The sequence below is a fragment of the Anser brachyrhynchus genome (genome assembly GCF_964034855.1).
Source record: "Anser brachyrhynchus genome assembly, chromosome: 18".
NCBI classification, from domain to species: Eukaryota; Metazoa; Chordata; class Aves; order Anseriformes; family Anatidae; genus Anser; species Anser brachyrhynchus.
The window spans coordinates 9312002-9729954 of NC_137711.1; the positions used below are offsets into that span (position 1 = coordinate 9312002).

General features: G+C 38.4%; 9 protein-coding genes and 1 long non-coding RNA gene across 21 annotated transcripts in view; 5 read left to right on the plus strand and 5 right to left on the minus strand.

The window, feature by feature from the left end:
* LOC308179907 overlaps nt 1–96 on the minus strand; it is a 5301-nt gene extending 5205 nt beyond the window's left edge. Inside the window, exon 1 of the long non-coding RNA XR_013940678.1 lies at nt 1–96. This exon is cut by the window's left edge and continues 1067 nt beyond it. This is a non-coding gene — a long non-coding RNA (uncharacterized lncRNA).
* A 5197-nt stretch (nt 97–5293) lies between these two features.
* On the plus strand, nt 5294–11747 carry LOC308179900 (uncharacterized protein). 4 transcript variants are annotated; one of them, XM_080560728.1, is made up of 8 exons: nt 5294–5417; nt 5725–5928; nt 6022–6147; nt 6440–6565; nt 7025–7134; nt 7252–7320; nt 7414–7616; nt 10503–11747. In XM_080560728.1, the coding sequence occupies exons 2-5, from the start codon at nt 5732–5734 to the stop codon at nt 7065–7067; spliced, it is 492 nt and encodes a 163-aa protein (XP_080416854.1). In that variant the 5' UTR covers nt 5294–5417; nt 5725–5731; the 3' UTR covers nt 7068–7134; nt 7252–7320; nt 7414–7616; nt 10503–11747. The 4 variants fall into 4 exon arrangements, with proteins under 4 accessions (XP_080416854.1, XP_080416856.1, XP_080416855.1 ...); XM_080560730.1 differs by having other exon boundaries at nt 7083–7134; XM_080560729.1 differs by lacking the exon at nt 7252–7320.
* Nucleotides 11748–22234: 10487 nt separating this feature from the next.
* On the plus strand, nt 22235–75767 carry FOXK2 (forkhead box K2). The gene is made up of 9 exons (XM_080560658.1): nt 22235–28541; nt 61933–62127; nt 64879–65026; nt 65480–65626; nt 68492–68685; nt 69529–69704; nt 70753–71049; nt 71279–71488; nt 73532–75767. The coding sequence occupies exons 1-9, from the start codon at nt 27919–27921 to the stop codon at nt 73726–73728; spliced, it is 2187 nt and encodes a 728-aa protein (XP_080416784.1). The 5' UTR covers nt 22235–27918; the 3' UTR covers nt 73729–75767.
* A 4879-nt stretch (nt 75768–80646) lies between these two features.
* On the minus strand, nt 80647–98229 carry WDR45B (WD repeat domain 45B). Its single transcript, XM_080560700.1, has 10 exons — nt 98016–98229; nt 92357–92431; nt 89245–89346; nt 88485–88572; nt 87845–87939; nt 86214–86404; nt 84254–84339; nt 83266–83367; nt 82591–82712; nt 80647–82194 (listed from the first exon to the last, which is right to left on the minus strand). Exons 1-10 carry the CDS (start codon nt 98080–98082, stop codon nt 82088–82090), a joined length of 1035 nt encoding a protein of 344 aa, XP_080416826.1. The 5' UTR covers nt 98083–98229; the 3' UTR covers nt 80647–82087.
* A 1874-nt stretch (nt 98230–100103) lies between these two features.
* On the minus strand, nt 100104–126042 carry RAB40B (RAB40B, member RAS oncogene family). The gene is made up of 6 exons (XM_080560723.1): nt 125730–126042; nt 104796–104856; nt 103377–103437; nt 102400–102477; nt 101674–101896; nt 100104–101239 (listed from the first exon to the last, which is right to left on the minus strand). Exons 1-6 carry the CDS (start codon nt 125869–125871, stop codon nt 100968–100970), a joined length of 837 nt encoding a protein of 278 aa, XP_080416849.1. The 5' UTR covers nt 125872–126042; the 3' UTR covers nt 100104–100967.
* A 5827-nt stretch (nt 126043–131869) lies between these two features.
* Nucleotides 131870–139387, plus strand: LOC308179893 (ketosamine-3-kinase-like). 2 transcript variants are annotated; one of them, XM_080560715.1, is made up of 6 exons: nt 131877–132506; nt 134709–134860; nt 135544–135635; nt 136133–136215; nt 136619–136741; nt 137494–139387. In XM_080560715.1, exons 1-6 carry the CDS (start codon nt 132366–132368, stop codon nt 137830–137832), a joined length of 930 nt encoding a protein of 309 aa, XP_080416841.1. In that variant the 5' UTR covers nt 131877–132365; the 3' UTR covers nt 137833–139387. The 2 variants fall into 2 exon arrangements, with proteins under 2 accessions (XP_080416842.1, XP_080416841.1); XM_080560716.1 differs by lacking the exon at nt 136133–136215 and having other exon boundaries at nt 131870–132506; nt 135544–135640.
* A 1061-nt stretch (nt 139388–140448) lies between these two features.
* Nucleotides 140449–152562, plus strand: LOC308179887 (fructosamine-3-kinase-like). 4 transcript variants are annotated; one of them, XM_080560697.1, is made up of 8 exons: nt 140449–140502; nt 142308–142371; nt 144816–144997; nt 146052–146203; nt 147416–147507; nt 148705–148787; nt 149651–149773; nt 150518–152562. In XM_080560697.1, exons 3-8 carry the CDS (start codon nt 144857–144859, stop codon nt 150854–150856), a joined length of 930 nt encoding a protein of 309 aa, XP_080416823.1. In that variant the 5' UTR covers nt 140449–140502; nt 142308–142371; nt 144816–144856; the 3' UTR covers nt 150857–152562. The 4 variants fall into 4 exon arrangements, with proteins under 4 accessions (XP_080416823.1, XP_080416822.1, XP_080416824.1 ...); XM_080560696.1 differs by lacking the exons at nt 140449–140502; nt 142308–142371 and adding an exon at nt 144485–144714; XM_080560698.1 differs by lacking the exons at nt 140449–140502; nt 142308–142371 and adding an exon at nt 144586–144714 and having other exon boundaries at nt 144816–144944.
* Nucleotides 152563–153530: 968 nt separating this feature from the next.
* TBCD (tubulin folding cofactor D) lies at nt 153531–282132 on the plus strand. Its single transcript, XM_080560657.1, has 40 exons — nt 153531–153774; nt 153953–154156; nt 157117–157167; nt 157374–157471; nt 158576–158677; nt 159838–159984; nt 160785–160840; nt 164632–164764; nt 173070–173115; nt 175680–175812; nt 177024–177166; nt 177979–178039; nt 178539–178613; nt 181341–181435; nt 208135–208291; nt 216883–216940; nt 222154–222183; nt 225634–225719; nt 229601–229681; nt 230414–230487; nt 231095–231212; nt 232643–232703; nt 234290–234312; nt 241450–241481; nt 243645–243707; nt 244134–244210; nt 245901–245982; nt 248947–249065; nt 249471–249562; nt 250471–250611; nt 255026–255109; nt 256512–256670; nt 257797–257935; nt 265079–265200; nt 266203–266280; nt 272495–272584; nt 273605–273692; nt 275648–275757; nt 278763–278847; nt 280211–282132. Exons 1-40 carry the CDS (start codon nt 153546–153548, stop codon nt 280223–280225), a joined length of 3837 nt encoding a protein of 1278 aa, XP_080416783.1. The 5' UTR covers nt 153531–153545; the 3' UTR covers nt 280226–282132.
* On the minus strand, nt 185438–208114 carry ZNF750 (zinc finger protein 750). The gene is made up of 3 exons (XM_080560659.1): nt 193736–208114; nt 187558–189193; nt 185438–187120 (listed from the first exon to the last, which is right to left on the minus strand). Exons 2-3 carry the CDS (start codon nt 188982–188984, stop codon nt 186403–186405), a joined length of 2145 nt encoding a protein of 714 aa, XP_080416785.1. The 5' UTR covers nt 188985–189193; nt 193736–208114; the 3' UTR covers nt 185438–186402.
* On the minus strand, nt 280211–417631 carry B3GNTL1 (UDP-GlcNAc:betaGal beta-1,3-N-acetylglucosaminyltransferase like 1). Of its 5 annotated transcripts, XM_080560690.1 has the most exons (14): nt 417628–417631; nt 403635–403748; nt 399351–399467; nt 399126–399225; nt 393933–393997; nt 383388–383453; nt 368760–368855; nt 317822–317917; nt 309953–310077; nt 299717–299852; nt 289838–289906; nt 287567–287641; nt 282035–282123; nt 280211–280348 (listed from the first exon to the last, which is right to left on the minus strand). In XM_080560690.1, exons 2-13 carry the CDS (start codon nt 403695–403697, stop codon nt 282043–282045), a joined length of 1089 nt encoding a protein of 362 aa, XP_080416816.1. In that variant the 5' UTR covers nt 403698–403748; nt 417628–417631; the 3' UTR covers nt 280211–280348; nt 282035–282042. The 5 variants fall into 5 exon arrangements, with proteins under 5 accessions (XP_080416816.1, XP_080416814.1, XP_080416818.1 ...); XM_080560688.1 differs by lacking the exons at nt 403635–403748; nt 417628–417631 and adding an exon at nt 415919–416038; XM_080560692.1 differs by lacking the exons at nt 403635–403748; nt 417628–417631 and adding an exon at nt 406788–406808.
* Between the last annotated feature and the right edge of the window lie 322 nt (nt 417632–417953).

The following is a 417953-nucleotide window of genomic DNA, read 5'->3' on the forward strand; positions in this document are numbered from 1 at the left end:
AACACCCCCAGGGACGGTGACTCCACCACCTCCCTGGGCAACCCGTCCCAACGCCTGACTGCTCTTTCTGAGAAGAAATGGCTCCTCATTTCCAACTTAAACCTCTCCTGGCACAACTTGAGGCCTTTTGAAGTTGTACTATCACTTCTCTGTCAAAAGTAGTGATTCAGAATAGAATGGCTTTGGGCCTACTTACTGCTAAGGAGGGAGGGGGTTGTATGGTAATTAATGAAAGTTGTTGCACTTATATTAATCAGGAGGGCAGGATTGAAGAAGACCTGCATTATATTTGGGAGAAGACTGAGATCCTCCATAAAAGTATGACACAAGCTCAAGTTTTACAAATTTATGGGAAATTTTGACATCTCAGCTCCCAGATTTGGCATGGTTAAAACAGCTTTTTGTCTCCATTTTAGTATTAAGATTACTAATCTTGTTAACCTGCATGCTATTCCAGTGCTTTCTCCAGTGCTGTCAGCAATCACTGGGAGATTGTGAGCTTTGGAAATTAATTAAGTTAAGGCACCAACTGGAAACTGGTACATATTTTATGCAGGGGGATAAAGAAGTGCTGTAAGACCAGGGACACGTTTATAGAAAAGGGGGGACTGAAGAGAGGTGAAAAGATTAATGGAAATTTTCTAAGATACCTGTAAAGGGTTTCACAATCATTGATGTGCTTGTTTTGCAACTACTGTTTTCTGATAAAGAACAGGCATGTGCAAACACCATGTAATCTATTTCTGAGTGTTTATCAAGGATGTTTGAGATGGTGCTGAACTTTCAAGACCTGGTCTGCTGGTTTTGTCAGCAAAACGAAGTATGGCCAAAGTTCATAAGGAGGAAGAAGAGCTGATGAGGTAAAGCAGTCAGCAGGGGTCTTCAGAGACCACCAAGGAGAAAGACAGACTGCACATGCAGTATAGGGTGGTGGCTTCTGTAAAAGAATTCCCAGAAATTGTATGAATATGTATGTATAGCTAGTATAGCTAGCATATAAACTGTGAAATTAACTTGAAAGGTGCACACATTAGGAGGAGCGATCACTGTGTGCCCAGCACTGCAATAAAGAATACTTGTTTGATAGACACATTGGCTATTGAGTTATGATTGCTTGGAATCACAAGCATGTAGCAAAATGTGCAATCTATGTGGACAGTTCCTCTTAAAGATTTATAGTTATTGTAGGGAAAATAAGAGTTATTTTTAGAAGGCTTCTTACAAATAGGTAGTGATTTTTGGCTTTGGCATTGAAATTTTGTTCCTATTCAGTCTGAATTCTGTGACGGAGCAAGTAAAACTAAAAGTGGTGAATGCTTCTTGGAGTAAAAAAACAGAACAGAAGCAGATGGTGGGAAGGATAAAGTAAAAATAGGGAGTATTAAGCAATTGTATTGTTAGAGATGCTGTTGTTCTCTAGTGAAAATGAGCTAGCTTATTGCTTTGATTACTTACTCTATTTGTTTGACTGTGCCTTTCAAATTTTTTTAAACTTAATACTTTCTACATGAAAGTACTTGTTATGTGTTAGGTACTACACAATGTAATTTATTTGCTTTTTAATTAAAAAGAATATTTGCAGATACGACAGTGGTAACTGATAAAAGGCTGAAGGTTGTTATCCTGAAGCTCGTACGTGTCAAACGAGATATAATCAGTCATGTTCAACAATGATCAACAAAATGTAAGAAATTCTGCTTTTGTATTACTTAACTTACATGTATCAAGATACAATGAGAATGCAGGTATTGCTAGACTTCTCTACAGATATTAAAAAAAAAAAAAAAAAAAAACACTTTGAATTAGTTATTGTATTGTGTCTTGTAAACCCAAAGGGCTAGGACTCATTTTTCATTCTTTTTCTTAATAAATCAGGCTGTTCTGAAAGCACTGAAAATTTTAACACAAGCACAAAGACTTTTTGGGATGCATTGTGTGGTGATCACCGTGGTGGTTTTCAACCATGTTCTCATCTCTCCTTCCTTTAATAAATAGGTGCTGTTAATTCTGTTACAGGCTAGCAGGGAAACAGATGGGTTAAAGCTATTGATGGTGAGTGAGCTGTTAGTCCTTGCAGGGGCTAACAAATCTAACTGTTGTGATGTATTTTTTTTAGTTGGGTATCAGCATTTTCTTGGAATAAAAATGACTATGTACTAGGGTCATAAATCATTTATTGTCTAGGAACATTTTTTTTGTATCAAATTGCTCCAAAAGCAAAATGAAGATCCACTGCTATAGGATACTATGAAGATTAAGTGGGTTCTAAAAGGCATGCAGTTCCTGGAGAATAGGTCTTTCCATACCTGTTCAAGGTAATGGTTTGGATTCAGCCTCTCATCCTGAGTCCTTAAATCACTGATAATTGGAAACTGTGAGAATAAAACAGATCAAGAATCAAGCATCCCTATGCTTTCTGGAAACAGGCTACTTATATAGATAAACTCTTTGTCCGTGTATTTTTTTAATGTATTACACAGATAAATGACTTGTATATGGAGAAGTTTGCATTAGCATTTACAGGGAACAGTTTTACATTCCTGTTTCGCAAATGTATGTAAAATGTGAAATAAGTGGGGTATTAAACATTGCTGAATTTACTGATTGCTCTTGTAGCAACATAGTGTATTTTGTATTGAAAATTACATGCCTCATGAGACAGTAGGCTTTGTAAGTTTGTAAAGTACATTACTGCTGCGTTTCTATGCTTATGTTTGGAAGCTAAATATGCAAGAGCTCAACAATAACATGCTTTGTGCTGGAAACTAATGATGCGTAGTAAAACATCAGAAAAAGGTGATAATAGAGCCAGGATTTTCAGTGAGAACTTGATGGTAAGAGGTGGGGGAGAGGGAATAAATATTGAAGTAATGTAGTGGAGAGACTGCTATAAACCATGTAAACCTCTGAAACTCTTTCCTGCATGGCTGCAGTTGTGGTTCAGAAGGAGGCAGTATGCTGCAGCTGGTGCCCTCAGTTAGATTTCTCTGCATTGCTGTAGAGAAAAACGAACCTTAACCTTTGAGCCTGGAGTATTGGCTTTGAAATTTCATTCCTAAGTGGCAGCTGCTCCTGTTTTGGAACGTACACCTCATTGTACTAGGAATGCATATTTAAAGGACTTGTGGGAGACAGTTCAGGACAAAATATAAAGCTTACTGATGTAGACATCCAAGAGGTAAAATCAACATTAATGTGAATATTGGTGGGATTAAAACCATTCCCTTGCTGTGACTGTCACACAGTCAAAATGAGGTGAAGTATGCAAAGTTAATACTGGCTAGCAGACCTCCTTAATGAAAGGAACATATTAATATATATATATTTGATAAGATACAGCAACTTCTTAAAAGCTTTTAAATTTTTCTGTTTAGTTCATGATTGAGAACACAGACATGCAGCTTTATTTTTAAATGCTATTTTTAACTTCACAAGTGTGCTTAAGAGCATAAACTTGCTTAAGTTACTAAATTAGCATGAAAGGTGAGCCACTACATATTTGCTTCTGTTTGGTAACAGGAAACGGTGTTAGTATTCCCTTGCTTCTCCTCGCAGCTTCGTGATTTTTAGATAAACAGGAACTTAAAAGCACACAACTTTCAATAGTTAACACAGTTCTGTTGTTTGGAATGTAAATCTATACAGATAATAACTATATTTGTCAAGGAGATCGGAAGAAATAATTATAAAAGCCCCTTAAATAGCCATATTTCTTTGTGAACATCAGCATCAAATATGTATTGCACATAAATGATGGTGAGAGAAGAGGAATTCTTGCATATTTTATATGAAAAAGGTGAAATACAAGGGATTATCTTTACATATGTTCATCAGACAGAATTTGTGCAATTCTGAGCAATTCTAATTAAACCCATAATTATACTACAATAATTATTTTAAAGCTTACAGTTCACAATTAACTTTCACTGAAATGAAAATCTGCTGACATTCTGCTGTAAATGATTAAACATAATGACCTGTATTTAAGAACATAGTGTCTTTTTTCTTTTGTTCTTTATTTTCAAGTGAAATCTTTTGATTTTTTTTTACCACTATTTACTTTACTTGGGTCAAGTTGTTCAGCAGAGGCAAATAAATGCTTCTATATGCTAGAATCGTTTTCTATATGCTAGTCATCCATTAGTTCTTAAGCTAACCCATTTGACTTATTATGGTGATTCTATTAAAACTGCCAGTAAAAATAAAATTATTAAAAAATGGCTGGTGCAATTGTCCTCATTGTTAAGATAAAATTACCCAGAAACATTGCTAGGAAATCTGCTTTGTCTTTTTAGTCATTTATATAAAAATGTAGTATATGGAAGCACTGAGAAACTGGCAGAATGCCTGCTCTGTGTAATGCCTTTGTTATAATACCTTGTGACAGCACAGGTTCTACATTTGAAATGTTTAATTTTCTTTTTAGTGTAATTTATTTAATATTTCCCTTTTAACACATAAGTCAAAATTCAAATGTTTCCTGCTGCTCAGGAGAATATTCTAGTTTTGTCCCTAAATCTGGCCTTTCAGATGGTAAAATACAGTTTTTGCAGTTCATACTGGGAAATGTCACTTGGAAGAACATAATTTTTTTGTTGTTTATAACACCTTTACTGAAGTTATAAAAGGCAGATTTAAAGTTTTACTGTCATAATACCTTTTTATTTTTCCTCAGTACTATTTGATCAGCCGAAACACTGCTGTGTGGCTGTGACACGGCTCGTGAGGTGACAGGTCGCCCACCAGTATAGGACAGAAGCCCAGTGTCACCAGTTGTAACTCGCTTTGTGGCTGCCACTTGTTACCTCAGCATCCTTAAATCCTAGAATCATTAAGACTGGAACAGACCTCCAAGATCATCTGGTCCAACCATCCCCTACCACCACCATCACCCACCAAACCATGTCCCCAAGCACCACGTCCAGCCTTTCCTTGAACACCCCCAGGGACGGTGACTCCACCACCTCCCTGGGCAACCCGTCCCAATGCCTGACTGCTCTTTCTGAGAAGAAATGGCTCCTCATTTCCAACCTAAACCTTCCCCGGTGCAGCTTGAGGCCATTCCCTCTAGTCCTATCACTAGTTATCTGTGAGAGGAACCTGACCCCCAGCTCCCCACAGCTTCCTTCAGGTAGCCGTATGCTGGGAGTGCATGAGAGTGTAAGCGCACGCTTTAACATTTTAAACGTGATTTTAACATTTTAACAGGGGATTTAACATTTTAACAGGGATTTTAACCCTCAGAACCGTTACGCGCCGTTATTCCCCGATTAATTTCCCCACACGAGCCCGGCGCTGAAGGACAGCCGCGGCCCCGCCCCGCGCCCCTTCACGGGCGGCCGCGCGTCATCAGCGCGCGCGGGGCCCCGCGCCGGTCACGTGCCTCGCGTTTCCCTGAGGCGCCGAGCGGGCCGCGGGTGAGGGTCGGGGGGGTCCGGCCGGTTCCAGGGCCCCCGGCCCGCTCCGCTCTGACTGGAAGGTGCCTCCTGGGCGTCCCCTTCCCGCACGGAGCGGCTCGGGGGGACGGGGAGGGGGCGGGCGGAGCTCCCCGTAGGCCCGGGCCGCCGCGGTTCCCGTCAGCGCGGCCGCTTGGGGCTGGTTTCAGCCCCGTACAGCCTGGCAGGGCCTTAAGGTCGTGGGAGGGGAGGGCTCGCCGTGGTGGTGCCCGAGGGGGGTTGCAGGCGGTCACCCGAGCTCGCTTAACGGCCTTTGGTCCGTTTCTAGGCTCGCCATGTCACTGCCAACCAAGAGATGCGGAAGGCCTCCCGTGTTGTCTTTTTTGGAAAAGAAAAAGAGAAAGCAGAGCCTGGATAGGAGGAGGGGGAAGACGAGGATCTATGTGGGAAGCCACATCGACCGCTGGCTGACGCTCAAGGAGAAGCTGGACTTCAGGAACGATGCCGAAGTGGCGGGGTTTTTGTTGGACTTGTGAGTAGGCTGTCTCAGTTCTCCTCTGTTTACCAGTCCCAAGTAAATAATTCCTGGCATTAATTTAACACCAGCTGTATGTTTTCTTTCTAGGTATGACAGTTACGATCCATTGTTAAAACCTTCGATCTGTTCCCTCCCAGGCGGTGTGAGGAGAAAGTGTGTGAGAGATGAAAAAGCTTTGTCAGACAGCACTTCCTTAATAGCAGCTGATGGAACGTTAGTATTATGCTCGCCTTGTGTGTGAAGGGAGCAGATTAAATCTTTTTCTTGATATCATTTAGAAGATGGCAACTGCTTTTAAAGAAAGGGGGTGGGTCATAAGCAAGATAAAACTATACAGCTAATTTTATCAAATTGTATAATTTGGAGACCCTTTGTAGAAGCGTATCTGTGTAGTTTGTTGTTTGCATTGTTAAATACCTAATAGTCTAGACAAAATACAACTAAAACTTCTTCTGCAAAAAAAAAACAACAACATTCTAATTAGAAATGTGTGTTGTATTTGCAGGTATGACAATGATGACCAGCTGTCTAAAGAGTCTGCTTGTTCTGAACCTGGAGACTTAAGAATTGTCACTGTGAAAGAAGAGAGAGATACGCCACATGATTGCTTGTCAACGGAGACGGATGACACGTTAGTGATACTATGGGGTTCTTTTTGCACGGTTTACATTTGAAAATATTTTGTATTGATTTTAATTTTCACTTTTAATTTTGCTTATTAGAAACTCATGTCATTCATGCTCTAATTCCTTACCTAAAAGCATTTCAATAGTTAATGGTTGGTCCAATCTTTGTGAGGCAAGAATCAGTGAGAGATTTTGGAAAAGTTTTCTCTTGGAGTACACACAGCAAACTTGCTTGTTCAGTGACTGCCTTCCTTAATCGTATATAATTTGTGAGTGGAACAAGAAAATAGCTGCTCTACGTATATTAGTCACTTTAGTAAATAATGAGACTTCACAGTGATGCGGTCTATAGGCACATGTGATTGTAGTGTGTGCTTTAGCTTTTCTAAAAAGAAAAATGTTTCATTGTTGACTGTCTGAGTAATAATACATACAAAGTGACATGTTAACCTGTTTAAAAATAGTGCCGTGCTCAACGAGGCAACCACACCATCAGTCGACTGCTGATTTCTTTTACTGCAGTGTCATCAGTCACTAAGGCATTCACAGTTCAGATCAGAGGAGCCTCAAATAGGTATGCTTGTCCATTACTCTTTAGGTTTCAATTATCCACAAGTATTACTGAATAACTGTAATTTCATCCATGTCTTAGTTATCAGACATTTAAAAATGTATCTTTTAATGTGTGCAGGGGGACACTGAGAACCTAGGACATTACATTGGCATTGCATGATGTGTCCAAACCCTTCGCTAATATGAAGTATGTAATGCATGTAGCATGTTTGTCTGAATCTTGTTTTCCACTGTTCTGTTTTTTTGTGACTTCCCTAATTCTCCTTACTTTTGATTTTAGTAGGTGAACGTGTTGGGGTTCTGAAAGCAATTCAGTGGCTCAGAAGAATTCTTGGAAGCTAGGTCAGGAGAAAACAAATATCGGTGCTGATGAAGCCGAAAATTTCAAGTGCATTCTTCAAAATAACATTTTTCTCTGGCACTATAGCTTTAGTTTGGAGTGCAGCCAACAATGATTGAATTCCTGGGATGGATTTTAAACAGGTGAGACAGAAAGCTTGTTCTTACTTGATTGCTTATTTCTACCTTTTGAGCTGTGAGAAATAATGTGAAAAGTTGTTTGGTATGAGAAAAACTTTCTTTTAATCTAAAAGGTAATGTATGGGATACTTCATTACAGACTCGTGTGTGTGTGTGTGTGCAAAGATATTAAGTCACACTGATCATGTAAAATGCTGGACAAATGATCAGGCATGTATGCAGTGGTTGTACAAAGCCAAGGCAGCTGTTTAAGAACAAAGAGATTCAAAAAGAAGCAGTATTTTATAGGGCAGATATCTTAGTGCATACCGTATTGTTCTGTGGAACATTCACCCACAAGGAGTAGTTTTATAGCTTGTCAGTGAGGATAAGAATTCTTCTGTGTTTCAGTCTCTGAACACCACATCCTCAGTAATGCTTTTGTTTTTCATTCACAGTATACTGATGAGGTAGAGTGATAATGTTACTGGAGGATTCTTATTAGCTGTGGGAAATTCATACAGTGGTTAAGTGATCTGCCTAAAGTCATGTTGGTAGCTGAGCTTAGGTCTTAAAAGTAAAACTAAACTCAATATTAACTCGGTGTTTTTTAGAAGGTTGTGCAAGATTCTTAGCTATTTTAGAAAATACTGGTTTACCTTCTGAAAGGAGCGATGGCTATGTTGATGGATTAAAAAAAAAATAAAATCCAAGAAACCTATACTTCCTGTTGAAGGGTGGAGATGAAGACAGGTAGCTCCTGCTTTTCAGGCATTTGGGTGTCATATTTTTCTGTTGCTGTTACTGTTTTGAGGGTGATGGAGTATGTCTTTTCATTTTGTACAGCCAGGAAAAGAACAATTTGAAGTATAGTTTCTGCAACAAGGTCTTGTTGAAGGTCCTTTCTTAACAAACTGTGCATTAAAAATCATAATCATAAAGCGGCTGTTGTATTTTAGGCCTTTCATCTAGTCAACTAGGTTGGCTAAACACTAACTGTTGAGGAACTGGAAATAGCAAATACAACGGAGGAAGAACACTTAAATTCACCTGTTTCTTCAGTGGCTTTAATATTTGGTTTGTCTTGTTTTTGGAGTCTTGCCCACTGGTGTTAGCTTTCAGAGGTTGCTCTTGCTGGAGAGAAGTAAGTTGTTGGAGAAACAGTGAGGGAGTCAAGTAGTGGAGACTGGGATTTCAAGATTCTTGCCAGGTAAACTGGTATTGTATTGAGTTCTGGCTATTGTGAAGAGTTGGAATGTTGAAATAACACAGGAAGAAAAGAACACACGGAAATTGCTTTCAAGCATTATTGGCAGGGCGTAGCCAAAGGGAAGTATTACTGAACCACGTCCAGTTAGGTTCCTGAATACATTCAGTTCTTCTATAATGCTGCTTCTATTACTCAATTTCACCTAACCTTTAAAATTTAGAATACTGACCAAGCTAGATTCAAATTGTTTTTCTGGTTTTCGTGTAAAAAGTGCAAAACTGTTGAAACACATAGCGAACCATTTATTGTTTTATTTCTTTAATATTTGTAACTTACTGTAAAGATTGAAAGTAAAGATTGATGTAAAGATTGAAGGTTGAGTTAAAGTAGTTGAGCAGGGGGGTTTCCTTTGTTTTAAAGGAACTGTATGGGATTTGGGATTATTTTAAAATCTCTGGCACTCAAATATTTCAGTAGTAAAACTCCTTTGGCTGGACTTCTGTTACTGAGACATTGTCTTGATAGAGCTGGCTTTCCTGGAATTTGATTATTCAATGTATCTTTTACCTTGATTCATTAAGAAATAAACCAAGAACAATATACACAAAGAATGCAGGTAGAAAATACTCGAAAGTGCCACAGCAGTTGGATGAGGAAGACTGAAACCTGTACAGTGGGTTGGTGTCAGTCATTAGTAAATGATTAGTTGGGAAGCCCCTTCTTTGAAGTAGACTTCAGCTCCAGTTCCTGTCTTCCCTGAAATGGTAGTGGCAGCTCCTTTTTGTAACGATTTTTGCTATGTAGCTTTTCTCACAAGCAAGAGAGTCTGTATTGCAAAAGTTCTCTTAAGTAATCTGTTGTCTGAAAAGTTGTACGGCTGCTGTCCAGACAAGGCAATTGTAAATTGCAATTACCTAGCTTGAAAACAAAATAAACAATCTTGAGGAAATGTCCAGCAGGCTGTTAATGCTGAAGGCTTGCCATGACAACAGTATGAAGAGCTGAGTGATGGAAAATAGAGTGGAGTTTCTTAGCAAGCAGGAAAGTAAACCTTTTAAATTACATTTTAAAATAAATTAATAAAATAACCTGCTTAGCCAGGAGGGCTTCCTGTGTTCTACCAACAAATTGAATTTGAATCCTTTTTTTTTTTTTTCCAAAATTGTTCTGACTAGTCTACATTTAGACCCTCTAAATATGACTGAAGTATGACACAACAATTCTTGATTGAACTAAAAGACTCTACGTGTATTGGTTTTGGTCTTCAGTGTTCATAGTATGTTTTTTAATTACATCAAAAAAACAGCAAACAAACAAAAAAGACAAACCACAATCAGTGATTATTTCTCTAACTTGAAAGTGAATGTATAACAGTGCTTTTCCTTATAGAACATTGAGTGATTAGTCTAAGACACGGTGCACTTAATTAAGTAGATGACTATTGTAATGCTAAATGTTGATCTGTATTTTGCTCTAATCAAGTCATGTGTATAAATCATATAATCAGACCAGCATCTTTTATTTTATATATTGCAAGTACAAAAGCACAAATGGATTGTTTGTAATTTTTCATAATTTCCAAGTTAGACAAAAGTATTAGGGGAATGTATTAGTCGTATTTCTTGAAATAATGCAAGCATACTTTGTATTTAGATACTTGAATGTCACATAATAATTATAATCATTGTGTTACTTTTCAGGGTACCAGTAAGAAGAAAATCAAGCACTTGAATGACAATACTGGGGCAGTTTTTGGTCCTTTTTGATTTTGCTGTGAGGGTATTGTGAACTATAAAGAATCACTGTAAATTCTAATATGAAATCCGATGTTACTTGTTGAACAGCAAATTAAACTTAAATAACTAAAGTTTTATTGTGTTACCTTAACACTAATAAAGCGTGTGGAGTGTATTTATTTCACTGTGAGAGTCTGTACATGGTTTTCTGAAATGGCAACAAGAAAAAAACAATAATGCTAATAGGTACATCTCGAGCTTATTCAGAATTTTATTTAATTTCTGTAGTTTGTATTAATGAAAATGTTCCTCATTTTATTTAAATCTCAAAGGGTTAAAGTAGAAACAACTTTCTAGTAGCAGTTGCAGCATCAAGCATCTTTATTTCTTGATGTATTTCTTTGAATGCTTTTTGCTAGGAAGCAAATTTAAATTATCCCACATAATGGAAGGCATTCTTAGAGGCTATTTATGCACTTAATATTGATGGTTAAAGTAATGGACTATATAGTGTGTTATTTCCCTCTAAAAAATAAGTAATCAAGATCAGATACCATGTTGTTTATTTAAGTATATTTCATTACTGAATAATTTGATCTCTTGCTTTGGCTTTTGACACTGTGAAAGCTGATATGTAATGTTATTTACTATGCCTCTGATATGGTGCATTTTAATTATTTTCTCTAAAAAAGATAATTAAATATGGAGTACTTTTAGTAATTGAAGTTCAATAGAGTAGTGTTTGCAGTTCTGAATTTGTTTTGTAGTTACTAGATATGAATAATCCTGGAAAGTTTTTAACTGAGAAATTACTGTGATTGTATTCAGTATATGTTTGTCAAAAGGCCAAAAACTCCCAATCTTCATTTTTTTTCTTTAAACCATACGTTTTCATAAGCGTTCAGGTCCCAGTCTTACACTACTCAAGCCAGCTGGGATTTCCCATTGACTTGCAGCAGAACAGCCTCTCTCTATGGAGTAATTCCCCCAATTAGGTCTTTATATTCAATATTCTGTATTTTTAATGAGCTACTTCACCTGCAGTAAGAAACTTCTGCTCTTAAATATTCTTCTGTTGCATTTGAAATATAAAAGTTGTGTTAGCTTATTAACATATCTCTTGTCAAATGTTGGAAAGATAGTTTCAACAAATGATTTTCTCCAGTTTATTTATAAAAAAAAAAAAAAAAGGCTTTCTTAAAATGAAAATGCCGTTTCCCATGCCTTTGTGTTCTCTTTGCTCTGTGCCGTTCAGTGTTTTGACTACCAAGCTGTCACTTGTGTAAGTGACTCAGTTTGGCCCGTGGAAAATAGCATGACTGGTGATACTAGTTGTCAGTTACGTGACTTTCAGCACTCGCAGATTTTGTATTGTCAGTGTCAGTGAAAAGGGAAGAGGATTCAGCCTTCAGTAGAATCGGTTATGTTTACCTCCAAAGTCGACAAGATCAACAGAAGAATGTGCTACTGCAAGAGCTAGTTGCAGTAAGGAGCTCTGTCCTTCTGTGGCATTTGAGCACTGTTTGACAGCCTGTTAGCCTAGTTCTTGTGTCTTTATAAATGAACAGTCAAAGTACTATTTAATGACATTCTCATGGAAGTAAACTAATGCTGCAAATGCATTATGTTTTCGGGTGTATTAACTATTTAAAATCCTTGTAGAATGGTTATTCTGATAGATAGTTCTTGAATCTGGTATGATTCAGCTACTACTACCGTGTTTTCCCCAAAAACATTACATTAAACTAGCAATTCAGGCTGAAGAAAAGTCAAGAGAAAAATAGACTTAAAATTTCCTTTTGTAATGTTTTAATATGCATGATATATTTGGGGTTATTATATCAACATATGTTTAAATATCTGACTTGTCTAGAACAGAATATGATCATTTGTATTGTCCAGTAAATTTTGCAGAATAGTTGAATTGTAATGATTCTGACACAGATTTGTGCATCTGCTGAGAACAGGATGAACAGTGGCTAGCCTTTTGTCAACCATAAAACAGCACAGTCAGTTTTTCTGCATCTGTGGGTCTATGGCAATTGGTGAACTAGAACATGCTTAAATGTAAAAATTAAATCTATAAATATTGTTTACACTGTTGTTCCAATTATGGGTTAAGGATATATGTAGAATTACTCTAAGCAAAATAGTTGGGGTTTTTAGCAGTATTGAGTATAGATTTCTAAATGAAGTACTGTGAAAAAAAGGAAATTTGCTCTGTGGGTTTAGAATGAAAGGCAAACAAAGGCTGTAAAACAGAAGGGGTTTTTGTTCTTTGTTTATAATGTGGCTTTGCTGTCTTATTTGTTTTCCTTAGGACTGTGGCTCTATTAAATCTTTGAAACGTGATCAAGTACACTGAGGAAATCTAGGAAACTTACATCCAGATACGGACAGGATTATGTTGGAACATAAATTTCAGCCATTAGCCAAAAAACTTAACTGACAATATACCAGTTTTCATAATGCTAACCTCATATCCCATTATTTTGCCTTGACAAGGCAAACTTTTTTAAATTGCAGGGTTAAATTTCTTAATTGTCTTAAATTGTAACAGTGATTATTGTGCTTTTAGCTGAATAACAGTATCAAACAAAAGCTTCATGTGTGTATTTTTTTTTTTTTTCAGGAAAGGTGATCTGTTCTATATTATGACTTAATTTGGTAGTATTTAACTACAAAATTTGAGACAAGCTTATTTAAAACAGCTCTTGTGGCTCTATTCCAAATGTAAAATAAGCAGTTTTGTAGGTAGCTGCAGACACGAGAGAGAGAGGTAGAGCTGAGGTGATAGACTGGTGTAGGTTACAGCAGAAAATAATTGCATTTCAATACCCTTTTTTATTACCATTTAGAGTGGCTGTTTAATTCTGCACCTCTTTTTTAGAGAACAAGTCTTATGAGGAGCAGCTGAGGGAGCTGGGGTTGCTTAGCTTGGAGAAAAGAAGGCTCAGGGGAGACCTTATTGTGCTTTACAGTGACCTTAAAGGAGCTTGTAGTGAGGTGGGCATCAGGCCCTTCTCCCAGGCACCGAGGGATAAGATGAGGGGAAATGGCCTCAAGTTGTGCCGGGGAGGTTTAGGTTGGATGTGAGGAGAAATTTCGTTACTGGAAGGGTTGTGCTGCGTTGGAACAGGCTGCCCAGGGCAGTGGTTGAGTCACCATCCCTGGAGGTCTGTAGGAAACGTGCAGATGTAGATCTTCGTAGCATGGTTTAGTGGTGGACTTAAGGGCTAGGTTACAGGTTGGGCTAGATGATCTTGGAGGTGTCTTCCAACCTGAAGGATTCTATGATCCTTTTCTTATTCTAAATGCCTGTTTATAAGCTTGATTGCACAGCCCCATGTTCAGGATGAAGAAGAAACCTCCACCATATTATTTAAGAATATAACAGGAATGCAGGAATCTGGTATTCTGAGTTCTTTAGGCTCAGTATATAATTTTATGCAAGTTGTTTCTCTCTAAGCCTTTTTTTTCTTTTCCTGTGGTAAAATAGGAGTAAATTCCAAGTGTAACTTTTATAATACACAAGATTACTTGTCTGTAAGAAAGATTTAATAGTAAGAAATACTATCCCAAGTGTGATATTTTACTTTTTCAAGAAAGTCTCAAGTCCTGTGCCTGTTACCAGTGACATGTTTTCTGGGTTTCTATATCAACCCAGAAGAGTTTCAGCAGTGTGCAATGTTAAGCACATTCTCATGAGTCACTGCTGAAAATACTGGTCAGTGGATGGCAGGAGGGGAGAGGCATCAAAGGAGGAATTACGAAGGTAGGAGTAGTGGAGTTTCAGTTTAAGATGTGTAAATGAAAGGTGGGTTAGAGAGGAATGGTGAACCTGAACGTCTTTTTGTGGTTTGAGTGGTTACCTGGCTCAGGACAAGCCTGTTTCCTCTCTTTTCTGATGTCTCAGCAGGAGCAATTACTGTTTCATCCCTTTATAATTCCGGAGAGGTTCCTCACCACTCTCGGAGTCAGTGTCTGGGTAGTAAGGACTGTGTTTTCATGAAGCCAAGGGTTTGACAGATAAATGGGGTACTTCTAAGATAGAGAAGTCTTAGATCTTTGCCACCTCACTTAGGTCATAAAGCAGTACTTCTTTCTGTAGTTCTTGTGTATATAAATATAAAATTGATGTCTTTTTAAGATAAGTCTACCACTCAGTGATATTTATAATCTTGTTTTACATGCGGTGTTTGATGCAGCTCTATCCACAGACGGGCTGGGGTATCTAGAGAGAAAAAGGGCAGGAGTTTGTGCATACATATGTGTCTACAAACACATTTCCACTCTGATTTTATGTTATGAATGAATGTGGATTGAAAGGGACCTCATGATGAAAGATCATCTCATCCAACCTTCTGCTCAGCGTGGAGCTGACTTCAAGTTTGGATCAGGCTACTCAGGGCCTTGGCTAGTGAAGTTCTGAAAATCACCAAATAGTTTATAGCATTTTGAAATGTTTATAGATTGTAGGATCCAGAATGTAAGACTTCTGTTACTGTTCTCCCTTTTCTGTGTATTCTTTCATTTGTTATTGTAGTAGTCAAAGCATTGACTTGCCTTTTTTAAGGTATGTGACCTGACAGTATGGGGATGTTTAATATTTATTTGGACACATGAATTATATAATTACAGGCAATTTATTATTTTATTAGCTTTGTGCTAAATAAAAATCTGCGCACATAAAGCGTGATGTGCCAGAAAGACCTTATTTTCTCGGTCTGTAGGGGAATATGCTCTGAAGTGAGATGACCACACATACTGTGTGTGGCCACATACTACAAAAGTCCTCTTTCTTAATTATTGCCATTATGTTTGCTGTTTGCAATCAGGTCATACTTACATTAGTGAGAAAGCTTTGGTGAATGTGCTCTGAGCATGCAGTACAGGCATAGAAAAATCAGGGTATCTAGTATGAATACGGGATGCTACTTAAAAATCAATGCTTGATTTTAAGTTAAATTTCTTTGCCTTTTAATGTGTTAAGTGAAAATTTGCATATGCATCTTTTGGGAAAAAGGTTTTTGGATATATTAAAGCTGATGATTATAGAAGACATTGTTTTTCAAGATAGGATATTGTACCTTTCTGAAGTTAGTGTGCTTTCCTGTTCTTTCTCTTCATCCTCAGTGGTAAAGCATCCTGAGGATATCTATGAAATTTTCTAGTAGGAGGAACCTCGGCAGCTTAAGTGATGGGATAAGGTCAGGGCCTGGAACTAAACCAGAATGGAGACCCTCTTCTGCAGTGGTTGATGGCTGCATTTTTCTTAAAATGCCTTTTGACAGGTCCAGCTTAACATGTGTATCAGTATCAGGCCTTACCTTTTCTATGTCGATTAGATATTTATGCCTACTTTCTTGTTGAGGCTCTACAGAATGAAATAGACAATAGGTTCCCTGTTTGTGTCATAAATCACCAAGGAATCCATATGCATCTAAGTAACCAGGATCACCTACAAGTCAGCCATTCTCGATGGCTGGCTGCATTCCCCGAAGTCGTTTGTGTTGTTCCAGGGCAAAATAGAGAAGGAAGATTAAAGGCAAGAGCAAAAGCTGAATGATGTTTAAACCGCTGAAAGGGTCTAGTGCTTTTCAGCATTTTTTTTCTTTCTCTACGTGATTCTTTCCACAAAGTTCTTTTCTATCCAATATGTTGCTGCTTAGATGGTCAGCCTTGCTGCAGACTTTAGAAGACATTCTGGTAGAAGAATTTTATCTGTAAGGTTTGTTTACGCAATCATTTCAAAAAAGTTTTTTGAAGTGGCGTGTTTTTCAAATGAAGACTTTCTGTGACACTAGGGCACTAGGTGGTATCTTCAGTGGCAAAACAAAAAAAACTTCTGTGATAGGATTTTACTGTGGTTTAAAACTCGCTTGTATTAGATAACTTCAACCTGGCTTTGAGATTAGTACAGTAGTGTTTATGCTGTGCTTCAGATACTGATCTGACGTGACTTGAACTTATTCTGTGCAGAGCAGCTCTGATGCTTTTTGTGTCATTTTTCAATCACAAATTAGATAAACCTATTTGTGGATAACTACAACATATTTAGTATATCCTAGTAACTTGACTTCTCTTTTCTCACAGTTGAGAACCTTTCTTGTCTTTTAACATCCTGACACTTGGATTCGATATATTACTGTGGTCTCACAACTATCAGCTTTGTCAAGTGTAGGTTTGAACACAAATACCGCAGCAGAATGCACTTTGTGAGGTTTTATGTACATTACGACAGCTGCAGACATAGCATTTTGTGTGTTTTCACGTACATCTAGAAAACAAAATTGTTCTCTGATTCATGTAGATGCTGCTTACCTATATCTAAAGTAGTTCTAAAAGGGCATTTTTTGTTAAAGTCTCGCGATAAGATCAGGGTTTGCTTAATTTTATTTCAAGATTGTTCAGTTTATGACAAATACATATATGAGAGTAAGGTACTTGATTTTTCTCTTTTTTTCTTTAGATAGCTTGCGAGAGTCGTAGTCTCTAGCCAGAAAATGATCCTTAAGCAAAGGCTGAAAATGCTGCAGCGAGCGTACATAGTGTTCTTGTAAGCTTTTCATACCGAGAGCGTATACTTATTACAAGGCTGCCTATTCAGGGTAACTGGAATACAGCTACTGAATGGAGAGGCTGACGTGCGTTTGTAACAGGAGGCCAAGGCTCACGTTTCAGCAGCACTGCTGACGCAGCTGCTATGCTCCCCTCCTTTTCCTGGGCATTTATTCTGGGCTCACCATGGCCTCTCCCACTGGCAGCACAATTTCTGAGTCCATGGGGTGAACCAAACGGGAACTCATCTGGCTACAAAAATTCACCTTCAAAATGGTGTTGTAATTTTTCTTCATTCCTGTCATTTTCTTAATCTGGTTTGTCACTTAGTCATCCAAACATTTGCTGGCACAATGGGAGGTGCTGTAAGGATGGGAACTAGTGGCAAGAACAGGAAATGACACTACCGTTGAACTGTTGGCTAAATATTTATCTTTGACATGAAATACCTTTTAATCTTGTAGTCATTCATGAACGTGTTGAGGAAAAGGCCGATCCAGTTACTTAAGCTACACTGGAATTTTAGACAAATAGTATCTACTTTCAATGACAAATTAAAAACTTGAACATTAGAAGCAGGATATGAAGATTCTAATTTAAAACTGAGCTTCCAAAAATGCTGCTTTTAAGAACTTTATTTTCTACGTTTCCCTGCTTTGCCTCATCCTGTCGTTAAAAGGGAGGGGGAAGAAAGAGTGGGGGGAAAAAAAGGGGGTTGGGGATACTTTGTGGATGTTTCAAGGTTTCAAATTAACTTATTCAAAACTGATTACTCTTTGATATTGTTAGCAAGATAAGATGATTTTACTATATAGATCTTTTTTATTGTGTAAAATAGCAAAGGTGACTTCCAAAATGCAATGTTGTGCCAATGCATTTAATGGTATAGTGAAACCATGAGTTCTCAAAGAGGGCAAGTTTTCTATTGAAAATTCTCTCCTGGGAATTGAAAAGGCCAAGAATGATGATTAGATAGGAGCGTGTTTCTGTTTGGATGTCTCGTGATTCTTTCTCCTCTCCTGCTTACCTCCATTCCAATCTTGTTTTATTCAGTTACAGTTCCTGTTCCTGTTGAGTCCTGCTTTCCAAACATTTAACTATTAGTTGTTTTTGCCAACTTCAGACTGCCTGTTGGCTCACAAAGGAGTTAAAATTGACTGATGAATAATAGTACGCTGTATGTTTCTGTGATCGTTGTACATGTTTTTCTTCCCCTCTCGTGTTCTTATTAAAAGCCTGGCTCAATAATTGCCATAGCTCCTGTATTGAAAAAAATAGTTTTTCGGTCTCTTCTTACAAAAGAAAAAAATGGAGTGATTTTGAGCTACATTTACATTTTTAAGTTTGCATAAAGATGGAAAGAATCACAGGTGTCCGATCTTCAGAATAAGTTGAAAACCTATGCATGGAAAATGGTATCTGGATATAATTCAAAACTTACTGCTGGTAATTTTAGGGTATGCTCTAATCTCTATTTTCATTTTTTTGTTTAATCAAAATGGAGAAATGAACGAATGAGAGCATACAAATCTTGTGACATTACAGAAACACACTTTGATTGTACATGGGCTATTAAAAAGGATGAGAGCCCTAAAAGGCATCTGAGATAATAGGTTAAGAACTGCAGTACTTAAGGGTATTGTCATACTGACACAAAATGAATTCATAATGCCACCTTCAAAGCATGTCCAACCTGAGACCAGCCTCTTGGGATTAGTGTGAAATAATAAATAAATATATATATATATATAGATCATAATTTCTATTAAAAGCTAGAGGAAGTAAAACACATACAACAAAACATAAAAAAACCCGCTCACCTCATGTTCAATCTGACAAGACCATGAATTTGCAACTAAAATCATCACTGGGAATTGCTGTAGGAGTATGTCAAAAAGTAATTTAATTGTTATTTATCTCAGGCCAGATTGCATAACTGTGCTTACATCAGTAATTATTTGATTCCTGCTAATACCTATTTGCTAAATGGGTTTGGGTGTTCATGTTTTTTTTATTATTTTTTGAGGGAGGACCTTTATTGAGCAAAATAAAGGCAATTTCATCCAAAAATGGTATTAGTGGTGTAACGAGGAAAAATAGTAATTTGGGACTCATTAGAATAAAGTTAGAAATTCAGTTTAATCCCCGGAGCCTGCCAACACACTAACTTGAACCATTGAGTTGCTGGCATCATATTAATTGAACTTTTAAAGTCACTTACCAGCACTGACCAACCACAAGGAAGTGAAAGCAGTTTGCAGTGTAGGATTTGGGTAGCAGATATATTTATGGGCATGCTCTAAAAGTAATAATCTCATAGGGAGACATGTTTTGCAAAAATATTTTGAATTAGATAAGTTGATAGTGATGTGTAAAAGCTGATTGATTTAAATTTTAAGTTTGTGCCCTTGGGAGAGAGGGAAATACGTATACTTCAGCTGCTCCCTACTAGTATGACAGCTCTATTTCTAATCTGTTTTTGGTTTAGTTTGTATCTTAGGGTCCTGTTAGAAAATTACTAGATTTCTTCCACCATATTTAGGTTCTATGGTTGCTATATTACTATCTTCAGTAGTAAACTGCAAAGGCTTTGTACTCAGCAAGTTTCAGGTTGCATTAACAGCTTCTGACTGGTAGAAGCATAAAGCCCCATAGCTCATGCTATATATGTCGTTTGCTATGGAGTTGATGCATGTTTCAGTTTTTTCCTCCACTGCTGTAGTCTAGCCTCAGACAAGTTTTAAATATATATTTTAAATATTGTTTATTATTCTGTATATATTAAATGCATATAAATGCTTCTGTTTACATTAGTGTTCAATGGCTTCTGTTGAGAAGCCATTTTTCTCCTGCTTCGTCTTTTTTGGAGCAATGTGTTTATTTTTCCTTGATGCATCTTTGCATCTGACAGAGTTATTAAGTAGCAAGTAAATGAAGGAACTGTAGAAAATAAGTGAATTGCTTCACATTTTCCTTCTGTTCGGTTTTGTCCAAACAGGCAATTCCTGTTGGCAATGGGTCTGCTTTGCAGAATGCTGTATAAAAAATGTCACAAGAACATTGGTAAGAAACTTCAGATCTGAGTCACGAGGAGGATTGTTTATTTGCTGCTTTGAATAGTCTGTTGCATGGATCTTTTTCTAAGAATGAAATGCAAATAGACCAATATCACCTGGTCTAACCACAGACTCATTCAATTAGCAAAATAAATTGGAGTAGAGTAGTTGAGCTTTAGATATTTTCTTGAGTGCTCAGAGATGAGAGATTTTATTCCTCTGTTAAAAGTCTGTCAGTAATCTGTGGCTTTCTGATCACAGACTCTGGTTGGCTGTTCTCTAACGCACTGTAGTGATCTGGCTGCTGAGACTTCATTTTTCTGCTCTTAGTCTTGATATTTCAGTGACTGTGTGTTGGGATTCTGAGTATCTGCAGAAGGGAAACAAAAGGATTTTGGTAGTGATGTTTTGACAACCACTAAAAAAAAAAAATCTAAGACCAGTCTATGCTCTCTTTTATGTATTACTTTCCACGTTAAGATGTCCCTGAATCTTGAAAAGATCCCTACATGTTAGAAATGTTTGCAGTTTGCCCCCTCTATGATATTTCTGGAGGTTGGTTGAACACCTGATGACTTGTGCAGGACTCAAACATAATCAGTACAGCCTGGCATTTGTTTGCTTTTTTTTCTAAAGGATTTTAAAGTTTTTTTTTTTTTTTCTCCTGCTGTTCAGATCATTTATATAGTCTTTTTGTTGTATTCTCATCATCCAGTTTGGGAGAAAAATAATCATTTAATTCTGCCACATCCAGATTTCCGTACATCAGTTTTGTTTCTCTAGTTGCCCACAGAGAAATCAGTTTATGATCAGAAACTGTTCAGGTGTTCCCCTCTTAATACTCTGATTTTTCTCCCCTCTATCAGATCTTTACACACTTGTATTTATAATTTGAAGATTAGGTGTAAACTTCGTTCAGTTTCACAGAAATACTCTTAAATGTGAGAACCATACGGGTTATTTTGAGACTTTATTAGGAACATAAGAATGTATCTTGGGCCAGACACGAGGCTTATGTACTTCAGTATTTTGTTTATTATTCGGGAGAGAGATCTGCAAACAGCTCTATCCTGTGTCTGTAGTACTTAGAAATGCAATCAAGGACAAGACCAAATCTTGTTAGGTTTTATATATACCTGGTAATTGGATGAAAATTTACTGTTTTAAGTTGCTCAGTCTTTGGCTACACTGTTAAAAACTACTAAAACCAAATACATTATATGGATATGAAAAATACTGTTACTATCATCATATTCCTTATAGCATATTCTTGGGTGCTTTGAGTTTGAGTCTTAAGCCATTTTTTTTTTTTTACCTTACAAGAACCTTCTAACATCTGTTTATGGAACATGAGATGTTTCTCACTGAACTTTGTCCTTGTTATATTATTTTGATAATGTTTGTCCCTTCACTACTGAAAACAATTGCAATTCCTTAACCTTTGTGTAAAAGTGTTTTCGTACTTAATCATCTCAGCCACTCTTCTCTGAATCTTGCTCAGTTCTGTAGTTATCCTTAGGGACAGGGTAAGAAGTATTTCAGAAAAGGCAGATGCACAAAAAAATACATCTCTGTTTTTAAATGATCTTTTCTTTGTGGTTTTCTATTGGCTTAGGGAACGGCACTAATCTATTTTTCAAAAAAAAACCAATGACCTTGATAAAACTTTGATTTCTGAAGACAAACTTAAGTTAGAATGCTGTATCATGAAAAGAAGATTTTAAATTACATTTTTCTTACTGAACTTAATTATACTTTGTGGGTTTTTATTTAAATTTGCCTTCAGCTTTTGTTTTTTTATTTAGCTTATTCACACTTCTGTAATTTCTCTTTGATTTTTGACCAATGTAAAGGATTTTATCATGTACTTGTTTGGCTATAGTCTTACCCTCCACTCCCAATTGTCAGCTATTTTTCTGCCATCTAAACCACAACTTCTATTATTGTTTTAGTAGAATCTGCATCTGGCATGTATGATATTGGTACCACTACAGTTTCCTCCTTCAGATGCCAAAAACGTGTTCCAGATAAGCTGGACCTTGGCAACTTAATCTGCTTCATTTTCTTGGAAGGTTAGGTTTATTTACAATACCATATCATAAAGTTATGTGATGTGGGAGTGCTGGAAGGAGACTGAAGAAGAGTTCAGTTAAAAGTTAAAGTAAAAATCCTTCCATGGTGGTGAATAAACTTCATGGATTGTAATGGTGATGTTCCTCTAAAACAGAAGTGCCAGCCTTTCTGAGTTTTCATAGCAAGTTATATAATTTTATTCAAACACCTACAGCTGTGTATGCGTAGCAAATATTCCGACAATTGGAGCTCTCAAAGAAACAAAAATCAGCAAACACCCTTTGCACAGTGATGTTCTAGGACTGATGTAGTCTAATAGCAAAAATTGAGAAGTCATTTCAGTCTGAGGTATGTTTTAACAGGTACTTTTAACTGTTTGAGTTATACATGTCCTGTATACATGTCCTGACCAAGCAAACAGGTATGTAAAACATACAGTGGCAAAAATGGCAAAATAATGTGAAGAAAAATCACAGAATTTTGCTCAGTTGCAATTATAACTAATAATAACTGTGATTCTCAATGTTAAATACAGTAAATGTTGCATCTGGTAAAGATCAGCTTCTCTGATTATTCTTCAAGCCTAGTGGTAAAACCAGTAACCTGTTCGAAGTGGGCAAAGAAACTCTAGAACAACTTTTGAATCATGAGGTCCCATTTTTACTGAGGTGTTTATTTTAAACATAGAACAGTGGAGATTAATTAGCAATTTATTTGGCAAAGATTGTATGTCATCCAAGGCTGAGTTGCAAAGTAGTGGGGGTTTTGCATTGCCAGTTAACATGCAGTACTGCTGCTGTGGCTTTTTAAGAAAAAAAAAATCCTTCTGTGGTGTTGATTTTAGAGCTGCTGCTTTGTGAATAATTATCTTCTGAGGGTGAACGGGATGTTTTCAATTTAGAGCGTTTGTCTGAATTTTGTCGTCTGCTGTTGCTTGAAACAAACCGAGGCGTTAAGGTTGCATGCTTTATCTTTATCTTTTTGGTTGCCAACAGCATCTTCTCCAACTCCATTGCAGTTTCACGCGCGTGACCGCTCGTTTCCCAGAACCGCTCGAGGGTGACGGTCTCGCCTCCCAAAACTGCTCGTACAACCCAACAAAACGTGTTTTAACCTCAGCCGGCAAAGGGCTGTGGCGTAACCGTGAAATAATCCTGTCAGAAAACGCCGCTACGCCGCCCTCAGTCCTGCCCGGACCCGTTTTTCTCACAGAACCCTTGGGGCGGTGCCGGGATCGCGCTCCCGGCGCCGCCCACGGCCTCGTAGTGTTTACAAACAGACGGTGGAGGCGAGCCCTGCTCCGTTCCTGCCGTAAAATGCACGGCCCGCGGAGCTAAGCCCCCCCCGCTGCCTGGCTGCGGTCTATCAGAGCCCGGGGCGCCGCCGCCATGAGGCGTGGGGGGCGCGGAGCAGGCTGGGTAGCAGGGCGGAAAGCGAGCTCTCCTCACAGGAGGGACCCCGCGCCTTGGGGGGGTGGGGGGGTTGCACGGGTAGACCCCCGTTGACAGGGCTGTCCTGGCTCTCGAAGCCCTTGTTTCCTTTTCTCTGAGGTCAATAGGATGCTGTAGAGTAGGGAAATGGGGTAGCGGGCAAGGTTAAACATCCAGTTGAGGTCTCCTGTGGTGCGGCCACTCCGCACCCCAAAACCAGACTCTGAAACTAGGGGAGACACGTTCATCTTGGGGTCATTTCGGATGGAAAAGACCCTTAAGATCAGGCACTTTTGAAAGTGTTATGCTTTCTGGTCCTTTTCTGTTATTACTTAAGTAATGAGATCTGAAAGACTCCTTGGAAGAAAAAAAAAAACTCTTTTGAGGTAAAACGCTATCTTCTCCAATTCTTAATTTGAGAAAAAACACTATTTTCTATTCTTAAGTCACTTCAAGAGTTGGCTGAGTATTTAACACAGGAGCTTCACACCATCCTGATCGTTTGCTATTTTTAACATTTTGCAGTAATTACGTGATGCTTTTTTAATACTTACCCATGACAAAAAAAAATGCGTTTGTGAGAAAGCAACCGAATCACAGCATGAATCCTAATAAGTTTTACACACACTGTTAAAGTTAAGCATGTAAGGAGTTCAAGTGTGGTTATCAGGATTACTTAAAAACGTGGTCGTGCATAGCAGCAGTTTTGAGGCTGTGTTGGAGGAAGTTTTTACTGCTTACTAAGGTCTTCTCACCTAGTAAATAGAAAAAAATGTGTGCTTGGCAGGTGCTGAGGAAGGGGATATAAATATGTGAAATCTTTATTCAGTTGTGCAGGTTTTGATATTTGAGGTGCTTACCTTGTTAAACTGCACGTGAATGTTACTGAAGAGTGGTTTTGCAAATTTACTTCTTAGGTTTTTGTTTAACAAAAATCAAATCTTACTGAAAGCTTGTGACAGTTGCTGTAATAAAAAGATTATGGATAGCCCCTAATGGCTTTTAAAAGCTGTTTAATGCTGCTTGTGTCAAAGTAAGCAATTAAGGTCACTTAATCCGTTTGATAATTCATCTAGTTGCTCTGGTGGCATCCCATGTGTTTGGATTGGTGAAAATGTGCGTCTTGAGAAGGCTGCTTCACAGCTTTGTAGCCCTCTGTACAGAGCACGTGTGTAATGTGAAAGCTGAGGAAAGAAAACCCCTGGTTATATGACAGACAGTTCACTAGCCCCAAGCACAAGCAGACTGTAAATGGACATCCTTGTGTTGCTATAGCATGGGCTTCAGAAAAAAAGATCACATCCAATGTAGTCATTTAAAGGCAGCTTACTAATTAAAACAGTATTAATAAATTAGACCTTATATAGTGTTTATACGTTCCTGTTAAACTTCAGTCAGATTGTTGTAAGGTTAGAGGATGAAATAAGGTTTGCTGAGTCTCAGTTTCTGTGGTGCAAATACGCTGCTGCATAATTTGATGTGAACTGGAGAGTATTTGGCCACTTGGCACAGAGGGCCAGGAGAGGCAAAGTGTGGAGACTGCTTTGAGACCTTCGTTTGCTTCAGTGGCAATGGCAGCACCTCAGAAGATTAAATTTTGGTCAGTAGGTTGGAGCCCCAGTTCTGTCCTCAATAGTCAAGGTAACCATAGGGCAGATGGGGGAGAATGAAGTCTTTTTGCTTACCCTCAAAGCTGATGGAGAAAAAATTGGTGGAATAATATGTATCTGCTGTGCAGCTCCAAGATAAGGACCAGGTTATGTTCACTTGGTGGATTTCTGGGGAATGAAGAGGCTCAGAACAGCTCAGGCGAATTGCGTGTAGATTGAATGGTCCTTCTACTTCCAACTGCTCCGCTCCCCGCTTTATCCAACAGAAAACAGAACTACAAGTGGGCAGGCTGGAATGACCTTAAAACTGTGATTCTTGTATGGTCACAAAGAAAGTGACTAAATCTGCACCAGTTTAGAAAAACATTGGCAGAAAGATGTCAGCAAGATCTTAAAATGAGTATTACTTTCGACAACAGAATTTGTTGTTTGCTCTACAGTGTTGGAAATAGGAAAGTAAACAGACTTTCTGCTAGACACTTTCCATAGGGTAGCATACTGATCGTTGGACACTCAAAAGTATTTTCAGTGTATATTATAAAGCTCTACTTGGCATTCTGTGTTAGCAACTGTTCCCTACCCCGTTCCGTTATGAAAAGAACAGGAACTAATATCAGCTTGTGAGTTTAGGATCGGATGTTATTCATAAATTAACACAAATTAAACAAAGTTGTGATTCACATAATGGAAAACGTTAAAGTATCATTAATGCTTCGAAGTTTTGCAGACTGAGCAACCATAAGAGTGGTAGAAAGTGCTGCTGGCCTGATGGGAATCTACCTGGCTGCTGTCCCAATCGGCCTGTTTCCTCTAGCTGTGGGCGTGGGAGTGTGTTAGGAGATGGAAATCCATTGGTAATGTTCAGCCGGCGTACCCCTCAGGATCCCTCACCAATTGTTAGCAAAGCAGGCACAACATTGCTATAGTCAGACCACAGCCAAGAGATTAAAAAAAAAACGTTGAGAATCTGGGAGTCATAACTGGCTCTCTGATGCTGCATCTTTTCTGTGCCAAACATATGTTGGTATAGAAGGAACTCTGATTCTAAATAACAAAGTGTGGGCAAGATTTAACTGAAGTTTTCCGTAAAAGAAACCAGCTCTCTAAATGTTGCTATATTTTTCACTGTGTCTGATGTGATAATGCAATCAGATAAATGGACGTAACTGTTCTGGAACTGTATTGTTGCTGTTTATAGCAAGTGTTGACACAATCCTAGGAGTAAAAACAAGGTTTGCCAGACCTTGCAGGTAGCGTCCACCGTGTGCTGTTCTGGCTCATACACGTAGGATTTCTACGAATAAAGCTCTGTTGGCTCAGACGTGCAAAAGCAGAAGTTTGAATTTCAAATTTAGTACTGGGTGTTTGTTAGTGAGTTGATTGGTTTTGACCAGAGCATAAGAATGTTTTTAAAGATTATTGCCAATACTTGCAGAGCACTTATGTACCACTGAGGAAAGCATTTATGTCTTCTGAATTAATAAATGAACTCCAGTACTGTCTGGGAAACAAACGCAACTTAAGTTGGAAATGTCAGGCTATTTGGGCTGTTGCGATGAAGAGTGTGCCGTGTATACATCTGTTTATAGACATAGATAATTTCTAGCACCCACTTCACCGTTTATAGGCAAAAGTGCTTCTTAATTGTTTTCTTCTCAATCCTGACAGTGCCTGGCCTTTGTAACAGAGGAGCACTGCAGACGTGTTGACAGGGTTTTGGTCAGGTATGTTGTTCCCGATGCAGGTGCTACATTTGAGTAAGTACAACTAATGCCTTCCCTTTGGGAACCTGTAATATTCTGAAGTAAAAAAAAAAAAAGCTGATGTGGGTTCTTGATCACTTTTTCATATCTTCTGTGACATTTCTCTCTTTGATGTGCTCTGACCCTCAGCGAGGAATCTGTTACAGCGATTGGAGGTCTAATTCTGTTTTGTCACGTCAGAGCGCTTGCTTACTTTCTTGTGCCCTAGTTCTTAGAGAAAACTAGGGCTGAGTCAGGTGTACGCGCAAATAGACTGTCTCGCCTGAAACTTTTAAAGCACTGCACTTGTATGATGTGGATGTCATAGTGCCCAAGATGAGGAGCTGCCTCTAGCATTTTTCTCCTTCTCAAAAGGCTGTCAAATCCCTGTGGTGTGCGAAACCCTACTTTTTTTCTGTGATCAGTTGAGGCTGACGGGGGGAGTTAAAGCACGCAGCTTCCCAGGTGCCACCCCCCTGCAGCGTGGCTGGGTGCCCCCCCTGCCTGGCTTCCCGGTGTCGGGCTGGTTTCCCCCCGCTCGTTGCCCTGCAGCCAGCCCCGGGCATGTGCTGCCCGCCCGACCTCGGCTGCGGGCGGGGCCAGCGGCCTCCCTCCGGGGCCCGGCTCTGCCTCCCGCAGGTGCCCCCGGCCCTGGGAGGAGGGAAGGGGCTGCGGGGGGAAGCCGGCAGCACACGGCCCCGGCGGGCAGAGCGAGCGCGCCTCGCCTCGCCTCCCGGCCCCGTTCTGCCCCGCCGCGGGGGCGCTGCCCGCTGCCGGCTCCGCTCCGGGTTCGGGACTCCGCTCCGCGTTTTCCAGCCCTCCCCCGCGCTCCCGGCCCCCGCCACCCGAACGTGCAGCGCGGCTCCGTCCTCAGCGCCGCTCCTCATTGGCCGCGCCGCCATAGCCCCATGGGCGTGCGGGCCGCCCATTGGCCACGCGCCGCCGTCCATCAGCGGGCGGCGGAGTGCGTCAGGGCGGGCGGGGGGGGGGAGGAGGAGGAGGAGGAGGGGGGAGCGGCGGCCCCTTCCCTGCCTGTGGCTGGCGGCGGCTGCGGCTGCGGGGCCGGTGCGGGCGGAGGGGCGCAGCGGAGGGCGGCCTCGCTGCCTCGCGGCCTCCCGGCCTCGCTCCCTCCCTCGCTCGCTAAGATGGCGGCGGCGGCGGCAGCGGCGGCGGCGGCCGTGGCGCGGCTGGAGGGCCGGGAGTTCGAGTACCTGATGAAGAAGCGCTCGGTGACCATCGGCCGCAACTCGTCGCAGGGCTCGGTGGACGTGAGCATGGGCCACTCCAGCTTCATCTCCCGCCGCCACCTGGAGATCTTCACCGCCGCACCCCCGCCGCCGCCACCGCCGCCGCCGCCGGCCGGCTCCGACGGGCCGCCGCCTCCTGCGCCTCAGGGCGACCCCGCGGCTGCTGCCGCTGCTACCGGCGGCGGCGGGGGGGACTTCTACCTGCGCTGCCTCGGCAAGAACGGCGTCTTCGTGGACGGCGTCTTCCAGAGGCGGGGGGCGCCGCCGCTGCAGCTGCCCCGAGTGTGAGTACACCGGGGCCGGGCCTGCCGCCTGCCCCCGCCCGGCCGCGCTGCCCCGTGCTCCCCCTGGGTGTCGCGGCGGGGTGCTGCCCCCCCGGCCCGTCGCCGTTCGGCAGCCACCCGGGGGGTGACAGCGTCGCCGTGCCGGCCGCCTCCTAGGCCTCCTTCCGCGCCGCCCGTGCTCCCCTTGCGGCTCCAGGGCAGCAGCCCCTCGGCCGCGTCCTCCTCGCCTTGTGTCCGCACCGCCGCCCCCCGTGCCCGGCCCTCCGGGCCGCTGCGGAGCCGGGGAGCCCGGGGCTGGCGGCTGATAAACGGTGACCCTGCTCCAGCGCCCTGTCTTGCACGGAGCTGGTGTGAGTTTGGGAGCAAAGCTGTCTGCAGCAGTGCTCGGAGGTATTGTAATGAGCAAACAGAACTGGATACACCCTTGAGTATTGTTTACGTGCTTCAAAGGGAACCAGTCAAGTGGTTATCCGCATATCTGGGATTTTTGAATTGAGGATCGGTGCTGAGTAAACCTTGTGACACCCTCGGTGCTTTTACTGAATGTAGAGGGTTTATTTGGGGGGGGGATTGCCTTCAGATTTTTTGTGGCGGTTTCTACTCGTTGCCGGATTGTACCAGTGATTTTTTAATGGCTAAACTGAATCATCCACATGAAATACTTTCACTAGTCCTAGTGTTTTAAGACCTGTTTCTGTATGTGACAGTATGTGCATCAGGAGGCTTTAAACGGTAATACATTCCTTTGCCATTAGCAAATATTAACTGTCCTTGCAAAATAATTTTCTAGAAGAGTACGTGAGGCCTACCTACCATGGTTAAGGTTATGTTGAGCTGTAAATAAGTGATCTGTGTTCTGAGGAGTCTCGTGGGAAAAGTGAAAGTGTTTTGGCTCAGAATAATGTTAGGTGGCTTGACTAAGAAGTACCTAAAAGGTTATGAGTTTTAGCTTTACTAAGCACGTGCCGTTGGTGACACATTCTTAACGTCTTACAAGTTTTTAAACTTTCTTTAGGCCTTTGATGGTTTATATTTTCCACTTTGACGTCTTAGCGTTAGTTTCCCCACCTTGTTTCTTTGTAAAAAAATCAAATTGTCTTACCTTTCTGCTTTCTAGGAAATGCTCATTCTGAAAGACTTTAACAGTGCCAGTATGTGTGGAGTTGTATAATCATGAATACAGTTGGATGACTTGTTTGACCTTTAACTGTAACTTCTATTTTTGCTTTCTGCTTTTTAATATTAATAATCGTTTGGCATGTGGTTAGTCTATATTTTAATCTAAAACGTTTATGAAATACAGAACAAATACTTCCTTCTTTATAAACAGTTTGGTGCAATACAGTAATTGTAAGTCATTGTGCATTACATATGTTGATTACAAACAGTCTAGAATTAGTTTGAGTAATTTAGTCGGTAGCATTCTGTTAAATGCTTAATTCCTCAGGAAAAAATTACTGCTGCTTCGTGCTGTCCATGTAATTGTTGACTTGTAATTTATTTTTTTCCTGTCAGTGTTGTCTTTTTAAGGGAAAGAGAATACTGACGGATTTTTTGTGTCAGTTTTTTAGTGAACAATGATGAAAACTTCTCTGCAGTTAATTTTTTTTTTTCATGAGTGTACGTAGGTGGTGCTTACAGAAACTACACTTGCTTGAAACTTACTGTGCTCAGTGATTACACCATTTCTTAGACTGCACACTTGTAGCTTTCCGTTTCAAGATCTGTAAGCCGGTTAAAGTAGTTATCTCCTTACAAAATAAAGGTGTGATCTTCCAATAAATCATGTAAATAAAAGGTGGCATACCTTCAGTCCTGGCTAGAAACAATGGAGCAGTGTGTGCACCGAATGTACTCGGATTTCTTTAGTCAACAAGCGTGGGGACGAGTTTTAGCTTGAAGGGCAGGCACATTCAACAGGGTCATAGTTAAATCGGTGGTTAAGCTCAAATGCTGCTTTATTGCTTTTTTAAAAATACAGAACTTCATAAGAGAAGGAAAGTCTTACTGGTGTTCTATAGGGAAATAGTAGTTTCATTATTTACAAAGTTTTTTTTTTTTTTAGCATAGGCGTCTTCAGACAAATTCAAAGCAGACGTTATCTGCTTATGGCAAGTCATTACTGTGAATTGCTGATGACTAATAACGTTGTAGCTGTGTTCTTGAGTTTCATTGTAGATTTAACTGGTCACACTGAAGATGATCTCCTGGATTTTAAGAATCAAACTTAGTTACTGTGTAATGTACTCATTAACTGACACCTGAAACGTGACTGGAAGGGAAGCAGTTTTGGTGCGAGTTGAAGATTGATGGTTGCTAACCTCCAGCTCAAGTAATCACTAGATCTATTTTTGGTGGTGGTGGTTAATCCTGCAGCGTTGCCAGTAATATGCTTTGCGTATGACTACGCAATCACTTGAATTTTATTTTCTTTAATGGCAGGTGAGGTTAAAACAAAAAAACACAGAGTGGCCTGTTCTTTCTATTGGTTTTGAAGCAATCTTGGAAACTAAGAATGAAGCATCCATCTCTGTCACTAATAAATAGTGACTTACAGATGACTCCAAGTAAAATATTGTTACAGACTCGAACTGTCTTATTTAATTGTCCCTAATATTTACATGTGATTCATGTCTCCTTGGCCTTTTTTGATTTCAGCACAGTGTTTAAACATGATTGCATTAATAATGTTACTGAACTTCCTGGTTTTGGAAGGGAAAAGCAGAAATACAACTCTAGTCTCCTGCAAACCACACGTTTTAAACATCTGGGGAAATTAAGTTATTAGAATCTGCTTATACATGCTCTAATAAGGGCATCTTTCTTTCTACAAATAAAAATGCCAGTAACACAGAACTACTGTGCATTAAGATAACTGTATTGGTCGCTATTTTTAATATTTCCCTGGAAGCCTCACTCACAGTTCAAACATTTCAGTTATCAAGCAGGAGGTAATATCAGTGGGAAGTGTGTTTTTGTTTTTCTGATTCTTGACAGACTCACATACGTCCTTGTGTGTATACAAACCAGCTGTCATCTTGTTAGATGATTAAAATGGACGCTAGGGAAAAAAATAGCCATTTTTTTTGTTCATGTCCAGTAAGTAGCTCTCCTGTCAAGGTCATAATGCACAGAGGCATGGGATTGAACAAGTGTTAGAACCGCATGTTAAATGCACACAAATCTGAGCAATTCAGTTAAGTCTCTTGCAGCTACCTTTAAGATCCATGGACTGTCACCGCTGCAGCTTATAAAGTCCATGTTTTTTAATTGTTTTCATTTGATGCTTGTCAAATTTCCCCTGACTTCAGTAAAAGCATTTTAGGATATATCGCTAGGTAAATAATAACATTGATGCTTGACCTTTGAGGTACTTGTTTTGAAAAATACCTTTTATGTTGGGCACAGCAGCTGTTGGTGACAGAGCTCTTGTATACAGCTTTTGGAGAGGCAGGATTGCAGACAGATGTAACTGTACAGCCAGAGAAAAACAGACTGACTTTTGGGTACAGCTTAGCTCTGAAAAAGGTTTGTTGTCTGTGTTGTTCCACCCCCCACCCCCTTTTTTTTCTTTCATGTTACAGTCAGTAGCTTGGATGTACTTTGCATGGTAGCATTTGAATTCACAAAGATCCTGACATTTTAGGCCTGACTGTTCTAAGACAGAGTGTGTTCATTCAGACAAAAACATATTTTGTAGATTAATGATTATTTTTGGCTTTGGTCTTGTGGAAGTAGATTTGGGAATCATAAGACAAGATACCACTAGCACTGGAGCAGTATCTAAGGCAGAGCAAAGATGCATCCAGTCCGTTACCTGTCTTGAAGAGTGGTCAGCAGCAGATGCCTAGGGAGGAGTGTAAAAATGGACAAAAGCAAATAGTTATGCTTCCCTTGTTTATTCTTTTGGATCCCAGTTAGGTTTGATTTCTTCCTGAGTTTAAAACCATTTAATGTTTACATTTTTTTTTAATGACTTGCTCTTTTTTTTCCCCAAATCTCTTTAAACTTCTTATATGCACATCACTTTTGGCGGTGAGTTCCACAGCTTAATTTGGAGCCTGCGATGGTCTTTTTTTGCTGAGCTTTTTGAGCTTTACACCTGGTAATTTCATTTGATGCAACTCAAGTTAGCTTTTATAATAAGAAACTGTAAATAATTGTTCTATTCTGTCATTCATTTTATAGTCTTCTTTATATTTACGGAGTATAGGAGCTCTTATACTAAACCATGTCGAGTGCATCTCACTTTAGCTTAACACCTATTGACTAATCCTAAGGCAGGTCTATATGGCTGAAAACTAAAAATACATCTGTTTGTGTAGTAGTGCTTTTCCCCTTAGTGTACAAAGGGCTGAATCAATGTTTTTGGTTTGCTGTTGTGGTCTGGAACTACAAAGTGCTTTTTAAGTAGTTGAAGCTTTCCCGGTGATGGAAGCCAGCAGATTCTGAACAAGGATCAAGTATATTCACTAAGTAAACTCTTCAGGAAAATTTTTTGTGTTCAGCGTTACACGCACAGGATACTGCAACAGATTGTAAAGAACCTCTAATATATCAGTGTGCTTTTTTTATTTTTGGCAGTTGCTTAAATTATATGCAGAGATGTGATTGCTATAATGCATTGTGGTTGCACACATGCTCAATGAAAACTTTTCGCTGGGAACAGCTCAGGTTTGGCTTACCAGTTGAGAGGAAAGGATTGTAGTATCTCCTTAGATAGTGCTAGCTGCTCATTTAGGAAGAATGTTGTTTTCTTTTTCTTTTTTTTTTTTTTGGCTTGAGCTTGGTTCATGTTTTAAAGAATTGCTTTATGAATATAAGCGTTAGGAAATCAAACAACACTTTCTTTTTCCCAAGGAATATAGTTGTAAGGATAGATCAATTACCTCAGGCTGGATTGGCACCTGCTTTTTCCCTTTTTTGATAACACTTCTGATAGATACAGTTGCTCGTAAAGAAGACAGCTGGCTGAATTGTTTGTGAGACCTTCTGATTGATTTGGGTTTAGAGGAGTATGAAGGAGTTCCATACTGGAATTAAAACTATGACTTACTTAGAGGTTATCTCACAGCAAAGAACTAAAATATTGGACTTGGCTGTGACTTACAAATCAGACTCCAGAAACTTTTATTTACTTTCTGTAGCAGACACTGTGTCCCATGGCATAAGAAATAATAATCTTAACTGGCTTATGTTTATAGGTCTTTTTTTGGCTACTTTAAAGTAAGATTCTCAAATGTCAAGCTCAGTGGCAGTAGTGTTCTCACTGTAACCGGATCTGATTGAAAGGAATGTAGGAGGAAGAAGGTAGAACGTGTACCATTTGAAATGAAAATAGAGATGAGTATGAAGTTTCTGTAGTCATCATTTGTGTAACAGTTGTTTCTGTCATCTCATTTTTTTTCACGTTTCTCTCTCAGCTGAACACACCTTATGAGTGAAATGGCTTTTGTTACTGAGACAATGCTACAAATTGTCAGACACCAGTGGGGTAGCTGAGGTACAACTCACAGGTTTGGATTTGGATTAAGTTGCACTTGCCTTGTGTTTTCTGTTGGTCTGATTGATATATCAGAATTGAGTACGGACATCTTGTATACAGTTTTACTGATCTTAGGAATGTTACATGAAATAATATAAACTGGGAAATCACCGTACAAATTGGTGGCTTCCCTCTCATTGCTTTCCAGTTCTGACGGAAGCATAATTAGTGTTGTTGTGGTGTAACGGTGTGAAGTAAGGATTAAAACTGTCTGTTCTATGAATCTGTAGTTGAAAATGAGTTTTGAGATTCTTAACCTTCAGTTACATTAATGAGGCAAGAGCTGTGTAAATTAAACCATTCTTTGCTCTGTACTAATTAAGTCAAAATACAATCCTGTTTGTCTGTTGTGAAGTACCCTAGTTTTGAGCAGGAAGAGACAACTTCTGCTATCAGATGAGTGTAAGAAAAGTAAGGTAATGTTTCACCCTTGCTTTGCAAAATAAATGTATGTGATTAATTTGCTTATAATCAGGAAATGACATTGTCTTGTAAATATTAGTCCTTCATGAAGGTACATGTGTTTTAGCAAATGATTCTGCTGTGGAGGAATTCTGCTGCTGTTTGTTTTTTTTTTTTTTCAAGAATATGTAATTCTCACGCAGTGAGCAAAGAATTTTTTGTCACGGTCATGCCTAAAGTATTCAAAGTAAGATGACTGTGCATCTGGTTTACTGTATTTTTCTGTAAATACAGCAGTACTCTCAAGACCCCTTAAGACCCATTATCTTATGTAAAATTATGTACAACACTGGGAAAAATCAAATGTAATTTCAAAGAACATTGCAGATTTGTCATGTAGCAGTGTGAAGTCATGTGTTTTGCAGAATATGATGAATTTTCAAAACAGAGTTGAGTTTACTAATAAGCTAGTGTCCTCTATGGAACTTCATACTGAAATTCTGGGAAGGTGGTGGTTGTGTGTACTGTCTTGCTTACATTCACGATAAAAAGTTGATGTGTAGTGACATTTGTTTCCTGCGACTTCCTGCCTTTAAGGAATTTTTTGACCTAGATAAAGCAGTTGGAAGGGGAGGAACCATATTTACTCTGCAGCTATTCCACACTGGATGGCAAGAAAATAAAAATTACATTCTTCTGTTTAGATTTCATCAATGTTACCGTGTCGCTGAACAGTGCTTGGGCTTTACTAGGTGGTTACTTGAAATCTACTTTTGTGATAGATAGTTTTTTATAGGGTTAAAGAATGTCTCTCAGTGATTGGAGTCTGTGTTTCTTCGCATTTGTTTGTGTGGTTGTGCTGCAGCTATTGATTGTGCTTGGGCGGTGTTCTGTACATTCTCACCAGTACTGCGAATTGTAAACTTTTACAAAGGAGCGTCTTTGTGTGCTGTAGAGCTGAGTATTTGTGGAAGTAAAATTTTTCAACATTCAAAAGCTTCAGTATTCAATAAACGAATCTTTATATAAACGTATCACCTTTTTGTTTGTCCATGTGCATCAAATACAATGAAAAACATGAGCAAATTGACATAATTGTGTCCATGCTAAACTGCAAATATTCCGGCTAACTTCAGCGAGACCGCTCACGTGAGTAATGATGCACATGCAATACAACATTTTTAGAATAAAAGCTGTAAGTTTAAAAAACAAATCAAACCAGAGACATGTCGTTATCAAAGCTTTATGAAGTACAACAAAATTAGTATAAGGTTGACTGGAATTAGTTCTAATGCAGTGTTAATTTAAGGTTTTACATTAAAAATGAAGGAAGGGACCTGTAGCTGGACCCCTGCTGGAAGCAGAGATGACTTCAGCATCAGATCAGATGGCTCAGCACCTTGTCCATTTGAGCTCTGAGTATCTCCAGGGCTGGGAAATGGTTAACTATGAGGTGGTAGTTACACGAAACATTTCATTTTGAAAAAATATTTTCCAAGCAGAATTTTGGGAATACACAGGTTTGCTAGCATAATGTAAAACTTCATGCTAAGTCATGAAAAAACTACTTGGTCACTATTTGATGTTTCTACTTGATACTTTCATTGGTGATCTAAGTAAATGCAACTGCTGATAAATATTTACTGATATTTACAATGTTGGTAAGTCACACAAATAATGAGGGGAAAAAATGGACTTGGACTTGTGCAATCCATTAAAAAGAAGGAAAGAAAGAGAAAATGCATCTGAAAAGATACGCAGGCCAGATTTTCAGGGTAGGAAGCTGGTCTGAAAAGTAGAAGTAGAGTGCATTTGAAAGTCCTGACTGAAGAGAAATTGTTTGATGCTTATCGTGAGATGTGTCAGAGCGGAGTGATGTGATGACTGTGTAGAAATAAGGGAGCTGCAGCGCGGAGCAGTGATTGACGGTGGAACTTCTGGGGTTCTGGAACCAAAACTGGTATCCAAGAATCTTGGAAAACTGCAAGGTTTTAGGGGGGCAACTGCTAAAAAGAATTGAAGGCTCAAGGATATACCAAGCAGTGAGGGACTTACGGTCAATATGTTTGCCTTCTCAAAAAGGAGTGCAAGGTGGTGTGGTATATACCCATTTATGGGGAGGAATTAGACTACTGAAAGGCCTGCTAATGGATCAACACAGGATGAAACTCCAGAGGGTGTAAACTGAAGTCTCAAGGTTTGAACTAAGCACGTATTTTTAGCAGTGCTGGAAGACAGCTTAGAGGAAGGATTGAATCTCCATTTCACCACCTTCTGCTGATCAAAAGTAGAACCTTTTGGGAAAAGTTGCTGTAGTCAATAATAACGATGATGATACACCTTGCTGTAGTCACACCTGATGATTGGGTGCAGTATAGGTATGGTTGGATGAAATTTAATGCCCTGGGGCTAGAAGATGTCCAAGTAGGTGAAGTGTCTTAGCTCTTCAGGCTTTACTTCTTGTAGAAGTCCTTTTTTAATAGTCTTCCACTGGGTTAGAGCAAGAGGCTTTTTTATTATGTGTTAACAAGGAGTCAGTACTTGGCTTTTTTTTTTTCTAATTAAAACTGCTTCTAAAGCATCAAACATCCAGTTGGGCATTTATTTATTTGCACTTGCCAGCAGTATTGTTATATGCGAATGATTTTGATGTTTTTATTCGTTGTCATCTTAGTCTTCATATTGGAGCACACCATAAAAGTAGTTTTCTTATAATATCCAGGGGTTCTCTGAAAAATGTTCTTCCTCAAGTAAATCTTAGATAATAATTCATGGGGTGTAAGCCTCCTAGTTCTTGTGTTTGTAAGGCAGGTTAGCAAGTAGTAGAAAAAAGAGTTTACACATTCTTTTGAAATTATATTCAGATTTTCTAAATCACTTAAATAATGTAAGATGAATATGTAATTTTGGTTCCGAGATGATATGGGCGAACTGGCACATTGATAGAAGTTGCTTTTAAATTCTGCTTTTTATAGACATTACAATATGGGAACAGATAATTTGCCTAACCTTTTCCTTCTTTTTGAAACCTGTTAAATGGGGATAACAGATATCCCCTTCAGCAGCGCAAGAATGAATATATGCTGCTTGGAACTTCAGCTTACTGTTGTGCACAAAGGTTTATTGTTGTTGTATTTAATTTGCGTTTTTAAAATTACTTACTTGTGTGTTTGTTAAAAAACAGCTCGTTTGTACTCGGAAATAGAGTAAGTGATATAAAGTGCTGGGGTTTTAGATAAATAATTACGTATTCTGACTGTGACAGCTGGGAGAAATAGTTTAGCTTTCACAGAAACATCAATTTCCTCAAAAAAAACATATATCTGAAATGTTAGTGTCTTTAACACTGTGGACCCCAGTGCATGATACGTTGTTGTACAACGTATAAGGTAAAAGTTTGATTATGAAGGTACAAACACGTAATTACCTGTTCTGTTTTGTTTTTTAAGGCTGAGAATTAAGTTAAGGACTACAAAGACATCTAGCCTCTGTCTTAATGTGAGTACTGTATAAACCTCCATACGTGGAAAAAATTGACTTAGCATTCTACATTGTGTTATGGGCATATTTGGGGTGTTCTAGCCCAAATATAATGTGAGCAGACGAGGAATGTACACACAGGCTGTATGCCTTAACGTAGCTAAGTAGGTGGGTGTGTTGATTACAAGTGTGGTAAACACAAAGAAAGTAGTTGGAAAGTATGAGCGATGGAAGCTGACTGTTAAAGAAAAGATTTCCCTCCTTAGGTGATATCCTCTATTCCAGTCTTTGTAGGGGGGTGAAGAAGGCCTCTGTAGCACTGAAGGGAGATGGGCTTTGAGAATGAGATGAAAAAGCATAAGGCTTAGACAACAGAAAGGTGAATGTACTTGTGCAGAATTCTGCCAAAAATGCTGTAAGGATGGTAAAGAGGATGATAGCATCATGCTAGGTACAGATTAGAAAACTGGAAGAGGAGAATTCTGTTACTACATGGGGAGGATCAGGATGTTTGGCCAACGTGTTTTGCACTAGGAAATGGACGGGAGGGTATTCATGGGGTTTGGAGTTACGCAAGGAGAACTGGAAGGGTTTGTTGGCAGGCTTGAAAAAGGGTTGGACAGAGTTGAAGATCACCTCAAGTTTAAGAGCTGTGATTGAGAGGTAATATAGTTATCATTACAGAAAGTAATGAGGCTCTGACTTTGATGTTTAATTCGGCTAATGCAGTGATTCAGAAGAATCTTGGGTCTGACTTTGCTAAAAAGACAGTCTGTGCTGTCATGAGCGTCTGAGCTAATCTGGCGTTTCGCTTGCGGAGAAGGAGCACAGGGGAGGGGAAGCTCTTGCTTCCCGCAGTGCTCCCACCTGCAGGTTATGCTGGCCTCGAAGCACATCAGATGCTCCAAAAGCCACCGGCGTCTGCTTTTTTTGGGTGTTCTGGGGAGTTTTCTGTTGCATTGAAGTGGCTGATGGGAAAGGTCTGACAAGCAGTGGAGCTGGCATGAAGTATGTGGTGGCCTTGAACAGTCTTCAAAAAAAAGCACAAGTTCCTTGTCTGTGGGTTATTTCACAGCAGAGGGACACCATTAATGTATCGTCCTCATTCCATATGCTAAATCATCATGTCTCTGCTTTAAAGGTCATCGGTACGGCTGGCAGTTTAAGTTACATTGTAGGACTGGGGAAGACACGAGTTGTAGAGATTGAACATTAAGGATATAGTAGAGATAAAGGATCCTTTTCTTAAGTTTATGTTTTTGTTTTTGTTTTTCTTTCGTTCTGGAAAACCTTACCTCAGAAAATGGATTTCTCTACATTTAAGACAAGTGACTGACTAGAGTTTGTGCAGCGTTCTATCATCTGTCTGAAAGAAGAAATGAATGTGAAGAAAATTCTAAAACCCTGCTGTTTTTTAAATGTCCCTTATTGCAGAGGCCACATGTAGCCTTTGCACTTTGTCAGGAAATATGTGAATCTGCTGCAGTTGACTCTGTAGGTAGGTGTGATGGGGATTTCCTATGTTGGCTTTTGAGGTTCTATTTAATATCCGCTTGATAGGAGGCAGAAATATCTCAAAAAAAAAAAGTTTTTTTTTTTTTTTTGAAGAGAGCTTTTTCTTTCCCTTCTTTATGCAAGATAAGTAGCCAAGAAATAAATTCAGTTGATCCAGCCTTCCAAAACAACTTTAGTGGGCTTGAAAGTAGCTGTGCATTTGGTCTCTGTTCTGATTTATCTGACTTCTCACTGTCACTCTGAAACTTGCTTCAGAGGAGATGTGGTGAAGCGTTTAAGGAAAAAAACAATAATTTAGAAGGGGATCAGATTATAGCATATTTTTTTTTAATTTCCCATACATTATCCTGTGGACTTGGGTGCTTGGGTGACAAAAGTCAGTAGGAGTGAATTACATAAATCATCATCAATCCAAGTACTGTTTATAACTTCCACGCATCTAAGTGTTAAATAACATTGAGCAAAGACACGTTAAAGGAAGCAAGTTATTTCCTTTCCCTAGATGGTGTGAGTAGGCTGGGTGTGGCTGGGTTAGGCTCAGATAAGTGTTCGGGTAGGTGTTGGGCCTGACCTGTCTTACACGGCCATCCGTTGATCCACTCGTTCTGGGGCAGTCACCAACTGAAGTCCTTTCTCCTGCATGTGGTGGGAGGCCTGACCCAGGGCGCTCTTCTGTCAGGTCAAGGGGGTTAAGGGCTTTGGTCCTCTCTGCCCTTTCGTCTTACTGAATGTATTCTCTTTCTTAGTAGTATTTAAGGGTTACAAGCCAAACTGAACTGGTCCGCCGTTCAAATGATACGGAAACATCGCTTTGCAGAGTTTGCAATCTATTGTTAAGTAACTTTATTAAAATGACTAGATTGGGTAACAAGATTCTCACAGAATGATGAAATTCATCCTCATACAGTCCAACTTCCAGTGATACTATCAGGAGTTAGAGCGCAGCCTTTTTCCTGGCAGCACATTTGTGACTACATCACTGAGTTGAAGGCTACATGCAGTAGTTTAAGGTGGTTACCCTTTGCGATGAATGTGGGTTCCAAAATGAATGCAGCAGTGAATTCCGTGTTCAGGGTGGGCTCCACAGTTTGTGGTTGGTGATAGGCTTATTCATTTAGCTTTCTAGATATTGATAATCACTGCAAACATTTTGGACCTGGAAACCACAGTGTGTATGTCAGTTGAAATGTTCAGATGACAGGCACATTTAGCAACACAGGAAAGAGATGCAATAGGTAAAAACCACAGCAGAACTTCAGTTGTTTATCTTCTTGAATTGAAATTCAAGCCTTTGTTTTTAAAATGTTTTCCTTGCATTGGTCTGTCCATAAAGCTGAGAAACGCAACCAGTCTGTATTATCAGCAAATTCCAGAACTGTTTAACAGTGCTCAAATGCCTTGTGGAACCCATGCAAGACAAAATAACTTACAGTAACTGGTACAAAGCTGTATCATTTCTTGGCTGTTTCATCACTTAGTTCTTGACTAGCTGCATCTCTGCTTTTTTCTACCCTTCCTGAAGGACTCTTGGCCTCTGAGGAGTGCTGGTGTTTGAGCAGGATATGCAGAGTGACTTCAGAAATTCTTATGAGTCGTTAAGCAGAGGATTGGGGTGAGATGGAACAGTGAGCAGCAAGCTGACAACAAAACAGGCTTTTCTGGAAGTGTTTCATTTGTAGCATGTCTTCTTTGCTCGCATACCCAATTCTATTAATGTCCAGGATTCTTGTAACAAAACCTGCTTCATTATAACTCAAAAAAATGCCAGGATTCGGTTAGAATTTCTTTTAAAAATAATTTTAGTAGCTATTTACCGGTTTGAATCTTTTTTCTGTGAGCTGAAGTGCTGTTTCTTCGTAGTCGATTGTCCTTCGCTGTGTAAGGATGTAGGGAATATTACTGGTTTCAGAGAGAAAAATTTGGCAATTATTAAATGTTAAAAGAACTAGTCCAAAGATGAAATAGGAAAACTCATTCATGGTTAGGAGGAGAATTCAGATCCTCTCACCTGTCTCAGTGTTTTAAAGGCATAAGTTAAATCTTGATCATAAATTCTTTTCAGAATTTTAAATTTCCTTCATGAATTTTGGCCTGTTATGAATAGCTTTTACTGTCTGCTGCAGTACAGGCAGCCAGAGCAATCATCTGCAAGCACACCCTAGTACACAAATGTTTACTTTTCTGTCAGTAGTGAAATAACCCTGCCTGTTTTATGGTGTGGTTATTCTGAGGTTGGAAGATTGTCGAGCCTGGAAGAGATCACTAACCCCAGCTTGCAACTTAGCTATAAATAAGTTTAGTCTGCTGTGGGTTAGTAAGTACCAAAGATTCTTATGTGAGGTTGTTAGCTATTATCTAGAGTTATCACCAAAAGGGGTGTTTTAAAATCATTTTTAAAAAGCAGCGTGCAGACCATGTTAATTATAAAAGAAATGTGACTGTAAATAGTTCAGTCCTCAGTTAGAAGGGTTAAATATTAAAGATCTAAAATTTTTGAAGTTTGGGTTTAATATTTTAAAGTTCTCTTGGCTTAGGAGCTGAAGAAAATGTACGTAATGTTTGTGTACGCATGTCGTTTGTGTTAGCTGTAATGTAGCTGAGAAGTGGGCCATAAAATAATTTAACTTCATCCGAAAAGCTTAAAAACATGGTTATATTGAATATGAAATAATGATAATGTGAGATGGTGTGGTTTTTGACTACTTGAAGAAATACCACGATAGTGGAAAGGGAAAAGAGACCGAGGAAAGTGTTCCTATGGAATCAAAAGTGGTGGTTTAATCAGGAATGTTGGTTGTAGGAATTAGGCTTTTCTACAGTTTTTGAAATTAAGAAAAAAGCTTCAGTTATGGCAATAAACACGGGAAATGGCAGTGTAGAAATGTGTTGCCCACGTCTCTTTTTGTTGAGGGGGAACTTGAGAAGGTAGGATGTGTTTTTGGTAATTTTCATAACACTTGCTTTGATTCCACATCTCGTATTGAAATGTGTCTAACAGTTTATCTGCCTTATCTCCAAGGTAAACTATTGTCTGCAATTTTTTTTTTCTTTATGAAAGAACGTCTGATATTAGTAGCGTTAGGTGATCTTGTTCTTCCAGTTATATTTCTTATCTTGAAGGTGTGAGTAGTTTAGGGTTAATTACTTGCAGATAAATATAGGTAAGCACCAGCGGGGCTGGCTGCCTGTTGCGGTGACATTGCACTTCGACTTGGAGCTCCCTGGGCTCCGATTAAGGAAGCGTTGGCTACTGTAGATGTGTTACACTAATGCAATTTTGTCCTACTTACGACTATTTTGTTGTCGTGGTAGCTGCTTGTTCAAGCTTTTCATGAGGGATTTAGAAAAGAGAATATATATGACCACCTTGTGTTTTTATAGGGACAGTTTATGGCAAATAAATTGTTGGCTGAGAACATACTGACCGTGTCTGATACAGAGGGAGCAAGAAGTTGGGCTGATAAAGTCCTTCACTGAGTGAAGGAGACTTTTATTTTTAAATACGACAGGTCCTCAGATACTTGTATTGTGATGGTTCGCACCACCTCTAAGTCATTAGAATAACCCTCTTAGAGGTGTTCTAAATGGAGACAGGATTTGACTTGTGTGGGTAATGATTTAATACAAAAACACAAAGGAAAGAGAAATCGCTCTAGGGGCCTTAAAATTCAAATACTACAGGATGGGTATTTAAAAGGAAGTAAATAGATCTAATCATAGCCACTGATTTGAATGCAGAAAGGGTTGATATGGTCGGCAATTAACATACAGTAGTGAGGCGGTGAGCCTTTCTCAGAATCTCTGTGTCAGCACCAGAAGCACCTTTACTGTTACAGCTTTCACAGAAATGGAAATGGCTGCAGACTGGGGAGCCAGAGCTGGCTGCTACAGAAAGCCGTTATTTGAAGTTGCGTGATTGAACTCTGACAGAATTCCCTTCCTCCCCCGTATTTTGGAGTCTTGAAGCTACACCGTTGTGTGTAATTGTCACCTGGGCTAGGGGCTGCATCGTGCTTAGTATTGCTGTGTGCGAGACTGCGAATGCACAGAGAAGTTGCACACAGCATCAAAGGATATTGCAGTTCTGAAGTCAAAAGCATGCACGTCTGATCTGTAGCATGGATCCAAGCAGAAAGTTGCCTCTTAAGAATCACCGATACCACAATAGCCGTTTTATATAATCTTGCATAAACTGAGTCTACTGGTTTTAAAGTTGCTTCACACTACCACTAGTTCTATTTAATGTAAGCTCTTCAAACGAGTTGGTGCCAAGCAAAGCATTGTTTGGAGTATGGAGAAATAACCTGCAAGCCAAAATTAGCATGTATTCATTTTGAGCGGTGTGTGTTTCGTCAGGGCTGCCCAGATCATGTCATCCCTGAAGGCAGCGCATTTCAAATTTAAATGTTTCAGCTATTACAACATGGAACATGGCGGTGAGCGGTGCCAGTAACACACGCTGAACATATGACCAGCACATGCCCCCCTCTTCAGTGTAGCCCGTGAACTATTTATTTTGTGTTCCAAGCAGTTTATTCTTGAGAGATGTTTCACCCCTTCAGTGTCAGGCACTAAGCCTTTTGTTCCCTTCTTTCTTTCATTTTCTTCCTACTGTTGCTATTGATTCTGTATTTCCAAAATCTTCTGTTGTGGTTGCCACCACCATCACCCCTATTTTGTGTTAATTCTTTTGGGATGTGGTCCTTGGCGTCTCCTGTGCTGGTGTCATTAAAACAATGGAGACCATCCAATTATTTCCAGCTTGAAGTTGAGAGAAAATGACCTTATATTCAATCTTTTGGGACTTGGTCTATATTCAGCAGTTAGCTGTGATAACTGTTCTTTATGTAAATTATTTACCATAATGTTTAATACTTGTGAAATGGATTCCTTTTTCCCTTCATTCCTTGTCATCTTTGGTTAGATAAGCAATGTTAAGGATCATTTGTTCTGATCTTTAAAGCCATTTTTGCTCAGAGCTCAGCTTCTCAGACTTCTTGTGACTCTTCAGTCACAACTTTGGGCCGAGGCTCCTGGTCCCAGACATCTGAGGGAGCGCTGACCCAGACTGGCAGTCTGGGGAGGACTGGGGAGCAACAGTAAACAAAACTGAAGTGTATGTATAAATATATGCATCTTTGCAGTGTATTTTACAACATTTTAGAGACTGTTACTTCCCTGATGGGGTCAGGCTTGATACAAAATTAATTTGACTTGCACAGCTTTTCAGAACGCATCATCTTATATTATTTGTGTATGCTGTGGGTAATGCGTTTAAGCATTGCACGCTTCTTTAGATAAGTAAGTTTCTTAAATTCAGCTTTCTGCTGAGATAATGCATTGAGTTAAAGGACACACTGCTGTGGAAGGCTTACGCTTCTCACCTTAAATATATTGGTAAACTTTATTAAATATTTAATACATCTGCAATAATTGTATCTTTGTTTCTAACAGGGAATTTCTCAAATCTTCACATTAGATGTATACAGTAGTAAAATGTTATTAAAACAGGAACAGCAATTTAATCCCTGGGTTTTGAGCATACCTGTGCACAGGACGCAGGCAGTGAAGATAAACTGTAACTAACCCTTTGGTTTCAAGGTCAGTTAAAACAAACTAATTGGGAATTACAGCTGAAAGAACCATCCTGTTCTGTCCCTTGTGTTAGCTGTGGTATTCAGATTGTGTGCACAAGTCAGATTAGTTTACTGGTAGACTGAAAAACAATCCTTTAGAAGAGGAGAGACTGAGGCTCAGGATTACTTTTCTGTCAAGTCAGAAGTGCAGGTTTTTTCAGTTGCTAGGTAGGAAGAAATCGATAAGATTGATAAAGTGTCTTCACAATATATTACGTATCAATTTAATCAGCGTTTGAGCTGACCTAAAGGTTCTCTGCTCCTGAAAGGTCTTGGTTATTCTCTTTCTAATTCCTGATCCTGGCCCCGTTGGTCCAACCTTCCCTTTACACTGGCTTTGGCACCCATTAGGTCCCTGGTTACCCGGTTCACTCTGGCTTGCCCCAGAGAATACTTTCTTCCTCTTAAAAAAGATGGTTTGGTGCATTAGTTGGTGCTGCGCTAGGGAGTTGAATCAGCTCATTGAGGGGCCTGACAAACCTTCCGCTTAGCCAAGAAATCCCTGGCACCCTACTCCACAGGCAAAAGAGCTGCATAATGTTTCTGGAGACTGCTTCTGCAAGGAGCATAAATCCGGAGTAAAAGATCTGTTCAAAGATGACAACCAGGTACCTGAAGAGAAGAAGAAAAAGCAAAGGAACAAAGGGACTGTGGACAATGAAGATGGACAGGAAAAGCAATGAAACTGTGCTCGTACTATTTTTAGTGGTTTCCACAATGCTGGTATGACTGCTGGTCCTCATTTTGCACTTCAGCACAGAAATATCTTCAGACAGATATTTGATTACTGGTTTCTGCTGGTCTCTGTTGTGCTCTGTTTTTTTGAACAGAGACGAAGAGTTTTAAAGGTTTCATGTCAGATTCCGAGTTTCGGTGTCAGGTGATGGTGTACTTTCTCATTGCCTTTACAGTTCTTACAGAAGAGTCACTAATTCTTGTGACAATTTTATATAAACTGACTATTGTTTTCTCAGGAGAGAGAGCAAAACTTGGTTGTGAGATACAGCTTTGTAACTGAACTAATTAGCGATCTTAAGAGCTTTGTGATGTGATTCGTGATGATGATTAAAGGAGTCATAGTTTAGAAGTAACTGGTGAAGAAGCTTCTTGACTCTAACAGAAACTTTTTGTGCAGAAAAGTTAATAGTTAATGACAAGCATTGGGGGGGGATTCCTGATTCTTTCATTCTTTTGGGAAGGATGTTAAAAAAAACAAACTGTATTATACAGATTGTTTTTAATCATCTGAGGTGTCTGTTATATTTTTAGCTTTTCTGACTTCAAGCCTTTACATTGTTTTCTATATACTGGAAAAGTGTATGTGCTGTTAGAGTACAGGATAAGGCTGTGCTTGTGCCTTCCACAACTTAAAATGTCTCTTAGATCTTCATATTTTAATCTTCTTTTCCATTTTTGCTTTGATTTTTTAAAATAGAATTTTAAAATAGAAGTATTTAATCTTACTTTTCCCGATGGGTGTTTCTAAGATTATGAAATAATTTGTTATGTATGAGTGAAAAATGAGGGAAATGGGCTCCAAATGTGTAGTAGTATTTGTTGCTGCTTCTGTATTTATGATAACTTTAATTTAGGGTCCACATTAGATATTATGGTAAATAACACATTTTTATGGTGTTTCCTGTACTAATACATGGATTTGAAAAAAATATTTTCAGGATTTTTCTCATTATTGAAGAAAGTATAATACAGTGCCTTACACATATAGAAATTGTGGAATGCTTTCTGTAGGGATTAACATTTCATTTCAACATAATACATCTAATAAAAATCTGAATCTTTCAAATATTGGTTGGTTGGTTTTCAAGATAAATGGAAACAAGTTAATTTAAGTGCTGGGAAATTAGCGTTTGCAGTTCTTTTTTCAAGCAGTAACGTGTGCACAAAGCATTTGCATCTTTTCACCTTTGCTGTAAGAGTGGATCCTGCATCAGAGCTCTGAAGAGATCACATGACTGATGGAGTTGTCCTTAATTATGGAATCCCATGGTCAAATTTTGTTACAGACATTGTTTTTATAGCAATTGGTATTTGTGCATGACAGAAATGAGGTAATAATGGTGAATGGGTGTCTGAAATAGAGAATGTCCAGCAGATGGATACGTGGGGAGGAGAAAGTGGGGAGTTTTTCTTCTGGTCTTTTGGAGCGATCTTTTTATGACAGCTCTGACAGTTCCATTCAGGGAAGAGTGATGCTCGGCTGCCAAGCTGGGGAAGCCTGACTCAACAAACTGCACTTTCCTTTTGAGGGGGTGAAAGTCAGACACACTGATTTATATATAATATATATATGTAATATAAAAAAAAGCTTTGCAGTTTCTGCTCATCCAGGGAAGTTGAATTGCTTGAGCAGCTCAGCAGCACGTGTAGCTGTGCAAGAACCTCTTTGCAGTTGTTTGCTGCAGGTATACTTCTTTGACATTTCAAAGCATTTTATAGGCTGAACTATATCAATTTGGCTGTACAAGCCGAAGAGAAGACTGGAGTTGACATTAGCTTGTATTCTGGAAGATTTTACCCAATGTTGTGTCAGTTACTACCTATAAAGTTGGTTTGGCTGCAGCATATCTCAAGGAAGGACCAGAATTTAAAGCAGAATGATTCAACGTGGTGGGAGTCTGATATTTAGGATTAAAAATGCACAAGTGTGTGGAAAGGTGCTACCTCTGCCAGTGTGCCTGCAGAGATGAAGCTTCGTCTCCTTTCTTGGAGCACAGAATGGCTTGAGTGGCTGCAGCAGCATTTTGAGTTGCCATACCGGCATCATGGTCATGCCCCACTCACTCCCACTTCGTATACTGAAACAGTGCATGGTGTAATGGGACCATTTTTTCTGGTTTGAGCTTCTGGTTTTAGAAAACTTTATGGGCTGGAAAAGCTAAATCACAGAATTACTTTTTTTTTTTTTTTTTAAGTGTGGAATTTGAAGGTAAACAACAAAACCCCCACTCTTAAGACCTGGTTGTTTTAATATTGGAAATCCTCAGGTTTGGTTGGGTTTACACAACCAAGCTACGTGCTTTTTGTCATTACCCTGCCATCGAGTGTTCTTGGTGGCATAAGATCGATCTAGTTGCTGCGAACTCTGCCGCCTGTCTGTAAAAATGTGGTTAAAGCAAAAACAAAAGTTGAATAGTGTACAACAGTGCTCTCGGTTTAAATAGGACCAGTAATGAAAAGTGAAGATAGTATTTGCCATATATTCCAAATTTGGGGCAGTTATTATTAAAAAATAAATAAAAAATCTCTTTTTTAATTTGTTGTTTTGGCCTGTGGAAGTTTTCTCAATTTAATTACATTTGTATGAGGTGACATTGGAATATGATTAATTAACAGTAGCTCAGAGAACGTAGATAAACAAAATTGAAGTAAGTCCTTCAATAGTGCAAGCAGGTAGGACTTCCTCTGTTACTTTCCAGCACCTCCAGCTCTGCTTCACTGGGACATTTGCAGGATCTTCTTCACTGGTGCAAGTACAAACAAATCAGTAACAGTTTTCATGGCTTGACAACTATTAATGATCATGACTGAGCAACTCTTAATTATTACTAAAGCTTATGTAAAGGAAAGTGCAAATGAAGAGTCCTTTTTCCACTGATACTTTTCAGTATTCAGGGTAAAAATGTTAGGTTTTGTTTTCTTAAAAAAAAAAAAGTTTTTTTTATTTGTTTGGTAATGGAAAAAATCCTTCTAATAGATACATAGGAAATAAGGTCTGCATAACTTAAAATCTTCAATTACTTCAGAATATAACTATACAAGTTACATGTACATACAGTAAGTTATACTTGAGTATATAACTACGTACAAGTTACAGGTCTTAAAGGAGCGGCTTGGGGGAGCTGGGGTTGCTTAGCTTGGAGAAAAGAAGGCTCGGGGGAGACCTTATTGTGCTTTACAATGACCTTAAAGGAGGTTGTAGTGAGGTGGGGATCAGGTTCTTTTCCCAGGCACCAGGTGATAAGATGAGGGGAAATGGCCTCAAGTTGTGCCAGGGGAGGTTTAGGTTGGATATGAGGAGAAATTTCGTTACTGGAAGGGTTGTGCTGCGTTGTAACAGGCTGCCCAGGGCAGTGGTTGAGTCACCATCCCTGGAGGTCTGTAGGAAACGTGCAGATGTAGATCTTCGTAGCATGGTTTAGTGGTGGACATCAGTGCTGGGTTAAAGATTGGGCGAGATGATCTTGGAGGTGTTTTCCAACCTGATGGACTCTAAGATTCTGTAGATTTTAATTAGAATGTATGCATCTAATGTGTAGCTTTATTGTCGAGTTTTTGTGGTGTAATGATAAAGGGCTAATGAACTTAAAATCCCTTTAGCTCGTTTTCAGAGGACACAATATATTGCTAAAGATAACTTTCCATATGCAGATTTGGTGTTTGCCGTGTAGGCTTCACAGCTACTTCTGGTTTTGTTCCTTAATCAGATACTTGTGTGCGACAAACTGATCAAAATAATTCAGTCTTATTTAAGGAAGTAATCTCCGCTTTACTGAAGACGTGAGCGTTTCACCTGATTCTGCCTCTTCAAGTGGTTGTAGGAGAAGGAGGGCATAAAAGAAGGGACGATCTAGCAGTTTAAACAAAGATTGGGTGTTGGGGGGGAAATATGTTCTGTTCCCAGCTCTGCTACATGCTTGCCAAAACGACTTGGCCAAGTCACAAATCTGTTTAATCTGTTTTTAAAAATGGGGATAATGCTTCATGGGCGGAGGCAGGGGGGGATGATGAAATTTCAGTGCTCTTTTCTAGCACTTTTTATCAAGAACTGTGCCTCGCCTTTTAGAACTGATTCCACGCATTTTGAAACAGCTTGCTTCATGTCTGCAGCGCAAACACTGTAATTCTCTCCCTTTCCTAGTTCCCTGCCTCCCTGCTCTGTTTCTGAGGGCTACCGGTTCTCTTTGCCGGTGCTCCAGGCTGTGTTACATACCCAGCTCGGGGGAATGGTACTATCCCTACATTTTGGTGTGCCATAGGACTGCAAAGAACATGTCTAATGTCTTCTGTTGATTTCTGTTCAATCCTTCAGTGTTCTGTAATGCGGGGTGTTACAGAAGTGCAGAGCGATGTTTGTTCAGTTATGGTTGAGACCTCGAAAATTGTATATATGCATTAGTTTTTTCTAAAAGATGATATACAGTTGTTATTATTCCAACAAATTTTGTTCCTACTGTAGTTTCTAGTACATCTCTGTTTTTGGAGTAATAGAAACGTTTTTATAAGGAAGGCTTAAGGGGTGACAATCCATTCTGTTAGCAGTGTCTGCAGTGAGAATGCTGATGCTCTTGGTCAAGCTGAAAGGTCCCAAGCAAACCCGTCTTTAATTCTGTTGAAAAGCGTTGAGCATGCACTCTTGTTTGCTGAGTTCTGTACTTCCTTTTATGACTAGTGTCTTCTGGAGGCTTATTTTTCAGTATTAGATGGTTCAAGTTTCAACTTTCAAAGAGAACAGTTGGAACAATTGCACAACAGAACGTTTTTTGTGTAGTAAGTACTGTATGGCTTTTAAATTAAGCTGTCATGACAGTTCTGCTTTACCTTTGAAGAAAGATTAGACTGTGAGCTGACTTAAGTTTACTAAAACATAGCAAACTTCTATGTTTTGGCTGGAGTGGTTTTCTGCTGGGTTAGTAAATTAACTGGAGATGGCAGTGGCTCCTGGCAGCAGGTACCTGGTGAGCAGAGGAAGTGTGTCTGGGAACAGAACTGGTGCAAGAGGCAGGGAAGAGCTTTCCCCACGTGGCAGTGCTGAGTTCTTACGTCGCTGTATCCCATGAAACCTGCCCTAAGATCAGGTATTTATTCAGCCTAGTTTGCACTTCTCAGGAGTCGTGGCCTTGATTTTTCATTACTTTACTAGATGCTGTTTGGAGGGTTTCATTTTGCTTAGCAGTGTGTGTATTTGTATCTGGCTGTCTACACCTGGACTCCCTTTCCATTCAAGTGACTAATAGACAGCCCTGGACCTGACTTCTCCAAACCGTTTTAGACTTTTCCCTTCTATGGGATTTGCACCCTTTAGTGCCTGCTCTCTTTAACTCACTGTAAAGATAGATGACTAACGCAGCTACAGGTTTACACTTGGAGAAGCTAATCCCATGCTTCGTGTTTGTTTGCTGTACCCTTTCGTTCTCTGTGCTGTTGTTCCTTTATCAGAACAGTGACAGTGGTTAACATCCATTCTGACAAAGACTTTTGTTCAGTGCGTTCTTTTTATTCCTGGACAGATTTCCACTTGCGTGACTATCTGACTTGTTAAATCATGTCTGTTGTTCTTACTAGATTTTATCCTTCTGCACTTTCCTGCTGCCCCTTGCAACATCCCACGATCTGAGAACTTGGCACGGGCTGAGAGGAACAGCTCAAAAGGAGTGCTTCTTGAGGAATATTTTCCAAAAACAATCTGCTTGTTGTAGATTAAATAGTTTCACTGCTTTGCAATCTTCAGGCTCTTTGGAGTCCTCATTGGTTCTGGAGTGCCCCTGTGAGTGATTAAGGAAAGTAAGTCCCTGTCTGCAGTCCATGCAGATGCTTCTAAAGGGTCCGGACCTTCACTGAAAAAGTTTTAGGAATTTGCAAGTAGAAGAAGAATTGAAAATTGGTTTGAACGACCGTTCTGCAGTGTGCAGTTGGTTAAGAAAACAAACAAAATGCTTTCAGAATATGATTTAAAATGTTACTTTCCAATGAGGCAATGAGCCCATCGGTGTCACTAAAGCGAGCCACGTATGGGATGGCCCTCGGACACCAAACATCCTTGGATGGCTGTGAATGTAATTAATGCCCACAGCTTTTTGCGAGGGCTCTGAAAAAACTCTGTTCTTTGACCAGGCAAGCAGATTGAGGGAGGAAATTAAACACTGCTGTGTACTCAGAACTGGAGTTGGTAGGAAGCAGTTTTTGTCACTTCTCAATGGCCTGAGTTAGTCATGGGTTTGTAGGTGAAATAAAGGACTGTGCTGCTCTTGGAAGCAGAGCTCTATCTTGAAAAGCCCAGCTAAAATAAACTTCAGTGCCTTGATTCAGGAAGTCTTTTCTGTGCTGCCTTGCCCCTTTGGGTAGCTGTTCTTTTGGTAGCGATCGGGGAGTTTTGGCATAATTCTGCAACAGAGAGCAGGTCTCTGATGAGGTAATAAACGAAGTCTTTTGTTACTGAAGTAACTGATGTCTGAGTCATGGGGGGGTTGTTTTGTTTTGTTTTTTATGATTATGATTATGCTTATGTCAAAACACATCATGACAGCACTTGTTCACTGTACTTCCCCCTACTGTTTTAATAGTAAGGAAGAGTAAAATGCCAAGTGCCGTATGTTTGGCTTTAAGCAGTTTTGTCCAGTTTGCTCACAGCTTTCAGTGAGCACTGAATACTGTTATTATCTCTTCGGTGTTTCCAAATGAACTTCTGCACCCCCCCGAGTACCCCACAGCTGAGGGTGAGATGCCAGGCACCTCTGTAGCCAGCTAAGCTGGTAATAAAGCATCTGGTGGTTTGGGGTTGTCTGCTCCAGCTTAGCTCCAACTGTAAATCTTTGGCCTTATGAACAGTTCTTGAATGGTATTTACTGTTGTGGTGAAAGTTTGCGCTTGCTCATTTGGTAATAGGAAGCCATTGTTAAATGCAGCTATCTGGAAGGAAGGAGGAATGATGATTGATTTTCACTTTCCTGTTGCAAGTGTTTTGTTTTGTTTTTTTTTTAAACAGGAAGCTATTGTGTTATAGAGTTATGTATGCTCTGCTGGGACTCAAAATAGCCCTTTGAAATTTGGCAAAGATAGAGGCGCAATCTTTTGGACAAATTTTAATTTGTTTTTACAGTTTAGAATGAAATTTAGGGGTAGAGACCACACAACCTGACTCTGCACACAGCTTTTGTGTACAGAGATGCTAAATACCCGAAAATGCAGTGTTTCCATAGGCGGAGTTTCTTTTGTATTCACAGGCTGGGGAGCCTCAAATTCCAGAGGCATTACATGAGCAGTTTTAATGAATTAGTGTCTGGTTTTCCTGCAGCAGATGTGACAAGCAGCTTTATAAGCTGCTTCCCATCGATCGCTGTTTTCCAGCTCTTTTGTGTCTTTCTTTTGCTTAGAGAAAAGCAACGAAGAGCTTGGTTTCTACAGTAACTGCTGCCTACATTCTTGCCTGCAGGCCAATTTCTCTCTCAGTTCCTGCAGCCTGTGCAGGGCTACTGTATTGAATTTCTTTAGGGTTTGTGTTTTGTTTTGGTTTGTGTTTTTTTTTTTTTTTTTTGCCTTCTTGCTGGTTTAAATGTTGTACTGTGTAAGAAGAGAGGAGAACGCAGTGGGAATTTGTGATTTTGAGATATGTATTTTTAACTAATCATAGCACCCTTCCATGTCTGTAGGATAACCTAAATATTTTTGCTACTGATCAGTACCGGTATTTGTGTGGTTGGTATTTAAAGAAAGTGAAAGGCTTGACTGCTAAAGCAAGAACCTTTGAAAATTTGTAAGGCTGCTTGCATTAATGCCTGGTCTGTAGCATAAACGTGTAGGGGAGGGGTGAGATCAACGATAATAGAATCATTTACATTTGCAGCAAAATCTGTTGTGGTTGAACAACTTCAGGATGTGTTGGTTTTTTCAGTCTTGACTCTTAAATGCCCTTCAAGAAACAATTGTGAACATAGGGTTAAAACTGCCTTGTTTCTTACAAAGTTAGCTTTCTCATCAGCAAAGGAGTATGAAGCAGCATTTCAAACAGGAATGTGTGCTCATTACTCAGTTTCTGTTCGCTGTGAGTGGTTTGGGAATGTTCCCGTCGTCGTCATCAATATTCTGTTGTCATAGGATCCGTTTTTGACGCAGACAGGCTTGTTCCAGAGCCTTCTCAAAGTGGGTTAGCACCATTCCTGTAATGACTACCGACAACTTTTCAAACTTCTTACACAGTTGCTGAAACCTGAAGGAAGATGTATGTAAATGAGGTTTCCTGTTGGGGAGCCATTCATTACAGCTAGATCATGTTTCCAGCCTTTGCATAGAATTTGGTAAAACTATAATGTTGGCCAACTTGAATTAAGATGGGGCTAAAGCAATATTTTATCACTTCTGATGATGCATAGGTCTTTGCTTTTGAATTTTAAGACATCTGAGTGGATAGAAAGATCAGGGATTTTTTTTCTTTAGCGCAGTTTTCCTTGGTGGTTTATGGCATCGTGTAGGCGATGGTGGCACACCTGAAAAAAATACACGAATGCTCATGAAAAATATTCAGTGCACAAAATAAAAAGTCTAATTCCTGGTTTAAAAATCTGAGCGTTTCTGTTGTTGTTCTTCATGGTATTGGAGGTTGAGATTGCTGTAGAGCCCTCTCACATCTACTGTTTGTGGAGGACATGCTTTTCAAGCATCGATCTTTAGTCGACAGAAATCAATTGCAAAGGATACAGAGAATTAAGGGAAGCACACACGAGGCCATGATTCACGCCCCAGAGGAAAGAGTTGCCACTTTTTAAAGAGTGGTTGCTTTTTGGCTAACCTCTAGCAGTGTCCTGACTAGTAATGGCCACAAAGAATTGAATGCAACTTTGTGGTAAATTAACCAAATTGGGAGGTAGCTTAAATCATGGGGGCACCTTTAAATCCTGCCTTTAAATCAAGGAAGCTGGGAGGAGGAATCTATACCAGGACAAGGTGTGTGTGTCCGTGTGTACACGTGTACCTGTAGGAAGTGATGCTGGTTCCTGCTGGGGAAGTTTTTCACCTTGCTGCACAGGGTGGGGTCGACTGCGAGCAGAAAAGCCTCAGAAACTTCCCCTCTAAAAGCTGGTAGAGGAGTCGGGCTTTGTCTTCCTTGAATTTAAATTCTAGAAGTAATTTTTAAAAACTTTTTATCCCCTAATAGTCAATGGGGAAAAATGGATATTGCTTTTCTTCTGTTACGGACAGTTAGGAAAGGTTTATAAATGAGGTTAGAGCTTTTATAAAAGGTTAGAGCTAACCTTCGTGGTTGGAGCACCTGCTGTAGGTGAACAAGTGTCTGTATAAAAAGTTGCCCAATGAAAAGGTTCTCTCTGTTCAAGACAATAAGAAAGTAATTGTGACCTAATTGGTGTTACAACGTGCTGGATCACTGTGCTTCAGTGTATCTGTTACGAAGTTAACCATACTCCCGGCATTTTTCTTATTATAGGAAAATTTTACAGGAATACCTTTTTGTGAACTCCTAGAAAATACTTTGTAAAAGAAATCTCTGAGCCGTTATTTGTGTTTAAAAACTCAAGGAAATCCTTACTATAAAAATTGTGCAAGTTTTTTTAATAACCTGTATTTTATTAGTAATAATAACTTCTTAGTTTTATTTGTTTTCAGGGAGTTTTCACTGTGACTCTTTGATGGATTTATAATTCTACCTTTACTGTTAGTTTGGAAACCCAGATTTTTAACTGGTGGGTGCTTTACCTTAGAATTTTGACTCCGTTTTAAAGCAGTTCAGTTCAATTTGTGTTATTAATAAGTGTTGTTTCTGTTGCTTCTGTGTAGGTCTAAAGAGGATGATTTTGTTCTGGAAAGTGCGGCACTGCTGACTTCAATTAATCTGAGTTCAATTAATCATAGACCAAAGTCTTAAAAATAAATTCTGGAAGTGAATAATTTAGTATGCCTGTTCTTGGTGTTGAACCATTGGAAAGCTTTTGGTATAATATTCAGAAGATGAGAAAGCTAGGAAAAGTAATCATTTCTTCTGGAGAACATAGAAAACACTTTCTCCTTGGCAGTGGAATTACTTTTCTCTGAGCTGACAGGGGTTACTGCTTTCAGGTTTCTCCAAGCGATGAAGTCGCAGCCCTTCTTACCGATTTGTGAGTGTTTTGCACGTGTCACTTTGAGCTGCGAGAGGAGCCAAGTTCAGCTCTTTCTGCAGAGATTCACCTTTTCTCAGGATGCAAAGGCACAATGCACAGACTCTACAGAGACTGAATTTGTATGTAATTGTGCTTCAACTTGCTGTCTTGTTTTTTTCTCCACTGTATTTATGGCAGTATTTATAAAGACATCTTTTAAGCCTTGCTTATTTAAAAAACTGTTAAAAATAACTGTTAGTTCTAGTTCAATACATAATTAATTTCCTAATAATCTGTTGTGATGGAAAAAATAAATGGAGCAGCAAATGGAGAAAAGATGGAATTGGGGACCGTGTTCTTGCATGCTGACATTTGCCCATTAGCAGGAGGCCACACATGTAATTTCCAAATGCCGTGTTCCCATGGATGTTTGAATGCCGCCCGGTTTTGACTTGCTGGTCTTAGATTTCATTTGCAGACGTCACTTAGGACAGCACAAATGAAGCAGAACCCTTGTGTAGCTTTCTGACCTTGCAGGACTGGGCTCAGTGACCTGGGATGCGGGGCAGAGAGCACCCTGAGCAGCTTGCAGGCAGCACCAGGGCAGGGCTGGTGCTCAGAGGGACGGTGGCAGGCTGGAGGGAAGGACGACGGGCACCTTGTGAGGCTCAGCAAAGGCAAAAGCCAAATCCTGCATCTGGGGTGGGTTCGGCTGGGAAATGCCCACCTGGGAGCAGCTCTGCCAAGGAGGAACCGTGGAGGTCCTGGCAGAGGGGCAGCCGCACACGTTTCAGCGCTGTGCCCTTGTGATGATGGAGGCTGGCCTCGTGCTGGGCAGTAACTGTGTCTGCTTTGGGGCCCCCAAAAATGCAACGACAGCAAAAAGACAGACTGGAGGGGGTGGTGGAGGGCTGCTGAGGTGCTCTGGGAACCAGCACACGGCATACAAGGAGAGGATCTGGATTCCTTTTGCCTGGAGAAGCCCAGAGGTGAATCTCATTACAGTCTGCCCCTGCCTGAAGTGCAGTTATGGGAAAGATGGGGCACGGCAGCGCTGAGAGGATCAGAGTCTGAGGATGGATGGCTGTAACAAGTTGCAACTAAAGAGTTATACCCTGACAAACGGGAAAAACCTTTCACCATTAGGGTGGCTAATTACAGGGATGGATTGCCCAACTCCATCTGTTGAATGCTTCAAAATTTGATAAGCCAAGGCCCAGAAAAACCTGATGTAACTTGAAAAGTAGCCCTGCTGTCAGCAGGAGGTTGGTCTAGAGACCTTCAGAAGTCCCTTCCAAACTTAGTTTCTCATTTGTCCTTTGTGAATGATGTAGAAAAGTCTTTGGCTTTTAAAATGCAATTGAGTCAAATATGCACTTGGAACTGTGCATCATAGTATCTCACTGGCAACTTAAGCTTCAAAGTGTGCGCATCTTCTACCAGGAGTATAAATTAAGTAATTGGTCGCGTAGATCGGTTTTATTGGAGCGATGGGGAGAGAGCAGCTAGGACATGGGTCTTAAGTGAGAATTAGGTAGGCAGGAGGCATTGGAGAAGGGGTTAGTTGTGAATCTCCCTTCCCTGGAAGGGAGGCCCTATCTCAAGGTGCGATGGTTTCTGTTTTCCTAGGCTGCTGGTCAAATTGGGGAGGAGAGGGAGGAATGAACAGCATCATATTAGCCTGCTGTATTGTCAAAGGAAGCCTAAGCTGGAGGAAGTCTGGTGGTTCGGGTGGTGTTAATTACCTCAGTTCCTCCTGGAGGTGAGCTACCCTGCTGCCTATGCTTGATATTTAAAGCCTTTGAAGTCAAAAATTGGCAATAAATAAATAAATCTCTCAGATGCTGGCTGGGTTCTTTTTTTCTTACCTTTTAAATGTGAAAGTTTGAGGCTTTCCTTGGCTCTTGGTAAGCAAGGGTTTGGAAACCTTGCATCTTGTTGTTATTCTCGGGTCTGTTTAAAACTTAGGGGGATCCTTGAAGTTACTGGAGTTCAGTGGCATTGTAAAGGAATTGAACAGGAGTGTTGGGAGTACTATGACGTACGGAGCTATTAGTGTTGAACCCCCATAATCTATTTGAATGGAGAATCTGGAAGTGCTGATAGTAGGACTGCAGGAGAGCGGCTTCTGTCCAATTTCTGCCTTGGTTTTTAAGAGGCAATGAGAATGGACTGATTCAAAGGATACCAAGGCAGTGGGTTTAATTGCAGGGCTTATGGAGGGGGAGGAAATTGAATTCTTGCTTCTGTGTTTTAGCTCCCCAGATGGAGACAGAACATTTCCTCATTTCCAATCAGACAGTAATTTCATACAGGCAGAACTACAGGTGTATAATTAGCTTCTCCCTGCAGTACAGACAGAACTGCTGAGGGAAAGTGAGGAAATATTAGAAATACGGATGTGACAGAACTAGAACTTAAGACAGCCGGCACCCTACAAAGTTGCTAAGCGTTCTCAGTAGAGGTAGTGCCCGGATCAGCAGGTCTCTGTTTTGCTGGGAGCTGTACAGGTAGGAATGGTTTTCTAAGGAATTGTTGGAAATGGCTAGATGCTGCTCATCTGTCCTCCCCGTCTCACCTTTTCCAGTAGTTAACCCAGAAGGAACTTTTCTAAAGAAAATTAGGATCATGAGTTGCATTTTAAGTGTGACACCTTTGCTGCAGTTTCCTAGATCATAAATATCTGCCCTCCTTTTTGATGCTCTGTAGGAAGTACAACACGAGAACTTCTCATAGTAAACACGTGAAATTACTCAAATGTGGGTACTGTGAGTAGTTGTTTGAAATACATACAGTGCAACAGTGGCACATCAGTTAAATAGTCTGTTTGTTTTCTTTGCTTGGATACCTACCACACAAGTGTTTCATCATGTACCTCTTTAGTAACTCTTTAAACACAGATGTTTTGTAAACTTTTTTTTTTTTCTGTTGGTCCAGTGGTGGCTCTGTTGATTTCCTACCCTGAATGGCATCAGCCTGTAAAGGAGGAATGGGGGTTAGTTGAGTAAGTGAGCTATAGAGTGACAGTTTGCAGTACTACGCCTTTATTTTTTCAGTTTTATTCTTTTAAAGTGGATTGTGTAGATGAGGTTATTCTATACCAACCGTCGTGTGCTAGCACATCATAAAACTATTGTAAACACTGTAAAGAGTGAGTAAAATTGACTTCAGCTTGCTATAGACTAAATGTTCGAGCAAGTCTCTGCCTCTGGGTGTGCTGTGGGGTTTGTTTAGGCCATGGTTTAATTCAAGAATACGCCCAAACCAACTTGGTTCTGATTTTGGAAGTAAATGCAGTATGTTTGCATTACTGCAAGTTACATAGAAAATCTGTTGGTTAGTAGATGCTTCTTGTTTTGCTTTTTGGCCATATTCCAGGTATTAAAAATATGCTTCTATTAAACACCTGCTTGCAAACATGAATCAATTGACAGATGTGGTATTTGATAACGCGATTCAGGTGCTCACATGTTTGAGCCAGAGTGCAATGTGTAAGCAATGCCTCAGCAACGCTGTCCTTTGACTCAGCGTGTGAAACGTGAACTATAGTAGTGACAGCTTTGGGTTTGGTATTAAAAGTGGATTTGTGGCACTTTTATAACCTATACCTTTTATAACCTATACAGTATCTGCAGTTAGTCAAAGCTTCTCCTTTGGTTTTGTTTTCTTTCCCAAAGCCAGCTGACATTTGGGACCAGCATTTGTCAGCTATGCTTTGGAATCTCTGTTTTAGTCTCATTTATGAGCAATCCTCCCTGTCTTTTTTGCAAAACATGCCCACAGGGCAGATAATACCTGAGGGCAGTGCAGTAGTGTAAGAAGGGAGCTGTTTGTGTGCATACCGATGCGGAACATCGGGATCCTTGTGTGTGTGTATTTCTGGTACGTGTTTAAGCTCCAAGACCCACCTCCTCCCCACCATGCCCGGCACCGGGGTACACCGGCTGGTCCTTATTTGCTGCAGGCCCCAAGGCCCTGAGCCAGTGAATGAGAATCTAAAGTCACGTCCAGTTGCCTCCTGCGTTTCTTTTAGGTTGAAATAAGCTTGGTCTGTAGTAAGTCTGCAGGTATGGACTAGCCTTGTAAAATATGTCAAACAGGTGATTCTGAAGTTTGAGCCTGTCTCTGTCAAAGAAATATTGCTGTTGAGTTTCCCACAGCGATTTTTATTTAATCTTCCTGATTAGGTCTTCAGCAAAAAGGTCCCCTTTGGCTGCCCTCTTCTGGCATAAACTTGGGGAGTGGTGATGTCATTATTGCTGATGAACTGAAATGTTTGGAAAACGTTTTTAGTAGCCAAACAGCTGAGACCTCTTTCAATGATTGCTGAAACAATACAGGCAGAAAATACTTCTACTGGAAAAAGCACGGTAGTGAGCTGCTCCTGAGGATACTAAATAAAAAATAAAAAACCACACAAATTGGTCCACGACTTTCCCAGTGAAATGCATCTATGTTTTTTTTGGTGTGGATTCTGTTCCTAATTTAGTATGTTGAACATGTTTCAGAAATAGGTCACCTGTTAAATTCGGACGTAGCCCATACTGAGAAGTAAGAGGGAAGAGGAAGGTCGTTGTTGCTCCTTTCTCTTTTTCCTCATGCTTGGGCGTAGATTGTAGGAAAAAAGAATCATTGCAACACGTGTGTGTTACAAGAAATGTAGTAAAAATCAAATGTTTTCTTTGTTTTCTAAACATCCTTTAAGAAACAGAAACCAAAGCATGTGAGAATTAATGTTTTTAAGACTACTCTTCAGCTTAATGTTCCTTCCAATTCTTGCATCATATTCACGTTCAATGTATTTTTTCAGAGAAATGATGGCTTTTGTTTGCAGTCTGTATCTTGCTTTCATAGCTACATTTCTTAGGTCTGTTCCAGTATCATAGCTTCCCTCCTTTATAAAACCAGGTCTACACAAAATCACTTTAAAAACATTTTCTAAGGTTTGTTTCTAGGTAGTGTATGACTGGAAAGTCCTCTTCCTCATGTGGAAGAGGTGTGTAAATACAGTCGTGGGATTTAGTGCTGAGTGTAGGCTAGCAGCTTAATTAAGAAAGGAGATAGTAAAGTTATTTGAACTGCGTTTCTGTAAATGCTTTTGTTGAGAGAAAATTAAGTTTCTTGTTTGCTCAACCTGTTTATTTACTCAGAAGTTATAAATAGCCTGTTCCCTTTAATTGGGTTAACTGCTAAATGCTTACACAGAGGGATGAAAAAAGGAAAATGTTCAAAGGTGCATTAATTGCATTTTATTTTCCACCTGTAAAAACAAACAAAAAAACCCACATAGTTAATTTCAATCATATTCCGATTATAATCAGTCTTTAAATTTGGGGGTGCAATACTTGGTGCTATATGAAATTTGAAAGTTTATTGAATTTTGCTTTTAAAATCACCTTTACATAATGGATAGTTGAATGTGGCACTGCAGCAGCTGCATACCCTGAAAATGATCAGAATTAGGACTGCTAGGAGTTTAGTTTAACGTGTTTAAGAGAGAAGAAATCAGAGCTTTTAGTTAGAGCAGTCTATGAAGCTGGTTAGGCCTCAGATTTGCAAACATTTATGCTCCTGGTTAATTTTGATTATCATGGGCATACTTGTTGGTTTGCAGCAGCCATTCTTTGACATCACAAAATAATAGCTTTTTGTCTTCAAAATAGTACTTCTTTTAGGGATAGCTGCAAGATCAGGATGAACCTCAGGAAATTTATTACAATTACAATTACAATTACAAAATTACAATTACAAACTGCCTTTGTTACAGATAATTGTATTTGCTTATATTTCTTTGCAAATTCTAAAGTTATTTACGTGGGGATCTTTTTCTGGTCACATTGATCTTTATGATCGTTAAAATGAAGGTGGATACAGCTAATTATGTAAATAGCATGACTTTTAAATATGGTGATACGTGCAAGTTATGCAAAAAAAACTTACTCTCTGTAAACAACTGGCTTACATATTTGTTTTTCATTTTTCAGCTGTACTTTCAGGTTTCCCAGCACAAACATAAAGATAACATTCACAGCTCTGTCCAATGAAAAGAGAGAAAAACAGGAGGCCCCGGAGTCCCCAGTGAAGCCTGTGCAACCCCAGATCTCTCCCTTAACGATAAACATTCCAGACAACATGGCTCACCTGATCAGTCCTCTCCCTTCTCCCACAGGAACCATCAGGTATTTAAACCCCGTAGATTGAATATAGGGCAATACGTGTTTACAAAATTAAAGCAATTTTCTATTTCATTTTAAGTATTTTGCTTTTGCGGTAAAAGTTAAGCTCAGCGTAACCTGCCTTGGAGAAAACTACCACTCTGCTGCCTGTGAAAATAGTTGCATGAGCAGCCTTTAGTATCCCAATGTCATTTGATCAGTGTGTACCAGTTTGCTCAGGATTCTTGCAACAAAGGAACATATGTTTTATTTGCATTCCAGATGATTTAGATTGCTTTTTGCTCTTGAATGCTTATGGGAAGACTTGAGATAAGTCTCAATTATACCATTTTAAACATCCTGATATTCACTGTCCCTCTTGAAGTTTACCAACAGAAAAAATATTTTTTGGTTATCATTAGAGTGTGGAAAATAGACTCATTTCTTACTCCAAAAGCTGATATAGTTTTGATCGGTCATTACTGGAAGTTAACAGAGGATTTACTTAAAATGAAGTGTAACATAAGAGTTCACTGTAGGGAGGTCTTCTGCAAGGGAGGTTAACTTGGGCTTTTTACTTGCTTGTCCTGCTTAATTTGATAATTGTAGCCATTGTTTGATTTGTTATTTGGGATGAAATTCAATTAAACACAAGCTAGCTGTGCTCACAAATTGGTAAAATTAGTTTAAATAGAACTTTGAAAATTCACAGCAGGTTTAGGAGCAAAAATTTCACTTACAGTTATTTTTCAAAACCACACACATGCTTTTGAAGGTTCTTTAACTTCCTTTATCTTCATATGAGTGAAGGGCTGTTAATGACTGATCTTTAAAAATGTAGATCCTATTAATGAAATATGAATGTAAGGATAATTGACTTCTTTCATACTTGTAACGAAATTGACTTATTTTGTGCTTGTGATCTCAATACAACATTGAGATGTTGTAGTGTTTAATGTGATCTGTATAAATAGTGGAAGCAGAGAGAAAAGGGATCTAGACTTGACTGTATAACAGGTTTGCGTTCTTATTAAAATTCAGGGAAAACATATTTTGCCCAAGAAATGACAGAGCAGCTCATAAATATTTCAGATAATATCACGTATATCACCACAGTCTTTGCCTCACTATGAATTTTGTAATTCTCTTTGGGGCTTTCATGCACCTGTTGAGTACAGTTTATTACAAACAAAAAAAAAATGACAGTTTTGAGTCTATTTTGAGAGCAAAGCATGACAGTTTCTCTTCAAATCATCCTGTTTTATAGAAGACCTGTAAACTTGCTTTGATTATACCATATGTGTCGCTTTGTCAATATATGCTAAAGTGAGCTCAGGAGAAGGATGTTGTCAGTTGATATGTAAAAACACAGAACAGCAGTGACCTATATTTAAAAAATAAAATAAAATTGCATGTTTGGCTCTAATCAAGGATTCTTCCATACAACACAACAAAAATCCAGTCTCCTTTGTATAGCATATCACTGGGGGCAAATTATTAGTGCTGGATTTCCAATGATGTGAAACTCAAATCCAATAATAATTTCTTTAAATATATTGCCCAGTCTGTAGTGCCTGCCATGTTTCTTTACGTACAGAGGGAGATAGCAAGAAACCTTAAGGTTAGACATAAACAAAACTTGGCAGATGTCAGTTTATTAAAGCGTTATTGTGTAAATCCAAATGCTGTTTTCTAGCTTTATTTTTTCTTTGTTTGAAACCAAAGATTCAAGTTAGGTTAAAAATTGTCTTTGGGGATAGGCTGGTTCTGGGGGCACAGCAGCCTTTGCCATTCTAATTCTTAGTTACGTTTTAGAATTGCTGTGGACTCTGCTGAAATCAGTTGCAATACAAATCTCTGCCAAGTATGTGCCCTTGTAGAGAGCTGACAGTGTTTTTTCAGGGAAGGGCACAGACATTGCCCACTGAGTACCTCTTTCTTGTTGGCAAAATGGAAGTTGTAGAAGGAAAACCATTTTTGTGCAGCTGTAGTTCCTGTGAGGCAGGGGAACAACCATTAGGAAAATGTTCAGTGGAATTAACACAACTTTGGCTTTGTTTTTCTGTGACCGATGGCAAAATGTGAGGTATCCGGATCCACTTCTTTCCTTCAGTTGGTAGTTTTACTTTGTAACAGTGTATTTGCTCTGTTGACCTAATACTGAGTGAAATCAGATTAAGTCAGTGCTGAAGCTGCCCATTTATAGAGTTCAGAATTTTTATACACATCTATGTTTGTGTATGTATATGAACACACCTGCAAACAGTTAAAATAATGTTTTAGATTTCAATGAAAATCATTTTTTTCCTCACTGCTTGTTATATTTTCTCAACTGTGCAAAAATACTGCACAGGAGAGGATCTTTTTTGAGCAGACTAAATACAAACATATGGCAGAAATTGCAGGCAAGATGTGTTTCTTGTTTCAAATGAGGGGCTTAATACATAAGCAACCGCTCATATTAAAATGGACCTTTCTGTTGGCAAATCTTACACGAATAAAGTGCAACCTAATAAATCAGTTAATCCTTCTTCCTTTGAGGAGCAAAGCCTGAGCTTCATTTGACAGGTTTCTTCCCGCAGTGATTTTAATTCTCATGGATGAGTTAGAAAGGCTTGGAAAATGGGGGTTTATATTGGAAATACTGACAGGCCTTTAACTGTGCTCTGGAAGTGCTGGTAGTGGCCTTTTCTACAATAAGAGCTTTTTGATTAAATATAATGTGGTGATATACTGTATAACAAAATAGTAGGATCTTCTTTTTATGCTCTACAGTGCTGCAAATTCCTGCCCATCTAGCCCTCGTGGTGCAGGCTCTTCAGGGTACAAAATGAGTCGTGTAATACCATCTGACCTACATTTAATGGCTGACAATTCGCAGTCAGAAAATGACAAGGAAGCATCGGGTGGAGATAGCCCAAAGGTAAGCATTGCTTGAAATCAAAACCATAAATTAAGTCTTAACTGAATGCAATACTTTTGAAATACTAATTTTGTTACCAGAGTATATGCACTAAGTCACAATTCAACTTACTGTGTTTTCCAACTTTTAATTTTTAGGGTTTTGTGATTAGACATGACATTTATTTTGACACCTCCCTTCCCCCTCACCTTTGGAGAGGGGCTGTATTTGTATACAGTTACATATCTGTTTATAGGCGTTTGAAAATTCTTTAATGTTTGTTTCTCCACGTTTTAGTCGTATCTTAAAATCTACTAAACAGAAGAGCACAATTGTTGTAGTTTTTCTGCTTGAAGATTTCAGTTCTCCAAAATTACCTTAAATCAAGTTAATTGTGTTTTGTACCTTTTAATTTATAAAAGGATGTGTACATTTTTAAATTTTATTGACCCAGATTTTCTTTTTCTTCTGTAGGACGACTCTAAACCACCTTACTCCTATGCACAGTTAATAGTACAAGCAATTACAATGGCACCTGATAAGCAGCTTACACTAAATGGAATTTATACGCACATAACTAAAAATTATCCATACTACAGGACAGCAGACAAGGGCTGGCAGGTAAACTTGATTTCTAGAACGTTTTTTGTTGTTTTGAGAAGTGCTGGCAGCTGTACCTGGTCATAAGTCAATTGGTGAGCCTAGCAGCCCTTCGTATATAGGATTTGTTAAATGAGTGTTCACTGAAATTGTCTCTTTTTTTCTGATTGTAACATCTCCAATGAAGTAGGGAATACACCTTGTTTGGTATTTGAAATATCACTTTATTCATGTTATGGTATTCTCTAAACCTGTGGGAGCAATACATACAGACTTCTGGGAGCAAGACAGTTAGCACTGTGGATTTAAGTATATGTATGCTATCCAGGAATGTGGTTATGCTTCGTAACTTATTGCATAAGCATATGTATCGTTATCTCAGGATAAAATTAAGATATTAAATATGACAAGTTCAGGTGTATTTGCAAAGGGAGATCTTGACCGTGCAACACAGCTCTGAAGGAGCAAGCATGTGTTACCTGTTGTTATCTTGCACTACGTGCCTTTTTATTTCCATAGTAGCCCACTTGTGAACTTGACTGATTCTGTACTGAGTTAGCCCAAACCCTTCAATTCTGTAGAATGAATTTCTGCTTTCTTTTCCTTTTTAAAGAGACCAGCCCCAGCATTTGCCAGGATGACTAACCGAGTATGAATCAGTCTGGCATAGTCTTTCCAGATCATGTAAAGGTTCAATGCCTTTGCTGCTGTTTTTAGTTTCAGTGAAGGACAGAAGAGCACAATTAGCAGGACTGGCCAGTTCGCCCGTGTAACGTTCAGACTGCCCTGTCGATCACCAAGTATCAGTTTCACAGTGTTGCTCTTAGTACAGTCATGATCTGCAACAGAGGCATGCTCTGGAGTTATTTCAGGGAAATAAAATTTGGAGAGACTGGGGGAGGGGGAAAGCGAGGAAGCGTTAATACGCTGCTTGCTCTACAATAGAAGACTAAAGAGTACATGACCTCTCATGGAGGAATAGATTTTAAATATTAATCACATACTTATTTGTCATAGAGTCTATGTGAAAGTTGAATCATTCTTAACGAGAATTCCAAGGTTAATGGGGAATGTCACTGCTACAAACTTTTTGCTTAATGGTTTGGCTAGTGAAGGACTTAACTCTTGTTCTGGCTAGGAAGTACCTAGAAGATTTTTTTTTCCTTTCTCACATAATGTAGAATTCTGGCTGCAGTCATACTAACAGATCTGTTTTAGCAGTAGGATTCTGTTTATGAAATGTTGGTCTGCTTTTTGCTTCCTGTTCCGAAATATGTTGAATATCTGTGTGTATAATGCTTCCTTATGTAAGCATCATGGAACCACGCATACATTGCAACGCACAGTTAAAGAATTCGGTCTTAAAACAGCGTATGCATTTAGATGTAGAATGCTTAACAAAGCCAAGATAATAGACACAGCAGACATATGTTCTGGAATAAATAATTAGTACCTGTTCCTAAATCAGTAAATAAAGCTGAAAAAAAAAGCTGAAAATTAGATGCTGTTCAGTGACTAGTCATATCGAACACTGCTGTAACAGTAACAGGTGTACCTCATGTATCAGCGGCTCTGCTAGCTTTTAGCCTTCGAGTATCAGATTATAGTTAAGGTGATTTATCTGATTGATGTTTTAAATAATATTTGAGGCCATATATGCATATTATTCAAACCAGAGAGTATATACGTGTGTATAATGTCCAAATCCTATACCTTAATAGGTACTGTTGAGGTATTTATATCCTTTAGCACATAAAACTCTGATTTTGACTAGAGGACTCTTTGTGAATGTATTTTAGCAGGTACTTTTGAATCTACTCTTTTATTCTAGCATACGGAGAAATAAATACAGTTTATAGACATGTTCTTGGCATCTTTCTAGTTGTGTTTCAATTTTTGGCAACAAAAACCATTTCTGGTTTCATCAGTTTGCATTTAAGAAACCATACATGGTTATCATTTCTTTAAGTTTTCCAAATTTGCCTTCAGGGTCATGAATACATACGTCTAAGAAGGATTTTGAGGAGCTTTTGTTAATGTAAAGCCTTTTCTCCATTTTCCCCTGTTCTCCCACAAGTATGTCAGTATGTATTCTTACACTTACTTTCTTCTGCTTCATTGATAATGTTTTGAAAGATTTTGGGTTGATGTATTTAAATTAAAAAAGGCATGTGCACAAAGCCAAGCATAGATAGATACTTCAGAGCGTTAGCAGTTTTCTGCATCTTTTTGATCAGGGTTGTGTGTGTTACAGCAAAGTGAGGATAAAGTAATGTGCAAACTAGAGCAGAATGGCAGAGATCTTACTGAAGAGCTGTTTTAGGACCCACTGCCATTTGTTGTTTTTCTAGACAAACTAAATCCTTAGCTTCTCTGTTGAGACAGACTGGACTGTGGGTGAACTCCCAACAATCTAGCTGTATTTCGATCTTGTGTAATTTAACCTTCTCTTTCTGTATTGTGGAACAGTAACAGAGGGGAATCGTGTAAAATCAGAATCAGCATATTCTTTATTTTGCTGGCCCTCGTAGTACAACCTGATATTTTCCTTGACACCTGGGGAAGGGTGGTTTATGAGGACTGCTAATTCTTGATTTTTTTTTTTTTTTACACTGCATTATGCTCAAGTATTTGTAGTGTTCTAACAGTTTGTTGCAATCACCGTGTTTCACGTTAACGTACTGGTTTTTAACTGTTGGCAAAGATTTGAAAAATGCAAGAGTCCTTCCAGGTTTATGGCACTGCCTTGGCAGTGCTCTGACTCCTGTTGAATTAAGGAATGAAAGAGCTGAACCCCGAGTCTCCTGTAGTACAAACTGCTGCAGTAGGCCACATTCTGACTTGAAAAAGTTATATGAATTCTACATATTTTTTTATGTTCCATAGAATTCAATACGTCACAATCTCTCTCTGAATCGTTATTTCATCAAAGTACCACGTTCCCAGGAAGAACCAGGCAAAGGCTCATTCTGGAGGATAGACCCTGCCTCTGAAAGCAAATTAATAGAGCAGGCTTTTAGGAAAAGGCGGCCTAGGGGAGTACCTTGCTTTAGAACCCCTCTGGGACCACTCTCTTCTAGGTAAGGAAAAACAGATGAACAAAAAGACTATGGCTGTTGTTTAATCTTCAGGCTGATACAGACTTGATAGTTTTGGATACAGTCACAAGTTTAGTAATTTAATTTCATCCAGACTCATTATTTGAATTCTGTGTGATTTAAGAGGAGGCTGCCAAAACACTAGGTTTGTTTTTATTGATTGTTTTTAGTGTTAAAGAACTGACTCAATTTGCATAACTAACTGTCAGATTGTTAATGTAAGCAAGCCTTGCTGTACCTTTGGGTTGTGTTGTTGTTGTTTGTTTTTTTTTTTTTTTAACAGAATTATAATTTTAATTTCTAACTGCCATCTACTGCACTTTAAACCAGTCGGCAAATAAAATTATCAAAAACCAGCTACCATTTTGTTGAACTTAGAAATGACAAGTATGCGTCTAGTTTGATAATGTTCAAGCAGAATTTGTGATGGGAAAATACAAGGGTTTTACTTATTCCCTTTGTGAAGTTACGGCCTTTCTGCTGGTGCATTTTTTTTGGCTTGCCCTTTAGACAGATTTGCTCACCATCCTTCTCCACCAGAAATGTTCATGTTTCACAGATTGTGTAGAGAGTCACGTTAAGAAGGCATCCAGCCACTTCTGTTCCATTAACTATACCTGAAGTTTGCTTTTAAATTCTGTTCTTGTTTAACAAAAGCTTTTTAAAAGATCATCAAAACTGCTTTGGGTTGTAACTGTACTTGCCAGAAGGCAGAGGTGCCCTCCTGTGGGCAGTGTGTGTTACAGTCTCTGTAGAGGAAGGTCACTGTCTGTCACAGTTCAGAAGTTAAAACACATCAGCTGCTGCTTTCATTTTTAAATGCAGAAGTGCCCCAGCCTCTCCTAATCACTCTGGAGTGTTGTCTGCGCACTCCAGTGGAGTCCAGACCCCCGAGAGTCTGTCCCGGGAAGGATCTCCAGTCCCAATGGAACCTGAGCCTAGTGCTATCCAGCCAAAACTAGCGGTAATACAAGAAGCACGATTTGCACAGAGTGCCCCAGGTGAGGAATCCTGAAATAAGCATTTGGGGGTTGGAGATGGGAGACGGCTAATACATAATATAAATATATATATATATATATGCACACACTACCAAGATTTCACATGTACACCAAAAATCAGTAAATATTTAAGCCCTTCACATTTAGAGCAATCACTGTAAAGCATGTAAATATAGCAGGTAAATAACTGTTTGCAGACGTGCAGGCTGCATTATCTGTGTGTATCAGAACCCTTAATGGCTTTATTACTAAGCAGGGATTGTGCTTCTGTCCTGTATAGGACTGTCCTGTCTTGCAATAGTTGTCACTTCCTTTGGAAACAACATATTCTTTCTGGTTTAGAAAAATAAATAAATTAACTGGGGGTTACAGAAATAAGCAAATGTCTTGCATACATCTGTGGTCATTTCAATCTTTCAATGCTGGGGATTGAAAGAGTTGCAAGGCTAAAGAGAGAGAACAAATATGCATGATAAGAATTTTCCTTTTTTTAAAAAAAAAAACCAAAACACTAAAGAACAAAAAACAAAAAAGCGAGGGCAAAGTGTGATGGAATACATATCTATTTGTTTAGGTGATACACTTTTGCCATCTGTTTTGTTGGTGATGCACCTACAAAAGTAGCAGTGACCGTTCTGTGACAAAGGCAACCAGTCCTTAGCAGAGACTGTGCATCCCCAGCCTAGGATCTGTTAGTTCTGCCACTGCAGAGGTCCTCCACACAGTACATGAAGCACACGTTAGTTCCCATCTACGGAAGGTAGTTTTACCGAATGAATATTAAGTGTAGCTTTGGCAGTACAGTTGCATTTGCAGGGGCATGGCAAAGGGGGCTTTTGCCCAAATGGTTACAGCTTGTACCGAGCTAACCCAGCACTGAATAGCCGTGTGGCATGATCTTCATTGTCCATTTTTATCTTTTGGATCACTCAGGCATTAATGAAGAAGGTTGTTAATCTTACGAGGCTTTAGCATTAAGTTAAGAGAATGACTGGCTTAAATGAAATAATTAAAATTAGCAGTCTAATTTTTGTCTCTTTCTTGATAGGATCACCTCTATCTAGCCAACCAGTTTTAATTACTGTACAACGGCAGCTACCACAAACTATTAAACCCGTCACCTACACTGTTGCAACTCCTGTGACAACATCAACATCCCAGCAGCCTGTAGTTCAGACAGTTCATGTTGTTCACCAGATACCAGCTGTGTCTGTCACAAACGTGACTGGATTAGCACCAGCAAACACTTACACTGTAGCTGGACAGGCAGTAGTCACGCAAGCTGCGATGGTAACCCAGCCCAAGGTAGAACCTCAAGAGAATGGAGACCACAAGGAAGTAAAAGGTGAGAACCTGGGGGGTTAGTTGCTCTGGGAGGTCTTTATACAGAAGGATTATTATTTGAAATTTACTTCTAGATTGAAGTGCAGTACTTGAAATGCATCGTAATTTCTCATGCATCTTGTAGCTGGTAATTAAATGGTATACATCTTCACTGAGGGTTGATGTAGTAAAAGTAAATGATTTTTTATTGCTTTCTTGTTTTTACCAATGTTTTATCATCTGTTTTTCAGTTAAAGTGGAGCCTATACCTGCTATTAGTCATGCTACAATAGGAGCTGCTAGTCGTATCATTCAGACATCTCAGACCACCCCCTTACAGACAGTTACCATAGTGCAACAGGCACCTCTAGGTCAACACCAGCTACCAATAAAAACTGTAACGCAGAACGGAACGCACATAGTACCTATCACCACTGCGATCCAAGGACAGGGCAACGCTGGTATGTATTGTGTCAAGATGTTCTGTTGCTTTGTACTAGTGGTCGCTGCTGAATTTTTGAAATGTTCTTGTGTATTTTGTAGTTGTACTGAAAACTAAGTTGTACAGAAAATTTTGATTACGGCCTTGTATGAGTTTGTTCTCTCCCTCTTGGTAAGAACCAGCATTTCTCTTCGATGATGATTACTTGAAGAGCTATTTATTCTCTTTGTAGTCATTACAGCGATGTATTTAGTGGTGACCAACCTCTCATCATTAAACCCAGGATATAAACAAGTTTTAAAAGAAGTTCCTGTAAGACAACGCCATTAAAATGGTACCTGCTCCCCAGATGATTTGTCAAGAACCAACCAGCAAGAAGGCAGGACAGACTGGCTTTTTGAGCAGTTATCTTTTTCTTCTGTTTTTATTGAACCTGTACAAGAGCAAGGCACTAAAATGAAGGAGAATTCTCCAAGATTTTGAGATTCTCCTTCTGTCTACATACCCTCTTTCCCCTCTCAGATTCAGCGGTCTAACTGGGTAGCAGTACTTTTATCACAATTTTCATTGTTCAGGATTTGTCATAACTTAAACAGATGTATTCAGTTTTGTTTGGTCTGCAGGTGCGTAGAGATTGTTTCAACAGTTTCACTTTGAGATGTTATCTGATGCTGCAGTAGCTTTTTTGTCATAAAGTATGCTTATGGAAATTGATATGAGATAGCCTAAAACAATTTCTACATGTATTTCTGCTGTAAAATCTTAATAATGGAGTGAATTATTTGTTTTGTTTCCTTTTTACTCCTCTTCCATCTCTGACGTTGGTTCTCCTACTAAAGTTCAATATTTATAGGTCAGTGTTCTGTCTGCTTCCACTTCATTTCAGTGTAAGTAAAGCAAAAGCAGTTACTGCCAGACCTGATACGCACCTTTTTTGGTCGGAATTGAGCAGAGAGTCACATGAAATATTTTCTGAAGTATTTGTTCTACAAATGCATACTAAATACAAAACAGTTTGCTTACTTGCCCTTGTGATATTCCAGGTATACTCTAGGATAGTTTACTAAGAACAAATATAACAACTTCCGTGTACATTTCACGTTTCAGCTTCTGCAAAGTTGTGGTGCTCAGGAAAGGGAACTTGTGTATGCAAAGCAGGCTGATTGATAATGTTTAGATAAACTTTCTTGAAATGCAGTGAACAAATTAATATGTTGTTAGTATTTTGTATTTGAAATTTAAATGAAACTGACATTTGAACAGTTGGTTTAATAAAGTCAGAGTTGATAGTAAGAAACAGACTCCTGTCAAGTAGAGGGAAAGAACCTTTGGACATCTCAGAAGATCGAGGGGACTGCACTCGCCCATTAATGGTGACTGGTGTACTGTTTTGACCATGTAATGACAAAGATTAAGATCTGGTGTAGCACGTTTGAGCTATGTACGTCTCTGTCAGTATAGTTCAGTTGTGCTCTTGAATCTAATCAGGTCATTTCCCAACCCTTCTTGTAAGGAAAAAGGCAGTGGTCTAACACCGTGGGTAAGTGCCTATCTGTCAAAAAAGTATTGATGCTTGAGCTGTCTGCATCTCCTGGCGGTGTGGATTGCATAGCTTTTGTTTAATAACTCGTGGCTAGAGATGAGTGTGGCGTGGTGCTGCTCTCCTTCCCAGCCAAGCATTCTGCAATGATCCGTAGACATGGCCAGACCTCCTCAAAGGGGATCTTGAATTCCCTTCCCAGTTCTGTCACAAATTACTGTGTAGATTGGCTTTAAATCATTTAATCTTTGTCTGTCTTTAGCTCCGCATTAACAAAATTGAGATACTTTCCCTTTCTCCCACCTTTGTCTGTACCTGTATGGTTGCTGAGTGATTTAGAGCAATGTCTTCCAGGTTTGTACAAAGGTTAAACAAAAGGACCTGAATCTCAACTGAGATTGCTGATACCCACCATAGTACAAAGAAGGGAACTCATCATTTTGATGAAAATGCAAATTTGCTTTCAGTATCATCTGTTTTGACAAGGATTAGGGTGCTGAAATTTCTATTATCTTTTTGCAGCTGCTGCAAGTCCTTTGCATATGTTAGCAACCCATGCGTCCGCATCGGCATCTCTTCCAACAAAGCGCCAGAACGGAGACCAGTCGGAACAGCAGGAACTCAAACGTATCAAAACAGAAGATGGAGAGAGCATAGTCATAGCAGTTAACGTGGACACCCCGTCTGTGGCAGTGAGCGATAAAGGCAGCCAGAACTAGAAACTTAGAGGAGTTTTCTTTTTTCTTTTTTCCTTTTTTTTTTTTAAATAAACTCCATGGTGCCAAAAGGAGACACTTAAATATAACACCTAAAATGTTGGAACATGTTCTCACGCAGTGGGGAAAGGGGCCCTGTGATCAGACTTCAACTTTCAGCACTGAAAAAAAAAAACAAAAACAAAAAACAAACAACACAGGTGGCCTTAAAACTTGGTAATTTAAAGTCAAACTGCAAAACATCTTGTTCCAGAGGCTGTGACCCCCGCTCCTCCCTGCCCCCTACTGAACTGTGTACACTGAGAAATACAGTGTTGGGGAGGGCTGCAGCTTTAAAAAATCTTTATCAGATTATTTTAAGGACTGAGTATCTCAGTGTAACGGCAGCATGATAAGCGCTTAGTGTGAACTGGTTTCAAACGATTGTATATTCCTTAAAGGGAACAGAGGCAAGGAGCCATTTCCTACATCTTGGCAGCTAGCCTTTCATAATGACCTACCCGATGCAGTTGTTGGTAGATATGCAGTATTTTGTTGTTCACATGTGGAATTAGAAATTTTTGAGGTGTATTTTCATTTCTTTGCAAAATAATGGGGTCTTTGACATTTCAAATCACTCCATTTCTACTCCGGAAACTTTGGAATCACACAATACTTTTCATGTGAAATTTTGTTTGGTAAAAAACTGAATGTAGGGTTTTTTTAACCAATGGAATGATTTACTTTTGTCTGTCCTGTTAAAGTTCAGATAAAGCTACTTTATTACATCTGCAAATTTTCATATTTTAGCAGTTGCCTGATAAATTTAATCAAATTTTATTACCATGTGTAGTGATCAAATGCTTCTTCGGGCTTGCATGTAACTGATTAGAAATTACAATGTAAATGAGCCGTTAACTGACGTTAAAGAACTGCTATGAATTTGACCAGAGCTGCACTTATCTGTTTCTCTTTCTGCTACCTTTTGCTGTTTGTTACTTTGTGTTGACTTTGACTGTCCCTGGCATATTTTTCCAGTCTAAAGTAAAACAAGAGTCTCGCTTAATATTGTGTATGTTTAAGATAACAGACTGTTCTTCATTTAGAAAAGATAAAATTCTTTATCACGAGTCCTTTTAAAAAGAAAGTAAAATTATCTTGTCAGAGGTATATTCGATATTTTTAAGCTTAAGCACCCATCCGTAGAAATTAATCTGACCAGTTTCTCCGTAACACTTTTGATGTCATACACTGACCTTTTGGGGTCTCCATTAAGAGTAGCTGTTGTGGTTTTCTAACAGTGGCTACCATATTATTATAATAAAAACAAATTTTTAAGTGTGTGTTCTGCAGTTGAACATTTTAAAATGTATTGGAAATTTCTCACTTTTAATTGTGGTAATAGATTCCACTTTACATTTCAAAATTAAATTTAAACGTAAGGCTGCTGTTCAGTCTTCAATTCACATAATGTCTTATTTCTTCATGCAGTAAGGTGAGTGAAAGCTAGATAGTTGGCTTAATTTCAATCTCATTTTTGTCACTTTCTGTAATAATGATGCATTATTTATATTTCCTTTTCCACTACAAAAGGAAAAAAAATGTATTTTCTTGATGGACTGAACAGTTTGGAGTGGTTTATTTAGGCAGCTTTTGGGAACTATTTACCTAAAGACCAAATATGAGAAATCTGTACAAGTTTTGTGTTCATCCACAAAATGGAACTGTTACAATGTCTCTGCAGATAATACATATTAAAAATCTATGAAAAAAACAACTCTACACAAGCTGAATTTATAACAGGCATTTAAAAAAAGCATAACCTGAAAAAGAAACGTTTCTGTAAAACTGCAAGATTTTCTTTAGAGGTTTTAAAAAATAAAAAAGTAAAGTTTTAACATACTTTTTTTAAGAAAAATTCCAGTACTAGTAATTTAATTTGGTGTTGAATGAATTGACTAGAATGTGGTTTATTTTCAGAAGTGAGAATCTGTTCACAACTAGGGCTAGGTGAATAATAGTGTATAAGATTTTTTAAATAAAATTAAATTTTATTCAGCAAATTAACTAAGTTGAAATTACTCAACAAGCGTGTTTGAAATATGTATGTATATTTTGGTGATTAATCCAATTTATGTTGGCAGTGCCAAAGGAAACGGTATCCGCCCAAACAAGCCAAGGTGATGCCTCCTGTCCGATAATGGTAGGCAAGCTGTGAATTGTAACTGCTCGGGTAGAGAGGATGTGAGAACGTGCCTGGGCCCCGTTCTGTAGCATGTTGTTGTTTTGTGCTTTTTGGTGCCCGTGGAATTTGAGAGAAGAACGCACCTTTGTTCTGATGGGTAAACCCTTTGGAAAAGCTGTGCAGCGTGAGGACACTGCTTGGGTTCTTGCATAAACAGCGTGCTCACCCCTGCTTTTGGTGAGACTGAAAAGTGACAGTTTGGGATAATGTCTGGTCTTCCTGACTATCGCAGGCTTCTCTGTCTTACGTGTCAGGCCTTACTAAACTGAGTAGTGGGGTGTTTCAAGCAGCACTGTTCCCTGGTTTGTGTATGTATTTACGTGCTTCCCACTACTGGCGCAGTGACGATTGCTGAGTAATACCAAAGGCTGGATGGGACTGCTGTCTCACTGCTGCTCTTGAGGTGGTGCTCCTGACCCTTCCTTGGTTGGTCGTATGTGCTGATCATCCTGGACTCCAGTAGTCAATAGCATCTTTCTTGTGCAAACGGAAAATTTCTTCAGGTGATTCTTGTACATGGAGATTTGACCTCTCTTTACGACTGACGTAACCTGTCCCGTTGTTTGTGTTTTGCGGTGCGTGGTGTTATTTCCTTTTGTGCTCCATCTAGGCTGCCTGTTCAGTGTTCTTTCTGTTTAAAGCTTTCATGTAATCTTTGAAAATGACTGGGTATAAGCAAACAACATGTGATGTTCCAACCAGGGTTTAAGGACAACATCCTGAAATTTAACCCAGCTTAATTTTCTTTACAGCTGGACTAATTTTCATTGCCTGTCATTGGGTTTTCTGTTATGTTTAAAAGATTCAGGAAGCTGATCTCATTTTCCTCCCCTTTCCCAGTTTTAACATTAAGACCTAGACATGCATGTACTCCTAGCCACAGAAGTGTTTATCTCCACTGCCAGCATGTCATGTCCTTCTTGCCCGAGGTGTCCCTGTCCTTAAACCACTTGGGTTTTGATGCAGCTGCCTGTTGCGTTGCCCCCAGGTCCCAGCAGGGACAAATTCGAGGTTGGGAAGGAGGCAGCTCAGCACCCCGGGCAGTGACATGTTCTTGCCTTTGGATGCTCAGTTCTGCCTTCTTGCTGCTTCGTTGTTACAGGAGCTGTGGGGTACCTCGGTACATGGCAAAGCAATACAGAGTCTTCAAACAGTGAGAGGGCTGTGGATGGACTGAATCAGAAAGACTGATTCTGTTTGATCAGTGTGTTCTCTCTATTCTGAACTGCTGCCTTGCCTTCCCTCCTACTCCCCAGTTATTCCAGCATAGTACCATATGGTCGCATACCTTTCTATACTGTTTTTCCTTGTGGTGATTTAGGTAAATACCTTGACTGTGCTAAGCCCCAGCATGCCTGCAAAAGCACTTCTGCTTCATAAAGCGCTTCTCAGTGTGGATTGCTGTGCAGGAGACAAAACTGGGAAGACTTTGCCTTCGCTTTCGCAGTGGTTATAATACAGGTTCATTTAAAACTGTTAGTTTTTATAATTATATCCAGGAGTGGAACGTCAGGTAACAACCTGTGTTCAGGTGTGTTTTGTATCTTGATTTCATTTTCCCCGGAAGGTAAATTTTGAGTGGTTGATAGTCATTAATACAGGTCGTGATTTTATATAGCATGCAGTTTTAGAGTTTTTACATATATATACTTTTATATATATATATATATATATACACCCACACACATATATATATAATACATATATATGTGTGTATATATGCATAATAGCATTTACACCATATTAAGTGCTTCTATTAACTTGAGTGGTCCCTTCCTATACACTTAACTGCATTAATATTCTTACTAACAATCTTACAGTTCATAAATAAGTTCATAAATGAGGCCTTAATTTATTAAGACTTTAGCTAGATCTGGTTAGCTGTTTACCTTAAATGTGCTGATACTTTTAGAGGAAGTGTTTAGTTTGTTTTAAAAATCTGACACAAAAATACTTGATAGAGCATCTAAAGTTGGTAGGTGCATGGGTTGCTTTAACTATCAGGTTCTTCTTGATCTTTCTGGACTGTAGATGAAAACAAGCTTTCTTCCTGCTTGTGCTTCTACTTGTTTCTTTCCCAACTAATATTCAAGCCAGACTTCGATTTTTTTTCTTTTTCATGCATCAAAGAGTTTGTTCTGCTAGAACCAGCGTTAGCATTTGAGGCTGATATCAGGTACGTAGGCAGGGATTTGCAGTAACTTAGTAGTTTGACTTCTTAAAAATGTTGGCTATAAATTACAGATTTAACACTGATTGCCATAGCTATTTGTAAATGGATTTGTAGATTTAAAAAATAATAACAGATGTGTACTTCCTAGAATGGATTTGCATTAATGTTGATTTGGTTTCTGATCCTCTTTTTTAGTTACGTTATTTTTGTCTGATCAGAAGTGGGAAAATGCCTAAAGTACTAGAAAGATTTACAAGAATGCTGGGTCTTGTTTTCATGTCAATACTTTCTTGAAAGTCTTGGAAATGTTGGGCAGAAATAAAAGGAGAGCCACGAGACAGCCGTAATGGATTAGAGTACCTGAAATTGAAAGAGCATAAACTGTTTCTTTGAGAAAAAGAATGGACTTGTGTGAAATTCCACAGGATCTCCTGCAGATGAGAACATCACCATCAGTGGCTTGTTTCAACAAATAAAACCTTTGGGGAAGAAGGAAAAAAATGGCAGTAAAACTGGGACATCCAAAGGGCTTAATAATAAGGAGATGGATTCAATAGTGTGTGACTCTAAAACAAGACAGCCTTTGTATTTAGGTCAGCAGAGGCTGCCACAGTCCTTTTGGCCTATATATACATAGTCCTGTGTCCAGCATTTTCTAACTTTACTGATTTATCTTCTACTTTCTGCTTTGATTTGAATACCTAAAGGCTTGGAAATAAATACTCTGTGGCTCCTGCTGCCTGCTGGCAAATACCTGGAATTACCACTTACATTGCAGTGGCTAATCTACTTTTCCTTTCAGGATTTAGAACTGTGACACAGGCAGTATGGAAAGAGATAGGAAAAGAGGGGGAGAGGAGGTGTTTTGTTCCTTTTAAATAACAAAAATCCATTTACTTAAATAGCTGCTGGTGGTAGATGTATATCGTTTTTCAGGAATAGTCATAATTTTAGACTTACTATGCAAAATGTGCAACTTCCTCACGGCTGCCAGATTAACACAGTCTGCCCCACTGGCATGTTGCCCTCTCAGTCAGCGGGCTCCTCTCCCAAAGCCGCATGTCCCTAGCTAAGAGTTAAGACAGCTGTACTGAAAGGAATAAATGCCATTGGACCTCTGGACTATAATACTCATCTTAAGCTAACAATTTGTCATTTTTAAATCTATTTAATCCTCTTTTGTCACGTAACCTAGACTGCTGACAGTTTGCCTTGCCTGCCTTTTACTCTTCAGCCTCATGTAGCGCCATGGTTATGCTCAGAATGCGACTGGTTGCTTATTGTGGTATTGTAAGACTTACCTTCAGTTAAGCGCCCCCTCCATTTGAAGAAACTGAATCTTTAACAACCTGCCCATGAAGACTGTGTCTCTGTGTAAGGCCCAAAACACGGGTGAGTATTACTGCTGTGTATCACAGCACAAGTGAGTATGCTCGTGCCAGTGTTAGTACTGAACTTTGCGGTGTACCTGGTCCCTTCAGCCATGTAGTGTCATAAATAAACCAACGTGCTGGATAGGTCATCTATCTAACACTTAAAGTACCGTGTATTTACCAAAAAGTAACTAAAATTCTATTACATTTGATTGTAGAGATCTGTTTATCCAGTATTGCATTTACTGCAGATTTTGGTTAAATTTACCTGCATAAAGCTGTACAGCAGCAGAAAGTGATGTAATGACGTATGGGCAGAGCAACGCGGAGCCTACAGCAGGTGGGAAGACACATTCTTTTATCTATTTTTCAGTCCCTGTAAAATCTACTTTAAAGATTCGCAACTAGTAAAATAAAGCACCACGGGAGATGAAGTATGATTATGTACGCATTAAGGCTGCAGGACTCCAGTGTTAGTACAGCAGTATTATCTGGGAATGTAGTTGGTGTCACACAAGAACAGGTGTTCAGAGGAAGTTTTACACGTTTGGAAGAGCTTTAATCATCCAAGAAATGCTCATAGTCTCTCCGGTCACCTCTGTGGTTGCTTTAATGGACAAGGGGATGGTGCTTGAGCAGATTAAGATACGTAAAACCTTCAAAGCAGTGTGCAGAAGGCTTAATGTTTTAGTTGGAGTAGTCTCCTTGCTATTTAAAGTGGGTGCAGCTGACTGGATCATAAACAGCTTACAAATGCACCAGATATTCTTGCTGCAGAGAAAAAGGATTTAAATCATCCTTAAAGAATAGTTTCTAATACCTTCCTGCACACTCACTTCTCTGAGGAGAGTGCAGTTTGTGCATTCTGCTACCACAGCAGTTAGAAGGTAAGCTTCAGCACAGCTTGTATGAATGGTGTGGTAAAGGGTGATAGATGAGCAGGATACACAAACAAATACTGGTTTCCACTGGAAGTCGGACTGGGTCTGAGCTGGTCTTCTTTTGGTATAAACACCACTGTGTACTTGATGCCCTATGTTAACATGTCCCAGGCAGCATGAATCACTTTGTCTTTCAATGGCCACTGCCATTTACTCAGTTGAATATTCTCCCAAACCTGTGGCAATAGGAACTTCATGGGTGATCGTAAGTGAATACAGCAAAATTAGTCACTTTTATTTAAAAGAAATAACATATTACAAATAAGTGTGCAAAACAATTTCTGTGATTAAATACACATAAAAGCAACATGCAACCTTGACATCAAAATCTGCGTAGAAGTTAGTCCTCAGTATGTTACATGATACTAAAAGAAACTTGACAAATTTAGAGAGTTTGCAGCTAAACAGTCTTAAAGTGAACTGGGATGTCAGATTCGAAGCATCTGTGAAATAAAATTTCAGAAGAGCAAGACTTCCCTCCCCCCAGATATTTAGTGCTATTAATCGAGAGCTTGTGTCTATTTCAGTTTCTAGTTTAGTATCTTATGCCTTAGTTCAGCAGTAAATATTAATTGCTGCGTAACAATTTGGGGGAAAGAATTTGCAATTGGTTTAGTCTAACCTAACTGTCTTTAGGCAAACATTATTTAGTATGCAACATATCAAAGAAAAAAAAGTTTGCACATTTAAAGCCATTGCAGAGAAGTATACTTCGTGCCATCTCATTCATGTATTGTGCTGGATGTGTAAGTGGCCTGTCCACTCTTCCAGTTGAAGCACAGGAATTTTAGAAGCAGTCAGTACAACTGTGACACCAGTACCAGCAGTGTTTTTTTTTTAAACCTGGAATGGCTGCTTTCCTTACAGGAGGACTTGCCTCTACAGCTGCAGGAGTGCCACGTGCCTGTGGCCTGGGTACTTGCTTCACACACCAAGACGAGGTCAGCTGGGTCAGCAACTGCCCAAACGTGCCATCAGCTACTACGTACAGACAATTAGTGCTGACCATTCCACTTAACCAACAGTGGTGTGGTTACTACACGAACAGTAGTGTATAGCTGCAGGACTACCTCCACCCACCAAGCAGGGATCAGGCTACAGTCCTCTGTGGCTCCACACTTGTCCTCTCTTCCCTGCTAGGCTAAGATGTGTTGGGGAGAGAGGGGAAAGGCAGTACTCCTGGTCTGAACAAGGCTGGTAGAGTTTTATTTGAGTATGCTATTTGAGTATTTCCCCCACTTCCAGCAATGCCTGAAATCTTCTGGTTTCACATCCCTTTTTCTAAGGCTAGGCCTGACATTTGTACAGCCCCCTGCAGATCTCTTAGTTGGCAGGCACTCGTGTTTTATCTGAAGTCGTTTCACAGTTTAGATTGAAGAGAAACCCAATAGGCACAAGCTTGTTGAAAGCCACATCTTGAAAACTTGAGTTGATGACAGTAACCCAAAGAGATTTTAATGATGAATGCTTGCAAAAATGAGAATAAACATATGTAGTCCCCTACTTCAGAGCTTGTTCTGATCATGTGGGGCCAGGCTTCTCAGTGAGGTCTGCTAAACGTTTCGATCAGTATTGGACATTCATATACTGTCCTTCCAAAGATGCAGAATAGCCAAGGCAATACTTTGACCTGTGCACTCCCTCGATTCAGTCAAAGCTTGTCATCAGTCATTTCTAGAAACTGAGCATAGACATCCCTTGAGCATTCCCCTTTTTGGTTGAATAAGAACTTGTAGTAGCTGCCATCTGCACATATTGCTGAAACAAAAACAAAGTCACTTTCAGTTCAGCTGTTCAAGCAGCACTGTTCTCTTACCTTAGCTACAGTTTAAGCTGGCCTTTCAAGCCAACAGAAGACACAGAGGTGTTCTGGAGGCACCTGAGGAGCCTGAGATTTGGTGTATCTCATGCGGTGTGTGTCAGCTAGCCTGGAGTCTGCCAGGTAGCTTAGCACTGCACCCAGCCTCACTCCATTACATCCAGCCTGTGCCCAGACAGCTTACCCTGGTTGCAGCATTGGGCAGCGATGGCTCCTGGTCACAGCTGACACAGGCACGCAGCACTGCCTCACCTGAGTGCCCCTCGCAGCTCAAAGCGAGTGTGGCTCAGTGGCTGGTTCTCCAGCCAGACCCTCAGGGAGCTGCTGTTACTCACCTAAGACAGCATTTGGCTCTGTTCCAAAGGCACAAATGCATGGAGAGCCTGAGGGAACCTGAAATTTGGAAAAACTCCATTTGGAACTGAAGTATTTGGGGAGAAAGCTGGCTGAGGCCAAACTGAAAGAAAAAAAAAGTAACAATTTGGTAAGGTGTTGATTAGAGTCAATTTAGAACTGCTAGCATGTTTGCACAAGTCAGGGTCCCACTAACTGCTCTTACACCACCACCTTGTTTTCTTCAGTTAAGTATCAGGCAATATGAACAGGCCTGCTTCCATGGAAGGGTGACCCTATAACTATCTTTTTGTTACTTTACATGTTTAAGTGACTGCAGAAACTGCCAAAAGGATTGATTTTAGTAGAGTGTTTTTTTTAGTAGAAATTGTAAAAGTTACTAGAGAAGTATGTTAATGCAGAGACTAAACACCTCACTAGAAAACAAACAACCCGCAACCTTCTACTGGAAGAATTCTACAACTCCATAAGGGACAGCGGAAGCAGGGCAGTTGCTAAACAGTCCTAAATTTGCAACTTCGTGCAAGCAGCACAACAGATTACTGTTAGCAGCTCAAGGAGTGCAGGTATTAGCTGCTGCTACTGCCAACGCCTTAAACCCTACTGAAGGCCAACCAATCCCCCCCAAACAGGCCTCAGAATGGCTCAATCTATACCTTGACTGCTTATTTCTTTTGGGGTCTTCTGCAGCAAAAATATGTACTGTGCCGTGGTCACTGGATACGCAGATTAGGGAAGCATCCTGATTGAAGTTAATGCTGTGGAGAATAAGGACGGTTACTGGAAGCCACTCCCCGGTTTCCTGTGTGTACAATCCCCGTTCTGGGGTTGCCTGCAGCAGCTGCCAGCCTGCCAGGTGAGGTGGTAATTGCTTCTCTCAGGAAAGAGATGGGACTTCTCCCATTCACAGCAGCTTTGCTGACAGGAATGAACACCCCTTTTGGTGGTGAGCACCCATCAGAACATGGAAGACCAGGTTTGTCAGCAGCAGCCAAGCAGCAGACTGCCCTGGAACAGACACTACTGGCGGGGTCTGTGCTGCCACCTCTGCTGAAAGAAGGCAAGGGCTCCGCTCTAAGGAGCAGGCAGGTAGGCGTTAGGTAAAGTGTATAACATTCCTACCCCGATAACCAGGGTTCAGTGGAAGAACGCAAGTTACCCACCTCCCCGGGGAGTGCATCAAGCAGGGGATTGAGTCAAACTTTTGCATACAAGAGCCTGAGGCAGAGCAGCACTGAGTTATAATAAATGTTAGACTCACCCCCAGGTACCTCAGCCTAGTCTCTGTGGGAAGCATTACACTGCAGCACTGCATTCTCTGTATGCTGGTGTCAAGTATCCACCCAGCTGCAGTGCACTCAATGCAGAGAAATGAACCTGTCAGAGCACGTGTTTCCTCCCATGCCCTGTAATCCTGCCTATGTTCACACAGCTGCCAGCTACAGCTCTTCTAGCACTGGGCCAAGAGGAAGAAGCACAGCCCAATGCCTGGTGCAGCACTGGCCCCTCTGACTGCCTGAGTCCTGCTTTGTGCCTGTGGCACTGCAGCTCTCTGCTTTCTCAGAGAGACTCAGGTGCCACCTACCAGGCTGCTTCAGCACCACACTACCCGCACAGACACAAAGCATAAGCACTTAAACGTACCAGTATATATTGGCTGCCTGTGATCCTCTTCGTAGCTCCTGGATTAAATGCCCTGATGAAGTATCAAATATTCTTATGAGGGTCCCCTTGAGAAGGAATCAAGCATTATATTAGGAAATACAGAAGACTACTTGGGCAGCTATCTTTACATCTGTGAATACATTCCAGCATGCCCCCAAACAGACAGTTGGGTTTTTCATCTCAGTAGATTTGGAAGAACCTCTTAAAGTTAGTTTTGGGGAAGAATATTCATTCTCTCCCCCTCCCCCCAGTGCAGTGTTATAATGCTTTGGTATACAATCTTAGTAACTGCTCAGTAAGTTTTTTCCAAGTTATATTCTAAAGTACTAGTGCAGCCCCAGCATTAGTTCGCAAGTATTAAGAGTAGACATGGGGATAGCTTCTCCTGCCCAGGTTCTGCAAATCATTTCTTGCCTGTTCCCCATATTCTGTACTATTTTGATTACTGATTTTTTTCCCCACTTGAATATAATCAGGTAGTTCTGGTCTTACCTTACAATTAGAATTTACCTAGAATAATTATTTACCTACTTACTACATGCTCATTATCTGTGTTAATCCAAATCTAAGAGATCTCATAGACAAGTCAGGTTACAGATAGAAGACTGCATTAGAAAACTGTACTTCAATCAGAGAGTAAACTACACTTGACAGCAGAGACATTAACAAATTAGTGTATCTCAAAGCAGCCAACAATTTAGTAGTGCTTTCATCTGGTGAAGAGCACATACATATTGTCAGCTGCAATTCACATTACACACCTGGTTAACAAATGCCTCTTACCAATCTCACATCAGTAAATAACATCACCCAACAGAGAAAAATTAAGTTGATGCTTTCCTCAGTTTAAGATGTGAACTTGAGATGTTTGTTCACGGTGTGTTCAAATGCGGCGTTCTGCCTATATACTTCTCTCAGTCTGCAAATGCTGTTTGAACTTACTCTATACAAAAAGAGTTCTCCTAGCATTATCCAGTAGATCGTGATTCTATTTAGCAATGGTGTTTGCAGCTTAAGAGCTTTGTTTAGAGGACTTAGAGTAGCTCTGCCTAGTTAAGAGAGACTATGGCTGCTTTTACTTTAAGCTTCTTGAGCTATTGGCTCTGTAGTAGAACCTAATCTAAACAAACTGCTTGGATTAATTTAGCTCATCCTTTCAAAACTCATTTTAATTGAGTAGAAGAAGGTAGCAAGTACTCAGCTCTCCTCATGCCCATTTACTTTACATTCATTCGGACACTTTGGAGCCAGCCTTTGGGAGATGAAGCTCACTAGCAGATTCCACTCCAGTTCCTAAGGGGAAGGCAGGTCTATGACTTGCTTTGCAAAGAAACTTAAGGGTATTTTTCAGTGTATTGCATTCTGTAGTCCTATGAAACTCAAGACCACACAAAGTGTGGTCAATATTCCAAGAACCTTTTTATTGTTACACACTGTATGAAAACACCTGCAGCGAGCGTATTAGGAAAACAGTTATGCCATAGCAGAACTCAAGTCCTCCAGTATGACAGTCCTATTTGCAAGTATTTCTTTAACAGTGGTTTTAAAGTTAAACAGAAATTAACAAAGGTGAAAGACTGCAGATAAACTTTTTTTTTCTTAAAGAAGAAAGAAAAACTAAAAGCTAAATAGTATTTTTTGAAGAAAACATGAAATACATGAACTGCTTGGGCCAAATCTTGTTCAAGTGCTCCTGAAAAGTCACAGCTACAGTCAGCTAGAATAGAAATGCTACCTCAAGCACTGCATTGGGATTGCTGTTTGGGTATCCTGAAGAGGCAGTAAGGATGATAAAAAAACTGAGCATGCATATTTCAAAAGACAAATTGTCCAGTTAGTTACTCCTATGCCTTTCCTATGAAAGGATGTGACTTCCTATTTTAGGAGGAGTTACTACACTAGAATGCATAGTAAGTCAGAGGTAAGAGGATATTCTTACTTTTTCTGATGCTGTTGCAATTCTTGTTCCCTGCAGGTTTAAAGCTATACAGCTCAAGACTCCTTCATGAGCTGGTATGTCTACAGGAGGCTTCTCTGTATTAGCCAGATCCACTATCTGCACGTGCCCGGTATGTGTTCCAGGAAATGCAAGGAGAGAATTATTACTATTTGGACAAAGGACACAGAGACCTAAAAGAAAAAAAGGAAAAGGAAAGTAACTGTGTAGTTTCCGTAACCTAATAAATTTTTCAAACAAGCTTCTAAGATCAGTAATTTAAAAATAAACAAACATGCATGTAACAAATAAGAAGTTAATTTTAATGGCTACTGCAGTATCCCAAAACGTGAGCCATCCATAAGAGCAGAGTATTCCCAGGATCCTGGTGATACCAAATACATTTTTGCCCACTCAGTCCACAGCTAGCAGAGCGATGGGTGGGTATTACAAGAACCAACATGCTACTTTATCTTCCACCTTATGCCTAACAGCTTGCAAATCAGTGGGCCAACTCAGCATTTACATTGTACTGCCTTGAATGCAACGAGAAATTCCAGGTTTGCTTCTAGCAGGCTTGAAAACCTCAGAAGATGGGGGTTCCTGAGCTCCTAGCAGAGAGGACATTGTCCTTATGTCCAAGCTGATCCTCCCAAGATACAAAGCATGGCCAGTACCCCTTGTTATTGTGTCCGGCACTTTCAAGAAGAGTTTAGCTCCATCCTTTCTGTAACTGTCCTTCAAGTAGGTGTAGGCCACCAGCTGCAGATAAGCCCTTCAGTTTCCTTTCTGCAAGACTAAACAGGCCCAGCCCCAAGAGCCTCCCTTGCAGGCCCTGTGCTTCGGGACCCTGACAACCATCACAGCTGCACACAGCCGTGCCTGGAGGCAGAGAATCACAGCCACTATTACACCCCTCCAGGATTAGCCCTTCACTTACACAGCTTGTCCTAAGTGTGCAGCTGACCCAGGAGCGTGCGCATCTCCTTATTCTCAAGGCTCTTCTTCCTAAAAGCACCTCCCCTTTTCTATAAGTAATGCCACTGCAAAGAACCTATTCCTCAGGGTCAAACCTGAGCCCTCTCCCAGCCACACATACTCAGAGCCTAGAGCTGACAGCACTGCACTAGACGGTATTTAGCCTGGGGCACTAATACTCTGCTCGGTTCGGGATACTGCCTGACATTTCAGATTCAGCTCGTTTCAACAATGGAGAGGTCATTCCTTGCTAATTAGCCTCTTCTTGACACTGTAGAGAGTAACTCTCTAGACAGCTCTAACTTGATTAGAAAAGAGGCATGATGCACTTTAATAGTTTGTGTTGACAATTAAGGTTTTGGCTCAAAACACATTACATTTACAGATTCTTTACCTAAGAAAGCACACAGCTCCTCCACAAATCAAACCTGTAACGTAATAGGAGCACATGAAAAAGCCTTTCTGTGCCAAGCATGAATATATTTTAATAACCATTTGATAAAAACAAAAACATCTCCAAAGGGCATGGCTGTAATGTTGCAAGTAAACTGTTTAATGACTTACTAAGTGAAACAGATTCAGGCATCTAAACATAAATAGCATTAAAAGAACAGAACAAAATTGCTTCCATCCCCCAGCCCGTACACACCACTAACCTTTAGGGTTGTAGCAGGTTTCGAAGACGTGCAACTGGTGGGGATTGTGTGTGAACGTGAAAACTTTAATCATGGAGTCCAAGACTACCACAATTCTGAAAGAGACAAGAAATTCCTATGACTTGCTGGGGGTTAAGGGTTAAAAGAGGGATCTGTATATTAACTCAGGTCTGCAAAGGCTTTCAAGATTTAATGGCTATATTATTTCCTCCCACTCTACAGACTTGCAAAGAACACAGCTACAAGCCTGCAAAGCACTTTTATCTAAAGCTATGGCAGCAGAAACCCCCCACCCACACTTACACAAAACTCCAGCTCCTAATAACAGCTCTTGCTCTAGAGATTCACTTGAATTCCCTTCACACTCCATACATAGAAAAAAAAAAAAAAACACTGTCAGCAGTAGCCACTCAAGAATGTTTCCCTTTATTAGGGGGCTGAAAAGTCCTACAGGCTTTTCATCAAGGTTTCAGATACTTGAGTTGTGATCTATTAACACACAACGCTTGCCCCTGAAAGCCTGTTTTAGATATGCATCAGCAGTTAGAGCTAAGAGTTAACCAAAATCCATTTCTACATACAGTCAGAAATGAGTGCACAAGGCCAATCTGTGCATTTGGAACAAGTGTGTTGCACCTACCTGTCTCTTCGCAGCTTAACTGCTTTGACTTCTGTAGAAAATTCTATCTCAATGACAGTCTTCTTCTTCAGATCATCCCAGATCATTACTGGAACAGTGCACAGACTGCATTAGTTCACCAAGGCATATCTGAAGATCCAATGTCTGCATTACAACAACTTCTAGTTTCTGAGAAGACTAGGAGGTGCATCCAATAGCTAAGCAGTTACAGCCTGGCGTGCTGCTAGCCATAAGGTATTTAGCGACTGCATACCAACCCATGGCTCCTGCAGGTAGGAGCTGGTAAACTAAATTCAAAAGCTGATAATAAAAATATCTTTTTCTAAAGATGAACGATTTTTTCTTTTTCTTTTTTTTTTTTTTGGGGGGGGGGGGGGGGGGACGGGACGGGACTGTTTCTTTATTTCACTGACAACCCTCAGAATAAAATGTAATGTTTGCCTAATAAGCCTGCCAGCCAGGGCCCCCTTCCCCCCTCAGGCTGCTGAGCCACAGGACGCCCTTCGCAAAGTTAACAGAAGCACAGAGGGCTCTGCTCTCAGAGAGCAGTCATTGCAGATCCCTGCTTCTTAACACTGCAGCAGCATAATACAACAAATTTCACCACACCTACCTAGACCTGCTGCAGCCTCCCTTCCCACCCAACCCTCAGAATACTGGACCCCAGCTCAAGGCTGGGATTTGGGAGTTCTTTTGACAGTTCCACACAGCCTAGCAAGGCACACATTTACAGACAATTCCTGGAGACTCAAGACAGTACCTTTGTTAGGTGGGTACTTCGGCTTTTTTCCTCCACCTACTAGTGCTAAATAGTTGCAACGAAATAGCATTTCGACATGGCCAACGCCGCCTTCTAGAAATTCTGGAAGATAAACGTATTTTATTTAAGAGCGTCACAACCTGTTAAAATGCCTTCTAATTTTTACTGAAGTTACAACAGAAGTTTGCATTATCTAGCACGCTGCTCAGACACCCAAAAAGACTTCTTCTCCCAACTAACTTAAAAACAACAAAAACCACCATACAGAATCCTCCAAGAGTGGAGGTGACAGACATGAGATATCTTTGTTGCCCTAACACCACATAACTAAAGGTTTTTGTTTTATTTAAGATTAGGATTTTCAGTAAAGTTGTTTTATTCCTCACAGCAAAGATCACTACTGCCGTGGTCAGACAGCTGGGACAAACCTCATTTCATAATATAGAGCAAACAACACAGCAGCGTTTTAAAACACTATAGAAACATTCTGTGAGAGTAGGTCAAGCAATATCATGGTAGCTTAATCATTTCTATTATACAGTGGCTTTGTAAAAACATTTAGAAACGCTGATTAATTCATTGAAGTTCCTTCCCCAACTAATTCCCCTCATGCACTCTTCAAGTCTGGTGTTGCTCTCTTATGCTAAAGCTGTGCATTTAAAATAAGGCCAACACTACGACCAACAAGGCCATGAATGTTTTTTTTTTTGCAAGGGGCTTTGTCTTTATAGTCTTGGTGGATTTGAGGAAAGAAGACAAAAAATACACATACATGTAGTAAGTGAACCAGAATCTCTAATTCTGTTCTCTGGAACATCCCATAGCTGCTAGAACAGTAAAGTATGGTCCAGCTCCAGTGAGCCTCCATTCAAGTTTTACACGATGCAGGAAATGTAATGAAAGCAAATCAGATCAGCTGGTACAGTCAGTTTCTTAATTACAGTGCTAGGAAATTCTTTTTTTCTTCTTAACCTTATCTGCAGAGGAAGCAGAATGAGGCACCATGCCCATGGAAGAATAAAGCATCAACCAGGGGATTTCATAATAAAAGAATTTTTCTATCTGATGACATTTGAGCAGGGTCTTGGTTTTGTTTACGTAGCTTAGAGGGAACCTTGGCATTCCACAGGGGAAGGGGGAACTGAACTATCAGGAAGAGAGGCCATAACTGTGGCCTTCAGATGATCCGAGTCAAAAACCAAACCTCTTCCTTTAACAGACTGTCAAACACCTCCACACAGGGACAGGCTCCACTAAGAAAGACGGATGAAACTAGGAGTCTACTTCAAAGCTAGAGGGAAAGTCGAAATTTCAGAAGGAATCAAGAAAGACCTACTGTCAGAAACATGGATGGGAGAAAGAAAAAAAGAGGATGTGGGAGGAGATACTACAATGGAAAGATTTAGACATACGCATGAAGGATAGGAGGAAGGGAGATTCCGACATCAAGAGGCACTACAGCACATCTGGATGTTAGGGCTTGGCCATACAATGCTGGAAATAGATGCCTGGAAAGATACTCATGTTGGAGCAGTTAAGTCTTGGATTTTGTACAAGTCGTTGTGGTTTCTTCAACATGACTTTTGACTACTGAATTTCCGTCCTGAACAGATGTATGTGACCACTACCCCCGTCTCCACCAGATCCTCCTCTTAACTCCATTAAAGCACTAAAAGCCTAACAGTACATGCTGTTATGAAGTACTATCCCTGGAAGTCTGAAAATACTCTTAAGTATGATAACTTGAGACTTTAAGAACATGTGATAGGGTGAACCTATGCTAGAATAGACACTTTATTCATTAGATTTACAGCTCTGACTGGTGACGCTTAGACGAGCGACTTTATGGAAATCCATAAGGGACACAAGCCAGGGTGCAAGAATTACGACTTGGTTTCGTGCTGAGGTACAGATATCAAACAAGTAGACGAGTTCCACCTGGGACTCTCTGCTCTGCTGACTCATAGGGTTAAACATACCTGAGCGGTGAACAAGATTGATACCGAAAGGTCAGACTATGCAGGATGTGGAAATACACAGAACAAAGTGTGAAAGGGAATCCGACTCATAAGAAATGAGTCACAACAGTTTTCTAGAGTCCTTGAAAAATGTTCAGAGCTACCATCAGGGAGAGTTTTGGCAATGAACTCAACGGGACTTCAACCTGACTTCTGATTCTTTTAGCACACTACCACAGATGACAGCTCCAAGACACGATGCTCACAGAATAATTTACTGTTAAAAACAGAAAATGGCTCGTCAGCTTTGGCCATGTGAACAGTGGTTTCACAGGAATTACAGTGCTATTTAAAGTACATTTTCCCTTGTCTAAATCTCCTTTCTAGTTTATCACCACAGACTGAAAGCACTGGGAAACCTGTTTAGCATGTCAGTTTTCCTCCTACACTTCAGGCTAGGATCACACTGCTGGATTTCATTTTCCCTTATTTTGACTCAATTACATTTGCTTTCTGGTGAGAGCTCCATTACCTGTTAACACAGCTCACCTAGTCTTTTCTGTTAAGACACAATAGGTGCTTTACCACATTGAGATCAGCCTAGATTTTTTAGAAATATAGAGAATGCGTAGTATAGAGCATTAGAGGTCTGAATTCAGTGCTCTTGCGAGCAGTAGTCTAAGCAAGTACAAAGTGTTACGCTCAGATCTCCGGTAAAAAGGCAGTAGTTTTATAGTCGTGCTAGATCACCCACTGCACAAGAACAGAACAAGTTCTCTTGGTGACACACAATATTGCTGCAGCAAGCAACTCTTATCCCAGTCGTGAGCAGCCAGACAACTTATCTCCTACCCAGGACAACAAACATCAGCAACAGCTACTGCAGTTCAGCTGCAGCAAGAAAGGTGAGAACTTCATCAGCAGCCAGCTTTATGCAAATTAATAGCATATGAACATCTGACAAGGCAGTGGCATAAGTGAGAGTCCCTCTGAGACCAACCTGGATTTCCTTCCTGAGGTTTGATTCTAAGCCTTCCACTGATGTAAAAGCAAGAGCTAGGCAAGAATCTTACGGGGGGGGGAAAGAAAAAAAAGCTCAGGAGGCTGAGCTTCCAACACAGAACTAGCATGGTAGAAGAATTAAGCATTTTTACCTTGTTTCTCTTTTTCTTTGAGTGGATCTGCATTATAAACTCGGAATCCATTTTCCATTCCACATGCAAAGCATCCTGTAGTAAAAAGCACATACACAGATATATACACACACATATAGTCATCGTGAGGTCCGCTGAAGATCTATGCCAGAACCAGAAGGTTAGGAGAGCATTACTCAATAACTGCAGGGTTAAAAGTAGGCCCACGACCACTTGCCAGCTTTGTTAGCGTTTGCACGTGAAAAGCATTCAGAGAAGTTGTCCTCTGTGGTGGTTTCTATTGAAAGTGGAAAGTTCTTGGTATTCTTTTTTGACAGGTGAGGAAACAATGGAAGGAAAGGGGAGCGATTCACAACCCATCTGTGTCCTACATGCAGTGCCAAGGGAAGGAAACCTGCCTCTTAAAGGTTATGGTCCCCCAGTTGTTATGAAGCAAAACCCCTCCTTTCTTACTAGGTCAGAATTTACCCCGTGATTACAAGATATCAAACACGATCCATTGTTTGTGTTTCTGCAGAAGAGAGCTTATCAAGTGTAGTTTTTTAAGGAAGCTCCAAGGAGAGCCCAGGAGTGTCAGATGCCAATAATGACATGACAAGAGCTTAAGTCTAAACCAGGAAAAGAATTGGAAAAGTTAAATTTTAGAACTGGAAAAGTAAAAAAAAAAAATAATAAAAATTGAACAGTAAAATTTTACCTACACTTGCATACAGAAGCACAAACATGCCTTTTTAGCAGAATCCAAACTACCAGCATCGCATCCTGCTGCTTTATCCGCTAGTGGGTGAACGCAGTTACTAACATAAAGAAGTGCCAGTGTGAAGTTGGAGCAATTACAAGTCATTAAGCAGCAGCAAGCATCACCGTGACAGACTGACAGAACATTAGTTGCTATGCAATTTATATACACTGCATCAAAAATTCTGTTACAGTCTTCAAGGTACTGGAAGAGAGTCAGCGGAGCCCGGCCTCATTCTCACGCATCACGATGGCTGCAATGGTTTAACCCCCAACTGAAAACCGGGGAGATGTGTCGAAAGGCCCCCGGAGGGGAAGGAGGCCCTCAGGCCCAGCCTGCCCGCGGTGCCCACACCACCTGCTCGGATCCACGTGCCCAGAGCCTTCCTCACACCGCATTGCTGCGGGGCCATGCCTCAGAGGCTGCCACAGGGACTCAGAAGGGTCACAAGTGGCCAGACAAGATGGTAGCAGGCCTGGCTGTGTTGTGGGCAAACCATATCTGCACGTAAGGTCAACAAAGGACAAGGCGCGTGTGCTCACTGAAGGGCAAGCAAGCATCATTCACTACCTCTTCTGCCGCTCATGTCTTGATACAGTTTAAGATGTCAGAAGAAACAATACGATTGATAACACCTTTTTCTACACAGATTGGCCATCACAGCAGTAGCTGTTACATGGGAAAGCCACAACACAAAGAATAATAAAATAATAATAATTAAAAAAAAAAATCAGTTCTCACATAATACAGGAACACGTAACAAACTTGATCCTGACAACAGCACTAACTTAAAACCCCCACAGCTTCAGGGGGAAGGGGGGGAAGATGACCAAAAATGCCAATTTGAGGTTCTTTCTTAATACTTCAGGAGTTTCACTCCAAACAGTACTTAAAGAGCAAACCAAACAACAACAGAAAAAGCATTACATACGTGCTCTACTGTACAGACCAGTATCTCACAAGTGTGTGGGTGTAAGCTTGGAAGCATCCTTAGGGTTCCTGTTCACTGAGCTCATACATACAAAGCAAAAACTCCTCTAAGATCCATCTCTGCAAGCCTCAATGTAGAAAGGGAAAAACCCTTTTTATATATCATCATTAAAAGCAGAGTCACAGGCACAATATCCTAATCTCTTCTAACAACACAATAGTCAATGAACAGGAAAAACAAACCCAAAACATACCCTCAAACAAATGAAACAAAAACCACAAACCCCCAAGCCCAAAAGACTCACAGGCACTTTACCCTGTCCAAACTGCTGTAATGAATTAAGTGTGAAAAGTCCTTCTTTACCAACGTAAATGCACAGGAAATGAAAACAAATCAAACACACACATACAGGAAAACATAATAATTACAGAAAGATTAATAAACATATTAAAGTAGATATTTTTAAGTAAACTAAATTAATTCCCCTTCTCCCTTCCTGGTGCATCACTCTTATCACTCTTTAGCTTGCTCCGACAGCTGAACACGTAACAGCTCCCTGCGTGGAAACAACAGCACTAACAAGCTGCCACCTCTTTCAGTATACTTTACTGGGATAACTAGAAGAGAAATGATAATGGAAACATTTCTCGCTACAGGAAGTAATACTGTACAGGATGAGAACTAATCTGCTTCTGGTACCTGCAGTATGTATCCATATAATTATTTCTCCAGTGACAGTTTTAAATCAGCATATCATATTTCCAGGAGAGCGGAAGAAGGATGGTGAAACTGTCCTATACTAAAAGCACACAGAAGTTTTCCTTGTGTTAATACCCGAAGCTTATAACAGACCCAAACAGAACACGCCTAATGCAATAAAATGCAGACGTAACATTTCCTGTAGCACTGCTACAGCTTTTCTGCAGGGCTAACCTTGTGACAAAGACATCAGCTGCTTTTCATTTCTTGGGAATATCTCCATTTTTAACTGGCGACAACACAACAAAAAATAATTAAAGAGGGAATGGGGTCAATGTTGACATTCCACATACAGTTGATTGCTATTGACAGATTCACAAAGTTCTTAGTCATGGCAATCTCTAAGCCAGAGGAGGGGAAAAAAACATAAAGATGACTGCACATTTCGATTCCAGGTTATGGAACCAGTTTTGGAATCCAGTGTTTCCTCCCTGATCCCAGTATTTATCAGTGGGATTACAAGTCCACCAGTTCACCTGTACCGTCGTGACTTGTAAGCTGTATGTGTAACTGGGAAGGGGCTGCCAGAAGCCGAGTGTGGGAATTGTTGCAATAATAGCTATGCTTCCCTCGGCAGGAAGCCCGCATCTCATTTTTGAGAAGGGACAGGCATGCTGTCAGAGAGCCACTGACAGAGAAGACAACTCGGACACTTTTAAAAGTTTTGATTCAGATGCAAGGTAAAACTGAACTTCCCCAGAATTATTACCCTAACCTGCAGCTGTGCCTGTTCCTGCAGTAAAGTATTACTTGCCAACAGTCCCTGTGAGGCCATGGAGGCTTTTGTCTGCTCTTCTAAAAACAAAGAAAAAGAACAGGTTAAATTCACGACTAAGCTAGAAGATGCCAAAAGCTGACAGAGAGACCTGCAGGCTGTAGGGCCTAAGATCCATAAACCACCATAATGAAGCCTGGGGACATTAGTATGGCAGAAGCAGTTCCTAGCACATTCATTTTCCTTGCAACAGAAAGTTTTGTCTAAAGCCATAAAAGAAAGCCCAGAAACCTACTCACATCCTAATTTGTGGGGTCCTATAGCTGAGCATTTCAGTTCACTACATGAGCTCAAATGAATAAGCCAAGTGTTTCTACACCAGAACAAGTCCAGGCCTCAGCTCTCAGACTAGCTTTAGACTACAGCAGCGACAAAGGAGAAACCTGTCAGTAACTGACAGGTATACTTTCTGGTATGGAACTTATTATCGTGGTTTCTCTATTCATTTCTGTCAAGTGCTTTAACGTTCCTCTGAAAGCATTAGAAAAGTGAAATTAAGAACTTTAGAGCATTCTGTTTTCAAACACCAGAGAACACCTTGCAACACAGGCCGTTTTGCCTGCTTCTAAATTTAAAAACAAAAAGATGGGAAGGGTCCCCAGTATGAAGACACAGGATTGCTCAAAACAGAGCAAAGGAAGTATGCCTCAGAAAAACTGCGGACGTTAGCTTTATCACTCGTCAGCCACGGAAGTTAAGACTGGAAGAGCCTTATTAGATCATTCCTCCCATCCTCCTATCGTTATGGGATTGGCTCGTCTTAAATTACTAAGAAATTAGGTTATTGTGACAATATATGCAGACACCCACACTACTAAGCTTCAGCACTCAAGTGACTCATATTTCTATTTTTGGGAGAAGCAACATGGAAGAAGTGAGCTTTTCCTCTTATCAACTTGCCTTTGAGCAGCCGAAGACTTGCCCTTCCAGAACACTTGGAAAAAGGCCCTAAACTAACACAGAGTTCGCGTGCTACCTACAGTCCACAAGTCACCACCACAAGTCACCACCACAAGCACGAAGAGCTGCTGGGGCTTGCAAATGAAAACCAAACTTGTTTTCTGTTCAACTTCTTTTTGGTTGTTGTTATCCAGGCGGCTGGCCAGGCTATGTGGGACAGGACTTGAATACTGTTGGGAGTAAGCACCTCAGTTCACAGAGCACACAGATACCACAGACAAGTTCCTTAACATGCTTTGGATTCAACTTTTCAAAAGAGTGTTTAATTTGTGTTAACTGCTACAGAATTTAGGGAAGCCTTTGCAACAAGTTTTACATGGTAAAATGATGTTCTAAAGGCATTTTACAGGAGAAGAGACTCCTACCTTCTCATACAGTTCTTTTGTACAATCCAACCCCATCACAGGCCAGGTATCAAACACCACAGATTCATTACAGACCCCCACAGATCTGCAATGAAGCACGTCCTTGCTAGTCTTTTTCCATCTCTGCTGTAAACGCAAGACAAAAGCACATGCAGAGTTGCTCGAGAACAGACTATGCTATTGTTTTTGAGTTAACAGGGTTGCTTGAGCAGAGCTATCAAGAAGCTCACTTCATTAACAGCTTGATATACTACCGACAAAAGTATCAGCAGAGATGTTAGCTTGGAATCGCTGGGTAGGTCTCGTTAACACATCACTTCGAGAGCATCGGCAACAGGTATGGGAACTGCCACCTGCAGTGACAGAGGCTGCAAGACTGTCTTAAGCAAGAGCACTATTTGGTAAGACAGGGGGGTGTTACAAAATGATGACTTTCCATTCCTTTTTCCACAAGAGGACACTTATTCATAGGACCAGTGCTATTTTTATGTTGTAAGAGCAAGACGAGGCACGGGGACCCCCTCCCTAGCACAGGGCCTCTCTCTCCCCTAACAAAGAAGTAAATAAACTAAGCGCACAGTTCTGCAGCTCTCTGATGGTCCGCAGACAGCACCCTGTGCTCACCTACGGGTACAATTAACATTAAAAAAAAAAAACAAAAACATTTTACAGCTCAGGCCAGACACAAAGTCATAGCTCGATTTTACACCCGAAGCGTTTACACCCAGAAAGCCACACTTCGCGAGTTACCCTTCCAGCAGCACGGTTTCAGCACACCCCTTAAGCCCACTTTTTGGGGAAGATGCGAGGCCGGCTGCAGCCACGCACCCTGCGGCGGGGCCAGGCCAGCACCCGGCCGCTGGGGCACCCCAGGGCGCCCAGCACCGGCCCCTAGCCCACCCCCGGGCCCTCTGAGCATAGGCAGAGCACGGAAAGGACTGAACCCCCCTCACACGCGGCTGGGAGGATTCAACCGAGGGCTGCCCGCACAGCGGCGGCCGGGGCCAGGCCCTCATAGGGCCCCGCTCCCCTCAGAGCGCCCCCGGCCCCCTCAGAGCGCCCCGCTCCCCTCACGGAGACCCCGGCGCCCTCAGAGCGCCTCACCCGGCCCCTCCCGGCCCCCCCCTCACCGTGGTCCTGGTTGAAGCCGGCGTAGAGCAGCCCGTTGCCGTGCGGGTTGGCCGGCAGCAGGTTCATGGCTCCGGCCCGCCGCCCTCCTCCTCCCCCCGCGGCCCCTTTAAACCATGGCGGCCCCCGCCCGGGCCGAGCCGAGCCGAGCCGGGCCGAGCCGGGCCGAGCAGACGGCGCCGCTTCCGCCCCGCCAGGCCGCGCCGCCGAGCGCCGAGCCCGATCGGGCCAGGCGGGGAGCGCCGAGCGATCGAGCCGCGCCCGTGCGGAATGGCGGCGGGAGCGCGCCGCCGGGAGGGCGGGAGGCGGGAGCGCGCCCGGCGCTCTGAGGGGAGCTGTGGGGGCTCTGAGGGGGCTGCACCGAGCGTGGGGGGCGGGGGGCGGAGGGAGCACTTCACAGAAAGCTCGCGTATGTGGCTGACCAAGTATTGGACTAGTAAGGACGGGAGGAATGCAGTTAGAGCGTGCTAAAAGAGGGGATCTGTGACTTGGGCCTCCCCCCAAAAAAGGGCAAAAAAATCGAGCATCACGACTATCAAACGGGGGGGGCAAAATTCTTGGAGGTTTCAAGACCCAAAGCCCAAGCAAATTGATCTGAGTTGTACAGCGAATTCAGTTTGAGCAAGACGCTGGGCTGCACTGCCCTCCAACCTGAAACGCTCTGGGTGTAAGAGGAGCCTAAAGCCCCCACTCAGTGGCAGCTACTGCCTGCCCTTCACGCACATTTAATTCCCTTTCTGTACTTGCTCTGTGCCTTCCACATCCATGGCTGGATGACGAATTTCAGATTTGTGACCTACTTTTCTCCAACATTCAGCTGGAAGCTACCACAGCTGTTCAGGTTAGTGGCTCACCAGAGTCCAGGAGCTGTGTCAGGTGCTGGCCTGCAGTGAGCCACTGGTGCCCTCCTCTTCATGCACAAAAAGTCACTTGTACCTCCACAATACTTTGTCTTCTCAGTCACGATATCTGGTACCTCCTACATGAAAAAAACACCCTCCCCCCCTACTTTTTTTAATTAAAAAAAATCTCCACCTAAAGGCTCAGACTTTACTTAGTACATTTGGGAGTTCTGCTCTAGCCTCTCTTTGGCATGTCTTTACACTCACTAGCAGAAGGAACGTAGATTCTGACCTTGAATCACACATTCTGAAGACACACATTCATATTAATAGTCTCTCCTGTTAGCTCTTCAAACTACACCATACATATGGAAAGGATATAAGCTATTGACCCAGTGATTGAAGGGACCAAGATAATGATTTAAACAAAACTTAATCAAAACAGGATACAAATGTGCACAGCAGAATTCTTCATCCAGCACACAAACACAGCCAGAACAGTCCCAAAGAATGGGTACCTTGGGCTCAGCTCTAGCTTCTTGTAGCTGGAGGCTGCCGTGTATGTTTCCTTAAACTGTAGGGATGTAACTTCTACAGCACAACAGCTTTGTCCGACACCTGCAGCACTTCTATGCATGGTCAATGTACGCAGCTTTCCCTGTGGAGCTCACACCAGCAGGTGGAGCCTGCTTGTCACCGAGGGAGTGGGAGCAAAGAAACCAATCCGACAGAAATTCCTTACACTGCACTGTTTTGCCGTTTAGTCTTTAGATACGAGAAGATGTGGTTTTGATTATGCTTTTCTTTTAAAGTAATGTTGCATTTATTGGTCTAGGTGATGACATAACTAAGCCCTTTTATAATGGTTTTAATTTTCTCTACTCACATACAGAGGCTGTGGAGATCCAGTCTGGTTCAGGGGGAATATCTATATTTAACTTGATGGTATCTCACATTTGTGAAGACACCTAGAAGAAACTGGGGTCAAATCACACCATCACCTCAAAGGACTCTTACTGCTCAGGAGAACAAGTCACACTATTCTTCACAAAGAGGGGGAAGACTTGACCTGTGTATTATGCTTCCGTACTTGAGCTCACACTCTTGAAGACAGATGCATCAAAAGCATTACATTATTCTTTCAGGATGGCTTCATGTTCCTGGCATCTAATTCATGTATATTGTTCTTCAAATTCTTCTAAAGGAAAATAAAGACAGCCTTCTGCAATTAAAGAAAGCATAAAAGGATTTCTTTTCCAGAAACATTTATTTATTTTTAAATAGTGCTCTTTTCTTATAAAGCAGCAGTTCAAGTCACGTTCCCTTAACTGCAGTGTCTTTGGCATTTTCCTCCTAGAACTTTCTTATACAGTGGTATAAAATGTATTTTATTTTTTCTTTACAGAAAAATAAGTATTTAAAGCACAAATTAATTCTCTGAAGTATTAAATAACATACCAAAAACTTTATCAAATCCATTACATACACTAATGGGACAAAACCTTGTTGTGTATGTGCATAGTAATTATATACACATTTTTAGCTTAGTTAAATTAGTGCTTTGAAGTTATCAAGGAAGCTTTACAAAATATCCAAATGCACAATTGCAGTATTACCAGAATTTGTGTCACACTATTTCTAGAATTTACAATGTATATGTTGCTTTTAAAAACCTCTGCCTGAATATGCAAACCAATGACTTTTTTTATACAACTATTTTTGAATTGTTTGCAAAATGACAGGATTTTATACAATTACATGGTAAGTCACTTCCCAGATTTCATGGAATTAAGGACTCAATATAATGATAATTATCCCCTATAGGAAAACACATCAAATAGTGAAAACAATGGCATCATGCACAACAGAAACTAAAATACAGTATGCGAGTTCAACAGCAAAATGTCTCATCCTTTCAGTTGCACTGAACACGTCACTCATTCCAAAGCAGCATTACTGTAGTGAGCAAGCTCTAAAATAGGACTTATTTTTCTTATTTTTGTCAGTGTAGTAGGATACATACATAGAGTATGCTCAACTATTAAACAAGGAGTCCTTGCATTCAACACTTCACATGAAGGGATTCCATCCAGGTTCCTTTTCTCACAGAGTTTAAGAAATTTTACAGCTGTTTCTTGTACAGTTTTTTGGTGGGCTCTGTGGCGGACGGATAATTTTAGCTTTCTTTAAGCTGTTCCTTTTATTGATGTTGCTGGATGTGAGGGAATATGAGCGTCCATGCATCATCCTGGCATTAAGGCCGTTGGCCATGGAGAAGGATTTGAGATGGCTTCTTAAGGCAACAGGGAGAGGGAGCTTGTCAACAAGATGCACAGGGGTACAGGAAACTATGGCACGGCAACAAAGGTCTTGCAGACTCAGTACTTAAAAACAGACATAAAACTTGCATTATAATAGCACGCTTTTGTCAGCCACATAGCAGTAGCATACCCAGCACTCTGCATGCATGATTTACTTCTTAGGATGAATTCTTATTTCTCCTCCCACATCCTTTCTCACATCTGTATTATTCAAAAAATCTACTGCTTCAGTTTCTTAGCTATGTCACAATACTTAGATGATTGAGAATACAAGATCTAGGAAAAATGTTTGTTATCCCCTACAAACCAGAGCAGGTTATACCTGCATATATATTTTTTCTGTTTATAAAGCTAGTTGTACAAGATTCCAGGTTCTACTTATTGGTGTTTTTGCAACAGTCAGCCAAGTAATCATACTCTGGAAATTATTTTATATTAAGGGAACCACAAGCCTTTGCTAGAACTAAATTTAAATATTTTCAGTGTATTTTGCTTACCCTTGTTTGGCCTCCACAGTCTGTCCATTCCATGTCTCATCAATACTATTCTTGCTAGCTCAGTAAAGGACTCTGTAATATTGAAATTACAAAGTGGACTGACTTCAAAAAAAGTCATGCCCAGCCTCTCAGCATAGGCTTGTGCTTGTTCAGTAGATACTTGGCGCTTGAAAGCTAAGTGAAGGCGGTTTCCAACCAGGATTTTTGGTACACCAGGAGCATGCTGAGGAAGGAGAAGCAATAAATAAATAAATAAATAAATAAATAAATAAGAAGTTTAGCACATTTCCCCCTTCCATCAATTAAAGAAACAAAAGCTTTTTCAAGATTTAAAGACCAAGTGGCAGGTTGGAGAAGACGATCGCTAGAGGTCCCTTTCAGCTTAAATTATTCTATGATTCTCTGATCAAAAAACATCCCTTCCTCAGAGAAAAGAGACTTGCACAGATGATGTGGCAAATCCATAGCAAGAGTGGGACTACAATATGTAATCTTTGCCCTCCATATGCCTACTGTCAACACCTTTAAAGAAATCAGACACTTTAGCCGATATGTTTTCTACGTTCTAGAATTATAAACATAGAAACAAAATGGTAAACTTGGCATCTTGGATAACTCTGTAGTAAGCACTGCCTGCAAATGCCAGTAAAAACAGCAGAAAATATCCTAAGCAGTCAGTCTGAGTCATCTGTTACAGACTAGAGACAGTCTGGGACTGTACCTTACCTCATCTATTTCTTTTATCCATCGATCAATTCCATCAAATGACCAACGATTGGTAATGTCATACACTAGTATTACTCCCTGTATAAAATGTATATATATATATAATTAAAAAAAAAAGCAAGCTTAACAGAGTCACGACACAGAAAACATTACCTGCAAATTCTCTGATTCTGAAATTATCTTATAAAATGCTGAGAAAACCCTAAATGGAGCAGAAACTCAACATCCTAAGAAACCATGCCATCTCTCTGTGTAGATTACTGATACGGTAAGGGGCAGAAAACCTGACTTAGTTTTATGTCCTGTGTGTTGGTAACTGTTTCTTTTTATAGTGGACAACTTTTGTTGATCATACACACGAGTCACAGCAAATAAATATTATTGGTCACAATCTGTAGCTTGAAGATTCAATGCTCTGTACAATTCTGGAACATAACCTATGCGACTCATCAGAACCAATACACGTAATGAATAACAGCAATACTTTGAAATCTGAAGCTATTGTGACTTTTAGCGTGTCTGTTTTTCAAACTCATTTCATTACAATTCATTACACTTCATTACATTTTTTGACTCTTCATATTCTCCCATTACTCTTCACAGTTCTGTGTTACCAATTTGTCTTACCTGGCACACAATTAAAAAAAATAGCATTAGCATATTTATTTGCATGATTAAAGTATGGTAACAGGCTTAAGTTGTTAATATAGCCAACAAGAAGACCTGAGAATATATATCAGCACGCTTTTTTTCTGGTTCAACTTCATTCTCAATCTCATTGATTTTTGCCCCTCCCTCTCCTTTCAGAAAAGAGAATCCCGCCCCTTGTTATTTCCCAAGGTTCATGTTATCTTCAGTGTATTAGTGGATCTGCAGACAGTCTACAAGTGAGCTACAGAAGCCGTCACAATGGTTCGCTAACACTGCTTTCATTCATCCAACAACCATAACCCATCACTGAGATGTACTTAGCTTACCTGAGCACCTCTTGAGTATGACCGAAATATGGTGCAGAACCTCCCTTGCCCTGATGTATCCCTAAAGAAAATAAATTTAAAATATATATTTAAAAGAAGTAGGTGACCTCCTACATTAAGAGTTCAGCTAGATTAACTCATTTGTACAGATCAATATCAGCTCTTATTCCATTAGTCATGCAATAGCAATCACTAATGTATAAGAGCACTTCTTGCTCTCAGCAGTTTCCCCCCACTGGCATTCTGCCCTTTCCTCTACATTTTTCAGATTTCTCAGGATGAGAGGACAAGAACATCAAATTTTATTCTTGTGATTGCCCTTGGAAAACAAAGGCTACTAGTCAAGTGTACAACATATGCCACTAGACACTGCATTTAGCTCAGCTTGAAGAAAGATTCTGTTTTCACAGCAAAAGAAAAGTGGGAGGAAACAATAGCTATCACCAAGGAGACTAATGAAAAACACGAAATTCTTGATTACAGTAGCAATAGTTTATCATGAGCCTAGCATGATGAAGGAATCTTTACAGAGACACAGAGAGCATAGATTTTTGGAAAATCATGCACACACAAAAAATCACTGCATGAAGTGTTCAGAAGCAAAATTTTTAAGAGTGCAGAATCAGGTTGATAGTGAAGGGTGTAGTAAGAAACAAAATTCCATACAGAATTTTTGAGATAGATTACAGATCTTCAAATGCAAGGCACATATACAAAAATATGTTCAACTGTAGAAACACTTCCAATCTGTTATTTTCAGGAGTCCAAAGAACATCCTTTCCCTTCACAGAAAGGATTAAGACATCTCCTTCCTGCCTGCTTCTCAGATGAGCTTTATGTTACATTTTTACTAAGCTATATAAAATGGAAGGCAGAAGAAGAAAAAGAAAATAGGTGAACAAAATATCAAGTAATCAAGACACCATATGGCAGAGTACTATTATCCATCATTACATTTAACATTTGAAATGTTACCTTAAAATTCTTAAGGGCAAAAACAACCAACATGGAATAAATTAAAAATAAATCTGACAGGCATCCAGGTATTTAATTCAAGTATTTTTTTTAAAAAAAATTCAAATAAAAATAAACACCAACATGAATTGGTACAAGATCATCCATTTCTTGGAGGAAAATGATATAATTGTAACAAGTCATTTTGCATTCTTTTGTGCCTTCCTTCTGCATTTATTATGCATCTCTCATAGACAGAAACTGTAGTGTTCCCCATTACACATGGAATAGGTGGAAAAAGGAGGTAAAGACTAAGTAAGTGACTTGCTTAAAGTGCTAGCTATCTGGATCATTCTTCCTCATTTGGCTAAATATTTCTGAAGCATAACGGAGACCTCATGCCCACAAGAGTTATATTCTTTGTTTCTTTGAAGTATAAGTTATGAGGCAATGCAGAACACATACCAGAGTTGTAGCTTGATTCGTCGGCCATCCAGAAGAATTGTTGTAGTCTTATAATCTATACCTGAGGGGAAAACAGTTATGGAAATCTTAGATCAGCTTGCACGTGCACAACATACAGACAGTTACAGACTTTGAAGAAGCTGACCATAAAATAAAACATTTTTCATTAGTACTTTATGAAGTGAATATGGAGAATAACTTGTTCATATAAAGTTCTGAAGACCTTGTATTACTTAAGCAAGGTCCAGAAATCAGAGCAGATTTCTCAGGCTGCCTTCATGTTGATAACCAATCTGTTTTATTCATTATCATGACAATATAACATTCTTAAAGTTTTATTTCTTTTCAACAGAAAGGCGTAGGTGTTAGCCTCTCCTCTCAAACGTATGTTGCAAACTAAATGCCATTCTCTTCCTCTGCTCCTCAGCTTTACTGCCTCTATTATTATTCCTTTCTTATCCCCTCTAACTCACAGACAGCTCTTACAGAGTTGGTGTAGAGGGGGTACACACGTCCCCCTCACATAAAAGCAGTAGATAGTGCAAGAAGTGGATGTATCTATACATGCACGCATTACTTAATCTATTAATGTAATTAATAAACAACACGCTGATGCATTTAGCTTAGCTTACATCTTTATTGTGCACCTTACAACCTTTGCAAACAATCATCAGTGACATATGATATTAGTTTTTTTAATGCTAACCTTGCATACCCCAGGTTTTAAACTAAGTAAAAATAATCTGGAGTCTAGTTTTGCTGTTTTCCTGGTCAAAACAGGCAAACAGGTGTCTCCTATCCCCCCCATTAGATCAGGTAAAACTAATCAGCAGCAGTTATGTAGCTACAGTTGACCTCTGAAAATATCCACCACCATGCCAATGGTCAATGGCTTTGAACACTGGGCTTCAGTACTGCATCCACAAAGTGCATAATTATAAACATTAAAAGAAAGAGAGGCCTTTATTTTATTAAATGCTATTTGGAAAGCGTGCATTCAGTATTCACATTGTGCAGCCAAGCAACAGTTTCACTGGTAGATATGTTCTCACGTTTCCTTAACTGTGACAAAGCCAAGTAACTTCTTGAATTGAACATTTATTCACAGAGTCCTCCAAAGGAAGTTTAAAAAGCATGAAATCTCTGAAAATGTACTGAAATGTAACGAGACTCATGCTTTGAAAAACAGTTTTATTTTCTGAGCATAAACAAAATGAGGTGAGAAAAACACACTAACAAGGAAAGACAAATGCATGGGGAAGAGTGTCCTAATTACTACTAAAGATTTCAGCAAATCTTCATTAGAGGAAGAGGGATGACAGTGGTGAAGATGATCCTGCTAATTGCCTGTACCCTTGCTGCAGGCAGACAATTACAAAACACTGTGGGGGCGTGGAGAAACTCACTGCATCCCAGGAGAGTACTGGTGGGTAGGAAGAAGGCAACAAACTGATAAAGCAGTGGAAGTACCAGCACTTGAAAAAGAAAGGAACACCTCAAGTGCCTGCTGTGCTGCCAGCCTGCCATCCTGCTCCAGCCTCGGCAGCAGGTGCAGGAGGAAGGGCAGGAGCCTGGAGCTGCCAGGCGAGCAGCGCTCCTGGTGCCCTGACACTTCCACGTCCAAACAGCGACAGCTCCGGGTGATCTGAAAGCATCCCCATCAGCCAGACAGGAGGGTCTGCTGGGGCACAAATATAGATTGCAGTAGTTGCGCGTAGAGGCTAGAGGGAGTCTCTGCAGCTACTGGATACACTGGGTTGTGGTAAAACAAGCCTAAGGTTCATCACTATGGGTGGCATCCGCATCCAGAATAAAAAAATTAATCTATATATCAAGGTTTGTATTGATGCACATATCAAATGCATACCAACAAGCTTTTTAAATTTATTTCTTTGCTGTATTTAAGTGGAGAAAAATAAGTTTGAAAGTTCAATAAGAATCATACCAATTATTTACACTGCTCTCCCCAAGAAAGAGTTCAGCACAGCATGGCACATGAGCAACAACAGACAACCTGTCCTGGCTTCAAGCACAGCTCTGCAGAGAGACCGACCACGCAGGAAGTTTGCTCTCTGCCTGCAAACACCGTGTGGTCACCACATTCACAAAATGGACTTCCTGCTGCTCCTTCAGGTGGAGTACTGCCAACTCCTGCTACCAGCTGCCATGAAGAGGCCCCAAAAGCAGACACTGTTAGTCAGTTACCTCTAATTCTACCAACAACAAATAATAGGTTTAAAGGGCTCTGACATGATAAGCAGTCACAGAAAAGGAAGCTGTACCTGTCTCCCTTTCCACAAGGACAGGACTTTGTTAAGACTAGGTCCGGAATAAAGAACTGGTGTTAAATTACCAAACAGAAATTACTGCAAGGTAACAGCTGCCATCCGAGTCAGCTTTCCTGGTAGCAATAGGCAAAGAAAAGAGATGCTGCTTTTGTGCTTCTTCTAAAATTTGCACCACTCTAAGCTGCTCAAATAGCATATTTTTCAATTGCACATGGCAAATGCCATCTGGGGCAAAGGAGATTTGAGCCCATTTTATGAAAGCAACCAGAAACTTGAAATCACTGAGTTAAAAAACACAGGACACTTACTCTTTGAAATAAAGGAAGGATGCCCTACCTCAGGAGATGTTCTCCTAGTTAAAAATTAGGATAAATTCTTGCCCCGATATCAGTGCACAGTTACCCGGTGCGGCCATTTCTAAGTTACAGTTTCAAGGCAACTCATTTGTACACAGCCATCACCAATCTCTCTTCCAGATTAGACTCCAAGGGACTGTGAATGCTTTTATTACATAGCACAATAGCATCGATTCTTTTTCATAGGATACCTGTTGTAACACAGGTACTAAGGCATCCACTGAACCAGGTTCTTTATCTCCACTACAAATAACCACTAATTTTCTGGCTTCCTAAGTGTAGAAGTTTACATTTGTAGAATAAATAGCTAGTAGTCAAAACAATAACAATATTAGCAAAATGCTTTTACTTCTATATTGTATTTGCAGATATTATTAGTAGAGTTAGAGCAACTTTGGACTTCATAAGGTGAAAGATTTTAAAACAACAGATTTCAAAGGACAGTTGCACTGTAGTACTATTAAAGTATTTTTAACTATTAATTGACATAACCTGTTGCATAGTTTATGTCATTTCTAGCGGGAGCAGAAACCGTTAAACATCTGCTCAATCTGAAGGCCAAGCACAACAGAGGAGTAAGTCACCTTGCCGTAGCCCTAAAGAAACGCGTACTCATAGTCCTGAAAGCAAGGGCATTTGTTAAGAACCGGAAGGCAAGAGGAATTTACTGCTACCAGGGTCCTGGGAAGGAAGAAGCTAGCAATGACCAGAGAGATGACAGAAAGCAAGCTCAAAGAAGCCCTCCTGGTGTGATACGAAGACAAGGTAAGCAAGCAGGAAGACAGAGGCACTGACATCCGTAGTTCAGTCACACGTTATCAGGAACCGTATTTCAACGATGCCACTTCACTGCCTGCAGGATATTTCACTTGACTCACATCTGCCTACAGCTCCACTCCTCCCGTTTCTTACAAACTGATGAGGACATGCTGCTGTCAGGTAGGAGTCTCTTGACGCAGCCCTTTCTAGGCTGGCAGCAATGAGTTCTTCTGAGCATGTCCACCCAAATCAGAGACTGGTTTGGTGCCGTACCAACCTGCAGTTCCTGGATACACACCGAGCTGAAAGGCCACCTACAGCAACAGTGGGCATTTCAAGCCTCTAGCTTGCTGCAGGAATGTGAATTGAAATGTCTCCTGCCTCTAGTTTAGGCTCTCATCTGTGCATTTGAGAAGAGAATTTAAAAAAATAAACCAAAACAAACAACAAAAAAAAACCAGCAATTTTCAGAAGACTTATTTTCATTTATTAGTCAAAGCATTCCAGTTCTCCAGCAGGATTAGGAAACAGTCAAATCCACAAACCACAAGCAGAAATAAGTATTTTTAAAAATCAAACCTACAGACAAAGCCTTGGGACACTGAACGGACCAGGACATAAAAATTGTTTGTGCACTGAAAGAACAAGTTTCATCATTTCAGAAATTCTTGAAAACACAAAACATAGAGCATACCCTGCATATCACTATAGCACTTGTTCCAGCACCCTGATATTTCTCAGAGGGTGAAATACCTCCACTAGTTTCTTTAACGTTAATGAAGAGGCACAGACCATCTTTAGCAAACCGGGACACATCCCACACAGGGACTGGACATCCATCATTCTGTTTAAAGACATACCAAACACAGAAAAATCAGTACTGCATTGCTGGAGGATACACAGCTGAGCGTGCTCGGCACTACGGACCACACACTACTGCAAGTCATTCTTGTTTAGCTGCATATAAAGCAAAATATCACATCTTTTTCCTTAGATGACATGCATAAGACATGCCTGAAAAATACACTACCCATCTTCTATGTATTTCTCTTTGGGGTTTGTGGGTTTCTCAAAAGATTTTTGAAGAGGTAGATTCAGAAACGTGTTCTTCAGCTGTTGTACAGATAGAAGCAGTTGATAACACAACCTGCATATCGCTGCAATTAGCATTTACCACTGATTAAGAATCAAAACAAAAAGTCTTTTCACATGAATCATCAGGAACAGCATGCAGCTATAACAATGAGACCAACAGATGTGGATTGTGCTGTTGTACAAATCAAATGTCCTTCCAGAACATTATTCACTCATTTAGTAAGACAGAATAGCTTTGTTGGGATACACAGATGAAAAGTATCTCCATAGAGGAAAGGGGAGAAAAAGGCAGCTAAATAAATAATTCAACTTTGTGAAGTGAACCAGAAAAACCTCTCAGTGCTTAACACTTCTGTATAATTTTTTAAATCAAAATTATCTACCTGAAGCCACAAGTCGAAATTAAATAACCTCAAACAAGCCGCACCCCTTGCTGGAGGGTTTTTTAAATCAAATTGCTTTTTAATATTTTTTTCCTCTCAAACACAAAATGAGTAGCTAGAGAACTGAAATATTACCAAATCCAGGAATGGAGTAGAATTTACAAAAAAGCATTTGGCTGTTTGGTAACAACTGCATTAAAGAGGAAGCCATCCTCTCTGCGCTGCTGCCTTGTGGCCATTGCCGTGTTATCACTTATGCTTCACTGCCTACACTGCAGTCATGTCAACACCGATTATTTGAAGGTCTCTTGTGAATTCCTGTTTCTCCCGAAGCTTATAGCAGTGTTCCTGAATTTCCCAACGTGTCTCTTTAGGGCAGTATCCTGCAATCATTTACATTGCTCATTTTGCACTATAGCAAAGGCAATGTTAGTTAGCCAAAAGTCTTTTCTGCTCGGTTTAATAACGGAGGTTCGATGATTGACAGTGTGACTACCAGCCAGTCTTAGCTTTGCAGCAGTGAAGAACTGGCTCAACTTGAACAAAGCTTGAACACAACTGACTACAGGCAAACCATGGGTCATATTTGGCTAATAAGACAGGTAGAATAAACCCCAGACTTGTCCCTCCAATTTTTCAAAGGAATTAAATGTTAGCCTAATATTGTAATGTTTTGGAGCTTGTTCTGAGTTTTCTTTGGATCTGTATTTCAATTTAACAAACAAACCTTAACCACTGCTTTGCAGTGAAAGATTTCGTTCAGTGCTACATTTGTCCCTACAAACAACACTTTGCATATCTGAGAAAGTACAGAACACATTACTTTGTCTCTGAACCTGGGGTACCCTTACATTTTACTTCACAAATACTACAAGAATTGGTTTTATTGTTTTCCACTTATTCCACCTTTTATTTCCTTTCAATTTATCCTTTCTTTAAAGATTTATCCCTTCTTTAAAGTTTAAAGCATGTTGTTCCCTGGAGATGTTCAATGTAAGATTAGCAAGTTTGGGACTTAATTAAAATGCATTTTCATTACTTCAAAATAACATAAACAACAATACTAAACCAACCAAAAAAAAAAAGAAAAAAAAGAAAAAAAGAAAAAAACACCAAAAAGCCTTCCCTCTCCCTGCCTCCATGGCCTGACAGCCTTCCAGAGATTACAACACGCTAAACCCATCCTCCAGCAATCACTCACTCCATCAGTTTGTCCCAATTATCCATTCAATAATAGTTACCTCGGACACAAATTAACGTCTCCTTCCCACTGTCTGTTTCTGTGTCTAAAATTAAGATTCTACAAAACAGGGGGGGAAAGGGATGGACTCTGGGTCTATGTTTAACAAAGTCCACTGAAAACATCCTTCAAAGACTGTTGGCCACACCTTGAAAAATAGTTTTAGGTTTTGGAGAGTGCTTAAAAACATTTTCTCACAGACATGATGAGAATTCAGTGGCCCCATCGCTTCCCGTTATCCCCTTTTTCATATACATTAAAAGTTACAGCCTAATGTTTCTCTTCAGAACACCGCTGTGACTATCTCAAATATATTTGACAAGTGACAAAGTTTCCGACCCCATTCATCATCCCAAGCAAATGGATCCACATCGTGCTTTTGACTCAAAAATCACTGAAGCTTTAAAAACTAAGCCCAATGTTTCAAACCTCCTGCTGCAAAGATAAACTCCTTACAATAAAACTGGTCCGTGTCTTTTGACACGTGAGCACAAAGGTCAGGTTATCTGACAGTCATATTTGCCTTCTGCTTGCCATTTCAGAATAACCATCATTTTCCAAATTCCAGGCTCTTGTATTACACTTAATTACTGCAATAAAAGCCATCTGTGTGAAAAGCACAGATTGCCTATTCACATTGAAATGGGGACACTGAAATTCTGGATACAAACTGTCTTCTTCAACTCAATCAAGTCATAAACCACAATTACACTTCAGTCTTACACATAATTCACTCATTTTAAAGACGTGACAATTTTCCCATCTATTTTCAAAAGCAAGAGATTTTTATCAGACAGCTCCAGCTTTACGTTTAGCTTTGCTTACGGTCAGACATGCCAATAAGAAAGCCACCTTTAAAAATCCAAGTGATCCTTAACGATTACACTGAAGCTTTCTATGGTTGCACGTTTTTAGGGCATCAGGTCAGAATCAGAAGGTCTCTTGAGCACTTCTAGCTGGCTCTAGTCCAGATGGTTGTCCTCAGAACCAAAGCAAGTGGCACGGCAGTAAGAAGTTTGTCTCAACTTTATGGCCTACCTCCAGTACTAATTTGGAAACCAAATTAACAACTGAACCACTCCAAAACCTGTACAAGCCACAGAATTTAATTAGTCAGAAGCAGTACCTGAATAAGTGTCTGCTCACTCTCATTACCAGCATTAGCAAGTAAACTAAAGCCCGCACTTTGCACGTTTAAATCATGCTCTCCCCCAAAAAGGATATGCAAACAACTTTTTCAATACATGATTTCCTTTTTTAAGATCATACCTTAGTTTGCAGTATTTCTGCTAAGATAGCTAAATGAAAAACTACACATTCAAAGCAGACAGTTGCTTGGAAAGAAGAAAACACTATTTGACATCAGCTAACAATCAACTTTTAACCAGAACTTGTGAACAATTAGTTTCTATTCATGTTAAGAGGAAAGGAAAATAAAGATTCTGAGATCATACTCCATTTTTGTCTCTCTTATAACGCATTTGTCAACAAATAAATAGCCTCTTTTATTGTCTAAATTTATTTTACATGAAGAAAGAGAAGTATCCCCATCCTCCAGGTCAGGAAGAAGCAGCAACTACAAGCTTCAGTTCATCATTTCCTTTCTCCCACTCCTCCAAAAGAAAAGGATATCAGAGGCATACGGTAAGCTTGTTAACTCAACTGTTTGCTACAAGTTGCAGTTTACATCCTCAGATGAAAGCTACGATATATAAACATGTTATTGTTTATAAACAAGAGCACTGCAGGAAAAGGGAATGCTATTATTAGCATTATGGGGAAGGGTGTCATCCTTTACTTCAGCGTATTTTATTAATAAGTTTGAAAGAAGTTGGGAAGAGATTCATCTATCAGTCCCAGCAATCTCTTAAGTGAGATGTTTGTTCCTCATCCCCTTATTTCCTCCACGGATGTGAAAAATTAAATTGAAACAAGGAGCCCATGGTGATCAGTGATCCCAGAACACCTCCAGTGCCTTACAGATCAATCTTCTCCTGCATCTCGATCCAGCTGCTACTGCACAGCCCCACATGACAAACTACTGACTAGCAAATCTGTGTGAAAAGGCAGGGTCTCCAGAGCTACAGACCAGACTGGAATGGCTGTCACTAGTTCGACACAGAAACGAGGACCTGACAGAACACTACATTACGTGCTAAGAGCAGTCTGACAAAGACGCAGGGATGAAGACGGAGCTAAAGCAGGGACAAGACACTGAGGAGGAGAGGCTGAGCAGGGGAGCTGACCAGAAACACAGAGCAAGGAACCTGGGGGAACAGCCAAGAGGCAAAGGGCAAAGGACAGGTAGCGACCAAACTGTAACTGACCAAGGAAAGGAGCAGAGGCTTTCAAAAGGATACGGCTTGAGTGAGGTGAAGAGAGAAGGAAAACAGGTTAACAGTCAAATTCTAGAAAAGGGAGCATGCCTTCCTTCGACATCAAAGGTGTAGGACTTCTTGTCCATTTGATGGTCATCTTTCCTGTGATATGACACAGCACCAGTGAATCTGCATTAGAAATTAAATTCTCTATTATCAAGCACAGTTAAAAAATAATAATAATCCTCCCCATGCGATCTTCTCACTGCTGCTGCTGTTCACCAGTTCCTACAAGAGCTGGACTGTATCATGAAGGAGGAGCTCCTTTGCATATATCGGGCATGTTGTTAGCAAGCACCCTAAAAACCTGTTCCATTACTTTCAGAGAGCATCAGCTCTCAAGGGCAGTCTATCATTCACAGTCTCACCATGTCCTCTACACTCCCTGCAATTCAACAAAGTTTCAAACATGATTGTTTCACATCTCTGAAACGTGCCTGTAGCTCAAGCAATGGCTATGACATGGAGCTCTGCACACCCATGGAAAGTTTCATGAAGAGAAGCTTGGGAAGGCTACGATAACTGACCAGAAAAAAAGTGGAATAGGTTTTAGGTAAGAATTGATCGTCCAATGCTCCTAGTGCTTGTGGATATCTTCCTGGTGCAGTAATTCTTTATCCAACAGCTTAGCGGGTAGGGACAAATCATCCTGGTGCATGAGGAAAAGAGCAGAAGGCAGGGTACATATCTTTTACAAAATCTACAAATCAAGAAAGAAATGAGAAGCGGCCATGCAGAACTTGCTCTCACTTATATGTTGAACGCTAGGTTGAATTATGGCCAGAATCAGGAAGGAAGAATAGCTTCAAAACTACTATAAAATATTAAAACCAGATGCAGTATTTCACATTTTACAACGTTTTCCAAAAGAGAACAATGACCTTTTCTGTCTTGACACTTCATTAGCAATAAACCAGTTCAAAAATACTTGGCATGAGAAGAATCCCAAGACCATCCAGTAGCCGTTATTATGAGTGATGCGCCTAGGAGCTCACTGAGAACAGTTGGAAACTTCTCCAGAATTTCCCTAGGCTTTAAATCAAGTCTCAAATAAATGCTTCTGAAAAGTTAAGCCACCACTAGCAGTTAAGCATATCAATATATCATACCAATTATAAAATCAGAATTCTGTTTCAGAAGCATATTGCTGTATATTATGAAATATATGTGACATAACCAAGATTTGCAAAAAGAACTCCCAAAAAACAGGATGCCATCAGTCCTCCCAGAATTCGCAGCAGTATTTGTCACCAAGTAGTAAACTTTAACAGAACAAGAGATTCAAAGTACCACTGTAGGCAGAAAGTGGGGAAAAAAAAAGATAATTTCTTTCCCCACCCCATGAAGCACTGCATGTTCAAAGAGGGAAAAAGTTTACTTGAAAAATAATTCTTTGTGCTGAACAAGTAATGAATTTTGTTATTATGAATAACTAGAGATCAAAGCTGGAATTCACAGCAAGTAGGTGTAAGTGCAATAATTTTGCTTTAAAGATACCAAAGACTAAAATTAATAGCATTATTTAAAAATTACTGCGGCTTAAAAGCTATATTCCAGAAAGCATACAGCCACCATTTCCAAAGCTCTGATATTTGAAGAGCTTTCAAACTATGCCTCCAAACAGAAAACCAATTGCACTTCTTCAATTTGAAATTCCACACAAAACACATGCTGCGGTAAAGTGGGCTTTATAGGTAATGTTAACAAGAACTCGGGGAATTACCAAGTCACAATGCATCTCCCATTATGAAAATGAAGGAAATTAAGTCTGACTTGGATTGTGTTTCCAGTTCTCTCCTCTTCTCCTCCCCAGATATTCCAGCAGAAGAGCTGCCAAAATTATAACTGTACTCCTTTTCCAGGAGAAAAACACAAAATGCTAGCAAGCAATCTTTCTTTGGATTTAAAGGAGAAAGACAGGCTATACATTACCGATACAAAGTTCTTGTTCCACTCATCATTTAGTTGGTTTCAATTTTCCATGACATTAAAATAAACTGATTTCATTGGAATAGAACAGAGGAAATTTCAGGTGGGAGCAATCTCAGGAGGTCATCTAGCTCAACCTCCTACTCAAACCAGGATCAGCTAAGAGAACTGGAGACCCCTCTGCACAACCTGTTTCACAGATTGACCATCCTCATGGTTAAAAAAAAGTTTCTTCCTCTTACCCATTCTGAACTTCTCGTTTCAACTTAGATCTGTTGTCTCCTAAGCTCCCACCACCTACAGAGCCCATCTCTGTCCTCTCAATGGCCTCCTTGTGGGTACCAGAAGGCTGCTCTTTGGTCCCTTGCAAAGCCTTCTTTTCTCCAGAGAGGTGACTCATTAGTCTGCGGCCAAACTTCATTTAAGTTATTAGAACTGCAGACTTTTCTTCACTCAAAAGCTATGTAATTACTTTTCTCGTAGTCCTCTGCATAAAACTACCCTATCTTGCAGATGTTGAAGTCAAAGTGAAAAGACTGCCTATAAAATTCCAGTTCTCAAACACCATTGGATTAAACTCCTGTTTGGAGACAAAAACCTAGTATTTACATGGAAAAATTATTATGCTACGATTATTCTTGGACTCTAGAATCTTCTTGCTTCAAGACTAACATCTTTCTATATAATGGCTGTTTCTTATCTGAACTGAAAAGGAAAATAAAATTAAAAGTTTAGAGTTTATGAACTTGATTAAAATTCCATTTATCACACTTCTATTTTACCAGGTGCGTGTTCAAGTTGAACCATGATTTTCTAATTCTGAAGTGGTTTGAAAAGTCAAGGTTGTGCTTTATGCAAACATCACTTGGTGTATTTACAAAAGCAAACACAGAAAAATGAGAACAGAGCCCTGACTGACTGAGGTGATGCAGAGTGAATAGGGATAGCATTTCCTTGCTAAAAACAACTAGAATGGAAATATACATTTCCAGCTATCCATGTAAAGATTTTGCACCACAACTCTCCTTATATTGACTCAATTATTCCACTGAATGCATCAGCTACATGAGCTTCTTTTCCTCAGTCTGGACTTGAGTGAGCATTAAAAAGGCTGCCAGACCTGCTGGGTCTCTTCTGGGTTTTCCAGCTGGCAGCTTCATATTTCACACACTTAAATATCCCATTTTAAGGCACCACATAAAGTCAGCTTACAAATAAAGTATAAGGGCACAGGAGTTACATTAACACATCACTGTCTCTAAAAATTTCGAAGGGATAAGTTATTTTGTTTTAAAGTCTATGGACTAAAATACCCTCCCCCCCTTTTTTTAAATTAAACTGTTGCTTTTTTATTAATACAAATATATTTTCTGTTTCATACAAACATCTATAATGGTTCATTTTCTATAATAACAGGCAAATTAAACCTACAATCCTCAAATAGACTTATGACCATTCCTTCAGTATATTCTTTCAGAGCACAGAAGCATTCTTTGCTGTTTCAGCTTTGCTGATGCAAGATCACAACAAAACCTATCGGTGAGGTCGGGGCAGGGCTCACTGCATGAAGGCTTAGGCCAGAGGAAAAATGAGAGCAATGGCAGGAGCGTAACGGTGAGATGCGAGCTGCCAAGTTGTGCTGAACATGCATGGGATGAAACTGCAGTGAGGGCTGGGAAGAGGTAAAGTCTGAACCACAAACCTGGAAAAAACACCCAGTAAATAAATTATGGTCACTAAACGCAAGTGGTCAGGCTGCTTCTGAACGTGTCAGATATCAGCTGCAATTCATCTGGGGCAAATGTGTCACTCCTGGACTGCAACTCGCTTTTAAATGTTGCCGCATGTTCAGTCTCCTCTAGCTTTACATAATCACACGTGCGGGACTTGAACTAGCCATATATTAATAACTGGGGCTTTTTATTAAATAGGTTATCCTCTCCTGACCCAAGAACGAAAATAGCTTTTTATAAAAGCTATTTCTCCATGTGTATAAAAACACACTTCTCCGCACAGTTTTGTGTGCTGAAGCACACTTAAAGAACCTGTACTATTTTAACCAACACAATTAAAACAGATATGGATGGCATTGGGAGTTTATGTTATATGAATATGAAACTGAGATCCAAAAATAACTTACTGGGAGATACTCCGGATAGTTTGATTTTTCATGAACTCAAGCCATCACTTAAGCTATTTTAAAAACAGCTTCAGGCACTTTGTTTTGTGCCTGATAAGACATGTGCAAATCTCCATTCTAGAAATTCTCAGCACAGTTACTCCACCTCTGTATGTTAAACTAGCAGTTCCTACTTCCAAATCCAATGTTCCAAAAACATTTTAATGTCCAAGGTAACTCTGGAGTAACAGCCTTGGCTCTCCTAGCTACGTCATGCTCACCACCTATCGCTTAGCCACCTCCATCTCCAGACAACACTTGTTGGTTCTGCACAGTGCCTTCCCTTCGATGGCAAATCCCATGCAACAAATAAAAACTGTAAAGCTGTTATATCGGCTTTCAGCTTAGCACAAAACTGTATTTCACAAGGAATAAACAGCTTTCCCATTTCCATGCTTCTGATAATAAACATGATTCCCAAATCCTTAATCTTCCCTGTTTACGTGCCTACAGAGCAGCCACAAATTACTGACCTGACAAATGTTTCTGTCTGTGTGTAAGGGTGTTTTCACTGCTAGATCCTTCTACTTCCCCAGATGACAAACAGTTACCTTTCTGTACTATAGGATTCTCACCTTGCCTTGAGCACACTTAGGAGATTTGGTCCAGCCAATCTGAACACTGTAAGAACCAATTCCTTAGAGTTTTACAGCCCTCAGGGCCCAAAAAACCCACACCTCCTGCAAAGAACTACCAACAAGATCCAGAGAAAGTCTCTGCTGAACACTGTACACGTATTCCTTTTACCAATATGCAGACAGATTTATGGTCTCATCAACATCAAACAAGAAGTCAATTACACCAAGAGCAGGATGCATCATATTAAAGCCTTAAGGCACCTGTTGTTCAGCATGCTTTGTCACTTGGCACGACCTGTTATCGATGGCACTCTCCTCCTCCTACCCCACCCAGCTCAAAGAGGATGCTCTCCTGCTTGCTGCAAGCTCCTGTGAGGTTGGGAGTGATGCTGGTTTCTGGACCTTTAAACCCTCTCCATTCCTGGGCAACATGAGAGTGTAACTTCCTGATAATTAGCCTGTAACTTTCCACAGATTTGAGCGGCAGTGTAGAGACATAACCAATTGTGAAAAACAATATATTTTGGGGACTTTGCTCCAAGTAAATACTAGATTATAGTCAGTACTGAGTTTATTTTACCTTTCTCAATAATGGACATTTAATATATGTCAGTAAATCAGTGTTTTATCTGTAACAGCTTCATTTAGCCAATGAACTTGCAGTTTGGAGCATCTGCCTACTTAACCAGTTCATAGTTTCATGTTGCAACATATGAAAACATAAAAAATGGAACAATTATTTGTCCAGATGTGTTCCACTGTATCAACAGATTTAGATATGGATGAAAAAAGCATAGCAAGCGCAAAACAAACGTGCTTGGTGTATTACATTTGAGATTTTCCTTAAATCAAACTAGCATAACAAACACTAGCTCATGTCAAGTATTTTGTGTAAATACTGCACCAGTTTTCCATATTTTCAGTCTCACGTTAAACAAAATCCAGAAGAGCTGAATAAAATGGCATGCAAATATAACTTTTAACACTAGCCAATTTCTACTCTTAATCCCATTTTCCATTCTCGTTACGTTCCCAGAACAAAAACAAATTTAAAGCAATATGTAAATGTAATTTAACCAACATATTGGTTATAAAACTTCACCCTGGCACAGGCAAACACGATTTTGGTTAGGCCAAAGCAGCTTTAAAGGACTCAATTACTTTGAAGTCTGACCACTTTTCAAAATAACCTGGACTTTTTGTTTCATGCTGCACACCTGTCTGGGAGCCTCAGGGTATTATTGTTATTTTTTTAAGTCACTTTCCCACTCTTGCATATCTGTGAAAAATTAGGGGGGAAAAAAAGGACACCAGTAGCCCAAGGGAACTGGAGACAGGCAGTACACAGAGCTATTGAACAGGCATGAGAAAGACAAAGAATAAAGTAAGCTGTAGTCTCTTTTGCCACAACAATCTGAAGTATTACTTATAGCAACAGCAGATATCAAACTCAGACACGTGAGTACACGTTGCTCTTAGGCAGGAATCTGAGAAACATTTGCATGGTTTGCAAGATTTCAAGGCTCCTTCCTTCTGAAACCATACAACACAATAATAAATAATATGCTTGACCAAAAATTATGTTTTCTTTGGTCTTTTTTTGCTGTTGCTGTTGAATAGGCTTTGTTAAGAGACATAAAGGACACCTATTGAAAAAGAACAAGTTAGACAAATATCTGATTTGAACATATGCACACAGCGTCAATTTCTCCCCACCCCTTGCAAAAATTCACCAGCATTGGTAGGGTGAAGAGAGAGCTAGGGAGAAAAGTACTTCAAACCTACTGAGTTCAAAACTTCCCCGTAAAATGACCTAGCTCCTGACCTTCATGAAATCATAAGGCAGTAACTCTTGCTGACCATGAGATGGATGTAAGCAGGACACCTGAGTTGCTGAGTAACATTAAGTCAAAGAAATATTAATAGCATATTAAGTCAAAGAAAGCTGGTTGAGTAGAAGAAAGTGTGTAATAAAGCAAAACTAATTTTTGAAAGGTTCAAAGAAACATATGAAAACCCATAAACTGCTACGCAAGCCTAGGATCAAGCCAGGTGAACATTCATAGTTTCAACAGATGCGCAAGACCAGCTAACACTACAAACAAACCAAGAAAACCAACTACATTGGACCTGACAATCACAGAAAACGCTAAAGGAGCCTTTACCACACTTTAGACAAAGAGTTAAAGAAAAAAAGTGGTGCTCAAGTCTGCTGCCACATATCAGGGAAAACATTATGCACTGGCCTCACGAGACGGGCAATTCTTAGCATGATAAAGTAACGCAGGAGTTAGCATAAGGCTCCAAACTTGAGATTTGAGGAGGGAGAAAGGTACATGAAAAGTACCAAAGAAGAAAACCAATCTCAATTAGATTATAAGCTTTCTTCTCTTACAGAGGGCAAATTTTCTGTCCAAGTAAGAACAAAGGCAACAGAGACAAGCTGGGATCCACATTCTCAGCTACCACACACCTCTCCTAAGTGACTGCAGTGTTGCTATTCTGCAGTGTTGTCCCCTGGAAGAGACAAAATACAACTAATGATGGTGATAAAGGGGGAGTTATTTCTATTTTTCTGTTTCAAACACAGTGAAAGGAAAAGAGCAAGTACAGAGCGGGTAGCTCTTTCTGTTTACTGAACTTTCTTGGCATTCAGAACCAGCTTCAACCTAGCATTACCATCCTCTTCCAGCAGTCAGCACAGCTCCTGTAAGGTTACACACTGAAGGGGTAGTTGTAACCAACAGACTTGGAGCCAGCTCCATTAGTGCTGTACAGGCTCATCCCAAAATAAGTTGGATGCCTTATTTGAAACAGGTATTTCTTTCCAGCAATGCCACGGAAGCCTATAGTAATGAGATAAGAAACCAGATGTCTTTTAGGCACTTAAACTTGGCATATGAAAGCAAACCTCACCTGCTTTTCCTTGCACAAGAATGCAGGTTACACCCTTTTTTACAGAGATAGTTGGGCATACAACAGGATTTTAACAAAATTTGAGGGAGGAAACATTCATGCATATTCAACCTTTTAGAAAAAGTTACTTCTTAAGAGCTAGGTGATCATTTTTTGATCTCCTTGCACATTGAGATAAAGCCTAGTCTGTTTGATAGGCAACCATAATTAGCTTGGAAGTATGTTTATTTACCCATAGAATGATTCTCAGCAAATTCAAATAACTCTTCTGCTTGAGAAATCCTACAGAACTTCCTCAAGCTTGTCCCCAAAAGTTGGTGCGATGTGCAAAGAAATACTGAAACCTAATGATGCTGTCATCAGTTTCTATTGCAATCTTTAGATCACGTTGTATTTAGGAAAATGTAATGGCTTTGAAGTAAGTCAGTGATAAACAAGGCATATTATTCATCATTACACTGGTAAGAAAACAATTTTATTTCCCCTTCCTTTCAGTCAAGTTACATGTTCAAAACCACAGTTTTATGAAGACAGAACAGATAAACTTAAAAGCAAACCTGCGTGGGAAGCATTTTACCTCCATTAGTGCTGTCTTGTTGGGGGTGAGCTCACAAATCGAAGCCTTTTAACTTCTCATGTTAATAGTATGGCCATTTCCTAATTTTAGTTAGAGTGAATTCCTTCCTTTACCCTGAAGAACGGTTTTCACCTCTGCATTAGGCTTGCAAGATACCAGGAAGGGCCAGCATGACCTAAAAATTTGTCTGTGCGGAGGTAAGCAGCAGACAAGCATCCCAGCCAACGATTAAAGCCAACAACTATTAAACACCAGCATCTTTTTAAGCATTCAAATAAGACAACCCTTACCCGGGAAGTTCTCAACCTAAGGACAGGGGAAGACAAACAACTGTGACAGGAACTTAAGAGGACATAAAATGGTCACTAAGTGAGAGAGGATGAAAGAATTTGTCAGTTTTAACCTGATGTTCCTGCAAGAAAAGGAGTAGGAGTACATAGGTTTGAGCAATCGTTCCTTTCAGTCCCTGCACTGAACAGTCTCACTGCAAGCACAATTTTCTCTATTTCAATATGAAAGCAAAAACAGAATCGAGCTGAATAAAAATCTGTTAGCCTAAGACATCAAAATATTGTTCTACCTAGTGACAGCACATCTCAGGTATTATGTTCTAGTCTAGAAGCAATTATTTCCTCTGAATATATTCTGCTGATAGATTAATGATACCTAGAAGCAAAATTTCTGAGCTCTCTAAAATCATTTTTGGGCAGTTAGGTGAGAGACCAAGTGCGTCCAAGCTATTGTAATTTCAGTTTTGAGCAAAATGTGGGAAACCCATGAAGGCAGGTTATCCAGATCACTAACCTTACTGCTACCCGCCTGTCTCCAGGATAACTGCTTCCTAAATCATCCCTGCCAATCACACTCACCAACACATCTTCCATGGCAGTCCGTATGTACTTTGCTACGTTAACAAAGCTTATTCCCTTCTTTCCAACCCAGAGCCCTTTGGTCATTAAGAAGAATTTAGAGACCAAGAGACTGTATTCCTTCTTAATAGCTGTACCGTGCCAAATGCTTTCATGCCATGGGTCGTGGACCAGCAGCAGCTTGCAGGGACTTGACTGATCACACGATGCTGGCTTGCCTCCCGGCCTCCAGATTTTATATCACTTTTGTGTACTGACAAAAAAGGAGTAAGACATATGATGCTGTATTTTCCCAGGAATGAGAAAGATGGCAGGTTTATTTTTGACAAGTTAAGAAAGTGTCTGCGAAAGATTAATTTGTTATTTATATGATTAAAGTTTGAGCCCATACACACAAGAAGAGACAGTTACATAGCTCATAGCCAAAGAAAAAGCCTTCAGGCATCTGATGGCTAGACAGAAAAAAAGCAAACCACCACATCAAAACCAAAACAAACACAACACACTGTTCTAGTCAGCTCTGGGTTTTACTTTATCTTCATTCTCCTTGTCTGCTTAACTGTCTTTGATGCTGCTGAAGACAACCAGCAGCCCTCTTCGCTGAAGTGTCCACCCTCACTTAAGTCTTTCTTCAACCTCTCTTAAAGTCTTGGGGGGCTCACTTGGATTCTCCTCCTTCCCCAAGGAGCAGTCACACACTGTTCAACACCTTGTCCTTTCCTATAATTCCTTTAAAAATAGTCTGTGTCTACTTCTGAGAGCGCTGCAGTGCATCTTGCTAGTACCTTCCATCGCTTTGCACAGAAAAGGACCCTAACACTACACCAAAGCTACATTCTAATGTTTCTTCCTCAGCTCTAAGGCACTGCTGTCCTTCCTGAAACCCAGCACTGTAACCCCGTGTCTGCATCCCAACCACCCTTCCCAAACTTCTCAACATTCATATTCTCACCTTCAATTTTAGGAAGCTACTGCAGCAGGAAGAGCCTCTTTCATGTTGCTGTAAACAACAAATTCTGTCTTGAATGTTCAAATTCAAACAAATGCCCAAATGCCCTTCCTTCATCGCGTTGTTCCTTCTCATTTTCAAAGTTCTTCAGAACTCTTCTCTCACCTCTTACTGCATCGTTTGTCCCCTCCAGAGCCTATCAAAGCTACTCCCTCTCATCAAGCTCTGCAACAAAGTTTTGTCATTTCAAAGCTTATACAGGTGGCACATTTTGACTGGATCCATCATATTCCTAGACTTTCCAATTCAGAGACCTAGTTCAATTATGAAATTGGAAGCTCCTAGCCAGTGAACTAAGGACTTGAAAGTAGTCAAAAAAAAAGTCTGTTTATCAAGCTTTTAACTGAAATTAAATAAATAAAAAAAAAAGAGTCATAACACCAACAGGATGTTTAGTTCTCTCCCTTTCCCTGCATCTCTATTTTCATAGCCTGCACAGATTCCCTGCAGCTGCATCCTATGTTGTCACGCTCAAGTGATGGAGGAAAGGCTGAGGGGATCCAGGCAGGCAAGGGCTATCAGGTACAGAGCCCCAAATAAACTGGGCGGTGTTGGGCAAGTTCGGAAGCGTTCCAAGTTTGGTGCATTTGAGAACATCATACATTAAAGAATAAAGAAATGGATTAAGAGGGAGACAATAATTTTCTACAAACTTTCACTGTTTAAGTCAACATCCTTCCTTAAGTGAGATGCGGTGGTATGCTACGATCGTGCAAACACTGGAGCTCAGTATGCTAAGAAAATTCTTAATTATGACACTAGTTGCACAAAATGTAAAATCAGATTATATTCCATTACAGTCTCCTTTTACATCCTCTGCTTTATCTGCCCTGCTCTTTTAACGCCCACCCCTCTTTTCAGACATGCTCATCTTCTCCTGGCTAAAAGCTCCTTTCACTCTCTGTGAAACATAGACCTTTGCATAGCACAGCTCGTGAGGACCTGAATTACCGTATTTCTCTAACCTTGTATAGTTAAGATTGATAAATAAGCTGATGAAAAGACTACAGTCCATGAAGCTCTGCATAGCACTTACAACCCTGTATGCACATATTTTAAAGTTATTAATAACAATGAAGAATTTCCAAGCTGCACGTTAAATACTTACTAAATAATTCTGAGAGAACATTTGTATTTCTTGGCTGTCAAGAAATACATTCACATAGATAGCGTTAGCCACGCAATTTAAACATTGTTTAAGAGCAAAGCACAAGTATCACAAGGTTTACACGCTGAAGACCAAAGACCTATGAGCTTGGGAGCAGGTCAAACATTCTCTCTCTGTTACGTCAAGATACATTGGAGACTAAAGTGCTTCTTCAGCAGAAGAATTTATAAACTTAGACTGCGTGTACAGAAGGAGCCAGACTCAGCACGCTCTCCCCAAGCTTCTAACCCTTTTCTCCAACCACTTGCAGAGCACAACAGACTTAACCATCCCAAGAAGTAATTTAGCAAAACTACTAGGCAAACAGCTTTAAATGCATGCTGATGCCTTCAAGGTGCAATGTGACTCATAAGCAATCATCCAAAGAACTTTCCTCCCCCACCCACTCCTTTGCCTTGAATCAGTACTATGAACCCACCATAATAACAAATCCTGAGTCAATGCAAAGCCTTCCAAATGAATTAACCAGTCACAGCCTCATGCTAGCAGTAATTTAAAGCAATGGGTAATTTTACAACATAACTTGCTTTTTAATATCCCACGCAATATTTTTGCATGAGGAAGAAAATTGTGATTAGAGAGTTGTGCTCTAGGAAAACAGACCGGGGAAGTGAAAAGACTAGGAAGAGATAGAAAGTAAAAATCCCTTTTACCAAAGCCATTATAATCTAGTTTTACATCAGTTTGCAATGAGCACAACTCTTTATTTTGCAGAGAGAACACATCTGGCATGGAGGAGGCTCTTCAGTGTCGCCCTTTAAAAAGCTGAAGCAAAAGGACACGCTGCAAACGTGAACCTTGGTCTTAAAGGGCTGCTCTTCTGGAACGAAAAACATGACGGGGAGAAAAGGGAGAGAAAAACCTCCTTTTCTGCTCTTTCAGTGAAAGCAATCTCACAGCATATACGGTTGCTGATTAATAGAGCTCCTTTACTAGAAGATTTTTGTCAGGATTTCCATTTTGGGGGCTGGAGCTGGCTGACCTTTGGGGTCCCTTCCAACCCGAGCCGTTCAGCGACCCTCTACCCCCAAGGTGCACCTCAGCGATCCTCTTCCCCATCTCTCCCCCGAGGTGCACCTCAGCGCCTGGCCCCAGGCGCTCCACACCCAAAGCCACCTCACTGAGCCCGAGCCGCCCCTTCCCCGTTAGGGGGAAGCCCCCAACCCCAACCCCAACCCTAAATCCTAACCCCAACCCTGACGGCGCTCACCGGCGGGGTGCCCGTAGGGGGACTCAGCGGCGCCGCCCTGCAGGCTGCCCAGGATCTCGCCCTTGCCCACGTCGCTGTCGCCCACCAGCAGGAATTTCAGCAGGAAATCGTAGGCTCTCGCCGGGCTGCCCGCCTGGCTCATCCTCCGCCGCGGCTCAGCTCCCGCGGCCCATGCCCTCGGGGACCGGGGCTGCCGGGCTGCCGCATGCCCGGGGCTCGCTGACGGGAGGCGTCGGCGGCGACGGCCCCGTCCCCCTCCACCGGCGGCCTCCCGCCGGCCGCTCTCTGACAGAAACCGCAGCCCCGCCCCCCAGGCTCCGCCATTGGGCAGCTCAACTCGGCCCCCCAGTTGCTAGGGGGATCTAAACACGCCATTCGCTCTCTAGCCCATCAATCGCGGGGGGTCTCCCCGCCCCAGAGGGGCGGCGCACCGAGGCCACAGGTTCGAGTCCCAGCCCAGGCAAAAGAGCAGCTAAAAGTATAGAGACAGCAGGAGGGAAAAGCTCACTTTTCATGTACCACGAGCAGCGAAATACACTCAGGAATTTTCCAAAATTAGGTGCAGTAACGCATAGTAACCTCTAAGCCCAGATGTTGACAGGAATATCTTATTTCTTACACCTTCCCATACTGCAGGTGTTCACCACCCAAGCTCTATGCTAGGCCTTCGTGACCATCTTGTCGTTGGCTTGTAGCCTGCCAAATATGATTTGAAAAATTAAAAAAAAAAAAAAGCAAAACAGCCCCCCAAAAAGGCCACAAGCCTGTTAGCCCTATATAATTCCCAAATATGAAGAGAAAATTTAGTATAGTCAAATCTGTACAAACACCCATTTGTGCAAAGACAGAAAGAAACAAAAAAATATTGCTGCGTGCACAAGGTATCACGCCAGGTGGAAACTACAGCTTCATGACATTTAGGGATTTCTTTTACTGGAACAACTGCCCCACACAGGGGCACACAAACTTTGCCCAAATCACATCTAATTCCAAGGAAGTATTACATACACCATGCACATTGGACCCAGTCTGCGTTATCTACAGCCAGATATAAACCTTAATTGAAACATGTATGTATGCATCTTATATTTCTACTCAAAATAAAAACCAAGTCCTTGACTAAGAAAATCTGTTTGTATGGATACGATGCAATGTCAAGTTATTGATCTCTGGAAAAAAAAAAAGTCATAATGTGCTTATTTCATGATTGCAAAGAAAGCTATCAACTCATAAATACCCTGGTATCGTTCCTTGCTGTTATTAATACAGTGCAACAAAGAGACGACAAACAAAGGTTCCTGCACAGTTCATCCGTGGACACGAAAATATCACATTGCCCACGTAAGACAGGCCATTTTTTCAGTAACATTGCTATGCATCCAATAGTTACGCATTGTTTATAATCCAGTCATTATTTTATGGAACCAAAGTCCTGTTGGAGGTGGGGACAATACATTTGCAACAATAAACTACAGTTTCACAGGCTCACGTGTTTTATTGACAAAGGTCCACAAAAGGATGTGTGCTCCTCTTCCAGATGTGTCATCTGTCTGAGCTTACACTTCATTTTAAATTTGAGACAGGCTAACTGCAGTCATAGAAGTCATTTGCTCTTTTCCTGTGGAAGCAACTTCTAGACAGACGGAGCACAGTCCTGAGCACCAGGAAAATAGTACTTGAATCCCAATTCTAACAGAGATTTCCTTCAAAAACTCAGCCAACTTACTCAAAATTCTTTATTCCTTAGCTTTCCAGACCTATCAAAGCTATTTGCCACAGCTAATGCAAAGGAGTGTCATGGGATTTGAAACACACATTTCAATGGAGTGCTTAGAGATGCCGTTAGAAAAAGGATGAAGTACAAACTAATCACTGTATCTTGTTTTACTGAAATTGTGTTTGATTTTTCCCAAAGTTCACTATGGAAGAGAATAAACAAAAATAATAATAATAATAATAAAGCATTTTCATAACAATAAGCTCATAACAATAAGTTTGTGTGTTTTTTTTAATTCGTTTTTTAAATATGAAGTTTTCAATTGTTAAAAAATAAAGAAAATGCTTTTCAAGTGCCTGTTTTGATGCCATAAATAGTAGAATTCTGAAATGTTTCGATTTTTCTGAGTATTTCCACTTATCTGACATTTATGTGTAATCATGAATAGAACACAGATCTGTGCCAAGCCCAGGTTTATTTTGAGGGCAGTTCGTGGCTGTACTTTATACAGGAACTAGGAAGCTAGAATACACCCACAAATCCTTAACCCATCATCTGACTGAAAAGAGAAGAAAATGCATTTTCTAACCCACTTTCAAGCAGTAAGACAACCTGTTCAGGAGCAACTGAAAGTATTCTTTTTAAAAGAAGAAATAATGATACACATTACCACTCTTTTACTGCACCATACACAAGTAGGCTAGGCTCAAGTCAGAACTGCAAATAATAACCTCTTGATCAGGGTTTATTAAAACATCCAAATATCCTCTCAAACATCCAATTGGCAGCTATACTTATTGAAAACAAACAAAACAACAAAAAAGCCAACACTTTTTTACCTTCACTTATTACTAAAATGATTTTTTTTTTTTAAAAAAAGAACATTCTCAACTTTTTGTTGACGAGCAGAAATTTCTGAACAACTAAACACGTTGGCAGTATGGCAGAGTCTGTACCAAAAACTGAAGAAGACAAAACCCAAAAACTAAACCCTGGAAAAAAAATCTATTTTCTCTTTCTGCAGCAAGTAACAATTCTTCTGGCTTTGGTCTCACTTTCATTTAGATTCTACCCCAAATCAGATCCATGAAATAGATACAGAAACTGCTAAAAACTAATCCATGAAGGCATTAATTCCACAAAGAAACAGACACAGAGACGCTTACTCCAATGTCTCTGCATAATCAGAACAATGGCCAAATTCTGCTCTTAAGGTCTATTCCAGTCTGTTATTTTGGTAACAGAACTTCTCCGTTCATTTCCGTTTATCTGCTCATACAGCTGACCTGAGAAATTTTTAAAAAATATATTTCTCTCTCAGGGCAAATTACCTTTAGAGAGAAAGAAAGCCAAGCAATAACAGCAAATGTCAATGACTGTCTTATAAATCATCTCTTTCTGTAATGGAAATTCCTACATCCTTCCTGATCCACCCTCTCAGCTTATCCATGGATGTGGGAGAGGAAAAAAGACAGAGTCAACAGCACATTTCTCTAATGTTCACAGAAATAGAGGCTTGGAGCCTGAAAAACTCTAATGCATATTTTCCACTTATATATATAAACCAACCAATAAAAGGCTGCACATACCAATTACCTTTTCTTTTCTTGTACATACTGTCAAGCAGTAAACAGAAATTAGCAGCTGCAGTGCTTTTCTATTCAGGATGTGTATATTAACTGATGACTCACCAAATAATTTGCAGCCCAGCATGCCAGTTGTCTTCTCCTCCACAGAAAGAAACACTATTTTAAACAGAAAGTTAACCGCTGTGGATCTTGCAGGCAAGCCAACATGTACCAGAACGTGATAAATATTGTTGGTGAACCCCAAGAGGGCAGAGGAAAGGGGGTGGTCCCAACAGCATATGGCAAGTTTTTCAAAATACGCAAATAGTAATGAATGATACAGGGGAGAAAGAGTGGAGGCAGGGAAGAAAGGATTATTGCAAAGTCAACCCACAATGCCACGTGGCCTTTTGTGGTATACGCTGTCTTCGCTCAGCAGGCAAGACCTGCACTGCATGAATACCTACAGTGTATGGCTAATGTGTTGTGGCTTTTTTTTTTAGTCCTCTGTGAGTACATTTGCAGCCTTTATAATCTATGGCTTAGTCATAAGTAATCTATGGCACAGAGACCAAAGATGGCACACAGCTGTCTTACGAAGATGCTGAAGATGGAACTCCCACTGAAAAGGATGTCTATGAAAGAACAGTTGCTTTCCTCCAGAACAGTTAGCCTCTAATTTGTAAAGCAAGCTGACAGTTGCTTCTTCCGATTATGTCCACCAAGTAATTAACGAGTGTGGCATTATTATTTTAGCCAAACTTTTGTTACATCCTATCTGATCAGATGCAATCAGAAACAAGTATAACCCAATTAAATTCTATGGAATTAAGGGCAATTGCTCTCTACTCCTACAACATTCTTTATGTTGTTCTTTAGCATGGCATGAAGAAAATTCTTTACTGACAGTGTAGAAAATCTACTACAACTTAGTATTTGAAGACTGAACCACACATTTTCATTCGATTTGAACTCCATTAAGTCTACTCAAAATAAATTCTAATTGATTTATAAATGCTTTGTCAAATAAATAAATAAATATATGTGACAACAGGAATTTTCCAAAAATTGCACAAGTGTTATTTAGTAAAAAAGGGTTTGAATCCTTCCAAATCTCATACTTCTTTAAAAATTACAGAAGGAAAAGCAAGTCTTCTTGATGAACATTACTCCTTTATTCTCTCAATTAGACAGAATAATAAGAAAACTCACAGCATCATTTTCCATAGTATCCACCTAGACTCCAAATGGAGAATTAAGTCTCCCTCAGCATGACCTCAATCATTCTTCATCAACCGCTACAGTCATCTGAATATCACCTTTGCAATGCAGGCTTAAGGATAGTTTTACAAAAAGTCAGGAGATAAACAGATTCCAGCACACAAAAACACATTCTGTTTGTGTTCCCATACTCCTGTGGTACTAATTTATCCCTCGTTCTGAGTAAGCCACAGGTTCTTGGGCTTTAAACTATCACTATCACAACCAGAAATTACAACGCCCTCTACAGCCAACACTGTTTAATGAAGTACAGCTCCACTGCACAAAAAGGCAAGGTAATGTATACTGTTCAACCAACCTTCTGCCAGCAAAACTTGGCAAGCTCTTGACATACCTGGAGTGGCTAAAAGCCCAAGCTGTGGCCATCACGTGTCAGTGCAGATTTTTTTAGACTGACAATGAACATGCACTTCTAAAAAGCACCAATCACATTACAAACTTGCCATGTGAGTAGTCTTGGTATATGCAATAAGTCTGACAAAACTGAGATGCCAAATTTCTTGTGCACAAAATGTGTAGCTCATTTGTTCTTAAAAGCGTCTTCACACACCAAGTGCTTTCCAAGAAAGTAAATACATCTTGCACACAAACAATTATGGTACAGCTGATCTCATAAGTCTAAGATACCTCATAAGTTTTGGATTTGGTACAAACACAACACACGAATGACGTGTGCAGGCTCTGTAGAAACATATAAGCAATAGCAAAAAAAAAAAAAAAGTAGATCCAGACATCACACCAAATTCAAAATATCAGTTTCTGCACAAAATCCAGATTTAATAAATAAATAAATAAATAAAGACATATAAGAACTCTTGAAAATGTAAGGTAGAAAAACTTCTGAAAATAAAGAACATCAGCCCTTTCAACACTTGTCATTTTGCTGCTGCAAAGGAACTATTAGAGGGCTCTAAGTTGTAACAGTCCTGCATTAAAACAAACAAAAAGAAACTGTCCAAAACAGAACCTAAATTAAAATTTGAAAGTGCACATCAATTCCTCTAAATTATTCTGAACTGCTATTTGTCTCAGCTACAACATTGCAACAGATGCATATCCACAGGTATCTAAATTGCTCAGCACAGAAAAACACTTACAAACCCCAAACAAGACAAATCAGCGTAGGAGATGAATGGGGATGCTGTCAGGAATAACAAAAATTGACCTTGGTGATTGCAATAAACAAGAGCACAAACATTTAAGAAAATACTAGAAAATCAAAATATACAGTCGTGCCCTAACAAGGACATGAATAAATGATCAGTAGGAACTCTTCCAACTTCTACACTAGGAAATTTGTATTTTAGATACAAAATTACTTGCTAAGTAAACACTTGCTAAGTAGACAACTAGTTCCAATGGGGAGAAGACTGACTGACTTCAGACTTACGCTGGCCAGCATCCACTGTCAGTCACTTTTCTTATTATTGTTGAGTAACAGAATGAATTTGAGTGTGCACCTTTATAATGGCCAGAAAGCCCGCTGCACTGAACCTAAATATTTAAAATTATTACCTTTATTATGTATGTTGCCCTACCACAATGTGTTTTTCCATGACAACTGCATCTTCTGTACGTGTAGCAGGAAGGAATCCACCACACTCAGGGCAGACACGTTCAAACAGAAGCAGGCTTACAGGCTCCCTACAGCACAAAACACTTTCCAGAAAAAGGATTTCTGCTGCCAGTATCTTGCACCCTGCCCAAGCCCTCCGGGACTGTCCGCTTCGGGCAGAGCAGGCAGCAAGGATGGCGAGGCACCTTCTCCTCCTCCTCCTCTGAGGCCACAGCCACATCACTCCCTCAGGCGAGGGAATTTTCAGACTTCTCTGAGGAGGAATTCCGCACTTCTCCCTCCCACACCGGGGAAGAAGCAACTCCTTCTGTACTCCTCCCAACATTTCCACCCGAACCCTCGCCTTTAGCCAGTCGCCTTGATCGGCGACGAGCATTCCAGAACGCTAACCAACCACCCCATTCCCCCGCCGCCTCAGGCGCCGCCGCCATTTTGTGAGCCCCGCCTCAGCTGCTCGGCGCAGGCTCGGCTCTGCGCGGGGCCCGGCCGGCAGCATGGAGGCCGCGCTGAAGCGGGAGCTGGGCACCACCGTGCTGCGGGCAACGGGGCACTCGGGCGGCGGCTGCATCAGCCAGGGCCAGAGCTACGAGACGGACAGCGGGCGGGTGTACGTGAAGAGCAACGCCAAGCCGGAGGTGGGGGCGTGAGGGGGGAACGCGTGCGGCGGGCACCCGGGTAGGGGCAGCGGGTTCTGTGAGGGCGGCTGCTCTGAGGAGGCGGGCGGCGGGCGGCGGGCTGGGCTCCGCGCCTTCTTGAGGGAGGGAGGGAGGGAGGTTGGCCGGCTGGCCTCAGGTAATAAAATGTAGGCAGGCAGGTGGCCTGCTGCAGGGGTGAGAGGTCTGCTTCGTTCGCTGGCTTCTGCCCTGTGAGCCTGTGGCTGGTCAGCGCTGGGTGCCTGTAGCGCGTAGGACACGGGCAGGTTGGCGTTAATTGGGGTATTGCTAATCATAAAATGGCCTGGGTTGGAAGGGATCTCAGAGATCATCTGGTTCTAGCTCCCCTGCCACGGTGCAGGTGGTGGTGCCATTGCTCCTGTGTACACTGGAAGTGTCAAGAACAACCTATCGGAGGGGCAAAGTTAGTGCCTGAGGGTATGCATCTTTTTTACTGTAACAAAACCAATATTGTCTTGCAATATGAAAAAGCTTTTCTCAATAAAGGATATCTTCCATGACTGTTCAAGAGTTTCTGCTTTGTCCTTTCAGTATTTGGTACCAGTTAATGTAGAAGGTAGCAACCTGTGTTTGATAGTGATAAGTATAGTACAACATACTCGTATGACGTGCTTATTGGAAAAGCAAAGATGGGGTGGAATTTACTGTAAAGGTACTCTGCACTTGTAGCTGTCAAGTGAACAGTTTCTCTGGAATAATTGAAGTCAAAATGTGTATTTACCTTTAATAGCAAATAAGTGTTTTTGAAAGGATGTATGCAACTATATGTACTTCAAATTTGTTTACACTGCCTGGTCATATCAGGGAGCTGGATGGAAGATCAAAGGCACTGAGGTGATAACACAAGGAAATACTGAAAGGTTATTCTCTACATGAGACTGAAAATAGTTTGAATTGGTAGCAATGTAGCCATTCCACTTAGGCTTTTGATTAATGTGTGTTTAGATATTCAATCCAGCTATTTACAAGATAGGGCTGGTGAAAAAAATCTGGAAAGATTTTCTACTTAGTAATCATTTTCTATTATTTTGTCTTAGTCAGTGGATTCTGAGTGCTGATTCAAGCAAACTTTGCCAAACTATTTCAGTGCTGTGCAGTGTATGCAGCAATGGATGTATATCAGCAATTTCTTTAGAAAAAATGAAGTTCTTTGGAAAATGCTATTCTTTAAAATTCTATTAAAGTTACCAGCTGACTTGAACTAATTATAGTGCTTTATATAGAGATACAGTATTTACTAATTTTCAAAGGTATTGCCAGTCTCAGTAATTCAGCAATTTTTCCTGTAGGCTTCAGAATTTTTATCCAAACCTATTGTAAACAGTCCTCTGACTGTATCTTGTGTATTAGTACTAGAGGGTAATAGACTATTTTATTCACTATATTTCACTGTTTTTTCTTTCAAGCAAATACTGTAGATTTTCTGTATGCCCTCTTCTGTGACTTCTGTAACTGTTCTAAAGAAGCATTCATGTGACAAACACCACTGATGTCAGTGGAGCAACTCAAGAGAATAGATTTTACTTAGTGTGAATAACAGTTTCAGAAAAGGGTCCTGAATTAAGAATGTGTCCAAAGCAGATGCTATTGGTAGTGACTTGGTTTCTAAGAGCTTCTGTGTGCTAGTGTGTTATGGGGTGTTTAGCTGCTATCATTGATTTTTATTTTATTTTTTTTCCAATGAGGCAAAATAAATAGTTCAGGGAAAACTGTAAATTGTTTTGAAGATCATCCATCTTACTAAGCAGTTTGTGCCAGGAAAGCCATGAAAAATAAAAACACCAGCACTACCCTTCTAGACTCTCAATGATATATCTGTGGCACATGTGTTTCTAGTTACTTGCTTCATAATCAGTTAATGATATATTGCTTACATTTTGTATATACAAATTACACTCCAGCAGATGAAGTTGGTTTGGTGTTCATAGAGAATGCAATAAACTAAATCGCTTTCATGGAATCAGTTTATGAAGTGAAACTTCTGTAATTCTAAAATGGGTGTCAGGTCTGGTGGTATGGATTTGTCTCTATCTTATACATGCGGTAATCCATTTGCCCCTAGTTTTTTATTTAATGTTTATAGCCTCGTTTGGTTTTATGAAAGTCTTGTTTATCAGTGACTGGTATTAATAGAGATCAATACTTTCCTTTGATATTTGGCAGGCTAGAAGAATGTTTGAGGGAGAAATGGCAAGTTTAGAAGCCATCTTGAAAACGCAGACAATAAAAGTGCCTAAACCCATCAAAGTTATAGAACTGCCTGGGGTCAGTACTCTGTTTGTGATGGAACATTTGGAAATGAGAGGCTTAAACAGGTAAAACACAGTATTTTCATTGCTCCCTTTAAGAAATTTTTACTGTTATGCCAATTAAATCATTTGTTTTCAGAGGGGAATTTTTTGTTTGAGACAGGAGAAATACCATAAGTTCATTAACGTGGGAGGCAGCTGGCTCTACAAGTTGCTTGTGGTTACTGTAAGACTTTTCTGAACTGTGTAGAGGATAAGCTTTTATTTAAAAATAGATAAATGAGGGCCATCTTACTCTTCTGCCTTCTACGCCTGTTAGAGAAGACAGAATGACTGACTGAGGTGTAAAGAAGAGGATGATGATTCTTTTGCTCCGTCTCCCAAAGAAGGTTTAACAAGAAAAATGCATAATGTGCATGCTTTTCTTTACAGGTATCTTACTTAATACAGAATTGATACCACACAGAAATTAGAATTGATGAATTCTTGTTGTTATTAAACTTAGGATTTCTCTCACTTCCATTTTAATGGTGTTATCAGAAACAACCATAGAAGTATATTTTGTTCAATGTTAATACGTAATCTTTTTTGGAAGAAGAGGTGTGTACGGCCAGAATATTTTGAAAACATACTTTGGTAGAGATGCAAAACTTTCAGTTGCTTGATAAAACTTCCTAAGTCATTCCTTGAATGTTAAGAACAGGATTCATTCACGTGTCTCTGTTCCTGAAAATGCTTTTGTTTCTTAGACATTCATCAAAGCTTGGAACACAGCTGGCTGATCTCCACCTTCATAACCAGCAACTTGGAGAGAAACTGAAGAAAGAAGAGAGCACAGTTGGTATGGTACACAGCTCTTTGCGAATTTAACCTAGTTAATAATAATGTACAAAACAGTTAAATTAGCTCCTGTTACTTCAGGATAAGTTTTTCTTCTTCCACTAATGATGTCATGAAAATAGATTTGGAAGAAACTCTCAGGCTGGGTGGGGAGTGGGGTCATCTTTTTTGCTTTTGTTCTCTTTTGGACCTATGTAAGCAAAACGTTTATTCAGTTTAGGGTCCTAAACCACAGTTTCTGCAAGTACATGGTATCAGAGGAGATAATGCTACCTCAAAATATAATTTCAAAGATTATAATGTAGTTACTTTATATTTAAGCTTTAACGTTAAAAAAACAATAGCAAAAGGCATTGTGACAAAGTATATTAAGGCATGATTTTTTTTTATTCTCAGTAGAAAAAATATGGTACCCTTGCATAGTTTTTAAGGTCCATTTGTATTTTAGATACTTAGAATCTTGTCATTGGTATTGGATTTTTGTCTTTGGTTTGAAAGGTAAAGGTCAAGGGCAAATGGAAGTCCAGTTTGTGGATCAATTTGGCTTTCATACAGTTACCTGCTGTGGCTATCTTCCACAGGTAGGTTGTACTTCATGAGGCTGACAGAACTTTAAGCTTATCTTATTTTGCCTTGACTCACACACAAAGGGCCAAAAATGCTATAATGGAAATGCATTTATATCTATGGCAACATAAAAAGAAGAAACGTTTTTCAGCCCACAAAGGAAAGTTGTGCCTTGGATGGCACATAGAGGTGCATCAGATATGCTTACCTTTTGAATTTTTTGTCTTTTATTGCTCAGTGAAAACTATTTTTCCCATAACTTAATGTTCTAAGGTACTCTTCTATTAAAATAGTAGCATTTAGTGTTCTGGATGCTACCAGCATAAAAACTGTATAATCCTCCAAAGTTTTATTTGATAAAAGAAAATCCGTCTTTTCTGTGGTATGGAACCAACATCTGCAATCCTGTCCCTTCAGGTGAATGACTGGCAGACTGACTGGGTGACTTTCTTTGCCAAGCAAAGAATCCAGCCCCAGATGGACATGATTGAAAAGAATTCAGGAGACAGGGAAGCAAGAGAACTTTGGGCACAACTTCAGGTAGAAGATCTCTCTGTTCTCAAAATAGCGATAGCTAAGTATCAGTCCTTTAGATTTTCTTTTCATAAAACAAAGCTCCTGTTTGTTGTTACGCCTCAGGTTTTGTTGGCAAGAGATTCCAACTTTTAGGGATTATAAAATTATTCTAAGTTATACTGTCTTTGTCAAGTCACCCTAAATTCCAAAGTGAATGTGTGCCAGACAGCGCTTTGCCTTACTGTTTGGGAAATACTAGATCAAGTTCGCATTCTCATTCCCTGGAACATGTTCAATGTGAGAAATGTATGTAGAGAATGCTGTTCTGCACATCCTCTCTTTGTTTAATGTTTGCATCTGCTGAGGTGACAGCAGTATTGTGTATGTGTGTGCTAGTTTGTAGAAATTTCTTCAAGGTTGATAAGAAATTTCTGAGCCTTCTAATGATGAAGTGGGTTTTATTTTTACTTATTTCTAAAGCTGATCAATGTTACAGCACTAAATGGAGTTTTACATTTTGAATATTTTTAATGCTAGAAAAACATTTGGATGAAATGTCTTCAGTTGCTGGCTTTTATGTAAAAATAGAAATCCTCTTGATTTTATCAGCATCTCTTTTGACCAGGCCCTGTGCTGTTTGAATTGAAGTTTTTTGTTAACTGACTTAGTAGAACTTTGAATTCATGCTCTGCAACCTTTGCATGCATATGAATAAAACCCTATGATCATTCACTTTAAATTTATCATTGATATGTCTTGCTTTTTTTCCCCTGCAGTTGAAGATACCCAGTTTGTTCTGTGATGTAGAAATCGTTCCTGCTCTCCTGCATGGAGATCTCTGGGGAGGAAATGTAGCAGAGGATGATTCTGGTCCAATTATCTTCGATCCAGCTTCTTTCTATGGTCATTCAGAGTATGAGCTTGCAATAGCAGGGATGTTTGGTGGCTTCACTAGCTCTTTTTACTCTGCTTATCACAGTAAAATTCCCAAAGCTCCAGGGTTTGAGAAGCGCCTAAAGCTTTATCAGCTTTTTCACTACATGAACCATTGGAACCACTTTGGTACAGGGTACAGAGGGTCTTCTCTAAACATCATGAGAAATCTGGTCAAGTGACTTTCCGCTCAAGCGGGATACTTCCTGAGTTGCTTGGCAAACCACATACTTGGTGTTGCAGCTACAGGAATGGTAATGTTAAAATAGCTGCTAGACCCTTGGCCTTGTTTGCACAACTAAAGACCCAGAATCAGTGAGTCCTGCTGAATACCAGGTATAGCATATTCATTCCTTCTTAGCATAGTTGGAGAGGGAACTATCTAAGGAAGGAGCTTACTCTGTTGCATAAAAGATCCATCAGTGTCAAGAAGGCATTGTATGCTTGAGACTAGACAAGTTAATAGAATCAAGCACCAAAGCATAAATGATTTGGAATAGGTTCTGTTAGGGACCAGTTGGTCTTCAGAGCAGAGAAATGCTAGAGTTTGCATTTGCACCCTAGTGGAAAATGTTAGAGAAGCCGTTGTGAAATGGAAGATTGCTCTTCTCAGTTACTGAGCAGATGGCTAAAAGAGTTGTTCATTGCTTTTTGCTGTTCCTCATCTCTTCCATGATTGATTGCTCAGATTCAATAAGCTCTTCATTTCCAGTTATGTGCATGGGAACAATGAAGTATTTCGAAAGTCAACAAGACAACTGTATAATTGGAACTGTAAAAAGTGATTTGGACTTGCTAATCATTTTGTTAATGTGATTCTGTTGGATGGAGACTGCTTCCTATTCTGTTGCAAAGCAGTGTGAAATTGCTTAGAAATTTTTCTGGCATATGCATTTTGGTGTCTCATGGCATTCTTTCAGGCTCTTCTGTGCTTTCTGCTCAGCTAGTTCCCACTCTAGAACAAGTTTGTTTTTACCTGAACTACCTCTGTTTTCTTTTCTGGATTATGCTTTTGTCCCATAGCATGCATTCTTAAAGCAGATCTTTTCAGGTAAGACACTCTTCTTTTATACACCATGTGAAGATGTCCTCTCTCACTAATAAAAAGATGCACTTTTTGATTGCTCTTGTTGCCGACAGGACAATACCATCTGATCATGGTATGGTCTTCATATAAATTTTCTGTAATTTAGACTACAGATGCCATAAGCTAACTTACTTTATTTCATTCCCCACTAAGTGCACTTTCTAGCTCTTAGGATAAGAGACATGAAACCAAAAGGGGTTAAAATGTAACTCACAGAACAGCAGCTGTCCACCACTATCAGAAATTCTGTAACAATAGCTTTGCAGACGATAGCTATTTGTTGTACTTGCAAGATAATACTAAAATTATAACTGCTGTTTTTGATATAGGCTGGTAATGATATTGCAGTGCAAGCGTGCCAGCTAAGTGAGAGAAATGCATGATGCCTAATGTGAATTTTGAGTGTTTGGGAATGACTTAATTAAAAATGATTTTTACAGGATATACTGGCAGATTACTGAGGGTTTTCTAGTTGCCGTTGTTTATAAGAATATGAAGCAATTTTAGAGAAGACAATCACTTAATACAACTTTTCCTTAGTTCTATCCCTCTTCTCACTGGCTGTTTAACTTTTGCTATGAAAAGTTTTGAAGCTCTGCTCAGTAGAATCACTTTTATCTTGTGGCTTAAATAAAAAGTTTCTCCATTGATCACTGTTGTCTCTGTTTTCTGAATTAAAACTTCATGGTTTGCTTTCATTCTCGGGGAGCTACTTGCTCTAGCCTTTTGAAAGTCCCTAGCTTGTTAGAGAGTTATGGTTGAAGTGGCTGATGGGAGCACAGTCATAGATTTTAATCAGGAGCAGTGTGTCATTGGAGAGAACATACAACATGCAGATAGGATCTAATGATACTATGCCTTCAAACTTTGTGTGTTTTGCCAGCTCTTTGGGTACTGTTGATGAAATGGTCTGTGTCCATATCCCTACACCTTTCACACAAATTTAACACAGCTTAGTGCAACTAGTTGAGAAAATGTAGTTAGCAGTCAGTCTGATTAGATCCCTTAACAGATCATTTCCATATGTCTTCATAGGTTGGGTATTAAGAAAAAAAAAATCTTACCAGAAATAGTGGTCAGGCATTGGAACAGGTTGCCCAGGGAAGCCGTGGAGTCACTGTCCCTGGGGGTGTTTAAGGAAAGGGTAGATGTGGTACTTAAGGACATGGTTTAGTGGGCAATATTGGCAGTAGGTGGACGATAGGACTAGATGATCTTGGAGGTCTTTTCCAACCTGAATGATTCTAGGATAATAAAGTTAGAAGTTATTTAACAAAGTTACTCTGTTTACAAATCTTCAACAAATCATGTTTATTTTGCTTAAATACTTGTTATCACTGGAAGATGAAAAGTAATAATGAATGTGGATTTTCTGTCAGTCATGGGCTAAAGTGATAAATACTAAGTCTTCAAAGATCACCTTTTCCCAGTAGAAGAGGTACAAAATATTTTTTGTGATTGAAGGAAAATTGAGTTGTATGCAAGTTATGTACATAGAAACAGTTGTGTTTAGAGTTCTAGGGATAGTAGGCTAATTTTTTTTAAATTGTTTTGTGCAACATCTAAAAATGATAGATGTGTAAGGAGGAATGCGAATGGGATGTAATAGCAAGTTATACCATGGATGCCTTAGTTTTGAGTTCTAATACACAGCAGTTTAATTAGAAGATAAAGAAATTTAATTAGAAGATAAAGAAGAGGATGAGATCTTCTGAAAGCAGGCTGCTAGTGAACCCTAAAGAAGAAACCGCTGCAGTTCTGTAAGGTAACTTTTTAAAATTATGTATTACATAGCTCTTTTCCACTCTTACAATTCTCTTTGATCATTTTGTTGTGCTTTGCGTTCCAGGCATGTCTTTGTTAATTATCTTATTCTCTCTAGTTTAAAGTTGATGTGTCCTGCTTTTTCTTCTGATGTATTCGTTCCTCTTGGCTCCCTCCACACATTCTGAATGTGGCAAGCCATGTTTCCTTTTACCCATGTTCTCATTTCATGTTTCCTAGTTCTGTGTCATAATTTTGCTTGCTTTCCATACTTATTCGGACAAGGAAAAGGGATAAAAGAACCACTCATTTTTATTTATTTTTTTTACCATGCAGTGTACATATACTTCTGTATTGTAGGAACATCTTGAGAGTGTTTTATAACTTAAGTTCCTTCTCAAGATGGATCACATCTGATAATTAAGGAACACCAGAATTAATGAATTATTATTGTTGCTTTTTAAAATAATTATTTTCAATGGGCTCTTCAATGAAATCTCAAAGAATTCACTGGAGTTTCCCAAGGGATGGCTGATATTGTATACTGAACTACTACAACTACTGAACTACAATTGCCTGTGCAATTGTATTGAAAATCAGATCTACAGGATTAAAGGAGCTCTGAATAATTTGTCCTTTGATAGTTCTTCATTGAGCAACTGTAACTTTTATCAAAAGAAGGGAGGTTTTTATGATGGGAAGTCTTTTCTAGTTCTTGGCTTACACAGTTTTATATAGCTGCTTTGTTTTCCTGTGATTCTTTTGATGCCCTTCTCCCAGTGGAGAAGTAAACAATCTTTTCCTTGGTATGCATGGGAATATCTGTCTTGTGTATAACCTGAGGTCTATTGGAAAACAGATGTTAGAAGCAGAACAAAACAAGAAGAGTAGGGCAAGTAAACAATTACAAACCCCACAACAGCATGATCCTGAGGAGGGCTCTCAAGCTCGGAGCCCAGCAGCACTCAGGCGTTGAGTCCTCTGCAGCCCCTCACCAGTTCCCCGCTCCCTTGCGATGCATTTGATGCAGTCGGTGTCTTCCTGCGAGCCCTGGCCGTGGTGCTGAATGGGCTGTGCGGCCAGGATTCGTGGAGGTCCGCTGGGTGTTTTCAGACTGGTCCTTCAAGCCCGTGTGGGATGCGTATGAACCGTTTCACTTCCTGTTTGAAATGATGTTTGAAGCTGCTTAGCTGGGAACTCCTGATGAATTTTTTGCCGTGAGGGTGGTGAGGCACTGGAACAGGCTTCCCAGAGAGGCTGTGGATGTCCCATCCCTGGCAGTGCCCAAGGCCCGGGTGGATGGGGCTTTGAGCAACCTGGGCTGGTGGGAGGTGTCCTGACCATGGCAGGGGGTTGGAACTGGATTCTATGAAACAGCATGAACAGAAACGTTAGGAAACTAGGCAATTCACCTTGTTAAATATTGATCCAGAATGGAAGCAAACAGAAATCTGGCCTATCTCTTGGCTACTCTCTATATGTGATGCAATATATTTGGATTAAACCAGTCCTTTTCCTGGTTTAAACAAAAGTGAAATATCAGAGTGTTCAGAGAGGTGTATAGACACCTATTGACATCTTCACTGGAAATTGTAGAAGAGATCTGTAGTGGACTGGACTGCAAAAATTTGGGCTTCAGTAGTAACATTGTGGATGAACACTCATTGTCCTTGTTCCCCCCTCCCCTCCTCCCCCCCCCCCCCCCCTCTTAACAAGTAAATTGAAGAATGTGAAGAAAAAATAGAAAAAATAAGTTCTTTGCTTCTTGTCTATTTTGTTGCCAAAATACTTCACTCCTTTCCCCAGGTGCTCACTTGCAACCTATGGCATGATTCCTTCTTTTCAGCAGTTGGAGACCATTGGCCTAAAGGTAGGGCACTCTCTAGGGCATTATCTTGAAATCCAAATTGCTTTGCATTTTCACTGTCTAGTCATATGATCTAACTGCCTCAAACTGCTCAAGATCACAACCGTAATCAAGTTGCTTTGGGTGCAAGTGCACGTGTTTACTGTGATTTAACTTTGTCTCTACCTCACTCCAACACCACTTTCTGTAGGTCTTTTGTCGGTAATCTATTTGACAGCTAGTATGTGAGCGATGTGAACGGTATAAAATATATATATATATGGACTTCATAGAAGGATTGCTAGAAGAGTCAATACTTATTTTAAACGTATAATGGAAAGGTCCAGCTAAGGTAACCTGGAACGTGGCTTTTCACCACTTCAGAGTACTTCTCTGTATTTAAATCAGTGTTTCTGACTCCAGTCATGGGCTGCATTTTTCCAGCTTGTGCTCTTAATCTATAAGCAGCATTCTGCTCACATAAATCTGGATGTTAGAAAAGTTTCTTTGTAGCCAGTCTGTAACTTTGAGAACCTAAACGCCTTTCAGTGCTAAGTACACGCCTCCCATTGAATCTCCAGTCTACTCTAGAGTATCTGCGTATCTACCAGGGCCTCCCTCTGTGCTTTAGCTCCCCCCGAGAGACTCACAGTTGCCCCTAGTGTCCTCTAGAATGCTCTAGAGGCCTCTCAGTGCAGCCCTGAGACCTCCCATGGCCCTCCAGTGCAATCTAGTGTCCCCTGGATGCCTCCCAGTGCACTCTTATCACTTCCACATGCCTCACAGCACCCCCTAGCCCTCCAGTTTGGGATACTCTAGAGGCCTCACAGGGACCCCCAGTGCACTCTAGAGAGCACTGGAGGCCTCCCAGTGTGCCCTAGAGGCTTTGAGGACCTTCCAGTGTAAGCTAGTACCCCTAGGAGAACTCACAGGGCTCTCCAGTGAGCTCTAGCACTCCCTAGAAACTCCCTAGAGTACTCTAGGGACCTCCAAGGGTCCCCAGTGCCCTTTAGTATTCCCTGCAGGCATCCTATGGCCTCACAGTGCACCCTAGAATCTTCCAGGGCCTCCGTCTGTGGTCTGGCACACCCTGAAAGCCTCCCAGTTCCCCCTGTTGTGCTCTGATGCCAACTGGAGACCTTTCAGGGCTGTCCAGCTCACTCTAGGGTTTACTAGGGACCTCCCAGGGCCCCCCAGAGAGCTGCTCTGTGTACCACAATGAGCTATGCTCTGGTTTTGCTTGAGAAATAACTTACTATACCCATCTTCTGCCCCACGTAGGGTTATAACCAGTTGTGAGTGTAGTGAGAAGTCTGCCTAAATGAAATGAGTATTTGTCCAGTAATCATTCCTTTCTTTGTCTGACCCAAGTAGCTTGTACAAACAAATTCAAACGAGTAGTAGCGGAAAGAGAGAAATGCAGTGTATCAGTGGTAACGATCCAGAAAGTCCCTGCAGGGATGGTAGGCATACATGCTCCAAGTAGGAACAAGAACTGCCAGATAGTGACGTGCAAAGATTTGATCATAGCTGTGTAACCGTGGGCATTATCTTATCCATGCATTATTTGAACAAATACTGTAGGGTCTGGGTTACAAGATGTTGTACTGAGGGTTTCTGTGCCTTTTGTCAATATTAAGTGATTAACTCAAGCATAACCGAAGCATCTTCCTGGGTATTACAGAATATGAAATGAGATTAAAATGTGAAATTACTTCTTAAAAATGACATTAAATCAGAAGAAGCATGTAGGAAAAGTAACTGTCCCAAATTAATTTACCAGTTTGAATTTTAGTATGAATTTTCGCTTGATAATGTCCAGAAATGATCACCTTAGTGTCTCCCTGATTTGAGGGACCTTTCAGACAGTAAAAAGCTCTTGTTTCTTGCCAGAGAGTGCATTGTGTCCTGAGACAGAAAACGTTCTAAACATCTTAGTGATGACAACAGAACTTCTGTCTATGCAACGTAACTACAAGCAGAGAAAAAATAAAATATCCTCCCTGTGTTTGTGTTGGCTGCCTTACAGTCATCAGCATGATTTAATTGCGTCCTGATGGACTACAACTTTGTTTTTCATACCTTAAAGAACCGCATAGCGCAACAAATGTGCACGGATTGTATTGTTGCATTTAGTCTCCCTCTAGTGGATTGCTTGCAAAATAACCTCTTCACCAAAGCAAACACAGAGCTTAAAAAAGAAAAACGGCTTCAAACTACAAATACCAGCAGCTCTCAGCACAGTTGAGAAAGGACCCAGGACACACCTCTCAGTCTTATTCTCACAAATGTTTATTTCTTGTCTAGCTATAAAAGCCAATGTGAAACTAAGCATTTTGAAACATTATCTCTGGATTTACTTGGGAGGTGCTATTTTGTTATTATTATTTATTTGGTGGGTGGCCCTTTCTACCTCATAGCAGAGTGACAGAGAAAGAAGGACCCAGACCTTTAATCTTGTTTTGCAGTGCAGTTAGCAGAAGGCAGCTGCAGCAGCCTGGAAATTACCATGGAAGAGATCCTGAAAAGAGAATTGAAAACTTCGGTTCTGAAAGCCTTTGGAAGCTCGGGAGGAGGATACATTAGCCAAGGCCAAGGTTATGAAACAGACAGTGGAAGGGTATTTGTTAAAATCAACCATAAGCCTCAGGTTAATGCTAGTAGATATTTAACTGTTAATATTATTGCATGTCGAGAGCTTTTTCTTTTCAATGTGGATGATTGTTGATGATTTTGAGTTCTGTTTTTTTTCTGGCTTACTTGTAATTATTCCAGCTTTCCTTTCAGTTTTCTTTTAAAAGCTGTAGTCTATTTTACATCAAATATTAACGTAGTGGCTTTGGTTAATGCAAAATGAGGTGTAATGCTATATGATAACCCTCAACAACAGGACTCAGTCTTGCTATATGTAAACAAGGGGCTGAATACAGAGCTGTAATTGTACTGCTTAGTCTAGAAAAGCCTAAAGCTGAATTTGCATTCACTGCTTTCCTTTTCATCTTCTATTTGTGAGAATAGAATAGTGGTAGTGAGGGAGGAAACAAAGGGTGCCAGTGCTAAAACTCTGTTTGTTTGTTTTAAGGTAGAGGTTTCAAACTTCCTCTTTGTCCTTTGGGTTTCTAGCAGTAGGATTCTTGCAATATTTCACGCCAAGCTCTTGGCTTTTCTATTACTAAATTAATACAGTACTCAACTGTCTCTTGCACACAGGACATCAGAATTTTGCCTTATTAACAACAAAAAAAAGAGCATCCTAAAACTGCTGTGAGGAACAGCACCTTCACTTCAGAAATGCTGAGTACAGGCCTAATTTCTGTGCTTTTATTTCTGTCTGGTGGACATTGACCTGCATGGAGAGGAGAACCAGTTTAAGGATTCAGACTTCATTTAGTAGCGGCCACCTGTAATTTTGAAAGAGGAGGTCTTGGGTTTTATCTGTAAAGATCCTTTAACACCTGAGTGATTGATCTCCATAAGCAACTAGGAGTTCCAGGTGAAATATTACATATCCTACTACCCTGGAACAAATTTGGGAAATATAAAAATAATATTTGAATTAAGGTACTTGAGTCTCCCTGTGTGGATTGAAAGCTACATTCTTTTATCAAGACTAATTAAGTCTTTGTAAACAGCGCTGTTTTTTTCCAAAGTACTTGTTCCAGATGTCTGTAGTTTAGCCTCAGGATATTCTTATTCCTTAACAGGCTAGAAAAATGTTTGAAGGGGAAATGGCAAGTTTGGAATCAATTCAGAAAACCAATATTGTGAGAGTGCCTCAGCCTATTAAAGTAATTGACCTTCCTGGAGGAGGAGCAATGTTTGTCATGGAGTACCTAAAGATGAAGCACCTCAACAAGTACGTTTGTTCATCTTGTTCTCTTTACTGTGTCTTTGCGATATTTTTCTTATGCTTGATCAGAAATCTTCCCGAGAAGAACCTCACTGTTCTCAGAGATACAGCATGTTATCTGTCAAGATCCACATTTCTGTGCATGTATACATATTTTATATATGTATATATAAATATTTATATATTTTTTTGTATACATATATATATATATATATATATATATAAAAATATATGTATATTTGTGTGTGTGTGCACTCCCACCCCATGCTTTGCTCTTCCCTGGCCCTCTGCCTGGAACAAAAATGACACACTTCGCCACTCTAGCACCAGGTATGCTGCCTGGTTGGCCAGTCTATCTGCACGTGCTGCAGTGCTACTAAAGTGAATGTGAGAATGGCCAAGTAGTCCTTCTTTCCCTGGTGAAGTAGATAATGTATTAATTCCACTTTATCAGTCACCCAACCTGAACATGGAATTAGGCTTTCAAGAGTCATCCCCTTGTTCCGCTGCTGTAAGGGAACATAATAATACCTATGTCTCCTCTGGCAGTTGTTTGTCAAACCAATCTATTTTTACTGGAAGGACAACAGTATTTCCACAGCCTCCGCAGTCCATTCCAATCCATCCCACCTGTTCCTAGGAGAGATTTTCTAATGTCTAACCTAAGTTGTCCTTGCTGAAATTTTAAACCTGTTATTTCTTTTCTTCACATTCTGGGCATGGAGAAGCAATTTGTTTCCTTTCATGCAGCTCCTGTTTAGATACCTGTGCAGCATTTTAACTAGTTTTTGTTCATTTTTTTCTTCTACGGTAAGTAACCTCAATTCAATCCTGCTTGTGGCTTTTTTTTTTTAATTTTGCCATGCTTATTGCTGTCCAACTGATCTGTGTGAGACCCCAGAGTAGATACCATGTACTATTCTATGCTTTTTTTATGTGGAATTGACAAGGGGGATTACTTGATGGCTTGCACTCTATGCTCTTCTTTATGCAGCCTTGTGTTTTGTTTACTTTTTATTGCAAGAACATTGATTTATATTCATTTTTATTATGTTATAACCCATATAATCAGAGTCACTGTCTAGCCATTTGCTCCCTATTATGTACTTGTGAAGTTGATTATTTCTGGCAAATTTAGAACTTTCAACCACACTATGCTAGTATTGGTCATATTGAATTGAACTCCTTCCAGTTTTGTTTTGTTCTTTGTTTCTATAGATACTCTTCAAAGCTTGGAAAGCAGATAGCAGAGCTTCATCTTTATAACCAGTCACTCAGAGACAAGTTGAGAAAGGAGGGAAACACAGTTGGTAGAGTATACATATAATGTACTAAAACAAAAAATGAAACCATTAATCTGTCTGTGGTATAATACTGCTTTATTATAATTTTAATGGTTACAGTCAATACTGGGGCACTGTTTCATGAGATATACTTCCTGTCCCTATGCAATACTTCTCAAATGTGGAGATCATATACAGGAGCCATAATTACTATTGTAAATTTTAAATATAAAGTCTTTTTATCCTTCACAAAACTAAATTAACATATCTTTAATTCTTTATCTTGCATATGTTTTGTGTATAAAATTATGCTGATACTGAAATTTAGTATGAAATAATATTTGATAGTTTTCAGCATTTCTTAAGTCAAACTGAAGATTTAGAGAAATGTCTTTCTCAGCATTAGTTAAACCTTTCAGCCTCATGTACAATCACTGTGTTAAAATGTTCTTGACCTTAGACTTTTTTTTTTTTACTGTTGGTTCAGACAATTAACTTTTACAAAATATGGTCCTAGTTATTAATTTCCATTTAAAGAAGTTTAAAGGAGATTATCTTTTTGAACTCAAATATGTGGCAAAACAGACAATTGCTGCTCCTTGAAGACAACTATAATTCAGAAGTGTAAGGTCATGATCTGGTTTCTATTGACTTCCATGAAATGATTTCCATCATTCGTTGGAAATTGGATTAGGATACAAATGAAAAAAATAGGAAACCATACAAAGAATTCTTATTTTACAGTTGCTAGTATTAAAATATGAACCACCAGTATGTAGCTGCATGTTTCCCACAATTTCAGGGATATACAGAGTTTGACTCTTAGTGGTGTACATATTATATTTTGTTGTGTGGTTGACTTTTTGTTTGTTTGGGCTAGATTACTGGCAGGTCACAAATGTGTGGATCAAAAATAAGACATGTTGAATGACGTCCAAGAATTGGAAAGGTGGATTGAAAATCTGATCTGGACTGTTCTTGAATGTGCAGCTCATTTTATCCCCCCCCAAAAAGTCCCTAATTGTGACATTTGCATTTAGAACCTTCAAGCTTAAGATAGTTCCTTTCATTTTTAGAGAATGTTATGACAGTGAAATAAGTGTAACTTATAAGTTTCCATACTTAAAATTACTTCTTATGACTATTATCTGCAATTTAGTTCTGTGTTTGCAAGCATGACTATGTAAGAATCTCAAGATTCCTTGTGTTTATTGTGTTTCTTAGGTAAAGGAGCCAGTCGCTCTGAGTTTCAGTATGTGGATAAGTTTGGATTCCATGTAGCCACTTGCTGTGGTTACATACCACAGGTATGTTGCATATTTGTGAAAGCTAATGTATTCTTAGAGTTCTGTTAACTCCTTATACAAAGGCTTGGTTTGTTGACCGTCAGCTTTATGATAACAGTTCTTTCACAGTTTCATTTTGATCTGATGGTGAAGCAAATATGATGGCTCTTCAGTGTGTGTAGCTTGCTACCATGCATGTAGCAAGTAGGACGGATTGAATAAGAATTTGAAATTATTTGGTGGTTCTTTACCTTGGTGATACTTAACATAACAAGTATCCCTTTACAAACCATGTCTTTGTTTCGGGTTTTCTAACCCCCTGCTATATGGATTTCAAATAACTACATCCACTGTTCTTAGAGGGCTTCATCACATAAGACATCGGAACTGTCTCTGAGATAAATCAGTTATGTGCTGGCTCTGCACATGATAGAGTTTCATTCTGCTGCTTAACTGAATGAGTGTTCTATATTTCATACACTTTGTGAAGTACAGCTTTTTCCCAAATTAGAAACACATTACCTAATAAAAATTAAACGATCCTTTTGCATTTCCAGAAAGAATTTGGAATATGGAACAACTGAAATGGACCCATCAGAAACTGTACCTCTAAAACACATTACAAAAATTTCAGTGAATGAAAATAGACAGAACCTCAACTTATATCTCATGTTAAAGACAACCCCACTAGGCATGGAATAGAGCGTGACTTCATACTCAGCAATTGACTAAATGTTTAACAGCATTCTAATTAGCATGTCTAATAGTAACATTGTCTAGGCCATTGTGTCAGCATCAAACATCTTAACTTGATATGGATTATTAATATTGACTGTGCATATGTTAACATTGTTTATTATAAACCTCTGCATTGTATTTTCTAGGTGAATGAATGGCAGAGTGATTGGCCTTCTTTCTTTATTCGTCACAGACTCCAGGCGCAATTGGATTTGATTGAAAAAGATTATGGAGACAGAGAAGCAAGAGAACTTTGGTCACAGCTAAAAGTAGGAACCATGTCTTAAATACTTTTTTAGAAAGTTAGAAATTATGTACCAGTGGTATTTTGAATATGTTTTATAACAGATTTACATAGCTTTTATTAAACAGCTGTAACTAAATTAGTTTCATGGCATTTAGACAGCTGAAAAGAATTCATGTTGCTCTTCCATTTTTTAATAGACAGTGAAAATAAACCTGCAAGTCAACACTGACATTAATTTCTTTGAATACCTCAAATAAGAATATGTTAAATCCTGTCTAAGAACTTGGTGTTGCAAACTGGGTAAGATTCTGCTGCCCAGGCAGATTTTTTTAATTGGTCCAGGCTCACAGCTGAGACTCTGGTCCTGGTCATACTCTATGCAGTGATTAAGAAACAACCAGGAAGGTATTCCTCTGCAAGTTGCACAGCACAAACGTGTTCCCAGATGTTTCCTGCTGCCCCTTTTGTCACTGACTCTATTTATTTTATGTCTTATGATCTCCCATACTGTTCATCTCTAGAAACAATACATTAATTCCAGATGTTGATAGAGCGTGAATTAAATGAGTTGCTAAGCTGAAGAACACTTATTACTGGCTTGCAGTTTAGGTTTATGCATGTAGCCATCAACTTCAAAATTGCTCCATGAAGACCGAAAACAGGTAGCATTTGAGCAGCTTAGTCTCATATACACTATGCTACTTTGTTTATTTAATATTTTGTTTAAAGTTCTTTAATTGTTGCATATTTGTTCTTGCTCTTTCAGATAAAGATTCCTGAAATGTTCCGTGATGTAGAAATTGTTCCTGCCCTCCTGCATGGGGACATGTGGGCAGGAAATGTGGCTGAGGATGACTCTGGGCCAATTATCTTTGACCCTGCTTCCTTCTATGGCCATTCAGAGTTTGACCTGGCCATTGCTGGAATGTTTGGTGGCTTTAGCAGCTCATTTTTCTCTGCCTATCACAGTGAAATACCCAAAGCTCCAGGATTTGAGAAACGAAATAAATTGTATCAGCTCTTTAATTACATAAACCACTGGAACCATTTTGGGACAGGATACAGAGGGTCTACCCTAAATCTAATGAGAAAACTTTTAAAATAATCAGATTGGTATGAGAAATGCTGACCCAGTCCCTTAAGTAATTAGCAGCCCATGCTTATCAGGAGTAATACAAGGTAGAAATCAATGTTGATGCTAAAACACCGGACATATAAAAGGCTCGGAATAATTTTGAGCCTCACTAAATGTTGAGAGTGATTGTGTAATTTTTAACTCATACACTGGCTTATTAGCACTGATTCATATCCTGCTGAAGGAAAAGACTGCATTGTTTATGAAGTCTCCACTAGGTTGGAAAAGTAGCATGACAGTCAGCCCAACCTTACTCTCCATACAGAGTCTCACATCTTAGCTGCTGCATATCCGCAGTTGTTTGCGTCTTGCCACTCTTGCAGCAGTTCATTATTGACAGTTACTGCGGTAGGAATGTGGTACTGGAAGTAATCACTGGTTTCCTACCTCTCCCCTTTTTTAATCTGTTTTAGTTTTTCCTTCCGTTTCCACCCCTTTTCCCATTTATGTTTGTTTTTGTTCCTTTCCCATGTAAGAGCTATGATCCAAAATTTAAATCAGATTCTGTGAATCTTAAAATGAAAACATTCTCTTTTTGATTTAGAGGTAAACAGGGCCCTTTTGACTGCTTTTGGCAAGCACATATAATAGCATTTCTAATATTTATTTTAATTTAATGTAATTTACTTGCATGCTTTTGTTTTTCTCGACATATGAGAAGTTCAGTCACAGTTGTATTTCTTAAAAGGGATGTCTCTGGAATTCCTTGGTAATTAACTGTACAGTCAGAAAGTGGATTGTCACCAACAAGTTTGACAATATCATATCGTTTTAATATGATATGTCAATGTGTTGTACTATGATAATAACACCTAAATAACTGTAAAAACAGCAAACAGTAGGAGGGAGGCTTAGTTGTTTTCATGACAAGAAAGTATCTATTTTGCTGCTGTGTTGGCTGGTGTTTGCTGTATTTCAATTTTAGAAAGGAATGTACAGTAGGCAAAGCTAGTCTGTTCTGCCACTGCAGTTTTATTGAACAGTGTCAAACTGGATAGCTTTATACTGTTTTATAGTATTCCTAACTGTTTTATTTTTTTAGAAAACATAGGCAATGAGGATGTGGGGAGAAAACTGTGCAACAAGAACACTGGCATACAATCTGAGCTAGAGTACATTAACAAATTCATGTGTTTTTAATGGAAGAAAGTGGTAAAGAAAGTAAATGTAAGTACAGTCCAACATATACTTATGTGAATCAGGATATGTGAATGAGAATCAAAGGAACCTATGTCTTTAGGATTCAGAGGGCTGTAACTACTAATACCTAAAATGTTATATTCAGAAATGCTCAAATGTTTAGACTTTCTATCAGCTTTAAATGGCTGTGCTATAAAGAGTTCTTAAAATTATATTTTGTAATTTACACTATTTAAAAATATTTTAGTTCTTTGTAATATAATACAAATAGTTTAATTTTTTGACTTCCTTTGAATTTGGGCTACAATGAATGGGGTTATAACACTTGATACAATTATAGCAGTGGAGAAGTGGAATAATAGAGTGAGAATACAGTTGAAATTGTAGCTGACAGCTAGAAGATTCAGGTCTGACTAAACAGCAAAGTGCATGAATACTAGTATTAATTTTTGCAAAAATGCAGGTATTGCGTTGCAAAGTACATATGAACTTAAGAATTTTAATTGTCCAATAAAATAATTGCACTGCAGAAACTAGCTATTTTGTCTCTCTGCCTTTTGTGGTTGTGATGATGAATTTGAGCCTGAAGATGGATATTTGAGTATGAATGGAGGTGCTAGATACTGGACAAGAAGCTACTTGGCCTTATATCCAGACCAGATTTAGATGTTTCTCTGATTTTCCTTTTGTGATCAAGGGAGAGGAGGGACCACCTCTGAGGGTGACTCATCTCCCCCCAAACACCAAGGTCTGATCCTTGGGAGTGCATTTTCTACCACGTGAAAAGATAATCTGAGGTGATTTACTCAATGTCTTACTTTAGACTCTGACTTTAGTTTTCTAGAGCTGGCAATATGCCAAGAGAGAAGTGGAAACGTAGTGCTGCTATCCGGTAAAATATTCAGTGGCAGAGGAAGATGTGTGGTAAAAGATGAGGGGATGGAAACGTGGTACGTCTAGGGGTGAAGTATGGCCAAGCATCTTCCTCAGGGACCTTGCAGGAAAGAATCTGACACAAGACCTAGTAAGTGCTGTAAGGGGGCAGCCATTTATCTTCCTTCCCCGTTCTGTAGCTTTCACCATTCCACCTTTGTTTCCAGAATTTTCTGTGATTTAGATTTGACTTGACAAATACCCTACCTGCCCCAAAAAATTGTACAACTGTTAAGAAACAGAGGTGATGAGGGATAACACTGAACTGGGTGCCTTTCACGTGCTATTTTGCAACCTGTGAAAAATGCCTTGAGGCAAATCCCCCTCAATTTTTAGGGCCCCAAGAAAGCTTTGGTGGAGGCAGTGTGGTGCTGAGCCTGTTGAATCATAGAATCCTAGAATCATAAAGGTTGTAAAAGCCCTCCAAGATCATCTGGTCCAACCACCCCACTACCCCCACTGTCACCCACTAAACCATGTCCCCAAGCACCACGTCCAGCCTTTCCTTGAACACCCCCAGGGACGGTGATTCCAGTATCTCCCCGGGCCCTCCCTTCCCACGCCTGCCCGCTCTTTCTGAGACGAAATGTCTCCCAGCTTTCCAAGCACCACGTCCAAACACCCTGCGTTGCCTGTCAGCGCCATCCCCCACAGCCCCCCTTCGGGGCCGGGCCTTCCCTCAGCAGCCCGCCCTTCGCCAGGGGTGGGGCCGCGGAGCCGTCCCTGCGCCTTTCGGCCCGCGCGGCGCCCCGTAGCAGGCAGCCTGCGGCCGGCAGCGCGCGGGGAACGGAGCGGGGAGCGCGGCGGTTGCCAGGGTAACGGGGCGGGGAGGGGGGTCCCGGGGCCGCCCGCGGCTTGTGAGGGGCGGCGGGGCCGGGCCGGGCCTCGGCTCTGAGGCCGGTGGCGCCTGAGGGCCGGGCGGGGAGCGGAGCGGAGCGGAGCGGTCGGGGCGGCTTCAGGCCGGGGCAGGCGTAACGCGGCCGCTGCCCCCAGGTGCCGCCGCCATGGCTCTGGGCGAGGCGGACGCGTTGGGCCCCGAGGCGGAGGAGAGCAGGGCCCAGGAGCTGGACGTGATCGCCCGCGGGAACGCCCTGGAGAGCTTCACGGAGAGCCAGGAGGTGCGGGGGCTCGTCGGGGGCCTGGCGGCCGTGTGCGGGGACCGGACGGCTCGGGAAACGGCCGTGGAGAAGTTCATAGGTGAGCACGGCGACCGGGGGCTGCGCGTTATCGTGGCCTTTAAAGGAGGGGTCTTACTAAAAAAAGGACTAAAACATTGATTTTGGTTTAATTATAATACCGAAACTCCTTTCAACAGGTACCTTGGGTTCATTTTTTCCTCACGGTTTTCCAGATGCACACATGTCCTGCTCGCACACACCGCTTAAAAGCTGGGCCTTGTATTTAAGAGATCTCAGCCTTGTATTTAAGAGATCTTAGGAGCCCTGTGTAGCCTCCTGTCCAAATGCAGAAAATAATTTAGCAAAAGTTAATGGTCAAAAAATTAGCCAAACTTAATGGTCAAAATACTGTTTCATCATCTATTTTTGACAAAATAAAACGAGGTAGGCACACAATAAACCTGAAAACTATAAATTTGGAAATCTGATCCTGCAGAAATTATCCTATTGAATGAGCTGACAGTGATCTGTCCAAGGAGGCTAACAGTGAACAGGTAACTGATCAGAGAGAAGTAGCAAGAACATATTTGTGTTGATTGTTCAGTGTCACAGGTGAGATGGCAGAATGTGATGGCATAAGAAAACATGTACTGAAAAGCCTTAGCCGCTGAAAAGCCATCTCTCCTCCAGCTGATCATCCTGCTGTGCCTCTTTCACATCATATGTGCTGCCTCGGTTTATTTAGACTGTATTTATGGTCTTCCTGAACGCATCTCCACTCTATCACATAATATTTTAGCAGAAAAATTGTATTGCTACCCACTGAAATATTGACATTTGCACTTCTTGGGAACATGTCATTTGAAGGTAGGGGGATGTAGCTGTATAACAGGTATCAGTATCAGAAGTATCATTGTTCACTAAATACAGCATTAACGTGTACTTTAACTGTACTGATACACATCGTACAAGTTGCTCAAAACTTAGTTCTAACATTTCATGTCATAGGGAATTGTTTGACCTTTAATAGGCAAAAAATGTCCCAAATACGGTAACAGACTAAATGAGTGGGTTAGAAATTTGAAGGTGAGGAAACATCTTAATCTATGTGCAGATAATGCAATAATAATCAGTTAATGAGCATTTTAATGCAGGTCTCCGAAACACTCACAAGAGCATGTGATGCTTTTTTATGAACTGTTAAGAGCAGAAGTCTGGATTAGGTAGTTTAATCTGCAACAAGTTTTGCAGGAAAACGTAGGAAGATCTTTCCTTGAAATAATAATACTAGAATCACTTTTTTGTGGTTCATCCTTTTCACTGTTTTGATCTGGTGGTTTATTTTAGATTACCAGACTCTGATCTGGGATAACGATTTGACAGGGTAATGAATTGTAGTTAAATTCTACTTCTGCTTTTGAGCGTTGATGGAATTTCTTGTACTCTCTAATACTGTTATTTGTACACAGCTTAAGGTATTGTTAATTACAGCAGGGAAAGTAGCGATAATTAGGAGTGCAGGCTTCCCTCTTGATTTAGACAGCACTATGGAATCCCAATGCAACTGTAGAAGTTAGTGTAAGGAGAGTGTTGGACTGGCTGTGTCATGAAGGTGGTTGTGCAGTGTCATCCAGTGGTCAGCGATATGTCCTGCTGGCGAAGTTGTGTTGCATCTTCAGAGTTTGATGTGACGAGGAGAAAGGGATAGAGAGAAAAATTGTTGGAGAGAAACAAATGCAGGAGAATGAAAGATTAAGAGGATATTTTAGTTTTCGAAGTAAAAGCTATTTTCTGACCAAATATCTAAAATGTCCTAGACAGTCACCAGTTGATACTGGATCATTTAATGATCTCTCTTTGAAGCGTAGCTTTCATTTCTGTGGCTGCATGGCATTGATTCTAGGTATAAATTGAAATACTTTTATTTCTAAAATCTGTGGCAAGTTGTTCTTAGTATTTGCAATATACAATTTCAATTTATCTTTCCTCAAGCCCATTCCCAAAAGGAAGATAAAGTATTACTGGCAGCAGGATGAAGTAATGTGGAAAGTTGAAGAGCACGGGATTTAGGGATGGTAATAGCTACAGTTTGTGTTTGTCCGGGTTAAATTTTGTCAAGACATTTTTGTTCTTTGCTGTATAATTTCCTTTGTTCTATTTCAAAATAAAAAAGCCTAGTTCTGAGAGTTCTGAAGAGCACCTTTCAATGCAAAGTACTATGATGTTTTTTGCTGCTATGGTCAGGAAGCTCAAAACAGAGAGAGAAGAATTTTGCAGTGCTGATGTCCTGTTCCAGGAGTGGAACTATATCCTTAAATATGTTCCAAGCATGGGAAGGAAGATAGCCTTGTGATGAAACCCTGTGTGTCCAGGTAGAATTTCCGTATGACTGTATTAGCTTAGGGTTGGAAGAGTATCTACTACTACACTTCGTGATGTTAAGACATCTTTGTGTGGGTGTTTTAAAAAGCATCAGAAACTTGACATGCTAACAAATAGAATAGCGTGTAGAAGTAAGTGGGATGTAGTATGTTAATGGAGAAGATGTGAACAGCAAGCACAAATGTGTAAAGCAGCATTCAGGTTGCTGACTGGGTTGGAATGCGGTGTAAAGCTGGTTTGTCTGCAGCAGCTACGGTCTGTTCTGGTTTAATGTCCTCTGTTTGCAGAGTTCCATCAGAAGCTGGTAAGTTGTTGGCAAAGGAGAACCACAAAGAGCTCTGCAGTGAGGGGTAACAGCAGACTGAGTGCTGGCATGTTTCATTTAACGGTGAGATTTGTCCACAGTAATTGAGAGATTCCTGGAAGAGAGTTTTTGATGAATTTTAGGTAGATGATGGTATGACAGACAGCCTCTATTTTTACAATAACTTGTTGTCTTCTTGCTTTTTGACCTCACTTAAAGGTGTGGCAGTAGTTAGCGCAAGGATATTGAAATTTTAAACTAAAACAGTCTAGAATCAAGGGTGTATCTCACAATTGATGGCTGTAAGGGCCTTTCATTTGAACAGTTGGTCACAGATACCTTTTCCTTTTCAGTTATAATGGACAAGTACCAGGAGCAGCCTCACTTGTTGGATTGCCACTTAGGTAGGAACGTCATCTTGCATATAATACTTTCTTGTGTATATACTTGAAACTCTCTTAAACTAGAAAGTTCATATTTGCATTACATGTTTGTTGTGGTTGATAGCAGATATATTATATGACGGTCATCTCCCTTTTTATTATTAGAAGTATGACAAATTGTAAGCTAACTGTTTTGTTCTCACTTTCTTTTTCTCTCCTTTCATTAGAATGGATGATGAATTTGTTGCTGGATATAATACGGGATAGCGCATCTCCTTCCGAGCTATTTCATCTGGCTTTTAAATTTCTTTACATCATTACAAAGGTACAAAACCCCAAAACCAAATGTAACATTCTGTAACTGAAAGTATGTAGGTTTCCAATATTTAAATTGCAGCGTGAAAGATTAGTTCTTTTTCATTCTTTTTTTTTCCCTCATAATTTTCATGATACCTTATGCTATTCAATGATCCAGAGTAGTAAAAAGCAAGGTCAGAATGCAAAAAAAAAAAAAAAAAATCAGATTTTGAGATATTGAGTGGACAGACTCAAGAGGTAGGCCTGTGCAAACCTCATGAGGTTCAACAAGGCCTAGCGCAAGGCCCTGCATCTGGGCTGGGGCAATGCCAAGCACAAATGCAGGCAGGGCAGAGAATGGATCGAGAGCAGCCCTGAGGAGAAGGACCTGGGGGTGTTGGTTGATGTGAGCCGGCAATGTGCACTTGCAGCCCAGAAAGCCAACTGTGACCTGGGCTGCAGCAAATGCAGCGTGGGCAGCAGGGTGAGGGAGGGGATTGTCCCCCCTCTGCTCTGCTCTCATCAGATCCCACCTGGAGCCCTGCGTTCAGCTCTGGGGTTCCCAGCACAAGAAGGACACAGAAGTATTAAAAGGAGTCCAGAGGAGGGCCACAAAGATGATCAAGGGGCTGGAGTACCTCTCCTATGAAGACAGGCTGAGAAAGTTGGAGTTGTTCAGCCTGGAGAAGAGAAGGCTCCGGGGAGACCTCACAGTGGCCTTCCAGTAACAAAAGGGGGCCGCAGGAAAGCTGGGGACGGACTCCATGTCAGGAGCTGTAGCGACAGGACAAGGGGGAATAGATTTAAACTAAAAGAGGAGAGATTTAGATTAGGTAAAAGGAGGAAATTCTTTACTCTGAGGGTGGTGAGGCCCTGGAACAGGTTGCCCAGAGCAGCTGTGCCTGCCCCATCCCTGGCAGTGTTCAAGGCCAGGCTGGATGGGGCTTTGGGCAACCTGGCCTGGTGGGAGGTGTCCCTGGCCACGACAGGGGGGTTGGAATTAGATGAGCTTTAAGTTTCCTTCCAACCCAACTCATTCTGTGATATATTAACTCCTCAAAGGGTCTTTTCTTTTTCCTCAATACTTGATGTTGACAGATGGCTTACTAAATTTTGAAACTTCATATTACAGGTGAGAGGATACAAACGTTTCCTCCGATTGTTTCCTCATGAAGTTGGTGATTTACAGCCTGTTTTGGATATGCTTGTGGACCAGAATCCAAAAGACTGCGAGGTGAGAACCTGCTGTACTTCCTCTTTAATTTTTATGTCTCCTACAGAAAAAGTCGAAGAACAATGTAGAAAATAGTCCTGCAAAAAATAGCGTGTAAAGCTGCAGTATAACCTGCTCAGTGTTAATTGAACAGCTAGAATTAATGTGAAAGTCACACATTTCATTATGTACCCTCCTGATTTAAAGATTTCTTTAGCTGGGAGCAAGAATTTTGATTGAAACAGTATTTAAGCAAATAATTTTTAAGCATGGATTGAGATACTGTAGTTCATATTGTTATATTTTTTGAATGAAGAAAGGATTCCAAAAATTTTTTTAAGATAGATTAATTTTAAGAGAGATCATCATCTGTTAAAGGTAACAAAAATCATGGATATGAAGACTAATTCTGCTCAAGATTCAAATAACTTTTAATAAATTTCTTGCCGCAACATTTCTGTTGGTGTTGATATAGTTGTACAGCTTTTATTTTTCAAAGACCAATTGCCGTAAAATTAAGGTAATCTATTTTTTGTACAACTCTTCAAAGCTTAAGGATTTTGCAGGTAAAGGACTTGATTTATGAAATATCTATTTTTATTCTGAAACCTTACCGTAGAAGCTCTTTAGAAGTTGCTTCTTGTCTGTCTCTCAGAACACCTAAAGTTTTTTCAATAAGACCATGAAAGGAATACATAAGAAATTAGGAAGAACATATTTCTCTCTCGGTCTTTTTCTGTTGTTGCACTTTGTCTAAGAACATACATTTTCTTTCTCTCCTTTTTCTTTCTCCATATGGGGAGTCACTTTCCCTACTAATATAGAGTGTTTTTTTAATTTGTTTGCATTTATTTTTTTTCTGTCTGACTGGACTGGAGGCACAAATGGACTGAGGGAAGGAGAAAACAGGAAAATAGGAAAATGCAGTTTTTCTTTGGAAAAGAAAGAACTATCTCTAAACTTCAGATTCAGGGGGGAGGGTCCATTGACTTGACTACAGTTTTCCGATTTGAGATGTCATGTAGTTCTGTCTCCTTTGGTGTTTCAGAACATCGAGGTTCAAAGTTTTCATCTTCTTAGTGTAGAAGTTCCTTGGAGGAGATAGTTTTGTTCTCCAGGCACCTTGCTGGAATACAGTCCAGAAAACAGAGTGCATATTTTGTTTCACTCTTCTTTTCCAGACTTGGGAAACTCGTTACATGCTTTTATTATGGCTCTCCATGATATGCTTGATTCCTTTTGATCTGGCCCGGTTTGATGGTAATACTGTTTCTGAAGAAGGGCACGCTCGCATGCCAACAATGGATCGCATACTTAAAGTAGCAAAAGTAAGTATAATATGTCACGTGATATCCTCAGACCTATTACATTTTTCTTAGGCTTAATATTTCAATATGTAGCAAATTCTGATCTTTTCAAAACATTATTTAATCCTGTATTTTCTCTGTCTACTCTGTAGAGAATTTCTCCATAGTTGAAGAATCTTTAGTATGTTATTTAATTACTTAGTATCTGGTTAAACAGTTTATTACTTCAGGGAGAAAGAATCATCAATCTTATTTTATGATGATCTGCTCTGAATGTATGCCTTTGGCTGCGGTAAGAGCTTTTAGAGTTTAAAAATACTAGCTAGAGTTTCTGAAAGTCTTTAAATATTTATATAGGAATTTAGTATTTGTCAGGATGAGTAACGAAGCTATGACTGCGGGAAGAATTTTCAACAAAGATAATGAAATTTCACTTGGCATAAACTTAAAGTGGCTAACGTGTCATCCCTTTAAGATAAAAATAATCAGGCCCCTTCCCACAAATAACCGAACAGCTTATGCTTATCCTTTTGACACTTGCAGCACTTAAGTGGTTTAACACTTGTAGAAATGTAGTAACACAAATAGGACGGTACTTTAAGGTTAGGGTAAAGGTCAACTTGCTTTGAAAGACATTAGATGCGAGATTGTCTCAGATATGGTTTGTTAAATGGATTATATGTTTTTTACTATCTTAAACTCAGTATAATGTTGTAATTGTAAATATTGAATAGTGTATTCATGTACAAAGTTGTTAGACAGTTATATTATTAAGTCTGCGTGTTTGAATTCTTTTACAGTTAGTTCTGTTTTACTTCTAGTGTTACTTGGTTGTCAGCGATAAGGCTCGAGATGCAGCTGCTGTACTGGTTTCAAAGTAAGTCTCTTTTTTGATTTTTGGCGGAAAGGAAAAAGCTAGCTCCCATTTCCTGTGTCATTTTTTACCCTGACATATTACTAACGACAGTGTTGGGAGCACTGGAAGTTGTCAACTATATGTGGGGTGTTAAACTTGCTTGAATCATGCCCAATAGCCTGTTTATTATATTTCTTCTGTTAGTTGGAAGAACAGGCATACACTACAAGTGATACTTAAAGTTCTTTACTGGTAGAATACTCTTCAAACTGGTTTCTAGGGACTGGTTTGTACTAAAGGGTTTTAAAAAGAGGAAGTTACCCTGTGTTGCTGCTCATTTTTTGCAGTATGTTGCATAGAAAATAGACAAATCTAGTATTAACGTAATGTCTCCTGGAGGTACTTGTTACATAAAAGGAAATAGTAATGCTAGGTTCTTTTCTTAATGTACCTCCTCTTAATTTTCTGGACCAGACAAAGGTACTGTTGTTTTCGTAGGTTTATTGTCAAATAGTTCATCAAATTAAATAGATTTAGGATAATGGAACTTTGTAAACCGTATTGTTTTACAAAGGTTGGTGTTAGGTACCAAACTAGTTGTGAAAGAGGTGCAGTTCTTATGATATCTTTTGTGTCACTTCAGTAATAGGGTTTTTTTATAAATTTGAAATAATGAAGTTCTCTTTTCTTTCTGTCCTAGTGTGTTAGTGGAGGTTGGTTTCACTTACTATACGTATGAAAATAAATTATAAAGAATGCAAACTGTGCCAGCGCATACATATCTTTTCCCGGTACATATCACGTTACATATCTTTATTCTAGTATATTCTAATCGAAGAGAACTTCAGTCTGCTTAGTCTGTCACATAGTTTTTAAAACAAGATAAATGGAGTCTTTACGCTTGCGTATGCTCTAAAGTACGCTAGGGGGCTCTGCCAACATAGTTTTGTGGCAGACACAGGCAGTGTGGGGTGAACAAGAGGAAAAGATTTACTGGATGTGGGTAGCTAGTCTGAACGATAAAATCAGTTTTAGCGTTTTTCTCTGGATTGAAAGAAGCACAAAATTTACAGGCCTAGTTGTATCAAAATAGTTGTTAAATATAATTTAGTAGAGCAGATTCTGTCTTTTGGGGAAATAGCTGTCGATGTACTTATTTTAAATTTATTCTGAATTTCAGTCACAGGACCCAAAATGCTTCAGAAGCTTGTATTCACTGAGTATAATGCTACACTGGTGAATCTGATGGCAAAACAGACACTTTTTGTTTTGCGTCAGGCAGAAAATTCATGAAGGAGTTGGGACTAGAATATAGTTCTCCGGTGATGAGTCTTGTACTTTTATGATTTATTCTGAAGAGGAAAATTTAAGTGAATGCATGCGTCATTAGAATAGTCTTTAATAAATAATCTTGTTTATTGCGTACTTATTTCCATGTGACAGAATGTGGGTTTGCCTGCTTATCTTAATTGTTTTTTGCAGTCATTTTGGAAGTGATGATTGGAAGTTGCTTTTCTAGGATTTCTATGTATCAGCATTGGTAATCTGCCTTGTCACAAGGCATGCAAATTGTGACATGCAGTGAATTATTCTTAAGGCTGCATATATGCCTGAATATGCCCTTTTACCATCTTCACTTCCTAAAAAAAAAAATAAATAAATCCCCAAACCAACCAAATGTGGTTGGCTTTTTTAAGGTATATTCTGTATTTGCAAGCCTTCTCAAGTAGGGACAGTGAATTTAAAATACTCTGTCATCACTTGAGATTATTTGAATTTACATGCCAGGGTATCTGTAAAAATAAATGACTGCTGGAACAATCTGTATAGTAATGTGATTGATTCCAGCATTACATTCAGAAAAACTTTGCCTAAACAGGCAGTGCTTAACCCTGGATTTCAGAAGGATTTCATAAGTTCCTTTCATCCCGATGCAGAATACTATGCAGGCATGTTGTTAGCAGTTGTATGGTTTTTCTCACATCCATTTTATTGGCTGAATTAATTTTTATTAAAAGCATATGCTCATAACAAATGAGGTGATAGAATACATTAAGGAATATTAAGAATATATTCTAGTGCTAGCTGGATCAAGGTGTGTAAGACTAATGGAAGCAAAATTACTATTTAGTGTAGCTGTAATTAGTTTACTATGAAAACACCATTTTAAAAATAGCCTAATGATTAAAATATTTCATGAGGAATTAGGAGACCTGGGTTCAATGCCTTTTGGCCTTGGTGTACTTGAATTCACTGCTTTCACATCCCAAAGCAGTTCTGTAATGAGCAGGGCATAGATATTCTGAGGTAACTGTTTCATCTTCTTGAAGTTAGACTGTTAGGGAGGCAGGAATGCAAGAGTCCTGGGGAGATAAAATAGAGAAGTTTAACTGCGTAACCTGCTGAGTAGGAAACGCCTTGTAGAGAGACAGAGGAGAGGAGGGGGAAGCCTGGATTCTTGTTCCTGCATGAAGGTGCATGCATTTTAGGTGAAATTCAGAAACATCAGGATCCAAGACTTTGCATTTTTCAAAGTCATTCCCTTTTCTTAGGGCAGAGAAGCTGGGGTTTGTTCCAAGAGCTTTCTGTCTGCTCAGTGACCTGGCTGCAGTAGGAGGAGATGAGGCTTATCTTTGTCTTGCTTCTAGTCTGGAGGTTAGGGCACTCCTTAGAGTAATTAAGATTTAAACTCTTTTGGGCTGAGAAAGGGTCTAGGAACCAGTTCATCTACTTTACAGGTTACTTCTGTTACCTGTGCTATTGTGGAGAAGGATTTGTCCTTGGTGCTCTATTATAAAACAAAAAACAACCCCCCTCAACTAACTTCTCCTCTAAATCCTCATTGTTTTTTGCTGAACACAATAGATCCAGCCTTTGAAGCCAATTCAAGTGATCACATGTGCTCAGTGTTTCCTGTGTTCTCTGTATCTAATATTCCCTGTTAGTTGGCTCTTGATGCAGTTCCCCATTTAATTTGCAGATGTATAAAGTAACCAGATGTCAGCTCCGTACACATTCTACTTTAAGCACTGTGAGTTCTACAGTCAGGGCTTTCCCATGTACCTTTCCTCTGATTGCACTGAGGAGAAAGTTTCTTAATTAGTCTGAATCTCTGCTGGACTAGGAACCTAGTTTTTACAAGACTAAATGCAGGGACTGAAGTAGATGTCCTAACTGTGGCTTAGCTGGCACTGACGAAGATGGAGTTTATAGGTTTAGGGAAGTAGTTTAACCACGATAAACCTCTTCGGTCCTCTGTAAGAATGGTAAAAATGCATCTCTTGACCCATCCAGTATGTTAAATATTAGGTGTTTAACCTTAACAAATACCTGAACAAACAAATACAGCGCTGATGATTACTCTTACGGGCCTGGAACAGGATCTGGCTGATAACAAGTGCTGTATGGACCCATTGCTGAGTTACGCTGGTCTTCTAGCTGTTCTTGGTGAGAATAGTAGAGAATCTTTGTATTATTTCAGCTTTTCACTAATTGTAATGGAAATTATTTTTATGTTGTAACTGTAGAAAGTTGTTTGTTTTTGCAATTAAGCTGGGAATCTTTAGAATTCTAGCTTACAGGTTGGTATGTTTATAAGTGAAAATTGTGTCAGAGCCTTGCTCAGAAACAGAAGGACTAAACTTAGGAAGATTTGTAATGTTCTCTCCTCTGCAATTTAGGAAAATCCTTATTGTAGAATTGTCTTCAGGAATTGCAACCGGTTTGGGTAGCAGGAAAAAAAATAATTTCTTTGACAGTTGTGAAGATAGTAACTGCAGTGTTTTGTTTTTGTTCTTTTTTTTCTGTGACAGATTTATTGTTCGCCCTGATGTCAGGCAAAAAAGGATGGCAGATTTTCTGGACTGGACTCTTTCAATGTTATCTAAATCCTCCTTTCAGACTATGGAGGGGACTGTTGTTATGAATGGCATGCTGCAGGCTCTGGTAAATATCATTTTTCTTCTAAAAGATAGATGATTATATTTATATATATATTTTTTCCAATGTAATACTGTTGTGGTAGACCTTTAATAGAAAATGTACAGAGAAATTCCTGTTGATTAAAAATGGTAAGATAATATAAAGCCAGAATTTCCTCCACAACAGTTCTGAAATTACAACTTCACATGTATGTCTTTTTTCTCTGAGTAGTGTTTTCATCAACAAATGAAAGGGAAGTTGCCAGTACAGATACTGATAAATAACTCTCAAAAATGTATCTGATTGTATATTAATAGTCATTTCATAACTCAAATTTTGTTTGGCTTTGTACCAAACCTGTGGAAAAAAAATGAAATAATTGGAACTACACAAAATGAAGAAGTTGGGCTTTTGATGTAGCAGTGGCCCCTCCCAGGCTTTTCAGAAATGGTAGACAAAATGCAAATGATTCATGAAAGTTTTAGCCATTCTGATAAATTTAAATGTTTATTCTCAAGAGTTTTGATAAGACATACTAAAATTACTAGACTGTGTAGTTGAGTAGGCTGAAAAAAATATACTCTTTCTTTTAATTTTGCTGGTTAATATGAGGAAGTTCTTCGTTTAGTGCTCTTTATAAGAGTGAAATCCTCAGTTCAGGTTTTAAAAGTAATACACTATGTAGTTGTACAATCATAGGGCAGCCCAGGTAGGGGAAGAAAACTTGAATGCCTGAACTAGTGCTATATGATAACACTCCTCTTGTACATTGTAAGAATATCTTTCTATAACAGATTTCTTGCAGTTTTATACTGTTAAAGTGTTCGTGCGTATTTTGAATTACTTGCATTAACAGTTCTGGTATCTGTTCCAATTGTGATGTCCAAACACTTGCCTGGAGTAGGGGAATTTGTGTGTGGAGTTGTTTCTTCTTTGCTTTGTTGTTAACAAAGTTGAGATAGCACACACAAAGTCAGATGGCATGCACTTCGGTAGCCTTTGTCCAGGTTTAAGGATTTGCTGGTATTTGTTTGAGTTTCTATAATTTGCATAAATTTGCAGCTCTTTTTAAATAATTGCTCTGAGGACTTGTATGCAATACTTTACTAAACATCAAAGCAAAGTTCTGGAACAAGTGTGTGTGTGCTGGTGTGGTTTTCTTTTTTTTTTATATATACATATTTTATTTTTTTCCTGTTGCAGCTCTTCCAAATCAGAAGATAGGAGAAATGATCTATATTTAGAATGACTTAGGACTTGCTGCTTAAGCAAGAGGAAGCATTATTTGTATGCATTGCAGTCTGTTTCAAAAGACAGGGTGATGTTTCATCATTTTATTGTCAGATCTGGAAAGGGAGACTGTTTGCCATTGTAGGTGCATGATGAGACCTGTAGGATGTATAATACATTAGTGTTTTGTCATAATTCTTTTGACTTTGGCTTTGGCTCTATCCACCTGTTCATTAGTGCATACTAAGCGAAACAGGTGAATACTTAACAAGTCGAATCGAAACTAGAATGTGATACAATATACCTGGAAGCAGAAGCCTGCCTTCTTGCATTTGTGTGATTTTTTTTCCTCCTATACATTGTGGAATGGGAGAAAATATTTATCAAGCCAGTTTCATTTGTATCCTACAGCTCATAACTCTTGTTCTAGTTGGTAGCCATGAATAAAATGAATTTTTAAAGCCTTTTTCTTGCATTTAGTCTTGAAATATTAATTTCAGTTACTGCAATATAAGCACAAATTATATCGTTAGGAAATAAAGGTTTTTAGAAAGATACATATGTAGGTATATGTACAGAGGCATGCTTAAGTGGAGTAGGAAATATTTATTTCAAGAGTTTAATATAACACTCAGAACAATAGCATGTAGTTAAACCAAAAATATTAGCTGAAAGTAAAAGCAGTATTCAAAAGAAGTAAACCTTTTCCTTTAAACATACAAGATTTCAGCAGTCTCTACAGAAACAAAGCAATAATTGCTAACTGCGTAAAGCAAAATGCATCTGCAGGAGACAACTAAAACTTGTCTCACCCAGCTTCAGAATTCTTTGCCCTTGAATTCCTCCAGCAACTTGTTACTTTAAGAGTCAAACTGCAGTTACCTGTATTTGTCTCTGAACAAGCAGGAGAAAAAAGACAATTTTTCAGTTCCCAGTCAGTACTGCAAGGCAGGTTTCGGGGAGGTAACGCTGCTTGGCCACGGTGGGTGAAACAAGTCTCCCCCCGCCACCCGGGATCAGTTTGGAGCTTCCCCTGACAATGTGGATTTCAGCGGGATTATGATATTAGGCTGTTTATTAGGCTGCATTGCTGTGAGATTGGCATGGCAAAAGTGTTTTCAAGTGACATTAAACCCTTGCATTTCAATGAACTGAAACTGCAACTTAGGTACGCAGTGAGTAGTTCTGTGTTGCTGCACTTTGATCTGCCTCTTCGTGGCCTTAAGTCTCGGTGATTAGGTATGCTACTGTTTAATCTAACTCAGCATTATGTGTAGAACAAGTACTACTGTTTCGTGATTCCTGTTGAAACACGCAGCCTGCATTACACATTTTAATTCCACTGATGCTTTTTTCTTTTTTTCTTTACACCTGTCGTCAGTAATATATCATTTCACAACAGGTGTGCACTAGCAGGAATCTTTGCTTGCTGTGCTTCAGATTCAGTTTTTAAAACTGCTTAAACTGCTTTCTTTTGTTGAAACTAAAATCTCAGCGTTGAATTAAATTCATTTTTGTGTTTGGACACTATGTATGTGTAGGTAATGTGAAGGATTATAAATGTTGGATTAACATGAAATTGCTACTTTTTTATAACAATTGTTTACTTGAAGGAAACATCTAACCTGTTTCAAGAATCTGCATTTTAAATTCTCTTGGTCTGGAGGTTTGCTTTTAAACCTGCCATTATATCAAACAGCTTTTTAGTTATTGCTGCAGGGTGTAGCACTCCCAGTTCTTGCGTGACAGAGATGTCATCATGTTGAGGTAGCCTTGGGCATTGAAACTTATTAAACCTTATTTGTTTTATAAGTGATTCAGTATACAAGTGTGAGTAATAATTAAAAAAAATAAAACGCCCTACACAGTGATCTGATGAAACTCGAGAGTCTTAAGAACAGGGCATTTCCCTGAGCTGTCTCTAATGCAAAGGTTATTTAGCAATAGCTGCATGCTTATGTAAATTTTGCTCCAGGGAAGAAAGAACTCTCCAACTCTATTCTTTCAGACCCAGAGGCACAAAAATAGAATATTTCCAAATAGAATGTTTCCCAAGTCTCTATTTTTTTGGCATTCTTAAAGAATTAGCGATGCTAGGATTGTCCATTGGCGTTATTTTTTAAAAAGATGTTATTGCTTGATGGTTTGGTGGTAAAGGTGCCCAAAAAGCAAAGCTGATACAAGGAGAAGAAAAAAAAATCCTTTCCTATGCAAGGGCACTGACCTCTTTTTGGTAATACTGCATCTCTTCTCTTTCTGAACGGTACAGAGTATTCCAACATGGCCTTGTCTGATTCCTCTATGTTTGTTTTTTTTTTTGTTCTCACCAGAAGTACTGAGGTTAGTTCAAGGTTCAGAGTTTCTGTTGGCATTAGACTGATTTTTTTCTTCCTTTTAGAATATAGTGTTGTGTAAAGCTGCTAATATTATTTTAAGTATTTGAAATCTATTTTGGCAGTCTTGTTAAGATGGAAGTCCTGATGTATTAGTCTGAATTTTTCAGGCTTTCAATTGACAAATCACTAAGATCATATGAGAACTTAACTCCTTCTGCCAACTATTTAACTGTGCTGTGTATCAAAGCTTGTCAGAGTAATTACCATGATCGATACCCTGACACATACTATTTCTAGTTGTGTTGAAGACGTATAAAGAACAAGGGCTTTAACTCATCTCTTTCACCATTTGTTGCACTTATAGTGCATTCCATACTCTCCACTTTCAAGCAAATTTATTATTCTGACAGCACGTCCTCCCTCACCTTGTTTACCTCCCCACATCTAGCCTGGAGGCAGGAATGAGTGATAGCTTTCCCTCGACCTGGATGCTGTACGACTACTAGGGGGTGCTCCAGAGTAATGAAAGATACCATTTTCTTCTCTTCCCGCAGAGGCTGAAATTATCCTCCCAGTCCTTGCCTTGGTTGGTTACAACCAGAGGGTAGGTTCAGACCTGTGACTCCTGCTCGGCAGGAAGATAGACTTGCTGCCAAGCAGTCAGGCCACCCTTAATGGTGATTTGTATAGCTTGGGGAACATGTCCCGGAGATGATCCTGATTGATATATCTCATAGAGGTCGGGCCTAAAGTGGGTTATGTAGACAATTGGAAGGTGTGGTGTATTTCTTCTATGATTACTAAGAAACTGGGTTTTGTTTTCCTTGCACCATGCTATTTCTAAAGCAAAACCAGACTTGACAGTCGTCATTGCTTGCACACCACTGATTTTCTCTAATTTGTAGGTGGCTTAATTATTTATAAGAGAGGGAGTCACATACTTTTCAACAGTTCAACAGGTTGGGTGAGTTGGTGTATGCTCTGTGTCCTCATTAAAGCGGAGGGACCAGGGTGTAACTCCGATTGCCTGAATACTCCAACAGACAGGCTCCTTACTTTCAGTATTATTACTTGCTGACACTAAAATGTCTATATGGGTGGCAAACCAAGCTTATTAATTATTTTGTTTGTATCAGATTTTTCTGAAATGGTGTGCCTTGGATGTTTTTCTTCCTTCAAGGCAGGAAGTTTAAGCTAAATACTGCAATGCTGGTTTGTCCTTTTTTCCTTATTTATTTTTTGTTTGTTTGCTTGCAGTGGTGCATCATGCACTTAGCTTTTTAGTATATCCTCGGTATGCTCTAGTGTTGCAGGATTTTTCTGAGACAGTAACTTTGCTTTATGTACATGAATGTTAGTAGCACATTCCTAGAAAAATACACACATCTTTTATTTTAGAGGCCAATACCAGGTAGAGTGCTCTTTTATTTCCCCAGAGGAGTTACCAATGAAGCTTGAAAGTTTGACAAATTTTGGGCTTGTGAATGTTTTTACATGCTCTGATTCACAAAGAAGTCATGAAAACTTCTTGTCTTGATATTTCAAAAAAAAAGGGGGGGGGAGGGAGAAGCAGAAGCTGGATTTATAGCTTTCTTGACTATCTGAAGAGTAGTGCTCAGCAGTATGGTTATTACCTACTTTTATAAGAACTGCTTTTCGCTAAAAATGTCCATTAGATTTTCTTTGAGAGAAAGAAGTACTTAATGTGTCACTTGCTGAAACACCAGTAATCTGGTAGAAGGTTATGTTCCACCTGCAGTGTACATTACTTGGTGCAAACAAAACTTTTTCCATTTCAGATGTACCTCTTTTTCAGCTGTATTTATTCCAAAATCAATAGGTAACATTTTATTTATCAAAAACCATGTAAATATTAAGTCCCCATTTTTAAAGTTTATGAACTTGTAACACACTAGCTACAGTGTTATTTGGTTAATTCGTACTTCTCCTAAAAACGTGCATCAATGAAATAAAACCCCTTAATCCATATTTGAGAGTAAGGGAGAACATTTGAATCAGGTAATAAACTAAACTAAAGATGGGAATAAACCGCTATAATTTATATAGCTGAAAATTTCCTATATTAGAATCTGCATATTTTTCATACTTTATAAGGAAAAAGGTTCATATGGTACGTAAAGAGAGTGTATTCTTAATGGAAGTTAACATTATGTGTAACTTTCTCAAGTTATACAATGCTCTTCCCTGAGATTTTCTTGCGTTGACCTGTCTAAATCTTGTCAGAGTTCTTGTGATGGGTTAAACTCTTGCTACTGAATGACTGAAGAGAGGTTCAGGTTCAAGGTGTGGAGCCTGATTTGTTTTCTGAAAAAAATAAGTTACCCAGCTAGCTTGTAGTATAAATCTCAATTGAATTACAGCTGTTGCTATAATGATTTTAACATCTGAAAGTACGTTATAAAGTATTGCTGTATTTGTGAGTAGATATTCCGTGTTGAAAATCAAATATGAAAATAGTTTGTTATTTAAGTATGTAATGAAACTATTGTAGGAAAAAAACGTGTGTTTCACTTGTTCAGTAAATCTTGTTCAAAAATCTTGTTCAGTAAATTCTCTTGTTCAGTAAATTTCACTTGTTCAGTAAATTCACAGAGAAATGTGTGAAACGGAGTTTGTTGAGTTCGCTCTTCTAAATTGACGAGTGAGGCTGGTTTCTTAGTTGTCTTTAGAAAAACATTAAAAATAAGTCTTCTACAATATGTGAAGAGTTTTCTTATTTCCTGCTTTTCTGTTGGTTAATTTCTTCCCTCATCTTGCTTTGAGGCGAAACACCTTCTGGTTATGTTTTTCCCAAGGAGTCAGAACTGAATTCAGAGTTGGCCTTGAGGACGTGAAAACTCAGGAAGAAACTTGCAGAAAGGTGTTAGAATTAAGGAACTACATAAGAGTGAAGATGAGAGCATGTTCTGAGGCTACTATTCCATCTCTGCAGGAACTCCTTGACAGTTTGCCGAGAAGTGTGGGGCTAGAGCTCCAAATGTACTTGTCCAGGAGCGTTCCCAAGGCTATATTACAAAGCCGTTTCTCTCAATTTTCTGTACTATAGGAGTTATACTATGTTTTGATGGAATATGCGTTAACACAGTCCTAATAAATTTGAGGCAGTCCATGCACACTTTAAAACAGTATTTGCTCTTACCTGGGCTTGTGTGCAGAGAGGAGAAGTACTTGGGAAGACGAGGTGCTGCAGAAATGCTGCAGTGTCTCCTGGCATCCACTGCCAACTGGCTAACATTGGGAAGAAGCCATCTGTTCTGAACACAGGCACAAAGTGATGAAGAAATGAGCTTATGCACACTTCTGCAAAGAGAGGGAAAAATTGGAGAGGCCAATTTTTAGGTTTGTTAATACTCTAGATTTGTAGGTTTGCTACAGAACCTACAGTGGTTCTGTAGCATTTCTGCTTTGTAAGTGTACTTTTTATAGGATGCCTTACAATTGCCTGGTTACTTCAGGAAAACATTAAAAATCTCAAATAATTCAAGATACATTGTCAAGTTCCACTATGTAGCTTGTAGTAAAGCTGATCAGAAGTGCTAATTTAGGATTCTAAAATGTAATTTAGTTACAAAACAAAACAGAATGGGTACATAGCCTAAAGGTGTTTTTATTGCTTTTGTTGCTCTTAACCACACCTGCAGTACAGGAGGCATGTGTATTTGGTATGTGTGAGAAAGTACATATTTTTAAGGTAAGTCTGTTCTTGTTTAACTCCTAGGCATGTTTATTGACGAAGGTTTCTCTTCTCGTGAATGGCAAAGTTCAAGGAAAACTAAGTGGCTGAACACAGTAGTTTTGATACATATGAAGTGGACTGGGGAAACTTTAAATGTGTAACACATTTTTGTCTGGTAGTAATAGTGCTTTCTTCTCCCTGTAGAGCTGAGGCTTAATCGTACTGGGATTTTTAACTGTATATAAAATTATTTTGGGGGCTATTTGCAGGACTGAATGCTTGAACTCTTCTTTAAATCCCTTGGCACAGGAATTAAAATGTGTCTGGTGGAGGTATATTTGCAGTCAGGGAATTCTGTACTTTTGTTTAGTTTAACAGGGAGTTCTCAAAAGCTGCTGGAGAAGCAGGGTAAAACACTTGGCGGTGTAGCCTGTGCTGTGTCCTGTCTTGTCTGAGTTTGATTGCTACCAACAACCAGGCTCGCTCACGTGTGTCCACCTGTCCTGCTTCTCACAGCGACTGGAGCATTGATGTGTTCTGTCTAAATTACGAGCAAGGCTTTGTTCAGTTCGGAGAACCCTTCGATGTCATGTGGTCCCAAACAGGATGTAGAATTCCACTTATTCGTGGTCTGCAGATTCGTCTTCAGTTCTTGGAGGTTCAAAGCAGCGTGAGCTGTTAAATAATAGCTGCTGTGGTTGCACCTGCATTGAACTGGTGTGACCAAGCACTGAAGCACTGAGCTGGATGGATTAGGGAGCTGAGCTGGCTGAAGAACGGCTCCCCAACCCCCTCCTTGAGCGTGTGTTTTTCGGCCAAATCAGCTCCCTGAGCTGGCTGCCTGCATGAGTGTACGAATGGGAGGGGCAGGCTGGGCTACAGTAGCCTTGACTCGCATTGACTTACAAAGAAGTAGAGCTGCACCGCGACACTCTTAGCTATTTAAATTACTAAATAGCTTAGATTATTGCAGGAATATTAAAAACTATTTTAGATCTATATGCCTGATATATTAAGCTTTAGAATCTCTATATTCTTATATTTATTTTCCCTATTTTAATTATAGGCACAGTTATTTAAACATGGCAAAAGAGAAGACTGTTTACCTTATGGTAAGTTTGTAATATCCTGATTTTTGTTTTTAAAGCCATTCCAATTTAAAAAAGGAAGAAAGGACACACTGATAAAGAATGAATGGTTCTGTAAAGAGTAAAATCAACGGAGAAGTTTTAAAACATGCAAAGTAAAGGAAAAAAGAAGAGATGCCAAAGTGAGGGAGGAGAAGATGCAGCTGAAGAATGTTATGTTGGAAAATCTCATGAAAGAATTAAAGATTTGGCAGGTGATCAGGTTCGCCACTGGGCTACAGGGGCTGAGCACAGAGCATAAGATGTGAAACATTTTAAGGAAATTCATTAGAACATAACCTGGTGTTATGCCTATTAGTGCTGAAAATTTTGCAGAAAATTTCCAAGTCCTAACATAAGCCCAGGAGTTAGGAAATCCCAAGTTTAAAGAACCTGCTGTATATAGGACCCAGCTGGAATTGTCTGGTGGTACTGTTGAAAAGAGGGAAAGTTTCAGTGGAAAGAGATTATAATGGATTAAATTAGGGATAGACAGGTACTTGAAAGGAGAACACAGAAGTTTCTGAATATTTTATCTTTATGTTGGAATTACGTTCTCATGGTGAAACCTGGAATTGTTCAGAACTGACTGCACAATACTGGTTTGCTTTTTATTGGTAGCGGTAAGAGAGGTACAGAGAGATAATGGCTAATTACAGAACACTGCAAAAGAGATGATCTTTCTTGTGGAACTTAGCAAAACACCAGAAATGCGGTCTGTGCTATTCACCGGAATCAAGCAATGATGTAAACTCACATTAGAATGCTTATAACTTGATTTAATGGAATGATTTTGACTTCAGAAGAGAAACTGTGTAGATCTAGAGCAGGAAAGAGTTTCATTCTCCCAGTTACTAAGTATGACATGCAGACCCTTCCTTACTACACTTATGAATGTGTCAGATAACCAGAAATATGAACAGGCTAGATAAAATATGGTACAATGCAAAATAATTTAAAAGATGCATCTGTACAGCAAAATATTGTCATAATCAAAATAAAATAAAAATATTTGGCTCATGTTGTTAACCCTGCTGGTAAAGTTAGATGTTTTGGCCTGTGGCATCTGGTAGTATGAGGAAAGCCAGGCACATACCAATGAATAAATTTACCCCAGAAAAGACAGAATGCTCACAGCTAAGAAGCAAATACTCAAACAAAAATTGTTGGGGAAAACAAAATGTGAGAGGTGAAAGAATCAAAGATTGTTAGTTATTACAGGGTTATAACAGAACTGAAGATAAAATAAAAAAAAAAAGAGGTGGACGTCAAAGGACAACACTGTTAGAAATCTTGCATTATAGAACTGGAGTTAAAAACGAGCACAACTTCTGAGACCATCTGCTTGGATCTGTGGATGACCCAGAGTGATTCAGTAGTTGGACTTGGAAAAGGCTTATATTTATATATTCCTATTTTTTTTCTCTCTGTGAGTATTGATATTTCTGCAGTCTCTTAAAGCATTCGTGTCTCTAGTTTTTTAACAGTTGCAAAAAAAAAAAATACCCAGGTTGCAGGAAGATACTGAAATAAAAGTCATTATTGGCTTCACCATTTTGCCCGCACGTATTATTTTACTAACATTTCAGTATGTCAGGATAAATCATAACGCTGCTGAAAAACTGAGTCGATTTTTAAGTCATGTGCCCTACGATTTCTCAGACTTTGAAAGAATTGCTATACCCTTGATCTCTTAGTATTTTAGAAAACCCAGTATGAGACTGGATTAGAAAGTTGCAGAAGATGTAATTCTGTATCTGCAGTGCTTATAGTAAGAATGATAGGTCCTTCAGGGTGAGTTGTTAGTTCATATTAACTACTGATAAGTTGTAGGCTCTTTCTTTGAGACAGTCGTTTCAGGCTGCAAATGCAAAAGGACTGTTTTACTTGTAGCATGGATGTGTTCCTTGTGAAAATTTTGAATTTTGGACTCATTAATCCAAGATTCTCCATTAGTCTATGTTTTTTACTTTGCTGGACAAATAACTTTGTTACCTTTGATGTGCCCAAATGAAAGGTTTTGTTGCTGATTGTTTACACATACACATTATTTTTCATGTCTAAATGTTTATGGACATTCATCATCATAAAAAATTTCTGTGCAGAAGAGTTAAGTTGGTGCTACCTGAAAATAGAAAATGAGGAAAATGAACACTTTTTTAGTATGCAGAGACTGGTCACAGAGTAACTGAATTGTTTTTTCTGACTTCTGGTTCTGTTAGGCTACTGAAAATTCTTAGACCATGAAAGATACTTAAATACGTTTCTTCCAGTGAGAATGAGAGGCATAAATGCTCCCTCACGATCTAGATTCACTTTGATTTTCATAGTCAAAAGTAATCCTTAAAGTAGTCCTACCTGTTTGGTAGGTGAAGGATATTACCCTTATTTGGCCATTGCCAAAACTATGACAAAGTAGGTAGTACAGCATTTGCATTTCAGTAACACCTTTAAAAATCTAAATCTTCTACAGATTTTTTGAGATTTTAAACATTTTTTTTTTACTGAGTCTTTTTTAAAGTATTTGTCTTAACGCGTTTCTTTTACAGCTGCTACTGTACTTGAGTGCCTTGATAACTGCAAGCTATCAGAAAGTAATCAGATGGTTCTTCGCAAGCTAGGGATGAAACTTGTTCAACGACTTGGACTGACATTTGTGAAACCAAAGGTAGCAAAGTGGAGGTTAGTTTAAAGCTGAAATAATGTTGTTGTTTTTTTTTTTTTAAAAAAGGAAAATGAATCTTAAAAAAAAAAAATCACGAACACTCCAAAACCTTAAAAATTCTTAAATCCATCCATTTGATTACCAGTCTCTGCCCTCCTGCCTTCCCTCCCCTAAAAAAAAAAAGAAAGAAATCCTTGTGTTATTTAAGACTTGCATACATCCTTCATTTGAACACTTTGGAAAATTAGATTTCTTCTGCTGTATTTATTTTTCTTTAGTTTTTCAATTTTGGTGTAGTAAAGCAGCGTTGTGACAACCCAAGTCTTTTAACGTTTCATGTTGCACATTGCAAACAAAGTCTCTTCCTGTATAATGCATAAATTGGTAAAGATGGGAAGATGGTGAACTTTGTTACTGAAGTTGATTTAATTCAGTTTTGTGAGAGTGAACTTAATTTTTCCATTACATTTTTCTACCCTGATTCGATAGAAGATTCACAGGGGAAAAGTGGTTTGTGATCCCACTTTAGTTTTGCATATTAGTCAGGTTTTGGTGTCTGGTTTTACTTATTGCCAGAGGGCAACCTCTTTTTTAGATTTCTCGCACTGATATTTTTAAAATTGCAGGCTCCATTGGTGACTATTTTTTATTGTAGTTCTTTTACCAGCTTTTGAGAATGTCCTTAGGCATAGAAAATTCTTTTTAGGTGGAGAGTGTACCTTGCCCAATGGCAAGAGTCAGTTTAGCATGGGAAGTGTATCTTTTGTAAGAATGTATCTATACCACAGGCTAAATATCTGAGTACAGCTAGTGAAGAAATTACCGAGCTGGCTTTAACATTTAAAAACAATTTTTCATAAATTGATTTTTTTTAAGGTTTTGGAGAGTGTTTTAGGGCATGGGAATTTTGCCTTTTTATTGTCAGTAGTGGAAAGTAGGTTATATTGGAACAGGAAAGGGAGAGAGATGATGAAAGGTACAAAACAGTTTTGCACAGGATCCATTTAAATAGTCTAGCTTTTCTCAACCTAGAAAACAGACAACTGGGTCAGGAGGAAGGAGAATGGGATACTTTTCCCTTTCCTTTAAAGCAACCTCTAAATAACTGGAAAGCTGTACACTGGGAGGTGCAGTAACTTGAGAAGCAGGCTTTATGACAGCATATACCTATTTCAATTGGAGCTTAAATCAGAAAAAAATTATTAACTGTCTCTTTTTTTTTGTGCAGGTATCAGCGTGGCTGTCGGTCTCTGGCTGCCAATCTGCAAGCTAAGGGTTCAGTTACGCAGAGTCAAATGATAAATGTTGCTGCTAATGAAGCTGAGGATGAAGAGGCATATGACATTCCAGGAGAGATTGAAAACGTTGTAGGTGTGTTAAAACCAGACAGAAGTTATCGTAAGGCCTGCAAATTAAGCGCACATTAGGAAAACGGCTTGCTTAGTGCGAAGAAAGTAATGTGGGTATCTGCACTAACATGAACAATTGGAAAGACTATAAAATTTCAATCTGTGCAGCTGGTTAAAATATACCATATTTTTGCCAAATGATTTGAATTTTAGCATCACAAGTAGAAACTCAGTACTTGTAACATTTTTTTGTGGGGTTGGGGGATGGAGTTATTGAAATACACTTTCCCAGTAATATGAAAGTGTTATCTTGAGCCTTTCAGAGATGGAAGGATGAATTAAAATTCATAATGAAAAATGAAGTAAATGGCATTACATGAAAGCAAAAGAATTATATGGAAGATTTTAACCTGTGGTAGTATCGAAGGAACAGCATTTTCTGTTAGTGTGTATTCATAAAGGAGGTCCTCTGCTAGCTTGCTGGTGGGTATGCTATAAATAAACAGACAAAGATGGCATCAGAAAACTTTTGTAACTAAGTAGTCTAATGAACCTCTGAAAAAAAAAACATCATGACCTCTATTTTGAATCTGTCAGAGTAATTAAAATTTTAAATCAAATTTTCTGTTTTAGAAAACAATTTTGACATCTTTTATGTTTATTTACTTTCAAGTCATGCATGTGTGGCCTGTATAAGAAATCTGGAAACAAATATTTTGTTTAAATTAGGAGGCAGCTATGTTAAGAGGAAAATGGATCTTTAATGTTTTAAAAAGTATTTCTCTTGTTAAATAAATGAAAATAATTGTTTCGTTTCAATAAATTTATCTGCAGAGCAATTGTTGGTTGGACTGAAAGACAAAGATACTATTGTCAGGTGGTCTGCAGCAAAAGGGTAAGTTTCTTATTGTTACTCTAAACTATTAAACAACAAAAATACAGTCTAATGTAACCTATGATTGATAATTTCTGTCTTGTCAATATTCACAGTTATTTCAAATGGCCTTAGGACAGGTCATGCTGTAAAGCTGTGTTTATAACTTTTTCTGGGTGCATATGAGATGGGGCTAGTCTATAGGAAAATTACAGCTGGGTTTGGAAATAGACGTTTTGTCTAAGATTTGACTTAAAGGCTATAAAGTAGTATTTCTTCAAAATGTCTTTTTTCTCCTCCCCTTTGAAAAAAAATATATTTCTGTGTTAAATTCTCTACTTTGTAGCTTTTGCTTCAAGCTTGAGATTGGTGTTTTAGGCTAATGGTGTTAGCATGATCCATTGTCACCTTGAACTCAGTCATCGTATTGTAAGCTTCCAGTAACTAAATTTTTATTGGATTTATTCATCAAATGGCAGTACTAATGAATCACTGTATGCTTTTTTATTTTCTTCTCTAGAATTGGTAGAATAACTGGAAGACTTCCAAAAGAATTAGCAGATGATGTGGTTGGGTCTCTGTTGGATTGTTTTAGGTAAAAATCTTACTTCATATTTTATGTGCATGTGAAACGTGTCTGTTTATGAAATAGGAAGACTACAGTTACAAAAACAGGTCTAAAAATCTGTAGATTTTATTGTCTTTCTTCTCCCAGATTTCAGAATCTCCTAAGGCATAGGTGTACTGCACTCAGGGTGTTCAATAAACTGTTCCTAATCCTCTATCTCCACCCCATTCTAAATTAATTTGGAAGGACTAAAGTTGATCTTTGAGAATGAATAAATAAATAAATAGACTTTATAAGCTCATTAGCTTGCTCCCTTAGAAATTCCTGGTGTACTCATATCTTGAGTGTTCTGTGCAAATAGTAGACCTGGAAATGATATTCCAAAAGGATTCTGAAGATCATTCGAGTTAAGAATCAGCCTCTATGTGAGGGGAGGCTAAAACATCTAGGAAGAATGATGAATGAAAGAGGTATAGCAGAGGTTTATGACGTTGTAAATGACAGGGAAATGATGGCCCTCTAGATTTTATATTATTAGAAATAATCTACAGTAGGAGGTGACAAGTTTGGGTTACATAAAAAGTGATTATCCACAGTACACAGTAAAACTGTGTAAGTGTTGTACCACAGGAGCTAATAACAAAAAGAATAATTTCTTTATTGGCAAAAAATACAGGTAATCTTTAGTTTGACACTCACATCTACTATTTAAAAAAAATAAATCCCACCTTGCTTGACAGTGCAAATTAAAAATTTCAGTAAAAGGATAATGCAATAAAAAAAGAAGCTATGGAGTCTTAAAAACTTGCAACGTGAAAGTATCTACTTAGCCAATACTTCCACTGCGCTACTGTGATTAATTTAAGAGGTGCTGCTGATCTCAATTATCCCTGGAGCTTCAAAGACCTGTACTCGTAGTGTTTTCTTTCCTTGTTTTTCAAGTCATAGGGGTGAGTAATGTAGCTAGTAATTGAGTGACCTGCTTTCTCCAAAAGCACTTGGGAATGAATGTAGACAAGACAAAGGAGAATCTCTTCTGTATGCTTTGCACTAAATATCTACTGCATAAAATAAAAAGTCAGTTGCTCTTTAGAGGCAATTTAAGTTGTATCTGTCAGGATAAGAAGAAAGGATGTCTTATAGATAAATTCAAAGACAGGAGGCAGGGAAGAAATAAATGACCATTTATCGCAGTGAGACTTTCAGCACAGTCTGCAGGGATCCATAGGAGTCCTGTGCTGTTCAAGATACTCAAAAATTATCCTCGAAAAAAGGTGAACAGTGGGGTGATGAAATTGATTGATGGTTTAACTTAGCTAATACAGTGAAAACTAAAGGTGACAGAAAAGAAAATGTTATATAAGCCTAAATAAAGTAACTAGACAGTAAATGGCATGAAATATAATGTTTAATGAACGCAAGCTAATGCACTTAGGGAAGAACACAGCCAGCTATAAAAGTTACTACTACTCAGGAAAGAGATCTTGAATTCACTATTCATAGTTTGATAGTTTTGTGAAGGTGTCAATGGAGCAGCAGTCAGAAAATAAAGAAGGCAAATGGAATGTTAGGTATTATTAAGAAAGGAAGAGATAACAAAACTGAATCATCAAGAATTGATTTAACTGCCGTGGATTCTTCCAAGTGGAAAGAAAAAGTAGAGGGGTCTAATGGAGATACATAAAATCATATATATGAAAGAAATAGGGAAAGCGAGTAATTGTTTACTATTCACTCTTCCTCAGAATGCGACAACTGGGAAGTATCAGGAAGTACATTTACACGCAATTAAACTGTAGAAGTCATTGCCACAGGATGTTATGGAAGCCAAAAGTGTAAAGGGAGTTCAAAAAGGGATTATCCAAATTAATGGAAGAGAGTCCCATCAGAGGTTATTAAATGTGACATTCTGGATGCAACCTCTGGCTTGGGAAGTCCCTGTACTTGGGATTGCCAAAGCCAGGAGGAGGCTAATGAGGGAACGATCCTTTGCGCTTTGTCTCTGGCTAAGCATCTGCTATTGGCCCATTTCAGAGACAGGATGACTGGGAGAGATGAAGCTTTAGTGTGACATAGTTTAGGTTCCTATTCCTAGTTTAATACAAAATTAACTTCATGCATGTTTAGTCACACAGCACTTTTCACTCCTTTACCTGCCAGTCCACCAAAATCTGTGTACCGTTTTTGAAATTCTTTTTGCTGTGTTCACCATAAGGCACTGTTTTGGTCTATGGTTTTGTTTAAATCAGCAAACAGTGGTGTTTAGACACCTTTGAAATGCACAGGCTTGTATTATACGTTTGTTGTACTGCTCGGACATCTTTTGCTAGTTAAGGATTGTGTTTGGCATTCAGTTCATTCGTTATCTCAGATATATTCTGTAAACCTACATCTTTGGCAGTGTAATAGGAAGTTGTTTTCCTTTTCTGGATGAGTGTTTTGTATTGCATTCTTTTGTAAAGAGGGTACGTTTATTACGTTTATATTGATAAGTGGTGGTTGTTTTCTTTCCTTTTTTTTTTTTTTTGCTTGTGTCATTGCTTATTTGATCATGTTTACATCAGTATTTATGTTGCACAAAATGGGAAAGAAAACATGTTCCATTCACCATTCTTATGTTTTAAAAATCTAACAGGAATATTAACACAATAAATACATGCTGGTTTGGTGTCTTTTAAAATGTTAGGAATTCACCATGACAAATGAAATCCAAAAAGGGAAGGCTAGTCCTAATAAAACTTGTTCTAAAATTAGTTTTCAGGAAACAGACAATGCATGGCATGGTGGATGCCTGGCTCTGGCTGAATTAGGCAGAAGAGGATTGTTACTCCCTTCCCGGATCTCAGATGGTAAGTTGCAGTTGCTGAATGTTACTGTGCTCGTGAATTAACAGGTTGTAGTTTTAGAGACTTAATATGTGGCAATAGACTGGAATTTGCTGATGTGTGTTGAATAATGACCGTAGTATTGAATTCTAGAGTAAAAAGTATGCTTACGGGGATATTTAAGGTGCTTCTATCAAAAGTACTGTTTTGGGTGTGCCTTATTTATACTTAATAAATTTTTCTTTCCAAAATGAAATTAGTTTCTTGGGTTTTTCTTTTTAATTCTTCCCATGTTTCTTTGTGCAGTTGTATAAAAAATAATTCTGTATGTGTCTATATTGTGTCAATGTCATTATTTAAATGGAATATATTAAATAATTGATGACTAACTTGCACTTTAAAGTTGGTGGCTAACTCTGTTTGTTAATGATTAAGTTTCAGAGGAAAGTTTGATATAATTTATACAGTTAAGGGTTTTAATTTTTTTATGGTTTTTTGAAGTATGAGGATGGAAAGAAATAACGGGGCAGAAGAAATTGTTTTTGTGTGTTTTCTGTGTCGACATTCATTGAAGCACATAGATATTAATGTGAAGGTAGTAATTCTGTCTTCCATGATTTTGTTTAATTTGCTTGAAGTGACAAAATGTAATGCAGTAGCACATATCCACCACTGGGCACTTTTAAAGCTGTACCTTGGGCTAGGTGGTTCTTTTGATCTCACCATATATTCTTGCATTGTTGTAGGAACAGAGAGAGGGAACACTAATTTTCAAAAATGTTTCAAAACTGGAATTTTGTATTAGTGAGCTAGGTTGCTACATCTTTTCTATTCTGGCTATCTGTTGACTTTGAGAAGAAAATGTAAAATCTATTTAATACAGTTTATTATTCAGTCCCTGTGAAAAGAGTGCATATGCCAAATAGTATGTTTTGAATGTGAGAGTTTTTGTGCAGATAGTGTTGTGCAGGAGGTTTCCCTTTTCTAATTACTTTTGCCCCTTTACCTTTTAAAAGTTTTCTTAAAAACCCTTTAAGAATAGGAAGTCGTCTAAAGGTAACTCTATTTTAGTTCAAATTAAACCGAAACTGTATAGCTTTATCAAGGAATCAGGATAGCCTACTGTAATAGATTTTTTTATTTTGGTGTAAACTAAAGGGTTCATGCAGGTTTGATATTGTGTAGGAGTGAGAAAGACATGAGTGAATCCTAGCTCTGCCTGTGATATGACCTGTGCTGTGAAACCATCTCTCTTCACTTTTTAGGTACAGTTTTTGTGTATGTGGAGTAAGGTTGAGAGTTGTATCCTTTACACCCTTCTTTTTCTACACATGTGAACTGAAAATGTATTGCTGCCTGTGAAAGTGATTTTAGGATACGTAGGCTTATACGCAAATTTTTAATTCATCAGATTGCTTAATATAGCCTTCTACTACTAGGGTAGAAGAGCATAAAGCTAAGATAGGGGAGGAAGGGAAGGAGGGAACACAGTCACGTCGGCAAAGTCTTTCTGAGAAGGAGAGAGGCATCAAGGTCTAAGGAAAAATATTTGTTTTTATTTTGAAATTGAAAGTTTCTTAATAAAGTATTGCTAAGAATTCAAACCATCCTCCTTTAAGAGGATGAGCAAGAAACCTAGTCAGTGATTATCTTGACTAAACTGCAACTCCTTCAGTTATATGATATTCAAGAATGAATTATACATAAGGCAGAAATGTATGATGTGAAGGATGTGTAAAAGAGGGCAGTCTGAATTTGCAGGGATAAAATTTGAAAGACTTAGTCATACAGTGGGATGCAGCTAGTGAAGAGTATAACAGGTAATGACAAAACACATTGTGTCTTTGTGAGAATTACTGGTGAGCCTATCTAGGCAGTAGAATAGGCACAGCACGCTTGAAATTGTGCCTTCTCCATTTCTTTTGTTTTAGTGGACCCTTTTTTTTCCATTTAAATTAATTTGAAAATAATTATACTAAATGCAGTATATTCCGAATTTACAAGTCTTCCTTCTGTAAGTTTTGCTTCATGCAGTTTATCCAATCCACTATTAATGTAGAAACTCAAAGTCAATTACAATAATTTGGAGTAAAACAAAGGAAAGAATTCTGGAAGTCAGAAGAGAAGCTAACACAGCGATGTTAAGAGGAACTGTGCTGTACTTTGACAGACAGACTTAGGTTCAGATTGTCCTTCACCAAATGATCTAAGAAATGAGGACAAGTGCAAAGTACTAGTCCTAGTCAGGAATAAGTAACTACGCAACTGAAGATACAAGAAGTGAATCCTGGGCAGTAGTGTCATGTGAAAGGATTTAACAGTTCATGTGGGTCACCCACATCAGTCAACAACTTTATTTGTCTCAGTAGAACAAGGTGGTAAAAAAAAAAAACAGTCAAAAACACAGTGCAGTAATCCTTCTGTCTTACTTGATACGAAAATTATGACTCATATGGTATTCAATTAGGGACATCACACTTAAAACATTGTTTAGAGGAAGCTAGCCTAAAGCAACTGGAGTTTTGAGAACAGAAAATAAGACTGACAGCGAAAGCTTGTAAGAACTAAGGTTATTTGGATGAGAGGAGACTAAGCTGAAAGTTTATTCTCTTCCTCTTGAAAGACAGCCTTTCCTTTTGACAACTGTTTTCAGTGATAAGAACAAGACTACAGCTAATGGGTATAAGTTGCAGCAAGAGAATAGGTAGGTAAGTGTGAGGACAGATTTTGTTGTTCTAAAGGAAGTGAAGCCCTACAGTAATTTGTTTATGAACACTGAGTGAGAGGGATGTCCGTTAGGAATGACAGAAATTGAGTTAATGAAGGTAGCTGATCTAAAGTTTCTCTTCAGTGTAGTTTTGGCTCATTTGAAGCATGGAGATGTAGTGTATTTCACCACTAGAGCTAATTTGTGAGCATTTTCCTAGAGATGGTGAAGAATAAATCCTTTAATTGTATGGAAAATGACCAGAAGGCTTTCCTTCCGTGTTGACTTAAAGGAATTCCAATTAAAAAGGAGGAAGAGATGAGAGTTTTGAAAATTATGGATAAGAGGACCTATGAAAATTTCAGCTTCAAGAGATTAGTGAGACAAATAGCTTCATGTAATTGGAAGGGGGAAAAAAAAAGCAGGGACGGTAGACTCTGTAATTTCATGGTTGGGAATTGTGGATTTGGTAGCATTTGTCCTTAATCTTGAAGCCTTAAGCTTGGCCTAGAAAGAATCCCTTTCTCCTTGTCTCATCAAGTACTGATGTACAACTTAATTCTTACTGCCTCGCCATCATGATTTAACCGGACTTTCTCTGTCACCATATTCCCTTTGTTCAAACTTCACGTTGGTATTTTTGTCTTCTGATGATCTGAAAAGCTTTCTCTATGAAATATTAGAGATCTGTGTTGTTACTCTTTTTCTGTTTCTTAACTCAGAAACTTAATGTCTGTAATAGACTGTTTAATGTTAAGTTTAGCCAGAGCATTCTAAAAAGTTTGTCTCAGAACACCAGAGCACAAAAATTACACAGTAAGTTCTGGGGACGTTGCATTGAACACATCTCTGCTTCTTTATAAATGTCTACGCCTACTAATAATGCTTAGGCGCGCGAGGATCTCTCTTATCTGAATAATGACTCAATGAGAAATGTATACCATATTTTTAAGTCGATAATGCTTAGTCTGGGTCTGTTTTACTTAAGACTGATAGTGCACACTGTTCAAGCTCAGGCCAGGTGTTTATACAATGAACAGCCTCATTTCAGTTATACTTTTTGTAGAAGCCTTGGATATGCTGGACAGCAGCTTTGTGGAAAGGCCTGTCATATGGGGCTAAAGTGCAGATGAATTACTCGGCATAATGAACTTCCTTCACTTAAGAAAGTTCCTTTTTCAGAGTTGTTTGGTACTCAATACCTCATTCTACTTGTAAATTGAAAAGTTAGCTAGCAAGTTCTCTGCTGATTTATTTTTGAATGTGTGTTACGGATAGTGTAGTGAATGCTTTTGTGTTCATTAATGACTTTCCATATATTTTAAGTATAGGTTACAGATTTATTTGAAAAATTACAAGTTTATATACACAGTTTTAGAAGCAGTAAACAGTTTTAGGATCTATTTATAAGCACACTGAAACACATAACTGGTGACACATTTTTTCTGAAATAAAACCTTCACCGGGAGAGTTTTCTCAGGTGAAATAAATTATATAAATATCCTTCTAGACTTGGAGTTTGAAGGTTGCCCAGTGTCTGTCTTAACCTCAGAGGATTAGGCACCTAAACTGTTGACTTTCATATTTTCAGTATTGTTTTCATAGTGGTTCAGTTAAAGATAAACATAAACCGCATTTGTTAAATTGGTGCAGACTTTCTTTGATTTAATGTAAGTCTTGTTCTTAGCCAACAGAAGAGAAGTTTGTTTTTACAAGGTTTGGATCAGTCTGTTTAAACTGGCATCTGCCTCTAAGTAACTAAATTTGGTCTGTTTTGCATTATGGCGTAAAGGCGAAGTGCACAGAACAGTTTTTACAGTAAATTCTAAATAGCCGGGTTTAATCTTAAGCTTATTTAAACTACTGCACAGTGAAATAAGTTTTCCAAAGAAAAAAGACCAAAAAAAATTAAATGAAATTAAGCCTGAAAAATACTGACAGTATGTTATTGAACAGTATTGTTTCTGGAGCTTAAACATCTTGTAGGAAAAGAAGTTGTAAAAATTATTTTACATTAATACAATTGCAAAAAACCTTAGAGCTTTGTCTAATGTACTTTGGCTTTAGTAATGAATGCAAAAATTCACTCATCGAAGTCTGAGCTTCTACAAGGGAAAGCTCAATTACTTAAAAACTTTAATATAAAAATATGAACATTATTTACACAGGAGAGATTGAATGTATCTTGTCACGGACCAAATCCAATAAGAGATGGTTTATAGACGTTTTCTGATGTAGCTGTTCACTAACTTCTGTGACTAGAAACTCACTGGAAAGGGAAACATTAAGATACTCTTGTTCTCTTCCTTAAAGTAAAGACTCGGCTACAGTCATTTGGCCTTACTCTTTTAGTGCCTTGCTGTGATTTTGCAGATTCTTTTTGATTTGTCCTTTTTTGTCCTTTTACTTTTTGATTGCACTGAGTATCCTGAGTATCAGAAGAATTAAGTGCAGGTTCTGTACACGAAGTATTACAGTCCTGAGGACTCTGCCCTTCGTTGTCCATTCTAACTTTGCTAGGGCTGTATGCAGCCAGCTGACAGAGCGCTACGGCTGCTGTTTGTTTCTGTTCATCACAACTATCGATTATTCGTAAGTCTTGAGCTTCGTTACGGTGAGCGAGGAAAGATTTGTTGCAGACGCTGTTAGTAGGGTTCTTGGGGTTACACACATCTGCGCCAGAGTTTTCATTGTCAGGGTTCGGAGAAGTAGCAGCACCATTATCACGAGATGGACTGTGGGATGATGTTTTCAGGCTTCCTGTGTTGCAGGAATCTTTTACCGAGAGGTTCAGAGGCATATCTTGCAGTTCTAGAAAGTTCTGACTTTCTGTTTTGGATGTGGTTTTGTATGCGTGTTCATGAGCAGGTCCTGCATTTGTGTCAGCCTTTTTTGAAAGATTAAGGGGAGCTATTCCTGTGTCTTCTTCGGTGTTGGACAGTGAACCTTCATTGTTAGGGCATTCGTTAGGTGTGTATGAATCTTCATCAGTGACATTAATGCTGCAAGAAAAGAGGACAAAAGAGAATTCGCTATCAGTTAATCTTTTAAATTGGGGCTGAGGAAGTGGACAGAGAAAGAGAAAAAAAAAAAAAAGGTTATTAGTCTGACCGCTTTGTTTTTCTTCCTTTCCCTCCCCCATGTCCCTTTCACTGTAGGTATCACTCTAATACAGGTGTTTTCCCGAAATACACAGATACATACATAGTGATGTTACAGATACCCGATGCACTTCAGGTGAAGGAGTGCTCTACTCACTATCCAACTGGGAGCTTTACAGTTGTGTGTATCCGCTTTGCAGATAAATCAAATAGAACAATTATCTCAGTACTATAAATATAAATGTACTTTAAGGGCATTGCGTGAAATGTATACGTGCTGTCTTTGTGTGCCCCTAAGAAGTCTGACAAGAACTCGCAAAGTGATGTTACTATTTTACCTGGCAGGTGAATCTGCACGATCTTGCTGTGTCGGCACACTTTGAAGTTGAGTTGGTTGATCAGTGCTTTTTCTCACAGGTCTGAAAGCTGTGAAGTTTTCTTCTGGTTGATCATACTTGCCAAGCGATGTGGAAGTTGACTTATTGGAGAGGTCAAATAAGCCTTCACATGCGTGGCTTGTCTGGGTGAAGTTGGTTGGGCTAGGTCTACCTGGGGAGCCTGTTGCTGCGCTTCCTGCCAGAGGGCTCATTTTAGCATTCTCGCGTTCATTTTGGTCATCTTTGGAATGACTTTTGGCATGCAGTAATGTCATTTCTTTTTCATAGTCCGCTTGTTTTTTATGCGAACCTAGAGGGTATTGTTGGGATGGACTTAAAGAAGCTGGATACAACAAGGTAGTTTCTTCCATTAGATGAGAGCTTTGATCCCTGTTAATACCAGCTACGTGTGAAAATCGGTAAAACGGAGGATCGGTTGGCCTACAAAATCCATACGGTATAGGAGGAGCGGAATGATATTGTTGGAATAATCGATAGTGTTCATATGCTGATGGATTTATGGGTTTTGGAAGTGGCCCAGGATGGGGAAGAAAGTGTCTCTGGTCTTGTGTGCCGTAGACGGACAGAGCAGAGCTTTCACACTCTGAATTACCTGGAAGCAAGTAAGGTGTGTAGATGGCCAGCCTATGCTCATAAAAATGGGGCGAGTACTCTGGAATCATCGGCTGCATGTAAGGTGAGATGGAACCAAAGCCTTTTGTGGGAGGAACTTTATGTGGAAATTCTGGGAGGAAAGGAGAGCCTGCTTTCCAGGGGTGACTTGGTGCATGAAATGCAGATTTAGTGTGAAAAGGTGAATTTTTGTTAGGGAGCGATATAATTTCAGGTACTTCACTAGTTTCTGGGCCTTTGCTATCTCTGTGTTCTCCTACAGGAACAAAAGCTGAGGGCCGTACAATGCTGTCCAAAAGAGGCTGCATGCTGATGGCGCTTTCTGTTGTAGTACTGGCAGGGGATAATTCCTTCTGAATTGCAGTTTTTTGTCCTTGAATTGCTGTGGTTGTTGCCTGGTTTTGTAATTCAACGTTTTCCTTGGCATCTTCTTTTGGAAAAGCGTATTGAGGCTTTGAATCGAGATTTGACAGTCCATTGGTGACAGACTTAGAAGAAGTTGCTTTGACTGCAGTGTCGAGCTGATTGATCTGTTTGGGCTCCAAGGAGCTAGCCTTTGGACACTTGATAACGCGATCCTGCTCTGATACTAAAGTAATGGAGTTTTTGCAGAGGCCATACTTCATGTGGTTAAAAAGATGGGATTTCTCATTGCAAGTAAAGGGGCACTGAAAGCACTTATACTTAAATGGCTTTCCTGGTGGTCTTGGGATGTAATGAGGCTTCTTTGGTTTACGTTCTTTGAGGAGACTCATTTTTTTTGCTGCTTTAAACAATTAAATGTAATGGTTCTTTATAAAAACTTTCTTGTGGTTAGCTTTCCTCAGTTTTAGCCTCTTGATGTTTCCAGTTTTTCAGGTTTCTGGAATCCTTCTTCCCAGGTGAAAAGAGGAAGCCAACTCCCGTGGTGTCTCAGGGAAGAGGGGGTGCCGGAAAGCAACTTTCGTAATTGGTAGCACAGGAACTGTAACACAAAGGTTAAAATTAGGTGTACTGGAACTAAACACAAACTAAGACATCCTTTTAACTCTGTTCCCCTTAATATTATATATAATGTGTTTTGTGTTTGTGTTTTTTTTTAAAACAAAACAAAAATGCTAGATGCCAGCCTTAAAATAGACATATATTAAAATTTAACGTCCTTCAGCACCTAGACATACTTGTAGAAGTGTCTTAATTTTCAGCAGTGCTAGTCACTTGCAGCTGCTTTGGGCTTGAAGGAGTTTTCTTTGAAAACTGAAGGAACATTCATTCAGAAGATGAAAGGAGAAATCTAGGTGGAGCTGTTGAGAGAGAAGTGGAGGTGGGTAAAATGAGAAGAGGCAGGTCCTGGCAGCAGCTGGATATGGGGCAAGCCTGTCAGGCCGGTTGGGGAAAGAGAGGAGGGAATTTCCTGCTTGGTGAAACGAGGGTGGAGTGGATTGGTTGCACTTGGGTAGCTGACTTGGCTCTTTCAGACACTGACCAACTCCCCCTCTTTTAACTGGCATGGCATTTCCTAACAGCTTAATCTCAGTGGATACCTCAAAAGTGGCCAATCTCTCGAAGGATAAAACCACACCAATTTTCTTCCTCTTCCTAATTCAATTAAGAGAAATGAGTCCTGCAATATCTGACTAATAGAATATTCTGCTTGATAAACACATTTCACATTCTTCTGCTGTGCAGCACCTTACGTATTGCATGTGGTTAACACAGACACACAAGCATATCAATTCACGTAAAAAGTGGCAGACAGCAATTGATTTACAGGGGCATGATCTATCTGCCTTTCTTCAGAAAAAGTAAGGTTGTGGATACTTTATACAGCCTAATGATTTGCTCAGTAGATAAGTCAGGAGGGCTTGTATCAGCTTGTTCCATTATGTTCACTGATTCTGAAGGCGTGAGAAACTCTCAGAGTCAAGTTCTCATGATTTTATAGGATGTGTTATGGCAGAGATCTAAAAACTGATGATTTCATCATGAACTATAAGCATCATTATCAAAATGATGACTGTTGCAAAACCACGTACTGTATCTATTGTGTTACCCGAAACTGCAGGAATACTAATTGTAGGAGTGACTAGTATAGCTTGGTTTTTTAAATTATTTTTTTTAAACGGCTTTCTACATAGAACTTTGAAATAGTACTATTAAAATATCAAGTTTATGAAAAGAATAGTTGGTGATTATGTGCTGTGAGATTTTAGTTAAAGTAGAGATGTTTTTACATTTCTTAAATAAGAGATTATTTACTAGAAAATAGCATGCAACACATTATGAAAACTGAAGGCAAAGCTACAGAACTGCTGCTTGTTTTACCAGGTATAGTAATTCTAGCAAATTGTAATACTTTTTTTTTTTTTTTCTGATGTGAAAGATATATTAATTTGTTAAAATAATAATTGTGAAGACATTCTAAAAAAAAAAAAAGCGTACCTGCTCTGTAAATAGGAAAAACAAACTTTCTTAAAGTTAACAAATAATTAAATGTGACAGTCTAAAGAAATAGGAATATTAATAGCTTTTCCTGAATTTTTAATACAGCTTTTTTTTGAGTTGGAGACTAATAATGTTACAATGTAAACGAAAATCACTAGAAATATACAGCAGCATGTTAAAGTCTTGTCATTGGAATCTGATTAAAATGGAGCTCAGTAAATTAAAAAAACAAACATAGTATATAAAAACTATTTTAAATAGTGATAACTAGCATTCTTGTGCAAGATTAAGAATAGCACTTTTACTTAAAAAATAATTTAAAAAATATATAAAAATATTGGAGCTAAGGAGGCTTAGCTGGTCTTTTTTTTTTTTTTTCCTTAAGTGAATTTGTTGTATTTATTTTTGACTAATGATGTATAACTAACTTGGACAGTTTGTGATGGACTTGATCAAGTCAGTTTGTACCTGTTATTCCTCATATCTTCTTGGAAGTACTTGTACTAATTGTTCTTGAAAAAAAGATATTGTTGTCAAAACTCCATTGCATTCTTAGTTTAGCCATTTATGATACAGTCTGAATTTGCATTCAGGTGCAGTATTTATAATAAAGAGATGTTAATTAGATTTTCTTGTTCTTCTAGCTTTCCTTCACTTAATAGTGTAAATTCTTGTGTGTCCTGTTCCCCCCCCCCCCGACTTTGTACTTGGTATTTAATTTTGATTCAAGTTATTCCTGTTCAACAGAGTATTAACTATCATTTCTTAACAAGATAAAATGCATTGTTGCAGTTCTAATGTTAGAAAGTTAGAGCATTGGCAGCTTTTTTGCAATGTGTATAGCAGGACAGAATTACAAACACTTTTTTTTTTAATTCATTATTTCTTTTGGTGGCATGCTCAGCTTGCAGACAGTGGTGCTCCCACTGCGTGCTGCTTACTTGCGAGGTGTCGAACGAGTAGCTTCTTTTAAAGGGTGTTTACCCTTTAGGAAACTTCGGCTAGTGTCAGCCAGACGAATATTCTGTTCGTCTCTTTTACTGGTTAATCCCTTTTTTTCATACGGCTTAAAAATGCCAGTAGTAAAACATTTCTAAACCAAACCAAGGAAGACAATTTCTCTTCCCATTTCTAAGTAAAACACAGCAGTGTCTGGCAGAGGTACATGTTTCATAATTAAAAAAAATTAAAACTCTTTGATCGCACACATAAAACTGGAAAAAACAATAATGGTTTAAAATAGCTGCACCAATTAAGACTGCCTCTATTATAAATAATGCCAGTTGCTTATAGTTGTACAGTGTATGTCTTCTGCTACTGAAATTAAAGTTTAGTATTAGCAAGAAAAATCAAAATAACTAGCTGCTTTTCCCTTAAACTTGAATACTATAACTTGTAATATCCTTTTAAAAATGGGAAAAATCTTTCAGTAGTAGGATGATAATTTTCATGCAACTTTATTTTTCTTTTAAATTGAGAATTTACTTCCTGAATACCTGATTTTAGAGGTGTGGGTATTTACATATTATCATGAATTTCTCTTTTTAGGTTTGAAGTGTAGTGGTATTTATTTATGTTCTTACTGAAAATAGGTTGTTCAGATAATATGGGTTAAACTTGAGGTTGTATTAGTTGTTTGTTCTGTGTCGACAGCATTCCTCCTTACAGCGTCCCAGTCTGTAGCCCTTTCCAGCCCGAGACTGAGAACAGCAAGTTTTTGTCCAGTTTGTAAAGTGTGTTGTTGCTACCTCCTTGCTTTTAAAAATGCTAGCAAGTCCAGAAAGCAAGAATATTATTTAGCATTGAGTGCATGTATGTGTAAATACATAAACAAAAATGTTTTTGTGTATAAGTATATACATACAAATATACACCTGTGTATTCATACACATGCATACACACACATATGTATGTACATACATATATATGATTTCTTTTTTTTTTAGGTTTTTAAGTAGTCTAAATTGTTTAAGATGTCCAGTTGATCAAAGGGGAAATTTCAAAATGTCTTTTATTACAAGCAGGGCTGGTAATTATGTTTCTTTTTAGGACACTGCTTTAGCAAACTACGTAACAGTTTGTCATGCACACTCCATTATTACTGCAGTATCCTTTGGTGATGTTGATCTCTCTGACCAGGAGCACTCACTGGGGTGGAACATTTTGAAGGACATGCTATAATTAAAATATTGTGATGTGGCATTATTGCATAACTCAAGGACATGCCATTGTCACCTACCTAGAGTGTTGCAAGAACAAGATTTGTGAGTTTTATTCTAGCTGAGATTTTCCAGTGATTAACAACCACTCCCTTCTAAACTTCCAGTTCCTTTAAACTGAAAGATAAATTTTAACACAACTGCTCGTTAATTAGGAGGAAACATGGGCGAGAGGAGTGGGTTGGCGAGGACTGGGAAGGAAGTGTGTGCTGAAGGTCCGGACCGGAGGACTGCGTGCTCCTGTGTGTGTGCGAGTGTGCGAGAGGAAGTGCAGCGGCAGAGATAGCTAACTTGCTCAGGTGGTGGGGATAAGAAGAAAGAAGTCTCCATAAATATTAAATTAATAACTCCACATCTTAATATACTTTAATTAGTTAGAGAAAGGATAACTTAATCCAATTTTCTTTTAGCAAATTTAGTCAATTCCCACAAGCTGGAAAACTAATAAATCAAAACCGAAACTGAGTATGTCATTGCCATACAAGCTTTTCAGATTAACGCAGTCCTACTATATAAAGGAGAGTTGGCAGACTAAACGTAGCAATTTCAAGCAGTACAGCTTTCTGTCATTCTTCAGTATAATACATTAACTCTCCCCATGGGAAAAGGTGCTTAAAACACTTTTCACCAACAAGTGTAAGTTATTGTAAAAACTTCTCAGAGTCACTTTGTCTCACAGACTAAAATCTTTGCCTCTTCTGTTGGAACTTTCTGCTGAAAGCTTAAACCAGTGCAGTAAATGCACCTGTTAGGAGGAACTTAGGCTTCTGAGACAGCTGAAAAACGCATGCCTCTGACTGCCTTTCTAATTGTTAATATAAACACATTTTATTTGAAAAAAATGTCTAAATAAAGGCACTTACCAGAGAGAGAGATGTCTGAAAGCTTCCAGGCGATCCCTGTTGCTAACCTGTAGCTGTCACTGCTGAGAGAGAAGTACCTGTTCGCTGCCCGATCGCTAAGTGAAACTGCAGGAGGTTGTTTCAGGGGGAGGGACTTAAGAAGTGTAGGAGTTGAGCCCTCAGGGTGTAGAGATGCACCTGATATTACTCCAGCCTGAAGCTACGATTCATTTGTTTGCGTCCACTGCTTTCATTCAGCATTACCTCAGCATCTAAGCTATCGAAGAGAACTTTTGTCGCTTTTGTGCCCTCCAACAACCAAGTTTTACTCTAAACTTTTGTGTCTGTTCCTCTGAGCACTAATCTACAAAGTGGGGTCAAAAATGGCTAGGCAATATACTGAGCTTTTAATACATTTACCTTCAGTAGAAATTACTTGTGAGCAGCAGAATCGACCGTACACAGGGGGTAGCAAAGCTTAAAAATAGTAATTACACATTCTTAGTAGAAACAGACAATTTTCATTAAATGCCTTTGTAGCTTTAATATTCTTGCTCTTTTTTTTTTTCCTCCCCCTCTCCATTTTTATTTAAATGTTTGTGTCCTTCATGAGTCTCCTCTCTGAAGGCGGGACTGAACTAACTCCAAGCTTGCCACAGGAACCTGCCAAAGCTTGCCTATAATCAGCAGTCAAATGTACAGATCCTGTAAGTGGAAGGGAGTCACCTCGGTGAGAAATTGATTATCATGTCCATACATTTGCTCAGGAGCAGTAAAACTGCATGGTGAAAGGAGGAAGTGTGACGATCATCCACTGATTAGGGCTGGTACTTGCTCGTAGTTGCATTTTACTGAGAGTTTACAAATGACAAACTTATTAGTGTATTTGCCAGTTACCTAGTGACAGTGCAAAGCTGGTTAATGAAATGTCCCACGTGCTGGTCCTTGAAAAGGAGAATCTTTTGGTACCATTCCTATTACTGAATATGAAACCTAAGTGTTTTTCGACTATTGTTTCTGATGGTTTAGAGACATTAAATTTTTGAAATGTTTAAATACGTAGGTATCATGAACTCTGTACTTGATATAGTTGTTTCAAAACTTGTCTGTAAAGCAATGCCTTAAAAATCATTTTAATGATGTGGCCTTTATCTTGATCAAATGACGTATGGACATCTACTTTCCTGTCTAGGTGTGCAGATTACCATCCTTCCTGTTGCAATGCCAATGTAACTTGATGGAAAAATGTTACGAATACAAGCAATTGCTAATTTTAAGGTAGAAAGATGAGTCTTGGGGTGTTTTTTTGTTTGTTTCCTTTTTGTTTTAATATTTGCTTTCCTATGACACAGCTTAGCAGTGTAAAGAGATGTCATATTACTGTCTGGTTGTTTGTAAATCCTTTGGCTTTAGATGGAACAAAAGTATTTGTAGTGCATCGTTCTTCTGTTTAGTTTTGAAGAAAAGTAGAATATCAGAAAATGTTAATTGCACAGAAAGACGTTTTAGTGTCTGCATTTGGAAACTTCTCTGAGAATACCCGAGGGGAGAAGTCCTTTGCTTTCTTCATTGAAGATGTTATTAAGTAGTCATCATTCGCTAGTGAATAGCCGTTCTTTCATGTCAGTATGTTTGTGTGCCATATCAAACTACACGTCTGTCATTTTTCTTCTGCAAATGTGGATCTGTAGCTTGAGGAAAGTACCATCAATTTTTTTTATGATTTTTTATTTTTTGCATGTGATGGGGTGGAGGTTGGTTTCTGTGAATAGAATCAGATATTTTGTTTTGAAAGAAAATTGCAGATTTTGGCACCTGAAGGACTCCTGTAATATATAGGTGACTGAATTGGGTTAAGAGGCAATTGATACTTGAACTTTGATTTTTCCCCTCTGTCCCTATCACCCTTCCCTGATCTGGTATGTGAAGGGGAGATGGGATGTCTGGTTGCTGCCTTGGTCCCAGGACAATATGGAGCCTGCTTTAAATCCAGCTATTCTCTGGAAGTTGCTATTATTAGGCAGGTCAGCTGAAATCTGTTGTGAACAAAGTAAAACTGGAAAAAACAAACAGATAATTTAAATGGTACTTTTCTTGGTGCTTGGATGATATTAAAAATCCAAATCTGTTGCTGATGGACACCAGAAAAGGAGCAGCTCCCTGTTGTGTATGCTTCTGGAAGTAAGAAATCTTGATTACAGTGATGTGGTTTCATCACTTACTTTTGTTAACTCATTATACTTGCATCGTACATATTTGGTAAACTGAACCCAGTTGCCTGTTAGCAACACCCTCCTTAGTTTACTTGAGCACAACACTCAGATTAATTGAGTTGAGTACCAGGATGGACATAACATGTTTATTGATATTTTTTTCCTAAGTTGTTGGTTTTGTTTGTTTGTTTTCCAATTGTGATTGTTTTTATAACTCTGAAGGTCTGAAGCTGTAGTTTTATAGCTTCTTTGTGTAGTTTAGTACATACTTATTTAATCTAAATTTTATTTAAAATACAGTCTCCTGGGCATTATCAAGGAAATGTTGCATTGCAGTAGTTGAATTTCATATGCTTAATTACTTAGCGTGAAACTGCCCATTCTATAAATGTTGCAAACTTGTTTCTTTATGTTTTTATATAATTTTTTTTCTGAACTTTGGCATTAAGCAGAAAACAGTGTCAATAGCAGAAACCATACATGCAATTGGGATTAACTTAACCCGTTCTTGATAAGCTGATTACCTAATTTTTGTTTTCAGTACTTGAGAATTCCCTAGACGTATGAAAGAGTGTCTGGTGTTGCTCTGGTCAGTTATCAACCCCTCTGTTGATCAGATAATTCTTGGTTTCTGCTCTAAAGCAAAGAACAGCCCCGATTACTGAATTGTTCTGCTGTTTTGACATTGCCTTATATCAGCCAGAACTGGTACTGGCTTTCAGAGGATGTCATAGAATCATAGAATGGGTTGGGTTGGGTTGGGTTGGAAGGGACCTTAAAGCTCATCTAATTCCAACCCCCTGCCATGGGCAGGGACACCTCCCACCAGGCCAGGCTGCCCAAAGCCCCATCCAGCCTGGCCTTGAACACTTCCAGGGATGGGGCAGGCACAGCTGCTCTAGGCAGCCTGGGCCAGTGCCTCACTGACCTCAGAGTAAAGAATTTCCCCTTTATATCTAATCTAAACCTACCCTCTTTTAGTTTAAAGCCATTACTCCTTGTCCTATATCACTATGCTCCCTGATAGAGTCCCTTTCCAGCTTTCTTGTAGGCCCCCTTTAGGCCTGGAAAGGCCAGTGGAAGGATGCTCTAGTTTCTCCCCAAAGCTTTGTATTCTCCAGGCTGAACACCCCCAATTCCCTCACCCTGGCTGCACAGGAGAGGGGCTCCAGCCCCTTGATCATCTTCGTGGCCCTCCTCTGGGCTTGTTCTAATGACTTCCGTGTCCATTGACTGTCAGTCATCAGCAAGATTTCTGTATCTCTCTAGAGATGCTTTATAAATGTATGTACTCGTTATTCCAAGACAGAAGAATGATCAAAGATTAATGAGAATAAAGCCATTTAGTTGAGCACTGATAGACGTGTAACTAGTGAAGCTTATCTCGCCTTATGAAAGAAGTGCCGTAGAACTGTGTGCCTGGCAGTACTCACTTCTATGTTTATCACCTTTGTTATGCGTCTAAATGAATGGCTTTGAACTAAATGATCAAGAAAGCCCTTTTTCTTTGATTACTTGAACTGAAGTTATTGACATATTTTGCTGTCTGTATCAGCATGTTTGAACTAGGTTGTTCCTAAATCCCAGAAGGGGGCAGATGTATTTGCACTGTAATTAGTGTAACTCATGCTGGGCCCCAAAACAGTTCGTGATTCTTGTACAATATTCTCATAACTATTTTCTTCTATCCCATATGAATAGTTATTAGTCCTAATGCTTTTCAAATAACAGCTTTGAAATGTGCCTTTGTTTTTCATAATGATTCCAGTCCCTGACTTGGGAGATATGTCTGGGCAGATTACCTTGCTGATGTTTGTGAGCCACTTGTTCGTGATTACTAGAGCAAATTATTTGTATGGGAAAAGAATGAAAGCTCAGCAGTTAATAGCAACAGCAGATCGTATTTTCAGATATTTATTGTGGCCTGTATTGTTAGTGCTTGGCCTGGAACTAGGATGATCTTCCTTCTGGTTCCCATCCTCCCCCTTGGGCAGTGAAACATCTCGGGGGAAGTAGGTAACATCAGAAACTGAGACTGTAGGCAAAACTATGAACTGTTTATAAGAAGTGTTTTTTAATAGTCATTCTTTTCATTATCAGCCCTTTTAACAGAGATGTAAAATATGCCTTTCTTGAGTTTCTACTAGATGCTTTGGTTATAATTCCTTTTTAAATTTATTATTCTTAAAGCGTTTTTCATGCAGAGTGGTTTTGCTTTGATTTAAGACTTACGCCAGAGATTCTGAGACAATTCTCTCACCTATCTGAAGTCAAGTTTTTCTCAAGGAATCCAGTAGTAGAATCTGGGTTGCACCACGGGCAGTTCCAGAATACATTAAATTGGTCCCACACATTTTCTTTGAGACATCAGCAGCAGTGTGCTGCAGTGATGCCAGTCTCATGAAGAAAACAATGAGACATGCAATCAATATTCCTAGACTTGAAAGGTTTTTAGCTTTCAGTTATTCTTTGGAACATGTGAAATTTTATAAGGATGTATATGATTAATATATTTTGTCTACTGCTTTAATTTTAAAAGTGAGGAATATAGAACAGCAAGTGAAATCTGCTACTTTATTCTTTAAAAAAAAAAAAGGCCAAAATTCTTGAACTGCAGTTTATCTGTTAAGTTTTTGAGTTTGAAGTTATGTGTTATCATTTAGCTGTAAAATCTCAGCTGTTTTAATATGGGTCATCCAGCTGCATGTGCAAGTAAGGAAAACATTCTTTTGAGCAAAATGGCAAAAAGGTATTGAAAATTCTAAGGTTTGGTGATGTATCTGTGTGAATTTCTACATTTGGAATTGCAGCACTCTTAAATGAAATGTGTACAGGGTATGTGTAATGGCAAAAAACATATTTTAGTGTGGTTTCAGTATGATTTCACATCTTTTGTTTTGTGCTGTATTTGTGGTTTTGTAGGCTTCAGAGTATTATTTATAGTTTTTTTTATTTATTTAATTGGGTGGGGATAAATACTAAACAAACAAGAGAATCCTAGTTTACTTGAATTTCTGGTTTGCTTGTGAAAGGACGTTATTAAAATTTCTCTTGATGACAGCATAGTATAAACTTTCTAGCTAATAAGGTGTGTCATATATAGGAACATGAAACTTCCTAGGCGTTCTTAATATGTCAGTGGTGAGACTAAAAGTGTTCTCATGTTACACTCTCAACAGCTAGGTGACCACTGAATAATCACAGCTGTATCTGTTAAATGGCAAGGGGTCTAAACTTCCTCTGTTTAAAGCCAATTAAAAGTTTTTTTTTTTTTTTTAATGAAATCAGTGGTAGAACTGTTAATGTTTCATATTCGAAGATAACTTTTTTTATTTTTTCTTTTTGTGCATTATGTGGTTATGGTATTTTTGCCATAAAAACGGGTACGTTTAAAGTAAGGTTGGAAACGTTTCCATCTCTGGAAAGCAAAAGGAGGAAGCCAGGGCAGGAAGATTGGAAGAACTGCGTGGTTAAACTTGCAATGGATTGGTGCATATATTGGAAGGATTCCAGCCAGGAAGATGTTATTTTTGATCTGTTCTTATACCCTGACCTATTCACAGTGAAAAGACAGAAAGAATCCCTCTCCCCGCACCCCACTTTTTTTTTTTTTAAACTGTGGCAGCAGTGAAAGCAACATTTAAACAGAAGCTAATAATGCTGATGAGATGCATAAACAGTGGATAATTCAGAGCCTAACAGTGGTGGGTCAGTGTGAGTGATCCAAATCTTAAATTAGATTTGTCACTCTCAAAATAAATAGGAAGTGTAGGGAAAAAAACAGCTTATGAAGAAATATCATTTATTTATTCTGTTTATAAATGACCATCAGAGTAAAGGGAGGAAAAAAAAGTGTAAGAAAAAAGTAATAGGTATTAAAGTCCAGGGTCAAAAGTACTGTTAGTGAGGTAGTTTGAGAAGGGACTTGGTAGGTTAGGATGCCTTTTTATTCAGTGTGGAAATCAGAATGATTTTTACCTTTTCAGACAAAGAGGTCAGACAATGCTGCCAGTATCCCAAAAGACCCTGGATCAGGGAAATATTTTGTGTATTATTTGTGCTGAATGGTAGGCACCTTGTTTAAATAGGAAACACTGGTTATTTCAGTTGACGTTTCAACTCTGTTTTAAAAACGTCCCATTGTCACGTATATTGTTGGTGAGCAGTTGGTATGAAATGAAGTCTCTCGTGCTGTCAGAAGATTTCAGATAGATGCAGCTTATCTCAATGGCAGATGTTACGGCTTTGAAGGAATATCTCTATATACACAACTTCTCTCTGCAGTTCTGAAATTCCCTCGGTTTCTGTTGCAAATACCATATAAATTGGGTTAGAGCAGGTACATGCTCTGTGGTAGTACCAGGTTATCTGTGCTGGTGTTTCTGGTACAACAAAATGCCTGTGAGTTAGCTGGTATTGATGAGACAGGAGATTCCCGTACATTTTATTTGATGGTAAGGAGAATGGTGCTTCCTGATAATTACATTACTGAAGTTGGCATACTTAAAAAAAAAAAAAAAAAGTCTAAAAAACTACGTACAGTGAAGAAGGAACATTTTTCTTGTCCAGTGTCATTGTGCCACCTATTAAATGTAAAAAACTAACAGCAAAATAAAAACAGTACTGATTTCAAGAGTGTTCTAGAACGAGGATTTAAATAGTCTTATAGCAATGTATTAAATAACTTCTTAAACTTGTGGAAGTATTCTGGCTTTAAGGATTACCTTCTGTGTTTTCGTATTCCAGAATAAGATATTTGGTATTGATTTGCAGCTGCCTCGTTTTTTGGAGGAGGATACATCGGGAAATTAGGCTTCTGAAATGCGCTAGTCTATTCTGTAGTGGTAGTTAATTGTGAGGCTTTTGGCAAGCATTCAGGTACTTTTCATCATAGATACAGGAAGAAATGAAAAAAGATCTACCTGTCTTAGGTGGACGCTTAGAAAATAGAGAACACCCAAACCTGAAAGGCTGGTTACAGAGGAATTTTTTTTTCTAACACCCAGGTGAACTTTAAAAATGATCCGTGATATTGATATTGAAAATAATATTTAAAAACTTTAATGTGAATGTCATTTTCAAATTTTCAGTTTTCAAATTAGCACAGAGTCATTAAAAATAGTGCAGATTTGTTTTTTTCTACCAGAGAGAATAAATACCATAGCTGAAGCCGTAGCAGGAAAAGTCCCTCCTCCCCCAGTGCAACTGAGAAATGGTATAAATGCTAAGCAGGGAATAAATGACAATGAATTGCTTCTAGCTTTTTCACTGTAGGGTTGATCTCAGTATTGCACAACCTTAGCCTAAAGGTTGGGGTTTCTCCGGTGATTTTTCTTTTCTGCCATGCAGCGTTATGAATTTGCAAAATTTTTATCCTCCTTCAGAGCAAGTCATTCACTCACTTGGTAGGATTCCTTCACAAGCCTGCTTCTTCGTGTCCTTAAACTGCAGTTTGGGACTGCTTAAGGTAAAGGAAGAGCTGTTAGCTGTAACCTGTATGAAGGTCTCTGTTAAACTCTCATATGGCCTTGGGCATGAGTGGGTAGGTTAATCCCTGAAACGTTTAGCACTCGGTGTTTCAGCGTTGAAGGGAAGGTAGATCAATACTATCTTAGGTCAGCTGTAGTTCTGGCAATGTAACCAGGCAGGGGGGTGCTTACAGATTTGGAGATTTTCTGGCTGCATTACATAATGATGTTGAGATAAACTGGCCAGAATCCAGATCTGTCTGCTTCCGCATTGGCCCCTTGCCACGCTCAAAAACTTGCTCCAATTTCAGCGTTGTAGCACTTCTGCAACCTGCAATTAGTTTATTGAAGCAGATACCTGGGAAATGAGAGCCAGCGTCCATTTCTTTAAATACTGTATTTAAGTAATGTGAGCGGTATCAAACAGTAAGTCTTTGGCGGAGATGTAGTTAGAATGTAGTTCTTTAGGGCAACGTCCAGCCCAACCAGCAATCCCTTCTCCCTGCCTGAAAGCCAGTCTCTGCAGTACTTATTTTCCACCCTCAGCAGCGAGGCAGACAACAATCTCCTTTGGTGCCCAGCTGTGATTCATTGCCGGAGCAGGTCTTTCCTGTGTGCTGACTGAGATAGGTCCATGGAAAAAAAATATCATGTGATCATATAATTAAAGACTCTCTTAATTCATTACGTAGGGAGAGACTGAACTGAGATTGCAACCAGACAGACACAGTCCTTCACAGTCATGGGTTAGAAAATGCTTGTTTGGTCTGCAGACATACATATATATATACATATGTAGCCCTATAGACATGGGTCAGTGTTCAGAATTGTGAGAAACTTAAGGCAGCTTAAGCTGCTTCAGCTGTTAAATTCAAACCTATCTTCTGAGTGTGCACGAGCTGTGATACTCGTCCCTTCTCTGGCAAGCTCCTAACTAGGTCAAACTTGGGTGCAGGAACGAGAGACGAGAGGCCACCTGTTGACAGTTTTTAGGCGCTTGCCCTACAGGCTGCAATATTAGAGCTTTTCACAGAAACACTTGAGAATTTTCCAACAAAGCAGCACATGCTTTTTCTGATCCTTGCTGGAGAACCTATCCTCTGGCTGAAATAGTCTTCTAAAAGTAAAGTCTGAAGGAGACAGCCTGTATAGAAAACAGGAGAACAAATGGTAGATGTTTGGCTGAGCTTTAAACAAATATTTATTTCTGATAGTCGACCTAACCTAAAATTATCTATGTTTGCATCTGTGTTGATACATTAAATATTAGTATAACAACCTTAATGAAGTTACGATTAGGACCTGCCTCTCTTTCTAAAAGAGCTTAGAGTGCCATGTAAAAGCCTGTGGTCCCAAATCTGATTTCAGTTTTTTTTCAATAAAAACAAAGGGTTCTTCTTCTTTTTCCTTTTTTTTTTTTTTTTTTGCATATGAATGATAGTGATAGGCATGCTGTTTAAAACATGGGAAGCTGACGTGCTGTAGATACGGCTGTTTACGCTTTTTTTTATGCCTGAGGCTCACAAAGAAGATGAACCTACTGAAGGATTCGTCTGCAATCACTTTTGTTGAAGAAAAATCTGAATAAAACTATTATTCAGTAATTCTTATTATTGATGCTTATAGTTTTGTTGAAGCCTCATAATTCATGAATAACTAGTTTTTTTTTAGACTTCTACCTGTACACAATGTCTTACTTTTCAGTAAGAGTAGACCTCCATTACTCTGAAGTACATTTTCTTGTATTTTATCATTCTAAAATAGAAGACTTTGCAATAAATTTATTATGATTTGAGAAGGTTTCTCTGCATAAACAATCCACAGCAAAATGTAAGACTTACCTAAAAAAAGGTAACATTAAACTCTGTTTTAAGACTGGCATAATCTTAGTTTCAAACTGAATTCAAACAGTTCGTTCTGAACTCGAGATTCAGTGCACAAGTCTGTTCTAAGTGAAGTAGAGTTGACTTGGACTTTTGCAATTTTCTTTTGTAGACAAGACCTCAGGCTAAGGAACAGGTTTTTGTTTGTTTGTTTAATTGCTGTATTTGTATGTTTTATATGATAAACATTGCAATAAATAAAAAACATGACAATCTGAAGTAATGTAGGAGTCCTGATGGCAACGGTTATAGTCTAGGTAAGCGTATGGGATATTTTTTAAAAGTACTTTTTTAAGGAAATAGTTTTAGTTATATGGGACCTTTCAGTATCCAATGTCTTCCTTCGGTTTCTTTACTAGTTGTTCAGTGGTTATCATCTGCAACTAAGCGATGCTAACCATCTGATTGATTAGAATCTCTGTTCAGAAAGCCAAGTGTCTGTGCAGCTCGTCTCTCGTGTTAGAGAAAATCGGTTCTTTGCAGGGCTTTGAAGCCAGAAGTTTTCTTCATTTTCACGAGGCTTGAGCAAAGCGCTGTGTTGCAACCTGCAGTTATGTTGTTAGGTAAGGCAGGGTGGAGCGTAACAGGTGCTTATTAATACCTCTAGGCTACGGGTAAAGGTGACTGTATTTTTTGAGCGTTCACAGAACTAAACAGGTGGATATTGTTTTAGTATTCGGCTTGAGAGTGGACACTACTTACCCTCTGTATTTAATGGCAAACTTTTAATGCAGAACTATGAAACAAATGGTGACTTTCAAAGTTAAGTAGCACTTCAGGTCTTCTCTGTGGTGTATCTCCCAACTCCTACTTTTAAATTTAAGAAACAAAACAACAACAAAACCTTATTAATAATTTCAAACACAAATTTATTTCTGCTCTTCTTTTCATTTTGGATTTTCTCCTGGATTTTTTTTCTCAAGTTTTTTTCGCTTGTGTTTTTTGGTGGAATACATCTTAGGTATGTTTTGAACGTGATTTTAAATCTGAAAATTTGAAACAATAGAGAGCTTCGCAGTCCAACACTGCCCACACTAAATACCTATGAGGTGGTTATAATGGTGAATAGCTTAACAGGTACAAAATGCAGGAGCTGGCTACAAAGCTTTGAACATCATTGCTGTGTTGTATATCAAGCAAAGCTCTGGAGGAGTACAAATGCAAACATTTTAAATTGGAGAAAAACAAAATTTAAGTTAGGATTTTGTTTAGACTGAAGATGAAAGGTTGTGTGCGTAAGATAATGCAACCACAGAGCCTACCAGCTGGAGATTAAGAAGGTCTTTTGTAAGGTACTTCAGTTACAGTGGGCTAGATGCTACGGGTGTTTTGCCTGCGCTGCTCCTCCATGACTGCAGGCGGGCTCTGCTGGGACTGCAGGAAGCCACAGCCGAAAACAACTGCATTGTTTTTGAAGACTCCAGGGTAAAGAATAAAGGGAAACCTGAAATTTTTGGTGGTGTTTCTTTTGTTCTTACGACTCTTAAGTATAATGTAATGCTGGTTCTGAAAGGAAACGTAATGCTGGTTCTGAAGTTTCTCTTATCTCCTCTCCCCCTTTTTCAAGCACAGAAACATTTGTCAGGAGCGATCGTTACACAGCATTTCCCAGAGTCCCCAGTTCACCAGTAAATACTCTGCCAGTGTTAGGATGCAAGCTTAAAGAGATGACCCTGACCTCAGTAGGGTTCCCGTGTTGAAGTATTTGTTTTTACGTAGCTCTGCCGTGTACCTCACCTTGTTTTCCCTTTTCCTCCTGTCTTCTAACTGCCCACTTTTGTATCCTTCCTTTGCACGACCTGTCTTTGCTCTTGACTTGCAGTCATGCTGTTGCTTCTGCAGCAGCAATGCTGTGAGTCCCCGACACAGGAGCACAAAGAGGTGCAAGTCCAAATCACTGCTGCATGATAACGTGGAGGTCCTGAGCTGCTCCCAGTAATAGTGCTGTTCTTCATTGCATTTCCTCAGTTCCTGTTGTTACAGACTCCTGGCAGCATCTCCTCTGTCTTGGAGACTGACCCGAATAAGCTAGGGGCCAACTGGTGTTGCCCCTACCACGTGGAAAATGAAGGCCCTGAATTGAAAACCATGTCAGACAACACAAATGCAAGGCACTGCTTGTGGGTCCTGCTTTTTGTTCAGCCTGCAGAGAGGTGACACCGTGCTCACAGCTGTCTGAAGTAGCTGGAGTAATCACCTCGCGCTGAAGGAAATTTGCAGCAGCTTTGCAAAATTGCCTTTGGCGTCTGTTTTAGTGTTCCTGTAGAACCAGCTAATTCCATTTTTTTCTTCAGTTGATATAGCATTTTTCAAAACAAGCCAGTCAACATTTTTAAAGATTTTTATTGCAGTTTCTCTCAGAACTGAGAAGTGCCAAAATATGCATCCATCTTTGCTGTATCATTGTTCTTGAATGGGAATTGCTTTGCTGTGTTGTTTTTTTGTTTGTTTGTTTGTTTTATCCACATGTAGTGCTTGCAATCCTAGTAGTCATATTTTGGCCATCCTTCTGCTTACTTTTTTGTTCTCATTAGGTTAAAATGAATTGAAATGGTATTTTAATGTTTCCCTAATCCACTTGTGGTGCCTATGTTTTGATTAAGGTAGCAATACATTGATGCTTAATTATTTAGTGATTATATCTGCTCAAGTATATCTAGGCACAGTTTGCTAGTGAAATTCAGCCCTTGTTCAGTGGGACAATGGGATCATCTTGTGACAAGTCTTTTCTAAGGAATAAAGATGTGTTTGATAAATTTGATACTGTAAAGAAATTCAAGATAAATCCCCCCCACACCCCAAAGGCTTTTTTTTTTTTTTTTTCCTGGCATTATTTACTTACCAAGGATGTGCCATCTCTAGAGAGAGAGAAATAGTCAAACTGTATTTCTGGATTTTCAGATACCAGGAGGAAGCCCTCCGGGGAGCCTTGCATACATACAGTATTTGTTAAACTGCCACGGTATGTGTTGCTAGAACTGCAAAGAGAATTCTTCTTCAAGTTTTTGGAGGCTCTCCTTATCTGTAGAAAAAATTGACTTCTAGAGTTTTGATGGACCTACAAGCATGAAAGTGAAGTTTTCCCTCTGCTCAGTTTCCCAACCTTATTTTTGTTGCTTATAATAGTACCTGTGTTATAACACCTTACGGTAAGGTTCTAGGGTAGTAAAACAGAAGACGAATGAAAATCCTATTTTCTCTATTTCCCCCAATATGATTTCAAACTAAAGAGAGATGAAAAGAAAACTGTCATTTGTTTCCAGTGCTTAGTCTGGGCTTACGCTGTGTGACAGCATCTTGTCTGGGGCTTCCTCAACAAAATGTGGCACAGAGATGTGTTATACCAAGGTCTATGACTTGTAGGCCTTTTTGCCTAAAACATCTTCTATCTGAAGTCAGTCAGGTTATCCATTAAATCATTGCTGGAAACATTAATGGACACGTTAATTTTTAAAAGCTGCTTGATTCTCGGAGTGGACCTTTTCTAGTCTGGGATTTAGTTTAGTTTCTGTTAAATCTTGTTTTGGGTGTGGAAGCAGAAGTAAGAGCAAAGCTCACCTGTTTGCATTTCTAGGTTGCATTGCAGTTTTATGCAAATTCTGTCCTCATGCTCTGTGCAGTGTGGCAGTGCTGAGAGATTTGAACTTAAAACACTGCATTGCAGTTGCTCGACAGCTCTACGCAGAATAATATATCACAAGTTGCTTAACGAAAGAGCAACAGTGAACTTGTCACTTTGATTTAAGAGTAAGCAAAGAGTGTACTTAAGTCCCTTTCAAGATTGATGTATTGATGATTCACAGGCATTGTTAATCATAAGTATTTGTCAAGGTAGGACTTGTGCTGTGATAAATGGTGGCTGCTCATAGATGAGTACTGAATCTTTTATTTTATGGTAGTTACAATACTGTATTTATTAGGAAGTATTTTTTTCTAGCAATAGATGCTGTTGTAACGGTACCATTTGTAGTCCAGTAGTTTAACAATTCGACATTTCAAAATTTTGACTCTAAAATTACCTGACCCTACGAAAATTACTTGGGCTCTAAATTGACTTCTAAGCATGTATCGCTGAGTAGTAAATGGTATCAGTCTTCCTTAAATAAACAAAGATACACTTGAAAAATAGTGGGCCTAAAAGGTTTACTTTATCAGAGGAGTCAACATTTCAAATACTTAGTAATTATACTTAGTCAAATCCTTCTACAGGCAAATGAGGGTATGTGGATGCAGATACTTGTTTTCCAGTGCAGCTGTGACCGGACAAGGCTTGGTATTGATACTCATATATAATATATTTATAAACCTTTGTTAAAAATAATCAGCGGATACTCTAATTCTCTTAAGGGAAATTCCCAAACACAAGGCTGTTGCTAAAAAGCATTTTCTGTGAGGCAATTCTAGATTTCTAGCATTTTCTAGAGTCTACTATTCAATTCTCCTTTTACTTGAGAGGAAAAAGAGAAATAAACCTGCTCGTATCTGTATTGCATTTTTATCTTTAGCAGCATATTGGGACTAAAGAACGTCAAGTTTTTATCATGATAGTAACTCTCTGATGGGAAATGGCAGATTTTTTTGAATAACATGCTATAGAATTAAGGTGTAACTTCATATGGAACCCCGTTGCTTTAATCCTCATTGAACTATATGGGATTGGAATAAAAAGTAAATGGCTACTGACAAAGAAACAAAATGGTGTATTAAAATGAAAATTTTAATGCTTTTTTTCTTTTTTTCCTTCAGAACACACACGGCTCACCCTGTGTCTTTTCTTTAATGATCACTCTCATACCTTTCTTCTGGTTCACTGTACGGTCCTAATTGTTGCTTTTGTGCCCTTTTCCATTTCACAGTGGTTCCTGTCATTTTGAAAGCTCTGACATATGATGAGAAGAGGGGATCATGCAGCGTGGGTTCCAACGTGAGAGATGCAGCGTGCTATGTGTGCTGGGCCTTTGCTCGTGCTTATGATCCCTCAGAGCTGATTCCGTTTATTAACCAGATTTCAAGGTAAGCTGCTGCGATAAGAAACGCAGTGAAGTACAGTTAATTTTTAAAATCTGTTCAAAACTAAGGAGGAACTAGAAGTTAATCTAGTAGTCTCATGCTGTATCCTCTAGAAGTTAATAATGTGGGAGAGTAATGCCCTATCTTTAAGACATTTAAAATCAGATATTGGCCACGTACACACACACACACTCTGAAGTTGCAGAGCTGCTTTATGGGGTCAAAGGAGAAGAGAAAACTTACAGAAGTTACTTCCTACTTTTTCAGATGCACACTTGTATCTAATGATCCAGGAGTTTTGGTACTTTATCAGATTGTATGGTGCAAAGAACATAGCATATCAGATTGACTTGCAAGTTGAGCTGATTTAGGTCTAAAGGAATAAACTAGACTTCAAATCTGCTAAAAACCCATTTCTGAACTTCCAGATACTTCTGTATGAGTTGTAGCTTTCCTTCTGAAATGTTGAAGATCAAAGTTTATTTTGAGTAAAGAATACTTTTAAAATTAAATCACTTCCAGTTTATAAAAGTGGTAACAACTTGAGCTCTACGTGGTGATTTTGAATTCTTAGTAATATCTCACTTCTGAAAAAGCATTTTTATTACAACTGTTAGCAGGTTCTCGTTAAGTTTAACAAATACATGTGAGAATTCTTTTCTCTTTTGTTATATTTTGTTTTCATAGAGTACCACAGTCTAGAATGACTACTTTGACAAAACAACTTTTAGTTGAAAGGGTAAATACGCAAGTACTTCTTTTTCAGTCTGTTCTTTCTGTTTCAAAAGACTCTCAGAAGTCGGACTTTTAGAAGGTATCCCAGTCAACATCTGTCATGCTGTAACGGTGGACTAGAAGTTGGTGCAGGTTCCCCCAACACTAAGGATATTTCTGCAGCTAGAAACTGGTTCTACGTTTTCCTTTTTTTCCTTCTTTCTTCTCATGCTTTTCCTCCTATTTTTGCTAGTCTTTTGGGATTCTCTCTTCAGTAGGTAGTCTTTTTGTTGGCAGCATATTTGCTGACATTTCGAGGTGTCTTTAATGGGTGATTTGCACTGTAAACACAGAGGTAGCTTCTCACAGTTTTTTGGCAGACTTTTAGTGTGCTCTCATATCAGCAACTCAGACATCTTTGTCTCCATTGGCAGATTTTTAATCAGTAGTCATTTAGTATTACCTTTAAATATATATATATATATATATAAATATATATATATATATAGGGACTATACATTTATAGGTCCTGGAAACCTAGTCCTAGTTCTAGTGCTGCCTTGCTTCCAGACTGCTGGCAGAACTATTTCAATCACACCCAAACAGCCTTGTTTGGAAATGCAGGACTGCTTACTTAGCTCAACAGGTGCCCAAAGAAAACATCTTGTTCCTTCTTCTTTAAAGCCAGTTTTGAAGGTTCCTTGGGACAGTCTGTGGACCCTACATACCCATTTTTATTCCTTGAGCCTAGTGCACCTTCCCCTTGCTGGTCTTTGCTGTTTTTCATCCTTGTATTCTCACTTTCCAATGCTGGCCCTTTCACGTAGGGTCACAGGACAGTGTCTCCTACCTGTGTGGTACCTGCTCCTGGCAGTTTTTGAGACCTTGATAAAATCTTTCTGTCTAAGAATCTGCTGTCACATTTCTGGAAGCCAAATGCTGTTCTTCTTCCTTCCTTTTTAATGCTGTTATATCTTTTCTACAAAGTAAACAGGCAAAAAAATGCTAAGATTCTTAGTGTTGTGTCTCTGGTAAAGCATTTTCATGGTATTTTCATCATGTTTCATCCACAACAGTCTAGAGACTCAAGGAGAGGAGTCTTGTAACACCAAGCTGTTCTGGAATGTGAGGCCGTCTACAGCTGCTGGATGATTTTCGGAAAGAGAATTGGGACTCTAGGAAATGCATGATTCAGTTATAAGCATGCTAGAAATAGTGAGTGATGCTTGCCCTAATAAGTTATTAAGGAAATATTTTATTTTCAAGGGTCATGTTTAAATGGTCTTCCAGTTGAGTTCAATGTAAATTATTAATATAAAGGTACCTAAAGATACGTTTGCACAGTGAAATAGTGATTGCATTTTGGGTTGTGTTTCTTTTTTTTAATTCTAGCCAGCTTTTTAAAATCTAACCAGCACAGATGATGGTAGCAATGAAGATAGAGTGACAGAATGAGTATAATGTTACGAAATACTTCTAAGAGGGTGTTAACGGCAGTGCAAAGTTATTTACTGCTATCTTTAAACCAGGAGGAATACATTTATATTCAGGCTGCAAGCAAAACTTGAGGAAGAGTGTGGCAATCCAATAGTAAGGTCTTGTTCAAAGCAAGTGTTTTTTGTAGATTTGGTCAGCAGCCCTATGGAAGTAAATTCTCTGTTTCCATCCACTTAGTTGAGCAACTTTAAGGTTTGTTTAAAGGTCTGGAAAGCTTGTTCCAAGTGAAACTTTAAAGCCAAAGTGCAAATTTAGAAACCTTCAGTTTATCAGCATTCTGTTCTGTTCTTCCATTTTTCAGAATTTTTCGTCCATTCATGATGCTTAGAGCAATATATTTCTTTTACTCCTTTTGCCCTATCACAATGCAAATCAATGTTGTTCTCCATATGTAGGTGCGAGCTGACTATTTTGATTTTACATGATTTGTGGTACTTTGTTTTACTGTTACAAAGCTCTTGCACGATTACGAAGAGTGCTGTGTTTCTGAAGAAGCTCCCTCCAGTCTTTTAGCTTTCAATCTGTTCTGGAAATAAGTTCTTTTTTTTTTTTTTAGGAAGACGCCAGGTGTAAATAATTGCTGTCTTCTACCTAAAGTAATACAAGTTACCACTGTGGCTTTGCCAGTTGCAACTTCACCTATGTGGAATAAGTTGGTGGAGTGGAATGAAACGGAGGGTAGACAGCTGGGGGGGAACTGAAAATTTATTATTTTCAGTCGTAAAGTGTTGTGATTTATACGTTTAGTTTTATAACAAAGCTGCACAATGTTTTAGCCAGTATTAATGCTATAGTAAGGCTCTACGTAAAAATCTTTGTAGTTATGTTGGCCATACCTTTTCTTAACACAATCAGCTCTTGAAGGTAGAATTGCCACTGCAAAGAGAAACAGTAGAAAAAAAATATTCAAATAGGGTATGACACACAGTTTCACCTATTGTGTCAGCAAGCCAATAATTACATACAGCTCTTTTTTTTTAAATCTAGCCTTAGGTGTGTCACTGTTTTACTTAAAGAAGAGTCATACTTCTAGCCACAAGCAAATTGTTGCTACCCTTAAAAAAAATGCAGAACTCAGCATCTTGAAACAAAGTACATGATATCCATTGTAAGGTGAATTACACAGCAAAAATACGTGCCTATATGAGAATACAAACTATTAGGTTCTTAAAGAAAAATAATAATTTGTTTACTTGCAAAGAAAGCTAGTACCTCGTTAAAAAGATGTAGTAAGTGATTGAGATCCTGAACTGTTTGCATTGTCATGGTGCTAGAAATTGCAAATGGTTTATCCTTCATTCACAGTCTTTAACAGTGCTGTTGAACTGGCTGGAGATAATGCTGAACTTGGAGCATAAGTAGCTGGTTGCCTGGTAAGCATGCTCAGAGTCGAGAGACAAGGTGGCCTTCGTAGTAGAGTAAGTGCACTGAAAAACTGCTGGTAACTAGAAGGTGTTGAGTGGGTATAATGATTAAACAGTGACCACTCTTCTTACCATTCTTCTTAAGAAAAAAAATAGAGGATGCTTATTAGAAGTACTTGCCTGAGAATTTTAATTTTTACATATCTGTTGGTATTTTTCCCTATCCATATTTCAACAAGATACGCTTACTAACATTTGTTTATATATTTTTTTAGAAGTCCAGTTAAACTGGTTTCTAAAACCTTGCATGATCTATTCCAGCTTCAAGACCACAAAAAGAAGATTCTTGGCAAAGTAGATGAAACTTCACTTTTAATGCAGGATCAGCTTACTACATTTTGAAATACTTGCACATACTGAAGTTGCTATTCAGGCGTATCTTCATAAAAGCACTGCTTGACTGAGATGTTTTTTCTCTCCCAGTCTGCACATGCATGCAGTCTTTTTAAGCTTACCTATGAGGAAAGTTAAATATAATTTAATAACTTGGAAATGCAGGTAATTTGATTCCTGCCCCCTTGGGTGTGGAAATTATTGTCTGTAAAGTGGCAGGTGCACACTAAGAAGCAGAGCTGTTTAAAACCTAAACAAAAACTAAAGAGGAAAATATACTTTTGCTCTATTATACAATTAAAAATTAAATTGTTGCTGCCTATCATAATTATATGAAACTATTGCATGGTCAGAATATAGTTTTATTTATCATTTGATGGTTTAGTTAGGTAATCAATAAACAGATCATTATTTAGAGGGATCTGAATACGTGCGTACAGTGTAGGAGTACAGGCAGCTTTGCCTTCCCTGCGGTGGTGTGTTGTTTTTGAAGAGGGAAAAAAAAGGAAGGTGTGGCTATGGATAAATGATGTAGCTTGCTCCAGGGCAAGATTGTCCTGCAGAATTGGGGAAATCTGAAGCATTGCTTTGAGCTACATCTTGTACCATGATGAAATATTAAGAATAGCTTTTTCTTTCATGTATGTGAATGTTGCCTTCAGAGGAGAGCCTACTCTGCGCCTACTGCGTCTTGCACTTGTGTAAACTTATTTCCTGCAGGGGCATCATATGGCTTTTTTATTTTTTTTAATAGCAGCATTTTAATTTGCAACTCCCGAGCGTTTTCTTTATTGCTCTCTTCTTATATGTGTATTTATTTTACTTCCAATGTTTTACTCCAAAACTTTGGGATTGAAGTAACACGTTGAAGATGCCGACTTTTATCTCTGTGTAACAACAACGTGCTAAAAGACTGTATCTGACTGTGTAACTCTGGATTCAAAAGTGGGGGAGTTTGGCTAGCAGAAAGTAGTTGGGTTAGAAGGGACTGCAAGGGCGCAGTGTAAAAGTGGGACTGGTCACTGTGTTTATCATTTTCTCCTATTTTCTCCTTGCCTATCTAAACAGAAGAAATTAAACCTGAGACCGGTCTGAAGGGCTTTTTCTCCTACTAATGCTGGCTGAAGCAGCCATTTTTGTGTGCTTCATCTCTATTGCTCCTGCAATTGAGAATAACACGGCCACAAGTGGTAAAGTGAATGGGTAGCTTCTCTGATTAAAAATAAATGTATAGTTGAGCCTAGGTCTGTTTTCATCATCCAGTTCACCAGGTAGCCACAACTGGGGTACTGGTACAACTAAAGAGGTATGAGAAGGCTGTTTGCAACAGCCTTTTGCTGTGTTTTTTTTTCGCTCTTTGCAACAGCAGCTCTCAGCAGATGCTGGTCTTGCCTCCTCTTTTTAACTTGCTGGGATTGTTCAAAACCATTTTGCTTGTGCTGATTGTTAAGCCTTCCCTCCCCTAATGCTATTAGTAAGGAAGAGAGTTTTCTGTGATGTTACAAGTCAGACTTTTCCCTTTTTTGAGTTCAGGAAGGGAATTTTGTTTTTGTGCCAAATTGGCAAGAGGTTTGAGAGTTTATTTTTTCTCTTCCCACAGCTTCAGGGTGGTATGTTTGAATTAATAGTAGTAAATTCTCAGAGGTTAGTAATAGTATAAGCTGCTTGTGAGTATAGTGTACCTGTCACAGGTGATAAAGGAAATTCAGACTTACTTGGTGGTACATCCAGTACTTACAAGCAGAGGGAAACCTGATATTTCTGTGTGCTGATGCCCATCACCTGGCTGGCCTCTGCTCTCTGATTATTTCTGGCTTTTTGGGGGAAGGAAATGAAATCAATGTTGGGCTGAAGAAGTGAGCTGGTAACCTCCTCTGAGTCCTGTTAACTTTCCCTGAAGCCAGTTAAGTGAGTACGTGGGGTAAATGGAAGGGAGCAGGAAAAAAGCAAGAATGATCAGTAGGCTGATAGAATTGCAGCTTGCTTTTTAAAATCTGTTAGCGTGCTTATTGTACCCTTAGTTGCTTGTCGTGCTTACAGGCTAAATATACCTCAAGGAACTACAAAAGGTGTTTCATAGAGACTGCGAGATGCAAAACCACTCTTTGCTCTACCTGTTAGTAGTCAGGTGTGGTATATTTCAGACAAGTCAAGACATGATTCTTTAACTAGCTTAAAAAATATCCCACTTTGTTTGACATAAACAGTTTCTTTATGTTAGGAAATCCTGGTGGAGTATCACATAAACTCCCACGACAAAGCAGACAGGTGAAGACACCTTTAACATGTTTCATCTTAGGCATGTTGCTTTCCTTGCTAATCCATGTGTTGCAGCAGACTGTGCCTGCATTTTAAAATATGAATTAACTTGAAAAAATTATTCATGTAGTTTGATAAGTTTAAAATACTTTTACTGAAAGGATTAACATAAAACAATGACTACAGTATGGTTTATGAATATAATATGGCTGGGTGGTAATGACAAAATTCCTGTGTTTTTTGTTTTTTTTTTCTTACACGTTTTTCAGTCCCAGCACTGTATAGCTCAGGTGGCATCGCATAGACAGTATGTTGTTTTGCTGGTTTTACCTATACAAGTTTTTCTTGAGGTAACAGAAGAATAAGAAAAATTGAAAAGTACTGTTTAATTATAAGCAGAAACATCGGCCAAAAACTCATGTTGTATATAACAATCTGAAACTGTTTTCCATCATATTTAATAAACCAAATTTTAAGTGTAAACATGAAATGCAAGGAGCAGTATTTATTCTCCAGTGACAAACTTTTAACGTTTGAAATTTGGAAAGACTTGCATAGCTTTTAAAATTAGCATATTAATATTTAGCATGTAAGTGCTTACACTCAGCCCGAAGTGTCCCTTTTCACTACCACTGGAGACAAAACAATGACCTGGAAGAATTTCAATCTGACCCAGCAAAGCTCTTCTGAAATACTCTGCAACACTTAACGTCAGGCTACCTTTGACATAGTATGGGCAGCACTCTGCTTGCTGAGCTTCCTGGCTTGATGAGTTTTTTGGTTTTGTTTACTCAGAATAGAATATTGAACTTTTGCATAACAGACAAAATCATGTTTTATCATATAGTCCATATAATTGGAAACGTCCAGCAGAAATTTTCTTCTTTTTGCTTTCCAGGATAATTTCTAGCCAGTTCTTTAGTTTTGAGTGTTCTATAATTAAAATGAAATCCTTCCGAAATGTTCCTATAAAAAGATTTTTAAGTTTCTCTGTATGCCAGAGAAGCAGATTAACGTATGAAGATGATGTTCGACCCAGCACTCTTTCTACAATTAGCCATGTAAGCTTCTTCCTAATGGAATGCCGCATAAACATTTGCTCTTCCAGTTGCTATCACATGGATGACCTCGTTTTGTCTTGTAATCGCTTGATGCCTTTGTAGCAGGGAGAGGAATTGTTCACGCAAGTAGCAATAAGAAAGGATTTACTGTCTTTAGAACAATTTTTACATCTCTGCAGTAAAATGTTACACTTATTGGGTTTTATTTTCTATTTCATTCTTTCTTTCTGTCTCTTGTTTCCCTTAATGGAGGTAACCACTACTGCCTCTGTAAATTCAGTTTATGCATTTCAGTGAATTTTAAGAACATAGTTCCTGCCCTGTAAGGAAACTGATAGCCATTACCCAGGGAAGTTTGATATTATCAGTGTAATTAATATCTTTACGCTAAAGCAAAGCTATATTGGAATTACTTTTCAGCCAGTATTTATTTCCTGTTTTGCCTGGAGTCAATAAATAACGTAATGAAGAGTTTCAGAGTTTGAAAGGAATAATTTTCTGCTTAAATGATTCTCCTGAAGTGATATTTATTTGTCACTGAAGTTAATTGAATGCTGGAGGTGGATTTCTAAAGCTGTAGACTTCATGTCTTGGGATGTATTCTCTCTGTTGTGTTCTGTGGCAGGTTTTTAAATGTGGTTCTGTTGCAGTAGAAAGAATTGAACTGTGGAGGGTTGTCAGATTTCATTCACAAAATAATATTTTTGTATAATCACACCTGTATATCTACAGGTCACCTTTTCAAAAACTTCTTTGCAATTTATCCTAAAGTGTCACTTATTAAACAGAATTTGCATACTGTTTACTGTTTTTTTGTTACTTAAATCATGTGATCATGCTTGTACAGATAGCTGAAAGCTTCCGTTGCTTAACTTTTAGTTTTGCTTAAGCCTTACCTAAGACTTACTGTGTATTTGGCTATTGAGAAACTGTATTTCCAAGTTTTAATTTAAAGTTGCACTGTCTCGCATTTGAGATGTTAGATATGTCCAAGTTTATACTCGTGCTATATCTAAAATATAAAACCTTTCCACGTAGTTAAATGTATTTGTATATTCCTTAAACTGTTTTGCTGTACTAGGATGGCAGTTGTCTGTTTATGCCATGGAAAAGTCCACAGCAAACTGCAGAAACAAGGAAGTATGTGGTTGTTTCAACACAAATTCTAGTTTAGAATTATATTAAAAAAAAAAAAGCTAGTTAGAGAATATTTTGAATGTTTTGCTTGGAATCCTAAATAATGAAATGACATTGCACGTTTCTTCTTGTATTTTTGGTACTTATAATCAATATTTTATTTCCTCAGTGCGTTGGTTATTGCTGCAGTATTTGATCGTGATGTTAATTGCAGAAGAGCTGCTTCTGTAAGTTACCACATCCTAGCCTGTGTTTGTTATTTTTTGGTTTTGTTTTTTAATTTCATAATTTGTAGCATGCTCATCTGAGACTACAGTTATAAGCAATATATGTGTGTGTAGTGAGCAGAAAAGTGTTTTCTTTAAATCCTTCGAATTATGATGTGAATTTAGATTCTAAATTATATGATCCATGGTTTCATATCTTGATTTATGGACAGTTTACAATAAAGTCTGCTGTATTTTTGTCATGTTGGATAACATAAAGTATTTAAGAAAGAGTTACTTGGTGTTTTCTAGTCATAGTGTGACAAAAGGTTTAGTAATATACAGACTCTGTATCTTAAGAAAGTCACCAAGGTGGTATGTTTTGTGAGGTTATACTTCTGTGATTGTTTATCCACTGTTGCTGCATCTATAAAGATGCAGTAAGCTGCAAAATTCTAGAATAATCTTTCTCCTTCAAACTAAACTTCAAAATATTTTCTGTTATTTTACAGAACTCTTTCCACAGGACGGGGAATTTTGTTAAAGAAAGTGATACACCTGTTAGGCAGATAACATTATCTCGTTAATAGGACTGAAACCAAAGTGAAATCACTGTGTAGAAAATACTTGTGCTGTTGAAAACTGAAAAAAAATGCATAATTCTTCTCAAGAGAAAGGGATTATTGGAAGATAGGTTATAGTTGAGAGGATGAAAGAAGTAACATCTCATCCTTGAAGATGTAAGTCAGTGTTGTATGTATTGCATTAGCTTTCTAAAGAAAAAAAGTAAAAAGAAAAATTGTCTGCATAACAGATAAAAAAAAAAAAACCAACACAACTCAAATTGAAAAAAAGAACCCGGTAACTGTACTAATAGCTGCTCCTATGAAGCAAACACAAGGTCAAACAATGCCTGTCAAAGGCACAGGTGTCCATATTCCTAAAAAACAAACTTACCTATGAATTCCTTTCTAAAAAAAAAAATAAAAAATCAGGGATACCTGGACAGCATCCTTATTTTTGATATTTGATAGTCACACCCCTGCTCGAGAGTTTAAGTTGTTGAATGAAGGAGCAGCACAGTTGCTAGGGAAATGAGTCAGTTCTTGTGTAATCATATCAGGAATCATCTTGTCTAAATAGGTTAAAACCAAAGCATGGAAGCTAAGATGCTGTAGGTCGCTGAGCATAATGTACAACTGAAGAGTAACAGTAGTGCTACTTCCCCCCAGGCTTCAACTCCTAAATTATAGAAACTGTAGAATTTACCATTCTTGGCTAATTTAAGTCATTTTATTCAAATAAAATCCTCAGAGAAAAACAAAGGTAGCTTTGCCTTCCCTAAGAACCGTGCAAGCCATAAAGGAATGTAGAATAATAGAATCACGGAATAACCTGAGTTAGAAGGGGCCCACAAGGACCATCGAGTCCTGCTCCCGGCTCCACACAGGACCACCCAGAAACCAACCCCTGTGTCTGAGAGCGTTGTCCAAACGCTTGAACTCTGTCAGGTTTGGTGCTTTGACCACTGCCCTGGGGAGCCTGTCCCAGTGCCTGACTACCTCTGGATGCAGAACCTATTCCTACCACCCAGCCTGACCCTCCCCTGTCCCAGCCCCATGCCGTTCCCTCAGGTCCTGTCGCTGTCCCCAGAGAGCAGAGCTCAGCGCCTGCCCCTCCGCTCCCCTCGTGAGGGAGCTGTAGGCCGCCATGTGGCCTCCCCTCGGCCTGCTCTGCTCGGAGCTGAACAAACCCAGGGACCTCAGCTGCTCCTCACGCATCTTCTGCTCTAGACCCTTCACCATCTTCGTAGCCCTCCTTTGGATGCTCTCTAATTAGTTTTATGTCCTTATATTGTAGTGCCCAAAACTACACACAAGATTCAAGGTGAGGCCGCACCAGCACAGAGCAGTGTAATAGAGTAGATGGTAAAAAGTAAATTACTGTATTTGCTCTATAGGAATTGTAGGAGTCAGTGGGTAATGTGTATAAAGAAGATACTTTTAACATGATTCCCACTGCAGGAGTACTGCTTACCTTTAGTTGCAGTAGTCTTCATTATGATTCTATGCTTAAACATAAACTGATAGTTTGACCATGAAATATGGTGCTAAACCAGATACATTTACTAATGCTATAAGCTTAATGAAGATTGTGCTTATATTTCAAGTAAGTACAACATCCTACAGACATTTTTTCACTTTCTTCTTGTAGTTTAAGCCAGGATATCAAGCATTCTGTAATTTGATTATCTCCAGTCAATAAGTTTTTTTTTCTTTTTTTTTTTTTTTTTCCCTGTTAGTACATTATAATTTAGAGCTGGTCAAAGTTTGGAAGTTTGGGATTGTTTTGATGGATAGTTAACTCAGCTCTGGTGAGGCCGCACCTCGAGTACTGTGTTCAGTTTTGGGCCCCTTGCCACAAGAAGGACGTCGAGGTGCTTGAGAGAGTCCAGAGAAGGGCGACGAGGCTGGTGAGGGGTCTGGAGAACAAGTCTTACGAGGAGTGGCTGAGGGAGCTGGGATTGTTCAGCCTGGAGAAGAGGAGGCTCAGGGGTGACCTTATCGCTCTCTACAGGTACTTTAAAGGAGGCTGTAGTGAGGTAGGGGTTGGTCTATTCTCCCACGTGCCTGGTGACAGGACGAGGGGGAATGGGCTAAAGTTGCGCCAGGGGAGGTTTAGGTTGGATGTTAGGAGGAATTTCTTTACTGAAAGGGTTGTTAGGCATTGGAACAGGCTGCCCAGGGAGGTGGTTGAGTCACCATCCCTGGAGGTCTTTAAGAGACGTTTAGATGTTGAGCTTAGTGACATGGTTTAGTGTAGGACTTGTTAGTGTTAGGTCAGAGGTTGGACTGGGTGATCTTGGAGGTCTCTTCCAACCTAGACGATTCTGTGTGTGATAGTTATGAAAGTATTAAAATCTCTTTACTCATTTTAGAAAGTCAGGCAAAGAAATATTTTGTTTGCCAGGCATTACTACAATTTTGAAGAAAAATACCTGGGAGCCCTAATTATTCCCAATCATTACTACAGTTAAATGCATGTTTAAATAAACAACATGTTTTACTAGATTTTCCATCTATTACAATATGCGATGTATTATAATGTGGAGCGCCAATAAAACACAATAGCATATAGAGATATTTTGAACCCCGAGGTTAGGGAGAATAAAACAAGACTGTTCTTTTGAAGCTCTAAACGCATTCTGAGCTGACTTTTGCAACTCTTTCATGAATAATCATTATAAAGAATGATCACATGAATAAGAGACCTTGGATAGGGCTGTATTCTGTTCTGACATGTTAAAGAGAGGTGGTTTAGACATGGTTGGTTGATACTTTTTAAAATCATGACTTATACAATGCTTTAGTACTTCTTCAATTTTTGTGGGAACAAACAGAACTTTTTTAAGGGCTACTAAATTGAAATTGATATTAGCATTGCCTTGTAAATATTTATCTGGTTTTATAAGCAGTGGTGAAAGTTGTATTTTTTTTATAGATAAACTATGCAATTAGGTGTAACCCAACATCTAAATTAGATGTTTAAAATAAGTCAGATGATGTGAACTATTTCTGCCATGCTGCTGGACTTGTATCTTCTACACCTTTATGATCGTCTTTCTAAATGAGTTAGAAAATGAAATGGTGATTCAGCACTGGAATTTTAAAATTCCTGTATTAAGTAAAAAAACTTGGTGAAATCTTTATGAACAGTACTTGTTTTCCTTCTATGTTGTATATAGGCCCCTATAGATCTTTTCCAATGATTTTGCCACAGTATATCTTAGGCCTAGGCCTACAGATGTATTGCGAGTAGAATAAAACTTTCACTGTGCTGAGACCAGAATTACATTCTTTGGATAGCAAAGTTTCTGCTCTTAACAACAACAACAGAAAAACAAACAAACAAACAAACCCACCTTTTTACATTTGTATCAGTAATGCACATTTGAGCAGTAGCTTTTTTAAAGAAATTAAAGTACAATGATGATAAAGTCCAGGACATTGCTGCAGCTCGCGTTCCTGTTCTGGAAGGCTGCTTTACATGTTGCCCAAGGGTGTATCTACGCTTCAGTTGCTGCGGAGGATAGCCTCTACCTGAGGTAATCCTAAACCAGCTAGCTTGGGGGCAGTGCTGGCAGCATGGCTACGACACCACACCGCATAAACTAAGGTGGGCTCCTAAACCTGCCTGCAAGGTGGATAAGCAGCTGAGAGTTGGCCTGTGTTGGGTGTCCTGAGATGGATGCACTGTGAGCAGGAGCTGAGCTAGCCTGGGCAAGTCTACAGGAACTGCAGTCATTATCCTAAGCAGACGTAACCTCAGAAGTGCAGTGGGAGACTGGCTTCATTAGGCCTTGCTTCACCCGTGTTCTGAGTGCTTGCTCCATATGTAGAATATGATACCTTGGTGAGCTTAACCTTTTGTTTTTACAGGTGGATTACCATGTGTATTGTATTTATGTAGGAAATACAGAAACTCTTGTCTGTCGAAGTTCTTGTGACATTTTCAGTAGCGATTGGGACTTCAACATTCCCCTTATAATCATAAGTACTTATGATTATATTTTCTTTTGAGAAAAAATAAAATGGAGACTTTTTTGAGAGAAATTTCAAGGCCTAGTAAGGAGTACGGAGTAGATTTTATTCTATATACAGTACAGGTAGAGAGATTAACTTTATGGTCATATTGCAGTTTGAAAGATTTTTAGTTTCTTTCATTGAAAACACGAGAAACATACATGAATTTTGCCTTCAGGTTTTGTAACTTTACTGTTTCAGTGTGGTTTCAAATTGTATGTTTCAAATACTTGTTCTTGATATTTGTCTGAAGTTTTCACTGAACAAAATCAGACTTGGCCTACTATAAACCAGTGATGTTGCAGTAGTCAGGCAAAAGCAAACTGTCTCAATTTCTGTTGTCTCCAAGTATTGACTTTCAACTCTAGTGCAAAGCCTTGTGTCAGTACTCAGAAGCACTCTTCTGGGTGTGACTAGTTTAATAAACTTGCATTCTTAAACTGCTGTCATGCAACATACAGCTTTAAGAACACTAGAGCACAGAGACGCAGAAACAAAAAAGCCCTGTGGGCTTGTTCTATTAACAAAGCTTACTTTATTTAAAAAAGAAAAGCCATGGGTCATTTATATTGTTGTGTGTTTTGAATTCATCTGGTGTTTATCAAAAAGCAAACCTGACTCGTTTTGGTATGTTTGTTCTCTGTTCTTCAGGCTGCCTTCCAGGAGAATGTTGGGAGACAGGTATGGTAACTTTCCTGAATCTTCATTCATGAGTGTGCTCTGGAGATGAGTGTAAACGTGTAGTACCTCAAATCAAAATTAGATGCTGTGGCTTCAGAGAAGATGAGTAGGAGAATGTTACAAAATATGTATTTTAACTACCAGAAAGCAGGTTCTTGTGCGATATTTTCCCGAGATATGAGTTTTATTTTAGTACTCTGGTTTTGGAAGAAGATGGGCTATCTGGTAATTGTAAGTCATTTGGAAAAGCAAAATTCGCAGCCATTCTACACCTTCCAAGCTGCAATGCTCTTAAAGCAGGAAAAGCACAAGTGTGGGTTATTCTTTTGTTCCACTGGCATTCCAGTTTTAAAAAAGTGGAAGAGCTGAAGTGTGCTGCACAATCTTTGCTGTGGTTTGGTGATAAGACAATGAGCTAGGCTTAAGATTCTTAAACCCAGCATTTGGGTTTTGCTTGCTGTATTGTAATGCTACCATCTAGAAGCTCTGGAGAAATACATTAATTTTAGAGGAATCTAAATTTTTTGAAAAAAGTATTGTGGTAGGTTCCTATGTAATTTAGCAACATTTATGTTGTTAAAAAGCTCTAAGAACTTTTGATTTGCAACCTTGCTGGAGAAGCAAAGAGGATAAGAACTTCGATTTCAAAGTTTCCTTGTTTCTCCTCAGGAATTAATAAAGCCGAAAATACAACTTATAGGGTGGAAAATGATTCAGCTAGTGAATTCTTCTGACAAAGCAAGGCATGTAGATTTAAGAGCGTGGTTCAAGCAAATTTTGATTTCAATAAGACGTTCTTTAAGGCATCTTTGTTAAAATGCTATGTCTAACTTTCCCAGATATCATTCCTGAAGATCTCTGTTACGAGCCAGGATATTATTCCTTTAAAGCTATGGTTATTAAGCAATGTGTCCTGAAGTAATGTGTGTATTTCTAGATAGAATGAGGTTAATAGCAGAGAAAGGGTGCTAGAAGACCGGGAGGAAGAGGGTAGGTATTTTTGGTGACCTGACCCAACTAGGTCTGTGATAAGTAGAAGCCAGCCTGATTCTTCCCTGGGTCTATAGTTACTGCTCAAAGAGGTTAGTCATCACAAAACTACTCATCCTGATTCCACATCATGAGGCACTGAATGGAGTAAACACCTTACTCTGCCTTCAGTTCCAGGAGAGACAGGGCTCCTGGGTGCTGTAGGCTTAGAAATGCTTTCATGTAGGAAAAGTTCTGTGGAGCTTTTTTTTTTTTTTTTTTTTTTTAACTTTTTCAGAGTTAGTTTACAACCAGAAATTAACAATACTGCTTTGACACAATTCATGTTTTTTGATGCTGATTGAACACACAATTTCAGCATCTATGTTGGACTGCTAAGGAGGAGTTAGTAGTAAGATAATTAAGTTATGGCATGAAGAGCAGTATCAGTCTCCCAGCTAGTTCCTGTAGAAGTTCAGAAGTTTTTATTTGCTGAACTATTCCCTACTGCCTAGGAAAATGATTACTTAATCAGTGGATACACCCTCTATAGTCCTTTACCTGGATGTAAGGTGTTGAAAGAGTCACCCTTTCTCTGAATTGGAAGGAGCTAAAACGTACTCTCCGTCTGAAGTAACAATGGTGATATGAAATACGCGGAGAAAAAAGTTGACCTTGCTTACTTCCTTGTTCCTGCCTGCTTCACCTTTGCAATGCAACGTGACCTAAATCTGAGAACTTGCTTTTATGGCCTCAGAAGAACAAGCCTTGTAAATTACATTTCATGTAAGTGAAAACACTTGACAATTTTGCAGAATATATATATATAGTTAGCATAAACATTGGCAAAAGCCCATACTTCTAATAAGACGAACTTTTGTATTGGAGAAGTAAGTTTCAAGTATTTTGACAGAATGGAAGTCGTGACCTCTGAAGCCATGACCTCTGTACGCATGAACTTGATTTTAGGAATTTTCTTGTCTCACTGACACGCACTGTGGGACTCTGACCTGCGATGAGACTGCATGAAACTGGCACACAGTCCAGTTATAAAGAGCATGGTCCAAGTACAAGCTAGAATTGAAATTGATTAGCTGTTATTTTTCCTTATATATGATATTATATATTCTTACATATTTTACATTTCTTACACGTTTCATTGTATGTCATCTTGTTTGGCTACAAATCATGGTTAGGTATTTCTCATGTGAATTTTTTTCCCAAATTGGTGTTTCATGAGGCTTTTCGAGAATGCATTCATTTCATCTTTGAGTTATTAGGGCTTGCAGGTAGTCTCTTGTATGAGCCATACATATTCTGTCTGCTCCTTTTGGTTCAATCAGCTTACAGGCCTTGGTTTTTGGACAGTTGGCAGTATGCTACCCAGCAAAAGACCTCTGCAGCAGCTGACACCTTCCCACTGCTTGTGCTGTATGCTTCTTTAATTATTCAGGCTTAGATGTAAAGATATTTTTTACTATTTTTGCATGGCTGTATCCTAATGTGGAAGGGATGAGTGAACTGTAAACAAACAAAACTGTATCATATCCAGAACCTGTACTTCCACATAGCCTTATTGCTTAAATATCATATGATTGTCCCTTTTGTAAGTAAGCATAGTGTCTTTGAGTTGGCTGTTTTCCATTTGCACTTAATTATGGCTTGTGGAGGCTATGCTGCCTCCTCCATTCCAAAACACAGCCAGGCTGCGTAGTACTATATTGAGTCAGTTATAGCCAATCAAAATTCTGAATATCTGACGTTTTATTATATTATTGATGTTTTAAAAGACAAATTTTAGGTGGTGATTACATATTTAGGATTATAATTAATTTTCTGAAACCATAATTTTTTGAGCATTGATGTCAGAAGCATCATACTTCTTAAGGATTCAACGTGTCAGGCTTTGCTAGGAGCCAGTGCTCTTTTTAAAAACAAACAAACAATTCTTTAGTTCATTAACAAAGAAATCATAAAATATATGTATAAGTAGGAACATAAAAGTATATGAGCTCCCATTTATTCTACATGTGATGCATTTTTTCATGCCCAATTCCTAATTTTACACTTCAGAAAACTTGCAACAGAAGCTCATTCCTTTGCATAATCCAAAAAACACGTTTACATTTATTTAAACTTTTTAGAGATTTTTTTTTTGTGCGTGCATAATGCAATCAACAAATATATACGTGGCTATGACTTGAAGGTGTTAAAATAGCTACTGCATAGTTTATTACCTGCTGCTGTTTACTTTGCTTATCATTGACTCACAAGTGAAGCTAGACATTTTGCTGCTTCTGTATAATATCCTTTATCTCTTTAGCGCAAGTGATTTTACTATAAATTAGAAATTAAATTGTATTTTTTCAGTGGTTGTACAGTAGTAGGTGATTATTTTCAATACATTGTCTATTCAGAAAATACTTTACATTTTTAAAATATTATTTTCTGTTTTTTTCCTCTTCTCTACAATGTTTGTAGGGCACTTTTCCGCATGGCATAGACATTTTAACTGCAGCTGATTATTTTGCTGTTGGTAACAGAGTTAACTGTTATCTGACTATCAGGTAAGTTGGTTTTTTTTATGCTTTCCTAAACATAAAGGACCTCTTTTATTTAATGAAATATTTGTTTGATTGTTTGACCTTACAGTAAACATAAACAATAATCATAAATAATAAAATACAACAAACATAATAAATATAAACAATATTATGTTTATTGTTGTTGCTTTTCTAATAGATGAAAACTTGTTTTTTCTTCTTTCTGCATCAAACTGCTAATTACACATAAAACATGGTGAAAATGCGACCAGGATGTTCCTCCAACTTGTCTACGTGATCTATTACTTTATAGATGCACTGAAACTGGAGGAAGCAGCCAAGAGGCATTATTTGTGGGTGTCACAAAACTGTCTAGGCTGGTTAAGCTTAGATAAGATTAGGGAATTCTGAAGAGCTGGAGCAAATGGAGAGGCTGTTATGCCGGCAGTTAGACTCTGATATGGGTAAAAAAAAAATAAACTAATGTCCATTTAAAATAAAAAGTACTTTGCACAAGTTGTTGAATTTGTAGACCCTTAATTTGAGTGCTTATATTTTTCATAGAAAGCTCAGTGAAACTCTAACCACAGTGTGCAGCAGTTCTGAAAAACCAAACTGATCACTGCATTATGGAGTCTGCACAGAATGTTATGGGAAATACCGATGCTGGTGTGGTGCTATTATAAATCAGTGGCTTTTCTTGGAATACCATGCTCCGTTCTGGTCAGCTATCTGAAAGTACAATAAAGCTGAAGTAAAGGGAATTCAAAGGCAAGCTGGCTGCACAGGATGACTAAAACGAACAAAAGATTGCACTTCCTCATGAAAAGATGAAAAAGGCTGAGGGCTGGGTTCTAACTTTAGTTAGATGTCTAAGACAGACAGTCTAGTCTAGTTGTCTGGCCTCTCTCTGTAGTCAATGCAAAGAGACAGGCACCTACAGAAAGTGATTCAGACCATTTAAAGATACATAAGATAAATTGCCCTATGGACTTGCATGGTGCTCTGAGAAGCCAACAGGTTAGAAAAGTTCGAAGAGATTAGATTCTTGGGGAATAGAAACAGCAAAGAAAAAAGGCTTATGCTTCTTTATCAGCTTTGTAACTTCCAAGGAACATTTTTTAAAGATAAATTGAACTGAATGCCTGTCTCTCCTTGAGTATTTTTCACTCATTTGGCCACCACCATATTGTCCCTTTGGTGCATAATCGTTCCGGTGCATATCTTCACCTTTTACCTACTGTCTTTCCTCTATGGTCCACACCCTCCTCCTACACTCTTCCTCTGAGCTCCCGCCTACTGAGCCGAGATGGGGAAATGCAGGCGCCTGGTATTCGCTGCTGCCCTGTATTGGTAGACCGTCAATGGAATTTTTGGAAGTCTGGCTTTCTATACTAGTGAAAAATTGAATATACTCAAAATTGGCACACACATTTTTTATTCTCTCTTTTTAGTTTGAAAGCTAATTATGTTCTCCTTACTTCTTGAGAGCTGCGATAATTTTTCTCTCAAATGTTCATTTATTACTCCTTTCATTGTGATTTCCAGAGGTTTTGTTGGAGTGTTACTTACCTGAGTGAAAATATTTGAAGGTTGATTTTTTTTTTTTTACTTCTTGTGCTTTCTTTAAGTTATGCAACAGAAAGAATAAATTTGCAAATTCTTCATAAATAATCTTATACAGTTAGTAGCATGATTCCCTGAAACCATGTTCAGTGTTATTAATCAAGCTCTTCTTTGTAAATTATTTGTCATCTAATACATTATATTACTTGTTAAAATCTTCACCACTTTGCTTTTTGAGCAGGATGTAATTATTTGGGTCGATACTTAATTATTTCCTTATTTTTGTCTGAGTAACATCAAAGCAAAGTGCATAAGCATATATTTGGCTGCACAGAAAACATGTATCATTATGATGTGGTAGGTAGAATGAACCTTTCTGATCGGTATGCCTTAAGGTGGTGTAATTGTTTATGTAGCTGGAAAAAGCTACTTGAGGTTCATATTGCAGATCTAGAATCTTTAGCTCTCTCTCTCCCACCCTGATAAATAAAATCCTGGTACACTGTTTTAACAGCGTGTTGCTGCTATGTGAAAGGACACTGTGCAGGTGTGAAAGTCTGCGCTAGGGAATCTGCTTTGAGCAGCAAAAGCTCCATAAATATGTGTCAGTTTCTACAGTTGAATATTTTTTTGGTTAATAAATGATTTATGATACTGCTTCTCTACAAGAATATAGGTTTTTAGATATATGTGCTATGTATGTGTGTGTATATCGTTGCTTATCCTTCTAAATCCAGATGTTTTTATGCAAATTTCGTATGCTAACTGTCCTTTGGAAACTTTTTGCTGAATGTTCTTTGAAAGATTCAGCTCAAATATGTTAATCTATTTCTGAGGATGAACGTGGAGGAAGCCTATGTCCTATTTTGTATGAACTGGGAGTAAAGAGACTGATTTCAGGAGTTCTGGGCTGTGTAAAAGTAGAGTTAAGAAAGAAACTTCTTAATCTAAATAAAGAGCAACATTATCAGGAAGGCTAGAATTGTATAAAAGCCTACTTGTATAAAATACTCTGTAGGGGTCAAAACCTGAGGGCTCCACGTAAAGACAGTTATCAAGTAAAAGTGGAAATGAGAGTGGGCTACTGACACAGTCCAAAAGATCCACCTTTAGCTGTGCAACTAAGTTCAGAGTAAAATGGCTTGGAAGAATGGTGGGTGCTAAAACTAAGATCCAAAAAGCTATCGTGAAGAGAAGAGTTTAGCTATGTCAGAGGGAATTTGCGTGTTCTCCCAGAACAGGGAAGGGAACAACAGAGCAATGAATTTTACTATTTCTCTGCTGGCATCAACAATCCGTCAATCCAGCTGGCAGCCTGCCTGTAATCCCCCTCCAGGGCTAGTAGCAGTAGCAGATGGTACTTCTGTGTTGTGTTCAAATGACTGAGGTTGTGCTGTGGATTTAAGGATTCCAATTCTTCTGATGAATTGTGTAGATATCAGTGTGTTAACATACAACAGCATTTAGTTTTTACTTTTTCTTTTCTAATTATACGCATGTATATTAATGGAACACTGTTATGGTTGCAAGGGTAATCACTCAAAAGATATGAAAAGGTGACATCCATGTGTCCTTAATTTTGTGCTTTTGTGTGTGCCATTTTGACACAAACACATTCTACTGGTTGTTTAGCTTTCCAAGATTATTTAACGTACTTCAGATGCACTTAAAAAAAACATTTCACTTGACTTCTGTTGACCTTAGCTTTCAATAGTTGATGCTTCTGAAGATTGGAAAGCAAGTATGTCTGTAAAGTCAGGTAATTATGCAGACTGCCTAGCTAATTACTTCTGGTGTTCCCTCGCATCTTAGGTCTTGACTTTGCAGCATTAATGTTTTTGTCATAATTGACTTTTTGTATGTTTATTTTTTAAAAAGAACAAATCAAAACCATTATTCAATTTTGGAATACTGTCTCTGGGAACATAAAACACATTTCTGTAACTTAAATTTAGTGTGCAGTGTGTATTACACATTAACACATTTCTGCAATCTAAAATTACTACTACATGTATACACTTCCCCATTTTGTAGAATGTAGCAATGGGAACTGACTATTTATTTTTTGCTTTTCGTTGCTGTCAGGCTTTTTGTTTGTATCGCAGTTTTTACCGAGAATGTGAAAGACTTTTGCAAAAGTGATTTAAATTTTTGACAGTACTTGTAAAATATTTACTATTGTTTATTTCACTCAGCTGCATCTCATTAAGGAGAAGGCATGGTTAAGTAATTTTTTGGTTGCTTTAAAACTAGAGGATTTTAATCTTTGGAGTAGCTTGTGTTAAAATGCACACACCTGTTGATTCTCTATTCTATCATATAGATCTTTCTCTTTTCAGTGTGTATATTGCTGGTTTTCCTGAGTATACACAACCAATGATCGATCATTTAGTTAACATGAAGATTAACCACTGGGATAGGTAAGTTCATAAAGTCTAATTATATTAACATCCAGGAATTGGCTTTTCTGCATGTGATGCTTATGATACTTAAAACAGAGTTTGTAACACTGTTTGACTGAAGGGAAATAGGCAAGTAGTAGCTGACGTCATCCATGCCTTCTAGCATATTGTCACTTAAAATGTGCTTATGAATTCTGACCTCAATCTGTTAATAGATTAATAAAACACATTTATATGGTATATAGTATATGTGAGTGGTAAACACCAGCACTATACAATTATCGTAATTAAAGTAGATTTCATGCATGGAGATAGAGCTTAGTCATATTCAATGTTCATGAAGATTAAAACATGTACATATAACACAAATGAGATTATATCAGTGCTGATAATAGTTTGCATCACGAGAAATAATAATAGTTTACTGTAGTGTCCCTGCCAATGTATAGAATGAGCCCTCAGGTTCTACCATCCACACTTATGTTTTTCTTTGTCTCTTTCAGCAATAAGGTCTATTCATATAGCTAAAAGCTAGCTGTAGGCTGTCTCTTTGGCCCGTTGTTTTGTTTTGGTGGCTTTTTTTAAGGGGGGAAGGTTAGGATGGACAGAGAATACTACGTTCTTTAATGTTGCTAGGGTCTTTATTCTGGTTGTGGACAGGAGTCCCTTCCTGACCTTGTTATTTTTAATACATTACTTCTACTAAATTGCTAACAAGAAAACTCCAAAAATGCTTTTTTACATCTTCAGTGTTATTCGAGAACTTTCAACTAAGGCTCTGCATAACCTTACTCCACGGGCTCCTGAATACATGGCAAATGTGGGTAGGTAACTCGTAACAGGTTCTGCATAGAATCTGTTTTGTCTTGTCCAGTCTGGCATCTTCAGAAGAATTTCTTTCTGATTGTTGTGTATGTAATCAAATGTTTCTTGAATGAATTCACAGTCCTTTGCTCGGCCCACTCAGGGTGCCGAGGATGTACTAGCTGCTTTCTATTATGCCTGAAAGACAGCAGCTGAAACCCAGGTTACAGATCTTACCTAGACTCCCTAGAGAGGGTTGGAAAGGTGACAGTGGCATGGAAGCGGCAGTTTACATTGAAGTAAAATTCCATGGAGGTGGCTACAAGCCTCATTTTCTCCACCACTCAGCCAACCCAATGCCAATGTTTTTTATTTACGCAAAACAGGGAAGCTAGGTTGTGAGCACAAAGTTTCTAGGCGTGATTTAGCATGCTTTTGTTATAACACTTTGTCAGAATTTACTTGTGTTTTTAAAACTTGTTTTTCACATAATGATGAGGATATATTGGCCTGACTTTCCAGAAATGGTTTTCAAATGTTATTTCTAGGCTGACATGTTTACATTTAGAACTGCGATCTGTCAGTATGCTCTGTTTTAAAAAAAAATAATTATTTAATCTCTTTCAGTTTTGCCAAGACTGCTACCTTTATCAGTGGGCACAGATCTGCACACACGCCATGGGGCAATTCTTGCCTGTGCTGAGATCACCCATGCACTGTGTAAACTAGCAGAAGAGAATAATAGGTATAAATGCTAGATTATCTTGACTATAAATTTTCCTTTCATGTCTGATATATTGAAAGCCTCCTCAGTATAATTATGGAAATCGCATTTTACTGAACTTCTCTTCCATCGAATTTTTGTATGGTTATCAGTCTTGCCAAGCCTTCACATTTTATTTGGTGATGTTACGCTTAAGTCTAAAATCATCTTGGAAAGTGAGAGCATTTATTGCCTTATCTGGAGAATTCAAAGATACTGTTTAAGTATAGATTAACCCATCCCTGAACTACCAGCCCTTCCCCTGCAGTATTTTGTCTTCCTGGTGAGGGAACAGTCTTTCATGTTCAGTGTTAGAGAAACAGCTTGTTGATTCTGATTGATTTAAATAGCATTGTTGAATGGAAGGGATGTGTATACACACACGCACGAATTACAGTTGAGATATATCCAGAATAATTGACAAAATTATTTGGCAGCGTCTTTGCATTAGTGTTGTAAAGAAATGAGTGACTTACCTTTTTTTTCCCATGAATCATTTATGAATAATGTTTGGAAGTCATTATTGCAGAACTAGAATTTGGAATCTACATTAGTGGTAGAATTTTATACTAGCTTGACTTAAATAGGGATGAGCAGGTGTTTAAGATCAAGGCAGTGGATGATAAGACCCCAAAATGCAAACTTTACTGAAAATAAATATGGTTCTGCAACAGTCATGGATATGTATTTCTTCAATGTGTGTGTGTGTATATATATATATATATATATTATAATGGACTTTATGTCCTTTTTCATACAAAAGTTGGATAATTACTCTGATTAACCTTTTTTTATTTTACTTCTGAAAACATTCTAATGCATTCATACAAATATATCTAAAATGGTGACATTTAATAAATTCAATGTCATTGTACGAGCTAAATATACTGAGAGGAATTCAGATGAAAGGTATGAAGTATATACTGTTTTTTTATGACTTCGGTGAGAAATAGGATATGTATTTGTCAGTAGTGTGTAACAAAAGTTTGTGTTAATCTTAAGAGTCGCCTTTTCAAGTAAGTAACATATTTTGTGCATGTGAATGAAGCTAAAAAGTTAGCAAAAAAGATGTAGAGCATTTTTACTGGTGGGAAATGCTTGATATTTATGGAAGAAACATAGAAGTGGTGGAGTACAACTGAAATGAGAATAGCTATTTGTGTATATTTATTATAGTATTATTAATAAATGACTTTTTAATAATCTTTTAAGAATGTTTGCTACATAGTAAGGAAAGAACTTACTGATATGTTTAGTGAACTTGTTAAAATTAAATATTGCATATTTCTCTTGAGAATAGTTTGGGAGTCAAATGATTGTTTTTCTATTTAAAATACAATAAAGTCATGGAAGAAAAGTAACTTGTAGCATGATTAGGAAACCAGACTTAAAAATTTTGTATACCTTTACAGATCTGTAACATACTATTTCAATGAAAAATCATTGGAGGGACTGAAGCAAATCCATCAAGAGGTTTGTAGGAAGTATAAATGTATCTTGTAACGTGGTATGTTGTATTATTTTTAAACAAACATTTGTAATTAGGACAGTTGTTCTCCACCCTCCTTTTCCACTTGCCAAAAGTAAACAATCTCCCAAATATGAATTTGGACACGCTCTAGCAGATTGTTTGACAAGTATTGTGGACCATGTCTCTTACTTCACAATAATTTTGTATTTGGTCCCTTCCTGTTCTGCCAGCTTCTTAGCTAAGGCACTTACTCTATCAGTTACACTTCTGAAGTATTGCCTGGTGTTTTGTTTTGTTTGTGTTTTTTTTTTTTTTCCTTCTGTTCCTTCTTCCTTTCTGTACATGTTGATCGGCCTTGCAGATGGATGGTATGGCTGTTCCCTTAATGTGACTATGCTCAGGAGAGATCTATTCAGTCTATTTGTTCTCTGTCCTTTATATTCTGTTTTTGGGTTGGTTTTGCTTGTTTGTTTTTTAAAGCATAGTTTTAGTGCTAAACTCTTGCATCCATAATTTACCTGTTTATAGACTTCAGAAGTCACATTCTGGATTTCAGCTGATACATTGTCTTTATCTAGGACGTCTTTATGATAGGACAAATGAAGTCTTGTCCTGCTCATAAAAATTTAAAGCACTTGTACAAAGATAATTTTGCTGAACTTGTCCCTTTAGTCTTAAATCATATATGTTGTTGGTTTTTAATTCTGGTTCCTATTTCTTCACCTTGTGGAATAGACGGTTCTTCAGCATTCAGGCTCCTGCTCTTTTTTTGCGGTGTCTGTAGTCCCTCAGTCCCAGTTCTGACTGACTAAAGCTGTCAGGCTTCACCAGTTACCCATTAGGCTTTAAGTCTGTTGGTGCTTGTTAAATTCTGTGCTGCTGCTACAAGTTGAAAAGGCATCCTTGTCCTTGTTTAACTTTCTTGTGTTGAAATGCCTGTAGGCTTAGTCAGCACTATCTGTTCTGTTACAGTGGCCTTAATTTGTTATGATATTTTCCAATTTCTGCTCTTGTCTGTTTATAATTAATCTGCAAAGTTTTGATGTAAGCTCTTTTTAAAAATCTATTCTTTCAGGTTTTACTACAGCTAAATTTGATAATCTCTGATTTTTGAAGATGGTATACTGTAATGCTAACAATGAGACAATGCAGTCACAATTGAACTTAAAGTTTTTTTTCTGTTCAACCTGTAGCTAACAGATACTCTTGAGTTTTTAGTCAACACAATATACGGTTATTCTAAAAGGGACAACTGTGGAAAGCAAATGTATTTTAAAAAGCAGAACTAGCTTGCAGAGTATGTGCAGGAGTTGCTAGGATTTGAAATGAAGAAACCGAGTGCTTTATGAATGTGTTAAATGGGTTTCCTTTGAATGTAAAATTTGGTTGGATATAGTCTTAATGTGTCATTGGAAATAGTTGTTTCATAAAACTGTGTACTTTAAAAATATTTTTACTTTGATTTTTATTTTTAAAATAATCCCAAGTGCTGTGTAGCACACAGTGTGTAGACATTGCATGCGAGGACGAAAAATGAAAACACTTATTTCAAGAGAACTTTCTTAATACTGGTGTGTTTTTTCCTCAGCTTTGCAGTCGACAGTTGTACAGGTAAGAAAATAGACTAAAAAATTATTTTCTGTATTGGAAAGTATCAGTAGAAATAATGAGAAAAGTAGCATCTAGGGGCTTTTTTTGGTTTGTGCAAATTAGTTATACATACCATAGACTGCCAGGCTAGCACAGTTCATCAGAATGCAAGCGCATGCATTCTTTTGGCTTTGTCTACCTATTATGGAGACCAAGGCCATTTTAAAATGGTTGTGGTGTTAGAGAGTGCGACTTACAGGCATGTTAGACTAATGGGAAAGTGGTAAGTACTGGTCGCAATGTTGTGACAGAGTTAAGGAAGGGAAAGAATGTGGAACGGAACATGATCGCTAATCCATGGCTTCAGCAGTATGTAAAGGATTTCTTTCCTGTTATTCACCTGTACTATAGTACTTGTACGGTTCAAATAGCTCTGCAGAAATAACCTTTCAGTACAAACTTACTGTCTTTTTTTTTTTTTTAAAGGAGCTTCTAGCTAAATTCTAGAATTACTTTCTCCATGCTGTGTAATGACTAGGCCAGAAGTATTACAAAAGATTCAATACAATTTTTTAATTCTTGAGCCAAAGAAAATGAAAATGAGTTTTCCCCGAGTTGTTTTTCAACTTGTTCCTATTTATTGAAGCTTCCAGGAAATAAAGGGAGCTTGCCTAAGTAACTGTTAAGTAAATGTGAATTAAAACTGGTATGTGACTTCAGGGTTTGTTCCTAAATTTAAGGAAATCAAAACATAATTAATGACTTGTATTCCATAATGATTGTATATGCGAATTAGTTTTTTTCTTTAACTGACAAATTGTGTGGGCTTTTAGGCAGTTATCTAGTTCACTTCTTTGCACATGATGTATCTGGAAACTGTAGAATCTTAAGTAGTTGTTTTTTTTGTGTAATTATAATCTATGCTTTAAATAATTTTATGTAAGATTTTGTATCCTCAGTCTTCCTGAAAAAAAATATTAATGTTTGCTTTTTGAGGCGTATATGTACTGATGTGAAACTTCCATTCCAAGGTTAGCTTGTTCTGGAGGATACTTTTAATGCTGATACTGTATATTAGTGTCTTTGTGGGTGGCTGTCTTGGCTCCCATAAATTCTTTAATGTCAGGGTGGAGCTTGGGTGTAATTTGTTTTTGTCATAATGTGCACTTCTTGCACTTAATGGTATTTATAAGATGCCTACAGAAATGTTTTCATCCTAGATAAGACTTCTAATTCAACTCCAAGCAAATTGATTCATTGCTGTTTACTCTAATACTTAGGCAGAGACAGAGATGTCTACTGTAATCCATATTTTACAATATTGGTATGCATAAAATGTTTTAAAATTGGACAAGAAAAATAAACTAGGTTATAAAAACAAAACAGCAATTTGAGTATTGCTAGGCAAGCATTTAGTGAAACAAGCCAAACTTGTTCTGTGATGAGTAATTGTTGCACATAATATTCCAAAGATTTCCATTTGAGAAATTGCTACCGGGAATTTTCAGTGTAATAATGTCTTGAAGGAATGTTGAAAACCTATGTGTTTTATTTGTGTTTCTAGTTTTTAAACTCCTGAAATGAAAAAGGTCTGGTCACTTGTCTCAACTGAGTGTTAGATATTTCACTTTCACTTCTGGCAACAAAACAGCTATCTTCTTCTGTACTAAATGGATTTTAATGTGTTGATCAAGCTGTTTTCATAACCTACTTTGGTCTATGAGACAGAAAAGGAAGTAAACTGTTAAAAGTTCTGTTATTTTTATGGAAGTTGTAATTTATATGTTTTGAACTGCGAAATGGGCTGTGATGACCTTAATTGCCTAACTCAGGATTCCACTGAATATCGAAGTAACTCAAGCCAAAAAAGTTAACGCCACAGTGCTGTAATGGAGACCTGCACGTAACTATCCATCTTACTTTGTTTAGCAGCTCTGGTAATTTCTTTAACCTGATTTGGAGCGAAGTCCATGAATTATCCTTCAGACAGGACACAGGCAAAGCTTTGAGTTTCCCTGTACAGTCTCTCAATTTTGAGAACATTTGAAGTAATCAAATTTGTTTATGCTAATTGCAGAAACTCCTGTCTTCTACTTTATTAGCATCTTTGAAAAATGTTAGTGTCTTTTCGTCTTCCTGTATAAAAGCTTTTCTGGACCTAACGTAGTATGCTGAAAAAGGAGAATGCAAGTCCAGGCACATCCAGCATGTACTTCCTTTCATTAGTTCTGTTTCTGACACATTTGATGCACTGGTTTGTCTTGAGGAGCTGGTTGGTTTAAGCATTTGCATGTGCACTTCCAGCTGAGTATTGCCTGATTTTCTGTATTAAATGGTCAGTAATTATGGCAAGTCAGTGAAGCCATGCAAAACATACCAGTTCAACAGAGTGTTTGTCAGTTTTGTGCTTTATGGGCTATATTATAGAGTTATTAAAAAAAAAAAAGCTCATATCTTATTTGCTTTAAACATTATTTTTATACATAAAAAACTTGACACAAAAATGTGGCATGTGTTGTCAAAAGCTGTCTTACTTGGGATAGGAAGTCAGTCTGCCAGTTTAAACAGTTAATGATCAGTCTGATTTCGTATACCGCTACTTCCATTGAACCAGCATTGAACCTTTTTTGTAGTATGCACACTTCTGTAATGCACCTAAGACCTTGTGCTAATTTTCAGCATTGAAAAATCCTCAAGAAAAATTTATTTTTTTAATAGTAGTTCTGTTCAGATTCTTTAAAATGTGTCATCTGATACAGGATTCTTGACTGTACATTCACCTGAATAATGTTGAGATTTTTTTTCCTTTCTTGTAGCCAGTTCTGAGTCTGGTAATACAGGTCTTAATGCACAGAGTTGGGTAACGAGATAATTTAGGGATGGATATGGAAGTGCTACAGACACAGACTGCGCTTCTTCCAGGTGGTTGCATGGCACTTCTGTATTTCAGCAAATGTTCTCTTACTGGGCCTTCAGGGTTCCCATCAGAGGAGAATACGACAGGAAGCACAGCGTTTGGTAGCAACACCCACATGGGATGATTCAGTTGGTGCAATGTGCTGCACGCTGAGTTTTGCTCTGATCTCATTCTTTTAACATACGGAGAGACGGGCTGCATGTATTACAGTCAGCTATGTGAGAGGAGCGATTTTCGATTTTTAAAAGAGCAGCCAGTTTAAGTTGGACAGCCATCTTCAGAGTTTCAGCTTTTCCAAAAGAGTAAGGTAGCCTGTAGGTGTTGACAGGTACTAGGCAAAAGACAAACTTCTCATTTCAAAGACCCCTAAGTTTGCAGCAGATCGTGATGGTTTCAGGGCAATGTGTTTCTTGGCAGTCATTTATGTAAAAGAGATTTTTAGGCATATAAACTTAATCAGCAAATAATTCCAGCCTTGCAACAAAGTTCATCTTAAAAATAATTTTGAGTTTAAATTATTTTTTGCATCTGGTAACATGGTGGTTCTAGGAGTTTGTGCTCTAGGTACCATTGCAAAAAATAAAATGATTACTTACAACTGCTTTTTTGTTTGTTTGTTTTTAACTGACACGTGGCTGGTGGTGCTATGCTTTATACTCAGGCCAGCTTTAAAGGTTTGGATAGAGCAATGAAATATTTGAGAGTGGGAGGGAAGGTCACGTAAAAAGGAATTAAGAGACATTTACTGCTATTTGCCGGATGATCCAGTGCTCAGCTTTTTTTGTTGCAAAATGACGCTTTGTACTATATAGTTTCATGTACTTGAAAGAGCTGTAAGGTGAAATTCTTTTGCCTCTAACTGAAGGCACTGGGAAAACTCTTATTCCACAGAGCCAGGATTTCACATGCAGTATTCTAGTGTTAGAATACAATAAAAAAAAATGTGTATGCCCAGCATATGAATTTACAGTAACCTAAAAATAGGTGCTTCTAAGGTTAGTATTGTTTAATTTCTGCATCTGTAGGGGATGACAATAGCAGCTTTATTAAATACATGGATTTTTATTTATTTATCTGTGCTTAAGGGTATCACTTGCTGCCTCTGTGTACCTCGTTATAAAGACATTTTGTACTTTCAAAGCCCTGTAAATTTATAAACTGAGCCTTTAAGATACCTCAATTCTGTGTGGGACAAATTGTTCCCATGGAAAATAATCAGTTACTATTCATATGGAGATGAAAATACTTCGGCAAGTGTTCTTAGCTTTCTGGAAATTGAGTATTTGCAATTGAATCACTTCAGATATTTGAGTAATTTTAACTTCAGATTCAGATGTTTATGAAAACATAGATGCTATTCACTCCAAACTCCTTCAGTTAATGCTGTTTTTATAATCTTAAAGATTAATTCTGAACTTGTCCCGAAAATCAAGTTTTAAATAATAATTGAAAACAGCACCATTGATTCTGATTTGGGCCTGCATAATTTTACAATATATACTGGTATACGTAGATCAGCAGTCTTAATCCATTGGCTGTACAAGGGATTGTGTGTTTTGATTGTTTTCCATGAATTGATTGTAATGAATTCTAAAACGTTTCTAGTAGAGAGGCATTGCTGTGGAACTGCGCATAGGAAGCAATGCTTAGGAGCTAATGGAACCTGGGCACTGCATCAGTCAATTTACAAATTGAATTAGTAATTAAACCATGAAACAGGTACATCTAAGAATGTGATGTAACTTGTGGATGTGTCTTTGGAATAAAAAAAGAGAGAATACTGACTGTACAGCAAAATTCAGAATCTCTGAATTAGGTAGATCTCTATCTTTTTAATTTAGTGAAATACTACACAGCGAGATAAAGTTAATAGAGAGATGCACATCATGTTTGACAAAGTAAACACTGACTGGGGAAAGATCTAGGGTTATGGCTGAATTCTCAGTTCTAAAAGTTCTAAAATAAATGTGAGTTGTGGAAAAGGAAACAAAAATAGATATGTTGACAGCCATACTGTGCTGTGTGGACAGGACGTGACTTGAAAAGTTTTGCAGAGAAGAACACCCAGGATCACAGTGCCTTCGAAGATAGATTTGATTATAGTTTCTCTGTTACGTGGAAATCTTACTGTGCAAGCCTGTGTCATTGTTCTTCGTTCTTCCACAGGGACAACAACCCTCAGTGAAGCTCTAAACTCTGAAATTAAATTAAGCTGATGTAATACCAAAGGAAGGGATAGCTGTCAAATTATTAGCATAAGAGTAGCTTTGAGTGGCCTGACTTCCTTATTGGCAGTCTGTAGAAGTGGAGAAGAGCAGCCTTTATGACTCAGTTCTTGCTTTGTAGTTAGAACAGAAGTCCATATCTGAATCCTTGCATCAGCAGACTCTGTTGCACACCAAAGAAGCTTACAAGATGATTATTTTATACTCATTTACAGTAAGACAACAGACAAAAGGCAAGGAATGGGTGAGGTACAAAACGAAGGGAAACGAAACACTGAAGAGGAAGCAGGCCGTACCACATCATTCTTCTATTTTTTGCCACTGTATCAACTCCTTACATCTGTTCTTTGTTTTCTAATTTAAATTTTTTAAAAGTTGGAGAGCAGACAGCATGGCAGGAAGATGGGATAGATAATACAAAGAAACTACCACTATGGGGATGTGGAATCCGTGCTTTCTTCCGATAAACTGAGCTGTAGATAATTGCATAGAGCTTAACGAATTGATTGTCAAAAGCAAAAATTTCTCAATTAAAGGAACTGCTGATCCATGGCAAATGAGAATATTGTGGAGTTGGCAGCTCTGCGTTACCTGAAAAAACAATGAAAATGTTGAGCAGCCAGAAACCCAAGTGCATGTAACAGGAGGCACCTACTTGTATGGAATGGAAAAACTTGTTTAAAATGTTTAGGCTTTTGAAGCTCGTATAAAAGGATAAATTGGAGAACAAAGTTATAATAGTTGTTAGGGTTGCTAAGTTTGCCTTGTGAGCACAGCTACTAATTTTATTGTGGGGAGGTTGGAGGGAAGAAAAGGGTTCTATAAAAAAAAATAATAATATAAACAAAAAGCCTTTGTTGTTCCTCCCCCTTGCTGGGAGTTTCTGCCAGAGCAGGGCCGTACAAACAGGTGATTAAGGGTTTGGCACACCTCAGGGAGGAAATGTTCTAGCAGAAGTGAAGGGAGACAAGAATGAGGAGCCAAGGGAGGAAATATCCAAAGGAAGGGCAGGGGTCAAAGGTTCAGAATATGGGAAAACGATGCCACGGAGGGTGACACTGAGCAGAACAACTCCGAGCAATGCTCACGGTGCCTTGGGGATACCCAGGGAACCAACAGACATTGTTCAGTGGTGTGAGGAGACAAGTCTCTGCCCAAAGATGTGAGAGGCTGCAGAATGGAAACAGGCCCTGCAATTTCCAGGATGCTTCTCCCTGTCTGCTTTCTCTTCATGGTGTCAAACGTTCTCTTAACCCGGTGCCGTCAGTGGCCAGGTTAATGTTCAGACAGGACACTGGGCTAGATAGGCCTCAGGTCTGAGCTGGTAAGACCGTTCTTAGGTAACACACGTTCTTTTCAGGAAGGTCTTAAACATCTTAAGCCACTTACTTCTTTCTCCTTTCTGATGTGTTGGATTTTTTTTTACCACCTTTCTTGTGGTGATGAATGCAAAATCAGCTCTGAGAGGTCTTTAGCAAGGAAGAGGAGGGTGAAGAGAGAAGGTTAAGAAACTTTGAAAGGAAAGTGAACCAGTTAATGTTTGTGAAAATGGGAACTGGTAAGTGAAGTTTCCATTTAATGTTCCAGAGGTAGAGGTTTTGTTAAAACATTGCATGTAATTGCCTTTCAGTTGTGCAAGTCAGAAGCTCACAGAAGCTGTAGGACTGAAAAATCCTGTGGCAAGTTCCGCAGGTTTCTAATGCTTCTAAGGCGAGTAAAAAGAAAAGAATGAACCTGACAGTCTCTTATTATCCACATTAATATTAGAAAGATTGGGTCTGCATTCCTTGGAAGAAGAAAGTTAAATATTCAGAAAGGTTTTGTATAAATCATGCTGAGGTCAAGAAAACAGTTAATTTAAAAAGAAGTATTCTAGCATTGGTCAGGTACAAAAGATGAAGGTACGTTGTGAACTGCTTTCATTCTAAAATGGCTGAGTCTTATTTTTGCATTGGGCAGTGCACTCGGATTGCTTGTGATAGGTTATGCTCTGATGCCTCTGTTTCTGCTTTGCAGGGGTTTAGGTGGAGAACTGATGAGACCAGCGGGTAAGTATCATGGCTGGGATGTGAAGGCAGAACTTGCAGTAATGAATTCTTCTGTTTACTTTTTTCAGTTTGTTTTACATACATTGCATTGAATGCATAAATAGAGCATGCACAGTAATTAAAAATACAAAGTTTGAAAGCTAATCGAAAGTCAGGTATGCCAGAACATTGTTTGCCAGCACATTTGTGAATAACCGTGTTTGTGTAAGAGTTGAAGGTAGTTCTTGGTTTTATGTCAGACACTCTTTGCACAGAACTAACTTTCTTCAGGGCTGAATTGGCTTCCTTCCCTCATATATACTCATATACTCCAGCTCCTCTCCAGAAGAGATGTGATCTCTTCATTAAGGCAGATGTGATCATGTAACTAATCAATTATCATAATATGTGTGTGTGCAAAGGTGAAGAATAAAGACCATATAAACAACAGTTCATGGAAAGGGTTGTGTTATATAAATAATGGTGACTTCATGTGGATTTCAATGACCATTATGTACTAAAACACTGTAAAAAGTAAGGGCAGTGCAGGAAAGAGGTAGCTTGGGTATCCAGAAAGCGATGTCAAACTTAGTTTCCTGTTCATAGGTTGAATAAAGGAAGCGCTGGATAGCAGATTCTGGCTTTGGATGACTTAATTCACATCTTCGAAGTTAGTGGGTAAAGAAGCTTCAGTATCAAGTCAAATAGGAGGGGTGGAGGGGCAAAGGGATCTCTGCATCTTTGAATAAGTTTACAGATGTGACACAGTAACACAAGCTGAAAGAATAGTTATTTACATCTACTGGTTTTTATAATGTGTTTCAGCTGTTAAGCAGCTGAATATTTCACAGTATTTGAGAAGTAAAAATGGCAGTGTTTTGGCATGATATAGCTGTGTAGGTGGAATAAGGGAAGAATTAAAAGTGTTCCACAAATTGCATGCATGTCTAATGAAGATGATGGTCTCAACCACAATAGAGCATAAAAGAAGCACAGAGAACTGAGGAGGAACCCTAAGAGACTTGGGTTTAGTCACATTGTACTTAATCTGTCTGTGAATAAATATCAGAACAAAGAAGCTGACATGCAATATTGAATGGAGTCGGAGCATGGGGAGTCTGTGAGACATTACCATAGTGAAGACTGAATTGGAGAGTAGGTTTGGAGCCCAGTAAGTTGGTTATAAATGAAGATTATGGTGAACAGTGTACAGAGCCTGGAGTAAGATTCAAAGATAAAGTTGTGGGAGGAAAGCAAAACAAGAAGGTGGCATTACATAGTAGCTTGTTCTGTCCTCTCCACCAACTCTAAAGCAGTCAGATAATCATTCTATACTGATCTGTGTCTTATTTTAACTGATCACCAGGAGGTGAGTGATAGTGTGCTCTCTGAGCACTGAGTTCTCATTTGAGCAGTGCTGTTGATCTGCTGCATAGCAAAAGTTTGCAATGTTTTCCGTGTTAATCTCTATTCCCCCAAACATCTTTAAAACACGCACACAAAAAATACTATTCTGCAAATGTTTTTTGTAAGTTCAGAACTCATTTAAGTGTACAGATGTAAAATAATAAAGCAATGTTAGTTCTTACATCCTTTTCTTGTATTCCGAATATCAAAGGAAAGAAAGCTCCATCCAGTTTGGTAGCTCCTTGCTCTGTGTAGTAAACAGATCACTGCTTCACTCTGTGAAGGTTTAAAAATGCTGTTAAGTAGGAAAACCGTTCACATATTATAATGATTTTTGTGTGTCTTTTTTGTTTGGTTGTTTTTGTTTGGTTGTTTGTTTTTAGTGGTTGTAGTATTAAAACTGTCCAAGTTGTAGTATTGTAGTTAGTAAGCTGTTGCCATTTTCAAACTGGTATAGGAACACAAGGCTAACCAATGGGTACATACGGACCTGAAATGGCTGGGGGGAAAGAATCCATACCAGAAAGCAATGCCTTTGCATGAATGATGGGACTAGCTCATGCCAGAGAGCAATTACTGCATGGTAGCTATTTTATATGTAAGAATCTCCAGTACGATTTCCTTTCAGTTTCTTCTTTGACGTATCTTGGACTTCTCTTTGCAAATTTTGTTCAATTTAAAATTAATGCGTATGTAACTTGATGTGTCTGTATCTTTAAAGTAGCTGCAATTTGTCATTTTTTTGTATTTATCTGTTTGTCAAATTTATTTTTACAGTCTGCACTTTAATTGAAAAGTTGTCACTATCAAAAATGCCATTTAGAGGAGATCCAATAATTGGTATGTGGTATTTTAAATAACCTTTCCTTATCTCAGTAGTTATCATCAAGCTATAATACATCAGTGAATTATGTTTTTCAAAGGAGCAATGAGGATCAGCAAGGTTGGGTGGCCTAACAAATATCAAAATTTCAAAAAGATACACAAATACTGCAACCAATGGTAATGTTATTAGAAGATTTGTTTTGTTTGCAATTTTTTTTTCCTGTTAAGTTTTCAGTATGACCAGAATCAATGTTTGCACTGTGTACTTTGTTAAACAAACCAGAGTAGCTGTACTGGCTAAGAGTCACAACCTTGTTTATTTTGGAAAACCAAGGAAATAAGTAAATACGTATAATTGCTGGTCTTTGCAGAATAGGAGAGAAAATGCTGAAGTTTAGAAAGGAAGAAAGATAATACCGTGTATGTTCCTTACTGTTTCAGAGGGCTGGCAGTGGTTAATAAATGACAGTCTAAGAAGTCTCCCTCTTGTTTCAAGCACTGCACGACAGCATATAAAGGTACAGTAGTTCTTCCTTCTCCAAAATTCAAAGGGGACTTTTTGTTTAATGCTTGAATATTTACCACAAAGGTTGTTCTCGTGTGCGTATTTAAACAAATTGACAGTCACTGGCATTGATAATGGGCTGGCAGTGAGGAGTCGCTGATGGTTGCTTGAAGCTGCTTGCTGTCTGCCATATGGTTACATTGATTATAAATTCTATATAATTTATATAGAATAATTTTGTTTTGTTTTGTATATTACAATTATAATTCATGTTATTGTTAAGCTGCCCAATGCCATTTTTATATAAATATGAAGTTTTTAAATCTTACACTTCCTTTCTCAAAATGTATACCATGGATCAAATGTCTATTTTAGCCACTCTATAATATTAAAGAAATCTACTGAATAATAATATATGTATCTGTAATATGTGTAAGATATGTTGATTGTAGTACTTTTGAATGGTTTCAGAGAACTTTTGTGAGAAGAAAAAAGCATCTCTGGATAGTGTCCTCAGGCCTGATATACTGAGGGAGTGTTACAGTGAGAAAATCTGTGTGAATTAACAAGTTACTTGGGACAGTGTGCCTAAATTATCAATTGAACTGTTACAAATCCTTTTAATATGCTCTTGAGCTACTCTATTTCTGAATTTTAAATCCATTGATGGATATATTTCAGGCTTTTTTATGTACATGGTCTTAACAACTCCAGTTATTTGCCTTAATTTTCCTGAGTAATAATATGTATGTTTACTATGTTTACCACTCTTAAAGGTTCTTCTAAATTAAAAAGATAACTTTAATCTGCTCTGTTAGAGTTTATAGCTGTCGCAGAGACTATTTGAATATGCTTTGTTCATTTTGTTAATTTCTTAAAATAAGATAAAAAGTCATTGCAGGTATTTGGTAGCATGTTTTTGAAAGCTTCCTCAGAAGATAGAGTAGACTAGAATGTATCCAAATCACTGAAGAAGATTAAAAGATAAAATTTGAATTCTTGGACTATTCTTTTAGTATTTGCAATTTATTCAAAGAATCATATGTCTTATAACTGGAACTTCTAAATTTAGCCTAGGAAAATTCATTATAGACTGTAGAGAATTTTGACTTGTTTGGTTAACATTAATTAACATTAATCAAAGTGTGTTTAATGAATGTCAATTCTCAGTTATTTCAATATATATTTTAGAGAGAAACAATTTTAAGGGCAGTGCGTGAGACATTGAAAAGTCGTTTTTTTTCTAACATGAAGTACACTCTTGTACTATAACTTCATGCCTTTAAGGTGAAAACTGTTCTGTTTAGAAAGTGAGGGACCTACAGTAATTAGACAATTCTCTGTATTTTGCTGGTATAATGCTTGTGGTAGTTGAAATATTATTTAGATGAATGCAGTTTCTCTTTCAAGTCCTTGATTTTACATAGAGAACGAGTCTGAGGTGTCTTTGAGAACAGAATTAAGAAACTGTATGGGACTCTTGTGTATATCATTTAAGTTTTTCTTGTATCCCAAGAATATGGATATTAATAAGTATCATTGCTATTAATATGTAAAATGGCAAAGTAAATGGCAGTAGCTGAAGGGAATATTTTTTTTTAATCTACTCTCTTTCTTCTTAACCTTTTAACTCTAAGCACAGTTATCATAAAGTATGTTAATATAGTAAATGCATTAAGTTCACAATTTTGCCTTTGTTACAGGAATCTGCAGTCTCTGCACTGGCTGCATTGTGTAATGAGTATTACATCAATGAAAAGGGAGAAGCCGATCCAGCTCTACAGGGTAATAATGATTCATATTTACAGCAGAGGTAGAAAATACTGGGCTGGACCTAACTTGCACTTTGGAGGTATTGGATAAAGTGGGGTGGGGAGAGCATTGGTAATTTTAAAGGACCTTCAAATGCTTCAGGAAAGAATGATAAAACCAACTGGAAGTCTAGAAAATGCCTTAGGGTTTTGCTTGTTTTAGACTGGAGGTGAACAAGCGCTTTTCTATTTCCTGCTGCGAAACAAAGAGTATAGACAATGGGATTGAGTGCATCCTCAGCAGGTTTGCAGGTGACACCAAGCTGAGTGGTGCAGTTGACACACAGAAGGAAGGGATGCCATCCCAAGGGACCTGGACAAGCTTGAGAAGTGGGCCTATGTGAACCTTGTTCAACAACGCCAAGTGCGAGGTGCTGCACCTGGGTCGGGTCAGAGATAAGAAGAGAAGGCTCACAAAGACACACAGTTCTTCTAACTGTGTATATGAAGGATAGGATTAGGATTTGGCTAAGTAGTATAGCAGTAGGCTTAAACTTTTTATGGGTATATGAATTAACACGTTTTTCATTCTGGTTTTCATGCGCCTTGCTTTCTTTCAAGTATCAAATTGTATTGTGCCCATTAGAGACAGATCACTGGATTATATATATTAGCTTTAAGAATAACAGCACTTACGTTCTTGTGTTTTTAAATGTTACAGTGAAATTATATATACTTTACAAAACAATGGTTTATTTTTATTTTTTTGTCATTCCTAAGTCATGTATCATGCCTAAGCCAGGTAACGGAATACCTTCTTATTTACTTCCATTATGGTAGTACTAAGAATGAGCTAGATACCTATCACATACAGAGTAACGTGCAATACATGCCCTAAAGAAGTTATAGCTGATATATAAAAGCAGCCTATTTTTAGCCTTGATTTTTAAATCTTTATATATTGATAAATCTCTATGTTCTTGTTTAGAGAAAAAAAAAAAAGAAAAAAAAAGCCCTTTACTTCATGCAGGTTTAGTGCTGCATGCCTGCTTTTTTTTTAAAAAAAATTATTTATTTATTTATTTTGTTAGCAGCATGAACAGGTATAATGTGGTACAGAAGGAGATTTTTTTAAAAAATCATGAAAAGGTAATGTTTGTAAAAACGGAACACTTTGGACAGGAGGAGATGATGCTGCATCAAACAAATAAGGCTAAAAATAAGTTGAAATGTTAATGTAACACATTTTTATCTAAGTAAGGAGTTTCAAGCTTCTGTAAAAGTGGAGCAGAAAACTCTGCCAGATTTCAAATTCAAGAGGGAGAGAGGATGTACTGGAAGAACATGCAATAGATGGCTACATCTGTTTTGATGCTGTACTGTTGGATGCCTGTGAAACGTCATTTTTTTTTTCTGTGTTACCTTTTCATCTACTGTGCGCCTCGAAGAATCAAACTAGCCATATAGCCATGATAGTCTAGGGACATAATTGAAGTCAAATTTGAAGATAGAATAAAATTTTTAATTTTTCATCGTCTCTGAATTTTCTGACATTTTTCCTAAAATATCAGTCCTAAAGTTACATCAATTAAAGAGACAATGGTAGTAGTCTTACTGTCTAAGATCATCTTGCAGTCCAAGCAAGCATTGCATCTTCCTGTGGTCTCAAGACTCTTACACTCCAGTGGTTTGGAAGTTTTTAAATAATAGTTGTGCTTATATGAAGGTATTGCTAACCTCTCGACAGGGAACTGGTTTCCTGATGTGAGGAACTAGTTAAGGCCTGTCAATTGCGTAGGGATTAAAAAAAAAAAAGTCGTGAGTTATGACTAAAGTGTAGTTTCTTATGGTAACTAATCTTTCTTCCTCTAGCAAATATTGCTCAATCATTTAAATCTTAGATGACAGTAAGCAATGGCAGAATTATGTAATCTTCATGGGATCTCTGATTCTTTTTTTTTTTCCTTTTGAGGATAAAAAAGTACATATTCAATAAAGCGATTAAGACCACCTTTCTCCTTTTTGAGTCAGAGTTGTGTCTTCTGCAGCAGTCTTGGTTGTTCTTAGATTTTTTTCTGAACTGTCTTACATTCCTTTGCGTTTCACAGTAGAGTTTAATATAGTAGCTGCGAAATCATGTAAAGGAAGTATTGTCTGTTAAGTCTGTGATGAAGACTACACTCGAAATACAGAGATTTTTTTTTCATCCTCATTTTCATCTTCATACCACTTTACTTCTTCGTTGAGCCTTCTTTTCCCATAAACACTTTGATTTATTTTCATTCCTTTCCTCTGTGCTAGTGTTTGCAGAGCCGTTGTCCCTATTTCATCATGTAGCAATTCAAAGACCCTGAGAATAGCATCCACTGCTTCCAAGTGGTCACTTTTTGATTTCTCCTGTAAAAAGTCCAACTTTTTTTTTCTCTTTTTTTTCTGTATATAAAGTAACATGAATTTATCTCATTGCTTAGTATGATCTGCGTGTGTTTGAATCTTCAGTTCCAAAAAGACTTTTTTTGGGGAGAACAGTTGAGTAACTGACCTTGACAAATCCATCCCAGACAAAAATTTCCTAACACAGTGTTTGTCTGATCATGAAAAATGATGACCTGTAAATATAAGACAACCTGTTCCTCTGTGTTTACACTGAAATTCATACTTCGACTTATTTTTTGGATTTTGAAAAATTAAATTTTTTAAATGGAGGATTTTGTTTTTCTCTGAATGACTAGGGATAGTGTGCCTAAATATCGGACTTCATATTTAGAATATGAGAAATAAAAATAAGAATAAGAATTTCTTCATGAAACAGTGAATGTCTTTAATTTTTATTTACTTTTTTTTTCCTGTAGGAAATTTTAGATATTCTGTATTTTAGTTCAATGAACTATAGATTTTTCTAGCTGCTCTGTTTTTCTTTTTTATTTTTTGGTTAGCAAAATATCTAATGATAATGATGTGGTAGTTGCTTTTCACTCTGCAATTGTATTTTTTGTAGATGAGCTGGTGACACGGTACATTTCAGGACTACAAAACACAGAGGAAATGATTCGTTGTGGCTTTTCACTAGCTCTTGGGGCCCTTCCAAGATTTCTGCTAAAGGGCAGGCTCCAACAGGTGAGAGAATGTGGTCGTTTTAATGACAAGAGGGCACAACGTATTTCAAATGAAACCTGTGATCGTAATCAAATAAATAATAATGATCATAATTAAAGGTCTTTGTTAAAGAGTTTTGAGGATTGTAATATACAGTAACTCCAGAAAATCATGAGTTTAGCTAGTCGTAGATTCTAGTAATTAAAGTTTAGTCCTGCTCTAGTAGTGTTAATGGCAAAATCAGAGGTTGAATTATCCCTTTGCTATGGAACACTTGTCTAAAGGGAGAACTGAGGCATACTGACAGGTCATGGTGAGAAACCGAATAATGTTGTGTGCTTGATTCTCTCATATGTAATCCACCTCTAAGTGTAGGCCATTTATCATAAATAATATAATGGGTTTAAGTATCTCAATTTTTTTCAGGTTTTGGAAGGTTTGAAAAAAGCTACCATAATTTCCCCTGAAGATGTGAGCTTTGCACAGTCCAGAAGAGATGCCCTAATAGCAATTGCAAAGTATGTTTATCATTTTTATTTTTATTAACTTTTAATTATTTCTCTAGATGTTTTCTACTGTTCATTCCACTTTCTGATGCAAGCTCACAGCATAGTTCTTGAAATCAGTTACACTATGACATACTCATTTTTAGTGGGGAACTATGTGCCTCTCCATTGCTCAATATATCTTTGGTTCAGAGGATTATCACACATCTAATGATGGAATACAGACTCTGATGTTTTGTTGTTTTTTTTAAGTCAATTAGCCGAATAGCTAGAATATATTACAAAGTTCACCTTTTTCATGGGCAGCAATGTAGTGAGCTTTAGTGAGAAGGAAGAATATTTTTTTTCCACTCAACAAAATAATGGAATATTTTTAAAGAAATAGTACTTTTTATCTTACGAAATATTTTTAGTGTTGACATGCCACACTGTAGTTAATGTTAATAGTTTTATAGCATATAAATTTTTAAACTGTTACAATGAAGAAAAATCTTTCACATGTTACCCATGCCTTCAGTGAAAAGAATCGTTAATGTTGAATTCAGTGCACGTAATATTAATCCTTTGCTCTTGCTTACTTCATTGTAATAAGAGTGTAGAAACTGACAGGCACAGTGAACATGCTCCTTTTTGTAGTATTATAGACATACTAACAGTCTGCTTATCTGTTGAGTTTTTGGCCTTGGTGTTTTTGTTTTTAAACCTTAACACTGATAAGAAATCTTCAAATAGAACTCTGTAGACTCAGAAATATTCTGCATACTGTGTAATATTTGCTACAAACAAACAAAAAAAGGGTGCTTAGAATACTGTCTGTCCAGGGAAGTTTATTAAGCCACAGGACAAAGTTATGATGTTAATGTTTTCCCCTTGCTAGTGTTGTGGCATTATTTTTTTCACTTCATTTTCTCTTTTTAAAGGGTTTGCCAGACAGTAGGCGTAAAGGGAGAAGGATCTCAGGAAGAATATGTCTGCAAAGACAATGTTACTCAGATTTATGCTACGCTACTTAATGGTGTGACTGACTACACCACAGACAGCCGAGGAGATGTTGGAGGATGGTAAGATGCCTTGCAATTGGGGACTTCAACTTAGCTGTTGTGTTTGATGCCTAATTAAAAAAATGTCTTTTGAAAACCTGTTAAAAATAAGCACTTCAAGCTTGTTGAGAATTGAGTATAGGTAGAAATACATTGGGGTAAGAGATGTGGAAGGTGAAAGGAAAGGCTGACCAGAATTTTTTGACCCTTGCTTCAGAAATGAGTAAGACATGAAACTGAAGTTTTGCCTTGTTCTTATTCTGTGGATGATATTCTTGAATATTAGAAATGTATTTAGTTGAAAAAAACAGTGATTTAAAACATCTTTTCTAGTGTCTTTGAAATAATATATTGGCGCTCAGTTACTGAGCTCTTCTATTGTACGTTCATGGGATTTTTTTTGCCAGGAGAGGGAGCAGTTGCATAATTTGTGAGTGACAAATTTTCAAGGTTAGTGACTGAGATTAAAAAAAAAAAAATTAGTGTCATGGTGTTGTTGACTCTTTTGTAAGTTTAAAGTTTCAATGAATGCAGCTATTAGTTTTCAGAAATAATTGAATCGTAACTTTGTTATGATTTCTAAATGTCTATTGTTGTGAAGTTTACAGTAAGAGGTATAAAATTGTCTGTAACTTCAGTCTTCACAGTTTCTGTAATATATTTTTAAAAAGATAGCATTCATCTGAGTGTTCTGTATTCCTTCAGCAATACTGATCTGAAAAGGCAATTTCTAAACTGATGAAACCGAGGCACTCTTAAGGCTTGTGTCCTTCCCTGGGTTTGTGTTTAACTTCAAAAGAATCTGTAATTTGGTATTTTAAAATCATTTACTGATCAGAAGTTCCTGCAATCTTTGAAGGAGCAATAGTGAAGATTTCCTATTCACTTCATCCCGTAGAATTCCACAAGGTAGCTATGGGGTAAGAAAACCGTGTGAAATACAAAACTTGGAGATCAGATGAGTACAAGGGCAACATACAGGCTCTCTTGTCAGGGTACTTCTCTGAATGTATTTATGAGCAGAAATGTGCCCAGCCTAAAACCGGTGCTTGTTAATATAACTTATTAAATTAACCCAATTCAAGAATAAATCCAGTGTCTTTTAATCTCAGATACAAGACTTCTGATGCTGTGCAGAAGGATCAGAACAGCAACACTTAATCCTTGTATAGAAAAGTCCTTAACTTAGTAAAGGAAATGGGATCGATTAATTTTAGTTGTCTGTTACTTGTTGGAAGTTGATTTTGAGTAAATGCTGGTTTTGACAAAACCTTCTTAATTTTATTGTCTTAACCCGTAATTTTAAATTGAAAGTATGTAGATGTGTGTTGTTTTTAGGTACAGTTCTGTACACACGGTATCAGTCCTCTTTAAGTGTGGGTAGTACTCTTTTTTATCATATAATAATGGCATGGTACTATATATTTGATAGATGCTGGTGTTTCCCCGATATTCCATTTCTTTATCTGAGTAAATGCTAAATATACCACAGGCAAGCTTTGCATGTGAGTGGTGGTTTCTAATCTGTCTACAAGACTCATGTCAGAAGTCTGCAACACAGGAAAGCATAACTCAAATAGCATCAGTGTAGTTTGCGTGAGCAATAGCAGCTACGAAGATGCAGTGGAACAGCCTGCCATGTAACGCTACCTTACCATGAACTCAGGGGTGCATATTCAGGACTGTAAATTAACCGCCTGTTGATTCTTCAGATCTAGTATCTGCGTATGCTTTTATTGCATCCCTTGCAGGAAAGGGGAAGTGCCTGAAAAGTACTGGTATGAAATTACTTTGTTGGTTGAGAAGATTTCCTTATTTTCCGGTATATTGAAGAAGCTCTTGTCTAACAGTGCTGAGTCACACAAAGGGCTTTGGTGTTTAGTTTCAATCCTGGCCTGGCAGAGTGTATGAAATGCTTTAGAAAACTTTTACAGCTACTATCCTCTTCTGCAAAGGGTGTTTTTAATGGTAGTACACAAACGCGAAACAAAATTTCCATTTAATTGAATTTTAAATATATAAATATTTAAGGTTATTCTATTGAAAGTTGCAGCTAAGACTCCCCACGTGAGGAGTGATAGAGTGCTACTGAAAGAAAAGGCTCCAAACCAGGGGTGTTGTGGCTATAGCAGAGCTGGCAGAGCTCATAGAAGGTGGTTGCAAACTGTGATGGTAATTGCTGACTTGGGAGGGTTATAGTGGGCAAGAAGTTAGGTGTACCTTGCAGGCAGGGGTGGGAGGGCGCCTTGTTCCTCAGCACACGTCTTTCTGTGGCCACATCTGTCTCAGCCACTTGCTTCCTCCTCCCTGCTGCAAGCAAACCAGTCCCATTCTGGAGCAACCTTTAGGTTATTCACAACAGTATTTACAGATGTGGTTTTTAAAATTGTACAGGGAAAAAAAGTTACTGTTATCAGCCTGAGTTAATATGTGTGCTTGTAGTTTTATTTATTTACTTTTTGTTTATTTACATTTTTACTTTTAGTTATTCATTTGTATGTACCCTGCACCTTAGCCTTCAGTCCTCATTGTTAAAATTGTAGTATGACAGCAAGGTTGTGTGGGGAATGGAGTCCACAATGTAAATGGACATTCAAAAGAAATCTTGGGAAGAAGGGAAATAACAGGACAAGAAATCAGAGAAGAGTAGGTGTGTTTGACATCTCAAATTTAGAAGAGGAAACAAAGATGCGAACTATAAGGATCAAGAACAGGTCATTCCAGCTTGCGCAAGGGATGAAGTATCTTGGCATTCCCTCACCTTCTTCCTCAGCTGTCTAAAAGCAAGAAGGAGGTGAATGGGTCTCTAGCTTAGAGGATATAGTGACACAAGTGTAGCTGAAACAAAATGTAAGAGCAAGCATATAGGGTGGTGAGTCAGAGAAAGCGAAGAGGAAAAGCAGAAAGCTTAGGAAAGCTTTCTGCTTTCAAAATTAGATGAGGTACTGAAGTAGATAAGAAAGAAGATGGTTAAATATAATTAGTTATTCAAGTTAACTTCCACATGTAACAGCTCTCAGGTAAGTTCCCCATGCCTATTGTTAATCCTTTTGTCTATGTCTTAATTTAAAAACAAAACAAAACACATCTCTACAAAGTGGAAATTTTCAAAGAAATCCTGAGGAAATTAAATTCCCAACAGCCATTAAAATTCAGATGTGCTTTGAGCACCAGATTCTTTTAAACCTTCTTTGACAATGCCAGCCAAAATCAACAGTCATGAAACATGTAAATTAAAAGGGGGAAGGGGAAGCTTTTCTCCTAGCAAACTGTTGCCTGCTAAATACTTCTGTGGCCTCTCAGATATGAATGTTTTCTCATTCTGTTTCTTTTAAACCATTGACTAAGATGGAAAGATAGGGGGAGAATTGCCATTTCTCTGGAGAGGCCTTTTCTTTGGTGTGTAATTTTTATCTTTCTTTAAGGGAATCGTGGGAAAGTTTAACCAACTTTACTTTCCATATGCAAACTTTACATTTCTTTTGACAGATTGTTTGCTGGGACTTGTCCAATCTGTCTACAGGTGTTAGACAAGACTATCTAAAAGTCAGATATTATATGAAAAAGGTAGAAAAACATCCTTTGATGAAAGATTGCCAAACTTGTATTAAGCTACCTAGGAAAAAATGATGTAATTTACCTTTTTTGTTGTCATGACAAATGTCCCACCCAGTTTTAGATTACATCGGCAACTCTTTTCAGTTTACTTTGGAAATTTGAAACAGGAGTATGTAATTTCACAGTAGACAGGTGTACCTTTTCATAAACTTCAATATATTTATATTTTAATTATTACTGAGAAAGGATGAACATGTTGGTCCTGGTCTTGAAGATGCAATTCAAGCACATCTTAATGTTACTTCAGATGATCATTTTCACAGAACTAATTATTATTTAGCATATGTATTCAAACTATTCAGAATGACTATTTTTCTTATCGTTGGAAGTATTAAGCTTAAAAATTCAGAAGAATATGACACTTTAATAGCGCTCAAACATCTCAGTGTGAAAATGGGGGGATTAGCATTTTTAGAAGATTATTTGGAGCAGACAAAGCACTTTGTTTTAAAAACATCTGATTGCATACTAAATATTACTAATTGTTATCAATTTTATCCTTCTTAAAATAAAGAATAAACCTGATGTATCTGGCTGGAATGAAAAACAGGCAGGGGGATTTGCCTGGAAACTAGGATGGCTGTTGTACTGTCAGTGCAAACGAGGGCCTCGCTTTATGGAACGGGGATTGGTTGTGTGCATGCAGTTGTACGCACTCCTCTTCCTCCCATAAATATGATTGCTGCTCTCATTGGTCAATACTTTCAATGTTTTCTACCTGTTTAAATTTTTGCCAGTGTCTGCTTAACTTAACTGCTGCTGTGTTTACTTAAATAAGTTCTGATGTAACTGCTCGAATGTATTTCTGTTTCAACAGGGTACGTAAAGCTGCTATGACAAGTTTAATGGAAGTGACGCTTTTGCTGGTTCAGAATGAAGCAGAGTTAATTAATGCCAACATGTATGCTACCTGTTCTGTTTTTGTGTCTTATCTTGTACAAGTACATTCCAGTCCATACAAGAAAGCATTGCTTATGTATTGTATACTTACTCCTTTATTGAGTGTGACAGAAGAGCATCAAGTTTACACCCATACAGGTGCTGAGAATACTGTGTTTGCTTTTCAGAGAGGCTAACCTGAATGAGAGAAACTGGGTGGCAGTCTCACCTTTCAAATACAGTACATCTGTGAGATTTGGGATATACTTGCAACCTTTGCGGAGCTTGCCAGTATTGTTCACTTAAATAAAAAGCAAATTCACCTGCTTACCCGGAGGATTGCACCATTAATTTGGAATGTGATAAAATGTGGAGATAAGCTTGTTTTCATTAATGTAATCTTTATAGAACTATTAATAAGAAAACACAGAAAAACAAAATTTACGCTGAGCTTCAGATTCTGAATTTTATGAGTATTCCTTAGTGTTTCTAACAGTAAATGAAAGAACACTTACCGATTTTTAAGTTTAGCTTGAGTTGCAGCAAAACTTTCTTAATAATTCTCGATAGGCATTGGTTTGTGGATAGAGCATATCCAGTGGTTAGCTGAATATAGCTCAATTAGCTCAATTTCTAATTTAAAAATAAGAACAAACTTCACCACTAAAAACAAGTGACTGACTGCTAGTTCTTGAGTTGAGACACTCTGAAGGAAAATACGGGATTCTGTGGATATATGGTACTCAGCCAGTGCCCATTGTCGAGGGGCTTCCTTCTGTTGCAGAGAGAGATTATTCATGTACAACGTAGAAGAGTATTGCTGCCAGCTGAATCAAAAGAGAAAGGATCACATATTCTGTGTGTTCTGGGTTTTGCTGTAACTGAAGGATTCTAGCTGTTTTTACTATCTTAGTTGTCCTTTCTGAAGTTGTAAAGGGCCTGAAGAACATAGTTGCTGAGAGTTTAATTATGAATGTGAGCAAAATTGGGTATAGGTAATAACTAGGCAGAGTTGAATCCTCATTTGGGATATATGTGATTTTGGGATAGACCTTATGCACTGGTATATCTGCAGTTTTATAACTGAAAATGTGTTTTTCTCAAGATTCCTGTTCTATTTCTGTTTGAAATGTAGTAGTTCATCCAACCCATAAAGCACTACTGTATCTTTTCAGATTAAATGTGGTATGTGGTATCAAACACTGTAATACTAGAGTCATGGCATTTTTTGATTGATATATGGAAGACAAAGCTCTAAACATTGTCACCATGTTGATAATCTGAAATAATTTGCACATTTGTTACAAAATGTTAAACCAGACTAGTTTCATATCAGAGTGTTTTTGATATAATTGCAACAATTTAAAATTTGAATACATATTCCACTCATTATATTACGTGATGAATTGTTCTCTTTCTTGTAGTTGCAAACAGATTATGTGCTGGCTGGCCCAACAAGCAGCTGAGAAAATTGATAAATTTCGAGCTCATGCAGGATCTGTGTTCCTTACTCTTCTACATTTTGACCGTCCTCCAGTTCCACACATACCTCATCGAGAAGAGCTAGAGAGGATATTTCCAAGGTAATACATTGAAAAAGGTTTTCTAAGACAGTGAAAATAAGATGCATGCACAACTTTAACCTAACACAGGCAATCTGATGTAAATTCTGTGCCAAATGCATAATATGGTTATATATTTTATTGAGGAACATTTGGTGCTGTTTGTTAGAGTTTTGCTGAAGTGTTCAATGAATATGCATAAACGTATAAAACAGTCAAAAGAATTTACAGTATGAGTGCCTGGGCATGGGGCATCAACCATTTCTCTAGGAAGCCTGTTCCAGTGTTCGACCACCCTCACAGTGAAGAATTTCCTCCTAATTGATAGGAAATAGTTGAGAGACCATTGGTAAAACAGATACGCTGTTAGCTGGGCTTTGATAAGCCTGCTGTTTATGAAATGTCTGATTCATAATCTCATTTTCTTTTCATAATGTGAAAGCTTGAATTTATTGGGAGTCCCCCTTCCTAAATTTTTTCCCCCTACTAGAAAACACTGATTTGATCAGAATGATAATTTTTAGTGAATTCTATTATTCTAACCAAGCTCTAGTCGCAGTAGTTTTCCAAGATGGAACTTCTAGTTAAAGCAAGAGAGAAACAGTGAGAGCAACTTGTTTGTGAATGGTGATTATCACACTTGATTGAGATATAAGCAATATCCATCTCTGTGTCCTCATTCTGTTTGTTTCAGCAGTCTTAACCTCCTGTAATTCAAAAAGTGGTCTGTCTGTAGGCTACTGATTGATCTGTAGTGGGTTTGTGTCAGCCTTTCCTGGGCTAAGTCTTTCTTTGTATCAGTTGTCAACTAACTGTTGGTGGGAGAGAACAGGGAATGGAATGCAAGAAAGAGTAGTTGTTTTCTTAGTGTAGAGAAAAGTGCTTTTGAAAAGGAAATTGTAGTTCAAATCCCTTATCTGAATCAGGACAAGAAGTTGAACATACTTCAGTCACAGCCAGCAAAGTGAAGCATTGTTTTGTATGTTCCTCATATAATTAGAGTAACGATTAATTTGTTTTTTAGGTAATTCAGAGCCTTTCTTCACTGGTGCTGCTTGAGGATGAGAGAGGTATCTTAGGACTGTATGGAGATGAAAGACAATGCACACACATTTTTGTTGTTTTGTTTTTTTTTTTCTTTCCCCAGGTCAGAGACAGAAACTCTAAACTGGAATGCCTCATCAGAAGCTTTCCCTCGAATCACCCAGCTTTTGGGTTTGCCAACATATCAATACTATGTGCTTTTGGGTCTTTCAGTGTCTGTTGGTGGATTAACGGAGACAACGGTAAGAAAGTAGGGTGACTTTTCTGTCTGGTTGGAGAATGCATTACTATTAAAATCCCTGTGTTAAAAATCTTATTCTTCTTTTTTCTTTCAAAGGATACTTGATGTTAATTATTAGTTGTCAGTATGTGTTTACAGTATGGTTAGAAATTTCTTGATTTTTGTGTTGATACGTTTTCTTTAAAAGTGCCAGAGATACTGAAAGTTACATTACAAAAAACTATCATTCAAATGTCTGTCTGAACCCTCTGCTCTTTACAATCTCTATTTCATTCTTCTGCCCATGGACAGCACCTTATCACTGTTTCTGATAGTCTGTTAAGCTGCCAAAATCTTCAGGACTTCAATATTTAATGTATCTGTCTGTCCTTCTATTACAGCTTGTGGTAGTTTCTGTATTCTTGGTTTCAAGATATTTGACTTCAAACATTTTTGCTACTTGGTGCAGCCAAAGGTGTAACACACACAAAAGCAATATATTCGTGTAAGGACACAGTTCAGCAGGACACTGCAGAGAAATACCAAACAGCAACAGAACACTTTGGACTGTCAGTAAAATCTTTAAATTGCAGTGGCTCCGTAAGAGAAGATAGTGGTCTAAAACATGAGGCAGCACCCCAACAGCGTTTAAGAGTATTTCTAAATAACATTGCTGTCTGTAATTAAGAATGCTGGAAGAAGAGTGGTAGGTGTCAGTAAAGTTTTTGTTGAGAGGGAACAAAACAGCTCCTGCTGTTCAAAAAAGGAAGGAGGTAATTATTCAGTTTGTCTCCCATGGCTTGCACTTTTCAGTCTTACCACATGATATTTAAGAATACATCCAAATGATAGGTTTTGCCTGATGCCATAGGTTTTGCACTTGTAATCCAAAGATTTCCATATCCCTTTGGGTTTCATGTATCTGAGGATTTGGTGTCTGCAAGTCTCATGTATTTAAACCAATTTTGAAAAATTTAATGTTTCTAAACTGGCAACTAATTACATAGCAACGGCTATTTTAAAAGTTTGAAAACATGTGTTTATTGGTTTGTGACAGTAATTAGTGGATAGACAATGTAACTCTTAACAGATTTTTTAATAGCACATGTGCACATGAAATTCGGCTTTTAGTCAAACAGTTAATTATAGGAGGCTCCACCAAAACCGAAGTTATTCTTATAAGCATAAAAGGGGAGGAAAGTTGTGGAGGAACAGACAGACATTCTGACTACTAAACAAGGTCAAATGAAAATTCTTATTCAACATTTTAATTTCTTTCTTTCTTTCTTCCTTTCTCTTTTTCTCTCCCTCTCTCCCTTTCTTTTCCTTTCTTTCTAGTTCTGGTTGTGCTTGGTTTTGCAAAGTGTAAACAGTTCAGTTACTTGTAGCTGCCTCGCCTCTTACCATCTGCCAGTATATTTAAGGAAAGCCTTCTGTAGCGTTTTCAAAATATGATTTTGAAATGTTAACTTTCTGTGACCCCACATTTTTCTTTAACACTAAAGGCTTGTTCCGGCTAAAATATTCTCAAGGGGTTTGACTTTGGAAAGAAAGTGACCTAAGTCTCCTTCAAGCCAGATAGAAGTGCAAGAGAGGCTCGAACTGTATAGTATTTACACTTGGGGTTAAACAGTATGTGGTGAATTACATTTAGTATTTAAAATGTGTTATATAATTTAGAATTGATGTCTTTTGTAATGACTTACGTTTGAAACTATTCCATCAAAGCCTGTAGTGATCTTTGCTGAATATCCAGGGACTCATTTAAAACGTAAATTGAACAGTTTTAAGAGTTGGCCCTATTAAATCCATATGAAAGAAGCAAACTTTTAAAATGTTGAGTAAAGGAGAAGGGTTATTCAAGTATGTGTTTTGCAGTAACGTGCGTGTTTTATGATAACTTTTCTTCCTTTTCTCACTGAAAAAATATGTACACAAATATACACACGGACGTAGAAGTTTAGGCTTTCTTGTATACTGCAAGACAATGTGAGTTCAAATGTTGGTTTATTTTTAAATCTTCTCAGGGTCTTAGTAGGAGAAAGGCTATATTGTAATTCAGTGGTCAGTGGCTTTTCTTCCATAGTTAAAATCGCTCAGCAGCATATTTAGCAAGTACAGTTCTTTATTTTGCTTTTTAGAGAGATTTGCTGAAAAGGGCTATAATGGAGTATCTCAAAAACATTGTGGTGGCAGAGTGGTTGCTGAAAGAATTCTAGTTTGAGCATTCAAAGTAATCTGAAAAAAGGGAAGATGTCATTCCCTTTGGGATTTGGCATTCAGCAGCATTGCCTTGGTTCAAAGGGCACTTTCTCTGTGTAAAAGAATCTTCTAATTATATATCTGGCCTGCAATGGTGCATATTTCTTATGGCTGCGTAAAAAGTCCTCCCAGTATACAAAGATCAGAACTGAACAATGCTGTTCTTTCTGTGCCTCACAAACCCTATAGTTTCAGGGGTCGGGATATAATTTCATGACTGTTAACTACATTACGTATAAAATCTTGCTAAAGCACAGAATGTACTGTGATTCCCCCCCCCCCCCACCCACCAAGGAGTGAAAATTACGGAAAAATTATATAACATTTTTTAAAATCCTAAAACCCTTAAAAAAATCTATTTTGAATTTTACACATTTTGTCCTTGTACTGGAATCCAGTACAAGGATTCCACCAGGAGACACCAAAAATCTGTAACAACTATAGTAGCCAGTTCCAAAAGTATCCAATGAATTAATGTGTGTGTTAAATCACCTGACAAAAATTAAAGCCCATCTGTCTCATACTGTTGTTAATATATTCTATGTGCCAAATAGATTATACATTTTATGTTTATTTTTTTGTTTGTTTGTTTTTCCTTAAAACTGACTTGTTTGCTTGTTATATTTATGATTTTTTGTATGGCTTGGAGAAAATATTGGGCTTTGAACAGATGAGTGAGTTATTACAAAGGAAAATGTTGGGACATTTGTAGATGATGTGAAAAATCAGAACAAACAGTCCTGAAATGTCCGGTTACTGTTACTAATTATATGCAAATCAGTGCATATTTGGTTTGAAGGAACAGGCTCCAAATACAGTTTTCTTGAATGACAGTTCTCCAGCAAAATACATTTGAGAATTATTTCTGGCGTTCTTTTATCAAGTGGGAAAACAAAAAGTGTGAATTATTATATTGCTGCTTTTCTTAAAATATCACTGACTTGAGCTTTAGAGTTACTGCTCTCCAAAGAGTTGATGAATTAAAAGGAATGCTGCAAGTAGAATGAGGGAGACATGGTTTCACTTGTGCTAAAATTTGAATGATATGCAGGGTTTGTTTTTTTTCGAGTTACTGAGAAAATAGGCTACTGCCACTTCAGTGCTGTAAATTTGTCAAGACTAGAAATGATCCAAAACCAGTGTAATTTATTGAGTGTAACTTAGTTTCTTCCACACGTGTTACAGGAATGTTCTGACCCTGAGTAGGTCTTCCTCTGTTTCAATACTTCAGTGAAAACTGGAACATTTAGTAGTTATCTGTACATAAAAATGCTGATTTTGTTCAAGCTCTTCCAGTAGTTATTCACTTGACTTCCATCTGTGATGAGTTAGGTGCAGAGCACTAAATTCTTTTTGACCTGCAGTGTTTCTGTCAGCCCCCAGCTCCAGGCATGAAGGGGGGAGTAGATCAATTCCTCTGAGCTTTCCATGGCAGCGAGAGGGAACCCTGAGCATCTGCAGTCTTTTCTGAAAAATTCTTTGATTTCAGTGAGATCACTTCAGAAAGTGATCGATGTAATGTTAAAATCTCGTTCCTGATGTAGGCCTTATAACGGGAAAAAACTGTCCACTTTCTCCTGTGCAGAGCATAGACCCCAGAGGGGTAGTGATAGTTCCCAGGTCAGCAGCAGACAGCTATTCCGCCACTAGCAGGGCTTCTGTTCCTCCTCTTCATGTTCTTGCTTTTGACTTCTTGAGAAATGCTTTTTTTCTTTCTCTGCATTCTGGAGTTGATGTGTATTTCTATTATGGTATCAGATACCTGTCAAGATACCAGGGCCTTTAGGAAGTCTGTGGTTAAAAGAAAGACTGATGACCATTAGGAGAGTATGTCAGTCTACAGAACATCTTCGGTGCAGTCTGTTCCTTACCCATCGTGTCCTGCTGGCTGTTTTATCAGCTCTGTCCAAGATAGGACTGCTACGTAAGAATCAGAGCCCATGTGTGGATGGGGCATATAGCTGAACGATAGCTGAGATTCAAATGCTCTGTTACATACCAGGTGTCTAAACTAATTTTCTTTTGGACAAATCCATCCTGGTTGTTGCCTTAAGACTCTTTTCAAAACTGTTGCACTTCAATTTTGCAACAAGTTGACCAGGAAATGATTTCATGAAAGTTTGTTTAGACACCTTATTTATACGCAGTGTGCCTATCGAGAGATGTATTTGCCTTCTCCCCTTGCTGCAGCTACACTTTTTAAGGGTCTCAATCATACTTTTCCCCTGGTTAAGGAGATATAATCTACAGGACATCAATTTTATCGTCAAATGAATGGTCTCTTTGAACACCATTTGCCTTATCAGATATTTGCCTGTTACTGAAGTACCTACTATTGGCTTAAATGATGGCAGTCAAGCCTTGACAAATGCCGTTTTTACTATGTTTCATAAGAACAAGGTCATTCTCAGGCTTCCTCTTAAATTCTTATCCAAAGCTGTCTGAGTTCCAACCCATTAACCTCCTAATTTCCTTTCGCAGTCCTCGTGCGGCCACCCCAGGGTAAGGCTGATGTCACACATCTGATATAGTGTGAATTCTGAGTTCTCGTGTAGATGAGGAAAAATTTTGGAAATATTCTTCTCAGCAAGTACATGTGAGCAGTTAACATTATGGCTCAGATACTGTCCTGAGGGGTTATCAGGGGAAAAAAAAAAGTCTTCATCTGAGGAGGAAATACGAATTTAACTTGCTGATAAAATGTTAGCTAGTTATGTTGAAGTTTGTATGGTCTGCTCTGCCTATTTGAAAAATGTCCCGTTTTTAAGTGTGCAGAGCAACCAAGTGATGTCCACACCCATATTTTCATATCGTTTACTTTCTTGCTAATGAAGAAACACCACCTTCCTTACAGTTTTTCTGATCATCCTGCTACTATGTCTTGGTTTTGCACAGCCTATGTGTAGATCTGCTTGCCCTTTTCTTTTGTGCTGGTACACTCCTGGAATGTTACGGATATAAGGTTAAATTAGGTAAAATATTAAAACTTAGATTCCCGTTTATTCATCTGGAGGAAGACATTTGTGACACTTGTCTTTACCAATCCATTTTTTTTTTATTTTCTTGATAAAAGTGCTGATCTTCTGAGGAAAGTGATTGCACCTTTGAATGAGCCATCAAAAAGGTTATATGTGAACTTCAGACAGAATATCTTTGCTGACAGTATAGGCTTGCTTATTGCTTATAGCCCCCTCTCATGCAACAGAAAACTGTTTAGTGCTTGCAACCAAAGCTGAAAGAATTTCATGCCTCAGAACTGATTTGCCCCACCTACCCTTCTGCCTTCGCTGTAAGCCAGTTTCTTATGGGGGAACCCGTCCTTCCCTGAGCAATTTGACCACAACCCAGGGGGACTGACAGTCCTGCACAACAGTCATGAAAATTTAGAAATCTGAGTATCTTTATCCTCAATGATACAGTTTCCTTTGAGATAGTTTCTGTGAGGATGTTTGATAAATAGGATAGGCAGAACAATTGCTGTATACCAAAGTGAAGGCCCAGAAGTCACTGATGAAGAGAGGTGGAAACCTTTTTGGGTGCCTCACTGGAAACCTTTTTGGGTGCCTCAAAACCCCCAGCAAACAAACAAAAAAACTGAAACCTCTCATTTCAGCCATAAACCTCAAGGGAGGTCTGTATATTAACATATGACCCTGAAAACTAAAATCCCTAACTTGCTCTGGAGTGGAAAATCACAGTGTTAGTAGAGGCATTCGTATAGCCTGTGGCAGCTCTCGAAAGTGTCCTGCTCGCTGCTGGGGCCATGGCCGAGCTGTGGGGCTAGCAGGCTGGGCCTGCTACCTGACACCACAGGTATGGCTGAGCTGTTTGGTTGCTGGGGGATTTGAAGTACCCAAAAAGGTTTCCAGTGATAGGGGGGTACCACCTCTCTTCATCAGTGACTTCTGGGCCGGCAGGCTGGGCTCCCTGGCAGCACGGCCATGGCCGAGCTGTGGGGCCTACAGGCTGGGCCTGCTCCCCGGCAGCATGGCGACATGGCCGAGCTGGGGGGCCTACAGGCTGGGCCTGCTCCCCGGCAGCATGGCGACATGGCCGAGCTGGGGGGCCGACAGGCTGGGCCTGCTCCCCGGCAGCATGGCGACATGGCCGAGCTGTGGGGCCGACAGGCTGGGCCTGCTCCCCGGCCAGGAGGAAGAGAAGGAGCTGGCCTGGCCCTTGCGTGCACTGTGGTTGCTTGAAAGAAAGCTGGGACCATAACAGCAGAGCAGTCATTGAGTGAAGGCTGTAGCCTGTGATATTTAACAGCTGGTCTGACCTAAATGGACTGCTTCCAGCTGAACCTTAAACATAAGCACTGAAACCTCCTCCTGCTGTTTTTCTGAACTAGCTGATTAGCATAGTGAAGTTAAACCAAGAGTCATTATTTCTGAGGTGTTTTTAATTTTTAACTGGAGTTTACTGCTGGTTTGTGTGGCCTGGTGGAAAACACCATGTGCCCAAAAGCTTGCTGCATTACATCAGCTTGTTTAATAAATATTACCTCTTGAACTTCTTGTATGCTCTTTAAGAGCCATAACAATATTATTATTTAAAGTAAAGTAGGATAATCGTAGTGGTTTAGGGATGTTTTATTTTGAAAGACAGAAAATAATGAATCTTTAATGTGGTCTTTTTTGCTACAATGGCAGACCTTAAAAAGGATTTTAAAAGGATTTAAAAAACCCACCTTGAGCAAGGATTAATGAAAGAAAAATAGCCATCTTCCTGTCAAATGTTGATACTGAATTTATACACTCAGCTGCTGTTGGAAGAGTCTTCCAGCAGCGCAGGTGTACACCTCAGGTAGTAAGGGCTAAGTGTAATTCTGTGTAGTCTGTGTTTTTGTGTATTGCAGCGGGGTTTATTGCCTGAGCCTTCGTTTTTGAGGTTTCTTCTGTTGTAGCTCAGGTACTCTGCCCAGAGCCTTTTCGAGTACATGAAGAAAATCCAGAATGATTCCAGTGATATGGAGAGTTTTTGTGAAACATTACTCAAGGTCTTTGAGGACAACCTGCGGAATGACCGGTAAAGTTTGTTTGTTTTAATTGATTTATTTTTAATCTTTCTTTGAGGAAGACATTCTTGACACTTGTCTTACCAATCTTTTTTTTTTTCTTTTCTTGATAAAAATTGTATGCATAGAACATCTTTTTCACTGTGCCTAAATGAAACATGCTTGAACCATGTAAATTTGTTTGAATATAGTTATTTGGTACAGCATACCTTTGGTAAAGTTTGTAGCAAAAAACTGATGCTAGAATATTTTGTGTTTACTGTAGTTCAATATGGGGCACAATATGATAAGCATCAATTTTTTACATAATGCAGTATTGGGGATGGTATATTGCTACACACTTTTCAGCGTAAGTCCTGTCTGTGTTTTACTTAAGTAATGATTTTTCATGAATACTTGAAGTACAATTCTCATGTGAAGGTTATTCCTTAAAGGTGACTTATTCTGCGTAATGAAATTTATTTCTCTAAGCCTTACCTACCAAACACGTATAAGAGAAAATCTTGCATAGAAGAAAAACCCACAGCTGTTAACAGAACTTTAGATTTTACTTTATTTTGTTTCTTTTCTCAGATGTTGGAATGGAAAACATGACTAGATTTTTTTTTTCACCTGACACATTGTGTGTTGGTTCACTTGGTAGTTACCTGCACTGAGAAGGTCTTGTAACTTCTGTTACATGTTGTAGACTATGTTGTTTAGATACTAGAAAAAACATACGTTCTACTACTTTTAATTTTGTTTTCAGGACCCTGCAAGTTTAAACCAAGCATGTTGTTAATTAGTGTTTTTTTTTCCTTTTGGCTGCAACAGAACGGCCCCTTCTCAGCCAAGGAGGATGATTTAGCCAACGTACAGAAGTTACTGAGCAACCCTCTTCTGTGTAAATTAGAGTTCTAATTTAAATGTATGTAGGTAGATAGGAAGTTTCTTTCTTTGCTTCTAATTAAAAATAGTGTATATGTGTATGCCAGGAAGTTTATTTACATTGTTAAATTGTTTTCTTTCATCAGGGTGTCTGTACCACTCCTGACAATGCTGGACCAAATGCTGGCAAACGGCTGTTTCGATATATTTACCATGCAAGGGAAGTAAGTTGCTGAAAGTCTTTTTTGTTTATTTTTCACTGTGCAACAGGCCTCTTAAATCTTATGCTGACTGCTGCTGAATGCTGCTGTAGATGTGAGTGCATGGAAGTCTAAATGTTTGTGTATATGGATAAAATAATTTTTCCGAAGTATGACAGTTGTGATAAAATTTGGACCAGATAGCCTTGAAAGGGTCTTGTTAAAATCTGTGACTCTCAAATCAGTGTAGAAGTTAGTTATTGGTTCACTGTTTAATGACCAGTAAATTAATCAAATTCAATTTGTCTGTTTCACCTGGCAGACTTGGGCCAGTATCAGATCTATTTAGCTTCGTTCCTTTACCAGCTTCCTAAATATGTGCTTTTTGGAGTAACATTCTTCATTGTACTGTGAGTTTTTAGCAATGGCAATATTGTGTTGTGATGCTGCAAAATAGCATGCCTACAAGCTATTCCTTCCAAAATCCTACTGCTTTTGTTAATGTGAATATCTCCAAAGAAGTTAATTAAGATTCTAATAAGAATAATAAAAAAGGCATGTCCCAGCTTTTCCACACCAAGTCTTCTGGAAATCATTTAGATTAGGAATGGATAAATATGAATAAGGTACTCCAATGTGAAACTGTGTTTTTTTTGCAGATGTTTCAGAAGAGAATGATTTTAATTTCAGTAATATTAAAATGTATTCTACAAGCTTTCATAAGCAGCATCTTGGCACAACTACAGATATTTGCAGTACAATGTGTATCCTACCAGCATGTATACTCGATTTGGAATCTGTTGATTCGAGAATTAGTCACAGCAGATACATTTGAAAAGATTTTATCATTCCAAAGATTTTAGTTGAGTCTACTTTTGTTTTCAAGTGTGTATTTAGATAATGAATCCTCTTTTTAATAAAGCAGTCCATTTTTCAATAACAATTTAAAATTCATCAAAGAGAGAATGAGCGTTTCTTTTTGGTTTGGTAATCATGGCAGTGATCCGGAACACGTCAGCTCCAGTCTTCCCCACTGAGGAAGATGATAGGTTGTGGGTGTAAATCGCAGGTAACGTCTGTCTCCCAGATGGGTCACTAAACAGAAAGCGTGTGGTAGCATTACTGCATATCCATTTGCTGTGTAAGTGAGTCTCAAATTCAGTCCTGTGGTGCCATTGTAATGCTTTATTAAAAAGGTCTGAAATAAAATCCAGGGGGATTATGGGGGGCAGGGGGTGGTTTTGAAGTTGATCCAAATGAATTTGATTCCAGTTTGATGATGAAACCAAAAAAGAAAAGTAAAAAATTATTACAGCCCAGTGGATCATTCTCATGGAAAGGGAATGAAATACTGTAATGGAGGGTATGAAGTGGAGGAACTAATTATCATACTAAAGCTCTGGAAGGCCGACTGTAGAAAATTTGGAGATAGTAAGACAGTAAGAGAATTTGGTTCTTGCATCTGGCAGTTTTTGGTAATATCTAGGTTACCTTGTGGTTGAGAGGGTGTAATCGTGCTCTGTGTGTACTCCACTGAGAGCCAAGCATGCCTGGGTTTTGCTGTGCTCTAAGAGCCTGCATGCAGATCAGCTCTGTGGTACGTTATTTAGCTGGGTGAGCCCAAAATTGTCTTCAATGCAACGTCTGCATTTTCTTACTTAGGCATATGGCATTTGGCTATAGTTAAGGGATGGATCCTGGCTCTGAGGCCTGCCTGCACTGTTGGCTGACACCTAATTCTCTTTGCATAGAAGAATATGGACAAGCGTTGACTCTTGGGTCTGGTTTCTTGAGTGGGACCAGTTACCCCCTTTTCCTAAGAACCATGTCATAAAAATGTAGAAGTAGAATGCAAAATGAGCCTGAAACTGTTACGTGGCATGAAAGGCCATGTGTACGTGCAGTTTCAAATACTTTCATATAAAGTGTGCCTGTAGGAAGAGGGATTGAGTGCGTGACTGTTTCTCGAAGAGTCTGTCTGCTGGTGAGCAAATTTCACCCTGCTTCAGTTCTGCAGTACGCTTCTTGCCTGTCATGCAGCAAATGAAAAACTTCTCTGAGAAGCTGGGAATGAAACATTAGCAGTCCTTGGGGTGTTTGGCTCCCATTTTTTTCCTCCCCCTCATGTTTTCCCACACTGCACTGAGTATACGTTTAGCAAGGGAACTTAGGTTGTAGGATGTCCGGCACCAGCACTATGCCTGTACCCAGCTGCTTCATAGTTAGCTGTCACTTCATAAAAAGAAGTATTTGCAAATGCATTTTGAAGTTAAAAATAGATATTGTGCAGTGTACTGGGCCTTTTTTTTAATATAATAAAACATTAGCAATCCAGAACAAGTAATACCCTACATGGCTTAATTGCAACAGGATTAATGGCTGTTGGCTGAATTAGTTTGACGTTAATTAGGAGCTCAGTGCTCCTGTTAGAGCAAAGTGCCACATGGTGTCACTCCCGCCTCACAGAGGTGCAACTTGCGGTGCAGTTTCCTGCCCCTTCAAGCTGTAGCTGATGGAAGTTTCGAATGTACAGCGTTAGGTTTCTGACGTAGTTCTGTAGGTGAATTTTGGTGTTTGTGAAGCTCACAGTGTTGAGGCTCTTGCAGCAGTCTGTGTACAGCGGGGCAGGTGGAGCACTCGGTGTTGCTCCTCTGTTTCGAGTTCTTGTGTTTAAAGTGATCTGCAGTCGTCATGCTGGGCTCATTGCTCTGTCAGGGCCCTGCTGAACCTGCCAGCAGGGAAGCAAAGTGTGGAGTAAATACCTATCACCCAGGTAATCAAAAGGCTATCAGAAGCAGCCTTTGTTGTGCTTGGCTTAGTTTCAGGCTGTACTAGGAAAAGTTCTGCCTGCCATTTTTCAGGCTGTTCCTTCCCACTCATCCTTACCTGGCATAAACCTGCCCGTCCAGCCTCGGAGTTTCCCTCTCCCTGGAACTAGCAGCAGTGTTTTGTGTTGCTGCATGATGAATGGCATTAGGGAGCTGCTCCAGGTTAAAAATGCCCTTCCTCCAGTAAATTTCAGCTTGCAGTAGTTCCTCGATCTGTTCTGCTGCGTGCTCACAAATTGTGCCAAAATTAGGAAAGTGGTGAGGGGGAGGGAAACCATTTCTTTTGGCAGCAGTGCAGGTGTATATAGCCTTACGACATTTGTGAAACTGCAGGCATTCACCTGCTACTCCTCCTTGCCCAGTGTGCCCTCCCTTCCCAGACAGAGCAGTAGTTTTCAGTTGAAAAACAATTTCTTCAGTAACTATGTTTCAGTTGAAAAAAATTTGTCTTGTGATACTACATTTCAACATTCCCAGGTTTCTTCTCTGTGATTGCACAACCTGAAAACTCATGATTTCATCTCAGTGTGCACTGCGAATTTGGGAAGCCGTGCTCATAGTAGTGTGGGCAGCGTTAGCTGCTTGCAGCGACCGCTGCAGGCACAGGGCAGCATACGTGAACCACAGCTGTCATCAACAGAGCAGCGCGTACTGGGCTTCCGTAAACTCACCTGTGGCCACTCTGAAAATACAGTGGTAACTGTCAGCTCCCTGCTGGTGGTAGGACAAGGGATAGGGAGAGTAAATGGGGGCAAACTGAAGCCACTTGCAAAACTGGAACTGAAGTGTTATTTTCTGGTTATGGCTCCGGTAGCTGCAGGAGACATTCTGCTGGCCTCAGCAGCGAATGATCACCAGAGAAGTTCAGTCTGCCAAGAGCCTGGATATATTGCAGGTTCCTTAGAAAGTACTGTAAGATCAGTGTCATACTCATTACCCTGTAAATGTGAACAGAATAGCCTTTGAATGATAACTCAGGACCTGATGCTCTCCGGAATAAGTACAAGTGGCGTTTCTTACCCGTATGTAATCTGTGCATTCCGCAGCAGAGGTCATGCATTGTGGACGCAGTGTTTTTCTGGTGGTCTTACAAAGCATTGTAAGATGGGATGTCCCCACTGATCTCAGACTAATGATTTATATGTGTTATATGCTTCTGTGGATTTTTTTTTTTTTAGTTACACTCTTATTGCCTAATAAACCATAGCATAAAAGAGCATCGCAGTGGCTGTCCTCTGGTTTCACGGCCACCCAGGTGATGTCAGCTGAACTGTTCAAACTGAGTTCACCTCCAGGAGGAAAAAAACCCATACGTTTTTGCAGTACCACGTGTGCCCAATTTACATAATGTAAAGACTTCAGACTGATCCCTTTTCCCCAGATGCTGACTCTGTTTCTGCTGGCACTGTGCCCACACAGGAGAAGGAATTTTCTCAATTTCCTTTAAAGAGGCCAAGCTATTTGAGTCATTTGAGATCACACGTAGGTTAGGTTTAGTTATTACAAATGTGAAATTGGCAAATGACAGAAAGGAAAGTGCATCTGTTTTAAACACAAAATGCTGCACTTAAGGTTATGTGTACTAAATTTATTCCAGATGCTCTTTTCCAATTGGCCTCTTTGTTGCTATTCTCCTCAGCGATGTCTGTGTTGTTGAACCAATTTAAAATCTCACCTAATTCACTGTGTCGCTATTGTCCTGTGCTGAAAGGCAGGCATGTATTACAGGTATTGTAATTAGTTGTCTACAAAATGTCTTTGTGTAATCGTGGGGGACTGGAAGGAAGGGAAATGTCACCAAGGTGAGAAAAAAACAGACCTTCCCTTCAGAAAAGGGACACTCTCCATCATCCACCTGGACAAACCACGTCCTCAGACACACGCAGGCTCATTCATGTATATGTCTTTCTCATAATGTGTCGCATATGCACGTGCTTTCTGCACTTCTCATACTCTAAAATCTGGAAACAGTGCTGACATGGCTGCAGGCAGTGGATGGCAAGGAATTTGCTCTTTCAGCATCTGATGGGAGTATTTTAAATCAGCCCTCCCCTCCTGAGACTCTGCTCCTGAAAGCCACAATCGGCTCTGAAAATTTCTTATGATACCTCATCATCAACTTTGAAAGCGTGGCAACTTTACTTTTTTAGTGTGTTTTTTCAGTGATACTGAGACAGCAGTAGAGACAGCATTCTTTAGCTTAATGGATCAATGATTTGGTTAAAAAACAGAACAACAAACCAGTATTTGCCAGGATATGCCAGTATTTTGGTAAGATTTTTTTTTAGTGTAGTAAAAACAAAACAAAACCCTCTTGTCTGGAAAACTATGTATAATAAGGTGCATTAACTTGACAAAACATTTTGTTGCTCCTGTAACCATCTTAATTTCTTGTCTTAAATGTTCTGTTTTTCAACAGATTACGTGACAGTTTTTTTTCAAGAATTTATATCCACGGTTTTGAATCACAGTAGCAGAAAATAAATGTTAGGGTATTTGCTTTCTCTTTTTCATACACAATACAGTGAAATATCCAAAATACGCAGTCTAGAAGTAATTTTGCTCACTAGACAAATATGAAATAGTTTCTTCTGCATCTATGGCACTTCAGCTTTGAGTGGAATGAGCAAAAGATTAAATAATTTGTTCTGAAATAAACGTAATATTCCCTCTTTACTAGATCCTTGAAATATCATAACCATACTTGTGTTTGTATGAGTGTCTGGGAAAAAGCTGTGAGAATCACATTTCCCAGACTGTAGAAAAAGAATTTGCTCAATATATTTAAAGATGGCTTCATGAGTTGTGCACTTAACAGAACTGTAAGCGCTGGGTTTAATTATGTTGTCTGGCATCGCTAAAGAATCCAGGTTGTGAGATGGTAGAGTATGTAAGAACAGTGTTTATCCCCTTTTGTGCAAGGTTTGGTTGAAGGACTTAGGGAACCACCAAGGCACTACAATGTTCCATAGACTAAATAATTTTTATTTGGTTATAGAATGTTCTAATTCCTGGCATTTCGGATTGCACCATGCTTTGTTGTAAATGCAAGCTGTGGCTAGCTGATTACCATGCAGATACTGACTCACTTTGGATAAAGGTAGTTCACTCCTAAGCACACACGTAGTAGGAATATAAACAATGAATACAATGAACACTAATTTCTTCACTTCCATAAAAAAATGAAATAATGCTCACGAGTGTGGTGGATGGTAGCCAAAGTAGCCTGTGTTTTTACCAAAAGCCCACCTAAAGCAGTGTGCTGCTCTGGAAAAAGTATACCCAAGCAGCTCTGGGTAGTGTCTTTCCTCTCTTTTGAATGTTAACTTGGCATTTTTACTATCATCAAATGTGTTTAAAATTCTGCTTAAATCTATTTCTTACCCTTTTTTTTTCCTTCTCATTTCCAGCCATCCATTTCCAGTGAAGCTATTTACCCTTTGTAAAGAAGAGATCAAAAGATCCAAAGACATCCGGAAACTTCGCTCCAGCATAGGAGTGTGAGTTGATGAAATAAACAAAGAAAGTAATCTTTTGTCTGCTTGTAAGGAGTGAAGAAAATTTAACTACAGAACATACTAAGTCTATTTGATGTGAAACATAAATGAAAAATGCACGCAGATACATGAAATAGAAGGTTGTGTGAGTTTTATGTGTATCTTTTGGGTGGTTGAGGTGAAAACATGTGAATAATCTGAAAAAAATTAACTAGTTTTGAACTGTTGTTGACATCCTTAAAGATGCATTCAGTCGTTTGCTTTTTGCTTGCAGAGCTTGACTCACACATAGTGCCAGTAAAAAATATATGTAATTGAGTAAATCTTACCAGTTACACTAGAAATAGTTTAAAACACCAGCAAAATTATTATCTATTTTAGGAAAGAAAAAAAAAAACTAACTCATTTTGGATAGCAGAGAGACCAAACCAAAAATGTTTCAGTCAGGAAAAACAATACTGGGTGAGGAGAAGAAAAAAAGACAAAGTATTGCAAAGCTGAATGAATGTTCATTGGCGGAAAGTTGGCAGAATTATTGAGGTATAACTGTTTCAAGTAATGATTTTACTAATTTTAATTTTTTTGGGGGGGCACTATTTTAAGAGTGCAGGAAAGCCTAAAATGAAAAGTAACACATGCCTTCTATTTTTATTTCACTCTTACCTGCATCATACAAGATCCTACCTTCAGCTTTTATTTTCTCTGGGAGAGCTTGATCCAGGATGTTTTTTTAGTGCACAGACTTTGGTGCTGCCGTTAATAGCTTTAAAACCATATTTGTATTTGGCATAAATGTGTGGCATCTCGGTAACCCTTAAGAATTTCAGTACACTTACCCTCAGTGTTTGCTTTCCCACAACACTTAGAATATCAGCTGAGATTTCTCAGGAGCAGCAAAGCTTCCTCCTCTCCCCTGCATCATTTTTTCTAATACACATCTTCATTCTGATCCACAAAATGTACTTTTGCAGTGATAATATCAAGAGATACCACTCAAGACCTATATTTTTGTATGTTTTCTAGGTTTTGTGGCCTGATTCAATTTGAAGGAGACATGAGAGAGAAAGTTCTGTTTCAATTGTTTCTCCTCCTTTGCCATCCGTTTCCTGTAGTAAGTATTTAAGATATTGTATATTATCGACTATCCTATTTAAAATAATGTAAAAAGTTAAAAAACAACAACAAAAAAACTTAAGAGTGCTGCTTTAATGCACCTGAAAGAGATATTAATGTATATAATAGGTTTTATTTCTCAAGGGTTTGCTCTCTGCAATGCTGCCACCTTAAACAGGCTACTGGATGCTGGCAGAATGCCTAGCTGGCTATTCTGCATACTGTTTTTTCACCTTCCATCCCTACTTTTATATTAGAAGCAATTTAGATACCTAACTTGTTTATTTCTTTTATGCAACGCCCAGCACTGTGAAGTTGTGTTCACCATTAGGTCCTGAGAGCTCTGATCAAATAAATTACTGTTGGTTTTGCAACATTTCCGACAGTAGCAACACAGTAGTGGTTCTGGTTCAAGAACTAGTTTTGCCCTTTTTGTCAGGAAAGTTTACCAGAAATTTACCTTTTTCATGTAAGTAATTGAAACAGCACAAAAATGAGTTACTACTTCTGAGTATGTGTAAGAAAAGATCATATATGGGATAGCAATCTTAGGCCTTGGAAATATTTTATTTTTGACTTGGTGAAGTTTTTGAGAGGGGGTCTATGTTCACTGCACAAGATCTGGTAGCCCAGATCGACGGCTGCTATGGCAGCCAACTACGTTAAGCAGCTTTCTGTGGCTTTGGTGTTCAGGGGTTTCATCTGGGAATGTTTGCGGACCTTCCCGTGAGGAAGCGAGGACTAGCACCTCCACCACGGGCAGCCGCTAAGTGGGTAGTATAGGAGAGAGCAGAGGCTGTCAAAAGGAATTGCAAGGGCACATTAAAAATGTGAAAACTAATGAGGTATTCAAGAAGTTTGACAACGCATCGAATAGCATGGTGTATAGCCAGTACAAATCAACCCTGTTTATTCTAACATTGATTGCTTTAGTGTTAAGGTTAAAATAATACGGTGCTCAGCAAAGTGTGATACTTCAGAGTTTTGGTTCAAATACTTCCATGTTGTGTTTACTTGTTACATGAGAATACTCTGCAGGAGGGGCAATGTAAGAACTGAAGAGAAATATTTTCAGTTTTGTGTTTTATCAGCATCAGTGATATAAAATATAAAATATATTTTATAATATAAATAAATATATAAATATATTTATATAAATATAAATAAATATATAAATATATAAAATAAATATATAATAAAATAAATATATAAATATATATATAAATATATTTTATATTTACATTTATATTGATATAAAATGCTGATAAAACACAAAACTGAAAATATTTTATCTCTATTTTCTTTCTTACAAAAATGTATTTTATTTTTACAGATGGGTCAATTTAAATTGGCACTGCTGATCCAGAAATAAGCCTATAATTTCTTTGCCTCCCTTTGGGTGTCATCAGGCTTTCTTGAAAAAACAGAATTTGTTTCTATTGCAATTTTGCTGTCTTCCATTTAGTATCTTTCTATGCATTGTATTCCAGGAAGCAGGCTAGCTCTGGTTCCTGAAATACAACCGACATCACAACTAAACAGTGCTCTGGGAAAAATACTTAAAAGTTAACTGCTTCTGGACATTGGAGTCTAAAAAACTAATTTTCATTATCAGCTGACTTCCAACAGGTTTTTTAAGAGTTTTGCTGACACTTACAGCCTCAAGAGTGGAGACCTATCCATTTGTAGGCCTACAGCACCAAAAGTTAGAGCAGACTTTGGCTCAGTGAATCATTTTAAGAAAAGGAATGCTCCAGTTAGGCTGTTCTTAACACTTGCATTTATTCCTTTTGAGGGACAAATCTGAAAAGGAAATATTTTTCAAAAGGTTCTTCTCTGACCCTCATTCCTTCTCCCTCAGCCAGCACAAATATGAATGGAAATGCCCACTGGGCTCTTCTGTACAGGACTCTGGACACTTACTAAAGCTTTTCCCCTGCCTCTTCCACGTAGATACGGAAAACGACAGCCAGTCAGGTTTATGAAATGTTGATAACCTACAGCGATGTAGTGGATCCTGCCATTATGGACGAGGTTATGACCATACTCAGTGATACCAACTGGTAAGTGAATTTGTTCTCAGATAGTAATAAGAGCTGAAATAATTTTTGTCCCACTGAAGTTGAAAAAAGGCATTCATGCCTTTGAAGGCTGGTGGTAAGGAAGCTGCAATGGAACAATACCTTAGTTTTAGCTAGTTATAGCTTTTAGGCCATTGGTGAAAAGAATCACCCTGCTCTAAAGGTCTGTTATATTGTCCCACTGGAAGTGCTATGTATAATACCAACACTAAAGTAAAATATCTGTATTTTTCTACCAACATGGAAAGGGAGGAGATCTTGGAAATCCTCCATGGAACACAGAGACTGAGCTGTGTGAACAGGCAGACTTCAATTGCACAGTTTCTTGGCATTTATGAGCACAGGCAGGATTTTGGGAAGGATCTGTGCAAGCTGAAGAAAAACAGATCAAATCTCCCATGAAATGTTAATTGCTCAAAATGCTGCAATCCTTGTATTCCTGCAAATGGGAATTGGAAGCAGTTTAGACATTTACTTTTTTATATAATGTAATTTATTTATTTATTTATTTACCTGCTGTTACCTGTAATATTAGCTTCTTACAAGGGCGAGGAGAAAGAATCCCATTCTTCCTGAGCAGAATTCAACAAAGCAGCAAGGTTATCCTTTTCTGTCAGGAGGAGCTCATTCTGCCAGCAGCTTTGGAGTGCTGACACTGGTTTTTGTTTTGTTTTTTAGCAGACTTCTTGCATCAAAGAAACTAAACGAATAGATCCATAAGGTGACAGGAGGAGGCCTACTTTTGGCTTTTTTGTTTGTCTGCTTGTTTTCTGCAGTCACTGGAAGTGTTTATGTAAGACTGCATGCCCTGGATGTTTGAGGAAAATACGGAGCTTTAAGATAGTTTAGCTTCCATTTTAAATATTTTTTAAACATTTTTCCTTGTTACAGATGACTGGGTCATGGGTCCACTAGCCCAACACCCAGTCTCAAACAGTAGTTGAAGTTAATACATGAGAAAGTGTTTTTAAGACTAGCCAGATATCAAAAATATATATCCTACTAATCGTTATATTAAATGGCTTTTTCCTTCATTGACATTTCATGGAAATTAACTGAGACGTGTTCAAAGAACAAGTATACTGTAAGGTTGTGGTTTACATATTTTCAGACTGCATGCTTACGTCATTTAACTTTTATTTAATTTCCAGTTTATTTCAGTGTTTGAGCGTTAATAACTTTATATTTGGGAAACAAAATTAAGGTTTGTCATTGTAAGGGGTGCCTGCTTCACATTTTTCTGAAATTTTCAGAATAAAATTAGAAAAACAGTTTCAGATTTGAAAGAACTGGTTATCCACAATTCTGCTTACTTGCTTAAGTGTGCATTGATGGTTAGTGTTCTGTCCAGTGTGACTCAGTGCTTGCTTGTGGAATCTGAACTAAGAGCAGGCTTGCTCAGAAGTTAAGTGTCTTTGCTACAGAAAAAAAAAATATTAACAGAAATAATTGAGAAGGATTAGGTTGCTGCTGTCACAAAGGGATGTTTACAATACCAAAATTAGAAGTGGAACACACCAAATTGCTAGAGTAGGAGGGTTCTACTCATATATGAGTTACTCACGAAAACAAGGCAATTTACTTCCTATAAGCCATTTCAGACAAAAATAAATACTCTCTTTTCACCTTGCAATTTTTAAGGTGTGACTGGCTGCCTGTTTTATTCCCTTGCTTGTTTCATTCTCTTTTAGTTCAGGGCTTGCTCTAAGTTCCCAGTTGCAACATATCCATTGCACTGAGATTAAAGGTGAAGAGCCAGTTTACTTAAATCTTGTTTTATCATACTAGATTTGAACTGTTTACAAAAGAAGGTATTTGAAGTCATTGCTGAGTGTCATAGAGAGCTGCTTATTATTTTCAAGTGCTCTCAGTGCTAAAGCAATCACGGTAATTTCAGAATTAAAATAAGCATTAACATCAGGAAGCTCAATGAGCATTAGATATTTGGGGAAGGCAGTCATTTCTAGAATATGCATATTTGAAACGTTCTTTTTGTTGGAACTACGAAGAGTTTATCATACGATTGTGTAATTCAAAGTTTAAAGAAATTAAATAATAATTTTTGTTTAGCTTAGGAAGGTTTCCAAAATTAAATTGTGACAAATGACATGATTTAGTGATGGGACTCGGTAGGTCAGATTGATGGTTGGACTTGATGATCTTGAAGATCTTTTCCAACCTAGATGATTCTAGGACTAAATTGTCCCAGGTGTCCAAATAGAAATATATGTATATTCAAGTTTATTTTTAATTAATTTGTACTTTATGCTTTTTCTCTATAGTTTTGGAATCAGTTTATGTGCTAAGAGTTAATTTTTTAATAGCTCATTTACACTCACTACTTAAGAAGAACAAATCTACTGAATTAGTGAGCAATATTAGCAGGATCACAGAATTTCAGTTAGCGATCGATACTTGCAACATGGAAGAGAAGTGTGTTTGGATTTTCATCATTTTGGAGCTTTTTGTAACTGGCTGTTGTTTAGGAAATTGTCTTGTAAATACCACGTTATTTCAGTAACTTCTTAAAATACTCTCTAGCATTCGGTCTGATCCTTTCTACTTCAAGAGAAAGCTTTCCTGGATAGCAGAATGTTTTCCAAATCCAGTGACATTTAGTTAAATTCTTGATGTGATATTTTCTAAATCAAAAAAAGAAGCTATAAATTTAGAGAACAAGTTTGTGAACTTCTAATCAAGAAGCTTCTATGAAAAAATGTTTTTCTTTTTTTTTTTTTTTTTTTACTATAAAAGAATAGTCTTACTAGTTTTACTAGCGACTGGTATATCTGGCTTCAAATGCTGTGAAAAGGCTACATTATTCTTAAAATAACAACACAACAAGAACTTGTAGTTTGAAATGTACTTGAAAGAATAGACAACTGCATAGTGATATAATAGCAAACGGGTAGCTTAAGCAGTTGTATGTATGCAGCCAACTTCGTGCTTTTGTTTTTGAATTAACGGGAAGGTATTTCCTCATGCAGGGAAGCTGAACTACCAGTAGTAAGAGAGAAACGTAACCACCTCTGTGATCTCATGAAAGTGCCCAAACCACAGCTAGTATCCAAGGTAAAGTATGGAAATGTGCTCCTGAGCTTTTTTCTTTGTAATGATCAGTTGTGCTACTAATACAGTGTGTATCTTCTGTGCAACAAATGTAGTTCTTCACAGGTTCATGAATATATAAAATGCACACCTAGCAATGTCCTCACAGCTAACTACAGCATATATGGAATTGCTGAAGACTGTTCTCTTAAGCCATTCCAGTTTCATTTCTTGAAAGCATTCCAGACTTATAGTGTGACATCTTACTCAGACAAAATTGAAGAATGAAATAATACAGCACAGATGTTTCAAAGACTGTTTGTCTGCCCTTTCTGGAGAAAAAAAAAAAAAGGATAAAAGCTTCCCAGTCAATTTAAGCAGCAGAATTATAACATGAAATATGCAAGTCTCACAGTTGTAACACTGTGCAAGAGGGAGAATATGTTCTAGAGTTAACATGTTCATAACAAGAAAGATGATATGTCTGTGTAGATCCTTTTTCATTTCAATGCAGATGGTTTGGAACTGCCCATCTGCTCAGTACTTCAAGAAGTACAGAACGTTCTGCTTTGATAGGAGTCTGGGAGATGTTCCATTCTGGGAGAAGTTCAAAGATGAGGAGGCTCAGTTAGCAAGATAACACTGAAGGAAAGTAGTTAGGTCTTGCCATGTTCCTCTCTTAAACACTTAATTATGGATAACTGCAGGAAATATTTCAGTTGTAGGTGATAAAATTCAAGAGGACTAACTCCTTTCTCCTTTATGAGATTTCCCATTGCTGGGGTAAAGAGGGAATTTCCTTATAAGAAGAACTGCAGGCAGAATATAAATAGCATTCTTAGAGCAGATTTCAGAGTTTCTTTAGCAGCACATATTCAATCTAGCAAGCAAATGCTCATTTACCTGCAAGAAAGCCTCAGTACTTGAAGAATATGTACAGCCTCACAGTATTGCACATAACCTGTCCTGTGAACTGTTGGAGTTCACGCAGAGCGATATTTGCTCAACTTGAAGGACTTCTCACAGCTCTCCAATGTCCCTACTAGCAGCCAGTTAGTGCCCAACCAAGTGTACATAACGCTCTGCTCTTCTTCGAGAGCTCACGTATCCTGAGAACAGAGAAACAGCAACAGAGAAAGCCAAGCATAACATTAAGAAAAGGTGAATTAATTTAATTTCAGCTGAAATCAACAGTTACTCCTGTAAAAAAATGTACAAATAATATTTACTGATGGATGATTAAAAACGTAAGGTGGTAAAAAGGAGTGTAAAAAATTTAACTTTACATTTCCACATTTTCTTCTCCATTTAGTTTACTTAATTACATATTGTGCTGGTAAAATACATGCTACTCCACATGACCTCTTTTTTTCTTTCTCTCTTGTAGAGTTCAGCACAGTAAAGTTGCAGGCACTGACTGCTGCTTTGCAAACTGAAGCTCTTGGTTCAGGTGCCCTTAGGACTGAAAGAGTTTGTGCTGCGGCATCTTGACAAACTGGATTCTCAGCATGAGCTGCGAAGTACACTGTTTAACAAAAATAAGAGGCAGAGATTATGTCTTACAGCATTGTGCAGATATGCCATAGGAAGGCAACAAAGATTCATTATGTTCTCCGTTTTTTAAATTCATTATCTGTAGCCACCAGATGGCAGTTTGTCTTCATACTTCTGTCGCAATTGACCTGTTGGGTTTTAGTGTTGGTTTGTTTTTTGTTTTTTTTTTGGTGTTGTGTTTTTTTTTTTGCTGTCAATGATTTACACTTCTACAGTTCTGAATGGAGCCATTCAACCTGTGCTTGCTGTACACACATCAAGTATTAAACCTGACTTGGCTGCACTCCTCTCTTAATTTTTTTTTTTTTCTTGAGATAAGAATGGCCATGCTTATTGATACGTTACCTTCAGGAAAATTTCATTATAGCTGTAGATAAATATGGCATTCTTACACCAAAGTCAAACAAAAAATCCAGGTTTTGCTTCAGCTAACGTCAAAGCATCATCTAATAGCTCTTCCTATAACTAAATAAAGCAAATGTAGTAAAGTAGCTCTAGGGACTGAAACTTCATTTTTTTCCTTGAAGAATACAGAGGTGAATCAGTACTTCAGGGAACTGCTAGGAATTCAGAATATTCCTTATTGACTACAAAATGAAATGGCTGTAACATTTATCTTTAAGACTACTGTGATTGTAGGGCAAATGCACAGGTAACATGATATTGTAATTACATTTTGGTTTTTGTGGTTTTAGTTAATCCTGCTATCTCAGCCCTTCAAGTAGAATAGCAATTTATATATATACACATCTATGAACGTTTGAAAGTTAAAATTCAGGAGGAAGAGCTAAAACCAAACCACTTTCTCTGTGAAGTACCTGCTACAAACAGCAGCAATCGTTTAATGTGTCTCACTGTCTCGCTCTACGATTTTTTATTATTGAAGAAGATGATAATGTAATTTGTCATGTATAATTTAACACTTTTTGCGTATACATGCAACCTGCGCTGGCAGATGAAATTCAGGGCAGATGGGTGTTGTTCTCTGACTAACTATTAACAAACGCACACTCAGTGGCTGCATGCACCGAAGGAGCCACTTGCAGGCAGTACTGCAGAAGTACTCACGATCCCCTAGCCTATGGTGTTAGGCAGTGTCATTACTTTCCTTATAGAATGTACTAGAAAGGATGATACGTGTGCTACTTTTCACAGTCCTGAACTAGAGGCTGCCACGCTTTAGTCTCAGTACGAGCAGCAGGCAGAGCTTTACCTCGCAATGCACCAGCTGTTGCTCTCTGTAGCAGGGAATAAGCCAATAGCAGGGAACGGTTGAGGGCCCCAAACAGTGTTTGACAGAACACTCTTTACATGTCCGTTGGTTATAGGCTTTGCTTGGTGCATTTTTAAGCCTTCCCTATGGTAACAGTCCTCTTGTAGTCTTATGGCCTGTATTTGATGATTACTTGAATTAGAAATACAATTTAAGAATCAAACTCAGTTTGGTAGACAAGTGTTGTGCAATAGTAAAATGTGTAAATACCATTATCAATGGCATAACTAGGAGGTCCCTTAAAAGGGAGTTACTCAGAGCAAGGCTTAAATTAATGAGGCACAAATTACCAAAAAAGAGCTAAACCTCTGAACACTTTGGTCTTCCTACACACACACACATATATACAGAATAACACACAGAGCTTCAATGTCACTGCCTTACCTTGGTTTTTAGTTAAAATGATAATAATCCACACCTTCCTTCAAGTTCAGCATATTCAAGTTTGTTTCAAATGCTCCTCCTGTCAAATCCTACGGGGGGGGGGGGTGGGAAAAAAAATCAACCAGACAAATTTATTTCAGGTTGTAACAGCTTTTGGTAATTTGTTTTTTTTTTTTAGCCCACAGACAGAAAGTCCAATTTGCAGAGCTAAACATAAATAAAACAAGGCTTAGAAATGTTTCCATTCAAAAATTAAGTTTACGGTGAGAAATTAGCGTTCATGTTAGTATCTTTGGGTGTGTGTAGGGGGATGTTAGACAACTCATTCCAATGCAGTCAAGAACACAGGGAACTACACTGAGAGAGCACTGGAGATAAACATCTGCAACTCTGGCGCATTTTGTTTTCCAATTTGCAGAGAATGGACCAAGGGAATGAGGTTGCCAAAACAGTGATTTTTGTAGATTTTTGAACAATGATTAGCCTGTCTGATGAAACAGACCTTTCATCAAGTGACTGAAATACTTTGCGTAGGTAAAGGTATTTCCTTTTAAGCTGCTGTTGCATTAGCTGAACAGGAGCCTGGTAGGTTTGCTCCATGAGTCATTTTTGAAGGCAGTGAAACAGACCCTAACACAAATGTGATGTCATTATAAAACATGTCGACGTCAGCGTTTCTGAGTATTTCTACATTGGCCTCCTCTACTGGCTTCCTCTTTAAGTCTACTCCAGGAATGTCACAAAAAATGAATTAACTCTAGATGTAGGTAAACAAATTTAGTGTTCTTTTGGTTGGTTCAGAGCTGCCATATTGAAGTTGTAACAAGGCACACCAGGAAGTTATGAAAACAGAACCCAACCCAAACTGGAATTAAAGGAGCTGGAATGCTGGACTTTGGCATTCTGGAATAACTGGATTCAAAAGAAATTGCTCAGGGGTCTTTTATAAACCTGAGATCAGAAACGAAGGGTTCTAATGTACACAGAGGACTTCTTGCATATCCAGCTTCCCAGCTTGGCCCCATCAGCTGAACTGCTTGTAAACATACTCACGTAGTAGCTGGGTGTTTGTTCCTTGGAAGCCTTCCATTCAAGGAACAAGGCTATCTCACCAGTCAGTCGAACTACAAAACAAGCTGACCTGTCCCCTCCAAACTGCTTCGTTGTTTCTTCTGCTTGAATTTATACATGAAAGGAAATGCTGCATGAGTATATTTCATATCTCTTGCTTAATCCAGCATGCCATGCCTCAAGAGCAGAGATTACCTCCCCTCTCTGCTATGCCATTCTCATCTACCTGCCACAATCTTCTTTTTGCACTAGTAATGCCAAAATATATGAAGACAACATTATCTGATCCAGAACATCAACAAAAACCACCACAGTCATAAAATTACTTGAGCTCTGATGTTTAGTAACAATTAAAAGAACAGTGATAATAGCTAATGAATTGTTGAAGAGCAGCGAGGGCCCACAGGAGTAGACTTTTTAAGCAAGGGCCTCACCTAGGTAACGTGGCTCTTATCTGATTGATAAGGCCCTGAGTGGGAAAGATGTTGAGTACTTTTTTTCTACTTCTTGAAATAATTAAGAATACTTGACAGTATTTAAGCTCTCTGAAGCACCGGGTCTGGGTTTTGCAATTCAGTTCAACTCTCGAACTGCCATTGGTCCATGTGCAAAACTCATGTCAACAGGGAATTCTAGTTAGAAATGCAGGCATTGATCATGACCTTTAGTCTCCACTAATGATTTCATAAACCCAAGATTACCCAAGTTAGGACATAGGGTATGGAACAGTTCTGATTGGCTTGCTGAACAATCAACCTGCTCTAAAGAAGGGTTAAAAATAAAAATGAGCCCAGATGCGATATCAAGCAGAAGAGTTAAAAACAAATCTTCCATTCCCAGTGCGCAAGACTGAGTTGACAGAACAAGGCAGGGTTTTACAATGACTGGTCTAGCAGTGAATTTACTGAAAACTTTCCACAATCCAACTAGTTTAATTACTGAGACAGACTACTAGAAAATCCCTTTCATTTCAAGCACTTGGAATTCATGCCAAAACAGGGTACAATAAGTGATTTCTAAGCATTTTGCTTTTACCTCAAAGCAAGAGAAAATACACGGTGCAAACCCTTAGATGAAGTGGTACTGCAGGCTGCTACACAATTCTGACAAGCCAAAGCCACGATTTTATGCTCCTGAGCAAAAACTTCAAAACACACACACAGTGCACAGACTTCCAGCTTACAGCCTTTGTGAAGCCATTTTAAAAGCTTTTTTTCTAAACTGAGCAAAAATCAAACAGAACGACTGCTTTTTCAAAAATGATTTTATGTGGCAACGAAGTAATGCCAGTGCTAGCAAAGGACTGCCAGAAAAAATAAATAAGCAAACACTGCTTCAAGTACATGGCCATCAGAGTCATTTCTTGCAAACAACCCACTTAATTAACAAACATATCTAATCTTCGAAATTACCCTCTTAGCACTGCTTATAAACAGGCAGGTTTTTGTCTGTACCAAAACTAAAAATGTGAATGGCAAAACAAAAAACAATAAGGCCCCAGAACACTTTCTTCGTCAGAAGGATGTTGACAAATTTATATTGGTAAATAATAATAACTTCAGAAGTCTGCGATGTTTAGGAACTTGTTAATGACTTCTGTTTAAGAAATTGCCTAAGAGGCTGTGCAGCCAGTTCTGCATTACAGAAACGTCCAACTGTTCCACGCAACATCGACCCAGTTCCAAGGGGAGCCTCCAGCTAGGCTGCATGGGTTGCGCTGGCATCTGCACAAGAAGTGTCATTTCACTTTTTTTTTTTTTTTGGTATGCTTGCTGCATGACCTGAAACAGAGCTGGGTAAACTTACTTGCCCTAGGTAGTTTGAAAATACAGACAAATCTGTAACCTCGCAAACACATAAATTGTTTTTCCCCACGTGGTACACACAAGGATAGCAGCCTTTTTGCAGAGGAATTTTACGTTTCTAATTGTGGTAATGTCTTTCACATCATCTTGGGACTTCAACTCATAACAGCAACTTTTTTTTTTTGCACAGTTCCATTTGATAAATCTCAGTGAATAGCACCAGAGGGGCAGAAACAGCTATCACAAAGTATAAAACATTTTTCATTTTATGCAGTCTTAATATTTATGTACATATCCCCTATCCTACTTTTTTCTGTGCTCCCAATTAGAAAAAAGCATGCTGGAAAGGGAAGTGTAGGACTGGTGATTAAAGAAAAGAACTGGAAGTTTTGGTTTTAGCTGTTCCTTCAGAAGTGGGCTGCACAGAAAGCAAGGCAAGTTCAGTCTATAAACACAGCAAGGACTAACCCGCAGCATTATACTTGGCCTGCACAATAGCAACGCAGATGAATGAAAGTTCAATACTCTGCTCTTCTCAGCCCGTTTAGAAACCATTTCCTTTAGTGGTCAGACCTAGAAGTTTGAAAGCTGCTACAGACAGGATATCTGAATATTTTAAACCACAGACATTTATCAGCATGTTTTGTTTTGGTAGAAGACTATTTTCCATGACAAAACTAGAACTGAAAAGTGTGGCAATTTCAATCCAGGCACAACCTTGCAAGTACTAAGAATAGGGTTTTGGGGATTCTGCCTGCCTCCGCGAAGACTCATAATAGTAATAAAATACAGCAAGTATGACAGTGGCTGAAAGAGGTTGCCAGAGCTCTTCATCAAGATCAACTGCACAGCCCAATGGTAGCAATAGGGAGGGTTCAGCAAACTTGATTCTGGAGGGGGGGCTCAGAACAGTGCTGCTTGCTTCATTAGACCCTGTAAGTCCTTTTCTCTCTTTACTGGGTTTTACACTTCCTACACTTTGTTGCAGATATCTATTTTTTTTTTATTTCTTTCTAACATTGTGGTTTCTCATGTGATAACAGTCAAAGAAATACCTGGTTTCAGCTCTTTGTTTTGTTAATAAAGTCTTTGTCCTTCTAATAACCTGATTCTTTGTCTTTATAACATTCAAAAAATAATATGGTATGATGACGTAGGTGTGTACTCTGAGGTCATACTATTAACAGCAATGTTTAAAATCTGTAGAGAGGTAAGCTCCGTAGTGGACTTCCGCTATGTTATTACGCAAGTTTATTCTCATTACTGTTCTTGTCCACTTGGCCATTCTTACTTTCCCAATGTACAATGCTGTTGGAAGTCCATGTGCACTGAGCTTTATCTACCTCTGCACTACGGTATTTTTGCCATCAGTTTTTATGGTACCAACTTCAGTAGCATCTGACTGCGTAATTCAGTCACGAAGTGAGAAGAGTAAGGACATAACCTGCCTGCAGTTTCTGGAGCTGCCCCCATACGAATGGCTATTGGCTTTATTACATGTGAGCTAAAAGGGAGCTGCTTCAAAGGCAGGTTTTAAAAGTAATTTCAGAAATTCTGAAAATATTTCAAGCAGGTCAAATTCTATTTCCAATAAAATTTACTTAAAAGATACTATGGCTTACAGTGTTCATTGATCAGCAAGTAGGAAATGTTCAGTGGCACAAAGCAGAAAATACACTGAAATCACAACTGAGTCATGGACTAGAGTTTTCAGGCAAGATGTTGTATAATGGTCTCATTGTAAGGACTTCACAAATTAAATGTGCTTTATAACAGGTTGCACAGATGTTTTGTCTAGGGACTTCCACCCACCATTATATGTAGTATGAAAAATTAAATTAGTTGTAATATTACTAGCTTATCCAACAATTTATCAACCAACAGCACATGATAATGCCCTAAGGTACCTTCAGTCTGGCTTTACAACTGCAAGTTACGATCTCAGAGCTGATCGTAAAGTTGGGAGGGCTCAGTTAAGAAGGAACTGGACAAGATGAGAGTCGGCTAATCTATCTTTGAACAGATCTAGTGCAGTTTTAGAGTATCTGTGTTTATACACAACTACAAGTTTTAGTTACTTTTAGAGACCTTTTAACTGATGTTTACAACTACAGTGTATTTGCTATTTTGCTTTATATCTTCTGTGTTACAACACTGTGCTGTGGTATTTTAAATATAACAGCAAAATTGCTGCCGGTTATCATCTTCTAGTTATGTTATTCAGCCAATTAAACCATTTGAAATCAGAAGGTTAGCACAGTCAAGCATGGAAGAGGCTTCAGAATTGGCAGTGCCAAACAAAATGGCTTTCAAGGTCTGATTTAAAAAACAAAGCCTTTGCCATACATTGGACTGCAGTATTTTAGGAATAAATGAGGCAAGGTGGCCGACTGTACATCCTCGTTTGTGCATATAATGTTGCTGGGCAAGAAGGTAAAACAGACCCAAGCTCCTTTACAGAAGCTTTAGCCTTCATTGTTCTTAACACTACTTCTCTTAATACTGATGCTTTAACCTCCTGAAATACTCTGCACAATCAATTTCATAGAAGGACCATTCAATTAGTAAAAGCTTGGAAAAGATAGTTCCAGTAAATAGAAATTAATTTTCATAAGGAGCAATTACTGATTTTGTACATACAGCTCAGGCTACTCACCAGCTTCACACAGATAATGAAAGGTGGAGTTGCTTCTCTGAAGTGACATATTGGAGTTTTTGGTTTTGGTCTCTCCTGCAAGAAGAGCAGTCAAACTCAGAAGCATACAGGGTTACTTGTTAGCTTAATTTTAGGAGCTACCGAAAGCTGATTCTGAGACCTCACTTTAGATAGTCCAGCTTGTCACATGCTTGCACTCATTATTTTCCCATTCATTTCAATACCCATTACTTTCTTACCACAACCTTTCAATACAGCTGCTTTTTCTCCAAAGGAAGTTATACACTATACCAGATCTAAATTAACAGCTTTCTGCTGTTGAAAGAAGATCTCACTCCTCTCTTACAGGTTATCTATCTTTTAGCCCTTTCCCCAAACAGTTCCCTCTTTTATCTGATTGCAAGTTATGCTCTTATAATAGCTTACCACATTGAAATATATATACATACACATTTACATACACATACATATAGATATTATTTTCGGCCGGTTAATGTTCTGCCCCTTTAATGAGCTGAATCAGCTTACTGAGCTTACAGTGCCATCAGAGAAGCATCAGAGGAGGCACAAGGCAAAAAGCAGATACAAAAGCAGAATCTTTCCCTTTCAGGGGGAGCTGTTAAATGGCTTATGCCCAAGCGGGTCTTCACCACGGATCCAAGCTGTAGAATTTTCTAAGGATTCACAACAGGTTGCAGTACAATCTCCTTTATGACTGATCTGGGTGGATGGCTATGTGTTGGGAAGACATAAGCACAGGATCTGTAACAATTACGCTGACAGTATTACTGCAGCAGTAGTTAGTGAGTCAGTATTCCCAGTCAAAATTCACAACTCCGTTGCTTTCATGCAGTTGAAAGCACTCATTAGCTTCCCAGTATAGAATTTGACTTTACAATTACTCTAGTCTAATCAGAAGCTGCATCTGAGGAGATGCCCCTCCTTTCCCCCTACCCTTCCTACAGGCCTACTCCCATCAGATACAAGGATCGTGCAACCTCAGGGTAATTTGATTCACAAGATAACTTGCTGGAAAACTTCTTATTTCAGGGTTTCTTTTCTGCCAGATCAGCTAACTGAATCAACTTATCCTTTAGCCACAAAATTGCTAGACCCAGTATAAACAAAGCAGTGGGAGTGTGTGGCTGAGGCCAGCGAGCAAAGTCAGACCACCCCTGCAGTCAGACTGGCTAAGCTACAACGTCAAATTGCGCTCTCAGAAGACTGCGCTCCCAGGACCTGACCCAATGCCCACTGAAACAGAACTGTCTTTTCACCGACTTTTCTAGGGACTGAATCTGGGTGAAACTTTACTCCAGATCTGGGAGCTAATTGCTACTATGAAATTACTACTGCAACAAGACAACGTTTTTTTTCTTCTTCTATATGGTTTGTTTATTGCTATCTAAATAACATTCTTCCTTCTCCACGGAATAAAACACTTCCTATAATTTTACGCTACAAAGGAGCCTGTCAGTTAATGTCTTATTCAGGCACAGTATGACTACAATATACAGATAGGTTACAATTAGCCACTGAAACTTTATTTTAGTTAGTCATTAGACTTTAGTCCATCACTAGTCAAGTTCTACTCCCACCTAGAAGACAAACTGTCAGAGAAGGCCATGCTTTACCCCATCATCAGAACACTTTCAGAGTATATATGCACATGTCCTTCTGAGCTGACTTCAGTTAACGTGAGGTACTCCTGCCTGTCTGCTTAGACCTGAAAGCTGACCTCTTTTGAAGAGACTTGCTGCCATAATGCTTTTTATTAACATAATTTGTTAACAGTAGAACATGGAGATCTGCGAAATGGTATTTCTTCCTTCTATTTTCGTCTTCAATAGGATAAGAAATTTGCTTCAGTAACTCCTCTAACCCATGCCTACTTGTTCTTTCCTGTGGGGTCTAGAGGCATCTGTATAAAACATATTCCTGAATAATCACACTTCATGCTGGTTTAATATCTTATCTGAAACAACAGTACTCAGTGAGAGTTCTTCTGTCCCCCTGCCAGATGAGGCGGTGGTATTATTCCTGTGACTAACAGAGGCAGGGGCTCTGGCTCCACAGCTCGCACTCCAGTATTAATCCCCAGCTATCTAGTCTCCTAGGCAGTCAAAGCCTCCTCACCTCTAACCTCTAGTCCTGGCCTCCTTACCAAAATGAGTTATTATAATATTTAAAGTTTGTGATATATTCTTTCCATCACATTTCCCAGAACGATTTCAGATCACAGTAATGAATGCAAAAGTACTTGTAACTAACCTCAGATTCTTCAAAAGTATAGAATCCTCTTGTTATTTTCTTTTCATCAACATCACAAAATGCAGTTACCTGGCAAAAGAGAAGCAGAACACTTTAATACCATTCTTTGCTGCCAGCAGTTATTTCGCCTGTAGCACATCCATGTACTGCTAAGGGCACGTGAATAAACACCACGAACAGAGCAATGCACCATGGTCCTCCTATGGAGCTTAAAAATACATTAAGTCCTTTCCGTGTATATTTTAATGAGATAGGCAGTGTCTGCAGTTGGCTACAAGCACATTATGGTTTTGTGAACATGAAAACAGGTGGTGTAAGTTATTGTGTAAGAGAAAATATCTATGAGATCATTTACTTCATCCTCAGTGACATGCTGAGTAAATACAAACAAACATAGACTGGTCTCCTCACTCCTAAGATTAGATAAAACAAACGTTCCTCTTTCTGTCCCGTCCCAGCACGTAACCTCCAAGGGATGCCTCCCGCACAGCAGTGCTGCACTATTGCTACAGATCTTCTGGTGATACCAGCCTCCGTTCTAGGCCATAACACACCAAGTCTGGGAATTCCTATTTTACCTCTGGAACAGCAGAATTCTCTAAATGCGAATGGGTACTTCACACAGATACACTTAGATCGTTGTCAACATCCTTAATCGTGCGCATGGTTTGGGAGTTTGCATTTTTCAACTGAAAATTTTGGCAAATTTCTTGCTTAAATAATTAATATACTTGCTGCTGTGTTTTGGTTATTCTTACTGTAGCTATGGAAGCATTATTTATAGCCTTAGTTGCCAAATATTTCAGATTTTTTAATTTTCGTTCCTCATAAATATGCAGGCATAGTAAATGTCTGCAATCCAAAATACACAGTGTCCCCATTTTTGAACCATTAAGTTGTCAGTAACATTTCGGAAGACTTTTTAAAATAAATGTAGCTACGTTTTCCTCTGGCTAATGTTGGATCTGTTTCTATTGTCTACGCAGAACTTTTACACTGAAGCAGAACAGTTAAGGTATTTAAGGTCTTGCAGAAATCAATTATTCTGGAGATAGCTGGAGTGCAGTTTTTCTATGTTTTTAATTGCTGCATTAAAAATTGATTAACAACACTTAACGTTGAGAAAATTTGAAAAGCCCAACAGCTGTTTATTAATTTATTAAATTAGAGAAAGCTGCAAAAGGCTGGCTTGCTTTCAGTATCTACGTACATCTCTCTCCCATTTTCCTCCTTTGATTAAGACAACTTTTGTTTACCTAAAGTGACTTCATTCTGTTTGAACAGAGGGGAACACTGACACAAGAGCATTAGTGTCACAATGCTGAACTTTTGCATTCGTCATTGGTATTTCACTCCCAACAGAGAGAACCATCTGTACAGCCCAGTGGCAAAGCTGAAGAGGAACAAAACTGGGTTCCACGTGTCTTCAGTGTGGAAAACAGAGCTAACAAACTAGAGAGCAGAGAGTGGGCAAGAACAGTCCCTGGAACTACCAGGGAATACTCCCTTAGAGGTAGACATTCATACTTGGAAAGTACACTGCTTGAAAACAGGCACCACAAGAAATAAAGAAGGGAACATTAAGGAAATTTTAAATTTTCACTTTGGGGCTGTATGAGTAAATGAAGAAACAAAAGGGAATTCAGGGAAGTACCAGAATTTCAGAGACATTGTACAAGGTCTCTGACTGATGCAGGCTAGGTTAGGCAGTAATAATTACAAACAACTCCTTCATGCACAAAGACAAAGAACTGAGATCTTTCTTATGTATTTTTTTTTTTTTCCCCCTGTGCTTGGGCCAGTTAATACACTCCACGTTCCTCATTCTGTTTTCCCTGACCAACATTATAGTTTATTGTAGTTTAAAAATCAGATGGTATGGACTGTAGATGAGCAAGAACTGAGCATAATAAATTACATTCCAAGATTTCGTCTTCATGTCTTTTTTATATATACACATACACACACATCTACATGTATATAGATACTTCGGTATATGAAGGCCAGCAGGTGGAAAACCTGGTATAAAGAGTGTTACTTAGCTGTTTTGTTAGTTACACCTCTCAGTCTGTTAACCGCCTTGACAATCCTCTAGTACTCTGCCAAACTCAGTTCCACCAGTAATGTCTTACTGTCCTAGAAGCTGTAATAATTCTAAACAAAATTTAGCAGTTCTAAAAGGATGTGTTTTCAGTGACAACTGAACAAAGTTTGGGGTATAAATACTGTCTGATGATAATCTTCCAATAACTGAGCCTGTATTTTCAGCTGCTTATACTCCTATAGATCATTTAAAAAAGGAAAACAACTTTTGATATAAGGTAAAGTGAAATGCTACCTACACTTTAATGTCAGTAACTGAGAATTCAGCTCTAAGATCTGTGCTGGAAAGTATCGCACTCCACACCTTCAGGATGTTATTATACACTTAACATGAAACCTTCATTGGTAGGCAGATTTCTTCTTAGCATGAATGGTGCTAGAGAACCAAAAACAGATATTAACTGCAGTATTAATCTCATGCTGTGCCATCACTCATACTATTATGTGTAGAAAATTACGCACTCTGTCTTGGCATGCTGAGCACCCAGCCCCACACGAAACTCCTGCTGACAGCAACCGAGTGGAAAAAAAGGCTCAGACAGGTAAGTCTGTGACAAACATCCCTTGGAAGACAGAACTGACTCAAACCTTTTTTGGAGTTACTACTAAGATATCTCCGCATATAATTTTCAGTGGATTCAGCCAGCTTAAATCTGATATCTACAGAACTATAAAAACAGGTCTGACTTGAATGGGCAATTTTTCTGCCAGACTACACCATGTGGGTGGCCAAAATGCTAGATGACTGTTTTTCTGCCACACACTATTTATTTTCCAATTAAAGAAAATCTATGTCTGGAGATAAATACAGGACTTGCACATAGTTGTTTATCCAATACGGAAAACTCAAGGCATCAGGCTTATATGAGCTATTTACGTTGAATTATTAGGCTTAGCCCAGAGTTGCGTATTTATTTTCTAGCGTTAATGGGCTCCTATCTTGCATCTTTTATGAAGACCATCTATCCATACATGAGCTACTGTCTCCTAGGGAGGAAACTATGAATTAGAAAGCTATAAAGCAGTCTCAAGCTGTTTTCTTTTTCCTCCTCCTAGCAAAACAGCTCTTTTGCAATGCAGCTGACAATGTGACACCACTGAAGCTTGCCGAATCCTCAGATCACACTTCAGTTTTAAGGAAATATTCATATGTTTACATACTTTTGCTTTAAACATCACTTTAATGACAATCTGTACAATTCCAAAACAACAACAAAAAAAAGCCTACAATTTCTCTCAGCTGAAAACTGGAAGACGGCGCTATCTATGTTATACACAAGCTACATAAGGGAAAAGGAGAAATAGTTTTCTCCCTCATAAGAGAAAGTTTGTATGGCCCATAAGATAAGATATTTACTCAAATCCCTGCCAGGGGAAGACACAGTTGAGGAAGATAAAAGCCTGTCTCTGGCTGGTTCTTTTTAATAAACACAGCAGCTGTGTGCAGGGACACACAGGCTTGGACTATCAGACCTCCCTGTGGTAAAGGGAGATTAGTGGGCAGGAGATTAATCCTACTCCAAATGTACAACCTAAGAAGTCACTGAGAGTGGGCTTAGAGTGCGTCTGTAATTAGCTAGCTGTTTGAACTGTGTTACTATCATACAAGATTTAATTGTTTCACACTTGGTTTGTTTACTTCCCTGTTGTCTACTGAAGGAATGTTTCCTTAAAATTCCCATTGCATTCAGATTTTCTAATGGAAAAACTGTAAGATTTTAATCAGCCTAATAATGTCCTCTTATGGTAAATGATCTTCACAGGATTTTACTCCCTCATCTTATTTTTACCTGTGATACACCTTTAAGTCTATACAGATCATTTACAGAGAGCAAGAAAACCTAATCACAGCAAATTCTGAAGATGTGTCACAGCCGTAGGTGGAAGGGTACGAGAGGCAAGTTCTACAAGGGAGAGTGAGCATCTTAGTAGACCATGTTAGAAAAACTCTCTTGATACATGGTCATTCGCACATAGTATCTTCTCCTTCCTGATTGCATCAGATGGTCTCATAAAATTTATCTTTAAAGAAGACAGTCTGAAAGCTCTCTAGCAAATCTTATATGAGCAGATCTTCCCTACAGCATTCTCTTCATGTCTCCTACTGCTCACGCAGTCTTTCATGCATTTTAAACTTATAATGACCCTCCCAATTCTACTATTTATAATTCTTTCATTCATACTTGTGTAAAGCCTCGGAAGTGCATTAATATACATTCTGCAACAGTTAAATCAATTTTGGCCATTCATGTCAAAACAAAGTACTGGAAAGCATTATAATGTAAGTTTAAATAGATACAACTAATGACAAACAGAATAAGGGACACGCAGAGCCTGGAACATCTTCATCATGCCACAAGGGGAACCACAAAGCTAGCAAGCAGCTCTCAGACACAGTCTGAGTGATTTTCAGTATCGGGGGCTGATATGCACTGAAGCTGTGCATCTCTCTAAATTACAAGCATGCATTTCATGATTCCATTTAAAAACACTATGCCATCAAAGATAGCATTATCTTCTGTCTTTACACATGTACCTACCAAAGTTACTGAAGAGAATATTCATGCCGGACTCCAACGTGCAAAATTAGCCTCCAAGTATTGTATGTACAAAATTTCCCTTACTATAGACAACATACAACTGCCTTTAAACATAAGCGTGGGAACTACTTGCAAGTCTCTAATTTCTCTAGGACAGATAACTGAGTAATACCAGTAGGTTTTCAGGTATGCATGCCTCACAATCCATACTGACAAAAGAGAAAGTCCAAAAAATGCACCTTCTAGCATGGAAGCGGCAGAGAGATTTCCCTGCCATATTTCAGCATTAGGAATTATCTGTAGTCCAAAATGACAATCAAGGCTGCACTTTAGGATGCCTTATACCTAGACTAAACTGAAACTTTTAAATTTCATTTCTCCCCTTTTCTTCTGAGTGCTCTCTTAACTGGCTTTTACACTGTCAATCTATTTTTTGCTCCACAGTAAAGGTGAGTGTGATATTCTTCCCATTTGTTTCTTTGCTTTTGCATGTCCCCACTTCAGTCTCTCATACTGCCATTCATATTCTTCAGTCAGAATGTCACCAAACTTAAAACATTTCTTGTTTTGTGGGTTAGCATCAAGTACGTGGCTTAGTGATGCTCTGGATAAACTAGAAAAAGGTAAAGAGAAACTAACATGCAACAATACAGATGGTTTTAAATGGTTAACGAGCTAGGAAAAAGGGCGAACAAAACGCTTTCTTGAAGCTTTCAAGTTTGCCACTGGCACATAGGGTTGTCATAGAGAAACTTCATGGGCTGGATGTGTACCAGTACTGTTTCCATGCCACTAATTAGCTGATGCTTATTTTGCCCTTTTCCCCTCCTTTTCTGTTAGCTACTTGAGCACTATTTTCAGCTATCGGAAATGACACAAAATGTTAATGCTGAAGTTCTCCTTTTAGCTGAAGTTTGATGGAGAATAAAAGAGCAGACAAGACAGCTCAGAAACCCTCCAGGCATATGTAGCATCCCAAAAACATTTGGTTTCCATCTTCAGCTGCAAATTATAGACAAGACGGATGTGTTTTAAACAAAAAAAGGTCTGTTTGACTTCAGTCTTGCAGAAATGCTAATACTGAACCACTGTCAACTGTGTGAATCAAGAAGGGGACAGCCAGGAAACAGAATTTCCCTAAGAATACTGAGATCCTGGTAATTAATTCATAATAAAACGCTAGTAGTTGAGTAATTTTTTTCCCTGTTTTACTGTTTAGCAAAAATACTGAGCGTTGGATATTTGCCTGAACTCTTTGGAGACAAAGCATTATTTTTACTATTCACCATACAGATGTCTAAAGGAAGAGACAGAATACAACTTAGGTGTTCTTTTCTATTCTAACATAGTCATAATTCAAATTCAGACTGTTTTCCAAACAGACTGAAGTAATAAGTTGTTAGTGAGTATGAACAAACAAAGACTGCTGCTTCCCAGAATTACCAAAATTTTGTTTTCTTAGAAACAATGTTGTCCGGCATGCAACATGTTCATACTTTTCCAACAGCCCACAAAAACCCAGTCAGAATAAGAAATATAATTGCTTTGTTTATGGGAATGTAAAAATACTAGAAATGTATGTTCTCTTTGTTTTATTTTTTAGGAATATGTGTCCCATACTTTATATAGGTACTTACTGACAATTTAGGAAAAAATCCTACAGCAGTTCCACATTCCCACTGAAATCAGTCTTGTGATCTTCTAATGAGATTCTGAATCTCAGTAAAAGGATGTACTAACAGTGAAACAGAGCAAAAGTGAAATTTTCAAGAGTCTAAACTGGCTTAAATTATAAAACCAACTGAAATGAAATAGGACACCTTGTCATGGCACTACACTCCCTGACAAAGAGTCCCTCCCCAGCTTTCCTGGAGCCCCCTTTAGGTACTAGCTATTATAAGGTCTCCCTAGAACCTTCTCTTCTCTAGGCTAAATAACCCCAGCTTTCTCAGCTTTTCTTCACAGGAGAGGAGCTCCAGCCCATTGAGCATCCTCATGGCCTTCCTCTGGCCCTGCTGAATGCCTTGGAGCCCCAGAGCTGAATGCAGGGCTCCAGGTGGGGTCTCAACAAGAGTGGAGTACAGGGGGAAAATCACCTCCCTCAACCTGCTAGCTATGTTTTGAAACTCTATTATTCTCATAATTAGCAGAGTATCTGAAAGCTTAACTCTTGTTTTTAAATCTTTAAAGATTTAACTCTTTAATGGTTGAGACAGGAAAAGCATGTCATTGTTTTTTTTAGGGCTGGAAAGGATGAAGCAACAACTATTTACCAGCTTTACTCATACAGGATTTTAGAGTCCTTGGCAAGAGTTGAGGATGAGTCCCAAAACACCTGAAGGATTTTTGAGAAAAAGTACAACATGGAGTTTAACTAACCTCTTTCTACCGTTATTAATTTAAAATAAAAACTTCTATGAATTAATTACCTGCTGCAAATTTATGAATTTATCTCCTGAAACTGCAGCAGCATAATCCTTTGAGTAGCATTTGGAGAAGTGAGATGTTGGAATGTCTTTATACAGTCTTCTGCCAGTGACTTACAATGAAACCTCAGGGTATCATTTAATCTTTATTTCTGTCTGAGGTGTATAGGCTTGGGATTTCACTTTCAGAAAAGTTAGGAAGTTACAATGGCAATATTATAATTATAACAAGCCTGAACACTAACATAAAACAAATTAAAAGTGTTTTCATTGCTACAGACAATACTCATTTCATCAGAAGTTAGCTATCCAAAGGATAGAACCCTAATCACTTTTACGATGATTTGAGTCACTTTCTGAAGCTATTTATCTTTGTTGGTTGTCAAGAAAACCTTTGAATACTTCAGATAACATGCCAGACTTACTGCATAGAGTTTAATTACTCTATACAAGTTATTAAGGGTCAGGCCATGACTACGTTTAAGCAGCAGTTTCTTGCAGCACATTGACAAAATGAGTCATATTTGGCATGTGTAACTGCAACTGGCATGTAAGCTTGCTAAACGTATCTGGTGTAATATCCAGTAATTAATGAGTTAATGTTCAACGCAATATTACGATATCAAACTAAAGCATTCTGGAATATGTGTAATTATAACCTTGACAGAAGCAAAATAGTATCATGGCCTGCAACATTGCCAAAGCAAACGTTATCTAAAGGTCAGCTGGAAAGAATGTCAAATTCATTTAATTAGAACCACACTGTCAGTTCTAGCAAACTGGGGAATTAAGGTTGTTCCTCACCGAAGGAGAGGTAAGTTTGGTTCTTCAGCAGCTAAACAGCACACAAAAAAAATATTTTTCTCTTGCCCTTTTAATCATCTCTCTATCTTCAAATTATCGTTGTGTTTGCTGAACAGGATGTGAGGTCCTAAATGAGTCATCTACTAAAGTAGGTGGCAAAAGTAACCCAAAGCTAGAGAGTTGTTCTATCTTAATGTCAATCTCTGTTTTGGCTTGGCACAAAAAAACAATACATAAGACAGTGAGACACTGCTACAAAAACAATCTAGTCTGTTTTCTCCTTAACATCTCATAAATCACTACTTGCACAGCATTAGCAGATAGGCTACCATCTCTTCCCATAGAATTTATTTCCTAATTCTTATAATTTAATAGACAGAAAAGTGCAACGGTTGTTAGTAAATCAGAAGAGTTCACAAAGTGCTCTGCAAGCTAATAGCAAAATAGAATGTTTTGATAAACACACCACCACCACCCCCTGTCATGTACACATTGCACTGCATGACCAAGATAACTCAAAACATATAATGGACAGTTCTGTTCTCTTTGAATAAAGTAACTAATTGGAGACCAAATAGCATTTCATCTTACTTCCTACAGTTCGTCATAAAACAGCTCGGGTTGGAAGGGACCTTAAAGATCACCCAGTTCCAACCCCCTGCTGTGGGCAGGGATGCCACCCACTAGTTCAGGTTGCTCAGGGCTTCATCTAACCTGGTCCTGAACACCTCTGGGGATGGGGCATCCACGGCTTCTCTGGGCAACCAGCTCCAGTGCCTCACCCCACTCTGAGTGGAGAATTTCCTCCTAACCTCTCATCTAAACCTCCCTTCTCTTAGTTTAAAACCATTCCCCCTCATCCTGTCATTATCTGACTGAACAAAGAGTTGCTCTCCATCTTTTTTATAAGCCCCCTTTAGGTACTGAAAAGAACTTAAGTACAGTTCACCCACTCCCACATGATGGCAATGAAAAAAGGATGGCACTGGAATATCAAGCTGGAAATTCACATTCAATTCCTGTGTTGTATGTTTCCTGTGCAAGTGTTTCCCATTTTTATTCAATAATTTCAACTATGGGTATACAAATTTCCTCTATTTTCTTTTTACATGTGTGTGGTCTGTCTGCAAGCATATAAATCAAGTTTTTATATATATATATTTGTCATTCTGTCCTCCCATCCATATTTTTAAGAAAGGAAAACACATTTGGTAATAAAATTGATGTTCTGTGGCTCTTTATAAGAAACAGCCATTTGACATTAGCCCTAATGCCTTTATCTAACAAAAAAGCTATCGCACAAAAGAAAATGCTATAAAAATTAAGGTATTTAAACTCTCAGACAAACCTCTCCTGAGAAATATCCCCCATCACCAACTCTAAGTGACCTCCACGTTTTCAATTGATTGTAAACTGGATTACTCATGTACAACAGTCTACTCGCCTGTTCGCCCTCTACCCCACCCCTATTTTTAAACAATCAAGCTTTTCAAAAGTGAGTTAAAGTCTAATGCTCATCATAATACAAACCAGATTGCTCAGCATCTGACAGGGACCTATGCAGTATCCACTCAGGAACCGGGCCAATATAATACATGTATGAATAATCCTAGACAAAGTAGTCTAGTATTATACCATCCAAATAAATAGTTACTCAATTCACCTGGGGTACTTGGCTACTGCAATGGTTAATTACACAACAGCAACCATAAGCAGTGCTATACTGTGTCTAAGCTATTACTGCACTTAGTCACCAGCAAGCAGGAACAAGAGCGCTTATGCTGCACTACATAGACACCATCCACTCTGGATAATGTAGTACAGCATTTTAAAAGAAGAGTATTGTGTGTGGTGTTTTTTTTCCAATTTATATTTATCATCATCTAGTACTTTGGATCTGTAATATTTTATGACAATGTTGCTACATTATGTTGGAAGAAGCAAGGAGGCATATGAGGGCGAAGAAAACAATTTTGTACAGATTTTACCTACCCTTAATGGCTTACCTTTTTCCGATTAGCTGGTGACAAGCTTCTGTAGAGCTTCTTGCCTTGTTTGCCAGCATTCCAAATGGTGAAAGATGTCCAGGAGCTCAGGACCCTGTCTTCAAGAAACCTGACTCGGTGATTCCAGATGGTTTCCCTAAAGAATTAGAAAAAGGGTTGGGTTAGACCCTTTAAAACTTTTATCGTATACATACATACATACTCATACACACATAAACCTGACCAAAACGATTCACACGATACAAAAATCATACCAAAAACATTATACTAGCACTTTCCCAGGGCGATGTCTAACTGTTGTCAGAAAAAGAGAAGTTCTGTGCAAGTTCTTAAACAAAAATCATCATGATAGATCTGAAGTCATAGCTAAACAAGTGTTATTTTCAAGAATCTTAATAGAAAATTACAAGATGAAAAACTGTGGCTATGGTAATCAAATTTAACACTGACAATTTCGACTGCCCACCAGTACAGTGTTTGCCCATAACCCGTCACCGCATGAACTGCTCTATAACCTGCAGTAGTGCATACAGGGCAAGACATCTCCTAAACCCAAGACGAACTCTTCATGTTCCACCTGCCCACACATTCATTCTTCTTTGTTACTGCAAAGTTCAAATCTCACAAAGTCAGTACTCGAGTACCCAAATATACATCCCAATAGTGCAAGTAAAGTCCATTTACATTGTGGCATTCAGGCCAAGTCTCCAAAAAGTCAGTTTTCAAAGCCCAGGCAGACACTGGAACGACAACAAATAATTATGGAACTGCAAAGTCGCACACAGCACTGAAACTATCAGCTGTAACACACAATTCAACACTTGTGTGTGCACACACTTGACCAATAAGAGTGATTTCATTTTGAAATCTCCAATGTATTATTCAGCAATGATACGAATAACTGACTCTGCCTTCTTCTGGAGATCACCTTTATAAGAATCAAAAAGCAGTGGATTTTTTTTTAATTTCTTTTTTAAAGTGCTATGCCTCATGAAATGCCTTAAGATATGCTTTAGAAAAGAGCAAGCTGGCAAACATCTGTGTCCAATTACACCGTTACATCTTCATATTTGTAATAAGTTCCATAATATAACTTAAGCCAAGTGGTTGAGGTAGACAACAGTGAGACTAACGCCAACTGATGAACCACATGGCATTGCAACCAGTAATAAGGGAACAGGTAACATCCTTAAATAAAAGACTGGCTGAGATCTTCAACAGGTTCAAGATACCTTCTCAACAAGAGAAGACAACTTCAAGGGAAGCACTTCATCCCAACTGATTGAATTAGGACAGTTTGACAACTATAACATTTTTTTTTTCTTTTGTGCACACGTCCTATCACTTTTAAACCTGTATGTATTTGAAAACCTATCCCCACCATATAACGTCATATTTAAGTCTACATAATTTACAGTTGTTTAAAGAAAGCCACCTGCTGTTAAGAACTTCTGTTTAATGTTCAGGGTTCACAAAATATTCATTAACTAAGAACCTATCTGATACTTAATAAACAGCATTCTAGATACACTGATTTCCTCAATTTATGGCTTGACAGATAAATCTCTCTAATCTACACCTCTTGAACAAGACATATTGAGTTGAAAATTTCTTTTGTACGAAATTCAGAAAGCCATCTTAATCTCCTGTCCCTTCTGAAAACATTTCTTCAGATAGGTTTTTCCACTTACTTTATCAAGGCAGAACACAGTACACTTTATAACAATTGTTAAGAGTTGTTCTACAAATTGTAATGCATCCTGTGGAAAATGTACGCAGTTTAAAAAAATCAATCCTGCTAGATTATGCTTTTATGAATGGTTTTTCTTTGAAATTAATTAAAGCATTAAGAGAAAAATGCTAGCAATTTTCCTGTAAGACCCTAAAGCTGCCTATGGTTTTATTTGCCTTGGGATGCACATATTTTTCCCACCAATATACCTTCTTCACAATTTAAATTTGAGCCCCGCAGTCTTCCAACAATATTAAGTTTGTATAGAATTTACACATCAAAATTCTCCACATTCTTCTGCTTTAAATAGGGCTTCTGATTTGTGGGTCAGCACAGGTTATCACAGGGCAGCTACAGTAAGCTGTAACCCCAGCTGTCTGCCTGACCAGGGGTATCTCTGGTCTCCAAAAGCACCTCATCACATGGAAAACCAAACTCCACTCACAATTCTTTGCTAGTAAGGATTTAAACTGTCCAAGTGGGCAAAGAGTCAGGAAGAGGAGCTGCACAGCTCTGCAGTCATTCTCACCGGTGGATCACACTTCTCCCTTAGCTGCAGTCCTGATTATCCTTAATCCTGTGTGCATTACGCTCATTTTGGTTCTTTTACAAACCTGTGCATACATTAGTATGATCTCTAGAGATGTATGATGATCTGACATTATAGTAACATCTGACTTTTATGAAACATTTTCAATTTTTTTCCTTTTTGTAATGGATTATCAAATTCCAGAAAACCTGTAATAGATATAAATTTATTGTTCCAAATCATTCCTATGAAGTATACATCTGAGGTATAAAATTTGAGGTTATTGAGGTTACTAGGTAGCCTAATTTGTTCCCAGAAGTTGGTTAGAAAACTTTTCTAATATTTTAACAACAGGAATTTTGTGTTTTCATTTGTGTCGTTCCTGCACAGCCCTGAGTTATGGTTTGAAAAACATTAAACCCTCATAGCACTGAGACATACGGACTCTTTCTGGGATTCTGAGTTAGCTCCGGAGAGCCCAGTTCACCTCAGCATGAGATTTTGAGCACAGCCAAATCCTTACATGGTTGCTTAGCACTTCATCACTGATTGTGGTGTGATAACTTGGAAAGAACATCACACACAAACAGATGAACCCAAGAAGAATTAGCTACTCCATATAAATTTTCTGCACTGTTTTGAAGACTACGGCTGTGCACCAGCACTTCCACTAATGGAAGAAAAAAAAAATTGGATTTGATTGCAAATCTCTTCTAATGCAACCACAAGCTGCATTCCTGCTGCAAAACTTTAGCTGCTGCTGGCATCCTCTGACACTTGCCTTTTTCCATGTTCATTAGAGCATACTATATTCCCAGAAGGAAAATTCAAGGAAAGAAATATGAAGGTCAAGTATTTTTCCACAATCACATTACTGAAAATCCTAGAGCTTCTGCTAGCTTCTAAAAAGTAAGATTATTGCTTTACAAGGAAATGGAAAGGTTTTAATACTGAAACATGCCTTCAGAAGAAGAGCACTATTATATTCCAGAGGTACTTCAGAGTCTGTCCTGTTGACTTGAGTGACAGTCAAGTTTCTTTCCCTCCTGAGCTTAACAAAGTCAAGAAAGTTGAGGAAAAAATAGGCAACCTTACAAGGCATAAAAAACACTATCAAGTGACTTTCAGTTGTGGGCCAAACCTTCTACAGATAGAGCTACTGCAGAGAAGCTACACAGGGCAACAGAGAACTCAGAAAGCCACCAGCAACAGAGCAAGGTCAGGAAGAACCCAGCAAGACTCAACCTACTAAGCACTGTGTGGCTACAGGCTAGGAAAAATAAATGAAATTAAGTCAATTAAAATATTGAATTAAATAGGTGTTACTGCCCGAGAGACGACTAATGACTGCATTGACTGCATTTTCAAAGGCTCTACGGTCTGCAAGGTTGCTGTGAAGAAGCCTACAGTCAGATGTTTCTGTGCATTGACTCTCACCAGCCTATCGCATTCCAGCTGAAAAGCAAGAACATTTATGATCATAATACACCAAGGTATCTTTTAAAATATCAAAAACTGGACAAACTAATTTTTGGGGTTTAAAGATTTCACAGATCAGAAATAAGTCATGCTCTGATGTGATACTCACACATCAACTATTTTACCATCTTGGAAGCAAAATAGAATATATACAACTGAATAAAATAATAAAAAAATCAATAATTATAAAGCAGCCTATATATTAAATACCAGTTTAGTTTAATACACAGAAAACTGTATTGTACTCTTTAATTTTCAGCGCAGAAACAGCAGAGTTCCCCAAAAAAGTCTCCAGAATAGGGAACCTGAGATCCACAGCAATCTATATCCAGGCACACAGAAAATATTACTATTTCTCATGGAGATGTCCCAGCACATTCAGAACTGGTCGCTTCCAGACAATGAATTTGCTTTCTATGTGATGGGTGCCTCTATTCCACAGAGGTTCCTACAGAGGTAAAATTCAAGCAGTCCACATCTCGCTGTTGGTGAGCGCCCACAAATTTCAGCCTGAAGCCGACTTACTGACCCCATCTTATATATGAATGTACACTGAGTTATTGCAAGTGTGGGGCGTAAACAACCAAGGGAAATGCACTCGGAAATAAAAAGATGTGAAACTCATTAAACTCAAAATAAACTGGATCTCCATTTGAATACAAGAATATTGTTAGACAGTTTCATTTAATTGCAAAAAAATGGATTTCTTACGTGAGTATTTTGGGTTGTGTAAATGAAGCCAATATATACAGCAATTGTGAATTTTTCTAGCACCATTTATGAGACATTCTTATGAAGACACATCATTGAAGAATGTCTACTATAATCCTAAACAGAAAATGCTCACAAAAAAAAATAAAAATCACATCCCTATATTCTGTGTGTCCTTTTAATGAAAATGTTAGGATATATCAAATGCTTTGCGATCTTGAGTTACAACCTTGAAATTCTTTAAAACACTGCAAGCCCAGATGGTCATACAGATATGGAATTGAGGCATTTGTATTTGAGCTTTAATTGCAGTGACAACTACAGACTTAATCTTTGTGAAAACTTGCGCTGCCTGAACAGTATAGCTCACATGTTGAAGCAAAAGGTAGCTTATGGAGTGTCATAAGAGAGAGTTTCAGTTATCCCCTTTAGGTTTCTGGTTCACCCACTTTGCCACATTTTTGGATGCTTCCAGAATAGATAACTGGGATTCCTGCCTCGAGGGGTAAGGGAATGCCATTTTCCCATCATTTCAGAGGCAGTGCAGGTGCAGCAGACAGGAACTGTAGCAACGTGCAAAGGATGATTAAAGAAAATGCCTGAAACAATCTAGAAGTTGTACAAACCACTTCTCAGAGATGATTCTCACAGCTTTCAGATTTTGCATTATTACGTATTCATAGCCAACAGCAAAAACTAGAAGGTATTACTATTCTGCACCATCCCAAAACAAGGCTGCTTTTTCCTACCACATCAGAAAGCATTAAAGGTAATACTTCGCCTTTAGTATCATTTCCTAGCCTGTATTCAGTTAACTAAGATTTTCCTCAGCCAGAAGGTGTGACACAAACTCTTCTGATTACAGAAGTGGGTACCCATATCCTAATACTCTTCCTTGACCCAAATGCTTGAAGTACACTGTTTTTTACCCATTTCTTGAATTTTCTTTTCACTTTTTTTTTTCCTTCACAAAAGAAAGGTTAGAAGTACACATTTTTCAAACTTGGAAAGCCATTCTTGAGTCTTCACATTTGCCATGGCCCCTCAACCCTCCTCAGTTATGCGGTCTGGAAGGAAGAAGAGGAGCCAAAATTCTGCAGGAGCAAACTGCGGGTATTCATGCCGTGGGTGAGAACGACTACGAAGTATGCTCCTCAGTCCCAAGCAGTTATTACCATACCATCCACCCAAGTAATATAACAATGGAGCTCTGTTAAAATGTGTGCTGACCTACTGACTGAATACAGGAGTCAAGAAACATCTGCTCTATTCCTATTTTGAAATGAAAGATAATGTGACAATAAAAGCTATATGATTTAATGTCTGAGCTCTGTTAAACCTCGCCATAATGCTCGACTCCCGCTCCCTCCTTCCCCCCAGTGAGGCTACATAAGTGAATCAGCAGAACAAAGACAGATGTACAAGTACTTGTGAAATATAAAAATACAAACCCAATATCCTAAGCAGTACTGAAATTTTAGGCATTGATTACCATCCAAAGTGATACTATAAATCAGACTTTTCCTACATACATTGCTCCCACACGCTACTCAGGTAACACTAGATAGGAAGAACTATTCAAGTGACCAGCCTCTTCCAGTGGGTTTCTATTCATGGCAGGATAATAGAGTTTTATACTATAGGTGAATCTCACCTGATAGATAATCCAGAGGTGGAAGAACAATGAACTTTCCAATCACAGTGAGAGCTGAAAGAACAGATTCTTTATAGCTAGCTTTTTTCAGCTAGCTTCGCATGCAAAATTCATGGTCCTTATAATCCACAAGAAATTCAGAAATGAATCTCATTTGAACCTTGACCACACTGGTGAATAAACTGATTTTTTTTGTAGTTGTTGTTCTGTTGAACTTCACGTGAACTTATTAATTGCTGGACTATATCGTCCCACTGAGTTATTACATTTACACTGTTAATAGGTTCTATTAATGTCTGAGTTCATCTTCAGGTCGTGGGTCATTAACTGAGGCATGGTTTGCATTGTGGCCTATTTTTCATGAAAGGCTTATTAAGAAAGACGGAGACTATCAATGTTAATGCCATTTGCTTTTCAAGAATCTAATGAGGTCATTAGTTTCTATGTTTAATTGAAGTGCCAAATGCAGACATAGATGATAAAAATGCAGTTGACCTCATCTTTACTGCAGTTGTACAGGAATATGTTATGCTATTCCTCACTCCTGCCTATTCTGGGATGCATATGTTTTTGCAGGAAATGAAGCAGGCATTCCTATGCTCATCAGTGATACAAGACCCATGCCTCCGAGTACCTCTAAAACAACCAAATGTGTGTCTCATACTAAGTGCCTGTTCTCTTTCGCTTAAATGACACTGGAAGCTTCTTGTGCCTGAAACCAGATGGTTTTAATAGATTACGTAATTTGGGGTATTTCTGCAGAATGAGCTTTTACAATATTATACTCATTCCGAATACACAGCATATGAAATTACTGTAAATCATTTAAGCATGCTTCATAGTTTCTGCATAAAAGAGAATCTCTTCAATCTCAGTGGGAATGTACAAACCTTATTTTCTGCATATATTAAATTTCTGTTGACCAAAAGTTTGTGAATTGCTACAAAGATTGTTACCTGCCCCAACTGTCCGTCTTCATGAGAAACAGCACCTAAAGACAAGCATAGTATTTTATTGCTCCTCTTCCACCACACTGATTTTTATCTTGCAATGAGGTGCGCTGTCTTATATACAGTTTTCTCCCTTTTTGCAAGATAAAAATTATGAATTTTATGATGTTTTTATTATACAACAAACTTTCTTACTACGGTATTTCTCACTATTAACAGCATCTCCGATATTCTATCAGATCAATGTAATGCAGCTATGTAGCACAAAGTACACACAGCCCTAGGATACGAGCCACAATGTGAAATAAACCGATTTAGATCCAAGAGATACAATATGTGGGATTTTTTGTTGTAATTCCTGGCTGAAGCGAAGTTTCTCAAAAGCTGTATAGTTCTTCACATTTAGTAAGCATCCATCATAGACTTTAGACAAAATTGCAATGAGAAAGTTTATATTTCTGTACGTACTTAAAGAAATCTAAATATAGACTGTACTTCATTCAGATTCTGTCACACACCCACAATATTTAATATTTCAGTCTGATGCCTCCAGGGTAAGGGAGAATGCAAATAAGTTTTTGTTTCCTGCTTCACAGATACTTTCACCTCTAGATATTTGTTCCAGAAGGATACTAATCATAGGAAATGACCTAAAAATCATTAGTGTTTACAATTATGCTTACTAAATGAAGAAATTTTGCTTGCCAAATAGTTTGATATATGCTTTAGCAAGACTGAAAATGCAGGATCAGGCATTTGTCCCTTCAACAGTAATGAAAGACACTTGTATAAACTGAAATGAGTCCACAATAGGCTGCAAGTGACTGCAGTCTTTGCTGAAAGCCTGAATTATGCACGTTTTTATAAACAAGTCCTATTAACTACCTCCAAACTATTTAATTTTTTTTTTTAAGACCAAAACTAGACATAAACTGTTATAAGTATCAGCTTTCCCATACGCATCATTTTGCTCTCAGACAAGATATTAATCTGGTTCTTGGTTTACTACTCCCAAATAACCCAGGTCTAGTCTAACTCTGAAAATGCGAAGGCAACAGGTCAGTGACAAAAGGCAAAACGTCACAGAAAACTGCTCAAACAAAACACAGAAAAATACTTCCAAAAAAAAGACTTCTAGAAAAAGCTAGAACATGCATTAAATAAATTGAGGTGAGGAAAAGGCAAATTAGGAAAGCCCCAATTTAAATGATACACTTTTGTGTTGAGTCCCACAACAACAATGCACACTGAAGTCTTCAGACACAAACACTGGCCAGTCCTTTACAACCGAGGCAATAAACAGGGGAACGTGCCAATAAGAAGAGATATTACACAACTTCATATTTGAAAGTTCACACAAAATATTATTAACAATACGACCAAGAAAAAGCCAACAGGAAGAATGGCTCGCCTGACTTCTTAGAATGAGACAAGAAAGGCGCCAATTTGGACCTGCAAGCTGCACATCTGAAACAGTTTACAGTATTTCCACATTCTCACAGTGTGTTGTAATTCAGGGTGCTTGTGCCACACAAACTTGTAGATCTGAATAAGCAACAGCTTGCAGTAAATTCAGACCAAACTCATTTCCAAGAATAAGATGTTTTCCCACAGACACAAGCAACAGTCTTCCAAGAGCTCTAGCATCCCATGATGCATGGCTGAAAATTTTGTAACCAACTGCCAAAATGATCACACACAAAAAGAAACAAAAAACGACCCAACTTATATTTAAATACTAATAAAAAGGAAAACAACATATTTCACCTTTGTTTACAAAATCCAAAAAGTATCTTCTATTTGCTTGGAATGACTGTTTCAGAGCTGAATGATTTTTACACATATGTACATATAAAGATCTACAGTGACACTGACCATGATATGATACATACACTACTGTACCGAAGTATTTACAGTAATACAATAATATAGTGATATGTAACTAAAACGCATATAAAAATATGTTTAGTTTTACTAGACAATGCCATACACAGGTCTGACTGAAAAGTGTGTCTATGTCATTAATTGGTAAGAAAACAGTTTACTTAATTACTGCTGTGTTTTTGTTGTGGGACCCCCAAAGGGTAGTAAAACTCACATAACCTTTTATTAATGTCAATATATAAGAGAAGGAATTTTTGTGTTGTTGTTATAACTTTGGCTCAGCTTGCAGTACTTCTGCTCAGGAAGAGCACCTTTGATAGGTAAAGCAAGCATGTAGAAGAATCAGCATCAACAGCTTAACATCTTCAAAGGTAGAACAGCAGTGTAAAAGCAGCAGACAGCAGCTTACAAGGAAGCATCTGAGATAATTACTCCTACACATCCTCAGAGGTATTTCTCAAACATCATTACCCGATTTAGATGCTTTAGACCTTATAAAATATGAAGATAATATATGTAACTGCTCCAAATCACCAGATGAAAGGTTTAGTTTTTATTATATTTTGTACGGAAGGCTTTTGTTGGTATTACAATAGGTTCTGGTTACTTCTTAAAACTAGCAGTTCTTTTTGAAATCAAGATTTAAAATAAAAAAAAATTTCTTAGATTATGATTCATATGGCAAAAAAATATGAGAAGCAAAACCTCAGATATTAAAAAAATAGTAAAATTTTACCATGAAGGGACCATTCACCATTGAAATAATTGGAGATGTTATTCAGGCGGCTTACAAGATCTCATATGATCAGTTACAGTCTCAGCTGAAGGGATGGTAACTGGAAGCTGAGAAAACACTACTGTTGTAATGCAGTCCCCAAAACCCTTGATTGCTCTTACAGTACCTATTGTGAAATTATTTCAAGAACAGCTGCAAAGGCTGAACAATTTCTTGGAATATTTTTCCAATGCTAAAACACCCTCAACCCTCCACACTAAATCTTTCACATAGGTACACCAAGTGTTGGGCACCAGCATTGGAATCAAGGATTGCAGTTCATAATTTCAATGCCAGCATTACAGTACGTTCCTCAAAAACAGGTTATGGCAACAAAACAAAGAAAACTAACCTTCCATCGACACAGAAAGGATACTAGTAGCATATTGTTATAGTTGCTGCTTTAAAAAAAAAAGACAACAATACAACAATAAACCATTAGAGATTACGCATCAATCATCCAAAATCATCCAAGATGAAGCTAATTTTTATATTCTACAAAAAAAAAAACCCTCAACTTACTCTAGGACGGAATGAGTTGCAGCCTGTGGATGGTAACGGTACAGCAGAAGGCAATGGTTTACTCGAACAACTTCACCACCCTTTTGGATGTGTTTGTAAAAAAATAACAAATCTTCTGGAACACCCTGGAAGAGAAGCAGTTATTTCAAACCAAGAAGTGACCAGTGTTCATAGTTACATCTGAATATATAGTTACATTCTGCCAAATGAATAATGTTTAACAACATTTTATTCAAATTCTTTCTGTGCATCTCCATGAACTTACCTGAACATCTGTAGAAAAGATAAAACTATTAAAAAAGCAAGCAGTGTTGTTTGAAAACGAACTGCAGCTGACCACAAGGGCATAGGTGGAAAAATAAACATCATCAACATCATCTCATTTTGAGAGGGAAAAGCTTGATACATGTCAGTCCCGTAAAGAGAGAAACGCAGCTGCTTACAGTTCACAAAGCCTGAAGTGCCAAGTAACCAAGTAATTTACTGAAAGGGATCAGTAACTTCAGGGAGTGGGGTTTTTGTTTTCATAGAACTGGTGTTCTTTCTTCAGTTGCCATACAAATAGATATTCTGGTCTCTACTTAGGAAAGGTGAATCAGGCCCCATAATGAGAGACGTGAACTTCCATTTTAAAAAAAAATTGGAATAAGGCAACATCCAAAAAACTAACAACCTTTTTTCTTCCAACATGTTCCCACGCCATGTTCTTCAAAAAGGAATTACAAACTATAGTGCTGAAACACAGGAGAAAAAATCTTCTAGAACTATGGATCTATCAGGCTCCAGAAAATACTAGAAATATCATGATTATATGCAACATTTCCCACCTAAAATCAGAAGATCTTCATGTCAGAGGCAGTGTGTCAGAAAGGCAATCATACGGCACACAGTATTCAGTTACATGTTATGCATACCAAAGCATAAAACCACCTTTAAAGCTACAGCCCTGCTCTGAAGATAAAAACGTAGCATCTATTTACATTGTGCAATGGTGCAACTTCTTGAAAAAATGAAATATGGCTAGAACATCAATTTTTCTATGTTTATATACAGATTTTTCTTTCCTCTAACCTAGTATTTAAAGGGTCACATGGCTTTATCAAAATAAAAAAAGAACAACTGTGCCAAATAAGTGTAGAATCAATAAAAAGCTGAAAGATAACATGACAAAGTTTTAACTAAATATACACTTGAGAAGGAAAACTAAATGAAAGATAGAGAAATACATTTGTTCCTTATTCTTACTTGTATTCACATGCGTGAGTAAGGGGGGCATAAACCTCAACCTCAACTGTAGGTATTCTATTTCAATAGAAAAAAATAATAAAAGCCCTAGTTTAAAAAAAAAAAAAAAGTTGAATATTTTTCCCCATTACCACATCTGCTGAGTTTCTTCCATAATTAAGAAAAGGAGATTCTCTAAATTAGCGTTCTGGACACAAAATCCCCCTGTGGTTTCTTCTGGCCGTCTAGTTACAACAGCAGAAGGGTTCAGTGTCTGTTTTTCATACCCACCATGCTGAGTGCTCATGTCAGACATGGTCTGGACTGAGCAGTCATAGGGGGAGGAGGGGAATGAGACAAAAAAGCTTTGAACCCTGGAAAACAAATCCAAAATACTCAGCTGAACATATGTATCTTGGGAGAAATCAGAAGGCAATCAAGCTCTGCACTTCACAGCTCCAGCCATCACTACATAACAGATTGATTTAAGGTGCTGGACTGGACCACACTCCCCGATTCAGAAATGCAATGGATTCTGATCGGCTTACTTGGTAAGGGCAGCTGATCTGTAAGTTCATCTTTGTAAATTCTTGTCTGACTTCTACCTTGAGTTCAGATACAGAAGAAAACTTTTAGAGAACTTTGTGCAATTAATACTTTACATGAACCTACTGTGAAAGTCCCAAAAGAAACCTGGGGGAGGTTGGAGGAGCGGACAGCAACCACAGGCATCAGTACAGAAGAAAAACACAAACTCAAGACTCTTTGCATTTATCTCATAGCCCTTTCTATCTTTTTCTTATTCTGAACTTTCATGAAATTACTGAGAGTTAGCAGCAAGGTTTAAACCTTCTCTAAACCTTTTTCCAGCCACACAACAGACTGTGTCATGCAGGGCACAAACGTTGCAGCACGTACCAGTTTGCTGCAGCAGTCGTATTTTGATTCGGAGATTTCATTACATCACATACATAACTGCAACTCTTTTCCTTTTGGATATGCATTTACATCGTTCAACTTAACCACTGGCATATTAAAAAATGAGAGTTACTGCCGAAGTAAAAGGATCTTTCAAAATGCTGTTTGGTTCTGGAGTGCTCTTTTGCTTTAGCTAGCAGAAATACTTTGAAATAAAGTACACTCACCCCTAGGAATGAGCAGGTGCCTTGTATTGCTCAGCAGTGGCCTCTCACATTACAAAGGAGAAGCACTGACATACATTTTTCAGGGGAGGAAAGATGTTGACTGTGTTATAGATCCTGCAGGGATGGGACTTCCTATGGCTCTTGAGCGTGTAAGTTTGGTGCAATACAAGAGTTTCTTGCCAATTGAGACACATTATTGGATCCAGATGGCATTTTAAACACCAGGAATCTTTGTCGAACAATACAACCTTCAAAGAAAAGGCTGCTTAATTCTTAAAGGGATATTTTAGTATATTTTTGGAAAATGAATACCCATAGCTAAAAGTATCAATTAACAATCTAGCATTTCAGCAATAGGCTACCACATAAATAGCTTTCAGCATTAATAAATATAATTGAATTGCACAGTTTACATGTTACTGAACTACAAACGGGATTTTCCACATTACAGGCAAAACCCAACCCTTTCTGTCCTGCTGCACGAAGGGAAAAACTCATCGGCCTGCTTCACTCAAGGTGCTGATCAGCTGCTGATTACAGCTCCTAGGGAAAAATGCAGTTTGCACTTGCTCAGTTCTAAGCAGCGTGCACCAGCCACATTCAGATAAATAGTTTGCTTTGACATGTTGCTACTAAAGAGGTGAAGGTTTTGTGTTTACCCAGTTTTTTGGACAGGTATCACTTGACTGTGTTAACACTTGTCTGTATGGATGAGGGGACTGATTTTGTACGCATAGTGGGATGTCAGGCAGACCTTAAGTTGAACTGAAGTAATTCCTTGCTCAGGGACCAAACTAATCATTCCATGATTCTTCTTTTCTTATCTCCTCACAGCTCTTCATTTCGTACTCCTTGCAGATGCCTGCGCATGAAACTGAATTCCAGCTACAGTGTCCTCAACAATGTACTTGGCAAGGAGCTGCAAGCCAGCTACCACTACAACAAGCAATTCTGGCTACAAATTTTGCAGCTCCACATCAGTGGTCGGTATCTTATGCCCAGACTACACAGTTCCTAAAATGAGAACACGAATCTGGAGGATGAGGACACTTATCAACAATTTCTGGGGGGCTTTTAATGAAAAAGTTGCCCTCTGTGCAATGCTGTTCCTCAGCTCTTGTAACTGAGCTGCTGAGTAAAAACCAAACTACTTATTCTTTCAAAGTACTTAAGCCAACAGCTGTCCAAGAGTATTTCCTCAAAGTCTTGAGCTAAGTCTTGGATTTACAGAACTAACGCATGCAGAGGGGTCAGTAGCACGAAGGTGAACACAAAGCACACCCTCTTTTAAATGAAGGATTTTTCCTTAGAAACAAATGCTGTTCTGCCAGGCACTAAAATCTGTTGCTCAGCTTCAGCTGGTGTTCAAAGTGCACTGCTCACAGGAAGAGCTAATAAGCTTCTGGAAGCTATAATTAAATAAGAAATTGCAGCTCTTCTCTAATTTAAATTGAAAAATGAAATGAATTCACAACTAAAGCGATTTATCAAGAATTATCTATCTTTCAGTATTTTCAGGAACTTCTAGTTGAAATTACTTATTTCAAAGAGAAATTCTGATTAATAAAAATATTCCCTACATTCACTTTCTTCAGGATAGTCAACGAAGGTGTGAAAGCAGACTAACCACAAGCTAACTCCATATTAAATTGCTATTAATAGCTTCTCTTCAGGATTATCCAAGATACACTTATGTCTCTCTGCAAATCTGTCACACCCTCTTTTGGTTCCCATCCAAACATGGTTTTAAATCATTTTGCCTTAGTTATAAGGCCTGAAGCCTGTAATAATGTTAAATTTGCTTCATTGTTTGGAAAATAACACGTTAGAGGAAACTAAAAAAAATTCCTTCATCCAATTGTATTGGCACAGAGAAGTTCAGTTAACAAAGGTGATGAGGGTGTCAAATGGAAAGGATGCAGTAAATTCTAAATCGTATTTAATAATAGACTAGCACAAATGTCATTAGGCATGGAGCATGGGTTAATTTTCAAACAGCTTATAAAGCATAATTTATCGTTGGCTCCATCACTTTCATTTGTTTTTAGATCAAATACTGATCTCTGTTCAGCCTTAACTATACCAAGCCAAGAACATTAGTGCCTGTGCTTTATCCAGATTTTTTTTCTCCAGAGCATTTTGATAGGTTATTTGACAGACTGACTGTATTTTAATTCATGTTCTGAAAAAACAAATTCCTACTTAGCCTTTTACCTTTCATGCCTTATTGTAACTGCCTGCTCTTCTGGAGGGAATATTGGAGTGCTCTGGCAGAGAAAAATGGAAAAATGTACTAGTTACCTCCTTACAGACTACAAAGTTACCTTAGAGCTTTGCAGCATGTGCTACAGCCTCCTTTGCACCAAAGCATACTTTGACACCTCCCCAATTCCTGGTTTTTGTGACCCTTTATCAAAAGCGAGCTTCTGACACTTTGTTCTGAACCACAGTTGCATTCAGAAAGGCCAATGGCTTATAACATGCTACTCCTTCTGGGGCTCATTAAGAATAATTTCCCCGTTTACACATTAAGATTAGTTTAGAACTTTAAGTCAACCATTCTATTTTTACTTTTCATACACTTAAAAAGGAAGGTTAAATGCAGAGGTGACAGGCTGCAGTTCAAAGAGAAGCATTTCTATGTTGAAATTTGAGACCAATTAAAACTCTAGAGAAAGAAACAAGCATGGCATGGTATTGTCAGGATGTCAAGAACAATACTCCTTGAATATAGCCAAGACTACACAATTTGCCACGTTTGCATGCAGAGGAGCCTACAGGTAAGCAACGCTCAATTACACTGTTACTACTGTACCCTAGATTTCTTACTGCATTTACCTAAAGCAACACACCAGTTTTTTTTAGCGTAGTGCCATTACTGACAAACAACTAGAACAGAAGAATGACTTGCTAAAAGACAAATAACTTGCCTTCCCTGTGATCTTCACCTGGCCATTAACAACAAACAAAATCTGAAGTTCCATCTGAAAAATACATTTTGGTAGAAGCAGGGCCAGGTAGCCACGACTACAAAATACTGGTTTTATATGCAACGGAAGTGCAGTATCAAATATACAAACCAGTAATTTTGCTTAGGAAGAAGCAGACAACACGTCTACCAATGTGAATGACCTTTTATGTTCCTTACTTTAACAGATTATATAGCTTCAAAATCTGCTGTTCATATTGTATAAGACCCTGTAGATTTGTTCTCAGCATAGCTTTTAGTCACAGTTATGACTTTTCACCCAGGATGCTAGCTGTTAGAAGACACCAAAAAGTATACAGGCAAAAACAATCATGCGGCTAATGTCACACCCTAATTTTCAAGTGTAATTTCTGATGGGTTTAGTAAAGTCCTGCTACTTCTTTCAATAAGTACATATTGCATTCCTTATCTAAATTGGTTGGGTAACATGAAGATTATTTCCCTTTATTTTCCTGAAAAGGTAAGTCAGAAATATGGTTCACATAACTCTTCTCCTAGCAGCAGATGTTAGTTAAAAAGTTATTTTCTAGGCTTGTGGCCATTTCTATTGTGTTACCTTAGTCTCAGCACATAATTAGAGTTTGCTATAAAATCAGATACCTTCAAGTAGTTCTTTAATTGTCATATCTCAGAGGCTGCATAAAAAAACATCTCAACAATTTTATTTAATTAGCAATTGGTGCATAAAGCAAACCTGTCAGGGTTCTTAGTCACCATTTCTGAAAATACTGCTTGGCGTTGTACTTGGACATTGACACAGAGATTACACAAAAGGAATATATTCCCAACATCTGCAGATCTTGACCAGAAAGAATTTTATTTCTAAATACATTTTGTAAACATTTAGAAAAATCTGTTTCGCATAAAGCCTGGATAGACAGAAAGATACATGCATACCTACCTCTAATAAAAGAAGATTACATCACAGCTTACATATTTATATTCTATCAGTCCACCCATACTATTAACATAAACATCAAATCACCATTTCTTCCATGGAAGAACTATATTCCATTTGTACTAAGCACTGAAATATGAAGAACAGGTGTTTGGATTTAATTCCAAATGAGAAATGCAGCTTTTTGGCATGCAAACAGTTTAGCAAATGGAGAAGGCTGAAATGTGGACATTTGTTGGCCTGCTTCTGTGTTTATTTGCAGCGATATGACACTTAAGAGGTCATACTGTTAAATAGTAACTCAAAATGGAGATGGAAGTGATCAGGTTAATATAATCAGATGATGGGTCAGGTCAGAACATACACACACATGAAAAAGATTGTTAAAAGTATTCATTACTGGGTTCATAACAGCACCACTTTATAACAAACTATTGATATATACAGAAAATCTTTGCCTCAAATTATTTTCAAATGGAAAAGAGTTAGACCAATGCTAAATACTTACAGTGCTAAATGTTAAACAATTGAGGACCTGATTTTCCTCTAAACCTTCATATGACAAAGGTTTGATTTAACTGCTTATGACCTGTTGCAACCCGTGTTAGAAGGGTATTTTTGTTGAAGGTCCTCCATATGAGCCAGAGTCTGAATTTTGACATGTTGGACAGTTCATGATGAGGAAAAACAAAATTTTTAACTTATCACTGCTAATTTTTAAGACTGGAAGGCCATATCTTACATGGCTGCTGAAAAATCATTAGGATTAATATTGTTGACTTATTACATCTAAATAACTGGTGGCACAGCCCCTACATGATTACATATAAAGCAAAAACAATCACGAAAGAAGCAGAAAAAAAGAAACACACACACACAAAAACCAGAACAAAGTAAAGAAAATCAAAAGTAAAAACAAAGAGAACAGAACAATGGCCTATTCAATCTAACCTTGATCTTTATCATTAGGCTTGCTGTTGTCCTTATTGTGTTTTAGCTTTCTTTCTTTTTTGAGCTTACTTACAATGCCCCAGAAGTTAAGTCAAATGTATTCTTCAGAGAATGAAAATATAATGATAAGGAATTATATTAAAAAAGAAATTAAGAGCATGAGTCAGCAAACGTAGGTTGTATTGGGAGGCAGGCACTGTTCCCAGTTCTGCCACTCACCCGTCACATAAGTAAGAGCAAATCTTTTCACCACTCTAAACACTTCTCTTCCATCTGCCATATCTTTAAATTACTTTTTTTTTTTTTGGCAGACCAAAGGATAATATTTGTATATCCTCATACACACACATGTATATGTGTGTATATATTTATGTAATATACATATATATAATATATAAACACACTGCATAGCACAGGAGAGCTCCATTTAGAGCCCTATAAAAAGAATAACAATGTTAAGTTGTGGTTTAAATAATAAAATACTAAATAGCTGTAGCAGATTTCTCTACAGTACTAATAAATGAAGGCTTTCAGAAGAATAAAAAAAATCAGAACTACCCATTCTACCCCTAAAACCTCACTCAAACCAGTAGAAACAAAACCCCTAAGCTCCAAAACACACAGAATGGATCCAAATGGCTCTGAATTAGATTATTACTCACTTTTCCACCCTCATCAAATTTTCCCACATGATAAAACCATTCTCGAGAACAGAACCAGGTTGGCATGATCACAGTAGGTCCATGGGAGGTAAACACCTAGAAAAAAGGTGAAAAAAGTCTTAATTAAGAGAATGTCAAAGTAGCACCTGTTGGGGAACAACATAAAGCTTACGCATTCACATAAAATCTTAAAAATACTTATGCTTATACTTAATATCCAGCAATTTTTATCACTAATTCAAGTGCTTAGAATTAAGCATATGCTTCGTGCCTAAGATGTAGTGTATACCAGCATCTTTGAGCTGTCACAGCCAAATTAATCTAATTCCTACTTCATATTTCTTAACTTTATATTCTATCATAAGTTGCAACACATGCAGAGGACTATATTCCAAATTTTGAGAAATACACTGGAAATGACTGTTCTACTAAAAGTGCCACTGCTGATATTGAAGGGAAGGAATTGAGAAGAATCTTGAAAGTTAAAGTTCTTAAACTCTAGAATCTTACATTGATTTTTCCATTTTGTATTCCTTATACATACATTAAGTAAGAACTTTTATTGATCTTTTATTTCTGCCAAAGACATTTAAAGCTTAATCAAGCTTGGACAGGTAAGATACAATTTATTTTAATCATTACCAGAGCTCTATGGATTTGCTACCCAGTGGTACCTACCTTAAAAGGTTGTTGAAAAAGAAAATGCTTTAGGGACTGAAAAGGGAGTGGCTATTAATTTCATCCTCTTGCATAGTGACAGCCAAGAACTACACAGATCAGTCCTTGAAGCTTTAAACAAACTTGCTGTAAACAAAACCATGAAATAAACCAGAATCTGGATTATGGAAGGTAAACTGATTCTTTCTTTTATTACAAGATGAATTATCTGGCCAAACAAGAGACTGAACTTGTCAAACAGAACGTGCAAAGTTAAGACAAGATAATATGCCTGCTTCCAAGAACTGCAGGAAATAGGGAGCACAGCCTCGTTTACAAAGGCAGAAGGAAAGAAACCTCATGATTACTGCCAATCTCCAAACACTAATGAAAATGCTGATCTTATGAGCAGATGATTCCGTAGCATGCTATATAGTGGCAATACTAATATTCCTGTAGAGTTGAAAGTCTTGAGCACTAGTGCACAAATGCAAATTTTGTCATGTGCATCTAAGCATTTACATCCTATCAGTGTTCCTCCTGACTTCAACCTTGGATGGAGCTCCTCAAACTCTGTTATCTGTCAATTTCCACTTCCACACATAAACACGAACTTAAGACCCAAATCTTACACCCCCAGTTCTATACAGACACTTAAATCGGGTCTCCAAGCAAAGCAGAGAAGTCTAATCAAAAGTCAACAGGTAATTTATTCCCACTTTTCTTATGGCACAAATCATCTGACCAAACACAGGCATCCACTTTGCAAGGAAACACACTGCCTTCTTCCTCCACAACCAGAATGGTAGAACCTCATTGTCTATGAGGGATCCTAGGGTGACTCACTTGGACAAAGATACTCAGTTTTTAGGCTGTCATATTTAGTCAGAATAATACTGTCACTTAATGGCTACGACTTAACAGATTAACAGCTTGTTCATAACTGAAGTACACTGTTTGCAGAGGTGCTAAACGTCAAAAACTCCCCACAAAAGCCAGTTGGAGCTGAAAGAGTCAAAACAATCCCAGAAAATCAGAGCAGACATGATTAGTCAGTACATGGTTATTAGCTCCACACTAATTACAAGGGCAATTGAGTATGGCCTGAACTGAACAATGGCCAAACAGTAATCCCAAAAGAAAACAACAGTAGGGAGAAAAGCTAGGCTAGAATGCATTGCATTCAATCTCATTTCTGAATGAAAGAAAATCTTCAAAGACAGTCTTGAGCCTATTGGAATACAAGAAGTGTGTTTGGAGAGGCTAGAATGCCATTTCCTCAGCACAGCCAGGTTCATCAGGGAACACAGATGTGCTTAATCTTAAGGATGTAGCTCACTGTAATTAGTCATGCTCATGTGCAGAGCATACATCCCAAATATCTTAGACAATCTGTGTTCAAATGAAGTATAATACTAAAGTAAAAGCAAATAGGACAAAGCTGAAACACTGAGAACTGAGAAAAGCAAAAACATCATCACATGCTGCAAACACTGACGTCTTTCCTACATCTATGTCTCACTGTCCCTCTCAGAAACGATACCATAGTGCTTGGAATCACACAAAGCTCGGACTGATGATGAGGTGGCTGGACTGCCACATGTCATTTCAGGATTTTATCCTTCAAGCAAGTCTTTGAACCCGGAACAATACACCAGTTAAGGGCCCATGAAATGGTAAAGAAAGCTGCTTCTAGATCAACATTCACAAGGTGATGTCAAAACAAACTGAAGGAAATTGAAATCTGTGCTACTGCTGCCACAATGGACATACTTGTCCTCGTGCTTTGCTATGCTGAAAATGCTGTTTGTGAAGCTGAGATTCTTCTTTTTGCTATGTTAGTTGTCAGCTGAATCTGCTCCCTGATCCAACTAACCCCATGAACACTAGGGTTAGCACAAAGGAGGATGCAGGAAAACACGGCAGGAAACGGAGGACAAGACCATTATTTTCAGCAGCACTACAGATAATCTATAAGTAATCATTAAGCTGATAGGGGGAACTTTCTGCTCAAAGTCTAGCTTTACAGTACATCTATATTAATTTAAGTGCTTTTCCACTTTTTTTTTTTTTTTTTAGTGTTCATTTTCTGTAGCTTTAGTTCTCTAAATTCATTCACTGTTAGGGGTCAGCCTAGCGATACTGCTGAGACAGTGGAGGGGGAAGGCACAAGTTTTAGAAAAGAAAACAAGACCTGCCTTTCTGGTCAGTGCCCGCAGTTAATCAGTCCAGCTGTGATATACGGCTACACCCTCTGTCTGTGAGTACTTACAGCGAAGGGAGGACCTGGCTCAGGAAGAACACTGAGCTCCTAACATGGGTTCCATGATATTGAAATGCTGCAGTGTCTGCCAAACTTTTGAAAGCTAACTTTAAAAAAGTTTTGAAAGTTCATCTTCAAGAGGAAAAAAAGTAACCTCAACTTTCTGCATTTTGGAAATTCTAGATTTCTTCTTAGTTTTGTTGGATGGAAAAATCTCCTCGGGATTTCCTTTTTGCCTATTCTATTATCATACACACTTGCTAAGCTGTTAAAAAAGGGTCAGATTGGCTGACTCTGTGATGGAAACTGCAACCTCTCACTTTGTGAGATTGCCACTTAAGATTCACACAAGACAAACAAACAGAACATGCCAGCCTTAGTCTGAAAATCAACCAAAAGTAGAATTTGAATTATGATGCAGCTCTGTAACTGCTATGTTTAGTTTTCTTGGAAACATTCTCCAGCTCTACCCACCAAATATCCAGCATCACCCTGGGATCTTAATGTTTTTTTCAGTTCTCATCTTTCATTAGTTACTGAATCCTGTACACCTGTATGAGATCAACTGGAGGAGTTACTTCAGTGTATTGGAAAGCAATTCAGACCCGTGAACCTCTCACACACGGCTGTGTTGGAAAATGAATGCTCACTAACAGTCATTGCTGTACATCCTATGCTGTAAGGACTACAGGAGAATGAAACTAGCTTGTCAAAAATGATGATAGAGCTTGTAGATGAAGGAATAAATCTGTTCAGATTTAGAATTCCCAAAGAACATGGTGTTGTCATAATTAACTTGGAATCCACCTTCATCATTTTCAAGGTGACTTGGACAGGCTGCTATTCTAGCACTGCATTTCTTAAATTGTTTAGAACTTTTATTGTCATCTAGTTTTATTCCAAGGATCAAGTAGATATATTAATAACAACAATAATACTAAATGATAACACCTAAAAATGTTTGCTTTCATATCTAGACTGTTTTCCTGAAAGCCTAGAAGCTTTTAAGAGAGATATAGCATTACATTAAAAGAAATATCACTAAAACATTTGTGGTATATTTTAACACTTTCTAAAGTGTACCTAAATCTCGAGGGACACTGTGCATGAATCCCTCGCACAAATCCCTGCTCACTTCCGCCTCTCATGATGCAAGCAGAGCTGCCAGGAAGGCAGTAGTACTGGGAAGAAAGGGCAAATTTGTTTAAAGCAGTGTTTGTTTGACCAAACACCCTTATCCCTCACACTTTATTACATTCCTAGTGCTTTTCACCAGGCCATTCTCTTAAGAAACACAGGATAGCCCTTTTCATAGCTATTTGATCAGTATATCAAAACATAAAATTCTGTATGAACAGAATTTCCTGTGTTATAGGAAATGTTAATATCAAGTCTAAGTCTGTAAGCTGCTGGATGTGAAACCACTATCTGAGATGAGTAAGAGGATGTGTATTAACATGGCCACGCTTCCTCCTGACATCTCTAGCTACTACAGAGTGCCACAAAGAATGAAATGCAGGATAAATGCTTCTTGTATCAGGCTGCACTCTACCTACCTTTTTTTTTTTTAATCTGCTTCTGAAAGAAAATTTGTTTACAATTTCTCCAGAGGTAAATACATTAAATATGGTTTTATACTCTAATACATATGTATTGAATTGTGTTTTTGCTTTATGTGAGCTATGCCAGCCTTATTGTGCTGGATAATTGAGAGCTGCCTTTACTGCTGAGTATCTCTTTTTCTTAGTTGAATACTCCTAGTAAAACCCAATAGCAAATGCCATTCTTCTAGTCTTTTTCAGACCTTTTATCTACTAATGATGATAACTTAACCTACTGCTGAAATCAAAAGAATAGATGCATGCAAAAGGAATAGCCTGTATGATTTTAGCATGCCTTACATCTTTTTTTCTTGTCTGTAAGCTACTAAAAGTGGTCTTTGTAACATCCATGCCTTAACAAGTCTCTAATTCTTGGAAAGTTTCCAGTATTTAAAGAGTCAAGTATGTACAATGGAAGAATGACTCCATCCAATAAAATGAAGCACTCTGTACCAAGAGGTTGTCTACTTGGCTTGCTGTTTATGCTGAACTTTTACCATGAAAGAAGGAAAACAAGCTGCTTAAAGTCGCATTAGCAGATGGTATGTTGTGATCAGAACAAACAAGAAATCTGCTAGAACACTGACCAATGCTCACATAATAAATCTTTAACGTGACCCTTCCGTCTGACTTTTGACACGTCAGTTGGTATTTTGCAAGATGAAGACTCAATAGGTCTTTCAGATTTGGAAACAGTACCCAATGAAGGTAAGATATAACTGAAATATTCCAAGTTATAACAAAATCCATACTTACACTGCAATTTTCATCTCAGAGATGTATGAAAATCCTTTTCACAATACTACGATAATTCCACTCAGGAACTCAGGAAAAGGACATGAGATCTTTAGTGCTCAGAATGTGATTTGAAATTAATTATTATTAATCTCCTGCTTATAAAAACATCAACTATGTTTATAAATTATTATTTAATGTTTTGTGTATAGAAAAAACATATACAGAATGATGATAATCACACTAGCCCTGCAAAAGTCTGGAAAAATTTGTTTCCTTTGAATGCATACTGTTTCCTCCCAGGAATGTCTACTGCTCCACTAACAAGGAGTGCCTACTCCGGGGAGTATACACTGCTGTTAGCCAAGCATTTTAATAATCTTTTACTTCCCTATCTTCCAGACTTTTTTCCCCTCCAATTTCGTCTCCCCACACGTTGTGCAGTAAAGATAATAAGACAATGTGCCTTTTAAAGTGAGTGATGCCATGGCCACAATTAACAGAGTAGTCAGTTGTTTGCTTCTCTAAAACATACTAGTAAAGATAGTAAAGATGAAAGCAAATGCGCATAGAAAGCAGTACGTTCACACAGAAAGCAGTATGTGAAACTTTTCCACACACCACCTTCAAAAACTCATGTTGAATTGACATAAGAGTAAATCTCCTGGGAAATCTTAATTTCAATGAATTTTAAGATATAAGTATTTTGAGAGAGAATGCTTAAATATTTTTGAGTATTCAGGTTTATGCAAAAGCATAACATCGCCTACTAATGCTCACTCAAATTGATGTTAACATACTAGAAGTTGCAAGCATCTTGGGAGTGGAGGGAGATAGAAGCCTCAGTTAAATGAATGAAAAACAAGCATCTTCTAAATGAACACAGCATTGTAGGTAAAGAGATTTAGATTTACAGTTCAGCTGTGTCTTAATGTATATGCAAAAGATCCACAGGATAAATTCTAGATATTCATGCAGACTTGCTATGTTTTCTTTCAATACAAATAGGATTTCTTTTGTGTTCCTCACCCCGTCCCCCTGCCATAGGCTTTTAACATTTAGAGAAGGTAAAGAGAAAAAAAAAAAAAACCTACAGACTCTCAGTATTTGATTAACAACTACAATAGCAGAATGTTTTCTTTAGGAAATCAAAGCTAACTTTACCCTAAATCCCTCCCTCATGTCTTCCATCATAACACAAGTCTTTGCGGGGTATCAAAGTACTGAATGCATTCCAGTGTCGCAAGAATTGCATTCTGTATCACTTCAAAATTGTGAATGGGAGAACAAAAGAAAAGACAGAAAATAAAAGTCAGTTATTCAATTATTTTAGAAAAAGAAATTTCACCGCTAGTGAAAAAGAAAAAAGCAACATATTTCATGGGAGGGAAATGAAACTATTATCAGAGTTTTGTTTTATATAAATGGCCTAATACCAGTGTATTGCACTTTGTTTAAAATTTTTTATCCCACAATACACTTTCTTATATATATTAACCAGGAAAAAAAAATTTACAGTACGTCAGCAAAAGATTTCATACACACGTACATTTCTCATAATGAAAGGGACCTAATACATGTCAAGAATCCAGTGTCCTGTTAGAAGAGTTTGTTTTTCCACAGTTCAGAAGATAAAACTGGAAAGACCTCAACAAATTCTGAGAATACGCAGAAATAAAAATTAAGTGCCCATTAATTTGGAAAAGTCTGAGAAAAAACAGAGCTGAGAGCACTACAAAGCTTTTCCCTTCTATCCACATTCTCTTGTTTCAGCCTCCCTAATAACTTGTTGATGGGTTTATATGTGGGATTTGATTTCGTAGGTTCTCTCACTGCCTCCCGGCCAACTATCTGACTAACATTTCCTTTCGTTTGGGACTGCTTGCTCTACACCCCAAATTCTCATAGCATAGGTAGTTTGAAGGTCGCACCGTAACTCTGCAATTGGGCTCTAAGTATGCATCACTCCTGCCATTTACTCCTGCTTCCAGTTCTGCCTGCACTTGGCATGCCCTGGTACTGTTTTGAATTAGTTACTACTCAGTCAGTCATTCCATCAAAGCAGCATGTTAAAACATTTTAAGTCTCAAGAATTTAATGATAAGAAAGAAGGTCATAAGTAGTTAAGATCTTGCAAATGAAGGCTGGTATGAACTAGCTTCAGGGCACCTGTGCTCCATATCGAACACCACAAATCAATAAAACAGAGCAAGGACTAGGGCCCAGATTCATCCTACCTAAATCAGAGTTGTGTATGCAAGCAGCCTCTCCCTACCATAAACAACAACTGCTGCGGGACAAAGCTCATGCAAGATCTCTGCTGCCATCGCTAATGAATCCAATGGAGCCCCTGGAAGGAGGCTTCTCCTTCCCTGAGTGCAGGTAAGCACTTTTCAGTGGGTGAGCGTCTGCCCATGCCTGATGTATCCACACATTCATATTATTAGAGTATGATAATCATCCTCAATTTCATCAGAAGAATTTCTGTAGTGTGAAATCATCTCTCACATCATGCTATGTGAAGCTGATAATAAGTGCAGTTAAAACATGCAAAGAATTAAGAGAAAGTCAATTCTGCTACACACATGAAAAAGATTTTTTACATTCTTTTTTAATACCTCTGTCTTACCCTGTCCTGCAGAAATATCTACACCTATAAGACCAGTAAATAGGTACCATCTGGCACTCAGCATCTGTCACTAGGAAATAGGAATGGCATCATGTAACATGACAGTAAAAAGGGTATAGCTATGTAATTTCAATCACAAAGAAAAAAAAAAGCATTTACAACTATCTAAAAGAAACTAACTTAATCAGAAAACACTGATTTCTTAGTTGCCAAAAAGCTCAAAATGAGTAGAAGAAACATATGCTAGAATTGTACTTAACCATGTAACTTAAAATTTGAGAACAGAATAGCAGTCCTGGCTACACTGAAAACCAAACACAGTTTTAGCACCAGCTGGGAAAGATCTACTAAGAAGCTCTTGAGACTTACACCTTTGAAAGTTTCATGGGTCACTCAACATAAACACCTTGGTTTGTCGCACACATCCTGCTAAAAATGATTAAGATTTAAATGAAGTTTTAAATCTCTGAATGAAAAATTCTGAAAACAGCAGTGTAAGAAAAACAAAAGCACAATAACAATGTATCTCAGAAATAGCATGTTTTAAGATTATTTAATAATCCTAATTTCCCCATGATTACTTTGTAAAATTTAGATAAATCTTCATTTACCCCAAACTCTATGAAAATGGTAATAAGAACTTTTTGTACGTGTTATTTGTAAAAAACAAAGTAAGATAAATTGTCAATCCAAGAAGAACTTTCAGCAAGGCTTTCTCTGCTGTTTTTTTTTTCTAACAGTGGCTGATGCAAATTATTTTGAAGTTTGGTCCAATCCTTTCTATATTAAGGGAAGATATCAGTTTGGACACTCCTGTGGAAAACAGCAAATCTCTCTGCCAGCATGGATGAACCTTCCAGCGTTACAAACTAAGTAAATTAGGAGTTCTACTGCAAGAAACAAGTCATGGCAACAAAGACTATAACATCGAAGTTCAAATACAACACCAACATAACAAAAATTAAAGACAGCAACCATTAAACCATTAAAGACATTAACCAGATCCTCCCACTGGGACTTCATCTAGCTTAGCTTTACATTAAGCACAATCAATATATTAGCAGTATTTATTCACGTTTCTTATGAAATATTTGCTATTGCTCATCTTTGTTGCTTTAAGACATTATGATTTCCAAGTACTATTTTGAATCTAGATATCCACTGAAATCTATGAGAAATGATGCTTCTAATTAACATCATATATGATTTCTAAATCTGAAGCTCAGAGTCCCTGTGCAAGATCCCAGAAAAGCACATTTCTAGAATGAAGGCACCTCTGTCCTGCAGTATCCCTGAGCACATTCACTTCGAGTTCCTCTTGGCCAGCACAGGCAATTCTGGCTGTTCTGAATCCAGCCCAGAAACACCTGCATCCTTCCCTGCATTGCATTGGAAACTCAGCAAATCTAATGCTCTGGGAATTAGACTGCAACGTTTGGTTTAATAATACCCAACATAAGCACTACAACTTCCTTATGGTAGTGGGGATCTCTGCCTTTTTCAGAAGTGTGCCACTTCACAGGGAAATCCTACATAAAAACATATTATAGAACCAGAAGGACCCACGTACTGCAGTAATGAAGCCTAGATTCGAAAACCAGCATCACCTCAGATGTAATCTGTTAAATTCTGATTCAGGAAGCCATTGCTTTAGTAGTATATACGTAGGCAAACTGTATATGCTTAAATATTTAGTTAGGTTGAGACACTTATGAACAGCAATTTTTCACATATACACGTTATTCTGCCTCAATGAAACTCTATGGAATCCAGAAGTAGAGAAAGGCAACTTGATAAAGAAAAAATGGATTTTCGAAAATATGGCAATTCATCTATAAATCTACACTTATGTTTCAATATTTACTATTTATTCAGTATTTACGTACTTTCTATAAACACATCATCTTTGCTAATTTGAATTTAGAAAGACAACTGCAAGTTGCAATCTTCCAAAAGCAGCTGAAGCATTTTAGCCATACATCCAGCTCCACGATAATAAACATGTTCTTCCCCTTAAAAAATCTTCAAATACTGCCAAAATGACCATAAAACTAATGAGGTATAATACCTTCAGGACTTGTTATTCTGGCATACTTCAACCGACACCCTATGAAAAATGACAGCCAATGCTGGACCTATGAAATACAGCCTGTGGTTGTGCAATAACTGGTCACTGAGGCACCAGTCAAAGAAGAAAGAGGAAAGTCAAAGAGCAGTTCTCTAGACTCAAACCTTCAAACTCTGCAACATCTTTTCACAATATGTAAAAAACACTGCCTGGCTCATGAAAATGAATGGAAGACATCAGCTCTTTAAAGATCGTGGAACACAAAAAGATGGATGTCCTATTCAGTCAAAATCCCAATTTATTTTTCTACTTCATTGAAATGTGAGAACTCTTAAATCTAAGAAGTAGAGAACATGGTTCTGCATGTTCTTGCTCTTATTTGTACTGTACAATTGCCATGGACGATGAGGAAGGAAAATATCCTCCCAGCTGAGAGAAAAAACACCCTTTAGAAGAAGTGCCAGAGGAAATCAGAGAAGTACGCTTACTTTTTAATCCATACACATGCTTTAGCTGCTTCCCTTCACCAGGTGTGCCAGCTTTTTAGCACCGAAGCAAGTGTGACACTTCAGGCACTTTAATTTGAATTAGGTTGTTTCTAATAACCTCTTCCCTTCATTTCGAAGGGGAACTTCTCACATATTTCATTCTATACAATGATACTATGTTTACACCAACTGCCACTTAGAAAAGACATAGACCAGGTTTATATATAATATCTGCAAAATGTAAAGTTAAAAAATTACACCAAGCTGCTGTACAGTGTTTTAAGTTACATGGAAGATGTTTCTGTTTCCACTTACATCAGTGAAAATATAGACTACCTTCACCGGCTTCAGCAGAATTACTGCATCCAGAGCGTAACTGGATGTAACGTTTGTCTCTTCTGTTCTGTAATACATCGCTGAGATGTCTGCAAGATCCTTCGCAGAGAGGAGGTATGTTAGTTCAGGCAAAGAGCTGTGCCAAGCCCGGACACATGGCTTCCAGTCAGATCCGTGAGTCAGCAGAAGTAATTCGTCTCTGCTTCAACCTGGGATAAAAGTCTACAGCATTCACAAGGATGCGTCAACATACCCAGAACTGAAGGCACTGCCACTGACTTACGAGACCTTCTAAAATGGCCTCAGAGCAGCAGGCCATTTGGACGTCACAAGTGTATCTGAAAGATTTTAGGAAAGTATAACTGCAATTAAAAACCTCCCATTTTCACATGCACAGAGCAAGGCAGCAGACCCTTTTATCACCACCAGAAGATGAGCAGACAAGTTTTGCTCAGCCTTATCACTTTACTGTTGATATTGCTCTGACAGGCTGGGTTAATCCCTAATTGCCAAGTTGTAGAGCCTCCAACTTCTGAACTCCCAGCCCAGACGAAGTGCCCTCCTTTCCGGCAGCATCAGCCCCGCTGCTCACCCCGTCCCCCACCGCAGCCCCGCAGCAGCAGTCTGCCTTTCCTGGAACGCTGCGATTTAAATAGTCCATCCCCTGCTTGAAACTTTGCTGACATGAAGGAAGGGTGTGTCTTTCCGTTTTACTGTAGAGAATACAAAATAAACAAGCCATCCTTTGAAGGAAAAGGATAGGGAAATAACAAAGTCTTCAAAACAAAAAGAAGGAGAAAACGCGAAACTTCCTTCGCTGTCCCAGCTGTTTGGTTCTTGCATTCTGTTTAAATATTTTTCAGTCTCACAGTCAAACAGTTCACACTGACATAAGCAAGGTGCTCTACAACAACTACCAGACCTGGACTATCTCACCGCTGCTGCAGCATGAGACCTGCTCGGTTCTGCCACCTTATCGCGTGCGCAGAGATAAATAAATAAAGGGAAACGCCTCTAAGATCAACGCTGTGACAGTGACTGAAACTCCATCCTTTCCTTTGCTAAATGGTAAAAAATTAATTATATCTTCTGATAACACAATGTTCATTGTGGCTCCCGGAAGATTTACGTATTTAGGATCTAAATGTTTTTGGCAGAAGCGTACTAACACAAACTACAATGCCGTGGAATTAGTTAACAAGTTTTTATTTCAAATAAAAAGATTCATATCTTGAGGGATTGTTTTATCTTGTGGGCTGCACAAAACATTGTGTTGATGGCTATCAGTGATTCAAATCAACTTACGGAAGTTAAAAAGCACCATGCTTTCTTCCTACAAACCACACATTCTCTAATGAAATAATTTCCTTTACAGAAATGGCAAATTACTCTAGCTTAAGTAGCCATTTACTAAAAATGAATCCCAATATTTACTGTGCTAACCTAAATATCGTAAGTCAAAAGCACGATGAAAGAAGAATGGATGCACAGAAACATATTCCTCCGTGACTGCCCTGTTTTAAAAGATACTGTTTCCACGGGATGGCAACTTTTAAAATCTCAAATGAATTTCTTCAGTGATGAACACCAATGCAAAGGTTTGCTTTCTAATATATTTCAAGCATTTCATCCCTTCTCTTTATGAAAAAAAAAAGATTGGGTCAATGTTCTTTTTGTTTAAATCGAACTATGAATAACGTTGACAGAAGCTGAGTGTTTCACTGACTTTTTCAGTCTTATCACCTGATGTCACAAAAGTCTTATCACTCTAAATAGTTCTAGACACAAGTTTTCTTAACTTATCAGCAATAATAAGTAATTAGTGTTCTCCAGTTCAACATACTTTCCCATTAGCCAGCTGCAATCAGAAAATATCCTTAGCATTGCAGCTGCTTAGAAAATCCAACAATTTTAAGCATAAATATTTAAAATAGTAACAGAAGTTACCATCCGAAATCCGTCCTGTAATATGAACTGCAATCCTGTCAGCGATGTCGGTTACATTCTAAATATTTCTGTTTAGTTAAAATAAATGATTCTCTTGACACAATTGTGAAAACAAGGCTTTTTCTAATAGAGGATAAAATTAAGAATTCCTTTGCTTTATACTTGAAGCTCTTCCCAAGCGCATAGCTTCACAACTGGCTTCACCCAATCCAATTAAGACTGCACTGCTCTTAATTGTGCACTCAGCCTGCAAATGATCCCTGCAGGTTTCAAGTAATTGCAGAAGCCTACAAACACATCATTTGCTACTACGGAGGCCTGTGCTGTAATTTATTTTCAGAAATTGGAAAAGTATGAGATTTTTACAGCATTTTACTTTGCTGTTGTTGCTTTTCATAAACAAGGTATGTCCTATAACAAATTGGCCTGTCCTACAAATCACAGTCAATCCAGACCTCGATTTGTATATTAAAAAAAAGTCCATACAATCTGGCTATCTCATTAGCCACTGTGCTCCCGTCCTTCTGAACACTTGCAAACATTTGAAGTTATTCTGCTAGTAGTTGACACAAGTGAGCAAAACCATCAGGATTTTAAATATTTATCTAAAAATTAAAAGCTTGGCTACATAAATAGCTTCCCCTAAATGCAGTGAAAGGCAAAATGTGGTGCTTAAATCTCAAATAAGTAACTCAAGATCTGATGACAGATCACAAGTTTCAATCCTGTAAGGAGAAAATTCTTTACTTAAAAGGCTCTTGGAACTATAGATGATTTATGTCACCCTTGGGCATTCCTCTCTTGGTCTTGAAGTAAAAAAAAGAGATTGTTAACACAATCTTCTGATCAAAGAGTGTCACTAGGAAACAGAAAGTAAATTTTTCTTTTTGTGTTTGAAAAGGTAGAACATCAGTGTCCTCTGAAAAAAAATAACCATAACAAGCAGAATTATGAAAGAAAGATTCAGAGATAAAGACGAAAATGCAGTACTGCTGCTAGATATGCTGTCAGCCCTCTCTGCAGATGTTCCACACTAAAAATGCCCATTTACTGGTCAGGTTCAGACTGTTGGAAGCTCTCTCAGGATAAGAATTATAGTATCAGACTTGTATGCAGCAAAAACTTAAACTATACTTAAAGTTTCAGTACGAAATAGATAACTGAGACAACAGGGAGAGACAGAGGGAAAGAAATGGAGTTGGGCAGGGTGATGGAAGTAAAAGCATCCTGCAGAAGAACCTCTGACAGAACCCAAAAGCTCCAGGTAGACTGCAAGAACCTGGAGGAAAACCTGCAAGGCTTGAAACAGTGAGCAAAGAGATTGGTTACTCGTTTCCTTTAGACTTTATTCAGGGGAAAAAAAAAAGAAAAAAAAACAACAAAAAAACAGATTTTGCATACATTCTTGACAGAGAAACTAGACTATGACACGAGATATCTGCTTCTTTCATCAGTTTCTCCTGTAACAGAAACAACTCGCAAGCCCTCAAAGCCTGCCTCAGCTTAGGCGAGGTGATGTTGTGTATAAGGCTAACACCTTTCAGCACATTCCAATGCATCTCCTAACACTGCACTTGATTCTAATTCACATGAAGTCATCTTAAAGAAAAACAAAAGTAACATGATATACCAATTTGTTTTATAAATGTCTGCTTTTACAGACTAAAACATGTGGATTTGATTTTAATCTACATAGTTTTATTGATGAGCTTCCTAAATCCATCCCAAAACACCAGACATCAAATAAGTTAGTGTAATTTTAATACATTTTCTCACTCTTCACTGATCTGTAAAGGCTATTAGAATATATCATAAAATACCTCTAAAAGATTTTCTATAATACATGGAACATGGAGAGAATCATTTGAAATACTTCTCAAAAATTAATTCCTCACCATTAACATTGACTTTTTTCTCTGAATGTCTATGACTATGTCAACAGTTCCAAATCTATTCTAAGACAGCACTGGAAGAAACATAATGGGCCAGATTCATATACATTATTATATTTACTATGATATAGCACATCTTCTAATGCAATTCTTCCTCCTTTCACTCATACTTGACTTGTATATGGCTATTTTCTGACTATGTGTCCCTTAGGATATTTTCCCCCACATTTTATGGCACTTTTCTTCTCTTTGACTCTTTCTAGACTTCCCCCCAAACTGCACAACTATTTTCTTGTCACCCACTATTTTTTCTCTCTGCACTAAGCTTTTCCTCATGTTTCTCCTTTAATGTATTATTGTTTTTCCTACCAAGTTTCCCATAAATGTTCACCTTTCATCCTCTAACTGAATGATTCAAGTTATTGCAATCTGCGGCCCTCTACTCTAAATGCACATCACATGCTAATACAATACCAGTGTATGCTTTTTATTGCAGAACTAGTTTTTCTTACATTTGCCTTCTTACACTTATTTGCCAGCAGATTTCTAAGTTGTCACTGTTTAAATACCATATAACCATACATCTACGTCTATAAAAAATCACCACCAAGATTATATATATATATATATATATGTATATATGTATATATATCTATGAGAAAAGGCATACATCTATAATTACATCAGTATTAGCTACAGTTTACTCTAGCATTTTAAGTCTCCTGCTTAGCCCAAGGAACAGGAGTACTTAAAGGCAGTTACTACGGGAATTTTTCCCAAATGTACCATATATGTGTTTGCCTTGACGCAGAGCATATGTGTATTCAAGCTAGCAGTTCTGGCTGAATTCACACGCTCTGCAGTTAATACTCTGAAAATAGTTGCATTACACAGATGCCTGGCCTCCTCCACAAACACCTACCTCCGTTTCAACTCCGAAGAGGAGCAATCCCAACACAGACAACTGCTGGAACAGCAACACATCCCAACATAGACAGAACTTATCTATTCAAAACCACTTTCCTGTGACTACCCCACTTGACTTATTTAACCAAACGAGGACAATTGCAGTCTGGGTATTGAGCCTGGTAATCAAAACAAAACTGATCCTAGATCTTCTCCAGAAATGCAACCCCCAGATCAGTATGTCCGACCATTCCAGATACAACAGAAATTTGTGTAACACGATGCCCATCAGGGAGGATCGAAAATCCTTCAACTGGAGTTAGAGAGACAATGATGACATAGAGATAGCTTTCCAGAAGAGTGTATTACACAGAAGTTTTTAATAAATTTCCTTCCAGAACTGAGACTGAGATCTGATTCACAGAAAGCAGAAACAATATATGACTAAGGGAAACAGTCATTCCATTAAAAATGCCCCTCAGTGGAACACACTTGAAGCTTAAGGTTTGGCCCAGTACACAACACACTCCTAATTGAGATATTGGTCTGATAAAAGGGTCACAGTAGCAACTTACTGCAAGAACCCAGGCGACACGCTTGCATAGAATATATATTTGGCATACACCAAAATAAATCCAACCAAACATAAAGCTTGTTCACAGTTACGCCTCATTTCATATTTGAATATGGACCACATGTTTGAGGATTAAGCTGGTGAAGCCAATTTGTCTCTTCCAGGAAGCAGTAATGTAACAATTGGGCTATAGAACTGTCAATTATTTCATACAGACCAGCTGTGCATGAAGCATTTTGTGCTCCAAAACACCAACCTTTATGACAAGATCTGTAACAAGAGCTCATACATACACTCAATACATACACTCACGGAACGGAGCCAGCAGTCTTTCCACAGGAGAAAAAATTCCACATGCATTAATAGTGCGAGGAGGACATGCTAAATTGCAGAGTTCTCCCAGTCTAAGGTGGACTCCGAATGTCCCTTTTTTCAGTTAACAGTTCCATACTGTGAGTTGTTTTTTTTATCATTTTGTATAGGAAAAACTAAAAGAAGGGAAATTGTACTTCTACATTCTTCACCTGCTTTGTTGTTATTGCTGCGCAACAAATGATGTTTCACCAGACAGCAAGCAGACCTCAACAGAGAAAATAGCCTGCCAAACTCTAGAATTACAGGTTAAAAAACAGACAAAAGCCAAGTGAGCAGCACAGGACCCATAAATCTCAGGCAACTCTAGATTGAACTGAAGCTCATTTTTCCTTTTGATCTCACTAAGCAGACTAACCAGGCTTCTCCAGCTATCAGCATCAAATACTTTGAAAAAAGCCACATGGAAAAGCAGACAGTTTTTATAGTTAATTTCCAACACTTAAGCTTTTATGCAACTCTTTTCAGGAGTCGATACTTGCAAGTGACTTCAGAGAGATGCAGAAGAGATGGGTTGTAAATCGTGATGAGGAAAAAGCCCCCTATTGCTTCTTGCCTTGCACGTCTATGAAAGTGAATGTTAACATTCTGGGTTATGTTAATGACTTCTGTTATTAAGCCATGTTTAATCATATATTTTTGTAAAATGCTTTCAGACAAGAACTGCTGAAGCAAAGGCCACAGCCTCACTTAAATGGGTGCCTCTTTTTCCTTTGGAAAACAAACTGATAGATAAGTAAATCAGGTCGCTAACTGAACTATAGGAATAAGTGAATGAAGCCTCAGCCAGGAATCAGAATGAAGTGGAAGAAATAACCCCCGGCACAACTCAGAGAGGCAGAACAGCCTCATGCAAAACATAACCCACATGAAGTTACTCATAAATCCACATAAAGCTACTCAAAAACGTCTCTTTAAACAATCAAAACCTCCTTATTTCTGGATGCACACTGATTTTCATTATTTGAAGAGTTTCCCCATAGAAACTTCCCTTATGTCACACTACAGCAACAGGGTGCAGTTCTTTCAATCTTTTTTATAAAATTACACAAGAAAAATCTGCACAAGAATTCAGTTTTGTCCTTCGAACCCCACCTGACCAACTTACCAATACAAACATGTTTGTGATACAAGGGTAAGGCCTAAAAAGAGACTTTGAATACTTTAATGAAGTAGGAGACATAACTTTCATGTCATGAAATGAGGTGAATATTTCACTTCTTTACTGAACACTGATAAAAATGGTTCAAATGCAATTCCCTGCAGGTCAGAAGTAGGACTTGTCAGTAATCTATACAGTCTGATTGTAGGCTGTAGCCTTGGGCAGTTCCCTGTGTCACACTGGTGCAAGCATGACCTGAAAACTCTGACCATAATTCAGTATTGAGACAGCAAAAGAGATTAGAAATGAAAATCTTGTTCAAAGTTGATACTTATGCCAGACCCACCAAGTTGCTTAGAGAAAGCTTTATACAGCGAGTTAAGGCTCTTTGTTAGGCAGCTTCAGAAACATTTTGAGCTGTGGGAATTTCTCCCCAGTTCTCTCTCTCCCCTCCTTTTTTTAAATACGAACTTTTATGAACCAGTATTCATCTCCCAACTTCAGAAAGCACACAGGGACATCGGGTCATCTGCATTACAATGCCTGATTCACCATGCATTTATATCATAAATTATGTTTCGCTCTATAAGAGAAAAATTATTTCCTGACAAAATGAAAATGCTCAGTTTTGGCAGTTATTTAAATCCAAGACCAAAAAACAGGCTTCAACCAAAATGTCTCATTAACCTAATTTTATCCAATGCATACCCACATGGAGGCAGAAAGAACAATTGCAAACTCATAGTTTTATTAGCTGGATCAGAAGATTATTGTAGAATGTGAGAAAAATGATCTCAGAGAGCTATAGATATATAAATTGTACGGATAGCTGACTACTCGCTAAATCTCTGTTGGTTGCATCCATAATTTAGTAAACTTATTTTTTTCCGTATGAAATGTAGAATACTTATTGTAGTATTTGAGTATTCCCACTCAAGTATTCGAGCTTCCAGTGATCTCTATTTTTCTCTTAGAAAATTTTTGTCTGGGAGAAAAATATCGTACAATTTTATTGCTCCCTTCCCAATTAATAGGAGATTTCTGGTTTCACTGTTCTCTCCAAAGGAGAAAAAACCGTAAGGTGTGAATAAACCAAGCTTTATTTGTAATATATCTATGAATGCAAGTTCTGGAAATGCCACTCAGCAAGTGGCCAAGGAATACACTTGGTCAGAAATCCCAGCTCAGCACAGACCCTATCTGTGGAGCAGCCCTGCTGCAACACCAGCTCTAAGCAGGCACAAAGGAACACACTTTACTCACGATCCCATACAGAGCCCTCCCACAACAGAACACTCTTACTGTGCTTCTTCCTCACAAAGTTGAATGTTATGTTCCACACTAAAAAGGAAGAAATGAAGGGCATATGAATGGCAGCATTTTTAGTATGTGTTGAATGTCATTCTGCTGAAGCCATACACACTGAGAACTCGAACTAACAGCACACCACCCAAACCCAAATGTTGCCCTTTCTCACAGGAATGGTATGGTTCAGTAGGACTCCCAAGTACATGGGATTTGCCTTCTTAGGGAGTTAACTACAGAGATCCTATCTGGTGAAAGTCCAAATTATTATCTATAATTAAAATGTCAGCTTCTCACAGATTTCTTCACTGTTTCAAAAATTACTGCATGTCATTTTAAAACAAACACAAAAATAACAGAAGTATGGCCCTATACAAGAGGATTTCACTAAAGTCAAACTGAAAAAAAAAAGAGTTGCAAATGTACGCTATTTCTAAATCAAAATTTTCATCCTGAAAATGCAGGAAGTAGTTCCCTAACAGAGGGCCTCAGCCCAAAGTTCAAATAAATCACTTCAATATGCTTTTCTCTTTGACACGGAGATAATTGCTTGTTAGTGCTGGATCGCTCAAAAGATTAGAGTGGCAAAGATTTAAGAAAAAGTAAATAGTAGGATAATACTTAAATAATCAATCAAAATGAAAAGAAAAAGAAGCTATTATATCATCAGATGGAAGATATTCCAAACGCTGGAAAGAAAAAGACAAATATAGGACACTTGAACCAGTTTTACAGCAAATGCTATGCAGAAAAAAGAAAGCTGTTACTGATCAAGAGAGAAAAAAGAGTAAATAGAAAAGAGGAGAAAAAGTATGAAATTAAACTGATTTGCAGATAAGTTATCTCCATGACTTCATTATTATTTAGAAGCTAATTCTGTCACTTTTTGGACATGGACAATCTGCTGCATATCTATGTGGGACACTTGAAAAATGGATCAAGCTAACAATTAGTCAGCTCTCTGAAGGGCATGGAACATTGTCGTGACATCCAAGACACTTTCTAAACACTATCTTTAATGCACTTAGTCACACTGAAGACTCCAAGGCTCCCAGTTTCTTAAAAATACATTGATAAAGTTCACGTTGCCTTCTCCCTGAAATTTTCCTGCAGCTACTAGTGGAAAACCCCTAACAAAAATCTCACTAGAGTAACAATTAAATGAAACATCCATCACCTATGACAAAGATTAGTGCTGTCTTGTAATGACTGGATGGGAATTATAAAATGGCAAAGATGCCTTCCTCAATTCTAATTGAGAATCATTGAAAAAAATCAAATCAGTGCTGTTTGTTTCATTCAGTATCTATGGAACACAGAGAGAACTTTCAAAAATGCCCTTTTCCTAATGCAAATTATTTCTTAGCAAAGAGTTTATACAATTCTACAATCTAATCACACTGGAAAGCATCTGAATTTGAGACATCCATTTCTACATATAATTGCCCTCTTTTTTTCCTGTCGGTGATCTTTGGCTTGAAACTTCAGTATCTGGTAAGACAGCCTGTCTTGTCCCTAAGAAAAAGGGCACGGGGAAACTGCTCTTGGAGGACACTGCCTTTTGTCAGCAGGATCATCAGAACGGTGGAAAGCAAACATCAAACATCACACCGGAGCTTTGTTTCTAATAACCAGGCTGGAACATTAGGAGCTTACTTACAGAAATCTGTTTTCTAAAGTGAGAAATTTCTTCCTTCAGCTTCTACTGGCATCCACTTCACTGTTTTCATTGGAAGAACTGCTACAAAGATCAATCTCCTCCAGGAACAGTTAAGCCATTTCATAAGTCAGATTGTTGCACGCCTCTGTTAGTTGAAACCGCCTGTGAAGTGCACAACACACCATCAGCAGAAGCTGCCAATACTTTGGGGCATTGCTGAACGTGTTTCATTTCTCTGTAGCATAGTAGGAAAACCTCCTCATAAAATTACACATCTGTTCAGATGTTTGCCATCCTTCTTGTTTCAAAATAAAACACAAAACATCCACATCAATGTTTCCCCTTCCTTTCACCTGCAAAACAATTAATAACTCTGGATGCAAATCCACAACGAACACGAAGCACAGCATGAGGGCAGGAAACCAGCATTTGACCATAACACCATACCTACCTAGAAGTGCCAAATAAGCCTTTGTCACTTTCAAACTTGTGCTATTCCACATTCATTCCCCTGGAATATACACATCTGTATTAATACATTAATACATCATTGATACAGAGCACATCATGTAAACCAGACCTTGACTAACTGTTGAAACAAAGATTAATATTATTAGTTTTCCACTTTTTTTGAAGAATACTTTCTGACTTCTACAGATTTTAACTTGGGCCTTAGATGCACACAATAGAGCTTCAGAATACCAGCACTTCCACAGAGCTTGAAATACAAGTGTCACTGACAGATTTCATTCAATGAAAATGACATTAACTGTCAACAAACCAAATACTATGAATGAATCAGAATTCCTTTTCTTCATTAAACTCTCCTAATCACACAATTACTGCTTGTTAGGACAAGTTCCCAACACAGTCCTTCTGTCAACAACAAATAATCAGCTTCACCCACCTGAAAATTTGGATAAACTATTTGAAATAATAATGGGGTGCCTGCATAAGTCCACTCTTTGTCTTCATTCAAGCCATGCTCAAGCAAACAAAAAGCATAGAGCAGACGCAATGTGACCAAGCAGTGCACTCGTCTGTTATGTTTCTCACCAGCAGGTAGTTGGGGTTCATCTAGGCAGCTCTGCAAAACACTGCCAGCTGAAAACATGATCCATTTCCATCCAACAAACTTTTGAACTTGTCACAGAAATGTTAGCATTGTTACATCCAGTTTTATCAGTAGGCAGAGACATGGCTCCCTGATCAGGGGCCTGAGAGAGAGCCTAAATCAATCCCAGATCCAACAGCAACCTACCAGCACTGCCAACATACCAAAGGCATTTTTTCCCTTGACCACCTATTGAAGTTCACCACATGTGCTGATAGGTGAAGTCCTTTGACCTAGGATTCACATACGGTGAATCCTTATGTTTCTCACATGGAATCTGGAGCCCTGGGTCTTGCCTTCATTCACCCGTAATTTTCTCTGTAGTTCCCTCCAGGAAGGGAACCCTGAAGAACAAGGAAATGCTCTGTTCAATTTGTCTTTCACAGTTTACTGGAAGAAAATCAGATTTGGCTCCACTCTCTTACCAAAAACGAAACTGAAGAAGTCAGTTCAAATTAAAAATTTCATGCATAGAGCAGAATAAAACATTTTCAGGAAGTTATTAATGTTTTTAATACAGGATTACTGAACGAGGCACTGCAAGCTATGATTATGTTAAAATAAATGAATGCACCCAGTAAGAAAAGAGCTTTGCTGGAAATCTTATGTAAGGATAAATTCCCTAGGTTAAAGGACACAAACAATGAGCTGTCAAACAAGATTTCTAAGGGTGTTTAAAAGATGAATTATGATTTCAAAATCCATTCAGAACTTCCCTATAGAGCCCAGTAAAAGCCAATATAGCCACCCATTGCAGCAGTCAAAAGCAACATCACATTAACAACTGCATCATTTACAGACAACAAACCAGGAGGTATCCTACTTCTTATGGGTATGAAACACTCTACACGGCTACAACCACAGCAGCAACAACCACCGGCATAAGTAAAATCAAGGAGAAAATAAATTTACAGGAACAACCTGAAGTTGCTCTAGCAGAATAAACATATCTGGCAATTTTGATACTCTGCTGCCTGTGCAAAATAACCAGAAGGATTTAATGTTGATTGGAAGACAGTAAACAACAACCATATATGAGCACACTCATTTTTGTCTTCTGCGCTAAACACACAGCATATACACAAAAGGAATTTTGTGTATTATTTCACATACTACCAAAAATACCATTAATATACTAAAAAAAAAAAAAAAAGAAAAAGGCTATTTACCACTAACCAGTGCTCAAGATGACATACAGAGTGTCAATGTTTAAAGCTTCTATAATAGAAATTGCTAATTGAAATTTCTCTCTCATCAGTATTTGGATTTAGGGCTTTAATATCATCACATCACCGCATATACTGCATAGTTTCCTGTTATGTTCTTTCTAACTTTCATACCATTCTATCCAAATGAGAACATATGAATACTTATTTTCCTAGTGCTAGTTATAATCCGTTGGCATTCCATATCTTTCTTATGAGACTCATACGCTGCATATATATGTACATAGGCACATGTCAAGATCTGAAAAATACCCAGAGCTGGCAGGTGCAAAACTGCATCTGCTGCAGCTAGTTTTTATTTTTTATCTTAACACGGAGCTCACTGCTGCCCTGGATACAAGTAGAAATGGAATTCGATTTTGATTTTTGAAGAACTTTAGTAAAGTTAGATGTACACCACTGCTTAAATTTGAGCGGCTATGTCCAACTCCTGCCAGAGCCTCTGAAGCTTAAAGCAACGTTTAATTGATACATTTCCATCCAGTCCAGTAATTCAGAGGTTAAAGGGGAGAAAATGGAGCAAGGAGAGAAGCTTCAGCACAGTCTTGTCAGTACTGAATTGTAAATAAAGGTTTAAGCCACTCAAAATTCTATCTTTTGTGCAGATTTCATAAAGTCTTCACAGATATCAATTAGTATTATTCAGGGCCTACAGGTGTCTCAGATTCCTTAGATGCCCTGGTGATTTTAAAGTGCTTTTAAATGCATGCTTCTATAACCCCTGTTATGCTTGCTAAACAAGCAAATTAAAATTCCATAGGCTAGCAAGGCATGGATTTTTTTCCATTCATTAGAGTTTGATCCCGAGTTCTATTTTCTGATAATGTGTTTTGTTAGATAAGATTCAGTTTATATTGCATAAAATACTTCTCTTCATTTTTCCAAATACTTACCTCAAATCAGCTTTAGAAGCTCCCCAAGAAGCATGTTAAAATTGCATGCTCTTCTGTTTATATCAAAGGATGCTAGACTAACGGATAACACGTTGAACATACAATGTTCTACACTTCCTAACAAAACTAAAGCTGAACTGCAACTTATTTTCTTCAGGGAAAAATCACAGTAATTGCTTGATTTTCCAGACGTTACTACTGGTTCCCTCAGAAAAAGCAGCTTAAATCTGCCATGCAAAATGATCGCGAGGGTTAGGAACTTGTAACAACTAAAGAGATTAGATTGAAACCAATGTTAAGAGAATGCATTTGGATGATCTGTGAATGAAATGACTACAGATGACATCTAGCAAAATTTAGTAACATGGAATAAATTAAAATAAATAAAATAAATTTATGTTCTGAAAAAAAAAAAAGCATACTGCCACTGCCTCAGCAGTGCTACAAACTGTACCTTTGCTAAAAACTAATACAGTAAGACACCTGTCATTTTAGAGGTGTTTTCTTTATGCTTTATGCTTTATGTTTGTTAAAGATGAGCAGAACGAAAAATGAAACCCAAGGGAAAATTTCTGAGTTACAGCTACCATCAATCTAGGATCAGCTCAAACCAAAAGAGGAAAAAAGGGAAAGCATTTGCCTGGGTAGTTCCTTTAAACTTTTGCAAAAGCCAAGTGTTCAACTTACAATGCAAGAATATTGTAAACTCAGATGCAATTGCAACTGTCAACTGAATTTGCCCCAGCTACATCTGAAATAGGGCTGATATCGACACACACCGTTGTTAAAAGGCTTTATTAAACGACTACTTTAGCTAACACAATGTGAAAAAGCCATAAATTATCCTGCTGCTAACATGCAAGTGGCTATTTGCCTGATGGTGATTCTGTGCATATATTGCACACACTGCTTCTCTTGCTAATGCATTATGAAACAGATGCTCACATCTTCCTGGTAGGACTTTTTAGAAACATGATTATGAAGGCAAAACTAGAGAAAAACAGCTGGCATTGCAGAAAAATCTCTTAACTAAGCAGAGGCTCAGCTAAGATTTTTGTAACGTAACAGGCTTTGATCACCTACAAGATACCTACGCTACCTAAAAAGACACAAAAACATGATCAGATACTGTTTATACAAGGCTGGCTATACAAGACCTATTCCCTTATGTTCCTCTGAAATACATACGTACGCAATTGCCAGAAATTTTTGGTCTGGTACTTTACTTTATTCTATAAAGTCTGTGAGAAAAGTCATCATCAACAGCAGTGCTCCTCCTCAGCTAGATACCTGTCTCAGCTTTGCCAGACTGTCTTTTTCAACAGGAAGCTGAAACATAAAGGTTTTGTTTTCTCTTTTCATCTTTTTTTTTTCCAAGCAGGATTCCACCTAGATTTAAACTTTGTTTTATAACTCCTTACCCTTCAGCTGAAAATGCTTGAGATGTTGAGATTATCCTTCACTCAACTCCTCTGCACATCATCTCTCACGTCAGTCACAATGCTAGAAGAAAAGCACAACTATCCATAGGCTCATATACTAAGTCTATAAATCAAATACTTAAATTTCTTAGTCATTTGCTTAAAAGTATTGCATATAGACAATACTTGATATAAACTATGGGAATCAAGTGGAATTGTAAGCGCAAACATGTTTTATTTATTTCTTGATGTACATCTAAGGCAAGTGTTAAGATCTTCTGAAAACCACGTTAGAAGGGCGAGAGCGACTGAACTGGTGTCACTAGAAAGGAAGACAACATGTTAAGGAAATGAAAAGATGTTAAAACAGTTTGATGAGTCATCAAGAAAAAGGGGAATTTTAAATAATATTTTACCAAATTTGGATAAATAAACAACAACTGTCAGATTGTTTCCACGCTCCTGTTTGACTGAAAGCACTGCACCATGAGTTCGGCTGCACTGACCCACAGTCCAAAGCAGAAGGTGGCCCCAGAAGGTGGCCCCATTTTGCCGTGCCCACCTGGCCACCTCTTCCTGGCCTTAAATGTCCATCTCCTCCCTTACATGGGTTCTGGCACTCACTCAGATAGATGAGAAGCTGATTCAGCTTGCTCAACGGGTAAAAATGGATACCACCAAATGAGAGGAAAAGGAAGCAAGGGGGAGAGAGAGAGGCAGGAGCTTGGCTGATGGTTTTGGTGGCAGTCATGAGAAGTCATGAGATCAGCTCTGCTGCATTCCCTAAATGCAAAGCTCTGCAAGACCGGCTCCAGTGATGTAACTAATCACCACTGCAGTTACGCAAAGGATCTGCTGCTCTTTCCCTCCTGGCCACACATTCCCCACTACTTATTTCCCTTGCTACAGTCCTGCCGTTCGTCTGAACCCTCAGCAAGCCAATTCGGCTTGCTAACCCAGAAAAAAAAGATTTATTTCCTCTTTATTTCCTACCTGACGTGCAAGCTAAATTTGCTCACTGAGGAGCTGACGAGCACTAGAAATGGCTCAAGACTACTGGCAGTCGTCTTTTTTGGTTGACAACATGTTCTTAGACAAGTTCAGCAGCTCTTAGGGATCCTTCAGCTGCCACCCTTACAGCCACCTCAGTGAGTAACGGCCACGGCCGTGCCCCTGCCTTCTCCCACCATGGTGCCAGTACAGGTGCTCCTCCACGCCTTGATGGAGTAGCTCATACATTAAAAAAGCAGAAGTTTTGTTTTCATTTTTTCTTTTTTCTTTCTTGTTTCTTTGTAAAGAGCTGAATTGACTCATTAAGAGGTCAAACTCTTGTTTCGGTGGGATTTTTCTTGGGCGGGATCACGAAGAAAGGGGAGAGAGAAGGTAGGACTTAAGTAAACTCAAACAGCCAAAGAACCACCGCTTAAAAATGGCAGCAAAGTGCATTGAAATGCAGGAGCCAAGATTTTACTGAATGCAATCTGAAATGTGTATGCTGCACATACATTAGACAGATGTATGTCTAATGCAGCTGTATTACAATCAGTAAAGATCAAGTACAAAATGACCTGGAGAAGACAATGCCATTTGCTCTGTACAGTAAATGTACAAAGGTAACAGCCACTTCTTTAGAGGTAACATGAAGTATTGCTTTCCACGAGCCATGACATCTCAGATAGTAGAAGAACACCAATCATTCACTTCACGAGAAACAGTCAGAAGAGAGGACCACTTCCCTGTCCCCTAGAATCCACCACCTCTTCAGATTTGTCTTAAGTCCATGTAGCTGGCAGAATTAGGAAAAAACATTACTATATACAAAATGCTGACACAAGTACTAAGCCGTACAGCAGCTGATCTTAGGCGCGTGCATAATAATGAACTCCCTGATGTAGTTTTCAACTTGGAAAACCCTATGTGTCTTCTATTTTAGATTCCTTTCAACAGTTAACGACTAAAGCCCTTATTCACGAGGTAAATTTATCTTGGGAAATGCCCTGAAAGCACAGACTGTAGTCTTCCTATGTACAGTAGCTTACTATTTTCTGAAGATTTATCACATACATTTCTCACTAAGAGATTACATTTCATTATTTCCCAAACTGAATATACATATCTTATACAGCTTTTTACTAAAAAGTAAAGGAATTTTAAATGATCCTTCTGGTCTAACAGACTGATTATATAAGTCTTGTAATTCAGGGCTTTAGGCCCAATCATTTTATCCTTGTTTTTATCGTCTTGTGTTTATTTATTGTCACAGCAGCAGCTGAAAGAAGCATTTGGAAAGATCTCACAAGGAAAAATTCTTGTTGGCTTTTCCCACTACAAGTGTCCAGCCAGCTTCTGTACAATCACACAATAGCTAGTGAATTATAGAGTGTGGTTTTTAATTTATTGCAAGATTTCTTTTTTCTTATTTTTTTTTTGGCAACATGGATCTCCAATCTGAGAACCACGTCCAAAGTCTAGATGGCACTGGGTTCTGACTTCGATTCATTCTTTACTTTGGCCGTGATATGAAACATAAATCACCCATACAATAGAATGTAGCTGATGTTTGCTAACATTTCTTTGACAATGAAATGCAGGGATGTGACATGAGAAAGCCAAAGAACAAGAATATAAAGATGCGCGAATATTTATATAACTATTAAATTGTACGCACTATTCTTCTCTTGTTTTGCTAAAGGGTATGACTCCATCTCCTGAGAGCATCATCCCCTGCTTAACTATATAACGGTCAGATGGATGAAAGATATATACATTTTAGTGAATTATTAATGTAGGTTGTATTTTAATCTACAAGATTGTAGAGTAGCAAATGTCCCAGCGGACAAAAAACGTGATCAAATATAGGTAAGGATACAAACCCTTCCCTGCCAAAATGACCTATTCCAGGCTATTTTCTAAAAAGGATAAAAATGCAAGTAAGCCTTACTCAAAGTAGTCAAAGGGTATCTTAAATTTTACTCGTTCATGTAATAAGAAACTTAGATTTGTCTGAACACAGGGAAGTCCATTTACTTTCTGCCTCATGGAACTCAAGGAAACATCAATTCAGAGACTTAAAAGGAACAAAAACACACACAAAGGGAAGGCTATGAAGCCAAATACGTAAGTATGACAACACAGCTATTCTGTATAAGCATCTCCTTCTTCCAGCTGGACATAATACTCCTATTTTCAAAAAGTTCACTTTCTTGTCAATGTTTTCAATATTGTTCATCCTTTATCCCATCTGCTGGATGCTGGTACAACACTTTAAAATGCTTCTTTTACTGTTGCAACCCTTCTATCTTGAGAATCTTTAAGAAATTCAAGGAAGAACAGTATAAGTGGTGGATCTGTTTGTGTTTTGTGTAGCTTGTGGCTTCCTGATGGGTAAAATACTGATGCCAGAGAATGCATAGATTTCACATGTATCAGCAGTTATAAGTCAAAAGTAATGTAGCATCAGTCGGCATTGCTAAGATGCTCATACAGCATCTCATTCATACATTCAGAGGGAAAAAAAAAAGTCTTGTAGAAAGGGACAGGACAGCATTTGGCAGTGAGAGGATTATCTACAACCAGAAAGATGAGGTGCAGCCTATGCAAACAAGAAAGATGGTGAAGAGCACACAGTTTTTGTGTACTAAAGCGACATGTAGCAGCCTGGACAAAGAACAGGTTTCATTCCTGTAAACAACCTTAATGCATGCAAATAGATACTGTATTCCTAAATAGAACCCGAACAATGATTAATGAGATTTCTGCGTTAGCTCTTGCAATAAAATGACCTTTCAATATAAACAAACATTAGGCCATATAGACAAAGTGTGTGCAAGCAGCGGACAGAAAGAACAGTTGTGCCACATGCCTCTGTAGGTGGTATTTGTTTGGCCAGCTCAGTGACAGTCACACGGAGGGAGTGATGGTACACTGGAGATAGTGGCAATACCAACAACCTGTACGAGTTTAAACTTCCACAGACCTGACTTTTTGGCGTCCTTTTTCCTACAGATTTCCAAAGCATCTCCTGGGTTTTAGTTTCCACATTGCTCAGCTCAGTTTGCTCCAACTGATAATGCTGAGCCTCCAAGCTCTGATTGCTCTGTTTTTGAACCTAGAGACTACTCATGGACCATCTTTTCTTTTTTTTTTTCCCCCTTATGCTTCACTTAAAAATGTTGCAGATTAATTTTTGTCTTGTTTAGCTCTCCTCTTGTTTAATAATCTCTTCATGGGTGGAAAGAGATTACATAAACACAGCCATCTCCTTTACTACGGTTTGCCACTGTATCTATACACCCAGTACAGTAGCAGCATGGATTTTAACTTGTGATTTTAACTTTTCTGAACATAGAGTATATGACCTATGCGTTTTTTTGTTTACTGCTTTTTTTTTTTCTTTCTCCCCCCCCCCCTTTTTTTTCCTTTTTGTATTTTTTGTAACTATTCCCAATATCAACTTTTGCAGTTTGTAACATCAGCCAGTGACAGGTGGTCTGCTTTTTGTTGTTGGTTTTTTTCAACTTAAATTTTGTGGTGGTAACAGTCTCAGTTTCAAGTTGTCTGCTGTAATTCAGTAATACCTGGCAGAGGTCTGAGTTTAGGTTTCTTTTAAGCTGTACTTAGCCGTTTCTGATATCACACTTCACAAGACTATTATATGACAGACACCCTTAAGCATGAGGTGTAAAATCATACCATTCTGGAAACGGTTCAACTCGCAACAATCAAATAGTGATATGCTGTCACTTTTTAGAAGCTGTAAGCCATAAAAATGAAATACAGCTTTTACACACGTGATTTTACACCTTCTCCAATACTTCTACTTCTCTAAACCAAAAGCCATTTATCATTTTTCATTTGATGGCCGTATCAAATTATTCAGGAGCAATATAAATTATTTGTGCCACCTTTCACAGCACAAAACGTTTCCTTCAGGCACATTTGTATGACTGAAATATTGCTTTCTTGTGATGATGCCTAACTGTCTCTCAGTAAAGCTTCTTACAACATCCCCCAAAATTTTACGTTGACTGACATTATCAACTCATTGGAAATTTAGTTTTTCTTTTACCGTAGTTACATTTTCAGTTCTGCTTTTTCTTTATATCATCCTAGGTCCTTAATTTTCTATACCAAAATCTCTCCCAGCGACCAACAGCATTAGTTCATAGTGTCTGTTTCCTCACTATTCTTGTTTTCTGATTTGACTATGTCTGAAAATTTTGACTTTTACACACACACACACATATTTAAGCTCAGGTCTTTCAGTCGTATTTTCTCTCATTTTTAAGTCTCTTCTCTGCACTTAAGTTTACTTTAATCTGAATTCTATGCTATCAAAAATTCGGCATCTGAATTGGAAAAAAAAATGGTCAACAACTGGATCACATGTTACTCCAACCTCTTACCTTTTACAAGAAAGTTAAAGAAAAATGAAATCAAAAGGCAGGAAAGAGCGAGAATGCTCCAGGCTCCTCAAACTGCTGTGACAACTGATCTGACCAAAAAAAATCTGCTTAAATAAAACGACTTGGAATCATAGAATTATAGAATCATTAAGGTTGGAAAAGACCTTCAAGATCATCTGGTCCAACCATCACCCTACTACCAATGTCACCCGCTAAACCATGTCCCTAAGCAGCATGTCCAGCCTTTCCTTGAACACCCCCAGGGATGGTAACTCCAGTACCTCTCTGGGCAACCCGTCCCAACGCCTGACCACTCTTTCTGAGAGGACATGTCTCCTAATTTCTAACCTAAACCTCCCCTGGTGCAACTTGAGGCTGTTCCCTCTAGTCCTATCACCAGTTACCTGTGAGAAGAGGCCGACCCCCAGCTCCTCACACCTTCCTTTCAGGTAGTTGTAGAGAGCAATAAGGTCTCCTCTGAGCCTCCTCTTCTCCACACTAAACACTCCCAGTGCCCTCAGCCGCTCCTCACAGGACTTGTGTCTCAGGCCCTCCACCAGCTTCAAAGCCCTTCTCTGGACACACTCCCGGGCCTCGATGTCCTTCTTGTAGTGAGGGGCCCAAAGCTGAACACAGTACTTGAGGTGTGGCCTCACCAGAGCAGAGTACAGGGGGATGATGACCTCCCTGGGCCTGCTAGCTACACTATTCCTGATACAAGCCAAGATGCCGTTGGCCTTCTTGGCCTCCTGGGCACGCTGCCTGGTCATGTTCAGGCAAGCATCAATTAACACCCCCAGATCCTTGTCCTCTGCACAGCTTTCCAGTCACTCTGCCCCAAGCCTGTAGTGCTGCATGGGGTTGTTGTGGCCAAAGTGTAGGACCCGGCACTTAGCCATGTTGAAACTCATCCCACTGGCCTCTGCCCATCGACCCATCCTGCCCAGGGCCTTCCTACCCTCCGGCAGATTGACATTTCCCCCCAACTTGGTGTCATCTGCAAACTTACTGAGGGTGCACTCAATTCCTTCAAAAGGAGTACTTCCCTGACCAGGAATCGAACCCGGGCCGCGGCGGTGAGAGCGCCGAATCCTGACCACTAGACCACCAGGGACCCCTACTTAAGGATTTTACACCAAACTTGGAGAGCCACACACGACACGCACAGTGCAAGCTGCAACTCACCCATAACCCACCCCCGTGAAGAGGCAGAAAAATACAAGTGTTCTTATTTTGCCATTATTGCTTACAGATAATAGAGTTGACAAAAAAGCCCAGTTATAAAAAGGGAGAAAAGCATTTGCTTGTGGTTGCCTCATCTCCTTGCACTCTGTCTCTCACTCTCACACCCAATTCTTCTGGAAATACACATTGTGCTGCTTTATAAACATCGTTTTCATTTCCTTTTCAGGGAGTTGTCTATTAACAGGCATTATTATAGTGCACTAACTATGTCAATGTCACATAAAAGTTTCAGCCTTCTATCCAAACATCGCTCAGCTTCTCTCTCAAAGGCTTATAAGGAAACAGAAGGAAACACAATGTGGAAGCACTGGAGCATATGTCTATACACCTCCATCACCAAAACAGAAAAACCACTGACCCAGAAATACCCTGAACTGTGTATGGATCTCTAAAGACCACAAGCAATCAACAGAATGCATCTTGACTCTCTACAAATCATTGTTTTTTAAAAAAACTTTTTCTTCTTAAGCAGAAATAATTGTAACCTCTCAAAGCATGTGATGACGTCTGTGATGAGAAGGCTAGAAGTAAAATCACGGTGCCCCTGAGTCTGTGGAAATATAGACATTGACTTAAATGAAAGCAGAACACTACCCCAAGAGAAAAAAAACATTGGCTTAAGTACATTTCTCAATGAGAAACCTTCTAACAGCTCTGGTAAGTGTGGCATCCAACTGACTGTAGCAGAACATGTCTTTTTCTCCAAAACATAGCACCCTGTGTTTTTGCCACAGGCAGACAGATACAAGTACAAGGAATTCTAACAGTAGCAGCTGACGGCATTACCTGGCCTTCCTAGCAAAAGTAACATTTTATTTTTTCTATTCTCTGCTATATGTTGAATTTGTTGAACTCTTACTAATTTATTATTTATACAGCATGCACTTACTTGCAACACAACCTCAAGGACTCTGTTTTTCTCTGTCTGCTTAGACAATACTGTACTTTTTGGTAGGTTTTTAGGACCTCACCATATTAAACAAGTCAAAAAGTAATGCTTTTATTATTTTATAGCATACCACCAGGGAAACCTGCTGTCATATCATGACCACCTTGAACTGTGGAATGTCTTCTCTGAAAGTCTCTCAACTAACTGACAGAACTGTTACATCTGCGTAGCATTACGCATTTTCTCTGATTTTGATAGACAAAAAGATCTGCGTTACAGCCAGTCCTATACTGGATCTGAAAGATGCAAGAAAGCATGTTTCTTTTCAAATGTTTACCTTAAAGATGCTCCAGCTTGTTTAAATTAAGACTAAATTAGCAAGCAGTAAGACAGCATTTCCTAAAACGTCTAACATATGAAATACAACTGAACTGCTAACACTGCCTTGTCAGCAAAGAACACGTCAAATAAAAGCTAAAACTATTGGCTTCTAGTTCAAGAAATTAAGCAGCATAATAATCGTGTCTTGTGTAATTATACCGCATACTGAAGTGCATGTTTTAAAACACAAACAAAAAACCTAATTCTTTCACGATGTCAGTCACACTGATCCTGCAACGAGGACAAAGACAACGCTAATTTGTAACTTCGAGGAAGAAAAGCCTAGGAAGTAGGCAAAACCATGAATATTTATCTTTATATGTTTGCATTCATTTAAAATGCCATCACAACTCACAAAGCTTTGGTTCAGATTCAGAAAAAAAATCCTCTGTGCAAAGTCAATAAGAAGTTAATAACAGTGTTGCATATACTGAATTCTAAGCCGCCTTCATCCACAAACTGCTCTAGTGACAGTAAGTCAGTGTGTCTTTCATATATCTGTCCCTTTGATCCAAACATGTAAGAGGCTCATGCCCAAACACACTCACTGAATCTTCATGCTTCAGTTCACAAAGGACACAACAGCAGTTTCAGTGTCAGCCTTGTTAAGCAAGAGCAGGAAGGTAACAGAAAATATAGAAATAGTCACACGGTTTGTTATTTTGTTCCAATAATAGTGCGCATTTTTGATCAATGAATTGAGATCATCACGTGCAATTTTTGGCAATTCAGTTTCGAAGGCAGACAAACCAGTATTGTTAATGTTGCCTTCTCATCTGTCTTTCATACAAATTACTTTTCTTGATCTCCCTTCTCTCACTTCAGATTCTTTCCTCCCATAGTTCTCAAGACAAGGTTCAAAATTACAGTCCCCAGCAAGCTTCCCAACCCTTTCCTTTCCACTGATGCTCTGAAAAGAACTCATGCACAGCATTTCTTAGCCCTTTCCTGGCATCTAGTAGTCTTGCTGTCCAGTGGACATAGCAAACCATTCTATTAAATTGTGATATGCTCTGAGGGATTCACAGAAAGCATCTGTGAATGCTCTGTGTGTCTATGGAGAGCACTTGTGAATTAGATTTGAAACAACACGCTGAGTTGGGCAAAAAGATTGCTGGACCTTGCAACTGCATAAAAAAGCTGTCAGGGAGAGGGAAAGCCATTCATGTCTGCTGAGAAAGGTACAAGTATGTAGGTTTAAAACTCTTCTGTTCTGATTAAAAACAATTGAAAGCTGAGGAAAAGGAGACATTTTATTGTCTAATTCTATTCCAAATTATGCCTTTATTGATGGAACACAGCATTCTGGCAGGGAGGACGGTTGACGCAGGTGTGAACTGGCCAAACCCAGTGGATACAAAGAAATCTTCTGCTAGAGGAGGAAAAAACACAGACAAAACTGACCGCAAATCTTAGAGAAAGAGGCAGCAGCAGAGGCCTCGATATCAAGAAAATGAAGGGCACTGACTAATGGCAGGAGATCCCTGGGCATCACAGGTCTAAGAGCACCAGCGGCACAGTGCCTGCTAAAGCAATGCACATTACTTAAGTTGTTTGTATTTGTAGGTGTGAAGGTCAGCTACTTAACGTCAGGTGACACTAACAAGGACAAAACAGGATCCTACAATAAAACTGACAGTTTGTTTTTACTGACTTGTAAAGAGACCTCAGCTGAAGGGCTTAATGAGGGACTGACAGCAGAAAGAATTATTTACTAACCTAAGGATAAGTAGCTAAACAAATGCAATTAGGAGCGGAGGGAAAGGGTTACAAAAATCAGTTTCATGCTAAGGCAAACAAACAAAATCTTTTTTCAGTTCAGGCTTAAAGGTTCTCACTTCTTCCACAACAGAACACAGATGATTCACAGCTGTTTGGCATCTGGTGCGCTTCTACCTAGTAAATGCATTCTCTTTTTGTCATTCGATATTTCCAAACACATGAACTGGCGCACTCGCATCCAGTCCGTTGCAGCACGAGGATCCTACGTGGTTTTGAGTGTTCCTCATATGTTTCTGACAGTGGAAATCAAGAACTAGAGATCTACAGGCATGGTAAAACAAAAGCTGTTTCTGCTTAGCAATGCCTAAGAAAATACATTTTCACTTAGCACCACTAATCAATTTGTGAACCTTTCAATTCAAAGGTTTTTATGATGGACACTGTTAGTAATTAAAAAAATTACATGCTACTGGAAAGGCAGCGAAGTGTTGGTACTTCTGATTTACGATCAGAGAAGTCTCATGTTTACTGGGCGACTCAGGAAACTTTGCTGCAGTATTTTGCAAATGCAAGATGAGCCAAACTATTGGTTATTTTGTTTTGAAAAGCAGAAGCTTTTGACCATACGAAACCAATTTTACGTATGCCACAAATTCAAAATAAAAACTACATTTATGTATTACTTCTGGCATCAAATTATTATATAGTATCACATGGATAAAATATCTCAGCTGAAACAGCTGTGCAAAGTACTCAAGCTAGCTTGCTTTCTTCCTCGTTGATAAACCTCTGGTTTGCTTGGAAAATCCTATTTTTTCCAGATCTCAGTTTGGTAGGCTTATTTGGCAGTCCTTCATCTTTCACAGGCACATTCTCTCTATCTTTTTCTAGCAGACACATACATATAAATTTCCATTAAAATTTACATGTGTTCAGTTAAAAGATCAGATTCAGAAGCTTCAAACCTGCAAAAGCAGAAAGAACAAGGGCAGAGTGCAAGCAGCAGTGCTTGAGATAAATTACAAAAATAAGGCTTAAAAGTGACATTTACCAATTTTCTAAAGTTAAAAAAAAATCAAGTTTTCACAATGCTACAAGCATAGCTATCAGGATGTATTTGAAATTAATATGTGCTAGGCCTGCAAGAGTACTCAAAAACACTAAAATACTGCATTTAGCATGCATGTTTGTTATTAAAATGAATGAACAAGAATGAATAAAAAGGAAACAAAATGAATGAAAGTAAGCTTCTAGTCAAAATGTATAAAATCATGTTTTATATTTGTATATATAAATATATAAAATCATGTTGTATATTTGTATATGTATGTAAAAACACCTTACTGACCTGGCATAAGATTTGCACACAAAGACTATCTCTGGACACATATGTATGTAACCCAGATCTCTCCTCATTTGTACTTTCATGACAATCGGTAGCTCTGAAATAAAAGTGTTTAATTCTATATAGTAGAAATACACATTGGCCTATCATAGCACATAAGGCAATTCCATGGCCTATTCATGATTATGGCTAAGGCCACAACATCCTTGCTTTTAGCAGAAGTGGAAGCATTTTTTCAGCATTGTTAGAATGATTCCCTCACCCTCCTCCCACCACAAAGGTCTGCACTAACATTACTGAAGTAGTTCATCCCTTTCAGAGGAAAGCTGCAATGACTACATATTCTTCATTTTCAGACTTGTCTGTACAACTCATAAAACTCAGATTCTGATAAAATTACATTGCTCTATTTCTCAAAGAGCTACATACCTCTAACACTATCTTGTTAACATTCTTATTTTCTCAGATGATTACTAGGGGACGAGTGGCATAACTCCTTGAAGAAAATACCTCAAATTCAGACAGACACAATGAAAATACATTCTAGAAGACAATTATGGAAAATGGTCCTGAGTAGGGCAGACAACCTACTTTTGTTTCCCAACTATTCACACATAATAACTCATAGTTAGTGAAGCAAACCTTGAGTTTTCACATAGGCAATGTATAAACATCTTTTTTGTCTTAAGAAGAGGTTTGACAAAAGTTACAAAAATCAAAAACTTATTTTTATTATCTCTACAATCAGACAGTAAACAAACTAAGAAACATTTGGTTTGCTGCTATTGGTGACAGGTAACATTTCTACAATCACCCTTCAAGTCACCAGTAAAAAATTAACTAAATATCTCAAGCAAATAATGAATGGAAATGCAAACAACCTTGAGAATATGTGAAGCAGTAGCAGAAATATGCAGTGGTTTTAGAAATAATAATAATTTCCCTGTAAAATTTATTATTTGCGTTTAGAAAGCTCTCTCAAAAGGTGAAAACTGAGAAAAGATGGAACTTCAGGCTGTTCATCAGGCTTGTTCTGCAAACAAGTCCCACTGTCACAAAGCCTGAATATCAGTCTGCCTTCCACAAAATAACTATTTAGCTTGTCATTTTGTCTGTAACTTCAGGCTTCAGACTTGACCAAATATACAACCCTGAGTCAATATTACCCTCCTTCCCCAACTAAACACACACAGCCCAAAAACAGAACCACCCCTCAAACACAACTTTTTTCTCTTCCTACAATCTTCAAACATAGTCACGTAAATCAATAACCAGCAGTCCTAGTACCTTGACAGTTCTACTATTTAAGTTCTAGAAAGTGTAACCATTCACCACTACATACAAACAAAATTTTTTGGGCAATCTTTATTTTAAAACTTCTCAGCTGGCAAAAATAAAAGCTAAGTAACTTTTAAATGTTCACCTTCCTCCAGGACTTTAATATCCTTAATAGTATCACCTCAATTACAAAATATGTGATTCAGTACTGCCATTTAGTTTACCAACTGTAACCTATTCTGAGATATGGGAAAAAAAATGGTGTATAATTTTCTATCTAGAATCACAAACTGTGTAATTCAAAGAAAGCTTATCCCAGCTAAACAGCGACACTCAAATGTGTGTTAAGTCAAAGTCCAAAAATTGCTGTCAATTAAAAAAATAAAACAAAAAAACAACAAACAAACAAAAAAACAATAGCCTGAATTAAAAGACCTTGGTCTCTATTTTTAAACACTCCTGGCCTTAGCAGAAAAACAAAAAACAACCTCATTCAACTTCCCCTATTAATACTCCCCCCATGCTACTATTGCCTGTCAATATAATATCCTATATGGCATAGTCTAGAAATTAATCTAGAGAAAGTAGACGACATTGTAATCTCATAATGTATGCTGTAGTGAGAAAAGCAACAGCTATTGTCCTCAACAAGTTTCTAACTAAATACTGCCTTCATTTCCATATTCACCAGAGCACTTACCTTTTGGGTGTTATACTACACAATTTGACCTAACATTTGGCTATCTATACCTTATCCATATGAAACAATGCACAGTTAATTCGCAGGTGAATACCTCAGCATGACAAATTCTAAATATGTGGCCTGGTGTAGATTTGTGTTTATGCAGTGGAGTTATGGGAAACTCACTCCTAATACAGAAGTGTCCTGCCTTCAGAGGGCCAGGAATGGCACTGCCCTGTCCCACGTGGACCGACAAGCTCCCCTGGCACCGATGAGCTCCTCCAGCACCGGTGTGTGGCCCAGCCACAGCCATGTGGCTGCACGGCGCTTATATTCACGCAGCAGATGCATCTGCCTCTGTCAGCCTACAGAGTTTTATGTTTCAGCATTGCTTATTCTTAACAAATTCGTACAAGCCCTATAACAACAGCAGTTTGCCATTAAGACTTCAGGCTATACTATCATTTTCCTTCAAGGAACGTTGACTTCCATGCTACGTATAGCTGCTTGCACCTGGAATCCTGCTAAAGGAGACTTGGGACTTCACCTACCTGCAATACAGAACTTGAAACTAAAGTATTAGAGAAAACATCCTTGCTACTGAGGCATGTAATTTCTTCCTTCCTCTTCATTCTAAAATTACTCGTGTTGCCTAGTTGATGAAAAAAGCCCAAGCAACCCAGGATTTGAGTCACATAGAACATGGTAGATCCTTATCAGAGGTGCTCTTCTTGCTAAACGTGGAAAAACGTGCTGTGCTCTGTAGGACAGAGAATAGATAATTTCATATTGTTATTCAGAACGGTTCTGAATAACAAACCGTATTTACTATAGATATGGTTTCAGCTATTTAAGAAGTATTTCTGTGTTACGTTTTTGTCAGTTTTTGATGTTCTGTTTGTTTCCAGAATCATCCTCTACTGCACAAATGGCAAGGTGACAGACCCAATTATTAGAACTTGACATCAACATGCCCACATTCCCTGGCAAGGACTTTATTATAAAAGCCACAAAAGAGTGAATTTTAAATATGACAGGACACCAGAAAATTGTTTCCATTTCCAGTTGTCTTTCTGAGCCTGAATAACCACCACGTCTACAAGGTTATCTCCTTCCTTCACTAAGCTGTACTTCTGCTCATTGCCCTCTTCCCTCTACCCAAAAGGGTAAGGGGTGCTTCCTCCATCTCTCCCTATAGTTGTTAAACTTGAAGATCAAAATGATTTATTTGCAGAAGAATAAATTAATTTTTCCCCACTGACACGTTTATTTATACAGCTCTACCAACTAAGAGGAAAATGAGAATTCATTTGACATAGCATCTGCATTATCATTACTTCAACAAACCCATTCTGTTTGAGACAAAATGAGCTACAGTTAAAATTCTTTTAATTACTGGGAAATTCCTGTTTATATTAGCATGCCAAACAGTGCCATCAACAGAGGAGGTGCCCTGGGCCACCTGCAGCCCCAACAATTTTAAAGAAAATTGCCCTGAAAGCAAAATGGTATTAATTCATCACTATTCATCTGCAGGAACTAGCTACTACTTAAGTTTATCAATAAAAATACATTAAAATTTTGGGAGGCTGTGCTTTAACTATAGTTCAAGCTCAAACAATTAAGATGTGAAGCATGCCACTGGTGATTACTGCAGTAAAAGAAAGGGTCAGCTGTTTTGCACTGAGAGAATGAGGCAAGCATCTAACAGAAAACCATAAAATCCATAACAAGTTTTAAACTTGCAATTTTATATCAATAGACCTCACAAAACCAAATGCTGAGCCCTCTACTGCCACTATTCTTTCAGCAGAGAGGCCGAAGCAATGCCTCACAAAAGTGACTTTGTATAATTTAACTGGGCTAGAGCCCACAAAAACTGCTATCGCTGACGCCCAGCGTGCTGACAGGAAATAGTTGCTGTCTTGAGCCTTGATCTACCCACGTGAAATGGAGCTTGCTGGCTGACCACAGACCGGCCTCTGTTCTCTTTGTAATCGTCAACATCTGCTCTGCAGATCTATGAATAATTTTATGACACACAAAAAATTGCTCTCCTACTGACTCCAAAGGTTTTGTTGTTGTTGTTGTTGGTTTTTTTTTAAACATATGTGTAATCGGACACTGAGATGAAGAGAGAGCCTGTTCTGTTCGCAGGTTAAGAGTTACATTCTCCTGAAAGATGCCATTGAAACGCGATTCAGAGTAGGTAGGGAACACTAACATTGCTGGCTGCCGGCTTTTAAAATCATGTGGCCAGATAAATGTTGGCAGTTGAGATCATACATCATGGTCAAATACTGCACAAAGTGCAGCAGCAGCCGACTGCAGTGGGCTCCACAATTGCCACCTCCAGGAGAAGCAGCTGTGATTTCTCTGTTTACCTGATCAATTCGTGCCAAGTACAACAAACCTTAACTCAATGTATCACTGCTCTAGAAGTGAGGATTTAGATGTATCAGTGAGGATGTTCAACACAATTTGAGTTTTAGTTAAGACATTTGAGAACAGCTTAACAGCACTGTCACTTGAAAACTTAATTTTCCTCCTCTTTCAAGCAAGCCATCAGGGGTTCTAAGAACATCAAGTGTTTGAATCTAACAGTTTCTATTCTGTTTTCATTCCATAATCACAGGTTTTTATTTATTTATTTAGGAGAAGTGCCATTAGGAAAGGCACGGAAAAGGCCCAGGTAAAAAGGAAGAGAACTGAAGAAAAACAGAGGTGCACAGTTGCATTGCCGGCTTGCACGCAATGCTTGCGAGCAAAACTACTCTTCGTGATCAGTAAAAACAGAAGAATGGAAACAGCACAAAATAACAGGTCACAAGGCGAGTGAGAACTTGCCAGTACATTTCTCAGACTTTTCCAGGACTGGAAAATAACGAGACGTGCTTTCTTGACTGACTCCTGTGCACAACATAGGTAGACTACTGGCTGCATATGGGACAAAACAAGAAAATAGAAATCCCTTCTCCTTTAGTTTAAATACCCAGGAAACACAGAGAAGGAAAAGAACGATGAGAAGCATAAAGCTAAATATGGTCCTTGAAGAGTCCTGCTTGAAGCACACACTGTATTCAGGTCCACCCTAATGAATTCTTTACCTCCTTTTCTTGTTTCCTATCATAATAAAGCTGAGAATCTCCCTGCAACTTCCAGGATGTAAATGCTGTGACAGTAAGATCATTTCTTGCTAGCTTGGGTTCAGTATTGCCTTTCTGGCCTGGCAGCACACTAAATGAAGTATGTCAACGTGTACGAGCACATGTTAGTTTAGCACTGCTCAGCACGGATCTGTCCACTACATGGAAAGACTTGTAGAGTCTGGTTTCTCTCAGAAGCATTAAATCCTGTTTAAATGCAGTTACCAACTCGATGACCAATTCACCTTTTTTTCCCTGAGACTCTGACATACCTATGGAAACTGAAAAAATGGAGTGATTCATGGACACAGTACTTTTTTCTCCTGAATGTGAATAACATTATTAAATCTGCAACTTTCTTGCACTCATGGGTGGTTATATTTATGATTTATTTATTAGGAATTACAAAGTTATTTGCTTCTTGCAAAATGAATGGGCAATTAAGCATGTAGTGAACTTGTAACTATTTTGTACAGCATCCAAGAAAGACAAAATCCTTTGAGGGAAGAGCCGAAACTGAGAATGAAGTGGGAGAGTGGAAGCTGCTGAATGCTGTCGCAGCCATAACAACCAATTACAAAAGCCTGCATTGGAAAACAGTGAACAGCTTCAGAACACACAAAAGAAAACAGAGGATGAGACCCGGTCAAACAGCCCAGAAGTCTCCCAGAATTACAGAAACTCAGCTGCTTGCAGCAAATGAAAGTCTGGAATGTATGTAAATTTCAATTAAGGAGTAAAAAAAAGTCAGGTTTTAAATTAATTAAGATATTGCCCACTGTTCACCTTCATAAAGGCAGAAAAATAATAGGTATTGCTATTACATGATAACAGCACAAATTCAGACACTATTCTGCTAGCTTTTAACATAGAACGAGGAGATGGCTTTTGCCCTAGAAAGTTTACAGTTTTGTTATACAAGGTGCTTAAGAAGGACAGGGAATGACAGAGGGAGAAAATAACGAACATGAACATGAGATAAGGTAAAAAAATGAAAAGAGGCACACAATGCAAATCTAGTACAAAAGGCTGTTTGCACTAAGTGGCTGCAGAAGGAACTTTACTGTAACACGTTGCAGTGTTAAATAAGGGTATGCACATTAACAGTCACTCTGCTCTGTTTAGGACTTGAATTCCCAGAAATCACTATTTTGTCTTGTTATATAATTATACAGTAAGATACAAACTAGATATGGAGATTAAAAAAATTAGGAATACATTAAAACAACAATTTAAAGCTCTTGCACTATAGCATCAATCCAACAGGCTACATGAGGCAGAAATATATTCACATAACAAATAACTACACTACAGTGCCTTCTTGTACTTATTTTAGTATAACTGTATCAGTGCAACTCTCTACTAGAGATGGGGTTACATTTGTATATGGGTACTATTTCACACAGGTCCTAGGTAATCAAGATGGTACTATGAGCTATGCTGATACAAATTGCTTTTATATAAGTGAACCCACCTAACAGCTTTTAGTAGTATACTCTGGTATCAAATCCCTACTTAGATAGATCTAACATTAAAATCTCTACAAGCTAACAAGTTTAAGAAACTATATGCGTAGATAGCACACTTATTTTGTCTTTAATGGTAGAATAAACTCTCCAAAATGATAACGATTAAAAAAAATGTTTTAAGTAAAATTTCCATCGTTATTTAAACAGCAAGGGCTTGTCTTAATTTGACTCCAACCATGTGTAAAATTATCATAATCCTGAAACGTATACGTTCATCACTACATTTATTTGATTCTGACATTATTAGAGTACATGTATGCAAAGAATTACCCCAAATAAATGTTGTTCTCCTGGCATGTTAAAAAATTATACTCCTGGAAATAATAATTCCTTTTACTGTACAAACTTTCTGAACACCTATCCTTTATGTTGGCAGATATATATAATATGTATTCTGAAAGAATTCAACAATAGGCTTAAGAGCATAAAGGCATGGACAATATTGGAAAATACTTCAAATTCATCTAATTAAAAAAGTCTGGCAACATTTTGCTTTTTCTAATTTGGTAGCTCTGAAAATCACTATAGTTTGCACTACTACGACATGACAGCTTGTTTAGCAAAAGCATTGGATTTCCTAATTTCATTAAGGTGTGATGCTTTTAACACGAAAGGTATAAAGCTGCCAGGTATATGTTTTTCCTCTACTGCCTCTTTCTGTGCTGTAAGAACAGTCATTGCGAGTGATGCAAAAGGTTAAATCCGCCCACATCACAGAAACCAACACATCCAGAGAGGTGGCAAAGGACCAACAGTTACACTAGAAGCCAGATGCAAGACCATTTCCTTCCTTGTTATACACCCCATGCACTGCAACCGCTCAGATTTCCGTTCGGGCCAGCGCTTGACTATCCTTCTGCTAACCACAAAGCACATGCCTGCTCCACCTCCTTTACATGTGATCATTCTAGTTCTCAAAATGTGAGCTGCATACACAACTCCCCTACTTCTTGAGGAACTAGATATATGCTAATCATCCCTAAGATCATGTAATTGGCACAAATGAATAGACGAGTATCTATTCTGTATGACAAAGGACATATTGTTCAGTTATGGTTGATCTAAGCTAACACCCTGAAAAGCTGCCTATTATTTTTTTTATTTGAATAACTTCAACCTCAAGAACTTCTAATCACAGCCCATTTGGCCAAGGCTGTACAAACAAAATAAAAATCCCTTGTCCCAGTCAAGGGTCATGCTTGTGCTAACAAAAAAAAAAAGTACAGAAATTGAACAGATCATTAAATCTGGATCCTTATACTCAAAAGCCGTTAGACTGGAAGAAAATATGTTTTCTTAGTGACATAGGAAGATAAAACCCCAAACATAAGTGCAACATGTATCATTAATGGAAAAGGATATGATGGATTATATTTCTTTTTAAATTCAACTTCCTTTATTAGTCAAAAAAAAAAAAAAAGCAAGAACTACTATAGAGACAAATGTTAAACATGGCAGAGTGAAGCCAGTATAATTAGTATTAAGAAGCAGAATCTTGACTGTGATAGGTCAAACCAGCCATTTGATCTACCATCCAACACGGGAAGTGATGCTTTCACACCCCCACCCACTCCAGTTACTCCAAATACTACCAAGCTCTGCTGAAAATCCAGCCCAATACTTTTAGCACTGAAAGCTGAGACCAAAAACAGCACGTTATTTTCTAGTAATAAGTGCTCTTAAGTCGTGCTCAGTCACAGTTTTTGAAAGGTGAGAAACCATTCAGTGCCTGGTTGCAAGAGAAAAAAATAAATATTTTTTTTCCTATATATATAAGGCTGTAAGAGGGAGCTGCATTACAATAAAAATATATGCTTGGAATCAATTATTTTTATTACTCTAAAAGCCATACTAAAAATGTTTCCCTTTTTGTGGAATCAGCACTTTGATTTTCCAACTCAAAGAACCAAAATCACAGGAAGTTAAGGGTGTATCTGCTCTGCGTTCTCACATATGGAGGACTAATTGAAAAATAAACAACACTAAATTAGTTGGAAACTTTTGTATTTGGAGTAGACTTTTTGTTTTGAAATTAAAAAAAAAAAAGATTAGTCATTTCAAACTTTTAACTATCATGTTAAAACAACTGTTTTTTGTCTCTCATCTGTTAGTCAAAAGTAAAGATCCCTTAAACTAAAAAAGGCAATGACATAAAAGCCCAAAGTGAAGCTTAAAGACTATTTATTTGTAATCTAACATATCAACAGAATAAATATGGAAGATCAAACAAGAATAAATGGAGCATTCAGAAGCTGGTAGCTATTAGTTGGTTTCATCCACATCCCTAAGTGCAGACCTACATTAATAAACAAGCCTTAATATTATTTTAACTCGTTGCACTATTTATCAAATTAATTTTCAGAAGCATTGAGGAGACATGGATGTCAATTATAGCTTTGAAAATAAATTATACATTTCCAAAAAGTTAATCCTTGACAACTTTCCTTTACATTTGGCATTACATGTCCATCAAGCATTTTATAAAAACTGTTTTTTAGGATGCAAACATGCCACATTACATATTTGTAAAATTACTTAAAATACAGGGAAAGATCATCACTGGGTACTAATTATAGCTCAAATCAGTGGTAAACTCTTTTTTTACCTTCTTAACCTGAACATCCAAAGGCAAGTCATGCTTTTTTTGTCATACAAGTATCCACCATGCTGTAAGACTGTACTGCAAGTTGCTTTTATATTATAATGCTTCTATTGCATTCATATATTGCCATATATTATAAACCACAATCATGCATGCAAAACATCAAACAAAACACGAGAAGAAAAATACAAGTATTTTAACACTATCCTCTGCAGTATGCCTTTAAACTCATGCAAAATTGCTAATGCAATGCAAAATCTGTATAGTTTTGAACTACTGCAAACCTGTTTCTGGAAGTTCAGAAATATTTGACCCTGAGATGCCTTTACATAAAGCCTCACTGGGAAGTTCTAATTGTGCTTTGAGTTCACAGATGTGGGTAAGCCACTTCTCATTAAACTTTCTAAAACTCCATGAACCCCTTTGACATGCATTTTCTAACACAAATATAAACATTGACTAGCTTGTGCAACTTTGTTTTGTTCTCCTTTAGAGGGGAAAAAGGATCAACCACAAAAGGAAGCAGCCATTTTTTTTCTTATATGGTATATGCTTAATCCCATAGAAACTAATGCATTCTACTGTATTTAACCAGTTTGTAATTTTGGTTTTATCACTCAGTAGAAAAACATCAGGGACTTTGCTATTTTTAGATAAAACAGATGAAGGAAGAGGAAACTGTGACCAAAAAAAAAAAAAGCCCAAGAAAGCATTGAGTGTCTTTTGATCAAAAGACAACAAATACAAATGAGCTATACAAATGCAAAGGGGGGTGGGGGAATCAATCAGCCTTTTCATGTTTTATTCATTCTTCAGAGTAGGAAAGTCTTACTCTCTGTCCGCCTCCAGCCTTTACCAATGTCAGTGGACAACAAGCATTGCATACACCCACTTTCAGACTGCAATCTCAATTGGTATTTCAGTTCTGACATACTGACAACCAAGCCCAGCACTTACAAAGCCAGAATTTTCTGGTCGGCAGGTGAAGAAAACGAGCCAGAGACGTTCAATCTGTGGCCTGCCTGGAAAATGCATCCTGCTTGCAATCTACTCCGACCAGCTTTGTCTGCCTCTTTGGGACTGTGCAGCAGACCAAGAGAGCTGGTCTGGTTACTGCCAGCTTCCATTTGGCTGCAGAACCTTATCAGGGCAGTGCAGCTCCCTCCCATCACTTTGGGCTTTCTGCCCGTGCAGCACACAGCACACCTACTCACCTGTCTGCTTCCTGAGAATGACAGCAACCACATAACCTGCTCCCACCAGCTCTCTTTTCCAGGCAGACAGGGAGCAAGGTGCACGAGTCTCTTCTGCCAGCCACAACCCACCCCAACAGCCCACTCTCCTTGGAAATTGTAAGAAGCTGCTTGCTGAGATGTACTAAGACAATGCAATATCGAGTGTATGGAATTTATGGAAAACGTCTGCCGTGTGATCAGGAAAAGCTCCTGATATATGGTCCTTTAGAACATACTACGTGATCCACTCAGCCAAAAAGCTGAGTATATCTGTAGTAAATCCTGATTTGTAGTGTGAACTTTTATTTAACGTTAATTAAAATTCTAAAATAGGAACACTTCGTAAGTAGGGAAGCATAGCTTTTAAGCCTATTAGCTAAATGTCACAACCACCTGTAATAGCATAGGAAAGTGATCATTATGGAACTCGAATAGGTTAAATGTTATTCTTCTATCAGGTGGCCTAGAGAGATTATTGGTAAGAGCTACAAATCAGCTGTGAAAACTTCCAGACCTATTCTATACAAAGAGCTCTAAGACAATGTGCAAAGTGCCTATGGATCAGGAAGCAACACAGACAACGTTACAGTGGACAACAGCCACACAGAATCACGTTTTGTTCTGTTACCTTTCTAAATTACGACAGTCCAATCTATCAGCCAGGGAGCCCACTCCGATTTGCAAGAGTTTCCTCACATATCAAACAAAGCTCATGGACTGCTTCTAAGTAAACAACAACCATAAGAAAACAGAGGTTTCTTGTCTTCAGGGGTAGGAAGAAGAAAAAAAAAAAAAAGGCAGGTCAGATGGAATTATGCTTCAGGCTGAACACAATACTTCACAGGCTGCCTGTGAGATTAACCTAACCTAAATAGTGACTTAACGGACATGGATGTGAACTTGGCTATGTTACTTACAGTCAGCAACAAACCTTAAAAACTACTTGTATAAATATTTGTGCAATTAATCCAACCTTAAAGCCATTTAGACATTTTTACTTACACAGTACAGTAAAATTTCCAGTGTACAAGAGCATGATCAAACTTCAAGCACAATTCAAGAACAACTCAGACTCTAACATCCTATAGGATTAGATTTAATCTGTATTTTTTCCACTTACTTCAACATCCAATCAGTCATTTATCTATATTTGTTTGCTTATTTTCTTTCTGTACCTGTCACTATACAATTACCAAACAATTAAACCATTTTTTTTTTTTCGGGGGTGTAGGGGGTGCCTATAGGCCAGAAAACCAGAAAAATATCAAGTCAATCAATATATGTATCTGTGTATTTTAAGGCTTATATTAATATACGTGTAAAAGTATGTTTTAATTGCTCATAGTTCATGCAGAAGATAACCTTAAAAAGCAAATATTAATCTTTTAAAAAGTAGCCTTCACATTAGCATGCTCTCTTTGTACTCTTTCATTCGCCCCCGCACTCTCTGGGGTATATATTCTGAAATTTCACGCATACCATAAAGTATCTTTGGAATGTTACAGTATAATTGTTTAGAGAAACATTTAATGGATGAGTAAGCATCAAGAGGCCATGGCTAAGGGAAGAGAAAAGTTAAAATGCTAGAAGCATTTTGCATTGAATGATCTCAGCGTGAGGACAGGGTATAGACATTCGATCCAAAAATCTGGTATTGACTCAAGCAATATAAAACCAACAGCCAGCACCACAGCATACGAAGCCATTCAACCACCTAACAAAACATCTGTTGCCACCCACCTCTTTCAAACTGGACTTTAGTCACTGCCTAGTAAAGCAATCAAATGCTACATGATATTATTAATAACATAAATATTATGATAGCCGATTACATGATCTTGACAGCTGCTTTTTTTTCTTAATGGTCACTGTTTCCCAATTTACAGCACAAATAATTTGTACGTACATGATATAGAAATGCAACAGAAGTAACTGGAAAAAAAAGCTGGGCACTGAGTACAGAGACAGCTAAAAAAAGCTGAACATTCTTTCACTACAGGAAACTGCTGGAGACAATATGCTGTAAATTAAAGCCAATTTTCCCAAATTCCCTGAAGGACTGCTCCTCCCATAGATTCTACAAATCCCTCAGCAGAGGCCCATCATGAGAGTTTTCTCGGGACTTATTTCCTGAAAAAAGGTTTTAAAAGTACACCCAAAATTAAATGTATGGTTTATCACGATGAAGAGAGCAACCCCCTCACAGGCTTAACCTCACACAGTTGTTTCATATCCTGATCATTAGAGAACAGCTGAAATAGTTTTTACTCCCAGTTCCTCCGCCTACCTATACTTATAGTCAAGAAAAATCAAAATAATTACATCCCTACCTGAATTTTTGATCAGAATAATGGATACTGCGGCAGGAGAAGAGAGAGAAGAGACATATGCCAACATGTAGTGCTCTGGAAATCAAGCAGTCCTTTTAGCACCAGAATTAGGAAAGCCAAGCTTCATATAGACTTGCATCACAGTTGATCATGGGTTGCAGCTGAAGCTTGTCTTATAACTGAGCACCTAAATTCTCTGTCCAAGTGGATCCTGTGGTTCTTAACATATGAATTCTAGCTGCTGCAGTACAGTCTCATCTATTTAGCTTTGCACTTCCATAAAATTTTGAGAAACCTACAGGCTTTGAGGAACTACTATTTCTATGTTAAATCTGATGGAGAACAGGTAACAGGTTCAAATACAAAACAGGAATACATAAAGAGAGTGATTGTATAAATGTCGTCTTGTTTAGAAACCCATCAATAAGTAGCATGTTCTGTTATGCAGCCTTCTAGTTCCTGTCCCAATATATTTTCCAAAATTCCTTATCTAGTTGTAAAATGTGTGAATCTAAATCATACACAAAAATAATGGATTTCACATGCTGTTTGATTAAATCTTCAAGAGATATTTGTAGGCACATAAGACTGCATGGGACTTCCCATGTCACTGAATTTGTACCTTACTATCAGAAGCAGCACACCAGAAAATTTCTTCCAGAAAACTTGCAGCCCCATCCTAAAACTGGTTTTCATTTTGCACCCCTCAACTGATTGGACTCTTAAAATTAGGGTACTTTTTAAAATTTCTGGCTTAACTCATTAAAGGCTCTATCCAGTGGCCATTTCAAGATAGATAAGCATATCAAATCGTGTAGGACAAGCTTCTACACTGCATACTCTAGTTTTTGTCTTCCCTTCAACAACATAGTGATGTGCTATTACTGTGTATCCAGATACCACTGTCAGATAAATTCATGGTTTTAAACCTATAATTTTTTTCTAATGCCATACTCAAAGGCAATTCCAAATATTCCACTGGGTAAGATTTCCTGTAACTACTTTCATTTGGTGAATTATAGAGAACCATAATACCACTGCTGATTTTAAAACAAAGTCTACAGATTACTTCTTGTGTTACAACAGCCATACCAGAGCCTTTGAGTATGTCTTTGGGGGCTATGGTAATGGGGAACACAACACAGTTTACAATGAAGTCTAACAAACATGGATACGTTAATCTTTTCAGCCACTTAAATCCAGGAAAATCAAAAGCAAATGTCTTCCTACTATAGCATCACAAAACCCAATCCCAAATACTTGAATCATAATGCCTGCTGGGATGTTTTCTGCTAACCATCCATTAGATTTCTTATAATACTCAGTACACACATTCCTCCACAAGCTGGATTGATTTCTTCAGTTTAACTTGTTTTTGCCAAAGTCTCTTTTAGTTCAGCATTGGCTGCCTGCCTAACGAAACAACCTTTCTTTATGCCAAAACTGTCATCTTCGGTCGTACAAGATGCATCTCACTTAGAAGCATGTACAATGAGCACTATGTTTAATGCCTGAAGAACCGCTATTTTGAAATGATCTCTAGCAACACTTAAACAGATAAAGAAGTTGTCAGTACCTAAACCCCATGGAGAAAAAAAGTCTTCTAAAGAAAGATTTTTTTCTTTTTGTATTGAAATATATTTTAAAATGAAAACCCTAAACTGATGATTAGAACATGAGTATATATGTTTAGCCACAGACAGCAGTGTGAAAAGTTAGGCTCCCTCTGAACCTCCAGTTGAAAGCTTCAGTCTCACTCAGTGTGAAGTCATCATTACATAATGATCATATGTACCAGTAACATTTCTCTTACTCAATACTCTAGCATTTAAATTATAAAAACCTGATAATCTTGGTAAATTATCAAGTGTTGCTAATGAACGACAAAAAATAAATAACAAAATAAACCTCTCACTGTATTTTTCTGCCATAATTTCAGTCACAGCTAAAACATGAATACCTGTGTATGAAGCTGTTCTTCAGTCAGATTATTGATCCAACGAGTGTACCGTTCAGTAGACATTGGTGGCTCTCTTCTGACTTGGCAACCAACAATCTAAGGCAAAATGAAATGAACATTGTGTGAACTGCTCTGCACCCACATGGCAGCAAAACAAGATCACAAAATCTGCATTCAAAACACGGGAAATACAAGAATTAAGATCATCGTCTGAAAATTAAGAATACAGAATCTTAAGAATTAAGATTATAAATCTGAAAACCTCCATTCTGTAATCACCAAAGCTAGAAGCAAGAGAAACTATGATCTAATCCAATATCAACAAACCTTAAAAAGGTGGAACTGTAAAACCAATGCTGAGAATTAATGTGAGAAAGAAAAGCTGGTTGATGGAAAATATGAAGACAATTCAAAACGTAATTTAGAAAGAAAAATTTCTGAGACTCTACATGCTTACTAATATCCTCATTTCTCTGTTTCTTTAGTAGTACATCATATTTACACACACACACAATACCTTTGGCTTTTCTTACTCTTTTCTAGTTTGAGCTTTGGAAGGCAGGTATTATAGATGAATGAAACACCTCCGATGTAGTTACTATAAAGATGAAGTTAAGATTTCACTCTAATATCTCCTCCCTTACATACTGGATAGTATCATTATCTAGATAATGATATCATTATACATATGTAGCAGTCCTATACTTGAATCATATATGGAATTAGAGGAACACAGAGGAAGAGAGGGATTAATATGCTTAAAACTCAAGTAAAATGTTCTCCAAAATGTTCTCCATAGTAGTATCTTTAAGTTCACTTTTTCTTAAAATTACCTAAATATGCTCTCTATACACATACACATTTTTATTTCCACAAGGCTTTCTAATTATTTTTAAAACCTGTACTTTCACAAGCACATGAAAAAAAATAATCCTTCTCCAAAGAAAACAAATGACAATTCCTTTCTTAAAAGCAAAGGAACAAAACAGCCACAGTTGGTGCTCCTAGTGACCTCTCGTAAGACTTCCACGGCTGTACCAAACCTATAAGCAGGGCACATAAAAGCCAGCATCTCCCTCCTGCAGAAGACAGTACTGTAAAGCATCATTTATCCACATTCTTCAATTATAATGACTTTGCAGCAAAATATACTTAACAGTATAAATGCATATTATTGAGAACAGCTGCATTTTGATCTTGCAACACAGCAGGAAAATAAATATAAATGCCTAACAAAGCTAGCACTTTGTAAGAAGTGAGGAAAATAACTATAAATGCCTAACAAAGCTGGCACTTTGTAAGAAGTGAAATGTTCACACTTCCCTCTACCCTACCATAACAGTGAAATGTTATGCACAGCACAAAGACTTCCTGCTTTCTTTTCATTTTTTAGAACCAAGATCACTCAAGACTGCTTTTAGCATCATCTTAAGAGGTATGTTTTACAGACAGATCTTAAAATTGTCACTATGTAATCAAACTTATTCCTGGATCCTCAGCCAAAAAAAATCCAACTTTTTCCCTCTTTAGTGGTACTATTCCTCTCTCAATGGGACTCTGACTCGTGGCTAGCATTCTTGCCTTACACGGCTGCAAGATAAGTATCACCCACACAGAGCAACACATCCTGACCCTTCGGTACGGCTCCTGTACAGCACAGCTCATTTAACTAGCTTCTTTCATCCAACCAGAAGCGGGTTTATTTCGAGTACAAATGGCTTCCTCTGGTTCCCCGGTGTAAGGTGTGGCATCAGAAGCAACGCACACCGGTTCCCATTTCCTCCATGTCTCACAGAGCTCTTTTATATTCACTTCACTGAATATTTCCTTTTAAATTCAAGTGAAAGGTTTTTCACTGTTGCTTCTTTCACAAATTTTAAAATACATCAATGAAATTCCATGCTTGCCTATTTTACATCCATTCAGACTCAGAAAGTAAAAGAAACTCTCCATATTAGAAATTTTCAATATTTTGAGTATCCACTTCCATACAAAAATTGAGTTCATCCAAGAATCAACTTTTTGATCTAATTAGGCAAATTTATTTTTATTATTACAAATGCTAACTATATACCTGTACCTAGATAGAACTACGTTATACAAGATATGCAGCACATATCAGATTCCAAGTAGGAACATGCTGTGATGCAGTATTAATACGCCTTGTATAGTAAATAGTAACATGAACTGCAAAAAAATATTTTTTTGGCTCGTGGCAAAGGACTATGGCTCTTCATGGAACAATAAAACTCTAATCAGGACAGAAAAACATGACAATCCTTTCTGCTAGCACATTAGATAATTCATTTTCTAGACAGACAATGCCTTTGTATCATATATTAAATATGGCTTACGGCTTATTGAGCAGTTTACTTAAATAGGCACTAGTCTCTCTGCAAGGAAATACCAAATAATTTATAATTTATCACAGCAAGAAATGGTGATGGATAAGAAATATTAAGATCATAAAATAGTTTTCTGGTTTTACCTTAACTACCAACAAATACATATTCTGAAAAGCCATACAAGTAACTTTAAAAATTATAAAGGTCTAGGTGGTCTCAGATAGAATGCTACTTTGACATCTTAGGATACATCTATGGTTAGGCATATGAATCTCTCCTCTCTATTAACTGTCACTTCAATGATTAGGAGTGAAGTTAATAAAGCATATCTAACTAAGATTATTAGAATCAGTCATGGATATGTACTTTATGCCACTAAATTTAAACATTTTAGGAGTTAGAGCACTGTAAAACTAATAAAACCAGCACAAAATAACTATAATTAAAACGGTAAAATTAATAAAATAAAACTAGAATAATTGGGTTCTCCATGAAACAGATTCTCTAAATTGGTCACAGCATGCTGGGTTAGCCATAATGTGCAAACTATAAATCTAATGAGCATGTTCAACTACTTGTTGATCAATACAAAATTCAGGGTTCTGATGACATTCAGAGGAACTAGATTATTACATACATTACAAAACTGTACTACGAGCACATGCACTGTTCTGTGAGTTACAAAATTGTTCCACTGAAATACAAGAGTATTGCTTGCATATCTGATACGTGTATAAATCAAGTGTTCTATACCCAGCAGCAACAACAGCCATCAAATTACATGCCAGAACTTGTTCCAACTTTTCACTAGTGTTTGCTTTTAAATGCAACGTCCAGAAAGAGAGCTTTCTTACTTTCATCGTTTTAGAGTTTTGTGTTTCCCTTGCACATATAAATGGAAAAAGAAGTGGGTGACAGGAAGCACAAATTAAATGAGTTGACAGTAATTAAAAACAACACATTTTCTGCAGATGTGGCTTTTTTTTTTTTTTTTTTACATCACTACGATTTCCTCTAACACAAAGAATCTCTCTTATTCAGGAGACAGCCTATGGGATCAGAACCCTCCTGTCATACTAAAGAGGAAATAAGGATGAAAAACTAATTGGTCTCCAATTTTATCCATCCAATTTTTTCCATCTTAGTTTTATTAAAAGGGGAACTGAACAAAGAGAAGCAAAAGCATAAATTCTCTATAAGGTATTAGGCACCTAGTGTCTGCTATATACATATATAAATAAAACATATGTAAATATATATATGCTTGTACACATACATACAAACAACATATTCTATGATTCTATGAACATACAAACTGACAATCAAGGACTTAATATTCAAAGAAACATAGAGTGGATTGGGTTGGAAGGGACCTTAAAGAACATCTAATTCCAACCCCCCTGCCATGGGCAGGGACACCTCCCACTAGACCAGGTTGCTCAAAGCCCCATCCAGTCTGGCCATAAACACTTCCAGGGGCATCCAAAACTTCTCTAGGCAAAATTCATTTTCCGTAAAATCTGAAACAGCAATCTGGAGATATCCCTTTTGTTCATACAAGGAGCTTAGAACGACTGGACTCCTAATCAGACTTCTTCAATTACAAGTCTAAAATTACATGGGTGAACCCAGGTTTTCTAAAAGTCACAGAACCCATACTGGAGCAGGGACCATGTACTGGTACCATATGCCGTGTAGTCCACTCTAGTAGTCTAACCACCAACAGCTAACCACCTTCACAGCTTGGAAATTCTGAAGCCCAAAAATCCTACCAGAGCCATTTCATAAATCCTTCTGTGCATCTTAGTTTTGTCACTGCACAGTTCACTGAATAACCTGCCAGACTAAAAAAGGAACATGCTACTCATACCAGAGGGTTTCTAGGCTCTGCTCATTTACACCCAAATCTCTCCTTTAGTTAACGCAGGGCTTTATGAAGTCTCACCAAAGTTTTCAGCATTCTATTCAACCATCCCTTCATTAAATTAATTTGAATTGTTATGTAGAGATCTACTATGGAAAGAGAAATCCTATACTGTCTCAGTCTTTTTTTTTTTTTTTTTTTTTTAATTTTTAAGTAGTCTTATGGAATAGTGCTTATAGAGTAATAGTTACTTGCCCAGGCATGACCCAGCAGAATTCTGTCAGATCACTGATTTCTCACTGGAAACATGATTAACACAATTTTCTACCAGTTCTTTTTTGTAATTTAATCACAATAACTAGGAGTTTCTCATGCTAACTGGAATGATTGTAAAACTAATATTTAACTATTAAAATACCTAAGTATTGAACTATATTTTCGGCCAATGGTAATAAGCAGCTTCACTCATTTAACTAAATATGAACAGATGATTACACTTATTAATTTGTTCCTTCACCCAATTAAAAGATAAAGATTATTAGGAATTATATGCTTAAATCTCTTTCATTTGCAGAATACTGGAGCAAGGAAGCAGGATTGTGTTGAAGAAATTTATCAGCTCCATTTTCAGTTCTGCTTCTTACTATTGTTACCTACAGCAAGTAATTAAAGCTCTAACTCTATCTAAATCCAAAATTTATAGAAATATAATGGGGTGTATATAGTTAGGGTATTATAGGATGATATTCCATCAAATTGCAATGATGCTATAATAAGAACCTGTCAGTAAAATGCTAATCACTATAGAAGTAAAATTGTGTCAATAATAATGCTTGCTCAGGCTTGACTTGAGTGCTGTAGATGAAAGGAGATTTACAAAATACAGGTATTTACCGAGCAGACTTTACATTGAGTTCCCACACGAGTACATGGTCATCACAGTAACTGAAAGGCTACTTTACTGAACAACCTCACACGGCACAGTAACAGCTAAACAGGCTAGATATTTATACCAACCATCAGCATTTTGGATTTTAATCTTAACAGAAACAAGACTTTAAACTGATGTTGTTACAAGTACTAAAAGATCTTATTTAACTTATATTGTGTTTGTCTTGAGGCCCAGGACCTTTTATTTTTTAATGCAGCGGAATCATTAGAGCCAATAGTATCTTCAACCATTTAAAAAGGCTCTTGTGACCATTACTTAGTGTAATCAAAAAGAAAAATAAATGAAAGGAATATTTTTATGTCATTAAAATCTTTCCCATACGATATACTTAGGAAAGAAGGTGTTAAAATATATTTCCTTTTTTTCTATTTTTCTCCAATACATGAAACCTGTGACGTATTTGCATTAGGTATAAAGACACAAAACAAACTACTAGACTATTTAAAGTTCTTTCAGTAAGTATAAAAATGTGTTAATAGTGCTGACTCCCCAGTGAAGTCCCTTAGGTCAGATGCGTATCAATTTCTGCAGATGTTCTTATCTTGTAGCAGTCTTTATTTTATTTTTTTTTCCTTCAGGAGAACACCCGTTAAATTTTCTTTTTAGCACTGGTTCAAGTCCAAAGTCCACAACAGGATGTTACATGTTTATTTTCAGCACATAAAAAAGAGTAATTAAAAACCAAGGAAGTATGAATGTACTTCAGCAAATTCACATAAAACCCAAGAAGTCAAAGCATTGCAATCAGAATGAGTACTGCTGAGCATCACATCATGCATACGTTTCAAAAGAACGTTGTCAAATATACAAAATCATGAAGTAGGAACACAGTATTTTTGGAAAAACTTCAAGTATCACTGAAGAGATACCGCAGCAAGTCTGAACAGGGAAGTGTGATAATTCAGACTGTGTTCAATTATGACAGAACACAAATTTAAGAAGTTTCTTAAACTTCTTTTTTTTTTTTAAAGGTGAAGGAATAAGCCCCTGTGCTTTTGATGACTAGTTTGGCTAGGAAAAAGTACCAGGCCTCAGAAACCCTCATTCAAAATCTTCCATTGAGGGATAAACAAGACCTAAGGGCTCAACCTTTACAGTAAGGCTACTGCACATGCAATCTTAACTTGTTGCATATTAAGTAAACACTCTGGATCCTGACAAAATGTTTAAACAATCAGTTCTTTGCATAAGGCTTAGGAACAATCATTGATAGCAATAATGTTTGTACGACTGCAATTTTAAAACCAAGTTGTGTCTGTAGCTCCACAAAATATGATTGGATTAATAATAGTTATTATCACAGCGAAATATCTAACACGAGGAGTAGGGGATCTTACTTTTCAAATGTTTTGTACTTCAATATAGTTTTTTAAATTAAATATTCTGAAAGCCTACATAATCAGACATTTATCAATATTTAACAACAATCCAGTAACAACAATCATTTGATGGGTTTATTGGCATGTGGAGGCCATATTAAACAAAAATTTAATCACGAAGTGGTGCAAGTTGGGATGTTTCTCATTTGGAATATTTGATAAAACGTAGAAAAGACTTAAACTGATATCATGACTTCGAAAATGCACTGTGGTTTTCCAGAAATACCAGATTAAACAGAATCTTAAGGAAGCTGTCTAATAAAAAGTGAAGACGCAGCTGAACTCCAGCAATCTAGGTGATTTACATGGAAAGGCCCAATTAATGAAAAACACTGTAAGAATAATTCTCACATTGTTAAAGAAATTATTCATATTGGATAGTCACATAAATTTTCCACAGACTGGAGAAAAAAATTTAAGACAATGCAGTATACTGGAACTCAGTACACAGTATTGAAATTCTACTGACCAGAATACTTACACTAGTTCATGAAAACATTTATCTGTACACTTTATTCTCCTGGATGAAAATTAAACTGATTTTGGACAATTGAGAATTTTAATCACCCCAGGAATAAAATTTCATTTTCCACTCTGTCTATGCCAAATATGGACCAGAGATTCCTCAGATCTCCTTAAGCCCACTTACTAGGGCAAATTCCTGCTAACAGGTTAACATGAATTTGCTAACATGAATTTGATCTAGCCGCCTATCAAGACATGCCAGTATCCAATTCATTTCTCTTCAATAGATGTTCTGCGAATTAATGCTTATATTAAAACTAAACTCTAGATGCACTGCTTGCTAGGACATGCCTGGGCAACGCACACCGACCTACCTCAAACGTGCTGAGTAAGGGAGACAGGAGAGCTTATGCAAATTAACTAAGGAGAAACAAAGATTACTTAAGCTCTACATGATGAAGATTTTAATCAAGTTCATGCCCAAAATAAAAGCATTTATCAAAGAACAATCTGCTAAGCTATCTGCATGACCTGGAAGATGAAACACCAGCAGGGAGATTGGTAAAACCTGGACTTCAGTAGAAGACACAGAACGAGAGATTACCAACAGCCACCAGCACGTTACACACATAAAGGACAGAATTTAAATGGAGGTACTTTTCTATCGCACCAAATGGAGGTAGCATTTCAACATTATGAAATTATGTTTAATGACAGTTTAGTGAAACTTCACATACGCTTATTATCTTTTCACACCTGCAAAATTACATACGTGCTCTCACCTCATTTTGCATACAGACTAAAGCACTGTCTAATTTAAGTAGAGAAAAGGCACTCATCTCTCAGGAATAAAGGCTCTCACTACAGAAAAACGTTGCTAACCCCTTCCTTAAAAAAAGCAGATGAGGAATGGCATAGTACAGAACATATTTCCACTGTGTAATGTCATACTGCTATCCAAATTTGCTGAATAGTTCATGAACACTTCCAGACTTCAGGTCACTTCCCAATGAGTTTACTAAAGACTTGTAACTTCAATGGAGCAGCAAACCAATTCTACATTTTCATGAGTTTTGGTTTAGGGAAAAAATAAGTACCAGGTATAATTGTATGAAAATCCACACAAGATTTAGAGCTTCTCAATTCTGATTAGTACTAGGCAACAAAAGACTATTTTAAGAATAAGATGTAGGTACAGGAGACATGCATTATCTCAGTTTTGCCAGCTCTAGCCATGCAAAGAAGACTATCTTGTCCATTAGAGCAAACCCTTGTCTAAGTGCAAAGTAATTATCAGACTGCATAATAATCATTTTGACTCCCAAGAGAAAGTACACAGATGAGGCACAGCATGCAGTCTGAAGGGCAATCTGTTTTTTCAGGACTACTCCAACATTAGACTAATAAGAAGATACAGCAAACAAAAGGCTTTAAGATCTTTCAGAGGTGACCAAACTCTGTTGGTATGTGGAATGTAATCACTACATACTGACTGCCAATACTCCCAAACTGCTACTGTTGACTGCTAGTTTATAAGGTGGCCTCCGTCTTTATTTTTCTTCCCATTTTTATTTTTTATCCCATTCTCCCCTTTCATCATGAAGCAGCCTGGTCTGGCACGAAATAAATAAAACAATCCCGTCTTTATTCCAGACTTGTGATAATAAGCAGAAACAAAGGAGCCCCATTAATTTGATATATTATGGCACAGCTGCTCAGCAAAATGCTACAGTGAAAAGTTTCTGCTGTACAAGCCAGTGCTCTAAGGAGTGATGCTGCACTCAAATTCTGTCACAAGAGTTTCTACATGTGCAGTTGCATACCTGAGATAAGTTGGATGTGAACACAATGTGTGATGGATGAGAAGGCAATGTGCTCATTATCCAGCAAAGCAAGACACTTAGAACAAACTATTTACATGCACCATTCTATTTGTATACAAAACAATCAGAGCACACTCTCACTTAAAGAGCTGCTCTGCTATGCAGGACTGTGCATGGAAACTGGTCCAGACTACCTAGAAGTACCTCCCTCCCCCCAAGGACAAGAGCTAGATCTGAAATTTGGAACTCACTGACAGATGATATAAAAATGCCTATTAATCTTTTTGCAATCAGAACATTGCAATGCTCAATATTTTTAAGCCATTCCCAGTGTTCCCATGGATTAATATATAAAACCCCAGTCTCATAACAACACAGCAACAATTGAAATATTGTCATCCTTCAGGTATTTTGAAAAAGAATTAAATATCATCATCATGACAGCCACCTAAAAAATCAGAATATTGTTCTTAAAAGTTCTGTTCCACATTAAAATGAATAGTCTTAGTGGTGCACGAAGTAGACATTATTTATACCTGTAAGAGAGGATCTACTCATTTTATTCTATACTTTCTGTTGCTACTGATAAAATCTTACAATTTCAAATATTGGTTTAAATGAATAAGGTGGAAGCTAAAAGGACTGACATAATCAATTATTATTAGAGTGGAGTCAGATCCATTTAGTTACAGAAAAAGGAAATGAAATGCTAGTTCCTCCAGTAGAGAAAAGAAAAAAAAAATAGTGACCTCTAACCAGATGCACAGTGCTAAATAAGGAACAGGTAAAGAAAACGGAGAAGAGAAACAACACTGTCTTTCAAACATGTAATAGAAATATACAACAGGTCTAGGCAAGTAGAATGGCAGGGTACAATAACAATACAAAAAACTAATCTACTAGAACGTAACTTTCAATATCAAGAATTGTATGTGTATGGGACAAAGAAAATAAGAAAAGAAAGTAAGACTTCATTTCTAAGTTTAGTTAATTTTGGATGTTCAGAGGGGGTGGGGAGGAAGACACACTGCTGTGGCCTGAAGTTGTGCCTTAAAGACAGGATCAAGCTCCACTACTTCGTTCATTTGTTCATTTCTCTAATTCATTTGTTGGCTGCGCAATATTTGTTTACCGCTTCCCCAGGGGCAGATGAGCAGGTCTGCGAACTAGCAGCATTACTCCAGTTTGCTCAATCCAATCGACTACCTGAGGGTCACATTAACCAAAGATACGTACAATTTAGTCAGTTGTTTAACAGATTCAGATAATGCAATAGGTTACAATTGCCTTAGGTGTTACAGCTCTTGACCTAAATCCAAGCTACAGCATATGCCAAGTATTTGCTTTAGAGATGCAAAACAGTGAGAATTTCTCACTGAAAAAAATGCAAACAGTATCACAATGTTCTCTCACATGCCTAAATATCCTGTATGTTTGGGAAAGAGACTAGTAATTTTAAAACAAGAGAAAGGTGTTCACTCTGACACTTGTACAAATCCACCTCTTATTCCGCCAGTGAAAAGAAAAGGAAATAACCCAGACTGTGATGCCAGCTGTTGGGAAGACAAGGAATACAGTGAGGAAGAGCTTGTTTATTTTCTAAGCAATTCTACAGAAAGAAAGATATAAAAATTGGATGCTGTATACTGTTCATGTGTAGTCATATTGCGAGGGCACACATATTCTCAAATTCAACACTGATGAGAGGAAGAGTAAAAATTTCACCGTGCCAAGACAACAATGTGGTGTCCAAAAAACATTCAGTATGGCTCTAAGATAGATGAGAAGGTCAATGGATTTTGAGTGTAAACAGTACATCTCCTTTTAGCATCCTTTTTTGTTCCATCCACTATCTGGAATCCTTAGGAAAACTGAAACACTGGAAGAGTACTTGGGGCCACATCATTCTTAGAAGCCTCCACAAGTGGTAGAGTAGTTTGGCAAACTGTGGTCAGGTACCTAAAACATGGATGAAGAACTTTCCAGAAAAGTTTTATAACACTGTTCAAGCTCTACAAGAATATATTCAAAGCACATCCACCAATTTCACCCTGGCATGCCCACAGCAGGTCCTGATGCAGACACTCTGCAACAAGACAGCCTGGGAGCAGATGCAGCCAGCAATCTCATCTGTCTTTGAAACAAAAAGCCCTGGGAATTCTTAAAGGGCACTTTGCCCAATACAATACTTTGTCCAAATTCAATAACAGAATGTATGTGGATCACAGGTGTGAAAGAGTGCATCATTCACGTCTGTGTGCGCATGTGGTTTAGGCAACAATACTGGAAGTGTACATTTCCTGGGCTACTCCAAATTCAGAAGCCTTTTTCAATAGAACTCTAGTATATACACAACATCAGACCTTCTCCAGAAGTAAAATAAAATAGGAAGGTCTGAATTTCTCAGAACCAGTGGAAATGTGATTTGAATCTTTTCACTTACTAGCTGCCAAGAAAGCATACATGATTTGTGATGGGCAATCCTGGATAAATGGGATAAGAGCAATAAATAGAATAGATGCTGCTAAAAACCAGAGTGAGAAATTTCAGTAACACAATCATTCATTATCTAGTAACAGTCATTCGTTATCTGATAAGACCATAAGCAACTTGAAGGCACATGCATATGCTGCGTAAGTGCACATCTGCACTAGACAAGGAGAGCCAAAAGGTTGGTAGCTATCATATTATCAATAATCTCAAAAACTTGTATCCTCTGAGGGTGTCCTATTTATAGAATCCCTGTCAACAGGACCTAGACATAATGTAATATGTTTGTATATTCACCAGGAGGTCGGGATGACAGTGGTTCTAGAGAGCTACTAATACATCATGATTTTACTGAATGTAATTTGCATTTTCAGATCCAAAACCCTCTACTGTAAATGTTACCAACAACAGGATATCTCTGTCCTACAGGATTTTTATTTTTATTTTTTTGAAAGTCCTCAAGATAAGAAAAGCTCAAGAGAGTTGAGCGGAACTTTTGTTCTGGCTTTTTCAAAGCTTGATTAAGTAGTCCACAACACAGGAAATTAGACTGATAAAGCTACGGGCTTCTGCAGTGTTACTCCAGTTAACTCCACTACCTGATCTTGGGAGCAAGCCAAGACACCACTTTCTTTGAAGAACACCCAGCTGAGGAGTCATTCCAAAGGCATCCAGAATCTTCGGTGCCACTGTTTATTGACCAGACTTCAAGTCAGGGTAAGGCAGTCTACACTTCATAATAACATGGATGAGGAAGAACCTCAGGGATTAGTTAGGTTCTGGAAGAAATTTCCTCTTCGTGGAGAAAGTTGGAGATTTTTCTTACCTGTAGATCTCTGTTAGTAACAAAAGGTTTCAGTAGACTGAAACCTACAACATTAGAGGCTACTGGGAATACTAGTCTCCAAATCTGGCTCTTGGTAACAACTTGCATGGCTAGGAATAGAAACAAAATTTCTGAAAGTACATTGAGACTACATTAAGTCAAAATTAAACTATAAATCCAGGTCAGGACAAGTTGCAAAATACTCGAAAGTCCAAGTCTGCAAATTCGAATTTCAGGAACAAACCAAAAAAGCTCACTGCTTCACAGGCATTTCTTAAGCTTCTGCTTTCCACTGCCCCTCCACTACGCTAAAGTCAGAACTTTGAAAACGGAACAGAACCTTATTCAAACCTCCCCATACATCTTCCAAAGCCAGAAAATTGATTGGTGTGATGATTCTGAAGGGAGAAGAGAGATCACTTTGTAAAGAACAGCAGACCACCCTGACATTGGTCTGTGTATTTGTGGATAGGTTCTCACGTATTTTTTTAAGATAGCTAAGTTGTGTCAGAACTATTGGGGGTCTCCGGACCAAACTGAAGTATTTACTCCTTAGGAGCAGCTGGAGATGTTCCCATTTTTCCTTTCAGGCCTTTGAATTTGAGTTCTGGAATACACAGTATTAACCCAGAAGGGATTCTTCACATAGGCATCTCTTCCTACACGTGCTACATCTATGACATATGAGGAGCACACACGTCTTATCATTTTTGTTAAGATCTCAGGCCTTTTTTTCCATTCATTTGTGAGAAGTTTTTACATTTCCCTGAATTGAAGATTTTCTGTATTAATATGTCAGATAACTGAAAAGTGGAAACCCCGATTTCCCATACTAAGTCAGACTGACTCCAGACAATTTTATTTAGAGAAGTGCAAAGTCCAAGTTAAGCTTTGTAAATAGACAAGCAGTACCACCCTAAAACAGGACCACAGTTTTAGATGAGTTTAGAGCCTAGGAAGAACAAGTTTGTGTTGGTTAGAATATATCATGAAGACACCCTTCAGTCTGTTCAGGCACTCATTACTATTTATTTAATTGCCACTTAATGGCTCATACCTAATGCTGTTAGACACTAAATTATAACAGAATATAAACAAAACAGTTGAAGTGTTTTTTAAATAGACTACAAACTGTTTAGTTGAAATTAGTCTAATTAAAAAAGTCTCAATAGACAGACACAGAAGTCATACAAGTAAGAAATACGATAGCTCCTAACACTGGTCTCCACAGAGCAAGCTAACTGGATCAACTTGCCTCTCCGGTTCTTTGGCATTTTACTACAGAATTACATTAACTGATTCATATCAGAACAAAAACAATTTTCCATGTATCTTTTTATTAATGTTCATAATATGAACCAGGTTAACTGCTACTCAGGTGCTACTAAAACTATAATTTCATAAATTACATTGTAAGGATTATCAGATTTCATCAGAGGCCTAGTACAGGTGTTGCGATGAGCAGGTACACATCCCACCACTAAGCAGCAGGTTGTTTGGCAGGGATTCCTTAGCTGAAACAACCACAATAATCTCTACTTTGAAGTCGGTGTTTTGGGAGGAAAAGTTCAAAGTGTTTAATTCCCAGACAGCAATAATCTTCAAACTGTCCATTTTGTTCCAAGAACTGCAAGGAAATAGCTTCTTCACAGACCAAGTCAAATACCCTTTCTTTACCAGAAACCTCTGGCGCACAGTTTTAACACCTCTGACATTTTCTCTTGTGAGATTTATTTCATTTATGCCAATTTTTGCCAAACATTGTTGACAGAAGTACAAACTCAGTTTTCGGGTTTATAAAGGAATGTATATGTCAGTAATATTGACAAAAAGTAACTGTCATAGAAAATTATTTTTATTATTTTCAGGTAAGGAGGATATACACAAATTCTCTCCAAGGGATACTTGACTTAATCACAGAAATTGATTTAACATCACGATCAGACAGGTCATAAAACAACTCTTTCATAGATTGCTTTTGAGAGTTCATGTCACAAGAATAAATAATGGCATCCTACTTAATAATGTTTTCTTTTGCAGACACCAGGGAAAAACATCGATTTAACTGTAGGCCAGTTTATTAATGATGACACATGCATTCCTTACAGTTTCTAAAATATTTCAAACAGTTAAACCATACTTGTAGCTGATCCTTTGTAGCTTTTCACATTACCTTAGAGGGCTATATAAAAAAGACGTTCTCCTTTAAGTTATGTACACTAAGGAAACCTGTATACTTATTTGAAAAAGAGTATCACAGTCATAATGACGTTTGGTTTACTATACAGTGAAAAACAGAGGAAAAGAAGTTCAATCAAAGCTACTATTCAGTGCAAGGATTAAAAATAAAGGAAAAGAATACACTGTGTATTGCTCTGCCTCCACCAGACCTACTGTGAAATTTTCATATCCTTTTAAAGATGTATCCGGCACTCTGTAAAAGAAAAAAAAGAAAAGCACAAACACACACAAGAAAGTACTCACACTGTTTGGGTGTTGAATGGCAGCTTCGTACTGCAGTCTAACCCGCTGTGGCATCATCACATCATCCTGCAATAAATAGCACACTGTTACTGAATATAAAAAGGGTCACAGTACAGTACTCAGATACACATTAGAATATGCTGTTAAGTTAACATCATTTTACTGGCTTGCAGTCAGACGTACAAATGGAACAAATATGAAAGTCACTGTGCCCATTGCTTGTTTCTTTCAAAGAGCCGGAAGTAACACATTTGCATCTAACTTCTTCAATGCCTGTGAGCAAGTGGAGTTAAAAATGAGAAAGAGCATTTTTAAAATGCATTCTTATTTTCATCTGCTACTTTGATTCAACCTCAATAGATTAAAATACATTGAAAACCTTTCCACTAAAGTTTCTCCAAGTAAGCTTTCAGTGCCTTCTTTAAAATACATAAAGTGAAAATACATATGTAGGTAGGAAAGAAGAGAGCCAACAGAGGAGTATATGGCAGGATGATAGTCACCAACAAGAAGTAAAACCATTTATAAAGTACAAAAAGCAATAAAACAGATATAGCTAATAACATTATCAACTCAAAATGTTCTTCATTTAAATGAAGCCCTCATTTCATGTGCAAACTAAGATTCTTGCTTTCTAACATATATTCCCATTCAAAGCACACAAGCTTACTAATCAAGCAGATAGGCTACGAACTTGTGTACATATAGACTGACAGAATAAGGAGACAAGTCTAAAACAGTCTAGGGTATCTGCTAGTAGTGTAAAAGCTGAAGACGCTAAATGATCTTGCTGTTGTCACCTAAAAGCAGACACAATGAGAGATTAAAGTTACGTGTTAACCAGATTCATCAGAATCTTCCAGTCATAGCTGTGTATAGGTTGAGTTCTCAAACTTTAAGCAACATCAAAGAGTAAAAAAAAATCCTACTTTGTAAGTCTCTGATTTCCCAAGTAATACTTGCACATGTGTCTACAAAACCCAGCAAGACACTTAGTTGTACCAGTTTTCCACAATGCAAATCAATCTCCAGTCAGATAAGAATCACTAGCAGCGCAATATATAGAATAAGGCTTTTCTTTCCTAGATTTAGTCTTTCAGTGATTTCTGAGATAGCATTACTTATCAACAATAATCTTATTACTTATCAACAACAATAATCAACAATAATCTTATTACTTAACAATAATCTTATCACCAACAATCCCCAATAGCATTATTTATCAATAGGAGTTAAAAGATCAAATGCATCAGTGATAGAAATACAGACTGACTACAACCAAGCGAAGCATATTCTTGAGCAGTGCGACAACTCTGAGTGCAAACACTGAAGAGGTAACAAAACTTGAAACCTGCAGCACTCAAAACACAGTTTAAAAAAAAAAAAAAACACAAAAAAACAACCCACTGATAATGAGACTTGAGACTTTACACTCTTAGCGGGCTAAACTCAGTCCTGTTCAAATTGGAAATGACCTAACTACTACATGACAGATGTTGCAATCAACACATTTCTTATGGGCACTCATACATTTTACATTTCTAAAGATACCCAACATCTCTTTAACCACAAGGTCTAATAGCCATATACTGGCAGTGGATGTGGATAAGGAACTAACCTTGCTTAAAAGCCTGAGATTCGAGACATGCTGGCAATACGAAGAAACATTGTTTGTGGTCTGGGCTGTACCAAGTCTCTCTTATACACTGGTTAAAGCTAATACAACCTGTTTCTCCTCAGTGTATTTCCAAACATTTCTAGCTTATCAGGCAAACATAATTTGTGGTTGGTTCTTGTTCCTGAGTTCCTGGTCTACATCCATTCTTTCACTGTTCCTCACACTAAAATTATTCAAAGGAGATTCCTGCTAAAGCCAAAATACAAGTATTGAATTCCCCAAAACTTTCACATTAAAACTTTCAGTCAAATCAACAGCAACATTAGTGCTTGGATAAGTAGGTCTTGGAGGGTTGAATGACCTTGATATAAAGGTGACACTACAGTCTTATCAAAATCAACAGGAGGATGAAAAGAGTTTTAGAAGTAGCTCCAACTATTTAACACAATTGAAGGTTAAAGATTAAACAATAGAATAATAAAACTGACTCTTGTGGCATGCAAGTTCTTAAAAGAAGAAAGAGATATATTGGCAAAAGCATTTTTCTGTATTCAGGATATGTTTAGTAAAAATATAAGAGATTTTAATCTTTTTCAAAACCAACAGTGGAAAAAACCTGATTTCTCAGCCTTTATTATAAAGGGAGAATAAAGCTCTCTACAACAGCTACTTCAAAACTTCAAAACTTACTTCAAAACAATAATATTTGCCAGCTAATCTACTTCATCAATTCATCAAGCAAACATTATAGCAAAATATTTACCCTTGCCCATAAGAACAACAATAATCACATTTCTCTGTACACCACAGAGCTGTTTTTTTTTTTTTTAATTAAAATCTGGTTTTCATACAAAATATAGGAGTTATATTGTAACTGAGCTTTGTTCACACCTTGTTGTCTTCTTGTCAAATCCCTAAAAACCAAGAATGCAGAAAGAAATCCATCCAAAACTGAGGAATGAAAATGCTTAGACCAATGTTACTTTTATCTCTTACAATATACTACGTAAGCTCTTGTGCTAAAAGGTTCCAGTTATGATCCTGCACAAGAGATAAATTTAAACAGAACTCATACATTCACAACGATGAAAAATAATCAACTTGATTTAAATAATCCAAATGAAATCCAATATTCCATTCACCATACAGGTCAACGTTACGTTTTTATAAGCAGACAGCTTGGTCTGTTTCCCCCTAACAAAGCACTATGTCATGTGGACGCTATTGGCAAAGCTAACAAGACTACAGATTTGGGTCTTAGGCTATCACCAAGATCATCAGTATTATGTAAAATCCAGCTTAAGAGGGAGCACTATGACCGCAAAAACTTTAAAATGCTTTTTAAGAAAATAAATACATTTTTGTTCTCTAATATTCCGAAACTATGAACTCTTACCCTGAGTGACCTTTATCCTTTATTTAAAATATTAAATAAAAAAAATCTCTCCATTTATTTATCAGTTATTATTTAAAAGTTTTACACAGATGATGCATTGCTGTTTAGTTCTGTGATTCTTCCTGGGTTTATAGAAGGATGAAAAAAAAAAAAAACAGTAGTTTAAGACAATCCCAAATAAAATAAAGCAATCAAATGATGAGGAAGAACTTCATCCACCTAGCTTTTTAATACTCAGGCTGGACAGCTATGAAAAAAGAAAGCTAACTGCAAAATCCAACTTCAACACACTTTAAAGATTCTTTACTATGATAAAGCAGAAAAGAGAAAATAATCCTGAAGAAATAGTTTTTAGTAATGAGGTTGCATTCTATGTCAGTGTTAAAAAAAAAGAAAAAAAAAAGAAAGAAAGAAGAAAGAAAGAAGAAATTGAGTTCTAATGAGTAAAAGCAAAAAGACTGCCACAAAATCAGAGCACTTTACAAATTTCTCAATTTCACAGGCCAGTGACAGATAGCAGTGAGAACTCAACCACACACTATACTGGTAAGAACTTACGGAGTTTAACCAGTAGTAGATAACTAAGATGTTAAATTTATACAGCTGTACATTACATAATCACAGATTTCCTATCAAAGATATTGTATTTATGATATTGAATTCAGCAACTGTTGACAGATATTGGTTTCTACAGTCAACAGTTTGGACGTTTTTTGTTTAAAACTGAGAACAAAAGTTGAATAATTAGACCATTTTTCAAAATAATTTTCCCTCATGCCACGTCAGACAAAAAAGTGCACATCTGAATCTAGCTGCAAAAGTATATTTAGTCTGTTTAGAAAAAACATACTACTGTATTTAGAAAAAGATGCTGTTTAGAAAAACAGACTACGTTTAGAAATAGCAAAGTACATTTAGTCCGTTTCTGTCTCCTAGATGTGATTAGGGAAGATAAGGCTAGCAGTAAATTACATTGAATTTTAGTGGAAACTTCTGTTAAACTTCCCTTTTTTTAAAAAAAAAATTAAATATTCATTTTTCCCTGTTAACATGAAAGCGTCTAAAGGTCGTCTCTTGGCAGATAGAAGGCAGACAGGATGAAGAGAGATTTCCCCTCACTGAAAGAATGGACAAAAGAACATATTTAAAATAATGTTCAATAAATATGCTTCCACTAAGTATGTACTCACAATAGGATAAGGAAATAAAAATAATTTTTGAGTAAATCTACTTTCAGGTGACTACATTCCCCAAACTTTGGAAAAAAATTAAGAAAAATCTCAGGTAATAGCTGGGTTTACTGCCAGCTAGATACGTACATATATACAATGCAAACAATGCCAAACAGGTAAATGACAAGCAATAAAGCAATATAAACAAAAGCCTACATTAGGAACTGAAAATAACCCAGATTTTGTAGGAATTCTGTTGATTACAAACATGTTTCCTGTTCTCCAGTGTCCATTCGGAGTAGGGAAACAATTTGCTGAAAGATGGGAGAATGAAAAGGACTTTATTTCACATGAAAAGCCAGCAGGGATTTCTAAACAAGCCCAGATGTGTTTCTGCCAGTGGGAGGCCGTGATCTCCATCACCTTTCAGTCAGGCAGGCATTCTGCCTGCTCGCGGTCCTACCCAATACATCCCTTCTGCAGAAAGCTGCCTTGCTCCTGTCAAGTTCTGCACCACTTACAGATGCTGCAGGACCAGAACAGCTCATTACACAGCTATCAGCTACGTTGTTTTCCTTCCAACCAGAGGCAAGCATTCGTCATAGACACGCCATTTACGCTGAGCTAGTTTTTTTTACTTTCCTCGTATGTTTGGTTGAAGAAAAGGAAATCTAAGTCAATAATCCAAGTTTAAAGATACTTTTCAAAGCTGTTGTTGCTTTATTATTTGTTTCTTAAATCATTCTGGATAAATTTAAATGACAAACATCCACTAGCTTCTTCAACCAGGCAGGCTGTCTGGACCACACTGAACTCCACAGTGATAACGATGATTTTCCCTTGAAAGTGTTTTTTTTACTGCAGAAAGTAAAGACAAAACATACAACAGAACATACAATACGTTTTCTTTTTAAAGGCTCACATAAATAATACACTAATTAAAGCTCAGTACTGAACTGCTTCCTTAAGCTCACATTATAGACTCTGCATCAAACACTTTTGCAAATTTCTTCATGTTGCTCAAAAAAACAAAAAAAAGGCTGATACACTCCGTCCTGACAGTAACAGCCCTTTCTTTCCCTTGCAGCTATTGCCCCTAAAATACAACCTGCAGCAGCACCAGAAGGAACATCAGATTCACTAAGAAACGACATGGCATCTCCAAAGTCTTTCAATCCATCAAACGGGCGTTCATTTACCCTGCACCTGCTCAGACTGTAGGTGAAATCCTTCTTTGCTATTGTTCCGTACAACTCCTTGAGCTAGGGAAGTAAAAGGCCTAAAGCCTCCACAAACTGGGCCTGTCGACAGGACTACCAAAGCAAATACGCTCATCATCGGCAGTTTTCCAGAAGCAGTGTTTTTAAAGAAGCCCCACGCTATCAAACCCATTAAAATCACGCACACAAATTCCACGCACGTCTCACCTGAGCAGAACACACACACTGTCAGCACTTGCAATATCACAGGGAAAAAAAAAGCTTCCCTTCTGTTTCTACTTCTGAACTACCTTGAGAAAGAAAGGGACAACAAAGGAACCACTTCCAAGGTTAAGAAGCTGACTTTATGGTGCACCGTTTCTTTCTTGAACATGGCAACAAAGAGCCCTACATCAGAGGACATGTTCAGTGATCTTACGCACCTGACTGACTGGCACATTCCACCAGCATAAAATTATTTAAAGTCTTGCTGTGAAGTCTTTTACTTCAGCATGACTATCAATTGATGGGAAATTTTTGACATGAAGGCAATTCCCACCTTGGTGCGTTTGTGCAGCAAATGCAGACATATGCTGTTCTATACCTAACATTTCTGAAGTCACTGGGGATAAATTTTGGATCTTTCTCACAGTTGGATCACTGAAAAAAAGCATGGGAGTGCTTACAGACAAGGGAAACAAGTCATTCACACTGCAAAGTCGGTAAACTCAGACCAGAGTAAAATCTTCCCCGTCAATTTCAACCACCCCCTTTAACTAATAATCTGATGAAGGAGTGTATAGGGAGCTTATGGCAGCCAAATTCTGAAGGTTTGGTTATTTATGAAACAGACAAGTAACATTTCACATTCCAGACAGGGACATTTAATCCATCTTTAATACTGTTCTGTAAAAACATATATGTAAGAGGAATGATGCTTTCAAGTACTTCTTGTTTGTTTATCCCCCCCCCCCCCCTTTTTATTTATTTTTTAATATTTTCGTTCTCCTTAGTGATTCAGAAAAACATACAACTCTTCGGAGGAGAGGGAGCTTCTGGTAATGGAGTTCATCACTACATCCATTCACCTGCTGATTGAGTAACACTTTCTCTCAGTTTTTAATTTGGGGATCAAATTTGCAAGGAATATTATGTCACAACAACAATAAAAAAGCAAATACATGAAGTCTGATCACTGCTGCATTTTCTGGCCTATACAAATGGTAATTTCCATGAAAGTATTTCAAAAGGTTATTAATGCCTGCAGAGTAACTTAAAACGGCAACTTCCAAAACCAGCAAGTGAAGGAGCCTATAAAACCAAGCAGCTATTTTAATAACTGAAAACTAGCTTGAAGGCTGGAGGTCCCCGAAACATACCGAGCAGCTAGCTGAGGCCCAACCACCTTCTCCCAAGACCTTTAAGAACACCCCTCCCTGAAGTGTTTTTGAACCTGAAATTCAAGACAAGCTTATGCACTATTTAACAGCAACATTGACATCCTGCAACTGAAATCCTAAAAGCAAATGTCACAAATGGGAACGCACAGGTCGGCAGCCGCCAATTCAAACAGCAGAACGCTGACTCTGATGGTCCACCCTCAGTTTGGTGAATAAAGCTCAGCTGCTTCCCTGTGCGGGGACAGCACGGCACAGTCACAACTCTTAACTGGCTAAGTAAGAATCTTGCAAACAGCAATGTATTGCCGACAGAACCTTTCAAAGGACTAAAACAAATGGGTCAAGGACTCAAGGGAATATGACTGGGCTAGAAATATTGCAGGTCAGAAAAAGGACATGATTTTATAATTCTTTAAAAGTCAGGAAACCTCCAAAAACACCTTGATTAAACCTGAAATAATGGGAAACTACACAGATTCTTAGGATGGAATGAAAGCACGTTCCTTTTTAAAGAAATGCAGTTTTACAGAAGGATAGGTATGTTTGGTAAGCGTCAATGAAAATAGCAGTTCAAAGCAATAAAAAAAAAAATCAGTAAATGATTATAACAAAGATGGTAACCACCCTGGAGAGCTGACAAACTAAAACCACAATAAAATGCAACTGGTAGATAAAGTAAATGCAGACAATTTGAAAAGGAGGAAAGTAACTGTGAAATACATTAGCATAATTAGTGAACTCTGATGTCATTATGACCAAGATTTTTCTGGGAGTACAATAAGAACAATTTGTTAAGTATCTTCACATTTTCTACTTTTGCTGGTGGGAAAAATGCCTCAGTAGCTTAGAGGTGAAATCTGTAACAACAGCTACAGCAAAGAAACTCCATAATAGCTATTAGTCAAACAGCTGCCACTTCATACTAGAATAGGCTGATCAAATTCTGACAGTTCTGAGCTCTGTAACCTTTTTTTTTTTTCCCTCCACATTTCTTCCCAATTTGTTGTCCTCGCAAATCTGTGTTGAGAGACATAACACAAGCAGCTTGACTCCAGCTGGAATGGCAAGCAAAACAGTCTCTCTGCGGCTAATACTCCCAAAGACGCGTAAGTGAAATGAACGTACGAGGAGCCACAACGCATTTCTCCACCTATACAAAATGTATACAAGCTATTGACACAGCCCCGTTCCTCTCTCCACCCACCTCTAGCAAAGCTTCAATTATGCCTGCACATCTGAAGGTCAATTCCTTGGCATTACTGCAGCACATTCCAAACGGCTGATATCAGCATTCCTCCCTATAGAGCCTGACACTGGATTGGTGACTGAAATGAAGAAGGTAGGTGGTGTGTAGAAGCAGAGCTATTAAACAGCTGGCAACATCTGTGGTGCAGCTATTATCACACAACATTTACTAACTATGGCCAAAATATTGAGCAATTTTTAGACTTGTAACAGTTTCCACATTCATTTTTATTTCCTCCAATCTGTTTTCAGCAAACAATGGCAGCCACAAGGGGAGATGGTAGAAAATACACTTAAGCAATGCCAATCATTTAGTATTTCTTTGTACCAAGATTAGGCTTCTGCTAGGTCAGAATGACTTCTGTTTTGCAGCATGAAGCTCAATAGCAGGAATAGAAATGTGTAGAACAGAAAGCCTTGTTAGCTTCTTCCGAATTTATCTGTACTGGAAGTCATAAAATTCTCAATCGTATCACTTTGACTAGGTCCTAATTACATGAAATATCAACTTAAGCTAATAATAATCTTGCAGAAATTCAAAACTTCCACTGATTTCATAGTAGTTGTAATTGTTCTATTTGCTGTGCGGATGAGAAAACAAGTCAGCAAACAGAACACAGCAGCACAAAGAAGCATGGTGCATAAACACCATAAGGCAAATAAATGAAGAATTCTGAAGAGATCTCTACAAAAATATTAACTTGCAAACAACTACATCTGTCTGGATTGAAAGACTGACCTCAGTAAATTATTTTATACAGATTTGAGACAGAAGATATGAAGCTCCAAGGGACAACAGAACAGTATGTTAATTTCTCACTCATGCTTATGTGGACTCCAGCTAACTTCAGTCAACGTAAGTATGTACACAACTTATATCATGTATTTTCTATAATACCCCATGCAATGTAGTATTTATCCAAGCCTGAAACACCTGAACTTTGCAAAATTTTAATATCTATTTTTTTTGTCGTTTATCTGCGTAAGTAGCTTCACTGACTCACAATGTAGGAGAGTTAAATCCACAGAATCATTCATGTAAATTAAACTGGCCCCGGGATCTGTGTCTACCTGAAGTAAAACACAAAGAACTGGATCCCAGGTTTATTCATATTAACAAAACTGCTATCACTTCAACTACTTCATGGCATAATTTGTAATACTCACATGCTCTTACAATCTGATGAATCAGGGGATCAAAAACAGAGCAGTGGATTTCATGCTCATACTTCCTCAAAACAATCTGTTTATGAAACAGACACTGACACTCAGTGCTGAATATGAAATACTTTTCTTTGACATGTAAGAAGCTGACCTGTCCAAACACCCATTAATTTGTATGTGTGATTGTGAGTTCCATGTGTCCAATGAATGCTCAAATTTTGTTTTCTGACATACCATTTTATACATATACGTATCAGACACTGCATTTCAAAGCTTCACCCTCCATAAACTTGTACACAAAGATTTATATAAACATACTCTGTAAAAAAATCACTAACAGGAAGCTAGGATAAATTCAAATATACTCTTTTAAAAAGGCAAAGTGTTGATATATACTGTAATAATTTAATAACAGCAAGAATAAAGGCCAGGAGAGCCAACAGCAAAGCTTAATTTCTTAAATAGTAAGTAAGACAAGAAACTTATGCCAAATTGCCTTGGGTCTTGCAACAGTACACAGTTGGAAAAAAAAATCTGCATAGCTGGTACAACAAATGTAGTTTGCAAACTGAAAGAACATCCAAATTAAAACCTGTGTTATTATAAGGCTGTAGAGTTTACCTCCCTACTCTCATGAAAAAGATCATGCGACTTTCTAATGAGCATAGACAATCATAATGTTAACTTGTACCCTACCTGAAAGCCTACACTTCCTGCAGCCATCTCCTCCTAGTACTACACTAAACCATAGCCAATTCAGGGGAAAGAATCAATCTTCAGGTGAAATTACACGAGATCAGTGAGCCTTAAAGGTCCTGCTCTTTTTGCCTGATCCTAGCCACATGGCACCATTCCTCAGATCAGCTATGCACATTTGTGAAACCCTTCACTGCATATTAAGCTGTATAATGTCAGATAGCTATCTGTCGGTTAGTGAGCTGAATGGGTTCACAGAAGGTATACAACAAAGGATAAGGAAAAAAAAAAAGCAAGATGGGAGATGAGACATCTCCTATTTTGCATTAAAAAGCCAGTAGATTAGCTCTCAGTTTCTCATCTATATCATTTTCTGGAGCACGTGGGAAAGCAAAAATCCTAAAAACAGCTAAACAGCAACCCTGCCCAACTCTGCTCACAAAAGCTTGTGAAATGCCATAGGATCAAAGAATGGTGTGAGGCTGTGGACTTGCTACAGGTTGGAAGGCAACTTTAGGGCTATAAATAGTAACCACCATGTTTAACACCCAACCACCTTTAAAGAGCTTGTCTTTAAGGCAAACCAACCACGACATCAAAAATGATGAGACAATCTTATCGACAAAACTGAGTCAAACATGATGTATCAACTTACTGAATCCAGAAAGCAGAGATAGGCTCCCGAACTCTGTATTACTGCTTGATTTTTAGCAAATCCAACTGTTGAGAAAATAAAGATAAAATTATATAGTAGCTTTTACCTTTGAATTTTTTTTAAGCTTACTGCAGTCAGGAACAGACCGAAGAAAGTACAAAAATCAGTATCAAGTAAAATACGGATTTTTCCATATTTTAAACCAGGTAACTTTTAAATATTTAAAATGTATGTTAATTTCAGTATTATTCTCTGTGTGGTTAATCAGATGTATATGTCAAAATTCTATCACCAAGCAGAACTGAACTTTTACTACCCCTCCCAAAAGAGATAATACATAATATAAACCTTGAAGAGTCCAGCTATCTAGGCCTCACATCCAGTACACATACAGATGATGAAAAACCTTGGCTGAATATACATATTCATCTCTTTAATCATAACCCTGAAATATAAATTCAGTCAGATGACAATCTAGGCTTTTTTACCATGCCATTTCAGGAAGTTGAACTAGAAGAAAACTTTTTTGTCAGCTTAATTTCTGAAGCAGATGACAGCACTGGAGGCTGGAGGGTCAACCAAGTGGCAAAGCTACAAAAAAATGGAAAAAAAAAAAAAAAGAGGGAGCAGGAATGCACAACCAAAGATAAGGAAGGAACTGCAGCAACTAGCAGTGAAATGAATTCAGCAATGGAAACACATCTGCAAGGAAGAAGTGTAAGCTGGTTTACCTGGAATCACTTGAATTCTTGTCACAGACAGCATTACAAGACCATGCTATATTGTATTATTCTGAAAAACCCTATAGAAATTCCATTTGGTAATATATACATATAGCATCTAAGCTTTATTTAAAGTATTTCTGGAACCCACTCAGAGAATCCAGATCAAGATCGCTCTGATACGCTTGCTAACCATGTGATGCAATGATACGTAATACTGTTGCGTTGATTTTTATTTTTCTTTAATGGGAAAACCGGAAAGATAAAGCCATAACATCTCACCATGACATGGAGTCAGGTAGTTTTAAATATTACTATTCCTTAAGTTCCTGATTTGACATTTCAGAAAAGACAAAAGCCTTCTCTACTCTTTTTGTGAGATCCATGTTTAAGTTTGCTCAGGAAACAAATTTAACTGGGCTCAAAGGTTTACTTAGTTTAATGCACTTGCTTCTTGGCTACCTTGCTAAGTTGTCCAAGTAAAGAAAAAGACTTATGACTGCATTTTTTACCGCCTCAAAGGAACATTAGATCAACTGCCAAAGCAACAGTACTGATAAAGGCTCTTCCTTGTAACTGTTTTATTCTTTTGTATTTCAAGTATTTTAATTCTCACTTTGTGGGTGTCTTTGAGTTACCTTAACTTCTCCTCTTCATAGGTTTCTTGGATTTATTACCTTACAGCATATTTACATACAACTTTTTATACATGTATGAATATCTAATCTCATATATACAGTTACTCTCACTCTCTTTTTCTTTTGGCAGTAAAAAAGCAGCTGGCAAAGTCAGTACTTTGCACAACAGCAGAGCTGGATCCTGGCATGAGTGATTTTAGTAGGAAACAACTGATGCAAGTTAGCAGGTCTGAACATGCCAAACAAGAAAAACCCTAATGCTGCAGAGGTCCCTACTAAAGAAAGAGGAAAAAGTACAGGATAGAACAAAATTTGACCCGACATCAATCAAATCAATACTCGGATATACCATTACCAGCTGTAAAGCAGCCTGTATTTACATTTCAATCCTGCCATTAGTATACACTCCAACATTTCAACCATCTTCAGTATAAACTAACAAAGTCTGAGGAATCAATAACGAAGAAAAAAGTGAAGCAGATTGAAAGACAACTACAAGATGACAGTTATATTACTACATGAACTTTCTGAAATACCTCAGATCTTGTTTTCAAATAGACACACTTTAAAAAAACAAAAACGTTATGAAATATTCATTATGAAAAAGAGTTGGAAAATATTTATTAAGATTAAAACAGAAACCATCCTAAAGCTTTTCTTATACTAGCTTTTTTTTTTTTAAGTAGAGAATATGCATATCTAAAAAACTATTAAAATGAGATATAATTCCCTGTAGGAGAAACTAGATATTAAAAAGTTTTCAGCACAATGAATCCTATGTTTGGCATGAGTTAAATAATTTCTTTAATATTACTCTACTGAAGAAAATCAAATGTTTGTGCCAGGTCTCTGAGTTTTGTAAGGCCTGCTTACTTGGTGAAAAGAGCCTGTTACCATGGTTACAACCGTAAAAACTTAAGCCTCAGTGAGATATTAACATTCCTTACTCTTGGAAAGAAAAAGGTTTCCTTTTTTTAGGCAAGTGACCCTTTCTTTTTTTCTAGGTCCCCCCCTTTCTTTTACATGTTAGAAAAGAATCAGAAATAAATCCTAATCTTGTGTAAATAGTTGAAGATGTGAAGCCTGACTAGTACATTGTTTCTGTACTAAAGCATCTTCTATTAAAGGAAAGACTCCTTACAGTTGTAACTAGTCCTTAACATAATAAAAGTAAATCACTGAAAGCAAACAAATACTATGGATTTCAAGTAACCTGCTCCTAAAATGTAACAACCATGAAGAAAAGATGTCCTCATTTTAATGGTGACCTGAGAGTGACTTCCACATGAATAAGCTTTTTTTATTTAAAAAAAAAAAAAAAAGAACTATGCATTTCATACTATTATTTAAAACAATGCTCACAGCTGTGCCCCCTTCCAACAATTTCTTAAAGATTTGTTCAGGTTTCAGCTACCCTAACACTGGCAAATACATGTTAAAACAAAAATTAATCTGACATCTCTCTTTAATGGCACAAGATACTCATTGTAGTTCACAACTCAAACTTAGTTTCAGTTTCCTAGAGTGCAAAGGTGAACTGACTTCGGAGTATTACCATAAATTATCGTCAAAACGTTGCACCTGTGTTCTTGCAAACTAAAACTAGTTTACACATGCCATTAATACAAGTCTATTTGGAACAAGACTTTATACATAGGAAATATTTTATTAAAATGGAAACTATATAACAAGATGGTATTAACAATAAATCACAACCTCCTTAGCTTTTTAGATCACCAGCTACTAAAAGAGGTAAGATTTTAAAGAAGACAGATCACCCAGCAGTTGAGGTGGAAAAAAAGGAAGATAAATAAGTTTCCTGGAATACAAGCAATTCTTTACATTACTTAACTCCAGCTTTATCAGTTGCCCAAAAGTATTTGTTCTACCAACCTTGTCTCATCACCAGCTCAACAATGCTAATATTACAAGCTGCACTGTCAAAACAACAACAGTTCATGCTAGAAAGATTAAAACACTAAAAATATTTATAGTAACAGTTATGTTGCTATGCTTCAGTATTGCTAGGTCTGACAACTGCTAAAAAAAGAAAAAAAAAAGCATTAAAGAAGTCTATAGTCAAAGGAAATGAAAGCAAATAAAGTCAGGGGCCTACACCAAGTCACAGATGAATTCAGTTCAGAAACTTGTAGTTATTTGTGTTTCAACAATGGGATGAAAATTAAGCCTTCTGAAACAGAACTGGGCTTTTCCATAGTAAGACCAATTTGACTAGTCTATAAATCTGGGTTTCTTTTCAGTTACAAACAGGATATTGTGTTAAAAAAAAAACAAACTTACCAGATGTTGTGTTACAGTGTTTCCAAAATGTGTCTCTTAATTGAGATTATCTTGAAAGACACAAATTTGGATGAAATTTTATATTAATTCCTACCTGGCTACTCACTGTCACAAAACCCAGAATGACAGAAATATTGTATCTACAGCTCCCATAAAAATATGAGCAGTGTTCTGTTTGCTTCATCCTCTTACTGATCTTCAGAACACAGCCGTGATTCTCCAACTTTAATGCCACTCAACATCAGCTTCTTCAAAGAGCAACATGCTTTTATTTCTATTTTATATTTTAGCAAGCTTGTCTGCTAAAAAAAAAAAAAAAGCCCAAACATCAAACAAACAAAAAAGAAGAAAAATTTATAGCGAGATTTGTTTGTTATCTCTCCCATTGGCTAAATGTAATTTGCAGTAGCATGTAAATCAACAGGGAATCCCCCTACAGACCTGTCAGGTAGCTCACTGCACATATTGGTTTAGCCTCTTGTGTAAATACCAAGGAGTTTTAGTGCGAGTTTTTAGCTCCCACATCAAAACTTGTTTTAAAGCTCTGTTTTGATCTGATCAAAGTGGTATCAAAAATGCATTTTCCATTTCACCCCAGGCCTCTGCCCCTTTAACAAAAGCAAACACTGGCTTTTCCTCCACTTCTGACAAAAAGAGTGAGATTAAAATTAAAAACACAGAAGTTTTACAGTTCATATCCAACCATCTGTATCTTCATCCAGCAGCAAAGTACTTCATAATTCAACATGACTGTTATTTACAGCCCAATTGCAAAACCCCAGAACCACCTCTTCATTTGGCTTGGACCACAAATTAAACTGTTTTAAATCAGTAGAGTTTTGCAATGGCAGCAGTAAGAAACCTGCAATCTCCACATTATGGAACATGGCCAAGTTTTTCCACAGCCATTAATGAGTAAAAAATAAAAAAAATTAAAAAAATCTATGACTTTCAATTAAATTGCGTTGTTTATAAAGTTGGACTTTACTCCAAGGAATGTATCTTGGGAAAGGGGGAAATTCTTCAAGTGACTAAGAAGCAGGACTGAGATTCAGGAGGAAAATAAACCTTTTCACATAATTTTGCTTGTTAGTCGTTGTTTCACATTTTCAGGGTCTGTTCTACAATCCTGACAAGCACTTACTTTTTAAATGATTATGTAAGAAATCTTGTATTTCTTTTTTCTTAAGACCTATCTTCTGAAGATAAATCAGATATCAGAAAGCCACAGTAAAATTGTAAGCATTAACAACATTGTGTACAGTTCAATTAAACAAAATTCTTTTGCTGAGTAGAGCATAAGTATCAAGCCAAGTTCTTCTTTCCTGGCCATATAAACAAATCTTATGGAGCCAAAAACAACAGGGCCAAATTCTAAATTGGAATGAGTTTTTTTTTTCCAGACCTCCGCATCCAATGTGTTTTTTTTCCATTGCAATGCAAGTGGCTACTAAGACACTTCTTAAAGTAAAACAGTGATGTCTATCATAGCAACCTACCTCTTAAAAAAAAATCACTATTAAGTTACATACCTCCTCGAGGCTGAGAAGAATTATTGCTACCGATGATTACTGGAACACCAGCATCTTCCAACTTGACCTTCCATTTTGCGATGATTTCAGCTGAACTGTCCTAGAAAAATGATGACAGAGGTGCGGCTATTCTAGTTTATGTGGTGAACCAAACAGCCAAAATAAAAATTTCTATCAGAGACGGTATTGACTTGGACAGTATTTTCAATAAGGTCTGAAACATACCTTGCTGGCATCATTAAAAACTGACAGCTCCATGGTTTGTTTAAAATCTTGTTCCCAGACAGACTTCAAGCACTCATCTAACCAGCATTCACTATTGTGAACAGGCACAATGACAGACTACAAAAAAAAAGAAAAAGTCAGTAAGCACTATTTTTGTCCTTACACTACAAGAATATTCATTAAAAAGGAGAAGTGCCAGATCTTTCTGAAACTAACTTTCACCAAAAAGGGATCACAAGAATATGGAAGTAGGCAAGGTACCTTTATTTTTATTTTAAATACATGATTTGCTTTCACCTCTCTCAAACTTCACATTTGCTGAGTTCTACTTTTGGTAGATCTCCAAGGAAACAAGAGACTACTGAACGAAAAATGCTGACAAACCATCTATAGCACGACACTAACTTGCTTCCAGTATTCCTGCATTTCATAAGACACTCTTTACTTCTATCTTCCATTAAGAGATCTTACTCATCAATTTTTCTTCTGACTTATTACCTAACTGGAGATACTGTATGTGCAGCCTGAATCCTTGGACTCTAGACAAGTTTTTTATATGGTTTTATCTAAAATTGATATCAAACACATTAGAAGATGACTTATGACATAGTTCCTTAGTCTCTCATTTCAACTACAGGCTTTCCTCCTATAGCCTCTGTTGTTTCAGCCCCATAAGCATGAAGTGTGAAAACTTATCTGAAATATTCATTTTAAAATTGGTTAGAAATCACAGATGAGGGATTTCTCTGTTTAAGTACTCATCAGTATTCTCATTTTTAACCCCCAAAATTGTTTCTATATCTCAAAAAGAATACCTTCCATTCACAGCATGCCAGTCCTAGGAAATTTGCCTGAGTAACAGTACACTGGCAATGTCTGTAAAGGGGGAGGCCAAACCAGTACCTGTTCAGGTGCCTTATAATAGATGGGGAATTTAAGGCAAAGAGCCCAAGTAACTTGTAAGAAGTCTCACAGGACATTTTAAGAAGTTCCTAGAAACAGAACTCAAACTCCTTATCGTGTGGTGTAACCATAAACACGCACTTGGAAGAACCAGACGATCAGTTCCTACTGTGAGCATGTGAGAATCTTGAGAATCTACCAGATGAGCACTGAAAATGGACTTGTTACAGATCTGGTGCACAGCTGAGTACACGCACATCGTGCAAAACATGCACATCGTGCAAACACACACAAATGCGCACATCAGGATGTAGATGTATTTTGTGCACACCGAGTGTTTTTATGGTTTTTTTTCTTTCTTTTTACACAGTACAATATATGTACACTCAGATATCGCAGAGTACAATGTACAGTAACAATGACTAACAAATAAAAAACTTAACAGCACTTCACAGCAAAATAAAAAAAAACTATACTGGTCTAAAATGAATGAACATCCTGATTTTTGGCAGGATGCTGTGACAGGAAAAAGGGTATTTAAAACTAGTAGAGGCAAAGGTATCTACAATTTTAAGCAAAGAAAGTCTTTGGCTTCTGTTGTAGAGAGATAAGCAAGTAAAATAAGGACAAGGTGAAAAAAAAAGTCAAGTTGAATACAAAAAAATACAACACAGAAAAAAAGATTATTTCAGAAGTATGGCTCATTAGGGTATTTAGACTTCAACAAATAAGCAGGCCTGAGATTGTAAACCAATATATCCAAACTGCTCAGGATTTTAATATCCCTTATGTTTAGATTGCAATTAAAATAAGACCCTAAATGTTCATGCTAATCAATCTAACATATTCAGAAAGAAGAGTATTCTCCAATTTTTCCTATGCAGTTTTGGACATCCAGAATAGTCAATGATTCTTCATCTTTTTTTTTTTTTAAATTACCTAACTCAGTACAATTTTGACTATACCGTCACAAACTGGCTTGACATTGGTTTGAAAACTGTAAAACTGGAACTTCTTTGCTTTTTTTCCATAGTGAGCTCCTGTTTTCAGTCAGAGCAGCAGCGCAAATCATCATTCAAGGACTTTTCTGCTCAGCTTGAACTGAAAACAGTAAAAGCAGTACTTTAACGGCAGCACAGATAAAAGCAATCCATAAATACCTGAGGTCACCAACTCTGATCTCAACAGAGCCACTAATAACAGATTAGCATGCTCTTGAACATTTTCCTATGAGCAAGTTCTACTTCCACACAACTGTCAGAGCAACGGTAAGCTACATGCCCATCAAAATACGGTACAGCACTGAATTGCTGATGATGCTGCCACGTAAAACTTGAAAAATTAACAAATCCATACAAATAACTGCATGCAGCAATATGATTAAAATGCCTGAGCACTGCTAACACACGATACTAAAGAAATTCCTTGGGTTCTACCATTCTTAATCAGTTTACTGTTTTTCTGCATTTACGTTTTTTTTTGTTTTGTTTTTAGGCCAAAGAGAAATACACCACAGAGTTTAGCTTTTCACTTCTCTCTACTTCATTTGTACGTTTGTAGCCAGCCTTAAAAGCTGTACTTGGCACTTGCCCCAAGCTGGGTACCTATAAACTGACTTTTACCATTGTGGGACTGTACCAAAGCACTCCAGACACCTTGGTTCATTTAAAGAGAGAAAAACGTGAACTTGGACACAAAATTTCACGTACAGGTGCAGATTTGTAGAAAAAAGTCATCTGGTAGTAGACTGAAGAGATCCTGTCTAGATGTTCTGTCCCAGGACAAAACCAACAACAGCTCTGTCACTGCTGACAAACCACAGTCTCCAGTGAGAAACACCAGCCTTGCTAAAGCAATCTCTAAAAGCAGGTCTCTAAGGGAGACCTGGAACACAGTTTTCCTAAAGTCTTAAAGCCTTTTGCTCAGTTGATGCTAACTCCTACTGCCCACTCACAGCACAGGTTATTGTTTGAGTTCTCTTTGCAGCATTTTTATATTTGAAAACTGTCGCCACAATAGAGAACGTAAAATGCGCATAATGCTCTTTTCAACAATTTTGAGCCAACACAGGGACATGAATTGTATATAACTAATGTATTTTTGTCATTACAAGGTTAACTGAGTCAGAATTATTCTTTTATTACCTGAGACTTATTTATAGCAAAATCCAGCAGAGGAGCATTTCATGGCCTAACAGCCAAGCACAACAGTTAAATGATCATCATGAACATTATGAACCTGATCTGGGTTGGAGCATTGTGACATCATCTGATTTCCTCTGGACTTCAAAGTTCTAGAATAAGGCCTGAAGTGATTTTAGGTGGTTTTAGTGAAGTCGTTTTGCCCTGACTAAGCTGAAGATGATTCATGGCTGCTCCGCTAGGTGAGTTTTGATGTATGGCAAAATGACAGAATGCTAACTGATTAGCAGGCAGTTCAATCCTGTTTCTTCTACCAATGTATTACCCAACAACAAAACTTTCCTTCTTCCCTCAGCTACGCTACTGAAAAACAATACATCGATCACAAGGTTGGAGAAATGTGAGTTTTAAAAAAAGTGACAGAAACTGTGCAACTCACTTTTACACCCAAGAAACCTCTTGTTTCTGGTGTTACCTCCTCTACTGAGGGCATACACCATAAACAACCCCAAAGTGAAATGTTAGTTTCAGCTTCGGCAAATTGCAGTTCACATTGGCTCTTACCAATCTCCATATGTGAATGTGGAAAATAAATTTTAAAAAAAAATCATTTTAACACCACTGAAAATTTTACAGAAGTCAGAAACCATTACTCTTAAATGATGGCTTTCATATCAGTATTCCAAACCCTTTAAAAACTCAGGGTTGTTGGCAGAAACCAGCTAGTTTTGTCAAACCTCATCCATGGGATACTTTAAATGAACCCAGGAAGACTTTTAGGACACAAGCTTTGACCTGCTTTTAGGCTCTGAGATTCTGTGAAGTTCATCATTTTCACTTGCCTAATAATCTGTGTTATTTTGCCTTTTTTCAGGACAAGTATGTTTGCCTCGCTAAACCCAAACATAAATTGCTGCCAAACTGTATCCACGGTATGTGTATACGTTTGGGTACGTGTATATATTTGCTAAAGAAAAACTAATTAAAAATAAAACCTTCCAGGGAGAAGAATCACACTTCGTAAGAAAGTTTTAAGGCTATCTTTTCAAACCCAGGTAACCAAATGTGCCCAGCGCCTCACTCTATAAGGACAACCAGGTCTCGAGGAGCCCCGCTGCCTTCCCTCACAGCCCCTGCACACCCACCCCTCTGCCTTCCCCCACAGCCCCTCCAAACCCTTCCCTCTGCCTTCAGCCCCCTCAAACCCCGACGAACCCCCGCGGCCCCCAGCCCCACGCACCACCTGCACGCCGCAGCCCTGCCCCGCCGGGGGGCTCCCGGCCGCCCCCCCCGCCTCCGCCATGGCCCCTCCGCCCCCGGGGGGAGGCGGGGCTGTTCGGGAGCTCCCGGCCGGGAGGCAGGGCAGGAGGGCAGGAGGCAGATTCTCTTCAGGACCGGCCCCGCCGCAATGCCCCCCTCCCCTCTCAGGGCCGAGCCCCGGGGCGCTGCCGAGCCCCCCCTCCCTCCTCAGGCCCGGTGCAGCCGCCACAGCCCGGAGGACCAACGATAGATGAGGGCGGTTGCAGAGAGGCCGGAAGCGCCGGCGGGGTGGTGCGCGCCGCTCCAGGAGGCGGCGAGCAGCGCGGCGCTGAGGGGAGCAGGGCCTGGCTCAGGCCGTTCCCGGGGCTCGGCCCGCCCGTGAGGGCTGCACTGGCCCAGTCCCGCGGCCGAGCCCGGCCCGTGAGGACTGCCCCGGCCGCCCTCTGTCGCGTGTCTTGAAGTTTTCAAGCATGGCTGCTCGCTGCCTGTGTGGGGCTGCCGCAAGCACTCGCCCAGCCCAGGGGTGTGCTGGCCCCGTGGTGGCAGCGCTGAAGGGCCGGTGTGGGGACGTGCTGAAGTCTTAAATACATGTGCCTGCACTTTCCCACATGCTCTTCAATTCTGTTTGTCTGTGTCCTTAGTACTTCCCTTGGTTAAGACTGGCCTGTTCAGTGCTACCATTGTATTTTTAATAACCTTTTTTTTTAAAAAAAAAAAGAAAATAGTTGATGGTAATGATATCATTATTGATCATTTACTTACTCCAGCCATGATTGTGCAACCACTTACTCCCTTGAAAGTACTCACAACTAAACGGGATCGCGAGAACAGGCCCTGTACAACAACCTATTCAGAATTTTTAAAATTTGCACAAAGCAATCTTTGTTGAGCAAAATCCTGAGATTATCCCCTGTTTATCTGAAGAGCCTGTTAAACAGCTAGACAATTCAAGGAGCAAACAGAGCAGAGTTATCTTAAAATGTTTGTTGGCACACAAATCTGAGAATTGAGGAGGTGAGGAAGACAGCCAAGCAGTAATTCATCCTTGGAATCTATTTCAAATTATCTACACAGCTTCTTTCCATCCAGCTTTGGTTTAATCTCGCTGTGAACAGCATTGCTAAATATGATCATTTCTTTTTTTCTGGCGACAAAGACTGCTAGCGCTTTTACATTGCCTACATGCCTTGCTTTATCTAAGAAAGTGTAGAAGAGTATTACTTTACTCACGCTGAACCAAACAAAAGTTCCAGTCAGAGACCAATGCCTCATTATGCAAACCAGCCTACAAAACCCAGAGCAAAAACCCTTGCTTCCTTCCCCAAGGAAAGAGAACCAATGAAAACCACCAGAAATGTTTTCTAAGTTATATTCTGTAGCTGACCACAGAGGGTAACTAAATAAAGTTACTTAAAATGGGATTCTCATGTTGGAGGTTTTTGGACAGAATTTTAAAGGCCCACAAACATGAAAAAATTGTTCCGTGGGACTTCAATGCAACCTAGGCATCTAACTTCCACTCAGAGCCTTTACCTAACTGCCTTTTGAAAACCTACCAGGAATTTCTGTGTTCTTGGGCAACTAAGTTGTTTTTGAAACAACAGTTCATTGTTTCAGTGCCTATTCTTCTTTCATGTGGGTCAGAATGAAAAGAGGTCTCCTAATGCTGCCATGACAGACTTATTTAGAAGCAAGCACAAATGCTTTGAGCCTAGTTTTACTTCCAATTGCTTTACTTTGAAAATTTTCACAGTGGTAGGGAACAGCACGCCAACAGTTGCTTCAGCTAGAAGTGCTGCAGAATCAAAGGCATGTCTCCTTATACTTGTCTTCAGCTTTTATTTCTGATCGTCTCTTTAGGATCATTACTGTGAGCTTGCAAGTTCTGGATGCTTCAGCTATCAAATAATTTTTTTTTTCTGATCTTGGTGGAAAGACATAACATCTAGGAAGTTACCTTGTTTTCATTACACTCAACTCCGTCACTTCAAATATGGCACAGACTAATTATAGCATGAACAACTTAGACCTACGGAGTTGTGAGCACAGATCAAATGATTTCACTGGAAGTTTAAAAAAAAAGTGCCCCCCCCCCCCCCCCAAAAAAAACAACAACAACAAAACTGCTCCCGTAGGGTATCACTAGGGTTATTTAGTCTTGGGTTAAGTCTTTTTGCAGAGGACAAGCTAACTGAGAGGGGAAGATTATCTGTACAAAGATATTTGGTATTGTAGAGAATGGCAGCTTTTATATTTGTTGGAAAGACAGAATGAGCAAGTATAGGGGTTTCTTCTAACACATTGTCTCTGAATTTACAAGCCTCAGTAATAGTCCCAAAGCACACCATGTTGAAAGAATCATTCAATAAAGTAGGTAAAATATTCAGCCTAGAGATAGTTTTGAAACCACTTCTATTCAAAGAATGCTTTTAGCCTCCAAAAATGCTGTTATTTTCATAAAGCATCACAGCTGAGTGGCAACAAAAGAGATGCAGTATTCTTGGTTATAGCATTATAGAGCAGAATAGGACTTCAGAAGCTCATTTAGCAGTCCCACTGCCCTGAGATAAGATCAGCTTTAGAACTCCCTCACAGCTACTTATCATCCTATTCTCAAAGTCCTCCCTTCAATAATGGAAGTTTCATAACATCCTCAGAAAATTTATTCTAATCCTTCCTATCTTTACCCTTAAAAAGAATTTCCTGATATCTGACCTAGATCTTGCTGTGATTTCAAAGCCCCCTGAAGTTTGCCAGGTTAAGATCTTTGTCCCCCAGCAAAAAGATCCTGGAACTCATCACCTCCCCATTTCAGAGCTGGCAAGCCTGAATCTCTTGCCTAACATCTTCCCTTTTATACAGAAACCTCTCGCTAGCCATCTCCATTCCCTGAAAAAGGTCTTCAGCCCCCAATGTACAGTTCCTCAGCTGAAGTCCTTTGGTAGTAGTAAGAACTGAAATGTTTTCCCTTAGGCAAAAAATCATCCTCATTTTCTTCTCCTTTAGTAGATTCAGCACTCTGATCACATTTTAGACCAGATGTGAAAAGCTTTACTTTTTTTTTTTTTTTTTAAGTAAAGCCTTAGCACCTTACACCACTTTTTTTTTTTGGAGGCCTTTAAAGAATACTCACTGTCATAATCAAACACACCAAATCAATACAAAAGAAGAGGCCAGGCCAGTAACCTGCCAAAGATAAGACTAAACTCTCTTAAACCAACCCAGTAAAAGACACAACCCAACATCCTTCAAGCCTGCACCCCTCCCCCTAAGAGGGCCTGAGGACCCCCTCCTTAAGAGTCCTCTGATAGCCCTCTCCTGAGTGTTTCTCTCCCCTGCAGCTGTGTGCCTTCTCAGCTGCTTTCTCACTAATGCCTCCGTTAACCCCTCCTTTGCCTGCTAGGCCTTGCAAACTCCATCCCAAATCGCTTGTTCCTTGTCCACCATGCACACAGGGAACAAGTCGCTCTCTTCCTCTCTGCAGCCATGATTTATGCGTTTGCAAATTGTTGTTACATTCCCCCCTCTTGTTTAGGTTATGCACATCGGATTCATTAGGTCTTTCCTCGCTGGCGATGTTTTACACCTCTGTTTATTCTCATCTCTCTTCTGGACTCTCTCTGGGCCCTTCGCATCTCGGCTGGAGGAGGACACCCGGGGCCAGGCCCCATGCTCCCGCTGGGGCTGCCGCAGTGCTGAGCAGGGCAGGATTACTGCACGTCTTGCAAGCCATGCTCCTGTTTGCACAGCTTAGTGCAGTGTTTGCCTTTTTCACAATGGCTTGACACTGTTGACTCCTAATCAGCTTGTGATCTATTATATCCCCTAGATCTTTTTCTGCATGAGGGAAACAGTATTTTAGCAGTTTTATTCCAGGCAGCCACATGAGAAGAAAATGACCGAGGTAGTGTGAGTGAGATTATCTGCTTTGTGCTTCAATGCCAGAATTGTTTACTGGTTTCCAATTAGTTACATGTGTACACCCTGTTAAGGGAGTTGCACAAGTGTTACTAATGCCTTCCTTTGGCCTTCACCTCCTTTGCTACTACCAGTGGGGACCAGTCCCTAGGACTTGTTTGAGCCAATTTCCCTGTGTACTCAAGACTTCAAACGCTCTGGTGAAATTGCAGGGTTAATTGCTTGAAAGAAAACATCTTATAATTTAGACATATTGAGTTTGAATAACCTCTCTGAAAAAAATGCTGTTGCTCTTAGGAGAAGAGCTGTTGTGTGATACATTTCTCTCTTGAAACATTAGCTGTCGTTACAGAGGATATTGCTGCTGCTTGTTTCTTTTTTGTATATGAGTCAATCTGAAGAAGCCTGTGGTTGTTTTTATGAGTTGGCAAATGTCATAAATATTCTGTTAACCTGAGTACTGGACTTAGGTACCTCTGTGGGGGAACTGGAAAGATCCCGTTCATTTCAGTACCGGTCCACACCCCCAAACCTACACTCTTCTTGACCACTGCCAGTCATCCCACCCGGTGTGCACTTTCATTTCTTGTTCTCTCATCAGCCTGCTGGGCCACGCCGTAGCTTTGTGCAGGTTTTCCCTGTTCTGTTTGAGTGCTTCTCTTAGCTGCTGCAGCTTAGGCAGCCGGGTATACCTTTACGGCTAGCGTGGTTTTATGGCATGGAGGCTGGAGATGCTTTAACTCCTCGCAGGCAGGAGATCAGCAGTGAAAAAGGAGAGGCATGGTTCTTTGACAGAGCAAGTTCTTTGCCTAGTGCTTCAAAAATTGAGCAGTCTTATGCAAAGCTAGACTTTCATTTGGCAGTCTTTTCTGAAATGAATGTTTCTATATGATACCACATTTAAAAAATGCAATAATGAAGCATCTTTGCTTTTTTTGCTTTGGTGAAGCTGTTTCAGAAAGTCCTCTGGTAGGCAACTGCTTGTGGTATAACCACCTCGGTTAATATGGTTTGGTTTTGTTATTAAGTAACCAATCTGAAACCCAGTAAAGTAATAATGGTAATTTCCTTACTTACCGAAAAAGTTTTATAAGTAAGTTATTTGAGGGAAAAATGTTATTTACAAGAGATAACAAGATTCAGATAACGAAGATAGATAAAAGTTAGCCTTGAAATCCCATTTTCCTAATCTTGACAAGTTCCTGTGCACCACAAGTGATAACTCTTGAGAATCAAAGTGTCTACTTGAAGAAGAGTAAACCTTTAGAAAGTTCAGTTTAGGTTCTTTGTTTTTCAAAGCCATACCTCTGTTTGATCTTCTTGATGACTGAAGTGTGAAGCACTTATGAAATAAAGTTACACTAGAGAGCTGAGGTAAAGAGGTGGAATTGTATATTTCCCAAGGATTCACTGCTGAATTCATATTGTCCACAGTGAGAATTTTATTGAACTTAATACCTTTGGGAGGCTAAACTTCTTTGTATATAAGGACAGGAAGCATCTGACATTTTAAGATGGGAAAGTGCTTAAAGAAATAAATCATATTCCTACAAAGGAATGTATAAATAACAGGAACTGGGACGTGTATAATATGCAGAGATCCACAAGGCAACGTATTGGATGCACATCTTTATATGACATACAGACAGGAAAGGAAATTAATAACATTTTGAATGATGGATTAACCAAAGGCCTCTGAAGAAAAGATTACAAGAATTGTATAGCTCTAGAGAACATGGTAATATTTACTTAATACCTCTACATCAAAAACAGATTTCAATAGGTTATTTAAATCTTTATACTACCCCATAAAAGACATCTTATTATATCATATCTTATTATATTTTTTCTATCATTCTTAAAGTACTAAGCTACTCTGAAAACTGGGTTTTAAAGTACAGTTTATTGTCACTAATTCCACTTCAGTGGTGTTTGATTTTCAAGCAAAGAAGGCTTTTCCATGTTCCTGTAAATGCCAGTTCTTCAGACTCACCCTGGGTTATGAAATTCAAAGTTCTCTGATGTTCATACATCTTCAGTAAAACAGATTTTACAGCTTCAGTTAAGTTAATAATTCTGCTGATAATACAAAGGCTACTTTAGTGAGCAGCTTACGCCCTTACAGCTGTATTGGCTGTGTGTTGTAAAAGAGTAGTAAAGATGCAATTCTTGTCAGAAAATTGACCAGATGTGAGCAGAACAAAGACAGGAAACTGTTCTCTTTCAGTGAAAAGCTGTTACCCCATTTCTGTGTGCTTTCTTTTCTGACTGTAACTAGTCTCAGGGCTAGGAAGGCCTTTGAGCAGCCTGACAAGCACGCTGCTAACCTGGGAACCCCGAGATCTATTGGGATCAAGCCAAAAAGCTGCTTAAGGGGTATCTGTGATGCCTTGTCAGTCTCTTCCCCAGCAGTGCGTGTGGCTCCCGGGCTGTGGGAGTGATGGAGGCACAGCCCAGTGAGCTCATCTGTCCCGTCCAGGCTCATGACCGCGACATTCCTCATGGGCCCTTGTGTCCAACTGGAGGAAGTGGGGGCTGCGGTGGGAGTGGGAGGTGATGATACCCCCAGGCTCTTGGGGCTGCAGCCCTGCAGCTTTTCCCGGGCTTCAGGGGAGCAAAGAAGCTGTGGCCCCATACAGCACTGGGGACGGTGGGAGCTGCCAGCACTGGGATGTGTGAGAAAGGAAAGAAAGGCCTGGAGCCCTTTAGACCTCAACAGATCTGACTACATAATAATCCTCTTAAAAAACATTACCAATTCACAATAATTTTGTGTGAATAAGCTGACAATGGTTTCAAGTATGTATTTATTTTTCAGATAAAGTTATGACATCTTCTGTGACAGAGCACTACAAATGGAATTAGGCTATCACAACTGCTTTAGGACAGGTCTATGGAGACCACATTGTTGTGCTAGCGGGATATAAGAGATGACAGTAAATTATTTAATTGTGTAGAAGCTCCTTGGTAACATCATCCTGATGCCATTAGAGCCTGCAATAAACCACCATACACAAAAGGCTCTGCTTCTCCCTCCCTGCGACAAAATCCTTACTCTACTTCTGCTGAATACTCTTATTCTTCCCATAATCAGCCCAGCTACTTAACTTCTATCTAAACTCTCCCTTCCCAAATAAGGTACTTTTTTTTTTTTTCCTACTAAGAGAGAGAGAGAGGAGAGAGAGATTTAATTTCATCATCTGGGAAGCCAGGATCCTCATTTTGACTTCAAGTGAAATCAACTAAAAATAACGTTTTGCTAACATTGCTTCTTGTGCTATGTCTGATACTCTGCCTATTGAGACAGAGCTCAAGGGTGTTTAGGTGTCCAAATCCAGCAATAGCACTGGCCTAGAAACAGATCCTATGGATATTTAAATACTAGGACATCTGTATATGCACACAAACATTTCATTTTTGTTTTAAAACCTCCAACTGTATAAAGTTATATTTGTTAGTGTCCTCGTCTTGGGTTCTCAAACTATTTATGCACCCAAAAAAACCATGTGTCAGTTGTGGTTATTATGCATGTAAACTTGAACTTTGACATTTCATACTGTTGCAGAACCTTGGTATGTGCATTCCTTTATCTTCCCACCATCCCTGCAGTTGCTCTTCATTATTGTCAGTGCTTATTAGTTAGAAAGCGACATTCCGATTTGTTTGGGCCAATTAACTGGTTGGAGGGAGCAGTTCTTGCAGGATCCCTGCTAACTGTGCATCACCAGCCATCACCTACTGATTCATTAAATAAACCTGCACTCAAATGCACTGTTTAAAGAAGAAAATACTTGTTTCTCAGTTGACCAGCTTGCAGAAACTCTTCATAATTTTGGATATTCCACTCTCTAATGACAATTAAAGGGGAAAAGACTATGGGTAACCAATTAAATGAGAACTGTCAAATGAATTATAGCTGTAATTGCTTTATGGGCATTTCCATGCATTTAGGATGCTGCCTTCCTAAATGCAAGGGAAGAAGAATACCAGCAGAGGAAACAGTCCTTGTGCTGCTTCAATATTGTGGCTTGCAGCCTGTCTGAAAGCATAACAAAGGCTTGATTGTGCAAGTGCCCAGCTGATCCAACAAGCAATGAATAAGTGAGCAATGGTCAACAGTGAAGGAGTGGATATCACAGAGGGCAATTCAAAAAGGTTATAGTACTGTGAAGTGAGGGAGGCATGAAATGAAATAGAACTACAGATACAAAGATAATCAACAGTTTGTGTTAGCTCTACTTTTTTTTTTTTTTAACTTTTTTTTCCTCTCTCTTGAAATGATCTGTCCTTTTTGTATAAAACAGATAAAAAAAAGATGTCTGATAACTGATAAGAGATAAATCTTCCGATACGGAAGAGAGTAATCTCCTTCTTGCAGTCTAAAAGAAGGAAAATTTAAAAACAGCGCCTGATCTAAATGATGAGTGAGAACTCTAGAATTCTACTTATAAGACATGTTAACTAGCATGAGCTAGGTCACCACTAGGGAAAAGAAATACAGACTGTCAGATTTTCGTGTCTGTTCAAGCATTTGGGTTCCCATAAGGCCCAACCCAGTCTGGTGAGCATGAGGATAAGGAAGAGAAAAATGAGAAAGTTTGATACCTAACAAGAAATTTCCTGCAGCTCTTCCTGGGAGTGTGAGTTGTCTAGTAAAATCAACAGGAGAGAGGTTTCCCTTTCCTTCAAAGCTTTACACTGGTGTTTTTTGCTCTTGAATGGATCTGATCAGACTTTAAGCCAGAATCCTGTCTGAGAAAGCAGAAGATACCTATATGTGTATACATATATATATATACATTTCCTCTCTGCTGTTTTTATATACTTTGGATGTTCCTATTTGAAATTACCAGGTTAGGAAACTATAGAATTAATATACAAGTACTGCTTCCAAAAGCATTAAAAGAAAGAAAATTTCATTGACCACAACATCCACTAAAAATATGAAAATTTATTCTGGCGTCGTGGTGTTTCTGCGTAAAGATACCTTCTAATTCACACGTCATTGCTTGCCAGTTTTCATTAGAGTTCATGGCTTGCCACTGTCCTTGGGACATGCCGTATTAAAACTTTTAGCCTCAACAAGGCCTGTTACCATACCTTCAGGCTTTCATGTTGTTTTGCCTTTGCCACTGCTCTTACGATGCTAAATAGCCAGGGCAACATGAATTTGTGTCAATTGATTTTCAGAATTTCCCATTGGCTAAATTCAGAATCATAATACAGAGAAACAACTTTCAGAAGGTCTTGCAAAGAACTGAGTAGAGACTTTGACAGAGAACTTAACTTGCCTTGTCCTCAGTCCCCTACTTAATCAGCGTGGCAATTCTGTGGTCGCATTTGTAGGCACCTAAATGACAGTGTAATCTGGCCTAATGAAGCCACTGTAGCCGAAACATGCTTTGATCTAAAGAAAAAGCCTAAATAAATAAATAAAAAACAGAAACTCTTTCAGCAGATATATTGTTTGTTATCTGGAAACTCTGCAAAATAGAAAGACTCTCTTCTGAGCTTTCAGGTCTCTGGAGGGGTGTTTCCTGCTGCTGAGCTTGGTGGTGCTAAAGGGGACCGGGGATGCGTGGCCCTTTGCCCCTTCCTTCAGATCCCTCTGCCCTGCAAATACTGCCACAAAGCAGCACAAAGGACCCTACTTTGTGGAGCAGTGCACATCTGATTCCGTGATTTGATCCACTGTTTTTCCTTAAGCAAATATGTAATAATGTCGGAATTTATGGATTAGTTAGGCAATCCCTGATCTGCTTTAATCAGAATTAGTGGTATGTCTCCCAGAATGTCGCTGATAAGAGCTCTGTGCAGACAGACTGGATATGTACAGAGAGATCTTTTATTTTTTTTTCTCTGTTAATGCTGCAATACTTCCTAAGAAGTCTTTCATTTAGTGAGTGACTGAGTTTAAAAAGAAATGAAAATACATGTGCTGTTAACAACAATGATGCAAATCTCACTGCCCTTTTTCTAGAAAAACTGCTGCTGTGTTTGGGGGGAAGTTTGTCGTATTAAAACTATCCCATAGGCCAAATGTGGTGCATGGGAGCTTGTCAGCCTTGCTCTAAAAAATTGCTGTCATCAGATCTGAGGTTGGTCCGGGCTCTGAAAAGGTCTGCTATTCAAAATTAAGTGTGAAATTTGCAAATGATTAAGTTGAATTATTTACCTTGTTAGTTCATCATGTCTGCAAAAATATTCTCTTCCCTTCTCGTAACCTAGCAACAAATACACAGTGCACAATTATTTTTTCACAATTTGTCAGAGAGTTGCATTAAAATGCATGTCAGTGTCTTTATTTCATGACAGGCATGTAGCAAACAACACTGCAAATGTTTGTTTATCCTGGCAAGGGCTGGATTTGTTTAGCGTAACTTGCATTAGTTTTGTCTAAGTTTTGAAGCAGAAAGGGAAAAATATTTTTGTCTTCAGACCACTGTTACAAATATTCTCTTTAGCTTTGTTTTTACTATAACTGACTACTATCAGGCTCTCTCACTGCGCATTGGAAACTTGCAAATAGGTTTGAGGTACTTCTGACTGCACAGGCTGAGCCCACAGGTTGCAGAGTGCATGCAGGCTGGAGGAGCTGGAGAAAATGAAAAACTAAGCCAGCCAAGAGGATATGCATCAAGATAAATATCAGCTTCACCAGTGGCATAAATTACGTTTTCTAAAACAGGAAATTAATGTTCATTAGATGGTAGAAACAAACAATTGGTCCTCTTGAAAAGTTCTCAGATTAAACACAGAGTTTCTGAGTACTTTTTGGCAGGCTTTTTGAATACCTAGGTTATTGTGAAATGAAAAGAAAACACTAATTTTTGTGGATGAAATGCACAGGACTATCCCCAAAACAACAATATGCTGAGGCCTCCTTCGAGGTTTTTGTTTTTGACTTCAGCTTTATCCGGTCTCAGGCATGCAAGCATGAGTTAATGCCTGCAACCCAGAGGAGTCTCTAGGCTTAGGCACTAAATCCTCTGCCTGGGTCCCCGGGTCCTGAGACAGCATTGCTGTGTGGGATGGCAAATGATTTGTGTTTCTTAGCCATCTTTTGTGCTTTGTGTTACCTTTTTGATCCTCTCAATAGGCTGCTTGGGTCCAGACATGATTCCCTTCACTGCTTTTCAGTTTGATGTGCACAGGGTAAAACACAAATTCCTGTCTGCCTGGGCCATGTTGCTTAACAGTTCAAGGTGTTTGAAAGGGGGCAAATGGGGAGAGAAAAGCACAGGAACCATTGCTACTGTGATGCTGTGGCCCTTAGTGTGATGAAAACCAAGCTGTGTGTTATGGGAAAATGGTCCTTGGTGTCCTAAAGCTAATATTTATTTGCCAGCAACAGGAAGTGTAGAAATTTAGAAAATATAATATCCATACCTACATATTGGCCAAACTACTGATTTGCCTTAAGTACCTTTTAAGTGTTCAAGGTAAATGAACTTCACTGCCTGCAGAGGTAGCGTCACTGTTTTCACATTCCCTCATGCGCTGAGAGCCGATAGGTGTGACTTGAGGTACACCTACTGGTTTGGCCACATCACAAGTCTGGGCATCTCCACTTTTCATTTATTTATTTTGATGTTAGGTCTTGCAGTTAACATGTCCAAATAATACTTGTATTCCAGACCTTTTCTGTTTATGGGACTAGTAGACACTAAAAACACCTAAGCCTCACTTTTGTGCTGACAGCAAAATGCATTGATTTGGGTGGGAGCTGCTGGGGATGCTAACACAAACATCCAGAGGCAGAAGCTCCATCGGGCTTGCAGCAGGAGCCGCCGGTGCAGTGGGCAGCTGCCTGCTGCCAAGCTGCCTGCGTGGCAGCCTTGCTCCCGGAGCTCCCTGGCCCCCTCTGCCAACACTTCTGCAATGCTGCCTTGCTCTTTAAAATGCAATCTTCGCGTTGACCCTTTTCCATCTGAAATCTCATTGTTCTACAGATTGATTTTAGGCGTGCAGTTAACACTAGCTTCCTTTAGGAAAATGTTCTTAGTTTCCTTTAAATACCTGTTGTTTTCTGTAATATTCCAAAGTTTTCCATTAGAAAACAAACAAGCAAACCAAAAACAAGAAAAACAAGAGCTGAGTGGCAGTGGTTTAGGAGTAATAGGAACTGTGCTCGGATATTAGTAGTAACAGAAGTAAGCAGGAATGAGCAGGAGGGTGCAATTATGGATGAAAGTATTTTCACTGCTAATTTTAATTTTGTGAGAGCAAGTGGCACTTGTCCTCACTCACCAAATGAAAAGAATTCCCCAAATTTTTCCATTCATTCAGCTGCTGAACCTCTCTGTTTCATTACTCTGCTTACTCCTGCCTGTCCGCTGGATTTACCTTACAATTCTGTTTATTTAGTATTGCTCCTGTATTAATTTTCTCGTCGTCTCTGTGGCTTGTTTGAATCCTTATACCACTCTCTTCTCCCTCCTGCCTTGCCATGCGTGCTGTTTAGCTATGGCTTCGCCTTCCCAGAAAACACCCCCCTGCTCCTCCTTCCCCCTCCTCCTTAAAGTTTCAGATTTCCCTTCGTGCAGGCAGCGAGGGGCTGCCCACCGCGCTGGCGGCCGGCTTTGCTGGGTTGCCACAGGACCTGATTCACCTCCTGCAAGCTGAGTAGCGTGAAAATAAATCAGCTGAGAGGGAGCTGCCTGGGAGTTGCAAAACACGGGGACGCATGTCGAAACCAACACACGGGCTGGGTAATGACCAGCAAGGCTCTCAAGGAGTTTGCAGCTCTCCCGTATATATTCCCTTTGGGACTGCAATGCTGAGTGAGACTTTTCAACAGATTAGCTCTGCCCCACTGTTTAAACCAGCTTTGCGTGTTCATCTGAGATGTGCTTAACCCAAAATCCTGCAACTGAAAGTGCCCTTACACTGTGCCTTCCGGCTGGTTCCCAACTTGGCAGGAGAGTTTTGTCCCTAATACCCAAGATCTAAACACAGCCGTGCTTTGAAGAAAATGTAAATCCAGACCTGAGCTTGAGCCCATCTCTAATCACCGCTTGATTTTGTTTTCTCCGAATGTGCACATCTGAGTGCTAAAGCAAATTAGCCATCTCTCCTCTAACAGGTTCTCCTCCTGCAGCCTCCTGCTCTCTGAGTCCTTTAAAGTCACCGCTGTTTATGCCTGCGTTTGAAGCTGTGACAAGCAAACACTCAAAGTGGCTTTGGAAGCAAGTGTCCTGAGTGACTGTGTAGATCCTCATCTTTTGAGTTGCTCCTTGAGGAAGGTGAGGGAGCTTTATTGGGGTTCGAGTGTTTGAGTGCACAGAGCTGTTTCCAGAACCCATATCTCCAGTCCTGACACGTTAGGCCAGTGCAGTAACTCAGCAACTGCTGTTTTCAGGGTAGTGCGAAGCCTTCGCTGCGGAGGATTTATGTTTCCTCTTGACATTATACAATATTTTCCTCCCAGATTTCAGTGAAGTTTTGCTCTCTCTGAATTGTAAATGCAAGAAATTACTGTTCCGAATGTTCTCTCATGAAAAGATGTTTGCTTTTCACAGCTCAAACAGAAAACAGCTCAGTGCATCCAAAAGCTGCCTCACCCTTTGAGCGTGTTCCCAGATCTCAGCCAAGAGCACTACTATGGAATAGCTGTGAGTAGCCGGAAGAGCATTGTGGGGATTGAGATGCAAATGAGCAAACCAAGCAGCCCCTTCGCTGCAGAGGTTCCCTATCTCCTTCTGCCCCTCACTTTTGAACTGGGGGAGGCTTAACCTGGGCATGGCTCCGCAGCCACCAGCCCAGGCTCTGCAGCCACCAGCCCGGGCTCTGCAGCCACCAGCCCGGGCTCTGCAGCCACAGCCTCTGGCTTTGGTCACTTTTAAGACTCGTCAGCTTTGGTCTGATGAAGAACTGTAGCAGCATCATGAAGGCATGGAGATCAACAGCACTTTCAGAGCCCCCGTGTTGCCGTTACTGCCCTGGCCCCCAGCACGAAGGGCCACTCACTGCCTTTTCTGAGAAGGAAAGCCAGAGGCAGCAGCCACTGCAGAACAGCTCGCTCTTTTCCAGCATCTGAAAAGTTCCCAGTTTTCAGGCAGTTTCAAAAGTTCCAGTGTAATGTGAGTGGCTGTCTGGGCACTTGTTTGTTTTAACAAACACAGAGAGTTAGAGTATGGCAAAGGGAATCAGATACAGTAAGTTGGGGGGCATTCAGAGGGTTGCACGTATAAACACACCGAGGAATAAAGCAATATGGTGTTTTCTCTGTATGCTTTTCTTTCCAGAGCTAGGGCAGGAAGCAAAACATTCTAACAAAACCTCCTTCTAAAGAAATAATCAAGGCACTGAGCTCTAAAGCCCGTGTCGCTGCACATGACCAGGAGAATAAGGCATTTTGCATTATTGCATGTTGTCATCG

Excerpts from the sequence above, each read along its gene's own strand:
- LOC308179900 (XM_080560728.1), top strand. The coding sequence starts at position 5,732 with ATGTCACTGCCAACCAAGAGATGCGGAAGGCCTCCCGTGTTGTCTTTT. Across the intron at positions 6,148-6,439 it reads TTAATAGCAGCTGATGGAAC|GTATGACAATGATGACCAGC; the intron begins GTTAGTATTATG and ends TTGTATTTGCAG. Across the intron at positions 6,566-7,024 it reads TCAACGGAGACGGATGACAC|TGCCGTGCTCAACGAGGCAA; the intron begins GTTAGTGATACT and ends GTTTAAAAATAG.
- FOXK2 (XM_080560658.1), top strand. The coding sequence starts at position 27,919 with ATGGGCGTGCGGGCCGCCCATTGGCCACGCGCCGCCGTCCATCAGCGG. Across the intron at positions 65,627-68,491 it reads CAGCAGACAAGGGCTGGCAG|AATTCAATACGTCACAATCT; the intron begins GTAAACTTGATT and ends TATGTTCCATAG. Across the intron at positions 71,050-71,278 it reads AGACCACAAGGAAGTAAAAG|TTAAAGTGGAGCCTATACCT; the intron begins GTGAGAACCTGG and ends TCTGTTTTTCAG.
- WDR45B (XM_080560700.1), bottom strand. The coding sequence starts at position 98,082 with ATGAACCTGCTGCCGGCCAACCCGCACGGCAACGGGCTGCTCTACGCC. Across the intron at positions 87,940-88,484 it reads GTTAAGCTGCGAAGAGACAG|AATTGTGGTAGTCTTGGACT; the intron begins GTAGGTGCAACA and ends TGTCTCTTTCAG. Across the intron at positions 83,368-84,253 it reads CAGGCAGCCAATATATACTG|CATTAACTTCAATCAGGATG; the intron begins GTACGTTTAAGT and ends TATTCTCCACAG.
- RAB40B (XM_080560723.1), bottom strand. The coding sequence starts at position 125,871 with ATGAGCCAGGCGGGCAGCCCGGCGAGAGCCTACGATTTCCTGCTGAAA. Across the intron at positions 104,857-125,729 it reads CCCCTACGGGCACCCCGCCG|GTATAGATTATAAGACTACA; the intron begins GTGAGCGCCGTC and ends TTTTCCCCTCAG. Across the intron at positions 103,438-104,795 it reads CGAATCAAGCTACAACTCTG|GGATACATCAGGGCAAGGGA; the intron begins GTATGTGTTCTG and ends TATTTTCTTTAG.
- LOC308179893 (XM_080560715.1), top strand. The coding sequence starts at position 132,366 with ATGGAGGCCGCGCTGAAGCGGGAGCTGGGCACCACCGTGCTGCGGGCA. Across the intron at positions 135,636-136,132 it reads GAAAGAAGAGAGCACAGTTG|GTAAAGGTCAAGGGCAAATG; the intron begins GTATGGTACACA and ends TTGGTTTGAAAG. Across the intron at positions 136,742-137,493 it reads AACTTTGGGCACAACTTCAG|TTGAAGATACCCAGTTTGTT; the intron begins GTAGAAGATCTC and ends TTTCCCCTGCAG.
- LOC308179887 (XM_080560696.1), top strand. The coding sequence starts at position 144,636 with ATGTTTATTTCTTGTCTAGCTATAAAAGCCAATGTGAAACTAAGCATT. Across the intron at positions 146,204-147,415 it reads AAGATGAAGCACCTCAACAA|ATACTCTTCAAAGCTTGGAA; the intron begins GTACGTTTGTTC and ends TTGTTTCTATAG. Across the intron at positions 149,774-150,517 it reads AACTTTGGTCACAGCTAAAA|ATAAAGATTCCTGAAATGTT; the intron begins GTAGGAACCATG and ends TTGCTCTTTCAG.
- TBCD (XM_080560657.1), top strand. The coding sequence starts at position 153,546 with ATGTCTCCCAGCTTTCCAAGCACCACGTCCAAACACCCTGCGTTGCCT. Across the intron at positions 178,614-181,340 it reads TCTCTGTTGGATTGTTTTAG|TTTTCAGGAAACAGACAATG; the intron begins GTAAAAATCTTA and ends TTCTAAAATTAG. Across the intron at positions 222,184-225,633 it reads AGGAGAATGTTGGGAGACAG|GGCACTTTTCCGCATGGCAT; the intron begins GTATGGTAACTT and ends CAATGTTTGTAG.
- ZNF750 (XM_080560659.1), bottom strand. The coding sequence starts at position 188,984 with ATGAGTCTCCTCAAAGAACGTAAACCAAAGAAGCCTCATTACATCCCA. Across the intron at positions 187,121-187,557 it reads CGTGCAGATTCACCTGCCAG|CATTAATGTCACTGATGAAG; the intron begins GTAAAATAGTAA and ends CTTTTCTTGCAG.
- B3GNTL1 (XM_080560688.1), bottom strand. The coding sequence starts at position 416,023 with ATGGCAAGGCAGGAGGGAGAAGAGAGTGGTATAAGGATTCAAACAAGC. Across the intron at positions 383,454-393,932 it reads ATCTCTGCTTTCTGGATTCA|GATGATGTGATGATGCCACA; the intron begins GTAAGTTGATAC and ends TATTTATTGCAG. Across the intron at positions 317,918-368,759 it reads AAGAACAGCTTCATACACAG|GTGTTTACCTCCCATGGACC; the intron begins GTATTCATGTTT and ends CCTTTTTTCTAG.